The sequence below is a fragment of the Anthonomus grandis genome, chromosome 1, assembly GCF_022605725.1.
Source record: "Anthonomus grandis grandis chromosome 1, icAntGran1.3, whole genome shotgun sequence".
Classification (NCBI taxonomy): domain Eukaryota; kingdom Metazoa; phylum Arthropoda; class Insecta; order Coleoptera; family Curculionidae; genus Anthonomus; species Anthonomus grandis.
The window spans coordinates 57,930,201-58,449,932 of record NC_065546.1 but is presented as its reverse complement, the minus strand read 5'-3'; the positions used below and the strand labels follow the sequence as shown (position 1 = coordinate 58,449,932).

Below are 519,732 nucleotides of genomic sequence, written 5' to 3'. Positions count from 1 at the left end.
CCCCACCCACCCAACCCAACCCAACCCAACCCAACCCAACCCAACCCAACCCAACCCAACCCAACCCAACCCAACCCAACCCACCCAACCCAACCCAACCCAACCCAACCCAACCCAACCCAACCCAACCCCAACCCACCCAACCCAACCCAACCCAACCCAACCCAACCCACCCAACCCAACCCAACCCAACCCAACCCAACCCAACCCAACCCAACCCAACCCAACCCAACCCAACCCAACCCCCAACCCAACCCAACCCAACCCAACCCACCCAACCCAACCCAACCCAACCCCCAACCCAACCCAACCCAACCCAACCCAACCCAACCCAACCCAACCCAACCCAACCCAACCCAACCCAACCCAACCCAACCCAACCCAACCCAACCCAACCCAACCCACCCAACCCAACCCACCCAACCCAACCCAACCCAACCCAACCCAACCCAACCCAACCCAACCCAACCCAACCCAACCCAACCCAACCCAACCCAACCCAACCCAACCCAACCCAACCCAACCCAACCCAACCCAACCCAACCCAACCCAACCCAACCCAACCCAACCCACCCAACCCAACCCAACCCAACCCAACCCAACCCAACCCAACCCAACCCAACCCAACCCAACCCAACCCAACCCAACCCAACCCAACCCAACCCAACCCAACCCAACCCAACCCAACCCAACCCAACCCAACCCAACCCAACCCAACCCAACCCAACCCAACCCAACCCAACCAACCCAACCCAACCCACCCAACCCAACCCAACCCAACCCAACCCAACCCACCCAACCCAACCCAACCCAACCCAACCAACCCAACCCAACCCAACCCAACCCAACCCAACCCAACCCAACCCAACCCAACCCCAACCCAACCCAACCCAACCCAACCCAACCCACCCAACCCAACCCAACCCAACCCAACCCAACCCAACCCAACCCAACCCAACCCAACCCAACCCAACCCAACCCAACCCAACCCAACCCAACCCACCCAACCCAACCCCACCCAACCCAACCCACCCCAACCCAACCCAACCCACCCAACCCAACCCACCCCAACCCACCCAACCCAACCCAACCCAACCCACCCAACCCAACCAACCCAACCCACCCAACCCAACCCAACCCACCCAACCCAACCCACCCAACCCAACCCAACCCAACCCAACCCAACCCAACCCACCCAACCCAACCCAACCCAACCCAACCCACCCAACCCAACCCAACCCAACCCAACCCAACCCAACCCAACCCAACCCAACCCAACCCAACCCAACCCACCCAACCCAACCCACCCAACCCAACCCAACCCAACCCAACCCAACCCAACCCAACCCAACCCAACCCAACCCAACCCAACCCAACCCCCAACCCAACCCAACCCAACCCAACCCCAACCCAACCCAACCCACCCAACCCAACCCAACCCAACCCAACCCAACCCAACCCCAACCCAACCCAACCCAACCCAACCCACCCAACCCAACCCAACCCCAACCCAACCCAACCCAACCCAACCCAACCCAACCAACCCAACCCAACCCAACCCAACCCAACCCAACCCAACCCAACCCAACCCAACCCAACCCAACCCAACCCAACCCAACCCAACCCAACCCAACCCAACCCAACCCAACCCAACCCAACCCAACCCAACCCAACCCAACCCAACCCAACCCAACCCACCCAACCCAACCCAACCCAACCCAACCCAACCCAACCCAACCCAACCCAACCCAACCCAACCCAACCCAACCCAACCCAACCCAACCCAACCCAACCCAACCCAACCCAACCCAACCCAACCCAACCCAACCCAACCCAACCCAACCCAACCCAACCCAACCCAACCCAACCCAACCCAACCCAACCCAACCCAACCCAACCCAACCCAACCCAACCCAACCCAACCCAACCCAACCCAACCCCAACCCAACCCAACCCAACCCAACCCAACCCAACCCAACCCAACCCAACCCAACCCAACCCAACCCAACCCAACCCAACCCAACCCAACCCAACCCAACCCAACCCAACCCAACCCAACCCAACCCAACCCAACCCAACCCAACCCAACCCAACCCAACCCAACCCAACCCAACCCAACCCAACCCAACCCAACCCAACCCAACCCAACCCAACCCAACCCAACCCAACCAACCCAACCCAACCCAACCCAACCCAACCCAACCCAACCCAACCCAACCCAACCCAACCCAACCCAACCCAACCCAACCCAACCCAACCCAACCCAACCCAACCCAACCCAACCCAACCCAACCCAACCCACCCAACCCAACCCAACCCAACCCAACCCAACCCAACCCAACCCAACCCAACCCAACCCAACCCAACCCAACCCAACCCAACCCAACCCAACCCAACCCAACCCAACCCAACCCAACCCAACCCAACCCAACCCAACCCAACCCAACCCAACCCAACCCAACCCAACCCAACCCAACCCAACCCAACCCAACCCAACCCAACCCAACCCAACCCAACCCAACCCAACCCAACCCAACCCAACCCAACCCAACCCAACCCAACCCAACCCAACCCAACCCAACCCAACCCAACCCAACCCAACCCAACCCAACCCAACCCAACCCAACCCAACCCAACCCAACCCAACCCAACCCAACCCAACCCAACCCAACCCAACCCAACCCAACCCAACCCAACCCAACCCAACCCAACCCAACCCAACCCAACCCAACCCAACCCAACCCAACCCAACCCAACCCAACCCAACCCAACCCAACCCAACCCAACCCAACCCAACCCAACCCAACCCAACCCAACCCAACCCAACCCAACCCAACCCAACCCAACCCAACCCAACCCAACCCAACCCAACCCAACCCAACCCAACCCAACCCAACCCAACCCAACCCAACCCAACCCAACCCAACCCAACCCAACCCAACCCAACCCAACCCAACCCAACCCAACCCAACCCAACCCAACCCAACCCAACCCAACCCAACCCAACCCAACCCAACCCAACCCAACCCAACCCAACCCAACCCAACCCCAACCCAACCCAACCCAACCCAACCCAACCCAACCCAACCCAACCCAACCCAACCCAACCAACCCAACCCAACCCAACCCAACCCAACCCAACCCAACCCAACCCAACCCAACCCAACCCAACCCAACCCAACCCAACCCAACCCAACCCAACCCAACCCAACCCAACCCAACCCAACCCAACCCAACCCAACCCAACCCAACCCAACCCAACCCAACCCAACCCAACCCAACCCAACCCAACCCAACCCAACCCAACCCAACCCAACCCAACCCAACCCAACCCTACCCAACCCAACCCTTTTTTTTTTTTTTTTTTTTTTTTTTTTTTTTTATGGGGTGTAAAATACCTTTACGTAGACTTGTTATCAAGTACTGTGGGACTCAGAGTCTTTGATGGTTAAGATCTCCACTACCCACTAAACATCACCCCGTCCTGCACCTCCTCGCTCCGGCACTGTTTCCTAGGAAATATTCCTCAGAGTGAGGGTGCTTTTGTCTTTTTTCTCTCTGTTTAACCTATTTCTTCCCGTTCTTCCTTCTCTTTTATTTCCACCATTTTTTCCATCATCTTCTTTATATAATTCCAGTTTTCTCTATTTTTTAACATCGTCTCTATTAAGTTATCCTTTCTTAGGATTGTGTCTGTTTCTATTTCCGTACTCGTTCTTAGCCTTGAAAATCTTTCGCAATGAAACAGCATATGTTCAGCGTCATCCATTTGTGCGTCTCCATACATGCAAGTTGGTGTTTGTCTTTTTTTGTATTTGAATAAATAGCTCCCAAAACAGCCGTGCCCCGTCAGGAACTGTGTCATACCATAAACCACCTGTCCGTGTTTCCTATTCGCCCACACCCTGATATCCGGCATCAATTGTCTTGTCCATTTGCTTTTTTCATTCGGTTGTTCCGTTGCCGCTGACCAGTTTCTTTGCCATCTCTCTAGCGTTAGTAATCTTTCCTCTGAAGCTATTCTGGATTTTTCTACTTCTGTTGGATTCTCTGCCTTATTTCTTGCATAGATATTAGCTCGCTCTTCTGCTAAGAGGGTAATTGGTACTAAGCCTGCAATAGCTAGAGCTGCGTCTACGCTGACTGTGTGGTATGCGCTTATGCACCTCAATGCAAATTTTCTTTGACACGACAGGAGTTTATTTTTATTTCTAGCAATTTTCGTGGCTTCGTGCCATGCGGGGGCCGCGTATAGAGCAATGGACTGCATGGACATAGCCATGACTTTCCTTTTGAAGCTGGATGGGCCTCCTATGTTTGGAAGGAGCGCGTTTAATGCCTTTGTTGTTTTCTCAACCTTTTCAGTGACTGTATTAATATGTGAGCTGAAGGTCAGGCAGTAATCCAGTGTGACTCCTAGATATTTTACGGTCTTCTGGGGAATTATGTCATGGTCGTCCATCTTAAATCTGATATCTCTTCGGTGTACGTAGCTCCAAGAGAATACGACAGCCGATGTTTTTTCAGGTGCTACGCTTAGTCCGTTTTTTGTCATCCAGCGGCTAATTTTTTGTAGTGCCCTGTTCCCTGCCTCAATGGTTTGTTTAACCGTTGCCGCTCTAATCAGCACCGCTAAATCGTCTGCGTAGCATACGGTTTCTACAGGGATATCGACACATTCCTGCATGACGCTGTCGTACATTATATTCCAAAGGGTGGGTCCTAGTACGGATCCCTGAGGAACTCCGGCCCCTACGTCACTGATGCTTTCCCTGGTTATTTGAATTTTGCGATTTTCGAAGTAGGATATAATCATGTTTACTAAATAATTGTCGATACCTCGTCTTTTTAATTTTGTAACAATAATGTCCCATTTAGCCGTATTGAACGCGTTCTTAACGTCAATACAAATTAAGCTCACAATCTCTCTGGGGACCCTCTTGACCTGCTCTATAATTTTTTTTATAGGATCTACTGTGGATTTTCCTTTTGTGAATCCAAATTGGTTCGGGTTTAGTCCGCCGTTTCAACCCAACCCAACCCAACCCAACCCAACCCAACCCAACCCAACCCAACCCAACCCAACCCAACCCAACCCAACCCAACCCAACCCAACCCAACCCAACCCAACCCAACCCAACCCAACCCAACCCAACCCAACCCAACCCAACCCAACCCAACCCAACCCAACCCAACCCAACCCAACCCAACCCAACCCAACCCAACCCAACCCAACCCAACCCAACCCAACCCAAATTATATATATATACTTTATTATATATATATATATATATAGGGTGATTGATGGTTGATGGTACCTTAGACGTTTACGGAGAACGGAAAATATTTTTTTTTTTTTAAAATTTGGCAACATGGGTTTTAGCTGATGATCTAACGATTAAAAATATTTTTAGCGATGCAGCGTTGCCGCTTATACCAAAAAGTAGTAGCAACTTTGTTATTTTAAATGGAATACCCTGTATATTTTTTTATTTTCCGATCCGCTATCACTTTATGATTGGTTCTGTATAAGGTGTTCCTATACCTATCTTTAGTGGTTTTCGAGAAATTAATTTTTTACTTTATTTTTTGACGAAAACATAGATCCAAATAAATTTGTATTACTACGGCACTGGAACGCGCAGAACCTTAAAATTATAAACGTAATTTATGGAAGTATTGTAAATTATTTTTCACTATGAAAATTTGTTCTACGTTATACAGGGTTGCTCAAAATTAGTGATTTTACCGCTAGATACAAAAATGGTAAAAAGTGCATTTTTTTAAATGGAACACCCTGTATATTATAACATATTCTAAAAGGAAATTAAAATCCCTGTCTAAAGAGGTATTATGTTTCTATATCGAAGTAGTTCGGTTTCGGAAATAAAAGAAATTTTCTGTAAAAATCGGAATATTTTGACATATTTGCTTTAGTTGGCCATGAAAGGTCATGATGAAACAATGCTATGCTATTGATGTTTGACAGTGACATTTAGTTGATTAAAAGTAAATACGCTTGGGTGTTTTTTTTAAAATAGTGACCTAAAAATTCATTAAAATGGAAGGAAATAGTTATTCAAATGAAGTTTTGATGAATCTATTTATTATTCATGGACAGTGTGACAAAATTGTAGCAAGAACATGCAGAAAGTTCAAAGAAATGTACCCGAATTTACAAAAAATGGATAAAAGAAAGTTTGTGCGAATACAAAATAACTTTATACAATTTGGTTCACAACTTAAAAATGATACAAGATTATAAGTAATTTACAATAAATTTTCAAAATGATTGACATTGACTTCTAAGCAATTCAAAATCCTGCGTTGTACAGCATGTGTTGTCGTTGCTTGTATTTCAGAAGGATCTAGTTGACCAATGCAATTGATAACTCGTTGACGTATTTCCTGTTTACTGTTTAGCGGTGTCTTTTAATACCATTTGCTTCAAATTACCCCAAAAGTAAAAATCAAGTGGTGTAAGATCAGGTGATCTCGCAGGCCAGTCCCATGGTCCCAAATGCCTAAACCAGCGGTCATCGAATTTCTCAAATAACTTACGTGTCATCTCCTCAGTGCAATGAGCAGGTGCCCCATCCAATTGCAACCAGCAAGTGCGATAATCTTCAAGCGTTAAATTTTCCAGAAAATCTTCTACTACTGAGCGCAAAATCTGAATGTACTTATGGGAGTTTAATGACCCGTCGTAAATAAAAAAACTATTTGATTGTCTTTTAGTAAACAAAAAACATTAAAACTAAATTTTTCTTGAAACCCCATTTCCTTAACCGCGTGTGGATTTTGATTAGCCCAAAAATGTTGATTTCTTCTATTAAAAATACCTTCTCTAGAAAACTTTGCTTCGTCTGTCCATATTATTTTTTTTAGAAAGTTTGGATCCTCTTGAGTGCGTGTCAAATGTATCTCACAATATTGAATGCGACGTTGGTAATCATCCGGTTTCAGCTGATGAACTTTTGAATATTTAAAGGGATGCATATTATTGTCGTTCAGAATTCTTTGCACAGAATAATAAGTTAGGCCTAAATCATCTGCTGCACTCCGGATGGAAGTTTGTGGATATGCGTGAAAGTAGGCTAAAACATTCACGATGTTGTCCTCATCAGACGTTACAGGCTTGGGCAAACTTGTATCATTTTTAAGTTGTGAACCAAATTGTATAAAGTTATTTTGTATTCGCACAAATTTTCTTTTATCCATTTTTTGTAAATTCTGGTACATTTCATTGAACTTTCTGGATGTTCTTGCTACAATTTTGTCACATTGTCCATTAATAATTAGTAGATTCATCAAAACTTCATTGAATAACTATTTCTTTCCATTTTAGATAATTTTTAGGTCACTATTTAAAAAAAAAACACCCAAGCGTATTTACTATTATTCAACTAAATGTCTCTGTCAAACATTAATAGAATAGCATTGTTTCATCATGACCTTTCATCAACTAAAGCAAATATGTCAAAATATTCCGATTTTTACAGAAAATTGCTTTTATTTCCGAAACCGAACTACTTCGATATAGGAACATAATACCTCTTTAGACAGGGATTTTAATTTCCTTTTAGAATACGTTATAATATACAGGGTGTTCCATTTAAAAAAATGCACTATTTACCATTTTTGTATCTAGCGGTAAAATCACTAATTTTCAGCAATCCTGTATAACGTAGAACAAATTTTCATAGTGAAAAATAATGTACAATACTTCCATAAATTACGTTTATAATTTCAAGGTTCTGCGCGTTCCAGTGCCGTAGTAATACAAATTTATTTAGGAGCTACGTTTTGGTCAAAAAATAAAGAAAATAATTAATTTCTCGAAAACCACTAAAGATAGTCATAGGAATACCTTATACAAAACCAATAATAAAGTGATAGCGGATCGGAAAATAAAAAAATATACAGGGTATTCCATTTAAAATAACAAAGTTGCTACTACTTTTTGGTATAAGCGGCAACGCTGCATCGCTAAAAATATTTTTAATCGTTAGATCATCAGCTAAAACCCATGTTGCCAAATTTTCAAAAAAAAATTATTTTCCGTTCTCCGTAAACGTCTAAGGTACCATCAACCATCAATCACCCTGTATATATATATATATATATATATAATTGGCTGAATCTATAAAAAAATTAGCACTTAAGACTAATTAAGTCCATTAGCCTAATTGTATAGGAAAAACTTTTTTTTAAGCTGCCTTCATGCTGGGCCAATGGCGTGTCACTTTATTGTTCGAATACGGAATATGAGTTAATAAAGATGGAAATAATTGTTATAAGTATATTAGGGATTAGCTTAAAATTTGTGAAGAGAAATTTTTTAACTAAATATAAAAAAAAATTATTGGGATTTCTTTAATTATGTTTTGTCTAAAGTACCTTGTAAATTGAGATGTGAATTTGAAGTCCCATAAAATTTAAACAATAGAAAATACTGCTTCATTTAAAGCAATTAGGATAATTCAATATCATTTTGTTTTAATATGCAACAGGTGCATCAAAAATTCCAATAAGTGAATCATTTTATTTAAGGCAAATTAGCTTATAATACCTTTTGCTGTGTTCAGACAGAAGTGTTATGCTCAGCCGGTTCTTTACACCTGGACTGAAGATGATGCAGAAAGGGGTTGCATAAAAGTAGGTTCAGCCCTTCTTGACTATATTAAAAATCTTAAAGCAGACCCAGATATTGATTGGACTAATATTGGAAGTTTGAAAGAAAATCTAATTAAAAGAGAAAAACTCTACAAGTTTTCAGTTACCTAAAAAGCCTTTATACAAGAAAATAAATCCAAAAAAAGTAACTAATGTTATAACTCTACTTCGTACACATTTTGGAGAGAATTGGGAAGAAGAATTTACAGGAGAATACCCATGATATATAAGATATATCATACTAATGATATATAAGATTGAAGTAATATTTATGGTAATATTGAAGAGCTAGAATCAGATACCGGATTGATTTAAGATTTCTTACTTCTAGTACCATACACACATATAACTGAGCTTTTTCTCTATTTTTTACTTTTGTGAAATTCATACTTTTAATATTCTAGAATTCTCAGCTTCAAATACATTGACCTGAAAGGGTTAAGTTAATTACATTACTCATATTATCCTTGTATTTCGTCTTTCGCCGAGACCTCTCGGCTTACTAGCACGCGATCAGAACTCCATCTCAAGGGGATCGAAGATATTACGTAAAATTAACATGAAACTACCGCTTTTCTGTCCGATATTCAATTTTGCAAATTATTTAGCCTTCGAGTCATGCGATCCAATCAAGGAATTAGCTTAAGCCAACATTGAATGACAGGGAACGAAACGTTTGCATTTAACGACGGAACGGTAACTGGGCAATTAAAGAAAATTGCTTTACTTATGTTAAAAAAAAAGGAAAAACTTTATTGGGAGGGGTAATGGTACTAATCGACTTGGTAATTAATATTCATGAGCTTATTTTGTAAACTAACCCTTAATTTAATAAAATATTTTTCTTTCCTAATAATGTCTACGAAGGTGATTTATTATTATTTAAGAACATATGGTAGTTATTAAGGAATATTTTTAGGGTAAATAACTAAATGGTTCGTATTAAATATAGATTAAATATCGGACCTAAATTGAACAAAATGGAAATAAAAAAAGGAGGTGGAACTTGTATCGACTTTGGTTATTTAATATTTATTAAAAGGCAGTAAAAAAGTATTTTAGAACAAAATTTGCGTAATAAATAAAAAAATATTTTTGTGTTAGTTAGTGGCTGTTATACAAATTGTTCTTGATGGTTATTGGGCCAGTATTCCCCAGGTGGTTTTTTTGTATGTTAAAAAGTATTCACTGTATAAATAAAAAATGTAACCAAAATAAAAGTAATAAAGTGATATTACCTCAAATGATAACAAAATGTATTTCATAAATATGATATATATATATATATATATAAAGATAATTTTTTTCTTACTTCTTAATAATACAGTAACATCTTAGGTTTTTAAGAATTAAAAATATTTCCTTGTTTTCATTTAATTATTTCAGTAATTATTCTTTAAAGTATTTTTAATATTTTTTAATTTATTCTAGCATTTTACAGTCAATTTAGAGTTTTTAGGTATTTTAAATAGTAAAAAGACTTTATGAGTGAATTATTATTTTAAATGCATGACGAATATTCATGGTAAATGCCTCTAGATACGTAGGAAAAATTAAAAGGTATTTTGAGTTCCATGGACGTAAATAAAAAAATATTTTAATTTTTTGGGAGATATAAAATATTTCTCTAAAACGGTACAAATAAAGCTTATTTAAAATTTATGAAAAAAAAAGATATGGAAAACGTTAAAAAAATTTTTGGAACCCTGGAATAAAATAAAAAAACTGATTAAAATCCAATAAAAAAAAATTCTGCCATAAATTCCATTCTTTTAATCATCAAATAAATTCATTTTAAATTAATGAGACATCAACAATGATTCCGAAAGCTTAAAAAATATAAAAAGCTATTTAAAATATCCGAAAGCACCAAAAATGCCTAGAATAAAATAAGAAAACATTTTAAATAATAAGAAATATATTAAAAGCTTGAAATTAAGTTACTTTAACTTATTGAAACATTAACAATTATTCTAAAGCCGTGAAATATCAAAAAAAGGACAATTTTTTATATATTTCTAAATGTTTTTTTATATGTTAATATTTGGAAAAAGTAAGACTTTAAAAATAAATTTGTAAATTTACACCAAAAAACTCGCTGACATAAAAAATGTGAAATTCATTTTTAATTTTCTGAAAGAACATAAAAATGAGTCCGAATATCTGCGAAATATATAAAACGAAAACCTTTTTTTAATTCTTAAAAAAATGGAAAAAAAACATTGAATGAATTTATTGATATCAGTTTTTTGTTGCAAAAAAACTTCAAATTTTTAATGCGTCAAATAAATAATGATTGAGATTGCTTTTTGGGGCCTTTGATTATTTAAACAAAGAACAAACCGCCCCTGGCTACATAAGCACAGTACTTCATTGTCTTCCTAATTATTTCTTTATGGCTTATATGACAAACTATTACATAAAACATCCAAAGACATTTAATGGTTAAATTTACATTTTTTCGGAATGAGTCGATTTATGTACATTTATATGGCATCCAGGCCCTTAAAAAGAAAAAAAAACTAAAGGAGAGTGCATTTATACTGTTAAATGAAGATAAATGCTTAGCAATTTGTTTGGATGATTTTAATAATACATGGATTCCTTTGCTAAAAAGAGAGCTAGAACAGGGTATACTCAAATTTAATTAATAATTAAAAATATTTGATATTCATATATTTTCTATCAATAATTTACATTAAGATCACACCCCTTTAATTTTAAAGAAGTAACCTTTAAATTTTTAAAACAATTTGTCAAGCTATTAATGAACCGTGAAATTATATAAAAAAAGTATTTAAAATATTGTAGAATTAGGAAGGAGTCTTGAAGGTATTATATAGCAGAAGATTTGTAAGATAAGTATATTTTGTTAAGGTTTAAATTTTTAATTTCATTTAATTTTACTTTAATTACCTTGATAACGGTAGTAGATATAACTACCGAAACGTTGGTTCAAATTAGGTCTTTTTATTTAAAAAGTAGGTCTTCTCGTTGTTTTTATCTTTTTTTATTTTAATATTCATAACAAAGTGAGGTAGGATATTGGAAAGAAGAAACGAGCTCAGAAATTAATAGATTAAACCTCAGCTCCTTGGTATATAAAAAATCTATTATACATCAAGTAAATTATTGTATTTAAAACCTATTGAACTTAAATTAAATTAAGTATATCGAACGGTATCATTATAGATTTGAGTTCATATTTCTTTTAAATACGTGAATAAGGCTATTTTCTTCTTCTTTGCAATTTTTGAGCGTGTGAGATGGTAATTTCTAAATGGTTTTTTGCTACAAGTGACGTACCCAATAAAATAAGCAACTCATTATGAATTCATCACAACAATACAGATTTTATTTGTCCTTAAGTGTGGATAAATATTAATATTAAGTTAAGTAAATCATAATATAATCATGCCTCATATTCGTAATAGTCGGTAATGTTTAAAACAATAAAAACTTTTTATTTTTGAACCGCTTAAGTCACGTCATTTGACTTTCAAAAGGAAAATAATAGAAATCGGCGGTCATGCAATGCCTACAAATGACTACCCCAGTAGACACACACACATACACATGAAAAAGTAATTAATTAATAAAACAGTAATTAAAACGGGTAAACATGGGTCGCGATCACGACTTATATATCAAGAACCATTTTATTAAAATAATAAATTCAAGCTCGATTTAAGCAAAACCCTATCTAATCTCGTAGAGTATAAATTCTGCTCGCATTATTAACCCTCGCCTGCCGGTCTGGCATGTACTACGGGCATATCAAAATAAACATATTTTTACAATATTCTAATTAAACGACATTTTCGTGCATTTCTACATGGTGTTTCCTTTTATTAATATTGATTTTTTCCACAGCCCTTTCAGCAAACGGTTTAAGTCCGTTTAGAAGGAAACTAATGCCAGCGCCGCATGCGATGTTTGAAATCGTAACCACAGACCGATAAACCCTCTTTTATATACGAGGCTTATAGAAATCTACATGCTATTTGTTAAGATTATTACGAGAAGTACGTAAGGAAGGTTTATTTAATAAAGGGTGTAAAACAGGAATCATATGGGATAAAGCAGATGTTTAAAAAAAGCTATCTTATTCATTGCTAATCTCATACATGCATCACTATTTCAAGGTTTAATAAATTACTAGTTTTCAACTATAGCAGAAAAGGTCCAAATGAGCTGTTTTTAGGGGTCAAATATATTTCTTTTTTTCTAATATTCATAGCTATTTCAATATTACATCATTTTATGTAGAGCTTTCTAATTTGTAAATCTTGTTTACGTTTTCTTAAAGCTTTACTTAACCTTAGTCTTTTTAGCCCTATTTAACCTAACAAAAATTATTTTAAATGCGTTTAAATTTATAACGTTAAATGCGTAGAATAAAATTTGAAATCACCTTCAAGCACCGAAAGATGTTTGGAATTATCTGAATAATAATTTTAAGTGCCTGGAAAAATAGAAAAAATATATTCAAATGTCCTGGATAATGTAAAAAGGTATATTAAACTATATTGTCTAGATGATGTCTAAAAAATATTATGAAATACCTAGAATACAATTATCTTTTTACGACCAAAAGACATAAGCAATAATCAAAAATGCCTAAAATTATCTGAAAATTTATTTTAAATACCTGTTCCAAAATAATTTCATTTATTGATACTAAAAAATTTAGAATATTGGTTCATTTAAGTGGTGTTTTAGCATGTACGGCCTTGTCTTCTTGTATAGAAAGAGTTATCATATTAATTACCTATTTTAGTTGGGAACAAATGGATAAATGATAGATAGAAAAAAAAATGAAATATTTCAATTAAACTTAAAATCATTTTAAATCCCCAATAAATAAAACTGCTATTAAAGTTTCGAATAAATTTAAAAAAAATTTGAAATGCCTGGCAAAAAAATTACCATGGAAACCTGATATAAATTAAACAAAAAATAAAATTTTGATAGACATTAATAATTTATTTTAAAAGAAAGGAAAATATTAAAAAATATTTATTATACCTAAAAAACTTACATTACAGAATGACTTAAATTACATGAAATTCCTGGAATAAAACTTAAATTAGCTCAAAAGAGCGAAAGATTTAAAAAATATTATCCTAGAATTATCTAAAAAATATTTCAAATGCTTAGCATAACGTAAATTATATCTCCTGAATCTACAAAATAATTCTAATGACTCCAAATGAATGAAAAGCATATAAACCTTTTTTTTTAATTTAGCGATTTTTTACAGAAAAGCCAGACGTATACACTTTAATTATGCGTAATTATTTAAAAACAGTGCTATTACTACTAGTGTATTTTAACATAAATATGAAAACAGCTTTTATGTACTTAATACCGATGTAATTGAAAACTGAGACAAACATTTTCCAGTTAATCTTTTAACATGTTTTTCAATTCAAGCGCTCGTTAAACATAAACATTATTAATTTCATCCTGACGTGTATTTTTACCCTATTTCGAAAATATTGTTGTTCTGAACAAATCGGTTTTTGATTGGAATGCATTATATATATCCGGCAGTTTTTGACGTGGATAGAACGTAATGTATCCATTAAGCTTAAAAGACAAAAAGATCAGAAGTTTTTAGAAGTAGTAGTTTTAACGTATGAAATATTTATGTTGAATTTTAAGAGATTTCTTGGCATTTTATGTTAGCCTTAACTGCCTAAATTCTAATTGATCCAAACATTCTAAACGAGTAAAACTAGACCATAAATTCCGACTTGTTTTCGTATTGTGTATATTCGGAAGTTAATTTGTATGCAAATACGCTGCAACCATCAGAAAATGCCGACGGAGCGCAAATATAGAGTTTTCAGTTTTGCAAACGGATAGAACGAACGTTTACAGTTTTAAATTACTAAAATGCACCTGCTATCCTTTCACTTGTTTTAATTATATCGTGCTTCGATATATGGGGTAGTATTTTCGGTATTCGACTTGCCATTTTAATAATTCAAGTTATTTTATAATTTGACCATTTACAGAAAACGATTTTCTAATAAAGTTGAAATTTCTCTTTAGCGCTTGACAATAATAATCGAGTGCGAAACTTCGCCTAAAACTCTTTCACCTGACTACAAATCGTGGCTGATTTCAACTTGTGAGAATCCGATCGGGAGGGTTCGTAAAAAAAGTCATTTCCAGATATCAAGACGTGTTATATTTAAAATTCAAATCTGAATCGATCGCTTTTGGAATCATTGTGCCGGCATAATCGTATCAATCTGAACTCCGAAGATCTCTTTTATTTGAGTTTTTTTTTTCGTTCGGGTACACCTGCTACATACAGTTTGAGAAGATTTATTTTCGATAAAGCTTCAAATAATATCTAATAAGGTTATTGATGAACATCGAAAAGTTGGATGTTTAATTTTCTTTTAAACGAGATGTATGACAGCCTAACTTATTTTTTGGAACAAAGTTTTGTCTTATAAGGATACATAAAATTCTGGAGCTACAAATCATACACTACTCGGTTTGCAAGATGGTTAATTGATAAATTGATTTCTAATATGACATCTAAAGAACCCAGGCAATTTTTTTAAAATTTATTGATTTTGGGTTATGGTAATTTTTCTACAATTTATCATACATATTTAAAAGCTTTTTAAAACGATTGACGTTTGTGACTTTTTCTAAATATAAATTTATGTTATCGCTATGATTTCCAAGTTAGCTCCAAGAGTAAGTGACAACATTCTGATTGGACATATTCAGCTATTAGAGTACCATTGGAAAAGTTACATCCGGACAGAAAAACTTCTATTAAAATGTATAAGGATTTGTGATTTATAGCGAGCCTTTTCAATGTTGAATTTTCTGTTTTTAAAGTTTCAATTTCTTCGATCCAGATTATCAAAGATGAATTTCTCTTTACTGTTATTTATTATGGCATGCCGTTTCGTCTCGAATTTGAGACTTCTACAGATGACTACAGTTGATTTATAAGACACAATTTTTTTTCTTCAGAACTCGATTTTTCCTGATCTACATTATTTCCTGCTTCATACATCAAACACCAAAAGTTATTGAATAAAAATATGCCTATATGAAAATCGGTCCCTGCAAGCCTTTTTAAACGTAACGAAATGCAAATAAAATTTTATCCTGTATCCGCCTTTTCCTACGGTTTGATTTCCATTGGGATTGACTGTCTGTGACAACCATGACATTATTACACACTAGAATTTATTTCGCTCCATAGTGTTAAGAGAATTCGTATTTATTTTTGTCTAAAAGCCGTGTTTTGCTTCTGTAATACCTTTTTTATTGAAACGATCTTTTCAGACATTAAATCCTTCTTCATAAAAAAAAAACTTTTTGTATCCCTAGTAAAAATATATTTAAACATTTAAGTCTTCAGGTGAGAATTATTAGTGATATTTATATTTATCTATATTATAAAATAAGTGGCGGTATGGGTGGACAAACTTGCTAATTAATCGTCGCGAAGTAGCAAAAACTGATTTGAATTTAACTTGGGGGAAATATAATTATTCATTTTAGCGGAGCTCCTGCGCTATTTTTCGATGCTGCACGAATGCTGATTTACTAAGTTTTAAAGCATTTATATATAGGAAATGAGTTCGGATGTGGTAATTAAGTTTGCCATCCAGAAAACAAAAATTCTTTATCAAAAAAATCACTTGTGTATTGCAAAATATTTTTTTTTGCAATACACAAAATCTTTGTTATTACGATAAAAGAGTGCGAACCACTAATAAAAACTAATGTCTAATCTCTAAATAAAAAACTAAATCTAGATAAAATAAGACCAATAAAAGAAAAATCTAAAAAGTCTATATCACATGATTACATTCTTCTGTTATTTATTCTTACATATAGCTTTTTAACATTTTCTCAAAATTAATATTATGTATCAAAAAGCAGTCTTTATATTTAATGTGATTTATAATATAATAGATAAAAAGGGCTGAAGCTAAATTTCTTCTATTATCCAGTTTCTAAATTTTAAATAAAGTTATCATAGCAATATAGGAAATCATGTGATCATGGATATATACCAAGCTTTTTGACGTAAAGGAGCCTTGAGAATCGTTTCGAACTCTTTTCAATCAGATCAACATTAATTTCAACTTATAGTACTTATATATCAGTATAGTTTAGCCAAATGAAATAAATTCCGTAAAGAACTGTCTACTATCTAAATATATTTAAGGTTTAACTGCTTAATAAAAATCTATTTAGTTTTTGTCCTAGATGTTTTAAAGACATTATGTATAATGAAAAATCTATTATATCCACTTGGGTTATGCATAGCCATTTAAGTACAAATAAATTTACTACTTGATTAAAAAAAGTTGTTTAATATTATATTTGCCACTGATTAAAAGAAAAAAATCATTAATCACTTCCTGATTTAACCTAAATATGCATAAAAAAAAAGTCATTAAATATTCTCATTGAAAAATTAATGAATTACATGCCCTGCGCTATTCCTTTTTAATATTCCAAACCGATTTTATTAAGGCATCCTTAAATTACCCGGCCACGCAATCTGAGCATAAGCATAACGTAAATATAAGGAAGATAAATGCAGTTAGGAGTTTAAAATGTGAGTAGAGTCGATTTAGTAATTTGTGCGGCGGGAAAATAAAAATTCGTAACAAAGGAGTTGCGACCTGTCCATTTTTCTTGCCGGGGTAACACCATTTGGAACTCGACTCTAACGTTATTGTGTTACATATACACGCCTAATCGGTCAATGTCGACCATAATAAGGGTTCGTGGCGGTGAAATTCGACAGGTGATAACTTATTTTAACGTCACGATATGTAATTTCGTGTTTCTTTGAACGTACTGCTCTTTGTTTGTAAAAGTTTTCCCGTTTATTTAACGGAACTTTTGATATTAATTTTTTTCGGTGCTATTAATAAATCGTGCATTTTGCGTGTTTAGCAGAAAAATATTTCCGAAAATGTTTACTAATGTGTAAACATGGAACTCCGGTTAAAACAATATTAGCGACCGTCCGGACCCCCCAGGTCGTGGTTTACCTCTTTAAAGGATAATTAGAACAGGAACGGGGGGCGGTCAACCCGGGTCGGAAAGAGACCGACGCCTCCTCTGCCCCGTTTTGATATATGGAAATAGTTAGACTGTACATTTTCAGGTTTTGCTACGAAATAATTTGTACCTGGGTCCTCTTAATGAAATCTAAAAACAATTTGCGGACTGCTAATGGACTTTAGAACTTTTGAAGTCAAATGGTGTCTTGTGCATAAACAAAATGGATACAATATTCATTTCTTTTATTTAAAATTAAACATTCTTTATAGAGCAGAAATACTTACAAAAAGATTGAAGTATGTACGTGTAATATTCGTAAGAGAATGAATAGAAGAGATAATTCATATATTAGGGGCTTAGGGCTGTTGTAGAAAAGGATGATGAAATTGCCTATTTGGTGGAATATAAATAGTGTCATATATGAGCCTTCCTGGAAATCTTCACTTCCATTTAAAATGTTTAAATCTGCTAAGAAAACACAAATTTTTCTAGATTTAGTTTTATTTGAAAATGCTGTCTAAATATCTTTCTACCTAAAACTTTCTCACTAGGTTATAAAGAACCGATCTTTAATATTAATACCAATAATATTATAAATATCTATGCTGACTTTGTAGTATTTGTCTGTGAGTCATTTAGCCAAGTTTCCAATAGGATGATAATGAACTAAAAACATGCTGACTTGGATCTTATATTTAAAATATTCGAAGTAAATTATTTGAGTTAAATAGAAACAATTGCATTACAGATATTTCAATTTAATTTAAGAGTATAGAAACAATTTCTAGAGGGAAACAAAAGGGTGCGAACGAATTTCCTTGAGCCTAGTAAGGCTTTAGTTTTGGAGATTTTTCAGAAATATCTTTCTATGCTGGCTTTAAACGTTTCTAAAATTTCAGTTTGTAAATAAGGTCAAATACTAAGTTATCACACTGATTCTGGATTTTGCCAGCTATATCCCACTGTTCAGTATTGTTAATACCAAAACGATACAAAAAGAAGCAAATTTCTCTGATTGTTGTATCAATTTCTTTTGAAAACATGTTGTCATGAATAAATACGAGGTCATCTGGATTAAGCATGATATATATGAATGATGTTCATAATATTGTAGCATTTTTATTTTCCATTAAAAAAAATTGCAATGCACCCCACGCGTTTTACTTTGATTTGAATTTTTCTGTTAATAACTTAAAAACTCTTTGTAATTAAAACCTCTTTTTTCCGTTTCTAAACTATTATTTATGTTCCCCAGATCCATTCTTAGGCCTGTCCTCTGTTTAATATATGTAAATACTCTCAGCAACTAATTTATGACTGATCTCATTTTACGATATCCAGATGGTATATTTAAAAAATTGTCGAATCTAAATAGATGCAGGAATGTAAGGCAAGCTGTCCAGGGCTGAATTCAGATAAGGGAAAACTTGTGCGATTTCTTAAAAAAAGATAGTTGTACGATTCTCTATGTTTTACAGCATGAGAAATCAGTATCCAATAGTGGATGATGTATTTTCTGCAGCTTCACCTTCATGATCTTTAAAGTACATTTAAATTGATGTCTTTGAATCTTAAATACGCCTTATTCGCTAGACCTGTCGATTACATACTAGAGAATCCTGTAGCCCTCACTTTTTTGAATTAGATCTTCCGAGTGTCTTTCTTGTACTTTATGTGTTTCGTAATATTTTAAAAAAGTTCCTAGTTTCTTAGAAAAATCGTGATTGTCATTTTGGCAGCATGTCAGAACAGAGAGCATGTCGGGCACAGAGACCATCTTAGCATTCTTACCCATTCATTCACTTTTTTAAAAAGGTTTACAGTATATGTGCATCAAGACTTTTAATTTATTTCACCTTCAACAACAGCAAAAAATTATGAACAAAAATTCAAAAAAGAACTTCATGCACTTTTATTAAAGAAATGTCCATTTCTCTTCAATATGATCTCTGATTTAATGAAAATTATAATTTCTATGATATGTAGTAATTTAATTAAATTTTTGCAATGTATTTTTAATAATAATATTTACGTTTATATATTTTTTTAGTTCCAGGGCTAAAAAATAATATCGTGTTAAATTTGTTTAAAATGATTTTCCGATTGGTTTATTTTCATCTGTTGATGCACTAAAATTGTTCGTTTTTAATTTACGTTTTCATGGTCGAGTTACAATTTTAATTATTCTAGTGTCAAACAATTGTTAATTTATTTATATAAAATGTTTTCAAAAAAAATATTGAGAATTAATGCCGTTTGCAGACAAACAGTGCGATAAAGTTTAGCATTTTGCTTATCTGTAATGGCTCACGTATTAATGTTACCCATTAAACCTGCTTATTTAGAAAGTTGCCCCACATTAAGTCTCTCGAGATACTTGGGGCGGAAGTTGTGCGCCCTGTAGCCTGTCACCCTCCCTTTGGAAATTAACTCTTAAGTTCTAGATGAGTATGTCAAGATGAAAATGAAACGAAGTCTACGTATAAGTGTCTCTGTTTGCTAATTTAAAAGAAAATTTGGTAAGGAGAAATCAGTGCAAAAATTAATGTTAATACCTTTTTTTTTATTAAGTGTTTTATTATGTGTTAGGTCTCTTTTAATTTTGTCACGCATTTCTTGAATCCTCTCCAGGTTTTTTCGACACACATTTTTTAAGCAATTTTTTATTTCTTTCAGGTTTTTAAAGATAAAAATTTCTTTTTTTCTCTTTAAATTTCTCTGGATAATTTTATTCTTGTCTTATTTCAAGAACTTTTTTGATAGTTGTTAAATTTTTCTAGATAATTTTTTGAGTTTTTAAGATATGAAAATGCCTAAAAACATGCAAAACATTATTAAAAATATATATATTTAAAAAAACTTCTAAAAAATTATCGTTGCACGTTGGAAAGCATGAAAAAATTGAATTAAAAAATGGAAAAGCTAAAAAAAATACATATAATGTCTATGACACTTCCATTTGACCTAAGTTTTTGAAATAAAAGTTTAAAAACATCTGGCCCTGGCTTAGGCGTTGTACCAAAAGATTAGAGGAGTATCGTTTCAACTATTTTTCATTTAAACATATATTCTCTTTATGGTAACGTAAACTGACAACTCTGTTCTTTCCGTTCTCGGAGAACAATGCTTATGATGTTCTAAATTTTAGTGAACAATGATGGGCAGATGAATTTGCTTTAAATCACTTTGAGGTTATCAATTACAATTTATTAACTTTTTTTGCAGGTGCAATACTGTAGTATAAAGACATTAAAAAATAAGTTTAGACGTCTGTGAGCTAGCAAGAGCTTTTAACAAAAGAATTCAAATTGTCTAAAAAATGAGAATAAATCACCGGAAAAAGTAGAAATGCCCAGAAAAATATCTAAAATTTATTTTGAATATCTTACTCTCATCTTTAATTTTTTTCAGGCCTTTTTTTAACCCTTTCCAGATCCCATTTCAGAGAATTTAAATTCTTCTGTTCAATAAATATTTATTCTCTTCAGAACATTAAATTTAATTTTTGATTTCTTATTTGTTTAAAAATGAATTGATAAATTTAGTAAAAAAAGTAATTTATCTTCGTTTAACTTTTTACCTGATTTTTGCACTTTTATTTTGTTTACAATATTATTTCTTAGATTTTTATATTCATTCCATGTGATTTCCATGGAATAGTAAACTCAATGCACGAGAGGGATCGAAATGTCTAAAAAATTAAACTTTTTCACACTGAGATGAGAGCCCCAGAAAAAAAGCAAAATATTAACAAAAAAAGATTTAAATTATCAAAAAAAATCTTTTTGATATTTGACAAGGATTAAACTTGCATTATATGCCTCGTATACTTTTTTTTTAATTTTGATTTTAAGAAATGTAACTATAGTTACATCATTGCTACTCTTAAAGGAAATAATGCATATGTAGCTCTCAGAATTAATAATTTGATATCCTAAAACTAAATTCCTTTTAATTTTATGGAACATTTTTTATTCTTTTAAATCTGTTATAAAAATTCACCAATGATATAACTATTAAATCAAGAATTCATAAAAAAGTGAAATAATTTATATTTCGAGAATTCTGATGAAAAAAATATAAAGTCTTCTACATTTAAAAGGAATCATCATAGTAAGTTTGTTTTTAAAATCAACAATTTGATAGTTTAAAATTTAAAGCATAAGTCTTTTTTTCAAAATCCTAATACAAAAACATATTAATCCTGTCATAATATTGTATGACATTAGCAGAAATTATGCACTTTACTTTCCGATATAGAATGGCAATTAAAATAATTAAACGCTCTGAAAGTTCGGAAGTGTAAAGTTGGTAATTGCTGACTGGGGTTAACTGAGCTCTTTACGGTTGCGTTACCAACTTTAGACATATCCAAAGTTTTATCTCTCGGTTACTCTTAAGTGAAACTTAAGTGGAAACTTATATCCCGGCATATATACATTTTTTTATTTAAATTTCTCTTTATTACTCCTTAATTACTAAATTAAACTCATTGATGCCACTAATAAAAATAGACTAAGAAATGGATAACTGAAATAAAATCAAGAATATTAAGGTTATACTTAACGTATATAATATATAGAACCGCAATAAAATATCCAATATATCTCACTTAATATATCTCATATGGCGAGAAAAATATTACATTTTTATGATGGTATTAAAGACAAATAAACGTGGCCGATATCAATCTGGGAATCAATGAATTATTTGCCGTTTTATCGGGTTTTACCAATCTCTTTTCGTTTTTATTTGTGTTTGCTAGTAAATTGGTTTGTAATTCAATAGAGTTTTTTTCTCCACATTTTTTTATAACGCTATGCCTGTCTTATAAAATTACATCATAAAGTGATATAAATAGTATTTATTTAGCAAAAAGTTATATAGATAAATAAATAATTTCAGAAAGATTGTTAATCATGCTTCCATTGGTATTAATTGTGTTGCATATTAATGTTGGCTTATGTTGATGGTTCAAGCATATAGTGAGACATTCGCCTGAATTCAGAACTACTTTATGTCCAAATATTGAATTAATACGTTTTACAGCAAGGAGCTTTTAACTTGTAGTATTTATTGCGTACAAAAATATTATCCAAGTCCAAGCAAAGCTGTTTCCCCACTAGCTGATTTTCCACTATTTGCCTTTTTTTAATTATGATGTAGGTCAAGGCGCGTTAGTCCAGTGCAGAACTATTAGTAGCGGAAAGGGTATTGTAAGTCGAGAATAAATCTGGATTTAAAATAAATCTAACTTATTTGTGCGGGCATACAATATTGAATTAGTGGACTTTGATATGCACAATGAGAATTGAGATATTATTAATAATGACTGTCAGGAAAGATAAAATGTTTATACTGTTGCGAAAGGCAGTCGGTGACTCAAGAGATAAGTAAATAACAAAGTCATTACATTTTAATTGAAACGTATAATAATTATTGTTGTAGTGCGTTACATGGTACGTTTCTTGCGGATATATATATATATATTCCTCAAACTTCAAAAACAACAACACTAACCATTGACATAAATTATGATTCACTGTACTTAACTAATATTTTATTGTTCTTCTCAGCTGCTTTCATATAAGATTCCTTTATTATATTTGGCAGAACTGAACTGTGAAGACTTGCTTTCTTTGAATCTTAACACTTTTGTTTCCTCTACCAAGAATTTCAAGGTATTATTGATTTTCTCAACAAAATTATCGACATATTTTTTGCTTCACACTTCCAGGTCATTTTCCGGAATCGTCTATACTGGATAACTGCGTTTAGATCTTCGAACTCACCTTTGCATTTAAAGCAGCAATTAATAGGATCGCCTTCGCTATTTAGGTGTAAACTAAATTACTAGAAATTTTAGCTTAATAAGTTGAACATTTTAAAACACACTTTTGTATGAAAGTTTTTAAACGGCGGACGTCTATCAGACGTTTCATCAACCAGGCGATGATCCAAAAAAAATTGAAATATTAAAATCATTATCTTAAATAGCAGAAAATCATTAACATAATTTTGAAAGAATAATTACTTTAATGCCTGGGGGGAATGTATTATGAAAGATTAAAAATTACCTAAAAATAATCCTAATTTTCCTGAAAACATTAAAATATTTACAAAAAAGGGTTTAAAAAATAGAAAGACACTCTCCATCCTGAACCAAAATATTGATGCTCAAGTTTCTCCCCATCATCTCGCCGCATCCGCATTAATTTTCGATAAATCCGTTTAAATATTAACCTTTCTCCGCCTAAAATCTTTCTCAAACTAGATCCGTGTTTCCCTTTTGCTAAACATAGAGCATCTGAGAAGGCTCAACCCCACAAAAACCATTAAGGTTTTATACGTTCCCTGGGGAATAAGTGTGGATTCCCGGATCCCTTGAGGTGTCCCAAACATGTAACAGACGTGTGGAAATTGAGATCGCCAACGGTGTATCCAATTTACTGTATTTTCGTATCTGATAATTGATTTTTTGTGGTTTATATAACTCGTATAAGAGTTTTTTATTATAATTTAATGTTTCCAGGAAAATTCTCTGAAAAATGCGACGTCTTGACGATACAAATGACCCCCCGCGTCAAGAGTAAGTCGAGATAAATCTGGGCAAAAAGACGAGAGTCCCGTATAAATTATAGATAAAAAGTGGTGGGAACATTTTGGGATACTGTTGCTGATTTTCCTTTGTGAGCTTAAGGAAAACTAAAATAAATCTCGGGCTTAAATTTGCATCAATTTGTAAAAACCTTGTGCCATAAAACATTTTGAAGGAAAGCGTAATGTATTTTTCTCTTATTCGGCCTGATTACTTTCGTTATACAGGTGGAATATAGGACGTAAAATGAGATGAACTTCAAGCAGTTTCTTTCAGGCGATTGCGGGAACATTTTTTTACGAAATTTGGTAAATCAACTCAAAATTTTAAAATAAAGGTTAGAAATTGGAACATAAAAATGAAAATTGTTCTTTCGAGGTAATATATCAGTAAAAAAAACTGAGAAATGTCACTAAAAAAAAACAAATAAAATTCTTTACATAGTTGTCGTATTTGAACTGACTGTTCCACTTCAGGAAACCTTTTAACTTTATTACTTTACCAACTGCATTATTATGCAAAAATGTGTACATGCCTTATAAAGCACTTCTAATTTGTCAAGACAGTTTTCTGGAATTTCTTGCTGCAGTTATTATCAAATAACGTCAACGTTAATTAGCATAAGAAAATTATTTGTTAACCACCTTTTTCTGGCACAAACTGTTTGTTACGTGCCAACTTGTACCATAGAAGCGTTCCATTAGGTTGTAGAATTTATCTTTTTAAAAAGCTCATTGAAATGGCCCTGATTGTACCGTAATGTATTAAGATTTATATGGGTTATATGGGGCTAAGATAAGACCCTACAAAGGGATCTAATATCCCTTCTTCCCTACGGGAGTAAGCTTAATTAACACCCTAAATCTGGAAATGAAAATTAATCTTCTCTTTGGATGTTTCCCTCTGGATAACACATGAGGCAAACTAATTAGTAAATATGTAATAGCCCTAAGGTAATTTTTAATAGAGCTTTAATATTAAAATACCCAATGTAAAGTTTTTTTTAACATCGTCACCATTATTCGGGCGTAAAAAAGAAATTGATGTCGTAAAAGATTAATGGTGGGCTGTCAAGAGCATAATTTCAATAATTTAAAATAAAAATTCGTGGAGAAAATGGATGTGGGCCAGCAGCGGGCTCCTTTTATTAGCGTTAAGATCTATATTATAAAAATAGAACTAGGAGTTTTTATAATATACAAAATTGCCACTCTTATATTGTAAACCAAAAATAATTAATTTAACTGGGATTGACTTTAAGGCATTATGTAAGAACTTATTGAGCTTATCTCCTTCTTCATAAATTCAGCTTTAACTCAAAAGGTTCTCAACCTAAAATTAAGTTATAGACTTTTGAAATAAACTGTTGGCTATTTTTGACTAAAAAATATTCATAAGGTAATTTTAATGTCTCAAATTGCTTTACTAAAAACTTTGAAAAGTGGTAAATTGGAGATCTTATAATGTTTATCGGTTTTTAATAAACAATATAATTTTTGTTTAAGTGGTTGGGTTCGAAGTTGTAACTTTTCTGAAGAGGAAACAAGGGTTTTGCAGTCATTTAATGCTGTCTTAGCCTGCAAAACCATTTTTAACACTGTTATTTAATTAAATTAAAAATTATTTAAATAAAAAATCTTCTAGAATTAGCAAAGAATTTCCATAATTTTTTATCAAAAATAAATAATTTAATGGATTAATGGTGGTTACAAGGACCCGATTTAATCAGAAATTGAATATGACTCAATGAATGAACAATCAGTATCAATGAACATGACTAAAGGCAGCGTCTGTAGTTCCCGGTAAAAGGGAAAAGATTCAAGAGAAGAGACGACTCAAAAACGAATAAAAAATTCAAAAATAGTATAACCGTTGATCGAATGTTCAAATTATATTGAATTATTGAATATCAAATATTCAATCAACGGTATAACAGTCGCAACACGCATACCCCTCTACTGTCCTCGTCAAAGAAGCCGACGCCGATGCAGAGAAAAACAAACCAAAGGTGGTTTGTTTTTCTCTGGCCGATGCGTCCGAAAAATCGTTACGTATTTGCTTTGGTTGGGTACTATTCGCTGAGAGAAACCGCGTTTAATGTAATTAATATAGTACGATTCAATAGTATAGCGTAATTCGTAACAACAATAAATCGATTTAGTTATTGACTCTAAATATCTGAACAAACAAATTGCTGATGATCTATAAGTAGATTGCTGGCAAACGACAGATGTTGCGTTCTAGATTTTGGTTGCTTGATATCGATCGCAGGCTAGCTTCATACATTATGTAAGATCTAGAAAAAAAAAACAAAGTGGTAGCCACAACACAAATTGTAAACATAGAGGTATTGTACGTTGCCGAGTTTCTTATGAAAAATCGGAAAATCGATTTGACATCATTGTCTGAGAGATGGTGAACTCAAACATCTCGTTTGTAGCTAGGCTTATTTTAGGCATTCAATATTCTAAGTTTCTTATATAATATATCTTTTAGAGTTATATAATATATCTGAGGACGATTTTATAGAGATCGAAATTTCGAAAAAATTGATCTTCTGAGGCAGTTTTTTTGTACCTATATCCAACAAAATGTAAAAATTAAGCGAACTAGTAAATTGAGGTCACGAGAAATATTTAAAAAATTCCATATATATTTCAAAATGAATTCTTGGTAAAATCCAACATATGAAAACACTCTCTATTAAACTAGCTTTTAGAGTTAATTACTACATTACTATAATAGAAACGCTAATTATCGATATACCTTGCTAAAATAATCCTGTATATTTCACTATTCGAATTAATCATAATGATACATTAACAAAGACGAGCGTAGTAAACCACTCAGCCATATTAAATCCACCCTTAAAATTTCATTCACGTAAATTAAAATAATGATTTGCATAACTTGGCTAGATCACAGCAACTTTTTAATTTGTAATTTATATGCGAACTAAATTCCTAACAAACCCATCCGATGCCGGGTTTAGCCAGTTGACTTTTAGTTCCATTTTCTTTTACAGTCCGGGGGACTTTTCACGTGTATAAAGCCGAATCGAAACGAGAATAGTCTTATGCGTTTGTGTGTTTAGGTGATTTACTGTCTTACTGTTTCGAAGAAAATTCACCGGACAGTTCCATTATTTTGTGTTATTCGCTGTGGCTGTGCGAGATTGAACATGTGATTTCTTTTAAGACTTAAGAGGAAAAACTTTAACATTTTTACTGGAAAATTTCTGTAAATAACTGAAACTCTTTTAAAGCATAAAAAAAAACAAATCAGTCCACAAATCTTTTACGGCATAGGAGCCTAAAAATATTTTATTCAAACCGACTGTTTTTTCGATCTACCTGGCAAAACCCATTAAGATTTCGTATGATAAGGGCAATAAGGGAACAACCGGTGAGATTCAGTAAGTCCCGAAGGGTTGAAGCAGTGGGATACAGACACGTGCGGAAACAGAAATAACGACAGCATAATCGGAGCCAATCAAGCGTCCGCCTTGAAGCCTTGAAAAGGCAATTGTTTTTATGGGAAAGGGATGATTGAATGTGTGAACAAGAAAAGAGACGATAAATGGATTTTAAAATAGACGCGGGATCAAAAAAAGGTAATCGAAAGAAGAGGGGGTAGAGGCTGAATGCTTTTGAAAAAGTGTACTTTTAGACCGCATTTTTATTGAATATTTTATTAAGCATTTTAAAGAAAGTATGTGTATAAGTATGAAAGTATTTATATTTATTCTGATTTAATGACTATTGTTTTTATTATTATATTGAAAATTTGGTTTCTATCTGTCTATAAAAATTCTATTCTTTTATTTTAAATTAACATTCCTGGTCTGTCTGCAAAATAACATTTAAGACTGCACAAGAAATATGGACGTCACCACCATTTTGGTTCTTTTAGAAAGTCAGTTTTCAGGAAGCTATACCTCGGCGAATTACATAGAAATAGTATCATTTTATAGTCATACCTTACAATATCTGCAACTGCACAATCTAAAGAAGAGCTTAAGCTCAAGAATATGCAAGAAGAAGACTTGTTCAGTTTGAAGATAGCATATGTTCAGAAATTGAAGAGATTGATTGATGATTGATTGATGAATCAAAAACTTTCTACTGCCTCGAGAAGTTCTATCCATCCAGGACAGTTGTACTACAGAGTTATTCAATAAACGATCACCTATAAGCTCTATACCAGTACAAACTCAATTAGTTTAATCCATTATTAAAGAAATTGCTGATGAATAATTTTTGTCTTCTTTTCTATTAATCTTTGAAAGTGTCTTAATCTTAAAGTCTTTGAGGAGTATCTTATTCATTTTTAAATCACACTTCATACAATTTTGACATTATTGCTTTACATTCTTCATCACTTAAATGATCGATTCATCAGCGTTTATCAGTGAGTTAAGCGTTTCACAAAAGTGTACTTTGCACGTGTATATAAATATTGTTTTTTGAGCACCACAAGACTAGAGAGAATAATTCAGCAATCTTAAGACCACATACTAGTTATAACTTACATAGCATGGAAATCCAACCGTTTTTGATTCAACTCGCTTGCGATACATTTTTTCTAAGCAAAATACTAATAAACGATAACACGATGTAACGTAGTTGAAATGTCAAGTGTAAATATAGAAAATGTCGATGCATCTTAAGTCCTGACATGTACTGTTTTTCCGCTCATTTTCACGTTTTCATGCTGAAACGTATTGAAATATGTATTGTTCTTAGACTCAGTTGATAGGAATTCAAATTCAAAGGCGTTTGACTATCTCACCTAAAAATAATACATTTTCCATTTATACTGTTTTTCATCTCACAAATTAATTATAGTCGAGATTTCATATAAAATATATTTTATATTTTTCTTAAGTAGAGACTTTGATTGAGATCCAATCAAAGACGGTCTTAATGTCCGTTTTTATGAGAATAATTAGAATGGTTAGCATTATTATATAAAGCTGTAAAATTAAGGCCATTTTTAAATTTTACAGAATATAAACGATTAAACATACTAATTATTATACTAAATATTAACAATCGCAAGTAAGACCTTATTAATAACATAAGTAATTGATTAGTGTTCCTTGATAATTTTTCATTTTTGCCCGAAGATGATGATCTTGATTATTTTAAGGTTTTTTGCTATTTAATTTTTAATATAATCAAAATTATTTACTTACAAAATTATCACGCATATCTTACCGAACGTTTAGTCAATTGTTTCCAGTTTAAACCAACCAAAATTTATAAAAACTCTCACAGCATACAAAGGAATCCTCAGCAATGCATTTAATTAAATAAAAAAAAATTTTTCAACTAGTTTTTTCAAAATTTTCTGTTATTTGCTGGCAAGTTGTCAGTATATCTGATTATCTACAGCCCTGAAACCGTCCGCTGGCGAATTTAATTTTCCCTGTTGACACTGATGCATTTTATAGGAATTTTTGTGAACGAAGCTTTATTGGTTCGGTGGCGCTATAAAAAAAAAAAAAAAACGAAAAACAATTTAAAAATGTTTGCTATTTCAACGTCGAATAAAAATTTTATATAATTTTTAAGTGGAACGGATAAGACACTTTCCGTTAAAATATCCATAAACCAGAAACCGAAATTAATGCGTTAAACACCAGTAATCGAAGGCTGGAAGCGGAGGGTCTCCAAAGCAGACCGAGGGAAAAGGGAAAAGTTATTTAATGAAAGTAAATTGATTATGCCATATTCGCTGGACCGTGTGATAAATAAATAAAAAGGGAAAATCAAAATTTTAATATAGAAATATTTACGGTGTGGTGGCTTCGGAAGAGAAACATGCGATAGCTTATGTAATTCAAAAAGAGATTGCTATACCCAGTAAAAGATTAAAGAATATTAAAAAAAATGCTGTTTTTATTTTAGACAAAACTCATAAAATACAACTCTTTTAAAATGTATAGATACAAAATCCAGACTTTTACTATGTAACACGTATTGCCGTTCGGTAATACGCCAGTATATCTTTGATATTTCCTAAAGTTGGCCATATTGTAAATACGTGCGCAGCTGTAAACAAGCGAATTTATAAGGTACTTTTTAGATTACACAAGTTGGAGGAGCATTGAACACAGAGTTCGTTACTTATTTTGCGCTATATTACGTATCCATATTGAACAACTTTCGTAATATAACGCTAAAACGTGCTTAGAATATATCTATATATTAGTACTTTACACTTTATTGCTTGATGCTAGAAAAGAAATATGCGAGCGGGAGAGCGGTTATGAGGGAATTTTTGCTTACACGTACATATACGTTTTAAAATTATACTGGCCAACCATTTTATTGTATTAAATTTTTATTTTAAATAAAGTTTCAATTTTAATTTTTTATTAATAAAGATTATAATATAAATAATAAACGATTTTTTGTATGGATAAATACATAAAAATTTTGAGTATATCCAAAAGATAATTCCAGAGTATATCGTACATCGTATATATGTTTTAATGGGACTTGATGGGACTGTTGACGGCTTACATTCCTTCAGGCTGGCAATTTCATATTTTAAATTCTGATTTTCCTCTAAGAGGAGATTGAATTTTTTATGTAATTTGTTAGTTTTACTAACAGCTGCGAGGTGGTCATAATACCTACATCATCTTAATCGATAACAATATCGTTTTTAGCGGGTTTCGTTTCCTAGTGCGCTCTGTTTTGTAGTTAGTTTTTGTAGGCCACGCAACTGTCCGCAATTGAAAAAATTACTAAAAAAAAAATCCAAAAACGCTTATATATTGCGTACCAAACGATGATTAACGGAACCGAGTCTCACCAGCCAAAACTGATACAAACAAAATTTTAATTTCAAAAATCCAAAATGCCAATTTTTCATTTCGGCTTAATTAAGCAAACACTGTTCCGAATCGCATTATTTTAATTATTATTCCGAATAATTTTGTCTTTTCCGCGTCGATTTTCTCGTAAAAATTTCATGTTTTTCGTAAAATTTATTACGCGTATAATAACACAATAAATTTCACATCAAAAGCATGTTTGCACCTGTCAGACCGACGGCTATTAATGATTGTTACGTGCCGCCCCGTAATAAGTAAACCTTTTTTTGTTTATTAAATTTCACATTAACGAACAAAAAATCTTAAATAACGGAATTAAAAAATTTCGGTTTGACATGCGAATAAGTACCCATCATGAAAAAAAAAACTTTTTAATAAATAAAATTAATTAAAATGTCATTGAAATGCCAAAACGTAATACTATGATAATTTCATATTCCGCCAGTTTTCATGGAAAACGTAATAATTCGCACAACGGTGGCAAACAAAAGTAACCCATTTAGAGCGGTAAGAAATTTCCCAGGGACGTACGTAATCCAATTTCTAAGCGTGAAGAGGAGGGGGAGGGATTGAATCGAAAACAAATATTATTTCCAATAAGGTCTGGATTTAATTTAGTAGACGACCTAAGAGAGAATTCGCCGGGTGTAAATAATATATTATCGCAAGTCGATTAATCACCCTGGAGGCACATTCGGAAAACAAAGAGATAAAATATTTATAACGTAATAGCGTAGGAGGAACGGCGGTTGTTCTTTGAAAAATTAAAGCAAACAACTCCATAAAACTCAATTTCACTATCGCATTGAATAATCGCCAACCTTAAAAACTTATATACATAAAAGCCATAAATTTAAAGTGAACTGTAACAGATCACGTGACAAATGTATTTCGCATGCAAGCCTCCCCGTGGTCGGCCGTATTACGTTCACACATGAATATACTTTTTTTAAGTTTTTTTTTTTCTAAATGGAACATAACCTGGTTATTACAACGGTTATCAACGTCAAAAGTATAATAAGTCAATTAATATGTCTAACCAGAGGGCGCCACAAGAGGGTGCCAACTATATTACGATCCCTTGATAACTTTATGGATTTGGCATGTTAGTTATGGAAAGTTTAGTTGGGATTTTTTTTTGTTAAGTGAGCCGCACGGTGACGAGATGTCAGGTATGCTGACGTAAAGGAAATAACTGTAATTTTGTTTAAAGGTCACAATGAGGTTATTATTAGGGTTAAAGAGTGAAAAGCTACTATAGCATGCTTAGAAATTAAAGGTTTAATATTTGTATTATAATTATTATTATTATAAATATGTATATACGTTAATTATTCTTCTAGGTTTTGTATTATTTTATTTGTGTTCTGTAGTTAAAGTTGATTCATAGGGTATATTTAGGGTTCTATTCACGTTTGGTTAACCTTTTTCATCTATAGTGTCTAGTTTTTAAGTAGTTCATCTTGTTTAAGGCCCCATTCTGGCCCCAATTTAGGTTATTTAGGTTATATTATTGTAAATTCTTGTATTTTAAATTTTCTAGAATTTGTATACTTGTTTGTTTGCTTTTATCTTTTTTTATATATTTTTTTTAATATAACATATATACATTTGTTCAGCTAGTTGAAATAAGTTGAAATATATTAAAAATTGTCTGGTAAATTGAGTGTCACACCAAAGGTTCCAACCATAGAACTATTTTATTAACAATGGCATATTTTAAATCAAATTAAAACATTTGAATTACTGCGATATTGATTACGGACCCTGTCTAACTGCAGTTATATCAAACTGAATACAGAAATTACAAAACTCCTGTGTTCGCCTGATATATGGTATTAGCAATTATGAACATACGGTATGTTAGCTGTTTAACCAATCAGAATCGTTGTCTATACGTAAGAGAAGATATTTACATATGGTTTGTTTATATTATAATATGTTTGCTTAATCTCCGCCATACTTCAATAATAAAATACGATTTTGAACTGACATCCATAATATAAACATACGGATTAAGGATAAGCTAACAATTCCAGTACATTCTACCTTCCTGTTTGAATATTCTCTTGTGTTTTTATTTTAATTTGGTTTGTCCTTAATATGATTTTTACTATAGTATATTTTTTAAGTTATTGTTAATCCATATGTTTTAGTTTTGTACTGTGATTTAGATTTTAAAAAAATAATTAAAATTATAAGATAACATTATATTTTTGAAGCCAAAAACATGAAGTGTTAATAAATCTATATTTTTAAATTAGCTAAAAATATTATATTCAACTAACATAACTTGCATGCTACTCTTATCTTTATAAATAGTTTTCTTTATATGGCTTGACAATAGAAAAAACAAATCTTTTAAGGCTATACAAGGTCGATATGACGAAAAAATATTCTTTTATTAGCAGAGTGGACACTCGTCCAAATATAAACTGATGACTCCTTTAATAAACGCCCGGCAGTCAGTTGATTTATAGACCCGGCAATGATTTGTTGCCAAACTCCCTTATATTTCCATTAAGGGTTGCCTATTGACAATAAACCTTTTAGTCCGAATCGTTCATTTTTTCAACCTCACTTTTATCCTTGAAAAAAAGTCTTTTCATTAAACCATAAAGAATTTATGGAAAAAGCATTTATTTTTAGATATTTTACAAACTCTACTACTTAATGTTATTTTTTTAAATGAGCACCATGCTTAAAAATCCGTACTTTACTTATCATATAATTTACAAAACAATGTTCGGGGGGTATTTTACACACGTACAAAAGTAATGGAACAAATTGAGAGGCTTTTAAAGCGCCATATTTGTTTTCTCCAGTCTCGTTCCCTTTTATGGTTCGATTCGATATTGTTTGCCCTGAAACATATTAGAGCTAAAATTGTCACTTAACTTATTTGGAAAATAGAAGTTTTGTGAGCGTCGAAATAATATGTTTACGTTTTACTGTCACATTAAAAATAAAATTGCCTTTAGAGGGGTATTATTTATTTTTATTTTAAGTTACAGTAATACCTCTGGCTTATAACCTGATACGAAAATAGCCCTAAATTGGCAGTTAGACGAAGCCTATTTAGGTGGGTCAAAGTACCCTAATTATCTTGGATATCTGACCTTATTGGGGACAAACTAATAGGTCTGATGTTCATTTGAGTATAATTACATTTAACGGGCTCGTCATTATTATATTAGGTTTATTAATGAGGCTTAAAAGCAACAACCATTACTATTATCGTATTTACTATAAAATAATTAAATAAAATTCCATCTACATCCATAATTATCCGAATATTCCAACATGTTTGCGGGGTTATAGATTTAAATAATGGAAAACGGTTCCCACGTAAAGATAGAGCGCTAAATAATAATTAATTCTGACGGTTAGTGTTACCAACATGACAGCTATATATGTTAAATTTAGTTCCCTCGGTATTAAATTAGGAAATAAGGGCGCGATATTCATGACATTTACTTCCCGCGATTATAAACTACGAGCATCATAAACGTTATATAGTTAGAAACGTTAATGCTGTTCTAGGGATTTTTTTAAAAATATAAATAATTTGGTATTTATTACTTGGGGTTATTCAAACAATAAAAGGTCATTTGAGGTAGCTTACTTACGTTATATTTTTGTACTTAATGACGTTATATTTTTAAATTACATATAATGGCTGTGAATCAGGATAATAGTTATGTGCGGATAACTTTAATGGATATTACTAACCTTTTATTAATTTTTTAATGTAGACTGAAAACATTATTTTAAATGATATAATGATATAATTTGCATAAGATCCAAGCAGAAATTAAGAAATACCAAAAAAGAGAAAAAAATCAATTTTCACTTAAATGCTAAATTACATTCTGGATATCTGTATTATTCTAACACATTTTATGACAATACATGAAATATACATTAATACTTAATAGCTCAAGTACCACAGATATAATAACAGGCACGATGTTAGAAACCTAACATTCTAGATGATGTAAAAATAATCACGTTAATATGCCTATTGAAACTTAAATCAATACTTAAATTAACTTAACTAGAATTTCTAAATAGTTGTCTTTCACCAGTTCACTGATTAAAGTGCTAAACAGTTGTCTTTGTTTTTTATCCTAAAATACATGGTTTATTTTACTAAAAAAGTCTTTAAGGCAATTGAATTTAGTAAAAGCTAAATCTATTTACTTTAGTTATGCATTATCATAAAAAAAGCAAAAATTTTGTTTATTACTAAACAAAACTGGTTTAATACGAAGTCGAGCTAATATTATAAATAAAAAGAGTGACATATTTTATTAGGAAACATAGTTAATTTCCTTCATTTAATAAAAGAAACAAATGCAAGTAGGACGATAGACAACAGCATAGTGACATGTCAAATAACAATTATTAAAATATAATAAAGCCTAGTTCGGACTAACGTCGTTCAAAACTTAAACCGAGCCCACATCAAAAACGGAGCAAATGTCTTTTACACACGAATTTTGTAATGTGGTGCCGGCAGGTGGCCGAAGTTGCAGTCAACAAATCTTCCTTATCGCCGGACAAATAGCGATATTAACATTCCTCATATTAACATAATGGAGAGGTTAAACGTATTATTTAGATTAAAGCATGCAATGTCGTTTTATTGATCTATAATGGAAGAAAAAAATAAATAATTAAACTAAAAAATTTTTTTTTTGTCGAACGTTTAAAAGTTTGTTTTTTTACACCCCTGAATCAGTCTAATTGACTTACGATCTTAATTGGTTTATGTTTGTTGAGCGGAGAAAAATCTTTAATTTTTCCTCGGCTTCATTTCGACCCCGCTAATCGTTTTATAAAGACTTAAAGCTTCAAATACGCCTACTTATTCCCAGTGTGCCTCGACATTCGCAATTTAAATTAATCACCGATTGCCGAATCGATTTTAATTAATTGTCTGGAAAATAAATTCGAGAGGTATCGTGGATTTTCTGAATGAAAGGGCGGATTTTCACAATGCCTCGCGGCTATAGGTCATGAATAATTATATTAGGGAACGCTTAGTCTTGCAAATGAATGAACGATATTTAGGTTATTGTTCCTTTTTTACCGACAAAATTTTTGTAAATATAAGCATTTTTTCTAATTTAACATTTTAGGACTTTAAGAGATTGCAAGGCTATTTACCATCAACCTAATCAATGCTCAATTTTGTACGCTTAAAATAATCTTTGATAAGTAGTCGAATAATTTTCCTTACCGAAATTCATAAAACAACCGAAAGCAATAAAAAAATATTACCGATAATCAGTAATATTTTATTAAAGAGGCCAGGTATTGGTCTAAATATTATAAAAAATAATAAATAATTATATATGTTTTTTTATAGTATATAATTATATACTATAAACATTGATTTAATAAATGTTTATTTACTGAGAATTGATTGAATTTTCATGAATGTATTTTTGCAGAAATGTCAATATAAAATCAGGAATTAAAAGTTGTTTGAATTAATAATTATGATTCAACACAATTAACCTAAAATTATTAAATATTTTTTTATGATTTGAGAGATTCTGATCACCTAAGACTTCATTAAATTCACTAGTATGATATTTACAAAATTATTAATGCAAAATCAATTAAAAAAATTACATTGAATTTAAATAATTTATTTTAATCAATGTGATACTAAAAGAAAATTAAATAAAATATTAGCTGGGTGATTATATTAATGATTTTAAATAGAATTAACCCCAAAATTATTAGATAATTATGACTTGAAAAGTTTTTATTAGCTAAGACTTAATTAAACTCATGAGTGTGATCTTTACAGGTTATTAACAGAAGATCAATAAGAAAATTAAATTAAAATTGAATAATTTATTTTAAATAATGTTAAATTAAAAGGATTATAAATTGTAATTCGTTATGTAATTTCGAATCAATATTGATTTTAAAAGATTATTAAACCAAAATTAATAAAAAGTTTTTTTGATTTGAGAAACTTTTATTAGCTTAGACTTAATTTCATTCATAAATACGACTTTTACTTTAGGAATATCAACCAGAAATTAATAAAAAATCATAAAACTGAAATTGATTAATTTATTTCTATTAAGGTGAAAATAAAAGGGACATGAATTGAATAAATTATTAAATAGGTGATTACAAATGTTTTTTTTTTACAGGATTATCAATGCAATCTAGAGTAAAAATAAATTAAATACCAATTTAATAATTACAATTGAAACGCCTAAAATTAATTAAGTTTTTATTCAAATTTCTAAAAAAATAGTAACCAAAAACTAACGAACAATTTGTTATGACGTTTTTATAAGGTAGAACTTTATTAAATTTACGAATAATAATTGTAATAATTAACCAAAATCATTGTATTTAATATTAATATGAAAGTATTTTAACATTAATAAATTTGTAAGTGTGATTTTTTTAGTATTATTAAACCGACTGTCAATAAAAAATCAAATGAAAATTAATTATTTTTTTAAATTAATATTTGAATAAGCTATAATGATTGTGTTTTTTATAGTATGCAAAATTAATAATTATACTAAAGGAAAATTTAATTAATTATTAATTGGTTGATAGAGTCCATAAAATGAGAGAATATGCCGGTGACGTCAGACTTCGCGCATCTAAGCTGGCTATCGTTAAGCGTAGAAGCGTAGAATTCTAGCAGATGTGAAAGAGAGAGATGCATGTATTCACGGTCAAGTAAACCTAATCAGGGAAATATGGGGCCTCCCCTTTATTGATTTTTTGGTTTAAAGTGGGTTTGTGCGCATTTTACGTCACCGGCATATTCTCTCATTTTATGGACTCTAGCAATCAAATAGTTGTTAACTAATTGAATTATGATTCCAAATAAATAAGTAGTCAAGACTGTTGAATCATTTGTTATGATTTAAGACGTTGTGTTGAGCTGAAACTTCTTTAAATTAATTAATATAATAAATTGTTACAATATTATCAATCAAAAATCAAATAAACAAATTTTTATTTAGGTGTTTTCATTTACGAAACAAGCTTAATTAAAAAAGCTAAGAATTGATAATGAACTATCTTTAAATCATTAAATTTAATATAATCATTGTGTTATGACTCAAGACTTTTTTAAATAATGAATAATATTATCAACTTAATGGTAAATTTTAATGAGTAGATCTGCACTCATATTGATGCGATGATCATATTGATGATGAATGCAATTTTTAGAAAATAAACGTGCGGTAGCTGCTCCAAAGGGAGTATCCGATCATTGATAATAAACGCATTTAAATGCTTATTTCTGTAGTTTCTATAAGTGAGAGTTCTTTTAGAGCATTTAATTTTCGGAATATTAAGTTCTGTGAAAGTCAAGGAATTAAAACATCAGTAATGTTCTGAGATACAGCCAATATTCCTGATTTTATACAATGTATATTTTGACTTATAATATATTATATAATATAATTTATTAACTCAGTAAGGCTATTGGTGCAAGTGACAAATTTATGTCTTATAAGCTCTTGAATTAGTTGTGAAAATTGAAGTACGTTCTTTAAATTTGTTTGAATTTATGATATTAGTCAACAAATGTATAAATGTAGACCGTCAATTATAGTAATATTGTCATATTGAAGTTTTAGATAAATAAGTAAGTTGTAAATGTTATAAGTAAGAAATAATGTCTGGGAATAGTTTTTTTTATAGTATACCGTAGCCTTGGCTCAGTCATAGCATACGATGAGGTATATCAAAGTGCCCTAATTGCATGATGCAGCCATTTTATTATGTTCAATTTTAAAATTCAAAAAAGTTTAAATAAATTATCTGAAATAAGTAAAAACTTATATTTATGGGGGTCAAAATAAACATGTCTAACAAACATGATTTTTGATATCTGGTTTTAGTAACATTTTACAGGGCATCACGCATCACCACTGATAAGGCTACAAGCAACAGGTTTATCAATTCTACAACGTAATATTGTAAATGGATTTTTACATGTATTATTTTAAAAATTCTCTTTTTTTATAGTCTAATTATAATTAACAAAAAACTAAATAGTTTTTTAAAGAATAAATTTCAAGTTTCTATTTCTCCATAAAATACTTCGTAAAAATACCCCTCTATGAGGTAACTGTTGACTTCTAATGATAAATTACAGTATATATTTACCGAAAAACAAGGAAAACAAATATTAAAAATTAAATAATGAAAAAAAAAATAGCGCATGTCAGAGACTCTAATCGCGCGTCGCCGGAAGCCTAACAAACTTTCGGTTTGGCGTCGCGACGCCAGTTTGCCATAACGGACTCGTCGACGCGGACGTCAGACGCGAGAAGGCGCCGAGAAATGCGAGAAATATTCGTGAGCATTGTTCAATCTAATTAAATAAAAGAAAAACCAGAAAATGTTTTAATAATTATAATCAGTTCGTGTCAAAAGGGTAAATATATAAGAGACTTCGCTTTATTATTTGTAATATCGAACGAGGTGAAATTAATGTGATTTTAGAAATTCTTGTGATCAGTTGAGTTGTTTGGAAATAAAAATGAATATTTCCACAGTGTTTTTGGTTTGGGGTAAGTTTATTGTTTATATATAAAAACATTATATAAAATAAAATTTCATTATACTCATACAAGTTTAAATGCACAACTTAAATGGACAACGTTGGTCATATTTATTAAATATTTATTTTTAATATATTTTAAAACAAAATGTAATTTTAAAAAAATGCTTTTTACTTTACGCTGCATTAATTGAAGCATATAAAAGCTTATAATGTTGATAGAGCTTTCATTGATGAAGCTCAAATTTAACATGATTGTCCTGAGGCTGTACTAACGTTATATTATATAGTCATAATGAGGTTAATAATAAATGAAAAATGCCTAGCAGAGAAATTTAATATTAATTCAGGTTATGCTCAAAATATAATAAAATAAATATACTTTTTTTAAATGTTAAATGTACATCGTGTCCATTAAAGTTTAGGATTAAATTATAAAATAAAACAATTTAATGATACAAATACATGAATTTAATCCTTTCTTTTTAATAAATTAAAAATCGTGCACTATGTACCTACTCGTTATTAAATAACAAAATCGTTATTATAAGCTGAATAGTGAACGTAAACTGAATGTAATAGCCAGTAATAATCCTCTTTATTTTATAAATAACGATTATTATAAAATATAAGATTAAAATTTTGTTTTTGTTCAACAAATTTGTTTTTTTAAAATAATTTTGGTTATATTTCTCACCAAGACGATTATGAATTTATTTTAAGAACCATTGATTTACACCTTGCCAAAGTTGACGTTAGAAATTTAGTTTCATTTTGATTCTAAATTTATATTAAAAGGAACATTGGAAAATTGTGGCAAGTGAGTCACAATAAAATGAAGAAAAGTTGAACATTTATAGAAAACAATTTATTACCTAATTCTGATTTATGAGAATAAGCTCTATTATTAAAATAACATAAAAATGATTTAAAGTAGTTAAATCAAGAAATACTAATTGAACACAAAACTGCCAAAATATGCGCTAGAGACTTGGCTTACACTTTGACTTATTATTTAAAAAAAGTCACTTTTGAAATGATTATAAGAGATAAAGAGACTTTTAAGACATTAGTTTTTTATGGTAAAGCTAGTTCAAGATAATTAAGGCATAAATATCAGAGCTCATTAGCTGTGGCAGTTTTAATAACATTTTTAATTATTTAATTTATTCCAGTTCATAGAAATGAGGTCTATTATTTTAATAAATAAATACCAAAGCAGTTTTAGAAATTTCACTTTAATTTTGACTAAAAATTTATCAGAATAAGTTATTTACTCTCACAAACGTTCTTAAGATTTCAATAAGTCTTTCAAGACTTCCCTATTTCGTTAACTTCCGAGGCACGATCACTTCTTCACTATTTCTTAATTGTTAAAGCTATTCAAAACAAATGAATCTTAATGAAATTCACCAGACTTTATTAATTGTTATTCAAGCAATTGTGGTAATATTGCCTTGCTAATATACTTGGTAATATACTTGCTTACATTTTATCTTAATATTTTTTTTTAAGAAAATTATTTTAAAATCTAATGAGTAACTTTTAAGGCCATGTATCTCTATTTTAAAACTTATTTATGATAATTGAATCATAATGAGGTTAACCAGACTTCACTAATCGTAGTTTTAGCAATTTTAATATAATTTACAAGAAAAGCATTAATTTATTTTCAATTAAGTTCTTATAATTGTAATTTTAATTAAACATAGCAGTTTCAAAATAAAGATTCTATTATTAGGAGAAAGAATTATTTAAAGCAGTTGAATTAAGAAATATAGATTTACATCTCAACGCCTACATTGAGCGTCAGAGATTGAACTTAAATTTTGTCTTAATATTCATTAAAAAAATTATTCATTCCGATTCATTAAAACGGTCTGAAGATTCCAACGAGTAATTTTGCTAAAATTTTAATTTTAGAATTAATTAATTATTCTGATTAATAGGAATTAGTTTTAATATTCAAATACATTTTTAAGGCCTTATGTTCAGTAATTGTTTAAATACTTCTATTAATCTCACTTCTGTAAGTACATTTTAAATAACCCCTATATCTAAAAATATGTCTGCTCGCTAACAACAAAATTCCTCATTTCCCTCCTAAAAATGAACGAGGAGCCAGACCTGAGAAGAGTGGACAAGCACTTAAAAGGGAACCATTTTCGTGTATTTGATGCATTTTGGTGTATACTTTACTAGTACTCAAATTAAGTAACTAATCCTGTAAAACCTAGCCATAGTTATCGAAAATACCGGCCGGTAACGAGAGTGACGTGAATTTTTATTGTTCCTTTTCTCTCATAAATTAATTGCTCTCACCCCACACCTTATTTTATTAATATATGAATTTTTTGATAAATTAAAAAAATTATCATCGGCAAAATAGGCCTGAGACTTACATTTTAATTTAATATTGATAAAAAAAAATAAGTTTGATACATTAAAGCGACTTCAGAAACCAATGAGTTAAGGTCTCATTCTTTACATCCAGTGATATAAACCAGATTTCATTAAATGTGATTCTGGCAAGTTTGGTAACATTCTAAATTAAGACTTACAAAAAACTGAAACAAAGAATGAGGTCTAATGAAATTAATTTCAAGACTTTATTCTTTTATCAAAAAAAAAAAATTTAAAGTAATTCAATTAAAAAAGGCGTTAGATATTTAGATTTAAAGTTTAATTTATATATATTCAAAAATCATATTATTTATTAAACAAAAAATTTACTCTCATTCATTAAAATGGGAAGGGAAGGGGAAATTATAAGATTTTGATTAATACCTCACGAAGCTAGCCGTTAAAGATTTTGCTTAAATGTTGACTTAAAATTTACAAATAAAAAATAATGCGTTCTGATTCGTTCAAATGACTTTAAGATCCAATGAATTTCCGTCAATGCTTCAAACTTTCATTGTAAAATTGTCTTAAGGTAATTGAATTATAAAGTAATAATCCAGAGTTCATAAAATATGTTGCTGAAAATTTTGGTTTTATTTTGACTTCAAATATTAACTCACTTCTTATCAAAATTAGTATAGATTTGGCTTAAATTTTGATTTATAATTTTCAAAAAATTACTCTGGTGCGGTTAAAATTATTCTGGTGCCAGAAAAATCAATTTTTTATTAGAATGGTATTTATCATCAAATCGAAAAAAATTGCCTAAATTTTAACTAAAAATTTTTATAAAATGAGGTTAATGATAAATATTTTAAAGTTTACTTTTTTTTATAAAAGGGTAGTCGTATCCATTAAAGATATGCGGTAATTTTTTTTACGAAACCATAATGTTTTGGACAAAACTATAAGTAATAAAATGCAGTTTTCAGTACTATTACTATATACATTTAAGTCCTGATTTCATTAAACAGTAAATTTCAAAACTTATTTATTGCCATAAAATAAATAAATAACGCCACATCATATATTAGATAAAAATGCAGTTTCTTGGTTTAAGTGTATTTAATAGAAAAAAACTAAGATACATTTTTTTAAATAAAAATGAGAATTGTGTCCATTACAGTTATGCACTAATTATTCAATAAAAGAACTAGACATTCTTGCTAAAAATTAAAACAATAAATAATGATTACCTAGAGTTATTTATTACCATAAAATGACTAAAGCCACATTATAAGCTGGATAATGAACGTAAACCGACATCCTCGACCGACCGTATGTTAACTGAGCTCTTATGAGACTCTTAACGATCCAACTTCGTTGCGGAATAAAGTTAGGTACATAATGGCTTGATTAACACCCCTAATAGCTTTTGCTAATGTGCTGAGAAGTGGCTCTACCTACTGCTGGATAATTATTCTAATTTTCTCTTGGCCAATGTGCTAAATAAAATTGCTTACTGAAGATTTAAATGGAACCTACGTAATATCGAGTCGACCAAAGACCCACCTAATCCATTTCAAATGACGAAACAAAATTGAGTGAAAAAAAAGTGAGACGACACCGAACCACACAATATTAGTTTTCATCTTTTTCCAGTGGAACGTTTTCGCTCTGCAGCTACACAAAGTGTTACAAGATTGCAAACGTGACCGGCAGTCGAATTAACTTTATGTGTTTTTAGCCTGAAGAAGAAGAGGAGAGGGAGGGAAATGCGAGGGAATTTTCTATAAGGAGGATTTGCCCTGGAAATCTCAGACGAAAGAGGAAAATTGTCGCCGGCCAAATGAGAGAATAACGAACAAGCCACGGTATGAGGTTTTCTTAAAATTATGACGTCTACTGGAAAATGTCGCAGACAAGGATTTTTTTAAGGATTATTATTTTTGCCGCAGTGTGGTGGTTTCCAAGCATTTTTTTTTAAAGTTTAAGAAAAAAAATACGGTAAATTTAAAATTGTAATTTGTTTTTTTACAAATAATAAAACTCTGTAATAATTTAACTTGAAAATATCGCATCAGGAACTTAGGGTTTTCCTTTAAAACTCAAGTTTTCATATTTTATTTGTCGATTACTTACGTTCTTAGTTGTATTTTCTTTGTGTTAGTTGAACTTTCTATACACATTTCACATAATTCATTACACAACACTTAGTTTTTTTTCTTGGAAATTGATTTTTTTCTTAATTTTTAAGAGAATTTATCTGCTTGCTTGAAATTTGCTTTATAAGGTAAGATCTAAATAATTATTTTAGTTTTTAAATTTATAAATATATATCTTATAAGGATATAATGCTACTTGAAGGTAGTTAAATCTATTTTTTATTCGTAATTTAAATATTTAAAAAAAACATATTTTGTTTAATTTAATGAAATTTTAATGTTTTTTTTTTCATTTTTAATGCTTTGCTTAGCTAAAACCATCGATTTTTTTTCTAAGAGATAAAACGAAAAATTATTCAAAAGTAAATATTTAAATCAACAAGTCACGGTCTAATTAAATATATAGTGCAAGTATAATAACCTCTTAAATCGAATTACTCGCGAATGTAGAGATATTAGCGGCTAAACACTTGCCCATACTCCTGAGAAATTTTAAAACAGACTTTATTATTGTCTCGCGAATAACGGGGCCTCTTTTGAGCACTGAATAAAGTAAATTTTATGAACTGATTAAATTGTTTATTCTTTACACACCTTTTTACACCCTTACTGTTTATAAGTCTATAAGGTTACATTTTTTATACACCGTTAAATGGTAGATTACCATTAACGGAACATTATTAGACTACCATTAACACCTTAAAATGATGTCCCATGATAGGGGTGCCCATTTAATATATCAAATGAGGTTAGCTGGATGTGAGTGAAGAGGTGATTGACAAATCTTTGTCATATATAAAATTAAACGTCGCCTGTAAATCTAAATTAACGCGTTTTTTTGTTGTTTTTTAAGAAGTTTTTAAGGGTGGTTGGTTTCGAAATAAAACTGTTATATAATTATTAAATGCTGCATATGTATCACTCCTATCGAAGCATCATCAGGCCTAAAAGTAAATTATTACTTGCACAAAAAGAACGCTTATAAAATATGGTAAAGAAACCAAATCAGAAAAATTATGTTTTAACAATAAAAATAAAAAAAAAAGAATTTAAATTCAAACGGCTTAGATTCAAGTTCCCACGTGCAAATGTCATTAACTAATAAAAAGGAACGGAGCTTTTCGTAGCTTTAATTATTGCCATTTTCTCTAACAAGCCAACTTTTTAAGTTGAATATATATAGTTTCGTTTAACAGTGTTTATTTCATGAAATAACAACGAAATTTGTCAACAATCAATATGTAATACAGAAATAAAATGTGTAATATTAAAGAAGCTTGAGTAATGTGAACCTTGTACCTTGGATTCATTATTTAGGTTTTCGTTAAAAAATTTTAATTTTAAGCATCTTTTAAAATTAAAATATTTAAGTTTTTTAAGCAGTTTTAAAGCTTAAGTTTTTCCCACGTACAAACCGTTTTTTCTTGAATTAAATTATTTGACGAAAAGATATTTTGAAAATAATTAACTTATTTATTGCCAGTATTTTTGTTTAATTTCAAGTAAAAATTTGTACGCATTTTCTGCTATTTTTTGGCAGTAAAATCTAAATTTAAATTAAACGTAATTTGTATATAAAAACACAGCTAAATATCTATTAAAAAAACCTTTAAATATTTTAAAAGCAATCAAATCCAATAATAACTGATTATAGCGGAGTATTTATATTATTTATTACGTGCAATGGAAAATTAGAGCCGGATGGCCCGAACAATAATTGAATTTAATAATTTATCGAAGCTAAGTCCGATCACGTATAAACACGAATACGATAATTATAATTTCTTCTATTGACAGTGACTCTGACGGGTAATATATACTGAATTTCAGTTTAATATTCCGTTATTTATTCATGGCTTAAAAGGTGTCAATACTATAATAGTGCAATAAAAAAATCCATAAAAGAAACTTTAATTTACCTCTAAATAAAGTAAAAAAATTAATATTTTTCACCAAAGTTCTTCAAGTTACTGTAAGCGTCCTAAGGGCCCTGGGAGGATGGGAGGGGCATTTTAAAGAAATACCCAATTAAACTTAATTGTGGTCCGGAAAGTTTGCCACCATCCTCTCGAGTTTGTTCGGTGTAACTTCTTTGTTAATATGCAAAGTTAAGAAGTTTATATATTTTTTAAGCATTTTAAAGGAAGCTAAACAGAAGAAGAGAGAGCTCTTAAAACTTAAATCTGCATTTAAATTTAAGTTTGAATCGTCGTCGAGTCATGACGACGCGACGATAAACTTACCCTTATCATTGTATTTATTGCGTTTTTGACAAAGGGATGATGGAAAGTAGGTGTATAGACTGTTAAAGATAGAGATTTTTTTATGTCACTAAAGCAGAATTACAGTTTAAATGTTTTTTTCGTGTATTTGTAAAAAAAGTTTTTTTAACAGATTGAATTAATAATCTGTTACTAAATGATACTTTATTGGTAGTCCGAGTCTTAGCTGTTTTTTACGTAAAAATACATCATAAATTTAACTGCCAAACCTAACTATCATAATAAAATAAGAACTGCTCTCTATAGAAAGATGAGTAGCTAAGTAAAAAAAGACGTAAGTAGTTTTTAGCTTTTCCATGCGGTTAATGATTATTAATTTTGAAGCATTAATTATTTAAGCTCTGAATAAGAGAAAAACACACTTTTAGCCTCTGGATTTTCCGAAATTCTAGTTATGTTTTATTTTGTTATTAATTTTAGGTTAGTGACGTCATTTCTGACTTATTCGATGCTCAATATTTCGACTTCATTATTCGATGAAAGTTTTTTATAATTTCCGAAATTCCAGACTGTCTCTGTTAAAAGCAATCTTTCTTTATAAGATATTTTTGCATTTTTCCTAAAAATGCAATTGATTTCTAAAAAATTGGTATTTCACCAATGCTTTTATAGAAAAACTCATATTTGACCTAATTAATTAAAATTAAATTCCTCGTCTCAAAAAGCACAAATAAAAGAAATATTTATAATTTTAACACGAATAAAAATTCAAGTTAATATATTGACTTTTTCCAGAAAGTGAAAAACATTAATTATTTTTTTAAAGGAATAAGAAAAAACATTCATAAAGAAAAAAATCCTTATTATATAGTATTGTTGGCAAGTAAAAAACTTGCATTTAACAAAAAAATTCTTTCTACTTTTTCCAAAAAAATTAAATATCCCCATATTAAAATAAATCTTATTTACTTACATTTCATTTGCATTTTAGAATTTTCTATAACATAGAATTTTTATAAAAATAAAGTCCTATTACATTCCTGGAAATTTTCCGCAATTAAGTGTAAATACTAAAAAAAAAATTTTTTTTCTACAAGAACTCATATTACGTTTTATAGTATATTTAACGGATGATCATAATAAAATAAAATTCATTAATAAAAAACATCTGTAATGTTAACGTTATGCAAAAAAGTTATAAAGAACCAAATGGAAATGATGAATTTGTTAATTTCCATTAAATTATGTACTAAATTCATATTTAGAACCTGTAAGCGATTAAATAAGCTTTATCGTATTAAATAAATTGCCTGTTTCTTGGTATACATAACATCATTTTAAAATAAATTAAAATTTAAAATTACATTTTCCGACGCAAATAACATTTTTAAATTCGATTCCAAACCGTTCGGAACGCTCATAGAAAACAAATTATATTTTTCAATTAAATAGAGGCTTATATAAGAAAAACAATTTAAATATATAGATAAAAAAAAACATAAATTAGTGGTACATAAGCTCGTTACTGCAGACATTATGCCGCAGACCCATATTGCTGATGTTACGCTTTGATTCCCTTTGTCCGAGTGAAGATAGGCTGAACTGAAATCACTGCAGCAGTGGGATCAAATGAATATTTCCCTCGGAATTTGAACCTACTACTGGAAATTCCCTTTATAGCCATTCCTTTATAAGAAGGATATGTACACAAATTGGTCTAACATCCCTGATGATAAGAGAGTATTGTAATAGAAATTGTATCCAATCTATATAGCCTTAAAATCCAATTAAAAAATTACATTATTAGAAAGGATCGTATTTTTAAATAAAAATTTAAATCGTCTGCGTGTTCTTGCCTAAGTAAAATTTTACAGGCAAGTTTCCGCAATGGTTATTGGCTCGCGCGTTACTACGCTGTAAAAACCCCGTTAAGAGTGGTTTAACCCGCTTAACTATTCAGTAAATTACATTTTTAAGCCAAAGTAAAGAAAGATGTTTAAAATGTGTTAAATGAAAGCTTAAAAGAACGACTTTATGGCCCTTTAAAGACGGATCTATTAAGGAAATTATTTGAGTAGTTTTACCTTTTTACAGCTTGATTTGGGATTAATTTTTTTGGATAGCCTTGAATTGCTTTAGGTAATTAGTGACGTTATTAGAAATATTGTCCATGTTAAGTAAAAATTTTGGTAAAGCAGACTTTTTTGTTTTAAGGTATTTCTGGCTTGAAAGTGTGGTTTCATAAATAAACAAAAAAGTATTTTTGTTTTAACTAACCAAAAATAATTCTGCTGCTCCAGAGACCATAAACATCGTCGTTGAGCAGTCCTATATCCGTCTCACAACACGACCCAGCCAACGATAGCGAGTGAGGGTTTAGACAGTTTATTTTGGGATTGGTCTATAACGTGAGTCAATAAATTTTTAAACATTTAAATGAAGCCAATAAGAAAAATAATACACTATTGAGAAATATATTCAATTTATTAAATAATGAGATTTGGGGATTTAAGGTAAGAAATGCAAGTCTCGAAACGATAGTTAGCGAACTTAAAAGAGTCGAAAACTACTACAAAAAAGGAAAATACATTGCAAAAAATGTAATAAAAATGTATTTATTTTGATTTATTTGAGGCTGTAAAAAGTATATTAAAGTATCTTTACACATTAGTTATTTTTTCAGCAAAAGAAAAAAATAAATAGACCATCTACACGCCTACTAATTTTTAAGAAATGCCCCTTATCTTATTACATTAAAGACAACACCAACCATAGTCTTTATGTTTTGCGGGGTTATATTATTTAAAAATTTGATAGAATGAAGTTTAAGCTATTACGAAACTCAATAGTGCATACTAAGCGAGATTGGGGACATACAAACAGCACCTGATGAACTGTCTCCTGTTCCAACATATTACAGAACAGATCTCACTTGGGTCAAATCGAAATATTGCTCTTAAGACATTGACTACCAATCATCTTTTTTAAATGCTGCGTTTATAGAGCAAGTGTATCATTGGTGAATAAAACTCTATGTTTCATTGTGTACCCTGTGTATAAAATTATGGTAATATTTCGCTATAATGTTTTATGGTTTATAAAAACAACTGGTATTTGAAAGGAAGATGTTTCACTTAGGAAGTGGTCTAGGACCGAACCAAATAATAAGTTGTTTACATAGGTATCACTCGTGATTCATTCAGATAAAATTACGTAAATTAAAAAAAAAAGTTTAAAAATTGGCTTATTACATTTTATTTTCATTATAAATATACAAATATAATATAAAATGTAAATGTATTATTTTAAACTTAATGTGGTTTCTGAAAATCATTCAGACATAGAGCAGATGTATCTGGATACTAATTGCAATAGATACATTCTTTATCACAGCAACCGATGCATCTTGATTTTTTTTTTCTATTGTCGTTTGTTTTTTCTGTTACCTCCTTTAAAAAGTATTTGTTTTTTTTATTGTTTTTTTTGCTGTCTATCATGTCTCCATTTAATCCGGTTACTAAAGCCTCTCTACACTCAGAAATTCCGATTTTTGTCTTATTGGCTAATTGATATAAAATGGGTGCATTATTAACAGATTTTCCAAATAAATATTCAGTTTTATGATACCATTTTATTTATCACTTAATTTATTGTCTAGTACTAATAAATCTTCCAGATTTTCGCAACGTGCTTTTCGCCATTGTGAGTTTCTCTTTCAAGTAAAGTGTCTGTTAACTCAAGGCTATTTTAATAATAAAATTATCTGCTACTAAAGATTTTAAAATTCATATTTTCATTATTTGAGAAATGGATATACCGTAATATATCCTGAAGAAGAGAAATCTATTTCTAAACATAATATAAACCACGAAACAATGTCTATAAATAAATTTACGCCACCAATAATCTGATATTTTTGGAAATGTGGCTAAGACCATATATAGCAAAATACCAAAAAAAATTCAATTTCTTGTAAAAAAAGTCGTTTTACATCGTTATAAAAAAATCAATCAGCCAAATTGACTCTACTAACATTGAAGTTCAGAAACGTATTTCAGCCCTCAAGTTTTGTTTGCGTAGCTCTAAAATTGGGCTGAAAGTCGCAGTCAGTAGATTAACGTACGGAGTATTATCTGGCTGCCAGGTCCCCCCATTACCATATGTAAATATGCAAATTGTTGTTGTCTAATAAGTTTGCTCGGATTCTCATGCAGGTCCTGCCTTTCGCCTCCGGTCTATTTTGGGGGGAAATTGGTGGCGGCTTCTTGAAGTAAATGTGGAAGGTTGGGGGTTTTATTTATATAAATTGCTCGTTCTCTTAATTGGTTTAGGTTTCAGCGTGGGTAGGTTAAGTTTGGCTTAAGACAGTCAATTAGCTTACTAAGAAACAATTACGAAATGACATTAAACATTATTGAATTTTCATGTAAAAAATCATGTGAAATATCAATTTTTTTAAAGTTCCTAAACTTTTCTATTTAAGTTCTAGTTTCTAGTTAAGTTCTTATCCCTAAAGACCAAGGATGTTATTTTGTTTCGATAAATATATTTATAGTAAATATGTTTTTATTTGTGTGTAAAAAAACTCGTTTATAAAGTACACGTTTTACAGACACAGTATTAAATAGGTATTTTGTATTTGTGACGCAAATATTTTAAGTTTTTCCTAAATTAATGACAGAAATTATACCTGATATTGTTCCTCATGAAAAATAACACCTATCGATTAAGATCGATTTTTTTAATGTAAAACATGTAAATGCGTGTTTTTATAAAAAACCCGCTAATACTTAAACAATACCAAGTATTTCACTGATAAGAAACTGACAGACCTGGGGCTACTATAATCGAAGTGAAATCGGATTTTGTATGTATACGGAGGATTATACTAGAGATATTTGTTAGAGAAGGTATTGTGGGGAAATTTAAATAAATATATGTTCCCTTCATATATTATTCTTTTTGGCGAAATGTATAATCCCGCGATTATAAAGACGGATTGCGTTGTTGTAAACATCTACGTGGAATAACCCTAACAAGAACCAACTAAAACAAAAATTATTGCAATGCAACGCCAAAAAATAATGAGGTTAGTATAAGCACATTACAAATCAATTACAAACAATAACAATGAGAGTCGATGCTGTAACTAATTCAAACATTTAATTAATTGAAAGTATCAAAAATTCAGTGTAATAAAGATTCTATAAATCGTAATAAGTTAAAAGATTTTTTATCATATAACTTTTAAATTTATGATAGCTTAAGTTTTTTTATAAAATTTGGACAATCGTTCCACATTTGTATACCTACTACTGAGAAAAATCAATGCATGTAGTTTAATAGGAGTTGAAGTACTAAGAAGTTCGTTTAAATATTTTTCAAATTACGCTGATAATAATTGTATTAACTAGACATAGAAAATAAAGTCCTCATAAGCATATTGTCCTGATTTTTAAATATTAAAAATAAAATTGTACATATGATATTTCCTACGATTACTCATATTTAATATCTGATGCTCATTTAAAAATGAGCTTATATTTGACCTGATAGATATATTGTCAGAAAATCTCATACAAGTGGTTTTTAGTTTTCGAGTTTTTCGAACTGTTAGTATAAACTATAGCGCCATAATCAAGTAGAAAAAGCATAAGATGGTTACGCAAGTAGTACTTAGTTCTATTAGGTAATACATATTGTAATTTTTTTAATCGCATGTATGCTATTTTTATCCTGTTTATTATACGCTAATATTATACCTAAAATTTTAGTTTCACTGAACCATGTTGTCATTTATTTCAACAGTAAAATCATTTTTATTATTTGGATTCAAATTGTTCTTTCTAAAGAAAATTACCAGCCTTTTGGCTGGATTTATTTTGAAGATGTGGTCTCTACAAAATGACTCAATGCTCCCAATATCAGAATTAAACTTAATGTTAACATTTCGCATATTCGACATTGAAAATGAGATATATATTTATGACTCATCAGCATTATTGCTGTTTATTATTGCTGTGTTTTAGAGTTTAGAACTAATCTATTCATATTAGAATTATAAATTGAAAATAACAATAACCCCATTATCGAGCTCTGTGGACCACTATTCAAAAGTCAGAAAATCAGACTGCTGCCCGACTGTATCCTACTATTATGACTTACTAATATAGGTTGAGATCTCTTATTTTATGCTTCAAAATATTTAATAGTTTGTGCCAAAAGACGAATATAATTTAATTTAGCCAAAAGTGTAGTATGTATAGTCAATGGTATCAAACTTATTATAATGCTGTAGTTTTTTCCAAAGCCTGACTACAAATTAATTTACTTGCTGAAAAATGTATTCTTTAAACATTTTATATAACACTGGCAATATACTGAGTGGGCTTAGTTCCTTAAAATCTTTTTAATTTCTAACAATAGGTTTATAAATAGCTTTCTTTTAATCTAATATACAGGAGTGTGTGGATATGCAGAGGGGATTGATGCAGTAATCACTTTTTGATTCGCTATCAGCTTCATAATACAACAATACCTACAAACTGTTCTTTTGAAATATATTCTTGTTCATTTTTTATGCTCACAACGAGATATCCCACCTCTTATAATTTTCGTAGTTCATGCCATGATGATGGTCGCCACTTGTGGTATTTGATTATTAACTTACATATGCGTTAAGAGGTATATTGACTTCTCCAGGCAATGCTTCAGTTTCCATAAAATTTAATAAATTGCTAACTATTTCATGACTTTTTTACTTATTTTACTTTTAACACACATTTTAAACTTAAGAACTATCGAAAATGCAGAAAAAACACCTGTCACTATCACTTAATTAGTCTCGATTATAATACGTGGTTCTAACCCTGCGATGTGAACTAACAGGTCTCTACTATCGGACGCCTTTAAATGAGCCTTGATCTTTCTACGGCTTTTTCATCGGCTACCTGGATATGGTTAAGTTGAGGCATCGTCTACAGATTACAACTAATCTATAATTGTTGTAATCTATAGATGGTGGTTGTTGTAACTAAAAGAACAATAATGGCTTTATGGCGCAACGTGCATCATTGATATTTTAATTATGTTCTCACCATTATTTTGGCCCCGCGTCATCTATCTCACCGCATCATGTTCAAATGCAAGTCCGAGTACAAAAACTGCATGCATGCCACAAAACTATAAATAGAAATTTTTTTTTTTTGTAGAGAATTTCATTTTGTGGCAATTTTCAAGGGGCCCACGAAGCTCTAAAAAGTCTGGTCGATACCAGAGGTGTTTATTAGACGTTCGCTATCTCGCACGGAAGTGTCGGTCTTTGGAGAATTACAAAAAGCTGGCGAGTCCCTGTGATATTGTGCCAGTCTGGCCCTTTTATAAACCTTCCTCCTGGTAAATAGTTTCGGAGGGAAATAGATAAAAAAAGCGATGACACCATCTAAAAGTGACACTGATCAGATATTTAAGGAAAAGGTATTAGTAGTAGCGGTGCCTCTCTGTATAAAACTGATTAAGAAAAATTGTAAATTCTCTTTCAAAATAAAAGAAAAACAATTTTCCAAAAAGTTGGTCCATAAAAAAGGAGGGGAAGGGGTCACGTCGAACGAGGAAGAGAGACGCACATAAGGCAATACCGGTATAATATCCTTTTGAAAAAGTTTCAAATGAACTTTGTAACTTTCGGGGTGGCCCTTGGGGCAAAATATGATGCCCCATTAAAAAGATATCTCCGGGCAATTTCTGCGGAAGGGAGTTTTATGGTCAGGATTTGCGGTTTAATTATTGGTTGTTCCTGCAGGAATCATTTTCTCGGTAATAAAACATGAACAATTGGTCGTTTTAGTCGATTGCGACCAGATATTAACTTAGTTTATATTGTACTTAAGATTACAATTCATCTCTATAAACTCTTATAATAAAGCGAGAAGTTCTTCACGAAAACTAGGCAAGTATACGTATTAAACGGGTTTTCCAAGTAACATCGTTTATTTCCGGCTCAACATTTATTTATTTAAGCACATAATTGCGAAAGCTTTGAGGCTTTAAAACCAGCAAAAGGAGCAATTTAACTTTAAAGCGTCGTCATTTTCCGGACAATCGAATGCTCATCTAGTATGGAGTTCTGCTCCTTGGGAAGTATAATTTCTTATTGAGAGAACTTAATAACATACCAGGGTACTTAGTAGGGGCCTTTGATAATCTCTTTACATATTTTACTATTTTTTCTTGGTCTTAAATAGTGTAAGAATGCTTTAAGGAGCTTAAATTTAAAAATAAATAAAAGCAATAAATTTTCAAATTTGATGTTTTAATCTACTATTAGAGAAAAAAATCAGATTATTTTGCTTCCACAATAAAGACTATAGAGCTTGTATGAAAAAAGTTATTAAAAAAATCAAAACATTTTTGCATACTTACAAAAATTATTTTTTTGACAAATTTAATGTGCTCAAAACTTTAATTTCTAGTAACCTCTCTGTGCCGAGATTATACGAGTTACCCAAAGTTCACAAACCAAACATACCTATCCAACCAATAGTTTTAACTAATACTCCAGTGTCCATTTTACCAAAATTTCTTCTTAAAATTATGCAATCTTTAAAGCTTTTTAATCCTGAATTTGCATTAAAAACTACAATCAAACTCATAAACCAACTGAGATATTATATTACTATATTATCTGACTCCATAATGGTATCACTGGATATTTGTAATTTGTTTACATATAGCCCAAAAAAATAAGCATAGTCCTAGTAGATAATATTTTAAAATCCAAGCGGGTTTCTGATAACGCCGTCAGCCAAGTTTTTTATTTATTGATGTATATTTATTTATTCCTATATTGGAGCACGTGGCTAAATGTGCCAAGCACAAGGCTAAAAAACGAGAAAAAAATGTTTATTGAACTTATGCTTAGCTCAGAAATTTGTCATTATCAAATAAAACTTTCTACCACAAACCGAAGGCCTGGCCATGTTGAAGTTGTTTTATCTCCTTTCCTGGTAAATGTCTCTATGGATAATTTAGAAAATAATTACATACTCTCCAATAAGGAAATTAAATTCTATAGAAGATACGTTGATACGATTGTTTTTAATATTAGATGGCGACACAAATATGACAAATAATTTACTGCTAAAATGTAATTTTATTCATCCTAATATCAGATTCCCTCAAGAAATTGGAAAAAATAAAAACCTTCAACTTTTTCGATCTCACTATTCATAGGAGAGTTAATCATGTTGGTTTTAGTATTTATAAAAAGCCAACGCAGACAGATCTCGTAATTCATTATTACTCCAACTATCTTTGCCATTTTATGCTGAGAAATTTCCTCTAATGACACGTTCTTAAATACACAAGCTGATCTAAGAAGAGAGTTTGTCACTCTGCATAGAAGTTTAAATAGACTTCATTCACTTTAATCATGAAATTTGCACAGCCATTTTGGCTTATCTGATAAATTATTCTATTCATTAACCATCTATTCCTATAATTAAGAAAAACAACAATTCCAAATAATGAATACCACTCATCTGATTATCGTTAAAGATAGTTAATTTTAGTGAAAAAATCTGAACTTATATAAATAAAATCCTTATATACACTTTGTATATACTCTTCTTGCATTTTATTAAAAAATTATAGAAAAATTAATTGTCCTCATTTTGCATCCTATTCGATTTTCTGTAATTATAGTTTAAGCAAAAAAAAAAAAGTAAAATTCAAATAATTTTTCATTATAAAAATAATGGTCGATTTATTAAGTGTTCCAATTTAACTTTTATATCCCAGAGAGCTTTTATAAAATAGTTTAATTTTCTAGCGGAATAAGGAGCAAGTGGCCCTACATCAATATTATTCAAAAAGTTTCCATGGCAATTAATTTCCCAGATCGCACAATGAAGTTTAATTAAAATTTTTATATTGGAAAATTTGATATCGCTTTGGAAATTTGTCGCTACACTGCTTTAAATTGTTTCAAGTTTTGTTTGCGTAAAATTAATAAATTAATTAGGTTTTTGCTTTGTCAAAATGTTTCGCTAATTGGTAATTATAAAATATTATAAAATGTGGTCATAAAAGGAAAATCATTTACATTAAAGTTAACTAAATTAATTAAAAGCCGAATTAAAAGAATACCTTTGGGTAAAAGACAGTAACAAATCGTTTGCTGAGGGTTTTTGTTGGCGCTAAATAAGTTTCTTTAAATATATCATCGGCTCTGTCTCTTCTTTGCGAAATTTTAATGAAAATGGGATGATTTATCTGGCTACGATTACTTCTGGAAGCGTGAAATTAAGAGTGGAAGTATCCGCGTAGCCTTTAGTCAGGATATGCCAGTTTATTTCCAAGTTAGGCGAATAAAAGGGAGCCTTCTAATTTAAAAAAAAATAATTATGGACATTTATGTTTTTCATTTAAGGAAATGTTGCTTACCAGTTTAAAAAAAGCAATTATATAAAAAAATACTTTTTATGTAGGGAAATTTGACTTTTTTCAGACAATTTTCTATAAGAAACTCAAAATTAAAATTTTTCTAGAGAAAAAACCTAGCAAAATTAGAGTTTTCCTCACCCTGTTAAATTTTAACTGCTAACAGTTAAAATTTTATTTCACTCATTATCCAGAAAGTTTTCATTTATTTAAAAGTTAATATCATGGAAAATATATTTTTAGTTTATAAATTTTTTATAAAAAACAACAATTTATTTTATAAAAATTCTAGAAAAAATTGAATTTTTTCCACCTCAGTTAATACTTAAAATCACTTTTTTATTTCATTTGTTTTTTAGCAATTTTTCTTATTTTTAAATGAAAATTTTATAGGAAAATATGTTTTGTAATTTAAGAAAATTTGGTTAATTTTTTTATAAGAACCCAAAAATTTTAAATAAAATAATTAATAGAATTTGAATTTTTCCATCTCTGTTAATAATTATTTGAATTAAGTTTATTATACAATTTGCCGAACTACAAAATTCAAAAGTTTCAAAAAATTAAAAAAACTACAACCCTAGAAATAGAAACGACATTATTCTGATGAAAAAATGTAAAACCACTCAATAATATAACTCAACAGGCAGAAGGGCCTTAATAAATTTATTAATTTGCCTCATTATTATTTATTTATTTACTTTGCTTAAAATCAATTTGATCGGAAACCAAAAAAATTAAAACAATGACAGCTACTTTTCCTGATCCTGAAAAATTCAAATTACTTTTTTAATTTACTCACTTTCTAGCAAATTTTCATAATTATTAAAAAATATTTTTTTATTATGAACAAATTCAACTTACTGGGTTACTTTTTAGAGAAACCTTCAGATTTTCGCTCATCCTATTAACAGTTAAAAACTTCTTAGATTTTTTTCTGAAAAAAAATCAATATTAAAAGGAAAATATATGGAAAAAATACGTGTTTATTTAACTATGTATGAAAAATTGAGATAAATTAGAGTTTCTGTCTATAAGAAATAACACTGTCTCTTAATAATAAAACCTCAACCTGTCTAAATTAATTTTTTGTTACTCGCAGCCAAAAAATAATCAAAAACTTTACGACCGAAGTTGCAAAAGGGCAAAACATCCCCGAGAAAAATTTGATTAAAGAGGGACCACCCTCTTCCCTCTCAGCCGTTCACTTCACAGGTCATATAAAAAATTCAGTTGGAGGAGATCTTATTGGTGCAAATAACGAAGGTAATTTGATGCAGTTCACCTCTTTATGGCCTGAATGGATTTTCCTTTGAGCCTAGTGTGGATTTTACGGAAACACGGGCTGGAAAGTGTAAATTTGCGTATGAGTTAAGGGGCTGAGTTTTCAATATAATATGACGCACGTGGCTATTGTATGTATATACCTAAAGGTATCCACTTGGTTTTGTGTATTTTTTGCTTTATATGTAAAATTTTTATAAAAAGAAAATATTAATTTATTATCATTTCTTCATAAAACGTTAAATTAAGATGGAAATGTTAGATCAAAAAATATATTTTCCCATTTCTCTTAAGCTCTACTTAAATAAGTTAGGCAAGCATACTTCGGGATAAGTCACAGTTCTCCCACTAAATAATTCAGTTCACTCTTTTCTGCACAGGCACAGACCATTAAGGGATTGGCCAGATGTTAATAATTTGGCAACACTGTCGCGCCAAGACGTTTCATAGCTGCTTCATCACAATTTAAACTGTTGCAGTATTTTACCGACTTAGTTTTGCCGACAGTTTTCGGAATATAGTGACTTTATAACCGTCTTGTGTGAAATCTGGATTTCGCTCGAGGGTTTATATTTGGATTTTCCGCCCAGTTGGATTCAGTCGGGTAGAAATATTCTTTTTGCTATATTTGAAGAAATCACGAGAAAAACATATTAATATATATGTTACAACAATATATGTTTCTCAAATACACATTTTACAGAATCACTCGAAAAGGATGTTTAAATCACAAATTTTACTTATGCAAATGTAAATGAACACCATATCAAGTTAAGTTATGCATTAACATATAAATATATATTTTGATTATATTACAATTTAAATTGGGTTACACTCGTATCCTAAACTGCTCAATTATGCGTTTTAATAATAAATATCTTACAGAGCTATTTTGAAACTAAATTTTCAATAAACGATTCAGATGCAAAATTAAGTGTATGATGTACATCATGGTCAATGTAAAAAAATAATGCATCTATTTTTATTATTAATTTTTTACGCTAAATTAGGTTTAAATTAGTTAACATTACTCCTTGTAACATTAATTAATAAATATATATTAACGTAGATTAAAATTTATAATAATTAAACAGAATGCCTCAACTTTGATGCTGAACAAAATATTTTAGTATTTTCTCTTACTTATTTTGTGTGTGTTATCTTAAACTGTAGGGTAAGACAATTCGCATTCTCAGGGCTTATTTCTTTAATGATAGTGATCTAAATTCAATGACACGACGCTTCGTCTTTTAGAGACCATTATCAACTATTTTTCCCTGTCTCTAACGGCTTCCGATATCCCAATAGTCACAATACATATTTTAACGAATAGTGTGGAAACGCAGTAATTAAATTAAAAGTTAAATTTATGCTTAAGTAAATAGACACTAGAATAAGTTAAGTTATGCATTTTCATTCAATATTATATGCATACATTTCACTATTATTAAAATTTAAATTGAGTCATACGTGTCCTCTAAATTCGTTAATTTTGTGACCATAAATCACAAACACTGTTATAAATACAATTTGTACTTTTTTTTATCATATATTTAATGGTTTCCGAGATCTCTTAAGTTTAGAGCACCCTACACAGTATTGTTTCAATATGAAATTTCTTATGGTAGATTTTATAGAGTAACGTAGAAACAATTTTTAAATCAATCAATTAGTATCATTTTGATAAATCGGGTTAATTAATTAGGTGTCTATAATACACAGTGTGAATTTTCGGGTAACTTTAAGGAAAAAAGATTATATCAACCTATGTCCTAAACCTACTAGTTTTTGAGCTATCAGGTGTTAAAATTAAAAAAAAAGTGTGTAGAGTTTTTCTTCATAATTTTTTCTCCTTTTTTTATTTTAAGGGAATAGAGAAAACTTAAAAAAAAAATGGTACTATTTTCAATTTCTTTTGAAGCAATGTTTTGTCTAGACTTGCTTTTGTACGACGTACTGTTTTCGCGTAAAAAAGTTAAAAACAAAAAAAAACTACAGTTTATTGATACTGCTTGTGGTATTTTTTTTTAAATTTATTAGATACCCACTATGAATAGGAACACTTTTTTTTGAGACAAAAATACATTTTTTAATTTTACCAGTGATATTCGCATAGTAACTGCGATTTATTTAGTAAGACAATGAATTAAATTTTAAGTGAAATGACCAGGGAAACAAAATAAAGAATCTAAATCAATTCTAGTAGTTTTTAAACATATATGTTGATATAAGATTTTCTTCCTAAAATCATTTATTATTGGCACTAAATTGCTTTGTATGTCTTTGACAGAAACTGTTTCAAAAAAAAACTACATCCACATCCTATCAAGTTATGCATATACTTTAAAAACTCTACGTTGCAACGAGCTAAATAAAAAATTATATTTTAACTTATATCATCTACCTTACTATTAAACCTTATATGAATCAAAACAACTAAGCCCTATACTTAACACGAAGCCTTATACCTAAGTGGCCTCTGCTTACATAGTAATTAATAATTTGACATCCACTTTATCAAGGCAACTAATTTCAGTTTATAAGCGTTTTTCTAATGGCCTGCTCTCACGCATTTTTTGACTTTTTTTTATTCCCTTTCACTATTACGTAATGGAGAGTTTACTCGCTGCTAGTTACTGCATCATGCAAGCAATACCGCCCCGGCTAATTTAGACAGACGGTTTTTCCATAATGTGATAAACCTTAACTAGAATGGCAAACACGAAGGCGATATTATAACAAAGCGTAATTTAATGAAAATTTTTTCATGTAATTTACACCCAGGAAAAATGCTGAAAATACTCCATTATATACAAGCGAAACAAACCTGAACGCCCGCCAAAAATTAAATTTTCAGGTTTGCAATTGACAAAAAAACGCGACCCTAAATGCCACAAAAGGCCGCGCACAAATCAAAAGAAATCCCACACATTTTTCCATATGGACAATCAATGGACGTAATTGTCGAACATTGTCGGACCGACGGTGCACATGAGAGATACTCGGTTTCACGTGAGTTATACAGAAATTTGTAAATTGATAGCGGCCTTTTGACTATCTGACTAATTGAGTTATACGTGCCCCCCATATCATTTAACAAGTATAGTCGCTTCGCTCCTATACTTTTGGTCCGTGGGGACCAGTTTGGAACCTTTAAGTCTTGTCTGTGAATGGCTATAAAGGAATTCTTAAAAAAAACACAAAAATTATCAAGTGTACCAACGTTTATATGCCAAGGCAAGAGATGACCAGTGGTTGGGGTATCATGCTTCAAAGAACCATAATTTGTTATATAGTCGCGTTGTGTTAGTATACTATCTTATATTTCAAATATCTGTCGAAGTATATTAATTGTATTCTAAATAAAGCCTGAATACCAAATTCGAACAGAATCGGACCAATAGCAAAAAAGTTACGGTAGTCACGTGACCTAGGCTGAAACTTAAGTGTCAGTTATCTGTCATAATTTATTAGTTGTATCCTAAATAAACCATAAATACCAAATTCAGAGAGAAGTTCCCATAAGGGTCTATTTCTTGAAATAGAACAAACAGGGATTTTACGTCGATTTGTTTTAATTTTTCTTTTTATTTTGAAATGTAATAGTAATAAAATATCAAAAGAATTGAGGAGAATAAGAAATAAAAGAAACCATCAATGAATTGAATCGAAGCTATAGAAGCCGAGATATTAGTAAAAATGTGGGAAAAACAAAAGAAAACTGGTTTTTTCCCACGGTATAATTTTTTTTTCTTAAAATAATTATTGACAAATTATAATGTAAGCCCTAAGTTGGCAATTTCAAGTAAAAAAACCCAAGAAAAAAAAAATTTTTTTTTGCTCCAAAATCGAAAGGGGTACGGCCATAAAAAATTTCGAAAAAACGGTATTTATTTTTTTTTAAATAAATTATAAGACTAACAACATTTTGTCTTTTATAAAAGTTATGAGAAATATTACGAGGTATCCGTACGTTAAAACGAATCGGTTCTAGCTATCATAAAATCGGAGAAAATAAAGAAAAACCATGAAACATAAATATCGAATTATCAAGGGTCCTATGGAAAAATTTTAATTTTTTATTTATCTATCCTGTACTACTTTTAAGTACCTTTCAAAAAGGTTATTATCGATTTGACTCTAAAATAAACGGAAAACCTATTTCTTTGCATTTTTCGATTTTGAAGCAAAATCCGGGCTCAAAATAGGCATTTTTTCAAAATATGCTCCAAATTCAAAATTTCTTTTTTCTGGTTAAAAACCATTCAAAAACTAACGAAAAAGCTTTATGACAAAATTTTCCACGATTTATACGAGTGCCATAATATAAAGGAAGAAATAAGGTCCCATAAGAGCCTATGTATAGGGATAACACAACCGGGTTTTTACGTCGATTTTTTTAATTTTTTAGTTTTATTTCGAAAGGCAATTGTAATAAAATATAAAAAGAACTAACAGGAGAAGAATAAGGAATAATAGAAACCATCAACGAATTGAATCGAAGCTATAGAAGCCGAGATATTAGTAAAAATGTGAAAAAAAATAAAAGAAAGCTCGTTTTTTCCCACGGTACCATTTTTTTTTGTTAAAATTATAATCGACAAATCATAATGTAAGCCCTATGATGGCAATTTCAAGTAAAAAAAACCCAAGAAAAAAAAAATTTTTTTTTGCTCCAAAATCGAAAGGGGTATAGCCATGAAAAATTGTGAAAAAATGGTTTTTATTTTTTTCTAAATAAACTATAACTCTGACAACTTTTTGTCTTAAACAAAAGTTCTAGGGAATGTTACGAGGTATTCGAATGTTAAAACTAATTGATTATAGCTATCACAGATTCGGAGAAAATTGTAAAAAACTATTAATCATAAATATCGAAATATCAAGAGCCCTATGAAAAAACTTTAATTTTTTATTATTCTATCTTGTACTACTTCAGGATACCTTTCAAAAAGGTTATTATCGATTTGACTCTAAAATGAACAGAAAACCTATTTATTTGCATTTATCGATTTTCAAACAAAATCCGGCCCAAAATGAAAATTTTTCAAAACATGCTCCAAATTCAAAATTTCTTTTTTCTGGCTAAAGACCATTCAAAAAGTAATGAAAAAGCCTTATGACAAAATTTTTCAAAATCTATAATAATGCTACAATATTACGAAAGAAGATAAGTTCCCTTTAAAGCCTATGTATTCGAACCGATGATTTTTTAATTTTTTTTTAAAGGCAAATTTAAGAAATAATTTAACTAATTAAAATAAAAGGAATAGGGTAATACAAAATATTATCTATAAATATATACATATCATCTAATAGCAAATTTCAATCGAATAGGAAATTTTGATAGTCACGTGACCCTGGAACTTAATATTTTAAAATTTTGTAAGAAATCAACAATTGCATCCTAATTAAACCCCAAATTCCAAATTTGAACCCAATCGGACCCATAGCAAAAAAGTTATGGAAGTCACGTGACTTTAAAATTCAATATGTCAAATTTCTGGCAAAATTTATTACTTGCATCCTAAATAAAGCCCAAATACTAAATTTCAACCCAATCGGATCAATAGCAAAAGAATTATGAGAGTCACGTGACATTAAAATATAATTTGTCAATTATCTGTCAAAATTTATTAATTGTATCCTAAATAAAGCATAAATATCAAATTTGAACCCAATCGGACTCATAGCAAAAAAGTTACAATAGTCACGTGACCTGGAAGTCAAATGTCAAATATCTGTGAAAAATTAATAATTGCATCCTAAATAAACCCCAAATACCAAATTTCAATCAAATCGGACAAATAGGAAGAAAGTTAAGGTAGTCACGTGACCTTAAAACATAGTCATGTCAAATATCTGTAAAAATTTATTAATCTTATCCGAAATAGGTACTAGGTACCAAATTTCAACCAAATCGCACCAATACCAAAAAAGTTATGATACTCGACTAACCTTAAAAATCAATAATTTCAAAAAAATTTTATTTATAACCCAAAAGCAATCTTTAAGAATTATTAACATATATTAATAATAAACTAAATAGTAAAAACTCACAAAATATCTAAATTTTTATTTTAAATTAAATAGATCATTACGACTGACCCGTGTATATATTCAAATAATTTTAATAAAATAATAGGGCAAATTTCATTTCGTCTCACCCCGGTATAAAACCACTGACTTTTCAAAAAAACGGCATTTTTCGAAGACGTCAAAATGTTTGCCGAATTTTCCTGGCCGCAATACACAATTTCCCCAATTGATATGCACAGATTCGGAAAGCCCATTCATTTTCTGATTCGGTGCTTCCTTTCCCTGATCGTTTCCGGTTCATTTTCATTCATAATTTTACAAAAAACCCAACCAAGTCCCGGCCACCTGTCACGAGCAAAAAATTTGTATCCACCATGCGTCAAAGTATTGTTCCCACTAGCCATTTCATCAGAGTTTAGGTTGACACCTCCAATTACCTGCAAAAACGCAAAAAAATGGACTTTTTTCATAAAATCGCATTTTTCGGGTACTTGTACTAACGCTGGAACCCTGAAATTTTAGTATGTGTTGTAAAACAAAATTTCGGATCTTTTAGATGATGTCTGATCTTTTCACCATGTACAGGGACGTGGCAAATGAATTAAACGCGAAAATTCGAATTGCTCAGAACCTATTAATGTTGGAAGATTGTAATTTTACATAGATATTGGGGTTATTAAAGTATTTAATGCCTGAGAATATAAATGGTCCAGATGCTACTACGAAAAAGTTATTAAATAAAATGTGATTTTCGGGTCGGACCTTCATGGGTAAAGTTCATTATTGCTCGCCCTGTATGGCTTACGAAAATTTCGGTTATATGGCATATGAAAGGTAAAGGATGAAGTTATTTTTTGAAAAAAAAAAATTTCCCAAAATAAGTATCGTTTGGCAGAAAATTCCAAAAAACTGAAAATGCCAGAACTCGTAAAATAAATTTTTTACAAAAAAAAGCTCCAAGTATGTTAAATCTCTTATAAAACGAAGTCTTTTCGCCGAAACACTTTTTTTATAAAAAATTTTTTTTAGCCTCTGGAGAAGTTTCAATTTTTTTTTTAGTCACTTTTGTTCGCTTATAATAACTCACCCTGTATACCGATCGGGCCCAAAAAGTATACAGACATGAATTACTATAAAGTCTTTTATGCCTAAAAATTTCAATTTTTTTGACAGCGTTAAAATTGAGATCTCGTGCAAAAATGAATTTTGACCCGTTTTTTTACGAATTTTTGACTTTGAAACAGTACAGCTCCGTTTGGTGGTACCGAAAAAAAAATTCGTTTACGGATCCATCATTCCCAATGTATTGAGAGACTCTATGCCAAATTTCATCGTTTCGCTAGCCATACAGCCAAAGATATGAATTTTTATTTCCAAAAAAACACGATTTTTCGGGCCCGACGTGGCGTGCATAATATAGTCTGCGACTATATAATAATAACGCCGTTAACGCGGGTTAAAAAATTAATAGTGTTAAATTGAAGAATATTTTACATAGCGCCTTGGAATATGAGATCGGTGCTACTATTTGTTTATTATTTAATACTTTAGCAATTTTCTAGATATGTTGAGCCTGAAATACTATTTATTTTATTTTTACTTGAGTAATGTAATTAACGTTTTTATTATTTTATATAACTCAATCTCTACACTAATAGATGTTCCTGTTTTAATTAATAGTTTCAATTTCTTGTATTTTGCTTAAATGAAGCTTAACCCATTTATATAAGTAACATTGGGACGAAAAAATTTGAACCTTGAAAAACTTGAACTCACTTGTATGCTACTACTATCTTCTTTATTTAAATAGAATAACCTACTTTCTTTAGTGTCTCTATTTGAATGAAATTTGCCCCTGGGGTTATAACTATTTTCGTTTCCCCTATACGCGAGCTAAAATTTTGATGAAAATCGAATTTATTATTAAAATTCCTAACTCTAGGGTTTTAGAAGTGAAATGTGTGTAAATGATTTTCCCTACTAAAATGTGACTGACCTCGTAAATTTTAGTTCGTACAATGCATTATTATTATTTAATATTATGGCAAAATTAATTTTCTTTTTGCAAATTTCTAGACTTCTCTTATAATTTAACTTCATTTTCTTTTATATAAAAATGCCTTATATAACTTTTATTTAAAGGAGGCTATTTTTATTAATATTTTTGGTACCTAGAAATTTATTAAAAAAATATTTTTCTTTCTTCAATAAATTATTTATTAATTTTTTAATATAATTTTTTTTTTAATTTGACCAATTTTTGCTTCATGATTTTCGAAATTCTGAAAAAAAAATATATATATATATATAATTTTTTAAATTTTTTCCTCAAATCAACAAATGAAAATTCCCGTCTCACAGAAATTCTTTTTTATTTGCTTATAATTCAATAATCGTAAATAAAATAACCTAAATTATGTATATTACGCAAAATAGATTTTTTAATAATAATTGTGCCCCATATATGTATAACACTTCCAAAATTAATTAAAGCCATGCAAAACTTAAATGGATATGAATGTCCCAAAAGCTCTAACTACAAATATATTTAAAAAAAAAATTGAAATAAATTAATTTATTCAATTTTAATCAAAAGCAGTTTTTCATCAATTTTTCTAGACAGATAAAGTCAACTTCTTTTCACGTGAATATACTCTTTTTTTATTTTACTTAACTTTTATTTGAAATATTTCTCTATAAGAATTTTACCTTTTTTATTAATTAAAAAAAAAATGTTTTATTTTAAAATATTTTCTATTTCCTTAACTTGTAGCGGTTTTTTTTAATAACATATTCAAAACTTACTAATGTATATCATTTTTCTTTTTTGGTCAAATTTCAATGTTTATCTGGTTTAAAATTCCTAATACCCAGTTTAGGGTACGCATGGATGAAAAAAAAATGCTGATCCAATTAAAAAACATTCACGAAACCTTTTATATACCTTGATTAGTATTTTGATGAATATTGTTTTTTAACAGGCAGTTTTCTTAAAATCCTAAAAAACCATATTTAATCATTTTAATGATATTAAAATAAAGATTTAAAAGGGTTTCCTAAAATTCCTGAATATATTATTTCAACATTTATAAAAGTTTATATTAACCCCTTCGGCGTGTTGTTTTATGCAATATATGAGAAAGATTATTTTAACTTTAAAAAAGCTATTTTTACTTAATATAAATGTTTTATTCATTAAAGAATTTCACACTATTCAATAAATAGTTCTTATTTGAGAGTTTTTAATATTTTGTTAAACATTCAAAGCTCATTGAACGTTTGGAAAGTGCTTATTTAATAATTAAAAGTTTTATTTCTATTTCTTGTCTTAGTGCATATATTTGGGAAATTAATTTTCAATTACACAAATGTTTTTATGCAATGTGCTCTTTATTTTTGTACTCCATTGTAAATAGCCTTTAACTAAAATGATTTTAAAATTAAATAATATAATTCAATAGCCTATTTAATAATTATTATAAGCCATCTGGTTAAATTGCTTGCAACTCAGAAGTTTTTAATTGTAGATTTTTGAATTCATAAATAATTTACAGATTTTTCTACTTCACATATTTCTTTTGAATTCATTTATTCAGTAGGGAGAAGTTTTTGAATAATACTACTTTAAAGTCAAGGAAGACAGTTAACTGGCATATTTAATTAGTATGAGCCGTTTGATTAAAGTGTTTAAGGCTTAGATACTTTTAATTATAGCTTTCTTATCCATCAAGCAATATTTTGCAGATGTTTAAGCTGTATATATTTCTTTTCAATTAATTGATCGAGTAAATAAATGATAATGTCTGATTAATTTGCTTAAGGTTTAGAAGTGTTTAATTATAGCTTTCTGATTTAAATCGAAATATTTTACAGATTTTAATGCTATACATATTTATTTTTAACTGATTATTCTAGACGAAGAATTTCATGAATAATATGACTATAATTAAAGTTAAGGAAGGCATTTAATTAACATTTAAATATTAAGCACCATGTTTGTTTGCAACAATGCTTGTATTGGGTAAAAGAGTCCTTAGGTAAAAGAACATACTAAATAGTGAGGCATTATAGTAAGTATCGAGTTACTGGTCACTTTAAACCTAAGAATCTATATATTTAATACACTAAGCCAAATTTTTCAGCAAGTTGGTGAGAGAGTCGTATTGCATCAATTTACACGATCTTTTTTTTTAAATAATCCTCTGGTTACCGAGACCTTCCAACGCTATTTTTTTTATTGTTTTATTGCGTATATTTTTTTATAAAAACAATATAGTTTTTAAGCCGATAACATTATCTGTGCAGTATGGCGAATGCGCTGATACGTGGATCGACAAGACCAGGCGAGGCGACTCGAGGTGCGACATGCACATCTGACGTCACACGAACGATAGGTTATAACTACTACTGCCAGAGGCACTTGCTTCATTGTTGATCGTTGCTCCACTGGTATGAAGGTTGAATGTGGCGGGGCGGAATAGTCTGCCACCCAAGATGGCCGATTGATTCTGATTGTCTAATTTTTGACGTACATTAAATATGACAATAGTGACATTTTAACTGTCGTATTTGACGATTGTCTTTTTTAAGTTTTCTTTGGGTGGAAAACAAGCCAAGCCTCATTATTTTCTTCCAATTTAAAGTTTTTAAGTAATTTTATAGCTTTTTGTAGTTTTTTTGAGTTCTGGGTTGATACATTATTTTACAAAAAATATGCCAACATCGAATCATCGTGCAACTACATAGAGCAGGAGACAGGTAAATTTCAATTATGACATACCTAAAATGTTTTCTAATAATATTTAGGTGTATCTTGGATGTATTATCATTTTCCAGGATATAATTATAGATTTAATCTTATTTTGGATATATCTATGTCACTGTTCTCAATTTAACTTTTTTTTTACAATTCAGTTTTAATTCTTGAACCTTCACTGGGAAAATATGAAGTATTTCCTTTTCCTTGTCTTCATCTAGATTAGGATATTCATGCAAATATCCTTTATTCACTAGTTTATATATGAGGAATTACCCAGACAGTCACAGAAATCATAATTTTTTTTAATTGCCATTGAATCCATCCTTACAAAAATCTTGTCTGTCATGTAAGTCCGACTAAAAATGTTTGCTCCAAACACTTCTGGTTCTTAAATAGAAATGATATTCACATTGAGTATAAACACAATACATATTTGTTCAATTTAACGAAAACAGATTGACATATACTTCTCAAAAACTGATTTCCCTAATCGACTTAATCCACCTTAAGTTATACACATTTATGGATGGATAGCCATGGTCATTTAGTCAATTTAGAGAAAAAGTTTTGGTTGGTTTATAAATATTTAAAGTATAAAATCAAAAGCCAACTTCAAAACCACAACAACAACCTTTAAGTGTTGGTCATTCTAAAAAACAGAAAAATATTTGACAATCTAAAATGCCTTTAAAAAGACAAAAATCTTAAATATCCTCATTTAATACTCATGATCCTACACATACACAATCAGAATAATTTAGTTTTTTAACTTTTTAGCTAAGATTTTAGTATGTAATATCTTATTTTTTAAAATACCTAAATTACCCGAGATATTTTGATAGTAAATGCTGTGCTTTTTACAGTCCTATTTTATTTTTACTGACCCATAATTAAATTCATATTATTAGCTTAAAGTAAAATTATGGACTAATATCTAATCCTTTACGGTATTATTTAGAACCTTAATTAATTGTAATCATAACTAATGTGATAATCAATACTTACTAATAATGAAAACTTATGTATTTTGGATCATTAGGATGAAATACTTTTAGGAGATTTTAACCTGATAGAATATATAATATTGTATACACAATACACTCTCTAAATCTGTTTTCTTATGTTTCATGTTGCATACTTACTGGAGACAACCCCACTGACTTGTGACATCTTTACCCAATTGTGACTAATCAAAAGTCATATTTTGTTTTTATTTGCTTATACTAAAAAAATAAAATGGAAAAAAACATGCATATTAACTCGTACATATGTATTTGTGTTATATCTAGTCATTATTAATTAACTTATTTACAATGAAAAGCCAGATTTATTTCAAGAGATAGGTTCAGTTTCTGTCTTTATAAGAGCTTATATTTTGTTTTCCATAATTTGTGGATATATATTATTTTATTGCAATTGTATAGATGGTTAAAAAATATATATGTTTAATTTTTTATTTAGGTATGTTTGTTACATATTTCTTATCATGTTTTATACACTTATGGAAACAAAAAAAAGTAGATAATTTTTTTCTGAAACTCCAGAAATTAGGATTTTCAGTTAAAATATGCTTTATACCTGTAAAAATTCTATTTTTGACATAAAAGGTCTTATTAATACCATACCTACAGTTTGGAGTATTTAATTTATATTGTAACTTTTTTATGCATTTTAAAACCCTTTGTTAAATTTATTTTAATTCATCTTAAAATAAAACATTTAAAAGACAATTTAGCTTTGTTTTTTTTTAATTTAAAATTTAGTCCCATATCTATCGGGCCAATTTATAATTCTTGGTAAGTATCTATAGCTAAATATCTTAAATAAGCAATGTCTTGAGAACCAAATTTAAATTAAATAACATTTTAGTTGATGTGTTAATTCTTGATTAAAGTAATGAGGGATGTCTGAGATGCAATATTTTTATTTTTTCTCAACATTTAAAATTAACGATTTTAATTAAATGTGGGTATTTCTAAAATGATAAGCATATTGTTTTTTTTTTAAATAAAATAAAATTCTATTAAAATATATCTCATCACTCGTCAGTTAACGCATCAACTTTGTAATGCAACTGCAAATTACTTGAAATTTAAATATCAGGCAATAGATGAAGCTTAAATTTCCCGCCACACGCCACCCAAGATGGATGCCCCCGTCTTTGTCAACAACGTCAATAAAGCTGTCAACAGAATTTCTGTCTGTTCATTAGGCAACACACATTTCTCTATATTTGTGTTTTGTGCGTTGCTCTACTTTCAACATTTCGTGTTCGGATCGTAGTAGTCGCTGATCGTTTATAATTTTGATAAAGTTAGGATAGTTGTCGCTGTGTTTATTTCTTTTTTGTTATTATAGGATAGTTGGCGTTGCGTTTGTTTTTTTTTCTATTTATATAATCGAATACTGTTTTTAAGTTTTTATTGTTTTTAATAAGTTTTAGGTTATAGAGAATTTCCGAAATAGGTTGCTTTTGTTTCGTTTTTTATTTCGGATTTTATTGTTTTGTCTGATTAAAGGGTATTAAAAAAAGTTAAGAACGTTTTTTCCTTATTCTCATTTTTCGAGTTGTTAATTTGGGAAATAAATATGGAAAGAGAAGTTATTCCTATTTTAGGAGATGGAAATTGTTTATTTCGATCGATTTCTTATTATTTGTATAATAACGATGGACATCATAGGAAAATACGATTAATGGTTGTGGAAAAGGTTAAAAATGAATGGGAGTTTTACCGAAATTTTATTATAGGAGATTTATTTTACAGACTGCCGATCAGAAACGCAGTAGATTACGAAAACTTGCTATCGTTGGATGGTGAATATGCGGGTCATGTTGAATTACACTGCATTGGGCAGTTGTTTTCTAACTATTTATTTAGGGTATATAGGGATGAAAATAATGAAAGTCAAGAGTATGGCTCAGGAAATATTATATGCAATTTGCTTTTTTTTGGCAATCTTGATAGGGGTCATTATAGTGTTTTACGTTTTCGCCCCACATATTTTGCGGAAAATGAAAACACAAGTTTTGTTAAGGAAAGCAATGTTCTTCAACAGTCTAAAAATAATAAACGTAAGCGAAAAAAAACTTTGACTGGTTACAGTGAAAAGTTAACGAAACGGATACAGAACCAATACAATTACCTAAAACAAAAGTGTAGACGTGCTGTATCAAACAACATTTCAAACGTTGTGCCTTCTTTTAGCTTAGGCAATTTGGATACCACATGTGATTACTGTTTTGTACTATTTTTTTCATATGCAACGAACTCCTCTGGATATTTTGGTCTTTGTTGCAGCAATAAAAAGTTTAAACTGGCTGATTTTAAGACTCCTGATGAAATAAAACAGCTCTTTACTAATGATAATGATTTATCAAAAAATTTTAGGACGAATATTCGTCGAAATTTCGGTCAGGATATAAAGGCTAATAAACATCATTTGGAGGTAAAATAATTTTGCTTGGGGGAGACTTTCGACAAGTTTTGCCGGTTGTTCCTCACTCTTCGAGAGAATTGTTCACCATTGTATTAAATTTTCTCCACTGTGGTCGAAATTTAAAATATTTAAATTGTATAAAAACATGCGCGCTAAATCGGAAGAGCAAGACTTTAGTGACTTTCTTCTTAAAATTGGCAATGGTGAATATCCTGCTTCAAGTAATGAGCAAACTGAAAATTCAGTTTTGATTGAATTGCCTTTAAGTATAATAAGCAAACAGGACATCGTGACCGATTTTGGCGTTGGATTTCTAAAAGCTGAAGATGTAATACAAGTCTCCAAATACGCAATTCTTACATCAAAAAACGAACATTGCAATCACATTAATACAAAAGTTTTAGATTTAATACCTGGAATCACAAAAACGTATGTTAGTGTAAATCATTTAGTCACTGAAGAAGAAAACGAAATTCTTCAATTTCCAGTAGAGTTTTTAAATAGTTTGGAATTAAGCGGTTTACCTCCTCATATTTTGACATTAAAGGTGGGTGCCATTATGATGCTATTAAGAAGTTTAAATGTATCTCAAGGCCTATTAAATGGAACCAGATTAATTAAAAGACATGTATGAAAACTGTTTAGATTTGGAAATTATCACAGGAGTTAAAACAGGACAAAGGGTATTAATTCCTAGAATAGATCTTACGCCTTCAGATAGTTCACTGCCATTTAGTTTTAAAAGACGCCAATTCCCCATTCGTCTTGCTTTTTGCATGACTATAAACAAGGCTCAAGGACAAACTCTAGAACGGGTTTATATTTATTTACCGGAACCGGTGTTTAGCTATGGCCAGCCATACGTAGCTATGTCTCACGCCCGACCGTTTGACAATTTAAAAGTATAAATAGTACCCAAGGGCAACATTACTTCAAATGTTGTCTACAAAGAAGTTCTTTGAATTGAAAGACGGGTAATTTTATAGATTACTTTTTTTAACATGCTTTGGCCTGTGTTCTAGCATCGAATTTCGACGGGTTCAAACTAGTAATATTTAATTTCCTTAATAAACCTCAGAAAATCAATAAAAAAATTAACGCAGCTGCCAATATACGTGTTTACTTACGTAGAGCCATCTCTTCGAATCCAAATTATGCCTTTAAAAGAAAAATGTTACTTTTAAAACAAAATAATAATAATAATAATAAATATTTTTTATTTGCAAACTCAACATAACTACATAAAAAAAGAGAAAAAATACACATTTATTATTTTATGCAAATAAAAGGCCGAAAAATCATTACGGTTACTGAATAGTTGACAAATTGAAGTTCACGTATCCTCTATATCAGGTATAATGATTTTGTTAACGCTTGGTTAACTGTGGATAAACACGCGATTTGCTAGTGTATATAATACAAAACGAGTAAGAATATAATAGGAAATTATAAATACAATTGAATTTTTTAGCCCTCCTTATATAAATGGACCTGAAAGACAAATTTCTAAATAATTAAATTGACTACATATCCCTTTAATTTATGCATAAAATTTAAAAAAATTGTCCTTGACTAATCACACATGGCCTTAAAGAGTTCGATGAAACACTAATTTACGCGATTTTTAACCAGGGTTATAATTTGTTTTTTCGTAATTTAGTTTCAAACGTAAAATTGAACAACGGGTTGCATATATTATCGAAACGTACACGGGGATATATACGTGGAAAATTGTTCTATCGGCCAGAAAACGCATTTAAATTGGATTTACGGTTCAATTGTTTTGGCTCAATTCATTATAAACATTTCGTTCAAATTAGTGCGATAAAAATTATGAAATTGAATAATTTTTTAACAGTGTTATTTTTAAAAACAAAGTGCAACTAATCATATAACCGACCGAAATGAAACTCGACCTAAAACTAGCTAATAAAACTCTATATTGGAGAAATTTATGCGTCGGCATGGAGAAATATGAAATTTAAGGGCTCCAGTTATAAAACGATATAGTACGATGAAAGATTAAAGCGAGCAATGCGAATTTCCAAAAGGTTTTTTCCAGTTATCGCGTTTCAGTTGTCAGATATGTCTAGGAAAAGCGGATTTTCTTATCGGTTCTGTCATGTGCAATAACTGGATTAAAGTTCTGACATTTTTCTATTTTTGTGCATAACAGAAAGTTAAGCGATGTATATGAAATGGGATTTTTTTCAAAAATATACGTCAAAATTTTTGCAATAGGGTAAACTGCCCAATGGTTGGCACTTGATCTATCTTTACATCCGATTTTTAGGCCTTTTAGTAATTTTTTTTGTTAATATTTTTTTTTTTTTTTGAAACGATAAAGATATTATTTCCAAAAAATAATACCAGTTTTTCAGTTAAAAATATAACTAGAAAAAGACCCGATTGCCCAAATATTGGCATCGCTGTGTTCTTTCAATTTTTGTGCTTAAAATAAATAAAATAACTTAATTTGAGGAACTCTAAATACGCTCTTAGGGAAAGTTATAGGTATGTATTTTAAATACAAAATAGTATACCAAATCTATTTATATTTATAATAAAATGCTAAATGATAATATACAGGGTGTCCGGAAAAAGGAGGCCAATCCGCCGGCCACATATAGGGTAGATCAAAATAATGCGACTTTTGTTATGCCATTTTTTAATTGGGCGCTCGGTATTCAATATACAGGGCGTCAAAATGAGAAATATAAAATCGTTTTTTTTTTTAAGTAAGTCGAGTGTTCATAAGATAACAAATTAAAATTTGCTGTGAGGAGGTTTTTTGAAACGAGAGATTGAAATCCGTTCACGGATTTGCTATACCTCGCAGAGGGCGCCACCTGCGGTATATTGTATGTGTTAAAAATGCCAAAACTTTTTTGTACACCTGTATAATAAAGTTCTAGTAAAAAATTCTAATTATCCAATCTTTTCTTGTAAAAAAAGTATTCTTAGTAAATGTCGGCCTGAGAATCCGTTTATTAGATATCTTAATTTTAAAATCTAGATACCTTTTAACAAGTTAACAAAATAAACGTAAATTATTGTTTCTAAATTAATGCTAAATTACTTATTATAACAAAATCATAAAATATTCAACCTAAATTATTTATTCAACGTGACCTCCATTTGTTTGTATACACATACGAGCTCTCTTTATTAATGAAAAATATTTGGTTTTAACCTGAAATACTCTCCAGCTGCAAGGATTCTTTCCCTGAAATGATCCTCGTTTAAAATCGGAACCATATACACAAAATCTTTCATACATCCCCAGACTGAAAAATCCAAAGGTGTAAGGTCGGGCGAACGAGGTAGCCACGGAACAGGAGCATCTCGACCCCTACCAATCCAGCGATTAGAAAATACTTGAAGTAAATAGTTTCTAACATTTCTGGCAAAATGAGCCAGAGCACTATCGAGTTGAAACCAAAGATTTTGTCTTAAATTTAGAGGCAAATCATCAAGCAAATCGGGCAGTATTTCTTGTAGAAACAACAAAAATAATTCACCAGTCAAATTACCTGGTAAAATGACAGATCCTAAAAGAAAGTTATCCACAACACCAGCCCACTTGATGATGTGTCTCAACTATGGCCCTAGGATTCTGTTCAACCAATATGATATGAAAATCCACATTTCTATTATTCATTTCACATAACCATCTACAAAAGGCAAGTCTTGCCTCGGGATCGTCGTATAAAAGATCCTGTACTTTTTGAAGATGAATTGGATAAAGTTGTTGACTCCATAAAATATGATGTGTCTCGGTTTTCCTAATATTTCCCACCCGTTCAGCCAAAACCCTAGTAGTAATGTTTGGTGATTCTTCGACAATTCTTCAAATTTCTTCCCCTTGCCCTGATTGCATCGCACGAGATTCGCCGCAATTACCCTTCCGTCTTTCGCTGAAACTTCCAGTCTCCCTTAGGCAGTTAATCAAATTTAAAAAATATTTTATTTTGGGATGAAATCGGTTTGGGTATAGCGTCTAGCGGTTAAACTAGCATTGGAGTAACATTTTCCTAGTTAAGAATTGACAGGTATTTACCGTTTACAATAATATTTAAAACTTGCCAAACATCAAAAACATATCGGCGATTTCGGAAAAGGGTACATTTCTTGGTCTATGAGCCATTATGGTTTTATAAGTTGTAAGAAAACACACCAAATACAAATATGTAATTAAAAAACGTAGATTTATTTTAGGAGTAATTGAGAAGCTTGTAAGAACGTCAGAAGCATTTAAATTTGTTACTTTGACAGTACGTAAAAAGTTCCTGGATCCGGGAGGTCAGCCAATTTGTTTAGAAAGAAGTAGCTAGCTAAGGCCGACATTTACTAAGAATACTTTTTTTACAAGAAAAAATTGGGTAATCAGAATTTTTTACTAGAACTTTATTATACAGGTGTACAAAAAAGTTTTGGTATTTTTAACACATGCAATATACCGCAGGTGGCGCCCTCTGCAAGGTATAGCAAATTCGTGAACGGATTTCAGTTTCTCGGTCCAAAAAACCCCCTCATACCAAATTTTAATTTAATATCTTATGAAACACTCGACTTATTTTAAAAAAAAGATTCTATATTTATCACTTTGACGCTCTGTATATTGAATACCGAGGGCCCATTTAAAAAATGACATAACGAAAATCGCATTATTTTGGTCCACCCTATATGTGGCCGGCGGATTGGCCTCCTTTTTCCGGACACCTTGTATAACAAAAAAAACTTCAAAGAAAAAAAATAATGCTAATTTGACTAGCAAAGTAACGAATTTACTTAGATAAATAACAAAAATTAAAGTTTTTATATAGAAACATAGTAGTAATTACTATAGAGGTTCTCATAAAGTATTTATAATTAATTAAGAAGGTCTATTAAATATAACAATACATTTTTCTTTCTTTTAGATATAGAAAAAGGTTATTATTATACATATATATTGTAAACGGCTATAAAATATAAAGCTATTTATGCTGCTACATTACTGTATTTATGAGGTAATAACAATAGAGAATTAAATAAATTTTTATCGTAAGAGTTTGATTAGAATGCTTGTATATTTCTAAATATATATTGTGCATCAAAAATAATGATCATCTTCTTCTAAAAATTCTTTTTCGGTTGATATATAATTTTTTTAACATTTTTTATCTCGAACCAATTCTAATTTATTGAGAAGGTCTAAAGAATTTCCTGTGTATTTTTGTTGCCTCTTGTATTATTTTTCATGATGTCTTTTACTATTTTTTAGGTCTTTTTTCTTATTATTTGTTCATTATTTATCCTTATTCTTTTAACTTTTATCTGATAAGGTATTATATATTATTTTTTTGTTTTTTATTTCTTTTGCTTTGATTGGCTTTTTGGAAGAAACAATTGTAATTTTTTTTTTTTATTTATTTATTGACCTTGTGCTGAGCACATTTAGTCACGAGTTCCAATTGGAACAACCTCTATAATTAAAAACTAAATCGGACACTCACAACTGACCATGCCAAATCTGGGACTCGAACCTAGAGCCACACGACTGCTAGGCAGGCACATACCAACCGCGCTGCCGGGGTCGGCTATTGTAATTTTCATATCATTAAAGTGCTAAATGTAATTTATTGTCATTTCGTTACGAACTAGCTTGGCATCAGCTAGATAGCAGATATTATCATATTTATCTGTCAATAAAAAATCGTAATTTAGCATAGTATTTGTTATAAACTTAAATTACCTTTAATTTTCTGCAAAAAAAAAACAATAAAAGGAAAGTGCCAATAATAACAAATGTTTGTAATTTCGTAGTCTCAATTACTGAAATTAACACTTATAAATTAAAAAAAAGAAAAAAAATTTATAAGTGTTTTAATGTAATATTTTAAAATACTAGTTATAAATAATGAAACAAACTTATATATATCACAAAAAATCTTCTTAAGTTTAAATAAAAGTTACTAATAACGCGTAACCTGAATAATAACTTAATAAAAAATTAAATTATTAAGTTTTTTAACTACCCTAAAGTTAACACTATTCTTTTTTACAATTTTATTATAGGCATTAAACCTAAGATAAAAACGAATAAAATATATTTTAAAACTATTTGCTTAAACTTTAGAATACACAAATATCTATATTTAATCAGATATAATTTAAAAAAAAAATTCCAAACGTTCCTTATTGTAATTTTTTCTCATACACTTGTTTCAGTATACACGTATCATTTCCTAGTTTCGGCATTGCTAAATCACTAGCTGAATGATTAGTGTATAAGAAATAAGCAAGGTGGCTGCATTTAAAGAAAAATAATTCATAGGCTGAAATATGTTTCAAAAACCTAATAAATTTTAAAAATACTTTTTTTGTGCTAACAATTGGATAGATTGCATTATTATTGGCTAATTGGCATTATTGGCTTGGCCAATGTTTATTTTACACATAAACGTAGAAAACGAGTCTTTAAATAACAATATTTTATTATTTTTATTAAACCTATATGAAATAAGTGTTTATTCATAATTCTCATCGTCCTCGCGTGCCCCAAAATGCCTCCCCAAAAACTTTTCCGCATAATATTTGGCGTTTTCATTAATTTTATTCTTATTATCCTCCACGTCGTTTTTCATAGTTTTTTGCACCTTCTGGAAATCCTGTTCAGCCTTTCCAAGGAAGTCATTAAGGTTCTGCGCCACTTCACTTTTTGAAGGTAAATTGCGGCAACTTTTGGAGTCAGCCTAAAAATGAAAGTAAATATTAAAACTATTTAAATCACAAAAATCGTTTACCTTTTCAGTCTCTTTATTAGCAACCTCCTGAATGCCCACTAAAGTTTTCTTAATTTTTTCCATAGTCTCGCTAATGTCTTTTTGGATTTTTTCGTTTGTGTTTTGAAAGCTGTTTTTTGACTGTTCGCTGAAAGCGAGAATCTCTTCTTCGAAGTACTCCTGAAGTAGCCTTTCTGCTTCGATTTCTTCTTGTGATTTTACCCTCGGATCGTAAAAAATTGTTGCCAGATCTGGTGATAATGAGCTTCGAGTCCTTTGCGCGTTTAAACTTTTTTCTATTAAGTCATCCTTGAGTTTTTTGTTAAAGTTTTCAAATAGTACTGCTGCTGTGGTGGAAAAATTTCCTTTGCTTGAGTGATCCTTGAATAAATTACCGATAAAGTTATTCAGTTTGGCTTTGGTTGTGTCTACTAATTGTTTACTCTCCTCTTTGGAGTTCTTAAGGTCTGTTTGCACGATATCTTTTAAATGTCTCAAATTGACATCCACAGTATCATTGTTATCATCGTCTACACTGGTACGCCTAGAACCGGTGGCACCGGCAAGAAAATCGAACATTTCACTTCCTTTTTCCATGTAATTTTTTTGAACCTGCTTCACGTTATTAGCGGGAGCTTTTTTTACTACATCCACCAAATGTTCATGATCCCTTTTGATGTTTTTTGTGACGGTGTCGATTTTTTTAGCTTGACTTGACGCGGTGGCATTTGCTTCGAGGAAATGGTCACTGATGGCCGATTTAACTTCTTCGACGCTTTTGGTAATTTTGTTCATAGTACTGGAATTTTGTGAAAGTAAAAATGAAAATATTATGTGATAACTCAATTGACAGACTTTGGAGTCCTGTTCTGGAATTAAAAGGTTATATTAGTTTGAAGTAGGGAGGTGTTCAAATGTGGTTTAAATGGAGAAAAAGTATTTTTAGAGTAACTTATAATAAAGGTTAAATGCTGTTTAAATATTTATTTTTCATGAAATTTTATTATTTCTAGTTTTTAGAGCTTATAGCACATTTTATTTTTAACCTGGTATGGTTTCTATACAAAAAAAATATAATTTTATTATGAAAGTAAATTGAAAATGGATGTTAAATTATTTTGATGGTTTGAAATAATTAACATTGTGCTAAAATTCTTTTATAAATAAAAATTTAAAATTAGAGAGATTATAATTAAATAATCCTAAAAAAGCATCTCAGGATTATATTGAAATAAAAAAAGGAAATTGGAGCGTTAGAACTCGATAACATTTTTTAAAGTTTTCTCATATTAATGCGGTTTCTTTAAAAACTGAAATACAAAATTTAATACTACCAGGATTTAAATAAAACATTAAATATGTCTAAAGAAATAGTTCAGGATTGCTTTGAATTAAAAAAAAAAGAAAATTAAAGCAAATATATCAGAATTATGGACCAGAAAACTTAAAAGTTTTTTTTTAAATTATACCGCACCTATACGCCACTACAAAACTCTACAAAACTTAAATAAGAAATATTTTGTTATATAAATTTTTACTATCCCTATAGAAATACTTTAGCAATATTTTAAATAACAAGATAAGAAATTTAGAGCAATAGAGCCTGGGTTATAGAGCAGGAAACCTAACGTCATCTAAAAAAAAAAAATAAAAAATGTATTAATCTAAATAGATATTTAAGTAAAACATCCAAGGTATTTTTAAAAAGATACCTCTGATATATTTAGAAGTAAAAAGTAAGAAAATTGAAGCAATAGGATTAGAGGAGTACATCAGGAAACCTAAAATATTAAAGTTTTGTCACATTAATACTTCATCTACAAAATATACTTTAATAAAAATATATACTTCTGAAATATATCGTATTATTAAAGAAGAATATTAGAGCAACAAGGCCAGTTTTAAATACCAGAAAACTTATGACAACTTTTCTTAATTTTGTTACACTGATACACTGCCTGCAAAAATGGAAACAACAAATTAATGAATAATAATAATAATTATTATTATTACAACAATAATAATAATAAGAAATATATCTCAGGAATATTTTTAAGTAACAAAATATATATAAAGCATTTCAATTAGAGCGATGGACTAGGAAACCTAAAACTATATGTCTAGTTTTGCGCCCTGATATGTCACCTACAAAAGCTGGAATAAAAATTGTATTTTTAAAAAACCTCCTATGAAATTTTAAACAAACATTAAAGAGAATCTAAGAAATAATTTGAAATAACATGAAATTGCCATTGCCATGAATTTTTACTATCACAATGCTAAAAATTGTTAAATGCTCATCTTGATTATGATATGATGAACATCAAACTTTGATCAAGTCTAGCTGCCGAATTGAATGATGAAATGCCTACTAGAGAATGCAAAAGAAATATCTAATTTGAATAATTTACATTGAACAAATACATACAACTGTAAATTTTTTGGATTGAGCAATATATCATGATATAAGAATATGCGTCCTTGCATCCAGATTAGAATTTGCACATCATTTAGCACCACCACGTTATTATTTTTAACCACCTTTTGCCATGAATTGACATGACAATTTGAAGTTTGTCTGGGTAATGAATTCAGTGGCTGAATGTATAAGTGACAGTCTTAAATAGCATTTAAAATTATACTTCAGGGCTTAGAGAAACGAAAAAAACTAATAGATAAAAAAACAATAAAAAAATAAAATAGTAAAACCGAGAAATCTAATAAGTATTTAATAAAATGCCTTTAAAACAAAAAACATTTCACGTAAAATAACACATTTAATGGTGGTTGCAGAAAGAGAACTATACTCCACAAAAAATATTTTTCTTTAATGATCATCCTTATTTGGATCTTGGATAAATATTTTTCAAAAATCAGTTTTTTCGTTCAAATTTCTTGGTAGAATGCGCATTTTTTATTTTAAGCAAAACTGTATAATTTTTTTATTCATTTATATAAAGAAAAATACTAAACCTTATTGCCCACATACCTATGTACGTGATAGGAATTTTTAGAAAATTGTATGAAAGCTCGTAAAAATGAAAAACATCTTGAACTTACAGAGTACATACAAACCTAAAAAAAATCCCATAAATTATGGAATTAAAACTAAATATTAATCATTCCGATCACGTTCGTATAAGTATATAGTAAAAACCTCTCCAGTTTATTAACGAGGAACTTTTATATTCTAACCAAACAATACTGTTTACCTGCAATAGCGGTCTTTTCGATGTTTGTGAGCTTCGCAATTGAGAATAATTGATTAGGCTTATGCCCAAGCGAGTAACTAAAAAGAGAAAATTATTTATTACCCGTTAGAGGTCGCACCAATACAAATTACACCTATTAGAGCTGTGTATAGTAACCGATAAATCCGTAATTATGTATTAGAGTTAAAAGGCTGGATCAATAAGTTTAACTCGGTCTATATATATTGTCTCTTTTCAATATTCTGGAAAATCTAGAAAGTTTTTAGTATTTAATATGCACGCCTGTATACCGAAGTATTTCTACCTTCCACCAACCTTAAATTTAATTTTTATTAGTATTTCAACATGTTGAACCCATAAAGTCTAAATATAGTGAAAACTACTTAGCTTTTATGTTACTTAATCCGCTTTATTATGTCGAAACGGTGCCATTAAAGTAAAAAAATTTTAATTAAACATTTTTTGCCGTGACCCCTGCAAATGTTTCGCGCTAATCCGTCATTTTAATTCGAATATCTGAGAGGGCAAATGTTGTTTTGCGTGTTTATATGGAGTTCTCCTGAGTCATAAATGTTATTTTAGACGTACAAAAGTAACAAAAAAGGTTATTATCAAATCTCTTGCATAAAAGAATACACCTACGTCATAGGAAATAAGGTTATGCACTAATAATATTATGATAAAGTTGTCTCTATAATTTCCGTAGCTCTCATCACGCTCCTAACAGCAGACTTATTTGCTTGTATATATTTTATATTTTCAAGCGTTGAATAGCATCAAGACGTATCGAGGTATATAAATCTAAAGCTTGAGAATGTTCAAGTGTGCAGGATATTTGAGAAAGGCAGGATTATTGTTTAAGATGGGATTTATATAGACATAATGGCATGGTGGATGTTCCTGCGGAAGACAGTGCGGAACCAGATAAAGGATTAGAATTTCACGTTGCTAGCTGAGGTATTGATTTACGGGAAAACTATGTTTTTTATTAAATAAAATAATACCAAATTAATATTAAACTTATATTATTAAATACGGAAATTTATTTATAAAAGTTTTATTTTATTTTTATTGCTTTTGTTTTAATATGGGCGTGTTAATGCACGAATTAAATGAGGCTTTTTAATAATTGATAAGTGGTATACCGTTCATTTAGTTTTTTTTAAATTTTATTTGCAGTTGGTGCTAATACAATGCATAACTTAAATCTAGACATCAAACCGTTCTTCAACAAATATTAAAAAGATATATTTTTAATAAATTCTTGGTATCCATATGTTTTTAAATTTATTCAAACTTTTTAAATTTATTAAATTTTTTACCAATTTTAACAAAAATTGTCTAGTCAGTAATTGTAAACGCAGACACCCCGAGATTAAAACAAAAATATATGTATGCACTATAATATTGCTTACAACTCATTTTAATATTAATTTTTTATAACATTCTCAAAATCTTATATAATCTTATCAATATTTTAACAAAACCGTTATAGTTATTTACATCTTTTATACAGGGTGTGCCAACAAGGTGTACGGCTAAAATAGCGCCTTAACTATACGAGGTAAAGCAAAAACTTCTACAGCAAAGTTGTAGGGTTGACAAAAACCTACGAACTAAAAATATTTTCATGTATACTGGGCGAGTCACAAAAAAGTTACTATAAAATATGATTTTTTTTAAATGATACACCCTGTATAGTATGGTACTAAAATATGAGGCAAAAAGAGTACTTTACTTTGGTATAACGTTTTTAAAATTTCTTTACGGCGTTGCAACGTAATTAATTTTTTTATGTTATTTTTTGTTTTTAGAGGGTTCGTTTAAAAAATCATAATTATCTTAAAAATTATTCTGCATCTATGAAACTTGTACCACAGTTAGTATAGGGTACCTCCTCTAGGCTGACTATGATAATTTGTAATTTTTTAATATAGGGTGTTTTTAAAGAACTTTCAAACTTACTGAAATTAAATACACAATATCTCAAATTTTTCAAATAGAATACTCTGTATATTTTTATCTAATCAAGTTTGTCCCTTAAATACCTTCATTTTTTATTTAATATGTCTTATAGCTAAACCAAGTACTTTTTGAGATATTTTAACTTTTCTATAAAATACTATGTATAAAACGGGTATTCTTTAAGTTTTAGATACATTGGTTTAAATGTCAAATAATAATTGTCAGATTATTAGTTTTATAAAAGCAGTAGACAAGATCAATGTTTTTTTATTTAAAAACCATTTTAGAAATTATTATCAGTGAGTTAGGTAATCGATTTTTAATTTTTATTGTTCATTTTGTAATCAATATGAATTTTCCTCGTAAGAAATTTGTTGATATGATATATGTCCTTGGAGCTGCTGAAAGAAATAGATTTTTGGCCTCTAGAATTTATGCGCAACTTTATCCTGAAAGGAGACATCGCCAAGCACAAGTGTTTCAAAAACTAAAAGAAAGATTTGAGAGAACAGGAAGTGTAATATATGAAATCATGAACGAGTGAAGCCAGTTACAAATGAGGAAAACAGCATGTCAGTAGCTTTAAGTGTCGTTGAAGATCCTCATAAAAGCGTTAGGCAGCTTGCTAAAGAATTACCCTTTAGTGCAACATCAATATCTCGCATGCTCCGAAGCGAAAAATTCCATCCTTACCATATTCAATTGTTGCAGGAATTACTTCCGCAGGATTATGAAAGAAGAATAATGGCTTTCTGTCAGTGGGCGCAAAATAAGATTCGTCAGCCTGAATTTTTTAATTTTGTGCTTTTTTCGGATGAAGACGGATGATAATTTTCATTATTACGACACCAGCAATCCATACTTCACCCGAAAAATTCATCATCAACATAGATGGTCGCTTAATGTTTGGGCAGGAATAATAGGACATTACGTTATTGGACCGCACTTTTTTAATGGACATCTTACAGGTGAAATGTATTTAAACTTTTTACAAAACGATTTTAATGTCCTTCTACAAACGTTGCCCAACCATGTTCGAGATAGGATTTAGTTTCAGTATGACGGCGCTCCAGCTCATTATAGCCATGCTATTAGAAATGTTTTAAATGAGCATCTTAATGACCGGTGGATGGGCCCGCAAGGTCCCCCGATTTGACCAAACTGGATTTTTTTTTGTGGGGATATGTGAATGAAAAAGTCTATCAAACAACTTCTACCACAAGTGAAAATATGAAAAATAAAATTCTGGAGATTTTTTAAACAGTCACGCCAATTATGTTGGAAAAGGTTAATGACTCATTATCAAAAGGGGTAAACGCTTGCGTACAAAATTTAGGAGGTCATATTGAACACAATTTATAATAATTAAAATTGATATTTAAAATTTAAAATTAGTGTAACGATGTACATTTATTTATGCAAAAATACGTAAGTACCTACCTAGTATATGTAATTTAATTTTGCTATTTTTTTAGCAGTTTAGGTGAATAATTGTGTTGATTAATTTTTCAAGTATGTAATAATAATAATAAAAATAATAATTGTAGGAAAAGTAATAATTCTAATTGCAATCTTTATCAAAACTTAAAGAATACTCGTTTTATGCATAGTATTTTACAGAAAAGTTAAAATATCTCAAAAAGTACTTGGTTTAGCTATAGGACATATTAAATAAAAAATGAAGATATTTGAGGGACAAACTTGATTAGATAAAAATATACAGAGTGTTCCATTTGAAAAATTTGAGATATTGCGTATTTAATTTCAGCAAGTTTGAAAGTTCTTTAAAAACACCCTATATTAAAAAATTACAAATTATTATAGTCAGCCTAGAGGAGGTACCCTATACTAACTGTGGTACAAGTTTCATAGATGCAGAATAATTTTTAAGTTAATTATGATTTTTTAAACGGACCCTCTAAAAGGCAAAAAATAACATAAAAAAATTAATTACGTTGCAACGCCGTAAGGAAATTTTAAAAACGTTATACTAAAGTAAAGTATTCTTGTTGCCTCACATTTTAGTACCATATTATACAGGGCGTACCATTTAAAAAAAATCATATTTTATAGTAACTTTTTTGTGACACGCCCAGTATACATGAAAATATTTTCAGTTCGTAGGTTTTTGTCAACCCTACAACTTTGTTGTAGAACTTTTTGCTTTACCTCGTATAGTTAAGGCGCTATCTTAGTCGTACACCTTGTTGGCACACCCTGTATAATGAAGTAAATTATTAAATTATTTAATTGCATTTATGATTGTATTTTTTAAACTTCTTTAATATTCATTAGTTATTTACGCATGTTGCGAAAAAGCATTCGATAAGGTTTCATTTACAATATCGTGTTCAAAATTGTTTAAAGAGTACGGACTGCGTAATAACTTAGTTTATTTTCTTAAAACATATCTTTGAGATCGTAAGCTTAAGGGATTTTAAATTGTTTGCTTTTAACATACATGTGGAGTAAAGGATCTATTTTATGGCCACTGCTGTTACTACTCTATATAAATAGTATAACCACAGTTATAAAAATGCTCCCTTCTTACTGTATGCGGATGACCTAAAAATTTGTTTTTTGACCTAAAAAGCATTGACGTCTCTCTTATTTTACAAAATGATATAGAAAATTTTTTATATTAAATACATAGTATATTATTATGTTATTTACATACATTGGTGTAAAGATGTCTTGCATTTTATTGTGGGAAGAACAATAACCTTTATAGTTTCACTTTTCTGCTACATATAGACTTCTATACTACTATTAAAGTTATGCATCCGTCCTAAAGAAAGAATCCTTCTTTTAAAACTCCACTTCGGCCAACTTCCTTTTTAAACAATAATCCCGACTTCCAAAAAATATCCGACATGTCGATATTGCAATTTATGCCGCAATATATTCTACCGAAGAAGTAGAACACTGTAGGAAGTAGAAGGAGAAACAAAACGAGTGAGAGAGCCCGAAAGCCATCCATCCATACATACTCGCACGGGAATAACCGAGAAGCCAGATGCACACTTTGAAATAGAAAAAGACCGTAATGCGTCCACTAAATAACTTAAAATAAGACATTTGAAATGCCGGTTGTCTGAATGCGGAGGAAGGCAGAGGGTCGTAAATCAGGAGGCGCCGTTGCCGTGTCTCCCTGCATATTTTAGGGACGTAATGGTCGTGGGTGCGAGAGAGAGGATCCCTCGGGAAGTTAGTTGGAGATAACGTGTGTCCACACTACAGCGAAATTGTTTTTATTTTAAAGGATATTTGCATGGTGTGGGTTAAACGCGAATACTTTTAAGTTAAATTTATTAAATATTTCATGAAGCGGTACTAACTAAATATTGTATAATATCTAAAAAGAATAAGACACGCTGTATTATTCAAAGTAAAAATTGTTTAAACTTCACGCACTTACAGCAGTGGCGATAAATATAGCAACCTTTAAACATATTAAATAATAACAACCATTTGAATCAGATTAACACCTGATTCATAGTGAAAAAACATTTTATTAAAATATTTGGCTGAACAAGAATTTAGCAACTTAAACTTTTTTATTTTTTTTTTAAACAAAATAAACCCTAAGTAACTTAAAACTAATAATTCCTGTATAGTACCCCTTCTACCTAATAACTTTCGCACACCTTCGTGGCATTTGGAGGTAATTAATTTTTGATTATTGGCCATATCTATATTCTTCCAGGCACTTTAAAGTTCGGAAAAAAGTTCGTTGATGTTGGAGTAGGTTTTATGCCTTATTTTACGATTTAAATAATTTCAGAGAAGGCCACAGATTTTAGTATAGCTTGATCATTCAGTGATTTAATTTAGTAAAGTTTGGAATTATGTTTTGGGTCATTATCTTGTTGAAAAATATTTCTTAAAGGCATTACTTTATAGAGATATGGCACCAATTTGTCATTTATAAGTCACATACAAGCTTAGTATTTCCTCTCTAAATATTCAGTCCTTAAGACATAAAACTAATGATTTATTTCTTTTACTAGAAGAGCTTCATTTTCCAGAAATCGTTGCCATAACTGAACATTGGTTGCATGTTGGTGAGCCTGTGATGGTGGATAATTACACTACAGTTGCCAGATTTGATAGAACAAATCTAACTCATGGAGGTACTGTGATATTATCTACTAGCAACGACTTTTCGATGGTAACCAAGTTCGATAATTTAGTTTCTGAAAAAATATTTGAATTTTCCATTGTCTACAATAATAATTTTGATCTTTACGTTGTTTGTATTTACAGAGCACCTAATGCTGACGTAAATGTTTTTTTCCAAAAATTACTAAGCTTGCTTGAGTCTCTGTCGTTAAAAAGCAAACTCATTTTATGTGGCGACCTAAATATTGATTTTTCCTGTGTGTGTGCTGCTCAAGAATCTCTCCAGTCCATTTTCGACTCTTTTGGTTTAATCATGCACATTAAATCACCTACCAGAATAATTAAAACCAGCTCTAGTACAATAGATTATGTCGTATCTTCTTTTGAGCCAGATTTCGTCGATTGTACTGTCTTAAGCCCAGGTTTCTCAGACCATGAAGCAATGTTAACAAAGTTTTCCATAACTAAATCTAAAAGTAAAAATGTTCCACGCAAATTAGGCCGTACTTTCTCGGATAAATTTTTTTTACATTTTAGGCACCTTTGTCAATCAACTGACTGGAATATTCTCTCTGACGACGTTGATTCAGAATTCTCTATATTTGTAAAAACGCTATCTAGTCTTTCTCACAAGTCCTTTCCTTTGAGACCTCTTAAAAAGAAGCAACATAACTCCTGGTCTACCCAAGGCTTGCGTACATCTGCTAAGAACATGCGCTTATTATCTCATCTTATGATATTTTCAGACAGCGCTTTTTTTCATGAGTACGTAAGACTTTACAAAAAGCCGCCAAGGATATTTACTATAATAGGAGACTGGCTAAATCTAAAAATGTGGCTAAGGAAACATGGTCGATTGTTAATGCTTTGAGAAATAATTTGTAAAAATAATTTGAATGGTTTAAGTCGTATCTCAGTAACAGAAGTCAAGCTGTGAGAATTGATTCGACTATGTCTTCTTGCAAGCCAATACAAAGTGGAGTGCCTCAAGGTTCCGTACTTTTACCTGGAGTAATCCGGATATTTCTACACTTCATAGAACCGCATCAAGTGATTTAACTACTATCAAATCATGGTGCGACTCTAATCTCCTTTGTCTCAACATTTCCAAAACTAAAATGTTGTCCTATAAAAATACCTTGCAATCTTTTGTACTTGGTAATGCAACAATTGACGAAGTTGATTCTGTAAAGTTTTTAGGGCTAACTGTTAACAACTCGTTAAAATGGGACACGCATATTGACTTTTTATCAAGAAAATTAAGTTCCGCTTGTTTTGCGTTAAGATCAATTTCTAAGGAGCTTAGCCTGCCTACTTCTAGAACAATTTATTTTGCCCTTTTTGAATCGCACCTTCGATACGCCCCTCCTTCCTGGGGTACATGTAGCGCAACTCAATTTGACCGTATTTTTAGACTACAAAAGAGAGCTTTACGTTATACACTGAGACTTAAATACAGAAGTCATTGCCAGCATTTCTTCAAAAAATTTCAAATATTAACTTTTCCATCTTTATTCATATTTGCGTCCCTTTGTCTAATATGCAAACACGGTTCAGCATCTGATAGGCCTTCCCATAGTTATCTACTTAGAAGCACGGAACATGATCTATACCTGTCTACCCCACATTCAGAGTTGGTCAAAAGCTGCATATTATATAATGCAAAAAAATGCACAATCATCTGCCATTGGAAATTAAATCCATCACATCTTTTTTTGCATTTCGTAAAGCATTAAAAGCATTCTTACTGGAGAGAGCTTTTTACACAGTTAACGATTTTTTTTTTGTAATCATTGATTTGAAATTTCGCACTAGCTGATTATGTATTTTTACTATCTGTACATGTTTAGGTATACTGCTTTTTGTAGCTATTTTAGGATTTTTTATAATTTTTTACTTTTTTAAACATTTTTTACATTTTTTTTTAACGTAGAGAGATTTTTTAATGATCTTTTTTTTGACATTGTATACATTAAATTGTATATTTTGTAATAATATTTTTGACTACTTACAATTTTTAAATTGTATTAATCTGTATATATTGTAGATAATCTATTCTATTTAGTTATTTATTTTTTTTTTAATTTTGTTTTGTTTTTCTTTTTTTTAATTGTGTTTTGTTTGTATTTTTGTGTCTTTTTTGTTTTACAGCTTTGTCTACAAATTGTAACAATTTCTTGACAATAAAGCATTGATTGATTGATTTAAGCCAACTCTATAAAAGGGCTTATTCTGCTTGGAGAATATTAGTCTAATTTTACTCCATCTTTCACTAGTAGCTGCAATGGAATTATTACCATTGTCTTCGTTTTCTTAATTTTGATCTTCTCTTTATTCCATATTGTGAGCATGCTCTTTAAATCCATGCTTTAACCAAATAGGCGATCTATGGTCTATTTGGCTATTACTATGTTAAATTTAGTAAATAATTATTTAAAAATTTCTTTCTGTTAATTATAACTACGATATTTCATAAATTTGTTTGTTAAATATTCATTAAGATATTTTTATTTAAATATGAAAATTTGGTGTTTAAAGGCTTTCCTATAATAAATACAAATTAAAATAACAATATTTAATTAATTAAACAATTGTTTATTACAACTAGCTCTGTATATATAAAATTAATTAATGTACAAGTCAATATCCAAATAATATACGATAAAGTCCAAATATTCTATATTTAAAATTGATGAATTTCTTACTATAGCTTAAATGTAATTAATTATTTATTAATTTTTTTTATTCTTTTTTCAGAAAATTATATTAAATATTGTAAATATGTATTGTTTTGTTACTTTTTAAATTTAAAATAAACAATCAATTTAAAATAATTAACTATAATTTCACCATTTTTAAACGGTTTCTAAATTCCAAAATTTATCTTCTCTAATTGTAACTCTAAATAATTAATTAGTTATAGAACCCTAATTTTATACTCTACATTGAATTACAGATTTAAAAAATTTAATTATTTTAAAACGTTTTCTAGTGGTTCATATTTTTTATTTAAACCGGATATCTAGTAGTAGTATAAGTAGCTCTAAGCCATTAATTAATTTAAAAAAATACCTGTACATGCAAAAAAATAGCTTCAAGATTTTCTTCATTGATTTATAATTTTGTCATTGCAGCAAACAACTTATTAATTATTAATATTTATTTAGATAAAATCTGTTAATTTTAATTATGCCGACATTAAGTCACAATTTAACGAAAAACATGTAAAATAATAATAACAATCCAAATTAATGGATTTATTGACTGCATAACAAAAATAAATACTGCTAATTTGTAGTTATACGTTAAATATGATTAAATTTGAAAATGTGTATCGACGCCAACGATGGGCCAATTAAATTTTAAATAAATTATCAATCTGGACTTTTATACCGGACCTAATTTAATGTCGAACTCGCGAAACAAGATAATAAATCAAGTTAATTAAAAACAATCCATATCTGGCCCACTCTTCGGGGTTGTTGGAAACAAAGGGTCCAAATTAAGCGCCAAACAAAAAAACATTTTAAATTAAAATGAAAAACATCTCACCGCGGAATTTCATGATTTATGAACAGACCACCAGTAGTAATATGACAGGTACAAAAATATATTATTTAATAGCAACCCTCAGGCATGTTTTAATTTAAATGGAATAAAATTCATTTTTTTTTCTACCAATAAATTATTTATAAAGTGATATTCGACGTTGTGAACTAAAAACGTTAAAAGGTTGATGAGTTTTTTCGAAGTGAAAGGCTTATTTAAATTCCTAATTTTAAAATATTAAATAAAAATTGTTTATCGGTTTTGATTGATTTTCGTTGGCCACAGGTTCGGTTTATTTAATTTTTATATATTTAGAAAAAAGTTGGGAGTTTATATTTTATTTAGAATGTTTTTTTACCCGTAGAAAAACCAACAAACTCTCGATAATTAATACGTGATTTTATTTAAATGGGGGTTTTTCTTGTAATTTAATTAACTCATTTTATGTGTTTTTCTTTCGGGTAGGTTTACAGAAATTAAAATAATATTTTTTTTTTATTAATATTCAAATTAAACGAATAATTATAAATTAAATTTGTATTTAAAGTAAAATAATTCTTCAATATTTACTTAAATAATTGAAAATAATTATTATTTAAATCACTTTAGGGTATGCATTTTAAACAAAAAAATTATCTTTATAAAGTTGATATCTGCTCAGAAATTATTGGTCCAATTTTACTATAGTTGCCACTAGTAGCTAAAACACACTTTAAAATATATTTAACTGAAACACAAAATAATATATTAATTTCTTATTGACATTTTACAGTAATATTCACTGTTCATTAGCTAGTTGACCGATTTTACTCTAGTTTCCACTAGTTGATAGAAAAAATATAAAATTAGAATAAAAGAAATAAAGCACAAAACTAATTTAAGAAAGATATTTTTAAGATAGGGTAAAATGAAAATCCTGCAGTCTCCGTCCACAAACATTTAGTTATTTAAAATTCCCAACATGTTTCAGACACAGTGTTCATCATCAGGAGATACTAAACGGAAAGAGTTCTGAAAAAAATAAATAGAGGGCTTTTTAACATGGAATCAAATCCTGGGGCGTATATCTGATATCAATTTTAAATCTTTGTAAGTGTACCTTATAATATTAATTTTTTAGGTTTTTTTTGTGTCTGTTTGTTTTTTGTTCAGAACTATTTCCTTTTAGTATCCCCTGATGATGGATACCACTGTATCCGAAACATGTCAGGAATCTTAAAAATTTAAACGTTTAATTAATAAGTGGAGGGAGACTGCAGGATTTTCATTTTACCGTAATCTACGACTCCACTGCAAGTATGTAGTGTTTCTTCACTATTTTATAAATATATATTTTTTAAATTTTATTAACTAAATTTAGCGCTGTTATACAATAATCAAGCTGCTGAGAATGTAATTTTTTTAATAAAAACGAACTCTATAAAAGTGTTTATTGCTCGGATAATATTAGTCTAATTTTACTCCAGCATCCACTAGTAGCTGCAATGGAATTTTTCGGTTTTTTATGTCTTCATTCCATAGTGTGAGCATCCGGTTTGAATTCTATCAATAATATTCTGCAGCTCAACGTCTATATCCTATTAATTAAAATATATAACACATTAAGACATTTACTTTAAAAAAGTATTTTTTAAGTGAAACCATAATACAGTTTGGCCCAAATTGGGTATACATGTATTGGTATCTTGGAAACTATAAGAGATAGAAAATTGGTTAAATAGGGAAAGTTGTAAAGCATTTAGTTACCAATTTAGTGCCGCTTTCAGAACGATTTTATCTTTTTCCGACTTTGAAATATTTGGAAAAAATCAAAAAGTTGCATTATGGAAAAAGGACTGTATTTTTTTTTATTTCAACGTATTTTTAAAATCTGTAAAAACATTATTAGGACAACTTTTTAAGGACGTATACCTGAATTCAGTTTTTGTTTTTGACGTTTCGGTTCTGACTTTCCATCCTCAACTTCTTTTTTTCTTATGGCGGCTATTTTGTTTTTTTGTTGAATTAAAAGATCTTTTTCTTCCCTTTAAAATGATGAAAATATTTTGTGTTTAAGTCAAAAAATTAGATAGTTTATTTTTCGCTGAGTTGGCCATTACTTTTATTGGCATTTTGTCATACACACAATTTTTATTAACTTACCAACTTGCTAACTTATACTTTTACGTGATTTCTAACTAAAACAATTAACTACTTGTAACAATAATATTAAATTAAACTATTCAAAATGACGGCCATTTTTGTTAAAACATTTTTCACATTTCTTTAAAACACTTCTAGTTACCTTATGCAGGGTGTTTCTATTTATATTATTTAAGATATTCCGAACCCTATCCTCTAGTTGTTCGAGTGTCGTAGGAGGTTCAAATTCGTAAACTTCATTTTAAACATATTCCTAAAGATAAAAATCCAAGGGTGTAATATCTGGAGACCTAGCTGGTTAATTTACAGCACCACGGTTTGCGATAAGTTTATTATTAAATGTTTGCGTTAACAAGTTTTGAACGTCCCGAGTATTATGTGCAAGACATCCGTCCTGTTGAAACCACACAACACTCCCTATATGTTCTTCAGGTATTATAGCTCTCATGGCAGGTAATATCTGCTCTTCCAAAAGATTTAAATATCTTTGACTTGTCAGTGTTTGGTTATAAATAAAGGGCCCAATAAGGTAATTATCTAAAAACAATTATAACATTTTACTTGAAAATTATTTTGTGGAGTGGGTAATTAACTTACCGTACATACCACACCATACATTAAATCCAAATCTTACTTGTAGTCTACGTTCAGCTACTTCATGAGGATTCTTAGTAGCCCAAAAGTGACGATTATGCCTGTTAAATACTCCACAGTGGCTAAAAAACGTTTCGTCGGTTCAAATAATTTTTCTGCTGAAATTAGGTATTTCTTGACATTGCCTTACAAACCAGTTTGAAAATTCTAATCGTCTTGGGTAGTCTGTATCCCTTAAACCTTGAACAATAGTAGGCTTATATGGATGATATTTATTTTTTTTAAAGACTCTTTGAATGGTAGTCCTTGGTATATTCATATCAGTTGCAGCTTTTCGGGTCGGCATTAAAATGATCTAAAATGTTTTCGTGGCAAGCTTCATTGTCCTTTTGATAATTTTCTGGCGTCGGTATTTCAAAACTTCCATGAGTTCTAAGGTTCATGACAAGCCTAGCGAATAGTCTTGGACCTGGCTGTTGTCTCTCAGGATAGAGTTCCAAATATCTAGCGATTGCAAGATTTGCATTTTTATTACACGTAATATAACATTTCAATATGTCAAATTTTTCTTCACTGCTATATCGCATGGCTATTTTCGAAAATTAAAAATTTGAACAAAACTCAAGATTTGAAATTAGCCGACGTTTCGACGTTTATTTCGACGAAACGTCGGCTAATTTCAAATCTTGAGGTTTGATTTCTGTCCTTAACCCGCTATACTTCACTTCTATATCTATTGGAGGGACGTTAATTTTTCTACCATGCATTTGAACAAAACTCACTGAAGACAAACGAAAACAACTAGATACGAAAAAACTATTTAACACTAACAAAAAATTAACAAGATAAGAACTACTAAACAAGATAAAAAATTAAATCAAATAAGTGATATTTTGCAAAACTATTAGTAAATGACGCTAAATCATTAAACAATGATAATTGTTTATACGACAAAAGGCCTCCGTAGTCATGGCCTCCGCATTCATGGCCAACTCCGCGAAAAATGAACTTTGTAACTTTTTGACATAAGAATGAAATATTTTCATTCTTCTTCTCTAAGTGTTATACATCATTTTAAAGGGAAAATAAAGATCTTTTTAATTTAGCAAAAAAACAAAATGACTGTCATAAGAAGAAAATAAGTTGAGGATGGAATCTCAGAGCCGAAACGTCGAAAACAAAAACTGAATTCAGGTATACATTGTCCTTAAAAAGTTGTCCTAATAATATTTTTACAGATTTTAAAAATACGTTGAAATAAAAAAAATACAGCTCTTTTTCCATAATGCAACTTTTTGATTTTTTCCAAATATTTCAAAATCAGAAAAAGATAAAATCGTTCTAAAAGCGGCACTAACTTGATAACTAAATGCTTTACAGCTTTCCCTATTTAACCAATTTTCTATCTCTTATAGTTTCCAAGATACCCATACATGTACACCCAATTTGGGCCACACTGTATATATAAAATATTATTGCTATTGTATTGCCTAATTTCTTATCAAAATTCACTGTATAATAACTAGATGGCCGATTTTATCCTAGTCTTCATTGGTTAATAGAAAATACATCAAATTTGAATAAAAGGTAAAAACTACAACACTAGTTTAAGTAAAATTATTTTTAAAATATTTAAAATATTAGTTAGTAAAAGTTAACAGTCAAACTGCCTGAGAGTTTTCAAATAAATACCCCTTGTTTACTGTTCGGCTAAAATGAGGTTAATTCTACTTTAATGTTCACTAGTAGCTAGTAGGACACTTTGAAATATAATTAATTAAACTTATTAATTCACTTACTATAAAAGAACTCTTTTTCTAGGTGATACCAAAAACATCACTAACTGCTAGTAAGTCCATTATACGCTAGTTTTTTTAGTTGTTATAAAAAATATAAAACTATAATAAAAAGTAATAATATATAATAAAAACCACAAAACTAATTTAAGTCCAGGTATTAAAATAAACTATAAAAATAATTATTTAATTCAAACTGATGGAGATAGAGATTTTTAAAATAAAATCATACTTTAAGAAAATGTTTTTTGCTCGTTAATTATTAGTCTATTTTAACTAAAGGTTTAAGCTACTGGAAGTAGCTAAAGAATACTTTAGAATTTAATTACCTAAACACAATAATACACTTACTATGAAAGATGTATTTTTTAAGTGATCCAAAACAAAACACTAATTTTTTAATAACTGATTGCACTACTATATTAATTCTATATTAACTAGATGGCCGATTTTACCAAGGACTGATTCTAAGATGAGGATGGAAAATTTTCAAATAAAAATATTCTCTTTAGGTGTCTACTTTCCCTTTAAAATATTTTACTCTATATTTCTACTTATAAATAGGAAACATTTTTAAGTAAATCAAATTCATTAATACAAAAACATAATATCTTTTTTTATACATTAATAAATAGGATCTACATACATATATAAAACTTTATTTAGGAACATAGTCAACAGAGCATAATTTTAATGGATTCGACATTTATATTAATTATAAAATATATCACATAGACAGAAAAGAGACGTTATCCTGTCAAAAGGCAAAAAAAAAGATGGAACTGGGGTTTTTCAATTTAATCAAACGGAGCCAAAAATGAATTTAGGACGGCACTTATCTGAATGTGAAACAAAATGCCGTGTGATAAATCAAAAGGCGTTATATGGCAAGATTTAGGGTCTCCGGGGAGTTGAATCCGTATTTGGGTCATTAGATCGACCGGAGGGATAGTTTTATGTCCGACCCTTGAACGAAGAAATAAATTATTTATCCATCAGGTTTGATTTCCAATTAAATAATTTTGTACAAAGTACTCTAGTAAAATTGAATATTAATCTTTCTTTATTTAAAAAACATCTTTTTCAGGCTATAATATACATTAAACATTTAATTTTACATTAAGGCTTCTTTTATAAAAATGATAAATACTTGTCACTTAAGAAGCGATCCTCCAAAGCCCAGGCATATCTCTCGGACAAATATTTTCATATTTTTCTTTTTTGAGTTGGGAATGATAAACGAGCAGTTTTTGGCGGTCCTTATCTTAAATTCATTACGGCTTAGGGCATAAATTTTCTCATACTTTATTGAATATTAGAGATTACTGACAAACTCCTTGTCTATTCAGTTTCTAAAGCGTTGTGAAATAAAATTTAAAATTCATTGGTGCATTGCGATAAAATTACCCTTTCAATTTTATAAAAGTTGTTAATTTATTCATATTAGGGTCCATTTAGTTGCATTGCCAAATAATGTATTAAAAATTAACTAGAATATCCATTATTTTATTAATATCCGTCATTATAACGAAGCGACCTTTGGGAAATATTAAAAACAGAATTTATTGCAATTTGCCCCGTTTATGAGCCGTAAAAGCTTCACAAATTTTATTAAAATTATATCTAGAATTACGTTTTTTTTTGTTACTATTATAGTTAACGGTAATTCCAATATTAACTTCAAAAACAAATTTGGGGCAACGTTGTTAATGCATGTAATCACAAAAGGATACAATAAACAAAGGATGTGCTTTTAAATAGAACCCTGATATTTTTGTCTTAATTTACATTTATGGTAGCGGATAAAAGGTGTTCATTTTTTTTATAGGGATAACTATATTTGTCAACTGGTACATCTTAATTAATTTTTTTTGCCTTCTACAATACATCACTAAAACCTATGAAAATATATTTAACTCAAAAAATACATTTCAAGAATTTTCACATACAGCTCAGTCTTATAAGAGAAAGTTTAAAATACAATTACTTTTAATAAAAATGAACTGAAACACAATAATACGGTTTTCTACAACCAATTTTATCCTGAAAAATTGGACTCTTTCCCCTTCACGTTTTATTGAACTTTGACCTGACTTTTGCCCCGAGCACACAATAAAATTACAATATCCATATTGTCAAATATATTCGAGATATTATATTTTCCTCAAGTGATATTATGGCGTCAAGGGAATTCGACGTGTCCGGTGTTATTTCGAAAAAGATTTGCATCGCAAGGCAAGTCGTCCCTTGAAGCTGATATGGATATATTATATTGCGGATCGGTTTTTATGTGGTAGAATTTTTATGAGTTTATAAGTTGTATTTTATAACTTATCAATTTCCTTAAAAACAGGATTTAAAAATAGTTATATCTAAATTTTACAAAGAAGTGCAAAAAATTAATTTTTAATTGACAAAAAATATGTACTATACATTTCTTTTAACGGCTTTTCTATTAGACAGTCAGAATATGGTATTTAAAAGTACCTATTCATGCCTAACTAAAACATCGAATTTAATATCAACATAGGACAAATATAAGTTTACTCCCAAAAGTTTAGAAATTGTTTCGCGTTAATGAATAATTTTGCTCTGTACGTATAAAATCTACATATAAATTTCGATGTTTTGCAAGCGAATATGTTCTACTTAGAATAGTTTCCCTAAACTAAATAACAAATTTAAAATGCAATAAAGCGAGTTTACAAAAAACCGTGCTTTCCAACTCAATATTTAACTATGACAATTTGACAAAAATCAAACAAACATTGCCTTTGACTATCAATAAAATTTAATTTTTTTTTCTTTTCGATTTCGCTCGACATCTGCATAATCACACGTTTAAAATTAATGCAGGGGCGGAATTGGTTCGTTATTGATTCACTTAGGGAGTGCTGTGATAGCTGCTTGAATATGTACATTCGGAGATTTAACTGAGGAAAGATCGTTTATTACCAAGTGATTTTATCGATTGGAAAGTAAATGCATGTTTTTGAAGTTAAACCGAATTACTACCTGGATTTGAAAATTAAATGAAGCGAGATTTATTGACCCATTTAACCGCTGTTTCGTAACAAAAATTTTCCTATATATAATGCACTGCTAACGCCCGGGACTGCAAGAGATCGAAGGTATTAGAATACCCCGTGGGATGGTCGGGCGTCACGGGAATTCGGCTGATGTGATGTGTCCGGTTCCGTTTCGGAGATCTATTTGCATCGCAAAGAAGCAAAACGAAACCAAAAAAGTTTTACTCCGACTTTAAATGAGAATTTATTACTTTGGTTTCTGGATGGGAACTTGATTTAGATTGTGGATATTTTATTTTTTTTTTAACTTAAATAGTCTTAAAATATAACTTTGGTTTTTAAATAGAGCGTATACATTTTCTTATTTTGAAAATCGTCATTTTGATACACTTTTCTTTAATTATTCCCTCCCCTCCCCCGTACCAGTAACAACACATTTATAAAATTATTCAAAAAAATAATTTTTAAAGAGCAGTAAATATGATAACAAATTCTACAATTTAAAAAGGTGTTATTATACAATTGAAGAAAGGTAATTTAAAGAGATATTATTTTTCTTAACTTATATAAAAACTGACCTAGAAAAGAATTTTGAAAACAATAGCCAATATGCTGAGACATTCTCCAATATCTTATATACAAACTTACCAAGAAGTCAAATTTGCGAATGAAACAAAGTTTTTACTTTTTCTTATATGGAAACAAAAATTTTTACCTAGTTGGAAATTTAATTTTCATTTCCGATACTCACTTTAAAAGTCTTTAATATGCTAGGAGTTTTAAAGGTCATGTATAAAGTTAAGGAAAGGTAGACAGAAGGACATTTCAAATCTCAAACGTAAATTAATATGGAAAAGAAATTTCTAAAGCAATAGCTGATATTCCGAGAAATTTCAATGTTTTATATGCGAACTGACTTTGAATCTGAATTTGTAAACCGATTAAAAATCCAATACAGCATCTACTCTGATGTACAAATAAATAGTTCTGCCAAGTAAATTTTTAAATTAATTGCCGGGACATTGAGCTTAAACCATTATTCTACATGTATAGTTTAAATGGCTGAAATATGGAAGAAAAAAAATGCAAATAAAGAGCGTAAAGGTGGTCAATTTCCCAATGCTTGATATACAAACGGGTCATCAGATCCTTTGACTGGAAATTAAATTTTTTAGTTATATGTTGCGTTACAGATCTAATACACTACATAATATTCCTCCGTTTTATTTCTCGGTGTAGCAATTTACACTATATTAATAACAAAAGCGAATATTATTTTAATGAAAGTCCGTATCAACATATATACCAATATAGATTACCGCATGCAATATCCATATATCCAATTTACAGAGGGTGCGTTAATGGCAAATGACCCAGAATCCAAACCCAACACGTTTGATAATAATTAATTCCATGCGTCGATATAAAAACCAAATTGCCATGAATTAAATTATTTCAAATTTTATTCAGTAGATACCCGGTTTAGGTCGTTTTATGACCGCTTTTAAATAAAATTAATCGTTCGTCATTTATTATTTTATTATTCAGGGTCTGTTATTAATTGATTTTAAATATTTTATATAAAAAAACTTAAGTAACCGCCAATAAATAGGGTTAAGCTTTAATTTTCACTTAGTTAATATTATCCTAAATTCTCACTAAAATAGCTTTGAATTTGGCAATATCGGTCGTTTTGTGTCACGATTGTCAGCTGGATTACGGTGCGTAGATTTGCATAAATTTACATTTTAGCTCTTTTTGTGTATGTAGCTCTTTTTTCACATGGTTCATTTGCCAACAATTGGCTTTTCCGTTCAAATTTTGAATAACTAAAGGTTGTATTTGTAATGGTAAACATCGTTTGATTTGGGTCTATTCGTCGTATTCACGTTTACTTCAGCTATAATCAAATTTACTCATTTCTGATTAATTATTTATTTCTAGGAAGTAAATAGGAAAACATTGTGACAAATCTGCTACCGTCCTCTCGCTTGCCAACGGAAATCATTGTAAGTAACTTGACAGTTTGATATACCTGATTGGACCAATCAAAATGGTAGAAAGGCATGGTCAAAATAAGGCGAAAAAAATTTAAATTTTATTTAAGAAGAACTTTTATAACTTCATTATTTAATCGCAATATCCGAAGCAACACCTAATCACAAAGATATATATAATAATATTAATTAATAATGTTACGTTTTTACTTGTATAATGTTTTCTTTTATTTTTAATGGGTGTTTAAGGTATGGGAGTAGATTTAAGCTAGATCTCGTCATCAAATTTAATTTCTTTGTGTTTATAGCCTATATTATAAATAAAGACGGATTATTATTATTACTATTATTATTAAAATAAGTAATAAATCTTTATACCAACTTCCAAAGATATCGGAGTTCTAAATTTGCAAAATTTTCTAACGAAATCATTTGCCGAAAAAAAAGTATCCAAATGCAATTAATTGAATCAGATAATAAATTCGATGTAAAAAAATAGGATGATTTACCACTTTACCTTAATTTATTTTAATGCCCGTGCATATATGATCCAAAATTTATTAATAAATAATAAAACTATCCACTACATAACCACTATTTCTTCTTTTTGTCATGACCCTCAATCTTTGTTTCGACCTTCTTCTTAGTCTCTTCAAGTTTTCCTTTGGCAGCGCTTAACTCCGACTTAGCCAGTTGAGTTCCCTTTCTACTTAAATCAGTGAACATCTTTAATGCCTCCCGTTGCTGCGGGGTCGCCTTCTGTTGGTACTCGTGGTACTGTTTTACCACTTCCGTTTTTCCCACGTTCACCAACTTGATGGTGGTATGGGTGGCGATCACCACCACCATTTTCGTTAATTCAAAGGCCGCGCTGGCCACACTGACGATTTTGTTTGACATGATTATGGAAAATGATTGATGGCGATTGACGTTCGGGTTTTGGTTAGGAATGTTTGAAGTTTTTCTCAAATTATTGTGGTAGAAGGTGTATTCAGATAATTTTTTTCAGTTGCATTCTTATTAATGTACAAATCGACGCGAAATATGAGTTTTTAAACAAAAGACCGCCTAGTGGTCTAGTGTTTGAAATTGGTAATTCTGCAGTTTAGCGGCTTTTGTCAAAACTAACGAAAAATGGTCGGGTTTTTTGCAAAGTAGGTAGATTTCGATATATATTTTTCACTATGAGTGGCGGAAAGCCAAATTTTATCACGAAGAGGGTGTTATCACGCACTAAATCACTCACTATAGGACGCGATTAATCATTAGAATAACCTTGTGTACCATTAGTTTTGTCAACAAATAGGTGACAACTGAGTTGAGGTTAGGTGTGGTGTTGCCAGTTTTGTTGCGTTTTGTCACTCTGTAGCTGAAGCCTTTCTCCAGTCTGGCTTTCTCTAAAGTGGAGAATTCACTCTGTATTTTTTTAGTCATTCATTATCATAACATATAAAAAATGATGAATGAAACTAGTGTATAATCATAACATTATACACTAGTTTCATTATATATTACTTAAAATGTCAATTACATGTAATAAACACAAATTTGTTTGAATTGAAAATTTATTTTTAGAAGTACATCATTTTTAAAATTTCTTTTTTTTAAGTTCTATCAAAATTCACATATTCGCGGCGAATTATATCGTATCATTCCGCCACTTTTAATTTTTTTTGGGCAAAATTAGGCCATTGAAAAAAAATTGTAAAAACACGCAAAATTTGATGAGCGGTGCTTGAGCAATTTAAGAACCAACCCAACCCAACCCAACCCATCCCATGTTCATTAACACGCAGAACTCTTGGGTGTTAATGAACCTCCCGAGGGATCAACCAACGGTTGGATTGGGTTGCGTTGAGCTGGGTTGGGTTGGATTGAGTTGGGTTGGGTTGGGTATATCTATGGTCTGTGCGCAGCGCCTTAGGTTCCCCTCGCGGTGATAGAGAAACGGAACAAACCAGGTTCTAGTCGACTTTAGGTATCTCCGAATTTTAACATTTTTGAATATGAAATAGTAAGCTAATCTTCTTTGGACTATTTTAAGCAAAAAAAATTGGAGGATGAATAACATTTTCTTTAATAAAATAATAAAAACAAAAAAATCATGACAATGTGTACCTATGTACGATATAAACTCGTTTTCGAACATTCACCGCAAGCGCTTTATGGCTTAATGGTAATGAGAGTGAACTATGAGCCGGTCGGCCTGGGTTCAGATTCCGACTGTGTCAGTTTTACTTTTTTTATTTTTTTTGCGAATAAGAATTTTGTAGTTTTGGAAAAATTATTTAATTTAAATGAAATTATACATAAAATATGACCAAAAAGACGAAATTGTTTGTATAACATAAAAAAAAAGATTTTACCTTTTCTTGTAATTAAGTCCCTTTATTTTCGTGTAAAAAAACATACCGAAGACACCCATAATGTATTATTTATTGTTTTGGTACTTTTTAGATTTCGATCCTAATTAAAAATAATATGAAATATAGGCATATTCTATTTAAAAGTAAGTCTAAAGAATATTTTTCATATAAATAACAAAATTAACAAAAACAAAATTCCCTTCCACCTTCCTTCATTATTCTTTTTTATTGACGTTTGACATAACGCCACGAGGTGACAGCGTTGCCATACATGTTCCTTGATTAAAGAATTTTTTATTTCTTCTATATGAATGTTTTTAGTGTTTTGGGCTCGGTTGAATTGCACTGGGTTGATTTTGGGTTGCGTTAGCACACGGGAGGCGTAAGCCCCCCGTGTGCCTCAGTGTTGGCTTGGGCTGGGATGAGATGAGATGAGACGGGTTGGGTTGGGTTGGGTTGGATTGGGTTGGGTTGGATTGGGTTGGGTTGGGATAAATTGTTTTAAGTTAGGATGTTGAGCAGCCCATGTGCTCGACATTTACGAACCCTCTCTATATTTTTTCATATGAATAGAATTTCAAAATGTTAGAAAATATGGAGGCTACGAACCTTTGCATAAGGGAATGAATTTTTTGCTTGTGTAGAAATGTGTGTAAAAGTAAAACCCATTCACTATTATAGTGTAAAGACACTGCTATCATTCTGGCAGATAGATTTAGATGTCTTTCATGTTTTCTCTTATATAAGATATGCTTTTTAGATGTGCTTGTTGCTTATTACATACATACACAATTTGGCAACTGCGAGATCATATGTCAATAGTTTGACAATGTAATTATCAATAGCAACGAGTTTCGATCATCAAATAGAGTAGAGTAGACCTCATTTTTGACATAATTTAATATTATTTTTTAGCGTCCTATGTAAATGATCCGCAAATTTTTTTCTCTTAATCTATTCTTTTCAAAGTACTCTTTATGCTTAAATTTTAAAATATTGCAAAATCGAAGATACTTAAAGTCGACAAGACCCAAATAATATATCCAAATCCACCTATTTTTTGCAAAAAACCCGACCATTTTTCGTTAGTTTTAACAAAAGCCGCTAAACTGCAAAATTACCTTGAAATTTAACAATAAAAATAAAAACTAGAAGAATCATAGAAACAAGGCACTCAAACCTCCGTTCAACCCTAAAAAAAACACCGCAAAAGCAGCAGCAGCAGCTGCAGTAAAAATAAACCGAAAATAGAAAGACGTTTACAAAAGTTTTCGGTTTTTGTTACGACGCGGCACACAAAACAATCACAAACAGAATTCGAAATACCATTTCCCTAATGTTGTACGGATTTGCATAGCACACATATTTCTCGTCTAAACCGCGGCCATATCTCCACCGCGAAACCAAATCCGTGGAAAATACACCGCAAGCGTCGTCTGTATAAACAGCAAGTCGAATATTTACTGCAGATTAAAATGCTACGAAGCAAAAAGGGAATAAAACACAAGATAAAAGTGGCTGCTCGTAGTACTTTTGTGTGATACAAGGTTCGGAACAAACGGTTGATATGAAGAATCAGCTTAAATGCTCCCCGGTGGGCTTTTATAAAAGGGCCTACGGGGAACTCTCTCTTCGGTATCTTTTCCTCCCTTAAACATGATTTTCTGCGGCGAAACGTATTTAACCTGTCCAAGGGTAAGGATTACAGGTTATTTAGTTAATGCCCTTTTTGGTCAGGGATTTAAAGGTGAGATAGTGTGCGGCCGTTTTATTTTGTTCTTGGGTTATTTGTGGACTAGCCGCTTTTGTAAATTAAACCTTTCCGGGGACCTGAAATGGTCAATTTATTTAACGTTACTGGATCCGGATATAAAATATCCTGAGTTTTTATTGTTTGGAACATCTTGAATAAAAAATCTAATTTATTTTCATGTTTAATATACAAAATGCCAAGGAAACCGAGTCTTCTAATAAAATAAGTGTTGAATAATAAATTATGGTACTAATCGATTTTGAGAAGTCTGCAAATAAATTGCATGTCTTATTTTTACGATGTTAAATTCATATAATTTCTCATATAAATTATTTTTCACTTACTGGAATTTATTTTGCTGAAATATTTCCCAGCATAAAAGCATTTTTCCAAAAATGCTTTTATTGCGTAGTTAAGGACCCAGTTACCAACAAAACCTGATTTATCAAAGCAAACTTTAATCCCATAAAACATTTTTTGGTAAAACAAATATTTTTTCCTATAAAAGTGTCCTTGACTCGTAAAAACTTCGCCCCGTTTGTTCCATTTGTCAGCTAGAGCTTTTGTTTGATGGTAAACATCAAATATCCCTGTTTATATGTTCATAAGTGCTGACCCGTCGAACGCTAAATTACAGCTTATAAATGGAGGAAAACAGGCGAAAAACGAGCACATTTACCGTCAGCACAATTATTATTATTATTATTTGCCTGGATTCGACTAAATTGATGAAAAGTCCTTACAAAGCCCGTCTTCGTGTTTGTTCCTTTATAAATTTGCAACCCCCAAGAATTCTTTTTTAACTTGAAGGCACGGCAATAAACGACATTTCAGCCCAGTCATTTCCCTTAAATAACAAGGCATAATAACGTCAAATATCACTGAACTTTAACCTATTTTTAGGAAAAAAAAAATAAAAATCGAGCATAATAGATTCGGTTTACTTTTAATAGCCGGAATTTTTGTTTGCCGCCCTTAAAGCACGGGAGAGCCTGTCACGTTACGAGGGCAGAAAGCTTTCCGGGGGGGATGAATTTTTCTAAATAATGCGCGAGGAATTTTGCAGGGTCATGCTAATGGATTTGTATGGAGGGGATCCAGATCCGGTATAAATAGGATAAAATGTCGTGTCAAATGGGGGTTGAGTATACAAAGAAAGGCCGCGAGAAAGGAGCGGCGGCCTTTTTTTTTGGATGGGAAATAACGTTATTGGACTTTGAATGTGGAAATTGTTTAGAAGTTTGGTAATGTATGTTTTTTTTGCCAAAGCCGGAATTTAATGTTATATATCAAAAAGAATATGGTTTTTTAAGCTATTTAGGATCACTGAATACGATGAAAATATACCAATTTATTTTTCAGAGTATTTTAAGTCCTTTATAGGCAGATTTTCATACAATTAAATATTTTTTTTTTTGCAATTTGGTAAATATGTTATACAAGTAAAATAACTATAACCTTTGAATCTGGGTTATAAGGTAAGTCACCTTGGGCTCGATGCATGTCAATGACTTTACCCTTTTTATGATACGTTAAATTAAAGGTTTTTTGGAGTACTATTTAATAACCTGCGGAAGAATGTTTTCTAAATTTTATAGAGGATCAAAGAAACGTATAAGTTAAGTAAAATAAACTCTGTTTTTATTAATTAATATTTTATTTAATTAGGTGCTCGAAAATTAACTTATTTAATACGTTTTAAAATATTTCTTTTGAAATAAATGCACTTTCTGTAATATTCCGTCGTTGAAGATCATCGAGTGATGCTGGTTATGTTTTAACACAACGGTTTAAAAAAAATTCTAAAAAAACGGTATAACATTTGTACCAAATCGCGATTTTCTCACATTATAGAAATATTTGCATTAAAAGTTTTAAATTGATACCCTATACAGGGTGTCCAAGATAAGAATCCTAAGCATGGGGATCTCGGTACCTGTTGGAGATACAGCTTCGGTTAAATTAGGAAAAAGTTGTGCACTTTGAAGCGTATTTACATGTCATTAAGAAACTTCAAAAATTTTCATGGCCTGCTGAGATATTTGGAAAAAACGGAATTTGCCAATATCGATTTTATTTTTTCCTGGCTTTATTTTAAAAGATATCGAAAAACTATTGACACTTTCTCATTGACACTTTTGATGTAGTACGTGATGGCGCTTTTAAATTTTATATCCGACGTTTCGTTTTCGAGAAACCACCATCAACTTTATTTTTTTATATGGCGCGAAAAGAAAGTACACCCTGTATCTGATTCCATTTTTTATTACAAATCCAACGATGTATCACATGTCATATTTTTTTGTTAGTTAAAAGGAAAAATACAATTTTTCTTTTTTTTAAACATCTTATTAAGTAGGCTTTAGAAACAAATGCTTTGACACTTTGACGTAAATACCTTTTACCCTGTCACATATTTTTTATTAAATATTAATTGCAGTTGTTGTTACCGTGATTGTCGAGGTGTTGTTTGTTAAGTAATTATTGTTATTATTATTTACTGTTGTCGTTATTATTGCTAAAATTGTGTTATTATCTTCAAATATGCCTGGTAGTCATTATAGTCATGAAGAGAAGTTTGACATGCTGTCGTGCTACAAAAATACTGTAAATACAGCAGCAATGTATCTTAATAAATTTCCAGATAGAAAGCAACCATGTAAATCCATTTTCTTAGAGTTGGCTCGAAATTTAAAAGAATATGGTTCGTTTAAAAAGCCTGTTTTATCTCGAAAAAAGGAATCTCTTGAAGAAACTCAAAATAATGTTTTACAAGCAGTTATTGAAAACCCCGAGATATCAACCAGGCAAATTGAAAAAAATGTAGGAGTGGCCAAATCTACAGCTCAGTTTATTTTACGTAAAAACAGATATCACCCCTACAAATTTAGAATTTGCCAAGGACTTAAATCTGGGGATTTCGAACGACGTCGGCATTTTTGTGAGTGGTATACACGTGCCTGTGAGGAGGATTTTAATTTTCCATCAAAAATAATATGGTCCGACGAAAGTATGGTCACTAATAATGGTATCTTTAACCGCCACAATAGTCATTACTGCGTCCAACAAAATCCGCGTGTTAAGAAAATATCTAGACATCAACAACGTTTTGGGTTTAATATGTGGTGTGGAATTTTAGGAACCAAAATACTAGGTCTATTTATTTACCATTATTCATTAACAGCAGAACGATATCTTAATTTATTGCAAAATGATTTAGAAGACTGCTTAGATGATTTACCTCTGGCACAAGTCAATAGCTGTTGGTTTCAACAAGACGGGGCTCCTGCACATAATTCTGGGCAAGTTCGACAGTACCTTTCGCAGCGTTTTCCTGAAAAGTGGATTGGAACCTCCAGTGAAGTGTCTTGGCCAGCGCGATCCTCGGACTTAACCCCTTTGGACTTCTTCCTTTGGGGATTTAATAAAAACCGAGTCTATCAACATTCTTTTGGAACTGAGCAGGAGTTACGAGAATGTGTGACGGCCGCTTTTCAAAGTATTACGCCAGAGATATTACGTGATATTTTAACTGCTATTGTAAGAAGATCATACTTATGTCTAGAAAATAACGGAAACCTGTTTATACACCTGTTTTAAATTAAATTTATAAAATGCGTTAATTTATTTGCCTTTTTCGTTATTTTTAAAATGTATTCATTATTTGTTGCATATCGTTAGAAAAATCATAAAACATTTGTCTATTACTGGTTACATTTTTTTATTTATAAGTAGTACAATGTACAATGCAAATCAATGCTTCATTTAGCTTCATCACTCTCTAAATAGATATTAAGAAAAATGTGACAGACTCGGTAACAGGTATTTACATACGTCAAAGCATTTGTTTCCAAAGCTTACTTAAAAAATATGCTAAAAAAAGAGAAAATTTGCATTTTTCCTTTTAACTAACAAAAAAAATGTGACATGTGATACATCATTGAATTTGTAATAAAAAATGGAATCAGATAAAGAGTGTATTTTCTTTTCGCGCCATATAAAAAAATAAAGTTGATGGTGGTTTCTCGAAAACGAAACGTCGGATATAAAATTTAAAAGCGCCATCACGTACTACATCAAAAGTGTCAATGAGAAAGTGTCAATAGTTTTTTGATATCTTTTAAAATAAAGCCAGGAAAAAATAAAATCGATATTGGCAAATTTCCGTTTTTTCCAAATATCTCAGCAGGCCATAAAAATTTTTGAAATTTCTCAACGGCATGTAAATACGCTTCAAAGTGCACAACTTTTTTCTAATTTAACCGAAGCTGTATCTCCAACAGCCTTATCTTGGACACCCTGTATATACAGGATGTCTTACTTAAGATGTATGAAGACCAATACCTTGTTTGTTTGTAGAGTGATCTTTTTGATTAATTTAAATCAACTAATTAATGATAAATTATCTTTTCTAAAGGAGAATTTTCTGTGACGCAGATTTGTGAAAGGATTGGCATCTACATGGATCCGCTTCTTCAAACTAAAGTGTATGAATAACAACTGGTAGCCATTGTCACGTCTGACGTCGCAAAACTACCAGGTTTATGAAGATTTCTACAGGGTGAGTTTTTTAAAGTGTTACAATGCGATATGTCAAAAACGGCTGCAAATTTTTGTTTGACATTTTGGTGACATTTCAAGTATACCGGGGGGCACTTTTTGTGATATTTTTGACATTTGTTACTTCACCCCCCTAAGAGGGGGGGGTCACTTCCTTATTTTAAATGGAATGACGTGTTTTTTATTCTTAAATACGAATCTACATAAAATATGAAGTCTGTTTACAAAAAATTTTTAAAATTGCTCTACTGGTTACGGAATTATGATCAAAAATGTTTTGATTAAATTTAAAAATACTTCGAATATTCTACTTCAATAAAAACAAATTATTTCCTATTTTTTAACTATTTATCGTCTTGTATTATGCCTAAGGAGCTGTTCGAAGTGACCGCCTTCGACTTCCAAACACTTTCTTATTCTTTCCTGACATGAGTTTCGTACCCGCTGTAACATTGCTGGTGTCACTAATGAACAAGCAAAACGAATCCTGTTTTTCATGTCCTCTGGAGTTGTAGGTGCACTAGCCATTACTTTGTCTTTTATAAATCCCCATAAAAAAAAGTCAAGGGGGATCAAATCTGGCGAACGAGCAGGCCAGTTGACAGCACCACCTCGACCAATCCACCTGTTTTCAAAAATCTCATTTAAATAAGTACGGGCCTGTATGGCATATTGGGGTGGAGCTCCGTCCTGCTGAAACCATACGTTAGGATTTAAATTTTGGTTTAGTAGACGAGGTAACTGATTTCTTAAAAAATCTGTGTAGACCTGTCCATTTAAACGACCTTGGAAAAAATGCGGACCAATAACTCTATCCTCGAAAATACCACACCATACGTTCACAGACCAGGGATGTTGATTTGGTACAGTTCTCATCCAGTGAGGATTATTTGTTGCCCAGTAATGCATGTTGTGCCTGTTTACCTTTTAGAAAAACAAACAACCAAAACTTGAATATGTTCTAATTTAAATAAGTTAAATCTTACCTGCCCGCAATTATTAAAAGAAGCCTCATCAGAAAAAATAACGTTTCTCAAAAAATGGTCATTTTCACGCATTTTTGTTGAAATCCAAGTGCAAAAATTAATGCGATTCTCAAAATCATGTCCGTAAAGCTCTTGATGAAGTGTAATGTGGTAAGGATGAAACTTGTACCGCTGCAGAATTGTTATAATTGATGATTGACTAATTCCAGCATCTAAAGCAAGCCGCCTGGTACTGATTTGAGGATCAATAGCTACTGCTCCTAATACAGCAACTGCCTTATTTTCATCTGTTTGCGTTTTAATCCGATTTCGTCGTTTACTTTTTAGACTACCAGTCATACGACTTCTGGTCTCCAGTCTCTTAAAGGCCATATGAGATGTTGGAATATCCGAAAACCTCTCGGCCCACACTACTGCAGCCTCCCTATAATTTTTTCTGCACTCCCCCAAAATTAACAACATATCTACTTCTACACTGAAATTCGCTTCCATTTTTTTCTTTTTAAACACAATTTACTTGTTAATAACACGTCAAAATTTTTATGTGACACTGCTTGTTATGTTGCCATGGAAATCCTACTGTTACTAGGATTTTCATTTCCATCCATACTAGTAAAATAAACAGTAGGATTTTCATGGCAACCGGCTGTTATTATGGTAAAATATTCGAATTATTTTTAAATTTAATCAAAACATTTTTGCTCATAATTCCGTAACCAGTAGAGCAATTTTAAAAATTTTTTGTAAACAGACTTCATATTTTATGTAGATTCGTATTTAAGAATAAAAAACACGTCATTCCATTTAAAATAAGGAAGTGACCCTCCCCCCTCTTAGGAGGGTGAAGGGACAAATGTCAAAAATATCACAAAAAGTGCCCCGCGGTATACTTGAAATGTCACCAAAATGTCAAAAAAAATTTGCAGCCGTTTTTGACATATCATATTGTAACACTTTAAAAAACTCACCCTGTATAAATCTTTGGAAATACTGTACGTTAAGTATAACGACGTGCTGAAAACCGCTAGAATTCTGAATTACCGCTAGCTTTTCCAAAAGTTAGATGCTTGTCAGCGTATTCCACATTCGAATATATCTCTATTTTTAAACATCTATTTATTATTTATCTGTTTCTTGCTAAAAATATTAACGCAGATTCCAAACAAGTGGTCGCTTTACTAAGAATACTGATTTAGAATTAACAATATCAAAAATTCAGTTTCTGGTATCGAATTGCACATTAAAAGCAAGTAATTCTTTTTGCTTATAATAACTATGGTAAATATTATTAAACGGATAAAACTAAAAATTGAATTTTTAGCGACAAATAAATTCGAACAAGGTATTTTATTTTCTTATGCGGAAACGGTTCGTTGGAAAAAACAAGGCCAGGAAATATAATTTAATGTAAATTTTTATTTGAAGAAAACAGCGACGTACCATTCTTTTTAAGGAACTCACTAGGTTCTAGCACGTATGAATGCCACTGGTACTAATTTTCAGAAATATATCTATAGAGAAAAATATTTGTCGTAAAATCATATTTTTTCCTAACATTTTTCAAATCTAATAATTTTTGCAGAGGAGTTTATTACGCAAATTTGCTTATTTTGAAGCCCTCTACGACCTTTTCAAGTTTTTCCCACTAATTATGAAATACCCTGCATACTATCACATCGGTTTCTAAAAGAAAATATTGAAATAATTGTCATTAAGTAATATTTTATTATCCATACGCCCTTAATATAATTAGTAATATAAAATAATTTTGATTATTAGATTTTGTGTGCTGCTTGAGCAGGCGCAAGATGGCTTACGGACATTGTAAAATAATAAATACCCTTTTAATAATTTTCCATAGCATAGAACGGCAACCGCACTAGTAGTAATAATTAATCGAACCGAACTTGAAAACGAACCGGAGTTATGCCAATTTGATATCCGCAAAACGGGTAGATAGGTCGTACATCATTCATCGAGGGCCTCCCCGGCCCCCTTCCCCTTTCAATCGATTCATGAAAGCCCTATTTATCGCGTTACTTATACATGAGCAAGATCCAGTAAACATTGAGGTTATGAATGCAGTTTAATATTGAAATTCTATCACGGATCGGTCGACCGCACAAGCGAAATGAAAGTTCCATTGTGGAAGTTGCATGCTACTGCTGCTGCTGCTACTGCTGCTGCTTCGTTTCCAGATACGGGGCACAATATCTCTCGTATATTGTCCAGATGAATTGCCATGGAATTGTTCGACTTGGAATTTGTTGTGCAAGGGGTTGTCGAGTGGAAAATACTGACTTAAATTGGACTTATTGGGTTCGGGTTTACTTGGCGCTTTACTTTGTTTTATTGGGATGTATTATGGGGGTTTATCGTCTAGAATAATCTTATTTGTATTGGGTTCTATAGTGGGAACGCATTACATTTTCTAAAATTTTCAAAGAATTCTCTATTTTAAAAATAATAGATTTATATTAATCGGGAACATACAATCTTGAAAGAAAGTATTTTGTCCACAAAATCGAATGTCAATCTTATTTTATATGTAATAGATACATGTAATGTTGAAATAACTCATCGTCATCGGATTGTATAATATATTAATAATTAAAATGGTTCAAGGTTTAAAAGGTCAGCTACATTGGTGAAATTTACAAAAAGATCAGAATTACAAATAAATTTCAAAAAAAAACCTGTCTAGCAGTTATAGTTTTGCTGACTAAAAATCTCCTGCATCAACTGTTCACTTAATACTTGTGTAAAAAAACTTTTATAATATTATTAAAGAGTGTCTTTTAGCTCTTTATTTTTCTAATTAGGATCGAACCAGCGACCAATGCTAATAACAATCATAAAATGCTTTATTCAAAAAATGTTACAATAATGCCTATTTGCTTATAAAGGCAAATATTAACTACCAGCTACTATTAAATAAACTATCAACCTTTATTAAAAATAAAACTAAAAAAAAAAATAAATAATAATTTCAACTATATTTATACATTATAGTTTATTATAAGTAGAGCAACCAATTTCCAAAAACAGAAGCTCAATAAATAATAAACAAGATACCATATTCCATTGATTCTTCCAAAAATAAATTTTTAAAATTTCGTCTAAATGTATACAAACTGTCAGTAACCAAAGGATTTAATTTATTATAAAAAAGAACAGTATTATATATAAAATAACGTGTAAACAGAGCGGTTGAATGGTGCAACATAGTGAAGGTATTATGTCTAATATTTCGACCATGTACTCGATTTCTCGGTAAAAGTTTTTCAAACAGATATTTGGGGCTTCGAGTATTCTAAACGGCATAGAAATTTGGACAATAAAAACTTAAATAAATACGGTATTTTGAGCTATTTTAAATTCTAAATCCCTTGACAGACATGATTAAACCTTAATTTCAAAAAAAATCGACAGCAAGTGTTTTGAACGCATTGTCAATGGTACTGTACCGTTACAAGCAGAAAAAATAAATGATTAGAGCTAAACAGGAAAAATAAACTAGCAAACAATATTGGATTCTAGGAACCGCAAAAGGCTAAACAATGTTAATTCAAGAATCTTCATATCAACCATACAAAGAAGTCAGTTATTATTATCAGTTGTTATTTTTACGAGCATTTTTATTTAAAAATAGTACCATTTTGGTTTTAACTGGATTAATAACTAAGTTATGCTCCTTTAAGTAAATTTTATGCACGAAGTTCAAGATTTCAGATACCAGAGTCTTTTTGTATGCTCCGACTTGTAAACCGACCAATGAACAAAATTTGCAAAACTTGGCAAAAAAAATTATATATATTGACAATCCCTAAAAAATCAGTATTCTGTATATTAACCATATGAAATGAACGTTTCCAATTAGTTAAAAGTTGTGCTAATGATATTTACGCTTAGTCAGGTTGTAGTAAATTTGAATACTAAAACAGATCAATTAATAATGGAATTCAATATGGGATTGAGCATGCTCCGTAAACAGTTGGAATTTTATTATGTGTAGAAAAGACTTCCCTTTAAGAAAGTATCTTCCTTATTAATATAGACCAACTTTAAAATAGGTTTTCTCAATAAAATCGGGATAAACTTGTGGTTCAAAAACCTTAAAAAAAAAAAACCGTAAACAGGGTGTTCCGTTGATCATGTTACAAACTTCTAGGGCAGATAGAAAACGTCAAAAGAAAAACAAAATCATATAAACATGGGTCCGGAAAAGCTTCCTCAGGGAGCTAGAGCTCTTTGAAAATAACCTTAAAAAACTAGTTTTTTTTTTAATAGCGCCGGACCTACTTTAGCTACCGCAACCAATTTTGGGATGTAAATTATTGTTAGTATGTTTATTCTTTTGAACCTACTAAATAAAAAAAATATTTACCAGGGGCTTCAGAATCAGGGGGTATTTGGTAAATTTAGGCCCATTTCTTTAAGACTTTAATTTCTGCCCGTTTGGACATTAGATTATGATGTTCCTATGCTTTTAACATAAAAAAGGTGCTCTTAGTAAAAGTCGGTAAATATATTGAGCACCTTTTTTATGTAAAAAGCATAGGAACATCATAATCTAATGCCCAAACGGGCAGAAATTAAAGCCTTAAAGAAATGGGCCTAAATTTACCAAATACCCCCTGATTCTGAAGCCCCTGGTAAATATTTTTTTTATTTAGTAGGTTCAAAAGAATAAACATACTAACATTAATTTACATCCCAAAATTGGTTGCGGTAGCTAAAGTAGGTCCGGAGCTATTAAAAAAAAAAACTAGTTTTTTAAGGTTATTTTCAAAGAGCTCTAGCTTCCTGAGGAAGCTTTTCCGAACCCATGTTTATATGATTTTGTTTTTTCTTTTGACGTTTTCTATCTGCCCTAGAAGTTTGTAACATGATCAACGGCATACCCTGTATAACAATAGAATAATTAATTTTCTTTTTATTTTCAGTTTTAATAATTAACATGGTAGAATCGGTGAAAATTAACAGACTCCGTGTGCCTGAAATAGTGAAGCATGGCAACCAAGCAATCCTGGACTGTGACTTTACAATGGACGCTAGTGAAAACGACTTAGTCCTTAAATGGTATTTTAATAAGTCTCTTGTCTACCAGTGGATACCAGGTGAGAAAAGCTTTATTTTTTTCTATACAGTATGATCCTAATATTAACCAAGAAATTTTAATCAGATATTTTAGATAAAAAATAAGCCTTAGTTTGTCATACAAGTTATATATATTATGAAATGCCTCTTCTCCCAAACATAGGCTAATAAAATTAAAAGAAAAAAAGAAAGTTTTTTATCTATATTTTTTACACAGCTTAAAATATTTTTATGCAATTTGGGAGCTTTTAAAAATAAAGGAGCATTTTTTTCATAAGAATTTTTTTCTATATTTTCAATGGCATCCGTACTTCATCGAAAATAAATATTTTTAGACAAAAAGCGATACGCCACTGGTTTTTTCAAAAACTTACTCTTGAATTTTTAATTTAATTTAACAGTGTTTAAGAGTAAAAACAAATAAAAGACGTGCCCAAGCATGATAAAATACCTAAAATTTAATATGATTCATAATAATATGGCTGCTTTAAACCGAATAATTTCAGTGTATTTAGGAAAAATTGTTAACAGCCATACCTACACTCGAATTTAAAAAAGATATTTGCACTATGAACCATTTTGCTGAACACATAATTTTCGTCGACGTCTAATAGATCCGATAGCAGCAACTAAATTTCCATTTTTTATTTCTTCGTAAGCATTTTGAATGAGGCCAATAAGTTAGTTCTTCTCTTGAATTATCAGGATTCTCATATACGATTTCTTTCTAAAACTTCCATATAAAGAAGTTTAAGAGGGTAATTAATATTGGATCTCCATGGAAGTCAACCAACTGGTCCATAACATTCAATCCATCTTTCTCAAAAATTGTAGTCCAACATTTTTATAAAAGTGGGCTGGACAACCGTCAATTCTAGTGTCAATATTTGCCCATATATTAATATGCTCTGCCATTAGAACTTTTAATAAGTTTTGACGATTCACTCGTTCTACTAAGAAATAGACCGCAAATAGGTAATTAACTTAAATTCAAAGTTAAACATTTACTACACCCAGTCAATAAAACAATATTCATTTGGTATTTAAAAACTCTCTATTCTACTCCATTAAACGAAGAATTCATTGGTAAAAAATAACATCTGTTCATCACTTTCTTTTAAGACTTGGATGGGTTTCAAATGTTACTGGTTGATGGTACTTTTTTACAACTCAAAGAATTTTTGACCTATAAAAATGAGCTAGCTGCCATTCTAGTGTCTGCTGTTGGAGTCTTATTAAATCTTCAGGAAAAAATATTGCCATTTTTCGTGTTTATAATACTAAATCCATTACTTCAAAATCAATCCTTAATTTACTAAAGGTGCCATTGCTGCTTTCTATTTTTTTTGCGCTTCAGATGTAAATTTGTAAACAAACAACTGGGTAACATAAGACACTGGTAAAAGTTTTCTACCTTCAAATGCAAATTAATTATTAGGCTTAGGCAAGCTTAGAGTGCGAAATAGGCAACTTGAGTAAGCATACTTGGCGGATTTGATAGTGTCCCTCGAGCTCAAGCTCCTTCTTAAATTTCCTATGATTAAATGTTACTATTTCCAAAATAAAGGTACAGCACAAAGTTAAAGTTTTACATTTAACGAATAAGGGACGACACGACTCACTAGCAGACCTTACCCTACATAAATAGCGAAATGTTTTATACTGGAAAACAAACAAGCTATTAAAAAGATACTGAGAATAGGACCCCAGAATAGCATATTGCGCTGAAATATTCTATTACTTGATACTTTTGTTTTTAAGAAATAAAAGTCATGAAACTTCTTAATATGTAACTATTAAACAAATATTGAAAAGCGGTATTTCAATGTTTAGTACTTAATCTTTGAAATAGCCTAAAGGTAGAAAATCATGCCACAACAAATTTGTTATAAAATTCTCCATTCCTATTAGTCATGGCGATCGATTAGATAAGTTTTGAAATTATACTTGTTTTTTCTTATGATTAAAGACTTTAACGTATAGACGGCTATTAATATATGCAAGCGTTAAAATGAAACCCCTCACTTATTTGTTTGTATATTTCTATTTATTGAATTTATGCCACATGCATTGAGCTTTCATGAATATGAATACCTATACTGTCAACATCAGTATTAGCAACTAAAACTGGCCTAGAATTCACAACATTTAGATTTGAATTATAAAGAATATCAGAATAATTAATTTTTGTGTAAATTAAAGAACTAATTTTTATAGAATTTATTGAAATTTTATTACATAAGAAATACCTGTCCCACTTAATCTCAATATATAGGCAGAGAATATTACAAAAGATTTACTTAGATAAAGACGTATATCTAAATTTAGGATTTATTTTGATGCCTATAATTAATTTAATAAAGTACTTAAGTATGATTCTTAAGTATTTCTGTTCAGAATACGTTGTTAAGTAACGTTTAATAAATATTATTAGGTTTTGCCTTTAGGTAAAAACTCTCTGAGATCGTCAATGCACAAGATAGGGTGTTTCTTTCGCCCTATTTCGATGACAGTAAAGAAGCTCTTTCCTTTTACTTTATACCTTGAGTCGACACAAAAAGACAAGTTTTGAGGCAAATTTTGAGCAGTAGGATCACTAAAAATAAAAATCTTTTTATAACATATATTATCATCAATTTAGCATGTAAAATTGTTCATTTCAATGTAAAGAAGAAACATTGTTTGGCATACCGGGATCCATCAGTGTTAGATCTGCATTAATATGTAAAGAAATTAAGGTTATAATAGACGACGTCTTCCAATAACGCAGGGTGACTCTCCAAAAAAGCACTCTTCTATTCATTACCTACTTTAAATGTCTTCATTAAACAAATCATATCCTGGTGTATTTTCTTTAATTCCTGTTTTCCATACTATAAGTACTGCTCAAGTTTTTTTTTTCTCTATCTTCTAGTCTGTCTCAATTGCTTTATCTTGAAAATCAAATAATTTAATTATTAAGTTCCGTTTTATTTAATAAAAATGTATTTTGAATATCATTGATTTTAAATTATTCACATTTTTTAAAATAAAGAATACTATAATCTCTTAGGCTTTGAAAAAAAGTTGTAGATCGGATTTGAATATTTTCTTATTATAATTTTAACATCTCAGAAAAAAAGTATTTCTCCGCATATGTTTACACAACAAACTAGGGCTTATTTTTGATGTAGAATATGTGGATAAAACCTCTGAGTTCAGATCTAAACCCATATAACCTTCCTCCAAAAATATAGAAAATTACCCAAAGGTCCTGATGACAGTTTTTAAAGCTTTTAGCTTAAAAATCCCATCTTAAGTGGGAATAAAAGTTAAACGACACCGAATACATATATCTGTAAAGTGGTCCTGGCCACTATCCAACACGACTAATGCAACGATTATTTCCGAAAATTTATGATTTTTTCAAGACAAATAACAAGATTTCTTTTGTTGGATAAAACGTCTTTTTAGGCACGAAGAAACGACCCCAGAGCCTCGGTGTGTTGAAAGACAGGGTGAATCTGGAATATCAGGCTAGTGTTGACGCGAATAGCATCCATAGGGCACTGCATATATTAAGTATAGGGCCGGACCTATCTGGAAATTTTACTTGTTCAGTTTCCACCCTAGAAAGTGAGGATGAAAAGACCAAAAGTATGCTTGTACTGGGTAAGTTGTTTTATCATATTAAGTTTATTACTGCGGTACCTAAAATATTTTAATACATTTTTTGGAAGGAGAGGTTAAATTATTGAGGTCACTGAAATTTACCCTCTTACAAAAACGGCCTAAATAGTATTCAAACTATGCTAAAACAAGCAATTACAAGCCAAACAAAAGGGGGGTGCGCTTAAACGTTCCGTAGTAATCCGCGTTTGTGTCCTCACCACTTAAAGCAAAACCACCGTAGTAAATCCACTTTTGAAGACAATTGCATTCGGTATCGATCACTTAAACTATTTGCTTTCCAGGCGGCCTTCGGCTCCGGATGGATACTTTGAGAATTATTTTGGGGAGCTTACAAATTTCCAGACAATATGCCCTCAATAATCTGTCCGTTTGCGTCAGTGTACATAAACAAAGTTTAATTACGAATTGAGTTTGAGTTTGGGAATTTAATCTATTGTAATGAATTGGGGTTTTTAATACAATTGTATTAAGATCAGTTAAATTGTTTAGAAAATTCTAGTATGGTAATTATAAGATACGTGAGTGGAAACTGCTTTTGTGCATACCGGCGAAATTTAAAAAAAAAAGTTTATAAACAAAGTGATGATATCTCTGCAAATAAAGAAGTAACGAGATTTGAAAAATGCAACACAGATTCGTCCAATAGGATTGTTGGATACCTATTTCAGTTTTTTTTGTTAGTTAAAAATAAAGAATTAAAATGATATGGATAATACGCTTCACATTCCTGAAAATAGAAAAGTTAGAGGTTTGAAATTGGCATTCCTATAGTAAAATTAAGAACTTCAAATCAAAAAAATCCAACTTTTATAGACAAAATGTTTCTTTATATCTCTAAAACCATTCAATATGAGTTGCCAATTCGATTATAAGAATCACACTTATTAACGTTTCAAGAAACATGATTACCATCAAGACTAAAATCATATTTTTTTTTTCGAGGTAACACAATTTATACACTTAACACTATTGTTAGGTCTTTGGTACCTCTACACTGGTAATATCATCCATTTTTTTGGATCTGAAACTGAATAGCAGTAATAACCTCCTTATTTTTGACATCTGTTAATTACACCTCCAATTTTGGTTAATTTACCTAATGATAACTCAAGCCTTATACACGTAGGATTGATATTTTTCCTCAAATCTTGCTTAACCTGTTCTACATCTTCTTTTGAGCTTTTTTTTCTCTACTATTAGAACTTTGTCACTATCATTAGTGATTTACATTTGGCATAATTCTCTATAGGATTACCATCATCCGTATTATTTCGTTAAATAATAACATTTGAAACAAAAAAACAAAATCCTTACACTAAACTTGAAGATTCTAAAACTCCAAAACAAGAAAACGTGGCACGCAAAGTGTTTAATTAACATACAGGGTGTCTCACGACGAATAGACGCGATCAATATTTCGGAAACTAATTATTCAAACATTTTGAAAATTTGGCAACATGGCACAATCGATGGGGGCCACACAACTAAAATATTTTGACAATTGTGACGTTTCCGGTTATACCGGAAGTAGGTGTCAACTTCGTTATTTTTAATGGAACACCCTGTATATTTTTACATTTTTGGCTTCCACGTGAAATTCTAGGTATATTTTGTGTATAATGTCCTATACCTAAGTATAACCGTTTTTGACATATTTTTAATTTCATGTGAAAACCTATGTTTATAGGCCCTAACATAATTACCGATCACTCCCTTTTAGTAGTCTTTATTTATTGGTTAGTTTTGGTTTTATTTGAGAGGAAGGACCACTTTAAAAGACTATTTTAATATCTAACTAAAAAAACGATACAGGAGGGTCAAAAACTAGTATTAAAAATTAAAATGATAAAAATCATTAAAAGTCAACTTTTTTAAATAGAAACCCTCTATTTTTATCATTTTTTCATAAAGACAATTAAAAATAAGGTTACCTTTATATAGGGTTATCTAGTCTAAAAATTGATAGTTTCCGAAATATTGGCAGTTTAGATTTGGCCTAATGTTAAAAGCCGTATAGTTGTACACGGCTCAAGGATTGTTGATTAGTTGATCATGACGGTTGTCATAGTAACCGCTGGAAGCGGCAGTAAGACAATGGATTATATGCATTAAATTTATAAGTGACGTGCTATTTAAGTTTTCTTCGTAAAAGTGTAATTTAATGTATAATTTAATTAAAAAGTTACATTTCTGTTATAATACATTATCTTACTGCTGCTTCTAGCGGTTACTATGACAACCGTCATGGTCAACTAATCAACAATCCTTGAGCCGTGTACAACTATACGGCTTTTAACATTAGGTAAAATTTAAACTGTCAATATTTCGGAAACTATCAATTTTTGGACTAGATAACCTTATATAAAGTTAACCTTATTTTTAATTATATTTATGAAAAAATTATAAAAATAGGGGGTTTCCATTTAAAAAAATTGACTTTTAATGATTTTTTCATTTTAATTTTTAATACTAGTTTTTGACCCCCCTATATATTTTTTTAAGCCAAATATTAAAATAGTCTTTTAAAGTGGTCCTTCCTTTAAAATAAAACCGAAACTAACCAATAAATAAAGGCTACTAAAAGGGAGTAATCGGTAATTATGTTAGGGCTTATAAACATAATTTTTCACATGAAATTAAAAATATCTCAAAAACGGTTACACTTAGGTATAGGACATTATACACAAAATATACCTAGAATTTCACGTGGAAGCCAAAAATGTAAAAATATATAGGGTGTTCCATTAAAAATAACGAAGTTGACACCTACTTCCGGTATAACCGGAAACGTCACAACTATCAAAATATTTTAGTTGTGTGGTCCCCATCGATTGAGCCATGTTGCTAAATTTTCAAATTTTAAAAAAAATTAGTTTCTGAGATATCGATCGCGTCTATTCGTCGTGAGACACCCTGTATAACTGTCAACACGACTAGAACTGTCAACCGTCTATTTACAGTACAGTAACTGACGGTAATCATTATTAGATACTACTGTTGCAGGGTTTTTTTTTCTAAGAATTTTAGAAAATAAGGAGTCATCCTTGGAATTTAACAAGAATCCTAAAATAAAATAAAATCTCTAGAAATGCTCATGCCTCTATAAGCAAGAAAGTTAGTGATTTCAAAATTAGAATGTTCATAAATGCAAAAATCATGTCTGGAATTTGAACAAAAAGTCCCGAAAGAAAAACTCTTAGAAAATAAAATGCTTAGACCCCTGAAACTTATTGGACACCTGTTTAGCAGAACTTCATTTTTTGAAAAAACTCATAATCAAAAATATCTGCTCTAAAATTTCGAAAAAAATGCATTTTTAAAAACCAAATGCTCATAGCTCTACAAGTATTAATAATAATGATAAATGGATGAAGCATACGAAATGTACTGTATCTCTCGATATTGCATATTGCAATTACTTTGATGTAGGCAACTTATATCTGACATGCTTATGGGTCCTTAAATTCTTCAAGCATTGTTACCTTTTCTGTTGATCTTACTTTCCGGGTTGGCCTATGCACAAAAATTAAAATATGCAATAAGCGAAAACCAGGATTTCACACAAAACCTTTCTCAATTGTAGTCTATCTATTAAGCATATCTTTACTTTTATACAGATTTCGCAATGAAAATTTTATATGACCTTTCAAGAATTGCTGTTAACTGTCTAATTAATCGTAAATAATAATCAAGGAAAATGACAAGATTCGTAAATTAACTCAAAATTTAAATCGATGCTTGAAAAAATGAATTGGCGAATTATTCAATGCCGACTTATAATCTGGACCAAAATATATTTCGACCTACTTGGACGGATTTAGTCGCAACCCAACATTTTTAAAATAAACACTCAGTCAATCGAAGAACAGCATCTGTGCATTTTCTTCAGAAAAATTGTTATAGATCTGGGTGTCATCCGCGTATCCTTGCATTGTACAATAATTAATAATAGAATCCATATCACATGTATAAATAGCAAAAAGAAAAAGTCTCAAATTTGATCCCTGAGTACACCCTTCAGAAAGGCTTAAACGTCACTCAAATCAATCGTTACAACATAAACAACATTAAGACTTCAAGGGATTTTTTAAATGATTTGGTACTCTTATATCTATTTATTTACCACAAATATTAGATAGGTAAGAATAGTCGAATCGAAGTCGTTCTTTTTTCAGGATTGTTTGCATTAGTAAACCAAGCTGGCTTTGGTTTTGTAACACATCCCTTTAGAATAGATGAGAGATAATTAAATATTTATCTTGTTATAAACTGTGCCTCTTTCATTTATACAATAAGCGAGATCGAAAATCAGTGCACACTTTATGTTTATCAAATCCAAGTAGGAGTTGATAAACATAAAGCACCTCAAAATCACAACATTTAAAACTTATTATATGTGGTTTTTTAAGTTCAATTGTGTTAACTTTTAAGGATTAAGTTAGATAAGGGAGCAATTAAAATTCAAACTCTTTAAAACTTTTTTGATGAGCTTGGATGCAATGAATGATTTGATTATTTTTCTTTTTTTTGTCGCTTCTACATCTGCAGCCTGATATCCTGGAAAACTAATGAACCAAATAAAATCATATGTGAGAATATATAGAATCAGAATGAGCAGTTGCTCCGACAACGCTACTCACCGCGTTATATGTCTTACAAGCTTTGAGTCTACGGTTTTTGGGGTATCATGCTTCACAGAACCATGATGTGATAAGAACTCCGCTCGAATCTAAGTATGTGTTAATATTTAAATAAACTCCTTATACAAAATTTTAATCAAATCGGACCCATAGGAAAAAAGTGTTAGTAGTCACATGACCCTAAAACCCAATATTTTAAAAATTTGTAAAAAATTAATAATTATACCCTAAACCAAACCCAAATACCAAATTTCATTCAAATCGTGCAAATACCAAAAAAGTTAAAAAAAAAAAATTACCACGTAAAATAATAATACCCATTAAATCCCGATTAGATTTTTTTTTTTATCATTTGGACCCACTGTGTTGTAATTTTTGTCTAGCAAAATGACTTGTATAGACCACTGTGTCGCATGCATATTATAATAATACATGGCAAATACTAAAACGTCAAACGTTGCCGAATTATCACGGCTAAAAGAACCCGATTTGGTAAAAGATATGCATATATTCTGATTCTCCAGAGTCTCTTGAATAATTGAACACCAATTTCAGGAAGTTCTGAGCTATTTTAAGCATTTTATCAATGAAATTAGGAAGCAAGTCCGAGTCGATTCATCCACTTTGACGCCATGTTGTCAAAACCGCCGCCATTAAAATTGGGCATAGACGTTAAAATCGACCATTTTCAGACGATGATTTTGGGAATATAAAAAGGTTTTTGCCTTATGATTTGTACATGGAAAAATAGTATAAAGCTTTAGGAACAGTTTAACATCATTTTTAGACTGATTCCAGTCGGTTTTAATAGATAAATTTGGATCATAAAAAGGGTCTTTTTTCGGCGAAAATCGCCGTTTTCGTTGCCATGGAGACGCCGGCCATAACACCAGTCATAGGTGACTCGAACATCGCTTGTGTGGGTAGATTTTTAGCGATTTTTCGTACTTGGGACTTTTTTGAAAAAATTACTTTTAGGGTACTTGTAAAAATAGCGAAAAAATGAAATCTTAGTATGTCATAGTAAAATAAATGGCGCATCTGCTCGATTGGTTTTGGTTTTTCTGGAATCACATAGTGGGTGCGCACAATTAATTTCCAAAGTAAAAAAATGTTAAAAAATTCATAACTAAAAAACGGTTTTACTTAGAAGTACGGTTGAAATTGCAAAAGATTTTGCTTATCACACGCTACAAACCGCCCATAAGCCATTTGGCTCTAGCGGGTGCCGTTAAAAAGTTTGTAAGGCTGGAAAAAAGAAAGTGTGAAAAAGGGTATTTTCAATTGAGCACTGTTCACCCTGTATAAATGATACGGTTAAACTTTATACGCCGTTTTATTCGAAAAGAATGCAGCTTCAACTAATCCACATGAAATTTTTTAAAATTTTGCACCATAAAAATTTTACACAGAAAAAACTAAAAAAATCAATATTTTGAGGTTTTTCTGATTTTTTCCCAAAAAAAAACATTTTTTCAAAAAAATTGTAGCTCTCGATGAGGCGCACCTATCTTCTGTAAGTCATTATTTCCGGAAAAACACCGTCAGAGTAGCTGAAATATCATACATGTCTGAAATGCGTTAAAAAAAATACTTCCCGTGTGCTGAGAATAACCAAAAACTATACAGATAAGGTCCTCATTAACTCTAATCGATCTGTTAAATTTCATAATATTCAAGAAACCGTTGCGACCTGTATCGAATTCCCTTGACCAAAATCGAAGAAAAAATTTTTTTTGACTTTGAAGGCGTCCTAGTCCTACACAAAAAAAAAACAAATGAAAATTTGAAAATAATCAAATTAAAGCCTCATATTTCTAGATTATAAAAAGGTAAACATCGTTTCTCTAACCCAAATACAACCAAAGTTATAAACACTTTTGTCCGACCGGTCCGAATTTTGTGCGAAAACTCCACTGCGGGAGAGCCCCATAATAAGAGCTACGCCCTTATAATAAAACCAAAGAAATCCACTGCCCAATTTTAAAAAACATCTTAAAAGAATTGTTTTTTCTAAGCATTCAATGCTTATATCTCTATAACAAATGAATCCACACAGACTTAAAGTGTCTATTTTTCCTTTTAAGCTTAAACTATTTCCTTTTAATTAAAAACCACATCTTCATTCTTTCCCGCTTAAACCCTTTCAGGCAACTTCTTAACTTCTCACCGCCACAATTTTTATCATCCCTCTTGTCTACCCATCCCCCGCTTTTTATACATCATTTTCTTAAAAGCATTCCTTATTTGCACCACCGTCATTATTCGTCCTTTTTTAAGAAAAAAAAAACACCGCACTTAATAATAATCTCAATAAAATAAATTAAAAAAAACTCCCTAGATGCTGAAGATTAAAAACAATCATCGCCATCAACATTCTCTAGGGAACATTTAATAACGATGTCGGTGATCTTTTTTTTTATTCGCCGCTGTTTAAGTGAATTAAATAGGTTTTATCATTTGGTTTTAATATGAAAAAGTCAGTCGTGTTCATTAGGGTTATGCATTTTTTAATATTTTTTTTTCAAGTGTTATATTCCACAGGACATATAATGAAGAATACTGTTCCTGTATAGTCTAAGAGATGAATCGTTCATGATTTCCGACACCCAAATTTATCCAGAGTGTTAGTGAAGCATTTAAATAATCCATGTTACCAAGTAGTATTATTAAAATATCAGTGGCTTATCGACATTATTACCGATTTTCTTCTCAATCAATTTAACTAATTGCGATTTATCGGTTTTACAAATACTCCCATCTGCATGGCACGTTGATGTTGGCACTGGTGTCAGTGGAAATGCTAAAACATTCTCAACATCAACTTTATGAGTTAAGGATATGAGGCCCCAACATTCTCTTAAATAAGTCGCTTTGCATTCTCAACTCCACAACTTTATTTCCAAGGGTTAATTTTCTTTTTTTTGGAGCCTCAGCAAAGTTCAATATTTTATTTTTTTTTTATTGGCTTGTCAAATCTACTTCCATCTATAGCACATTCGTTAATGAACTGCTTTCTTAAGTAGTCAACACTTTCTTCGATGTTCAGGAGGAACTCTGCTATCTGTTCAGCGATCGGTTTTCCACTAGCTATATTGTAAAGATTATCTTTGTTTAAATCTGGATTGGAGGGATTATAGTTTATTCCCACAATATCGATGAAATGGACAAGTTGTTTTTTACAAATTTTAATCCTGTTAGGTTGTAAGCCTGCGGTTATGTCTTGCAAATAGCTCAATCCACAAACATCGAGAACATGGGAAATCAAAGCAGTTCTAATGCTGTGGCTTTTTGCCCAGCGTTGACGTGCAGCTATCGAATTAGTAAAATGTGCGATACCGCTGAGACGTTTAGCTGCGTCATCATTTATTGTTTGCTCCAGGGTAAGATCTATTGGTATTTTCGAAAAAGATTTATCCGTTCTTTTAATACCAAAACACCCAGCTTTGAAGTCTGTTCAAGTCCTGGATGTGTTTCTTCAACATTCAGCAAATTGTCCTAATATTTAACACACCATCGCGCATAGTTCGGCTGATTAACAATAAAAAATAAATTTGTGACTTTAGGAATGATATGTTTGAACATTTCAAAATCACTCATGCGTATACTCCTCGATAAAATGATGTAATATAGTAACATATCAGTAACATATCAGACTGATCACTTGTAGAATCAATATCACCTTCATCTCGAGTATTTTCAATATTTTGATATATTATACCCACGGTATCATGCAAAGTTTCTTTTCCGTTAAGCGTATCAACGTACCTATCAAAGTTATCAAAAGCGACACCTGTGCATAACGATGATTTCCTAATAATGTCAGGTGGGCTAATCTGAGAGCGATGTACAGATTAATAAGTTGCTTCAGTTTCCAGCTCCACCAGTGTAGTATAGTTACAGCAATGTCCAAGATGATTAAGAATGTCAATGATTCTTCTGCTGCTTGTAAGACTTTTAATACTCATACCAAGAGTAATATGCTTTGATGGTTTGATAGTACCATGGTCACACAAAAAATAGTATCAGAGGCTATTGAGTTGCTAAACCGATTACAGTTTACACCATTTCTGCGACGAATATCTTTACTACCAATCAATGTTTTGAAAAATCGATCTACTTTTTAAGGAATAGTACATTCACCATTAATTAAATCAGATGGCTTAATTTTCGATGGTAATTCTAATTTGTCTATTTTTATAATGGTGTTCCGTAGGACTAATGCAATTTTCTCAATAAGCTCATTTTCTTCGAGTCTCGTCAAATCATTATCTTCTAATAAATTACAATCTTTATGCATGATAACTTTTTTTTTATTTTTTGAAATAACTTTGATTAATTTTTTAAATTGTTTCAATACTTTGTCCTCAAGATAACGATTTGTCATTAAATTTACATCTGACTGAGACTGAAGCTTTAATTCATCATTGTATGTATCACAAAGAGAAGATAATAGCAAACAATTTTTATTATTGATAGCTTCTTCTTCTATTAATGATAGGATTTTTTTATATAATATATAATTTTATATAATTTTTTTATAATACACTGGCGAATACTTCGATTGTCATGCCAGGGAGTCTGTGGGTTATCAGCAATAACTTTATTATAATCATTTAAATACCCCAATTCACATAAATGTGATAAAAAATCATTTCACTATTTCACTGTAACTTTTCTATTTTGTCTAGCAATTTTTGATTACTTAATTTTGTCATCCACTCTAATCTTTTTTTATAAATTTTTGCATCACTTGAAAAGTGTAAAGTTTGCTGTTTACCTTTTAATTGCTTGCGATCTTTTCAACAAAAAAAAACAAATTCGTTGGAGATTCGAATTTGTTTCTACATTTACCACATTTTCGGGCTCACTAATTGTATCAGAAGTATCAATTTCTTGGCTATTAACTTCTGTTTGTGAATTTTCAGGTGTATTTTCTGGCAGGTTTTGGCTAACATTTACTGCAGTATTTAATATCGATGTCGAACTAGATGTACTGGGAAGATCTGCTGTTGATGAGAAATTTATTTAAGACAAATTTCGATATTTTGCCATTAGAGCTGTAAAACTATTGTAACAATTTCTGTGATATCCATCAATGTCATTAACCTGCTCTGGTTACTGTACACTATCATATTTAAGTTTAAAATGTACACGTATTTGTAAAACTTCTTTACACTTTTTTAATTTGTCTTTTATAAAAGTTATTATTTTTCCATTTGTGTCTTTACAGAAAACACACTTAAATTTTATAAAATAATTTTGTTAAAAACATTAAAAATACCGGCAACGAATACACCAACGTGACTAAACTGACGCCATCTTGACTACAAACAGCTGCTGTCGTCTATCTCGCTTGCGCTACTAATACGTGATTGTCTGCACTCTTCCAACATCCCTAATCACTGTTAACATTTAGATCGGCCTGGCTGAAGGTTAACAACCGAGTTACTGCTTGGCAAATTATTTTTGGGTTTGTAGTTATTTAAATAATATCAAATAAGAATTTTAGCCATACTAAAATATTTCCAAAAAAATTTTTTTTTAAATTCAAAATTGGCGTTTGGCAGAGTGTTGTAGAAATACTTTTATTTAAGTTTTTTTTAATTATATTTATTTCATAACAATTTAAAATAATGTAATATAGAATAGACTCTACTTTACGGGCAGTTACAGAAAATATTACCAGTGCCTCTCGGACACGCAACAGAGGCAGTCGAGTCGAGTTTTCTCTTTAATAGTAAATGGTTAGTTTGCAATGGATAAAAGTAAGTAGTAACTTTTACTAATTAATACAATAGCAAAAGATAAAGTTGTTAGCATTGTCTAAAAATGGTGGGAATAACGATAAGCAATTACTAAGAATATTAAGGAAAAGCTTACATTTTTGCAAGCTTGTTAGATCCTGCCTTAAAAATTTAGTATTATTAAACAGTTTGGTAGAAATGGCTGCATTTATGAATATAAGATCTGTAAAATTTTATCCCGAAAGAAAAGAAAGTCGTACCGAAGAATACCACGATCTGTATAGATTTAGTGAAGAAAATGTTGGATAGCTAACCATTTTTTGGAGCCAAAAGTGGAGCTAATATTTTTGCAATTTCTAAGTGATCCTGGATTTCAAATAAGGATCAAAAAAGAAGGAGTTCATAGAACAACAATATGTAAAACGATAGCTCGCGTTTTACCAAAAATAGTTGAAAAGGCAGGAATTTGGATGAAATTTCCTACAAAAAACTCGACTGACCAGGCAATCAACGAATGGGTAGAGTTGTATAGATTTCCCTGTGCTTTTGGTGCAATTGACACTCATGTACCAATAATAACGCCATCGCTACATGGTGACAAGTATATGAATAGGAAAGGATGGTATAGTATAAATGTGCAAGCAACTTGTGACGCAAAAGAAATTTTTACATCCGTAGATGCTCAATGGCCTGGCATAGTGCACGACAGTCGTATTTTAAGTAGACCAAAATTTTTGGTATGATGAGAAGACGTCAACAGATCTATGGACTTATTTTAGACGATAAAGGGTACGGCATAACACCATTGGATGATTTACCAAATAAAAACTTTAAGTAAATACTTAAAATATCTAGCTTTCGCTAGTAATTAAAAGCAAAAGGTTATTCACTTTAATTTCAGCAAATGCTATTAGTAAAGGCTAAATCTATCTAGTAAAAGCTAAAGCTTATACTTCTGACTAAAAGCAAAAGCTAAGTTTTTATTCATACTGCCCATTAGCACGCGCCCGCACCAAATGCCAAATGCAGATTCATCAAAAAACAAAACTGAAGATGTATTGCAGCTGACCAGATTAAGCGTGTCCATAAGCAATAACCCTCAAGAGTATAATAAAATAGCTGGTCGACTTCGATAGACAAAAGCTCAAATGTCTTTCCCGCGAGTAAATTTTGCATACGTAATAGGCTGAATACTGATGCGACCGGACCTCTGTCACCTGCTTGATGCGTATATGGTTCGATTAGATGCTGCAAATTTCCGAAGACAAATATCAATGTGTCTTCCGGGGGCTTGCATACATTAATTGGGTGTCAGCCCTGCATTTTTATTTTAATTGGTGCGTCAGGCGGGGCGCGCCTTAGATATTATAGATAGATATTATAGCCGTTTAGAGACTATATAATGTTAGTAAGGAGAGCGACTATATTCTGTGTTTTTTTTTTTTAATTTGAATTCAACAATTACATGAAATAATTACGTAGTAAATTAATGAGAAATAACTGGATAATTTTGGGTAGACAGTGTCTACCTTGTCTACTCGTACGCTTCGCCACTGCATAAATGCCTGGCAATAATATATTCGTGTTGCTAAAAGTTCAATAAAAATTATAAAAAACAAAAAAGCTTCTTAAAATTATTTGAAAAATTGATATTTTACATGTACAGGTACGATGCGCATTGATGAACGCAACCACTACTGCCAGCCAGGTGGCCCGTATGATGTCCGAGAGAGTGAGAGAGAAAGTATATCTAAAAACAGGCCTACCTAAAATTCTTGTTTTCCCGACGTTGCTAGCTCTCGTACTAATATATAAAGCTGCCCTCAGATATTACTTTATTCTTCATTAGATTAGAATTATATTTTCTTTACATTTAACACAGTTCAACCTAATTATGTACACTTTGACGCTAGTAGGTCATCAATATTACCTATATATGCACTAAATTAATAGGCAAGCAATATAACATGCTATATGCTATTAATTATGTGACTGTTATGTTAAATTATGTACATACGTCTTTGATGTTATGACAGCCTGGTTGCCTTTTGTAGTTCGGATGTAGGGAGAATTGTTATTAGTGCCTTATTGGGTTGGTTGGACCGTTAAAACGCTTCTTTTTTTATTACAAATGTCATCAAACCTTAATATAGCGAATATGAATGAAGAGAAAAAATTAAAACTCGTTAATAATTTGTTTCAAATATTACTCCTTCATTAGGACAAATGTCTTTCGCCAACATTTATACTCTATTTATCCAAGAAATCTCAACAATTATTTAATGAATCGCACGACTAACTCGCCCAAACTGAAATCAAACATCTGCCCCACTTATAAGTATAAAGACAAATATTTAGGGAGTCGTATAATAATTGGTAAAAGGCGGGTTATAGGATGAAATTTCACTTTTAATAAAAGTAAACAAGTTCAGACCCGACCGAATCGCAAACTTATTAAACAAACTTAGATTCCATTTAAACTTAATGGAACTCTCTAACTATTGTGTTTGTCCTAGATTGTGGCGAAGTTTACAAATTTGGTTACTGGAACCGACCTTAAGCAATTCCCATTATGGAGATTGTTTCTTCAATCTTGACACTGCTAGTGTGCATACAGGATGGCTCAAGTATCGTGGAATTTTTCACGCAAAACGTCCTTATTTTAACAATTTGTAAATGTCTCTAATGGCCGAGTAATAAAAGAATTTTTCGATAAACCATTAATCATTTATTTTCAACCCTCCGGAACGGGAGACAAATCGTCGATACATCCGAAGCTACAAAACACTTAACTACCTCAATTTAAAACATAACGCGGAATCGTTTCGGACCGAATTTCTACGGGAAAAACGCAAGATAAATGAAGAACTTTTATGAGGAATATTCGAAGCGACAACCAGAAATTTCTTTTGTGAAAAATGAAAAATTGTCAGGGAAGGATTTACAGTAGAGGCGAGCTCATCAGATTTAATAATAAATAAACAAAAATAATGAACTGGACCGTGGATAAACAATGAGAATGTGACCTCACCGCAAATCCAGTCGGAGACAATTCGCAGTTCGATATCGATCACTTAACTATTTGGCAAGTTGATGGCTTCGGGGCAATAGAATCCAGGTTTCTGGAAGCGCTTTGGATAATTATTTGCTGACAAACGGATTAAATGAACGGTCGGGTTCCGGTTTAAGCGATCTCCTTGGTTTAGCCTTGAGTTGTGTTGGGTTATCGATGTCTTTGTACTAATCGACTACCGATCTTACTAGTAATTAAGTTCGTTCAAGTTTATAAGTAACTGAATGGAGTTTAATCGAATAGTTTCAAGTTCAAGTTTTAATTCAATGTTTTACATTTTTAAACTCCTGTAGTTTGTCTATGATTTAAAATTGTGGTACTACATTAGGCATCTGCAAGCTTGTTTCAATATTATTTTAAATATCAGTTTTTCCACAAAACCAAGTCAATAATGAAAATGTCAAAATTTTTACAACAATATTTCTACGGAAAATTTATAATCTTTCTTGGAATTTGGCCCAGTATTAAAAATTGAATTCTAAAATTTATCTCAGAGATTAAGTCCAAAACGATAGTATCTGATGAGGTATCTGATTTTTTTCGTTGACAATAATCAATAACTATTTTTACTTAAATCATATTTTTTTTGCTTTAATGTTGCGTTAATAACGTTCTTTATTTCTTTAAATATTTAAAAACTCCAATTGTAAAAATTATTTGATTTAATTTTATGTGTTGTTTTAGTGACTTAGTTAAATTTGTTAATTTTGTAACATTTGGTTCTAAAAATGATGTGCGAATTTTAAAAACTAAAGTTCATATTATGATAAGGTAAATATTAGAAATATTAGGTTTATTTTTGACACCCATTTCAATTGCATCCAGAAATCTCATAGTAGAGGAGCCACGGGCAGAAAAATGTGTTTCGCGGGCATTGTTGTGAAGGAAGTTGGCAAGTTATTTTTTATAAATCTACACTACTTACTGATTATAAAAAATGATCTTGCCACCCCCCCCCCCCCCCTTGTGGGGCTACTCGCTCCGCACCCCTTTGAAGCAAATTTCTTTAAAATCTGGTAACTTCAAAACCGTTATATATATATAGAGCACTCATTTTGTCACTAAAACGTTTTTTAGTACTTCTGAAATAAAAGATGTCCCTGACAATTTTTTTGTAGATCCACCACCACTACTGCAATTTATAGAAAAGCAAATTTTATTTTTTTTTACAAATTTACTAAAAATCAACAGTGGATTATTTAAGCACAATTTAAATGCCTTTTTGTTTACAAAAAAAAAACAGATTTTTACGATAACTTGACAACATGGTTATGACGCGCAACGGATTTAGTTGCTGACGGCGCTTAAGGCGGCGTAGTCCTGCTCATTTGCCGCTTTTCCGACGTCTAGTCCGCTCTCGTGATTGGTCACTTTTAGCATCTTAGAAAAGTACTTAAAAAAAAACCTCACATCAGAATGAGTTGAAAATTGGTCAAAGTGTTTCTTATTCGATTCCGCACAGATTCACTATTTTGTTTGGCGATCCGTTATAATTTACATTTTGTGATTTGCTATTATTGGCTTCCCTCGTCAGCTGTTCAGGCTGGCTTGCATCTTGGTCGGGCGTTTTCACGTCGTTGCCAGTTTTACCGATGGTATTTTATTTACAGTTTATTAAATTTTATGATAACCAGATCGAATATGTTCCATCATTGACAACGTGTCCAAACATAGCACCGGATGATATCCTTTATTTAGCAGCTTGTGCGTGCAAAAAAAAACAAAATAATGCAATTGCATTTTAAATAATTTAAGATGCACAGAAGCTTGTTCATGCAATGAAGACATCTGCCAGAATAAAGCAGAACATGATCAAGTTATAGACAGTGAGGATTCAGAGGATGAAATTGCCTAAACATTATATAATCATTTTGTGTATTTTCATAAGTTCATTTTTGTATTAAATAAGTATTATACGCCATATTCTAAAACCTCTTTTTTGCTAGATATCAATTTAAAGCGACAAATGTATGAGTGTAAAAACGAGGTTTGTATCTTAAACAATTTCGAAGATATTTGTGAGAGAAATGTACCTTTAACAAGGGGTGGGGGGTGTAGCTGAGGTTGCTTGAGGTAGTAAGACAATTTTAATAATCAGTAAGCGATATAGATTTAGCTTAAGATTTCGCGCTATGTCACGATTATGATATTGAAGTAGTGATTAGTGATTGAATTCGCCTATAATTGGGAATGACTTGGTCGGTATAAAAAAGTGGTGGGGGTACATTTATAGGTAATATGCATATCATTTAAAAGAAGAAATGACAGACTACAATTTTTTCTTAAACAATTTTCTTCTATCTGTTTTTTTTCATATTATGGAAAAATGCCTATTTTTTTAAATATCTCAAATAATTTATGAGATATCGTTAAAGTCCATATAATATTTTTGATTCTAAATGTTAAGCCAAACCCACCAGTGAAAACCGCAACTGTGTATCTCGAACGGTTATGGATATATCTTCGAAAGAAATTTTTACCCTTTATGGAGGGGTGAAGCTCCACTTGTTGGAGGTGGCAAGATCATTTTTCGTAATTAATACGTCCTATAGATTAATAAAAAACACCTTGCCAACATTCTTTCAACAATACCCGCGAAATTCCCGTGGCTTCCCTACTATCATCTTAGACTTAAATTATTAAACAACAATCGACACATTCTATTGCAAACAATAAAAAAAAATATGCACTATTTTCTTTTTTTCTTGTATTGTTGTGAAGATGTTTCTTATGGAAACTGCTTGATCGTTTCCATAAATAGTTTATATAAAGAAGTTCAAAGAAATCGCATACAAAGAGTGAAAACCCATGTTTTCGGAAATTGTAAATATGAAAGAATTTCTTATAAGCTCTCCGCATGAAAATAGTTTAAAATGGAAGCCAGACATATGATGCATTTTGTATATTTACAATGAAATTATTTATAGATCGCATGTAGGATCGCATGAAGGAGTTTGTCTTGTAATATTTTAAACGTTTACAACTCTATTCCTGACTGTTCCAAAATTTAAGAGTTACGAATTTCTAAATACGAAATCTTTGAATAATATATCCAGCAGGAGATATACAGGGTGTCCGGAAGCTAGATGCAATCCTTTAAGGGGGCGATAGCTGACTTAATTTCAAACATTTTAAGCTAAATATGTGTAGGTCAAAATTTGTTTATAAATTTTTTATGGCAATTTTTGCATTTTTCTCAAGAAATACCAAAATTTCACACTTAAACGGTAATAGAGTGCAAGTTACAATACTAATTGTATTTTCGGAGTTTATGAGTGATATCTTAAAATAAAGGGCAGAAGGTAGGCATATTTTTAGAGAGGTTTGAACGACGAAAGCATTTTCATACCAATTATTTAAACATAAAACGAAGCATTTTTATTTTAACTCCATATTTATTTTTTACGTTTCAATATCTCTATTTTTTCTAATAAGTTTACACAGAAGCTTGAAATTGATCGTATTTTTATTAAGACACATTAGACAAAACAAAATAAACTTTGAAACTCCGATACTAACAATACTAAATTAATAATAAATATTTTATTAATAATACTAAAAAAATAATACTAACGATACACCCTGTATATATATATATATATATATAAATTTTTTTTCGATTTCTAACTCCTTAGGATAGTTAATTCCCTATGGTGGCTGTTTTTAAATATAACCCACAACCTATTAAAAGAATTTTTAGCTTAAAGCAATATAGCCATCGTAGATCTAGGTAATACTTATCACTTCACGTTTTATTATTCACTCTCACATGTGCTTTTTACACATTGCCATACCTAAAGATATATAAAGGTAATTTTAATGATTTTTATGAATTTTTTGTAGAAATTAAAGAACTTCTAATGGTCTTCATAACTTATATACATTTTAAATATCGTGTCTTATCTATGGTTAAATTTTCGACTTCGGGCGGGCTTAATTTTTACATAAAGAAAGAAATTTTAAACATAAGAACGCAATTAAAGATAATAGATAACGTTACTAAATGTGTGAGTTTGAATTTTTATAATCACTCATCAAACCATTCACAAGTCACAAGAACATGAAATCATGTGACAAATGATATTTATAATAATTTATCTTATCAGGCACAGCCTACTTGGCAGATATTTTAACATGAAATAGAAAAATAAACTTTTATCTTGAACACATTTAAATATCTCAAGAAGGGTTAATTGTAGCGAGATTTTTAAAGTGTACCCTTTTTAAGCAAAAGTTAGAGCAAAATGCATATTTTAAATAAAAAATCAATTGATGCTGAGCCTAGAGTTTTGTTATATAAAACAAAACCAAGTGTCCAAATTTTCTTAAAAACGAAGAATAAATGGTAAATTTATGGCGAGCATTTGAAAAAATTACATTATTGCTATACTGTACCTTGGTTGTCTTTAAATTTTTGAATTGGAAAATTTAGCTTATTTATTGGAGAGTCTATATATCTAAAAAACGGATTAGGCATTAAACTCCATTAAAACTATTTTTATTGCATGATTCGATTATAAGATGAATTTTTGCTCACATTAATAGAACCTGGCAAAGTAAAGCTCGAGTTATCAAATATAATTCGGTTATGAATGAATCTACTAAAGTTAGAATCATACACCGAAAAAAATATTTTGTGAATTTACAATAAATCTACTGCTTTTAGTGTGACCATTATATTTGTTGTAAAATCGCAAAATATTTGTAATCAATAATTATTCACAAAATATTTGTAATTTCGATTTCCCTTTTAATTGTGAATTTTTGTAAACTTAAAAAGTAAATTTACAATAATTTTTTTCAGTGTAGAATTAATTTTATTCGATTGTAAATAATCAGACCGAAAATGTTGGTCATGAGTGTTAAAGTTGTTAATCAATATCTCAGCTGTCAGACATAATCTCCTCTAGATTGAAAACTTATTCATTCAATCAATCTATTTACTCCTTCGATCAATAAATCAAATCAAATACACTGTTTAAACAAAAAAAAATGCAAGAAATACCCGAATGAAAAACTAACCTAAATAAGCAAAAACTGTATTATATTCGTACACCAAAACCCCTTTTTTTGAGTTAAACTAAAAGTAACCTAAAATGCTCCTGCATGTGAATAGGGCAGTTTATCTCTGAGCCATACATGAAAAGAGTTTCATCAGTCATTTTTATTCATGCAAATATTTTTCCTCGCATGCCAGACTAAACTGGCTAAAAATTATGAGAAAAAGAGCGAAAAAAACCGATGAAGTTTTTATCCAAAGTGGCCTTATCACACCGTTTAGTTTATATATTACTTTAAACAACATAAAAGCAGTTAGTTATCATAGCGACTGGGCCGCATTAGCATATTTATGCTCGGTTTGGTTGAGAAAGAGAAGTTTTTCCCTGCTGCTGCTGCTGCTGCTGAAACTTTTTAGTCGGCAAATTCATTATTCAAATGTCTGTTCTTTGTCTTAATAATGAACTGGCGGATTTCTACATTTTCTGCCGTTTAATTTAGGAAATTCTCGCAGTTTCAGTCGCCTGCTGTGCCAGTTAATTTCTTGATTATTAATTAGCTACTTATCAAAGTAATCAATTAAAGGAAAATAAAAAACGAACCCTCATATATAATAAAAGTCGAGCCAACAGTTTAAAGCAAATTCACTTTTAAATCTCTTAAAACTTTCGGCAGTTTTACATCCGACTTTCATCTACTTTCATGAGGCTGTCATGATCCGCAATAGATCATCCGTAGAGGGGAAACTTTAGGGAAAAATGTTGGATTTTATTTGTATTTTCCTCTCTTAGCCAGTTTCGATCATAATTCTTTTTGAGCAGTACAAGAAAATTTTATTTTTAGCAGTCGTCATGAATTTTAAATATACCGGGTGTTTGAAATTCGAGCCACATCATTGGGATTTCGGAAACGGTAAGAGATACAGGGTCGGTTAAATTGGGGCAAAGTTGCGTATTCTTATGCTTAACAAAATGCCGTTTTAAAATTTAAAAAATTCCGACTACGTACGAAGTTATTTGGAAAATACCGAAATTTTGGAAAATCGTTTTTATTTTTTTGTGAGGTTATTTGAAAACATATTTTAAAATAATTGACACTTTATTATTGTCACTTTTTCTCCTCTACCAGATGGCGTCGTCAGATTTAAAATCCGACGTTTCGTCTTTTGGCAACCATCATCAACTTCGGCCCTGCAATTTTTTTTACTCATTTTAATTTCCCTTTTTATTCTTAGAGAAATGACATAGTTTAATTTTCCAATATTTTGATGTCAAAAATTTACTTTTATTAAAAAAAAGTTAATACTGTCCTGTTGTTTGAAATAAAAATTAATAATTTATCTTAACACTATCATTTATTGAATAAATCAGTGTTTTTGACGAATTTTTTTAATTATTAACATGGTAAAAATAGTATAAATTTGATATATTATTATATATTTATTAACTATAATTATTATTTATTATTATTAACTATATTATTATTATTATTAACTATATTATTTATTAATATTAACTATATTATATATTATTATTAACTATAATTTATTACTAATTTGTATGTTGAACAACACAAATTAATAAAAAGAAGCTATAGCGCACAAACTACTTGGAACTTAAACCACTATTCCAGGCAGTTGAAGCTTCTCCTAGAAAATTCCCTGGAAGAAATTAATGCCTGAAAGTACCAGAAAATGGCTTCCAAACATGTAAACTATCTGGCCGTAACAAAAAATGATTTCCATTACTTCCAAATTACCTCAAACGCCTGGAAAAGTTGCTTTAGCTAATTGGAACTTAAACCACTATTCCAAGCAATTGAAACTTCTTCCAGGCAATTTCCAGGAAGAAATGGATGCCTGGAAGTGCCGGAAAATGGCTGCCAAAAGTGTCAACTTCCTTGACGTATCAAAAAATGACTTCCGTTACTTTAAAATTGCCTCAAACGCCTGGAAATGTTGCTTTAACTACTTGGAACTACAAGTGACTATTTCAGGTAGTTAAAACATTGTCAAGGTAATTTTCTGCAAGAAATTGATAATCAAAAGAGTGTCAACTGTTTGGACAAACCTAAAAATGACTTCGGTTACTTCAAAATTACCTCAAATGCCTGGAAAAGTTGCTTTAACTACTTGTAACTCAGGTGAATATTCCGGACAATTGAAACTTCTCCCAGGAAATTACCTAGAGTGTGTCAACTTCCTGGACATATCAAAAAATGCCTTCCCTCCCTTAAAATTTATCTCAAATGCTTTGGAAGAGTTGCTTCCACTACATGCAACTTAAATAACTATTCCAGGCAGTCGAAATTTTTCTTTCTCCAGGTAGTTCCCTGGAAGAAATTGATGCCTGGAAGTACCGAAAATTGACTCTCAAAAGTGTCGACTGCCTTAACTTATCAAAAAAATGAGTTCCATTGCTTTAAAATTACCTCAAATGCCTAGAAAAGTTGCTTCAACTGCCTGGAACTACCAAAAACTGACTTCTAAGGGTGTAGACTGACTGGACACATCAAAATATTATATTACTTCAAATTCACCTCAAATGCTTAAAAGAGTCGCTTTAAGTAAGGCAATTCCTTTGAACAATGGGTAACTAAAATTACTAGGGTCATCCTCCACTAAATTTATTTGAAAAATATTAATCTGACATGTTTCGGACATATAACATGTCCATAAAATTAAGGGGTTCCGTCAATACGATTATTGTCCTTTGAAGAAATTGATTATTAAACTGCCTGAAATTACCGGAAAATGACTGTCAAGAGTGTCAACTGCCTGGAAAAAAAAAGTAAATTTTTGACATCAAAATATTGGAAAATTAAACTATGTGATATGTCATTTCTCTAAGAATAAAAAGGGGAATTAAAATGAGTAAAAAAAATTCCAGGGCCTTATTTAAAAAAATAAAGTTGATGATAGTTGCCAAAAGACGAAACGTCGGATTTTAAATTTGACGACGCCATCTGGTAGAGGAGAAAAAGTGACAATAATAATGTGTCATTTATTTTAAAATATGTTTTCAAATAACCTCACAAAAAAATAAAAACGATTTTCCAAAATTTCGGTATTTTCCGAATAACTTCGTACGTAGTCGGAATTTTTTAAATTTTTAAACAACTTTGCCCCAATTTAACCGACCCTGTATCTCTTACCGTTTGATGTGGCTCGAATTTGAAACACCCTGTACAAGATTTTACAATTTTTGGAAAAGTATGAAAAAATTATTTTTTAATCGAATTAATGCAGGAAGTCTCCGGAGAATCTTAAGAGCTAAATTACTAACGTAACGCTACCGGTTCTATTTCCAGTAATAAATCTAAAGTTATGAGTTGAAGTTTAGGTCGTTCGGTCTCAGAAATCACTCCGGGGTATGACGAGAATAATCTCACCTAATCAGCGTTTCCTGTTCTGCCGAAACCGGCAACGTGTTACTATCCGTAGGGCGTATCCCTTAAATGTTAATTTTCTTCTTTCCCTAATTAACCCTGCCGCGCTTCGGTGCTCAGTAGTTCTAATTTAATTTTAATTCAGTTTATCTACGGGCTACAGGGCGGGATTATCCTTTGAAATAATGTTTAGCGGATGACATAAGTTTGAGACCGGATTCTTGGTTCTACTCGGGGAGGCAATTGCCGCGGGAGCTTATTCTAGCTGATATTAAGGAAAACTAAAATGGTTTTTGTTAATTTGGATTTTAAATAGAGCAAAGCGCGCATAATTAGTAGATACGGTAAGCAGAACTGGGTTTGTTGCTTTATTTATATGTTTGGTTTTTTTTTTTGGTTTTTCATTACTTTAATTAGTAAACTTTGCACTTGGCTAGTGTATATTTATTTTATAATATTTTGTTACTACAAAAAGAGTCAGATAACATGAAAAGGACTGCATCAGAACTTCATCCTTCTGATATCTGAAATATCTGGAGTAAGTGAATGATCCCTCTTCTCCAAGGAGGATTGCGATTGCAGTCTCCAATCTAATACACTTAAAAATTCCATATACATGTAAGCATAAATTAATACTACAATAAATAAATATAAAAGAAGTTTTTTACCCACTAAAAAAAATTTCTTATTTGTGAAATTATTATAATAATTTTTCAATACAAGACTGTCATATGATAAACAAAATTCAAATTAAAGCAAACAAGCAAATCCAAATAGCAAAAAATAAATCAACTATTTAAATTGCACCTTAAGAATAATAACTAAACTACATTAGCGATGCAAACAAATGAAACCTTACAGAGTATGCACTTTCTTATTATTAATTATTATTACTTACATTTTATATGAGTATTTTTATTATAATTTTCCTTCTACTATTCTATTTTCCTAAACTATTCTTACAGAATTACGTATTAATTTTTTTTCAGATACCAAAACTTCCTATTCACGAACCATGAATTTTTTCTTTGAATTTCCTCGCACAGACATTTAATGGACTCACAATAATGAGAAACCTTTTCTTTGAATTTCGAGAATCAGATACCAATTTATGTTTTGAGTTAAGTAGAATTGCCTTATCAGTTTCTCTAACTCTCTAGAGCTGAGCGAGCAGATCTACATAACATACGAATATTAGAAATATATGAATATTCTCTATTTATTAGAGGGTTTTCTTGTAAAGAAACTCTTATTACTTGTTCTATATTATTCGTATTCAATCTCGTTCTAACCCAATCAATCCCCTTTTTAAAATCAGAATTACCATACTCCTTTCCATTGCCATAAAATCAGAAACTCTCCTTTAGTTTCTCCGATTTAAAACAAAAAAAAATCCATTATTCAAATTTATTTGCTTTGTCTTTTTAATGAGCTCCATTTAAACTATTTAATTTAGTCAGTTTTGCCACGTCAGCTCTAAAAGTTTTCCCTATTATTAATCAGCATATACGAGTTCTTCGCGTTAGATTTACCTTTCAGTTAACACAATGGTTATAATAATTTATAATTTGTCCAGAGAACTAAATGCTCTTAATAAAAAAATTATTATATTATATAAAACTTATTTGCCGACAATTCGCAGCTATTTAATAAAAATATTTTGGCATATCCGACTTCCCACTGCCTTGCAGAGCTCGTAACTCTTTTTGAAAAGTGCCAGCGAGTCGAGGAATTTTATTTAAATGTCGCATCGTTTCGTTTTCCAGTTTTGGGAGAAGAGAAATATTTTATTTATTGGGAAGGGAAAAAAAGATGATCCTAAAGAAGCTTGCGAGAAGGAAAATTTATTGTTAAGTGGAAGATTTATTCTTATCCGAGATGATCGTAATAAAATGACGGTAAAGGAATTTTTTATCCTTATTATTCTTATTAGCTCTATCGAAGATTTATAACTTAATAAAACTGCAAAAAACAACATTTAATTTCAAAATTGTTTACACTGATACATGCACTTTTCATTTTTAAATATTTAAATTTTATATAGGTTTTACATCGAGCATTATGCTTATGTAACCCCATAATATATAAAGTGAGGACAGTATGTTAAGACCAATAAAAAATTTATTTACATCAGCCCTGAAATGGAGACCAGTTTTGGCTCAAACTGCTCTTCTCTGGAGTTTAAAATTTTTCCCTGCTTGAGGACTATGTGCCCAGCATAGTACCAATGCTAGTGGAACAAGAAATAATATATGCAGAACTTAGTTTGCTGGATATTTGATCAACATGTACATCAAGAGCTCACCTACCTACTTCATATTCCATATCAACCACCTTGAAACTGAAAAGTTTTTTCTCTGTTTTACTAGTATCTAAACACAATTGAATTTGATTTTAAACAGCCAATTTTTCATTTCGTTAACTACAAATTTCAAATTTTTAATTTCTGCCAGAGCAGCTGCGTCATCAGTAAATAGAACTGACTCATTATGAAAAGAAATGTTGATATAATTTATCTAATATAACAAAAGAAGAGGGCCTATAATAGACCCCTCTGGAACCTCATGCTTGGACTATTAATAGGCTAGGTTTGTTGCTTCCACAGAAGATGTGTTACACTCTTTCCTTCAGATTTAACTATTTCAGGCCTAGCTGATTAAATCTGTTGTGGCTTAATAATAACTTTGAAAGTACAATTTCATGCGACCTAGAATCGAAAATCTTGGAGCGGTCACACAGGATTTCACCTAAGTTATTTATGAAGTAATAATGAAGATGAAGTAATCAACTTTATACTCTATCACAGAGAGAACTACAGCAACTATGCCTAAAAACACTAATTAATTGTTGGTAAAAAGTTAGTTGTTCTCAAATAAGGGGTAAGTTCGATTTTTAAGCGAAGATTTTTGATATGGAAAGCACTAATTTAATAGGTCTATTTATAGTTGTTCTCATTCTCGGTAGTTCACTTCTTCTCTTCAAAAATCTTTAAAGCACTTAGTTACAGTACAGGCTATACGTCCTCGGTGAACTACGTGCTGGCGAGACCGGTCACGCAAAAATTTGGTCACGGGCCATACAGGAATGTCCTCTCCGTCTGATGGGCAGTGACTGCATGGCTCCAGTGACTGTGGACTGCGAGGGATTCGTGACGCACATTGCAGGTAGAGAGAAGTGACAGCATTCCAACAGACCTGCATTGCTAAATAGAGGGACCATCTGGTACACAGATGCCTCCAGAATGAATAACAGAGCTGGATCAGGGCTTTGTGGTGGGATCCCACATACCAGTAGGGCATACTCGCTGGGGGAGCACGCCACTGTCTTCCAGGCCGAAGTATTCGCTATATTAAAATGCGGACAGAAAATCCTAAGCTGCGGACACCGCAATAGGATCGTATCAATATGCTCAGACAGCAGAGCTGCCATTAAGGCTATCACGGTCGCAAAAGTAAGCTCCAAGCTTGTACTATAGTGCATAAAATCATGAAAAAACTGGCGCAAATTGGCTGCAGGGTCCAGCTCGTCTGGATACCTGGTCACGCAGGCCGTGCAGGTTATGAGGAAGCCGACTCTCTTGCCAGACTGGGATCCGCGAATGTGCCGATGGGGCCGGAACCCATAGTTGGTATCGCCAAATGCGTTGCGGTGCTGTCAATGAAGGATCTGCTGGACAAGTGGACCCACCGAAGATGAACTGAGTCCCCTGGTATGAGACAGACCAAAGCGCACATAGGTGGGCCCTCTGCCTGTCTCACCAAAAATCTACTACGCCTAAAAAGATGCGAAATTCGGCTATTGACAGGTCTTTTAACCGGTCACTGGCACTTAAGAAGCCATCTCCATACTATCGGTATTGCGGACAATCCGGAATGCCGATGGTGCTGTGAGGAGGATGAAACTGTTGACCATGTAGTTAGGGAGTGCCCAGCACTTACGCGCGCCAGGTTCAAATACTTGGGTAAAACTTTCAGTGTACCGAGTGACTTTAAGTTCTTCAGACCAGAGAGTTTTTCTCTAAGGCCGTTGGGCTCTCTTAACCCCCGGTGGGGCATGACGGGTCCATCAGGAGACCTATATGCACAACTGCCTTGGCAGCCCACTGTTTCGTTAATTAAATTCGTTCACTTAGTGTAACTCATGACACAGATGGTGCCAGCCCGTTTTTTGTCCTACGTAATGGCCATCCTTGGCCCTGGGAAAAGCAAATAAGCTCAAACAGATTACAAAGGGGTCTTCAGAAAACCGATAAGATAACGATCCACCCTATCATAAACCACCCAGAAAAAGAAAGTGGCATCACGTCTTTTTGGCCAGGTTTTTTGGAAGGTTTAAGCCACAGATGTAAATAGAGTGAGTGCCGTGAGTGAGTGCAGGTGCTATTCCGTACTACTTATACTACTCCGTGCGGAGCTATTTAAATCTGTGGTTTAAGCGATCGATTTGCGGTATTATTATCCGTCGGTTTCTAAGCGCTCGTTGTAGTATTTCTTTATTTATTAAAATAATATTTTGTTCTTGAAACATTATTTGTTTTATTTTCATCGATTATATTAGGTAAACCTTTCTCATGTACAATAATTTATTAAACATGTAAGTAGTTTTATTAAGCTGTTTTTCAGAGGATTATGTTACGGCCATTAACGTCTCTGGAATTTTTAGACTTTAGAGTGTCAATAGCATCCTTGACTTCGATGAAGCTAATTTACTCAAATGGAAAAACGATCATGAGGAATTTGAATGCGAAGAAATTATATGTGTTTTGTTTATGTTTAATAGAATGCTATTAGCTATTTTTTTGAGTTGTGAATAGCTTTTTTGTACTGTCCGACTTATAATGTTTCCACAATATTTCAACTTATAACTAATTATTCTTAGGATGTCGTTAATTTAGGCTACAGTTAAAAAAACTAAGTAAAACATAAAACCGGAATTTTCTCCAAATCGAAATCACTCCTTAAATGATCAATTTTAAACTGGTTTAGGGAATATATTTACTGCCATAGTTCATTATTCAAACCAGACGGTTTTTCCGTTCATATTGCGCCGGAACGGCGGATTTCTGCTATTTAATCCATCTAGTTATTCTAGTTTCCGTTTGAGTCGGAACAGAACTTTCGCACGACTGCCTCGTCCATATGCGGCTGTGCAGATTTATGATGTTCATATGGACGCATATATATATACATTCAATTCGGTTATCACGCCAATTCGGTTCGATTTAAAATATTTCATATTTTTGCGGCATTGTAATAAGGTTATCCCTCTTATCTTTCTCCCTCGCTTTAATTTTACTTTCTGACATTTTTATTTGCTTATAGATTATGCAAAATCTGAAAGAGGGTTTTTTAAAGAAATTGATGTTCTTAAGGAGATGAATCACTTGTAAAATTATACATGGTGAGAAAACCTAAAATATCCCTTTCTATGGCTGTTTAGTTTGACTTTTGCCACTTGAAAAAAAAACTCAAATCAGAAGAAACATATTAAAATATATTTTGTTCCCGTGTTAGATTTACCTTGATATAAAGGTACTTTCAGTTTAAAAGAGCCTGGATTATCATTGTTATGCATTCATTGTATTAGCGCAAAATTTTAAAATCTAAGTGCAGTCATTAACATTACGAGATCCGATCGATTACGAATTCGTATAATGTGTAAGTAGTCCATTGTACTATATCCTTTTCTGAATCCAGCTGTTTGACTGTTTACCCGTTTAGTTTTTGTGTTAACATATTAGTTATCATTCGCTTTAGAAGTTTATATAAATGTTATAGCAGGCTAACAGGATGATATTTTTGGGGGCTACCCTTCTTAAATAGCAATACGACTTTCGTGTTCCTTTAAGCCGGCCGCACACCTAAGTTACAAATGTGGCGCCACATTTGTCTTTCGACATAATTTCGTTCAACATTTTGTACATTTGCCACAAATGCGGTACAAGCACGCACATCAGGGCTTAGTTCTGTTCCGCATTTGTAGCCATATCGTCGTCTTCTAATGACGATGATTTTATGATGTGGCAATCAAAACCGAAGGAAACGTCGTTACTGGGTTCATCTCTATAATAATGGTTCTTCCAAAAAGGGAAATTTTGAAGTATTAAAGCAATTATCCGGGGAGTAAACACAAATGCGGTGTGGCTTCAAATGCCGTTTGGTAGCAAATGCATCTTGGGTGTGTGGATCCAAATTAAATAATACGCGCGCGTTATAATTATACTGTCCGATACATTTGTGGCGCAACATTTGTATCGTAGGTGTGCGGCCTGCTTTACGCGATCAGTATTCTTCCTTCTAAGAGATTTGTTGAAAAGTATTTTTATGTTATCCTCCAGTATACTTCCGCCCTATTTTAGCATTTTTATTGGGGGCATAAATGTTGATTATTTGATATTTATTATTACATTTGTAATCTGTAGTAATTTTAAGTAATTATTAGGCTTTAACAAAATTCAGGCACTAATTTGTTAAATGCTCTAAGAAGTTTGATTTAAGATTATTATTATTATTAGTTATTTAAATTCAACAATATTCCAAACAGTTTTCTTTAATTAATGGCTGATCTTAACGACACAAATCACTTGTAAAGTAAACACCATAATTTGTCTCTAACTTTATAGGAATTTCTTAAAAAACAACACAAAAATCCAAATATATAATCCAGTTTTTCCCTTTGCATGACTACCTCCCGCACATGAATTGAATACGCCTTGTCTGAAACAAGTAAATACATTGTTCAAACAGAAAAGTCATAAAAGGGCTATTTGCTCTCTGCTAAATCAATACTTTAGCCCTTTTAACTCAAACTTCATCTATTTAAAGTACATACCCAGTTTCAAGTCTGTTTAAAAAACTTAACTCCGCACATATTATGGACAATTTAAGAAAAGCCGGGACCCGGTTATAACTTTTATGACTAAAAATGCCCGACTTACACCGAAAAGTGGCAATAGCAGCCCTTCAATAGACAAATATATGAAAGTGCATTTTCTCGAAGTTTGCGACTTTATTTTCTTGAATTTTCCCTTTTCGCCGCAATCAGTTTTCGGATAATGTTTTTCTGAATGCGCTCTGTAGACGCTCTAATATCGGACCGTGACGACATTATAAAATTTCATGGCGTTATTTTCTTTTTACTACAGGGAGGAAAAATAGTTTTAAGCCATAAAGTGTCGATATTAAATGGAAAATGGGGTTATTGTTGATTTAATGTATTTTATCGAGTTTGTCAATTTTTTAGGGGTCCTAAAAAAAATTCTTGCCTTACAACAGCCTGGACGTTTTATACCAATTTACCTTATTTTGGTTTAAGGTTTCTGAAACAACCCTTTTAATCCAGAGCCAATAATTAACCTCAATCGATTTAATCCATAAATCAAATATTTCATCCCTTTTACTTCACACCGTTTAAAATATAAATCCCGCATTTTGACGGACGATTGCGTATACGTAAACCGTTTTGATAATCACCTACAGGTCAAATCAGGATATTTGAGGGGCGGTCGCTTTGATAAATACCGGAAATGAGCAACCGGAAGCAGAACTGAAAAGGGTTTTCCAACCCCTTAGGGCTCTTTTTTTCTCACTTTCTGCACCCCTGTTTTGTATACGCGCTTACTGACTATGCAAATTGTCGAGACAACGTAATTTTTACTTGAGTTGAGTGAGTGTTTGCGTTTGAGGGTGTCAGAATAATATATTGTCGGAAAATGATGAGAGGGTTGGTTCGTTCGCGCAGACTGTAACGATATTTGTGCGCCTTTAGAGTATGCAATATCCTGATTGTTTGTTTTACTGGATATAAAGGGACGATTTGTAATGGTGTTTGTATTTGTAAATGGAGAAACTGTTTGTTGTTCTATTTGGTTTCATTTTGTTATATTGTTATTACAAGTCAAGGATAGTCGTATATTTATGGTCGGAGTAAATTCGTGATCATGTCTTAAGATGATTTGAGTAAATTAATGTGTGCTGCAGTGCCACAGATTTACCAAAATTAAATTTAAAATTTTGACAAAATTTGACGTGTTCCATTTTTTTTATAGAAGTCCTAGAGCTTCACCAAAATGTTTAAACTAAGTAAAATAAAATGTGAAAGTGATATTCAGGGATTCATCATAATTAAGTGAAAAAAAAATTCATGTATGAATTAGATTTAACTTTTCTTTTATCAATACATATACACAAAAGAGTTCCTTATTGTGCTTTATTCTATTTAACATAAATTGTAGATACCTAAGTCGGATCGCTATCGAAGCAACTTTTTGCATGCAATTAACTTAGATGCCTCTAGATGAATTACTCTTTAATTCTATTCGATAAATAGAGAGAATCAAATCGAATGGATCAAAACCACTTAAGGTAGTTTTTATTGATTCTCAAACTGCCAAAAAAGTATTGTTTAGAGTTTTGGAACAATGTGCTCTATATTGCTAATTCTGGCAATGATAGGACTAGAAATAGTACTGAATTAAAAACTGAAATTGACCTCAATACATGGTTTTGTCATAATATTGGTGGTGGTATAAGAACTAGGATTATTAATCTTCATAAAGCAGTTTTATGTTCTGGGTATGATGTCTTAGTTTTTTCTTGAAAGTTGGCTTTCAGAGGACTATTTTGATGGTGAGTTAGGAGTGAAGTCTTTTAATTTGTTGCGTTGTGACAGGTCAAGGATTACGAGGAACAAGAATCATAAAGGTGGAGTTTTAATTTATGTTAAAGATTTTGTTTATGTTAGAAAGTTTAAGTTGGCATATGATTCTGTAGAACAGTTCTTTCTATTATACAGTGAGAGCCAAAAGTCCGGAATAAATTCATTTAAAATTCAGGGGTATGTTCAAAGAAATAAACGCTCGGACACGTCGATTTTTATTTTTAACTGCGGGTTTTCTTACTATAATTTTATGCAGGGTGGTCCAAAAATAAGTTACGACCATCAACTTCAATTTTTGAAATAGAAATACCTATTTTTTATTCTGTATTCTTAAAGAACAGAAAATTCTAGACATATTTTATGTAAAATGTCCTATACCTATCTTCATTTGTTTTTGAGTTATTGACAGTTGAAGATCGGCATATTTGCACTTTTGACATGTTATAAAATCCAAACGGTTAGACATAGACAAATGCGGTTTGCACTTTTTATCGAAGCTTTTTTAAAACCATCTGTTGACACTAGCTAGTTAGTGTCAACAGATACTGAGAAGTTTACGGTTAAATTTCTGAACAATAATTCATGCAACTATGTAACACCCTTACTAAGGTATTTTGTGTTTTTTCATCCATTGTTGCAATGATGTATTTTTTGAAGTGACAGGTATCAAGCAGTCTTATCCTTGTTTCTTGTAAAATTTAATATTGCCTGAAAAGATGAATAAGTTAAGTGAAACTGAAAGAATAGAAATACGAATTATGATAGGATATGGTGATCGCATTAGGACCCAACACCAGGTTTGTGAAATGTTTAATACCAAGTATCCTGATAAGACAATATCTCAGTCTACCGTTAGTAAACTAGAAAGAAATTTTAGGGAATTAGGTCACGTCAGAGATCGATCCAGTTCGGATCGTCCCTCAATTTCCGAGGAAAAGAAGTTAAATGCTGTTTTGTCCATTGAAGAAAATCCTCATACACCGACTAGACAGGCAGCACTAGATAACGATGTTGGAAAAACATCTTTAAGAAGGATTTTGAAAAAGGCAAAATATCATCCCTATAAATTAAAATTAATCCACGAACTTAACGAAGATGATACAGATCGTCGATTAGAGTTTTGCGAAACTATAATGAATGTCTGGCATGGTACACTGAACAGACAGAACTGCCGTTACTGGTCTTCCTCCAATCCAAATTGAGTGATTAAAGCTCATACCCAATATCCTCAATCTATGATTGTTTGGGCCGGCATTATCAATGACAGAGTCATAGGTCCATTTTTCTTCGAAGGTACCTTAACAGGTCAACGTTATTTGGAATTCTTAAGGAACGAACTGATTCCCGCTTTATGTTTGATGTTTCCAAATGCAAATAATCCCAATATTCCAGAAGCTTTAATTTGGTTCCAGCTAGATGGCGCGCCGCCACACTTCAGCAGAGCCGTGCGCCATTATTTAAGTGAGGTATTTCCGGGTCGATGGATTGGGCGAAGGGGTTAATTGGAGTGGCCTGCTAGGTCCCCCGACTTGACTCCTTTGGACTTCTTTTTGTGGGGGTTATTTAAAGCATAGAGTGTATGTAAATAAACCCAATAATTTAGAAGAATTGCGAAATAATATAAGAAATGAGATTTAACGAATACCTCAAGAAATGATACGCAACGTTCTGAGAGAATTCGAATCAAGACTCGCTTACTGTCAAGAAGTTAATGGGGCTCAATTTAAACATTACATAATTTGGTCTAGATTAGAATAGTTTCTTTTTGTTCAACGTTTATACAATACTTTTGATTAAATACATTGATATTTTGAATGTTTTTTTAGAAATTTAACCGTAAATTTCTCAGTACCTGTTGACACTTACTAGCTATTATCAACAGATGGTTTTAAAAAAGCTTCGATTCAAAGTGCAAACCGCATTTGTCCATGTCTAACCGTTTGGATCTTATAACATGTCAAAAGTGCAAATATGCCGATCTTCAACTGTCAATAACTCAAAAACAAATGAAGATAGGTATAGGACATTTTACATAAAATATGTCTAGAATTTTCTGTTCTTTAAGAATACAGAATAAAAAAGGGGTATTTCTATTTCAAAAAATGAAGTTGATGGTCGTAACTTATTTTTGGACTACCCTGTACTATAATACATAAAATTATAGTAAGAAAACCCGCAGTTAAAAATAAAAATCGACATATTCGAGCGTTTTTTTTTAACATACCCCTGAATTTTAAATGAATTTATTTCCGACTTTTGGCTCTCACTGTTTAAATTAGGTTGTAGTAGTTTTGTACTCGATGGAGTATATATATGTATGACAGGCACTGCCAGTCATTCCTATCCTTATTTTACGATTAAAATAAGCGATCAATGTTATTTTAAAACTAACGTTTGGTGCGGCATTTACAAGGATAAAATAACTAGCCTTTTTTTTCGACAATCTATGACTAGCTAATAATCTTAATACATATTTACATCATCAGTTGCATGATTTTCTTCGTGACCTTTCGAGATATAAATGACAAAAGTATGATACCAGAATGACGGAGCAACATGTCATAGTACGATCGCAATACCTTGAAAATATCTTTAATAAAAGGTTAATTCATAGATATTCAGATATTTTTTGACCATCTTGGTCTCCAGATTTAACCCTAGCAGATTTTTGCCTATGGGATTACTTAAAAGAACAAGTATATCAATCCAGGCCATTCACAAACGAAAAACACTTGGAAACAATTATTACGGCAAGAATTTAGGAAACAATTCCGAATATAATCAAAAATTAACTGAGGGAATTTTCTTCTAGAACGGAAACCTGTATTTTGGATTTATATGGCGTATATGTTAACCCAAATAAGGCTGACAAAAAAAATAATTGAAAAAATTAGTAAGTGGTAGATTTATGGTAAGTCACTGTCCTTTTAAAAGGACTTTAGCTTTATTGCTATACGATTGAAAAAAAAAAATTATAATCAATATCGTACCAAGAAAATTTTTTTATTGCCATGTTTAGTGCTAAATCAAAACAAAAACGATAATATAAGTTAATGCTGAGTGTGGTAAAGATAAAAACATTATTTTGGATGGAGCCCAATTTTGCATTTGCTACATGTAAAATTAACTTTTTTTGTGCAATATTTGCATCTGATTTGTGTTTCACTATATAAAATAAGATGGTCCATGCGGTCATAACGCGATGATTGGTGCAAATATTTATTTGTCTTTCTAGTTTGATAAGCTGATGGTTTCTTGTGTGTCTCCAATATGCTTTGGGCTATTGCTCTTTTAAATGCTAATTGGTCCATTTTATCCCCACTATTTCTGTTCAATTGCCAAGAATTCTGAACTACCATGTCCAAGAAGTGACAAAAAATTGGAAAATACCACTTTTTGCCTCTTATGGATACTCGGTAAAGGCTGATGTTTTGGTCCGCTCTATCGACCCCGCCCATATTTTCATTATATTTTTTTACAATATAAGGTTGATCTACCATTATTCGTTTCTTTTCCTTTTGAGAATATCTTTTGTCTTGTAAAATTGGATTCACAGTGGTACTGTTAGATGCCAAAGTAACTAGGCTATTGTCATTCCATCTGCACACAACTATATGGTTATCAGGATCATACATATATTTGTAAGAGCCTCTATTTTTCGTCTTGTGGTCTTTTGATGGTCCCAGCTTACTCTCAGGAATACGGTTTTCTCTTATCGTCCCAGTGCCATATAATTACCTTTGGCTAAGTTGATGGAGAAGCGAAAGAGATGTAAAAAAGTTGTCAAAGTAGATATGGAATGCCAAGTTGGGATAAATCTTTTGAAGTTCATCAGCAAACTGCAATACGACGCTAGATCCAAGACCTAATAATTTATATTTTTCTGGAATCATACACGAGGATCCCTGGTAAGGGTCAAACCATTCAATATATCCAAGTCGGGTAGTAGCTGTCCAAAATTTGTACCCCCAGCGTATAGGTTTCCCTCTAATGAATTGCTTTGTTCCATGTCGTCCGTAGTATGGAACCATCGATTCATCTAAGCTGTGGACTTCTTCAGTAGGCGCAAACTCCATAAATTTCTCATTTAGGGTTTTTATGAAGGGTCTAACTTTTGCAAACTTGTCATTGGCATTCAAATCATTGTTATCGCAAAGATGGATATTTTGCATTACGTACCTAAATCTATCACGTGATATGGCATTCCTCACAAGTTCATTTTTTGTGTCACTTGAGTTTTTCCAATACATGTGCTTTCTAGGAAGTTCAGAATATCCGCTCAAAATCAGCATGCTCAAAAAACACCATATTTCAGACTCCGATATATCTGCCGGCCGATTATTTTGTGCGGCATATATGTTTGAAAATTGGCATACTTTGGATATAAGAGAATCGTCAAAAAACAATTTTAAAATCTCAATAGGACTTTGATGATTTTCAACTTTATGGGACGCATTCCAGGCAAATGTTGATTCTGGAATATCACGGTCAGCAATCCAATTAAATTTTTGTAATTTCTTTAGCGGCACAAAGTGAGAAAGTGGCAAATTGTCTTCTTCATCGAAAGAATCTTCATTTTCATCTTCATTTAGATTTTCAGCCGGTGGTGCTCCATCAAAACTAATCTCTGCAGAAACTCTGAGTTGGCTACCAGGAAGATTATCGATGACTATGTTGTCTTCGTCTCCGGAATCCTCATTAGTAACTTCGCCGTTAGCATTTTCCGGTGGAAAGATTGTTATAGTAGCCCCCTGAGATAGGATATCATCCATATCTTCCAATTCTGTTATCAGCTCGTGCAATTTTAATGGTCGCCTATCACTAAAAAGATACAAATAAATAAATTTGTAAATATAAACAATAACATAAAAATTGGGCATTACATTAGGCTAAAGTCCTTTAAAAAGAACAACCCAAAATTCAAAATATTTTTTTCCAAAAATGATAATTTTTCACTTCGAATCAAAAAATCATAACAAAAGATTATAAATATTAAGATTTTAAATACTATATTACACAAAATTTATTAACACTAGATGTACTTACTTCCAATTCGCCATGTTTGCATTTAAAATTATTTTAAACAACAATAACAGCTAAACTATGCTTGCAAAACAAAGAACAGACAGCTAACCTCAAAATTCTGACATGCTTGTCCTTCTTAATAACGACTTCAGTGTTGCCATCTACAGATGAGTTGTAAAACCTAAGCTAAATCGATAAATTACAGTTACCTTGAAAATGGCTTTTTAAAGGACGTTAGCTTTATTTGGGTTAAAGCAATAGTGAATTGGTGATTAGTACTTACACGTTTATTAAGCAATTATTATTACTAGAACTGTATGCAATGTATTTTTTTTAATAAATAATTTTGTTATTTCTTCATTATTTTAATGCATCATCAAAATGTTCGGACATGTAAAGGTTATCAAATGTTATGAAAGGTACTTTATTCTTAAGCAAAATTCATATTTTCTGATATATGTCGTATATGACCGAAAAAATAATATCTGATAGTTACATTTTAGGTTATGGACAAAGCAGAACTGTTTTAAAATTAATGTTAAAACTTTTCCATATGGGCGAACTCAAGTAAATACACTGTATGAAATGTGATCCACATTTAATAAGTATGCCTTTGAGATATTTCAATGGGTGATTCCTTGTACAAAAATGTGAGAAAAAGTTTCTATAAACATGGGTCCGGATATGCACAGTTTTCAAGATACAGGGTGATAATTTTTTTTTTTTAATATTATTACATATTAATACAAAAGTATTAATATAAAAAAAATATTTACTCGATTCTTTTGAAATTTGGCAGTATTACTTGTTGTATTAAGAGACTAATTTAGCCTTAATTAGATTAAAATTATAAGGTCCAGTGGCGTCGCGGGGGACATCTTAGCAAATATTATTGCCAAAAAAATGTACGCCACTGTCTTTCTTTTGACTTTAATATTTGTTGTTTGATTAAACATTTAAAAGTACAACTTTTTTATCTCTTGTATTTTTTTCGTATCTCACTTCGTTTCTGACAAAAAAAAATAAATACCGTTTTATTGCATGTCAATACTGGACAAAATTGGTTTATTAATTTTTGGTAAAAAAATCACAGGTGCCTTAAAAAACAAAAAATAATTTCTGCATGGAGGTTTGACATTGACGTGTCAGTGTCAGTTCTCCTAGAAAAATATTATTAATATATTATTTTGTTTTTATATTTATTTTTATTTTTATTTTGTGTGTTTTGTTTTGTTTTTATATGTTTTTTTTTATTAGCTTTGTCTAAAAAATTTTATAATTTTTTGACAATAAAGCATATGATAGGCTTATAGAAACTTTTTCTTACAAGAAATCACTCATTGAAATATCTCCGTCTATTTTTCGAACACCCTGTATACATATATAAGGTATATTTTGACTGTATTTTTATGATGTTTTAATTGCAATTTTGTATTTTAAATTTGGTATTTATTAGGCCTAATTGCTATGGCAAATAAATAAGATAATTTCTAAAAACCATTCATCACCACATCACCCGCAGACACATTACGCCTTAAATATATTAACTCTAACCGGGAAACCTCGTCATATTACACGGTATATGATTCAAGGTATAACTTTAACCACCTCTTATTCCTGCCATAAAATTTAGATATTTCCCTCGCTTCCCCCACGTGATGCATGAGAGGGTCGCGGTTTTTAGGAAACTTCCCTGCAGCAACTTTGTTCTTCCGGGAGTCATTATTCAAATGCTGCCAAAACTCACTTTAACTTCGCGCCTTTTGTCTTTATAATAAACTTGCGGATTTCTACTGTTTCATTTTGAACAGGTGCGGCTTACAAAATGTTTAATTAAATTAGTATATGGGGCCATATTTATCTCCCATCGCACTTGTGCCCTACAGTTGCCAAACAGTGCCGCAAACAATGAACAAAAAAAAAATCAATAATTTTTGTTTCGCATTTTTTAAACATTAGCATATAGAACAAAAGTCGATGTAATTAAAACGATAGCAAGCTATGGTTCTAATTGCTATGTAATAGGATGATATGACATTAAATAAATTTAGGTTTGGCGAAAATGGAATTTTAGACTTGCCGAGAGATCTAGCTCCCTTACCCTTACTATTTAAATTTAGATGACGAGTTATGTGACTGCTTGTTTATCAAGTTTATAGTATGGATCAAAATATTAATAAATTTACTTATTAAGCTAGCTATAAGCTAGTTATAACAAGCAAATTAATACAACGTTGTTGTAAATAATTATATGATTACTTTGCTCGTTAAATAATAATCAAATAACCCATTAGAAATCAAGCTGAACCATACAAAATTGTTAAATCTAACCAGAATTAATCATTAGGAGATACACCAAGAGAAAAGTTTTTGCATTTACTTTGAAATGAATTTTTGATAGAGGCATTAAAAATGAAATGAAGTAAAATATATGGTAGTTTGCAAGAAATGTTGAAAAGGAAGCATTTTAGAAACTCATATTAGTTCAGATGCTCGTGAATAAAAGAAAATATCTATTTTTTTAAACCTTAAGAGTTAAATGTCCAATGGTGAATATCTTGCATATTCTATACAAATTCACAAATCGCTCTAGAGGCAACAAATCATTCAAGAGACACTAGCCTCTTGAGACATATAAATGGTGTTTTTTTGAGAGGTATACAAATTTGAAGTGAAATAAAACTATAAAAAAAAAATTATTGACATGGTATTGGTTTTATTTAAAAGATATTGTTATGCCATTAGTGCTTAAAAATGATTTCGGGCATATGAGCGCCACGGCTGGTTTGAATGTAACGTAATCGGGTAAAGTCCAATTTTCGACCACTTTTTCAAGCATCTGGGGTCGTATCTCGACAATAACGTGGCGAATGTTTGCTTCCAAGTGATCCAACGTCTATGGTTTATCTTTGAAGATATGTGACTTCACATATCCCCAAGGAAAGTAATCCAGGGGTGTGAGATCACATGATCGTGGAGGCCAGTTCACTGGTCCATTGCGTGAAATTATGCGATCATGGAAAGTTTCCCGCAATAAATTGATAGTGTCACGCGTTGTGTGGCATGTTACACCATCTTGTTAAAACCAAAGCTCTACCACATCAAATCGGTTCAACTGAGGAACAAAAAAGTCGGCAATCATGGCTCTATAACGTTCTCCATTGACTGTAACATTCTGGTCGTTATTATCTTTAAAAAAATATGGGCCAATGATTCCTCCTGACCATAAAGCGCACAAAACTGTGACTTTTAATGGATGTAAGGGCGTCTCAACAAAAACTTCTGGATTTTCTCCATTCCAAATTCGGCAATTTTGCTTATTGAACCAAAAATGAGCCTCATCGTTGAACAAAATTTTGGATTGAAAAAGTGGGTCAAGCTGAATACTGTTTTCCGCCCATTCACCGAACGTACGGCGCGCATAATGATCACGCGGTTTCAGTTCTTGCACACGTTGGATCTTCTAAGCTCGCAAGCCAAGATCTTGCCGCAAAATCTTCCACAAAGTGGATGGGCACAGCCCCAATTGTTGTGCACGATGGCGAATCGACTCATTCGGGTCCTCTTCAACACTATGCTCCACAGCAGCAATAACTTCTTCAATGCGCACTGTATGGCTTCTTTGTGGATGCGTATTATCAACTAGAGTATGCGCGGTACGAAAACGATCCATGGTTTTTCGAATAACTTGCTCGGATGGCCGATTATGTCGACCGTAAAATGGACGCAGCGCACGGTAAGTTTCATGAATTGAACTATGATTTTCAAAATATATTTGCCCAATTTGAAAGCGTTGTTTCGGAGTAAGTCTATTCATTGTGAAATAGCAAACTGTACTGACCACGAATACACCACCAACTGTCAAATTGACAATCACCAAAAACAGTTTTGACAACTTAAAATCCAAACCTCTAAAAAAAACACCCTTTATTACTCTATTAAATCTCAGTCGAAAAGCTTAGTTGCTTTTAATAGTAGTAAGAAAGTAAATGTAAACATTTAATTGTATATATTTATCAATAATATTTTATAGATATTTTAATTGTTTAATCTATGTCAAGCTCTTTAGCTAGCTTAGATGAAGACCTTGAATTAATTGAACGTTTTTGTTGTGAAGAATTTATTTATTTCAAAAAACGGGCCTTTCAACAGACAGACGCAGCTGTCTACTAAATGGCATAAAGTATACAAAAAAAATCAATAGTCAAGCGAGTTATCTACATTTTTAATAAGACATATTTAAAGTATTACCAAGCTTCTTACCTAAACTAACAAAGCTTTTATTTCTTCCGTATGTCTTGAAATTTAAATAAAAAATACTGAATTGTTACTGATGGTAGTATGATTGTGATCATGGCATACTAAAGTTAGCCTTGTTTTTAAGATGATGTACAGTAGGGCGGAGCAATGGTTATAGGTAAAACAAAAATCGTTTTTTTATTTAGCCTGGGTTCCGAATAATTGCCTTTTAGTTAGTTAAGTAAATTGGTGAATTTCTTTCAAAAAATATTTGGTCCTTCAGGTTCCTTTTTTTATTTTAAAATCGCGAAAAATCTAAAAAAATTCAATTTTTGTTGCAGCTCTTTGCTCGTTTTTTTTTGAATAAAAAATAATAACTTTACTAATTAAAAGAAAAAACCAGAATCTACCACGAGGAGGTGGCTACAAAGCGGATTCCACCCCCTCCCATCCTCCCATTAGTCTAAAAACCTACTAAGTAAAATCTTTTTTTGTCTCCATCTGGGGTATAGCTTTTCTAGAAGCAATTTTTGCTCGAATAAAGCCATCTCTAGCCGTATTTCCATATACTGATGTAGACGCTTTAGTCACCATCTTAATATGTCGTTCGACTGCCTGAGTGTGGCATGGGAAATTTAGAATTTCTATGGTATCGGGAACATTAGCAACCATTTCTCTAAGATTTATTTCTGACATGCCTTTTGTCAATGGAGGCTCCGTAACTTAATCTGATTGCCAATCAATAAGCTCTGTATAATCGGTAGCATCAAAGTTCAGTTTTGGCTCTTTAAAATCACGAAGCTGGTGATTAGTTTTAGAAGTACGACATTTTAAAATTCGGCGCAAGGCCAACTCTCTAATATGCTTTCTGTCATCCCCCAACATTGCAATTAAAATGTTTTCTGAATGGGCAAAAAATGCGTTTCTTTGGATAACTTTATTTACAATGTTTTTGAATTTTGTCGGTAAATATCGAGAAGCTTGAATTAAATGGAATAAATGTTTGGGTCCATACTTACAAGCAGGTTTGTGCGTTATCATGAACCAGGTTGAAGCATATAGCTTAACAACAAACTCGGCTAATATATTTAATTCAGTCGTTGGTTGTTCTATTGTAACATACAGTCTTAATATTCCGTTAGCTGTTGTCAACCATCGAGCATGGGACATCTTTTCCGGTTGTTTAGCGCTCAACTGAAAGGAAATCTTACCTTCTCCTATTGCTAAAATCATTTCATACAAGTACTTTTGGTTTGTACTTAAATCGGTAAAATTTATTGGAGGCAATTTGATGTCAGGTTTAATAATCCGAAATGGCACAACCGGATCCAATGATTTTGAAGAAAATTAAAAAGACTTGTCTTGATACTACTGGCACATGTTCCTCGGTTATTTGCTTACTGTGATACGAAGATCTGATTTTCTCAACCAGCGGCGTTTTATCCTTTCTACTGTCGAAGTAAATTGAAGGTTAAAGGTCCCTCTCCATTTTAGCTAAATTATCCCTACGCCTTTTTCTTTCTCTTCTAATTTTACTTCTATCGATTATTAGGGATGGGTCCTCGTCACTTACTAAATTGAAATCTTTAAGTACAGCATTTACCACGAGAAACGCATTTCGATCTGAGAGTCCACCCCTGTCACATACCTCAGCCACATTAGATAAAACTAATCCTTTTTTGTAAGGCATTCTTAAAGACGTTGATGCTTGTGACTCTTGAGACTTAGCACAATCGGCAGATTCTTTGTTATAGATCGGGTTTAGTCGTCCTCTGTTTCTTCACTTTCATTTTGAATTTACTTTTTTCAATTTTCTTCTTAAATCTTTTTTTTTAAGCTCTTTTCTTTCTAAAGTCTTTAAAACTGCCTTGGTTGTTTTAATATCAATTTTCCCAATCACCATTTGTCTTGCACCCCTTTGGTCTTGTAAAAAATCTAGTTCTATAACAGGAATCTTTACTTTACACTTACACAAACCAAAACTGGCACATTTGCATGGAGAAATGTCGAATAGCTTTAAGCTATTGTCCTTTTAAATATTTTATTTTTATTTCCTAGTTTTTTTTTACTACCTTATACTTTTCATTATTATAGTCTTTTATTTTCTGAATTATTCTTGGGTCTGAAATGATAGGAAGAGAAGCCTTGTCTTTAATGTCAATAATAACTTTTTTACAAATATCTAACACGCTTGGATCTTTGTTGCTCTTATATCTTTAAAATGTTCACGATACCACAAGAACAACTATAAAACATCAGAATATGTTGGAAGGACATTACCACTAAGTTCACTTGGTGTCCCAACTATTTCGTACTTCACTCGCGTTTTCGGCATTTTAAAAATGTTATAGGTATTTGACGATTATTTTGTACCTATTGTGCACTCAGGGATGCCCAAAACCCAAAAAATCATTAAATAAAAAAATATTTAAAAAATTGAATTTTTCAAAGTTTTCTAAATTTTTGCATTCAAAAAGGAACCTGAAGACGTCATCGCGCAATGAAATTTTTTTTTAAAATTAAATTATAACCTTAAAAGGAAACTATTCGACACCCGGGGATAAGATGTTTTAAAATTTTTTTTTATTGCTCCGCCCTAATGTACAGATTGGTGTAGTCAATGATGGCAGAATCTAGTACAATTTTATAGAATTAGGGTCTTTTTTCGAGTGACTGTATAATAAGATATGTATAAAAATGTCTTGGTTTATTAAAATAGTAATTAAAAAAAACCTTAAACTTTCTTTGTATAATTTTTATCAGGGTCATGTATACTTGATAGAAAGAAGTCCGAATAACAGTGATATTCTTTAATATGGGTCTAACGCTAAGGTATTATACAGTGTTAGTAACCAAGAAGCTTTGGAAAAACCCTTTGTAACGCCCATAATAAATCCTAAAGTTTTTTTATAGCTCTTAGACAAATTATTTCTAAATGTTATTCCATTGTTAATATGCTATCAAGGGTTGCATCTAGATCTTTAATAGTATTAACACATTTAAGTTTAAAGTTCAAGAGTAAAGAGTAAAGGTGTTTTAACTATTTTTCCTTAAAAGTTTATATAAGTTTATTTTTGTTGCACTACTCAGAAAATGGATTTATGTCATTTTGCAACTTAACAAAAGTGTCACGAAGAGTTATAAATACTTTCGAATCATCTGCATATAAAATACGAGGGCGGGTCAATAAGTCCGTGACTTTCCTGCCCTTTAATGAAAATGGCAACTCTACTCCTGTCAACAGAGAACTGTCAGTTGACCCCTGTCAAAATTTGAACAAGCTGCGTCATTTAGTTTGTGTTTGACAGCTGTTGATAGCAAACTACCACTCGTTTTGAGAAGAAAATGGAAAAAAGTGAATTTCGTGTGCTCATTAAGCATTATTTTTTACGGAAAAAAACCATCACTCAAACCAAGGCTAAGCTTGATAAATATTATGGGGACTCTGGACCATCCATTTCCATGGTAAAGAAGTGGTTTACTGAATTTCGATGTGACCGTATAAGCACGGAAGATGCCGAACGTTTTGGACGCCCAGTCAAGGTCTCTATATCCAAAACAATCGAAAAAATTCACGATATGGTTTTAGCCGATCGGAGATTGAAAGTGAGAGAGATTGTGGAAGCATCTCACATGGTTCAGTAGTTTCAATTTTGAGTGATCATTTGGGTATAAGAAAGCTTTTCGCAAGATGGGTGCCGCGTTTGCTCACAATCGACCACAAACGCAACCGTGTGACAATTTCCCAGGAGTGTTTGGCGTTATTCAACCGCAATATGGACGAATTTTTGCGTCGTTTCGTCACCGTGGACGAAACGTGGATTCACCACAACACGCCGGAGACCAAACAGCAGTTAAAACAGTGGATTTCTCGGGGTGAATCGGCACCCAAGAAGGCAAAGGTGGGTTTGTCAGCCAATAAAGTCATGGCGACCATTTTTTGGGATGCGCGCGGTATAATCCACATTGACTATCTTCAAAAGGAGAAAACAATCAATGGAGAATGTTATACCAACTTATTGGATAGATTCAATGAGGAACTGAAAGAAAAAAGACCACATGTGGTCAAAAAAAGAGTTCTTTTCCACCAGAACAATGCAAGGGTCCACACATGTGTTGTTTCCATGGCAAAAATCCATGAATTAGGTTACGAATTACTTCCTCATCCGCCCTATTCTCCAGATTGAGCCCACAGTGACTATTTCCTATTCCCAAACTTAAAGAAATGGCTCGGCGGAAAGAGATTTGACTCCAACGACGAAATCATCTCTCAAACAAATGCTTATTTTGATGACCTCGACAAATCATATTTTTCCGAAGAGATAAAAAAATTGGAGAAACGTTGGACTAAGTGTATAGAACTCAAAGGAGACTATGTTAAAAAATAAAATAAACTTTTATATAAAAACCTGTCTCTTATCCAAAAAGTCACGGACTTATTGACCCGCCCTCGTATGTTCAGCATATAAAAAGCACTGACTCAAGTCATATAGAAAAATATTAAAAAGTAACGGACCCAGGTGTGAGTTTTGAGGTACTTCTGATTGAGAACATCATTTAAAATTATTTAACATCATTAAAATAACTTTTTAGACTTAGACCGAAAGTCTAAGAAGTGTTTTTTACTATTTTTTCCTTCCACTCTTTAAATTAAATGTAAGGAAAAAAATACTCTACAGGCTTATATATTGGGGATGTGTGGATTCATGTATGACGTCTAATCCTGCGTAAAGGGCATTAAATCTTGAAATGTCCCGATAGTAGGTATCTTCAGGTGCTGGGATTATTAACACTATAATACTATTTTTTATAAACTGGTAAAGATTCTTTGATTTTGCGTAATATAAGTTGCTTTCAAAAATCTTCTTTTCGACCAACTCGTTTAATGCAATAGTTTTTTTTTTATTGATTTTTTTCTTGTTTTATAGAAACTTGCAATTTAAAAATTAACGAACTAGACTTAATTTCTAATTATTTTAATCAACAATACGAAGAAGAGTTTACAAAACACCCCGTATTTTTTATTTCACTAACTTATTTTTATTAAAAAGTCAACAAACATTTAAATATTCTCTTTTTTTTTTAATTAAATTAATATACTTGAATAAATAAAATGATAGATCTATTTTGATTATACCTAATTAAATCATAATTTATTAAAACGCTTAATCCCTTATATTTAATAAAAAATGCACAGCAACTTTCGTGAATATGTAAAAATAATTTTTTTCGGCTGCTTACACTATCGACATCAGAAGCCATTGTTTTACGTCACAGAAATATGGAGTACATATCAGAAAATCAGTTAATTTTTATACTTGTTTTATAATTTCAATATGTAGCAAGAAATCATAAAATTTTTATATTTTTCTGTAATTTTTCTTATTTATAGAATATATTAAATTATTTTTTCTACTATGTAATTTTTGTTCCACTTTAAGGTAGCGGCATTGTGCGCCAGTTTTATTATCCAATAATTTTTTTTCCACATTTTTTATTTCGTTGCTGTCTGTACCCTCTAGAAATCTTAGCAATTTTAAAAGAAAAAAAACCATATGCCAGAAATGAGAAAGTCCTTCTGTTCCTTAGACGAAATAGTGCTTAATCCTTAAGGACCCTTCAAAAAGCTCGCGAAGACCTCTCAAGAGTATGTGTTGCAGGTCCGCAAGGGTCAAATTAAGTCGTAACACCGAAGCCGACACAAAGAAGTGGATGTTCGAGAGGTTACGTGACTTATTCAAATCTTATCTACTTGAAGTGACCTCATACCCTTAAAGGGTTAAAACTTCAAATGGGTTTTGTCGTATTAACAATAATTTTCGGTCTTCCCAAGCTGGAAATGGCCCGGGGTGATAGTATAATTTAACATGACTGAAACATATAAGTGCTCTTAGCACCCCTTGGAAACTGGAAAATTTGGTGGTTTTACTGTATTCTGACACCAAGTAGGAAAGTTTCTACATATTGTTTTGCCTTGGGTTTAATTAGATTATGCTAAAGTGTAGTTTTTTGAAATGTGCTTAAGGTTTTATTACAGACTTAGTGCGTAATTTTTACGCTTTATATAGCCAAAAAAACATATTGTGTGTTTATCCTTCACCATCCAGTAATATGTCTGGCTTTTTAAGGAGACTGGAATATGCGATTTGTATTATACCACCGAAATAAAAATGTTTGTGGAGACTTAATATCGATTCTTTATCTGTTTTAAATCTTTATACTATTATGTTACAAAATTTAATTAATAGCTAATTAACAAGAATTACATCTCATTGAATTTCTACATTAATAGATTATGTTGTTTCGACCATATACAAGAAAACGTTGACTGTGTAGTAAAAATAGTGCAATTTTTGTGTTGCTGATTTTTAGAGAAAAATAAAGAAGAGGATGAGGATTGAGAAATGATTAATGAACTTAAGGGCAAAAATTGTACAAAAACAGTTTCAGCGACTGAATTGAATACTCACGATTTAAATGATTCCTATTGAAACATAGCCTTATATTTATCAAGTCAAATTAAAAGTAATATTAATATTGAAGAATTTTTAGATGACATTCATGTACCAGATAGTTTTTTCCTTTTTTCCTATAGATCAATATGAAATGTAAAGGGTTATTTTAGAGTTGAATATTATTAAAACTCGATGATGAGATAGTATTTCATCGAAAATACTTACAAACTGCCTGAAAGTGCAACTAAAGTTCTTGGAGATGATGCTATAAATCTCTCTTATGCTTCAGGTGAGTTTTCTAGCTGTTTAAAGATTGCAAATATTATCCTCCTATAAAATGGTGGGCATTAGGATAGTCCTTCAAATTACAGGCTTGTTGAATTATTACCAAATTTATCCAAGGTATTTAAAAAATTGGTAAAAAGTCAACTTATGGTCTTTTGCACAAAGAAACATCTTTCGAGTCATGCACAATTTAGTTTTCAAGAAGAAAATTCAACTTGCGATGCTATATTTGGTTTTTTAGTAAAAATCTGACAGTTAGGAATCGGCAGACTCCAGCGATGGTATTCTATGACCTAACAAAAGCCTCCGACTGTCTAAATCACAGAATATGGCTGCATAAGCTGAGAATTTATAGTATTCGTATATAGAGTGTGGGGTGCCTTAGAGTTCAGTTCTGGGATCAATTTTGCTTCTATTTTACATTACTGATATTATATAAGACTCAATATAATTGGACAGTTTCTGCTTTGTGGAGTAATGTATGTGAAAAAAAAAACTATTCGAATAAAAATCATGTGCAATTCAAAAATAGTGTGATTCTAATAAACTATGTCTTAATATTTAAAAAACAAACATTATGATATGTAAATGCAATATAGGTTAATTTTTTCTGAAAAATAAAATGTTAAAAAACTCCGCATTAATGAAATTCTTAGGTTTACAAATGGACAATAGGCTAAAATTTGAGAATCACTTAATCCAATTGTTTTGCTTTTAGAACTATCGTAAATGATTTTGATAATAATATATCAAGACAGGCATATTTTGCATTATTACAATGCCATTTACGTTATGGTACATGTCATTCATTCATCAACATTCATCATGCAAAAAAGACTTATTAGATACATGAGAAAAATTAAACCACGAGACTCATAAAAACCAAATTTTATTACAGACAAAATTCTAACACTGCTATTTTTATTTATATTAAAGACTGTATCATTAATTCATAAGGAATACTCTGAGTCAGAACTTACCAGTGGAAACACCAGTTTCCAGAACTTCCCAGATGCTTAACTATTTTGTTTATAATGAACGAAAACTTTTTAACCATTTACCAACCAAAATCTATGTTTTGTTTAAGTTTTTCTATTATAATGAGGGTATGTTTCAGTTTAGGTATTTTGTTGTTGATGTATGACTACAAGTTTTTTGTATTGTTTGGTAAATTAATTATTAAAAAAAATATGAGTTTTTTAGCACTACTATTAGTAAGTTGTATTATGTTTTTTAGGATAGGAATTTAAAACTTATTTTTTGAGAACTATGTACATTTACCAATACTATCAATAAAATTAGTATTTCCAAACAAAAACTTTTTATCTTAACTTTTTTTCCATTTCATATACTAGGGCGAAGAAAATTATGTGTAAATAGAGTTGATCCTATATAATATTAATTATAATCTCATATCTCAGTTAGTGGAAAGTGGGAGGGTAAAACTGACCAACGACCAACCAAAGAGATTATACCGAATAACTGATAACTCGGGCTCTTTAGCACGTCGAGAGTCCCGGTTTGCGTTTAATTAATTAGAAATTTGTTTTGATTGTGCACGGGATAACATCCTACGCCCTGGAAGGGCATAAGCCGGCATTAATTTTAGAAGTGGCTTCTCCCCCGAGCCCACCGCTCACCCTACGGCAAACAGTGATATTATCTGGCTGAAACGGCTGTTCAAACTTGACCCGTTTCTAGCAAAAACGGATTAAAGTGTGACACTTTCTGGAATGTTGGTTTTGGGTTCCGATTAAGGGACTTTTAAGGCTCCCGTGGTGATTCCTAGATGTGTGGGTCAACTGTAGTGTTGATATTGGACTACATATTTTTTATTTTCTGGGGAAAATAAAGTCGGTTTCATATTTAGATTTTAGAATAAGAGAACCTTTTCACAGCAGTCAAATCAAATATTTATTAATATTACTCACATACAATGTTTATAGGGACCAAGAAGTGAAATATACTAAATTATTTTTTTTACAAGGTAAAAAACATATAAAAAGCGATCAAATGTAATTGTTATTAATTAAAGGTTTATACTTTAAAAAAAACAATATACAGCTAAACCCATTTTTACAAAGTATGATTATTAAATACTGTAAAAAAACATTTTACAAATTGGTAGCGATATTTAACCAATTAAAAAACGTTAAAATAATAGATGAAACGAACTTGCTTGTGAAGTTCGATCTAAATTATTACTGATAATATATACAGGATGTCCCAAAAGTATGAACACACCCAAAAATCTTGGGAAATATGGGCGCTAGAAAAAAATTTTGAATACAAAAGTTTTGGGGAATCAATCGGTGCATCTGATGGTGACTTTAAACTTGACCTTGAGCTTCACCTTCAAGGTTATTTTAAGGTCAAGGCGATTTTTTTAAATGGGAACTTCTATTTTTGACACCGGATTCTGAAAGAGCGGAAAATTTTACGTCCGGGTGTGTATTGAGGTATGAGGCTGAAGTAATCCCGAGAAGTCAAATAGAGGTCAAATAATGATTCTTAAAGATCTCGCAAGTTCAATAGTAAAAGAAAACAAATAAAGGTCATGCCCTAGGTAAGTCTTAACGAGGAACCCAACGGTGACCTTGGATTTGATGTTGAATCTCATTTTCAAGGTCATTTAAAGGTCGACCTCATTTCTTCAAATGGAAATCCTTATTATTTGACCTCTATTTGACCTCTTGGGATTACTTCAACCTCATACCTCAATACACACCCGGACGTAAAATTTTCCGCTCTTTCAGAATCCGGTGTCAAAAATAAAGGTTCCCATTTAAAAAAATCGCTTTGACCTTAAAATAACCTTGAAGGTCAAGCTCAAGGTCAAGTTTAAAGTCACCATCAGATGCACCGATTGATTCCCCAAAACTTTTGTATTGAAAGATTTTTTTCTAGCGCCCATATTTCCCAAGATTTTTGGGTGTGTCCATACTTTTGGGACACCTCGTATTTATTTATGTTTTGTAAGATTTTTCTCTTGAATTAAGGTACTATGGACTTCGCCTCTTTTCACAATAGTACAATTATGTTTGGGATAGAATTTTTTGTAAATCTAACCTAAATTGTGAAAATAAAGTCTTTATTATTATTATTATTATTATTATTACTTAGGTACAAAAAATAAAGTAAACAAGACAAGATTTTTATTCCCAATTAATTAATTAACTTGTGTAGCCTTAGGTATATACTTGATGACCTCCTTATTAATTTCAAGCTATTAAATTAATTTCTTATGCCGAGAATATCGTATTATTTTTCTCTTTCATGAATAGAGGGTCGTCAAATCTACTTTTATAAATTCCCTTTAATGATCAAAACAAATCGCCCCAATAAAGGTTAATTAAATTTAGGATAAAGTTCCCGTTCGAAAGGAAATTTGTTCACGAAAAATAACACGGCTTTTGTTCTTAATTAAAGCGAACCAGGACGAACTTTTTCTTAATTAGATTTTCGGTGCAATTCATTTTCAGAGAAATTACCGACATTTAATGAAGGTTCCCCCCTTTCCGTTCATGATTTTTCATCAGGCAAGAAAAGTGATTTTTAATTCAACGGGAATTTTTTATGAACAGCGACGCGTTTTGTTGTAAACCAGGTATTCTAAAAATGTAGTAGGACATCAGAGTGTACCATATTTGCATAGGGCCCTCTACTCAAAAATGAGCTGTTTTGGCTCCAGAGTCACTTTGCGGTTAAAAAGTTGTTACCTTTTAAAAAAACAACCGCCAACCCGGTTACATAACTCGATTTCTAGCTTTGTCTTTAAAAAAAGGTCGGTTCTTGCTGTATGTAATGACCGGCGACCATCACTCTTCCTAGCACTTCGGTATTTACTAGAATTCATACACCCACGACTTTGTGTACCACCAGAAAAATCGAATGAGCTTAGATTTCGCGCTGGCTACGTCTGCTCCTCGTTTTTCGATTTACCATTCAGGAAATTGTTGGTTTAGGTGATTCGGTGTAATTAGAGAAAAATGTGCCGGTGCACCGTCATGTTGCACCCATATTCTAGCTCGCACACCTAGAGGAACCTGGGCACTGTCCAATAGCTGAGGAAGTATGTCTTGTAGAAAATGTTGCCAGTTAGCAAAGGTTGAGGTAAGCACGGACCAATTAACAAGCCGGCAACAAACCGTTATTCGCAAATTGCTGTTGGTAAGCTCTCACCCATGCTGTGTAAAGATTTTCAGCATCACGTATGTGCCTGTTGTGACTATTTAAGTGCGGAAAAAACTATACACGACAATCTACTCATGAATGGTAATTTAATAGACCTAGTGCTTAAACTTTTTGAAGGTGGTAAGGATGCAATTGCTGCTCGTGAAGCATCCACCACATTATTTGGTGGGCAGTATTTATTTTATGCGTAACTGTACGCCTTCTGGTGCTAGATTGTTAAAATTCTGTTTAAATCCTTAAAGTCTGCTGTTCGTGGATTTCCTGTATCTCCATGGTTGTTTAAAACTTGAACAGTAGAAATTTTTTTCGATGAGGATGTTAGGTTAATTAAGGAAGCCCTTAACCTCAATGTAAAATCAATCATTTTCAGATTTATGTGCAAAACTTTTTTGGTAAATAAATCAAATAATAAGCAACTACCCTGGTATTTCGACTAAAACAAGTATTGGGAGACAAAATTTTAGTTATACATTTTTATGTTTTTTCTAATATTTTATATAACTGAAATTAATCATAAATTATTTAGAGATAAAAAATGTTTAAGGAAAAATTACTTTAGAACCAAAACGGCCTATTTTTTAAGAGGGATTCCTATGCAAATATGTATTGTTTACTATAATGTCGTAAGCAACCCTCTTAAGTTAGACACTATACGGTGCATTTTTTTATCTCGGGTCATAGGGTTTGACGTGTAATATTTTCAACCCCATGTTAGAACCTGTTCTATTTAATCGATAGGATTGAAACTTGAAACAAGTAAAGTGTAAGTTAACAGACTTTAAAAAATCCCATTATTTTGCAAAAAAAATTACGAGAAACCTATTTAAAATACGTTTTTCTGATGAAAAAGTTTACTTTTTCTGCACCTCGTAACCTTTATTACCTTTAGACTTCAAAGCAGGTAGACAAATATCTGACAAAATGCACTGTATATAGTAATAATTTTTCAGTCTCTTCAGACTGTTAATTGCATACAAAACAAAATAAACACACAAGTCAAAATCATAGACAAACGGGGTGTAATCAACTAATTACAATTTATTTACTCTATATTGCTGCAAATGATGTGTTGTTTAAAAAAACCAGTTTAAAAGTTTCTATTAAAATAATGATCTCAAAATGTACAGTTAAACTATTTAAAAATACATAAAATTGATCGAAGTGTTAGCTCAAACTGGATATATTATGATGGAAGGCCTTTGGATTTTTTGTTTTCCCTAAACATTTATTATTAAAAATGTTAATGCTTTTTACTTCACAGGTATTAGGCATTTCATTTGGAAAATTTTGAATTTAATTGTCCATATAAATACTTATACTAATAATATTATTTAAGAAAACTAATACGGCTCTGCTATATATACATATAATACAGGGCGTTTCTTAACATATACGCATAAACTTGGGAAATTATTGTTAATAATAAATAATGACTAATAGTGAAAAAAAATTTAAGTAAAATATTTTTAGTTTCTGAGATAATTCTCTTTTTTTCACAAAAATGTAATAACTTTATCAGGTGGAATTTTGTTTTCAAATTAAGAAGTAAACAAGTCCGGATGATGTTTATTATGTTTAGTAGTACCTACTTTGCTATCAGTTGATACAGTTGTGGTCGTATTTCGTTTTTTATTAAATTTATGCCGCATAATTTTTCAAATGAGGAACTAATGGACATGTTACTGGCATATGGGGAATCAAGAGTTGCAACTAATCTTTATGCACAAAGGTATCATCCGTCGCGTGAAGCTTTTTTGCGTGTGGTTTAGCGGGGTAAAGAAACTGGAAATTTGCGGCCGAGGCCAGGGCAACATGGTGGAGCCATTAGACCTAGGCGCATTTTAAATCTGGAGAATTTGATTTTAGATATCATCGAAGAGCATCCTGACATAAGCACTAGAACAATTGCAATGCAATTTGGATTATCACCAGTCACAGTTTGGCGAATTTTAAGGCATGAATTACTGTATCTATTTCACGCCCAAAGGGTACAAGCTTTTGCGAGTGGTTGTTACATCAGCAGCAGTTAAACCCAAACTTTACCAGGAACATTTTAGCTACAGATGAAGTAATTTTCACACGCAATGGTATTTACAATTTTCGCAACACGCATTTTTGGGCAGTTGAAAATCTGCATGCCATTCGGCGAACATGTGCTGGAATTGTAAACGGAATATTTATTGGCCCTTTCATTTTGAAAATTCGTCTAACTGGTGCTCTTTATTTACAATTCTTGCGACAAAATTTGCCGGTACTCCTTGAAGAAGTCCCTCTTCACATTAGGCAGAATTTGTGGTTTCTTCACGATGGTGCTCCACCACATTTTGCGCGACGTGTGACGGCATTTGGATCGAATGTGCCCCGAACGATGGATAGGCCGAGATGGTCCAATTGGATGGCCTCCTCGATCATCTGACCTTAATCCGCTTGCCTTTTATTTTTGGGGCCACCTAAAATCTCTGGTGTATGTAACCGAAGTTGACAATGAACAATAATTAAGAAATCGGATATTTGCTGCCGCCGAGGAAATTCGACTACAACCTGGATTAGCTGCTGTCTGCAACTCTTGGATTAGGCGTGCTCAATTATGTATTGAAAGTCATGAAAATAACTTCGAACAGTTACTATAATAGTTACATAAACATTTATTTTGGAGAATTTACGTTTTTTTTTTATTTTAATTAATAAGTCGTTTATCTCCGTAACTAAAACTATTTTACTAAATTTTTTTTTCGCTATTAGTCATTATTTGCCGTCAGCAATAATATCCCAAGTTTATGCGTATAGGTTAAGAAACACCCTGTATAACTAAAATTAAAGTTTCAAAATTGTAGTGAATAAGTGTATCGTCTCAGGGCATTATCAGATCTAAAAGTAAGGTGAAAAATCACAAACGGAAGTCTAATGGATTATATAGAATTTTAGAACCTATTTTTTAGTAAAAATACACTACTTTTTGGGTAAAGATACCTAAAAAAAACTTAAATTGTTAAAAATTAAACATAAAAAATTTAAAGTTGATCATATCGTAGAACATCGACTAAGGTGATAAAAAGTCATTGATACAAGATACAATGGGGCCTTCTTAGTTTCCATCTTCTCCATAATATATCAAGCTTAATACCCTTGGGGCACTTATCGATACCTGAAAGCAACAGTGAGATAAATCTGAAAAAATTGATTTTAAACTAATTATGGTAAATGCAAGTCAAAAAAAAAAATTTATGAAATACTGAAATATCTCAACAAAAATATTTAAGATACTGAAAAGACGTAAAAAGCAGTGTTGCGTTTCGACCTGTTGGTCTATCCATTTATTGCAACATTGAGATTTTATACATGTCTCAAGGCTGCTTAGATAATCCTTCAGCTACATTAATGCTACACTAAGATAAATATGAAATAGCTCACTGTTGCACTACAACCACCAACTTTCATTGGGATATTAAGTATCTTCTGTGTTTCATTTCTTTCCAGTGTTCTAACCTAACAATAACTGTTGTGGTCTAATTTGTTAGTGAGTAATTCTTTTGTAAAATTTTAATTTTTAACGTATATTATTGCGATTGACTATAATTCAAAAAATATAAGGGTGTAAGGGGAAAACGACTTCGTGCTTTGGCTCTTGGTGAAATGAAAACAGATGAGCATTTTTTGTTTTGTTAATAGAGATTTAGGCACAAAAAGTACCTTATGCGATATTTAGTCAAGGTTATTCTATCATCACCTGTTACTAATAATATATTATAAAAAATAATACTGTTTTTAGCAAATCAACCAATCCAAACTAATACAAACTTTTCTGAAAGTGGCAATAGTTTACTACAAGAAGATTTTCAAGGAATAAATATAATACTTGTTTTTTTATTATTATTCTGTTTTTGTTTTATTGCTATTAAAGCTTATTAAAAATGTTATAGAATTAAATTATAGATAACGCTTTTAATATTTCGATGCAAAATAATTTGGTTTTAGCAGAAGGAGACATTGCATCATATTGTACTTGTTACCTTTGATTTGCAAGCGGTGATGCCACTTCCAAATGGAAATATTTCGACATTCTTTTATAAGAATAAATTAAATGCCTATAATTTCACTATGTATAACAGTAAAAGTAAGGAGGGTACTTGTTACTTATGAAATAAAAGCGTTGCGAAAAGAGGTGTCATAGAAATTGCAACTGTAATATATACGTATTTAAAAGATTAATGTCAACGTAAAAAAAGGTATAGCGACAATTGCATTGCCCAAAATAAAAATAAATTCATATTTTTTATGAAAAAGAAACGATTTCTTAAACAAGGGCCCATTTTTCTCCCATCAGGGTTAGTCATGATTATCCGATGTGCCAAAAAAGATGGTCCCTTGTATACAGTTAATGAAATAGGAACTCGAGACTTTGTAGACTGGAAAAAGGTGTGTGATCAAACGGGTAAAAACTTTAATGTAAATAATTATGGAGAAAAATGTATTTGGCAAAATGTAAAGATGATTTAGGTGAATATTAATGATCCAGATCTAATAAAATATAAGGTTTCTTACTTTAGAAACAAACTTTACCAACATCAAATATCGTATGGGGGGTCGTAGAAGAATCACATTTGAGATTATTGAATTAGAACCATATAAACCACCTCGAATTCCATCAAATAATTTCATTATGTGAAAGTGGAAGTATCCCCCAAAGGCATCATAACTTTTTTCTTAATCTAAAAGAAAAGGAAAATGTTGAGGGTACAGAACAAAATAGTGATGAGAGCTCTCATTAGAATATGAGTCATTTATGTTATAAGAATTAAAAAATATATGTTTTTTTAAATAAATTGTTTTCTCAAGAGTCTTCTATTTATTTGATGCACTTTAAGATAACTAAAAATTAAATTAAAAAAATTAATGCAATAGTGAGATTAGATTAAAGACTAAACGGCCAAAACAATTTTATCAATGTTTACATAAAACTTATTAACTTTCTTAACCTGATATGACTAGACTTAAAGAAAAATTTACAACATAAATATTAAACTACTACTATAGAAAATAAAAAAGCGATTATCTTAAAACAATGAATTTCGAGTTATCTCACTATTGCTTTCAGGTATCGTTATGTAAAATTTCAACATTATCTGGTATTTTGATGGAACGTTGACAAAACAGCAAATGGACTTTGTATTCATTATATATCCTTCTCCATAATATATCAAGCTTAATACCCTTGGGGCACTTACTTTTTACCTATATTGATAATTGTAGTTAATGGCATAACTTTCCAGTAGGTTGAAATTTTTTTCTTAATAAAACGGGTTTAAGTACTTAGAAAAAAAATATACATATTTCAGGTTACTGAAAAATGATGTCCTTAACTGCCTAAAGGGACTGAAAAGTAACTATTACAAAAAATTAGCCATAAATAATCCAAAAAAATATGTCTTTATTTTTTGTCAAAAACAATAAATCTTTTATTGGTTCCAGGAACCAAAATCTTATAAAATCTGTATAAATATCAGATAATTTTTCATTTTTCAAGAAAATTTCAACGAAATGTCTCTAAATGGCTAAACCAATTAAATAATTAATTTTTATACTAAAAGCCTTAAGCCAAAGTATCTAAGAAATCGAAAAATTACACTACAATCTTTAAATACAACTCAAAATTATGCAAAACCTAGAAAAACATAACTCTTTCAAGGAAAACTATGGCATTAATTGTCTAAAAAAATGACCACTTACTTAAACTTACTTAAAATGATCCAAAAAAAATTATCGTGACCAAAAAAGACAAATCATACCCCTTGCCCCGCAATAACAGCGCAAAACCAATTCACATTTTCAAGAAAACTAAGAAAATTGAATTTTCTGAATTTTCCAATATTTGCAGCGTTTTATCAAAGAAGACAATGTAAGAATTCGCCGAATGCTCAGTGAACTAAATAATGTTGCAATCGAGCCGGGTATCTTTATTTAAAATACGCTCTGTCCGGAACGTAATTTACCTCGGGAATATTAGATTTTTCACTTTCGTTATGGAAAAAGAATTAAAAACATTTCTCGGTTATTTTATTATAAAAGTGGACAACAAATAACGCTTTTAGTTGCGTAAAGTTAACTAAATAAAAACAACATTAATTGCCTCCATTCGTATATAAATTATTGGGAACGGTTGTTTATTTGTATGTTTGTTAAAATTTCGCTTATAGAATTTGCAATTTTCTCGTATTGTGTTGATTTAAATGAGCACTGCAACATTTAAAATGAATTATTTTATTTATTGAATTATATTATTTGAAATACCGGTATTTATTATCAGTCGTATCCATTTTGGTTATGCAACATTTTATAGTTTATGACTATGGGTTTAGAAGCACTCATTGTAGAGTGCCATATTTAACCTTAAATATTGTTTAATTATTATGTTCACCCTTTATATCCTCCATTATAGCGTAATTATTGAAAAGAAGTTCCTTATTTTCGCCCTAAGAAAAACGTTGCATAAAATATTCAACTGGCAGTACATATATTCCTTAATTAAATTTTCAACGACTTGCGGAAACAACTTTGTAATGAGGGCTGTAAACGGGAGATTAAGCTATTAGAATATATTAATTATTTATTTGCAGGAAACTTAAATAATAATCAAATAGATGCTTAAATCGATAAATGTTTTTTGATAGAAAGTTATTGCGTTAGGGGGTCTTAAATCGTTTTTCAAGGTCAAATAAATTTCCATGTCATTTAAATTCTGCTTTTCTTCATTTTTTATTAATATTTTAATCCAAATGCACTTACACTCCAGAAAAATAGCGACCAAATCAGTAGCTTTATTAATGAAATTAGCATCAGCACTATATATCTAACAATAAGCCAATAATTGCAGCGGCCACTGTCGCTTAATATGGGAGACGCTGGTCTTAAATGGTCTCCCTTCAAATCATGAGCTGACAGCTAACATATACATTTGCAGATGATAATGGTCAATTAAATTATTAAACAATGCGCGGCCATCAATTACGTAACTCCAGCGGTATGTGCACTAGAAATGCATAGCGGTCGGGATTTGCAATTCCCATTGTCGAGGACTCGATGTTGCCGAATTGCTGACTTAAATGGAGTGCAATAATGGCGTATTAATGGGTCTTGTTTTTGACTTTGCTTTGTGAAAATTAACGCGTTAATCATGAATATTTGAGTGGGTCAATCTTTGCTACCAATTAAATAATGGTTAAATAAATAAGTCCTACTAATGAACCACTGTGTATTTATTTAGTTTCATCTTAAATTTTAGGTTGTCTGACCAGAGACCTTATATCAGATGAAGAGACTTTTATCTTTACAATAGATCATTAAAAGACAAACAATTTATATATCATTTGTGTGTATAATAGGTCTCATATTTTTTATATTTCTGTGTTCCTTCATAATCTAGGCATTCTTGTATCTTCAATTCTTATAATTTCATCTGTGATACCTTCAGAACAATATAATATAAATTTTATGATATAAATTTAATTGCAGCAATTAGGTTGATGCAGTTTTTATTTTAAAGCGCACATTAAAAAATTCTACACGTAATTCACAATTTTCATCCACGTTAATTGATTATGTTTGTTTAAATGGGCTCAACTCTGTTCAGTCTCCAGTGGTAAATGCGGCATCACAATGCGATTCTCTGCAATTTTAATAAAATTCTCGGAAATAGGCCAAATAATTGAAACATTAGTTGAAATAATATTTTTTGTTAAGGGATCCAATTAAAAATATTTATGTATTTTTTGTATAACTGTATAATTAAGTTTATATTAACTATTAAGAGAAAGATTAAAAAACTTTGGCTCATCAAAGATCTTAAAGCATCATCAAAAAATGTTATCATTATATAAGAATATTTACAAAAAATGTGATATTTCAGTCTTATTTAAAATAAAACAAGTCATTACATAAAAAACTCATAAAGAAAGCTAAAAATTTATATTATCGAAATCATTTCGATATTTTGATGTCAAGCCATGGGTAAATTAAAGTTTACTTTGTGGGGCTTCTATCGTCTTTCACGTTTATATTACGGCCTACATTGTAATCAAATTAAGAAAACAATATTTTATTACGATTGCCGGGAACTGAGATGGTTTTTATATATTCATTTCACTTCTTTCTTTGTCATTTTTACCTGGAGAAAGAGAAATAAATAATAATAATATTAATATTTAATCACCTTAAATTACAAAATAATGTAGTTCATTTTCTAGCCGTAATAATAGAGAAGATAATTACAATCAAAATAGGACTTAATATACGTCGTATCTCATATAATAATCGAGGAAGGCATGTAAGATTTAATCAAAATCAAGATTAAGGCAGATTCTCCATATTGACATGATGCGAAATTAGAAATGCTCCATTGCACTTAATAGTACGTACTAATCACATTAACGGCCGGATATAGTAAATCTGCCAAATGTAGTATAATACCTCCTACCCAATTTAATTTTGCCCCATTTAATCGCATTAGCTCCAACTTCAGCGTATTAAGTTCGTTAAGAGATTTATTAAATTACCAAAATCGTTTCTGAGTAGTCTATTAGATATAGATTATTATTAGTAATAAAAGTAAAACCCCTAAAACACATGACGATACTTGTTTTTCAGTAGTAAAGTTAATATAAATGTGCAAGACGACATGTTCTCGCAAAATTCCAGCATTTATGTTATGGTCCCTCAGGAAGTTATCGTGACAAAACATAATTAGGGCTTCACCACGGTTAAGCCACATAATAATGGCCCTTTATGTTCTCCGGTTGTACATATTATCAAAAATAACTTTTTGGGGGTATTTCGCCAGGGTGCCATTTTATAGAGACGTGTAGCTTGTTACCTTGTATATGAGTAGCTATAAAATAAAATATAACTGGATTTTTATTTTGTTGCTCTTTTTAGTTAAGTCACCGCAATTATTTTTTTCAATTTATTACGAACCGTTAAGTTGTTGCAAGTAATTTTTATTTTTTCAGGATATCTGGAAAAAAATAGTAACATCAAAGGTCCATGGCGTGTAAATTGTTTTTAAATATACACAATTTTTTAAATTTTATATGTATTTTAATAGCAACTGCCTTTCATAAACATATAACCCATAACGATTTTTTCCTTTATACGTTTAAATTGAGATAATTAACCGCCTAATAATATTTTTTCTAATTTAACAGCTAATTATCAGAGATTTCAAAAAGAAATATGTAAAAACAGCTTTCTGTAAGAAATCTAAATATCAATTATTTAATTTTTTCTTTAATTTAATAATAATTTTTTAATCGTTTTATAACGTTTTGCATTTTTATTTTTGCATCATCAGGATCCTATAAAAAATACCCATGATCAGAAATTTTGAAATAGAAAATAGCTGACATTACTAAGATTAAAAACAGTATTTTTTATGAGCAACTCAAAAAAATTAAAAATCAGTAAATGTACAATTATAAAACAATGCTGTAGACAAAGAAAACTTAATACACATAAAAGTAAAAAATACACCAATTAATAAATAAAAGAAAAAAATGCAATAAAATATATAAAAAATAAATTTAATTTTTTGCAGTAAAAAACAACAAATAAAAAAATAAAAGATCCAAACAAAGGCATACCGGCTTTCATAAGATACGAAAAGTTAGTGAAAGTGTAATTGTTTAAATGGCGGTAAGTTTCAACAGACTTATCCGATTTTGCTCAATTTGGTCTAATTTAAAAGTAAAGGTATTTAAAAATTATATCAAATAGTATGCGAAAGTACTTTGTTACTTGGAACTTTTACTTTGAAAAGTAAAATTGGAAGAAGACAGCATTTAAAATAAAAAAGTGTTACTTTAATTTTTTTTACAAAAATTCAAAAGGCATTATATAATTTTGATAACAGAATCGAGAAATAGACTAAATTTACCAGAAGAAACGTAAATATCGCAGTTGGCTTATTTTATTTTTCGAGTTCACCTACAAAAGAATTCTTGACACTTAATACGTGTAACTCACTTGGCATTAATAACTATTGGATTTCTTCTAAGTGTCCACCATTTTACAAAGTACAATTCTTATTTTTTTCCTACATACGAAAATAGCGGTTCTAACTGAGAAATGGAATTTAGAGCATTTTGAATATACGCTCTATTATATCTTTTCATGTAGTAGGCTATGTTTTATAAACAATGTCTTTAAGTCGTCCTCTTATCCGTGATAGTCATGAAAACAAATTACCCTTTCAAACATCTGGGTAACAGTTATTTAAAAAATTATATACTCTTAGGGAATAAGCTACTAAAGTAGAACCTTTTATTTAACGTGAAGAAAACAGAAGCATGCAATGAAAGTATGTCATAAAACTAATTACAAAATTCTAATTACAAAAGTTGCGATTTTGGGACATGTTAATATGGATCCTACACTAAGCACTCGATAATTACCTTCTGTATCTGAAAACAATCAGGTAAGTATACAAGGGATTCTTAAAATTCATGATTTCCACCCTTATAAAATAAAGCTAGTATATGAAATAAATAAAAAATTGAAAATTGAAAATAAATAAAATAATTGAATGGCCCGCGCAATCGCCTGATCTTTTACCTCTAGATTTTTTTCTGTAGGGTCATCTAAAGAGTAAAATCTATGTTACCCAAATAGCATTAATAGAAGAATTGCGCGAAAGTATTACTTTGAATGCCAAATTACTGGGAAAATTTTCAGCTTTTGTCGATAACTTCCGTTACTACAAACTCCAATAAATCACGTATTTCTTCTCCTAAATCTCTTTTTAATTACGATATTTATTAGGTAACACTTAACAATAAAACATTATTTAAAAAAAAATTAGAACGTGGAAACTTATTATCGGTTACTCCCTCTCAACTTTAATCCGGCGAGAATTTCCGGAAACGCGGATCAAACTCGAGCGCGCCATTGTAACATTTGATTATCCCTGTCTCCCTCTATATGGTCGTCCCAAACGTAGTTCGGGACTAGGAGGCATCACCCATCGATAGAATCTTTCTGATTAAGTTCACGACCCAATTGGCAAAATGTTATTTCGTGATCCCGGTATGGTGGGGGCATAATGACTCTTGTAAGTTCGAAACGGTTTTGCCCTCCAAGCAAACCGGGAGGCAATTGCGTTTGTCGAACATGGATCTCATTTGGCGACTCTCCTATAAATCTCCTGTGAATTTATCAGTAAGTTAATCACTTATTTATATATATATCACTATATTTATATATATGTCTTTTTAACAAGTGCGAATTATATCAGAGTATTAGTTTAGGGGTCATTAAAGTTTTAAAATTCTCATTTCCTTGTCTTTAACTCCTTTTTTCTTTTGATTTCAATTTTTTATTTCAATAAAGTAAATTAATTTTCAAGTAATTAAATAATTATTAAAGCCTTTTTAAGCATTTGGTTGATCTATACGAGTGTTTTAAAAGAGAATTGAGATATTTTTCGGAGTGAGTGTCATATTATTAAGAGTAAGAAAATAAAAAAATCCAAATATCCACTGTATAATAAAAGATTTAAGTTGCTCGACGCGTTGTTATTGTCAAGAGCAGTCTTGTCAATATCTAAAAATATTATAAAATAAGATTAAAAATAAAAGATAATAAAGGCATTGTTTTCTAATGTAATAACATTGTTAAGCAACAATTGACTCAACACAATTTATACCCTAAACAATATTAACATCACATTCACTACACATTATGCGATTCACTACACTTTGCACATACCGTATTAATTTTAATTTTTTAACTAAAATTTACCCTAAATCAACTTAAACTAATGAATCAAATTATTGACTAAGAAACTGTAAAAAAAAACAAGAGATTGGTGCTTTTTGGACTGCTAGGAACTATTTTCCAGGGGTGGAGGAGATAAGTGGAGGGCAGGGGCTTTCAATTTCCCTTAGTAAGCTTCAGTCGTTTTTTTTAAATTGTGTTTTATAGGACCTTTGCAAATTTCTAAAACCAATTATGGCGTTATGGTGCCTTATTAGTAACCCGCCTTTCTTTATTAAATTTAGTAAAAGCTTGTTAAAGTCATTTATATGGCTTAGTTTGATGGCAAGGTACTACGGGTGAGAACTGTGACATAAATTAAATTTTATGAAAACACTAATTACTCAAAGGTTTTTTTTAGAGGGAAAAATCGTATTTTCGAGGTATAATTAAAAGAAGCTTAGAGAGCACTCCATTGGTTGGCACAAAAATTCAGCTCATAAAGGAATAGAGCATTATAATAAATGGCTTCCTGGATTTAATATATAATTCAGTTTATTATGGCTTTGGAAGCCTTTTTTGGTTTTGGGTAATAGTTTTTTGGTATAACGGTCTATCAACAGGCGTTAATACCTATCAAATAACAAAAATTAGTTAAAGAAAACTTAGTTATAACAATGCATAAGTTTAGTTGACGCAAACTAATTTTTTTATTTTTAATGTTTTGTTTAATTTTTTTTTTGAAAATTTTAATTTTTATGTCACTCAATTACATAGGATAAAGCTAAATTTTTATTACCATCCTTTATTATTTAGCTGTTTTATTTGGTATGTATAGGATAGTTTACATATGCTTTCCTTAATATGAGGAGCTTGTGAAGCGGTTTTTTTTAATAATCGGTGAACTGTCCTTTTTGTCATGTTGCCTTCTTTTTTCATAATTTTTTTATAATAAATAGAAATCTGTTATATCCTTATCTTGTGCAACATATTCAAGCACTTCTGCCCACTGATTATGAAAAAACGATTCAGTTTTGTCGGGAAATGCTGCAGCGTAATAGAAAAGACTCTAATTTTTTTTTTAAACATTTTGTGGAGTGACGAAAGCAGTTTTAAAAGAACAGGGATATTTAATATACACAATTTGCATTATTGGGACTATGTTAATCCTAATATAGTGAGAAATGATCATTTTCAGCATCAGTTTTCAGTCAATCTATGGGCAGGGATCATTAAAGGCAAATTAATTGGACCATTCGAGCTACCAGGAAAACTTAACGGCGAAAATTATTTACATTTCTTGCAACATAACTTGAACGATTTACTTGAAGACGTATCTGTAGCAACACGGCAAAACATGTGGCTGCAACACGACGGAGCTCCTGCCCGAATCGTAAAGCAACATCTTGATACTACTTTTAATAATCGATGGATTGGAAGGGGAGGAACCATCCAATGGCCGCCGCGTTCGCCTGGCTTGAACCCCTTAGACTTTCTTTGATGGGGATATTTCAAAGAATTTGTTTTTATCAATGAAAGCCAGACTGAAGTAGAACTGCGAAGAAAAATAAGACAAGCGGCCAACGTTATTACCAACAATGACAGAGCCTTTCGGCGCATAAAAAGTAATTTTATCCGCCGTTGCCGAATGTATATTAGGGCAGGTGGTTCGCATTTTGACCATTTATTGTGATAAATTAATAAGATTATTTAGTATTACAATATTTTGATTTTTGTCCTAAAACGATTAGTTTAATAAAAATGTCAATCAAAAAAGACTCGTATCACTAAACTGAAAGTATTTCACCATATGAGAATCTAGTCGCTTCGCTCCTATACTTTTGGTCTGTGGGGACCAGTTTGGAACCTCTAGGTCCTGTCAGTGATGGGACTTTGAGGATTTCTTAAAAAAAAAAACAAAAATTATCAAGTGTACCTACGTTTATATGCCAAGGAAAGAGATGACCAGTGGTTGGGGTATCATGCTTCAAAGAACCATAATTTGTTATATAGTCGCGTTGTGTGTCAGTATACTGTCTTATATTTTAAATATCTGTCAAAATATGTTAATTGTATCCTAAATAAAGCCTAAATACCAAATTACAACAGAATCGGACCAATAGCAAAAAAGTTACGGTAGTCACGTGACCTAGGCTGAAACTCAAATGTCAGTTATCTGTCATAATTTATTAGTTGTATCCTAAATAAACCATAAATACCAAATTCAGAGAGAAGTTCCCATAAGGGTCTATTTATTGAAATAGAACAAACAGGATTTTACGTCGATTTGTTTTAATTTTTCTTTTTATTTTAAAATGTAATAGTAATAAAATATCAAAAGAATTGACAGGAGGAGAATTAGAAATAAAAGAAACCATCAACGAATTGAATCGAAGCTATAGAAGCCGAGATATAAGTAAAAATGTGGGAAAAACAAAAGAAAACTGGTTTTTTCTCACGGTATAATTTTTTTTTCTTAACATGATAACCGACAAATTATAATGTAAGTCCTAAGTTGGCAATTTCCAATAAAAAAAACCCAAGAAAAAAAAAATTTTTTTGCTCCAAAATCGAAAGGGGTATAGCCATGAAAAATTTCGAAAAAACGGTTTTTATTTTTTTCTAAATAAACTATAACTCTGACAACTTTTTGTCTTAAACAAAAGTTCTAGGGAATGTTACGAGGTATTCGAATGTTAAAACTAATTTATTATAGCTATCACAGATTCGGAGAAAATTGTAAAAAACTATTAATCATAAATATCGAATTATCAAGAGCCCTATGGAAAAATTTCAACTTTTTATTTTCCTATCTTGTACTACTTCAGGATACCTTTCAAAAAGGTTATTATCGATTTGACTCTAAAATGAACAGAAAACCTATTTATTTGCATTTATCGATTTTCAAACAAAATCCGGCCCAAAATGAAAATTTTTCAAAACATGCTCCAAATTCAAAATTTCTTTTTTCTGGCTAAAGACCATTCAAAAAGTAATGAAAAAGCCTTATGACAAAATTTTTCAAAATCTATAATAATGCTACAATATTACGAAAGAAGATAAGTTCTCTTTAAAGCCCATGTATTCGAACCGATGATTTTTTATTTTTTTTTTTAAAGGCAAATTTAAGAAATAATTTAACTAATTAAGATAAAAGGAATAGGGTAATACAAAATATTATCTATAAATATATACATATCATCTAATAGCAGATTTTAATCAAATAGGAAATTTTGATAGTCACGTGACCCTAGAACTCAATATTTTAAAATTTTGTAAAAGATCAACAATTGCATCCTAAATAAATCCCAAATTCCAAATTTGAACTCAATCGGATCAATAGCAAAAAAGTTATGAAAGTCACGTGACTTTAAAATATAATTTGTCAATTATCTATTAAAATTTTTTAATTGTATCCTAAATAAAGCATAAATACCAAATTTGAATCCAATCGGACTCATAGCAAAAAAGTTACAATAGTCACATGACCCGGAAATCAAATGTCAAATATCTGTCAAAAATTAATAATTGCATCCTAAATAAACCCCAAATACCAAATTTCAATTAAATCGGACAAATAGGAAGAAAGTTAAGGTAGTCACGTGACCTTAAAACATAGTCATGCCAAATATCTGTCAAAATTTATTAATCTTATCCGAAATAGGTACTAGGTACCAAATTCCAACCAAATCGCACCAATACCAAAAAAGTTATGATACTCGACTAACCTTAAAAATCAATAATTTCAAAAAATTTTTATTTATAACCCAAAAGCAATGTTTAAGAATTATTAACATATATTAATAATAAACTAAAGCAAATTTCATTTCGTCTCACCCCGGTATAAAACCACTGACTTTTCAAAAAAACGGCATTTTTCGAAGACGTCAAAATGTTTGCCGAATTTTCCTGGCCGCAATACACAATTTCCCCAATTGATATGCACAGATTCGGAAAGCCCATTCATTTTCTGATTCGGTGCTTCCTTTCCCTGATCGTTTCCGGTTCATTTTCATTCATAATTTTACAAAAAACCCAACCAAGTCCCGGCCACCTGTCACGAGCAAAAAATTTGTACCCACCATGCGTCAAAGTATTGTTCCCACCAGCCATTTCATCAGAGTTTAGGTTGACACCTCCAATTACCTGCAAAAACGCAAAAAAATTGACTTTTTTCATAAAATCGCATTTTTCGGGTACTTGTACTATCGCTGGAACCCTGAAATTTTAGTATGTGTTGTAAAACAAAATTTCGGATCTTTTAGATGATGTCTGATCTTTTCACCATGTACAGGGACGTGGCAAATGAATTAAACGCGAAAATTCGAATTGCTCAGAACGTATTAAAGTTGGAAGATTGTAATTTTACACAAATAATGGGGTTAATAAAGTATTTAATGTCTGAGAATATAAATGGTCCAGATGCCACTACGAAAAAGTTATTAAATAAAATGTGATTTTCGGGTCGGACCTTCATGGGTAAAGTTCATTATTGCTCGCCCTGTATGGCTTACGAAAATTTCGGTTATATGGCATATGAAAGATAAAGGATGAAGCTATTTTTTGAAAAAAACTTTTTTTCCGAAGTAAGTTCGTTTGGCGGAAAATTCCAAAAAACTGAAAATGCCAGAACTCGTAAAATAAATTTTTTACAAAAAAAAGCTCCAAGTATGTTAAATCTCTTATAAAACGAAGTCTTTTCGCCGAAACACTTTTTTTATAAAAATTTTTTTTTAGCCTCTGGAGAAGTTTGAATTTTTTTTTAGTCACTTTTGTTCGCTTATAATAACTCACCCGGTATACCGATCTGGCGCAAAAAGCATACAGACACGTAAGCCCCAAGAGCCCATATATCCTGAAAATTTCACCTCGATTAAACGCTTTAAAATTGAGATCTCGTGAGCAACTCGATTTTTACCAATTTTTTTACGAATTTTTGACTTTGAGACAGTACCGCTCCGTTTGGTGGTACCGGAAAAAAAAAATCGTTTACGGATCCATCATTCCCAATGTATTGAGAGACCCTATGCCAAATTTCATCGTTTCGCTAGCCATACAGCCAAAGATATGAATTTTTATTTCCAAAAAAACACGATTTTTCGGGCCCGACGTGGCGTGCATAATATAGTCTGCGACTATGACTATATAATAAGTAACTTTTCCTGATAATTTTTAACTTTTTGTAGTAAATTTGTTTCTGCCAGGTTCACTTAAAAGGCAAATAATTTTTAAATGAAAATTAAACATATTGAGAAATTATTTTTTTCTTACTAGTGAAAGAAACAATTATGCATCCGAATCATATTTATGAAAGGGTGCACTCCTTAGGGTCACACTCGCATTAAATACTAAGTAAATAAATTATGATATTTTTGTAATAAATTTTGTGCATGATGCATGAAGCGATTTTTACAAAAATGAGAAAAATGGAAATAACTTTTAAACCATCAACAATCGGATAATAGTATATAGGGTTTTTTGATTGCAAATGATCTCCTCTCGTTTGGACGTCTACTTTTTGGACACCCTGTATTGAAGTGCATCCAGCTTAAAATTGGCATAACCTTAATGTAAGCGATGCTAAATTTTTATTTCATATAGAAAGAATATTCAAAGAAGAATGTAAGACATTCCCATTTTTAATTATGCACTTTAAATATTTTTGGCCCTTAAATAAACGTTCCTTTAACAGTTTTATTTTATCATCTAGCGTAATATTTTATTTATAAACCCTACATAGTCCCAGTCCCTTTTAGGCTATAAATATTTTTATATGACCCTCCGAACGACCCCTTATCCCTATCTAACTAAATTTTCCTGTGCATTTTTGTGAAATAGGCCTGAATATAGCGGACCTGCATATGAAACCTTCCCCAGATAAGTGGCTTTAAACGGGGAAAAAATCATTTTTTATTGTCAAAAAAAAAGGTGAATTAACCAAAAACGGATACTTGAAAATGAAAATTTATTTTTCGGGCATATTAAACTTAATTTTAAAGACTTTCCGTCCGAGGAATAATTCTCTCAAGGTTGTTTCCTTATTTCTTCAAAGGGGCGAGAATTTTCAATTTAAATTGGGCCGCGGTTACGTCTCGTAATTGCTTTTTGTGCATTGCTCAACTGCCGACTGAATTTTAAAGTATTTTCCATTAATTTTCCCATTTTTTGATGTTGGCCGAAAAAAAAAATGGAGCATTAATAATTTATCACTTTGACGGGCCGGATGTTTGGTAATGATCAATTATTTTTCGGTAGCAGCTTGTAAAATTACGACGGGGACCGTCCTTTCTCAGTCGATAATTTTGTCATAAAATTTTATTAATTGATGACCAGGTTTCGTATTTAATTTCCATAATGATGCAATTTTTGCGAAGCTCTTGACTTAAAATTACAAGTTTTTATTAATAAGATAAAGTGACGGATTTTAACTTCGTGAAAGCGATCTTGATGGCTTAAAATATTTGAAAATCCGATATCAAATAATGAATAATTTATAATTATAAAATTGACTGTTCTCGTAGCCGTCCCGTAAAATGAATATTCAATCGGCGTCATCTAGAGGTTTTAAGCCTTATTGAAAAAGGCAATTTCGAAACTTTCCGAATATTTTAGTGATATGTGAGCCGATTTTCAATTTTCCACTGAAAATTTCTCTTTACTCTGAAGAGTTTAATAGGATTTTAAAAGCCTATTTGGGGACGTTAATTTATTTTTAACTAATAAGTATCTAGACTCTGGCACATTGATTGGGGTTTCGTAATTTTCCTGCAGGATTTTCCAAACTGAAAATAGCATAATATGCAATTTATATGTAAAATAGTAGAGGCACTGTTTACTCTCGGTTTTCCAGCTTCCTTAAACAAAACAAGGGGATTTTATACCTTTTATTTAGGAGAAATGGCGTAAGGAAATCTACATTGGATATTTGTCTGCATTTATTTTTAAATTTCCTGGTTCCCGATAGTTTTTTTTGTCGACCCTCCCTGTATTTCTGGATGGAGCTCAAGAGTTAAAAATAACACGGACCGTGATCGCCTGGAACGTAATCCGGGAAATCCGGAAATGGATATGGTGTGTAATTTGGTCGCCTCTCGTATCGGACGGGTCAGCCTGATTGGAACTATTATTTTACGGGCCAACCCAAAGTGCTTCCGGTAAAAATAGATTTAGTTTGTCCGCCTTAGTCACCAATTTCTTTATGTAATTGCCAGTTTTTGGGTAATTGAAAAAATTGACCATTTTCGTACTCGAATAAAAAAAAAAACAAGAAAATATACATTCTATAGAATTTATTGGTGTTTTCATATCTCTTTATTAAGTGGAGTGTCGTGTCTAGACTATTAATGAATAGTTCTCCAACATATGGCCAAAAATAATATTTTTTGGTTATTTAAGCTAACGCATAACTTAATTGAATACGAATAATTGATTGTTTTCTATATGTATTCATTTTATTTGTTTTTCGTTAATTTAGGTGTTTCTTATTTAATTAATGCAGCCAAAAGACATCATTTTATGCTAGAATCATAAACACGAGCTTAAAAATATACAGCGTAAATTATTGGGTTTAAATGCGAAAGAGTGTATCCGAAAACCGATTCAGCAGATTTATATTTTTTGTAAATTAATTAATAAGTTGGTTGAAGATCAGTGTGATATTTTCTAAACTGTAGATTGATCAATATTAAAAGAATTTACTCAGTATGACAATTTTTGCTTCTTTTTTATTTTCTGTTGTATTTAATAGTTTGTTACTTAACATAAATTATAATTTGATCAAAGTTATTAGTATTTTTATATTTAAATATTTTTTTTCAAAGCTATTACGGAAGTCTATTGAGAAATATAAAAATAAATCTTCTAATTAAATAGATGCATATCTTACATGAATACAATTCTTTCACATACACACTTTCACAACAAATCTTTTTTTTATGAAATTAGGTGTTTTTTGGTACATCAAAATTACTAAAATCCTAATAGCTTATTTTTCAATTCATAGCTAGAAGAAGCCATTTTCTGATATAAATTACAATTTTGTCTTACTTTAATATTGTAACGAAATTCGGGAACACATTTTTATTGTCAACGTCAAAAACACTAACCTAACTCGCCTTGACTGTCGTTTAATTGTTTCCAACGTAAAAACTGACTAAACAATTAAAACTGAATGATTTGTCACGAAGCGCGTCCTTTTTAAAACCCGATGGAACAGTTTCGAAATATTTAGAATTATCTTCATTGTTTTTGCCCAAAGAGACCAATAATTTTAGGAGAATACTGACAGTTAAAGCAAGCAAGTATACAAATTCTAGAAAATTAGAACTACAGGGATTTACAATAATATAACCTAAATAACCTAAATTGGGACCAAAATGGGGCTCTCAAACAAGATGAACTACTTAAAAACTAAACACTATAGATGAAAATAATAAACCAAACGTAAGTAGAACCCTAAAGAAACCCTACGAATCAACTTTAACTACAGAATACTAATAAAATTGTACAAAAACTAGCAGAATAATTAATGTATTTACATTTTCATAATAATATCAAATCATTTAATTAAATGGATGCAGAAAATAAATACGAATAATAGACATTAATTTTTTTTGTATGTATTGAGTCGATTGTTATGTGTTTTTAGTACACCAATGTGGCTAAAACTTATTTTACAGTTTTTGATTCACTTTGATTTTGTAATTATTTTATTTAAAAATTATATAAATACAGAAATATATACAATTTAGAGATTTCTACTTTTAAATGGGTTAATTCCATTTTTTTTCGTGAAATTAAATGTTTTTTAGTACATGACTGTGTCCAAAATCCTGATGACTAATTTTTCAATTTATAACTAGAAGACGCCTTTTTCTTACGTAATTTACAATTTCGGCTTACTTAAATATGAAATTTAAGTAAGCAAGTAAGTAATGAATTTAAACTAAGGTATAGCCTTAAAAAGAATCGAGAAACCTTTCAAACAAGGTATAACTCCACCATTTAAAATTGTTGAGGTTAGTTCCACCTTGATTAAGGGATAACAGATGAGGTGGTATTTTACTCTGTAAATGTTTTCTCCTGGTAATCTAAATTGACGTGTCTGAGCGTTTTTATTTATTTATTTATTTATAATACGGGAAAACCCCATTAACTGTAAATTTTACAAAGCAATAATATTTACATAAACAACTTTCATAATCTAAACCTATTTAAAAAATTAATACTAAAGTAAAAAACACCTATACTGCATATACTAGAAACAACCTTAATAATTTATATGCATGAATGTAAATACAAAATTGTATGCACAATTATGAAGTAAGTGACCTCTTTAGATGCATTAAGGAACTTATGTTAAACACATCAATGTTCGAATTGTTTAACAAATTCATATACCTATCCATAAGATGATTAATTCCATAGGATGATCTGTGGAATGGAATGTTAAAGGTTACATTATGGCGCAACCCGTGATGAGGAACCCAACAGATCAGGGCAATCAATAAGCCTATTAACGATCTTATATATAAAACTAGCACCAGAAATATTACGGCGTTGCGACAGTGTCGGAATAGATAATTGACTTTCAATATAAGAATAGTCATGGTTCTCAATAACAGTTAAAGTTCTATGAGCACAATATCTCAGGAATTTATGTTGAACTCTTTCTAAAACATCGATATGAATCTGGTGGTATGGAGACCAAACTACAGAGCAGTACTCCAATATAGTTCTTACTAGGGAGCAATAAACCCTTCTTGTTGAAGAGACTGAGAAATATGAACAGTTTCTCATAATAAACCCTAGCAATGTTGATGCTTTCACAGAAATTGAATTAATATGATCAATAAATGTGAGTTTCTCATCAAAAATAACTCCCAAATCCCTAATAGATGCAACATAATTCAGTGGCTCATTATTAATGAAGTAATTGGATTGAAACCGGTTAATCCTGCGAGTGAAAGTAATAACACAACATTTCTTAACATTTAAATGAAGATTGTTTTGTTCACACCAATTATTTAAGCAATCCATATCTGCTTGTAGTAATTCTTGATCCAAAATACTACCAACCACCCTCCAAAATTTTAAGTCGTCTGCAAACATCAAACACTGACTATACAGGAAACAGTTAACTATATCATTAATAAATAAATTAAATAATAAGGGTGATGTATGCCCTCCCTGAGGGAGATCTGATGTTATGCTGATATGATCAGAAAGATGTCCACCTACCCTGACCCTTTGAATACGGCCAGTTAAAGAATTTTTAATCCAACTCACAAAATCAACACGAAACCCTACGGAGATCAGTTTTGACAGAAGAATTTGATGATCAATACGATCAAACGCCTTACTAAAATCGGTGTATATAGAATCAATTTGTTTATGATCCTCTAATTTACTCATAAGATCAGATTGGTAACAGATCAAGTTAGTGGCAGTAGACTTATTCTTGCAAAACCCATGCTGTAAATCTGATATTAAGCCTTTGCATAACCAAGAAAGTTGATTAGCTATAAGGCTCTCAAAAAGTTTAGGTATTGAAGATTAAATGCAAATACTTCTATAATTATCTATATATCCCGATCTATGACATCCCGACGGCCAGCTTTAAACAATGGCACAATAAAACTTTCCCTCCAGGCAATTGGAAATGTGGATGTTTGTAAGGAAGCATTAAGTAACAAAGATAAAGGAATGGTAAGAGTACATACACATTTCTTCAAGAGAAAATTCGGAATCCCATCTGGGCCTGCAGTAAGGGAGAGGTCTTGTTAGGGAGTGAGCTAATACCTTCAAATATATCATATGTTAAGATCTTAGTAATGTTTAAATTTAAACCATTAGCAGGACCATTTTGCAGCTGATTATTATCAATACCAGGAGAATAAACAGTTTGGAAAAATTCTTTAAACATGTTTGCAATATCCAAACCACTGGACGCTTGCTTGTCACCATAAAAGAGGGTATTGGGAAGGGTATAATTGAACCTCTTATCATTGATATATTTCCAAAATGATTTAAGGTCATTCTGTAAGCCGGAATCTATTCCTTCAATATATTGTCGGAAGCACAAATCAGACATACGTTTGCATTCAGACCTAAGGCGAGAAAATTTTATATAGTTTTCGTCTGTATTATCTCTCATATATAATGAATGAGCACTCCTTTTGTTCCTAGTTAACTTTCTAAGTTCAGGGGAGAACCACTTAGGAAATGAGGAAGTTCTATATTTCTTTAAAGAAATAAAATATGCCATCCCCATAGAGAGATTTTAATAAAAAACGCTGATTGATAAGTTAAGATCACTATAAAATAAACACTCGTTCCAATTAATTAAGGATAGAAAGATATTAAGCTCATTGTAGTTACCGTTTCGGAAATCATAAAAAAATTCATCATAAACTAGATTTGAAAAAATTGAGTTATTTGCTGTTGAAATATCCAAATGACACTAATATCCAATATGATGAAAATTAGCTTCTAAAAGAGGGTCAGAAGCTTTAAGAACACTTAAATCCTTAACATTAGAAAAAACCAGATCTAAAAATACATTTCTATCATTAGGAATCAAGTTACATTATAAAATTTTAAATAACCAAATCTTTGTGCAACATCTAAAGCTGGGTCACCTCTTGTGCATTGAACCAGGAGACCATGCTCGTCATTGCCCCATGTAGCCCTTGGTAGATTGTAATCTCCAAACAGATATACATTTAGGTTGGCATATTGAGTAGTAACACACTCTATGGTTTGACAATGCCAGATATAAGTATCCCGAGGTGATTGTGGAGGTATAAAAATACCACCAATAATGAACTTAGTCCCATTACACTGGCATAGAATCAGAATTTGCTCAATACGGTCCTCTTGAATAGAAATGCACTGTGATTGTATACTATGACTGACAAATATCAGAATACCACCTCCACTCAATTTACTGCTAGTTCGACAGCTTCTGTCACATCTGAAGACCCTGAAAGCCTTGCACGTCAGTTCAGCATCTACAATACTGTCATTCAAATCGCTCTCCACCAATATAATTATATCATAAGAACAGGACATAATACTACTGAGTAATGGTTGAATCTTCGTACGAAGACCTCCAACATTTTGGTAATACACAATTAGTGGGGTTGAAGCAAGTTTTTTTGTTTGGACTCTACAACCACTGGAACACCTCTACGATACTGAATAATCAGGTTTTCCTCACCAGCAGATTTTCTATCTAATAAAGACTTCTTAGATTCCTTATATGCATCCTGTTCTATCTTAATCTGGTCATTAGACAGTTTGTATGGCATCCCACGAAGCTTACCCTTACATTTAAGGGCCATCTTAACAGTAGTAGCAGTGTATATCAGTTTAATCGGTCTAGTGCGATTAGAAACTTTACCTACCCTAAGTACACCACTTATGGTTGCAACTTCTACTTCTTTCTAAAATATTTAAGAGCTCCATATGACCGCTATTTAGTTTTCGCTTACACTTCATGTATATATTCTATATATGTGTAATTCAATATACCTAAAATTAGAATAAATACATTTTATATTCTTAGCGAAAAAGCCGTTTTTTCTTACCTAACTTTAACTATTTGACTCAGTTAATTTAAAACTCATTTTAGCATTTTTATTAGGCATTACTTAAATAGTGACACCTTAGGCAAAAATGACCATATTATTCTAACTTAAAAAACTCAAATAAAACTTCCTTCCAGACCAACAAACAAAGTTTTACCAACAAACTTTTATACTGCTGGTTATCAACAGATAAATAGTTATTTTAGGCAGCAGCCAACTAATAGAAATAATTGCAAATTTAAGTACATTCAAAAGCCCATGATTAATAAGAGCCATTTGCAATAAATAGACAAAGAGACTTAAATTTTGAAATAAATATAAAAATAATAAAACTAAAAGAATTTATAAGGCTTATAAAACTCACAATAATATTCTAAAGCAAAATTTAAATCAGCCTTGCAGAGCCTTTGAAAATCTCACTTCTAAATCAGAAAAAAACTTTTTAGCTATTAAATATAAACAAAAGCTCAAGTTCAAAATTAACACAAAAAGATGAGACTTTTCAAAAAATCTTGGTTTATGAAACCATAATAGTAGTTTTAGCAAATCAATTTAGCAAATATTTTTTTCATTACCTTATTGTGAGCAGTTCCTAAGGTTTAGGTTTCTATTAATACAATAAACTTAAAGGAGAACAAAATTAGGATGCTAACTGTTTGTCCAACCGAGTAGCATATCCATGGATTATTTAAAAGAACTCGGACTGAAACAAGTGTCAATAATTTTAAGAATTTTATTTAATGCCTTGACAGAAATATTAAAAATGGTGTTGAAGTTATGATCCACTATAGTGTCTAGTACACAACAATAATAATTATTTAAACTAGCAATTTAATTGATGCATAATTACGTTAAAAGTGGACACCAGTAATACATTTTTACACTTAAATTTCAGTATATGTTTTTATCAAGCTAAATGACTAAAATCTTGGCTGCTAATTGACCAAAATGTGACCTAAAAATTCTATATCTTTTAACTTGAAAAACTTAATATTATAGCAGAAAAAAAATGTAAAAACTTTCTTATACATATTCTTTTAAACATTCTCATACTACTTTGAGATCTATTATATTCCTATAAAATTTCTTTCGATTCTTTTGACCTGAAAGTAACCATTAAAGGAAGTTTAGCTTAATAGAGAATTTATTTCGGAATCCTCCCAAACCTATAAATGTATATATAAATCTACTATCAGTCATTAAATATGTAAAACCTATAAAAAATATCTGACATCTCGAAAGCAGAATCCCCCATCCAGCGACCGGAATTTAAAATATATTTTAGCATATACATCACGCGATTTTATCCGCAATCGCATTTTATTTCGAAATTTATATCCGGACAGACCCCTCTTGTTGAATGTCTGCGAGAACGGATCGCTAGTTTTATGGATATGAGTCTTCTTTTCCGAAATATACATTTTTTTCATGCTGAGAAACTTGGCTCGCATAGTAATTTTCCAACCAGTCTTTTAGGCCAAAAAAAAAACAAAAACGCTTAATCCTAATTAAAAAATTGCCATGTTACAAACCCGTCAAATCATCCCTTACTTCCCGGTCACCATCGCTAATTTAAAATATGTGTTCATATACATACGTAGAGGGGATGACATCGTACTTTTTTTTCCACTTTCAGTGCTGGACCGCGTTTTCATCTCTTTAATTTCGCAGTCGGGGCGAGTTAACTGTCAACTGGCGCCCCATTTTTCATTATACACGCTAAATTGTCAAGGCATCAATCCTAAAAGTGCATAATAAGTTTCTAACAAGGACTTCGTCATATTCACTGGAATTTTATATTTAGTGAGCGAGTTGATGAAAAAATATGCATAATTTAAATGGATTTTTTTTATATTTTTTGTGGTTTAGTGAATTTGGCAGCAGAAATATTTTTTTTTTTATTTTAATGAATCCTATCTGATTTTTTTTTCAGTTTGATGCATAACTTAAATGGGTCTGATGTCCATCTTAATATTTTTTTCTGAATGAGTCCGTTTTTCTTCTGTAGTGTTTTTCGCTTTTTTTGTTTTTCCATCTAACAAGTCATTTTCTATAGAAGCCTAAAAATTCATCAAGAAAACGGCGACTTCATTAAAATGTGAAAAAATTTCTAAATTTTCTAATTAAACTTAGAAAGCCTTAAAAGAAATTGTACACTTTTTTAATAATTTTGTTTTTTAACCATTTCAAATCAATCAAACCAGATGTATTCAGGGCAATTTTATTTTAAAAGCTTAGCAGAGCGCTTTCGGCGTATGAGCCATCATCACTGCTAATTGACAGTTAAGCCCAGAAGTTTACCATAGTGGGAACACATTTGATATTATTCTTACTATACTTGATTTGTATTGTCCTTCAAGCAACACAGCCACTTTCCTCTTTTAACCATTTGTTTAATATATCTGTTTTTAATCTATTTTTTTTTTCTCTGGATAAAAAATAATTTTCAGTTTTTGAAAGAAATTGTTGATCCAATTTTGTGTCTAAATTCTCAAATGTAATGAAAGAACTGCCTAAAAGGGGGAAACTAAAAAGAGAAATAATCATTTACAAATTACTTTGCATAACTTAAATGGACTTGATGTACAATTTTTATTGTTTTTTCTGAATAGGCCAGTTTTTAGTTTTATTTTTCTTAGAAAAGAGTTCTATTTGCCTGAAGAAAGATATAGTTTATTACAATTACTTAGTGACAAATTGAAAATATTTATCTAATAATTTAATTTTTTACTTTAGCTTCAATACGATTATTTGCTTGTTTGCCTCTCTGTCTTTTTTTCTGTTTTCCATCATACGATATTTTACATATAAAATAAACACAAAAACAAATTTATTCAAGATTTCATAACGTCAACCATGACAATCTATAATTCCATTAGCATCTTTTCTACTACAAAATACGTCTCTCGTCGAACGTATGTCACCGGAACTATAATTTAATAAAAAGGAAAATCCCCCCTAACCTTTCTTGGCGACAGCGGCATGGCTGTTAGGAAAATTTAAATATACCTCGCAGATCCACATACCTGACAACCGAAATGTAATATGCATATATTAGTTCCCCAACGTACATCTCGATGCAGTTTTAGACGAGTATATAGGAGTCTATTTACCATTTCGCGGTCTTACATAATAATAAAATAACGCCCGGAAAATGCACGCCCCGGAATTTTCCAAAGCACGACCGGTTTAAATTTTCCTTGCTATTTCATTTGTTTCCTTTTTTCATGTTTTTTTTTGGGGTGGAGGCGAGGGGCGGGCGAGAGTATGCAAGTTGGGGTTCTGTAGTGTTTAGTTATAAACGAATTAGTTATTACTTTAGTGCAGAATTTTGGAAAAATTATTAAAACGATGCATAATTGAAACAAGCACGATTAACAATTTCTTATATATGTATTGTGTAATTTGTGTAAAAACAAATCTGGTAATATTTGGTTAATAAATTATTCATTCTTCATTAAAATACAAAATAATTTCTGTAATATTAAGAGTGCTTGCTACTAATAAAAAGTAATGTCTACATGAAAAACTAAACCTAAATATAATAAAACAGGTAAAAAACCAACAGTATATATCAGTTATGTTTTCTGTCACGTTAATAACGTTTTAAAAAACTTTTATTTTGACAAGCCGCGATACAGTGTACTCTAAGCAAGAACGAAGATTACCTTAACTTAATATTACAAGTGATTATATAGACTAAATAATGCAAATAAAGCATGAAATACAATATCACTGAATAAGCATATACATAAGCAAAATATTATATATAGGGTGGCATAATTGTGTACATAACTTATTTAAATAGAACTTGAAGATTTAATAGGTCTTGCATACTAAGGACTTGTCTTAAAAGCATCCTTTATTTGTTTTACAAATAAATTTAAAAAGTCTTTATCATACTAAATTATCCCATTATTCTTCTAACAACATAATAATGCACGAAGTCTTATTAGTGGGGACGAGTCTATTGTTATATAATCTTTGGTACATTTTTGAAACATGAAATTTAATATTATTTATAGGAAGGCACTATTTACGTTTAATGTGACTTACGACATAATAGATAAAAAGGGCTGAATGCAAATTCCTCCTATTATCTTCAGTCGCTGGATTTTAAAATAAGTTAACATAGCATTATGGGAAATCATATATAAATCAAACTTTCTGACATAAAGAAGCCTTAAGAATTGTTTTGAAATCTTTTCAAATACATTAACATTTAATTCGGCTTGTGGTGCTTATATAATAAAGTCATAATATAATATAATCCAAGTGAGGCTAGTGCATTGGGGGTAGAAATTGATTAGTTTTTAACGAATTAAGAAACTAAAAATTTTGTATACTGTAAGGTCTTATTTCTTCCAATTTTAGAGTTTGAATTTTAGATTTAGTTTTCTGTATATTGTCTTTTTCAAGGAATAGTTAAAATATGACACTGCGAACTAGTGACTTACTGAGTTCAAATTATATTGCAGTATCCTCAAGTTCTGTGGCTTTTCCTTAATGACGAAAGTATTTTTATCCTGAATTGTTTAAAAATCTTTGCAAAAGTAAGCTTTTTGTTGTTGAAAGAGATTGTTCTATATCTAAAAAGCAGCTGATTTAAAAGAAAGCCTAACAGTTGCTGAACTGTGCATAGGTACAACAAAATCGTTGTTCAAAAAGGTACAGCAAAATATTTAATTAATTTTCATGAAATATTTTTATTGTATCAAATGAATTAGCTTTAAGATAACTATTATGTTGCTGTGATTGTACAAGTTATCATTATATAGATTAGTCTTATTTTTCTCAATATTTAAGGCTCGTTAGGACACTGCATATATCTCAACACCGAAAACGGAATAGCAGATATCAAGCGACAAATTTAAGCTGCTGTTGTTATTATTACATTTAAAAACATTAGATCTAGAATCACTTTTAGGATAATCCGGAAAGCTACACTTCGTACAAACTGCGTTCGTTTTATAGGCATCCGCTCTATGCGTTAAAACTCGCATATTAAAAAGATCTAAGCACTCTTACATAATCGAAAGCCCTACATGATAATGACCATCCAACACACAAATGACATACTTCCATAACAACTCTCCATGTTTTAGGATCACATTATATTATTGCCATATACCTAGTTCTCAGTTTCTTGTACACAATCATTCTTAAATTCATACTTTCATGGCGTATAGAGGCACTTTAAGCTTTAAGACAAAGTTTACTTAATCTGAATCATCTAGTTTGTCAAATATATCGCATATTTTAGAGCAAGAAATTTTCGACCTTATTTGTATATGGTGTATTTATCTGATAGTTTTTTTCAGGACTTTTTGAGCTTGCTGTTTTACCTGTTCGATTTGTTCTTTAATTTTCCACTAAATTAGGACACATTCATCTATGACAGATTTTAAATCTGTAATCCTTACCTCTAAATCTAACAGATTAAGTTTCTTAATGACGATTTTTCTTGTTTATTTTTTGGATTAATGACAATAGCTTCTCCTCGATTTTTGACAACATTTGTGTATGTAGTAATAAGTGTCTTTTTGGGACTGAATTGCATCAGAAGATGAGCTCGCATTAACGCTTATCGCATTTTTCATTTTTATCAATTTCACTCAATAAAGATTTTTTGAGGGTATCAAATTCGTTTTTTATGTTTTACAAAACTGGTTATAGGGTATACATCCACTATAAAACCTTTTAATACCATTTTTATAGCGTTATACTCGTTAACAGCTGAGTTCATAAACTTTAAATGAGAAAGACAACCATCGCATTTTATATGAGCACCACGTCTTATTTTGTATAAACAGGTAGTACAGTTATTATTCATTGCTAAATATAATTCTTTAACAAAATTAATGTGGCCTCAACCGATTCTGCATACCAAAAAAAATCCGGTAGGGTTTACGTTTGTTGTTACGATTTGTCATACATTTTCATTGTAAAATGTTCATTCAAGAATACACACTACTCAGAGCAGTAAATACTAGCAAATCTAAGCACTTTATGGCGACTTAAAAAAATTTAATTAATGGCAGTCTTACAGCAATTAGTTCCAAGAATATCTCACGATTTATCGAACTTTTTTACGGAGCACAATAAACAATTGTTAACACTCTTAAAATAAAACGACGCAATGAACTGAATAATGAATGATAATATTATGTGCTTTTTAGATAATATATCATGTAAACAGCGAATTACATAATTTAATCTGTAATTTTTAATACATTATTTGTTGTATTTATTTACATAGTTTAAACAGAAAAATATAGGTTTAATATGTAAAAAATAAAATACACAATATCAACTATCCGGAGACTCTTAAAATTTTATCCAATATATTAAATAAAATATTTATTACTTAAGATATAAAGTAAAATGTACATGACTTATTAATTAATATTAATAACCATTTTTATCAGTGTATGCAAATATTGTTCACTATAACGTTCCAAATAACCCCTTTAAGTTTGGCAACACCAGAAGAAACAAAAAATTTATTGTTTGGACAGAAAATAAATGAAAATTGTTCGGATTCTAAACTGGTTTGGGATATTGTCAATTTTAATACGTCGAACAAAAAGTAGAGCAAATGCTCTATTACCGAAATTAATTAAATACGAATATAAATAATTAATAAATAAAAAGGAAACAGCGAATAGTTTCAACATCTATTATTCAGAAATAGTTAAAAAAACTAGCTAATGCTATAATAAGACCATCATCAAGCACCCCAAAAATAGCTATGCAATCATGATTTCTTTATCCGATAGACGTGAATGACGTTGATTTAATTATAAATAAATTAAAACGAAAAAAAGCCACATGACTTGATAGTTTCACCGCTAAAACGTTAAAAGAAATAAAAAATTATATTAAAAATCCTTTATTAGATCTAATAAATAAAATGTTTCACTGGCATTTTCTCACAATGTTTAAAAAATGGCCTTCTTAAACTTATATATAAAATAAGCGGATAAATTAGACGTCTCCAATCACAGACCCCTATCGCTAATATCAAATATAGCAAAAATCTTGGAAAAAATAATTAAAACCAGAATATCAAAATATATATTAATATCCGAAAAGCAATAGAAGATACAATATATTATTTAACCTCAAATATATACAAAAAAATTAAGAAAAATAAAAAAAACCATTTGTGTGTTTCTTGATTTGGCCAAAGCCTTTGATACGGTCGATCATAAAATTCTAATTAACAACCTACGTAATATAGATATCAGAGGCACTGCATTAAATCATTTTAATCAAATATAAATTATTGTTTAAACAAAATATTGTTATAAACAAAGCTTCACCTAATCCTAAAGAGACAGAGTTACAAGGTTAAAATTATATTTAAAAATACAAGTTACAATGACGAATCAAAGTTTTTGAAACAAACAGGTTAGGAAAAGAGCTAGGTCTCCCTTAATTAATTAAAATCTGAGTGTCGTTGAAATATTTAGCCACAGAGTAATAAGCTCGACCACTCAGAAATCTCCCCAAGAGAAACTTAAATTTGATGAGAGATTTTGCCCCTCTAATGTCCTCTGGTAGGTGGTTAAAGATTTTTATACCTTCATAAAAAATTGATCTCTTTACCAAGGCAGATGTTGGAATGGGAATCTGCAAATTATTCCGCTGGCGGGTGACATATCGTGGATTCTGTAGGACAAACCTGTATTGATGAGAGAAAATAAGGCATGCCACCTCCTGTATGTATAGGCAGTAGATTGTAAGAATGCCCTCCCTGATAAAATATGGTCGGCATGATTCCCTAGGTGATATCCCGCATATATAACGCACAGCACGTTTCTGTAGAACAAACAACATCTGTAGAAGATCCAGACACCATACCTGAGATGGGACTCAATCAGGGAAAAGTATCTCATGCCAAGCTCGCGACAGGCCACCCTAACAGCAAAACAACCCGCAAAACCGCAACCCTATTGCTGAGACTCCGTATATGGTCCTCAAACTTAAGTTCCTTGTCAATCACCAGACCCAAAAACTTATTGTTAGAATAAGGCGGGACAGGGCAGTTAGCAACAAGAATATTATCAAGACTACGGTTATTTGTAAAAAATTTATTATTTAAATCATACCTCTTAAATAGACAACAAATCGTAGTAATTGATGCAAGCAGAAATATGGGATTCCGTAACCAGGTCCTTCACTGTTTACCATATATATACATGGTTGACACGACTTTGTTCACTTTAATCTAAAAGTCTTTAGTAAAAAAATATGCCAACATATTGTAACGAAATTCGGGAACACACTTTTATTGTCAACGTCAAAAACACTAACCTAACTCGCCTTGACTGTCGTTTAATTGTTTCCAAGGTAAAAACTGACTAAACAATTAAAACTGAATGATTTGTCACGAAGCGCGTCCTTTTTAAAACCCGATGGAACAGTTTCGAAATATTTAGAATTATCTTCATTGTTTTTGCCCAAAGAGACCAATAATTTTAGGAGAATACTGACAGTCAAAGCAAGCAAGTATACAAATTCTAGAAAATTAGAACTACAGGGATTTACAATAATATAACCTAAATAACCTAAATTGGGGCCAAAATAGGGCTCTCAAACAAGATGAACTACCTAAAAACTAAACACTATAAATGAAAATAATAAACCAAACGTAAGTAGAACCCTAAAGAAACCCTACGAATCAACTTTAACTACACAATACTAATAAAATTGTACAAAAACTAGCAGAATAATTAACATATTTACATTTTCATAATAATATAATAAAATAAAATTTGGCGGATGTTTTATTGAATGTTTAAAAAAAAACAATATAAAATATCTCGAGGTAGAAATTAATAAGCAGTTGTACAAAAAAAATTTTTTAAAAGCAATATGTGGTCAAAATAGTACTTATTCTAGTTATCAAATATATCAGGGTGACATACGATAATTATTTACCTTAAAATTGCTAACAATTCAATATATAGCCAGGTTTTCCTTGCCAGTAATTACACATAAACATAATAGTAGACATAAAGAGACTAGTAATATTGAAACATTGAACGTCTCTACTTCACATAGCCAAATATCTAGTTCGTTTTTGGGGCCACACATTTACCGACATTTGCCGGAGAATGTTAGGCACAGTAAATTTAGACATTACAAGTTTTAAAATGGGTTTAAAAAAATTGATTTTCGCTAAAACAAGAAAAGATATTTCTAAAATGGTCAAGAATGTACCTATGATATTATGTTTTGTTCATTTTATTCTGAATACTATTAGTTTAGCGACGTGATTATTATTTATATATATATTTGTATTTTTTTTATACAGTTGTTTTATTACACTTTTTATTATTATTATTTTGTCTTACTTATGGTGAATAGTTATAAACATAAAATAGATTGTACCCGTACTGGTCTTTAGGACTTCTGGGAACTTAGAACTAAGTCTTAGATCAGTCAGCTTAGTCAGCATTAACTAAAATATTTAATTGTAAGAATGGAAATAAATATTATTATTATTACCTTTTTGGAACACCTAGTTTAATAATCTATTTCTCTACAAACTTTCAAAATTCTTAAAGCAATGTGTCTTAAATAAAAACCAAAAAAAACATTAAAATTTTATCCTCTACTTCGGGCTAAAAATTTATTTTAATTAAAAAGGCAGCCTTAACAGTGTATTTAACAAATTAACTTAGTCAATAAAGACATTATTTTTTACCCTTAAAAAGCTCTTGGCTGAGCTTAAATTCATTGTCTAAGCGGTCCCACATCCCCCCAATTGCCTGTCGAACATCCGTTTTTGGAGTAATAATTCGCAGCTTAGATCCCCAACAGCTAATACGAACCTTAATAAGCCCGTTCAAATTTGACACCCTCGATAAAATTCTGGGTTTCCCTCCACCTCCTCCTTTGCCATAGAATTCATTTTCGATTAATGTTGCGTGAATTTGATGAGCGAAATCGTGTAAAATTTAATCCTATAGTAGGCGTTAGAATTAATTTCATAACGGGACGAAAATCCCACCCTCGGCAGCCAGGAAATTGACGTGATATATGGCGGAATGTCTGGTTGAATTGCCTTTATGATATAAGGCAATTCCATTCCGATTGGTTGAAAAAATATATAGAGCGAATTTTACCCTTTTATTTACTTTCGATTTTCGGCGAAGGGGTTTTTTGGGGTTAAACCGTCCCGGGCCCAGGCCGAGAAAGAAAATATACGTAATTGGCAATTTCGAGCTGATCTCCCGTAACGGAATTTTAAAAGGATATTGCTCTTAGAATTGCGGCGGTAGAGCGTCGTAATTGTGTTTACTTACCGCACATATCCTCACTTGGGCTTGTCGATTCGCACCGGTATTTCATGAAGATAACCGGTTAAGTGTTATGGCTGCTTTATCGATATTTGAATTGTAGTTTTGTCGGAAGGGAATTGGAAAAATTTCTAGTTATTCTCATTTTATTTTCAATATTTAATATAAAGCGCTCGCAAAGTATAGGGAATTAAGTGGATAAACTATAAAAGTTTTAGAAATATTTTTACTACAGCTATTAGAACAGAAAAGAAAATGTTCTTTTCCTATAAGTTTGATAACAAAAATCCTAAAGATCTTTGGGCCCATATAAAAACATAAATATAAGCTCTAATAAAAATTACAGTATTCCAGAACACTTAACAAACGTTGAAACTATTAATACGCATTTTTTAAATTCAGTATCCACTCTGGCGGAAAATATGGAACAATTACAATTTTATAACCAAAATAATTTTCTACCAAGATTTATTTTTCATCCAATAAGTATTTAAGATTTTATCATAGATTAAAACTACAGTCACTGGAGTAGACGGTATAAATATTCTGACTTTAAAATTATGTTTTTTATTTATTCTACCCTATATAACACAAGTTATTAACTACGCCATTATAGAAGGTGTATTTCGGAACTTGTGGAAGAAAGCACTTGTTATACTATTATCAAAAAGTAGTTCTATTGAAAATATCATGCAAGTGCATCCTAACAGTATTTTACTTACCCTTTTTAAAATTTTAGAAAGGGTACTATACAATCAATTAAGTGAATATCTTTCCTTAAAAAAATAGTAATCCCTTTGACTCAGTCTGGGTTTAAAAAAGGTTATAGTTGCAGTAATGAGTATCACAGATGATATTTTAGATCAGTGGGATATGGGAAAGCTTACTTTACTAGTTCTTTTGGATTTTAGCAAGGCATTTCACACCCTAAGTTATAAAGTTTTATTAGGTATTTTACGTTTTATAGGTGTAAAAAATAATGCTATATAACCATTATCTAAATATCTTAAAGATAGAAGTCAGGCAGTTTCCTACAATTCAAATTTATCTAGTTTTCAATCTTTTACTAGCGGTGTTCTGCAGGGGTTCATACTTGGTCCACTCTTAATTAACTTATATGTATCTAAGCTCCCTGAAGTCTTTCTATTTTGTAGGTATCATTTATATGCCGACGTTATTCAAATATATTTGTCTTTGTTTCTAAGCAAAAGTAATCAAGCCGTGGCATTTAATTTTGACTTAAATGAATTTTTTAACAAAGCAAAAAATCACAACCTTATGATTAATCCCACAAAATCATTAGCTATGCTTTTTTGTAAATCTAACGATAAACTAATTTTTTTATATAATTTTAATAAGTCAATTAAATTAGGGTCTTGAAATTAACATCTTGAAAATTAAAACAGTTACGAAGAATTCAGGCCTTTATATGCATCATGAACTTCGCTTTATTAATCATGTTAATCAGTCCCTATAAAAAGCATATTTTAATTTAAAATTACTTTATCAACAACGGCATATTTTCAATAGAAAACTTAAAATTCTGTTGTGCGACTCCTTAATATTATCACATTTAAACTACTGTGATCTTGTTTACGGACCCTGTATAACTGCAGCTGTATCGAGTCGAATACAGAAATTACAAAATGAACGCAAATATGAACATATTAGTCAGACTTTCAACCAATTAGGGTGATAGTCTATGATTGAGAGAAGATTTACATATGGTTTGTTTTTATCACAATGTCTTATTACTTAAATTTCCGCCAATTAGTTCTTTTTTTAAGGAGATTTAAGGGTAAGCTAACAATTCCAGTGCATTTTACTTCCCTATTCAAACGATCCTTTTAATATATTATTGCGACTAAATGATTATATGAAACGTCTAAATGATACTTTTTGCAGTTATACTTGCTATGTCTTCAGTTAATTTACAAAAAAAATGTAATTAATAAATTACAGGCAAGGTGTATCGATGTTTAAGAAAGTTTGTAGTTTTTAGTTTTTTAGTATTTACTTCTGTAGTGTTTAATTTAGGTATTAGAGTTAAGTTAAGGTTAGTTGAACAGTTGTTAGATTTATAATCTGACAAACTGAACCTGGCTTTTTTGAATAATCGCTTAATTTTTTAAATTTTGATTTGTCAATCTGTAATCTGAATTGTAAATGTTCAAATAAAATTCTTAATATAATTATTATTATTATTATTATTATTATTTGCTGATAATTTAAAAAAAAATATAATGTTTTTTGATGACATTCAAATGACATAATATAAAATAATATTAAAGAAATGAAAATTACTAAGTATCCTGTTGTTCTAAATAATATGCAGACCGGCCAAGTCTAGTAAATGAATGCTATTCATACATACAGGGTGTTTCAACATTCACTACATATATTTTAAGGGCGTATTTCTGAGGTCAAAATAAGACTTTTATTTTCCTATAAACATGGGTCCTAAAATGCACCCCCTTTAAGCTACAGCCATCGCAAGAAGTGTAAAAAAAGTCGATTTTTTAAAACTGTGTCTACAGTTTTGCATCAAATTTAACGAAATTTGGAATACCCCCGTTATTTTAGGCGGTCTATTTACTCTTTATCTTAGAAAAGGCGTAAAACTAATTTTAAGGGGTAAACTGAGGGGGTGCACTCGCTCTAAAATTCCGGGAGTACTTCTTATTGTTTCAAAGGCATCAATAATTCTTTGCCTTAGGACCTCGAGCGAAAGCACTTGACCAGGATTATAGACGAGGCTTTTTACATATTCCCAGAAAAAAAAATCCAGACGATTGCAGTCCGGGGAGCGTGGAGGCCATGGTATTGGACCTGCTCTACCAATCCATCTCTCAGGAAACACAAAGTTCAAACAGTCACGCACTGTTATACGGAAATGAGGGGGGGCACCGTCATGCATAAACCACATGTTCGCTCGCACATTTAAAAGTACATTGTCTAGTAAATCATTTAAATGGTGCTGTAGAAAGTCTAAATAAGTGTTGCCAACTAAAAGTCTAGGAAAAAAGAAAGGACCAATTAACTAATCTCTCACTAAACCTGCCCATACATTAAGGCTAAAGTGCTCCTGATGGTGAGATTACCTAATTTCGTGCGGATTCTCTGCTGCCCAAACATGCACATTGTGAAAATTCACCACCCCTTCCCGCGAAAAATGAGCTTCGTCTGTGAATAGAATACTTGATAAAAAATTATTATCTCTCGCGCATCTCTGAAGTAACCACCTTGCAAACTGTAAGCGCCTTGGGAAATCTTGAGGTAGGAAAGCTTGAACTCTTTGAATATGGTATGGATACAAGCTATTTTCGTGCAAAAACCGCCAGACAGTTGCATGAGAAATATTCAAACTCCGAGCTATTTGTCGGGTGCTTAGGTCAGGATCGTCGTCGATGGCAGTTATCATTGCCGCAGTATACAGCAATAGCCAAACATATTAGGTTTAAATAGCTTTACATATCACATACTTGATTTCGTTATTAAAATATATATAATAAATATATATTGAGTTTAAATTTAAATTTATTAAGATTATGCAATCGAAATTCATCTGGAAATGAGTTGAGTAACTTTATTGCCTTATAGGTAAAGGACCTAGTATAACATGTTGTACAAAAACGAAGTATCGTATACCTGAATGTTTTTATGTCTAATGCTTAGAGAATATATAAAACGACGTGCTTTAAAGAATTGCAGTCATGTTTTTTAATTCAAAAATTAAACAAGCACAGATATTCAGTATGATTTGTATCATATTTTTATGAAGAACATTAAGGCCAGGATAAAATAGTATATAAGATTGCAGTAGTTAAGGACTAAAAAGACAATCAAATTTGTTACTATTTTTCTAAATTTAAAATTTGAAAAATGCCTATTAGTAAATAGGAGTTTCGAACTAGGAAATGCCCTTCACCTTAACTGTTTACATTCTCGATAAATCGTAGTTGTGAATCAATGCAAACGACCAAATTGCGAGCGGGATCGATACATTGCAGCTTAGTATAGTGGATGTAGATATTCATCTTTGATTATACTAGCTCAACCCCATTTTTATTTCCAAAGGCTAGTAAGTTCGATTTGTTTGAATTTCAATTTAATTAATGGGCGATTTTTTTATGCCTAAACTACAAAGGATCAGATATCCGATATAATGAATTATAAGTACCCCCAAGGTCAATCGTCATTTATAAAGAAATTTCTCACTTGGGTTTGAAATAAAGTGAGGTACCATCAAATATTTGTTTTTTTTTGTTCTTTTTTAATTGTTTTTTTTTTTTTTAAATCAATTGCTCTTTAAAATGTTTGAAGCTAGTTCGTGGATATTTAATATTAATTTCGATCTCTTAAATATAAGTTTAAAGTTATAATCCTCAGAAGTTTGACAGAAGGCTCATCCATCATAAAAATGAGTTACTGCATGTCTGATAATATAAAAAATAATTAAGCTGAAGCTAAAATGGGCAAACGTGAGGGCCATTCAATCGTTCCTCTTCGGCTGATCCACTGATTAGGAAAGGCTGTAATTAAAAACCTTATTATTACGTTTCTTCCGGAATGTTTTGTATTGTTTAACATACCTATACAGAAATTTTACTCTTTGGGATACTGGGTATGAGCGTCAATTATCCAGTAAGCATTTACAACCGAATAGTAGTAAACATTATGTCTATTAAAATGTTCATTCAACTTGCTTCCTCTAAAAAAATAATGTTCTAGAGCAAGAGTTATTATCATTAGGCAGCTGCGAAATTTCGGCACTTTTTATTTATAATAAGCTATATTTATGTATATTAAGTCTTAATGGCCTAAAAATTTAATTTTAATATAACAAAATAAGCAAAGATTTCCAGAAACCTATCAAATAATTTTTAATGTAAACCTAAAGTTCTGGGGTGTAACAACACACGTGTGAATTGAATTGCGCTGTAAGTTTGGAAAATAAATCTTCGAGTTTGTAACTTTCCTAATATAATTAAGTTTGTTATCGAATACTGGAAAGTTGGAGAGCCGGTCGTTTTGCAAAACTTCTTTTTTAAGTTTTAATGATCATGTTAAAATGCCAAAAAAAAACTATTTTCAGTTACATTCTCTTTAACAAATAGACCATCAAAAAGAAAAATTATTTAATAAAAGTATTTTTTGTCATAAAACAAATAGCCTTAAGTCAGTTACATAAAAAAGAGGCCCAAAGTGCTTTATTTCAGAATTCTTACCCTCGCCTTGGTCCGTTTGACCCTTTTTCTCGGTAACTTTAAGTTTATTACGGCCGCCAACTTACACGGCTCGTAACATCCACTGGACTTGGTGTTTTATGATCCAATATACTTTTGGGTTTTGTAGAGTTGCCCGTTTTGAGACAAGCAAATCATTTTGAAAAGGGGGAGGATTTTGTATGTGACCCATTTATACAGATTTATTTTCTTGACATGTTTTTCACCAGATGCTCTATATTTAATATTTTACAAAAAAAAAAAATAATTAAACTGCCTCTATGCCTGTGTGTAAGTTTAACATTTATTAAAGTTACGATATGACATAACGTTAAATTTATATTTTCCTAAACCCCCTTCCCTCCCACGGTGCTGTAAATGCGGATGTCAGCAAAAATTAATAAAATTTTAACGCGCGAATGTCCGGATGTTACGCTCTCGAAACTGGATTAGGACATGCGCTAATTTTATTTGATTAATTTTGCATGTTAGTTTACATTTGTATTTATGTTTGTTCAATTTTGCACATGAAAATAATAATTTTATTAAGGATTGTTACAGCGTGTAATTTTGTACAACTTTATAAAAAATTAATATTATATACCGTCAAATGGGGTTAAGTGAATCAAAATAAGTGGTTTTTTTCGTTTTTCTGCCAAAGTATTAAATTAAAAAATATGTAAAAAATATTGTAGATTCTGGTAAACGTCTTAAAAGATTTTGTTAAAACTTGTAAGCATTTAAGCATGGGAAGTCCTCCATTTTTTTTAATAAAGTCTGATTCACTTTACCCTCCGGTTTGGGGTAAAGTGAATCATGTATTAGAAGTGCTGTAAAATTCACTTTAAACATAATGTGGGTAAAATGAATTAACAAAAAATAAAAAAAGAAGATTTAAACGGAAAAAAACACTTAAAAAAAACAAATTCTTTATTCTAAAGGTAACAAAAGTAAGATTAAGTAACAAAGTCTTATTCTATAACACATTCTATCACAGAATATTAAGGCTTTATAAAAACAACAAACTTAGGAACTTTTCTTTAAACAAAAATGGCACTCTTGGTAAAAAAAACTTAAGTCTACATACAAAACATAGGAAAATTAACAAAAAAGAAATTACTCCAACTTTTTAAATTCGTCGTTGTCTAAGTTAAAAACAAATTTACCCCTCTTGAAAGACTTTTGACGCAGTTTTCTAATAATTTGGTCTTGGCTTATTAGGCAAAGGTCCTGTATTTCTGGATAAACAAAATACCCCTTTTCCGAGTTTCCCTTTTTTCTCATGGCATTTATAGTAAATTCTTTTTTCTTTGAACAATTCTCGATTTTGCCAACAAACAATCGATCTCGTTTCTCGTTTGGAAACTTTGCAATAATAAACTCCCCAATCCTTGGCTCCATGGATAAGTCTGTGTCGATCATGTAAGTATCATCATTCGATGTCGACGGATTTGGATCAAACTCGTCAAAGTTTTCAACAATATTTTCGAAATCACTTAAGGAAAATTCTTTATCTAACTCTCGATCTAACTCATCATCCGATATTTCCAGGGCTCTTCTTTCGTTTTTTTTCATGTTTTTTTTAGATGATTTTTTTGTGTTTTATCTATTATCGTTGATAATAAACTTTGACTTGAGGCACTTTTGCCAGCCTCGATAATAAATTTTTTTTCCTCTCTTTGTTGATTGATTCGGGATAGTTTTTAAATTTTTTAGATGACTGATTATTGTGTTACTCCAGGCCTGATCATTATTCTCACCATTTTCATCGATGTGTAAATTTCGTGGAATTTTATTTAAAACTTTGTTGGGATCGAGCGGAAAAATTCCACATGCCTTAAAACCAGCAATGGAATTTTCTTTCGACTTTATGCCAACCTTTTCCACACTCTGTCTCAGCAGCCTTGGAAACTCCGTTTTAGGAATGACTCCACGGTGTTTTAGTTTCCATTGTTCCAAGGTGGATCTCCATGCAGCTTTTAAAGGCCTAAAATACGCGACATCGAGCGGTTGAAGCAAATGAGTTGAATTGGGAGGGAGTAAGACAAAATCAATTTCATTATTCTCACATTGCTGTACGACATTAGTGGTAATGTGGCAATTTAAGTTATCGCCTATTAAAACTTTACGCTCAGCAAGCTTTCGAAAATAAGGCATGACAATTGTCTTAAACCAGTCCTCAAATATATCAGAGTCAAACCATCCACTCATGCTTCTGTTATATCTTGCTCCTTCAATTCCTCCCTCTGTCCAACCATCATAGGAATGTTTTGCCTTGTATACCGTATATGGAGGCAGTAATGTTCCATCAGCGGCTATTGCAAACATCACAGTTGTGCTGGTCTTTGAGGAGTCTATTAACCTATGGGCATGCTTTGCACCTCTTTTTGTAATTACTTTAGCCGACCCGGGATCATCCACAAAATTGGTCTCGTCGTAATTGATAATATTTTGAGCAGAGACGTCTTTCAACGTGACCTGCAAGTTTTCAAAATATTTTTGAATAACCTCGCGAGTTAATGCACCTCTAACGCGTTTTGTATTTTCAGCCAACTTAACGGTAAGGTCTTTATTTCTGCTCATAAAACTTTTGAACCAGTCCATCCCTGGCATATTTTCTTTAAATCTGGAATCCCTTACTCCTAGTCTATTTAGATATTGTTGCACAATTGCTCTAACATCTGTACTTTTTAATGGGAATCCCCAGTCGGCGCAAATTTTGATTGTCTCCTTTAGTCTTAGCTCTTGCTCACCACTTAGTACAGGCTGTCGACCATATTTTAAAGAATGTTTGCCATGATATCTTCTTTGAATGGTACTGAAAGGTACACCAAATCTTTCAGATGCTTGTCTCATGGACATATCACCTCGTCTAACCGCTGCCACTGCTCGACGAACATATTCTTGATCGTAGTTACATTTTCCCTGCGGCCCCAATTTTTTTTTGTAAATTCTCGGCATGCTAAAAAGACCAAAACTAATAAAAAAATATTTCTTATATAAAAAATTATTTTAAAAAAAAGTTCTAAAAAATTTAATCATAAATTTACAGCGACACTTAAATGATTTATTTTACCCATTAAAGTTACCATCTTAGAAAAAAAAATGCTTAAATTCAACAAAAAAAAATTTACCAAAAATTAAGCACAAATTTGTTTATTAATGTCTAATAAACACATTAATTACATTCAAGTAAATAAATATTAATATTGATCACTTCCGCAACCAATCGTTTCCAAAGTTTTGTAAAATACAAAAAAATCGTTTAACCGGAACATGTCGTTATGGTACTCACGTGTATTTTTTTTGAGCAGCGAAACACACCCTACCACATACAAAGACATACTAACGAGGTCATCTCGATGCAATAATGTCACTATATGGGGCAGGTCTGCGACGGGATCGACTTTTTTGCGGAAATACCCGATTAATTCATTTTACCCACTATGATTCACTTAACCCCGTTTGACGGTACCTTATTTTTTTTTTATTTAAATAAATTAAGTAAAATTTATACAGGGTACCTTAGACGCTTACGGAAAATTGAATTTTTTTGAAATTTTGGCATCATGGATTTTAGCTGGTGAACAGCGTTACCGCTTATACCAAATAATAGTAGCAACTTTGTTATTTTAAATGGAATATCCTGTATATTATTTTATTTTTCCGATCCGCTATCACTTTATGAATCTTTTTGTATGTTTATTGTAAGTTGTTCGTATTTATATCGTAGTTTTCAAAATTAATTATTTTCTTTATTTTTTGACCGAAACATAGCTCCAAATAGGTTTTTATTGCTGCGGCACTAAAACGCACAAAAAAAAATTATAAACGTAATTTTAAGTAAAGATATTAAGAAGCTTTTATGTGATTCATTGGTCCTTTCACAATGTAATTACTGTGATGTAGTGTATGGCTGGTGTCTTGATTATGAGGATAGGGGTAGACTGCAAAAGCTCCAAAACTCTTGCATTCGACTAATATTTGGAATTCGTAGGAGAAACCGCATTTCCCATAAACTTTACGAACTTGGATGGCTTAATATGCATAATCGAAGAATTGCTCATTCTTTAAAATTTTTTTATAAAATTTTAATATATCGTAGTCCGCCCTATCTCTATAAAAAAATAACTTTTAGAAATGATGTACACCATTTAAATTTAAGAAGAAATACTATTTTCATTCCGAGACATAAAACACAGTTATTTAAACGATCATTTTCTTACAATTTTGCTTATCAAATAAATTCTTTAAATTTGGATCCGGACCAATTATCAATTTCTTGTAATACTTTTCGTAGGAGGATGATTGTACATCTAATGAATCAGCAGGGTATATAATTTAAGTTCTTTTTTTTTTTAACTTTTTGAATGGTTGTTTTCTTGAGTAATTTATTGCAATTTTTGGTATTGGGATCATTTTATTTATTTATTTATTGTCTGCAATAATTTTTCTATTTTTTGTTATTTAACAAAAAATTTAATCTGTTTTTGGGTATTTGCAGTGTGTATTGTTTTGCTTGATGTTAAACTGTCAAATTTAGAATTTAGAATTCTTATATGTAGGTTTATTAGGTAGATGATTAAAGAAAAAGCTGTATTTATTCAGTTATTAGTTAAGCGTTACTGTTATTGAGCGTTACTGAAATTACCTTTTTTTTTTTAATGAAGTGTGGGGCCATAATGTTAAAGACCAGAATCTGTCATGGCAGAATTCTGAATTTGTAGGCCTTTTATTTGCGTAAATTTATTGCTAGATTTTGTAAACTTGTATTTTTTTTTTGTTTCTTCTATGCAAATAAAAAATATTTATTATTAATATTATTATTATTATAAATTTACAGAAGTGTTGTACATTAGTTTTACGAGGTATCATGTTCCTATATCTAAGTAGTTAGATTTCTGAAATAAAATTAATTTTCTGAAAAAATCGGAATATTTTGACATATTTGTATTGATGTTTGACAGTTACATTTATTTAATTAATAGTAAATACGCTTGGGTGTTTTTTTTAATAGTGACCTATAATTCATTAAAAAGAAAAGGAATAGTTATTCAAATAAAGTTTTAATAAATCTATTTATTATTCATGGGGAATGTGACAAAATTGCAGTAAGAACATGCAGAAAGTTTAACGAAATGTACCCCAATTTAGAAAAAATGGACAAAAGAAAATTTGTGCGAATACAAAATATTCAGGTATGAATAATTTGAGTATATAAACTTTGGAATAATATTTACTTAAAATTTTAAATAAAAAAGGAAACGTGTATTTATTGTGTACTTTTCAAATAAGAATTTAAAAGTGTAACATAACAAAAACGGTAAATATAAAGTAATTTTGGATATTTTTTTAAAGTTTACTATTGTTTTATGTTACACAGTCAATATGCCCTCCATTCTGGGTAAAAAAATGTAAAATTCAACGTCATTTTGTGTTGTTTTAAAAAATAGACATGTTCTATAAATTTATGTTCATAAATTTAAAAATTGCTTAAAAAAGACAAATTAAAGATAATAAAATTGTGTATACGAGTAGATTTAAAAAAATCGACATATGTATTTAAAGAAATTGAAAATGCCTAAAATATCAATAGAAAAGGTAAATTTAGGGTAACTCTGTAATATTTTAAGAAATTTAACATCGTATTCTATTAAGTTATGAAAAAAAGAGACGCGTATCTTGCAGTTAAAAAATTTAATTAAATTATCCAGAAATTATTATATTAAAAGTGTATTTGCATACCCAAGGGAATTTTGTATAGTTTGAACAAATTAATTTTTGATTAATTTATGCTTCTACTAATAAAAAAATATTTTTCCACATGCCTTTTAGATACAGACTTTAAGATATTTAAAAATACTATAAAAAAGGCCAATGCAACATAATATTGTGTAGTTTTATTAAACATAGATTGATATGACAATATTGTTTAATCACAATTCAATTTTCAAATTTTAGAAAATGGACAAGTGTATTAAATTAACATATGCATAAACAATTTAAATATATTCCTACGTGGTTTGTCAAAATTTATGGCAACCTTTTGTTTATTTTAAAGATATTGGCAATCGTGTTAAATTAAATTATGCTTTAATTAATGAAACATACACCTGCATTTTAAAAGATTAAAGAAATAATTTCATGACTCATCATCATTTCTCTCATTGAATTGGTTTAAAATAAAACTATATCAAATACAGAGTAGTTTATAGCTTCAATTTATATAAAATCAATTTATTTGGAAATTCCATTGATTTATCTTTCTCCCTTGCACTCGTGGAGTTCTTATGGGAAGTACTAGACGGAGTAATCGGACATTTCGTTTTAAAGGCAATTAAAAATACTTTTTAAAAATGAGAAAATCCAATATGTTTCCGGAAGTTATCTGAAATTTTAAAAATTTTTAAACGTCATTTTATTAAGCTCTAAATTGCGCAACTTTGCCTCCATTTAACCGACCCCGTAATTCTTACGGTTTTCGAGAACCCAATGTTCACTCTCGAATTTGGGAGCATGTGTGTGCTATAGAAGTCATTTGATCAATTATTTGAGATGTAGTAATCAACAGCAAAAACTAGATATGTAAAATCAAGGATATATTTTTTTTAATGCCGAAATTTTCTTTCTTTTGCAAACGAAATAGTTTATATAGTTTAATAAATTTACCTTGACCCTGTACGGTCAACAAATTCACTAAAACCAAAAATTTACTAATAATCGTTGAATAAACCTATAATTACCGGTAATATATGACATGGTGTCAAACTGTTTTTCACAAATTTACTGTATAAACTTATCATTAAAAGCGTTTACTATTTGCGAATCTATTTCGCGCCAACACATCAATAATAAACACACAGCTTTTGTAATAGTCTAACATCAATTTTACATACAATTATGCTACAATGTTATATAACTATAATAAAACCACAATAAAACATAATACTTTAAGTAATACATTTCGGTAATGGCCTCATAAAAGACAAAAATATTGGAACGTGTGTGAACAGAAGGCAGACCCCAACTAATGAATGAAATTAACCCGCACTGAAAGCCTAATAAATACAGCATACATATAAATTATATTAGCATATTTAGTAAAACCAAAACCGAGAAAATGAATTAGGTGGGCCAGGTATCCAACGGCCCTAATTTACGACACTATTTTAGTAACACATAACCAAAGCCACCTGATATTTGGTCGTAATTAATATGCACGCCCCTGGTTTACGCCGTTTATTAATCCCAGTGTGTCGTCCGGTGGGTCCTGCATATATAAATAATCCGGAGTGGATGTAAATTCAGGACACGAGGGCCCACCACGCCAAAGTTACGGTCAGAAATTTACTACTCTTTTATTTTCTGGTCTCTGGAAGTGAACGCTCGTTTTTCTTTTTCATCCCATCCCCCTCCCACCCAACCCCAACATAGACGTTAAACGACCTTAAAAGTGTTTTATAATCCGTTTACCTAATTAAGTTGGGTCGTGCACTATGCTTGATAAAAAAATAACGGTAATCGTTTAAGACGACTGTTGTTTGAAAAATACGGAAATAACTTTTTTGTCGATCGCATCTTGAAAATAGTCGATTTTGTAAACGGATATCTGATCAGCAAGTTTTCCAGATCGTTTCGGGTTGTGTCCGCTGTTATCACGGAATTCAATAAGCATTACTCGAAGACAAGGTTCTCGTTGTCCTATTTTCTTGACGGTGATAATTTTTGGGTTTAATGTTTTTAAAGGGAATGTGGGAAAAATGCAGTTTTTCGCATATGCTCTCCAGGCTGTTAAAATAGTAAATTTATTAATTATTACATTAAAAACTCGTCAGAATAAATTTCAAATTTCCCAAATAATTCAGTCTTTAAATTCTTCCATGTACTTTCATTTTCAGATGTCCATTAAAAAAGTGCGGTCCAATACCGTAATGTCCTATTATTCCTGCCCAAACATTAAGCGACCATCTATGTTGATGATGAATTTCTCGTGTGAAGAATGGATTGCTGGTTTCATAATAATGAAAATTATGTTTATTAACACTGCCATTATTATGGAATGTAGCTTCATCCGAAAAAAGCACAAAATTAAAAATTCAAGCTGACGAATCTTATTTTACGCCCACTGACTGAAAGCCATTCTTGTTTCATAATCCTGCGGAAGTAATTCCTGCAACAATTGAATATGGTAAGGATGGAATTTTTCGCTTCGAAGCATGCGAGATATTGATGTTGCACTGAAGGGTAATTCTTTAGCAAGCTGCCTAACGCTTTTATGAGGATCTTCAACGACACTTAAAGCTACTGTCTTACTGTTTTCCTCATTTGTAACTGGCTTCACCCGTTCATGTTTTTCATAAGTTACACTTCCTGTTCTCTCAGATCTTTCTTTTAGTTTTTGAAACACTTGTGCTTGAAGATGTCTCCTTTCAGGATAAAGTTGCGCATAAATTCTAGATGCCAAAAGGCTATTTCTTTCAGCAGCTCCAAGGGCATATATCATATCAACAAATTCCTCATGAGGAAAATTTATATTGATTACAAAATGAACAGAAAAAAATTAAAAATCGATTAACTAATTCACTGATAATTTCTAAAATGGTTTTTGAAGAAAAAACATTGATCTTGTCTACTGCTGTCATAAAACTAATAATCTGACAATTATTATTTGACATTTAAACCAATGTTTTTAAGCAATCTTGATCAAAACTTAAAGAATACCCGTTTTATGCATAGTATTTTACAGAAAAGTTAAAATATCTCAAAAAGTACTTGGTTTAGCTATAGGACATATTAAATAAAAAATGAAGGTATTTGAGGGACAAACTTAATTACGTAAAAATATACAGGGTGTTCTATTTGAAAAATTTGAGATATTGCGTATTTAATTTCAGCAAGTTTGAAAGTTCTTTAAAAACACCCTGTATTAAAAAATTACAAATTATCATAGTCAGTCTAGAGAAGGTACCCTAGACTAACTGTGGTACAAGTTTCATAGGCGCAAAATAAATTTTAAGTTAATTATGATTTTTTAAACAAACCCTCTAAAAGGCAAAAAATAACATAAAAAAATTAATTACGTTGCACGAAAATTTTAAAAACGTTATACCAAAGTAAAGTACTCTTTTTACCTCACATTTTAGTACTATAATATACAGGGCGTACCATTTAAAAAAAAATCATATTTTATAGTAACTTTTTTGTGACACACCCGGTATACATAAAAATATTTTTAATTCGTAGGTTTTTGTCAACCCTACAACTTTGCTGTAGAACTTTTTGCTCTACCTCGTATAGTTAAGGCACTATCTTAGCCGTACACCTTGTTGGCACACCCTGTATATCTAGGTATACCTATTAAATTTGAATCGGAAATATAACTAATAATATTTAGAATTTTATAATTATAAAGTAACTTTAATACAATAATAGTTTTTGAAATAAATTATTAAATTTTAAAAATATTTATTAAAAAAATATTTATATAGTTTTTTTTGGGGCGCCCTCTGACCTGCCGCCCGGGTGCCCCACACCCCCTGCACCCCCGGGTCGGAACGGCCCTGGGCTTAAGTCTTTCTTCAAAATGCGCCACAAAGACATTGGTGAAATGCCTAATTGCTGAGAACGGCGCAAAACAGACACATTGTTATTCGCGTCAACATTTTCTCTTGCAGCGGCGATATTTTCAGCGGTCCTTGTACTTTTTTGTCGCGTTGGTGGCTTATTATCCAGAAGAGTGTACTCCCGTTCAAACTTATTAATTGTGCGCCTTATTGTATTGCATGATGCTTAATAGGTTGACATACCACAGTCCTAGTCCATTAATGAAATGGTTTAAAGAAATCGAATTTAGGCCCACCATCACTTATAATTAATAAAACTATTAACTTGTTTAAAAAAATTAATTAATCTAGCTGTGAGCCTTTTGCTGGGTGTCTTAATAATGTACGGCTTGAAACTTCGTCATTTCTAATCACACAACAGTATCAACACCAACAAAAACCCTTTGTTTCATTCTTTTCCGTGTTTTACTAACAAAGTTGGCATCTTCAGGAGAAGATTAAAACTGAACTGAGTGTCACACCATAGGACTATTCGTAATTTTTGAAAATAAAAACAATTTTCGAATTGCGCTTTGCATTTCAATTAATTTTCAATCATTGTTTTTCTGACATATTCAATTCTGAATAAAAAAAAGTTTTTTTTATATTATAAAAGTAGTTTGGGGTAGTTTCTCGGGGGTGAATTATGCAGGGGTAGTCTTTACGAATAGTAAAGTTCTACGATATTAAAATCATTTTGGTACACTCTGTATATGCAACACCTGTTTCGTATTTATTAAATCCACGATATTACAAAGTAATTTCCAATTATACATGCTTTAAAAATTCTTAAATACTGTTTGAGTTTTCATAACTGTTCATAAGCGGAGTTTATTGTCTTTGACATTCCTGAATGTGAATAATCTGCTTTCGACGAAGACCAAGCAGCGTGACAGTCTCAATCTATCTCTTGTTATGTGCTCGTGAAGAATTGACAGAATTAGGACTCGCGTCACATAAACGTCAATAACTTTGCTTCTATGGCGAATTTTTTTTCTGGTTTTCACCGTTATATGTAGGAAAGATGAGAGTATATAACCGTGAAAAAAAATTTTTCGCCACGCAAATCCCGAAGAGGTGGGTGTGGTCTTTTGACGAAAAAAATTTGATTAAGTCGTTGTGGAAAACTGACCAGCTCAGAAGGCCTTCCACGATGGCCAAAGTCTTCTCTAAGAGCACGATAACAGGCTCTAACCGATTGCGCATTTTCGTAATACCTTTTTACGACAGCTATACGTTGCTCTTGACGATTCATGATGAAATGTCAAAGTATACTTAACACAACTGACGCTTGATCCGCGTTTTGACACACACCATTTTGCGTACATGGCCCACTAAACTTCTATCACTTCTATTGGTAGACCCAATATTTAATAGAATATTTTTACATATTTTTTTTTGATGTTCCAATGAAACTGTATCTTTAAATATAAATGCACACATTGGTATTAGGTTACCCAAGTGCTTAGGATTAAACAAGAAATTTATGTTAAATACCTTATGTAATTTATTTGATTTTTATTATGATTTTATTTAATTAATTATTACATGCATTTTTTAAAATTTTTACTGTAATTAGAGGTATTTCTTCTTATCTTCTAGGCAGGTAACTAATTTATTCGAAGCAGTTTAATTCAAAATAATATTTTCAGGTACAAAGTGTCTTCTTTCATATGAATTTTTTTAAAAAATGGTACTTTAATAATAATTATGTTTACTGGTATTATTCTCAAGGCAAATAAATTCATACGCATGAATTCCATGAAATAATTTTTACTTTAATTTGTATGAAATCCTTACTGAGCAGAATTTCCATTTCAAATAATCATAATGTAGTTCCAGATTGTTCCAATATAATATAGTTACAATTAGCCGAACAATATAACATAAATTGCAAGGCATTAGGATAATACGCTTCGTGGGATGCTAAATTAATTTCAATCTATTACCCACATGACTTTCATTGCATGCATATATGTATAGAAACATTAATAATAATAATAATAATAAACGACTTTATTTCCTAAAATCATTTAAAATGTAACAAGTAAACGAAAAAAAAAACAAAATGCTTTATGTTTTCAGAAGTAGTTTGTCTAGAATTAACCTCTTCCACTAATATTTTTTTTTACCATAATTAACTTACGAACTATCCTACCTAATTCTTATTTTATACACAAATATAAAATTACAATTTCATATATTTTGTTTTCTTTTTTTAATTAATTTTAGGTCACACAAACATACTGTCCTATGGATTTAAAAATATTATATATTAATAAAGATCTAATTTCATTGTTAGATCAAATATACTTGAAAGCCTTGATATAATTTGGTAAAGGATTGTTGCATGCTACATAATATATTATATTGAAAATTTGTTTTGAAAAAAAGCAGTTTTAAGATGGAGATTTAGACAACAGTATTTTATGATAAAAAACAGAAAAAATACATTTTGATTCTGGAATCCATGGACCGCCATTTTAATTCAGGTAATTCATGTGAAACGTGTTCATATGTTCCATAAATCTGATACAGGTTTTTGTACCGTTTGAATTTTGTTTTTCGTATTTGCATCATGGCAAGTCCCCTCCCTTAACAGGTGAACGACAATGGAACTGAGACAAGATTAAAGTATCATATACCAACAGTCAACCAATTCCGATTAGCATTTTTTTTAATAACAATTTATAACTGACCTCAAAACAGTTTCAAAAACTGGCTAGTTTTTTAGCTAGGAGTTTATTTATGAAAAATTAACATATTTAAATAAAGTTATTCTAAAACAGCAAACAAATGTAGTTTATTCTTTTTAATCACATTGAAAGAAGTAGTAAGCATAAGAATAAGTAGCATCAATAGTCAAAACTATTGTCTATTGCCTTTTACAATATGAATTTTCATAAAATATTATCTGTGGCATCTTTTTGTACTCCTAAATGTTTCAATAGATTGGCGAGTCATGTCCCTTTTTGGTCTTGATATATATACATTTCTTAGTTACTGTTTTGTTCTTGTGTTATATGTATTAATTTCCCTATTTTTCTGCAGTTTAATATTTGTTTTAAGATTGTTATTTTGGATGTCATATATAAGGTTTTTTTGTTCAAGTATTATTTACTCATTTATTTTCAAAAATGGAACTTTAGATTAGTCCACAAATTACTTTTATAACATTATTTGAAAGCCTTTTTAATTGGTCAGTACTTGCATTTTTCCAGCATTGCATTAGGTATTGGAGATATGTGGTTCTCCGAAAGTCTTAATAAACGTTTTAAACAATTTTGTTTATAAACTTATCTAAATGTTTATCCCAAGATCAATACTCTGCTATGGTTAGTTCCAAGTACTTATATTCCTCCTATATATTTGTCTCCCAGTCATTTTGATTTGCGGATTACATGGCTTTTTACTTTTATGCTCAATTACCATGAATACAATTTTTTGCACATTAAGAGACAATTTAATATTACACGACCAACCAAAGTACTATTCCAAATCACGATTAACATTGTCTTCAAGTTGTTTTTCTCTTTTCCCAGAATATATTAGCACTGCAACATCCACCCTCAAATTCTATTCATTACTATTTTCTCCGTTTACTACAGTCTAATGCCTTCTGCCACTTAAGCTTGATTTTAGTAAATTGTAACATGTACCACGAATGTAATTTGTTCGTCAAGAATTTAATATTTATTGCGTCGAAAGCTTTTTGTATATAAAATTTTTAGTGTTCCATAGGTTCTTTGTATAATATAGTATGTTCTTCAATGTAACATGTTATAGCAATCGCATCTTCTGGTGTAAAATTGAACCTTTATTTCTTGCATTGCTAGTTGTTCTGATTTGTTCATTATCAATAGTTAGCTGCGCATTCCCTTCCATTAGCTAGAACATTGCTACAGATATTTTAAAATTTATTGTGAAAGAATGCTCAACAGATAAATTTTCAATAGTGTTAAGATCCTTATTAATCACTTCAATTAAATTTTCGAGGTTACCAACAGGAAAAGAAGAGTAAAACTGAGAGATATCCATAGAAAAATGAGTAGCATAGTAATTCACCAATTTCTGAGAGTGGCTAGTAATAAAAGTAAATAATAGACCGATCCTTATGGTACACTGATGAAATATTTCAAGAAAGATATACGTTATTGCTATTTTGTGATCGTCCGGTTAAATAAAATGTAAAAAGCTAAATATACATGTCATGATTTGTATAATGCTATTAATGTTGAATAATTAATAGTATCAAATGCTTTACTGAAGTCTTATAATACACGAAAATTAATAGCACGGAAGTTACATGAAATAATGTAAATTTCGTGCCATTATCAGCCTAAAAAACAAAAACAAATTCATCCAGATAAAAAGACAATAAAACACATCAAATTTAAATACGCCATTTCCCTGATAATGGCAGGCGATTTTATCACTATCGCATTTTATTCTTCGAATTTATGCGAAAATATATTTCCTTGGTGAATGTCCCGGTACAAAATGGATTGGCAGTTTTATATATAGGGCATAGATACCTCGCAACTCATTTATCAAGGACAAACATTTCGAATTACACATTCAGTTTAACTGGTATAAGAAAAATAGCCTTTTTTTCAACTTGGTCTTAACAAATTGCAATACGTATTTATTAAAGTATGCATCGATTTGTTGTAAATCTTAAATTATTTTTACTGTATGGTATTTATGTGATGTACGAAATCCCTAGTGAAAATAGTTTTCGGTAGTTTAATGTGTAATCAGGCGTAAATTGGACTTTTCTCTGATACAATTCCGACAGACAGGGCACAGGGAAGTTCGAAAACAGGAAGGAAACGGTTGCGCGGCCATTTTGCGGATGGAACACTGCGAAAACTTTTCTGAAACCGATTGTTTATTTCAGTAACAAAAGTTAGTTTTGTGTTTGCTTAAGTTGTATTGAAGTGGCCGGTTTTATTTTGTTGGTAATACGGTTTAACTTGGGTTTAAATTGTTTGTTTGTTTTTTTCTGTTTGGCTATTAAGAAGAGGACAATTGACTGGGATTATTTTATAGAAGCTTGAGAAACAACACTTAAATTTTGATTTAAACATTGCTGTAAAACTGCTTTAATAAAAATGATTGGAGTAATTTAAAATAATACAAATTTTTTATAGAAAATCTTGATACTTTAAGTTTTGTTTATTATGGTATTATTCAATTATTTTAAGCTACCAGTGTTTTTTTTTCAGGTCGTTAAAAATAGACGTTTTTATATTTGAAGTTGCCCTAAATTCCAAGCAGTTGAAGTAGTTGTTTTACAGGTAGTCGTGGTAATATTAATTATTTCAGGCTACACAGTTTAATAGCAGTTCTTTCTTATTATTTCCTTGAGGAGTTTAATGGAGTGAGAGGAGACTTTAGGCGGTTATAGTGTTTTTTTTTTTTAATTTTTATAGAGAGAAATTACGTTTTATTAATTATTTCTGAATACGAATGGGTTTTTTATTGTTCCAATCAGTTAATATTAAACTTATAAGTAACTTTGCTCTTTCTTACAGGAAGTTAAAGTCAGGGTATTATTATAAATATTTCAAGTTACTTGTGTGATTTTGCATTTTTTTAAGACGGTAAAAATAAACTTTTTATATTTAAAACAGTTCTTTATTTTTTTCAATATAAAAGGGTGGACAAGAAAAGAGTGCTGGGCTAGCCTATCTCGCGGAGAGTGATCGTGCAAGTTCTTTGAAACAAAGGAAGTAAATAAAATAAAGCTTAGGGGCGCCAGTGACCAAATTACTAAAGATGTTACAAAAAGAACGGAACAGGTTTTTGAGAATAGGTTTCACAAAGCCTGTTCAGTGAACAGTTCTTTTCAAAGAACGGTTAACGGAACAGTTCCGTAAGTTTCGCTATCGTTCCCCATGAACGGACTGACTACGCATGTTCTCAATATGTCGGGACTGCCACTGGCTATGCCGACGCCGGTTTTCGATTCCCGATTCCGTTCTTTGACGATTCGCGAGTGCTTGTCGGCTTGTTGACTTGTTCACGTGTATAGTTAGCGTGAGATGCCAAGATGTCGTACTCATCGGTTCTTTGCTGTTATTTAAAATGTTATTTTATTTAACTGTGGGTTCTAAAAATGTTTGTTTTGTTTGCTTTTATTTTTTATACGAACGTTTTGCTTTTATTAAATAGGTATATTTAGTTGTTTTACGTTTTATTACTCAATTTTTTGAAATCTCTAATAAATTTTTAAATAAGAATAAATGAAAAAAGTTAATTATAAGTTTTACTTAGGTAGATATATTAAACAAATATCCATAAACAAATGTCTATATTATAAAATATGCATTTTATACATTGAGTTTATTATATTGACAAACACCAAGATATTATAAACCTATAATAGCTTTGTGTTTGTATTCAAAAACAAAAGCTGATGTGCTTTAGAGTTTCCTAAACGGTTTCGCCTGTCAGTAAGTATTTGCCCAGCTTTTGAAAATAAATGCTCACAAGGAACAGAGGTCGCAACAACACAGCATTTTTCCCTTACCAGAATGCTAAGTTTGGGTAAACAAATCTGTTCTCGAGCCACCAAGTCAAAGGGTCCATTTTTCTTTCAAGGGGTTCATCTTCCATATATCTCTGGACTTCAATAATGGATCTGGCTGTTGAGGATTTTATTTGAGTGGGTTTGTTTGAGCTTAATTTGTCAACGGAGGCTCATATTGAGAGTTTCTGTTTTTTCTCGACATTAAAAGGTTCGGCAATTTTTGACTCATTTTGTTGACAGTCATGTACTGTTGACCGCTAACGACCTTTGTTGCCTCTTCAAAAGGTTCCAGCACTTTTTGCAGATCCCGAAGTATTTGCCACTCTTCCAAACTAATGGGTGGCAATGTGACGTCCAAGAGAGCTACCGTACTCCGTACTGCTTCCTCCAGTTCGGTAAATCTTTGCAACATGTAGAATGTGGAGTTCCACCTTGTCGCCACATCTTGAATGAGTTTGAGAGGATTCTTGACTCCACTGTTCTGCTGAGTTTTTATCAGTTTAAATGGCTTCTTTTAAAATGACCAATAACAGTTTTAACTTTATCTAAAAGTTCTCTATGTAAGTCTAGATTTAGGGCACTTTGAACTATTAAATTAAGTGTGTGAGCAAAACACCCAAAATGCTTCCACCCAAGTTCTTTAGCTATTGCTGACTTGATATTTGATGCATTATCTGACACAGCGAGCATAATTTTTTTTTCAAGTCCCCATTCTTCTGCTACAGATTTCAAGTCAGCAGCAAGATTTATGCTAGTATGAGCCTTATCAAAGAAAGCACATTTTAATAGGGCTGACCGAAACCTAAATTCTTCATCTATAAAATGTATTGTAATTCCGACAAAACTATCATTTGTCTTGGAGGTCCAGGCATCAGTTGTTAGGGAAACTGATGAAACTTTCGAAATAATTTCTTTAACACGCAAGACGCACTCCTCATACAAACTAGGTATGTAACTCCTCGAAATTGTTTGGCGAGATGGAAGTTCATAATTAGGATTTAGTGCTTTGACGAATTCCCTGAATCCCAAATCATCGACAATTCTAAACGGCTGGTAGTCCCAATAAAAGAGTTTAAGTAGCTGGGCATCAATTTTTTTTTTACAGCTTACTGTCACTTTTTTTGGTAAATACGATGACAAGGTGGTTTGACGTGGTTTTGGGTGAATGGTGCCACTAGCAGGAACAGAGCTAATTGAACTAGTACCAGGACTGGAGCTCTCAGTAGGCAAAGGTGCTTGTTCCTGTGGTTTTTCTATCTGAAATTAAAAAATATACCTTAAAAATAACGCAAATATAATTTATTTATTTATTTTGTATCTCAAAGTCTTAAACAATCATTGGGCTAAAAAAACAAAATTAAATAGCAATATTATTCGCAATTCGCATTTCGCAAGCCTATATGAACTAGGCTTAATCCTCCTTATTCGCGTCTAAACTGTGAAACGTCATCTGACAAAGAAAAATTGAAGAAAGGATTGGCCTATTGCCTATTGGCCATGGTACATTTTGGCGGTAAACGCATCATCTAAAACTTATACATGACTTTTTTTACCAAATAGCAGAGGTGGCGCTAGGATATAGCGATATAATAAACTTAAGACTGTGATTACTCTACCACATAATATGTATGTATTATGTATAAATTAAAATATAAAATAAATTTATAACCAAGAATATGTACTTACCTCAGAATTCCCTATCGTAATGCCATTTCTAGTTGTTTGTGTTTGCCCTACTGACAATTGCACCGTAGGATGTTTTTTAGAAATATGTCTTTTTAAATTCGAAACAGAGGATTTAAAAGAAATATCACTCTTGCAAATGTCACATTTTGCGATTTGATTAGTCTTATCTACGATTGTAAAAAAAACTCCATACAGGGCTGCTTTTTCTACTCATTTTGAATTAGACAAAAAGTTGATTGCAACACAGCACAACGCGAAAACAATTAAAACCACAAAACAAAAAAAACAGTAAATACTAAATAAAACAAGGGAGGCTACTAAGAATATACTGACAACAGGTTCTCACTTATCAGAACTGATCTGTCAATGTCAAAATCAAAACAATAATAAAAAATCAAATCCAAGAAAATAAAAACATTAATATTGTAAGCGATACCCAGACGATACATGACGGCGTATCAAACTATTATCAAACTTTTTTCGGTAGTTTATATTTTTTTTTAAGGCTTAAATGGAAAAACCATGTGTAACCATGTAAACATGCATTTTCTTGTATAACGGTTAATTTCGTATTTTTGAAAAAAATTAAAATACTTAAAAATAAGAAATTTTTTTCATAATTTTTTTTCTTTTGAATAAAGTATTTATTATTATACTATTATGAAACTTTTAACATAACGCATAAATAACATTTAAATACACACAATACAAAAAAAATTTATTAAGTGACCTTAACAAACATACAAAAATTGAATAAGTTTAACTTTAACTTTATATAAAAGTATAAAACGCCATATAATCGATGTCTTACCATAGATCCATACAATTAAATCAAAAGAACAGATGAACAGGTGAACAGGTTTATAGAACATGTTCTCTGAAAAGAACGGAACAGTTTGAACCTGTTCACGATTTTTACCTGTTCTTTAACATCCCTACAAATTACCCTTAAAACACCTCTATAGAATTTAAGTACTCCAAAAATTATAAGTACCGGCACACCGTCAAACCCAGCAAATATGTGGAGGTGAACCTGGAGGAGCAGTCCTGAACAGAAGCGACAGCAAGGTGAGCCACAAATTATTTTGGTGTTATCTTGGCCATCGTCTTAAATTTTTATGCATTAATTAATTAAAGATATAGTCCACTATTTTTATATTTCTCCTACATTTTTTGGTCCTTCGAGCCGGATTTAGATTTAGGATTTTGATTGCATACATTTCAGTAAAAAATAACATCCAAAACGTGTAAGAGCATACAAAATTAATATTCGGTATTGCTATATTGGTAAACCTCATGTTAAAATTGTTTAAAATTTTGGTTAATTATAGAAATTCCTTTCATTCTCGAGTCATTCGGATAGTACCGTTTATCTATCTCTCTCCTTACATTTAGCGTCTCAACGCGTCGATAATTGCGTATCGCGTCAGTTACAGCGCCGCTGGTCCCTCGTCCGTCTCTTATGTTTTTACAAAGTGGAATAGTAAATCAACTCGGTTTCGGTGGTTTTACTTAATATTATTTCTTCTCTACGCCCGGACTTATAATTTGGTTTTCGTTGTTGGCTTGTCTAGTAATATTATTTTACAATAATATTGCTGATAAAATAATAAAATTTTTTATTGACTTTTTGGTAAAAGATTTGGTAATTATAATCTTATTACCCCCAAATATTAAACCCCCTGGTTTGCCAAATATTCTCTCTCTCTTTCTCTCTTTGTGATACTCATAGGCGATATTTGCCTCTCTCTTCTTATATATGTTATTATTTGTAATATTACTCATAATATCTCGCATGACTCCCTCAATTGTTTTGATTTCTCAGAAATTTGTTGCAATTTAGGGTATCAAAACAATTTCCTTTATATGGTCTCATCCATCTCTCCTTCTCTTTAATGCTCTTAATATCTCTTGATCTCTCTATATCTCTGCTCTTGCGTGAACAATTTTTTAACTATTTAATCAACTATACCCTTCACGCTTAACGTATAAAATAAATATACAAAAATAAATCCATTTTTTGAATATCTGAGTTTATAACTCTATATCAATAGGTTTAAGTAGCTTGGTAATTTCACCTTATTAAGCAATTTTTACTGTTTAATCAAAATAAGAAAAATAATAAACCCCCTTTCTCATTTTGTCTTTGTTTTTTGATCAGTTTGTTTTTCAAAACTTTGTTTTTTGCTCAGTATTGCTTTATCTCGGGTTAAAATATTTTAATCCCTAATTTAATTTTTCTTCTTTCGCTCTCGTTAATATGGCTGATAAAAAGCTAAGAGACCTTATTGCTCAACGCGATAGTGCTGTAGGAGAAATATAAAAATAGTGGACTGTATCTTTAATTAATTCATGCATAAAAATTTAAGACGACGGCCAAGACAACCCCAAAATAATTTGTGGCTCACCTTGCTGTCGCTTCTGTTCAGGACTGCTCCTCCAGGTTCACCTCCACATATTTGCTGGGTTTGACGGTGTGCCGGCACTTATAATTTTTGGAATTCACTCGCGTGTCTTTATATATGGAGAGCGACTTATTTGGTCAGTAGTTTATATACCAATCCTCATGCTGTCAGTTCCCATCAATCAGGGTCGATGCAGTACTGGACTAGAGGTGCGTGCGACTCTTCTCGGTCAAAATTAAGGTTGGCTTACATATGACGCGATAAAAAGCCGCGAATAATGATTTAGCAAAAAAAAAACTAAAGAAATTGTAGAATACAACTTTAGATATTAACAACGATCAGTACCACGACGAAGCAAAGCTCATGTTAAATATAATTATGTGAATATTGACAATAAAAAAAAAGAATAAAAATAAATAAAGAAATAAGTCTTCCGATTTGACGGAACAAAAGGGCCACACAATACTTACTATAAAACTACTGCATAAAATAAAGACCCAAGTATCTACGAATTATAAGTCCTGTAAAAGCTCTGCCTCTGGAAATTAGGATCAAATAAAAGCTTTAAAATTTATTTTCAAATGACAGATAAATTTAACTCAAATTTAGGTTGCTAATTATATAACTTTAATTGGGGGAAGAACCGTAAGGTTATGAAAATATTAACACTACTAAAAAACGAGCTATTATACCATGGTATTCCTTAATAAAGCTTAAAAAAAATACAACGGAAGAGAAACCCACCTTATTGTGATCACAATTTGGTTTACACTTCTGCCGATATAAAAAAATAAAAAACTGTGTTATCACCCCTTTTGTGTCGATAAGTAATATATTAAGCAGTACTTTTGAATAAAATAAATACTTGCAAAAAATTACACTTCGGACACGATAAGTAAAAATAGGTAAGTTTTCAATTTAGCCTTAATTTAAATTACAAAAAAATATATATTAATCAACTTGTTTTCAGCATTTAGGCTGCACCAAATTTACAAAAAAACGACTTATCTGGCAGCCTGGGACACCACAACAGACTCAAGGAATCGAGGACACCATCAAACAACTGGACATATCTGGAACTTACAAAAATTTACAATCTGGAAACCGGAGACCAACGAGGAAGAATAGAACTGCTTTGGGTCTTTCTTTTCACCCTATCCTTTAACCACAATGGTGGAATTTTTGTGGCTTTTATATATCTTTTTTTTTACACTTCAGAATGCAGCAGTGGGAAAGCAACAGATTTAATAAAATTGTTCTGGCTTTCGATTCCGCCAATATAAATTGATTTATTTAAGCGAAAGATTTTCTATGCTACTATAAGATCAAAACTATTTATCCTGACCAAAGTCAGCAAATGAATTTCAAAAGAACTCCTACAGAGATATAATTCATTTAATTTGCTAATTTTGTAGCTATTAATCCACAAGGGAACGCAAAAATTGCTAAAGCGCTAAATTGCCACAAAACAGCGATTTTAGTCTGTACTAGTTGCACAGAAGTGGATCTTGGCAGAAAATGACCGATGCTCGGCGGTTTACCGTGAGCGAAAAACCCAAAAAAAATGTACCCAGAAGAAAAACGAAGAACGCGTACAAAGAATACCAGACTAGGATTCTTTTCAAACGCATATTATTTATACAGGATGACTGTGAATTAAATAGTAATATACAGTTCGATAATTTGTAATTGTTTAATTAAATAGTTAAGAAACATTGTTTTTAAAAAAATAGATTAATATATAAAATAGTTTACGCAAAAATTAACCGTTACAAATTACAGGTAGCTAAATTAGTTTTTCTGTCCCTAAAAGAAAGCTAAAGTCATAAAATTATTGATTATTTTAGGTTACGCAGTTCAAAAGCAACTCTTTATTTATTTAAAATAATTCAGGTCACGTTAAAAAAATCATTTCAGACAGTTAATTATTAATTATTTTAGGCTAGCAGGGCGAGTTTTTACTCTTTCAAGGGGCTAGTAATTAACAGGATAATAAAAATAATTTTAGACCATAGAGGCATTTTTTATTTTTGTTACAGATAGTTTAGGTTACAAAGTCATGGGTATTATTATAGATTTTAGGCTGTAAGTCTGATTTTATACTTTTCTATGTTGACATAGTCTTCTTCATATTTCAAGCAGTTTTTATTTTGTTCAAATAGTGTAAATCACGATAATAAAACTAATTCTAGGCAGTTTAAATCAAAGTATAATTAATAATTTCAGACATGCATGCCAGTGCGATTTTTCACTGTTTCAGATTGTTAAAAAAAAATTTGAAGTTTTTTAATTCTTTCGGTCAGTTCGAGTCACGTTAATAAAAGAATTCCAAGCAGTTGCAATACTCTTTCTTGTTTTTGACGGATAGTTAAAGTCAATATATTAATTATTTTTTAAAGTTACAAATATTGTTCTCTATTTTAGGCCATTAAAAATATTTTTTTCATATATGAAGCATTATTACTTTATTTTTTGGCAGTTAAATTAATGAGTCACGTTAATAAAAATATTTTTTTATTTTTAAAAGTATGTACATTATACCTTCTATAATAATTAATTAAAAAAATCAAATCAAAAATCTTCTATGATTATTCTATCCTTTATAGCTAGATAAATTCATTAAATTTTTTAGGCATTTTCAGGTTAATAATATATTAAATAATTTTTCACTAATATGAATTTTTAACTGCTTTTATGCAATTTTCTTCAATTTTTATGTGATTATGGTTTTCTTTTTACAAGTAAAAATTACTTCAACAACCAAAAAAAAAACTACTTAGAAAAGAGAATACGTGAATGAGCCAAAAAATATTATTTCTATTATAAATAAAAAGTCAAAAACTACATTTAACGGTTCAGAAGCAATAAAAAAACGATAATAAATATCCAAAAGAGTAAAAAAATATATTTTTTTCTACTATTAACTGTAATAAAAGACAATATTTTAATTGCATGATTGAAAATTTGTTTAATAAATTTAATACTTTTCAACTAACAATTTATTAAAATTTTAATAATTTTCCAAAAGAGCCCAAGCCCACATTAAAACCAGAAACATTGTTTACGAGACCACCTGGCATGAATAATTTATACCAGTGCACGCACGGCGAACGTCTATTTTTATTGAAATTAATAGATAGGTAGGAGCGGAAACTGCAGCCATTTTGCATCGGCCATATTTATCGTTTTCCCTGATAAGCATTAATGGGTGGTCGGTTTTTAAAACGAAAATATTATTCGACATTTTTCAACAATAAAACGGTTATTTTGCTTCTCAATTATTTAAAAAAATACATAGACATATATTAAATTATAAGGAATAGTTTGATCTGAAGCAAATTTTGGTTAACTCTCAGACACTTGGATTTTAGGGATTATCTTCTTTAATAGAAATAATAATTTTTAATTTTTGTTCCACATTTTAGTGGTTATTCGATTTTTCCAGACATTTTGAGCAAGTCAAGTAATTTTTATTTCCTTTTGGGCGATTAAATGATTTTTTACTTTTCTTCTATAGTAAAAATAATATATTTTTCAGATAATCGAATACACATTTCATTTCTTTAATTGCCTGGAAAAAAAATAAATTATTAAGTTACTTGGTGTAAACTACCATTGCCAAGAGTTCTGGAGCAAACTTCAAGATCACTTTTATGGCCTAAAAATTAGTTTTTCAGTTTCCTGGAACTAACTTCAAAAGAATTCATCATCATCTCAAAATTATAAATATAAAAAAACAAAAATTAGTAATTTTTAACCTAGTAGTTATTGGATAATCCAGAATTTTTCCTTTAACTTTATCATTGATTAGTTCATAGTTTTATCTTTTTAGCAACTTTTTTAATAAATCTGATATTACAATAGATCCTATTTTAAATTGTAATATATAATAACAATAACATGATATTCACAGATTCATGGTTATACAGGGTCCTGCAACAGTGCGTCGGTCTTCCATAAAGCTTAAAAATTTCTAACCTCTTAAAAAAATGTTGGGACCTGATAGCGCATATCTGGAAATTATTTTGAAGTATACAGGGTGCTTCAAAAAAGTAGGGCGATATAAGCAGCACTTTTTTTTAAAATGGAATGCCATTCTTTTTATTTTGCTTTTAAGGCCGCCTTAGGCTACCTAGTAGACGCGCTAAATATTACTGCTTTGTCATGCGTAGTTTGACTGCAATAATTTTTTTTATAAAAAAAAATCTAAAAATCATTACATCATTTAATTTCATCTTGATACTAGAAATGTTAATTCAATGTCAATATTGGACTTAATCGGGTTTCTAGAAGAATGGAGAATTACTTTGACTTAAATTGTTTCCTTCTATCCATCCTATACAGGGTGTTCGTAGTTAGCAATCATATTTTACGAATTTCAAAGCTCCATTTCTCGCTCTTTTTAAATGCCCAACTAGCAAAATGGAATTCTAAAAGAACCGAATTATTGTATAACAATCGAATAGCGTTGTTTTAGGGACTGTTTATTTTTATTAAGCCTTTTGTTGGATAATTTTGTTTTATAAATAAAATTGTTGTATTAAATGGTTTTATAGTGACTTTTATAATATAACGATAGATCCTATACGATATAAGACCTGTATACCTATTGTATAAGAGTTCTATAACATACTTTATTAGAGCACAATAAAATAGTTACTTAAGCTTGTCTTATAAAAGCTGTATAGTGTTGCATAATAAATATTTTATAGCATTGAATTGCAGTGCATAATAAAACACTTTTATACGTGAACTTTAGATACTATACGACATTCTCCTTTATAAATGCCTTATAGGATAAAACAGTGTCTGACAGAATAAATTTGTTATAAGATCTGCGTTATAAGAGTGAAGTTAATGCCGTAACCTCACTTTTGCACTAAAATATTTTATTTTGATGGGTGACAAATTTAATTAAAATAAGAATACTTAATAATGAATTCTCAGTGGAAAAAAAAACAAACGCAGTGGCAATATTAAAAGAGCTTGTAAGAAAAAATATCAACAAATTCTTGCAAGTAATCCAGAGATTGTTTGTTCTAATTTTAATGGAAGAAGGCCTGATACCACAGAGCTTGAGAACCAGACAATAATAGTAATAGTATGGATATTCCAAATCTGAAATCTGAGGATACTCCTTTTGATAATGTAAATGATGGTACGATTTCTGCTGATGACGAAGAAAATACAAAATTGCTTTCTGAAACTGAGAAAAAAATTGAAATTAGAATGCGGCTTCTTACTTGGGCAACCTCTTATAATATTAAACATTCAGCATTAAGGGAGCTTTTTACCATATGGAATGAAGCTATTCCAAATTTCCTACCTAAAGATCTCCGAACAATATTGAGAACTCCCAAATCGATAGTTCTAGTTTCCTTAGAAAATGGCACTTACTGGCACAATGGCTTTATCTCGGTACTTAGTGAGGCACTGAAGCCATTGCCGAATATTTCTAACATAGAATCGATTTCCCTTAACTTTAACATTGACGGCCTGCCAATACATAAAAGTTCCAGGTGCGAGTTTTGGCCAATATTATGCAACATTCACGAAATTCTGGAAGTTAAACCCCTAGTTATTGGAATCTATTGTGGTACCGGAAAACCTCCACTGAAATCATATCTTCAAAATTTTGTTAACGAAGCAAAGCAACTACTGAATGATGGCATTGTTGTTAAAAGTTCTTATGGCAATCAAACAATAAGAGTCAAAATTCGATGTTTTATTTGTGATTCTCCGGCCAGAGCATTTATTAAAGGTGAATAGTAGTGATGATACATTTAAGGTTAGGATGTAAGAGATTTTATAAAGGTTGTATAGTGCCGCCAGTCCCACACAACCACCTTTAACAACCGTATAATGCCATGATCATGATATCGCTTTGTCCTTCTTGAACTTTTTGGAGCATGGTTGTCACGTTGACCTAAAAATTTTATAGTTGGATGAAAATTTTACCTGCGTTGTATTTAAAAAAAATATATGACCTCAACGATATTCTTTTAGAATAATGTAAACCCCCATTCTCTCTTATAGGTAGGTATAGTGAGTAGTTGTAGCACAGATTATACCGAAAACGAATCAGTTATTTAACTCTCCTACCCTCCACATATTTTGAACCTATAAAATCCAACCAATAGGAACACTTTCCTCATATTCTATAGGCCCGCGCGACAAGCTGATCGATATGAGGATGCCTTTTTTTTTGCTTTAAATTTTAACGTTTTCAACCTATGAAGTGCATGCGCGAAATAAGGTAGAGGTGAATACCAAGGACATTATACTAAAACTAAGAGGATGGCCTATTTTCATAAGAGCAATGTTGTACGATTTGTGACGTCACAAACTACAATATGCTAGATTTACATGACGTAATAGTGAGTGATAATTGGATATTTTTGACAAGTGACAGATAATTGGATATTCTCATTTATTAGAACTGTAGTTTTTGACGTCACTAGGGTTACCGGCATTGTTATCTTCGAGCGATTCACGGCGTTTAATTTAGATGAGCTATCTATTTGCCTTTAGCTATAATAATATTCGATATTACTATGGAGCGCTCTACTATTACTAGGCGTTTTCGGAAACACTGATGCGATTAACCCAATCATTAGCTGATTATCTTGCATCTTTCTTTAATGAACACTATTAAAAAAAGATATGTGATATCAGCTGATAATTGGGTCAACCGGATCAGTGTTTCCGAGAACGCCTATTATCAAATATTTATCAGCTGTTTTAAAAGTTTAAATTTTTATTAAGTACCATATAAGATCTGGCAACCTCTAGTTTTCGTAAATCTCAATATTATTATTACTTGTCAAAAACAGTTGTATAGTGCCTATATATTCTTCATTATAAAACAGTTTTATCGTATACCGTTTTATTTTCAAATGAAACATTCTTTAAGGCAGTTATTCGGGATAAAATTGTTCAATTATAAATCGCTATGTTTAAATCAGGAATTCTTGTATCGCCTATCTCCGCCATTATGAACAATTAAGTTGGAAACATGAAACTAAATTGAAAAAAGTGACTTTATTATTATTTAGAGAATTATATTGTGAAAGGATCGTCACATGCTGTAATAAACCATTAAAATCATTAAAAAAAAAGAATTTTAAGAAAAAAAAAATTATATTTTTTTAAATGTTTACGTGAAACTTTACCAAAATTAAAGCGCTTCATTTTTTTGCCAAATACATGCCTACAATCTATCAATAAAATTTGCGCCGCATTAAAATTTGTGCAATTCAAACCTTCCAAATGATTAAAAAAAATATGCTATATTATAACTGCCCCGCCATATTTTTACGACCGATATCCACCCAAGTCTCCATTTTTACAACAATGCAATGCACAACCTCTAGATTTATTCACAATAACACGCTTAAAATATAATTTGGTTCTAATTTTCTGCACTAAAAAATAAAATGCTTTTTTAAGCTGCTAAATGATAAAATGTTTTCATTCTGTTCGAAAAAACACCATTATAAAAAAATATAATGCATTATACAACCATTTCATAAGACTTATAGTGCCGCTTTAATCCCATTTTATAGGTCTGCCTACGTGACACACTATAAAACCATTTTATATTAGCTGTATAAACGTACATAAAACAGTCGTATAAGAGTTGTATACACTTTTAATAGAACTGTTATACTACCAAACTGTTCTATAAAAATGGGCCCTTTTTGGTTGTATAAGGATCATATAATTATTGTGTAGCACGTTATAGGAATTTTAGTATCCTAAAAGATATATCTTATAGTTGTTTATACAGACCTTATAGAACTTAATTTGCTAGTTGGGTGGAACACCCTGTATATTTTTTATCCATTTAATAAAGATTTAATACATGAACATTTTTTATTATGGAAATATATTAGCTATCTTTAGTCGTTTTTAAAATATTCACGATAATAATTAAACAAGCATATTAAAAATATTTATCATTTTATTATTATTACATTAAGTGTTCAATATGTCCTCCGTTTTGTTCAAAAAATAAATTATTACGTTCCTGAAAACTTCTTTCTACTTCATGTAGCATTTGTGGAGTTACTTGAGCAAACACATCCCGTCTTCTCTGCTCCATATCTGCTGCCGTTGTAAGAAAATCTAATTTTGTTAGGTCACTTGATTTGGCTGACCAATTAATAGGTCCATTCCTTCCATTTTAGCGCGTATACTAGGTAGCCCAAGGCCCCAGCTAACAATGACACGTGAAAATGTCGTTATAATAAGGTCACCAAATGAACAGAAATGACGAGTTACATCACGAGAGTATGACGTGAAAATGACCTCCTAATGTCTCAGACAAAATACGTCATATTGAACATGTCACTTTAACGTATTTTCATATAACGGAAAATGACGTCATTACTACGTAACATTTTGGGAACATTAAAAAAGTACATTTATAAATAAACGTATATATTTATAAATATTTAACAAACATATTAAGAAAAAATTTAAACAAAACTTCGATTAAAACAAAAAAATAAACAAATTATTAAAACATTCTAAACTCAAAAAAATGTACTTTCACATTTGCTTCTAAAGCAACTACGCAAATATACCTGAACTAGGTACTGTACAACTCGAAAATAATGACGTTCAAATTAGATTTACAGTTCTTAAAACAAGCGTGAAATTCTATCATACAATAATTATAAACATTATAGGTATTACACCAAATAAATACACTGAAAACTTAACAATAAATTTTGTTTTTTGTTTGCCCCATTATACTATGTACCTATAATAGAAACACAACCTTTTTGCCTAAATGGTAAAACAAAGCATTTGCCAAAAATGTCATTAATTGACAAGATTTTAAAGTCTGACAAATTGTTTACAACAAAAATAGTTAAGTGGCTAGAGGGATAGGGGTATGAATATAAATCAGAATAGTTAATAAATTCTTTTCCAACAACATAAATGTTATTGTCATCTGCTTTTAAAATGTTAAGTATTTCAACAAAGGCCTAATATACTTCTAAATAAATTGTTATACTATAGTTAAGACTTTACCACAACCGGAATCTGCTTTTAGGTTAGGAAAGCAAGGTGGTTTTTTTAGTTTTTTGCTAGGCTCCTCATCCTCACTGGTAGAATCTGACAAGCATCTCTTAGCTTCCTCCCACTTCTTTAATTTCTTTCTGGCCTTTTCCAGGTTGTCTAAATTAAATATACTTTATCACTAACAATATATATGACAATAATTAAAAAACCAAATGTATTATCATGGTACAAACACTTTTTTGTTGGTTTTGGGGAACAGGCAGAAAACTGTTCTCAAAAATATTTTTAAATGCTTATTGAACACATATACTGATTTACTCATGCATACATAACAAATTAGTAGGTTAACAAGTACACACCACAGTAAAAAAGCAATCTTTTGATAGGATACATCAGGTTCTTCGGCATTAATAAGAGATTTATTAGAAGGCCCTGAAGTTTTATAAGGGGGCCAAAAAGTATGACTTTTTGTAGGAGTGAGCCATTTTGAGTGAACCAGAGCTATTTCACTATTTTCGAGAAATTCTGCACCTGCGTAAGCCTCCATATTCACTACAAATAGAAATAGAATATTTTAACAGAAACCACTTTTTGCTTTTATGAAATTGTTTGGTTGTGGTTTTCTTGCCAATAACAAACCCTTATTATAATCCCCCTTAGAATATCGGGTTCTATCTATTATAGAAAAGAAAAAAAATGAAATTTATATAAATTTAAACTTATAAGAATATTCAAATTTTCTTGAATACCCCACCTTTTGATTTCAAGTAATTTACTGGTCAAATTTAATCAATATCAGTTATTGTTATATACTTGAATAACACTAAAATTTAAGTTATATTATACCATAATAATATTATTCTATATGATCCTATAAGAGATCATACACTAGGCGTTAAAGCAAGGAGAAAATAAACTAATGAAAAACCATAAAAGATTAAATGTTATTACAGAAATAAAACTTACCTTCGTAAGTTACACTTATATCAGAACAACGCAAACAATTCAAAATTCCAACCTCAAACCAACAAAACGCCCGGAAAGAACAAAAAAATTATTTATACTGATGAACACGCTCACACGCTGTTAATGACAAGGGACAAGACACGTATTGCCAACACCACGAAAAAAAAAATTAAAAAAATAAAAAACGAACTCATGATGGTATTGATTCGGCCGAATTGCACTAATTAGTAATTTGGTTAGATGTCACATCTAAACCTAAATTATGTTCTTAAATAATTCATCTTTCCTGTCGCCATATAATTGCAATAAATCTATTTTAATTGATTATAAAAAAAGTTACAAATGTGTACGCATGTACTGAAGTCATGGCGTGTTTAGTTTCTCGCCTAGACTGTTCGATTGGTCCAGTGGCTTAGCTTGTAGAACTGCATTCTAAGGGTCTTGGGTTCAAACCCCCACAATAGCAATTTTGCTTGTAATTGTTTAAGAAGGGAATAAAAATAGTTGAGCCAAATAAATAAACAATTTTGCTGAAAAATTTTCGCCGCAAAAAGACCTTTGAATGTTTTTTTTAACGTAATATGCGTAATAGTTTATTTGTACCTAATGTAAAATAATTAATTTCATAAAGTTTTATGATAGGTAAAAATGACAAAAAACGTCGTCAAAATATCGTAATTTAAAGTACGTCACTCTGACGTTATTTACTTGACGTCATTATCTCGTGTCTTTTTAGTGATTTTTAGACCACTGACGAGTGGTCACGGGTTATCACGATTTAATGACGTTAACCTGACGAGCTCTTGCTAGCTGGGGCGGTCTTAAAAATAAAATAAAAAGAATGGAATTCCATTAAAAAAAAATGCTGTTTATATCGCCCTACTTTTTTGAAGCACCCTGTATACTTCAAAATATTTTCCAGATATGCGCTATTAGGTCCCAACATTTTTTTAAGAGGTTAGAAATTTTTAACCTTATTTTTTTAAGCTTTATGGAAGACCGACCAGTTGCAGGACCCCGTATATGTTAAAAAAAAAAAGTCATCTTCTTGTGTTGAAAATTTTTATTTATTAAAGATTGTATGAAAATAGGAAGTATATAGTTGCCTTCATTAAATTTTGTTGCTTCCCACCTGATAGACGTCTACCAAAATCCTGGTAAATAAAAATTAAAAGTGATCATGTAAAAATTATTTGATTAATATTGATTAATATTAAATTGGCTTTGGCAAATGTTTACCAAATAGCAAGGAATATATTAACGACGAAAGCAGCCTTACATAATTATTCCCTCCTATAAAATTCCCTCCTAAGTCCTTAAAATCTTGATTTTCTGCATGCCACATTTTATAAAAAGTTCTTTATTAATGTCTATTTTTGGAAGAACTTAATAATTAATGGACCTAAATTTGGCAATTACAAAATGCCAATTTTCGACAGCTCCAAATAATTCTTATACCCATGGCTCTGATAATAATAAGTCATCTAATTTCTTTGCCCATACATTTTATAAAGTCAATTGCGTTTATTTAGAACTTATCGGTCCAAAAATAAAAACATTACATGATTGTATCTTAAAAGAATCTTCAATGATTAGCTTTTCTCACTTATGGTAGCTTTTGATATCAGCAACTTTTTTGCTTTACTTTGCTTTTGAACAATTGTGAGATGTCATTTACAAAAAGTAAATACACAAAAAAAAAATGATATTTAACTTAATTTTAGTCAAGTATTGCTTAGTGTTGCTTTAAACATTTTACCTTAAGTTAACAACCATCTGACCGATTTTTTTTAAATGGATTGGACCTTTCATTCTCCATTAAACATTTTTTAATGTTATTTAAAATATAATATTTTTTCTTGGAAATCTAGATATCGTAAGTTCTTCTATCCATCTAATTTACAAATAGAAAAAAGTGCATTCAAACTTACAATAGATACAATATTATAAAGAGTTATTGCTAAGTTTGTAAAGGAAATATACTTTACTAGTTTAGCTTTTTGTTCCGCGGTAAAAACTGGAGATGGACCACATTTGAAATTCTAGAGTTGATTTAAATACCTTATATTTATTTGCCGCATTTCTCTATATTAATTTATTTAACTTCACTTCATTGCTAATTCCATGACTGGCGCATCATAGTCATTCTTTTTTGGGATTTTGAAATTAAAATAACTTACCTAAGGCACCTAAAAAACAGTGCAACTCTAATTATTGGACACTCAATGGTTTAGTAATTGGATTGCTGTTTAATAACTAGTTGTTTTCAACATAAATCAATAAAAATTATATATTATGATTCAATAAAAAAAAAAACGTTAAAATGGCAAAAAATCTTCTAATAAAACCTTAACATTTCAGTTATTGCACGCTAATTAAAAATAATAAAAAAATTTTTCTGGTTATTGGTCACTATTTAAAACATAGCCTAACTATTTTTATATTTCTTAAATAATACAAAAGTATTTACCTTTATTTATTTATACAATTTCATACACTAAGAGAAAAAACCTAAAATTTTACGATCGCCTTTTCGGCAAATTCGTTAAATAACTGCTTATTAATCGCGCGTGGCAACAATTAAAAAATATTTCGCGCATGGCTATGATTTCTATGACTCTAGTGCTGTCATCTAAGGAAATTAACGCGAAGTACTGCAAACAGATTTCTTATGTTTTTGAAGTAAACATCACCTGTCAAAAAACAAAACTCCCACGTATCCAATATGTACAATATTTAACCTACCTTTCTACAGATTCCTAAATGAAAACCTATATAGAAATTTATAATATGCCCAATAAATTATAAAAAAAGTTTTACCTATATATACCAATTTCTGTAAGACAATATAAAATTCACGTCTAAAAAAACTAATTTCCAATAAAAAAGGGACTGTCAACATATACCAAAAAAAAAGCTTTTAAATCCTATTTTTTTTACTTAAAAAAATATCCAATGTACCAAAATTATTAAAAGAACGATCCTTTTTGCCTAAAGTAAATTTCAATATAAAATATCATATTGAAAAGGTCTTACCCCGGAAAAACCAACTGTGTTTGCTTGCCCCCTTGAAATATCGCGATGTGTACATTTCGAAGAAGAATATTAAATTTTCTTATATCTGTAAGAACATTAGTTCTAGTGGCAAAGCACACACAAGAAAAAAAAATACATGTGCCATTTGAAAAGCAATTTATTCAAATGTGTATCTTTCTACTTATATATAATATAGGCACGCCCCATTAAATTTAATTTTATCGTCAAATCCACATTACTTCGAGAGTAAGTGGCGGGAATTTGACTTCCTCGGAGTGTCAATTACTCTGAAGGGGGCTTTCAAAAAAAGACGCATTTAAAAGAAATATATCATTTCAGACACATTTTCTGTAACGATAAAAGAAAATTCAGGGAATTTTTATATTATAGTCATTCAAATAAATAGGATATTGAGTGCAAACAAAGAAGATAACTTGTTTTTTAGGAGATGTAATAGTATTTTCAGGTTTTTCAATGATGTTACTTTAATTCAGGCATTTGAAGTTATATCTTTCAGGCAGTTTATATGTTTATAGTTCACTTCAGTGAAAATGTCAAGGAACATATCATACACTAATTTGGTAATAGATTAATTGACAGGCTAGATTAGTTATTAAAATTACCTTTTGTATACATATTTATTACACTTGGATAGGTGTCACTGGATGGCCTCCTAGGTTACCAGAATTAACGCTTCTGGATTTCTTCTCATGGGGAAGTGAGGAAATCTAGAGAAGATATGGTAGAGCACATACAAGAATCTTTTAGACGTATTACGTCTTCCACGCTTCGTGTAGTTAAAAGATCTTTCGCACGTACGGCTGATTTGTGTTTGAAGCAAAATGGTAGATATTTTGAACAATTTTTATGATAGAACTTATTTACAATGTTTCTAATTAATGTTGTTAATATTTTTAGTGAATCCTTAATGTAATTATACTTGATGGGAGTGATATCTATTTTTCTTGTGGCATTTTCCTACGGAAGATTTCTGTATTTCGTGTTTGTTTTACTCTAATTTTCGGTTTTTCTACAACCCACTTGAAAAATGCCAATTTGATTTCTTCATTTAAAACTGTTTTTGTTCCAGTTTGTTTTTTATACTCTATGTTTCCAGTATGCTCTAATAATTCTCAAGTAAAATTAAACGTTGTAATGCCTATAAAAAAAATAATTTTTCCTTCATAAGAACAAATTTTACGAAAACATTTAAAGATAATGGCAAATTAATTGATATCAAATTAAAGATAAAAAAATGTTTTATTAAAACCAGTTACTAGATATGAGGTGTTCCATTTAAAAAAATTGCGCATAATTGAATTGAAAATAGCATTATTTGAGTAACAATTTTGATCACCTGCTTGCTGCTTGCTTGTATAAAAAAAATAATTTTGAAATTTTAAAAGATAAAAACAACTTAGCCAAAGACTCAAAATATAGATTTAAAAAAAAAATAAAAAACGTCGGTGGTAAGTATTAATATTTAAGTGAAACATAGATTTTCTTAAACATTTCATTTAATTGTTAATAACTAGACAACGTCGCATTTTAGGGTTAAAGAGAGAGTCAAATGAGATTCCCATTTCGAAAAAAATATAGACGGTTCCATTTAAAAAAATATATATATATATATCACGCTTTTTTAGGACACCCTGTATCAACCAAATTAATTTCAAAAAGTAGCTCTCTAATTCAATTAATATTCCTCCTATTAAAGATTTTGCCTTTTCAAGACTTAAATGGACACCCTGTGTATCATTGGTGTTCATTTTTTGTCTTTGTTCGTGAAGTAGGGTTGTTCGTTTATGATAAAAGTACTGTATATTCTTTTAACATTTTTTGGTATCTAAACTGGTCATTTTTACTTTTCGGCTGCTTATACTAATATTGTCCAATATTTTACACTAATTTACAATTTTCCACTAAAAAAATGTTTTTAGTAATTTTTCTTGTAGCAAGAATATGACTTCCGCGGAGTCTCACTTACTTGGGAAACTTAAATGTATCCTCAAGAAAAGTCCCATTTAAAAGAAATATATGTTTCGAGAGACACATACTTTCGTCACGGCATACGATGACGGAAAATTCGGAAAAACTTTACATTATGTAAATGCGGCGGGACGTGTCTCGACGTGCACTCGTAAAAGCATGAGAGTTCCACTTTTCTGTTTCTCGCTCATAAAACTTTATTAGTTAAGTAAATCACGGTTTGCTTTTTGGTGGAAGGAAGTGGGATGAAAACGCCATCTTTGGCGACCAATAAGATACCTACGAAATATACGTACATATATTTTTATTATATTAACGTTTGAAAATGATGAAACTATAAATTTAGATATGTTCTCTTTGTAATAGAATTTTAGTAGATTTATTTTTATTTTATTTTATTTATTTATTCGTCATTTCACAAGGAATATAGCAAACCTAAATGATGAACAAAAAAACTATAATAAAATCAAACTTACATCTATAGCAGTCAAAGTCAGCCTAAAATACAATAAATTACAGCCTGACATTAAAAACGTAAAAAAAATATCAGAGTACTGATTATGATAATATAGGAAATTTTTAAAGTATGAGAATCTTTTAATAAATTTTATATCATATGGTAATTTTTTATAATCTTTTATTATCATATCGCACCCTTACTTCAAAAGTGACACAAGTCAATATTGTTCGTTTTTCAGAAACAACGAAAAACGTGTACTGTCTAAAATAAAAAGTATCATTTTTATTAATTTTTTTACTGCCATTAACTAGCTATGTGTAACAGGGATTCCTAACAAACTTTACAAAATATACATTTTTAAATTATCTTGTTTAAAACCTATTTTTGGAGTTGTGTCATTTTTTATGTTTCGCCAGGACAGTTACAAGTGTAGTATTTTGGCTTGTGTCACTTTAAATGTATGTAACTATGAAAAATGACACTTTTAATGATTGCCTTTTGATGAGTCCATGTTAAATAATTTAGCTTTTAGATAAATATTATTCTATTTTCTTGGGTACTATTAACAAAAAAAAAGCACTGAGTTAAATAGGTTAATATTTGAAAATGTTCCTTTCTTTTTATTTTTTAATTTTTTTTTAGTACAGTGAAGAATATCTTAGTGTTATTTTGTATTTACCAGATAATAGATCTAATCTTGTCATTCAAGAGCATCATAACACAACATAAACATAAAAAAACTCCTTTTCATTTATTTTTGGTTAATACATATTTTTAGGTTACATTGAAATAAAAATTAAGGTAAATCTCAGTAGAGTTAGCTCTTACCTCGCTTCACTAGAGATAACACAACTTGGCTATAATTAATACCCTTAAAAACTAGAATTATGGAAACAAAATTTAAAACAAAACTAGTAACACAGGATATCTTTGGTACTAAATAATAAACATATCAAAAGTAAAAGTCAAGTCACTTAACTTCTAAAAAAAAAAATACTAAAAATACTTGTCGGAGAGGTATCCATTGACGGCTACTTGGATTGTTCTTTGTTCAAGAAAACTTTTGATCCAATTCAATAATGAGTTTTGTATGCCGATTGAGGAGAGCTTGGTTCGTAGTCCCTCATGCCACACTCTGTCAAATGCCTTGGAAATGTCAAGAGCGACTGAGCGGGACTCGCCGTGCTTCTCCATGGCCTCCGTCCACAAGTGTGTGACGTAAGCCAGAAGATCGCCGGTGGATCTCAGCTTTCGGAAGCCGTATTGATGATCGCTGATTAGTCCAGATGATTCCAGATATCTTAACAGTTGTTGGTTGACTGCTTTCTCCATAATCTTCGATATTACTGGAACGAGTGCAATTGGGCGGTAATTGGAGGGCATCGTTTTCTTACCCTTTTTGGGTACAGTTTTCCAGCTTGTTGGAAATTGGCCCTGCTTATACGATGCCGTGAACAGTCTACATAAGGGAGGAGTCCATTCGTCTGCACAACGGTTTAGTATTAGGGCTGGAATTCCATCGGGTCTAGAAGCTTTGTTGGTGTCTACGCTTTTAAGAATTTTATTTATAATTCGTTGGGGAAACGAAATTTCTCCCATCGAAGAATTCACCCTTGGCAAATATGGCGGTGTTTTGCCTTGCGAGTGCAGAGTAGAATGCACGGGAATGGGTCGCGGGTTCTGGCACCGTTGCATCAGTATTCGCGGGCACCGTATAACTGTAGCGTCAAGTTATTTTGTATAAGTTTAATAATAAATTATTGTCCTTTGTTTTGAAGATTTATTGTTTTATTTAGGGTTAAAGTAACCCTAGTGTTTACATAGTTGGTATATTAGATCTACCGTCAGGACAATTTGAACTTCCAAATTTCCAATATAAAAATAGGTTTCCCATCAATGCTAAAAAATACCAAAACCTGCAGGATTTAAAACGTTTTTGTAGTGTCAAAGCTCAACGTTACTTTGAAAATTTAAATGTAACTGAATAAAAAATGTTTGGACCTTCATCTTTTTTTTCCTGATTTTGTGTACATAACCATAATGAAATTTTTTTCTAGATGCTTATGTTAAAAAATTAGTAGTTTTAAACTCTTTTAGTAAAAACATATACATAAGCCTACCTTTTAAAAAAAAATCTTTCAAAAAGAGTTAAGCTATAAGAAAATACAAGGTTTTTAAATTTAAAATCTGTTTTGCACAAAACTTTGGATTTGTGATCCTCATCCTTTTTCGCCTGTAGTCTTCAATTATTGATATCAAAAATAGAATAATTACCGAAAGAATTTAGTGTTTATGTTGTTAACCTTAATATAACTATGCTATGTTAACTTGAAAATTGCATTTTAAAATCCTGTAAGCGAGTTATGCCTTCGCCAAGATTTTGGGCTCATTTTATTTTCTTATTTTTGTACAACCAATTTGGTAATAGTAGGAATAAAATATAACTGACAAGTCTCAAGAACTAGACAAATCCACAGTTCATAAATTAATAATTTGTTCGTAGTTAACCACAAAGCAATTAAAACCATTTTTCTCTTTAAAAGCCTTTGAATACAAACGCAAGCTTTAACTGTTTAAAAATAAAATCTGTGAACTTTAGTAGTATAAAAGAAATTTCCCAAAAAACAAGTGAAACCACTGAAAATTGTCAACTAAAAAAAAACTTTCTTATCATACAACAATCAATTATTAGTAGCAATTTTACTTTATTTGCCTGGAAAAATCAGGATTTTATTACCGGCAGCAGAAATCATCAAGAAATAACAGAATAATTTTGTTACACGAAAAAGAATAACTCATATAAAATCTGGAAGAATTTTTTTATTGTACGACAATTAGTCAATAGTAGTAAAAAACTAACGTTAGTTGCCCGAAAACATTTCAAATTTACTACTGAAACTGCTAGAAAAAACTACTGTGAAATATGAAGTGAATTATGTCACGTGCCTGGAAGAGAAAACCTCTTTAATATCTTGCATTAAATAGGCAATTGCTTGAGCATTTATCCACCTGGTGAAGTGAGACACACTAATGACAAACTCGGAAAAGAAAATTTTCTTCGGTAAGAACAAGCAATTTTCAGTAAAAACTCGATAGATAATTGAAGCCATTCTATATTATGTGTTTTAAATGATTCCGGATTCGGGAAAGAAATTAAATTTGTATATTGGAATAGTAGTCAAAAACTGAATTATTTTACGTGTATAAAATACGTTTAACAGCTTCCTAAAAAAAATATTTTTTTTTATGGTTTAACAGCCAAGCAATTTTATTTTCCGCTAAGAAATAATAAGCTTTATAAAATTCCAAAATTCCGTTCAATTTGGCATTTAATTAAAGCAAGTAGATAACCGATAAAATAAAATCTTGATTAAAAAGTTATTTCTTAAAAATTAGTTTGTCAAAACCGGGCATTTCTTTAATGCTCCCGTCATTATTATTTACTGAAATTCGAAATGCAAGAGGGAATTTCGCCGCAATGATTTTTTGATTCCGAAAAAGCCCTCTAATTTACAATTTTTAATTAAAAATGCGCGTCCGCCCAGCAGAGACTTCGTTTAATTGCGAGAGTGACACTAAAGCCGGATACTGATTACAAAAAAAAATCTTTTTTATTTTTCATTTAAGGAGCGGTTTAATGAACGACTTGTTCCTGCGCCAAAAAAGGCTTAACTGGATTTAATTACGATTTTTTTCCTACTGTCATTTGTATATTGATTTAATTTTATTATGGGAATAGCACGTAAGCTTTCACTCTGTTTATCGATTAACTTGACAAATATTTGGATAGAGAACAGCCGGGTATCTATGAATAACAGTGTGCCTAATTGGAATTTAATTAACTCTACGCATATAATAATAAAGAGTCTGTTGGTCAATTCAAATTAATAAATTATCGTACAAGGATGCACATCAATTTTAATTCAAGCTAGCGATGATTATGAAAAGGATATTTAAACAAATAGTGTATATAAAGCTAAACTTTTATTACTGTAAACTCTTTTAAGAGTTTAAGTAAAAGCGAACAATCTTATAATATGACCAATACCATCAGAGGCCTAAGCACCAATATTAATGCAGTACACCAACACCTGCAATCAAATAGGCCTCACATTCTGGCATTGGCAGAAACAAAGGTGAAACCTCCAACAACAAATGTTCAGCTCATTTATCCTGGATATGATCTACATACCCAATTTCGACTAAACTTTGGATTGGCAGTATTTGTCAAGAACGATTTGAGTTGCCAGCGGGAGGAAACGCTTGAATCTGCGGACTTCGACGTCATGTGGTTCAAAATAATAACCAGTGGTGCCATGAAATTTATCTGCTGTATCTACAGACCACCAAGCGACACCCAATATAGACGGCTCTTTTTGAACCAAAGAGAGTCACAACAACAGGATCAAAAACAAACTGCTAAACTGCCCAAATGGAACAAGATCTTTCTGGTCGGTATCGAAAGCCGTTAGTCAAGGATTTGCTAAGTCGGCCTTGTCATCCCTAACAGCAGATGATGGTTATATCGCGGTAACAGCAAGGGAAAAAGCCAACTTACTGGGTAAACTCTTCGCGTCCAATTCTACTCTGCATTCGCAAGGCAAAACACCGCCATATTTGCCAAGGGTGAATTCATCGATGGGAGAAATTTCGTTTCCCCAATGAATTATAAATAAAATCTTAAAAGCGTAGACACCAACAAAGTTTCTGGACTCGATGGAATTCCGGCCCTAATACTAAAACGTTACAGACGAATTGACTCCTCCCTCTTGTAGACTGTTCACGGCATCGTATAAGCAGGGCCAATTTCCAACAAGCTGGAAAACTGCTCGAGTGCAAGCTGTACCCAAAAAGGGTAAGAAGACGATGCCCTCCAATTACCGCCCGATTGCACTAGTTCCAGTAATATCGAAGATTATGGAGAAAGCAGTCAACCAACAACTGTTAAGATATCTGGAATCATCTGGACTAATCAGCGATCATCAATACGGCTTCCGAAAGCTTAGATCCACCGGCGATCTTCTCGCTTACGTCACACACTTGTGGACGGAGGCCATGGAGAAACACGGCGAGTCCCGCTCAGTCACTCTTGACATTTCCAAAGCATTTGACAGAGTGTGGCATAAGGGACTACTAACCAAGCTCTCCTCAATCGGCATACAAAACTCATTATTGAATTGGATCAAAAGTTTTCTTGAACAACGAACAATCCAACTAGCCGTCGATGGATACCTCTCCGACAAATTTAACATTAACGCTGGAGTCCCTCAAGGATGCATTCTATCCCCTACCCTTTTCTTGGTATATATCAACGATTTGCTAGGAACCACTGTCAATCCAATCTACAGCTTTGCGGACGATAGCACACTTATTTCCACATTTAAGTCCGCCAAACCAATGACAGCCGCAAGTTCTCAGAATCTTAGGCAGCAACAAGTAGCTTCAACCAACAACGATATTAGAGCAATCTTGGAATGAGGCGGTAACAATCTGGTCAATTTTAACGCTAAAAAAAACGCAGGCTGCAGTATTTACGATGAAGACTAACCTTGGTGGCCCGGAGCTGGTTATGGCAGGGAAAACATTGCCAATGAAATCATCTTTACATCTTCTAGGAATCGAAGTCACCAACAGTGTGTCCTGGCATGAGCACGTTGCCGAGGTCGCCAGGGCGGCTTCCAAAAAACTCGGAGTGCTTTTCAAAATGAAAAAACTGTATACACCAGAACAGTTGCTGACTCTTTGTAAAGCTTAAATAGGCCCTTCACTCGAGTATTGCTCGCATGTCTGGAGCTCTGCACCCAAGCATAGTTTAAACCTGCTGGATTTTATACAGAAGAGAGCTGCTCGTCTTATCGACAAACAGAACTGACAAGGAGTCTGGATAGTCTGGAGCACAGGAGAAAGGTGGCCGATCTCTGTTTATTCTACCGTTATTATCACGGTAAGTGCTCCTCTGAGCTGGCAGGCTTGATTCCACCCAGGGCTGTTCCGGCAAGGACGCGTCTAGCAGTTGCGGCTCATCAACATCGAGTCCACCTGCCTACCCCAAGGATGTCGCTGTATCGGGACTCATTCATCTGGAGAGCATCTTCTTTGTGGAACGGGCTTCCACCTCACATATTTCCCGACGCATACAACCTACAGCGATTCAAGATAAATGCCCACAAATATCTTCGCGCAAGCACCACTCCAAGAGTGACATAGGACTTTCCTCTTGTGCTTGTGTTTACCATAAAAAAAAATAATTACAATCTTAATATCTAATGTGAAACGATTTTGATTACAAATTTTGACTTTGACATTATTACCTTTTGTTTTGTATATACAGGGTTACTGGTAATTCGATACATTCCTTTGGAGATGTGATAGGGGAGGGGGTAAGAAGTAAATTGAACCCTAATATGTATTATGCAAAAGTTGATAGTTTTCGACATATTTAATTTTTTCTGTTTTTCTTGAAAATGTAGACCTTAGTGGTTTAAAAGGCAGTTTCCAGAAAATCCGCTGTATATTTTTTTAAACTTTTTAGGCAAAATACATGCTTAACACAATAGTGTTACGTTTGTAATGGCAAAAGTCCCGCAAATAGTTGTAACCATAGGTAAATTCTCGATGCAAAGTGTAATTTTTTTTTCTTAAATAAAATACTACACTTTCTAGTGGATATTTTTTGAAAAAAAATTATGCTACATTCTTCAAAATTTCCTTAAAACTTCCTTATTACCTAAGCTAGCTCACAGGATACAAATGCTTAAAAGTTAGGTGACATGGTTTTGTATTTTTATTATAAATTGTAAAGTAACGCATTTATCAGTATTTACCTTCACAAATCTTGTTCAAAATGAGAGCCTCTATTGCGAATATAGGCTCGGCAGCGCCTTCTCATTTCAGTCTTTGTTGTTCTAGTTGTTATGGTATTCCTGATCTGCTGGGCAGCGTTGGTTATTCTTTGGATAAGATCTTCCCGGGTAATTATTGGGGTTGCATAAACCAGTGCTTTCATTTGACCCCATATGCTATAATCAAGCGGGGTAAGTCAGGGCTTCGTGCTGGCCAAGCTATTGGACCTGACCTACCAATCCAACGATTCGGGAAACGTTCATCCAGGAACTGCCGAACTGACCGCCGAAAATGAGCTGGACAGCCGTCATGTTAAAATATCATTCGTCCTCTAACGGCGAGAGGAATATCGTCAAAAAGATCTTGTAGGTCATGTCGTAAAAAATGTTCATAAATATCCCCGTTTAAATGGTCTGGGAAAAAATGTGGTCCTATTACATCCCGGCCAATAAGTCCCATCCACACATTTACAGAAAACTTTCTGTGAAAACTAGTTTCTCTTGTTAAACAGGGATTTTCTTCGGCATAAAAATGAAGGTTATGAAAATTTGTAATGCCCTCATGACTAAACTTTGACTCGTCCGTCCACAAAATGTCGGTTAAAAAAGTTCTATTGTCTGCATCAGAATTTATAATAAATCTGCAGAATTCTACCCTTCTTATCGGGTCCCCTTCTTCCAATCCTTGGACAGGCGTATAATGGTAAGGATGGCTTCCCATTTGCTGAATCGTGGACCAAACTTTCCATTGCGATGATCCTGTTTGCTGCGCTACGGCATTAGTGGATGTGGTTGGATTGTCTTCAAAATGTCTTAATATTTCCTTCTCATCTTCTGCTCGATATACGCGAGGAGCGCCAGCGTCACTTCTTCTTGGTTTTACGGATCTAGTTTCAGCGATAGCTCGGTAGGTCGAAGCGAAAACACGGACATTTGGAATGCGGCGGTTCGGAAAGCGACGTTGGTATTCTCGGCGAGACTCCGCGGCATTACCATTGCAAAACCCATAAACAAACATAATATCTGCATATTCAGCGTTAGTAAACGTGGCCATAGCGCAGAAACCAATAGAATACCTTCTTTGAAAACACGAGAAAAATAAACTCGAAACTCGTAATTTAACTACTTTCCACAACAATTATTGCTGTCAGACTATCTACACATCAAATTTTTAACAATAAAATTAAAAAAACAAATTGTTGCTATAGTACTTAAATACTATAGAAGTAAATACCACTTGGCATTTTTCAAGTGCGTTCTTACTATTAATAATAAAAATACAAAATTCTGTTAAAATTTTTGGTAGCATTTATAACCTATGAGTTAACTTAGACAATAAGAAAGTTTTACGTAAATTTTGAAGAATGTAGCATAATTTTTTTTCAAAAAATATCCACTAGAAAGTGTAGTATTTTATTTAAGAAAAAAATTACACTTTGCATCGAGAATTTACCTATGGTTACAACTATTTGCGGGACTTTTGCCATTACAAACGTAACACTATTGTGTTGAGCATGTATTTTGCCTAAAAAGTTAAGAAAATATACAGCGGATTTTCTGGTAACTGCCTTTTAAACCACTAAGGTCTACATTTTAAAGAAAAACAGAAAAAATTAAATATGTCGAAAACTATCAACTTTTGCATAATACATATTAGGGTTCAATTTACTTCTTACCCCCTCCCCTATCACATCTCCAAAAGAATGTATCGAATTACCAGTTACCCTGTATAGTGTAAATCAACATACAGTATCTAGTCAATCTTTGGCCAAAGACAATATTAGGTGATATAAAACAAAATGAAAAGGGTTTCAATGTGTTTTTAATTTAGTTCTTACTTTAGAATCAGAAGAGTTAATGATTAGGAATTTTTGTAATAAACCTGCTTGAAACCTGAAAAAAAAGTGTTTTATTTAAAAGTAACTTTTCAGCACTTTACAATAAACACACAAACACCAAACAAATCAAAGGTATTGTAATTTAAATTGAATGGCAATCTGGTAGGTATTTGTTGATCTACAACCAAAGCTGCCGTTTAATCAACATTTGTTTTCCTATAATATCTCTTTATTAAAAAAAAACGCGATACAACATGAATGAAACTCTATAAAAAATGCATACCCTTGCATAAAAAACTATACTTTCCACGTTTGTATTATGACATATTAATGCTTAACCAAAAAGTGACAGATACAAGAGCCATTATTTATTAATGATCAAATTCGAAACAAAACTATCAATTTTAACAGTCGAACTCCCAAATCCATTACGGAGTTTTAACACCTCAATAAAAGTATGGAATATGTGCCGTCGTGTGGCAAAAACGCAATGATCCCGCGGCGCAATACTCGCATTATTATCTTGCACTAAATCAAATATAGAGGTTTAGTGACCCGCAATGGTCCGTTCCGCTACAGAAAACACACAAAGCCGAAATCTGTTAAATCAATTTTAGCGGCGGTTATCTGTGAAACAACGTGTTTTATGCTTTTGGACCCACATGCCGAATGAACGTATACATTATATCTATTTGCGAGCGATTTATATCTGATGCTTGACTGCCCTACTATTTTAGGGGTTAATTAATATATTTGTGTAAGTGAAGTTATTCTCTATAGAGGAAGTTGATTTTTATTAAAGGCTTAAAGAGAATTTTGACCTTAAAGCCTGGTTTAAACGTGCAGAGTAATTATTAGAGAACCTAATTTTTCCTAGAATAGGATACTTAGAATAGTGCGTCAAAATGTCGTTGTTGAAAAATGTTTACTTGAAGCTGCAAGTGTTTTATATAGTATATTTTAGTTTTTTTTCTTCTTAAAGGCTTACTGGAAAATATTACTGGAAAAAAGAAATCGCATTTTAAAAGTGGTTATTTCCAATAACCTAAGGTAAATGCCAAAATTAATGGTTTTAACATTTTAAATAGGCCCAATGTGTTTTAAGAACTCCGTGTTAAGAGGTCCTTAGTAGTAATGATCATGTAAAATTTTTATTAAATTAATCCAAGTACTTCAAAAGTTATTCAAGAAAAACCGATTTCTAGCGGTATCTATAAGGGGCCGTATATTCATAGAGACGTCTTATGATAATTTTTTTATAGTGAAGTTTCATATTCTGGAAAAGAATCAGAGAGATTTTTCACACTTTCCGGGACACCCTGTTTAGTATACATATACATGTTATCGGTCAATTTAAATAAAACAACTAATTTCAGTAAAACTACTTTTATTACTGAAATCCGTAAAAGCAAATTAAAACCGTATAAAAATATTGCCCGAAGCGAATTCAACAACCGACTGACTGACATCATCTTTTCTTAAAAAACACCAGCCACAGTTGTTTATTTTACACATCAACCTTCAAAAGTGCCCATCTAGATATTTACAAACTAAAGCACTATAACTTAACTTATCAATCGTCGCCGACGATAACATTATCGAGGCGACGAACGTGAAACCCATTTCTTAAAATAATAATAAGCAATAAATTATAGAAGTCGGTACCATTAAATATGATATTTAGTACTATGAAATCTATTTTATTCTAACACGGCCATCCTGCAACTTGTGCGCCCTTGCACAAAACAAGCAAATCAAACATCTAACATTATACTTAATTTAAACCATTTTTGGTTTAAATTACCAACACTTAACTCTTGACATAAATCCTTAAGTAACTATTAAGACTTAACTCTAATAACATTTACGAAAGTATTACCTTTTTTTTTTTTTTTAATATTTTAACCTTATCAGGTGCTTGGTTTATAATTTTATCCAATCAACCATTTAAGGTTCTTTCGAAAATCTTTAACTACTATTCAAGCTTCAAAGTTTTAGCTTGAAAACCATTTGAGGTTCAAATTTTAATTTCTCAACCATTTGAGTTTCAAAGTTTTAAATTAACGACCATTTGAGGTTCAAAGTTTTAGATTATCAACCATTTGAGGTTCAAAGTTTTAAATTAACGACCATTTGAGGTTCAAAGTTTTATATTATCAACCATTTAAGGTTCTTACAATATAGAACTGAACGTCCTATATCTAGTCAATAATTAGATCAATTAGGATGTGTTACCGCCTTCGGGCCATTTTCTCAAATGTTCATGTGCTACTGTTTTCGTCACATTGCTTCTGTTATTTGCTTTTTTTTAGCACATATCTCTCATTATTGAGTAACTTAATTACTTCATATAGACCGTCAATTTTGGTTTTAACTTTCCCCCAGAAACTTGTGTATTTTCAACCACCACTTTATCGCCAACTTGAAAAAGTTTTGCTGGTGATCTTTTCAGGTTAAACCTAACCTCCTGTTGCCTTCTCTTTTTTTCTGATCGATTAGCCACTTCTGCTCTGATTTTAGAGAGATCTTTGGTTTGTTTTTCTGGCACCCCATCCAAAATAACTTTTTCTTCTGGCAGACGATCTTTCTTTCCAAACATTAATAAATTTGGAGTGCAACCTGTACTTTTGCACTCAGTTTCATTTAATACTGCTTCAATTTGTGGAATTACTAAAGTCCAACTTTTTTTTTCTTATCATTTAGAACACTTCTCATTAAATTAAAGAGCGTTCGCATAACCCTCTCCACCTGTCCATTGCCTCTTGGCATGCCAGTGGCAATAAGGTGTAAATCTACATTGTTCTGGCCCAAAAAGTCTTTGAATTTATTAGAGACAAATGCTCTATCAGCAATAATTCTCTTAGGCTTTCCAATTTTTTGAAAGACCTTTCCTAAGGCTATAACAGTATATTCAGCTTTTTTATTTCTTACTGGACAAAAGGCTGAATACTTAGAAAAGGCATCGACTATCACCAAAATGTATGTGCATCTGTTGGACTCTACTAAAGGACCGGCATGGTCTATATGCCAGACTTCAAAAGGGCCAGTTGGTTTTTCACCCATTTGGTACAACCAACCCACTTTTTTGCCAGTGTGACTTTTATTGAGGGTGCAGTTTTGACAATTTTTAATAAATTTCTTTAAAGTTTTTCCCATTCAAGGCCAATATAACTTTTGTTTTTGAAAGTGGTAGACAATGGTACAGTGAAAACATCTTGTCGAACTTGCATTGTCTTATTTATTTAATGTAACACGACGTTTCGGTTGGTTAGTATCTCCAACCGTTATCAAGTGTAAACTGATAACTCAGTTAAACTAATAACTCAGTTTACACTTGATAACGGTTGGAGATACTTACCAGCCGAAACGTCGTGTTACATTAAATAAATAAGACAATGCAAGTTCGACAAGATGTTTTCAATATAACTCTTGCCTTAGACGAGATAAGGATTTATCCCAGCCGATATGTGCAGCGTCATTATGGTAAATTTTGATTATTACTAACCTTGCCGATATGGGAACAAAGCATCGTAATCCGTCATCAGTTTTAGTCGGCTTATTTACAGCATAATAAACCAAACCATCTTTAATTTTAAAACCATCTTCCAATTTTCCATGCATTTGCTTGCAAAAATCATCCTCTAGCTGAAAGTCCCTCACTGGTAAAATTACTGGCGATCTACTCATATAATCTACATGTCCCATTTTACAACCTTGGCGATATTCAATTTTAAAATTAAAATCTTGCAATCTGACCCACCACCTTGCAACTCTAGGATGCAAATCCTTTTTCAAAGCTGTAGCCCTTACCGAATTACAGTCGGTAAAAATAGTGAAAGCGATTCCATACAAGTAGACTCTAAAATGTTCTACACCTTCAACGATGGCAAACGTCTCCAAATCGTATGAGTGATACTTTGATTCTGTTTCTGTAGTTCTTCTACTAAAGTATGCTACCGGATAGACAGTTTCCTCGTAATTCTGCATTAAAGCGGCAGCAATTCCCAGTGAACTTGCATCACTGTGAAGCTCCGTAGGCAGACCTGGATTAATATCTTTAATATTGGCTGAGTCGTTAATTTTTTTATGATTTCTTTCCGAATATTCTCATGTACATCGGTCCACTCAAAAATAACATTTTTTCGTAAAAGCTGTGATATTGGGGCAGTCATTAAAGAAAATCCTTTGATAAATCTTTTAAAATATTCAGCCAGGCCCATAAACTGCCTGACTCCTTTAAGGTCTTTAGGAGGCTGCGTGCTCGCAAGAGCTTCAACTTTACGTGCACCTGGTTTAACAGCACCATTTCCCACTATTGTTCCCAAATATTCTGTTTCTTTTACAAAAAATACACATTTCTCCCAGTTAAGAGAAAATCCAGCATTTGTAAGAGCTTCTATCACTTTTCTCAAATTAATAAGTCCTTCTTCAATGGTTTCAGATGATACCATGACGTCATCGATATAAACTTGTGCGATATTATCTTTGAGGTAAGCAAAGCCTTATTAATTGCTCGTTAATAGCATGCTGGAGCATTTGCAAAACCAAACGGCATTCTACAATACTCATAGTGGCCATCTGGTGTCACAAAAAGCGGTATATTTTCGTGAACTTTCTTCCACTTCAATTTGATGAAATCCAGCTTTCATATCTAAGGTAGTAAAATACCTTCCTTTACCCAAAGCATCTAACTGGTCGTGTAAATTAAGAAGTGGAAATCTGTCTTTTACTGCCTTTTGGTTAATGGCTCGAAAATCACAACATAATCTGAGGGATCCATTCTTTTTCTGAACCAGTACAATTGGACTTGCATATGTTGTCGTGCTTTCTCTTATTATTCCTTGTTCTAATAAATCTTCAATTATCTTTTTGACCTGGATCCGTTCAGCATAAGTCAATCAACGAGGTCGAAAAACTACTGGGATATCGTCGGTTAATTTTATTTCTAATTTTCCTGTAGTAACCACCGAAGACGTCACTTTCCTGGCTTCTATTATTTAAAACAAAGTTTAGTCGCTCGTCTAATCCTGACACCTTAATTTCATTAACTGGACATAACATAGCTTGAACACTGGTACTAAGACGAAGATCTATACCATGCTTTCGACGAATAATTTCTAATCCTGATCGACTTATAACATCCCATTATAGAATTGTAAAATCGGATACCACAAGAAAATCTATCTCAACTGTAGCTTCTTAAAGAGCGACTAATAAAACACATTTTCCCAAAAAGGAAACAGTCTCGTTACTAAGCCCACAGAGTTTCACATTATGAGGCACCATATTCCCATTTACTTTTCGAACTACATGTTCGTGTATGATTGACAAATCAGCCCCGCTATCAACTAAATATGAAAATGAATGTAATCCGGAACCAACTTGGATGGTAGGTTTTGGCATTATAGTGCATCTTTGTAAATTAACACATAAAACTTTGGGTTTTCCATTCTTTTTCCAGCAGTCGTTTTCAGTATGGCCTATTCTTTTACAAAAAGTGCATTCAGGAGCTGCTGAGTTACAATTTTTGTTCAATTTATTCCCAGCTTGTAGATGACGACAATCCTCTTTTTTATGACCCGTTTTTCCGCAGTTATGACATTTTCCAGAAAATTCCCGCCGTCTTTGTTTAAAAGGAGGCAAATTATCATCAAACTTTCGATCTTTTGGAGCTTTCCGTTTCAATGATTCATGCTTTCTTAAAATTAACATTAACTCAGCTAAATTTGAAGGATTTTGTACACGAACACTTTCGAAAATATAATTTGAGTTAATACCCTCGATTACAATAGAGAGAACTTTCTCCCAAAGTAAATCAGAATGAAAACGGTACAAGTCTCTAATTTTAATTCTAGCGTATTCACTGTAAGTTTCAAACTGAGAAGCATTTATTTCATACGGTTTCCGAAATTTACTAGCCCAAGATTCATGATCAGGAAATGCAGTTAAAAATTCTTCTTGAAACGAGTCCTATGTACGTGATAAGGGAGTCCATGCATCATAAAACTGTCGGCCCTCACCGCGAAGCGTCTGTCCCGCTTTTACAATAGCTAAACAATCATCCACCCTATATTTAAGTCTTATTCTGTTCACTTCATTTAACCACTCTTCAGCTGGATAATTGCTTTTATTCGGATCAAAGCAAGTAAAATTAAAATTCAAAGGTTCTCTTACCTCGGTACAAACGGTTACAGGTAAGAAAGGTGCACTACTTACAACCGGTGGTTCTGGTGGATTATTGGAGGTTGACTTTAATATAGCCATCTCAGAAACCAAAGTCTGCAATGTCGCCTGCATACTAAGCAGCGTAGATCCCAGCAAACTATTTTCACTAGGCATTTGCACTAAACCACTGACACTAGGTTCTTCATCACTATTAGGTTCAGCCATTTGTGAATTATGTCCTTCGCCCGTGGACATTTTTACGAAACGCACTCACAACTAAAGAAAATTTTAATTTTAAATGCCCCTTTTTTTTTAAATACTTTCTGTTCCCGTTAAAAACCAAGTAACAGGCAGAAAAAAAATGTCACTTGCCGGCTTTTATTTGAGCACTAGGTATATCCCACTTCTGATGTTATCGGTCAGTTTAAATAAAACAACTAATTTCAGTAAAACTACTTTTATTACTGAAATCCGTAAAAGCAAATTAAAACCGTATAAAAATATTGCCCGAAGCGAATTCAACAACCGACTGACTGACATCATCTTTTCTTAAAAAACTCCAGCCACAGTTGTTTATTTTACACATCAACCTTCAAAAGTGTCCATCTAGATATTTACAAACTAAAGCACTAATAACTTAACTTATCGATCGTCGCCGACGATAACATTATCGAGGCGACGAACGTAAAACCCATTTCTTAAAATAATAATAAGCAATAAATTATACAAGTCGGTACCATTAAATACGATATTTAGTACTATGAAATCTATTTTATTCTAACATACATATTGCATCATTTAAAAAAAAAAAAACATGAAAAATAGCTATTAGAACAAAGAACATAAATTGATTAATTTAGGGTCGTTTACTAAAAAAAAAAAAATTTTATGTGAAATTAAGGATAAAAAAGGAAAATCCTTTGCTATAAAAATATTTATGCTGGGTTTCATAGTATTAAGCATGGCTCAGATAGATTTGAACTTTATTAAATTGGTTAAAGAAAAGTTAATCGAAATAATTCCATGAAATGTACGTTTAAATTGTATAATTATAAATGCGCATATCTATGATTTCCGTGGGTTTACTCTTTTATTTATTTCCGCTCATTTAGAATTATGATATATTGTGCTTGGTTAAGATAAGTTATAGTCTGGAAATAAATAAATTCTGAATTTGAATTAGTTCAATTCCCTTTTTCGCCCAATATAAAACAAGAAACTAAAAAGTCTTATCCGAGCTTAAAAACCCCATTTGAAATCCGAAAAACCCACAAGCCTTTCAAACTTCCCTTTGGGATTTATGCCCGAAAGCACTGCCCTTACGCTGTTAATGTATTGCGAAGTGCGAATTATGGCTTCTTTTAAATGACCTTTCATCCCTTCCCTTCCCATAATTCTTTTTTTACTTGCATAAAATTCAAATTTATACACTTAAAAGGAGATGGCCGGGGATAAAGGCCAATTTATAATGCGACCGTCCGGCGAGAATAAATTTCCGAAATGACCCTCGTTATTTTCTAAAGAGACATTACTAACGTTTACATGAAATAATTTTATGGGTTTATGATGAATATGAACTGGTTTATGCCATTAAACAGTTTTAAGTTGGGAATTCGTAAATGGCCGTTTGAGGCGAAGAGGGGGTTAGTTATTGAACGCTAAATATGCGTTCTTGTTTGAAAATGTTTTCGTTTTATAGCGTGTTAATCGTTCAAAAAATACATTTAGTAAGCAGGTGCTTTTGTTCAGGAATATAAACACGCAAGCCTCATAATTGGGTTATTTCTCTATCTGATAAGCTTAATAGAAAAATTATGATTAAGGCACCCTCTTAGATCTAAAACGGTTTTCTTTTAGTTTAAACTTTCACCCTTTGCTCGACCTTTAGATCTCACCTCTCAGATAAAATCCCCGTCATGTTTTGTTTCAATACAGCGCATAATTTAAATGGATGTTATACACTTTATGGGCTACTGGGATAAACTGAACAATGGGAAAAAGATAAACAAATGGTGCCTCGAAAAAACATTATCAAAACCCTTTTATCGGGAAACAAGAAAACGTTTATTTGCCTTTTCTGGTTTAATGCGGCCGCCACGAAATTCGGCCCGTTTTCCTCATTCGTTCGATAACTCTAATCCAACATCAGATAAGCAAATCCGGTGACAAAGTTCCCGCCAAGTAGGTCAGATCGGGAAGTGTTTTCTTGGCATGGGTTTTTTTTCGAACAATAGAATTAGATGAAAATAAATAATTACATTTATTTTGGTTGAATGAATTAAACGGATTTTTTTCTATACGTACGTTTTTGTAATGTTTTATTTATAAAAGTGGGTGTCTGTATTTCGAAGTAATTTTTTTATCTGATCTGGAATATTTATGAGAAACAAGTGGTTATTGTTGGAATATACAGGATTCAGGACGCAATGAAAACACCAAGATTAATTTATTTTAGCTATTTATTTAAAGAACGAAATTAATCGATAAAATGTTATGATTATAAAACGAGCTCCGCGAGACAACTACTTTTAACTTTATTTTTTAAGGGCGATGCTTACAGAAACAGAAACACAAACTGCCTAATAAACATTTTTTTAAGAAGGCCACTTGCCAGGAAATCGAATACAAGCTCAGCAGATTTATTAATAGTGATGTAAGCTCTTGAGCCCAACAAAAAAAAACAATAAACTAAGGATTTTCAGATAATTAATTAAATTTTTATAACTTCTAGGCATTTCAATTTAAAAATAAATTTATTTATCAATAAAATTACAAACATAATTATCAATTTACAATAAATAAACCATTATGATAAATAGAACCATACCTCGATTATGAAACCGTTAGCACAGGTGCAAACCTGTGTAGCAAGACTCTTTAAAAAAAATAAAAATACTTGCCCGAAAAACTGGAGACTAAAAAACTATTCACTAAAATTAAACTAAAAGTAACTAAGTAAAATGCCTAGAAATGATAACAAAAATACACTAATTGCCTAAAAACTTAAATTAAATAAATTAAAATAAATTAAAATAAGTTTATACCTATATAGAAGTAAAAAATACTAGAAGTAACAAACTTGTATTTCACTTGCCTGGGAACTGACATTATTGGCTTTAAAAAATTTTGCGATTTGATCGTTGTGAGCAGGTGAATTTAAAAATCACGTACAGGATTTAATTTGTAAAAATATTTATTAATATACGAAACGTTACAGTAAAAGGTTATACAAAGACTAACTGTAAAAACACGGGTTCCTAAATTTAATCTTCACTACATATAGTATTTTGCCGATTCAACATTTTCGGTCTTTCAATAACATAGTGAGCTATCTCGCTAATACATATAAATAAACTGCGACGTTTGCGTTTGGTTTTTCTTAAACATTAATATTTATTATTATAACAAAAAAACTGAAAATAAGTCTATAGGTTTTTATAGAAGAAGTAAACTATATTTGCATTAATTATCTATAAAACTGACTTTAAATGTTTAAAATTTACTGTAAAATACTTTAGATAACAAAAAAAAAACACTTTTGCCCAAAAACTAACTTTGAGTAGAATAAGCCTTTTTAATAAAAAAACGATGACTACTTTCTATAAATTTAGATCTTCAAAAGTAACTAAAATTGCCCTCGAGTATCTGAAAGTAACTAAATAAAATTCCAGGAACTGGTATAAAAAATACATTAACCTCCTGAAACTGGAAACTGAAACTTTTATATTTAAGTAACTGGAAGTAAAAAAAATCATTAACTATCTAAAAAGTATACTTAAAATATCTGAAATTAATGATAAATACTAAGAAGTGGCAAGCAAAACGTTTACCTAAAAACAAACCTAAAATAATTATGACTAAAGTTGACTTCAGATGTAAGTAAATGGCTGAAAAGTAGCCTTAAGTATCTAAAAGTAACTGAAGTGCCTAAAAATTTCATTAGTTTTCTCAAAAATGCGAAAATAAAAAATTACTGATGTGAGTTCCAATTTCCAAATGTAACTAAAAGTAACTGTAAATAACTTTATAGAAGTGAAAAAAAATACCCAAGTTGACTAAAAAACTTTAAAGAACTTTAAAACACGTGTTTTTTCGAAATCGGTTTTTGTTGGTGATAAGTAGTTTTCCTGACATGGATGAAGAAAATCCAGGTCCTTCTCGGCCTAAACGGAGGCATACAGATTTCAAAATGATGAGACCCCTGACATTATCTGAACAAAAAGAACTTTTGTATTTATCAGAAAGTGAGGAGGACCCGTTCGTCGACAGTGGCAGTGAATACGAGCCTACTGATCATGAGAGTTCAAGCGACGAAGACGAATTGCCCGATGTTGCCGCTTTAGAGGATGCAAGCCTTACCGACATTGAGAATAATGAGACGATTAGTGTTCAAAACAGTAACAGTGATATTCCGACCTGGACTGATGTGCCTAATCAAAATGACTTTTTATTTTCGGGTGTGCCTGGACTTAGAGTAAATTTAACCTCGGACAACCCCATCGATTTTTTTCAATTGTTTATCACAGACGATTTTCTGGAACATATTGCTACCGAAACTAACAACTATGCCGAACAACTCTTTTTAAGTAAAGAAACAAAAGAGAAATCAAGAATCACTGAATGGAAGCTGTTGACAGTGCCAACACTGAAAACTTTTTTGGGTCTGTGGCTTCACATGGGCAATATTTAGCTAAACCGTTTGCAGGACTACTGGAAGACCGATGAATTGTATAATCTGTCTTGTTTCAGAAATAACATGAGTCGAAATCGATTTCTAGTCATTCTAAGATGTTTACATTTTTCTAAAAATCCCGAAAGAGGTGACCCAGATTATGGTGACCGTTTGTGCAGGATAAGATGGCTTCAAAATTTCTTCAATGACAGAATTGACAAGATCTATTACCCAAACAAGGAGCTATCACTAGATGAGTCCATGGTGCTATGAAGAGGAAGACTGGTTTTTCGCCAGTATATTAAAAATAAAAAGCACAAGTTTGGGGTGAAACTGTATATTTTGTCAGAACCTGATGGGCTTGTGTTAAAAGCTAGGATATATACTGGAGACGAAAAAGATATGAAGGGAGAATTAGGGCATGCAGCAAACGTTGTTTTAAGTTTGACAAAGAATTATCTTGATAAGGGCCATTCCTTATACATGGATAATTACTATAACTCGATTGCACTATGTAAAGAGCTAATTTTAAAAAAAACCTATGCTACTGGAACCTTAAGGCTGAACAGGAAAGGAAATCCTCCCGAAGTGAGTTCTAAAAAACTTAAAAAAGGTGAATCTATTACAAAGTACTCTAAAGGCATTGCAGTGGGTAAATGGCGTGACAAAAGGGAGGTTTTATTTATATCTACAGAGTTTAGTGGAGAACTGATCAAGCAACCAAATAGACGAAACGAGGAAAAAGAAAAGCCAAATGCTATCATTAATTATAATAAAAACATGTCAGGAATCGACAGGCAAGATCAGATGCTTGCTTATTATGCCAGCGAAAGAAAAACCATCAGATGGTATAAGAAGCTTGCTATTCATCTGATATCAATGATGCTGCTTAATAGTTATCACCTTTATAACAAATATTCTACTCAGCAAAAGTTAAGCTACTATGATTATAGGCATAATATTATAAAGAATTTGTTGTCTGAAGCCAAAGAAAAACCACCTGAGCCTCGTAAAGTCAAACAAAACCAGCCTAGTCATTTGCCTGAAAAATGTGAAATGGATAATAAAGGTCGTCAAATGAGAAAGAGATGCAGGGTTTGTTATACACAGAAAATGCGCAAGAACACGCCATTTTTCTGCCCGGTTTGTCCAGATAAGCCAGGTCTTTGCCTCGGAAATTGCTTTCGAATCTACCACGATGAAAAATAGGTCTTTTTTTCATTTGTTCTTTAAAAAATGTTAATTTTGTTATTATTTTTTGTGATTTACTCCTAAGAAAAATTAATTATTTATGTTTTTTTTCGCTACGTTATGTGTTTGCAAAGTTTTAGTGATAAGAACTACACGTGCAATACATAATATAAAATATACCTGTTAAAAGTTCTTTGTTTTTTATTTTAATTCTGACTTTAAAATTTGACTCAAATGTTGAGTCACCGGCATATTCTAGGAGAAATATACCTCAGGGGCCGGTGACTCAGCTATTGAGTCAAAGTAGATTTAGGCCCAAAAAGCAAAAAAAAACACAGTATTAATCATACAAAGTATTAAAAATCCTATTTTCGAACTACTTTTTGCAAATAGTCCCGACGGCTTCTGAACAAGTGCACAAAATACTTATAGGCAGTCAACGTGTTAAATAACTATAATAAATCACTTTAAATGTACAAACGTAATAAAGAAAGTAATTCTACCAAAAAAAGTAACTTTAACTACCCAAAAGTAACGGAATGAAATGTCGAGGAAAAATAAAAAGTAGAGACAAATATATTAATTGCCTGAAAAATAAAAGAGTAAAAAATTATTTTTAATCTGATCTGGGATATTGATGAGGAATAAGTCGTTATTTGGAGTAAATAAATTCAAAGAATACAAGATATTTACCATACGATTTAAATATTTTTTCAAGTATAAAAAGAAGGTTCCTTAAAACTGACTTTAAATAATAAATAACTGAGTTTAACTGCAAATGGTTTAAAATACTTTAAGATACCAAAAAAAAACTAACTTGAACTCCCTAAATGTAACTAAAATTAATTTCAGAGAACTGAATTAATATAAATTTGAAGTTCAGGCACTTTAAGTGATTTTTGTGAGTTTGAATATAGCTTTTTAGTGGATTATATATTTTTCAAATTACTCCACAATATTTAAAATCTATTTTCAAGGATTTTGATCCAAAACTTTAGGTAGTAATAAATAAAAACATTTAAAACAAGAACCTGTTAAGACTTTACATATTATACACAGCTAGAAGTTGCCATATATAAAATAAAGTTATTAAACATACAAATTCGTGATCCCGCATAAGGAGGTGTTACCCAATTATAATAATTCCGAAAAGAAAATCGCGTGTCGGACTTTTTCCCGTAGTAATTGTTACCTTTCGCATTATTTTCGAGACTTCTCACGCTACATTTGCCGCTCTCTCTGCCTCGTAGCATATTATACACTTATACACGTTGTAATGTAAAATATAGAAGCTCTAACTAAAAGGCATGCGATACTTTTGGCGCTATGCAGCTGAGATTCCATTTAATAGAAAAGTATATGGAAGGCGTTATAAAAGAATACACTGGGATTGAATTTATGATTTTCCTCAGATGTAATATGGAAATTTTAATAGTTTTCCCTTGTATACACCCTCTTCGGTACTTTAATATTTATAGTTGAGCTGAGATTGTAAAACTTGCTAGTTTTATCACATCTCAAGTAGTTTTTAAGTTGCTCAACGGAAACTTAGATTGTTTCTTTCTTGCTTTTTAGGAAGTTTTTTCAGATTAAAACTTTAATACTCTCTTTTAGAGAAGTTACTAATAGCGCATGAGATTAAAGGAGTAAATATAAAAACCACTTATATCTCATGTAGTAACACATACTAGGAATACTCCAGGACGCCACTGGCAGAGAAAATATTTCTTTTTGTACATCGAAAAATGCATCTTGATGCATAGAATACATGTCCAAAATTTCATAAAAATGTTTACAATATTGTTTAAGTTATTAATAAAAAACATTTTTTTTTAAATTTAACACCCTGTATCTCAAAAGTTAAGACCTTTAGGACATATGTTCATAAAAACTTTTTTTCTTAAAATGGGTTCAGGAATCACCTCCTTAAATATTGGCACGTCCTTAACGAACACCCTGTATATATTTCTACTTTTATATCTCTATATTTTTTGTTATGTAAGTATGCGATGTAACACTTTTGTAAATGGATTCCGTAAATAATAATTAAATGACTGATGTCATATGAACCAGATCTCTTTTAAAATGCCATATAACAATGAAAAAATGTTTTTGAGAAATTTGTCTCGTTTTCCCATTTAAACCAATGCTGCTAAATTATTTTATCCTTGTACCAAATTTAAAAAAAAAAATCGAATTTCCTCCTCTTACAATTCAGTATTTAGTAAAGCACCACCCCAGAATCAATTTGAATAGCAAGCGAATGACTAAAACACAGAGGCACTCGGAGCAGCTTGAGCTGCATTATTGTTTCGTATAATAAAACACGACCCGACGGAACGGCAAAAATTATTATAAGCCTAGCGAAGCGAGAACCCAAAAAAAAAATCTAAAAACTGAAAAAGCATAAAAATCGCTAATTGCTTCTTAAATATTTATGACCCGCTCGCTTCGCTCGTATTTTAACGTTGATTTTTATGGGTTTTCCAGCGAAAAAGTCAGTTAAAATACAGCCGGAGGTGAATAATTATGTGTGACTTTCGATGTTTATTTTGTTGATGTTTGGGACTAGTCGGAGCTTTTAATGCTTAATTGATAAATTGGCTTGATTTGAATGAGATGACCCGAAGCTAAAATATGCCAAATAATCTACAGTTCTGGAACAAGTTGTACTATTATTGACGATTTTTTTAACTCTTAAAATCAAATGCAAAGTTATATTTTCCAATAGGAAACAAATGCTTATAATAAGACAATTATTAAAATATCGACAGGTAATACAATAAATTCGGTAATGTAACAAATTCACTAACTGGTGCAATATAACCTCCTGAGTTTTGGCGTTCATTTAAATGGACACGCATGTTTTAATTTTTTTGTCGCTTTTTTTGTAACTTCCACGATCCCTCGTAGTGGACAAGTAAACAAACGTGACAACATTGGACTTCAATAATTCCGTTGATTGAATATTTACCAAATATTCAATCAACGATAATTCTTTACTCATTTACTAGCATGTGTCGATATCGTAAAGACGAGTATACAATGGCGTCATTTCAAAAAACACAAATTGATGCTAAATAAGTAAATAAAATATTAAGTTATGTCGCTTTTTTACACGTCCCTTATAGTCTTTAATCTATACTAAGGATAAAAGCACTTTAGGAGTAATAACAAATATTAACTTTTTTGTTTGTTGTCCAAAATGTCCTAGTGACAAAGTAAATGATCTCTTTGGCTATTTTAACGATTTCCACAGTTTCACAAAAAACTGTGAGGACAAAACAATTCCATGCATTTAATATAAACTCAATAGCGACAGATTATATGAGTCCAATAATAACTGCATTTATGTATGTATAAAAGTTGTCAATTTATTATATTTTATTTAAGTTTACAATCCTATAAAAGTTGCATATTAAAAAAGTTACATTATTGAAAATTATATTTAAATTTTTTTTATCAAATTAAATTTTTACCATTTTTGCTAATATTGTTCAAAGTTGTGCACAATTATCTGATTTACTAACCAATTTTGTACGGCGAATATATTACTTCTTACAAGGGTCAGACATTAAATCCTTGTGTAAACTAATTAAATTACACAAATTTCAACAATTTATGATAAATATTGAAAATTATTAATAAATAATTTTTCCCTTGGAAATTTGCTAGTTAATTATTTTTTAACTATATAGCGAGTAAATCCATTAAAAGTTCCCCTTTTGCAAGTTAGCTATATTAAAAACTGAAATCATCCATTAGCTATATGAAAAAGTTTCATAATATTTTTGCCATTTTCAGATAATTTAAATTAAAAATTAAAAAATAAACAGTTATTATTTTTTTATTATTTTTTATTTACTTTTTTTCTGAAGTTATGAGAAAGATCGCCTAGGGAAACATAACAAGAGAGTTCAGAAAATATTTGTAATATTAAATAGAGTAGACCCGACCTTTCATATCGAAAAAATTAGTGGAAAATCATTGGAATTTCAAAAAAAGAGGGATTTTAAGATAAAATAAAAATAAAATTAAGAAAGGAGAAGAAAATATAAAACAATAAATAAAATCTAATAATTTAATCAAAAATGTCGAGTAACACTAAGATTTGTGTAAGCATGTAAAAGGGTACAGAACACGTATATTTTGCCCTCCATATCTTGTGCTTTTCCTACGGTCATAGTTAGTATTAATGACTAAATCTTACACCATTGGAAAATTTGAAAATCGACAGTTTTACTGGATGTATCGATGATCCCAAGCAGATTTGAAAATTTATACAACAAGCAAGAAACACATCTAAATTCCCCAATATTTTGAACCAATAACAATTATCAGACTTCTTCTTCTCTAGCCTGTATCTATCCACTCCTGAATGTAGGCCTCTTAAAGTGCTTTCTATGTTTGTCTATCTAGGGCAGTTTGGAGCTAGTTTCTCCCTACTATTCTAAGATAATAAGATAAGATACGAAAAAGTCGTATTTTTAGTTGCTTAAATACAAAAAAAAAATAAAAAGCTGCAAAAGAATTATTGACCTTGTTTTTTTCTCAACAATAAGAATGTGGTGCCCACTGACACGCCACTAGACCTAACAATTTCAATCTAGTTATAGCTAAATAAGTGTCTTATAACTTAAAATAACTGCACCAAATTTCAACCAAATCGGTTTAAGGATAGTTATAGTATTTTTAAAATACCGTTATTTTTTTTTGAACCTTCATCGCCCTGTATCTCAGAAACAAAGCAACGTAAATCCCGACATACGTTCATAGGAACTTTTTTTATTAAAACGACCTAACGATTCACCCTGTATAGTTTCGTACCGTAGTTAGGAAACACCCTGTATAATGCTATAAAGCTATACAGTTCTCTGTCTTCGAATATCCTACAATTTAAAATAAACAAATTTAAGTATACATTAAAGTCTCAAATATTTAAAAAATAAATGGAGAATTCTAATTTGGCCCATCATTAACCCTTTTGCTGTAGGGTAAACTTCGCCTTCTTGGAATATTATTGTAACCAATTTATAAAATTTTATGATGTACAATTTGATTTAATAAAATATGATTATTATTATTAATATAATTTAAAAACAAATCTTTAATGATTTTATTTGCTTGGCTTGAGAAAATTCATATATTACGTAAAATTCTAGCTCTTCGATTATTCACTTACGGCCTCAGACGATTTGTTAAGGCACATTATTTTACTGAACTGATAATTTAAAAAAACCCTCCACAATACACCTTGATTTCATAAACAAACCCCTTTACTATTAACGAAAAAATAAAACAAAAATTTATTACCCCACTTGCCTCTCCATAGGGGCCATTCCACACCCCCAAAAACTAAACTCACCTTCTCTCCTTTTAGTTTCAGAGAAATACTTCGAGTTGAAACGTCTAAAGGCCGACGAGGGATACATAAGAGTACAATGCCGTGCAGATGGAATATTCCCCAAGCCGGTCATGAGTCTACATTCTCAACAAAGGTAATTTTAACGATGTCAGGCTAATAAACACCTTAAGTGCGAGTGCGATGCCGCATCGACTTTTTATTGACCGGGAGGGGGGTGTAATTGCCGACGGTTGTTAAAGCCCCCCGTTAATATAAATAACGCGTTTTAATGTCCGGAAGAATTCAATTAGTTTTATTAGTCGTTTAAACAGCGTTTTTAGAGATTTCCAGATAATTGAATGGATATACGGAACAGAAATTGCGTTTGTGTTTATATATCGATCATTCCCGTTTTTAAACAAAGAGGAGTAGCTTTTTATTTTTTTTTTAAATGAGTTTAGAGTAAAATTATTGGTAAATTTTAATTTTTTTTTTCAAAAAGTCATTTTTATTGCTGCTTTTAGGAATTTTGTTTCTTAACACGCTTCACTTACTTTCTCTTAGTCTCTCAAGTTGCCTCTGAAAAAGAATATATCAATAATTAGTAGTATTTACAATATATTATAGTTTTCTTTAAATATCCTACCAAAATATTCATTTTGTTAGTATTTGAAACATAATATAAAAACCTTAGATCTACGACAAATTAAAAAGAAAAAAATCGTTGCTGAATGTTAAAAAACTACACCATTCTTTTTTAAAAACTTATTTAGACCAGAAGTGGCAAACTGCTTTGGTAAAGTCAAAACACTAAAAAAAAATACCCATAATTGACATTTAATAGAATGAGAAGACGTTTTTCAGATTGATTTTCATAGTTGTAGAATTAAAGTAAAAGAAGCAGCAAAACTTGTCGACAATAATAGATCCCAGTTCTAAAGAATTTAAAGGATGTTAATAATTTTTCTATACAAAGCCAGTTAAAAGAAACATAAGAAACTTCTAGTAAAAGCTCAAAAAATCTTTTCTTTCATAACCATAAAAACTTTTAATAAAGCAATATTTTGTAGTACGATTAAAACACATTAAAAAAATATAATTTTCAGATGATTGAAACTGGAATAGAAGAATACTTTTTCCTCCATTTTCAACCAAAATTATCTAAAAAAAAACGTTATTTTATGGTATTACAATAAAATATCGACTCTTTTTTAACTGGGTTTTTACCCCCCCAAAAGACACTAAACGCGAAAGAAACAAAAGAAAAACAAGTTCCGTGAAGCAGGAGCAACGAAAGAGCAAACCTAATACATGTTTCATCAGACCCCTAGACCCAGAAACCTTTACACTCTATTGTCTCCTAACCGGGAAGATAAACTGAATGGCTTTTTGACATTTCACTAACGTAGTTTCTCTTTTGGCGCTGATAGAGATTAAAGTTTAGGTGCTTGCAGGTCTTGTTTATGGACTCGGTTTGGAGAAAGTTAATCGGTTTCCTGGATTTTTAATGACGACGCCCCTCCGCTCTTATTCGGTGCAAAATACCCCGATGAATAATTTAAAATGGTGCGAATTACTTTATTCGGCAGAATTTACCATTTAATTTGTCACTTTTTACACGTTTAACAGGCGAAAAAATTCTGCACGCATTTTTTCGAGATTGATGGAATACATATCGCATTTTTGCACTTTTTAATTGGTAATATAGTTTTCTTTAGGGTTTAAGAAAATTTATTTTTAAAAAGTTTTATTTAGTACAACGGCAATTACTACTAACAAATGAGCTGCTTTATTTTGTTTTTACCTCTATTTATATTAATAATATGCAACTTATGCATATCTAATACTGATTACAAGAATTAGAGTAAGCAATCTAAAATCGAGGAATTGTGTGCATAATACAATGTTATAATTATTATACAGGGGTATAACTCCTCTCATGCGAGATGAAAGCATATCCTAAAGGGTATGTTTTCAGAATAATTTTCAATTCCTAGATTATAAAAGTATACAATAATATAATACTATATTCTAAAAGCGATTAAACAAATATAAAATAAGCTATACCTAATATAACCATAAAATAAATTGATTAAATAATGTTTTCAAAAATAGTCTTATTTTGTGAAGTTTCTCTATTAGAGTTTGACTGGTTCACTTTCATGTAGAACTTTTTAAAAAGTAAATAAGAGATAACCATCGCAATTAAAATGTAAATGAAAATTGTCCAAAAACTGGTTTTGTTTAAGTACACGAATGACGTCATTTCTTGAAGACTTCTCGCTTGGATTTTTAATTCATGCTGGATGTCATCGGCTGCTTGTTAAATAAAAAAAATAAATAAAGAATTAATTAATATAATTAATCAATAAAAATTTATTACTTTAATATCGCTTTAATTATACTTGGATTAAATGAAATTTGAATAGAGGGATGGGGAATAACAGGAAGGAAAAAGGAGAGCAAACATATGGGCAGTGAGGGTTAGAAAGTGGGTACAAGGGAACCAATGGAAGGAGGGAGACTTACTATAGGCTATAGAGACAGCTCAGGGGATCTTCTCAAAGGGAAGCCGACTAGCACTAACCACTTTGGTAGAGTGGCGTGGATTCAACAAGAGATCAATAAAATATAAGCGCCACCTGTTTTATCCCAGATGGATAAGAAAATCCCGATTACCAAGAAAACAGGAAATTACCAAAAGCACTATACCTACCTATAAACTTGAAAGAAAATCCCACAAGGAAGAACAGACAGTTTTAAGTGAATCTATATTAAAAGAAAAATTAATAATCAAACTTATTATTCTAAGAACAAGTTATGTTGCTCTTCCTAAATATAGTGTTTATATCAAACCTAAAATCTTATATTATGTTGTTTGGGGCTAAAAGTTCGCATGAGTACTTTCGAAATAGGCCTATTTATCCAGTTTACAAGATCTATACGGTCTATTTCAATAAAATAACTAATATGCACCTCATTATTATGAAACTATTCAAAACAATGGTGTGGTAGTAAAATCTAATGATGAGAGTGGTAACAATGTAATTTTGAAGTTAGTATTTAATCTAATATACTACAGTAAAGCTAATGAATGTTGACAGGACTTTGGTTTACTGGTTAGGTTGTTTTACTGACTGCATGGTTCACTAAACGTCACAAACATTAATCAAACCTGGCTCCAAAAGGGCTGCATGATTGCGGTGGGGGACCTGGGTGGATCGGTTTAACAGTGAATGTTAATGTAGATGTTGTGGACGTTATTGGAGTAGATGAGTGGAGATTTTTACCTTTTATAATCGTGAATAAAGACCATACTGGGGGATGAAAAAAAAAAGCCTGAAAGTGGAGGAATACCCAGATTAAGGAATCGCCAATAGAGTAAGTAGATATAAGCATTGATGGTTAAACTTAACGGTATGCGTGAGTCTACTTATATAATATTACATGTGTAATATGTAGATTATCAGAAACCAAGATGCCAAATGAAAATATTAGGACTTACCAATGGAATTGGCCTTTTCTCGGGAACACAAAACTGGACACTTAAACAAAGAACCTTGAAAAAGTTGGGATTTAACTACACCACTTATAATCCTGCACTATTGCAGTATGGCATTTAGTATCCACAAACTAAAATACCCAAAAGGTGAGTTTTCAACTTTTCATGGGAGTAAAATCGGCAAAAATACCAAGAAACAACCTTCTTCAAAGGCTTGTTCTTCAAGACTCCTAGAGGTCAAAGATTTTCGCGCCAGAAATGGTTTTAGTAGGGATATAGGAGAATGAGCTGGAATCTTATTGGCTAGGATATGACTTCTGACATTAGTGAAATCAAAACAATTAAAAAAAAAATAATGTTATGATTAATAATTTGAGTTTCATCATAAGGGTTGAAAATTATTGATATCAAAAATATAATTAATACTGAAATGATAACTGTTTATTTTATTAATTTTAGCACCAGAATAACTTAGAAATTGCCTCTTAAAGTTCTATAATCGAGCTATGCTTTCGCTAACATTTTAGATTCATTTTATTTTCTTATTCTTTATGTATCTGACGAAAATAAACTGTAACATGCTTTAAGATTGACAAGCTTCAAATCGATCGAAGGAGGGTTGAAGACAGGCCTATGTTGTATCACCTTAGTCCAATTTAGGGTTGGAAGATTAACCTGTTCGTAGGTTAAGTCAGTGGGTTCGTATGATTCAAAAACCATTGACTCAATTTGAATCATACAATTTTGGGGAATTTCCATGAGGTAGGATCCTTTTAGTAATTGGCTGTATTCAGAGTTGCAACATTTGACTTTGGCAACAGTACTGTTAGGGGTAGTTATTGCCCATTTGCCATCAATGATTTGGGTAACATGTATGTCATGCAGATGAATTGTAAAGGGATGGCAGGTGGTAGGGGTCGACCTTAGGGTCAGGAGCTCTACAGCGCATGGTGGATGATCCTCTATAATCTTGCTATGTGTATTCTGGCATAAATACTGGTTGTTTTGGACTTCTAGACATTGTCTCTCTTGGTAGAAGTATTTTGAGTTACTCAGCGCAAGATACTGTTTATAAGGTAAATTAACAAGAAAGGATTCATTGTTTGAAACTGATAATGCAAATAAATTATAGTACTGAAACCTATTCTCATCAACCAGTGGAATTTCAAAGATAAATGTTATTTGAAAATCTTTAACAAAAGCTTTTAACTTTAATAAGTCTTTCTAGGGTCAATAGATTTTCTTTATTATTAATAAGGGGTAAATTATCATAACCCTTTAGATGTTTACTTACTTCTTTTATTTTTAATAACAATTCATCGGGGTTTATTATTGAATTATGCAGAAAATTTGTCTTAGAAAATGTTAAGGCTACTTCGATTTTATCTAGTGTATTATAAATTGATTGATAAATTAAAGTGATTTGGTTTGCAATAGTAAAGATTTGTAGGTATTCATGTAGTTGAATGTTATGAATATCGTGGGTTTTAATTGATTCTTCAATTTGAAGAATTCTTGCTTTCAGAATTTGCTCGTTATAAGTGATATTCATAATTGTATTTTTGAAGTGATCTATTGTTTTATCTAAAAGAGAAATTCGATTAATTGCATCAATTTTAATTGATTTTGACTCGATTGTAAGGTTTGAATACTATCATATATGTGTTCCCGTGATACTTTTAATAAATTATCCTAAAGGATTAAATAAAGCTCGTTTTTGTCTGTTTGAGTGAAACTCATAGGGAAATATTTAATTAATGAGAGTTTCAATGCGTTTTTCCATAGCATATAATGAAGTTAAGGAATTAAAATATTCACTATGATAATCGCTGTTATTCTTTAAGTTAGTGGAGAAAATTTTAGAGTGATTTTTTAAAGACGTAAATTAAAATCTGTATAATCTGTACAAATGACCAATGATTGGTGACTAATCGTGCTGTGCCTAGTCTGAAGGGTATCATTCCGGGGTTGTTGTTAAGGTCGTTGAATTTGACACTGGTTCCGTAGACGGTGCAAGTCCATTTGGAAGAATAGAGACTAATTTAGTCTCATTGATATGTGATCATATTTTTGGATTTTCAATTTCCAATTTACTATTTTCTAGGATCTGCGTAACTGTAAAAGGTCCTAGATATCTATTTTTAATTTTTCCAGATCGTTTGTCCGATTTTTTATAAATAATGTTACCTATTTGTGGGTTTATTTGTCTTTTTGTCTGATTAACTTTATCAATAATTATTTGTTTTAATGCAGTGGAATTGTCTGTAATTTCGTCATACAATATTTGTGTTTTATTTTTATGATTATGAATATATTCGGTATATACATGTGAAGCTACTAAATTCATGGGATCTCTGCTGCCTGTATGTCCATGTACTAACTCGAAAGGAGTAAAGTTAGTTCTTGAATGGATGGTACTATTATAAGCTATGAGCATTAAGTTTAAAACAACGCTATTAAAGTCTGCTTGACGTAATAAACGAATATGTTCTATTAATGTAGAGTGTAACCGCTCTATTGGTGAATTAGATTCGTGATGATTAGGGGTTGTGAAGTGAATGTCAATATTGTGTGCTTTAAGTAGCTCTTTAACGACTTCATTTTTAAATTCGGATTATCAGAAATTATAAGTTTTGGTACACCTATAAAAGAGAAAAACTTTATAAGTTGTTCACTACAGGATATTGCATTTCCATGATATGGCAGTGCTTGGGCGTATTTTGAAAATTTATCTATAAAGGTTAGAAATTTGGTATTCCCTATAATAAATGTGTCTATATGGATTATTTCGAAGGGTTTACTTGGGGTTTCAGTTAATGCTAGAGGTTGATCAGGGGGTTTTCTATTATATTTTGCACGTTGGCAATATGCACATCTATTTATTTAATCGGTTACGTCCCTTTTTAATGATTTCCAATAATAATTGGCTTTTAAAAACTTTAACGTTTCGTCGATACCTCTATGATTTGTCTTTCCTTCGTGTTTATATTTTATTAATAAGGTTCTCTCATCCTCTCTTACGTTATTTACAAGCTTTGTACATTCTATTAATTTAAAAGTTTGAAAATGATTAATTAGAGCTTGATGAAAATATTGTCTTAATTCTTGGGAATAAAAATAAATATAAGAGGGGGAATGACTTAAATATTCCTTTAAGAAATTAATAATTTGTGCCATGTCTGTTGGAAGGGTGGCATGAATAACCTTATTTCCATCAAAATTTTCTCGATCTACTTTCTTATAAGTTGGAAATGGTGATTTTTTGATTATAAATTGGTTTAATTTATTATTAATGATTTCATCTAACAGACATAATTTTGATCAGAGTTGGTCGTATGTATAGTTCAGTTCAGAGATCTATTAGAATCTTTGATGTGCCGCGAATAGTCCGTGCGCCGGTGTTGCTTGTATTGTCACATGACATGCATGTTTAAATCGCAAAATTTTATGTGAAAAGAGTCATAAAGTAATATTCTAAGCGATATTTAATCATTTTATTAAATAAATAAATGTTTTAAGCATTTTTTTAAAAATTTATACATTTGTTTCGTAAAATTTGACTACATGCGCCCACGTACTATTTTGTTAGACGTCTGACTTGAGTCACAGGCATTCAAGCGTGAAAAGTTGCACAGGTCCGGCCTTAAAATTTATTATTCGGGATTCTTGGGATTAGTTTTATTAAGTTAGAAATTCAGGATAGTTGATAGGAAGATAATATTTAATTTAAATATAAGTAAGATTTAAGTACGTAAAATGAGTTTAACCAAAAATTTTAATTTAATAAGTTTAGTTTTTAGCGCCATCAGTGGGGTGTTTATAATAAGTGATGAGAGAATAGGTGGTACGAATTACTTAGGCCCATTTATTCTATGTATTAAGGCATTAAATATTTACTGTTTAACACAAAAGGGTAAAATTTTTTGGTTTGTCTTCAAATTTTATATATTTCCTTTTTTTTTGTGGTATTGAAATTTATTTTTACTTGGTGGTGATTATTAATGGGGATTTTGGCTGCCATATTCAATGTCCTTTATTGTTGTTTTTTTTTTAAATTAATACATATTATGATATATTATTATAATACACTCGTGAAAACCCCCATCTCTATATTTCGTACCAATCTCTTTTGATAAAAAGTAATTATATGTAGTCAGAAAAGTGGAAGTATATTTTTTAAAATCAACTTTTCCATTAAAAATCATCTAGCTGTCTATATCTTATACGTTTAAAAGACACAAGTTTTACTTGTAAAAAACACACTTTACATCCTGAATGTAATATTTATTAATTTGTTTGCCTCATATTTAGTTATTGTGCATAATAGGAGAGATTAGATGAAAATTAACAAAGATAAATGCTTATACTAAAAACTAAAAATCTTATACAAGACAGTACATTTTAATTATACTGAATCCTAAAACTACAGTGAGGATACTAAATACTTTTCTAAATTTAACCAGTTTTTTGAATCTGGCCCAAAGAGTTAATACAATTTTCTAAATTCTGTTTTTTTGCCTTTGTTCTTTAGCAGTTTCTTTCAGGAAGGAAACAGTTTCTCTGTTGCTGCTATGGATTTCAACTTCATCTCGCACATCAGCATATGGATACTAAAGCATTACATTATAATTATATTCTTTATTGTGTCGCTTAAGGACAGAAGTTTTCTTACTATGGCAAAAAGGGACTTTTTTCCAGAGAATGAAGGAAGAAGCAGTCTTTATTGTGTCGCTGAAAGGCATATATTGCTGCATGTTGTCAATGAGCCAAAAGATAAGAGTGGAACAAAATTCGTGATAGGGAGTTACTAATTTTTGATCAGTTGACTGTCGTTTCCTATAAACCTATTCAATTTTTTTACCCATAAACACTCTATTATTTAAATGTTATTTATGAAAAAACGTTTGAATATTAAAATGTATCAATATCTTTTCGACACATAAGTTTATCTCTATCTAGCTCATAAAGGAATAAGATAAGTATACTTTTATCTCATATAAATGTTGACAAACTATTATGTTTTCACAGGCACTCCTGAAATAAAAATTCCAATTACTTGACTTTTATAAAATGGATTTTAGTAAGTTCTTTAACAAAAACTAAAAGAGCCTTCAGAGTAGTCCATAACTCATTCATTTCAAAATTAAATCAATAGAACCCTAAGATATTAGGGTACTAACTAGAAACAAATTATTTTGTCTTTTACAGCCACCCCTGGAATAAAAATGCAATTTTCTTGGCTCTTAATAAATGGATTCTAGTCATTTCTTCAAAAAAGAATAAAAAAACCTTTAAAGTAGTTCATAAATCAATAACGGTAAAATGTTGACTGTTAGAACTCAAGGTATAAGTAAGATGCCAATAAGAGACAAATTTTTTCCTTCTGGAATAAAATGTCCATTTTCTTCCGACTTTTAGTTATTAAATTTTAGTTATTTTTATAGAAAAAACTAGGAAAGTCTTCAAAGTAGTCAACAAATCAATAATAACGAAATTTTTACTACTAGAATTCAAGATATTGGCGGGCCAATAGGAGACTTTATTTTTTTTCTTACAGGCAGTCCTGGAACAAAAAATCCAATTTTTTGACTTTTAGTAAATGAATTTTAAGCGTTTCTTAAAAAGACTAAAAAAGCCTTTAGAGTAGTCCATAAATCAATAATTTCAAAATCTTGACTACTAGAACTCAAGATATTATTGTGTCAATAAGGGACAAATTATTTTATTTTTTACAGGCACTCGTGGAATGAAAATTCAATTGTCTTGACATTTAATAAATAAATTCCAGTCATTTCTTCAGAAAATAGATGGCCATAAATCAATAATTGAAAAAATGTTGATTTTAAAAAATTAAAAATATTGGGGTGCCAATAAGGGACAAATGTTTTTTTTCGCACAAGCACTCCTGGGATGAAATTTCAATGTTCTGTTCTTCAATGTTCTGAAATTTCAATTCTTCATTTCTTTAAAAAAGACTAAAAAAATCTTCAGAATAATCCATAAATCAATAATTGCAAAATTTTGACATTTTCCTTTTTGAAAAAATTACTGTGGTTATTATTAAGTAAGAAAAACAGAGGGAAGTAAGCTGTAAAAGACAAAATTTTAGACTTATTTTCTTAATAAAAACAGTGTTTTTCTTACTATAGCAAAAAAGAGTTTTTCCCAAAGAATAGTGAAAGAAGTAGTCTTTATTGTGTTACTGAAGGGCAAACAGGGGCAGTTATAATACTAAAACAAATACACAAACACAAATAAAAAAACACACTTCCTTACAGTAAAAACTGCAAAAAAATTAGACGAATACAGGCCAAATTCTAAATTCACCACTTTCATAAAAGGGGAAAAAGGAAATCCAGCAAAACCCATCAAATAATAATGACCTCACCTGACCTCCCTCCCAACTATTAAAGGTGATAGACCCATCCTTAAAGATTTCTTAAAAAACACGTCAAAAGTAATACAAAAACAGCCCATAAATTTATCTGGGTACGGCCCCGTAATTCTCAAAACCAGTGGGATAGAGAGAGATACACAATTACTTGCACAGCCTAAAGTAGGAATCGCCAGAACGCAGATGTTTTATCTTTGTTTAATAGACTGGCTAAAAAGAGGTGACAAGGCTGTGAGTGCTGGGAGTGTTTAAAATATTTTGTAAGATACTTGGATTTTAGTCCGCGGTCAATTTTTTGATATTATTTTCTTGAGATTTTATTTTCTTTCTAAAAATGGAGAATTTTCGAAAAAAAAATAAAAAATAGTATAAAACATGCGGTTTTACGTATATTTAAAATGATTTCATAGATAAACTATATAAAATCTTACCATTTAAACATGTATATCATGTGACAATAAATACGACATAGGCGCACGGACTAGTTAGTGCGGCATCTGGGACACATCAAAGATTCTAATAGATCTCTGAATTGGACTTTACTGTGTGCATTGTCTCGTCGTGAATTAAATTGTCTTGAATATTATTTTGTGTAACTATAGTAAGGTTTGGGGGTCGAATTTGAATGTTTGATAAAATTTTTATTTTAGGGGATCTTGGATTTTCTAAGTCCTTTAGTGTATTAGATACTAATTCAGGATTATATTGATTTGCATTATCAAAAAATTGTGCTATATCAATGTTTATATTGCCTGGACTATTTAAGGTGGACTCGGTTTCTATAGTGTTTAACTGTATGCGAGAAAGTGCATCCGCATTTGTATTTAAAAGCCCCTTTTTATAAATGATATCAAAATTATATTCTTCTAATTTACATTTCCAGTGCATTAGTTTACTATTTGGTTCACTTAAATTTGCAAGCCAAACTAACGGTCTATGATCCGTATATATCGTGAATTTGACCGTATAAATAACGCATAATTGGGTTCAGGCATTTTGAATATTTATTTATTTATTATTAAAAAATAAAATGAAACAGAAAATATTTGGATTTTCCACTAGTCAAATTAAATCGTTCAACGCTCAAAATTATACCTTCTTGTCAATATATCAAATAAACAATAATCAATGTACTTACAATAACAACAAAATCTTCATTTCTCCAATAGGACGAGCGATTCTGTCTCTTCCCTGGATTCTATACGTTATGAGGGTTGGACGATGCTGTTCCTTGCCTCGCACCAATAGGACGAATCTTCCCTGGTCGTGAGCCCCTTTGGTTCGCACTACCAAATCGCTAATTTAACTTTTATTGGTTTACACCATAAATCGTTAAAACGAACGCGGTTTATGATATCTGTATATAATCCGCTTGGTGTATCCTACCGACTGCGCCAGTTTTCTTTAGGGTTTAAGAAAATTTATTTAAAAAAAATTTTATTTAGTACAACGGCAATTACTACTAACAAATGAGCTGCTTTATTTTGTTTTTACCTCTATTTATATTAATAATATGCAACTTATGCATATCTAATACTAATTACAAGAATTAGAGTAAGCAATCTAAAATCGAGGAATTGTGTGCATAATACAATGTTATAATTATTATACAGGGGTATAACTATATGCATTTATTTTTATTTATTTATACTTGGGATGCGACAGGTAAAAATATTAAATTGGTCTCCATTTTATAAACAAACACTAATTTAAATTCAAGTAAACATTTACCATTGTTTTACTTTAAGTCGGAATATATTAGAGTGTAACCAACTTAAGTAACCCAACTCAACTCAAAAAAAAAACAATTTATATAATTTTTTTACGTATGAGATACGATTGTAAAATTTGGGTTACATCGCGTACTGAGATGAATTGTTATTGTTGTCTTATGCTAAACATAAGAACAACACAAATTTCCGGGTTAAATGTTGACGAAGATAGTGTACTTACTTATTGAATAATTGAAAATTGGCTGTATCAGGATATTAATCAAGGTGATAAAACTAATGTAATTTTTTTGATTTTTTGCTATAAATTTAGCATTTATTCTTCGCTTTACACAAAATTTAAACAATAGGATTTTTTTATATGGCAAATCTTAAAATTATGTCTTATAGGGCGGTGCCCAGCAACATTTTCATTTTTGAAACTCCATAATATATTTAGGCTTGCCATATTTAATTTTTTTATTTAAAAGATGCATTGCTTTGTATGTTTTGCTCAAAAAGAGTATACTTTAAAAATCTCGCTTCAAATAACCTTTTTTGAAATATTAACATTGAAAGTTTATAATGCACTCAACAAAAATGACATTAATAAACTAGTTAAAAAAGTCTATTTAAATGACGTGTAAAAAAATCATGAATTATTTGTCATTACATGTGGGCGACTAGAGAGACTCTGCGGCAACTAACATAAGCCAGATATAGTACCAAATACAAACCAACAAAAAAATTTAATAAAAAAGCTCTATTCTAAAAACAACAACAACCTTAAAACAAAAAAAAACCACCCTACATTTTCTTGAAAATAAACAAATAACACTCGGCTTGGGAAATAAATGGATAAAAAAAAACAAAAGAAGAAAAACCATCCCCGCAGACAATTCAGATCCTTTATCCGCGGTGCCTCTTTATACCCGTCCGTTCTAAAAGCGCTCAATATCGACAGTGAAAATGGTAATCCATAAACCCATCATGCAAACCCAAAAATAAAACGACGACCGAAAAGAAAAACCACACATAGAGAGAAAACGGGTGGGGAAATATTTGCGGGGTTGCCGTTATGATAGTCGCGCATTATTCCTCTCTATCCCTTGTCGGGGTCGTCCCGTGAAAATTATATCGGGGAAATGCTTTTAGTGACCGCGGGGCGCGCTCTTATCTTTTCACACATCACCGAATCGAAACTATTATGAGAAAACGGACGAGATCCCTACGGTTCTGCGACAACATTGACGTCAAGAAAAATTTTACTTGGACCAATTTATTATTGTGAGAGAGAGAGAGTGAGTGAGAGGCTCTAAGGGTTTTTCGTGCTTATTGAAGTGAGTCTGCTTTGTTAAAACTACTATTACGGTGCTTAAATTTATATTAAATACAGGGTGGGCCATCGAAAACGTACCGCAAGGCATAACTGCTAGGGATTTTTTTTTTAAAACTCAAAAATACGTCAATTATTTTTATAAAGAGAACAACTTTTGCCCCAAAAAATGATTGCAAAATCTTCAACCCCCTAAGTGGGAATACCATCTCTATTTTTTTTAAATGGGAATGTATTTTTAATGATACCTTATTAAAAAGTGCTAATAATTCCCTATACGTTGCCGCTTATTTTTTGTCAATCGGTCAATTCGTTTAGAAAATAAAGGATTGAAATTCGATTTTTTTTCCTTAAAAATGCATAAATTAAATCAATTTTTAAAAAAACTTACCGAATTAATTAAGCAAATGCTGAAAATGTTGCCAATCTCCAGATAGAAATACAAATTATCTTCAAACCTCATTTCAAAAATATTGAACTCACATCGATTTTATTTAAAAATGTATCGGAGTAATAAATTAAAACGATAAGAATACATTGATTTGACCAATTTGTTGTTTTTGTGTCTTAAATTTGTATACTGATAGTCTCCTATAATAAAAAAACATCAACACAAAGTGCTCTCTATAATTTTAAGGTTAATAATAGGATTCCAAATGGACGCATATATTTTTTATTGTTTTATTGAACAATAAAACAAACTTAATTTTCTTTGCTCCTTCTTAAGTAATAAATTTGCTAAGTTCTAATAAAAATTAAAACATAAAAGTTAGTGATATTAATTCGTTAGATACCAGACAACCAACTCTATAAAAATCTGTAAGTTTAATAAATGTTTTCATTTAGAAATAGGAGGTTTAAAAAATCAAAACAATATAAACTATCACCTCTAATTTGTAAAAAGTTCCAAGTCATTGTTATCTTAAGGAATCTGATAGTAGCATACCGGTCAGCGAGAATTACTATACAAGCAAATCGGCCAGTACTTTTAAAGCAAAATGTCTCCCATAACTAATGAACAGATCTTTCAACTATTGCAAGAGGTGAAGCTGCAAAGTAATGCTATTAAGATAGATGTGCAGACTATAAAGGATTTAAAGAATTTTAAAGAAAAAATAAAATCTTTGGAAGATAGGATCTTGAAACTGGAAGTGGAAAAATTGGAAGTTATTAAAAAATTGCAAAGGATTGAACAATCCATTAAAAGGATTCAAGTTATCGTTTTTAAAAAAGAAGATAATTTGGAAGACATAATTTATCAACTGTTAAGTGACACGTTGTCAGTCCAAATAAATCTGCAAAGTATTGACAATATTTACAGAGTTGGCAAAAAAGAAAAGGCCAATAGACCAGTTATTATTAGGTTTACTCGTTTCCTAGATAAGAAATCGGTTCTGAAGAACTTATATAAATTAAAGGGTACTGGGATTACAATTGCCAATGATCTAACTGCCCAACAACAGCAGAAAAAATTATTTACAAATTTTTTAAATTAGCCAAAAGTAAAGGTTTCACGGCAAAAATATCACAGAACCAACTAATAGTTAACGAAGAAGTGTTTAGCGTAACCGATCTGATAGAGGCTGACGAGGTATCCTTTTCAGAATTCTTTATAAATAAGAAACAGCTAACTCGTAACAACAGTGCACCTCAACACCATCCCGTGTCAATACTGAAAAGGAAAAATCACCACTTAAGACCTCCCAGGTAGCTCCACCGGTCAGGGTTAATCAGAATCAAAATAAATCAGGAAAGAGCCAGGAAATCGTCATAAACAGCACTCCTACGGTTTAAAATCGTATTCTTACCAGAACTGTTGCCGCTAGAACCACTTCTACTTCCAGTTTAGAAAAAGGAACAAAAAGCAAAAAAAACAAAATAAAGGTATACATTATTTTTTGCATGTGAACAGAATAAGCCTTAGTTTAGTAAACCTTAGTTTTAAGATAAGTTTTTAGTTTATTTTTCTGGTTTTCTTTTGTCTCACTTCAAATAATTGTTTAGGGTAGGTACAATATGTCTATACGTATTTCTCAAATTAATGTTAGATCACTAGTTCTGCATTTGGACGAGTTTAAGACTACCATTTTCAACAATAATTTCGACATTGTTGGTGTGACTGAAACTTGGCTAGGTCCAGATATACCAAACAATAATATAAAACTAAATAATTATACCTTAAAAAGATGCGATAGAGCGCATGGCCGCGGGGGCGGTGTGGCTCTTTATATTAGAAATCAATTTAAAACTGAAATTCTCTTTTATGAGAGTCATGAGTTTTTAGAATGTATCTGGGCAAAAATTACAATAAAGAAAGAACATTTTGTTATTGAAATAATTTATAGACTACCTAGATCGAATATTCAGCAGTTTTTAAACACAATGGAGGACCTTGTTTCTAACTTGTTTTCTTTGTATAACAACATATTTTGTATAGGAGACTTTAATATTGACATGTTACTATGCGATAATCTTTTCACAAAAAAGTTAGTTTTGATGTTTGAACCCTTTAATTTGAAACAAGTTATAATAGAGCCAATCAGAGTCACGAAATCTTCTAGTTCCCTAATTGATTTAATAGTCACTAATTATGATCAAATTAAATGCACTGGTGTTATCTGTTCTAATTTTTCCGACCACTTCGTAGTCTATTGTGAGATACAAATGGCCAAATTAAATTATAAACCAAAAACTATCATTTCTAGAAATCTAAAAAATATAAACTATAACCTATTTAAAAATAACCTTCAATCGATACCGTTTAATAATGTTTACAATATCGTTGATTTATTGTTAATCAAAAAGTCGTATTTATTAACGCTATAACTAGCCTATTTGATATTCACGCTCCTCTTAAAACAATTACATTGCCTAAAAAACCCTTCCTACCCTGGATTACAGAGAATATTAAGAAAATACAGAAATTAAGAGATGCAGCTCTTCAGCAGTTTAAACGCACTAAACGTCCAGAAAAATGGGAATATTATAAATCATTAAGAAACTTAACAACACCTTCAATAAGAAAGGAACGCAAAGCCTATTATAAGCATAAATTTAAAAATTGCAGTACTCGAGAAAAATGGGAGGAACTTAATAAACTAACTCCGTCTAAGAAAAAAGATATTCCGGTGCAGTTTAATGATGTTGAAAGAAAGAAAGAAAGAAAGAAAGAAAATGTGCTATATTACGTAAGAATAATCTTGTGTACAAGCATCCTACAAAGCTAAAAAAACAAAACACAAATACAATTTCAAAAATTGACATAACAATGAACAAAATTAAACACAAGAAGACAAAACTTTTTGAACATACCTAAATTAAAGATAACTAAATAAAACAATCAATTACTAAATAAAGGTAAACTTGTTGACAAAACTAGAGAAGAAAAAAGGAAAAAAAAAAAGAAAACTTTCCAACATGTCCAAGGTTAAAACCTATCATTAAAAAAGTCATCCAGGTTATAATATGCCTTAGCCAATAAAAGCGACTTTAATTCTCTCTTAAATTTCTTAACATCCGATATATGTCTAACACACAGAGGAACATGATTGTAAATTTTTTTACTTATGTAAATTAATGAGTTTTTGGTAAGGGAAGACGTAGGAATAGGTAGGGGAACATCATTTACACGACAAGTCAAATGGCCAGTGTCAGAGGGTAGTTTGGGAATTTTGTGAATAAGAGCAGCTGTTTCTAAGATAAAGAGTGAAAAAAGAGTTAGGATTTTTTCAGAAATGAAGAGGGGTTTGCAAGAATCTCTTAACTTAGCAGAACACAGATATCTAACTGCTTTTTTTTGAATAACAAAGATAATGTTAAGTAGCCCCTTATTGGTTAAACCCCAAAAAGGCAAGCCATACCGAATATGAGATTCAATAAGTGAAAAGTACACTGAACGTGCAACCACCCCTCCCAGCTCTTGTTTTGCCATTCTTACTGCAAAACATCCAGAAGATAATTTCCCAGCTAAATGTAAAATATGATTTTCAAACCGAAGGCGACCATCAATGGTAATTCCTAGGAACTTGCAGCACTCTTTATTCTGCAAGAGGGAATTTTCGTCAAACATCAGACCCTGAACATCGCACTTAAACCCCATAATAGACGTCTTTCTTACATTAAACACGAGCCTGTTGGAAGCACACCACCCTGATAAAATCTGAAGGTCTTCAAGGATACAAGTCTTAATATAGTCAGAATTTTTATGGCTCCATAGTATGGTGGTATCATCAGCAAACTGAACCACCTTGCCCTGCAGTTTCAATGAACTCAAGTCATCCACATACAGTAAAAATAACACTGAACCCTGGGGAACGCCGCATTTTAGGGATCTAGAAGCAGACAAACGCCCAAACACTGAAACCTTCTGAGTACGATTTGATAGATAGGACTCAAGCCATCGCAATGCTACGCCTCTAAAACCATATCTCTGATCAATTTAACAATTTTTTTATAAACTCTACTATCTCAAACCAGTCTTTAGATCAGGAACTTTTAAACTTTTATTCAACCAATAAAAAAAGTGACATAGATTTCTCTTTGCAGTTCAGAGCAGTGGAAAATTATGGGGTATTTAACATAATTAAAAAAAAAGTAAAGCCTTTGGATCAGACGGTCTTAACATAACTCTTCTTGGGCTTTGCTGTCCTCATATTTGCAAATATATTACACACATAATAAATAAATGCTTAGAAACTAACTATTTTTCCAATTGTTGGAAGGAAGCCATTGTCTTACCCCTTTCAAAAATAAGTAACCCTACTGACTATACACATTTTCGATCCATTAGTGTGCTACCAACTATGTCTAAAATATTAGAACGCGTATTGAATGTACAAATAAGGAACCATGTTAATAGACTTTCAATACTACCCATTAAGCAATCTGGATTTCGCAGTGGATATAGTTGCGTAACAGCAATGGCAGATATTACCGATGAAATTTTTCGTGCCCGAGATAATAACAAAGTCACCGCTCTGGTATTGCTAGATTTTACTAAAGCCTTCGATTTTTTAAATCATCAAATATTGGTAGCCTTACTGCACTACATAGGATTCTCAAATCATGCTATAGCTTTAATAAAATCATTTCTAAGTAATAGGTTTCAAATGGTAAAAATTGATGCAACCTTATCAAGTCGTCTTTCAGTTCTTAATAGGGTGCCTCAAGGTAGTATATTGGGGCCACTATTATTTAGTATTTATACAACATGCTTTCCTCAATATCTTGAATAGAGTAAGTATCACTTCTATGCAGATGATACGCAGTTGTATCACTCCTTTGCACCTTCTGATTATTTAACTGCTTTGAACCATATAAATGCTGATCTTAATGCACTTGTTAAAGTTTCTAGTAAGCATATGTTAAAATTAAACCCTAAAAAATGTTATTCTCTTTGGAAGTAACGTTCAAATACGGACTATTTATGAAGAATTTTCTTTGTTTGTTGGACATCAAAAACTTCAAGTAGTTGAGAACACCAAGAGCTTGAGTTTAACACTCGATTCACAGCTAAAGTTTAGTGGACACATATCAAATAATCTTAAAAAGTCGTATTGTACCCTCATCGACATTACTTAGATCTGAATATTAAACGTGAGCTATGCGACTCTCTTGTGTTGTCAAACTTTAATCATTGTGATGTGGTTTATGGACCTTGTCTAGATGCTCAAGCCTCCTATAGAGTTCAAAAAATGCAAAACTCTTGTATTCGTTTTATTTATGGCATTAATAGGCGAGGTCATGTATCACATAAGTTTAATGATCTTAAGTGGCTGAATATGTTTAATAGACGTAAGCTACATTCCAGTGTGCTATTTTATAAAATTATTAAATACCGCAGTCCTCCCTACCTATACAACAAAATTACGGACAGACATTCATCACTTAAATTTAAGAAGTAAATCTTTAACTATTCCTGAACACAAAAATCAATTTTTCAAAAAATCATTCTCTTATAATATTTCTCATATCATTAATGCGCTACCACCCGATATAACTGATATTTCGAATTCCATTTATAGATTCAAAACAAAAGTAAGGCAAATCTTATTGGACAATCAGTAACATGCATATTAGAGCTATAAGATTTATTTTTCATTTTTCTTGTTTATAAATTGTAATTGAATGGCTAGTATTAGATATATTCTTCCGTATTTAATTGTTGTATTGTTGTAATCTGTACCAAATCATCAACTACCTAGATGTAATGTATGTACATTATATCTAGTAGTTAGTTTAATTTATTAGTTGTTAGTTTAATTTAAAAAGTTTTTTATGTTGTAGCTATGTAGGTAGAACAGAACCTGCATTTTCAATGCAGGAGTCTGATACATTAGCTTTTATTTACCTCAATTATTGAATACACCTGTAAGTTTATATTCTATATAATTTCCATGGTAAATAATAAACGTTATTATTATTATTATTATTATTATTATTATATTCGAGATTATCAAAGTGAAGCAATTATAGCACCCAATTATAATCACAAGAATATTGCCTTATTTTAAAACGTTATTCCTCAAAACTGCCTTAAATTAATTCATTTAAATATACGTAGTATTTACCAGAATTTTAATGAATTGCGGTGTCTCTGTAGATTGCGATACTATTGTTTGTAATTGAAACACACTATATTGAAAATATAAACTTTTTTCATTATGACCATTACAATACAATGTATTTAGAGTAAGAAATACTACGAAATACACGTTTTAACAAGGGATTTAAATATAAACCTTTTTTCTAATCAATAACTAAATGAAGAATACAAGAACATTCTCTTTTTTTTTCAATTCCTATCTTACATTAAAGAAATTGCAAGACCTATTATATCAGGCACATGTATTGACCATTATTTTTTTAAATTGCGCAAAAACCTTTTTTTAAGAAATGTCAAATCTTATATACTGAATTATAATATCACTGATCACTTTCCAATAGTATTGATCTTCGAATACAATAAATCAGTAAAAACTCAAATACCAGATCATATAATTAAACAATTTATATATTATGACTAGTTGAAAATGGATTTAAAGCAAGAAACATGGCCTTTTCCCATTTGTAATACCGATGTTAATGTTTCACAGATCATTTCATTAATAAATTACAATTTTACATAGAAAAAAATACGCATACAATAAAACGAACAAGAAAATATTATGATAAGCAAGTTTGGGTTGATAAAAAATTTCTTAAGACGATAAATAATAAAAACGATCTTTTTAAAAAATGTATACAACAACCAAATAATGAACAGCTTAGAGCAGAATACAAAAGGTCCAATAATTTGGACATAAAAAAATACAAAAAAGAATATATATTTTCACAAATAAATAAGTAAAAATAATAGTAAGGTTTAATAGAATATTATTTTGTTTTTTTTTCAATGAGCTTCTTAGTCAAACCATTCTTCCTTACCAACTTCAGAAATATGTAAAAAATTCCTTTCAAAATATAAGAAGTTTATGGTTAAGATTTAAAAACTTTGTAAACCCATTAGAAAGCAGTAGCGCCGTTGTTTTTAACCTTTTTATGGACATTTTGTTATAATGTCATGTAAGTTTTACTATATTTTTAATTCATTTATTAGTTTAATAACACCCTTTTATATTTTTACATAGTTTTCCTTTGACAATGGTTCAACAACCGAAACATGTCATGATTTTTGAAATAAATTTTGTAAAGTAAACAGGACCCTTCGCCTATTATTTTACTTTGCACCACTTGCATTAAAGTACATGTTTTTAAATCGATTGTTTCTCCTCAGCGAGACCATATCGCCCTATCCGGAAAAATAAAACTTTTTCCAGCTCCCTAATCTCATATGGCTGTCAAGTTTCCTTCTTTAAGGAAACGCATTCTCCAGATTTATTTCTCAATTAAACGCGTGGCCCGATTCCGTTCGTGTAATCCCACTCGGCCGGTCTGTCAGCCCCGTGACTGCTTTACGGGGGGTGGTTTCCTCCCCAACTTCCCTTCCCACCCTCCCATTTTGTCCATCCCACTTTGTCCATTCGTTTTCTCGCTTTAGTGTGTGTGTGTGTCACGTGGTCGCTAATTTACGATGTCCGCCTACTTCCTTCGCAGGAAGTTCTTAATTTCTTCCGAAAACTGTAGCGACGTTGCGCGTACGTTACGAAAGGGCGGAAGCCCCCAATTAAGTAATTAATGGTCGATATATGTGGGTTAAATGGGAAGTTATTAAGGCAGTTTTGGTCGGCTTAATTGGCCTGTTTCGGAAAACGCGCCAGGATGTGCCTGGTAAAGATGGAACGTGGATTTAATGGCTCCCACGAGGACACTTTAGGAAAAATTGATTTTGAAGCTTATTACTATTGGAAATCAAATTTCCACCCGCTGATGGTGTTTTTCCTAAATTGATCATAAAATGTTTTTTTGATATCATTCTGGTTTAAGTAATCTATGACATTAAACAAATGTGCACCATCAATCTTATCGTTTATTCTATTAGCGTTCAAGCCTCGAATGAATAATGAAGACTTACTGAGAAATATGCTGAAGAAGATTTGGAAGTTTTTTTTGCTGAAGCATTAATATTCTCACACCGCTTTAATTTGGGATCCAAGGTTACACCTAGAAAAGTTCCGACTGAAATACCCGCTGTCTCCCGTATACCTGAAAAAAAGAAAATTACTATCTGGTTTTTTTTGCATTCAGCAGTAGGCTGGGAGAACAGAACCACTTCTCTACCCTCTCCTGTGCCAACCTGGTAGTCGCCAATGACTTGCTCAACGTATGAACAGCAAGAGAAAAAGTGGTGTCATCAGAACAGAGTATATTTGGCTAATATGGAACGTCAGTGCCCTATATTAAAAATAATATAGGCCCAAGAGTTGACTTCTAGGGTACACCTATGTAAATGTCGCTCATTGCTAAGGACACCTCACCACTTATTGTCTTTGTTCTAGCAACTTATTCACACTTGCCGTACCAAACTTGTAATATTTAAGTTTTCGAAGTGAGATATAGATTTCGATAGTGAGTACAGTCGAAGAATCCAAAAATGCAGATACAAGATCTACTATTCCATGAATTATGTTCTGTTGTAATTATAGTTTAGAGCGATCATGGAAAACTGGATTGTTGGCTGGTTTTTGAGCACTTTGATTGTCATTAAAAATCTTAATGCAATCCAATTTACCAGTGATCTCAAACCACAAATTTCTAAAATATATAGCCTCCTTAGCTGCCTCGCTTAGGGCCATATACTCGGCTTCAGTTGTAGACAAAGCAACTGTGCGCTGTTTACAGCTATTCCATGATATCGAACTCCCTAAAAATTTGAATACATAGCCTGTAAATGACTTTCTATCTTGCTTACAAGAACCCCAATCGGCATCTGCAAACCCTACTATTTTAGAATCTGCCTCACAATTATCTTTACTAAACTTCATGGAAAAATGTTTGGTGCCCTTCAAATATCTGAGCACATGCTTTGCACATTGCCAATGTAATCTAGTATAACAGTTATTAAATTGACTAAGCAGATTCACTGCATGAGCAATGTCAGGGCGTGTCATGACTACTAAATATATTAAGCTTCCTATCAGCTCTTGATATGGAATGTTATCATCACAAGTGGCTCCCTCGACATTACTATCTAACATGCCAAAGCGCTTTAGTAAATTCTCAATATACTGTTCCTGATCAATACTAATACATCCTTTATTGTGATCACGACTAATTCTTAAACCTAAGCACTGTTTGCCTTTACCAAGGTTTTGAATTTTAAATTTTGAATTAAGGTGACCTTCAAGAAATTCAAGTTCATCACAATCTGAAGAAAAAATAAAAAAAATCATCAACGTATAGCGCTAGGATGGTTAATAAACCGTTTTTATTTCTCTTGGTGTAAAGGCAAGGCTCTAGTTTTGATTTAGTATACCCAATATCCCTCAAAACCATATCTACCTTCTCATTCCATGCACGGCCAGACTGTTTTAGCCCGTAAATAGCCTTTTTAACTTAAACACCTTATTTGCATTATTTTAACAAATAAAACCTTCTGGCTGTTGCATGAAAATATTATCTCTTAAATCCCCATTTAAAAATGCCGTCTTTACGTCAAGATGTATAATGTTTAAATCTAACTTAGCGGCTAAACCTAGTAACAACCTAAATGTTGAATGTCTCATGACTGGAGCAAAAGTTTCGACATAATCAATGCCCTCTCTTTAATAACCTTTTGCTACAAGTCGAGCCCTATAAGTACACTTATTTTCACTATCATTTTTGACTTTGAACACCCACTTACACTTAACCACTGTGCCATCCTTTGGTGGTTCCACTAACTCCCAAGTGTTATTTTCATTGAAGGAGTTAATCTCTTCCATCATAGCCTATTTCCACTTATGCCCATCCATTCTCGAGAATGCCTCAGCTACTGTTTTTGGCAAATCCATCACACCATCTGGCTCTGCAGCTCCAACTGCACCATTAAAATATGTGACATATAAGCACTTTTTCTTAGGCTCTCTTTATGATCTTCTTGGCACATCAGGAATACTTAGCAACACTGTTGGCACATCAGGTACATAGCTATCGTCAGAATCTGACAACATTTCATTGTCATTTGACAATGAGTCATAGAAACTTGAAGAAGAAAATTCACTTTCTTCCCCCACTGTAACTGCACCTTACTGCTTCTTCTACATTACTGGCAACAGAAACTGCCTCCTGAACAGCCTCGACATTGGTGGATACAGCTTCACTTAGCCTCTCCATAATAGTGACATTCCGACTGACAATAACTTTTCTGGTTACAGGGTTGTAACATCTATAGCCCTTAGTGGTCTCATCATACCCTACTAGTACATGTCTTACAGACTTCTGATCCCATTTGTTGCGACTCACTTTTGGTACATGAACCATCACTGTGCTCCCATATACTCTTAAGTGACTCACGTTTGGTTTTCGGCTTGTCCACAGTTCATAAGGGGTTTTCGAGAGTGTTGAGGATGCTGAACGATTTTTTAGGTAACATGCTGCACTACATGCTTCCGCCCAAAGACTTTTACTTAGACCTTCGTCGAACAAGAGACATTTTGCTTTCTTAACTATGGTTCGGTTAAACCTTTCCGCCATGCCATTTTGTTGAGGTGTGTGGCTGTTCGATGTCTGATGTATAATGCCAGCATTCTTTAAATAACCACTAAAAAGTTTGTTACGGAACTCGCCACCATTTCTTAATTCTTGTATTCAATTGATTCTCAACAAGATTTCTAAACTCCTTGAATTTCTTATATGCTTCGTCCTTTGTCTTCAGGAAATAAATAAAGCACATACGACTGTAATCGTCTATAAAGGTGAGAAAATACTTGGCTCCGCCCAATGATTTAGTTTTCATGGGTCCGCAGATGTTACTGTGAATTACCTGTAGCACTCCCTCAGCACGACTACCTTCTTTGGGGAATGGCAAACGAGCTTGTTTGCCCTTACAGCATACCTCACAACTTTTAGTTTTCACTTGACCCTTATAAATAAGACCTTCAACCAAAGTAGCTGTCTTATTTAAATAACTATCATTTATGTGGCCTAAACGCTGATGCCAAACATCACTACCAACTACTTGAAAACATGATAACGTATCCTTACAAACATTTAGTTTATAAACATTATTTTCCAGACTGGCAGTTGCCACTAAACAATTTTCTGGGTTAAAAATGTTACAGCCATTCTCACTAAACGAAACTTTATTTCCATTTTTGATTAATTGACAAACGGATAACAAGTTTGTGGTAAGACCAGGTACATACTGAACCCCTTTTAACAAATCTGGTGTTCCTTACCTGTTCTAGTTTTAATCTGGATATAACCAGCACATTCCACACTAATCTTTGACTTGTTAGCCACTACAATCTCGTACAAGTCAGGTTTTCTAGTGTTTATCAACCATTGTTTGTTTGCAGTCAAATGGACACTGGCTCCACTGTCAACATACCAGTCAGTGTCTTTAAACTCGCCAGTTGTAAACACAGCACTTAAACCTCCATCACACTTGTTATTGGGGCACTTTGACATAAAATGTCCTGTTTTTTCACATTTGTAGCACACAACACTACTTAGATCCCTTTTGTTTTGACAACCTGAACTTGAACTCACTTGACCCCCATCACGATCACGATTTGAAGTTCCTTGCACTCCCATATGGCCGCTCTCTTGCGATAACTCAGTTTTCGATTTGCAACGAAGGTACCGTTAGCACTGCTGCTACCGCCATCTGTCTGCATATCGAGTAACTTAGTTTTTATGGAATCTGTAGTGATATTGATTCCGGAATGCTCCACGGCTATAATCATGCGACTGTACCTGTCAGGAAGACCCGCCAACAGCAGAGATCCGACCCATTCTTCGTCAATCTTAAATCCAGTGCGCCTTAATTTCTGTGACGTCTCCACGATCTGGTTAATGTAGGATTCCATACTTTCATGGTTCTCGAGCCTAGCGGATATAAGCGTACGCAACAGCCCTATCTTATGCATAAACCCACTGTCATCGTATAGTCTTTTCAGACTGGTCCACACTTCTTGGGCTGTCTCTGCATCCTTGACATGCGGATACAAGGCTGGATCAATTGTCAACAGCAACGTTGCCTTTGCTTTTGCAATCAGTGTTGTATCAGTCTCCTGCCCATTGATGCAATTGCTTAAGCCCTCTAGCACAAACATATTCTCAACGGCAAATGCCCATTAATCGTAGTTCTCACGACCTAAAAGCTTTGGCACACTCGTCAAGTAATTGACGGCCATTTTGCTTTTGCGAGACACACGCGACGCGACACGACAAAACGACTCTTCCGAACGACTCTTCCGGCGAAATCCGAACTACTGATAATCCCGTAAACGAAATACTCTGAATACGCAGTACTTTAGATCTAGGGACCTGGGCCCATAACCTGTTGTAATTATAGTCAGAAGAGATAATCGTTGGGAAAACTCGAAAAAGAAAACAACTTGTTGACACGACGAAAACATTTAATGGACTGCTAAGTAAAAAAACGTAAGACCGATAAACTAACAAAGTAGGCAACAAGCAATACTTATAGTTTAGTACAACGCTTACATCATAGAGGTCGCTACATATATCAAAATATTATTAATACAGGTGAACTTTGGATATTCACAACATGTTCCTCTTTTTCTTGAAACCAAACTGATATAGAGACGAAATATTTTCGGTATTGAAAAAATTCACTATTTGAATGGTCGTATATTTCTCCCAAACCTTTAAAACCAGAAGCAGAAAAAATATTGTCCTGTAGTTTTCAGGTTGACCCGGATGCCTTTTGTTAAATACTGGAGTCACACTTGCCTTTAGAACATCTGCAAACACACTCCTTAACCAAGAAGTGATTGATTCATTTTGTTAAAGGAATAAGTATGTTCTTTTTAACCGATTTTAGTACTCGTATGTTAAAGCCATATTTGTCACAACTGTATTTATTGCTTAGCTTATCCAAAATGTTCTATATTATTAAATTATTATTAAAACTTTTTATTAAAAACTTACCTCCTTAAAAGAGAAGGCATATTTAAGTTTGATAACATTGTTTAAATATATTAAAGGGCCTATTTCTGAATTTAGAATTGTGCAAACTGTTACATTACACTAAAAATGTTACATTTTGACAACAAATGACTGACAACCAGGGTAAACTGATTGCAAATTGGATAGCTCTTTCTGGAAAGAGAAGAAATTAAATAAGTATCTGGTTTAAAATACAAGGAATCTTCTACTATAGCTAAAGAAAAAGAGGATACCATCGTTCAGAGTTCCATTTTGGAACAACCACAATATCCTCTGCACTCTATTTGTTAATCTAAATTATAGTTTTACCAATGATGCTGAAAGGTGGCAAAGACATAATAGAACGATGAACCTAATATAAAAAATGCGTTTATAGTATAAAAACTGGGATCTTGTTTCCAATATACAGGGTGTCCCAAAATTAGTGGGCGAAACGCGAACCCTGTATTCTTTGGTCAAAAATAACCTCACTTTTTTCTATAAACATAAATCGGCAAATTGGAGCTACGCCCCTTTTAAAGGGGGCACCTGAAGATGGTTTTTTCCACTTATTTTCGAAACGGGTAAATATAAAAAATTTTAAATTTTGGTATTCTCCCAATTTTGATATGCTGAATTTAGTTTTCATTTCATAATTTTCATTATTTGGTCAAAGTTTTTTTTTTCTTTAAATTTTAAAAATCTGAAGCTTTTTACGTAAAAAAGTACCTCTTCGTCAATAACTCTACGAGTTACCATTTTCGAGAAAAACGCGTTTAAAAATAACGCTGCATAGTATTATTTTCACTACCAATTTTTATGAAAACTTAGTAGCAGGCTTTGGAAAAAATTGACACACTGCATAATGACATTAACATTTGTTGTAATTGATTAGTTGTCATTTTGCATTCAAATTGTTAATGTCTTTTTAACTATGGAAGACTTTTCGACCCGTGAAAAAGTAGATATTCATTTTATGTATGGGTTTTGCAATGGAAACGCACATGCCGCTGCACGAGAGTATCGGGGGAGGTTTCCTGCAAGAAGGCTTCCACATTGGAAAGTTTTTGTTAGAATTCATAGAAATTTACTTAAATATGGATCCGTCAAACGTGCTCGAGGGCAAGGAAGACCAATTGCAAATGATGGTTATGGGGAAGTACTGAATTTAATTGAAAAAAACCCTCAAATATCATTGAGAACCTTAGAGGAGATTACCAATATCCCAAAGTCAAATGTAAGTAAAATTAAATATGATAAATAAATAATTAAGTACCTAATTTGTTATCCAAAAAATTAAATTTAAAGTACTTATAACTGAAAATTGAGATTGGTGTAAATAGTGTTGTTATTAATTATTATCGTCGGATCGCATTAAATTCATTTCAAAATACTCTAATTACTATTATTATTATTATTATTTACTTTATTTGCTTGGATAAGTTTTATCACAAACATCAAACACCCCAAAACAAATCCTTTTGACGACTAACTGGAATATTTAGTGGCTTACTAAGGTTTAGGCTTATTTCCTATGCAATTTAAAATATTTAAAAATAATTTCAGATTGGAAGAATGACTAAGATGTTAGCCATCCTTTCCATTATAAAAAGGTTCAGGAGTTAGAAGAAGAAGATTTTCCAGCTCGAATAAACTTTTGTACATTGGATTTTAAATCACCCAAATCTTTGTCAAAAAGTTTTGTGGTCAGATGAGGCAACTTTTTCTAGGAGTGAGGGCTTTAACAGCCGTAATACTCATTTTTGGAGCATCGAGAATCCGAGAGTAGTTCGACGAACTAACTTTCAGCATAGATTTTCCTTTAAAGTATGGGCGGGTTTGATAGGAGATAAATTGATAGGCCCAATTATTTTTCCACACAGGTTAACTGGTCGTCATTATTTAAATTTTCTTCAAAACAATCTCAGAGATTTACTGGACGATGTTCCCATAGAAACTCGGCTGGAAATGATTTTTTAGCACGATAGGGCACCAGCTCACTACAGGTGAGAAAGTGGCTGGACAATAATTTTACAGGCAAATGGATAGGCCCAGGTTGTCCAATAAACTGGCCTCCACGATCGCCCGACCTTAATCCTCTGGATTATGATCTTTGGGGTAATATGTGCAATATTATTTATGCCACCGAAATTGATACTCCAGAAGAGCTTCAGAAGCGAATTCTCGCAGCTGCAGGCCAAATAAGAGAAAACCGATTTGAAATTCTTAGATCGACCCAAAACATTCAAAAAAGATCCAGGTTATGCATTCAGGAAAACGGAAACTTGTTTGAACATTTGCCTCAAATAAATTAGTATTTTTATCTGTTTGCAATTTTATTTGTCAATTTACTTTTGAAGCGTGCTATTGAGTTTTAATAAAAATTGTTATTAATAATACTATGCGGCGTTATTTTTAAATGCGTTTTTCTCGAAAATGGTAATTCCTAGCGTTATTGACCAAGAGGTACTTTTTTACGTGAAAAGCTTTAGATTTCTAAAATTTAAAGAAAAAAAAACAAAAACTTGGCAAACAATTTTTTTTTAAGTATTTTTTTAGGCTCATGCCTTAAATGATACGCACCTGACTAAATTATAAAAATTATGAAATGACAACTAAAGCAGTACAGCTTATCAAAATTGGGAGAATACCAAAATTTAAAATTTTTATATTTACCCGTTACGATAATAAGTGAAAAAAACCATCTTCAGGTGCCCCCGTTAAAAGGGGCGTAGCTCCTTTGGGGGGCGTTTGCCGATATATGTTATAGGAAAAAGGGTTATTTTTGACCAAAGAATACAGGGTTCGCGTTTCGTCCACTAATTTTGGGACACCCTGTATATATTTACTACATTTGTTATTAGAATAAGAAGGAAATAAATCAGTATCCGGTTGTCCAAATATTTATACTATTTTGATAAAAGCTGTACATATGATGCAAACAGCTTTATCTGTCTGTCTTGACAACATTACCAAACATCTTTAGTTCATCTTATAGGTAAAAATATTTACCACTTCCTATTTTGCTATACCCTGGTATGACAAGTAATGACATCTGCAAGACGTCGTTTTTTGTACTTTGTCGTCTCTATGACACAGTCATTTTGACGTCCTTATGACCTTAAAGTAACGTGAAAATATCACATTCAAAATGATGTCTTACGTTGCTGAAAAGTTCTAAATAAAACCTAAAAGATGTCTTAAACAAAACTAAGAGACGTTAAATATTTATGTATGGGACGACGTTTAAAGACTGTTTTAGGTCATTTAAGACGACGTTTGGAACTTCTTGAATATTAAAAACAAATTTACTTAAATTCCAAATATATTTTTCCTTATTCATTTGTAAATATGATGACTGACAACTTTTAATCTTTATATATTTTAGGCGGACATATGAGTAGTAAATATCACATCTTTTTATAAATAATGTAGCTTTTTACATTCACTTATACGGAGTACTACAAAATAAGGTGCTGATCCTTAAAGGTTTTAATCATTGGGTGATTTTAGGAAGAAAAGATCGAATAAAGCTATGTTCTAAACCCCTTAACTCTTAAGCTCCAGGATGTTAAAATCTTAAGAAAAAAATAATTTCTTTATCATGACATTATGAACTTAAAAATGAGTAAGAAATATAACACACACTATTTGAGTATCAACAGCAATTTTTTGATGTAGGCAATTTTTTTAAAGTTTATCCAGTGGCGTCCGTACAAGAAAGTAGACTATTATTTTTTATAATTATTATTCATTTTAGAGCAATTTTGATATCTTGATGGTATATCGCATGCCATTTTTTTCTGACATGCGATTACCGTGGAAAAAAATAGAATAATCTCTATACGTATTAAAATTAAATTACGAGACAGTTTTACCACTAAATAAAATATTAATTTTTAGTCTTGACACGTATTTTGCTAACTATGTTCGGGAGAAGATTACTATTAAGAACTACCACATTTTTATATGCCAGATTTTACAGACGCCACTGGAACAAATTAATTTTCCTCTTGTACGTTAAAAAAATCCTCCTGATGCATTAAACTTAAATATATATTCAATTCCTCAATGTATGATGATATTTATAGTTGATTTTTCAACCAAAAATAAACATTTATTTAACTGTCGTGTCTTGCTTGGGCAGCATCGCTGCAATAACTATTGACCCTGGCAACATTGACAAAAGGCTTAAAGCTCTAGCACCAAAAATTTCAGAATAACGAAATAATAACGAAGCGTTTAAATTGTTGCATGTCTAAGTGGTTTTTTCCCAGGAAAATTAAGAACTGAAAATGCAAACCCTCTGTATCCTAAGATAGAATAAGTTCTAAAACAACCTTTAAACCTTTCTCTAAAAACCAGCACCTCCTATAAAAAATCCTTTTCTCTTCCCCATCACCTTTGGGTTCAGGAAGTACAAATAGAAACTTAAAAAAAATTAATTTCACCCAAAACAAACCGTTAAGGTTTAATCAAAACAGTTTAACAACAACTATTAAACCTTTAATAGCATCCAGATATGAAACCGAGTATTTTACTCTGGGAAGCCACCCCTAATTAACAGCTTCCACGTGCAACGAGACAAAACGTCTTCCGGAAACGCACTCGAGGTATAAACCAGGTTCCTTTTTGCATCAAACCGGAAAACTAAACAGGGCTTCCGGTTTAAAACCTTTTGTCTCCGTGGAGCGCTCGCATCAGACAAACCCCGATGGCTTTTTGACATTTCGCAGTGGTTTATTGCTGTTTTAATGTTGACGGGGTCGAAAGTTCGGCATTGTGCAATTTGGGTCAACGAATTACGTCTTAATAATCGTCGTGTCGTAAAATTCGAACATTGTCGTAACGAAATTGCTCTTGATGTCAATTTGGATGAAGTTTCATTAATTTTTCAGGCCTATACCGGAGGCTGACGTGATGGCCAGACAATTAGGATATCTCTATGAAGTCTCCGCACAGGTGACTCTGCCCGAGCTAGAAAGAGCGGAGGAGTTCTCTTGTAAGCTTCATATTCCCCAGGCGAATTATACAACGCGTAGGGAAACCGTCTTTTATCCAGGTAGGAATTATTGTCTCAAGTTTAATTTTAAAGTCTTTAAATGAAAAATAGTAAAACGTTTATCATATCCATTAAAATTATGCATTTTTATTTTACTGGTGATAGATATGTATTATTAATTATGATTTGTTCTGCATATACTTTAAATTCTCTTAAGCATTGCAAGCTACAGGCATTTGCTGATGATAAGAAAATGTATTATTCTTTAGATCACAATGACTATAATGAAGCAGAATTACGTATGAATAAGAATCTAGATTTTTTTAAATTAAATACTAGTAAGGACTACAAATAGGGGAAGTCTTTATCTCCAAGAAAAATGCATGTAGGTCACTTAGGTAAATGTATTATGCATTTCGGCTGTGTAAACAGCCATCATCAGATACTAAAATAAAATACAGGTAATTGAAGACAGTTTTAAAAAAGAGCTTATTCGCTATAACAACACAGATTTAGAACTTACCAGAATATTACAAAAAACATATACTTTCACCAAATAAAACAAAAATTACCCGTTATCGGGAATAAAAATAACAATAAATAAAAGAATTAAAATTAAAAACATAGTACAATAAGGACATCTACGATTCAAAATATAAAATGTATACTAAGGACGATAGAGATTTCTACATATTAAATAAAGGTACTATAAGGAACTACTTGGATAATGAAAAGTAGGTAGATAAAAAACCAAATTTTATGTCGTTTAAATTAAACAAGCTTACTAAATTAGGTCAATTTATTAATTGCTCCAATACAATTTTCTACTTCCATATATGAATGAAGGTTTTGCTCAAAACAAAGTCTTATTTTCTCGAACTTAGGTATTATCATCTGCTAAAAGTCTTTAAGGTTTTCTAATTGGGTAGCCTAAATTTTAGTTTTTAAATGCACCCATAACAAAAAATCATGTGGCGCAAAATCAGGCGACCTAGCTGGCCATTCCATCTCTAATCTCCTCTTTACAATTCAACGATCCGGAAATATCTCATCAAGATGGTGCTCCATATTGTTGGAGAATGATTTGATATTTTTGATATTCATCATAGTCGTTTTCTCCTTTAATTATTTCCATTATTCTCAGATTGACCGTAATTTAACTAATTAAATTAAGTAGAAAAGGCGGTCCAGTATTGGCATCTGACGATTTTTTTTTAATTTTTGATTTACTTTTCCATTGCAATGAATTTCTATCTGAGTGAAAATATACATTCATCTGAGAATCAAATATTGTCAATAAGATGCGGATTAACAATAAACAACTCACTATTTTGGCAAAATTTCCCTCGTTGGTCATAAAGTCATAATCATCTTCATTTAAGGAATTTTGTAAGGTTGGATTTTGTTTTATTAAATATCCTATGAAAGCAACTTTTGGTTACTCGTCAATTTTCTGAAACTTAACCACTAATTCTAGAACGAATTTTCTGTTGACTCATTTTTCTGGGTGAATGTTAAGAACGGGCAATTGAAAAAAAAAGCCAGTGAAGAGGCAGTAGTGCCTCAACGTGATGGACTTCAAAAGTTTTTTTTGGCCATGTATGAAATAACAAGGGAAATGCCTGCTACGTACCAACATGTTACAAGAAATAGAGTATATCTAGCAGTGTCAGAAGTAGAAGCTGAATATTTACAGATAGGCACTTCTTCACTTTAAAATTTTTCACAAACTGGTTCTCAGACTCCAATTTTGCACCAGCTTCAACCAATACCTCAGGGAACCTGCAGCCCTTAAACATCATACTCCCATGCTTCCTACTCATCTTTTCTAGCACACCCCTACAGTCTCCTGGTACAGAGGCACCAGAGACAGTCAGTGCGCAGTCCAAAGACACCGCATCATTTTTTCATAACTTTTCAGTTTAACAAAAATGCATTCCAGTGTTATTTTTTTTTAAATAAATAAATTTTTAGTTTACATTAAATAAATTTCTTACCTTAAGAATACAGCTAGTTTTTCTTTTGTTCCTATGGGTGTCTGGGCATTACAACCTTCAGAATAAATTGTCTCTTCTATTATATTGAGCACTTCAATAAATTGATTTTTATTTAGTCGAAAATAATTTGTAAACTTTGAGTCCGAGGATTCAGATGCCAGATTAAATTCGCCATGACTCTGCCTTTTTTTCATGTAATTGCTTTTCCAATATGATTTCTTTCTTTTTTTTGATAGGTCGTACAGCAAAATTTCTGTTTCCCAATCTGCGTCCGAATCTGACTCAGAACTTAAGTCTAGTAATAAATTTTCCATGCTTATTAATTTAAGAAAACTACCTACTACGCAGGAAACAACACAGCTTGTGTAACAATATGCGTTCAGCCGGCACTTCCCACGAATTTCACCTTATTTATAGTTATTTTTATGTTGCACTGATACTAAATAAATGTCTCATTTATACTTCAACCAGTAAAGTGAAAAATGTATAGCCTCGCCTCGGTGAATATCAGAACCACTTTTGAGGTCCTTAAATAATTAATCAGCAGAAATATTAGGGATTCCCTTACCTCAAGTAAGAATATGTAATCATACGCTGCTTTGAACACAGCGCGGTTACGTTTAGACATTACTTCTGTATTATTTAAGCCGTCAGTCGAAGGGAGGCCGCCCTCTTAAGCTTTAATAAGAAGGGGTTGTCTATATCTTATTAAGTAAAAAACTCACTTGAAAGGTCAAAGATGTGAAACTTTATTTATTTAAAAAAAAAACATAAGGAAACGTACATCGGCCCCATTTAGGTTATGCTATTCAACTGAATAGTCTCGCCCCGATTCGACCCTCGACAACTTTTCCCGAATCTAAAATTTTAAATGAAATAATAAATGTCAACCCCATTTACGTAAACTGGCGGATATAATGACCGCAATAGGTCAGAGCGGGATAATTTGACCCAAATATTAATCATGGCAGAATTGCCCAAAGATTTCCCACGAGAGAATTCGAGTTTTCGTGTGCGGAAGGAGGGTAAAACATTCCACAACGCGACGAGTAAAAGTCTCCCGCTCCCGGTTATAAATCTCGAAATAATTTTTTGGTCTTTGCCCAGGGCGGCTGCGACACCACAAAACGATGAGGCGGTCGTTTTGCTTTTGCCCGGTCGGTCTAAGGGAACGATTTCGCATGGTGAATTTAAATTACGCAAATTGGGGTTTAATTTTTTCTAAAGTTTTCTATTTTTTTCGGTTTAGACCCACATGTTCTTTGTTATTTTATAATTCCTTTTAATTAATTAATATTTAATTTCAAAAAGAAACTATTTGGCAACTTTCAAAACCAAAAATGTTTAAAGATCTACCGATAGTTTAACTAACCCCATCAATACCTGCGAGCTGCGAAAATGTATATACAGTGCAAGAAAAATTTTGATTTACCAAACTTAAATGCTTGTGCAAAAAATCGTAACGTAAAGTTGATGCAATATTTTCCAGTGGATTTACACAAATTGTAAAATCGCCTACAAGAATAGTACGTACAAGCCAGACGCTTATTGATTATGTGGTAACTAACGATAAAAATTTACCTCTTGAAGTTCATTTAATACCGAAAATCAGTGACCATTCTATTATCTCGATTGATGTTGATCATCAAAATATAGTGACTCCGAATATAACTACTTTGAAAAGATCTACTAAACATTATAACTCAGATCAATTGCAACATGATATTATTAGTACACCTTGGAACACCAGCATTTCAGATGTTAGTTTACAAGCAGAAGCCTTTATCTTCTCTATTGCATCAAGCCTCAACGAAATGTGTCTCATGATCCCAGCTGTCACAGAACAAAAATATCAAGATAAGAAGTGGATTAACTCGGAAATTAAAAATCTAATGCTTGAGAGGGATAGACTGTATAAAAGAGCCATTTTACATAAAAGTGAAGATATATGGGCAGAGTATAAATCAAGACGAAATGCTATCGTGAGTAAAATTAGGAATGAAAAAGACAATTATTTTGCTGCAACCATAGATGAAAATTGAGAAAATCCAAGGGAGCTATGAAAAAATCTGAAGACCCTTCTGCCGGGTAAAACTGAAGCAATACAGAGCGAAATTCTCTTTGGAACATAAATTGAGACTGACGTGGCAGCAATAGCACATCAATTTAATAATTTTTTTATAGATAGTATCAGTGAGATTATTCAAAATATACCGCAACAAAATATAGTTCGCAATGCCCCAAGAAGTCCAACGTCAACTAATATTCTCCAGAATTTTGAACCAATATAAATGGCTAAATTGAGACAAGTCGTTAATAATCTAAAAAATGTAGGCGGGGGTGAAGATGGCATCATCAAACAGATTCTTTGTGATGCCTTTCATGTTGCTGGAAATAGGCTGTTGGACGTCGTAAACACCTCACTTTCAAATGGCGTTTTCCCGGTGTTCTGGAATATATCAACAATTATTCCTGTCCCAAATGTGGCAAATACCAAGTTTTTCTTTTTTTTTTTTAATTTTCATTTATAACATCATATTATAGTTACACAGTTATAATAAGTTATTACAATATCAAAATTATGCAGTTATATTCCCCTAGATGCAAGCATCTGTATGGGAAGTAATAAATGAACAGTGTACAATAAACATTTTTCTTCTGTTTAACTTATTTAAAGAAAAAATATATACATTAATATGAGCTCCTAAGTATATTTATAAAATAATTATAGTGAGGTAATAAAGTACCTAAACAATTTAACAAGGGAAGGCATCTACTAATATTAGGATACAACAGACTTAAACTTATTAAGATTGTTTACAATATATTCCTTCACTATTTTTGATTTTGTTTTATTTTTGATGTTTCTAATATGTTTAGGTAATAAATTGTACAGTTTTGGTCCTATAAATTTAATGGATCTCTTTCCGAACTCACTATAGCATACAGGAAGAATTAGTTGATTATCTTCATTAGATCTAGTGTTTTGGTTATGGTTTATTGGATATCTAATATTTTCACGATTGTGTATGAAGCAACAAACAGTTATACAAAATAAAGTTCTTGTGTTTGTATAGGTTTCATTATAAATTTCTTTAGTAGGGTATAAGAATGGGTTTTTAAGGATTATTTTTAATATTTTATTCTGCATTATCTGAAGAGGATTTAAAGAATTATAATGCATACTGCCCCAGAGTAATATTCCATATCTTAGTATTGATTCCACTAAACTTTGGTATATGGTTATAGGCATATTTCTGTCTAAAATATTTCTAATAGTGTAAAATTTGTAGATTAGGAAATTTAATTTTTTTGTTAAATGTGCAGTATGTAAGTCCCATTTCATGTTACTATCAATGATAATTTCCAAATACTTTACATTTGATGCTGCCTGTATTTTATCTGGCATATTTTGAATATCTAAGTGTGTGAACAATGGTCGATTTATTTTAGTCTTTGAGAATGCAATATAGTTGGTTTTTTGGACATTTAATGTCCAAAATATAAATAATTTCAGTTTGAGCATATTTTTTTACTTCCTCCCACGTATCTCCGTCAAAAGCAACAACAGTATCATCTGCGTATGAAATAATTATACCGTTTATGTTTAAAGTTGTAAGTGAGTTGATGTACAGAATAAACAACAGGGGTCCCAGAACGGTCCCCTATGGAATCCCAATTCTCACTGTACATGGGTCACTTAAAGTGTCATCTATTTTAACGTACTGTTGCCGCTCCACAAGATAGTTCGCAAAGACCTGTAACACGGGACCCCTCACCCCGTTTTTCTCGAGGACATCAAGAAGCTGTTTGTGGGGCACCGTGTTAAAGGCCTCCGCCAGATCCAAAACTACTGCTAAGCACTTTTTGCCAAAGTCCAATATATACCTTACATGTTCAATGAGTTTGTGCATGGCATCGCCAGTACTCAAGCCCGAAGAAAAACCAAACTGGTTTTCAGACAAAAGTCCATTTTTATCCAAGAACCCGGCTAGTCGCTCCCTTAAACACTTTTCGTACAATTTTGCGAAATTAAAAATTGTACTGATTGGTCTGTAATTATCAATTAAACTTTTGTCTCCAGATTTAAAAATGGGGGTTATAATGGATGTTTTAAAAGACTTAGGAATAATTACGGTTTTAAAGATTAAGTTTATTATATATGTCAAGGGTTCAATTAGATAAATGTGAAGTTTTTTAATTAGTTTTGCTGAGATACCATCATGTCCTAGAGCACTGTTACTTTTTAAAGAGTTTATATGTTTTATTAATTCAATGTGATCTACTGGCCTTAAGAACATTGAGTTATTTGCATTTTTTAATTGAAATATATTTGACGAGTTTGGTATTTTGTTGTACATATCGAGGCTTATCTTAGAGAAGTAATCATTACAAAAATTTGATTTTTCTTTTAAATTGCAATTATTTTTAGCTTCCATGGGAATTTTAATAGGGATTTTATTTTGTTTTTTATATTTATTGTAAAATTCAGATAATATTTCGTATATTTTTTTTAAGTTATTTTTATTTTCATTAATTTTTGTCTTGTAGTAAAGGTTTTTTGTGTAGTCAATTATTTTTTTAAAATTATTACGGTATCTTTTATACTCTCTTTCTTTTTCTTCTGTAAAGTTATTTTGTAATTGTTTTTTTAATCTATCTCTTTTTTTATTGATACAATAATGCCACTTGTGATCCAGGGTTTAATTTTTTTGTTAGTTTTATTGTAAAAAATTGATGTTGTTTTACATTTTAAGTAAAGTTCTAAAAATTTGTTTATGAAAAATGTATAGGCTTCTTCTGGATTGTTTGTTTTAGACGCGTCATTCCAATTTTCATTCTCAAATAAATAATTAAGTTTTATGTAATTTATTTTATTTTTAACATCAGTTTTTACAATATTTTTTATTCTCTTAATATTTAAAGCATGTGAAAATTTTAACATTATTAGAAAATGATCCGTTATATCATAATTTATTATATACGGTTTTGTGTGAATGTTAATTATATTATTATTGTTCTTTACAAATATATGATCTAAACATGTGCCTGATTCTGGCCTGGTGATTGAGTTTATATGATGTGTGTGAAAACCATATGAACTTAATGTTGAAATGTAATTTACCACGTTTAAATCGGTATTATTTAAAATGTTAATATTTATGTCTCCAACTAAAGTTTCAACATTATTTGACTTGTTTCCTGACTTTCCTGTAAAATATACATTAAGATCCTGTACAAAATTTTCGATAGATGAGTGAGTTGTCTAATGAGTTTCGTCCTATCAATACTGTTCCTATATATGAAAAGGTCTTAGAAGTATGCGTAAAAGAGCAATTACTGCAGTGGCTTTCGTGAACGTCATTCATGTGAATCTGTACTTCTGAATACCTGTGATAATTTTTTAAAGGCAATTGACTCAGGTGTGTTGGCTGTGTTTTTGTATTTTAAAAGGGCGTCTGAAACTGTTTATAGAGATATATTGTTGGGTAAGTTAGAGCGTTTTAAAGTGGTTAAAGTCTTATTTGTGTAATAGGTTACAATATGTGAAGTTTAATAATGCTATGTGTGAAACTGTAAATGTCGATGTCGGTGTGCCCCAAGGTACTGTTCTGGGTCCATTATTGTTTTTATTTTACATTAATGATATGGTTAGGGTGGCTCAAAAATCAAATATTATTTTATTTGCTGATGATACTATGCTCTATATAGTTGATCAAAATTTACAGCAAATGGTTTGCGGCATGAACATCGACCTTGGCAATTTGTTTGACTGGCTTTGTAACAATAAGTTAAGCTTAAATACCACAAAATCAAAATTTTATATATTTGGTAGATGGTCGAAGACATCTTCCATTGACATTGAAAGTGTAAGTGTTTGTGTGGATGGACAGAAATTAGTTTACGAGGATCAAATTAAATATCTCGAAGTAATTTTAGACTCGAACTTCACTTTTCAGGATCATGCGGATTATATTATGAGAAAGTTTACTAAAAAGGTAGGGTTCATTAATAGGGTGAGACAAAACTTATCAATGAATACAAAAATAACGTTATTTAATGCTATAGCTCTTCCGCATTTACAATTTTGCTCAACTCTTTTATATAATTTATTGCAATATAAAATCTCTCAATTGGAAAAAAATTCAAAATAGGGCAATGAGAATAATATTGAGATGTAACCGCTATACTCCTATTAAAATAATGTTAAATGTCTTAAATATGTTGCCCGTCCATCAACAAATTATGTTTAATGTTAATGTATTTATATTTAAGTTGAAGAAAGGCCTTTTACCTGATTATATATGTGATAAGTGCATTGCACTAAATACAAAATTTTAATTAGACGTAAAGTGAAAATTAAGAAACTACCATTTTTGTTAAAATAAATGACACACGAATGCCAATATAATCAGAAGCAAATAACTTTAAAGAGTTACTGCATGAGATTTCATTTCAAGATTTATTTGGCTTAACAATAATTAGTCAGTTTTTAAGTAAGGTATTTTAAGGAAGAAGAAAAAACAGAATGATTTTTTTGTTTTTAGCCACAATTATTTAATTCTATCTAAAAATCTACTTAGCTTCAAAATAATGATATAAGGAAATTGTAAATTCAATGTTATTACATATTAAACAGACCCTAAAATAAAATTAGACGCTCTGAGATCTGTAATACTGGAGTGAAGCAAGCACTATTAAAATGGCTTTAAAATTTTTAATAGATTTTGAATAAATCATACATTATATGTAAATTTCAGTTCAATAAATATAATAGATTCGAATAATAATAACAATATTTATAAAGACTTTTAAAATCAAATAACAGTTATGCCATTACCTTCATATATCCATTACCCTTTATATATCCATTACCTTCCCCTTGATTGACTTATAACATCTCATATAGACTTTACATACTACCATATCCTAATAATAGAAGACTGCTCCATATGCACATGTTTGTATACAGAGTTATATAAAGAGGACTACTGGAATATTTAAAACATTAGTTTCAAGAAATTCTCAAGTAACTCGAAATAATGATTTTTTTGTTTTTTGTTTTATTTTTAAATGTTAATTTTTAAAAGTTTAAGTATAAGCCTAAAACAGCTTTTTCTTAAATCACACTAACTAATGAACATCGGCTGCTGTAATAATTCATCTGTTACGTATATTTATCTCTTCGAAATGTTTAAACTAGTTTACGTCTTTTCTTAAATACTCTTAATTATTTGTAATTTCATTTATACCATGTTTTTGTTATCACAGCTCTGTAGCTCCTAATATCTTTTAAAATCTTGACAGCAGTTTTGTGTTATAAATTATTATAACTGTTAAGAGTCTCTTGTACTCATATTACTATATTTGGATTTTGACAAAGGAAACCAATTTTCTCACATAATGTGATGGTTAAGCAGAATAGCAAAATTTACTAAGCTTTGCCATACTCATATTTTTTTAGTATTACTTAAAGGCCAGATTTATTTATTTACCCTTAAGAGAGTGCAATGATGTCTTACTATATACACAGTATCAATGAATGCTTTTTGTTGTTAAATTTATTTGTAATATATTTATTAATTTACCAACACATGGTAAGGCCAATAAAAAATAAAAGTTTTTTTTTGAAATATCTACAGAGGTTTCGAAAATAATAAGTGTGTAACCCTAAAGTATGTAAATATGTGCATTACTATTATAGTATTATATAATCATATAGATATAATATAATTATATAGATACATTGTGTAACATTTATTGAAAATTTAAATACGATCTTGTCAGTTTATAGACAGCCTACTGCGACAAACTTATTTTTTTTTGTTTTTTTTTTTTTTAAATAAGAAATACTACTTGTGATACAATATTAGAAATAAATTTGGAAAGATTTTATATTTTGTATAAATAATCTAAAAATACCGCTATGTAGTACGAAAAAAGTGGCAATGCAAAAGTGTTATTTAATTATTTTTAAATCGAATGAGAAATATGCTTAAAAAAAATAAAATAGAATTTCGTATTTTTTCGATTTCGTATTTCTTCGGAACTACGAGGAATTTTTTATTTTTTTTAATGATATAATAATAAGCTTAAAATGTTGCTCTAATTCAAGCATCTGCATATCTCTTATAGATTCCAAGGGAATTGAGGGCCAAATTTAAAACACCCTGTATAGGTTAGTTAATTTATCCAAAATTTTAAAAGTCAATTATAGAAAAACTGTAAGCTATATCATTAAAGTTGCACTGATTTCTGCATATCTACTCTTTTGCATTTGAATCCAATAAGACTACCCTCAAGGTCGTAGCTCTTTCCAGTTTTCAAGAGGTCTGGACTTCAATGGACTTCAAACTCCTTTCAAAAACTAGCGGTCATCGAATGTATTTCCTTATAAAAGTTTATGAGAAAACGGCCAAAAGATAATTTCCTCTTCATTTCCCAAGGTATCGACCTAATAGTCATTAGTTCTCAGTATAAAGGGGCGCACTCGCTCATCCCTTTGTGAGCGCCCCGAGCGTATAACGCCACTTTAAAGTTTCATCTCCGTGTAAGATGTGATACATGGTCCGGCAAAACACGTCGACTTCGGTCCCCGACCGGGACCTTTATTGTGATTAAAGTCTCCCGTTGTTTAGGAATTGCCTCGGACGTCCGGGAAAAAATTACGGATTTCTAGATTGTTCCGGTGTCCGGATTCGTAAACGAGAAATACAGAATAAGAAAAGGCAAAGGAGGGAATATGCGTCGGTTATATTTCTCGGCTTCGCAGTATTAAATTATCACGTAGGGGTAATTTATTTCAGTTGCTTTTGCCTTTTTTGGCTTTGGGGAGTATTTATTTTTGTCTTATGGCTGTGTTTTATCAGTAAGAAAAAGCTAATTTTTCGCATTATAACACTAACGTTTATCGAGTTAGGTTATAAATTAAATTTAGGTATATTTATGCAGGTCTCTGAAGCCTATATTTCTGATACTTTTAGGAATTCCTTTCCCTCATCGGCTTATACAGGGTGTCCCAAAAAAGAGTGTCAAGCGAACGCCCAGAGATAGAGCAACCCTAGGGGAATCTGAGTCACTCCCATGTATATGATCCGATTTTTTTTAGTTTAGGAGTTATTAAATTTTTTGTGATTTTTTAGTATTATTCAACTTTTATCCTTATTTCTGCTATATTCATAGTAAATAGGTAAGGCGAATGCCTGGTTTTTATTTTATTATTTAGATAAAAGTTGACTCTGACAAGAACAAAGATAATTTTATCCAGAAATTAAAATATTGCTTACAAAAATATATAAATTGTGACATAAAAAACAAAAGTAAAAGAAGTTCAACAAAGTTAAAGGCGTTTTAAAATTTACAGAATTTTTTTTCAAAACATAATTATTTAAGAAACCTTATCGGTCTATCAGCTTTTCACTATAAAAAATTCATTCAATTTATGAATATTAAGTGCCCCCCTCGAAAATAAAATCGACGGGTCCGAGCGTTTTTTTTAACGTTGTGGCTAGAAAACCATTAACGGCTGAGCATATTTGACCCTTATTCTATTATGTTACATCATAGATGACGTCATAATACCTTAATGGCAATATATATCCCGGCTGAATAGGTGTCGACCGGGAAAAAAGTGAAGTTATACAAACATTACGTATTCACCGGTTAAAAATAGGTGATATGTGACTGGAATTATTGTAATAAGGTAATCTAGGAGGTATTATTAAGGTGTTAAAACATAATAATTACATACAAGAAAATGCTTTTATTAGACTTAATTGAGTCAAAATAAATAATTAAGGTTACAAAAGCATGCCGGACAACACCAATCGTTTCTAACTTTTTTTTTGCCAATACATTTTATGTGGTATCTTCCGAGGCAAGTGGAACATATTTTAAAATTTGTTGTATCTATTTCAGCACCACAACATGAACATACAAATTTAATTGTTTCTTTCTTTGAAGATATAATTTGAAGAATCTGCTGGAAAGCCAGGTCGTTATTATTATTATTATTTATTGTATTTTTACTTTAATGAAGGTACTTGACTAATTGTAAATTTATATTGTTATCAAAATTTTTGTAGTTAAATTAAAATAAAGTAATAAAATTCGTTATCCTCTATATTTAGCAACCTTAGAATAAATCGTTGTTTTTCATTAATGCTAAGTTTGGCAAATGGCGTAGGTTTTTTATTAATTTTTCTTCTTTTAGGCAAGCTAATGGTTGTCAGAGCCTCACCTTTTACTCTACCTCTTTTTTTAATTTTCTTTGGCATTTTAATATTATCCAACTCCTAAAAAATTAAAATATTTTTATTATTTTTTTTTACTTAGATTCCATGTTTTTAGTATTTTCATTATTTTAAATTTGACTGGTACTAGGCAGTACAATATTTTCCAGTATGACAATCTTATTTGAGGAAGATGCATCCAAATTTTCAATTTCATCATTATTTTCAACTACTAGTTCTTCTACAATCACGTTTTCTGCTGGAACCCAGACATTATTTTCTAAGTGCTCCGTTTCTAAATTCCAATTATTATTGTTACTAAAGTCATCAGGGGATATATCAGCCGACACTAATTGACTCTCCTAAAAAAATATTTCATAAAATTTGAAATACCTATAGTTAGTGAAAAAGATACCTTGTCTCTATTAGGACTATCTATTGCACTGACTGGTGAAATTTTTATATCAATATCTTCTTCCCAATATTTCTCAATAGTAAGTAATAATTGTTTTCGTCTTTCGTATAACGTATTTTACCGCTGAGCGGCTAGATCCGCAAGACTATTAGTTATTGGTAAGATATTCCGTCGTTTCTGGCCATATGAGACTATATGTTTTGGTTTTCCTATGGTAATAGCAACATTTTGAAAAATGTTTTCAGTTTTATTTTCGTCAGACATCGATTATGGGAATAACACTGATATGTTGTAACTTACGGTCCATCTTTTATCTGGCAAGAGGGGATCAAATAGAGGCTGATTTAATAGTTTTCTGACAGCAAATATATGACGACACGGCAAAAGCATGGAAATAAAATATGAACAAGAGCACTTATAAATGTCCGTATTAATCGTCCCTTCTGAAGATTTTATTAAAAATCAATTAATGATTAAGAATTATGAAGTGCTAAATCCTGTTATATATCTTTTACCTTTCTTGAAAATTCTAGCTGTTTGATTAATTGTTTTCCAGGTTCTTTTGTCAATAGTTTTAAATATCGAGCTTCAACACTGTTAGCTTCAAATTTTGTGACAGTCCGTTTTAATTCACTATATATGAACTTATGGGCGTGTTCGGAATTCATACTAGATGTTATTTTAAAGAATCCTATGAAAAAGTCTTCAAGGCTGCTATTTTTTGAAATAACATCTTTTATTTTACCGTTAATAGATTCCAATCTATTATTAGTATTATTAAGAAAATTATTTTTGCAGAATTCTGTATGCATTGACCACTGATGCTTAATAACATGCCAATTTTTCATATAATAGCTTAAGACCGCTTTTGGTGCAATTTCCTTAAAGCTATCCAGGGTTTTTGTAAAATCTTCTTCAGATTTGGCATAAACTAAATTTTGAAAATACTCTAAACAGGTTTTTTTTGACTTTCAGTTATACCCATTTTTTCACACTTTATTTCACGACGGAAGCTTCTCATTGTGTGAAAGATACATAAAATTAATGAAACTTAGTTTCTGTGGCTTTCCCGTTAAGTTGTTTAAAAGTGCTCAAAAACCAACTAATATTTTCTTTGCTTTCCGAAACCATTAAGCACATGCCCACTATCTGACTTTGACGCTGGCCATTTTCTACTAGCATTAAATAAACTGGAATACCTATATTTAGGAGTTTATATGTAGCATCAATTGCTATAAATTCGGGAAAATATTCAAAAATATTTTTCATATAAGGAGTTTGCGCAAACAGTGCTTGGAATATTTGAATCATCATCTTTTAGAACAGAAACTACACACTCTAAGATAAAAAGTAAATTTTATAATTTAAATGCAGGTATATTACGTACGTTCTTACCATATTTATCTTGTATTAGTTTAATGTAGTAGGCCAAATTAACCTCTTCACATTTTTAACTGATGCCAAATTAGACAGGTCTTTCAGTAAAATTACTTTTCCAGTTTTTCTATCATTTTTTCTTTAACAAGTTTTTTATTTGCCTTTAGTACTAATAACTCTTTTGTAATATTTTTCATATCTTCAGGCATTTGTCTTTGAACTGGGTAGTGGGCATATTATTTCTGTAATTATTATTGCTATGTTAAATATTTATCAATATTATTATAATTATAATAATTTGTTTTATTAATATCGTTAGTAGAAAAAAATAAAAAGTTTGATTACATTTTTTACCTTTAAAAATGTATGATTGTGTTTATTGTTCATGGCTATTACTTCTAAACTTTTTCCATTTTTGGAAGCCCTAAATCTGATAAAAAAAAAACACTCCTTTCTATATGTTCTACAACATAGATCATTATTATTAATGGATTCTATTCATTGCAATTACAAAAAATATTATGAAGTATGGGGATAAATACTAAATATACATAGGTACCTACGACGATTCACGTATGCCTTTGCTACAAGAAACAAAACCTCTACCCCCATGTACACAAGCATATTTTAGTTCATAATAAATAAGTTTATTACTTAAAAAACGCTTAACTTTACTTGACTGAATTGTCCTGGCATCCCGTTTCCATAAAATGATATAATTTATTTTTGAATACTCATCAATTGCCTTCTGAACTTCCTCATAGCTTTCAAACTGAGATCCTATCTCAATATTATTACTGACATCAGTCGACATGATCTTCTGTATTATACAGTACAGAGTTACTAAGTATTTGCCTAGAAATTTTAATAAAATAATATAGCTACTACCTATAGTATGTATACATATATTGAACGAATTACGCAGATTAGGTACCTACTTACCTATTTTTTCGCTAATATCTGTTATAAAAACAGTAGTAAACTAACATTTAATCTCAACCACAAGTACCGCAAAATTCACAGAAAATAAACAAATAATAAAAGAAAACAAAAACCTAACCTTATTTTTTTCGCGGCTAGATTTATTCAGCCGGTAAACGTGTCATTTGTGACGTAACAGATGACGTCATATCTATTTTACCGGCTGAATATCGCCAGCCGGTAACCGGTTGACTAGCCAAATAGTTTTTTTTAAAAAGTTAATGGACTGCCCGTAATTGGCTCTGTTTCGTTTTCGATGCGCCACCCGGTATACTACAATTATTATTAACAATTCATCCGACAAAACATCCTCGAATGTGAATAAAACCCGAAATAAATACATGAGGGATTTTAGAATTTCCTCTGCAAACTGAAAATTCAAATATACATAAACGTCCGGAAAGAAAATTACTATGCAAAGTGTTTGTCGTACCGTCGTCGTCCGGCTGTTTTAAATTCCCTTTACCTTTACTTTTTGCCAGGGTCCAAAATACGTACGGTGGCAACACGGCCGAGTAAACATTGCATATTTGCATCAACTCCGGCGAAAAATTGTTTTGGGATTTAGCGCTTAACCCAACCGGGACAAAAAGATATTCTTATTCGAAAAAGGAAATCTAAAAGTCCCTAAATAATGCGATTGTTAAATTGAAACAAATCGTAACTGACTCGAGTAGGAGTTGTCTTCAATTAGGAACATCAACGTCCCTTTTTATAGGGAAAAATCCCAACTGGGTAAAGTCGTAATTTATTTTTGTTTCCGTGCTCACACGTTTCCCTTGCCGGACCCATATCAAACCGTCCATTTCGAGATACAAAAATACACAACAAAACCTCGTAAACACTTCAGGCCGCCGTTAAATCCCTAAACAATTTTTCGCTCAGATGGACCTAAACGTAGGTATATAAGCAATGTTTTAGTATAATTCATCTGTTTTTTTATATTTAGTGAATGCAAACTTGAACTGTGGGATAAAATTCATCTTGTTTTAGAGTACCTATTTTGATTCTTGACATCTTTTAGTTAATTAAAAATCAATTAATTTAGTTGAAAAATTAATATATTTTACTACTCGAAAGGTGAAAATTATATTAAAAATGATTTTCTTATGATAGGTAATGAATATTTTCAATGGAATAAGAATTAATTAAGCCTTAAATCTTGGCAAGGCATTCGTAGTAATATATATCGCACCCTGAAAACTAAACTGACACATTTCAAGAAACCCCGTTTTGAGTTATCGCCAAAAAACAAATTGACTTACAGTAATTGGATTTTAAAGGGTGTTTAACGAAGTGTTTTATCGTATCTTGTGTATTTTTTGTTATGGAATAATTAAACACAAGTTAATTTTAAGTATTTAAAAAATGTTTTTCTTATTTCAACATAATTTTCCTATTTTTATATAATTTTTAATAAATATGTTTTGAGTTGTGACGGTTTTTTATTTAAAAACAAATAACAATTTGTTAAATTAAAATGACTTTGTTTTAAGGATAAATAGAAATAGGAAACAAAATCTTACATTATAATGTTTTTTTATTATTATTTTTTTATTAATCGCTAAATTTTGGGTTATGACAGTTTAGTTTTCAGAGTGCGATATGGCATAGGCAATATATGCGTAGTAAAAAACTTGCCATAAAGTGGGCCAGAAGTATATATAGATTAGTAAAATTTTACCTGAAAATTATATTATATTTTTAAAATTTCATAAAGTTTTGTATAATTTTTCTTTTAAATTACTTATCCAGGGTATTCCATTAATAATGGTAAATAATTTAAGATAATATTGCTTTGAAAAAAAATGTGGTTAAGTTAAATATTTCTAGTCCAAAAGTCAAAGACAAGAGGGTGATAAACTTAATGTAAATTTTTTTATATGGCAAATTCTAAATTAACCTTTTTTAAAACTACGTCATCGATGTCAAATTATGTCAAACGAAGAATAAGTTCTAAATTTATTGTCAAAATTAGATGAAGCTTATTACCTTGTAACTGCTGTTAAATTATTTACTATTATTTATTGGTCACCCTGTCTATATAAGCTTTCCATTAAAGTTAATTTAATAAATTTTTTCATTTTCCACGGAAACACTAAAACAAACTATAAAATAAAAAAGGGAAAATAATAAACAGCATGTCAAGTCCATTTAAGTTATGCATAATTATTATTAGTAGTACTTTATCAGTGGTGGTTAATTCTACAAAGTAATTATAAGATAGGCAGTTTATTTAAGTGCAAAACTATATAAAATTATGGATAAGGAGTGTTAAAATTGGACTTTTAGAGGATGAAAGCAGTTTTTGATCTTTTCTTTCTTTTAAGTAGTTAAATAAGTGTTTAAATGCCTGTAATATTAAATAAATTTTTGTTTTTCCAGGCAGTTCACATTTTCCAGGTTTTTCAATGCTTGGAAAAATGTGAAACAAAACTTTTTACATCCATCATTTACATCAATTGCCTGAATATCAGTGACCTAAAATAGCTATGGATTGCCTGCAATAAATCGTCATTTTAGTTTCCGGAATTTTCAAATTTTAAATAAATATCTCTTTTTTTTATGTATTTAGGTTCCTGGAATAATTTTTTGTTTCAGATAGTTTTCATGTTTTAAGTTCTAGTAGGATTTTTTTGTTTTATATACTTTTGGAATTGTTTTTTGTAGGTAAGTAGCTATACTTTTAATTTTTTCCTGGCAATTGAGGTTTTTTACCATATTTGAAACTCCTGGATAATTATTAATCTATGGTTAATGGCTTGGTATAATTATAGATATTTTTATTTTTACAGATTAATAAGAGGTCGTTTTTCATTTTTTGGAAAAAAAATGACCATATGGTTATTTTTCATGTTTTTAGGCAAATAAATTAATTTTTTTTAACCTTTAAGCTTTTAGATTTTTTTCCACCTAGTTACAAGAGTTTACACTTATTAATTATTCTTTAAATAATTAAAAAACGTGTTATGTAAGCTATATTATATTATCCTACCGTGATTTATAAAGAGTGTTACAATAAGAACTTAAGATTTGAATTTCGCGCCACGTTTGACAATTATAATGTCACATGGTTATGACCTGATAAATCAAAAGTAACAGATAAAAGTTAGTAAACATGAACCATTACACAGTAGAACAACTCATCCTAATTGTCAAAACTTATCATCAAAATGGTAAAAGTTTAATTGTTTTTATTCTTAAAGCGCATCCAATGTTCGGTCGAAATTATCTTTCTGATTCATCTACTGTGAACGGAGTAATCCAAGTATTCAAAAGTACTAGTTCGGACAGTTCCCGAAAGTGTGGCAGAATGGCCAGAGACGTCAGTTCGCCATCGGACACAAAAATTGAACATTTCAACACTCTCTAACGAATTCTCAATAAAGATTTACATAGGAGCCAAACATGTGTAGCGAGTAATAGCCGATAACCAGCATACTTGCTGATATAGCAATTAAGTGCTATTTAAGTAAGTGTGGCGTTTACAGCGAAATTAACCTGCTATTAATGGTACAAAGCCAATATACACAAATTGTAGGTATTAAAGAGTTTTTAGAAAAACTGCTAAGAATAATTTTTTTTGCTCATCTAGGGACTTTAGACCTTGAAATATTGAGTTTTGAAGAAGTTCAGGAAATTTGGCATAATCTTGAAACACATTATCCTAAAAGTGCTCTATGGGTATTAAAGCATTTATCTGAGCTAACCCTAGTATGTAAAACCGGCCTTTTAGTGTTAAGTGATCTGGCAATTCTAGCAATTAAGATTCCTATTTTTGAACAAAAAATGTGTCAATTAAATTTTGTTTACCCTATACCAAACAACGAATCAAAAATTCTTGTTAGTCCAAGCAAATTTTACTGTAGTAAGATATGGTATAGTGAATGTTTAGAAATAAGTTCAAACTGGAAACTGTGCTCTAACCCTATTGCTAGTAACTGTTAACCATCAGCAAATTGTCGCTATGCTATAGCTTAAAACAACTATCAAGTACACACTGTGACTTCAACGTTCTTCTTAATATTTTTTGGTGAAATTTGGTATAAGGCCGTTTTGAGGGATGCCGAATCCAGCGGTGTGCACAATTTTTTGATAAAAAATGCCTAGCATGGTTTCTTAAAATTTGGCCCTTAAAAACTGACTTTAGTAGGCCTTGGAATTTGCACGGCAGAATTTTTTTTTGTTATGATGATGCAGTTTTTCTGGACCTAACATTTAAAAAAAACCCGAGCAAAATCGCACTAGAAATAAACTTTATATCAGGGTGACCCGAAAACAAATGGGTCACACTGTATGTATGTTAGCCTTAGTTATTTATCTTTGGCATAAACAAAAACATTTGAAAGTCATCCCGACTAAAGTTCTGGAAAAATTAATCAACGAGGACGTTGATTGCTCTAAGGGTGGAGGAGTAATAGCCGATAACCAACATACTTGCTGATATAGCAATTAAGTACTATTTAAGTAAGTGTAGTATAACAATTGGTAACATTTTAATATTGTGTCAAAGCTCTGCTGTTCATATTGGATGTTTATTAATTTTAAGTTTTTGGGTTTTTTGTAAATAAAGCTTTTCTAAAAGTAACAACGCCAGGCTGTTATCATTATTAGCGTATAAAATTATATATATGAGGGGTCTAGTTCCAAAGTGAGCAATCTTCATTTAAAAAAAAAATTAGTTAGATGTTGCTTCGCATTCAATTTTCAGCCGTATATACAAACATAAAATTGTTTTGTGCCAAAACGGGCTATATCCTACCTACTTTTAACTTTAGAAATCGGATTTAGTTCCAAAGTGAGCAATCTCCTATAATATAATAAAACCAAACCAAACAAACTCCAGAAAAAATAGTTAAAACAAAACGTTCAATCTCCAAGACATTATAAATACAAAACATATTAGTTAATTTCTTAGAATATTGAAAGGCTTTTCAATGTTCTAAGGTTAATTTGCAAAGTGTACAAAATCCATTTCACACCACCACTGAAATAATTTACTTGTTTTTATTTTTGTTATCATTACTCTGATGTTCGTTGAACGGTGCACGTGTATGATTACCAAGCTACCACGATTTAATTGTTTCAACTTTTTAAAGTATTTTTAAATAATGAAAGTGAATGTTACTCCGATACGAGATGGACAAAAAGCTTGAAAAAATCGCGAGATCCTGCTAAGTGGAAGAAAAATATAGAAAAAACTATAAGGTAAAGTTAAACTGATTATAAACCTCTTATGTAGATTCTATTGCATATTGTTTTTTGTTTAGATATAGTCCACACTTTCTTCCGATTTATCCAACATGTGGCCATAAAACTGGTGCATTTCAGTGCAGTTTACCTACAATGATGGAAATCAAAAAATTTCATGCAAGGTTGTACCATGTAAAAGAAAAAAATTTTCAAGATAATTTTATTTTAAAGTATCGTAAAACAGTGCCGATTAAAAGAAGACCAAAAAATTTGAAACACAAAGAAAAGCTCTTTCAAATAAACTTTTTCGTTATTAGTCAACAAAAAAGATTAGTTCCTGTATGTAAAAAGGCATTTATGGGCATTTTGGGAATAAGAAGAAGAAGGATCGATACTGTAACCAAACATTTTTTTAACTCTCTGTCTATGCCGGCAAGAGAAAATCGAGGGGGTGATAGGAAGTTAGCAATATATCAGTTTAAACGAGAATCAGTAATGAAATTTATAAATAAATTTAAAGCTACGGAAGCTCATTACTGTAGGGGACAGACTGAGAGATTGTATCTTGATTCATTACTAAACATTAAAAATATGTGGACCATGTATCAGAATGACAACAAGGATCAACCAGTAAAGCAAAGTTATTTTAGAAAAATTTTTAACAGTCAATATAATTTGGGTTTTGGTACTCCTCGTACTGACGTAAGTTCTACATGTCTACCACTAACTGAAAAAATTAAAAGTTGTTCCGATGAAGCCACAAAAGTTAATTATATGGTCGAGATAAGTGTACATAAATTAAAGGCTCAGGTTTACTTTAATTTTTTGCGAAAAGCGCAGGAAGGAGTTGAAATTTTTCCATTTGGTTGCCAAGAGAACCAAGCGCTACCGAAATTACCTGACCAACAAGCATACTATTCAAGACAGCTTTATATCTACAATTTTACAGTAGTGAAAGGAACTTCTAAATCTAAATTAAATCCCTCAACTGTCACAAGTCTTTGTTGGACTGAAAATGAATATGTTAAAGGGTCCAATGAAATTGCTTCTTGCATTTTTTATCTGCTGAATGTATCTAATTTTGCAAACATTCACACCATTCGATTAATGTGTGATGGATGTGGAGGGCAGAATAAAAATACCACCCTAATTTCAATGCTCAGTTACTGGCTATCAAAGCAATATCCAGTTACCAAGATTGAAGTAATCTTTCCAATTAGAGGTCATTTATTTATACCACCAAATCGAATAATTGGACATATTGAAAGAGACATTCGGAAAAAAGAAATTATATTGGAGCCAGAAGAATATCTTAAACATTTTTTCACGCTATGCAACAATTTTAAAGGTTGGTACAGATGTTGAAATAAGAGATTGGAAAAATGATGTAAGCAAATTCATAAAACCACCAGGACAATGGCATTTTACTTTTAGTAAAATGAAAACGATAATGATCTCAAGAACAACAAAGGGAGAAGTTGTAGTCCAAGGAGAAAATGCATATAGAAGCGATGTTGGGATACGAAAACCTATTACGATGAGAAATAAAAGTTTGATATTAATGGATCCCACCATAATTTCTAAGAAAAATACCGCAAATGAAAATAAAAAAAAGATGTTAATAATTTATTAATATTAAATTTTGGCGAAAATTGAAAAATGAATCAAAGCTAAATTTTTTTAAACTTGTACTTGAAGGTGAAACTAAAGAAGTGAATAGCGAAGACAAATTATGCGAAGCAGTCAAAGACGAGTTCACTCTAACAGTTTAAAATTTAAGTATCTCAAATTTCACCTGTTCAAAAAAGAAGTTGTTATATTTTTTGAAAATTAATTTCATCGTATATGTAGAACTTCATTTTTCAGTTAGGTTTTACACTTTTTGAAATAAAAGTTATATTTTATAAACTCAATGAATTTTATTTCATTCCGTACAATCTCCATAAGATTTATTATCAAAAGGTACAATCTCCAGTACCAACTTTCAAAATGTACTTTATCCAAATATTTTTTGATAATATTTCTATAAATAAGTTTATATGTTTAAATTAAAAAGTATACATACCTTTTCCCCTATCAACTCTATACATCACAATATTCCAATAATTAAAAATATCTATAAGACAAAATGAGAGGTTTTTCTTTATTCCTGAAAAATTAATAAACATGGAGATTGAACACTTTGGAATTAGACCCCTCATATTTAATAAGACCATTACTTAGATTTTTTTTTACCTTTATTTTGATATAACCCAAGGAATTTAATGAATTAACTGGATTTTGAGGCTATAACTATCTTACTGCCTCCCAACCGGGGCAAAAAGCGAGGGCCCAACACGAAACCCATTAAAACCGGCCGTAATATAGCGGCAAGAGTTAAGATAAGCGCCCTAATATACCGTAAGAACATTCTATATGAAACAGGGCGTGGTTTCCGGTTCTATTTTCATTATCTTTAAAACGCTTCTGCCGTGCATCATCCTGGAATCTGGATCGCCCTCGGGGTGTAAAAGTGCTAGTTAAAATGCATAACTTAAATGACTATGATATGTTTTTTTTTTAATTTTTTATAGACATTAAATAAGATTCTGTACAGTGTAGGTTCTGAGTTTTTTTTCGTTATGCTCCCATATAATTGCTGTTAAATTATAATGACTGTCGTTTTTTGTCTAGCATCATTCTTTGTTTCTTATCGTGTTCCCACTTAAAGATCTATTAACAAAATGGCCGCAAGCGGCGACACATGCCCGTACAAAGTGACAGTTTGATAAATAAAAAGCTTTTAATGGTTTTTTCCCAAGTCGACAAATGCCGCTGTATTGAAGCATGGCCTCCTTTGACTGTTCATATAAATCGCTTGCCATTTATCTTTATCATACCCGAGTGGCGGGTTTTTTCTATTTCTGTCCTTCTTGTGAAATTATGTCACACAATAAATTATATTGTCATCTTATATTCCGACATTTCCACCCCTGGAATGGAATACGGCAGGACCTCGCGTGTATATTTAACCGAGTATGCGTAATTGGATTGCCTAATTTGAACATCCGCATGTGAGGTTTTCCCGTATACATATGTTGTTAATGGGAAAATAATAAATAGGCATGTGTATTAATGTTTGTTTCTAACCAGTTGCTAATTAGAATTTCCACTGCCTAATACATCATTAAAGCCCTTTTTATATTGAAACCAATATTTCATGCAGCAGTCAATATTTGGTAATTTTTGCTAAAATTACAGGTTAATAGCAGTTATGAAAATGTTCGTGGATAAGTTAAATGGTTGTGATGTGCTTTTTTTTACGGTAACATTTTTACGAGATTTTTAAGTAATTTACTTAAATGCGATTAAATATACAGGGTGTTTCACAACTTTTGTTGTTTCACAACTAGGACATTTATTACATTTTTTTTTGAAAAATCAACTTATTTCGTAACAGCGCATATGTGGTTAAAATGTTTCGGAAAAGTTATGAAACACCCTGTATATAGCGTATAAATGTATGTATTTTAAAGTCATTTATTTATAACACCATAATTTTTAAAAATCCAAGAATCCTCCTAGTTTTATATCAAGCTATTAAAGAATAATAACAATAATAAAGTTTATTTATAAAAAAACAAACTAGAAGATTGCAGCATATTTTAAACTATCTCAAATTTAATTAACCTGAAAATTCCATATACATCTAAACATACATCAATATTATAATACATAAACATAAAAGAAAATAGTTTACCCTTTAAAGACTTTTTCTTGTAAGTGGAATAAATTTAATTATTTCCTATTACAAGACTTTTATATATTAAACAAAATACAGAAGGAATAAAACCAAGTAAAGAAAACAATAAATTTAAATAGTTAAATCGCATCCTTAGTATAAAAATAAAACGACATTAGCGATGCATATGTTAAGTCAATTTCATGGTTTCGTTTGTTTCTGGAAATAATCTTCTACAGTCTAAAATCGGGATGTTTACATCTTAATGGAGAAAAAGAAACACACAGCAGGCAAGTAAATAAGACCTGACAAAATAAAAACTTTCTATTTGTACTGCTTTTCTACTAGTACATGGGCTTTTCATGATTCAACAACCATCTTCTTAGTCGTGATTTAAACAGATGTAGAGAATTTGAAGTTTTTATTATATCTGGTAAGGAACTATGTACATTTGGACTTATGTAAAGAAAAGATTGTAAGGCCTGTGATGTTTTTAACTTCGTAAGAGAGCCTATGGACTTTTTATGTCTAGTACAATGGCTATAGTCTTTTGTTCTGTATGGCCTTAAAGCTGTTTTTTCTACAAAGAGTTGTTTTATATCTAAAGGTTCTGTCTCTTTACAAAGTAAGTTTTTTGAGTGAAGCTTAGGGTTTTTATAAATTTTCTTTAGTATCCACTTTTAGATATTTTTCAAAGGTTTAATATGTACATCGAATGCTCCACTTCAGACTCTTATTTCATTCGTTATGTAAGACTAAGCAAGAGTCAGGTAACGTACCTTTAGGTACGAAGGTTCAAAATATTTAGTCTTATTTAATTAAATTTAATTAAATAGGAAAAACAGCAAAAGCAGTATGGGGCCTAGTACAGTTCTTTGACGACCTCCACAAATAACCTCCGCTTCTGAACTAGAGTACCAATGGACTCTTTAAATTTGGTTTAACTAGAGGCCCCCTCTGTGGCAAAACTCCAAATTTGATAATTAACCTGCATAAAAATACCACTAATAAAATTTAACAAAATGCATAACTTAAATGGCTGTGATATACTTTTTTTTTGGTGAAAATGTAAAGTAATTTTCAGAAAAGATAATTGAAATTGGTAAAATATATATAGTGTATACAATATATGCGTGTATTTTTGGAGATATTTATCCATATTTTGTCTTGCAATTCTTCTTTATAAATGAAATATTCAATTTTCAATCAAATTTAAATTTAATGCAAACGTAAGAAATAATAAATAAAAAATAAACAAAATGGATCAATAAGACTGATTCTTAAATATAGTCGATACACTCCTGTTATTTTTATGTTAAGTGTTTTAGGTGTATTGTTTGTGAAATAAGTGTAGCGGGTGTGTGTTAGTTTTTAAATTAAAGCAGCATCTACTACCCACCTATATCTGTGATAAAATAAGAGTGATCATAGTGATCACAAATGTTCACAGTTACAATACTAAAAATAATACAGACTTTGTCCTTTATGTAACATTAGTAAGATGCTAAATTCTGTACTTTACAAAAGGTTTATTGAACGTAATAAGTCACCAGCTGTAATTAATTATACGAGCACACATTTTTCTTATTTTTTTTTTAATTAACTTAATATATACAGATCATTTTTTAGGTCATGAAATGTCTAATCTATTGCTTTGCTGATGCTTAATAAATACATTATTATTTTCATAATTTGTTAAAAAAAATAAATTTTTAGACAAATAATTTTTAATTTTATATACCCATTTTGTACCAGTGGTGCGTTTGTGAACCACTAACTTTAGGACTATGTAAACATTCCCAATTTTTATTTTTTAGGTTTTTGTTACGTATGAGTAGTTCGATATAAAATAAAATAAAAATTTAGAGGAATACATTTTACGTCGATAAAGCATAGAAATATAGATGTTTAAATATTGATAAAAAATCATTATTTTTTTGATAACTTTGTATCGCCATTTTCAAAATAATTATTGTGTGTTTTACGAATATTATATCGTTTATAATAAAAACATAATGTGTACTTATGGAAATACGAAAAATGGGTTGCCACTAAAAATGAGTTTTTATAAAATTCTTGGAATGTATTCAATGGTTTATTAATGCACACTGGTTTTTAGTCAAAATTTGCAAAATTTGCACTTATCAGATAATTCTTTATTGGACAAGAAAGATAAATTTTCCAAAGTTTGGCCTTTTTTAGATTTACTCAATAAGAAAAATTTGCAGTTTGGAATTTTTGCTTTAAATCTTTCAATAGATGAACAAATGGTGCCATTTTTGGCCGACATCCTTGCAAAATGTTTATAAAGGGAAAGCCAGTGCGTTTTGGGTTCAAATTAGGTCATCTAATGGATACCTTTTTTATTCCCTTCCGTATGCTGGAGCTTAAGATAAAAAATACTCAGAGCTAGGTTTGGGTGGTGATGTTGTTATAAGCTTACTGTCTGTAGTAGAAAAACCACAAAATCATCAAATCTTTTTTGACAACTTTTTTTCGTCTTTCAAACTTTTTGATCACTTAAAATAAAATGGTTTATTTGCAACAGGCACCATCCGTGACAATCGAACAAATCGTTGTACTGAGCGGAGCGAATTTCATGCCGCTTACGATGCTAATTCAAAAATTTCTTTTATTCGTTGGAACGACAATTCAGTTGTTATAGTTGGAAGTAATATTTATAATATAGAACCGCTCACCAGAGGAAAGCGTTATAATAAAAAACAACGAATAGAAACATTCATTCAACAGCCTTATGCAATATCTCAACATAATAAGTTTATGGATAAGGTAGATCCACACGACAATGGCATTGCAAACTACCGATCCCAAATTTTGGGAAAGAAATGGTGGTGGCCAATATTTTGCAATGTATTGGATAGTTTGGTAGTAAATGCATGGAAGATATACAACTTGGTAAATGAAAATGAAATATCACAAGTAGATTTCAAGTCATATACAGCGTGTTTCTTAACCTATAGGCATAAACTTGGGAAATTATTGCTAATGATAAATAATGACTAATAGTGAAAAAAAATTGAAGTAAAATATTTTTAGTTTCTGAGATAATTCTTTTTCTTTTCACAAAAATGTAATAACTTTATCAGGTGGAATTTTGTTTTCAAATTAAGAAATAAACAAGTCCGGATGATGTTTATTATGTTTAGTAGTACCTACTTTGCTATCAGTTGATACAGTTGTGGTCGTATTTCGTTTTTTATTAAAATTATGCCGCATAATTTTTCAAATGAGGAACTAATAGACATGTTACTGGCATACGGGGAATCAAGGGTTGCAACTAATCTTTATGCACAAAGGTTTCCTCATAGGTATCATGTCGCGTGAAGCTTTTTTGCGTGTGGTTCAGCGGGGTAGAGAAACTGGAAATTTGCGGCCGAGGCCAGGGCAACATGGTGGAGCCATTAGACCTAGGCGCATTTTAAATCTGGAGAATTTGATTTTAGATATCATCGAAGAGCATCCTGACATAAGCACTAGAACAATTGCAACGTAATTTGGATTATCACCAGTCACAGTTTGGCGAATTTTAAGGCATGAATTACTGTATCCATTTCACGTCCAAAGGGTACAAGCTTCACTTCCAAGGGATCATGCGCCTCGAGTAAGCTTTTGCGAGTGGTTGCTACATCAGCAGCAGTTAAACCCAAATTTTACCAGGAACATTTTAGCTACGGATGAAGCAAATTTCACACGCGATGGTATTCACAATTTTCGCAACACGCATTTTTGGGCAGTTGAAAATCCGCATGCCATTCGGCGAACAAACTTTCAACAACGATTTTCAGTAAATGTGTGGGCTGGAATTGTAAACGGAATACTTATTGGCCGTTTCATTTTGGATAATCGTCTAAATGGTGCTCTTTATTTATAGTTCTTGCGACAAAATTTGCCGGTACTCCTTGAAGAAGTCCCTCTTCACATTAGGCAGAATGTGTGGTTTCTTCACGATGGTGCTCCACCATATTTTGCGCGACCAGTGCGACGGCATTTGGATCGAATGTGCCCCGAACGATGGATAGGCCGAGGTAGGTCAATTGGATGGCCTCCTCGATCACCCGACCTTAATCCGCTTGACTTTTATTTTTAGGGCCACCTAAAATCTCTGATGTATGTAACCGAAGTTGACAATGAACAAGAATTAAGAAATCGGATATTTGCTGCCGCCGAGGAAATTCGACTGCAACCTGGATTAGCTGCTGTCTGCAACTCTTGGATTAGGCGTGTTCAATTATGTATTGAAAGTCATGAAAATAACTTCGAACAGTTACTATAATAGTTAAATAAACATTTATTTCGGAGAACTTACGTTTTTTTTTAAATTTTAATTAATAAGTCATTTATCTCCGTAACTAAAACTATTTTACTAAATTTTTTTTCACTATTAGTCATTATTTGCCGTCAGCAATAATTTCTCAAGTTTATGCGTATAGGTTAAGAAATATCCTGTATAGCCCTACGTCTTCTAAAAACGGACGCTAATAGAGTTGTAAGGAACGTTGGTGCTAATATCGATGAATTGGACTTCGATAACCAAGGCCACCTTATGGTCTCTCATGCTCAGAATGTATTTTATTCCGAAAATATTAATTAAAATGTTTTTAAATAATAAAAGTAAAGCTCGCTCTGTGTTTTGAATGGGGTGACAAAAACTAAATCTTTAATCCTTCCCCACAGATAAAAATCTAGAACAGTTAGATCTGGGGATCGAGCAGGCCAAGGAAAAATACTTTCTCTTCCTATCCACAAACGATACTGCCTGGTTAAGTATTGACGAACTTGAACTACAAAATGTGCAGGGCAACCACTATGTTGGAAAATTACTTGCCCCCTTGTTTCTAAATCAACATCATCTTCCAGTAACCCCGGGAGATGATTTTGCAAATAAATTAAATACACATTACCAGAAAGTGTTTGATTGAAAAAGGAAGGACCAATAAGTTTTCCGTCAATAATTCCGCACCACACATTTATAGTCCATCTGCCTTGGTGTTGAGTCTCGCAAATCCAACAGAGATTTTGTTCTGCTCAATAATGTAGATTATGCAGGTTTACACCACCATCACTGCTAAACGGTGCCTCGTCCGTCCATAATTTCTTCGAGATAATCGGGTATCTTCTTTAACCATGTTCAACAGCCAATAACAGAAATTGGGTCTGTTATCAAAGTCTTTCGAGAAGCGCCTGGTGCAGGATGCTTATTAGTGTTGTAACAAATAAAAATAGGTACCTGTGCTCTTTTAGAATATTTTTTACTGTATCGAGGGACACTCCCAATTCTCTAGAAATATTTCGGATGCTTATGTGAGGGTTTATTTCAATATATGCCAAAATATTTTAACCGTTTGCCTCTATGCGCCCTCGCCTTCGTCTTCGATGAATATTGCCGCGAATAAGGAAGTATTTTTCCTTGATCTGCTCGATCCTCAGATCTGATTATTCTAGATTTGCAGGACCAAATACGCAATGCACTAAATTCCTTACCCACAGCAGAAATCCAGACAGCGGTTCTGTCAACGATGCAACAACCCCTGTATATTGAAAGTGACGGAAAACAGTTTGAGCATCTAAGACACTATTAAAAATATAAAACAATTTATTTATTACAAAAATTTTAATTCTGGAGTTTTATTTTTATTATTCAAAAATATTTTAATTTATAACTTAAGATATCGAGTTGCGATCGGAATAAATTAAGATATCGAGTTGCGGCTTGCACCAGTTTATATGTTTTTTCATGTTCTTTTAGCCTAAATGAAAAAAAATTACATCGTTGTATTTAATATTTGCCAAAAAAAAGTGTAATGTTCATTTGCATACAGGTTATTTTGTGAAATATCACCAAAAATAACTTAATTGTACCTACCAGTGGTTCGTTTACGCACCAGTAATAAAGGTTATTTTTTTGAAAGTACACAAACAAATTTTGAAAACTAAAAGTATTTTGCAGCTCTCTATAAATATTTGTATTTAAATATAACTTTATTATTTAAAATATTTAGAGTTACGCCAAATGTTAAAAAAAAATTGTTTATCGTTCCCAGTGGTTCGTTCACGCACCACCTTTTTTTTCCTAAAATTAACAAAAAAACTTCTTATTTCCGTCCTTGGTATTAAATGGGTTAAGTCTGCATTAAATTACCAATAACAAAATAAAAAATGCATAATTTAAATGGCCGTGATGTGATTTTATTAAATTTTTTTTTTCGGTGAAACTTTTAAGGGATTGGTCGCATATAAATAGTATATAGATGTGCGTACTCTTGTAATCATTTGTACACACATAGTGTCTAGATTTTATATGGTTTTTGTATAAAAAGACCGTCTCTAAAATGAAAATATGTATAACTTAAATGAATTATATGGTTTTTTTTCATAACTTTATTTTTTTGTTAAGCTTTCAAGAAATTTCCAGATAATGTAGTTGAAATTTGTCGAACACGGTCTAAGTACACATTTTGAGGGAATTTTTTGGCCTTCTGAATTTCATATATTTTTGCAAAATAAAGCACCAATATTATAAAACCACTACTGAAATACTAATGTTAATAAGAACTGAATAATTGTAATAACTATGACATATTTTTCTTCCTATTCCTCTTGAACTTTTTTTTGCGATTATTTATCAAAATTTTGAAAATAACCGTAACATACAAACAAAACCTTAAGCTAATACCTTCAAAACATCCTCCGACCAATTTTTCACAACCTTAAAAATGTAAATGACAAAATATTTTAAAAGACAAAGCGACACCACGGTAATACCCGTTTTACATTTTAAATCCCCGTAGTAAGTTACTTCAGCCCACTTTATTCCAATCTAGTCAAAAACGAGGTAAATTACGCCCACCAGCGAGAAAACTTATTAAGATAAAGAAGTCTTCCCATTCTTTGTTTAGGCGGCTATTTAATAAGTAATAAGGGAAAATGTGTTTCGCCTGGGGGGCATACGCTCATTATATGACGTCAGTGTAAACGAAAGGTCGACTTTGATAATGAATTCATAAAGTCAAATGCACAAAGTACCCAGACTAAATAATTTAAACATTCACTAATAATAAAATTCCTTGTTTTAGGGGCATCAAACGCCATCACTTCGAGTAAATGGCTGATTCTTACTATAAGCAGTTATGTGGTACTACAATATATAGGTGAGTAAAATTTTGCCTTATTTTCACAGTTGTGTAATAAATTAATTTTTTTAGGTCTAGGATAATTACGAAAATAGGACACTTAATTGCAAACGGTTTTTAATTAAATACGTTAGGTTTATCTTAAATACCCTACCAAGTCAGTTCAATGTTAAATGTGCAAAATGAATGTAAATTATGTATTTTTATGGGTCCATTCAGTAAAAAAACTAAATGTTTGTAAAAGCTTTTATTACCCCCAGTAGACACTTTTTCCATTATTATTTTCAAAGACTTGTCTATTCAGTTAGTATTTTCACATTGTATAAATGGACTTTTCGAATGACCAGTTGTGTTTTGTTTCGGATCTTACATAGATTCTAATTAGACAAATTATATACGTAAAAAATTAGTCTTTGGAGCACTGACTGAGAGCAAAAAATGACATACTACATGTAAATAAAAGAAAATAATTTTTATATTTATGTTAAATTTTACGTTCATATTATGTGGCAAAAGTGAATTTTGCTTATTTGTTGCTATATAACTAATATTAATATTTTATACTTGTTTTTAATTTGTTTAATCGGATAAGCAAAATTCAATTAAAACATTAAATATATATGAAAAAAAATTAATAAAATAATATGAATGTTTATTAAATCTACTTGTGATAATTGATTATTTAATGTTGTATATTGTAAATTTATTATTTCCCATTGAACGTTCTATAATTTGTTAGCGTTTATTGTAAATATGACATCGGTAGCTTAAATAAATATGGATAAAATCACAGGGTTTGGATTTTATTTCGAAACTTTAACCCAGATTTAAAATGGGTTTTTTAGTCAGATTAGGGCCCCGACAAGCGTTTGCAATTAAAGGAAATTTATAAAATTTTTGGGGTGTTAAAGTGAAAACAGCGTTGGGGAATTACTATAGTGCTGTAAAAATTATTTAAAATTTTAATTTTTTAAACGTGTTTATTATATTGGTTACAGTATAATTTAGGGGGCCTTTTTTATGTTGAAATAAATAAAATATTTAAGTTTTTAGGTTTTTTGACTCTAAAAACAATAATAAAATATCTTTTATTTAGCATAATAGATACATACCAAAAACTGGTATGAAAAAAGAATATAAAATATACAAACTACAAAAAGTGGTAAAAACTAACCTAGATTAAAAATGGTAAAGTTAGAAATGTAAATGTAAAATGATAAAGATAAAATTATAAGCTTAAAATGAAAGTTGAAATATTACATATACAGGGTGTCCCATTAGTGCGATAACGGACGACAGCTTATACAGTGATACAAAAAAAAATTTTATACAAAGTTACTTTACTGTCTAAGGCGCATAACATAAAAATATTTTTGGATATATAGGGTGATTCATAAATGTGATATGATACACAACTTTTTTAATTTAAATGGAACACCCTATATTTTATTGCATTTTTGGATTGCTTTAAAAATTCTGCATACCTTTTATCAAGCATCGTCTATACCAAAACTTACCCGTTTGTGAGATATTTAATATTTTATCAAAAAATCGACGTTTGCACGTCTCCACAAAAACAAAAATAATTCACTCATTTGGGGTCCTACAAGCCAAATCTTTTGTAGGTTGTTAGTGCATACTTACACTTACTTTATGGTCCTATGAGAATTTGACAATATTCTACAGGGTATTCGCAATACTCTATCCAAAACCGAAAAATGTAAACAACCATATCTTATTTTTTTCAAATAGAATGACCCATATTTTTTTATCTTAAAATGTTCACAATGTGATAAGCTTTTTTTATGTTAAGCATGTCCTATACCTATCTGTAATAGTTATCGAGTTTTTTAATTTTCCTAATTTCGCCCTTAAAATCCACAATAGTCGCGTTTTAATTTAAAAGAAGTTTGCTTAGTTGACCATGGAAATAACAATTGCACAAAAATCAAGCAAATACTTTAACAGAAGATTTAGTGTTGTCAGTTTATCACTAAAGCGAAACATTTTTGCATTAAAAATGAATTTTTCGAAAGAGGATATGGTGAAAATGATTTACTGTTTGGGTGCAAGTGAGAAAAATTGTTTAGTGGCAAGCAGAGTTTATGCACAGAGATATCCGGATGCGGAACGACATCCAAATCGATGGGCATTTGAAAGACTGAAGGAGAGATTTGAAAGAACTGGAAATTTAAATTATGAAATGTCACAAAGACAAAAAACAGGGGCAAATCCACAAAATGAAATGCTTGTTATGCAAGCCCTAGTAGAAAATCCGCATGTCTCTTGTAGGCAAATTGAAAGGCAGTTGGACATTAAAAAATCCACTGTTAATAGAATCACCCGGAAACATAAATTTCATCCAGATCACGTACAGCTTGTACAAGCATTAAGCGATCAAGATTTTGCTAATAGCCGAAACTTTTGCCGTTGGGCTTTGCATCAAATCCAACTGCAACAGGACTTTTTTGACTTTGTGTAATTTATAAACCGACACAACTTCCATTATTACAACGATGTAAATCCAAGACATCCCAACTAGCATTTATAGTGGGCAAGAACGATATTGCGATTCTAAAAGAAACTATAGAGGGGACGGCGACCTTAGGCGGCCACATCCCATATTTGTAAGATGCTACGACGCTGCGACTAAAATGGGGAATGATTTTGGGTAGCTGGGTAGTGTTTTGGGTAGTTTTTGCCACTAAGGCATTTACTCTGTTGTGCTACTATAAAGTAGATAATTTCGTCCCAGATACGTAGATGCCACGAGGCTGCCTAGTTAGTGCGTGGTCACAAGTTCGTGGCAAACTAATGCTTTTTCGAACGTCTTCACCGGCGCCACCTTTATGAAATTGTAAAATTGTTTTAAAATGGCATGATGACAAACGAATCATAAACAGCCATTTTACTTATTATATTATGATTTTTCATAATATTGATTTAAGTTTTTCTTAGGAATATGAAAGTAAATTTATCGACGCAATTGAGTTTACTGGTTAAAACTATAGGTCTATATTAAAATAATTTAAAGCGCCGCACCAACTATCTGAATTAACCTTTTTATTTATGTTAAAAATTTATATAATATTACGAAATTTTTTTCAAATTTTTTTAATCATTGCTTGGTATCTTGCAAAAGTATTTTATGGTCAAAATGGTTAACATATATAAGGTCTTAATGCATATTTTGAGAAAAAATGCAGAATTTTTTAGTTAATCTTGGAGACTACCTCGTAAGCTTTCAAAAAATATGGCCGATACCATGAAAATTACTAAAAAGTTCCATACGCTACTATAAAGTGGTAAAAATTATGAATAATTAGGCCGAAACTACCCATATGAAACCTTAAAGTATATAATTCAATAAAGTAACAATCGTAACTACCCAGAAGTGACTATATCGAAACAGGAACTCTTTTGGAACTGTATTGCCAAGGGTTTTTAGTGACTATAAAGTAACACTCTTCTATAAAGTTCCCCGTGCAACCAAAACGCCACCTTTCAGAAGCGCTCGATTTGATATGGTGGAGACGCGCCGCGCCGCGTAATACCTTGGCCACTATAACATCCTTCCTTACCTTACTTGTTCTTTATAGTTCAAGGTTCCAGTCTAGTCTTGTCACGACCGTTGCATGTAACCGGCTATATTTAACTATGTATAAAACTCATAATAAACAACTTTTTCAAATAACTTTTATAAAAAAAATAGAAAAATAAGTGAAATACAGGGTGTTAAAGATTGTATTTTTCATCACTTTAAGAGGCTCTAGAGCAAGTAATAAAAAACGCAATTTTTAAAACTCTGTATCTCGCTTATTTTAAATTTAAAAAAGGTAATTTGAAAAATTGAAAAAGTTGTTTATTTTAATAAGCTCTATTCACAGTTAGAATTAATGACTTAACTTTAAAATCACCCTATATATTATGGAATTATCTTAACCGAGCCATATATGCCAAAGAGCAAGAGTTTATTTTACTAGAGTTTACATTTACTAGAATAATTAATGTTTTTAGTTCCCGTTTAGTGTTAAGTGTTTATTTAGGGTAATCATAATAATAAATAAATATATATTTTTATGTACCCAAAAACAGAGTTTTGATTAGTTAAATTTTTAAAGTATGAAGCAAAGGAAAAAATACAAGCTTGTCTTTCCATTCGATTGCAAATAATTTACATTTTATTTGGTCTAAACGGTATGATTTAAGCAAACTAAAATCGTTTTTACTTTTATTCTTACATTCATAAATATTTATGTTAGACGATTTAAATGGCAAAATAAAAAAATCTGCATAATTTTTTATACTAGCACCGTAAACGTAGTATCCTTCTTTATCTTGCATTACATACATTAACTCAATAATAATATTATCACTCGTCATAAACCATTTATTTTTAATATTATTAGATAACATAATATTTTCTGACACATAAATGGTTTTGTATTTGGTTTTTTCTTTAAAATTTCATTTGTCGCATAAGGAGTTACTAAACCAGGAAAAGCATCTATTTTGAAGTTTTGCATTTCTGTCAGCCGTTTGGCAATTTGTGCTAATGGCCTTTTACCAGTACGAACTAATAATTTTAAACTAAATAAAAAATTTTCAAAAGGATATGCACTTATATCAGTTAGAGAACCAAACTTTTTAACGTCATTCACAACATGGCAGAGATTCTGCACGTTGCTTGCCATATAAATTACTAAATGTTGTAGTAAACTGAAATAACAATTTCTTAGCTACATTAATGTATTTTAAATAAGCTGAACAACTCAAAATTGTAGTAGCACAAAATAAATAAATATAATTTTGATATACTGGACCAGCTAAAATATCTTTAAGGAGTACTGGTCCCAAGTAAAGTAAAAACGTCCGATATTCAGATCCTTTCCAAAATTTTAAATTCTTTAGTGGTCTTATTACTCTGTGAAGTTCAGTTGGCCTTCTGATGTTACATGATATTAACATTTCTGAGAGATATTCAATATATCTCCCAGAGAATTTGGTTTTAAAATTGTAATTACCGTAAACCCATCCATTAAGGCACTTCTTCATAATATCTAGAAAAATTAAAGATTTTTTAAGAAAAAATTAAAAAATTAAGAGATTATTAAATATTATATACATATTACCTAAGTCAAATAAATGTAGTGAATCAGCAATAATTATATCTTCAACCATATTAATGGGCAGCTTCAGTAGAGGTGTTACTTCCTTATGATGATCTTCATCCAACTGATTTCGGAAACTTTGGTCTGTTCTTAAATAAGGATTTTTAATATTTGGGAAATACATATGTCTTCCTCCTTTATCATAGACTCCTATCACTGTACACTTTAAACAACCATGAGCTGAATTAAAGTCTAGTGTGCCTTTAAAGAAATATTTTATTTGTCGAATAATATATAACATTTTACAATAATAGTGATACTTACCTTTAATAAAACTTCTAGCTGGAGTATCGCACACAAAATATAGAACCAATATTTTAATTTTTCTATTATTTAAATAAAGTCCATTTTCTAGAAGGATATTTAGCTCTTCTACGAATTGTTTAAAATATTCTTGAAGAGGGGGTTTCGTTGGTCCACAATAAATAGCAATAGCCATTGGCTTTAATTTAGGGTATTCATGTACTTTGAGTAATATTGGCCAAAATTGTAAAGGAGAACTATTAAACGGAGGCAGTCCATCAATATTAAAAATAAGAGAAATAGAAGAAATAACCTTATCCTTATTTAACTCGGTTAAAAATGATTGCTGATACAACTTTTTTGGATCCCATTATACCAGAAATGACCATCTCTTATTGGTACTATGGAACAGGAGCTTGATGTTTCAATTAAAGTTCTACTGTCTCTAGGTAGTTCTTCAAGCTTAAGTTCATTTTTTAATAAAATTAACAAATCCGTTAAGGCTACGTGGGGAATTGAGTATTTTAAAACCCATTGAATTAATTCTGATTTAATGTTACTTCCAGGTAGTTTAGTCCCAAGTGTAACACTATTAGAAACTTTTGATATTTTTGTGGTTCTGATTTATTATTTTGCTCTTTTAGTGGGGTATATTAAGTAGCGGCCACTTTAAAGTACCGATTGTTAATCCCGGCGACTTTTTAGTGGCAAGGCGTATGGGGGCAGCCACTTCATAGTATCCTACCATAGTGACAATAACTATCTTGGAACTATAGGTGCGACTATGTTTTTAAAGATCCTAATTGTCGTAGCCGAAACCACCCTGGAATTTAAATTGCTACCACAAAGTAACAAAAACTATTTCGAGGCATTACAGTAACATTTATAAGTAACTGCTACCATAAAAAGTGACTATAAAGTTTCTGGTTTTTTATCGTGGCATTTGTAAAGATTCGGGTAGTTCCAAGATACTACTTGAAAGTGAACCGTTGCCACTTAATATATGGGTGCTTATCTTCCACAAATATTAGTGGCAGGAACCAGACAGCGACTTCTAAATTATACTTTAAAGTAACTATGTTCTATAAAGTAACATTTTAAGTAGCAAAGTGGATTCAGGAACTATATTTTAGTAGCGAATACTTTTTAACAAGAATCAAGGACTATTATTGCTAGTTGGGATATGATACCACTGGATCATCAACATAGATAGTCACTTAATGTATGGGCTGGTATCATTGGGACAAAGCTTTTTGGACCATATTTCTTTGATGGAGCAGTGAACGGTCAGAACTTTCTACATTTTTTGCAAAATGAATTTGAGGAAGAGCTGGATGATTTACCGTTACAAACAGTAAGACGAATGTGGCTACAATTAAATGGAGCGCCTCCTTATTTTAGCCATGTTGTGAGGGCCCATCTAAATGACCATTTTCGAAATAAATGGATTGGCAGGAGAGGACCAGTTGCTTGGCCGGTCAGATCTTCTGACCTTACAAAACTTGATTTTTTCTTGTGGGGGTTTGTGAAAAATCGGGTTTATCAAAGGCCTGTTACCACCAAAAACGACATGAGGCAAAGAATTCGGAATGTTTTTTAGAGAAATGTTACAGAAAGTAAGCAGTTCTTTTGTTAAACGAATTCGTTTATGTAATCAACACTAGGGTGGACATGTAGAACATTATTTATAGTTTAATGTAAATACCTTTTTGGTTTAGTCATTTGTTGTTGTTATTGTTCGCAATTTTAATTTTTTTTATTTAAGGAATATTTTTTTGTTGATTTTTCGATTAGTTTTAAGATTTTATTATTTGGTAAATTTTAAACAAAATTTCCTTTCTGTACATTTTGGTATCATTAAATTTATTGTAATTTAATAAAATTACACATTAAACATAATTCATTGTTTCTACAAATAACATATTTAGGACGCAACAGGAGTATAACGATCACATTTCAATACTAAATAACTTAAATTAACATCCTACATCCGAAAAATTATAAGCCAAAACTAAATTGCCCATAAACAAACCCCTTTTAACACCTTTGTTATCCGAAAGTGTATCTAATAGCGCCCAATTTCAAAGCACACAAAGAATTTTAATCAACGTACCGAATAATGCATCAGGGTCGTCCAGAACAATATCGTCAGATTTTATCAGGTATTTCGCCCGTTTAAAAGTACATTAAATTCCAGCAATTTGCCAACTGGAACCTGGGAAATCCGAGAGGCGGAACGTTTGGAAACTTTCCCGGGGGGCGGCTCTTTTATTAAAAAGTGATATTCAACGGGCGGCGGTATGTGGTATATAACCGTCCAAAAATCGCGGTAGCATTTATCCCATACTACCGTAATTTATATTAGAAAATCAGCAGGGGGGCGGTTATCTTATAATATATTTTTGCATTATGGCGTAATATGGCTTTTACACGCCGAACAGATTTTGCATATTTCAAGGCCTTATGTTATACATTATTCTTAGGTAATAGGTGGCTTAGTACGGATCTTCCGGGATGAATATTAAAATTTTCGTATAAGAGCGCTCGGTTTTGTCAGTAACGTTCTAAGAACATTGAAAAAATAGGATCAGTTAATAACTTTGTTTGAGTTCAACACGTGCTTAGGAGCAACAGGGGATGTTTTGTTTACAAACATAATCACGGATTCTCTGTTCTGTCAAGAAATTTTTAGCTATATGTTAAAATAATTTAACTTATTTGTGTTGGATGTAAGATTAAAATGAAAAAGTAAAAGAAGATTTAACCTATTCTAAGAGCAAAAATGATATCTTAAAACCAAAAAAAGTAAATTTTTAGGTTTAAAACCTCTTCTAAAAAATATGGAACAGCAACATCGCTATTCAAGTATTTTTATTGAAAATTCTTATTTAGTAATCGGCAATGAAGAATAAAAATCTTCAGTTTTATCCATGGTCTTATTAACCCCTTCCGCTCCAGGCAATTTTTCGATACACCAGGAAAAAAATTATAAAAAAATAAATTTAATTAAAGTTTCGATGTAGAATAGAGGAGCAATTTATCTAAGAATGCCAGAAAATTTGTTTAAAACAATTTAAATTTCTATAACAATTTGTGGTGTCTACCAGTAATATCCACATAAGGATATATGGATGTACCAGTATATCCACACTTATATGAGGCTATGAGTGCAATATCGAACTAACCCACAAAAATTCAAAATCGGCTTTATTGTAGAATATTATCCGTCAAGTTGAAATCTATTTACTGCACAGTGGATCAAACAACCTATTCCTTTTCGTTACGAGATAGAGGCAGCACTAAGAAGTTGAAAAGGAACTTCACCAAAGGAAGGCTCAATGTGCTAGAGACACCCTAAGAAAAGACACTGAACTAGTAAAAAGAGAAAACGCAGCAGTCATATGTATTGATCTAATGGAGACTCTTCCTACACCTGTACTTACTACAGGCATTTGTTACTATAAAAGGCAGTTATGGACCCACTGCTTTAATATATATGAAATGGGAACCAATAATTCGTTCGTGTTTGTATGGGATGAAAATATTGCTTCCAGAAGGCCGCAAGAGGTGGAATCTTGTATACAAAACAAATTGTAATATAAAAATGTCATTGATATGTAACTATATTACTGCATCTCCATTATTTATGTTATTCCTATTTACCATGCAACCAAGATTTCGGAATCATAGAAAAAGAAAAGAAGTTCCATCCCCATATCTTTATACCTCAAGACTGGCATACAGTCATAAGATATGCTAGAAAAAAGAAATCCTTTACCATAATAGAAATGGATAAGTCAAGAGCTTTTTCTACTAAGGAACTTGAAAGTTGTTACTTTAATAAACAGAAAAGTATCTTAAACAAAAACAAAGGTGGAGTGGCTCAAAATCCAATGGTTAAGGTTTAGATTTTCCCAATACTATTCAGTATAAGTACTCGGAATAATGAAGAGGTTTATTTTAACACAGTAGAACTTAATAAAAGGAAATCTGTTTCCAAGGAAATTAAGGATCTGCCCCTTTTTTACCCAAATAGTAATGCCATTAATGAAGCTAAAAAGAAAGATCTCTTTAAGTGAATGAAATTCATCCCTCCTATATACCAAGATTTTTATGATAATCTGAGGTCATCCGCTCAAGCAGTGAAGGTGAAGTAATTGGCCCAATTGAGGAAGAAGAAACTTTACCTATTTAATAACTACCTACTTAATAAAAAAAATAAAGTTTCTATTTTTTTTAAATTTATTCTCGTGACAATACGAGTAATAGGTTAGATAAGTTATAGTAACCCATTAAAAAACCCAATCTATTTTAAATGCAGAGTGCACTAACCCACATAGAAAAATCTAATATAAGCCATATCCAATAATTTCCAAACAAACAAATTCCGCAAATTTAAGTAACACTCAAGAACATTCAATTAAGTCGAACTTCAAAAATGTCCTTTTAAAAGAGTTTTGCGCACTTACATTTTCGTATTTTTTTTAAATCTATTTTTTAGCACTTAATAATATTAGGGTTGGTCCGTTTTTGCACTCATAGCCTCATATATCGTTTCTATACCAAAATATCCACATTGGAATACTAATAAAATTTGACGATATGTATTGTTTTATTTATAAAGTCATGGCAAATGTTATAAAATAAAACATACAAAGAGAAAGTACAAAATTTATTTAATATTAATATTAAAAAAATAAGCCCCATAAGAACTTCCTAGGACATTTCTCTGAAGGACATATTTCGTTCAAAAAAAAGTAATTTTTTCGAAAAACTTGAATTTCTTGAAAAATTGTTATTGTATAGTACTGAAAAAAATAGAGATTATTTAGGATATTAAAGGGTATATTTATACCAAGTTTTATCAAAATTGCACAATTTTTGGATAAATGAAAAATAAAAAACAAAAAAAAAAATTTTCGCAATTTTTGCATTTATCTTGAACATTTTGAGGCTATGTTCAAAAGTGCCCTGTACAAAAATTATAGATTTTTATATTATCTACAACTTTGCCATTAAGCACTTTTTATTTGAGCGTCAACTTTCGCCGGAAATTGCTATAGAAAAATACTCCAGCTGTTTTTTTTCAGTTTTCACTCCCGCAAAACCACCCCGCAACTACCCCAGGTATGAATTTATTTTTTTTATGTTTCTTATGAACCCCTTTACCACATCCAGTCGTTCGTTTGCGGGTTGCAATTTTTTTGTTAAAAAGTACAGATTCCCCGGACTATAGGCTTTCTTTTCGCTACGTACTGCACCCGTTACAAAATTCCTAATTTGTTTGTATTCATTAAGCGCAGCATCAGTTTTTAGTTTTTTATACTTCTTGAGGGCTTTTTGTCTAAGTTTCATCATAAATCGTATATTGTCAGTAATCCATGGAGCTTTACTTTTAGTGAAGTTGGAAGTTTTAAAGGGCGCATGAATATCAAATACATCAATTACGTTTTTTTGGAAAAAAGTTACCATTTCATCAATATCAGTAAAGTTAAATATATTTTGCCAGTTAATTTTTAAAATGTCATTAAGAAAATCTACGAAAACAAAATTTGATTAGTCCCTGTAAGTAAGTAAAGACTTTGGGGTACGGGTTTTTTCAAGTTTTAATTTACTTAATACTAAACAATGATCGGATATGTCATCCATATTAATAACCTGCACATCCGTGATTAAGCCAGGAGCCGAAGTAACAAGAACATCAATTCACTTGGCTCCAATGCTCGAAATTCGAGTAAGTACTTTCGTATAAGTACTTTTAATCTAATGAACTAATTAAAAAGGTTCATATACGGTAACATTGTTATATTTAAGCATAATCTATTAATCATGTAATTATTTTTTTACGGCTAAGATTCTTTACGTCGGTAGCCTTAAAAATGCGACCGAGCGGCGTTGCAATGCTGTTATTATTGTTTCTAGTATACGTTAAATAAATTTATTTTGCTTTTTTCATTCTATTTTATTTTTTTTTAAATGCTTCATATTTTATTAAAGGGGAATATTATTCTAAGGTAATGTTCAATCAGAAAAAATCAGTTTGTTTAATTTTTTATTGTGAATTGTCAGGCAAATAAGAGTTTTTTTCTGATAAACCTAAAATTTCTATTTTTGCAGTGCATTCACGATGGAAGGAACAAATTCACTAAAAATTCCTCTATTTTTTTCTTCTGTTTTTTGTGGACAGATCGATTAGTATGGTTACTTGTGCGTTTTTTAAAATAAAAAAACTATTCTATACAGGGTACCTCAACTAGAAACTATGACGTCAATGTTCATTTTTTTTAAATAAAACACCGTGTAGAGTGTTCGCCAAGGGAATAGTAGTGGACGCAAGAGACGCGCGAGGGAAAATTCGGATGGAATTTTTCCGTATTATTGGCGTGTATCCTTTTTTTATTAATTTGTTTAAATGCATTATTATATATTATTTAATTAAATATACAAGGTGTCCTATTTGCCATGTGTAACTATTGCTATTTTTTCAAAACTATAGGAAATACAAGGGCGGTTAAATCAGAAAAAAGTTGCCAATTTTGATGTTTATTCTAAATCTTTTTACAGTGTTGTAAAATGTTATTTAGTTTGTGAGTGAATCATTGATAAAAAACGCCAAATTTTATTTTAATTAATATTTCCAAAACTATTGATTTTAGCAACTTACTTTTAACTACTAACTATAAACTACAGTTTTATTATTTTTTGTGCTCTACAAAACTTCAAAAAATCTAGAAATATTCATCTGCTGAATAACATTATTGCTACTAAATGTTGTAACGAAGTTACAAGATTTTGTCTTTAATTTATAATAATAAGGGTAAGCCCAGACGGTCTTTTATTACCCAGACAGTTTTTTATTATATTTTATTAAGACAACTTAGATAATTTTGCTCCGTTAACATTTTAACCTCTAAATTTATAATTTACATAAAAAGATACATTTTAAGCTTTATCTGTGAGTCATGAGGGGTTTATAATTAAGTTATGCCTAGTTCTCCGTTGACTATGTTGTAGTCTCTGGCCTTATTGTTTTCAGCCCTGGTTATTCTTAGGATAATAAAGAATCACAAATGCCTAAAACTGAGAGGGTTTTCATCACTATGCTTCCAGTTTTCCGGTTATTTTCATGAAATTTTCCTTTCATGCTGTTGCATTGTTTACATGTTCTATTTTGCAAGTTTTAAGGTTTGTCTACCCTGGGAAGCCCTGTTAAATGAAGGGGCATGTCCGGTGTGGCAAAATATAATATAAACCATTATCCAGTTTTCCAGTGGCCAGCTTTTGTCCCGCTGTTTTCACCTAGAAACACCCGGTTTTGAGAGCTAAACCTAAGTTTGTTTATCATAAAAGGTCATAGCCTATAAATCCGTACCGTTTTCATGAGGAAAAACTTTGTTTTCATTAAGTTTTCCCCATTGCATTTTTATCCAACGATTGGTTCCGAGGATGTTCGTGAGTCGTCGGCATCCAAATTCCTGCGATGGGTATAAAAAGGTTCCAGGTCCACCAAGGTGCGCATTCGTCGCAGTAAGGTCGTACCATACCTTTCGAGCGAAGTACCAGTAATTTTTCCATATTTCAATACCGTTAAATTTTCATTATTTACGTTTAATTTTGTCTTGACGTTGACAGTGGGTATGTACCGTTATCAACTGTCAGTACTGAATTTACTGGACGTCGTTCCGATATTTATTTCAGTTTACTGATTCAGTATTGAATGACGTCATTAATCTTTACTGGATTGACTGGGGATAAAAGCTACTGTAGGTACAGTAAAATAGTGGGGGAATGTCAAAACTGTCAGAAGTGTTGTTGATGTTGATTTCTTGAATCTTTTTGTTTACGTTGTGGGAATTATTTTCCAAGTTCAAAACATAAATTGTTCAAAATAAAAGCTATGGCTATGAACCCCAATAATGTAGCAGCCATGATAGTGGCAAACACCGTTTCCGTTTTATTATTAACTGATGATGAGGAAGATAAACTGGACCAAGAAGACTTTTATATTGCCCATTTACAGGCTTAAGGACAGGCCCGTATTCGCGTTCCAAATTATTTGGAAAACGTGATAAACCTATATTCCGAAGAGGAATTTAGGATGCATTTCAGGTACCTAGGTACAAATTTAAAAGATAATATAGTCTATTACATTACTAGTGAAGAAAGTGATATTTTTCACTCAAGTCCTAGGACCACAAATTTGCGCTCTTTAGCCCTTTAAATTTTTTAGAAAACTCGTAATGCTGCAGAAAGAAAAAGGCACAAAATATTTTACTTTCTCACAGGAAATATGTTTGTTCGAAAGTTTTATAGGTTAGGTTTTATAGGTTATGTTGTGGTTGTTTGACCTGTTGACAGTTGATCGGCCGCTTCCAAGCTCGCGTATTAAGATCTTTATCGAATCCGTTGCTATTGATATCGTTCCGTCCCGTTCCATTTTATTTAATTTTGAAACTGTTGTTTGGGCCCACCTTTCCTCATGTTTTGTAGGGCAGGCAGTAGCCGCGTTTATTAAGTATTACTTGTCTTCTCAAAATGGTGAAAGACAAGTAATAACCGAGTCCATAATAGTATAATTACTATCCGTATAGCAACAGAGCAGAGATAAATGTTGACCGATTGATTGAGATGTACAAAACATCATAACCCCGTTCCTTAAATCATACTAGTTTGCGTTATTAATAAAGTGCCGAATTTTGCGGTACATTTTCCCAAATAACTGCCTGTGCTTAATCATAGAAATTGGTAATGGGGATTGTTAGATTTTAAGGACACTTTTGTTCATTTAGTTTTAAGCAACCAAAGCTGTTACTTATTAGTATTTGTAATAATAAAGATTAAGAGCATTAAGATCTCATTATAACTGGACAGTCTACTTTCAATCTCTACCTGGTTTCTCCACTGTCTAAAGGCTTACCCGAGAGGCTAGAGAGGACTCTAAGCTCCTTTAATTACTTGAGAGTGGCGCCTGAGGCATTTTGTTAACTTTTTCTCCTATAATTATACAAAGAAATAGTGAGGGGGGTTGACGGATACCCTGCGACGTCAAAGGTTAGAGGGTGGACATACGACAAGTAAGTGAGTAAACCCGCTACAATGTGAAATATTAGTATTTAAAGGTGATACTTAAAAAAATAAATATTACAATGATCTGACTAACTTTATAATAAATTTAATTTTTATAAACAATATAATAATGAACAAAATTATGAAATAAATTATCTATGAAATAAGTTATTAATTTAAATGTTCGAAATGACCAATATTATTTTCTAAAAAATTTCGCGCATTGATTTTCCTTTAAATGTGCTTTAACATTTGCGGAGAAATTTTATTGCACGCTTCTCTTATTTTTAAACTTACGTCCTCTAAATTTTGAGGCGTAATTTGATAAACCCGGGCCTTAATAAAATTCCACATGGAAAAATCCATGAGTGTTATATCAGGCGATCTTGCGGGCCAATTTATAGGACCGTCATTACCAATCCAACGAGGTGGTTTGAAATTATTCAAAAACCTTGTAGAACGCCGATCTCGATATGCGGGTGTACCGTCATGTTGAAAATATTTAAAGTTTTACATGTTAATGATATGAAAATTATTCAAAAGATCTTGCAAAGAATCTGCTAAAACAAGCATTGTACTATGCAATTTTAAAATTCAAATATTATTATTGTAGTCCACCATAAAGTACAATATGATGTAAATTGTAAAGTCTGTGGGTCCAATATATGACATTTGATGAGCCTTGATATTTTATATTAGTCCAATTCGTCAAATTTGACAAACCGCGGACTCTAAGCATATGGTATGCTATACAGAAAGTATTCAGGATATATCGTCAAACTGTAAAATGTTAGGATCTACAGGGTGTTCCATTTAAAGAAATGTATACAAAATTTGTATTGCAAAGGACGAAGAAGGAACAATACTAATTATATCAGAAAAATTAAAGAAAAAAAAATACCTGAATTTTTCATGAATTTGTTCCCTTCATCGTAAATACACTGTATTTTAAAAATATTCTCATAACGTCCGCGACCAATACAAAGACACATGCTGACCCCTCGAATAGAAAATCAGATCCGGCATTTAAATTTAAAGATAATATTTGCCATTTAAATGCGAAGTATCAGGGACGCCATCCCGGGACTCCGCCACGACTTTCCCGGATTTAAACCGGGATTTGGCATTAAACTCGAAGGAGGTCACTTTAAAACAATACATTTTTGGTTTTAATTTTACTTGTTCCTTTTTTGCGGTTTTATTACCCCTTTTAATCCCTATTTGAATCTTAATGAATAAGTTAGCTAATCTGGATCATATCAGATTAATATTTTAGGCAACCTATGTCCTGGCTATACTAATTTTTTTTAAGAGACCCTTTTAAAAGTTACTTACTAAAAAATTTTCTACATTCCTTCTTATTTAATTATAAGAGTCATGAAACGAAAAATGATTATATTATTTGATACACATTTTCATTTTTCTTTTAATTTATCTATACTTTTTTTTTACAATGTTAAAAACTTTTATTTCCGCATTTTTTTTTTCATTTTGTTTTAAAAATGTATGTAAAAATTATTATCCTTGAACAGAGGCACCACCCCGAATATTCCAAAATAACTATTGAAATTGTGATGGTGACCTTCTAATTTGTTTGTTAAAAATTTTAAAATTTTTTAGATTTTAATATTTCTTGCAGTGGTCAAAAATTTTAAAAAAATTGAAAAATTCTGCTTTAATAATGTAATTTTAAAAATTTATACAAAACTCTTCATGCGTGGCCCAAAGCTACTCCTCACTAAAAATTTTTTATCATTTCCTTGCCATGTATTTCTTTAATTAATTTTGTAGAGGGTTTAAATTTTTTTTACCGTCTATTCAAGGATGATTTCTTAAATTTATTATTTCTTTCTTTCTTGTTTATTCCTTAAAAAAAAAAACTCTTGTAGTAATGTGAGTTGTAATGTGATTTGTGTAGGTCTAGGCCTGATGATGCTCCGATAGGAGCGAAATAAGTGTAGCGTTTAAAAAATTATATGGATTTGATGAAACCGTGACTTTGTGTTTTTACCTTTGTTTTGTTACCTACTTTATTACTGTTACATGCAGATTTTGCCCTAAGCATGTAACATGGGATTTCATATAAATTCGGGCAAAAGTTTATGGGTTTTGGTATCGGCTTGAAAGGGTTGTGTGATTTACAGTTTTATAAATTTTAAAATATCAAACCCCAAATTTTATAAAATTTGGGGTTTGATAGTAATGCAATTTATTTTTTTTTAGGCTTTTGGGGTTTGATTATTTTTGGGAATGTATTTACCTATCCTATCCTGTCAGCACACCTCTGTTGAGTTAGTCGTATTATGTTTCCTTAGTCCCTATTCAAGTACCTGGTGTTGGGAACTTTCTGACCTTTGGTTTGTTTGTCAAGAGTTTCTATGAGGCCGGTATATGTCTGGGGTATGGAGAGACTTCTTGAGGGTGCTGTTGTGTCACAGATTGCGCTATGAGTGGAGTAAATAAGACCTTTTAGATGGTGATCCGTTAGTGTAGGAAAACTTACAAATACTTTCCTCTATAGCGAAATCATGTTGGGCAAGATATCCTAATTGATTTGAAATTGGCCTCCCCAGGTTTGCTTGCTATATTTCCCTTCAATTCTTCAAGTTAAGTTTTAGTAAATAATCGTGCCTTGTCATCTGGTTTCTAACCCTACTAGCCGATTGACAGTGAGTGTGATTGACAATAATGACTATTGACACACTTGTTGTTGTGGAGGTTTGGCAGCGTTGCTGTTTTCCATTAAAATTTGGTTTCCATTTGGCGGATGACGGAGCGTCATAAATCAGGCAGAGCGACGTAAGAGGAAAATTGGAATTTCGTAGCCTTGTTGGGAAAATTTTGTTAGTTTTCCATGTTTTAGTATCCGAGCAGTATCATTTTGCTGTGGTATTGCGGAATTTCTATTTTGATAGAGTGAGGCTCCGCATAGTTTGCACCAAGAGGCAGGGTCCGATCGTGTCGAAGAGAGAGAGTGACAAGTTCACGGCCAGTGTCACCTGTCATTGTCTGGTTGGTTGACAGTTCCTTATCCAGCCGGTAGCCATTCCGTTATCAGAAGGAACAGTCGACATTTTGCTAAATTTAAGTTCATCTTGCCGGGAATTCGGTTGAATGGAAAAATATTCCTCTCAAGTTTTGGGGTTTAATTTGATGAACGTCTAGTGGGAAGTTGTAGCCGAGAGGATTTCAGATTTACCTGATATTTTTGGATTTGGTCGGCTGCTCCCACACCATTTATGGGATTTTGAAATTTTCTACCCACAAAACGAGACTCTAGGCCTCGCTCACCACCTTAGAGGCTTCTCTTTTTTCTCATTCTCTCCTCTATTCTCTGGTCTCTTCCTATTCTCTGGTTTCTTCTGGTCATCCCAACACTGTTGGCAACCGGCTTAAGGGAGCCTCAACACAGCCTGGACTGAGCATTGTACTGTGGCTCTGCGATTTTGGATTGGAACTTCCCCGAAATCGATTTGCCCATGTGGTCGCTACCTTGGTTGTAGCTGACTGGTTCCAGAGCTGGCGAGTTAAGCTACCTTAGCCAAAACACAAAAGAGATTAGAGGACACGCAAGTTTTTGCACATTTTATTTTATTTTTCTCTTATTGAACGGTTTGATTTAGGGTTGGGGTTGATTTATTAATTTGAATTTTATGGGTTTATTTTCTTTTATGTAAAATAAAAACGTTAAGGGGTTCTTGCTAAGTCTATTAACATTAACCTGCGGGTTTTCATTTGAGTTGAGCATCGACATAATTGATTTTGACATTGAGCCTGGATCAACTTGTAAGGAATCGGCTATTTGCTACAAATAACATATTTAGTCATAGTGTTGGTTAATAGGTTTTATTGCACCAACATACCATTAATAGGCTTTCAAATTCGAACCTTACTATTTACAAATTTTCTTTAGATTAATGTGACTTGACTAGAGTTTGTAAAAGGTATTTAGGGCCAGTGAGGTATTGTGAATTAGGCTCCAAACATATTCTTCTTGTAAACAACACGTGATCACGTTTTGGATTTTCCCTTTAAACAGTAGTTCAGTGCGGATTTGTTTTTTTTTTCTAATTCCTCGCCTTAAGCATACCTCAAGTAACTTCTAATTCTTTTATCAATTTTTTTATTTATTTAAAATTACTACATTATTTCATTTTGAATAACTATCTAAATTTGAATATCTCAGTGGAATTTAATTTTTTTATATAAATGGAAGTGACTATGTAAACTCTTGGATGATTATATCAATCTGGTGGACCTATGGATTGTTATTTGAGTTTTTCCCAAATTATTTTCAGGTTTTAGGATCTGGGTACAAGCATAAATATAGGTCATCATTTTCTTGATTAAGGGGGGCTTATATTACCATCATAATATATCAGGGTTTGGTGTAAAATATTTAAATCAAGTGGCGCTCTTATTAAAATTTCTCCCACTACCTTCTCCACTGTCTAAAGGCTGGCGGCCACCAAATCTTTGAATCTTTTAAAACAAAATTTGCTTGTCTGGACTAAGTAATTTTTTTTGTGGTTGGATAGTAGGTATGACTCACACGGGTTGGAAATAAATTGGTTTGAACCGAGTTACGCGCTACATTTTTGGTGCATCGGCCGGGATATATAACTAATTACTCTCTCGGTACCATCAGGATATGGCTGGACCAAAACAGCACCAATACCGTATCCAGAACTGTCACACTGGACTACAAAATCAAGGGAATAATCGGGCGCAGCTAAGATCGGGGCACTAATCAGACATTCTTTGATTTTCCTGAAGGCCGCATCACATGCTGGTGTCCACTCGAACTTGCGATCTTTACGCAACAGGCCTGTAATGAGAGTTATGACAAAGGAAAAGTCTTTAATGAAACGCCTATACCACGAAAACTTGCCAACAATACTCCTGACCTCTGTCACACTTTTAAGAACGGAAACATCCAACATGGCCTTTACCTTATCGGGCTCAACATGTAAGCCTTGCCTGTCAACAACATATCCCAGGTACTTTAGACTGGCTTTACAAAACTGACACTTTTCTCGACCCACAGTTAAGTTGGCCTCGCGCAATCTACGGAATACCTCCTCAAAAATTTCCAAATGTTTATCAAAATCGGGCGTTATAACTGCAATATTGTCTAAATAGATATATACAAACGGCTCAAGGTCAGGGCCAAGGACACTCTCAATAAGTCTTTGCGATGTGGCAGGGGCATTATGCAAACCAAATGGAAGCCTTTTAAACTGGAAAAGTCCGCGGTTAGGAACCGTAAAAGCTGTGTATGGTCGAAATGTATTGGCTACAGGGATCTACCAATAAGCTGACTTAACATCCAAAGAAGAAAAATATTTAGGCTGAGCTAACTTATCGAGAGTGTCAGTCACTTGAGGGAGAGGATAACTATCTCGTTCACAGACGGCAATAACCTTTCGATAATCGACACACAAGCGGAATGAACCGTCCTTTTTCTTGACCATGACGACAGGGAACGCCCAAGGACTCTTCGAAGGCTCCACCACCCCAAGTTTTAGCATCTCGTCCAGCTCTCTCTCTATGTGTTGTTGCATTATGGGAGAAACCCGATACCGACGCTGTTTAATCGGTTTGGCCTTAGCGACTATGACATGCTCAACCTGGTCCGTACAGCCCAATTTATCACCCATCAGACTAAAATTTCTATCCAATAGCGCCTTTAACCTAATAAAAATTCCGAGATTAGATGGGCACAAAGTCAATGGTCTCAAAAGATGTTTATTTAAAAAAAAATGATTACACGTGTTTCGCCCTAAGGCATCGTCAGATCGGTAAAGCTATAGGATTAACACCACAAATATTCAAGTTAAAACAAAAAAAAAAACCCTTTAACCTAATTTCCTCAACCTCCGTCAAAATAGTTGCATTAGCTACTTCCAAAGAAGCAATCTTAGGCCTACTAGAAAAGCACCACTGTCCAGATCCAAGGTCTGGTACAACACCCATGGCTCTTCAAAAATCTGTGCCCAAAATCAACATATGTGGAAGATCTGAAATGACAATCGCACTGATGAGACGTGTCCGATCCCTCACCGTCATAGGTATAGGTCCATTGGCAATAGTACATGATGGGGCTTGATCCTTATCTAATCTAAATCTCAATTCGTTAATCAACTTCCAACCAGGACCACCAATCACAGTACGTGATGCACCGGAATCGAGAAGACCTAAAACTTCCTTATCTAAAATATTTACACGCAAATAAGGCCTCTCATCGTTCTGGGCATTATCATAACTAATAATAGGATCAATATTTTTACCGGCACTCACCAAGTCTTGGTCTCGACTTAGGAGCGCCCTGTGGCGTTTCCCGACCTACAATTGGAACAAGCTTTTACTGTGACGCCGTCCTTCTTACACCGGAAACAGAACTTAGCTTGCACCTAAAGCAAATGATTTCACTGCGGGGATTCTCTAAACTTTCAGACCGAATTGGGTTATTATTAACATTCAATGTAGAAATGCCTGCCTCTATTTCAGTGACTTCATGAATATAGGCCAAATCAGGTTCAAGAAGATTGCCACGCCTAGAGGGTTGTGAATAACTCTCCACTGCTTCCTTTCTCTCCTCCATAGAGCGCAACCGACTAATCGATGCTACATCAATCAGAGCCAACTGACTTTGATAAAAGCGTGCTAGATTACGAAGAAGAATTTTCAATTTAGCCTCTTCAGATATGGGACAGGTGAGTCTCTTAAAATACCCAGCCATGACTGCTAAATACAGGGTGTCATTGAAATGGTGTAAAAAAATTCGGGGGGTGATAGTACTCCTAAAAATTTTAAAAAAAGTTCCTATAACTATAGGGTGGAAAATGCATATTAAGGGAGTTAGGGGCACTAAAAGGGTAAATTTAAAAAACGGTTTTTTGAAATTGTAGGCTTAAAAAACGAGATAAAATTTCGAAAAAAAATCCTCTGCCATAAATTTTGACCCAAAATCAAATGGTGATACTGAAAAATAATTTGGAAAATCGGAAAGGGTAGTTTTTGCAAGGGTAGGGGGTTAATTCGTGAATAACTTTTTTTAGGTTATTTTCTTCGCAACGTGGGTTCATTTTTTAAAAACTACATACTTTTTCCTACAAAAAAGGTACTCTTGTTGCACATCGCCCAGAACGATGGTTTTCGAGAAAATTGAAGGCAAAAAGTTTGCCCTGATGGGCTGCTAACTGGTTAAACAACATAAACTTATGAAAGTTATGGGGTTTCAAAAGTAAACAAGTAGTTATTAAATAATAAATTGAAAAATCTAAATTTCATGATTTTTAAAACATCGTATTGCTTTAAAAAAACGAAATAAACCAATTACCAAAATTCCTGTGCCGATTAATACTGAAGAGCAACTACGTCAACGCATTATCGACTGTTCCAATCAAATTCGTACAACCCCAGGGATATTCCACAGGGTACGCAGATCATGGAGAAGAAGAGCAGATGTCTGCATTGAAATGAATGGTGATCACTTTGAACATTTACTATGAATGAATTAAGAAATGCATTATTTTAATAAGGAATTTTGGTAATTGGTTTATTTCGTTTTTTAAAGCAATAAGATGTTTTAAAAATCATAAAATTTAGATTTTTCAATTAATTATTTAATAACTACGTGTTTACTTTTGAAACCCCATAACTTTCATAGGTTTATGTTGTTTAACCAGTTAGCAACCCATCAGAGCAAACTTTTTGCCTTCAATTTTCTCGAAAACCATAGTTCTGGGCGATGTGCAACAAGAGTACCTTTTTTGTAGGAAAAAGTATGTAGTTTTTAAAATATAAACCCGCGTTGCGAATAAAATAACCTAAAAAAAGTTATTCACGAATTAACCCCCTACCCTTGCAAAAACTACCCTTTCCGATTTTCCAAATTATTTTTCAGTATCACCATTTGATTTTGGGTCAAAATTTATAGCAGAGGATTTTTTTTCGAAATTTTATCTCGTTTTTTAAGCCTACAATTTCAAAAAACCGTTTTTTAAATTTACCCTTTCAGTGCCCCTAACTCCCTTAATATGCATTTTCCGCCCTATAGTTATAGGAACTTTTTTTAAAATTTTTAGGAGTACTATCACCCCCCGAATTTTTTTACACCATTTCAATGACACCCTGTATATACCTATACTTTCATCCTGCCTTTGTGTCCTCTTACAGATTTCATCAAATAACTTTTCATTGTGATTACAGGGTTGAAATTCTTCACGAAGTAAACCAATGAATTCAGCCCAAGTAGTCACATCACGCCTATATGCCAAGTAGAATTGATATGCTTTTCCAGTAAATAGATCAATGCCAGACTCCAATAGAATTTCCTTAGGAACCTGCCGAGCAATTCTCAGTTCTTCAACCTTCTCGAGGAATGCACTAAGAGATAGACCCTTCTTGTCACCGGAGAACTAAAAATTCCATTTGCTTGGAAGCACAACGCGAGAAAAGGAGGTAGAAGATGATCGAGGAATGGGCGAAGAGTTTGTAGTTCCACCAAGGTTCGCATTGAAAACTTGTTCATCATTATCCGAGCCCTTAAGAGTGATATGGCTTGTACTAGAACCTCCAGCCTGAGATTCAAGCAGATTCAGACCAGGGGGAATGGTTTCTCCCCTCTCATGCTTAGTCGCAGTATTCTCTAATTTAGCCAGCAAGGCCAACACCATCCCCATGTACTGAGTAATAAACTACTCAGTACATGGAGTACTTAAAAAACCACAGGTAATATGTAGTGTACCGTTTTTCTAGAATAGTGTCGTTGCTTTAAAAATATCTTAAGCCCTAATGATGGCCTACGGCCAAAAGCGCTAGGCGGCAATTCTTAATTTATTATATACGCTGAATACAAGTAGTGTGTTTTATTTATTAAAATGATCAAAAATCAAACAAAACATCAGCTAAACCGACGAGCCAAAACAAGACTGTTTCGTACGACTGTTCGATATCAGCTGATAAAAATAAAAAAACACCTTAACGAATTCTTAAGATTTAACGCTATTAAAAAGATAAAAGCGGCATTACCGACAGATCCCAAGATAAAAGTCTATGCGAAAAACTTCCGAAAGATAAATTGTTATAGCCTATAGGGACTACTATTTTTCTTTCATATTTCTAAACATATTACGGGAGTTTCTTCGAGCAAGACAAACTTCCCTGCGAGAATTTTTAACTTCCTATCCGAAAACCTAACTTTTAATACCCTTCCTTTTATTTCGAGACTAGCCAGGGCGCCCGTTCCCAAAATAAATCATACTTTTTCTCGACTTTTCGCTCCTCTAGTACGAACTTTCGGGGCCATAATTAAATTAAGCAATTTAACGACAATGTACAACTTTTCGGAAAAAGGGATTTTCGTGGGAGAAGAAGAACGGAAGACAATGAAATAATAAACGGTTTACTTGTTTCTAATAGGAACTTTTAACTTTTACTTTAGGAATCGATTGAACAAAGTTGTACAAAGAGCATAGTTTCTATTAGTCAGAAAATCTAAGATTGAAAAAATTCATTTTTCCACTAGGCAATATAACCCAAAACAATATTCCTCAAAAGAAAACCCTCCCGCAAGCATTTTCATTTTCCTTCAAGCCATTCAAACATCCATGTTCAGTTCAAATGGAAATATGTTTTTTCTCTTTCTCCGCCTTTTAATCTCAGTCGCCGCCTTTCGGTTAGGAATTTCTCAAGAGGGTAAAAAACTTTCAACATTTCTAAAAGGTACTTTAATAAATTTAACACCTCCGCGTGAATTTTTTCACTTTTTTTTTTTTGAGTGTGTAATGGAACTCGACAACACCACCATGCAAGTCGAGTTAGAATTTTGCGAAACACTCGGGCCTCGAAAATAAAATAACGGAAGAAAAAAGTACAAAAAAAAAGTTTACGACAGATTTACAAACGGTATTAAGTTTGTTAAAGTGGCTGCTGTCGTCTTAAAGTGTTAAAGTTGGCAAAGAGTCAGAACTTCTAGTAGTTGAAATTAAGCTAATCACTTAAAAGTTTCGCTCGAGGAGGAAAACTCCCTTTTACGTTATTAACTTTCTTCGATATCGGGATTAACAGCTGATATGTTTCCGATCCTTTTGGAGAGTCTTCTTTTTATTTGTATCGAAAGAAATTTAAAACAACGCCACATGAGTAATTATGTTTCGCATTCCTGTTCTACAAAATAATTGATCACCAGGTAGTATTCCATTGAGCGTCTAGCGTGCCACACAATTCAGAGTCATCATAATCCTAAAAAAAAATAAACAAAACCTCTTTTCCTCACGCCCGGTCTTCCGTTAGTCATTATATCCATTTGTGTCATACAGTGTGCACGGAATTAAAAAGTTACATCATCAAAATGTCTTCGCGGTCATCAAATTGAAAACGAAAATTGGACAATAGTGATTTTGTGAAATTAATGACAAAAATTAGTAAACTAACGGAGCTCGTTGAGGAAAAATTCTCAAGTAAGTAATATTAAAAAAAAAAAAAATTAGGTACATACATAATATTACATGCAACTTTATAAAAATAATATTTCAAAATATGTGCAGCATTTTTTTCAAAAAATCTCTCATAAAAATGTTATGCCACTTTATATGCAGCATTTCAAAGAAAATTTATTTCAATTAGAAATAATAGCAAAAAACTAGAAACAATTTTTGACACACCCGGTATACAAAATAAATATAAAGTATATTACATGGCCATGACAAAATATCAAAACTCATTAAATAAGCACACAGGCCGCTTTTTTTGCTGAGGAAGGGTTCTTGAGCTACGAAACCGAGATCGGATGTTTATAATTTTTTATTATAGCTTGGTCCTGGGATTTTTATAAAATCCCAGTAAAATGAGTCACAAAAGTGTGTTATTCTTTATGTGATTTGATTACGTGATTTTGATATTAACAAAGTATACTCTAAGAAAAATATAGGTGGCTACGTTCCACATATTTTTATACACAAAAAAGCAAACTTGCCCATACGAGTAAAACTTTCAGGTCAAACAGAGAGAAACAATACAAGGGGGGGGGACCTCCTCGAAGTCCTCGGACACGACTTCTACTCCAACAGGTCCACCTCTGGATTCTAACATTACAGTCGTGAATCAACTCTTGACAATGTGCCTCAGTCCATAAATATAACCACTTCAGCTCAAATTCATAATGTTTTGGGCGAATTTAAGAAACCCGAAAATATAGGTCAATCACTTCATGAGGAAATACACAAAAGCTGGGAATCATTTTTAAAAGAAAGAGTGGATAAAGAAGATATAAAGTTCTTGAACGCTCTTTATCCACATCCGACAAACTTATAATAACTTTATATGGACCGGAACTAAATCCAGAAGTTAAAGCTGTTTTATCCCAACAAACAATAATTAAATCTGACTCCTATATGCAAAAGCTTCAGGACGACAATGGCGTTGCATTATGTGCGTTAGCTGGACCCATTAACAAACATCTTATAAACCCAAGGGAATTACCAGAAAATGTCGTAAAAATCCTTGCGGACACTGCAAAAATATTGTATAATATCCATAATAAATTATCTGGCCATAGAAGATACACCAGCCTATTCCAAACCTAGACCTTGAAATTAAAGAAACTATCGAAAAAGCACCCGTCGACAAGTTTTTATTTGGCTAAGATTTGGGAAATAGATGCAAGAATGGCAAAGAAATTAAGAAGTCCGGGACAGAAATTAAAAGAAAAGTATATTTTGACATTACATTTATTATTACGATCATAACATTTTGCAAAATATCAAAGGTTACAAAATTCCTTTTTTAACCAAACCATTTCAACAAAAATAGTTAAGCAGTCGTCTTTCAATCAAATTGACTTATGTAATTTTAACAGTGCTATTCAAAATTTAATAATTTTAGGGGCAACTAAACGATGTAAGCCTAAAAAAGGACAATTCCTATCGCCTTATTTTTTAAGGAGAAAACCAAATAGTAAAATGAGATTTATTCTTAACCTTAAACAGCTTAATAAATTTGTTCAATGTAATCATTTTAAACTTATAGACTATAGAGCAGCACAAAATTTAATATTTAAAAATTACTATATGGCTACTATTGACTTGCAAGATGCCTATATTTTAATACCAATACATAAAAGTCACAGAAGATTCCTCCGTTTTGACTTTAACGGGACACTTTATGAATTTTGTTGTCTTCCTTTTGGGTTAAGCATGGCCCCTTACGTATTTACTAAAATTATGAAACCACTAATCGAAAGTCTTAGATCAAAGGGCTTCTTATTTGTAATCTATCTTGATGATTTTTTACTAGTAGGGATAACCCTAGAAGAATGTCGGAAAAATATTACAAAAACTATAAATAATTTAAGTAAATTAGGGTTTATAATTAACTACGAAAAAAGCGTGCTTGAGCATAGCCAAAATTGTAGATTTTTAGGGTTTTTGTTTAACACCAAAAAATTATGCATTTCTTTACCTTCAGATAAAATTTTAAAAATTAAACAAGATTTAAACAGCATTTTAAATTCAAATAATTGTAAGATTAGAAAATTTGCCAAAATAATTGGAGTATTGGTTTCAATATGCTCTACATAAAAATATTCTTGGTTTCATATGAAATTACTTGAAAGAGAAAAAAATAAATATTTAAAGGAAAATATTTATAATTATAATAAGATAACGAAAGTGAACATAAATATAAAAAAATGAGTTAAAATGGTGGTTAAAAAATTTGAAAAGACATTTAAACCGGTAAATTTCTACATGGAATTTTTTTCTGATTCCTCAGATTCTGGTTGGGGTTCTTATAATAATGAACACGCAATCCATGGCTTCTGACAAAAATCAGAAATAAAAGAACTTATAAATTATTTGGAAATTAAAGCGGCCTTTAATGGTCTAAAATCTTTTGCAAAATACTCTCGAAACTATAACATTTTGTTAAGGATAGATAACACCACAGCTATCGTCTATATAAACAAAATGGGTGGAACCCGATATAAAAAATTAAATAAGATTTCTCATGAATTCTGGGAGTGGTGTGAAAATAAAAATATATGGGTTTTTGCCTCGTACATAAATTCAACAGATAACATAATTGCCGATCATCAATCTCGAATAACTAACATAGACACAGGATTCTCTCTTAATGAAAAAGTATTTAAAAAAGTATACAGTACATTTGGTAAAGTAGAGATTGATTTATTTGCAAATTGCAGTAACCATAAATGTCCAAAATATGTTTCTTGGAAGCAAGATCTAGATAGTTTTATGGTGGACGCATTTACCTTATATTGAGGAAACTTATACTTCTATGCATTTCCACCTTTCGCACTAATTCCAAAGGTTATAAATAAAATTATTTCCGATAATGCTTTAGAAATGTTAGTTGTCCCTTTATGGGAAAGTCAACCTTGGTACCCACTATTTCAAAATATGTTAACAGAAAAATCTTTATATTTTAAGCCAAACAAGAATCTATTGTTATCCCCTTTTATCAAACCTCATCCCCTTTGGCCCAAACTTACCCTGGTGGTAGGCATATTGTCTGGGACGCCTTTTTTCAAAGAAGCACGCCAATAACAGCCATAGAAACCATTATTCATTTAATAAGTTCAAATACTTTAAATCAACATAACACTACATTTACAAAATGATGGAAATTTTGTAATGATAACAAAATTCCCTTATATAATTCACCAAAAAATTCAGTTTTAGAATTTTTAACTTTAAAAACTAAAACAATTTGTAGCTATAATACACTAAATTCTCATAGATCAGCATTGTCTCTTATAATACAAATTTCAGAAAATGAGGAAATATTATTAAAAAGATTTTTACAAAGAAGTTTCAGAGAAAAACCATAATTTCCAAAACATAGTAATATTTGGGATTCTACCTCTGTAATTAATCACTTGGAAAAATGGTACCCATTAGAAAGTCTCAATATAGCAAAGTTAACTCAAAAGCTCGTCACCTTCTTGGCCCTAACTACAGCCCAAAGAGTACAAACCTGGGCCAAAATTTCTCTTAATGAAATAACTATTTAGGATGATAGGATGGAAATTTAAATTAAGGAAATACTTAAAACTTCAGGGCTGAGAAAAGCACAGCCTAACATAAACTTACGTTTCTTTACTGACAAACCAGTCTTATGTACAGCACAGATTCTTGTTTATTATATGAGAATTACAGAGAATTTTTTCAAATCAACACAAAACAAAAACTTAATATTGACTTGCAAGAAACCAGTCCATCCCGCGTCTACATAAACCATCGCTCGGTAGATTAAGAATACCCTAAAAGAGGCTGGTATAGATACTAATAAATTTACCTGTCATAGTACAAGACATGCAAGCACTTCAACCGTTTTAAGAGCTGGTGTTGATATCGAAACAATCAAGAAAACTGCGGGATGGACTGCAAATTCACAAGTTTTTAACGTTTTTTATAACAAGCCTGTAATTAAACCTTCTACACAAATTTTTATGGAAAGTATACTTAAAAGAAATAAATAATGTTTTAAGATAAACTTATACTTAATAAAACTGTCAATTATTTTTAATTGCTTAATGCAAATTATTATACTAGTTTTAAAACATGTTTGTTAGGGTACTAATGTATTAATGTTTTTACTAACCTTACGTGTTAGAATTTTATTTCTTTTGTTTTAAATATTTAATACTAATAGACATTTAGCGAAACATAATATGACTTTAATTTCTCCCCAGCAAGTTTAAACCTAACAACAAAGACATAGCTACTTACTGAAAATGGATTGCCAGATTAATATCTCCAAACATCTACCTGGTGATCAATTATTTTGTAGAACAGGAATGCGAAACATAATTAATGGATCAAACGACTTACCTTAAGGAAGTTCGATCCAAATTATGTAAGCATCCCTGTTTTATAAAATAATCCCCTCCCTCCTCACGAAATTCTACCCCTTTAATTTTTAAATCTGGCAATCTTTGTGGGTACTCCTTACTGGATATAATGACGAAATGAGGTTGAGATGAAAGGAGGTTTTGTTTATTTTTTTTAGGATTATGATGGCTCTGAATTGTGTGGCACGCTGGACGCTCAATGGAATACTACCTGGTGATCAATTATTTTGTAGATATTTTTTATATAAACATGGGTCCGGAAAAGCTTCCTCAGGGAGCTAGAGCTCTTTGAAAATAACCTTTGAAAACTAGTTGTTTTTTAATAGCTCCGGAACTACTTTAGCTACCGCAACCAATTTTGGGAGGTAAATTATTGTTAGTACGTTTATTCTTTTGAACCTACTAAATAAAAAAAATATTTACCAGGGGCTTGAGAATCAGGGGGGTATTTGGTAAAATTAGGCCCATTTCTTCAAGACTTTAATTTCTGCCTATTAGGGCATTAGATTATGATGTTCCTGTGCTTTATACATAAAAAAAGGTGCTCCTAGTAAAAGTCGGTAAATATCACCGTTTTTGTGAAAATTGACGAAAAGCAAGTTATGAGATACAAAAATGAATTACCTATTATTATTAATAAACAATAAATGAAAATTTTACAAAATTTTCATTTATAAACTCGCGGACAATAAGTGAAAAATGAGCTGGCGCTCCATCGTGTTGTAGTCATAAGTTCTGTCGTATATTTAGGGGCAAATTATCTAATAGTTCTGGCAGTACATTTCTTAAAAAATTTAAATAAATATTTCCCGTTAAACGAGGAGGCAACATAATTGAACCAATTAAGCGTTCTCTAACAATGCCGGCCCACATATTGACCGAAAACTTATGTTGATAGCTCCTAAAATGAATACCTTAAGGGTTTTCCTCACTCCACCCATGATTATTCCTAGAATTAAAAATGCCTTCATTTGTAAATAAAGGAAATTGAGGTTCTTCTGTACACCGGTCAAGAAACCACTGGCAAAAATTCACGCGGGGCATAAAATCATTGGGTCCTAATGATTGCACCTTTTGCAGGTGGTAGGGCCGAATAAGCTGTTCATTAACAACGTTCCATACCCTAACATGATTTACATGCATCGCATCAGCTACTGCTCGAGTACTTACTGATGGGTTATCTTCAAATCGCTGAAGCACTTCTTCCTCAAAATCCGGGATTCGGATGTTCCTTTGCGCGCCATTATCTTGGCGTTTTATTTTAACAGAGCCAGTCTCCCTGAGCCGTTGATTGACCCCTTCAAAAAGTGTGTGAGCTGGGATTCGCCTTTCGGGAAATCGCTCTTCATATAGTCGAGAAGCAGCTCTACCATTACATCGAACTTCCCCATAAATTAAAAGCATATCGGCGTATTCAGCAAAAGTGTAATCTTTTATTACTTAATCGTAATAAAAAGGGAATTAATGTCAAGCTTTTCCGGACCCATGTTTATATGAACTTTTGATTTTCTTTTGACGTTTTCTATTAGAAGTTTGTAACATGATCAACGGAACACCCTGTACAAAACCGAGGAGCGAAATTTGTTGATTTCTCATATTCTAATTATAAAAAAAACATACAGCAGAACACACTCATTCCTGTTAGCTTGCAAACGAAGCATTTGCATATAAATGAGAAGTGGAAACTTCAACTTAGAGTTTCATTAACTGTAATTTGTCTAAGGTGGTGAAGTTTTCTTGTATGATTTATTAAGGTAATATTCGAATACGGTGGAGTGTGGAGTTGTTTTGCAAACCTAATAGGGATTATTAATCGCTATTATATGCACATTGCAATCTACGATAAATTACTTATGCGATTAGTATGACGGTTCTATTTATTAAGGTTTTTGCTAAAATAAGAGAAAGTGTTTTAATTAATTTGAGGCCGAATTATTGTACTAGAATTTCAAAAGGACTTGGTGATCATCTGCTTTAGTTTAAATGTACTATTTTATAGTATCTTATATTCTTTGCGATAGTGGTGGCAGCCTGATATAAAAATTTAATCTCAAATAAAAATGTGATGTTCACTAAAATAAACAGATCAGTAAGGGATACGAGATTATGAACAAAAATAATCCCAAAAAAAGCTTAATGACAGCCATTTAGTGATAAATTTATGAAAATACGTACATTTTTTATCGGCATATTTCTGTTTTTGCATAATTTTAATCCTTAGCCACATATTGTTCTAATATCTGTGAGAACAGTATTAGCTAGTAAGTCAACATCTGAACTATTTCTATTCCAAATGCATGTAAGCAGTTCTTCCTGAAGTTTATTGCATTTATAGGCTTTAAACGACCTAGTATAACTTACTATATCCATTGGCTGTTCCTTCGATTGATCCATACAAATTGATATAATAGAATGGTCACTAATTTTAGGAGTTTGATGGACTTTATGCGAAAGAGATTTGTCATTTGAAATTAAATAATCCATGAAAGTCTGACTTCTTTGAACTATTCTAGTTAGAGTTTTAATTATTTGACTAAATCCATTGGTATAAATGATACTTAATAATTTTTTGACAGCAATCTGAAAAATTCTAATTATTTTCATACGTTCACAAAAAAAAAATCTTTTTTAAGCCTTTAATCAAATCCATTATTTCACTTGATAAGCATCAAGCAATTGTCTTAAAAGGCTGCTAATAAAACAGTTATTTTACTTTCATCCCTTCGGTAATAAAATGCAACAAAATGAGGAGGACATAAAAGAAAAGGTTTTATTATTTGACGTATTAGCTTGTAAACGGAGAGCCCACGTTTTATACGTTAACAAAATACCTAAAATAAAATCTAATGGCGTCTTTTAATTTAAATCCGCATGACGTCGGCGTATTGCTTAACGAGCGCGAAACGACTGCCCTTAGTTAAAACAATAATAATTACGCTACTTTAGGTTTAAAGGGTTGTTAAAATTAACCAATTAAATGTTGTTTAATGGTTGTATTACTGTTTTATTATTGGCAATTAATTGTTATATATTATATATAACTAAAATGTCTCTTAAAGCTAAATTTAGTCATTAATTCATTATTATTTTGTTTTACAGGTTAATGGGAAATATAATAATAATAAAAAAAAAATTTTTACGGTAAATTAATTGTTATAATATACAAATGTAATTCCGAATTTTTATATTCATTTTTAAAAAGGCCTGCTAAAAATAACTTAAATAAACAAACGTTTGATCTAATAAAAAATACGTAATATTTTTCTAAAAGTCAGTATTATAATACTATATATAGTATTATAATTAGTGATTTGGATAAAAAGGGTGTTTTTGTATTCATCAAAAGTACTTATTTGATGTGAATATTTTAAACATTATCGTTTTAATCATAAACAAATAAAGGAAAAATAAGGATAGGAAACTATAATATAGTGATTAATAAGTTATTTCGTGTGTCTTATAATTAATTTTACGTTTTTTAGAATACTTACAACTCTTAATCGCAACTTGCAACAAGTTTACTAATTTGGTTTCGTTTTCTTATTTTAATGGCCTTAATTATTGCGTAAATAATAGAAAAGTGGCAAAGTTACAATGTAAAGTAATTTATGGCTAACTAAAAAAAAACATCAGGAGTATTACTAATGCCAAAAGGTATGAAAACTATAATTTACTAACTTGTTATTTAACTCAAAGCTTACACCCCACACGTTTTTCTTCTTTGCAAAATTGTGCCTAAGGTAAAGAAATCAATTACTTATTTAGAGTACAATTAAATGTTTTATACAATATCGATCTGCCAAAATAATACCAATTTTATTGGCAATTGGTCCAATATTTTTCTTTTGGATCTTATTAAAAGAATTTTTCAGAATTTTCTTTGTTATTCAGCTAAAAAAACGAATAAACGGATTTAAAAACTTATATTTGTTGCTAATGAGTTAAGACGCCGAAAATACCTTATTATCCAGATTAAGTATCCTAAATAAAAATAGCACTCAGTATAATATTAAAATAATTATTAACAATGGTGTGCCAACGAAAAACACTTAATCTGACTCTACACAGTAATAACCCCAAATTTTGAAAGCATTAAAATTTTAGTTAACAACGCGAATACCTTTGTACTAATCAACAGTCAAAAAATAACGCTTTGAGCATATATACTGAGATTTTACTTATTCCATGGCACCCTTAATAGCGGTTTGTAGCAGATAAATGTAACATTTTCATAATTACTACACTAAAGCAATTATATTGATATTAATGGTAGAACGAATCCTGGCGAATCTTGAATTTTCTAGCTTCCAAGACTTTGACCTGTGTATTTTTTTAGAATGCTTACATAGTTTATTGTAGGTAATGTTATATTTCTGATAACAAAAGCTTGGTAATCAATCAGCAAGATTTGATGCTTATGTGACAAAAATATTAACTGATTATATAATTTTATTTTATTTTTTTTTCATATTTTATTATTTATTGAGAGCACACCTAAGAAATATTAAAATTGAAAAAAGCAAATACTTGCTGTATTACGATACCAAGACCCCAAGGTTTCAATACAATAATAATTATATTCACGCCTTGCTCTCATGATCACACTGTAGTACATCATCCGCTGGAACGGCGGACGAACCGGTATCAAAGCCAAAAATCGATAACCCCCCGCTAATACCCACACACTACGCCGGCAACCCTCAGTTTTTATTTTCGTGCGCTTGAATACGGTCGTATCGTCCGGTTCCCGGTTGTATTTGTTCGTAATAAGTGAAAATGCCTAATCGACGCCATCGTCATATTTCTTCATCATCTTCAGACAGTGAGTCCTCCGACAGCCTTCGTAAGAAACGCATAATTAGAAGATTAAAAAGGAAAATACATGAACTGGAAAAGGAAAATATATCTCCGAGCGCCATAAAACACAGTAAACGTCATCGCCGCCGCTCACCCTCGAGTTCGACCCCTTCTTCTACCTGCTCGAGGCAAGGAAATTCTAAAAATAGAAAGGATCGAGGACGAGGTCGGTTTCGTGACTGGGTGTCTTTATCACAATCTTGCTCCGATTCCGAAGCGGAAAAGCCCAGCTTGCCCAACGAATTGTTGAAGGAATCGGTAAAGAAATTTCGACGCTTGAGAAGAGTGATATCTGACACTTCATCAGAGGATGAACGTAAATGGCTACTGTTGAATAAGGGAGGCATTTCTTATATCCCTAGCAATTTTGATTAAAAATTGACTAGAAGTTCATGAATATGATAATGCACAATCATGACCATGATTGCTGCTAAAATGCTGTATTATTCACCTTATTTTGGTTCTTCAGATTCTCCTGCTGAGGGTACCTCGACAAAGGTTTTTAATAAAAATATCCTTAATATTTTAAGAGTGGATAAGGAAAAGGATTGTTTTTCCGCCCCAATTCAAGCAGACGTAGCACAGCAATGGGAGCTTTTGTTAAGAAAAGGTCTTAATGAAGTTGACTTGAAACTTCCTTGGAACTGTATTGCTGCCATTCCTCCTAAATCAAACCCGGAAGTTAAAGCAGCTGTGAATAACACGGCGTTAAAACGTGACCTTAGGTTGGAAAAGGTTCAATCCCAGATGGGATTTGGCTTAGCTGCTCTTTCCAAGGCTTCTCTCATGTCAGTGGAAGGTGAAATGAATGTAGAGGCCATAAAGGCAATTTGTGATGGGGCTAAACTTTTAGCTGATATTCACCATGACCAGTCTGTTTCTAGGCAGAATGTAATCTGTACATCTTTAGACAAATATTTGAAATCAGTTATTGAAGATGTTGACCTAGATGGATGGTTGTTTGGTGCTAATTTAGGTGACCTGATAAAGAACTCGAAATAGATTGAAAAATCTCGAAAGGAATTAAAGGCGAAGTCATCTTCACTTAAAAGGCCTATTAGAATGGATACAAAAAACTTGAGGCAGCCTCCCAGAAGGCACACAACTCTGGGAGGATATTATCAGACCCCCCGGAGCAACCATAAAGGAAAGATGTCTTATTGTTCGAATAAAATCTGGTCTGCTTCAGATAGACAACATATTCGATCAGAATTATTTAGGCTGCTAAAAATCGGAGTTATTAGAAAGCGTAAGCCTTGTAAAGGCCAGTTTCTATACAGAATTTTTCTAAACTCTAAACACAATGGTAAAAAACGTTTAATTTTAAATTTAAAAAATTTAAATAGCCTTGTGATGACTCAGCATTTTAAAATGGAAGATCGCAGATGTGTGCAAAAATTTTTGTATCCCAATTCATATATGGCATCTATAAATTTAAAAGACGCATATTATCTCATAAAAGTAGCGAAATGCCATAGAAAGTATTTAAGGTTTAAATTTGAAAATCATAATTATGAGTATACATGTTTACCTTTTGGTCTTTGTAGTGCCCCTATGGCTTTAACAAAGCTGTTAAAACCCGTACTCCATTTATTAAGATCAAAAAATCTACTATCAGTGGTCTATTTAGATGATTTTTTATTAATTGGTGATTCATACGATGACTGTTTATACAGGGTGTCAATTTGAAAACTTCCCACCCCTATTATCTCGAAACGGGTTAGGTTTTTATAAAATCGCTAGGACACGTCGATTTTATTATCGAAGGGGAACAATTTTTATGCAGAAATCACTTCGCCTCTTTCAACCCCCTACCCCCCAGAACCTCCCTCTCAAAAATCTTAAATGGCAATAGGGGTTGAGTGATACCTCATTTGAAAGAACTTTTTATTCGTGGGAAGTTTTCAAATTGACACCCTGTATAATGTTAAAACGTCTCGACAAGTATTGGAAAAATTGGGGTTTATAGTCAATATCGAAAAGTCTAGTTTTGCACCTAGTAAATCATGTAGCTTTTGGGTTTTGTTATAATACCTCTAAAATGACCATTGAACTTCCTTTAGATAAACGCCAAGAATTGCTTAATTGGATCAATAAAATTTTGGATATTAAAAGTTGTTCTATTCAATACTTTTTTAGATTTGTAGGCAAAATAGTTGCAGCCTCTCCAGCACTTAAATATGGGAAAATGTACTACAAAATTTTTGAGTAAAGTATTTAGCCTTGGAAAAATCCGAAGGGTCATATAAAAGTAAAATGCAAATTCCTAAGTTCATTCTAAATGACCTGATGTGGTGGAAATCTCATGTTCTTTCTGCTAGCAACTCTATTAAACCTGTCCAAAATTATGTAATGGAAATATATTCAGATGCTTCTCAAAAAGGGTGGGGGGCATATTGTGAAGGTAAAGGAGCCAATGGCCAGTGGAGTACTGTGGAGAAACATTGGCATATTAACAGTTTAGAACTGTTAGCAGCCTTCTTCAGCTTGAATTGTTTTGCGCGTGAAGTTAAAAATAGCAATATTTTATTACATATTGATAATAAAACAGCTTTATCTTGTGTTAATCGTATGGGGAGCATTAGATTTCCAAGGCTTAATGAAGTTGCACAAAAAATTTGGATGTGGTGTGAACAATCGAATAATTTTGTAGTAGCAACCTATATACAATTAAAACTTAATAAAGAGGCAGATTCTGAATCAAGAAAAGATAATATGGACATAGAATATGAACTATCTTCACCAGCCTTTAATCTAATTTGTAAAAACTTAGGAATTCCATCTCTTGATCTTTTAGCTAGTAGACTTATGCAAAATGTAATTCATTCATCTCTTGGCATTGGGATCCCGATACATATGACGCGTTTACCTTTTTTTCGGGGCAATCAGTCTGATTGTTATGCGTTTCCTCCATTGCGTTAATTCCAAAAGTATTAGAAAAATGAATATGTGATAGGGCGACAGCTATCATAGTTGTACCTTTTTGGCCGACTCAACCTTGGTTTTCGCTTTTCACTAAGTTGATTAAAGGGAAACCACTATACCTTAATCCTGATAGGCACTTATTAATTTCTATTGATAGGAAATCGTACCCCCTATGGAGGAAGCTTTCCCTGGTAGCAGCCATAATATCGGGTGCCTCTTAGAAGGAGAGGATTGACAAAGAAAACTATACAGATTATGATGTCATCAATCTTCCGAGCAACCATGGCACAGTATAGCAATAGTTTGAAGCTTTGGTGGAAATTCTGCTTGACTAATAACACCAGTGCATATTCTAACTGTACAAAACTTATCTTAAGGTTCTTATCTAAAATGTTCCAAGAAGGAGCAGCACACGGCTCTCTAAATTGTGCCAGGTCCGCTCTATCCTTAATTATATCATCAGAAATAGGCTCAGACCCTAAGATTAAGAGGTTTTTTAAGGGTGTTCAAAATTGAGACCAGGCAAACCAAGATATAACTGGACTTGGAATCCATCTGTTGTGCTAACGTACTTAAGAAGCCTCTATCCAAACAAAAGTTGAACTCTACAGAACCTCACATTTAAACTTTCTACCTTATTAGCCCTAATTACTGCCCATCGGGTGCAAACATTTTCCTTGATTGAACTGGAAAATATTCATAAAAATCAATCAGGTTTTCAAATTTTAATTAAAGACCGAATTAAAACTAGCGGTAGGAATAAGTTACAACCAGTTTTACGTAGTCCATATTATTTAAAATATTTAAATATATACGCCGCTACCACCTTGGATGATTATTTAGAAAAAACTTCTATTCTAAGAGGGAATGTGCCAAAACTATTTATAACCTTTAAAAGACCGTACAGAGCGGCCAAAAGTCAGTCTATCAGTCGTTGGATTAAGGTCACTCTTACAAAAAGTGGAATTAACACTACGTACTAACGTTCTAATTTATTATATGCTAGATATTAAATTTATTTGTAATAGTGAAGACAAAACAATAGGTAATTGCCATGAATTTTAAAGCAAGTTAAAATTGTAAAAAAATAAACACAATTTTATTCTGTATGTCTCTGATTTTATATTAAGCCGTTGCACTGTGCATCGTCATGACAATTGATAAAAATATATTAAAAATGTCATGATAAACAAGTTTTAATTATAACCCTTGACACAAATCTCAATTAAAAACCCAGAAAAAATCAAAGTAAGGCATCTCAGGAAAGAAGCGGATTAAAAAGATTTAATAAAGTTAAAATCTTGCTTTAAAAGTAATTTAAAGCAACTAAGTACCTAATTTGAAAACTCGAAAGGGCCCGCGGAAATAAAAGACTAATCTGAAATGCGCGGCCGCTCGTTCAAGGTATGTCTGAGGAATATTTAATTTCCCAAAATAAAGAATTACGTGGCCGGCACGCCGTAATGTAAACTAAGTGCTTTTAAATTAAACTACAAAATGTTTACTTGCTCGCTATGAAACGTATTAATATTTAAAGCGGAACGAATTAAACGCGGTTTAAAAGCCCCAAAAAAAAAACCTATTATAAGCGGTAACATAAATTACAACCAACAAGTAAGTGGAAAGGGGGTGCTAAAACAGAATATTTTCCTATTAAATAACTAGAAAGTTCAGGGGGTCGGGTCCCGAGATACTCGAATAACACTCGATTAGGAGCTGCAGTGCGGAAATTATCAGAACAGAACGTTGAAGCGGATCGAAGATAAACTTTGCAGGAAGAGGCGCGACATTCGGAGTTACGTGAACTGAAATTTACCGTTTCTCAACAAATATTATCTCGTACTTTGGAAATGAGTTGGTTAATATTTGATAATAAAACTACTCTATATCTATTTATTTAAGATGAAGAAGTTGGGCCTTTATGGCGGCTGAATTTTATTTGATAAATCATATTCTTGATCCAGCAGTATATTGACTTTCAAGTAATGCATTAATAAATGGCTCAATCAGCTACCACGAATGATGATAAATATTTAAAAATTTATTGTGTGTATCAATTATTGTGGCGAAAATTATTTTTTCTTTTAATTTACTTAATTAAGTTAATTCCTTCCATAGCGGACCGTTTTATTTAACACTCAAAAATATAAAGTAATAAAAAAAAATACCTGAATACTCAGGAATCTAAAAATATAAAGCCTAATTTAATCGCCTTCGCGTCGCTTATGGAGGTAATTCCTTATTTTATTTTCTTTTCGCTAAACTCACATTTAGATAAATTTAATTTCACGTGATTTATCAAGAGCTTGTTTTAATCTAAAATCATATTCTTCTTCAATATATTAGATCCCCATATAATATGACACACAAGATTTTATATCTTCAAAATGTTGTTCTGACATATTTTTGAAAGACACAAGACTATTCATCGATTCCGTAAGAGTACTAACTTTAGAAATTATTCTTTTTCTTGCTAGGTCGTTTAATAGAAATTTTAATTTACCCAAGAAATACATCATATATTATTATCAGTAAATAAATGTTTATTCAACGATTTTTTAGTACATTTTTGGTTTTGTTATAATTATAATACATTTACTCTTTAATCGATGAATAGCTCTTAAATAATAAAACTAGTAATTAAATGTGCGGAAAAATTAATTGCTTCATAAGCCTACGGAATCTAAAAAATATGTTTCTTTTGTTTTTGACTTCCGCATAGCTGTGGCCAAGGCGAATTATTTATTTTGTGGTGTAATTCTTATTTTTTTTTTATGATAATTAAAAATACAGAGTGATATAATGTACTTAGACATCATAGTCGATGGTCAAAAGCGGACAATTGAAGATTTAAAAAGGGATAAAAATAAGCTGCCCGGCACATAATCAAATCGGCCAAAAATCCCAAAAGCTAACCCAGGACTCAAGTAGTAATAATAAACGTAAAGCGCCAACGGAATCTAGCGAAAAAAATACCCAACCTCCTAAAAGAAACTTAAGAAGCACAAGCGTCACTTAAAATAATTATTAGACTTTTGCGTTGATAATAAATAGGTGATTTTGTTTTATTCTTTTAATTTAGTATATTAATAGGGATAGAAAAAAAAACTTATATTAGTGTAGTTTAATTTTATTCAAGATATTTTAAATGTTTTATTTTATTTTATTTATTTTAAGCTTGTTTTTAATTTTACCGTTTCATGTATATCCGTATGTATGTTAGTTCCTTTAGTGTTATTATTTTTAAGAAAATTTTAAAAAATAAATAAATATTCAAAAAAAAAAAAAAGGAAAAAGATCATTATTATAGTTAGTTCATAAGTAGATTCCTAGTTTTAATTTAATAAAAACACATTACAATGGACACATATCTAAGGGAATATAATTATATACCTGTAGATACACGTGAATGTAATAGTATACATCACTTTTTGGAAGACTTTCCAAATGGAAGGAATTTTACTGTACTGCACCAAAATATAAGGAGTATATCTGGGAATTTTGATCAAATGCTTATAAACTTTAATAAAATATTTAATAACTTAGATATTTTAATTTTAACCGAAACTTATAAATGTAAACAAATAAATGACTTGAATCTTTTTGCAATACCAGGTTATCAATTGGTGTATAGTTTTGGAACTATCAATAAAAATGATGGGGTCTTAATATACATAAAACAGTCAATAAATTTTACATACAATATTGTACAAATAGGGGAGTGTAAATGTCCCGAAATCCATGTTTGTCTTAATAATAACAGGCCACTTGTCATAACTGGAACATATAGACCACCATCAACAAATACTGATATTTTCCTTACAGGACTAGCTCACAATCTTAAAGAAAGTCGAAATGCTTATTTCGGGTATAGTCATATTATAGCGGGTGATATAAATATAAATACAAAAAAATTAAATGATGTTGAGTGTAATAACAATCTAAATATTTTGTCTGAATATAGTTTTTTATCTCTAATAAATAAAAATACCAGAGTTTTTGATAATTCAGCCACAAGTCATTAAGTAATTTTTTAAGTCATTTTGATTGTCATAAAGACATATATTACAGATTATCATACAATAGTTTTACAACTTATTTTTACACCTTCAATTTCTAAGTCTAACTATTCATCAGCAAATAATGTAAAAACTTATATAGATTATAATAAACTTAGAGACTATTTAGGTAAAATGAATTGAACCTCTATGTATAAAATAACTGATGTACAAGATTGTTATTCCTGTTTTATTGATGTTTTAAAGAAGTTTATTGTGGACAGCACAAACGAAATACGTGTTAAAAAAAAGGATATACCCAGAAATATCTGGATTACCCTAGGACTTATAAGGTCAGTTCAAACAAAAGAGTCATTGTATAAGAAATTTAAATCAAATCCTGATAGGTATAGGGCTGAATACAATCAATATAAAAATTATCTTAATAATCTGATAAAAAAAAGCAAAACAAGATTTTAAAAATAAAAAAATCGAAAATAGTCAGTCCCATACCAAATCTCTCTGGAATGCCATAAATACCCTAACAAATAATAAAAAGAAAGATGTTTTAATTCTAAAAATAAAGAATGATGAGAGAAGCCAAATAACCTCAGATCCAAAAGAAATATCGAATGTATTTAATAATTACTTTGCTGACGTTGGACAAAGTTTAGCAGAGAAAATACCCAAGCCATAACAAACTAAAAAAAATGGCTAATTCATTCTTTCTTACGGAAATAAATAAGACAGAACTCGAAAAAGAAATAACTCTATTAAAACCAAATAAAGCGCCTGGGTATGATCAAATAAAAGCTGAGACCCTTAAAGAAATAAAAATGTTAATATCCGAACCTCTAACACATATTTTTAATCTTAGTTTTAAGACGGGTACCATACCGACGGAATTGGAAACAGCTGTAATAAAACCGATTTTTAAAAAAGAAGATAAGGAACTAGCATCTAATTATCGGCCTATTTCTTTAATAAATAGCATAGCAAAAGTTTACGAAAGATTAATTAAAGTTAGATTGTCTATCTACTTTAAAAAATATGACTTGATATTAAACAGACAATTTGGTTTTCGCGAGGGCATTAGTACCCAAGACGCAATAGGCAATTTAACTAATAAAATCTACAAATCTCTCGATGGTTGTAATCCTTGTCTATGTGTCTTCCTGGATCTGGCGAAGGCATTCGATACAGTTGACCACCATAAACTGTTGGAGGACTTGGATAATATTGGAATACGGGGAATACCGCATAAATTATTTACAAATTATTTATCTGGTCGCACCCAAAGGGTTGCCATAGAAAATATTTTTAGCGAAACAAGAATTGTAAAGTGCGGTGTACCTCAGGGTACTATACTAGGACCTTTGTTTTTTATAATTTACTTAAACTCTTTATTGGAAACAAATTTTTCAGCAGATATTATTAGCTTCGCGGATGATACAGTTTTATTTTTTACCGAAAAAAACTGGGAAATTGTAAAAAGAATTTTAGAAGAGGTTTTAAAGGATGTTTTTAATTGGTTTTCGAGCAGGAAATTGAGTGTGAATTATGATAAAACTAAATTTCTGCGTTTTTCATCATACAGAGATGGTCTTCCAAAATATGGTAGGTTAAATATTCAATTGAACGATAAGATAACATATATTTCAGCAGTACCTAGCACAAAATATTTAGGTATTACCATAGATGAACAACTTAGTGGAATATTCATATACAAAACGTTGCAAATACCTTAAGATCTTTATTGGGTAGATTTAAGTTTTTAGCTGGAATATTAAGCATTTCGCATTTAAAAATAATTTATTATGCCTTGGTAGAATCTCGTCTTCAATACGGAATTTTAGGATGGGGAGGGGCTAGAGACGTATTTTTAAAATGCCTAGAAATCGTTCAGAAGAGTATCATTAAAATTATTTATAAAAAACCCAGACTATATTTCTCAGATCTACTGTACAGCGAAACAAAAATTTTCGATATTCGTCAAATATTTTTTTATAATATTTTAACGTATTTACACAAATATAAGTCAAACATTTCATTAATTACCCATCAGTATAATACAAGAAATCGTCAACAGAATTCCTCATAAACCACTAGAGCTAGGAAGATAATAGGGCAACATTGTTTTACTCATCTTCTTGCCAGATGTTATAATTTTTTACCAGTAGAAATGGGAAGTGTTATAGGTAGAAAAGTTTATAAAGAACCGGCTGCTCAATATGCGCACAAACCCATTTTTCAACACAAAATCGATAGAAAATCCGGTGGCAGAAAGAAAAGACGACCGCAATATAGGTTCTTTCGCTTCTTATTAAAGAAACCGCAAGAACAAAGCAGCCGCCGTACTTCGTTTCTTTGTACCTGCCGGGGATTTAAAGCCTATGACGTAGCCTGAAAGCCTACTCAGTGTCGTCTCGTACGGGAAGCGAGTTAATCGTGTTATAAGGCATTTAAAATCTGTTGTGTGTTTTTTTTTAAAGTATAATAGTGAAATAGACTATAGTTTTTTTAGTTAGACTATCCGATTTTTATTGTAAAAGGTAAGTAAAATTGGTTTAAATTTTTCAATTGTCTAATAATTTTAAAAAATTAATGAAAATTAATTACTGTTAAAAATTATATTATTTAAAATATACTTTGATTTTAAGTGACAAAATAATAGGTATTTAACTTATTGGATAAATATTTGCAACCGTATAGACAACATAGAAAAACAATATTTCGAAAGTCACCACCTTTTTGATGAAGCATTGAATTTTTTAAAATTTACAGTAAATACAGGCTCATCTGATGAAGAAATCGAATGGTCTTCATCGGATGAATCTGATTTAGGTTGTAATACACTATCTGATAGTGAATAAAAATATATAATATGTAAAATAATGAAATAAAACTTTAAGCTTATACCAATTTGTTTCTTTACACAAGTGGTTTAAAATACCTAATCCTTAAAAAAAAAGCGAATAAAGAATAATTTTCAGCTACCTATTTGAAGTCCTGTTTTAAAAATAATTAGCGAACTGCATCCTCCTGTAGGTAAAACTATTTTTGATTAGATTTTTTATGGGCACATCACAATGCTAAAAAATATAACTTTAATTTATCTACATTTTTTTAAACGAATCTCGGAGCAATTAAATTCAAATATATGCATTCTTAGTTGGTATTTCAACTAAATCAAACGCACTTATAATATCGCTAGCAATACCTACTAAAAATCTAGGGCTATTTAAACTCTAGTACAAATAAATATTAATAATTTCAACAAGTGTGCCGCCTCCACTGTCTTCAGACCTCGACATAGTCATCTGACCCGATCGATAGAATAACGAGATGCGCGGATTTTGCCGCCTGTTGATGTCACCGGTTCTTTATAAACTTTTCTAACTATATTCTAGGTAGCAACTCATTGGGATTGGTTAAAAGTAAGATCAAAATTTTATTATTCTTCAAAATAGACATCTCATTGATGATTTGGTAAATATTAGAAATTAACATGTCCACTTATATGGCCCTTTAATTTTAATCTTGATCTGTGTCTTGCTTTGGTGCAGTACGGTAATAACAGTTTTTCAAAGGACTACAAAATACAGTAGGTCTTTAGTTTGGTAATCCTGTTATAAAAATGTTTTGTTGAATTGTTTGATTTTTGTTTTGTTTTGATTAGTTTTATGAGTTTTAATTAATTTTTATGCGTTGCAAATAGCATTGCAATTTCAATAGATTCATAGTTTAGATTGTTTGTTTTGTTTTGCAATTTAGGTTTATATTAAGGCGAAAGAAAAATACCAGCAAGTCCTCGCACAGCGTACTAGCTCCTAAGGGCTGGGGGCATTATGTATTTATTGCCGATGTTTATTAAATTTACTTGTATTTTTTTTGTTATATTGCATTTGAAAATAAACATTATTATTATTATTATTATTATTATTATTATTATTATTATTATTATTATTATACTACAGATATAAAGAATGCTCTTAAAAACTACGATTACATATATTTATAATATATAAAAGCTGATCTAGCAAAATAAAGGCGAATGTTGAATAAATATATATACTGGGCGTTTTTGTCTATATAACTCGCGTATATATGGAATTTTTTTATCATTTTGCGATTAACACCAAGCAAAGGTGCGTTTTATTAAATTATTGTAATTCATTTATTAGTGTCTATTTGTGTGAAGTAAATGTTATTCAAGTAAGAAAATCAGTAATGTATGCCATATGCCATGTGTCTTTTTTTTTCCGTGTTTTTGGATTACCACTGATTCTTAAGGCAATTATATACTTCATCAAAGAAAAACTGGGAACGACGGACTTTATCCGATGTTTCCCAATGCTAAAAACCAATGACATTGCACATTCTGACTTCAAAATTGGTGTGCAGAACTTAAAATCAAATCACTTAAAGCAGCTAAATGATATTAGTATGTGGCCACCGGGCCCTCTAATAAATTCATGTTTGGAAACCTCTAAAGCGCCAGTCCAAATAAATAGTACCACCTCGCCCAAATCTAAGCCTTTCCAGTCTAAGTCTAAGCCTCACTCTCCAGACAGCCATAACCTGCCACATCGCTCAGTTACATCTGCTACAATATCCAGAGAGGTTCAATCTTTGAAAATTAGTTTTGATAGGGAGGCCATTGCTGCCTCTTAATCTCTTGCAACAGAATTATTAGAGGTTGATTTTGTCATCGATAATAATTCAGTGGCGAATCTTCCATTTTAAAACCTCTTAGGCTATTCCTTGCCTATCTGCATGATCAACCCTCCAGTGTGTGTTTTGAAGGACATACCAACACCAGCATCCGATTGGCACTTGCATCAGAGGGACTTCCTGGTGACGTGGACTCTTTGCGGAGGCTCTACTTTTGCTACCATGATGCCTATGGTATTGGTCCAACTGAAGTTGAAGCAGATCTGTCAGCCTTCAGGTCCTTCTTCTCATCAGAAAATCTGCTACGCCTTCAAAAAATCAGAGAGAGTCATAGCAATTATTATTCTGGTGGATCTTCCCCCAGGAATAGCACCCTCTGAAATACTGGACAATGGCAAGCTTAGTATTTTCTCTCTAAATATTCAGTCCTTAAGACATAAAATTAATGATTTATTTCTTTTACTAGAAGAGCTTAATTTTCCAGAAATCGTTGCCATAACTGAACATTGGTTGCATGTTGGTGAGCCTGTGGTGGTGGATAATTACACTACAGTTGCCAGATTTGATAGAACAAATCTAACTCATGGAGGTACTGTGATATTATCTACTAGCAACGACTTTTTAATGGTAACCAAGTTCGATAATTTAGTTTCTGAAAAAATATTTGTATTTTCCATTGTCTACAATAATAATTTTGATCTTTGCGTTGTTTGTATTTACGGAACACCTGATGCTGACGTAAATGTTTTTTTCCAAAAATTACTAAGCTTGCTTGAGTCTCTGCCGTTAAAAAGCAAACTCATTTTATGTGGCGAGCTAAACATTGATTTTTCCAGTGTGTGTGCTGCTCAAGAATCTCTCCAGTCCATTTTCGACTCTTTTGGCTTAATCATGCACATTAAATCACCTACCAGAATAACTAAAACCAGCTCTAGTACAATAGATTATGTCGTATCTTCCTTTGAGCCAGATTTCGTCGATTGTACTGTCTTAAGCTCAGGTTTCTCAGACCATGAAGCAGTGTTAACAAAGTTTTCCATAACTAAATCTAAAAGTAACAATGTTCCACGCAAATTAGGCCGTAATTTCTCGAATAAAAATTTTTTACATTTTAGGCACCTTTGTCAATCAACTGACTGGAATATTTTCTCTGACGACGTTGATTCAGAATTCTCTAGATTTGTAAAAACGCTATCTAATCTTTCTCACAAATCCTTTCCTTTGAGACTTCTTAAAAAGAAGCAACATAACCCCTGGTCTACCCGAGGCTTGCGTACATCTGCTAAGAACTTGCGCTTATTATCTCATCTTAAGAAATTTTCAGACAGCGCTTTTTTTCATGAATACGTAAGACTTTACAAAAAGATTTATCAGAGAACTTTAAAAGCCGCCAAGGATATTTACTATAATAGGAGACTGGCTAAATCTAAAAATGTGGCTAAGGAAACATGGTCGATTGTTAATGCTTTGAGAAATAAGCCTTCTTTGTCGAATACTATCTCCACTTCATCTGAAAACCTTAATGATTATTTTGTAAATGTGGCAAATAATTTAATGAGTACCATAATTCCTTCCCATGATCCACTTTCATATCTTCCCATTGCAAATGAGAATTTCCACAGTTTCTTCTTTACGCCCGTAGTGTTACCGGAGCTTTGCAGTTCAATTAGGGAAATCAAAAACAAAGGCTCTTCTAGAATTGATGGACTTGCTCTCAAAATGTTTTCAAATCTGCCCGAATGTACATTATGTCATCTTATTACTCTAATTAATCAGTCTTTTCAAAAAGGTGTTTTTCCTAACTGCCTTAAGTTGGCGATAATAATTCCACTACATAAAGGAGGAGACAAAGGTCAGTCTTCCAACTATCGCCCTATCGCTCTTCTTCCCACACTTTCAAAAAGTATTAAAAAATTGGTTAAAAAAACTTCTTTCATCATTTTTGCTAAAATATAAAATACTTACTTCCCATCAATTTGGATTTTTAAATAATAAATGCACAAATGATGCTATGTTTTCTCTTTTTAATAATGTATACTCTAGCTTAAACAACCAACACCCTACAGCAACAATTTGGTTTAAGTCGTATCTCAGTAACAGAAGTCAAGCTGTCAGAATTGATTTGACTATGTCTTCTTGCAAGCCAATACAAAGTAGAGTGCCTCAAGGTTCCGTACTTGGCCCTATTTTGTTTCTTATCTTCATCAATGACATTGCTAATCTAAATATTAACGGTAAAGTAAAGATGATACTAGTTTTACCTGGAGTAATCCGGATATTTCTACACGTCATAGAACCGTATCAAGTGATTTAACTACTATCAAATCATGGTGCTACTCTAATCTCCTTTGTCTCAACATTTCCAAAACTAAAATGTTGTCCTATAAAAATACCTTGCAATCTTTTGTACTTGATAACGCAACAATTGACGAAGTTGATTCTGTAAAGTTTTTATGGCTAACTGTTGACAACTCGTTAAAATGGGATACACATATTGACTCTTTATCGAGAAAATTAAGTTCCGCTTGTTTTGCGTTAAGATCAATTTCTAAGGAGCTTAGCCTGTCTACTTCTAGAACAGTTTATTTTGCCCTTTTTGAATCACACCTTCGATACGCCCTTCCATTCTGGGGTACATGTAGTGCAACTCAATTTGACCGTATTTTTAGACTACAAAAGAGAGCTTTACGTTATACACTGAGACTTAAATACAGAAGATATTGCCAGCATTTCTTCAAAAAATTTAAAATATTAACTCTTCCATCTTTATTCATATTTGAGTCCGTTTGTCTAATACGCAAACACGGTTCAGCATCTGATAGGCCTTCCCATAGTTATCCACTTAGAAGCACGGAACATGATCTATACCTACCTACCTCACATTCAGAGTTGGTCAAAAGTTGCATATTATATAATGCAAAAAAAATGCACAATCATCTGCCATTGGAAATTAAATCCATCACATCTTTTTTTGCATTTCGTAAAGCATTAAAGGCATTCTTATTGGAGAGAGCTTTTTACACAGTTAACGATTTTTTTTTGTAATCATTGATTTGAAATTTCGTACTAGCTGATTATGTATTTTTACTATCTGTGCATGTTTAGGTATACTGCTTTCTGTAGCTATTTTAGGATTTTTTTAAATTTTTTACTTTTTTAAAAATTTTTTACATTTCTTTTTTAACATAGAGAGATTTTTTAATGATTTTTTTTTTGACATTGTATACAATAAATTGTATATTTTATAATAATATTCTTGACTACTTACAATTTTTAAATTGTATTAATCTGTATATATTGTAGATATTCTATTCTATTTATTTATTTATTTTTTTTTAAATTTTGTTTTGTTTTTCTTTTCTTTAGTTGTGTTTTGTTTGTATTTTTGTGTCTTTTTTGTTTTACAGCTTTGTCTATAAATTGTAACAATTTCTTGACAATAAAGCATTGATTGATTGATTGCTTGATTGATATAAAATAGCTAAATGCTGATAATAAATTTTGCTGAAAACATTCAGCACCAATATATGCATTAATTATTAAATATTGATTGCGACATCAAGATTATGTAAATGGCTACTTGTTGCTATGAGTAAGGCTATAAACTTTAAATTATGACGATGAATTGGTTTTTTAATTCGTAATCAGCCATTACCTACCATTGTTTTCACAAAATAGGTATAAGTTATTAGAATTTGTCTGTTTATTTAAGAATTCATGTCCTCAATCGATCTATACGTAAACTATTAAATATTGAAAGCAAATTCAAAACTATGTAAAATGGCAGTTACCTTTTACAAATGCGGTCAAAATTCAGTCAATTTCATAAATTGTATAGTTTACATTCAATAAGCTATGAATTGTTCTTTATTTTACAACTTAATTATAAAATTGCTATATGTTATAAACATTTTTACTTTTAAAAGTCGCAATTACATATCAACTCAAACATAAACTATTAAATCTTCAATAACTAAAAAAAGGATTTTCTTTGCATGTTTCTTAGCTATTTTTTCAAGCCTTTAATGCTGAAAAAATTAAAAGAATCTGGAATTTACATTCTCTCCTCCTTGAGAACGTTGACCACCAACTAACTGTCTTCAATTCTAAGAAAATTGGGAATTGCGAAATCGAGTAAAGTGAAAACCGCCGCAATAGTTGACGACGATAGGAGCGGAGCACTCAAAAAAATCAAAATGAAACAAACGGTCGGGACAATAAAGCACTGCAAACGGTGTGTTTTCTCGAGCCGGCAATCATTGTTATTAAACAGAACGAACAGCTTTCGAAATGCTCTTTAACCCCAATAGAATCCGAGACACGGGTCCAGGGGGATTTCGTCGCCTTAATGTAATGCGTGGTTTTGAGAAATCGTCGCGCCAGCCACGCCATTGTTCGCGTGACAATAATAAATGTCCCGTAAGACGCACCACGTTTAATAAATTGAAGGCTTGTCTTGATTAAATTTCGGCAAATTGTTTACTCTCTTTTTGTCGTCACGGGTCAAACAAATCGTTCGATGACGGTTCACGACTGAGTAATGGACTTGAGTTTTCTGAGTGAATAAACTTAAGGATAAGGCAACAATAAGGATTAGTAAAATTATAAAGAGCAAATAAATATATTGTTCTTTTATACGGTAAATTGTCTCTTTTCTTTTCTGCTTTTGATTTTTTTTTGACAATTTTTATCATATCATTTTGCTATATTATAAAACCATTTTGTATTAAGCCCTACTATGTTGTTATAAGATTTTATACTATATAATATATATAAGACATTTTAAGCTAAATATGTGTAGGTCAAAATTTGTTTATAAATTTTTTATGGCAATTTTTGCATTTTTCTCAAGAAATACCAAAATTTCACACTTAAACGGTAATAGAGCGCAAGTTACAATTAGTATCAACGTTTCAAAGTTTATTTTGTTTTGTCTAATGTGTATTAATAAAAATACGATCAATTTCAAGCTTCTGTGTAAACTTATAGATAAAATAGAGACATTGAAACGCCCTTTATTTTTAGATATCATTCATGCCGATGCCTGGCCAATTCTCAGAATTATGGCCTCTTTTGTGCGGCAGGTCATGTAAACAAAACTTACTGGATTGGTTTTCTATTATGGGACAGTTAATTAAGCAGAGGTACCTAATAGTAGATACTGTAGGGTAAGGAGTACCTAGTAGGTACTTTGGGGTGGGGGTTACAAGTTAGGTACTCGCTTAATAAATAAAAACATGTGATTTTAGCCTCTTGTTGTTTAGTTTCACTCTCGCCTCTAATTTTGTAAGATTATCAACTTCGTACTGACTGCATCCACTGTTTTTTAGATCGAGTTTCTGTTCGTTTTATTAAACAGTATTGTAAAATGGAATTTACCAATCAAGAGTACGCTGACATTATCTTCACTTATGGACGCGTTAACGATAATGGAGCTTTGGCACGACGCTTGTACCAGGAACGTTATCCAGATCGGAGGTTACCAAACTTCAGAGTGTTTCAAAACACCTTTCGCCGTCTTACTGAAGTTGGCATTGGGAATGATCCGGTACGTGGAGTCAACCCTGGCCATAATAATGTAGAGATTGAGGAGCAAATACTGAAAGCTTTTACCGCAGACCCTACTGCAAGCGTCAGAAAAGTAGCTGAAGACCCTGCAAGACAAAATCAGTTTTGCCGCTTTTTATTGAACAAGGACATCGAGGACCCGTTATTCTTAAGTAGTATCTTGTGAACAAACGAGTCCAATTTTTCCAGGGAGGGTATTACCAACCTTCACAACCTCCACGAATGGGCTGCCAAAGATGCAAATCCGCACCGGAGAAAACAAAAATCATTTCAGAACAGACTTTCGGTCAATGTGTGGGCCGGAGTAATAAGCAGGACTATTATTGGGCCACTTTTTTTTACCAGAGAATTTAAATGGTGCCAACTGTTTAGATTTTCTACAAAATTATATCCCCGTTCTTCTAGACGAAGCTGGATTATTGGAACGAGAAAGACCAATAAACTTTCAGCAAGATAGTTGTCCAGCGCCTTGGTCCTCGGCTGTCAGGAATTACTTAGACGACTGTTTTCCGGACGGTTGGATCGGTAGAGGCGGAACCTTTCCTTGGCCTCCTCGATCGCCTGACCTAACTCCGTTGGATTTTTTCATATGGGGCCGGGCAAAGGAGCTTGTATACACCACCGAAATAAGTATAAGAGAAGAGTTGATTCGCATTGATCGCACAATGAAGCATTTGACAGGATGAAAGAAGATATGACCATAAGGGTAACCACCACCGAAGTAACAAAAAGGGCTCGTGCCTGTATTAGAAATAATGGATTGCATTTTGAACATGAACAAGAAATAGTTTAAACAAAATTATGTTTTATTTAACATTAAAACCTAAAATAACCCCACAATCGGGGCTCTAATGCTTAGTAGGCTTATGAGAGGTCTCAGTCTAATAATTTTTGTTTACATGACCTGCCGCACAAAAGAGGCCATAATTCTGAGAATTGGCCAGGCATCGGCATGAGTGATATTTAAAAATAAAGGGCGTTTCAATTTCTCTATTATATCTATAAGTTTACACAGAAGCTTGAAATTGATCGTATTTGTATTAATACACATTAGACAAAACAAAATAAAGTTTGAAACTCCGATACTAATTGTAACTTGCGCTCTATTACCGTTTAAGTGTGAAATTTTGGTTTTTCTTAAGAAAAATGCAAAAATTGCCATAAAAAATGTTTATTACAAATTTCAAATTTCGAACCTAAATTATATTCGAATTAACAAATTGCGACCTACACATATTTAGCTTAAAATGTTTGAAATTAAGTCAGCTATCACCCGCTTAAAGGATTGCATCTAACTTCCATTTCCCTGTATATAAACAGGGTATCCCGAAAGTAATGGGACATAGAAAAACAGTAGATTCCTTACGTCAAAATAATGTGATTGAGGTCAACTTGCCTCATAGTAACTGAAATGCAGGGTATCAAAGTATTATTAGATTTATCGTTTTTTTCTCATAGGTCCTGAACCAATTGACGTACTGACATCAAATTTAAAACATACGAGTCTTTTAAAAAGAAAAATAAAATTTCGTATACAGTTTTTGTGTTTTCGGTAGAGGGCGCTCGTTGCTTTAGTTTTTACCCTTTTAGAATCCATTTCCTTCGATTCTATGATAGCTAGAATGGATTCCCTTTAACAGACGAATACTCTGCAATATTCTCCATCACTTTTATTCTAAACAAAATATTGTCAGACTTATAGTATAATTTTAAAAAAATTAATAAAAGTTAGACGCGTTACGGCACTTTTTTACTCCCATTTACTTTTTAAATGCGTTAAAAACATGAGTATTTCTTAAATTTTTCAATTAATTAAGGATTTAAAAAAAAATAATTTTAAGAAAAAGCAGTGGCGTAGTAACCTGTAGGGACGCCACTGGTAGAAATTTTTTTTGCACATCAAAAAATACGTCTTGATGCATAGAATACATGTACCAAATTTTATAAAAACGTCTATAATAATATTTAAGTTATTATTAAAAAACTGATTTTTTTTTGAAAACTTTAACACCGTGTATATAATAATATTCCTATTTATCATAAGTTTTCTTTCTTTGATCCACAAGTTCTAGCAATTGCTTTATCCAAAACAAGCTGATGTAGCTTATGCAGGGTGTCCCTTTTCAAATGATCAAAAATGTTAAAGTTTATACAGGAGCCATAAAGAAGTAGCTTGAGATAGGACACCGATAGTCGGAAGAGCGCCGTTTCCAAAATACAGGGTGATGAAATTTTTTAAAAAAATCGATTGTTTTGCTTTGTATTAAAAAGCGATTAGAATGAAACTTTTAGGTCTTAAATGTTAGGTGGTGAATGAATTTTTTGAGGAATTGCATTGAATTTGACCTGTCCAGGAACGAAGTTGCAGCACATGTATGTTAAATTTTTTATAAAAAAATGGATACGCCACTGTTTAAAAAAAATATATTTCGAAATATTTTGTAAATTTTTAATAAAACAAATCCCTTGCATTTTTGCGCTCCGACATACTGTTTTCGTGCAAAAAAATAAAATCTCTACATAGTACAGTCAATTTGTCATGGAAAAAGACTACTTAAAAAAATCTGATTTTCTAATTTTTGGAGGGTTAATAGTGGTTCATGAGAGAAGCTTCAAAAGTTAAGAGCCCCCTACCCCCTTTTTTGGAAAACTCAAAAAAAATTTTAATTCGTTTTTCTGGCTAATCCGTAAGTCCGACAGAAAAATTAATTGGTGACTTTGACGCCCTCTAGCTTTTCCAATTTTTGTTCTACAGCTTTGAGCCTATAAAATAAATGGTAGAGAATAAGATTCTCTTCATTTTATGTTTTATTAATTTTTCTGTCCGACCTACGGTTTGGCCAGAAAAATGGATCCAATTTTTTTTGGGTTTCCCAAAAAACGGGGAGGGGGGAGAGGGGATTCTCAAATTTTGAAATTTAAGCTTCTCTCATGAACCACTATTGACCCTTCAAAAATCAGCGGAACGGATATATTTTTTTTTAATGTTACAGGATGTTTCAAAGCTTTTTTGTCACAATGAAAATTTTAATATTATTACAATAAAAAATAAATAATTTAACTAAGCAATAAACAATTTAAATTAAAAAAACAACTTAAAAAGGACAATTCAAACAATGAATAGGTCAAACTAAATGTTCAAAGTGTCCTCCATGTATTTCCATACATTTTCTGCACCTGTTGACCCATGATGTACGCGAGCAAAGACCCCAGGATCGTTTCTCAGTAGATCCACAGCCACCACAACTCTAGCAACTAGGTATTCTCTGTTGGTTACAGGTGTTGCGTAGATTAACTGTTCCATGACGCCTCAGACAAAAAAAGTCTAGAGGTGTCAGATCAGGTGACCTTGCTGGCCAAGGGACTGGACCATCTCTACCAATCGACCTGTTGTTGTAGTTCTGATCTAAGAAAGATCTTACAGTACGAGCGAAATGTGCTGAACAGCCATTGTGCTGGAGTTCTCTCCGATCTCTAATATTCTGTCTGACAACATTATCTACAATTGAGTATGGTATCTCCATCCTCTGAAAAAAATTCACTTCCGATCAAAGTCAAATTACTTACAAATCATCATTTAAAACCTAAAAAATTCATTTAAATCGCTTAAAGCGTTTTTAATACAGAGGGAAAAAACGATTTTTTTTTTTTTAAATTTCGACATCCTGTATTTTGGAAACGGGGCACTTCTAACCATTCATGTCTTATCTCAAACTACTTTTTTATAACTCTTGTATATACTGTAGCATTCTTGACTATTTGAAAGTGGGCACTCTATAGATTGTAAGGTAAAATGTATTATTGTAATCTTTTGATACAAAATTATTATTATGAAGATTTCATGCCGAACGGTAATTGCACTACCCCCTGGGGAAGGAGGAACATTTACTTATCCAAGATATTCCAGATATCAGACCGATGAATCTTTAATGAAGTCCTTTTCATGTTATCGGACTCTCTGTTCTTTACCTTTATTTGCACCTAATGCACTTAAACTAAAATTACATGTTTCTTAAACTAGTTCACGTTACCTCCGTTTCCAATAAATTTTTTGACGATTCGATATGGGATTGACCTCTGCATTAGCTTATAGATGCTTTCCTTAAGGTTGAGCAATTTCATGTTTTCGATCACTCTTTGGTATTACTCCTGTTATTGACACAATAATCTCCTTTGTATCTGGTGTTCTAGATCCCTGTACTTAATAATCTGTTCATTTTTTTTTAAATTATTTCAATCTCTAATAAATTATAAATTTACTTGTTCAGATTCTAAAATTATTATTAAAACTGGGCTGTGTACTATCGAACACTGTGTACTGCTGGACTAATATTTATTTTGTTATAACTAGTAAAAACATATTAAATAATTAGGTTAGCTTTTTGGTAATCAGTTAAGAGTATTTCTACCAATATTTTCAATAGGAAATTTATTTCTTCTCATCCGATTAACCCGACTTAACGATAAAATCGAATTGGCAATGGCAATGATAAGCCATCAACTCACTTTTTATTAGCCTACTTAAATGACCTCTTAGCAAAACAGGATTCTTTAAAGAGTAAATAAAAATATTCAGGCAGATATTCATCTACAACGGTTTAGTTTAGGCACTTTTATCAAACTATATTATAACTTCTGAAATCAATAATCTTATAATTTAATGCCTGTACCTAAAAAGAATTAAAAACTTTTGTCTTTAATTTTTTGAAATATCTCATAAGATTTGGTCAAGTCTTGTTTATGTCATTATTTTTAAAATTATTGACCAAATAAAGAGCTACAGAGGTATTACTATATGTATGTATACTGTGATGATATGTCATTTATATATATTAAGAAAGGAGCAGACTCCAAACAGAGCCCTGAAGCACCTCATGCCTCTATGGTAATGAATTAATTAATTAATTATTATAGATAGAGATAACACATTTTTAGGAAAACTAAGGCAGCCTATTTTTTGTACAAGAATGCTATGAGAAATGCAAGCAAATGTCTTTGAAATATCATACATGAATAAAGACATATGATTACCCTTTTCCAATCGCTCTCACCGGTTGTTCAATAAATTTACTTGGCAAATTGGACAATAATTATTTGACTGCTAAAAAAAGTAAATTTATATGTATACAAGATATACCACACTTTTATAAAACAAAATTAAAACTTTAGTTCAAAGAAAATTTAATATAACCTTTCAAAGATTACTGTATTAACTTGGTTTAAGTAAGAATAATTTTTTTAGATAATTATATTCAGTTGGTGTTGTAAATTTGATGAATAAATAAATAAATAAAATTGGCTTCAAAAATATTCCGGGGAATATTAGAATAATGAAGACAATCATATCTATGTGTATCGATTAGTCACATTGATTCTTAAATAAAATACTTATTCATCTATCAATAGATATTCACCATTTTTGAATAGAGTATAGTGAGGTATATCCAATATTCTGTGATCTGGTGGGTATTCATTTTACAAACATCGCGTGTATATTTAAACCTAAAAACTAAACATATTTTTCACTATTTAATAGTTTTTAGTGCCTGCTCCACGTTTGAGGTCATATATGCAAACGGATGTTTGAGTTTTCCGACTTGCAAATAACGTATTGTTTAGAACTTTCGTTATTTCCTTGACTTTTGCAAAGGAGAACCTAAAGTTTCAATGACTTGCGATATGTATGGGAAAAGTTTCCACCGGAAAATGCAATATTTCCTATTTCCAGAATGTTAAAAGGTGTAGAGAGAGAATTTTTTTTCGCCAGTATTAAATACATTTTTTCAAGCTAAAGCATAATAAAACCGAAACCCCTCCAGACAGGCACTTAGGTTAAAATATATTTTTTTTTAAACTTAACCTTCTATAGTCTCGCGTTTCATCCTTTTAACGAGAAACGTTGCACCGTCGAGTGTTATAGTTTAATGCCTTATGCTTAACGTACTACGCTGACATGGAAGCATTTTACGTGTCATTTTACATCCTTTTTAAAAGTTTATTTTTGCATTAGGGCTGCCAGAAGAAAAGGAGGAAAATGTCGAGAGCTTTAGCTTGAACGAGCAAGTAATAATTTATTAATTTTCTTAGTTCAGTAAGTTCTCAGAACAGCACTTTTTCTTTCTTATAAGAAATATCATTTTCCCAATTATTTTCATTACTAAGAACTTTTTGCCGTTTACATTTCTAATAAAAAGCTAGTAACATTTGTGAAAGGCGGCGAGTGATTAATATTTTTTTTGAAATAGTGACCAAAAATTGCGAATTAAAAGTGGTTGCTTGTAGATAAATTGATCATTTAATTAATATCACCAGAATCTCTGCTCACGTCAAACTCTATTTTACATCACAATTTTAGAATAATTGTAGAAAATTTTGTACAATTACCCATTATTGCCATACCCTGACTCTCGGAACATTCTTTAATCTATAATTTAGTATTGAAAATACTATTGGGATCCTAATCCGAGAAATCGTCCACGAGATGCGACAGATTCGAGCGACATGCTAAGCGACATTAAGGGTATGGACATAACGGGGATCATTGATCCTCGACCATAGCAAAGCCCCCTCGACCATTGGTCCGACCCTCGCTCCGACCCATGTGCCGCAGTGGTCACATCGAGGTTCGGAGCATCGCATTTTTACACTAGTTTGGCGTAAACAAGTGTCGCATAAACATGGATTTTTTAACCTCCTCTTCATCAGATGAAGATATTATTTTGAGTTCTAGTGCTAAAAAGTGGTACCTATATAAAAGGTATCAAAATACGAAAAAACAACGATGAGGCAAAATTTGTACGAGAAAATTTAGAACTTGTTTTATGCAACAGAACCAAATTATAAACTGGTAGTCTGAAAAAAAATTGTTTTACTTTCAGCACATCACACTCATTTGCTATTTCATTCCGCATTTTTTAAAGAATAATGCAGTTATAATGATTTTTGTCTATTTTGTTCCAAATAGGCTCTCGAGCAAAAACAAGCCCGATTAACTTTTCTTTATCCATGTTAAGCGACGGCAGCGATTTAACGCAAGGTTCTCCGGTCGAGGGTGTAAAAAATACTAAGCTCGATTTTTACCCTGGTACGATGTAGAGACCTTAGCTCCGTCCTATGCGCGGAGCGATGGTCGGCACTCCAATGTTGCCACACTGATCTAACAGTGTGTATTTATTTTTTATGGCGAGGAGAGCTATGGTACAATGCTATGGTTAGAGCGATGGTCGGCGCTCCGTAGAGCTAGTAGAGGTAGACCAGCGTATAGTCGAGTCGAGTCGGTTCGCTGCTTGCATTAGGCAATATGAGTACGGGGTCAAGGCCCTCTTAAAAAATACAAGTTTGGCTATTTATGAATATTCGTAGTATTGTTATCTCTTGTTATCTTAATAAGGAAAAAAGTAAAATCTTCCATAAGGGACGAAGTAATATAGCTAAAAAATATTTATTTTAGTACCTAATAATTGTTCATAATATTGTTACAGTTTTTTTTTTTGTGAGCATAACACTTTAACTCAATGTATTGAAATAAAATTTGAAATATTATGAAATATTTTAATATAATTTAATAAAGCTTCTTTCATTTATCAAAGTCTTAGATTAGTAGTTATAAAAGTTGAAAGCAAACAGGGTTTGGACTTATAGGAAGGCGTAATCTCCATAGAAAAATCAACCATAATTGTATAGGTTTCAATAATTATAAAATTTTGATCAGTTTAGGAAATAACCAATTTATTGCAAATGTATTTAAATGACAAATATATGTATAAATATATCAAAACAGAATGTAGACATTAATGGACAGATATATATTTTGTTTTATAGCAGTAACTACTTATTAGAAATCAAGTTCATATTAAAGCATAATCTTGACTAGGTTGATATTGTTGGTACCTTGATCTTGCATTGTGAGGTTGTACAGGTGTCTGATTTCATTCGGTTGCCTTGGCCAATGTCGATCTGAAAATTAGAATGAGACTTTATTATATGTGAGGTCTGCAAAAATCAGTTGAGCAGAATTTGCTGCTCTTTTCACATGGTTTATTGTAGGAAAAGTGTAGTGAATCTTCATTTCAATAAAATAGTAAACAAAGTAACTGTCAAACCCAAATATTGATCTTCTTCTTAAGACCTCTTTAAGTTTTATTGTGGCTGGTACATACTTACAGTATTACTTATTTCATGCAGGAATTGTCTATATTTTCAGTAAGATTCCAAAGTTGACAGATGACTTAAACATGGTAAAATCTGGAGGGGATCCATTTCGACAGGTTTGGGTTAACAGGTCATTTTTCAGCTGAGAGTTGAAGACTTCAGCTGGTTTCGCTTTGAGCGGATTTACAAAGGAAATACCTTATCTAGGTCTGATTTTTTTTATGAGTTATATTTTAAAGTTGAGTTAAATGTTAAAGTTTTGTCGAGGGCAGTTTTAAAGAAACACTATAGAGAGTTTTTAAGGTTTCCTGTGTTATTTTGTCATAAAAAGTCCAAAGAAAGGCCACATTCCAACCTAGGTAAGTTACACATGGCACATGGTCAACTTATTCTTATAATTTTTCTTATAACCCATTAAATATTCGCATTTATTTTAATTTTAATTTAAAGCTTATAAAGACATCCAACTTTTTAAAGCGAAATTGTAATAAAAAAAATAATTTTCCTCACCTCAGAAATTTCCCAGTTCAGTTTCTCGGATGTAGTTTTGTTTTCAGGCCTTTTTCCCTTCTTTTTGTTCTCTTTCTTCTTCTTTTCCGATGGTCTGAGCCCCATCAAACACGCTTGAGCTTCTTCTGGATATCCTGAAATCCATTACAGAGTGTACTACTGGCTGAATCACTTTGTCCAACTACCACAGAAGACACTGTCCTTCCTGAGACACACCAGATGAGCCCCATGGCCGTCTAATCATCAACAGGGTAAGAACAAGGACCACAGGTATCACAGAATAATATAACCATTTAGAAGTGTAAAACAAAGGCCACACACATTACTTTTGCCATAGTTAGTACTATTTGAGTAATTTATCGCATATATATTTACTAGTTTACTTTAATTTTTGAGGCACCTTGTTGCTATAATCTTTGTTGAGAACTGAGTATATACGTATATGCGAGGTATAGTATAAGTTGTACCATATTTATTTAACCATAAACCGCCGATTGTTATTGTTTGATTTGTCTTTTATAAATTGCTTTTATAAACTCTAGACCAAAGTCCTATCAACATTTATTAGCTTTGCTGTGGTGTATTATATTAAATACTAACCTAACTAAAGCTTTTCTTTTATGTTTATTTTGTTTTTTGAAAGATAACCTAACTTTCTAAGTTAGACAAGGGACTTTTGGTGTCAGTCCATGAGTTTTAAGGTGCGTTCACACTAAAGCTGTAATTTAATAGCATATAATTTAATAGCCAAAGTAACATGTTAAAATTTATTTTATTGTTGATTTATTAATTACACCATAACACTTGTAATTACATTGATAAATCTCCTTATCTGTTCTTCCTTGTGAGATTTTCTTTCAGGTGTATAGGTATAGTGCTTTTAGTAATTTCCTGTTTTCTTGGTCATCGGGATTTTCTTATCCATCTGGGATAAAACAAGTGGCGCTTATATTTTATTGAACTCTTATGGAATCCACGACACTCTACCAAAGTGTTTAGTGCTAGTCGGCTCCCCTTTGAGAAGATCCCCTGAGCTGTCTCTATAGTCTATAGTAAGTCTCCCTCCTTCCATTGGTTCCCTTGTATCCATTTTCTAACCCTCACTTCCCATACCTTTACTCTCCCTTTTTCCTTCCTGTTGTTACCCATCCGTCCATTCAAATTTCATTTAATCCAGGTAATAAGATAAAGTATTAAAGTAAAATTAAAGTATTAGATAAAGTAATAAATTATTATTAATCTTAAATAATTATTAATTATTATTATTGTTTTTTTTTTATATATAACAATATTATTTTAGTACATCGCAAGAATGATCATTATCATAATTACGCTCACGAGCCTTGATAAAATTTTAATTTTTAAACAGATCATGTTCAATTTTTTATTGGATCGTTCTTTATAAGAACCGGCCATAAAATCGAAAAACTTAAATATCGCAGAGACTCTTTAAGGTAATTTATGCGCACTCAGTGTATTCTTGTTCTTTGGAACACTCTTTATAAAAACCGGTCATTCTAAAAATCATTCATAAAATCGGCAATCTTTTTCAAAATTTATTTAAATTTGGTGTATCAAACCGATGTAATCAAAACGATGGTAAACTATCAAAAAATAGGCTGGTCGTATAAAAACACACTTTTACAATATTATTTGATTTTATTTTTCTACAACTAAGCAAAAAGTATCATGTTTTCGCTTTGAAACGAAAGCAAAAGGTTGAACAGATGTAAATCAAAAAGGACTCTTTTGATAGTTAAACGGGGTGTTAATGAGATTTATCTCAGTTTCAAATATAGGTATTTGAGTTAAGATAGACGTCCCCGTTATCGGGAGAGTTTAGTATTACACTTTATGAATACCTACGTTACGATGCCATGTGTTAATAATCATGGGGGTTAATATTGACACCTATAAGAACAAGTGGACGACTGAAACTAAAGCAAAAGAAAACATACCCTTTCATTCGTGAGTTAAAGTCTAAGACCGCAGTTTAATTTGAACGCTTGGGTTTGGGCTTTGATTTTATATCGAATTTTCTCAAAAATTCATGAGTAATTAGTCTTCGGAACCGCCAATGTGACTTTAACGCTCGGATTTTGTCTATTGGGCTTTGAGCTTGTTATGTTATGTACCAACCAACTTTGCAAAGTACGGGCTACGGGATCAAAGCTTTTTGAGTGTCTAAAGTGTGTATGCGTGTTTAAAAGTGTATATATAAATATACTAAATATAAATATACGTATAATAATATTTATTCCAATTTATGTATTAAAATTGTATCCAACAGTTTGTCCAGCAGGTAGGTCAATAAATTATTGTAAATATTTTATTATATTATTGTTCTAATTTTAGAATTATAGAAAACAAGCAAAAAATAATAAAAACACAACTAGTTCATGACCAAAAATTAAATAATTCACGCGATGATGCGAATCAAGTACTTGTAAATAAAAGGCGGAAATGTAAAACGGTTTCAAGAATTCTACGATTATTTGCATGTTAGGATACTGGTTACAGACGCAAGCAGTAAAACTAACATTTCCAGTAGTTGGGCATTCTTACCTACCCCCGGATCGAGTGTTTGGAAGAATATAAAAGGATATTCGTAGAAAAGAAGTGATAGTTAAACCAGAAGATTATTACCTGTTATTTAAAGAGCAAGGAAAGCTCCAAAGACTAGGTGACAGAGAATGTATTCTGAGTGATTGGAAAAGTGAATCATCCCGTATCATGAAAAATACTTCCAGCTGGCACTTTAAACTTTCCCAGTGTAAAAGATTTTCGCTGAAAAAAAAACATTAAAGGTGACATTGTTGTTAAAGGAGAAGTTAATTATAAGTCTGATCTTTCAACCTATAGAAGTTTACTAAAGAAAGGCCAGTCTTATAGAAATATGGAACTGGAACGTTTACCTATTGGAATTCTTGTTAAGCGAGAAAAAATCAAAGATGTGGAACATCTTCTACGTAAGCACTATGGGCAAGAGTGGCAAGATCAGAATATCCTGGTGTACTACCGAGAATTACTAGATGGAATTCAGGCAGCCCCAGAAAACTTTCAAGAAGATTCTGATAATGATGAAGGTGCAATCGCAGAGGAAGAAGAAACTGATTTGAGAATTTAGATTTTTTTGTTATACGTTCATAGAATATAGTTTTATTTTTGTTTAATACCTAAAAAATATTTTATTTTTATTATTTTCATAATTAATAACAATATGTAACCAGGAAAAACTATTTTTGTTAATAAAGCATTGCTTAATGCTGTTTGTTTAATTTTATTTAAAAAACACAAATATAAAATTTCGGAAGCAAAAGCAGCTATATTCGCATCTTGCTGTAGCAAAACCCGCAATATGTATCCTATTGCAACAAAACTCGCCTTATCCAGTTTTGTTTATTTGTTTTTTTTCTTGAAAATTAAAAAAAATACGACTATAACTCCTCACAATGAACTTATATTTTTTTAAGTAATTTTGTGTAAAATAGTTTTTGTCGATTATTTCTAAATCAAGTTTGTGGGATAAGGCGGGTTTTGCAACTTGACGCCTCATTTTAATTGTATTGCCTCTAAGTATTTGTCCCTGCAATATACCTGCTATTTGAATTAAACGCAAGTTAGCTATGACTTCGGTAAGTGTTTTTGATAGTTTTGCTTTCATGCTCTTTTTTGAATTCTCTGACATAATATGCATTATTTACATACATACATTTAAACCAATATTTTTTTACAAACATTTAAAAAAAGTTTTAAAAAACGAAATTTTTTTATTTGTTGTAGAGCCCTAAAGGTTAATTAACATATTATAGAATGTTGGCTAGAAGCAAATCGTTTTCTTCAGAAATTAACCAATTGACCCAGAAAACACCATTTGAAATAATTTGTCTATGATTTTAAACACATTTTCCAATTTTATTGAAAAAAAATAGGGATAATAAATAAGTTAGAAATCAGCGTTCTACAATAAATTTATTAAAACTGAAATCTCTCTAAAATTAATTGCGAAGTTAAGAAATATGTGCCTTTTATATTTTGTCAAAGGTACAAAAGGTTACAAACAAAAGTTGTCTGTAAATAACAACAAATCCCATAATAAAATTGATAAAACTTGTCTATCGACAGATGTGATGTAGCAAAACCCTTTTTACCGGAGAACAAATTTTCAGAGCCAAGGCGGCAGCCAATTTTTATATGGACGGTGCATATTTTGCAATATTGCTTTCCATAAGAATGGAAATGCATGTTTTTCCAATTTAGCTGTATGCCCCTTTGATCGGGAATACGTTTGGTTGCGAATGCGGGACGAGTTTGAGTGGAAACCGAAATACAAAGGGTTGTATGCGAGGTAACCGTACAAAATACAATTTTTCTGCATAAATTATAAAGACACCACACCCACCTCTTTATGCCCAATAAAGGCTGCTATCCCGATGCTACTTCGTAACAAAAGGAGTGCATAAACCTGCAAAATATGTTATGAGAAACCATAATTTTTACGAGTACATTTCTGGCACATTTTGGGGTTTATCCCGCCGCATTATTGCCGTCATTCGTTTAAAAAGCAGCGGAGCCGCCGGAACAGACGAAATGTAAAATGAAAAAAGTAAAAAGGGGGAAAAAACGGATGTTGACACAAATTCGTATTTTCCCTAAGTAGACTTTTGCCTTTATTTTGCCTTACCCCGAAAATGATGCCGTTACATTAATGTAAATTGCGGAACTCTAGAGAAATATGTATTAAGAGCCGAACCGCCCTTTTAGTTTTTAAATGGTTCGGGTCTTTTAATTAAATTCAGTTATGTACTTGATAGAAATATACTGGAAACCCTAAATAATAATAAAGCGAAAATACCCAAAACATAAACACTGGTTATCCCTTAAATATGTACTATATAGGGAAGATTATAGGGCCTATATTTTCCTTAGAAGGATATTGGGATTATCCATAACTGTCCAGTGAAGTGGGTCGGAATGGGAAATACGGACCTAAGTGGACGCCGTATAAAACGAGAGGCCATAATATCCAGATGGAGACAACACTATAAATATGGTTAGTTTTCCTAGAAATAGAATTAAATTAAATTTTCTTTCAATTAATTGTTCTACTTTGAATTAATTTATTTACGAGGTAGAACGAGACGAGGCAAAGAGAAGTAATAAATTATTGTTCGGTTGCAACTAAAATGTTCTGCAGGGCTTAAAATTGCTTACCTAGTTTTCCCTTTTGTTGACAAGTCCTTTTGAAATTTTGGTCTGTATAGAGTTTCGTTTGTTTATTTAAAAAAAAAATGCCACAACATGGCAACAATTTCTGTTAATTATTTAATATTTCTTATGAAGAAATACATCTGTTCATAAGAAAGACAAAACGATGTTGCCGATAAGTTTAAGATTTTCAAACCTTAATTTATTTTCTTATGAAAAAATCGTGGTTCTTTTTTTGAGATAAATCATCAATCACATTTTTAGAAAGTAATTCTAAAAAAAATCACTGCTAAAATAAATATGTAATTGTTCTATTAACTAGTTTAATAATTTTTAACTAGAATTAGAATTTGGTTTTATTTATACGTTTTAATTAGTATTATATTTAGTTGTTAGACGTGGCAACGTTGGAAGGTTGAGACAGATCTTTATTGGCTAATTTTTGATGTAGATCAAATATAACGTTAACGACATTTCAACTGTGGTATTTGACGACTCTACTGCCTTTTTTTATGTCCTTTGTGTCAAGTCTCGTGATTTTCTTCTAATTTAAAGTTTTTAAGTAATTTTATTGCTTTTTGTAGTTTTTTTGTGATTTTTTGGTATAATGTGTTAATAAATTACTTTACAAGCATTTGCATACATCCAATCATTGCAGAGTAACACAGCACAGGACAGGTATATTTTTCAATTATGGCACTACTAAGTGTTTTTTAATAACCGAGGATTTAAGGATTTTAATGTATTTAGTATTTAATTGGGGTGATTGAAAAATTAAATAAACTTTTTCTTAATAAAATCATAAATTTATGAATAGTTGATCCTTTATTTAATAATGTCGAGTTGCATTTTGGATGTACTCTCATTTTCCAAGGTATAATTGTAGATTCAATACTATTTTGGACATATGTATCTATATTATAGTTCTCAAATTTCATAATTTAATTATAATTCTTAGACCTCCATATTCCATCGATCAAAATTTCTGGCATTTCCATTTCCTTGTTTTCATCTAGGTTAAGATATTTGTGCAAATATCGTTTATGCATATTAGCAAATGCCTAAACAGTCACAGAAATCTTCAAACTTCCTGTTCAACCTACATTGTAACACTGCTAAAAATGCATTAAAATGCAAAGTGAACATAAATATTTAAAGGCCGTTAATGTATCTTGGCAACGGCTATCAATTTCTTTTTTTTAAATACGGACCTGCATTTTCTATAACTTATTTTAAAAGCATTTTTTATTTCCTTTAGGATGATGTATCTCATTTATACGTTTCCCGACGTTTCGACGTATTAATAATTATTATCAGAAATGTTTCCTTAATACGAGCCTGATTCTTTTAAATTGTTAATTAATTACTAATTAATACAGTAAAAAGGTTATTTTTTTAGTTGATATTTAAAATTATTTATAAACGATAAAATAATATAAAAGTGGTTATATTAATAATAATTTAATTTTAGACACAAAATGACGTTAAAGAGTGTTCTATTTGGTTAGCTGTTATAAATTTATTAATTCAATAATTTTCTGCTGTATAATATTATTGCTACTAAACGTTAAACATTAATAATAAAAGGGGGTATTTAAAAAAATAAATATTACAAATTATGATTCGATTAACTTTATGATAAATTTATATTTAATAAACAAGAAAATAATAAACAAAAATAAATCTAGAACCTATTTAAAATAAATAAAGGCTATTAAATAATATTTACATAATTATAAAATAAATTGTTATTATTCTAAAAAATGTTCGAAATGATCCACATTATTTATTTTAACATTTTCGCGCATTGTTTACAATTTTTCTTTGAACATTGTTAAATGAATTGAAATTTTATTACACGCTTTTCTTATTTTTAAACTTCTCTAAATTTGAAGGCATAGTTTGATAAACCTGGTTCTTAATAAAACGCCGTATGGAAACATCCACGGATGTTATATCAGGCGATTTTGCGGGCCAATTTATAGGATCGTTATTATCAGACCACTTATTGTACACGACCCTGTATACATTTTGGCAAAAATGGTTGCAATGTCAGTTTTTATTAAAAGCAATAGTAAATGTTAAAAATTTCAAAAGATTACAACTAGGCGTTCCGGATATATTAACAAAAAACCATCTTTAACATGATTCATAAAACACCTTGTAACTTAAAAACGATGCACCTATATAAATAATGTTGATATGATGCACCATCATATCAACATTATTTATATTTTAATTCATAATAAATTATTAACATTTAACAAATTAGAACATGAGGTGTATACATATCTTTGATGTAAATATAATTTGGTTGTATTGTTAAGATATTTTTTTTGCCTCTTTAAACCTACTTTAGCCAGGATCATATTGTTAATTGAAACCTATATACCAAGTCTTTTTCTTAGTTTTCTTTCATTTATAAAAAAAAAAAACTAAGTGGCGCCCTCTTATTTAACCCATTAATGCCCAAATTATTTTTTTTTGAAAATCGTTGAAAAAATAGTCTTGCCATGTTATTTTGAATAATTTTTAGCCAAAAAAAAAATTTAAGAAATTTTTTTGTTTTTTAGTTTTTTCAAAAAAAGATGTTCTATAAATAGATCGCTGGGCAAATAATTGATTTTTTTTTATAAAAAAATATGTTTTTTATTATTGTTAAATTGTACAATATCTAATTTTTGCGGTGATATTTTACAAAACAAGTGGTGCAAAGCGGAATGTTACATTTTTTGCAGTAAGTAAGTGGGCGACTTTTACAAGAAGTGTATTGGCATCTTCTTTGATTGGTTCTCTTTTCCAAAAAATGCCCCTTTTCATCAAGTCTTACTTCATCAGGTACGCGTGATTTGGAGGTTGATGGTAAGCTCAGGGGTCTACCTTTCATAATACTTCGTCCATGACCAAGCTTGAGGAAGGTTACTGCAATCTCGCGCCTAAAATCTTTTAAATTTATTGATTTCTTCCCAGTGATTCTTCGGTAAAGCTGCAACGAATTTATTATTGCCATATTTATCATCCTTGTGAATAAACACCAGTACCACTTTTTGCCTCGGATGGCGATGCTATGCTTCTCCAAAAGCCAGTCATGGTGATCCACTCCTCCCATGTATTTATTGTAGTTGTATATCAGTCTAGGTTGGAAAACTGGCATGCGAGCTTTTTCCTTCCTATTCCAGCGTGGAACTGAGGCTACTGGCAAAAAACACTTATTGTCATTCCATTTAACAATTAGTATTTCATTTTTGATGTCGAATCTAAAATCGTATGATCCACGAGGCATTTTTTCCAGTTCCTTGGTTGATTGTAATGGGCGATTTTCCCTTATCGTGCCAGTAGCTCTAAATTGAAATTCTTTTAGCTTGTGAAATAGCCTATGACTACTAAAAAAATTATCGAAGTAGACGGAGTAGCTTTTCGGATTTTCCACAATTGATAGCATTTCTACAACTACCCTGGTACCCAAAGGCTCTTTTTCTTGATTTTATTCTTTTCCAGCATAAAGTGAAAAAGAAAAGCAATATCCGTCTTCGCCACACATTGACCATAGTTTATAGCCAAAACGGATTGGCTTAGCTCTAATGAGTTGTTTTCACGAGTGCCGACCATAATACCTAACAATCATTTCATCAATTGACAGATTTCCTTGAAAAATTCCGAATTTTTTAAAATTATTATTAACTTTTTCAATTAATGGTCGTATTTTAAAATATTTATAATTTGTGTTGTCTTTAGCTTTAGTATTGTCAATAAATTCTAGTTGCGATTCTATAGGTTTGAAATCTTGAGTTTAGTTGTGGGATGGGATCGAAGGAATAAAAACAAACGTCACTTTATGTGCTGGCCAACGTTTCGCAATAATTTTATTGCTTCATCAGGGCCCTAAGGTAACAAAAAAGACACAATAAAAAAGGATTATTATATATATACAAAATTTAACTTTTTGGGGTTATGTTGATACCACCAAAAAAGAAAAAAAAAAACAGAAAAACAAACAAAAAAAAAAAAAAAACAACAAAATCTTAGATTTGAAATTAAAAAAAAAAAAATTACACAACAAAAAAAAAATGATAAAATTGCTTACATAAAGTGACGTTTGTTTTTATTCCTTCGATCCCATCCCACAACTAAACTCAAGATTTCAAACCTATAGGATCGCAACTAGAATTTATTGAAGATTCAATCTGGGTGCAACACACAAGACCTGCAGGCAAGGTAACAAAATGGGTTTCTTTCACGAAGTTAGACAGCTACATGGTGAACACATAGTATCAGATTTGAAACTTTGGGCAACTAACAACCGTAAACTGGCGAGTTATGAAAACCGAAAAAAATTTTTACTTAGATGTAGTAATAATGTTCTACCTAATCATATTCTACAAACCTCAAAATGTTTAGAAAATTTAATGTTAGATAACAGCCCTTTTACTAACAAATTTCATAAAGTTCTACTTAAATTTCAAAAATCCATTATTAACTTAGAAATCGAGCATAGTCACTGGAAATGCAATAAAATTAAACAATCAATTAATACTTTAAAAAATACAGTGCATGGTAATATTTCTAATAAAATGTTCCAAACTTTCTGCAATTTTCAAGATCGTTTTTTTAATATCACTTGCAATAAATTAAAAAATAATTAAATAAAAAAGTTCAAATCTTTACTTAGCAAACAACGTAATGATAGTTGCATGTCCAGTTACAATGTTAATGATAAATGGATTATCAATTTAACAAATATAGACATTCCGAATGATGTAAAATACCTATTAAGTTTAGGAGATAAATTTAATCTTCCTTACCCCACTAACAAAGTGCCAATCGAACAGCTGATCATAGACATTGAATACATTTTTAAAAAATTTGATGAACCAACTAGGATTGACCTACGTAATAGGTGTATAAATATTATTACAAACCATATTAAGTCAAACAAATTTTGCAAAAATACTAACAATAATTTCAAGAAAAGTACAAGTAAAACTATACAATTTATACGTAACCATAAAGAGCTTGTAATCACGAAAGCAGATAAGGGTAATTGCACCGTAATCCAAAACAAGTATGACTTTGACCAAAGGATAGTTAATGCTCTCAATGATACTGAAACTTATAAAAAATTAAATAAAAATCTTACCATGAACATTCAAAGTAAAACTAACAAAATTATATCACAACTTTTTGATAAAAAAATGATATCGATTGAACAACAAAAATGGTTAAAAATTAATAATGGTGTCGCTCCCAAAATCTATTTTTTACCAAAAATTCATAAATTGGGGACACCACTACGACCCATAGTCTCTTTTACTGGTTCCCCTCTTTACAATTTTACAAAACTTTTGTCCAACATTTTACAACATTTTTTTATAAAAGATGAACGATATGTGAAAAATTCTTTTGATTTCGCTAATTACATTAAAGAGCAAACAGTCCCTGAAGGTTATATTCTTGTATCGTTGGATGTTGTTTCTTTATTTACTAATATACCGGTGGACCTAGTAACTGATATAATCACCCAAAAGTGGCATCTTATCCGGCCTAATACATCGCTAGACCTTGAAACAGTTGTTTTTCTTTTTAATTTTTGTATTGAGAATAATTATTTCCAACATGGTGAAAATTTCTATACCCAAATTTTTGGCCTAGGAATGGGAAACTGCATGTCCCCAATATGCTCAGACATTGTAATGGCACAACTACAAGATTAGTGTATTTCTGAACTATCTTTTAATGTACCTTTTTTCTGTAGGTACGTTGATGACATAATCACGGCAATTCCAAATAAAAAAGAAAACGAAATTCTATCAGTCTTCAATAGTTTCCATCCACGTTTACAATTCACTATCGAACAAGAAATTAACTGTAGTCTTCCATTTTTGGATGTTAAAGTCATACGATCCACAGATGGTGCCATAAAAACAGATTGGTATCAAAAACCAACTTTTTCAGAACGCATTTTAAATTATTTTTCAGAACATCCTATGACACACAAAATAAATGTAATAAAAAACTTAAAACATCGGTGCTTGAGACTTTCTAGTCCAGAATATCATAAAAAAACCTTCATTATGTTCAGACAATTTTAAAGAAAAACAACTACCCCCTATCAATTATTAAAAAAATAATTAACGACACCGAGAACATTACTCAAAAAATTACACGAAACAATGAAAATAATCAATTGTCTTATTTCAAGATTCCTTACATTAACACACTTTCCCATAAAATTAAAAAGACCATACAATCAAAATCTGATGTTATTAAAATCTCAGAAAGAAGTGAAAACTCGGTAAGAAAACATTTCTTTACGAAGCTTAAAACTAAAGACGCCTTTGATTTACATTCTAACATTATTTATAAAATACCTTGCTCTGGGTGTGATGTGTGTTACATTGGTCAGACGGGTAGATATTTGAGGCAGCGCCTATACGAACATGAGTATGATTGTAGGAATTTAGCCCTTAAAAAAACCCTACTGCTTTAGCTGAGCACAAAATGAATACAGGACACAATTTTAATTTTGGCAAGACTACAATTATGGGCCAACAGCAGCTTTTTAAAAAGAGACTTTTAGCCGAAATGATAAACATAAAAAACATAATAATGCGGTAAATAAAAGAACGGATATAGACAATCTAAGTTCCTCTTATTTTAATCTAATAGATCAAATCAAAATGTAAACTTTTGGGACTGTTTTGGTTCTTATCACTAAAAAGAATGCGTCTATTGTGTTCTCGCATACCCGGTTTTTCTGGCTAGATGCTAAATTATTTTTGTACACCGTAGAATCAATTTTAAAGCAACTGTCTGTGATACAACCCATCAATTTAAACCGTTTTTGTTAAAAAAACAATATTTTATATATTCTATGTTACCTGTGTGTCCTGTAAACATGATTTTTTATGACAAGCAAAATCACACTGTTATGTAAGCAATTTTATCATTTTTTTTTTGTTGTGTAATTTTTTTTTTAATTTCAAATCTAAGATTTTGTTGTTTTTTTTTTTTTGTTTGTTTTTCTGTTTTTTTTTTTCTTTTTTGGTGGTATCAACATAACCCCAAAAAGTTAAATTTTGTTTATATATAATAATCCTTTTTTATTGTGTCTTTTTTGTTACCTTTAGGGCCCTGATGAAGCAATAAAATTATTGCGAAACGTTGGCCAGCACATAAAGTGACATTTGTTTTTATTCCTTCGATCCCATTCCACAACTAAACTCATGATTTAGTATTGTCGACAAAATGAATACATGACTTTATTTCCAAGTAGGCATTTCTACTCATAGCATTTTTCACGATTGATTGGCCCAAATCGTCTTCATCGGACCAGTAATCTCTTTCAGAGGGTAAAGTATGATAGCCACTAAATATCAAAAAAACCAATAAAAATCCTTATATCATCTTTTGATATTGAAAATCCATGTCGATTCTTTTGGGTAACTGCATAGTTAGTAGTTTGTTCTCTTATCATGCTGTAAATTTCATCATCGAAAAAGTGTTCAAATATGTTTACCGCAGAGGAGTCTTTCAATGTAGCTTTCATATCGTTCTCAGCTTGTAAAAAATCCTGTTCGGCCGTTTGAAGATTATATTTAGGGTCAGTTTGGATTCATTTAGTTTCAAGTTTTTGTGGCTTTTCAATTTTTGCTTTTTTTTTCTCAGGGAGTAGACGTGCCAATGGTAAGTTATCTTTTTCCTCGCTTTCGTCATCTTCATTTGTCTGTATTTCTACATAACCAGCAATATCTTCTAAGATAGGGATTCCAGTTTCTTCATCGTTAAATACTTCCTCATCGATTAGCTCATTAACATCGGGTGGCAAGGCTAGTATGTCCGCATCTATTTGCTCTGAGTACAGGTACTGCACTGCATCTTCTAGATTTTTAAATATATTAGGTTTGCTCATTTTTATATCTGAAATAAAAGAAAAATCTTACAGAAAAACATTTTTCAATATCTAATATAAGTTATAAGTATTTTTTAGAAATTAAATTTAAAAAAATCTCTGTTTATCCCAGCGAGCTATTTATAGATCACCATAAAATCAGTGTTAGAAAAAGTAAAAAAAATAGAAACATGCAACAATAACCATTTAGCTACATTTATTGAACCCCTCCTAATAGAAATATAATACATAATTTAACTTACCTTAACAATTTTTAAAGCTATCTCAAAATATAATAGTCAATGTACGAAACCAACGAATCGACTCCAACGAAGGTCCAATAAAATAAACACTTTCGGTCGTACAATGAAGTAAGGCACTAAATAGGACCGATTTACAATCAAAGTAACGATATTGGTGGTAGGCGCGGCTTAAAATTCACCAGACACATTTTGACCTGTTTGATGATGTGATCTATAAATAGATCGCTGGGCGCTAATGGGTTAATAGTTATAATCAAGCTTAAATTCTTTAATAACCAGTCATAAGTGAACCTTCAAACAATCCCAAGCCTCCAATAATTCTGAGCTACCGTCTGTAAACTCTTGGCAAAATAGTAACACTGTAAAATTAACGCCACAATTTCTAATAGGAAAAAAATATATTTGACATCGGATTCAAAACTTAAAATTAAAATGCCAAAAGTTTTGTATCAAATGGGTCAATATATGGGAAAAGACCCTGTACAACTATTCTTTTCTCTTTAATCAACTTACAGTAAGATTCTCCATCAAAATCTATATAAATTCTGTATTGCCTTCGTTTTTGTTAATTTTCAAATTTATTTTACATGAAGCCGGGCTAATCCATTTAAACCTTATCAGATCCAGATATATCCAGTTAAATAAAATTGTCAAAAAAATATGAACATTTTATGTGCTTTGAAACAAAATTAAACCTGTCCGTCATATCTGCCTGTCAATTTCGAAAAAAATAAACATTATTTTATAAAATCTCGTATAAATACTCGCATCGGAGACAAGAAAATTATTCCTGTCAATAATACTTACTACCAATAAATTACACAACGAAGGGCAATAAATTCAACTTTCCTCCCTAGTTTATTAGTTTAATAGGAGCGGAAAGAACCCTTTTATCAAGCAGTAGATGCTATCTTAACTAAGCAGTATCGATTGAAAAAAAAAAACAACAACCGAACCGAGGTCGATTTTTGCATAATAATTTAGTCGGCTTCGGCGAATACAGTGAGCAACAACGCCCCAACGAGAAAAACTTACTTTTATATTATTAAAAAAGTTTTAATAAGGAATTTAAAAGTTGCTATTGTTTTTTGAGAGTTTTCCCTGCGCCCGAAAGCAAACATTGATTAAATTCAAAATTAGTTCTGCATCCGCGGGAAACTTTCGATCAAAGGAGACGCCGACGCCTATAGTTTTTTCTTCTATAATTATTTCTGCTTGATTTTATATATTAAATTTTGTTTTATTTTTGGGATAAACTGACTTACCTGTTCTAAAATTTTTATTGCAGCAGTGATTTTAGAAATCTAACGCCCCAGAGCTAGTCAAAAAGTTAAATATGATAATAGTGAAGATATTTATCTTAATACTGAAAGTATTCTTAACAATTTTTATTGAAGATTCATTTTACTTTAAATTACAACTTTAAAGTTATTCAACTTTTATCCAGCGATTTCAAACAATAAAGTTGATTTTTGATGTGATCACTCATTTCAAACTCTAATATCTCAAAAGCTAATTGAACCATTTATATGAAATAAAAAGAATAAGATTAAGAAAGATGTTCTTAACAATTTGTATTCAAGTTAAAATAAAATTCAAGTAAAACATTTGTATTTACTTCAGTTTAAATTATAATTTTGAAGATAATCAACTTTTTATCTAGTCATGTCAAAACATTTAATTTAACTTTTAAGTTGATGACTCATTTTAAAGTGTAATATCTCAGAAACTAGTAAGGGCATTTACATGAAATAAAAAAAGAGAGAATAGGAAAAGTATTCTTAACAATTTTTATAAGGTTTATTTCAGATTAGAAAATAATTTTAAAGATATTTAAAGTTTTACCTAGTGAGGGCAAAAAGTTGTTGCGGCAGATCTCTAATGTTAAGGTTTTAAGGTACCACCCGTAGGACTCAATTGAATTTAGTTCCAGATAATAATTCTATTATCAAAGACGTCTAGCTCCAAGGAGTATTCTAATATTACAGATTTTGGTAAGACCACCCTAATACATATAAAGCATTTTTTACTTGAGACCTACTTACAGTATTTATGAAAAAGTGTAAGCGAAAAAAACTGTAAAAAATAAAAATAAAAACACACATAAAAAGTAATTGCAAATTTCTTTAATATAGTCATGTTGGCAACGTCGTATTACGCTATATGTAGATCTTGTCATGTCTGGCATAATTCCGATTTAAATTCTGCGAAGATCTCGTTGACGACTTGCCCTAATGACAGATGATATTTAAACCGCCAAACAATCTTACAATCAACAAATACACAATTGGTACAAGTAATCCTTCGGACTCCCCCAAGCTATTTTAAGAAACATTTCATGCTATAGCTCTCTATTTCGAGTAATTTAATGTATATTTTCATTAGTATTTTTTAATTTTCAAGTAATATAAAGTTACGTCACACCACTAAAGCCCCCTAATATTCACATTAAAAAATATACTCATACACAATAATATTATAGTGCCATATTTTCCTACGGTAATTTTATAAAATTATTGTAAATTCGAAATATGCTTGTTTATGGAACTGTGATAAAAATTAACCTTAGTTACTTCTTAATACTGAATACTGAGGTAATTTTAGAAATTTCCATTTCAAAAAAGGCCGTTGATAAAATGCTTTTTATTGGCCAAAAACATATGTAATATTTTTCTCATCGGTACTTTCTATTAGATAAGATAAGCATCTTTGTGATTCTTTCGTATCATTTTTGCCTTGAGAAGCCTAGGAGCAATTAAATAGTTATTTCAGCACTGATTTCCTTATAGTCCAGCACATTGGAGCAAAAAGTAAAGTGTTTTCGGCTTTAACGGTTAAAAAGTGATTAAATATTTATCATTGCAGTGATTTTAGAGATCTACGGCTAATAGGAAAATTATTCCTTCTTTTAGAGACTTGAGAGCAATTATCCCAGAAGTACTTTTAACCCAAATATTACTAACGTCCTTTTAAAAGTACCTACGCTATACAGAATGCTGTATTTCATGTTACAGCTACCGCCCGAAAGATGGAGTATACTGATATACCTACCTGTTGAATTGTATTTCCGGAACTTGTAGGAATATTCAAGAAACAGGTGGCTGTCAGTTTGCGAATTTGTATACAAACTAAGTAGTTTTTTGTGACGTGTATATTTTGTTATAAATTCATGAGGATTGGATATGTATGATTGAAAAATATACAAAACTTTGAAAATTATGAAGGTTTTTCTACATATGTTAAATACGTAACTATTGCCGGCTTGCACAAGGTTTTTTAGCTCTTGGTTTTGCTATAATTAAAAAATATATATATTGCGGCAATTTTGGAACTTTTTGCGGGCTATAATTGTAAATTTATAGCATTTTTTATCGCTTTGTACTCCTTTTAATTACATATTTTGTAATTTACACACAAGAAAAATAAAAGAACAACATTATTGACAAAAATGGCAGTGGCTTCACTATGTCCCCAGTAGTATTTTTTGGTTTTTTCTGGAACAGTTTTTAGTTAGATGGGTTGGCTGTGAACTCAATTTTAGATAATAAAAGCATAATATAATTACGTTAGATTTAGATCTTACATTACATGAACAAAACACATTTATCATGTGTTAAAAAATAGGTATTATTTATTTAAATTATTTGATATTTTATGTAATTTAATATATTATAAGTATACATTTTAAAAAAAAAACATAATTTAAGATATTTAATTATTAATAGTTAAATATTAACGATGAGGTCAAAACAATAAATATCTTTAAAGTCATTATAGGTCAACACCGGGCTGCCGCCCCGTGTTTGTTCCTATAATTCCCATTTTCTAACTATTATCCCATTCCCTAAGTAGGGATCAAATAAATGTCTACTTAGCCCACTATTTAGCGCCAACCCAAGGTTCCAATCCTTTTTTGCAATCCCAACTCCACATGTGCACCAATCACACAGTCCCATGTGCGCCCGCCTTGTATGCGCACACGGGGCTACCGCCCTGTGTGCATATTTTATGATTATATAAATTAACAAATACTTACCTATAATGAGACAAGGCAGAAAATTACGATAATCGTACTAGTACAGTAGCCACTCCCAATAAATAATATTTGTTGACGTAAGTGACATCTGACAGCCTTTTTTATTTATGAATTAATCCGTACTTACATATTTGATAATCCTGATTAACGTGTGGAAATTTGTGTTTATGACCTAAAGAAGTGATGTAAATCCTTCAAAGTTACAGAATTTTGTTACTTAAGGCTTTAAATTTAAATTAATAGCATATTATAATGGTCAACGCGATGCCTAGTCGCAAGTAGAGTGTAGTTAAGCCGGGTGTAATTGTGAGTTATACGTAAGCAGAAAATCCTCACTTTTTTATCAATAAAATGCTGAAACTCAACATTCTATGAAAAAATGTTCAAAAAAAAATTGGTTTTTAGACATCCCTTTAACTTTACCGGACCCACTGCCTATATTGACGAAGATGATGCGCCTCTGGAATTAGTGATTTTTCCACCCGAAACTGCAAACGAGTACCATACCGATGAAGATTCAGGTGAAGAGGACTTGGTAGATATAAATATTTGACCCGGAAGTCAACTTCGAGCACCTGTCGAAATCACGATTTCAAACAAAAGTTGTGAAAATTCAGAGGCGGGTTCTGACGAGGATGTTCCTCTCTCAGTACTTTGTGGCAAAACCAAATTTGTTTCAAATGTTACGAAAGCCCAAAGGGAGATTATAACACCAGCCAAATTTTTTTCATGGACAAACAATGCTGCTCTTAACGATTTTCCTAATTTTTTAAACTCAGTCAAATCTCCAAATCATATTTCTCCTTTGAATCAATTTAAACTATTTTTTGATAATGATGTTTTACATCTCTTGCATCTCTATACTAATAATTATTGCAGCCAAAATAACCGTCCTGCAGATATAAGCGTTGATGAAATACAGTACTCCATTGGTATTTTGATGATTAGTGGCTGCGTTAGAGTACCAAAACGATTTATGTATTGGACTGCTAACGACTGTCATAATGAATTAATTGCTTCCGCAATGTCTCGTGATAGATTTACATATATAATGAAAAACATTTATTGCTGCGATAATAATGATCTCGATAAAAATGATAAATTTTCTAACATGAAGTCTCTCTTCAATGCTTTAAATCAGCGTTTTATGTTATTTCTCCGAATGAAGAAAATTACTGCATTGATGTGGCTATGGTCCCCTATTATGGGCGTCATCCAACCAAGCAGTTTATACGCGGTAAACCTATTCGCATATCAGGGTTCATTTATTCAGCAGCCTGTTCACTCCTATAAAGACTTGGGATTAGGCCCTGGTGTAATTTTACGATCTGCTGATGCTCTATATACATACAAAAGTAAACTTAAATTTTCATTTTTACTTTGATAATTTTTTACGAGCCTTCCATTATTAGACGTACTCACTCTGCCTATAAACGCTGGAGTGGTGCCCTGGCGCCTGCAGTTAACCAAGGACCTAACTGCAAGTAAGTCTTAAAGCCTTAAAATATTACTAACTAACTAAATAAGAGCTATTTTTAGGTGTCGCCAAAAATGCTTTTTGCGAATTTCTGAAGAAACACGCATTCAATTATTTCAGAACTTTAGGAGCCTCAACACCAAGAATGAATAAGATTGTCTGTTACAATCGCTTATTTCAGTCCACGAAGTTGCACGTCGAAGGCGTATAAAACCAGCCGATATTTCCTCCAAGCCAGATAGACTAGCATCTTTTGAATATTATACAGTTCAGGGACCAACAGGTACAAAAAAAATCTGTAGAAAAGCATTTATTTCCCTTTTTGGCATTAGCAATGATCGCTTACGTCGCTTAACCACGTTGAGACGAGGAGGGCGAGTTCTTATAGATAAATGAGGTAAAAATCAATCTGGAAATGCAAAGTCAGGACTTGTTATAGATTCAATCATGCAACATATTGCTTCGTTTCCGGTCAAAACTGCTCATTATATTAGTATAGAAAATAGGTATTTAAATGAAAAATTAAACATTTTAATAATGTATAAGTTGTTCAAAGAGGTGCACCCAGAACAGAATGTTAAATATTCGTATTACAAGAAGATTTTTAAAGAACAATTTTCATTATCGGTCGCCCACAAGTCGATACCTGCTCCACAAGAGGCAACTACCGGTTATTCCTGACCAGGAAACATTCTATTTAAGGGAACTCACTGTTAATGTTTTATGTATTCATAATTTGAAAGATAATAAGGTAACATTCTATGTGTATCATGAAGGAACAGGGACTAAAGGGCCTAATGATGTTGTATTATTTTTATTACATCATCTTGACAAAAATCCAGAATTCAAAAATATTAAACAATTTCACTTTTTTTCTGATGCGTGTGCTGCTCAGAACAAGAATCATACCATAGTTAGACTGTTTTCCGCATTAGTTTCAACCAATAGATTCAAAAAGATTGAACAATATTATCCCACACAGGGACATTCATTTCTAACATCTGATCGAGATTTTTCCATTCTTAAAAGGAAAATTAAAAAATCAGACAGGATTTACACGTTAAAAGAGTATGTGAGCTTATCATAACATCTAACAAGAGTTTGAACCGTTTTACTGTAGTTTTCCGAATTCTGATGACATATTGAACTTTAAAGGCTGGTTGCCCACCTATTTTAAAAAGACAATGCTTTCTAATGAATCTTTGGGCAGAAATATTCCAAAAGATTGCTTTTAAAATATCCAACTTTCGACACTTTATTCATTCAAGTGAACACGATGGAGTTGTTACAAATGAGTACATAGATGGCTTGCAAAACCATTCTTTTCGGCTACGAAATAGCAACAAGGAATTTATCAGTTTTCCTACAAGAAAAGCGTACCCTGAAGGACATATTCCTATCAGTATTAAGAAGATGCAAGATTTGAGAAAACTTGAAAAGTATCTACCAGATAATGAAGAAGTCAAGGACTTTTACAGTGAAAGTTTTAATTTGCCTACATGCGAAGGAGATTCAAATGAAACGATTCAACCAGATAATTGATTACTACAGATATTTTATTCTTTAAGCGTTGTTTATGACCATGTTTTTGAATAAATATTAATGCAACACATGTTTTATTATTTTAAAATCCTTAAAAAATATGTATATTTCAAAAACCCCAAAAATCCGCTAAAGAAAAAAAGAAAAAAAATATGTATGAATCTAAATTTTAGTACTTTTTTTTCAAACTAATTAAACAACATTCTCCTCTATTATTTTATCATAAAAGCACAACGGGTTATTAAAAATATTTCTTGAAATAAAGTTTTTTTAATTTCTCAGCATTTTGTTAAAATGGATATTTGGGGTTTCTGAAATACGTGATTGAATTCTACTGTCTATAATCCGAAAGAAATTTATTCTCACTTTAACAACCATTTTGGTACCATTAGTACTCCTCGCCTAAAGATTGATAACCACTTGTTTTTGTTTCCTATCGATATTAATGAAATAGTAGAAGTAATATCGACTTTAAAGAAGGGATCGACGGCATAAAGAGTGATATAATCAAGGATAATTCTGAGCCTCTGAACAAGGCCTTTTTGATAAATAGAAGTTTTCAGTGAGGATATTTTTCAAGAGCATAAAGAAATCACTTTGTTATTCATTCTAAAATCACTGCTGAGATTAATGTTTTATTGCGTTTGTATCACTAAGTTATTAATTAATTTTTACAAGTCTTAAAGCTTTAAAATCACAACAATAATCAATATTTAAAAGAAAGTTAGCCGTTGAAGCAAAAATCACGAATAGAAAAGGGCTTATTTTTTTAATTATAATGTACTATTTGGATTGTGCCTGTGATAAATATTTTATTGATTTCTAGCTCGTAACATGAGAAAACATTTTTTGACTTCGGATTTCGATGATTATATAACAGTGTTTTTCGCAGTTAAAGTTAAAAAAAAAATGGGTAACAGGTCTTGAGAAAATATTTACAGTACTAATTATTTTAAATTTTCCACCCTTGGTAATGGCATTAGTGAAGCGCAGCTTTGTCCCGCGTTTGTATTTGGGAACTTTGTAGATTTAACCATTAAAAATGCTGAAACAATTATAAAATACAGAAACCAGGTAGTTTTTATTATTTGGGATTTCTTACCTCTTTAACAGTGATCAAGAAATTTAATAAAATCATAGCAGAAGTTTAAAAAAAAAATGATGTTTTATAATTTTATGATTCCTATGGGCTTCTTCAAGTATGTTCAAGGAAATTATACAATCCTGGCAAAAAAAGACAGAAGAATCTGGAAAAAGTACCATCATTCTTCGTTTTGCTAAAGCCTTCTTCAACTGTATTCAAGGAAATCATTATAATTCAGACAAAAAAAAGGTAAGTTATTTAGATTCTTTTAGAGAAAACCCTAGTTCTATACAATATTTATATAAATAACATTCACTTTTCTAGACTGTACAATTAGCATTTCTTGAAGCCTTCTTAAATAGTAATAAAGGTTGTTTTAGAGTAAACATTACTGGGATTGCGCTGGTTCAATGGAAGAATAAAAAGAGCGTTGAATTGCTTATAATCTAATAGTTTATATTACTGCACAGTGCACACAATACCGTAATTACTGATTGTATCTTTAGTTTACAGATTTAGCTTCGAGATTAAGCGAGAGCGAGAAATTTAAGAGTATTTAGTTGCTTTTATTATGAGTATTTACTCTATTGCGAGTTTGATTTTTAGCCACGAAACGAGAATGAGAAAAAATGTGTCACTGGGACAAGTGACCGAAATTTATTACACTCGAAGAGCGAGTGGCGGGCAACTGCATCTTTTCCGTGCTTATGATCTATTTTTAGATTTTTCAGGGAGGGGCCGGTAGCGAGCGTGACAATTATAACAATAACAATACAAAGAAATCAACGAGAAAGGAATAAGAGATAGGATTAATAATTTGAGAGAAATGGGTTGTGTTTCCACAACAAAGGTAATCATTAAAAGCCTGACAAAAAAATTGTGATTTGTATTTTCCTTATAAAAGAGCCTCGACTATACAACTTTCTTTTGTAAATTAGCGAATATTGTAAAAAGTTATTAAAATTTTTGTACCAGTAAGGTTTTTAAAAAAACCAGTAGATTTACTGCAACAAAAGACATTTTTAATTGCGTAAATTCTATAATGGACAGTAGAAACTAGATAATAGCAGTGTTTATAGACCTTCAAAAATTTATGTATTACAATAAACAACTATACAAAATGGGTGTAAGAGGTCAAATGCGTAATATACTGCAAACATACCTGTGGGATAGGTCTCAGAAGCCATGGTCTTAGAATTTATAAAACCATGGTCTTATAGTTGATGATAAATTCAATTGGAAGGTAGGGTTGCCAGATTTTAAAAATTGAAAAGCAGGAGAGTGCCTTTGAGGGGAAAATAAATAGCGGCGCAGGAAATTTTTTTTTGGGGTGTCACGCCTTAATTATGCCACACTTTGGCATAAAAAGCATGAGAATATTATAGATAATAAAACACAACTTAGAAAACTTAACATAAAGATATTTTTTTTTTTTAAATTATTTAACAACTCTTGGCCAAATTACAAAATACCAAAAACAAAATTTATTTATGTAATTGCAAAAATAAAATATCACTAAACTCTAAACACACTAAAGGTTATTAATATTTTTGGCTAAATTTAACCTTTTTTATAATATGTGAACCATCCTTTTTTAAAAATTTAGCAAATTCTTGGCAAGATTGGGTGTAATTATGTTTGACCATTAATTCGGCTTCTAATGTTTTTATGTCCAGTCGGTTTCTCTCTTTTCTCCATGCCAAACTTATTAAATTAAAAATTCTTTCGCTCATGGCATTTGAATGCGGAAGGGAGAAAACTAATGAGCAAATTTAAAAAAAATTGGGGGAATTACTTTTTTTGAAATAGGCTATCCATTGCTGATCTGCAGTTATTCATATTTGGCTTGTTTTGCAAAGCCATTGCACCAAGTAATTTAAACTTATTATCGTCACCAAAGTTATACCTACAAATTAATTTAAATACGTTTTAAACTACTTTAGTTGTTAGTTTATAAAAAATATCCATTTCTCCAAGTAGTTTACAATTCTTTCCAAAAATACATCTGCTTCTCGTTTAAACATGGTAACTTTCGTGTGATCATCGCACTTTCTTAATAGAGAAAGCGCTATGGATCCATAAAATTGTTGTTCCTTTTTTAATTTTAATGAGCATCTCAGTGATTGCATAATATTAAATAATTCTATTGATAACGTTTTTTCAGATTCTAACTTAGTTATTGTATTGTGCATCGAATTTCCGATATTAAGTAATAAACCTACAGTTAAAAAAAAACGTGTAGCTTAGAACAACAATACTATTTTATATAAAGATCGTTATCATAGAAACAACACTCAAAAATTTTCACCAGCAAAAGATTAATATATTGACACACAAAACTGGAAAAAACGTTAAAATAACAAATTTTAAGACATTAAAATAATTAATACGTACTTACCTAAATAAGCTTCAGCAAGCTCATCTTCAAAAAAAGTTTCCAGTAACGGCGGGGGTCGTTCTTGCGATTGCAAATATGATTTAACGAGACTAAAATGTTTTAAAAGACGTTCAGTGGCAGGAGTTAAAGAAAGCTATCTTGTTGGAACGGCTCTTAATCAATCAGACCATTCTTCTTCGCAAAAAATGAAAAATTCTTTTAATTCATTCACTTTTTTTGTGCTAGTACTAAATTCATTGTAACACTTAATAACTAAAGATTCAACATCATACTTAAGTGCTACTTGCCCGTGCTTCCCGGCAGCATATTCAGTAACAGCAGACGTTCTACATTTCCGAATTGCTTTCGGTAACGGTAGTAACAGCAGACGGTCTAGGTCTAGAACGTCTGCTGTTTCTTACCTTCAGAGAATTTCCAAACAGATAAGACAAGTTAAAATTTTTATATATTTAATACTGAAAAAAAACTCTTAGATTTAGTAACTAATTTATTATATTATACATAATCAAATATCATATTTATCATTGAATAAAAAGTAACAAAGTAACGTAAAATAAACTTTTAAACTTCATACTTTAAACTTATTTTTTAAAATTATTTTTACCTACGCCTATATTTATGTTAACGCATTCTTGTAGAGAATAGGGTGCTTTAGACTTTCTTTTTACCAAGCTTTTCACCTTCCTACCAGCTGAAGATTGTTTTTTGCCACCCATGGCCGATTTTCTTCTAGCAGTACTTGTCGGCTGCACACTTATCATTTTTCCTTTTCTTATACGTAGACGTTTGCATTTGGGAGTTGTTTCATGGTACTTAAAAGAATTATGCAAGCCTGATAAAAGCGAATTATTACTTTTAGCACATTTTTGCCTATTTTTTAGGAAGTTCGTAACCGCTGGATAATAGGCTATTGAATCATTATCAAGAAATGTCAAGATTTCATTAGAAAATGATTTCCAATTTTCTTTTAAATCATTAAGTTCTTTAATCGTAGGAACATTAACATTTGAAGTACTTGCGAAACCTCCACTTTCTTCACCTTGAAATGTCGAAATGAATTCACAAGATTGTGTAGGCTGACTTATGGTTAAAGTATCGACATCTCCTTGAAGAGGAAGAAATATTTCAGGATTTGCACTTTCTCCACATGCTACTTCATTAAGCCTGAACTTCATATCAAGAGATAAAGTGTTTATACATGAAATAATATTTTCTTTTTTTGCTACAGCGGCCTGATGCTTGCAGTGTTTTCGCTCGATAAGGTATACAACAAGCTACAATAATGTATTATTAAATAAAGATGTTTTAAACAAAAAAAATCTGAAATTTCCTGAAAAGACTTCCAAAATGCACTAAAAAGTATCAAATGAAAATATTAAAAATATAAAAAAATTATGATTTTTGTTATTTTAAATATCGTCCCACCACTGGTAAACTAGCAAACGTAGAAATTTTGCAAATTTGCACAAAACACATCAATGGTCTATTTTTTACTTTATTTTTTCCCTGACAAAGTATTGAATCCCTTATAATCTCTTATATAATTAAGCATTTCTGAAAAATCTTCCTTGTAATTTATTATACAGATTTTATACGATCATTCAAATATTCATTTTGCGTTTGTCAAAAAAGCAATATTTTTAATTACTTTACCATACCAAGACAATATACAGTATGTATATATATATATATATATATATATAAATTATATATATATATATATATATGTATGTATATATATACATATGTATGTATTTTTATTTCATACTAATGGTTCAAAAATCTTAAAATCCACTGAAATCCATGAAATTATAAAATCCATTACCTACATACTTATTAAATGTAATCTTTTTAAGTTATTAAACATTTATTTACATATCTTTTAATACACTTTTAATTTTTTACTAGACAGTTTTTTTAAATTAATTTGCTTTAATTTAGGTCTAAAATAGTAACTTAAATGAATTTCTTATTGGAAGAGTATTTTTAATTAAGTGTAATTTAACCCCCTTCTAGCAATAATTTTTAAACTCTGTAAAACTAAAGTGTTATTATTCTAAGTAAAAGTATCGAAACCAGAATAAATATAAATAAATACTTCATATTTTTAACTTTCATCCCATTTTTTACTAGTAAATGTTAATAATAAAATCAATTTTAAATAAAAGAAAAAACAAATAGTAAATACTGTTTATTAACATAGGCTTATGTTATACATAAAAGATCGTACTAATTTATTATTCATCGTCGGTTTCATTACTTTCAGAACCACTCGCATTCCCTGGAATAGTTAAGTTTTTATGGACAGGTTTTTCTACCTCTTCTTTAACTTTTAATGTGTCATAAAAATTGTGATACATTTTTGGTATAACTCCCTTGTGGCAGAGTTCCTTAAGACCTTGTAATTTTTTTGCATCAATGCCCAAAATTTTTGTATACAACCTTGGTAGATCCTGGGTGCCTAATTTGCTAGCTGAAGATCTACGAGTAGTTTTTGGTCGTAAAGAAAGCAATTCATAATCTCCATCATATTCATATCTAAGCAAGACTTCCTCAATTTTTTGCGGCAAATATTTTGTTTCTTTTATTAGACTCATGTATACTTTCCTTCCCGTACTAGATTTTTTCCAATTTTGACATTTTACTATATTCGAAAATGAAAAGAAGTCGTCTTGATTAATTTCGGTCACAATGTAATATTTTCCGTTAATTTTCGATTTTCGATTAAACTAATCCATTGATCAGGGGTGTAGATAGCACTTAAGCGTTTTCTGGCATTTTCAATTACTGCATGCATGCTATCTCCTTCATTTTGGGTATGACCCTTTTCCAAAAACCGATGAACTATTTCAAATCCAAATTTTTTCGAAGCGTAACAAAACATGGCGAATATAAACCGATTGCGGTTTTGTCCTCCGCAGTTATCCGAATATAACACAATTTTCTTTACTTTTCTTTCTGCTTGAACTTTTAGGAATTTTAGCAAACAACTGCTTATCTCATTGGGTCCGCGTTTAGCAACTCTTGATAATTAGAGTTCCTGAAAATCCTATTTAACGATAATCAAAAAAATTATTAATATCCTACAAAAAAATATAAATAATTGACATTTTTCTTACAGGAGAGCATAGACTATATAACATTATTTCTCTTTTCATAGGTTCAAAAAGACGTGATTCATGATAACTGATTTTCCATATAACCCTCTTTTATTGTGGTTAAGAAAAACATGAAAATCCTGGCAAAAAAATATATATAACTTATTTAGTATACAACATAATTCTTGATTTTTTTTTATTTCTTTCTTTGATAATTATTGAGATTCCCTAATAAAGCCTTCTTTAACTGTGAAGATAACTTTAGTTCTGAAAAAGATAACTTATTATGCATAAAGGAAAGCCTGGACTATGAAATACCACTCTTACTTCATTAGGACTAAAATTAGCGTAATCTTTAAAACCTTAACAGAAAAACAGTAGTGTGAAAATTAACAAAAAAGTCCGTTAGCTTTACTTTAAAAGAACGTTTCCGCCGTCAAATCCACCCTCAGGACCAACTCTATAAGTAAATAGCATAAATTTTATCCTACGACTTTTGAGTATATATGCGCTCGTTATTCCGTTAACCTGAAACCAAGTTGCTTTGCTTTGCATACTCCGCGTTACCGTTAAAATTAATGTAGTAAACCTAATTTTGGCGGTATAAACTGAATATTTCAGTAGACAGGTAGCCTTGTTGGGCCCGCAATTGTCTAAGCCTTTGTACCTAAGGGCAGATTAGAAAGTTTTGTGTTTGCGGAAGTAACGTGCCTTTGATGCGCCCTGCAATTGCCCTGATTTAAGGGATTTTAAGGGTGGAAGTAACAAAGAGAGACTTGGGCAACATCACCGCCTAAACATTACAATTATATTTTAATGAGTGATGCTAAATTGGCAGTAATAAAAATAAAGATAATGGAAATGTATTTTATTGATATAAAGAGCGGTTAGGTTTTTATTTAAAAAAAAAATCAATTTAATCTGAAGAAATGTAGGTTGAAAATGCTATGACAATTAAACCACTGAGACAATCAAGCTGGTATCGAATGATATCGTTTCCTAACGTATTTAAAAAGACAATTGTTATCCTAGTTCATAGAGACGGTTTTGATGCAAATTTGATATAAATATCTACAGACCAATGTCGTTGATTAGTGACTTGGTCTAAAATTGCGGAAAAAGCTATTAAAATACGATCTCTTTCACATTTTAAAAAACATAATATAATTTATGAGTCTCAGCTTAATTTTAACACGTTAACTGCCACGTGAATCAAGTGTGTTTCACAGGTAGCATATTAGTTTATGCCACATGAATCAGCCGTGATTCATAGGAAAACTATTGTAATTATGTCTGAAGCTCGCCACTGATTCTCAGTAGCCATATAAATCAATGGTAATTTAAAAAGCGTGGCCTGGCGTATAAAATGTAATGATTAGCACACGAAATTTTTGTATAAATGGCATTAAATGCAAGGTTTTTTAATTTTTGTCGAACAAAAACAAAATTTATTTTTGAAGATATTTTTATTAGGAAAAAATTAAAGACATTTTAGAAGCTTAAAGTACAGATACAGGTATATAGGTATATTATTCTTTTAAGCAGACATGACACTCGGTGGAACAAGTCACGCAGTAGAACTTTTTGCACTGAATGCACTTGCGTCTAGAATTTTTAGCCGCCACAGACCTGCTGCCGACGACTCCGATCGGAGTCATGATACTAATACTCGAGATGCTAATACTCGAGATGCCAGTAATAGTATCATGGATCGGAGCCAACCGGTGACCCCCACCATGTGCTGGTGACTCCGATCGGAGCCCGCTGCAATGCATTTACCTATTGTTCAGTTTGGTTCTTTTTTTTTTATACATTTTTTATTTATGATTGCAGATTACAAGAAATAACTACTAGTTATTGTAAATATGAGTGATAAAGACGAGCCTGGTCCATCGGGAACAAAGAGACCTAGAAATTTCCAAAATAAACCGCTTACGCATGAAGAATTGGTCAAAGCAATAAATAGTGGTTTTTCGAGTGACGAAGAAATATTTTTATGAAGTGAATCGGAATATATACCCTCAAATTCGGAGTCTGACTCGGACGAAGAGCAAAATGAAGATGTGCAGCCTGCTGTAGATAGTCAAGATTCGGATGGAGATACCAACCCTCCTCCTACACCTGTTGTTCCGTCAGTCTGAATGCCTACTTCTCAGGCCCCGAATGAAATAAGACATATTCAGTTTACAAAAAAGCGTGAACTATTAGTTCCCAAACCCGAAAATAACCCGATAAGCTTTTTTTTCTTACTTTTTGACGATGAATTTATGAGCTTTATAGTAGATGAGACAAACAAAAATGCGGTTACAGTACTGTACCATAGTTCTTCGGATAAGTCCAGAATAGCATCATGGAAGGAACTAACTGTGGACGAATTTAAAATATTTCTTGGTTTACTCTTTCATATGGGTATGATCCAGCTAAGCAGAATTTAAGATTATTGGAAAACGGATAGGCTGTTTAATATACCCATATTTAGACAGTATATGAGCAGGAACAGGTTTCTGCTAATTCTAAGATGCCTCCACTTTTTTTCCGAAGAAGAACTTAAAGCGGGAAATAATGATGTACTAAAGAGGATCCGTAAAGTTATAGATTATTTTAATAATAAAATGGCAAATATATACTATCCAGGAAAAAATCTATCCTTGGACGAAAGTATGATGTTGTGGAGAGGTCGACTTGGCTTTCGTCAATATATAAGATATGGCATAAAACTTTATATGTTGACGGAGCCAGATGGAACTGTCCTATGATTTCAGGTGTATACAGGAGCTAATGACGCAGAACTAAGTGGTAGTGGGCATGCTGGAAAAGTTGTTATGAAATTGATGCAAGGGCTTTTGGATCAAGGCCACGCAGTGTATCTTTATAACTATTACAATACTTGCACTCTTGCTCAACAACTTCTTGATAGAGGTACTTACTGCACTGGTACCCTCAGATCAAACTTAGAAAGTAATCCAAAAGAAATAAAAAATAAAATAACCAAGGGACAGAACATTTCATTTTTTAAAAAGGGAATTCATGTGGGAAAATGGAAAGATAAAAGGGAACTGAGTTTAAAGACGAATTTAATAATAGCACTAATAATAGACGTGGAGAGGAAATTCGAAAACCTTTAGCAATTTTTGAATATAATAAGTATATGTCAGGGATTGATCAACAAGATCAACTTCTTTCGTACTATCCATGTGAACGAAAAACCGTCAGATGGTATAAGAAACTTTTTATACATGTTGCACAGATTCTCATGTTAAATTCTCTAAAGCTGTATAACAATCATTCTGGTGAAAACTCAATGACCTTGTATGATTTTCGGTTATCTGTTATAAAGTCTGTTTTACAAGAATTTCCAAAAAAAACACTTGCTCTACGCCAGGGCCATATAATTTTTGTAATAACCGAAAAAGGATCTTCTCAAAGGACAAAAAGGAAGAGGTGTCGCCAATGTGCAAAAGAAGGAAAAGGAAGAAAACAAACGATTTACGAATGCGTGTCCACAATGTTTTGATAAGTATCATAATTCGTTGTAAATAAGCAATAACCTTTGTGTTTTATTATTATTTTTATTAACTTTTCACTGATTTTCTGTAGAAATACATGCTGTTTCAGAGGCAACTAAAGAAAATGTCTCATTTTGTTGTTTTTGAATAAATAAATTTGAAATTAAAAGTTTTATTATTTACGACTCCGATCGGAGTCATCGGTTTTTGTGAGCAATAATACAAATATTCTTGGTTTTAATGCCGCCGGCTCCGATCGGGGACATTTTTTCTTTCCTAACAATTTACATCTTTTTTATATTGCTTACATATGTAACTAAAAATGATTACATACACTAATATTAGTACGTTTGTTAAAAAAAATCTATTTGGCTATTGAGAAGAGCTAATCCAGTCAAGGTCGGCAGCGAACGTGATAATAAAAGCAGCATCTTCGCCGGTTAGCAGTACCGACGTCTTCCAAAATATGTTTCACTCGATTTACGTTTATTTGTGAATCTCTTCGCTCATTCTCAAGACGCTGCTGTTCTTTATTTTAACTATCCATCTTTTCAAAAAAAAAAATCTAAAATTAGCTTGGAAAACAAAATTTGCGATAAAATTTGACCTTAGTCAATAATAAAGACCGCTAATAAACAAATCTCAAAACACACTTTTTTCAAAACATAAGTTTTTAGTTCTTTACTGTTTGACTGATCACACATAAATGACGATAAACAACAAGAATAGGCTAGTATAGTTTGACAAGTATGATTCACGTGGCCTACTGTGCAATTTTCGTCAGCCAGGCCTTATCAGACACACTTGATTCATGTTTAAAAGCACAATTTTTGACAGGTATTGACAAGTAATTATTTAATTGTGGGTCATCATGTTTATTATTTTGGAAGTGAAACAAATAAAAAATAGCCTTTGGCTCGTGGCGTAAAATAAATTGTATTGTGGCAGTTAACTTAGAACATTGAAAGGCCTTTCAATGTTCTAAGGGCAGTTAACGTGTTAAAGAAGGATGTTCTACAAATGAAAGTTACAAAGTTACAAATTTTGTTCAAAGGACCTTAAATAGTGGTCAAAAGCCTCTGGCTATATTTTTAGATTTAGGCTCCAAAGGCATTTGACACTGTAAATCATAAGATTATACTTAAGAGTATAGATGTTTGTGGAATAAGCGGGATTTCAAAGAAGTTATTTGGATCATAGGGTTCAAAGATTGAAAGTGAATGAAGTACTTGGTGATGAGCGTGTTTTATCTGTAGGAGTTATCTTCTTTCAATTGCACATAATTGGAGACTCCTATTAAAAAAGTTGCATTTGCAGATGATGGTGATATTGTCGTTGCCAAAGGTACTTGAAAACATACAAAATTAAGGAAACTCTAATCAAAATTTCAAATTGGCTTAGCTTAAACTCTCTTACCCTAAATACTCGCAAAAATAAATTTATGACTTTTTTGCTTGATGTTACGTGTCCACCTGTTACTGAAAGCTTGTACATTGTACTTGTATGTTCATTCTTGTGCTCTTAGTAAGAACTTCAATAGTTTTGCAATACAGCTATAGAAAGAACATACAGTATTAAATACCTAGTGGGATATTCATATTAATGTTTTAGCAAACGAAGATCGTAAATTGCTCTATAAATTTCATCAACTAAAAACTTTAAGTAAGAACACTTTAATACAAGTTTATCGCTCTTAAAACGAATCATTAATTTGATATAGTTTGTCTATATTTTCTTATTTTAATATTTATCTTAACTCTGAGTTTATACACGAATAAAAGCATTTTTTATCTACTTTTTAATGCGATGAAATATTAATCACAAAGTTTGTTAACTTAAAAGCGGCAAAAAACAACATTTTTCCTAATTAATGAGATTATAAACCTGTATTACTCTGCAATTTTTTTAAATATCCTATTTACCTCAACAGTGAGTTGCATACCAATACATCATAGATAAAAAGCCAATTTTCTTATTGAAGGAATATTTACATCACTAGTGATTCTTAGGTTTATCTGTTCGAGACAGAAAATAATTTTTATCACTTATAACTTCTTATTTGAAAATCCAGATAGCGAATTTAACAGTGAAATTAACTTGCTATAAAATTTTTCTATTTAAATATTAGCAGTGATGTAATCCAAAATTTTAGTTTGACAGTAAAAGACAGAGGCTCTAATAAATTAATTATTTCGTCAATGTTTTTGTATATTTATTAATTTGTAAACTAAATAAATAATATATTTCCTTAATGAACTATGGAATCATTTGATGCATCAAAATATTTACCTTCGATGCGATTTGTAGGCCCAATATAAGCTTTTTTTTTCTTAACTATACTTACGTGCGATGAAATATTTATCACAACTTTGATTTTAAAAATTTGTTAACTTAAATTGGTAAAAAACAGTGATTTTTTATATTAATCTGTCATCATTTTATGTCATTTGAAGCTTTATTCTGTTGCATCAAATTCGATGAAGGAAAATCTTATCTGTTTTTCTTACAGATTAATGAATATAATAATAATAATAATAAGCTTTATTTCCAACAGGTTACATATACCCAGTTACAGGAGAATCAATTAAATATATAAATGTACAAGTACGAATGCATGAACTATATTAGATTCATGCAACTAAACTATAAAAGAATTGCTATATAATAAAAAAAATTAGTGAGTTTGAGAAAATAAATAATAAAAAATCAACACTAAATTAGGATAAGAATTAAGAATTAATTTAAATCAAAAGAGCAGAAAAAAATGAGTAAATAAACGTATTCAAACTAAAAACTAAATAACTTAGCCTCCCCCACCGACCATAGGCAGGTGACTCAAAATAAGTGCCAAATTGTCATGGTGAATGTCACAGGAATCTGGCTGTGTCCAAGTTAAAAGCTGGACACTGTCTGGATCCTGGGCGTGGTATATGAAAGCAAATCCTTTGCAAAAGGGATGGGCAGTCAATTTTATGGTTAAGTAAATTAAACAGGAATTTCACCGAATGCATTTCTCTCCTCTTCTAGATAGTAGTATATCTAGCGAGCAGCAGGTTATGGTCAAAACCCCTTGGAGGATAGACTCCATCATCCTTAAATGCCAAACATTTAAGGAATCGCCGTTGGACTGATTCTAATAGGTGAATGTGCTGGTTGTAAATGGGAGACCAAATGAGGGAGCTGTAGTCCAGCCTGGATCTAACAAATACATAGTAGAGAGTTTTGGCAGTGGCAGTGTTCGAAAAAAGTTTGCAATTTCTAATAATAAAGCCCAGCATGCGAGTAGCTCTAGAAACAGTATCTTCGATGTGAGGGATAAAAGAAAATTTTTGGTCAAAGTTAACTCCAAGATCCTTAAAACAGGTAGACCTTGCCAGAAACTCTCTATTAACTGAGTAATTAAAGACAACTGGACTTTTGATTCGAAAGTAGCTCGCCACATTACTTTGGAACCATTACCACAATCTGCTATAGAGTCAATCCTATGGAAAAGCTTTAGGTCATCAGCATATGCTAACCGAGAGCAATTGAGGGTGGAAATCAAGTCATTAGCGAAAACGTTAAAGAAAAGGAGGCCCAAGTTAGAGCCCTGAGGAACTCCAGAGGTGGGTGAAAAACAAGCAGATCTAAAGCTTTTGACCACTACAAACTGAGAGCGGTCAACTAAATAGGAGTTAAGGAGCTTTATCAAGCGATCGGAGAATCCAAACTGGCGTTCAAGCTTATTTAATAAAATGAAGTCAATCTGGTCAACAGACTTTTGAAAGTCTGTGTAGATCACATCGATTTGACCTCTATCATTAAGTGCTTCGCACATAAATTGAGAGACGAATGCTAGGTTTGTAGTACATGAGCGGCCAGAAACAAAGCCATGTTGATCGTTGGCCAGCATGGACTTAACCTTAATTTATAAAGAGCCAACTCGAATAAGAAATTGAGAAATTGCACAGACTGGATATAGGGCGGTAATTCTCTATTGTTCCAACATCGCCCTTTTTAAAGAAAGGGCAAACTTTGGCTTGCTTCCAGATATTGGGAAAAATACCTGTGTTAAGGATTAGATTAAAAATGTGGAGCAGAGGGTCTGTAAGTGCAACAGAGCAGTCCTTAGCTAAACAACTAGGAATTAGATCTGGGCCAGAGGTCATTTTGCTTTTGAAACACTTGCTCGTCATTATAATGTCGGTAGCCGTGAGCGCGACGACGTCTATACAAGTTAAGGGAGGTTCAGAGACGACAGGATGCTCGCTGGGAAGTAAATTCGTGTATACACTCCTGAAATAATCTCCAAAAGCGAACACAATGCTGTCAGGCGTATTGTATGATTGGTTAGAAAGCTTCATTGAGCCGGGGATTATTGAGACTGATTACGTTTGCTTCGAATAAAAGACCAAAATTCACTCGGATCGGAGGTTATTTTATTCTCAATACTATGGATGTACATTTTGTAGGCTTGTGCAGTTAGAGCTTTAATTGTCTTGCGCAGAGATCTAAATATCTCTAGATAATGATTAGACTTATAAATCTTAAAATCACGAAATTCTCTTTCCTTTTTATATATATTACGAATTATGTCCCCCGAAAACCAGGGAGGGAAACGTCTTTTACGTTTTACCTTGAAGGGTACCGCTCTAGCGAAAGTGTTGTTCAGTATATCATAAAAAACATCACATGCAGAGTTGACGTCCTGCTGCACCATGACAGCGGAAAGTTAGCCTTTCTAATATTAAATTCCTTTATTTCAGCTTTATTAAGAGGTAGGTTATTGAGAGAGATAAGGCCTGCATGGAATTCAAATGACAGAGAAGGATGGTAGGTATCCTCCGGGACAAGAGATGCACCGCTGTTAAGTACATAGATATTAAAACTTGCAAAGATTAAATCCAAACAGCGAAGATTGTTATTTACCACGTTATTGAATTGCTTATAGTTTAGGAAATCAAAAAAATTACTTAGAAGTTGACGTTTACTATTGGGAGATACCGAGTGTTCAATATAAGTGGGAACATTAAAGTCTCCCAGGATAATCACATGTTTAGAATAGATTACATTAACCATGGAAAAGGCTTCGAGAAAGCGTTCTAATTGCACGGAGTCGATGGAAGGAGGGACGTACAATACAAAAATATACACTAGGAAAATTATTAATTTATTAAGTATATATCTTGAGGGCAAAGCTTCAATATAAGCTTTAATAAATTACGTATTTTACCAGTGATTTTATGCATTTATTAACCTGTACGAAAAAAAATATATAATTTTCCTTCATTGACTTTGATGCAACAGAATATTTACCTTAGCTCTAATTTTATGCTCGAATAAAGGCAACCTTTTTCTTATCAATGCTTTAATGCGATTAAATATTTATCACAATTGTGATTTTAAAAACTCGTTAACTTAAAAGCATGAAAAAAAAACAGCATTTTTTTTAGTCCGTCAGATATTCTATCCAAGATAAAAAATATTTTTTTTATTAATAAGTTTTTAAATATCGGCGTTTTTAATTTAAAATCCATAAAGTGATTTCAATGATTTATTGGCCTGTATTTACTAAAAAAAGTAATTTTATTCTTTATAGGCTTTGAGGCAATTAATTAATTATCTTGTGCAGTGATCAAAAAAAAAACAACACGAAGTTCTTGTAAATTTTTCTAATATTTTATATATGATAAACAAGTAAAAAACTAATAAGATAAATAATATTTATTATTTTCATAATTCGTTCACTTGAACATAGTCTATCGTTTATTTTGCTTTTAAACATCATTAAACCAGTTGACAGAAAATATTCTCAATGAATTAAATCCAATTACTAATCCAACTTTTCCTAAAAGTATCGACTAACAACCGCAACATCTAAGGGTAAAATTTACCAAGGCCTTTTCTGATATAGAAATATATTATATTGTCTCGTTTACAAACTTTTTCAACTATATAAATTATAACTAACCATCCCACATTCTATCACTCTTATAAGAAACACCTTGACAGAACTTAAATATATAAAAAATTACTCTTTATATTCTCTGTAATGCTTCTAAAAAAACATACTTAATATCATTTTATTATTTCGTTTAGTTATTTTTTTTTTCGTATACTTATCCTGGGTTTTCTCCTCCTTATTTATGTTTTTCAGAATTGTATTTTTATGGATTTAAAAATTTAAGGTAAAATAAAAGCGACGCGTAGTCATAAAAATACCTTCAGTCAGTCTAGACAGAGATGATAAAGTGTAAAATTCAACAAAAGTTTAGGGTGGCGCGCATTTGAAATGGTAATGAAACAATTTTTAGCTCTCGAGCAACTTTGGTGTGACAAATTGTCGTTTTATGCAGTTCGGAAAGTCGTCGGTAAAAATACCGATTTAACTTGATCCCCTTGGACATTTCCATAATCGATACCGTTAACAATGTAAGAATTTTAGCATTAAATTGCCATCGTCATGCACTTGTTGCCAGCCGAACGGGAAATTATGAATTAAATTGAAATTTCAACTGAAAAAGAGTCAATTGATTTAGCTTACTACATAAGTTCGAAAAGTTTCTAACTAAGCGAATATCTTTCATAATAGATGGTAACTATCCATTATTATTATCGACTTTAACATAGTCCGGGTCCATTTTATCGAGTAATAATGGAGATGGAGGCTTTCAGGTTTATGGAAAGAAATTTATAGAAGAAATTTCAATCAAGGTCCTTTGTGCTCGATGTAGGGGCGAGAGCACGACCTGAAAGGTAATAAAATCGCGTGTCGATAAAAATTGAAGGCCCTCTCCGGACACCGATCGAATAATCCTTCTGGATTAAACGATCGAAGTCAAATTGTTAGTCTGTTATAAAAGATTTAATAAAAATCGCCTTATCATAGAACAAGAAATACATTTTTTATTGCCGTAATAAATAGTAGTTATCATTTAAATCAAATATTTATGATAAAATTGAATAAATGAGACACTTAAAAAAACTTTTAATGCCCTAAGTATTCTCTAGCCAGCCCTAAGTAAATTGGACCAATTTTCACTAAATGGTAAAGTTTTTAAAGATATTTTATTAGAAAATAGGGGGCCTCCATCGAATTGATTATATTTATTAATGTAACTATTAAGAACTCTGTACTTTATAACTCCAATGTCTAATACAGAAGTAGTATACAGTGACGGCCTAAAGTTCTGTAAAAATTTGATAAAAATTAGAGACATGATTTTTTGAGAAAACGCTCAGACTGGTCGATTTTTATTTTAAGTTGCGCATTATTTCACATAAATTTTTGTATACAGGGTGGAACAAAAAAAAAGATATGATGTCATCGGTCATTTTTTTAAATGGAATGCTATATTTTTATTGCATTTATGAAATATAGGCGAAATTCCAAGCAAGTTTCATATAACACACTTTATCTCAAAACTCAACTGTTTCACAAATATTTGCAAAAATATTTCTTGAAAATTTCTTAACTGTATCGTCAAATAAGGAAAAACTTGTAAATTATTTAAAACATCTATTTGCTAAAGCTGGCATTTTAGTTAAACAATCAGAATCAGATGCAGATTATATGATTGCCGTGACCGCAGCAACACAGGCCGAGCAAAGTCAATCTAATGTTTTTGTTGTTGGACAAGACACAGATTTATTTGTCTTGCTCATTGAACATTGCAAAACACAAAATCTGTATTTTTTAGACCAGGTGTTGCAGGCAGAATGGACAAAATAACAAATATACATACACTAAAATCGAATTTAGATCCTGCAATAGTATAATAATTTACATTTTATTTGTTCATGTAATGTCGGGTTGCGATACCACATCGGCATTCTTTAAAAGGGGCAAAAAATATAAAGAAATTTTTATAAAGTAAGTATACTTTTTGTTTATGACTGTATGACACGATTACTGTGTTCGGTATCAAATTTAATAATAAATACAACTGGCCCAACTCTTTAAAAAGTGTCATTTAGGTACCATGCCATACAGACTTTAGTTTTATAGTATGTTTCTGTTTTTTTTTTTTAATATTATTTGAGATTATTATCAAACGAGTAAGTAGCAGCACATTTTAGCATAGTATTATTTACTTATTTTTGCGTTCAACGCTTTACCTAAAATATTAAATCATACCTAGTGATTTGTATACAATTTTCCACACTGGTTTTTTATGACAACTACCATATTTTTGTTATAAAAAACATCCAATTAATTTGCATCAGCGTTAATAAAGTCGAATTTACCAAAAGCAGTTTAATAGAATCCGAGCCCAATCGGCCTAATTTTTATAAGCCGATAACTTTTTTGTTTTTAGGTCGATTTTAAAAAACAAAAAACCTTTCTGTAGGTATTTTTATTGGCAATAAATTTGTTTTCTTGTAGATTTTTAAAAAAGATAATAGTTTCTTAGATATTTTTGAAAAATAATAAAAAAGCACGTTTTTTTTAGTTTAAAGCCCTATTGGGCGAGTACGGCTCATGCGATTTAGTGCGATTTCTTGGGAAACATTGTCGACAACCTACAGAAGGTATCCGGACAATTTCAGCTTGTCCCAAATTTGTTCCGGGTTGAACCAATAGTTTTACTGGCCTATTAGTGAAAATCAATGAAGTAGCAAGCGAGTATTATAGCGCACAAAGTTAGGTACCTTTTTATGCGTAATTATCGATTTCGCAACATATATAGTAATAAAATGAGTCACAACTAACAAAATCCCAACAAAATGAGTGTATTAATACTTAAAAATCATTGAATAGTATTTTAGTATATTTTTTATATAAAACACATGTCTTCCCTACTCACCTACTGAAACCAGAGATCAGAGTACAATAAAATCAATTTTTACTGAGGCAATCCTTTTATGAAAATGGATTTTATTTGAAAATTCGTAACGTTCATCAATTTGAATGTTATTGTTTAAAAATACTTTTAGGTAAGAGCGTGTTTTTTTAAGGTACTTCTATTATTAAGATAAAAATACAATTGAATCGTTCATTTCAAAAACCACGTAAGTCAAAAAAGTATAATTTTCAGGAAACATAAAAAACTGATGATTATTTAAAAAAGGATGTTTTTTTAGTAGAAATAAATTTTTTTTATTTGAAGTGATTAGTTACCAAAAGCAAGCGCATCGAGAAAAATTCCAAAAAACTAGAATTGTTGTTAAAAAAAATTAAATAAACATGTTGACTTATGTTGTTTTTGTACGGAGAAAATTTGTTAAATTCTTTTTTGCATTTTTAGAAAGATATAAACTAAAAATTACATGTTTAAAATATTTATTCAAAAATAATTATAAATTCAAACAAAAAAAAAACAGGTAGGTTAAATAACATTTAGGGTACATAGTCAAAATCTTCGTCATTCTCGACATTCTCTTGAAAATCTTGCTCTTCTCCTGTTGGCCATCGAAAAATTTCCTCATAAAATGGCATATGCTGTTGAAGTGTGCTATTTCTGACTTGTTTGATGTTTTCATTTTTTTTGACGCGTTGACAACAAAAATACGGAAAAGCTTGGGTTTGCCTTTGACATTATGTCATAATACTCTCCAGGGACATATATACGGTCATATTTCTTTATTTTTCTCTTCATAACGCCAAAGTCTTGGTCATTGGGAAGAAATGAATGACCGCGTATGGGAAAATAATGTGTTATTTTTGAAAAACGTTTTGTGTCAGTTAGAGATAATAAGAATCTTATCATTGTATTATTCTTATTTTGACCTGGACAGTTGTCTGAGAAAAGGTGAAGTTCTTGGATATTTTCCCCTAAAAAATTATCCAAATAGTGATGGATCATGGAACAAACCTCGTTGGTACCTTTATTTGCCACTCCTTCATGGTAAACGTAAAATACGGATTCATTAGTTTTGAGATTCTTGATGACTTGAGACAGTTGTCTAAGGTAAAAAATCTCCAGTGTTATTATATATTTGGGAGTGGCAAATTTTGAATATTATAATCAAACGTTAAAGCAGCCAGATCGTCCCGATTCTGACAAATTCTTGTTATGAAAATCTTGTTATGAATTTTTTTCGCTCGTCTTTTATGGACCGCGATCTCTGCGTCGGCTGCCATTTTCGCACTATGTCCTAAAGTGGAGCTCCTGATTTTGACCCCTAATTCTTCACAAGTAATATGCATGTGTCGACCTGTGGTCTTCCAAACCGTAAAGAAAAAGTGTTTTTAAAATAGTTGGCGTAGAACGCATAGGTAACTTTTAAATTTGGATGTTTTCTTCTAAACAAATATAGCAAAATATCTTTGCCTGAGTAATGAGTTCTCTTTCGAGGGAAATCCATAATATGATCGTGTATTTCTTTTAAAATTTCAGGCCGTGTAGTATTGGCCTTGGGATGTTGGCTTCGTTTGTCATGAGGAGTTTCCGATCTAACAAGTATGTCGCATAGACGTCTTACTCGGTTTTCTGTTATGCCAAAAATGGAGATAAAAGCTTTCTTGCATACGAGTTTATTTTTCAATTTTGTAACGATGAAATATTTGCAAGCATAATCTCTAGGTACAGCTCCTTCTTTACGTGGTCGGTGGGTCTTCACTGCTTTTTTTTCAATAAGCTGTTGCATGAAAATATCCTGTTCATTTTTATTTTGAAAAGAATTGATTTTACTAATACAAAATGCCAAATCATCTTGAGTAAGATTTTCAAAACATTCCATTTTACATCTAAAATATATTAAAATATCTCACTAATGATTCATGCTAATTAAAACGAAAAACTTAGGTGCAACGGAGCCCGGTAGCACGTGGCGGCAAAACTTATTTACAGTTATAATATAAAACTTGTCCTTTCCAGTTGATATGTTAAAGCCCCTTAACTTTTGATTTATTGATAATATTCCTTTTGTATGATTCTGGTGGCTGTTGCCTCTTTTTCAGAGGTTCTGGTCGATCTTCTACTTCACTACTTGAACTATCGGACATTTTTCGACGATATTTACGTCCCAAAATAAAAAAATTACGTTACGACGACTAACAGTCAACGACAAACTGAGAATCTAAACAACTAAGAATAGCCACACAGAAGAAACGTCATGATGACGCCCCCACTCTTGATCTTGATAATCGTTTTCAAAAACAACATAAATTATTGACTAATGTGGTTTTTGAAATGAGCGATTCAATTGTATGTTAATCAAATTTTACTACAACTTTTCTACTCTTCAGTAGGAAAGAGAATAACTTTTAATTAAATTACAAAAAAGCTACAAAAAAATTTATTGACATTTAGTCATTTATTTTATACCTTCTAGTATTTTTATATAATTTTTTATTACAGGAAAAGATGTTCTCTAGTCAAGTGAAAACTACACAAAAGCATTAAATGTTTATAGAATATTCATATACTTGCCTATTATTTAGGAGCCTAGGCAGATATTATTTGAGTATTTAACATAAATGTTTCCATATGTATTTATTAAATAATAGATTCAAACTTTCAAGTTAAACTATAAATTTTCACCCGAAAATATTTCCCATGAGATAATAAATTAAATAATATAAAATGTTGTTGACAAAGCTGAATTGAATATAGGACAGCTAAAATTAATAGATAAAGTTGGTATCACAGAAGCATAAATTATAGAAAAAATAAACATAAAAAAATGCACCACAAACTGTCAGAATAGATGAAAAGGTTTACATATCACATAATAAAGCATAGTAAAGTCACAACAACTAAAATTATAAGGATAAAAAATGGACAGTATGAATGTATGAGGGAAAATTCTGCAAAGCCTAAGTATAAGAAGAATAAGCTCAAATGCGACCCAACCAAATAAAAATAAACATTTATTTTTACACTTCATGATGACAGTTATGAGCAGAAATTGATAAATGTTTCTTACATTTTTGCTTAAAATCAATAATATTACCTGAAAACTTCATAATATAAATGAGTAATAAAGTTTTCAGGTAATATCATTGACTTCAAGCAGAAATTTGAGAAATTTGATCAACAATACTGACCAGTAAGATTCAGACCAACAAAGACAAGTTGTTCTTACACCATACCTCTCTAACTTTATAAAATACCATATTACCTTAAAATACCAACTTACCTTATAATCGAAGGCTTCAGATTAATCACAAAATACCACAGAAGCATATCCGTCCTCATTGATACTCAAATTTAACTCATCGAGTACCGGAAACGTAGTACAAATTGCAAAGAATTAAAAGCATAATACTTCTTAAAAAAATGGAACATTCTGCATTTCTTAAGCTTCAAAATTATCTTAGTAAGTTATGGTAAAAGAGAAACTGGTCTATACTCAAATGATGTTGCTTCCCTTAAAAGGAGCAACGATTAGGGCTTTTTCTACAAAGAAAAATTACTGCTAGTAATGGAAGGAATAGTTGCATCAGCAAGGACCTTGTATGCAGAGCAGTAACCCAGCCAATAAATTGGGCAAATAGTAGTATGTTTTAAAATACTAATTTTTTACTTATCAAACAGTAGATGGTGTTTATATCATTAGCTTTTAAATTAGATAAACCAGGATGACCATAGTTAAGGCTCCTTAATAGAGAAATTTCTCATTATATATTTATTTATTTATTTGAGTACAAAGCTCTATTATAAATAGACAGACTAAGCAATTCAATAACAGGACAGCATAAAATATCTTAGTGGATTTAAAAACAAGTAAGCTTTGCCAATAATTGTTCACGCTTTCATTAAACCTAACAAATACAGGGTGTTTCAGAACTATGAGATCAAACGTCTAGGGGTTATTTATTGTAACAGTAGAATCCATTTGAGTATAGGAGCGCATGTCCGGAAATGTGTCACTACGCCACTACTAGACCAGGCGAATTAGCTCAAAATTAATCAAAAAATGCACAAATTGCTATCTGGAAACTGACTGTTGGAGTTGGTAGAGGGGTTCATAACGAGTAAAAAAAACGAAAATCCAACAATAGGGTAGTAGGGAGTTGTTTTGGGGGGGGGAAAGGGGTGGAAAAATATTCTTTTACAATTTCCGGCGAAAGTTGACGTCCAATTGAAAAATGTATAATAGAAAAGTTGTAGATCATAAGAAAATCTATAATTTTTGTAGATGTCACTTTTGAACATAACCTCAAAATAGCCAAGATAAATGCGAAAAACCGTTTTTTTTTTTCGTTTTTTCAATTTTAATTTTTTATTTTCACAAAAATAGTTCAATCTTTGTAAAAATGTGTGAAAATATACCTTTGTAGGTCTTAAATAACCTCCATCTTTTTCAGATCGAAATATTAAAAACTTTCGGAAAAAAACCGTTTTTTTTTAAATGAAAATTGTACTTCAGAAAATCATGGTACAGAGTTCATCCGGGGCTCATTTTTTTTGTTTTCACATGTACTTTCTTATGAATTAAAGAAACTATATACTTCTTATTTGAAAAAACGTGGAAAAATGCAAAAAAAGTAAAAAATGATTTTTACAGCAATAAAATTTTTAGAAATTGTTAATTATTTATTTAAATTAGTTAAAAAATCAAAAAACAGATTACACCATTCGATTCTACGGAAAAAAATACAAAAGAAACTATGTATCATTATTTTACCGGAAACTTAATTGGCCACAGTTGGGCCATGTACACCGTGTAAATACAATCACATTCTTACGTATTTTCATGATTTTCATAGAAAATAATTATTTTTCGAAAAAAATACAAGAGACAAAAATTATTTAAAATCAAATTGTCTACAACTTTTATTTAAAACATTTTTTGCAAAAATCATTAATTTGTCAGTTTTAACAAAAAAACATGCAAAAAATTAAAAAATCGTTTTTAACATTGTAAAATTTACGGGTATTCTTAATAATTTGTTTGAATTTTTATAAAATTCAAACTTGGCTATTTGACCTCTACAAAAATTATAGATTTTCTTATAAACTACAACTTTTCTATTGAACATTTTTCAATTAGACGTCAACTTTCGCCGGAAATTGCAAAAGAATATTTTTTTTGTCACTCCTTTTCACCCCCCCACCCCCCACAACAACCCCCTACTACCCTGTTGTTGGATTTTCGTTTTTTTCACTCGTTATGAACCCCTCTACCAACTCCAACAGTCAGTTTCCGGATAGCAATTTGTGCACTGTTAAAGTCTAATTCGTCTGGTCTATACGGCCCTAAGACGCGTTTAAATTTATAAAAAATATTAATTACCTAAATAGGATCTGATGCATTTATTTTTACCTTTTGTATATGATACCATCGCAACAATTGTTCAAAATGTCTTCCTCCAACCTCAATACACTGATTTAAATACCGCACATGATTTCGGCGGACTACACTAAAAATTTGATCCTCGTTTTGAATGATTTCAAATGCTGCTGTTATTTATTCAATTAAGTCTAGCTCTGATTCTACTTGAGTTTCGTAGACTAAAGACTTTACATGTCCCCACAAGAAAAAATCGAGCGACGTTAAATCGGGTGACCTAGGAGGCCAAAAAACTGCTCCACCTCTGGCAACCCAACGGTGCCCAAACCGCTGAGCCAAATACTCGAGTACTTGTACAGCAAAGTGAGCCGGCGCTCCATCATACGCCACATTTACTGTCTAACGTTTAGTGGAATATTTTCAAGGAGTTCTGGGAGAACTTCCTCCAAGAAACGTAGATAAATAGGTCCTGTTAACTGTTCCGGCAGAAGGTATGGCCCAATTAAATAATCATCAACAATGCCTGTCGTTAGGGATAACGTTCATGATACAACCGCGATGCTGCTCGTGTATTGCAGTTTGTTGCTCCGTATGTCAAATGCATATCCGCCAATTCTTGATTGGTAAAGTTTTCCATTAGCAATAAATGTTTAAAAATTGTACATTAACATGACATTGAGAATTGACATTGATAAGCACTGATTTTAAACAATTGTTGTTATGGTATCATGTACAAAAGGTAAAAAAAAATGCAGCAGATTCTATTTAGGTAATTAATGTTTTTTATAACTTTTAACGCGTCTTAGGGCCGTAGTGGCGTAGTGACGCATTTCCGGACATGGGTTCCTATACTCAAATGGATTCTTCTGTTGCACTGAATAACCCCCAGAAGTTTGATCCCATAGTTCTGAAACACCCTGTATATGAAGAAATAAACTTATTTGGAGCAGAGTTTATACGGTTATTATAAAATTTTTATTTTTCATTGAATTGTTTTGATATATATAGAATAAACGGCTAATTTCCATACTCTTATAGTTCCATTTTTATTATTTGTTCTGGATCTCCTGAAAATAGGTTTTTTACCAAAGTTTGGCGAACTACATAAAAGAAACTGGTTTTGTTGATATCCTTTGTGGTTCTTTAAACTGAGATAGAAATACCTATAAAAATTCAATGTTTCCATTTTTTCGGCTACATATAACTGCACGAACAAAGAAAAAATGAAAAATTTCGTATCGGCTATTAAAGATGAAAATCTAAACAAAATTAAATGCCTGGATAAGAAAAATCAAATCAACAGACCAATGAGTTTTTAAATGCCTTGAAAAAATATTATATGATTTTTTTTGTTTTATAATTTCATTTCTAAATTCTACTGTGAATATCTTAAAAATAGATTTTTTTTTAACACAGTTTGCCCAATTACAATGAAAAAACGTACCATTATTGGTACTCTTCGTGGCTCCTTAGACTGAGATTTAGTAGAGCAGATATGACACCTAACTTTACTTCGTCTATTATTTCATTGCAAATTTTTTGTTTGCATTTTGCTCAATTATACAGAGGAAATGCAATTCTATGTTTATCTTTTATGATATCTAAAAGTATTTTCTCCTAATTCATTAAAAGCCAAGTTAATATAAAAAACCTTCTAATACTATAACACAAGCAACGATTTCGTCAAAAAACAAAAAAAAAATCTCTGGTTTACTGATATTTATTCACCAGAGAAGCAGAGTCAAATTGAGCAGAAAACTTTGATTAAAACCGAGCAAATTTAAATACTACATTGATCCGAATCCGTCCCCGGCGTCTTTTTAAGGTTTTGCCTGAAAACAAGGGACTTCTTAATTTCCTGTGAGACAATCTAAACGAGCAAATAGCCCTAAAGTGAATGCAAATAATCTGTGTCGGGAACAGAAAACTTTCAGGCACAGACAGAAATAAAAAAAAGAGCCAGAGAATGAATTGAACACTTAATACGTATATTCTTTTATTAGGTTTAAGTTTATTTAATCGGTTAATCAAAAATCTTTCGGTAAATCTCAAATTGCCGTTCGGTTACTTAAACATTCGGAAACCCTTCGATTGATTTTCTTAGAATTAGTTTGACAATTGGCAGCTGTCATAATATCGATTTCTGTTTATGTTTATATTTTTCAAAGCAAATCAAACAAACTATGGAAAATGCTATAAAAGTTGCCACTGTTTTAATGTTTGAACAAAACTGACCCGGTTCCATCGCAAGAGTTTCAGTTTTTGTTGGAATCAGTTTGAGGCCTTTATAATCGGTACCTATAAGCAAACAAAATTAAAATGATATCAAAAAATTAAAGGTAGCCCGGAGAGTTAAACAGCAAAAGAATAGGTTTATCGGAACATTCCATGAGACGAGAAAATTAAAATATCCACAAAAAGTCACCAACAACAAATTTACAAGAACTAAATCACAAAAAAATACAAAGTTAGGTTAGGAATCCTAGGAAGAATCTATTTGACCGAGATTCCACCTTAAAATCTCGGCTAATATTAATATAAACAGAAACGTCATCAATATTAAAATTTAAAACCTAATTTTTATTTAATCTCCCGTCCAATTAAGTTAGCAAGAAGCATTAAACTATAGGAGAACGCAAACCACAATGAAAAATCCTGTCATAAGCAATAATACGCCACTTCAGAGCGAGCGTATCCACAAAACTACAAGAACCTGTCTGCATGCCCTTCATCTCAAAATCCGCATTACATAGGCATATCGTAATATATAAAAGAACTTCCTCTGTCTTCCTCTATCTCGCTCTCCTTCTGTCTGTTTAAATATAAAACTAGTTTCACTTGAGGCAACGATAAATGCATGCAACGATATTTGAAGAGACGCTGACATTTTCACAAAACAAGAAACCTTTTCATGTCTAACAAACCGGACACGACAATCCGGAAAGTTCAGCCGGTTTTGCTGACAGAAATACCTCCCCACCGCTTACTCTCTCACGTGCAGTTTTCGTTCTTTCTTTTAGTTGGATTAAATGGTTTTGAGGGAGGGGCTGTTTAAGCATATTAGTGTGTAATTTTCTGCCTAATTCACTGATAAATTGGTAATTAATCTCTCTTCAATAATAGTTTCCTCGTTAAAACTTCATAAACCACATCGACAATAATGTTACTGTCGACATCATCATCATCATCATCAAATCGAAAACCGCCTCACAAGCTCTAACATAGACGTTCACTAACAAGGAGAAATTTTATCCAGAAATTCGGTCGGAAATGTGTACCAGAACCCTTTAAACTTACCTGTGTAATTATAAAGTTTCGATCCGTCCTTTGTCACCGCTACAGCTTTGTCCGACAAGACGCTCGTCCTGAATAGTCAACTCCGGATGGATCCGATGTGGGGTACAAATCAGTGGGGAGCCACAGTTTCTCTTTGTCGAATTATGTTGTTAGACAGAAAAGACGATCCTAGTTATGGCACTTAAATTTACTACATTCGATTGAAGCTTGTGTATTATATGCTTCTTGATACATTATTAAATGAATATATTACAAAGTAAAATGTGTAGATCCTAGTTGTGTAAAGCATTTTAAACATATTCAAATTCTGCAGGAACACAAGTGTGTAAAGTGTTGTATGGGTGATACTGTTTGGGACTGGCGTCTAGCCCCGGGTATGCAACCATTGATCCTTCTTTTTTGACATGCGCTTGGTGAAGTTAGTCATAAGTTAGTTAGGTTAGAATACTGTTCGGCAAGTTGCGTGTTGTTGTCGTTTTTCGTTAGTATTGTAAAACTTTATTAATTTTGGGTGAAATTATACAACTAAATTAAATAAAACTAAAATCTAAATGTAGTGGATAATATAAAATAAGAAATACCCCGATACCTTTCAAGTTTTAACTTTTATGTTTATTTTTACTTTTATTTGTCTGTATAAATCCACCTTTTATTAATTTATTTGCTATTATAGTGCATTTAAGACAATAAAAAAATGGAGGGGCAACATACGTGTGTGCAGTGCAGCAAAAAAAACAGTAACATTAGCAATCTAAGAAAGAATGTCATCAAGTTTCATCCTAATAATGATGATTATCTAATATATACAAAATTATAAACATTATAATTTTGCTTGTGACCAGTGTAAAAAACGTTCTACGCATTTAAGAAATTTAAAATTCCACATCAGAACACATAGAAGCTCAAATAACACTTCAGCTCCAGATATTACACACCCCAATACCTCGACCACTACCAATGCAAATCAGTGTGCTTTGTGCAGTGACTTTTGTGGTGATAGGAAGACCGTTATAGAACATTATAGAGACTTTCATAACATTCCTATTGAACATACAAAAATTGACGTTTCAAAGTGAGGAAGAATTTATTACTTGGAAGCTTACCTTTTAAAATGACACAAATTGTAAATATGTGGTTAACTATCAGAAATGTTTTAAATCACATGTAGCTGCAAGTTTTATATGCCATCGTTCTGGAAGATATGTTCCAGAAGGCAAAAATATTCGGCACTTAAAGATACTAGGAAATAAGTAAATAAATGCACTCTGCCCAGCAAGCATAAAAATAAAAAAGATTAATAATGGCACTTGTGAAGTGACCATTATGGACAAACATGTGGGACATCAGAATGGCATCGGCCACTTGAATTTGTCTAAAACAGAAATTTAGCAGGAAAAATTTCCATGTCCCATTTGAAGATATGTTAGACGCAATTAGAGATTCAATCACTGACTCAAAACTAAAACGTCTGCATCTGCTCACAAATAAAGATCTATATAACATAAAAGCCTGTTTCAATTTGTGCTCCTCATCAGTTAGACATAAAAACGACATCATAAGTGTAGAGTCCTGGATCAATGATATGCAAAGTAATGGAGATGCAGTTCTGTTTTATAAGCCCCAAGGTTCTGAAAGTGAAGAATGACCAATATTAAAAAATGAGGATTTTGTTTTGATTATCATGACTGCTGCACAATGTGAAATGCTTAAAATTTATGGGACCGATTATATAACTATGACTTCGAACTTATAACTCTCCTTGTTGTTGATGATATTCGTCAGGGATTTCCTTGCAGTTTTCTTGTGTCAAATAGGTCTGATAAACAAGTTTTAAAAAAATGTTTTCACTTTGTAAAATCTCGTCTTGGTACTGCACTTTGCCCAAATGTCTTCATGTCAGATATGGCAGAAGCTTTCTTCAATGCATGAATTGAAATAATGTCTCCACCAAAATTCAGGCAAGCCAAAAAGTTATTATAATTGTGTCACGAGTTGTGTCACTATTTAATAGTACCATTAATTTTAGATTATACTGTTCATGGCACGTTGACCAGGCGTGGCGTAAGAATTTATCAAAAATCAACACCAAAGAAAAACAAGTATGTTTTGCTTAACTTGAAAAATCATAACATTATTAACATTGTTTTAATTTTTAGGCCTTTATTTATAAAAATTTGAGAGCTGTCTTAGAAGAAAGGGATGTCACAACTTTTAATATTTTAATTAACAAGTTATATACTATGTTACTTGAAGACGCTGATTCAATAGAATTTGCCAACTATTTTAATAAGTATTACATGTGCTGTGTAGTATGTTGGGCACCGACTTGGTGCGGGTTTAAATACAAACATGCACTTAGAACGTATGCACAAAACACTAAAATATTTAAAAGGGAAGAAAGTCAAGCGATTGGACAAGGCAATCAAAGCAATAATGCGATTTGTACGAGACAAATGCATTGATAGGTTAATAGTTCTTAACAAGGGGAAGCTGTCCAGTAAGCTGCAAATAATTCGGTCCAGGCACAAACAAAGTTTAAAATTGAGGGAAGATTTAGTAGTCGAGTGTGAAAATGGATGGAACATTGCCTCAGAAACAACAGCAGAATTATATGTTATCCAGAAGGTTCAACGAGATTGTAAATGCCAACTACTGTGCAATGAATGTAAAACTTGCATCCATCAGTTTTGCTGTTCTTGTCTTGACTCGTCAGTTAAATACAACATGTGCAAACATATTCATCTTCTGATCAGATATATTTCTCAATATGTAACTGACTCACTGGAGCATCCTCAAGAACTTGGTAAGTAATTTTTATGATTATTTTCCATCAATTTATTAATAATATTTTATTTGACATAAACATGATTTTTTTTTGTATAGCATTATGCTTCATATCCTCAAATGACGACAATTAGGAAAAAAATAGGTATACGTTTTAAATAAAAAAACATACGTAATGGTCTTTAAATGTGTGTGGCTTAATATTAATGGTGAAAGTAATGTTTGTATTATTTTAATTGGGTTTCTATTGGATTAGGTAGTTGGGATATACCTATTATTATTTTGACTAGGGGCTCAGTTTTTTAGCTATAAATGCAAGAATAAATTTAGTTTGACGTTGTTTTAATGTATCACTTGTATCAGTAGATAAAGATGTCGGCGAGAGTAATCTAATCATAGTGGAAGAGACAATGGAAGAGGAACTGCATACATTAAAAGCAAAAGCGCATTTACCGGAACTGTCAACAAGCACAAAGTTAAAAACTACATCCTTTGAATCTAAAAAACGAAAAAACGCAAGTTTATTAAAAGAACTGCAACACGTTGTTTCTTTTACGACATCAGATGAAAATGAAGAGCTTGATGCTATAGAGAAAGCACTAGTTCCAATCAAGCACACGTTAAGAGCCCTGAAAAGCAGCAAATGCATTCCAAGAGCTAAAAACAAAAAACCACAGGAACCACACAACAAAAATATCAGGAAGCAACGATTTTTCTCAACACGAAAAAAGCCTAAGCCCAAAAATAGAAAAGTGAGACTTGAGACAGCTTCAAATGAAACAGCACTACACTTAATTTCTCTTTAATAAGGCAGGTGAGATTTTTGAAAATAAAAATCTGTAATATTTTTTGTTATACGGGTTTTTTCCAATATTAGAGATATAAAAAAAAATCCTTTACAAAAGTATTCTATAAACTCGAGTGTAAACACTCTCTAAAATTGGCGAAAAACGCTATAACAAACAAAAATTACCAAAAATTGTTTTTTGCTTAAGGCATTGAAATTTAATTTATTTGCAGATTTTCTTGTCAAGAACATGAAGAGTGTAAATCTTGATCCCCAACTTTTTTTTAATTGTTTTTTTTATCAATAAATAAGATATTCTCAACTTTGTTCTATTTATTTATTTTTTTTTTATTATTTTTAAAAATAAGCATAACTAAGAAAAACAAATAATTTTAATTATTTTCTACGTAAAAACATAAAAAAATGACTGTCAACAATAAAATTAGCGTCAGGATCAATAGTTGCATACCCGGGCTAGACTCCAGTCTGTTTGGGCAGTACTGTTACTCCCGTGTTTTCTCTCAACGATTTTTAAATAAAACTAAGTAATCTAAACGAAAAGGTAGACTGAATTTTCCATTTATTGTGTTTTCCAACTTGCCAGGCCGACTGCTCGTTGCGACACTAATTAAAGCCATTCGATGTAACATTTTTCAATTACGTTCAGGTCATTCTTCCCTTTTTTTTGTGTAATTCCGGTTTGTGGAATCACGCGTTCAAATTTATGTCGCGTCAATAAGTCAATCGTCACATTAGCAATTTAGCGTGTAATTTAAAACGGCCATCACATTTTTTCCTAGTTTTGGGCAAAAAGGGTTAAAGGGTTGTATTTACCAATGCATCAGCTGCAATGCTGATATGAAAATCGGAACTCGGTATGTACAGTCGGCAAAATTGGTTAACGGCCGCAAATCACGCGTCAGACAAGTGACGTATATAATACATGATTTCTGCGACTCGTAGGGTGGTGATTTTTTTTTCGGGAAAATTTTACGCAACGAGAATCATTACTGTTAAACATGCCCAGCGACGTTTAGCGTTTGTTAAGTTTTTTTTTTTTGGCAGGTAGTCAAAAATGGATCTTTGTGTTTAACAGAGTTTGAGGTATACAGTTCTCCCAAAGTTACTTGAAGTAACAAATAATATATTTCTCAGACGATTCCGTACTGGGTCACGTGCGTACCGAAGTAATTTATACTCAACTAAAAATTAATAAATATAATATTAATTACATAATTTTATGATTAAATATTTTTTCCGTATTGAAATAATATATCCCATAAGTTTAGTAAGGCATTAATTAAGAGGAAGTTAAATAATGGCGCAATGGAAAAAAAATTTAAATCTTCGATTTTGTACTTTTGCAATAAGTCGATTTTGTTTTTTTTTTTCAAATTTTTATTATATTAATTATAATTATTTGTTTTTTGGTATAATATAAATACTAAAGCAAAATATAATTTATAATTCATGCAGGTATTTTATAATTATATCAAATTATTTAAAACAACCTTCGCAGTTTTTTATTAATAGTTGAAAGAAAAGTTCTAAGGCTAAACTAGGTGCATATTCCATGAATTGCAATAAAAAATACACATACAAATTTTTATTTACTTGGTCGCTTATGGTTACTTTTTGTCGTTTTAGTATTTTTTCTCTAAAACCATTTTTTCTACAAACAAATGGTCTAAAAAGCAGAATAAGGTATTAAAAAACAATATTCTAATAAAAAATACATATACACATTTTGTAACAAGAAGTAAATATACTTGATTTTTCAGTTATTAAGAATTTTGTGAATTTTGTTAATAAGAAAAAATGTTTATAGAAAAACCTTTTTTTTTAACTCATACATTAATTGAGAAACACTAAAATAAATTGTATTAGAGACTCCATATACAAATTTCCTATTACATTTTTTCGTTAATTTTTCAGTTCTTATAATTTTGTGTCTTTTTGACATTTAAAACACAATTTTTTCAGCTTCTTCCTTATTCTTTATCTTAACGAAAATGAAATTAATTTTATCGAAAAACTTGTACACAAATTTCAATAATCAGTTCTTAAAATAGAAGCATTTTTTAACGAAACTAAATTAATTAACTTTAATAAACTAGTCTAACGAACTTTTACTAATGATTATTAAAAGTTCACTTTAATTCCTTAAAATCTTCTTAGCCTATATAGTAACAAAAATGGGGAAAAAAACTACTACAATAAATCATAATATTTATTCCTAATACTGATAAAATTTATTTTCATTAATGGATAACGACTATCGATAAAATTATTTGAAAAACTAATCGGGCGATCAGCAATAAACCTTCAGTTAACTACGACGAGACACGAAATTCATTAGAAAATGTAAACATAAAGGGAAATTTATGTTTTCCTTATTAGGCCGCATTAAGTCCCATGATAATCCGAAAATGATCTATGTCACCAATTAAGAGGCGAAATTAATGATAAGCCTTACGGAAATTTCATCCCGGCCCTACCAAAGAATTCTTTACGATGGAAATTTTAGTTCAAGCAGCTATTGCTTAATTAGGAATTTGTAAATTCCTTATACAGTCTTCATCTTATCTTACTTTAATTAAGAATTTTTTTTACAGCCTTATATGGAATAAATATTGGTTATCTAAAAATACCCTTAATCCGATTTAGTAGAGCATTCGCGACTCTTTTAATTAAATTAAAAATAAATTGAATCGAGAAAGAGCCTGATGGTTCCAAGACACGACAGCCATAATAAAATTGTCTATTGGATCTATTTCGGTCTACATTATCGTAATAATTGTTTGATCAATTCCAGTATGATCCTTTATTTTTACAGCCCTTTTAAGTAAACAAATAAAAAAACTCGATATAAATAAATAAAAATACGAGACGTAATGGCCTTAAAATGAGCCATATAACAGACGGCTAGTGGAGGTTTTTTTTTGCTTTTCTACGAGCGGTTATTAAGCTTAAATGTTTCTTTTATGTTCCAAGGGACTTTTAATATAGCTTCCTATAATTTACCGCATTAATGTCGGCTTGAGAATTAAGCCAAAATGAGCATTTTTATGGGAGGTAGTAAAGCCAGTCATAAACGATCATACAGATCGTATATATCGAGTTGAAAGGAACGTGATAGAAAGAAGGGACAGTAATGTTACATTTTATGTGTTTCTTTTATTAGCGATTAGATATAATAAGCCGGGTTGAGGATCTATGCATTGACCAAAATTTTATATGTATTTTTTATTATTTAATAATATTCGAATATTATGTAAACAAATTAGTAGTTTGCTAATAATGTTTTTGTTAACAGGTGCGTGCTTTTTTTTTGCCGACTTTGTATACAAGTGAATGTATATATATTTTATAGATTTTAAGGAAATGTGACCTCAAACAATTTGTAAAATTATTAAATTTTTTGTATGTTTTGTTGTATTTTTTATTTTTATATATTTGTATTTTTTGTTTTTTCTTTGTATATATTTTGTTTGTACGATTTATCTAAATAATAGCTTTGTCGACAAAATTTTAAATTTTATGATAATAAAGCATTGATTGATTGAGGTAATTTTTTGCCTTCTCTACTTTTACTTATAAAATAAAAATACATGAACCTTAAAATTTCAAAATAACTCCGGTTAAACAACTGTAAGCCGAAAAAGACTCTCAAGAAAAGAGATTCTTATTTTTGTTTTAGTATTTTATACAACCCCCAAAATGGAAACTATAAATCTCATCCAGAATCCCAGAAAACTACCTCTTAAGGTCTTATACAACCGCAGTATGTAAGAAAAGCACCGACCAACAATAAAAGGAAAAATATATCGCCTAAAAATATAAATTCGCCCCAACTTCCCATCCAAACTTATTGTCCTTTTGTCCCTTCCGGTATTAGCGATATTCCCGAAACGCTTAATTTTCTTTCTTGTAATTGTTTCCGTTTATTAGCTAATTATAAAGAGTAATGTGAGTCATTATTATAATCGCGAGTAGCCTGCATAAACGCTTTAAATAAAATAAAGGTCTTGTATCAAAATCCCTTTTAACCCTCTACGATATAAAGAAACCCTTTATTTTTAGTCCTTAATAAAGTAAAACGGGTAGAATCGAACTCTCCAATGAACCAAGTTGAGTTTAAAGGTAGACGGGCCTTTAATCTAAAGCGTTCGCTCCTCATCCGAAAAATTAAAACTCGATAAAACGAACTCTAACAAAATTAGAGAGGAAAGAAGAGAGAAAAACGAAATTAACCCAACGAACATACGAGCTTGAGGATTTTAATTCTGGATAAATGAAAAGGATATATAAAGGAATTCACTTTAATTAGGATATTTTAATTGGAGTTCGATAGCTCGATTCTGAAAAGATAGCAACTTAATGCTGATAATGTTAACAATGGTTTTAAGAATGAAAGTACCACCAAACAATTCTTTTTAAAATTAGAAACAAAGGACCTAAAAAGTAATGCAATCTGCAAAATTTGTTAAGGATTTGTATCTTAATCAAGGTCTCTATAAGAGAAATACAAAATATATTTTGAAACCTCGAACAACTAGAATTTTAACAGTATATATTTATAATTTTACGTCTGCCTTATCAGTACCTGAATTATATTTCTTCATATCCCAAAATTCATAGACGTATTTATTTGCATCTCCAAGAATTACGAACATTAGTTTTACCTAATGCTTCGAGTTTTGACATAATCGGAGAATCTGAAACATGACTGACTCTACAGATAAATTTTCAAGTGGTTAAAATTCCAGGTTATAACTTCGTAAGGCAAGATAGAGTGGGCCGAGGTGGGGAAGGAGTGGGTTTGTATGTAAGGGATTATTTTAATTATGTTTTGGTAAAAAATGAATATACTTAAAGCATACTGGAACGGTATGGCATCAGGGGTGCAGCATCTAAATTACTCAGTTCATATCTAGAGCAAAGAGAACAAATAGTTTGTGTGACACATTCCGGCTCACCAACGTTTTCCCGCTCCCAAATTATAGGAAGAGGTGTGCCTCAGGGCTCAATCTTGGGACCTGTGCTCTTCCTATTATATGTCAATGGCTTGCCTGAGCTGTTCCCTTCTGATATGATTTGTCAATTCGCCGACGACACATCAGTTGCCAGGAAGACAGTGGCAGATCTTTCACGGGGCTGCTCATCCGCAGTGGAGCGCATGAGGACCTGGTGTCTGGACAGTAAGTAGTAGTAAAACGGGGTTGATTAATTTTTCGAAGGCCAATATTGTCTCAGAATCTCTACTTGTATGGTGTGGTGGGCAGTCAATCCCTCTGGCCAATAGTATTAAATTCTTAGGAATACACATTGACCCCAATTTAAATTGGGAGAAACATATTAAAAACCTTTATTCCAGATTAGCTAGCTTGTGCGGATTGATTAGAAGATTAAGGGATGTAGTGTCTGAGGTATCTCTTCGCCTATTTTATTTCGGACAGGTACAGTCGATCTTACAATATGGTATCTGTTTCTGGGGATCTGCAAGAGGAGCTCTAGATATATTTAGAATGCAAAAGCGTATCATTCGTTGTTTATTGGGCATGACCTACAGAACTTCCTGTAGGCCTTACTTCTGCAAACTAAAAATACTCACCATTCCCTCCTTATACTTTTCTTCCTTGGTGTTATTTGTGAAGAGACACAATCATTTGTTTGTTGAGAATAGGGCAATGTACGCTGAGGATGTGACTATGATTACACGACATAGAAGCGATCTCCGCATTCCATTGCATAATTCAGCTTACTATGAAAGAGGTTCTCATTATATGGCCATCGGGGCTTATAGAATGCTACCTGCTGATATTAGAAGCATTGAATCTACAGTCCAATTTAAAAAAGCTGTTTACCACTGGTTGCAGATTAAATGTTTTTATAATTTTACTTTTGGATAATAATTTTAACTTGTGTTAAATATTTAGAATATTTATTTTAAATTTTGTTATTTTGTTTATATAAGTATATTGCCTCTATGAATTCTAGATAAGAAAAATTAATGTACCCTATGGGAGCTAGATCCTCCTTTGTATGACGTTGCTTTGTCGTCCTGTATACGATTTTGTTTGGCAAATAAAGGATATTATTATTTATATTGAACAAATATGGATTAAATTAAAAATGAACAAACAAACTTATTGAAAGAAGTCGTCCATATTCTCAAAGAAACCATGATATAAATAAATCAAAGGAAAACAATACAAAGTCTCGGTCTCAACAAAATTTCTTTAATTTGTTAGAGTGGTGACACGTGTTTCGTTCCTAAGAGCATCATCAACCTCAAAAAGGTTAAAAACATGCCCGACTGGGTCAAATATACACACAATGTGTATAGATACGGTGTGTGTATATTTGACCCAGTCGGGCCAAGGGCGGCAATTGATGAGAGTGGTTCGGTGGTGTTTCGATAGGGTGTAACCGAATTGTTGACAAAATTATTTGGGCTGTCTTCAATTTGTCTAAATTTACTTCTTCCAAGGTCAGTTTTGAGATGTTGTTGCTTCGTAAGTTTGGTTACCTATCTCTACAGGGCACATAGATAGGGTAACGATGCTGGGCTCAAGAACTTTGTATAGTCCTTGTTGACATTCGTCCTGGGCGACTATCTCGTTCACAGGAATTACCAGGATTTGATTTCCATTTAGGCGTTGGATGGTACTTCTTTGGAAGTTAATAATAGTTAATGTGCATCTGTTATGTGAGGTTGTTAGCAGTTCAAAGAGACAACGTTCATCTTTCTTTAGGGTGGTTTGTTTGCAGATAAAAAGGTCTTCTAGTTGCGGACGTTCTTCTTTCGTGGTCCAGTAGTCTTTTTGCGTGAGCAGGATATAAGAATGGTTTTGTTTGCAATAGTATGGGGTAGAGTTTGTAAAGGAAAAATTGGTTGGAAAAAACAATTGGTGTGTGTATAGAAAACAAAATTGAGTTATTTTTGATAATTACTTAGACAGATAAATAGTTATAAAAATTAATTAACTCTTTAAATTCAGGTGTTCGATTTGAACCATATATTGTTTTTATGTTTTCTATTAAGGCTAAAAGTTGATTAGGGTTAAGAGTCGAGTTATACATTTTATTTACATGAACAAAGGAGATTGCATTTTCAATATTGGTAATTATGGAATTTAAGGTATTTAATTGTAACATTATATTGTCTAGAATTAATGCCATATACAGGGCATTCGACAAATCTAGTTGCTCGTTTTCAAATAAATATATTTTTTCCAATATGATTTGTTGGTTAGAATTTATTTTCTCTAAGTTTTTAATAAGTTCTTGTGTAACAGTAAACAGGATTGACTGTTCTTTATTAAAATTTGTATTTAAGATTTCTTGATTTTTTGCCAGTGTTTCGAAGTAATTATTTTAACGAATTTCATCGTCTGAATCTAGAATACCAAAGAGCCATTTATCAACTTTACCTACTATGTTAAGTAGTCCTCTTTTGCTCGATTAGATTTGTGAAAAATTTTAGTATTTCTTAGAATTGTCTGCAGGTATTCGTAAGTTTGATTGAATTTATAAGAAGTAAGGATTGAAAAGCTTTCTGTTTGTTGGGTACTAAAAATTGATCTGTTTACCTGAATTAAGAAATTTTGAATATTATATAGGGGATTTTCTATTTCGGTTAGGTTTATGAAAATGGGCTGTATGTTTGGTAGTAGCTATGTAAGTCTTTCCTAGAGCTATTGGTAGTATGGGATTAGTAGTATTTTTAGTGTACCTATTTAAAAAAGCTAAAATTATTTTTTGCTGATATGTACAGAACTATACTGCTTTTAATTACAAAACGAACTTAATATTCTAAATGATTGGTATGGTAATAATAGGTTTAACTTAGATAATTCAAAATATTTTGTCAAAAAAAATATTATAAATCATCAGCATGATATAAATTCAGAGAAACTTAACGTCGACTTTTACTTTAATATCTAATCATATTTTAAAAACAATATTTTCTGCCTCAAATGAGCTAGTTTTTACTTTTAAAAAACAGCAAAGCATTTCAAATTAAAGCAACTTTAGATAACATTTTATTTAATTCCTTTATTAGATCTACATATGTTAGAACATGTTGTAATTATTTTGCATCCTATATATATCAAGTTTACAGCAATGCTTTAAATTCTATATAGAGGAGATTTATTAAATATTTAGCATTCAAACATGAGGTTGTATATCCAGAACAGGGAGCTCCGGGATCTGTCTAATTGGAAAGATTTGGTTTGTGTTATTTGGTATACCGTAGAAATGCGATGATTGCTTTTTCATGTTTACGTGCATTATTGATATATTTGTTTTGTCGATCGTTGTGGGGGATTTGATTTAATTGAATTGAATTGTATATCCTCTTAAAACATTGAATACACTAGAATAAACATTGGCTGTTTTGGATTGAGCGCGCCATCTACACAGGGGGTAGTGAAAATATTTTGCTGATAAATAAGCTAAGATATTTCTGTATTTAAAAAGGTATGATAAAAAGGTAGTAAATGATTCTTATACAGTGACCACCAAAAGTTCCACATAAATTCAATAAAAATTAGAGACATGATTTTTTGACAAAATGCTCAAAAATTTGCCCATTATTTCACATAAATTTTTGTATACAGGGTGGAACAAAAAAAAGATATGACGTCATCAGTCATTTTTTTAAATGGAATGCTATATTTTTTATTGCATTTATAAAATATAGGCGAAATTCCAAGCAAGTTTCGTATAACACACTTTATCTCAAAACTCAACTGTTTTAGAAATATTTACATTTAACCAACAAGAAAGCAAGTAGGTACGTCTATTTACAAATTAAAATAAAATAGAGGATAAAATGTTATAAACTGTGAAAACTCTTATTATTGTATCAAGTGTTCAAACTGATCCCCATTTACTTCTTGGAAGAAAGCAAGACGGTTTACAAACTCATGTAAAACACTATCAATTATTTCGGGTGATATACATCTAATTTCATATCTAATTCTATTTTTCAAATCTTCTACGTTGTTTGGCTTCTCAATATAAACTTTACATTTCAGGTACCCCCTTAGAAAATAGTCGCAGGGATTTAGGTCTGGTGACCTGGCCGGCCACTCTATTGGTCTTCTTCGTCCTATCCATCTTCCTGGGAACACTGTTTGGTCTTGTTCGTCTAGGTAAAGGGCAGTCAAAGCAGGGATATGATCTTCTTGAAGAAAATTCAAATAGCGTTGTCCTGTTAAGTTTTCTTCGAAAAAGTATAGCCCTATTACTTTATTTTCCACGATACCAGCCCAAATATTAATAGATTTACGGTACTCTGTATGAGCCTCAGTTGCCCAGTATGGATTTGACACTGACCAGTACTGACAATTTACGACACCGAAGTTTAAACAAAAAGTTGCTTCATCCAAAAACAAAACTTGTAACACAAACTGACGGTTATTATTGCAAATATTCATCATTTACTCGCAAAATTGGTTTTTTCGAAGTCTAATTTTATAAGGGTGGTATTCATTTGCTTTTATATGCGTCTTACTGAAGTTCCGGCTATATTATTATCAACTGAAATTTATGAAGTTGCATTATTTGAAGTTTCTTCGACGGAGAGTAGAACGTTTAATTTTGTTTCTTCAGAAATTTTTGGACGACCTGTTCTTGGCAAATCCCTGACCTGAAGTTATGAATTGGTGCTCTATTCTACTAACTGTTGACTGAGAAATAGGATGGTTTGGGTATTTGGCATTAAACAGTTCACTTACTTTTTTTTGCGTGCGCACTCGATTCCCGTATCTTAATATTATCAAAATTTCAATTCGTTGGGTTTTCATTAAATTAGCCAGAATTTATTCTGATAAAAACTATTAATTTTCGAACTGACAGTGACATTTGAAAATGGAGATTCTTTACAAGTGCAACCATGGAAATAGAAACAATTGGCAGTGTTTATAACATTATTTTTATCCTCGATTTTTCCTTAATTCATAAATAAACGTACTTATTTATTTTTTTGTTATTTAAATGTAAATATTTCTAAAACAGTTGAGTTTTGAGATAAAGTGTGTTATGCGAAACTTGCTTGGAATTTCGCCTATATTTCATAAATTCAATAAAAAATATAGCATTCCATTTAAAAAAATGACCGATGACGCCATATCTTTTTTTTGTTCCACCCTGTATACAAAAATTTATGTGAAATAATGCGCAACTCAAAATAAAAATCGACGGGTTCGATCGTTTTCTCAAAAAATCATGTCTCTAATTTTTATCAAATTTATGCGGAACTTTAGGCGATCACTGTATAGTGGATTTGATAAGGAAGTTTTAAGAAATAGGGTATGTACAAAACAGAACCCAACCCAGTTCAGCATCAGATAAAACGAACAATTAAAAATGGGGTTGTGTAGATAATAAAATTACCTTTAATTCTATGTATCGACCCTAATTTCTATTCAAAAAAGTTGAAATGGGGGCTCTGGTGGGTTAACCCTTAATTAGACACCTGAGTCCCGGGGGCATATTTGTAAATACCCGACGCGTTATGGACTCGAGATATTTCGGCTGCGCCCGAGCATCGTTAGCTAAATACCTGACATATCATGACGACACGTCTATTATTTATCTTTTGTGTTGTGTTTTGTCTTTTAATTTTTAATCATTTATTTGGCTTTCAAATTCAAGGCTGTGAACAAGTAACACGTGTTTTCCGAAAGTAGATAGTATATAAAATAAAACAGATTTAACAAATAATGATCTAGGCGAACGTAATATTTTACAAACTAACTGGCATCATGCGACATTATTGCTGTGTACATTCCATGTTCTTAAGGCGACATGGCGCTGGATACTTACGAGTAAAAATGGCGTTCGGCGAGACGATGCTCAAAAGTATTATAAACTTTTCAAGAACATTTTGAATGCAAAAACACTTAATGAACTTGAGGCAAGTAAAGAAAAGTTCTTTAAAGATTGCAACCATGAGGGTTTTAAAAAGTATGTGAGCGAAATATATCTTAATCAAGAACAAATATGGTGTATTTTTTACAGATTAAACTTACCACTGGGAGGTAGTGATACTAATAACTACACCGAGGTAATGTTCCGTTTGTTAAAGGATATACCTCTGGAAAGAGCAAAAGCGTTTAATATAGTACAACTGGTGGATTACATCGTAGTTTGTTTCGAAAACTATTATAAGAAACGTATTCTAGACCTAATTTATGAAAGAACATCTGTTGCTACTAAATACTTACCTATATCTTCGAATAGTAAAATGAAAATTACGTGCACCAACATGGACACGCTCGAATTTTCTGTCCCAAGTGAAAGTTCAGAAAATACAATTTATTTAGTTGATATGCAAGCTTATAAATGCACCTATCCATTAGGATTTAACGGGAAACACTGTAAGCACCAGGGGTTAGTCTTACAGCAGTATAATTTTCTTACAGCATTTAACACCTTGTCCAATGCCATGAAATACATATTATATGAAGTAGCTTCGGGAAAACTGCCAACAAAAATATATTTAAATCACTGTTAATCACCACCGATGATACAGAAGAAGAAAATATACAAGCAGAGCCAGAAAATAATACACGAATCATGCAAGCTGTGAAAATTGGTAATTCCAAAACACCTTAACAATGGACCAATTAGTATTGAAGACATAAAAAAGAAGTACCTAGAACATTAAATATAAAATATTTAAAAGAAGATCCAGAGAACTTTGCTCCTGCTATTAATACATATTTGGAAAATATAAAAAATACGTAGGTTCAAAAACTACTTTACTTAATGGTTTATTCACTGCTTTTAAGTGGAAAGGTATCCGAGCTAAAAACTTGTCCAAAAACAAATGTCGTCGTCGTGGTAAACGGATTACAGTTCAGCCGACTTCAGTAGCACGTCGTCGATGTGGAACTAAAAAAAAGTTGCTGTTGGTAGAACCTCAGGAGGCATAAGAAAAAGAAATACCAAGTCTCCACATTGTCTGAAAACATGTGTTGCAAAAAAACTTTGGGAATCAATAAATCAAAAAAATAAATCTGTCTAAAATTGAGCCTAAAAAGTTTTGTTTATTCAGGGTGACCCAACTTTACCTAGGAATATTTAAAATTTTAATTAAAGTAAACAATTTTGGTTTTCTAAGTTTGGTTAATTCTTCATTGATTTCGAAATAAATGAAATTAGAAGTATTTATAATACTTTTACTTACTACTAAAAAAATTACATTTTTTTTAATTTCTCTTCTAATTTTATTATACAGCAAATAACGCGTCAGTTACATAAGTCTGATACGTCTGGTATATATAGTAAAGCTAGTTCGAGTGGATCACGCGTCAGGTAATAAGTCTGATGCGTCTGCTATGTAACGAAACTACTTCGGGTGGATTATACGTCGGGTATTTACGAATATGCGTCCCGGGGACTCATACTGAAATTTTAATCGCTCGTGACCCCCACTCTTTTGCGCCAAATCCGCCGTGCGTTACAGAACCTTCCTGCAGTCAGATCCCGAATCGACCGCCGGACGCATGCTCCTTCGAAAAATTATTTACGGTACGTACCATCCGGAGGTGAGTACAACAAGAAGTATTGTTACGGTGCGATTATATTTACATAAATATTTTGTTTTTAGGCAAAAAATGGCAAATTTACCTGGCCCAAGTAGGGTGAATCCATTGGATGATAATTACGAAACCGTCGTTAGTACCTGGCTGAGGGAGCTGGAAGCTTTGGACGAAAATGAGGATGATGCTGGTACTCAGCCACAAGAACATGTACTAGAAGAGCTGCTATCAGATGTTGATGATGGTGATTATATTGAAAGTGAACATCAAACAAAATCAGAAATGTCCAATGATTCAGATCCAGAATTAGAGGAGCCCGATACTTCAATCATCGAAACACCATCGAATACTTATTATTATGGTAAGAACAGGTTCAAGTGGTCTTCCAAACCTCCAACACGAAATATTAGAACTTTAGCGCATAATATAATTCGTCTTCCTTGTAATAAACCAGCCGTTACTCAAGAAAATCCATTTAGCCCATTGGAGTCTTTTCAACACATTTTTGATCTACGTATGATGGATATTGTTCTAAAATGGACTAACAAAAAACTTGAAAAAATAAGATCAAAACATGTTGGGGATTACAATTTTAGAGAATGCAATATTATTGAGCTGAAGGCCCTTTTTTCCCTTCTTTTCTATAGTGCAGTGTTCAACTCTACTCGCGAAAGTATACTTTCACTATTTGCTGCAGATGGAACTGGGCGTGAAATCTTTAGAGCCTCTATGTCAATAAAAAGATTCTGTGCATTACTGGTCGCATTACGATTTGATGATTTTGAGAACCGAGAAGCACGCAAAATTGTAGATCCAGGATGCGCTATTTCTGAAGTCTTGGATTTATTCAATGAAAATTCTCAAAAGTGCTATAGTATTGTACCAATGCGACAGTTGATGAAATGATTTAGAGGTAGATGCAAATTTAAAATGTATATGCCTAGCAGACCCGCCAAATATGGCCTCAAAATGCAATGCTTAGCAGATTCTAGGACTCATTACAGCGTGGCATACGGATCTGAAAACCTTCGGCCTGAGTTAAGGGAAATGCGGTACTGGAGACAACATGGCCGACTTCATTCATAAAATGGACAGTGGCGTGTGGTATTATGTGAAACTATTTAAATTCGATTTAAGGAAAATAATTTTAAAATTTATCAAAATAAGTTTTCCTAATTAATTATTCATTTGTATGTTTTATGGTTTTAGAAATAAGTTCTTTTTTTTTAGTATACAGGGTGTCCCACAATCAACGTCACAGGCTATAACTTTTTTATTTTTAACTATAAAAATTTTTAAAAAAAATTTAATAGCTGTAGGACCACTACCCAAAATTACTTAAAAAAACTATTGAAACATTTTGAATGCATAGTTGGTATACAAAAAGCAATTATATATAATACAAACTACTGTTTTTTAAGAGGCACAATGTATTTCATTTTTTTTTAAATAAATTATTATAACTTACCTGTAAACGTTTGCTATCACTTCCCTCGTTTGACTATGAAGGACCTTACCCTCAGTGAATTTATTTATTATAATAAATGTTATTATTCGTATATATGTAGACAATAATAAAACAAACTAAATTTCATGTAAGTAATAAAACAGTGAAACTCCAAATCTACGAAAATTACACTACCTACTTATAAGTATACACAACACTAATATCAGTTTTTTTTTAATTAATGACCACAAATAAAACAAAATAATAAATAACATATAAAATAAACGGAATCCAAAAATCAACGATAAAACCTACGCCACTGTCCACCCTTCAATAGTAATCAATGTTTTGAAAGGGCAGCAAGCATTGTAAACAGGTGACAAAGACGCTGCCCAATGAACTGTCGAAATAATTCATAACAAAAACACGTGCAGCAAGGGAAACCAATCACAAGCGTTCAGGTTCATAATGGCTGACCCCTATTATACAAGAAGTAGAGGAGTAGAAGTAGGAATGTAGAGGTGGAACGTAATGTTGCCAGATTTACTAAACATGATCCATTTTTTGGACAAACATTTAATTGTACCATATTTAATGGTAAAACAATTGCGTGTTAAAGCCAAAATGAAATAACTATTTAGATTATAATTCTTAACATTTTACCCTCTATATCTTGTGATTGTAAAAAATCTTATATTACATATTATTAGAAAGTAAGTCCCGCACAATTACGTTTTGAGGTTAAACGTGGCAACGTCGAATATTTTAGCCCACATTCCTGCCGCTGTTTCAGATCCACTTGCCAGACTTTACATTTGTAATACCGATTTGTATAATGGAAAAGGTTCTGATGCAAGCAAGTCACTTCCAGAAGACATAAGAAAGTCTATTTCCACCCAAGCGGTTCTGCGGCTTTGTAGGCCTATCTTCAACTCAAACCGCAATGTAACAACAGACAATTGGTACTCTTCAATGGAGCTACTTACTTCCCTACGAGAACGGAAACTAACTACAATTGGCACTAACTAAAAAAGAATAAAGCCATAATTCCTAAAGAGTTACTTACCAATAAAAATAGAGATGTTGGCACTGCATTATTTAGATTTACAAATCATTGTACCTTAGTAAGTTACGTTTCAAAGAAAAATAAAGCGGTAGTTCTTTATTCTTCTATGCACCATAGTAATGAAATTGGCCCCAATACTGGTAAACCCATCATTATAAAAATTACAACAATACAAAAGGAGGTGTAGATTCTGTTGACCAGAAGTGTTCGATTTACAGCTGTAGCCGCAGAACTACACGTTGGCCCATGGCTATATTTTTTAGAATTTTAGATATGGCTGGTCTAAATTCCTATATACTGCACCAAAGCCATAAAAGGGCTAATAAGGTATCCAGAATTAATTTTTTAAAAGCATTGGCTGCTAATGAAAATAATCTTAGAAGTCGCCTATACAACACAAAGATTCCTCGCCAGCTACAAACCTCAATACCAAATATCATGGGCATAGAAGTACCAGAAGAAGTTGACCCAAGAATTGAGAAACTTCCAAGAGACCAAAGACAATATTGTACATTATGTCATTATAAAAAAAGAACAAAAGCAGCATACCTTTGCTGTAAATGTTTTAAACCCATTTGTTTGTCATGCGCAAAAAAAATTGCAATAATTGCGTACAAAGAGAATAATTTTTTTTACGTTTTTTCTTGTGATATATGTTAATATTTTTTTTGAGTTTTTTAGTATATTATATGTTTATTTTTTATAGAATATTATAAGGTTTTTGTTTTTCTTACATTTTTTTATTTGATATAACAATAAGCATACACTTTATGTTCCTATTTTAGTAAATGCAGTGTTTCGGTTATTAGAATAAAGTTTTCTTTCATATAATTGTCGTTTTATTTAACGAAAATACTTATATTATAAAAAAAAAATAGTAGTTTATGATATCATCAAGAATAATATTTTTTTTAGGCAATTTATAATGTGAGTCCCCGGGACTCATAGTTTCGTTTTAAAGTTAAATTTTCGATCTATCTAATTAAGGGTTAAGGGGATGACGTCAGAAAAACGCAACTTTTGCCAATAAATGTTTCCCTCAATTATAAATTTGACGTATTCGGCCGTTTTTGGCTAAACAATTTATTTTCCAAGATTTATCAGAAAAAGTGAATTAAAACGCCTCGCCTATGGTTTGCAACTAGGCCAATGTCCTAAGTATATCCTGAATTAATATTAATACATTTTTCTGAAGTGTAACTCACCTTAATTTTTTACCTCTTCCTGCGCCTTTTTTTTTCTCTTCATTACCTGCCCTTGCCTTTAACATCCACAATGCTTTTTGTTTTAATTAGAAAAAAAAATTTTTTGTATACAAATTACATTAAAATACATTTTTTAAGGGTACATCGCATAAGCCCTTTTTTATCTAAAATAATATATCGGTTCTGTTAAAATCGAGATGCCTAACTATTTGCCAGAAGATTAACATCGTAATTTAGTAATTATCAGTTAAAGTACCAAATAAAATCGTCGAACGCGAAGAATATTTAATGAATTAAGTGAGTTAGTAAATAACATTTCATAATCCCCTTTAGTCTAAACCTTCTTAATACGCTTCCCAGCCATTAGGAAAGGACCGACATTAACAAAAAAAGTTTTTAAGCCGTTTACGTCAAATCTAATATTCAAAGTTTCTATCTCTCGGTCAAAACGCAGGTGGCTCCTTTATGAATTTTTTAGGATAATACTTTCCAAGTGTTCTCGAGTAAAGACAGGACAGGAGAGGCGGCTTCTAAGAGATAAAATGTACAAAAAGGGACGCGCGTCCGTCCCCTCCACCCCCACGGGGGGAAGCTTCCTTCAGCTTCCCGGTTATCTACTTTCATTTTTAAGCTTTTTAAAATATTCCGAGCGGGCAACTGGCTGTTATTAAATTTAATGTTGGGGAAAGTTAAGCGCGGGGTGGAGCTAGAAATTTACGATAATTCACAACGGGCTTGTTTATTGCTCTTATAACTTCTACTTACAATGTAGAATATTAAAGAATTGCTAGCTTAAGATAGCCAATCAGAATAAAAACGTCGAGGTAGTCATGAGTTAAAGATGTATAATGACTTATAAAAAAACTTCTGGTAAAAAATGCATATTTTAAGTCAAAATTTACATTTTTTAAAGATGTCCTACAACATGACGCAAAAAAAAATTGTCCCACGTTTCATTTTTTTTTCGATCATCATCAACTTTATTTTCTTTTATGGGCGCCATATTGGATTTTCTTATTTTTAAAAAGTATTTTTAATTGTCTTTAAAATGAGGTATCGCACTTGCATGTTCGATTACTCCATAAGAACTCCATGAGTGCAAGAGAGAAAGATATATCAATGGGACTTCCAAATAAATTGATTTTATATGCATAAACTGAAGCTAATAAATAAAATATTCTGTATTTGATATAGTTTTTTATAAGCCAATCCAGTGAAAATGTATCAATTGCATAGAGGGTATTTCATAACTTTGGGTCATATAGTGGAAGCGGTAGCTAGAAAAAAACCGCAAATTGTGATACAAGCAAGACGTTTGGTACATGTATATTAGAACCAAATAATCATTCTGGCCCGAAGTTCTTACAAAAATTTCCCTTAGGGGAGGAATGGGGAGAATAACTACCCCTTACTGAAAATTTAAATAGATTTCTTTACAAATCGTAGGTAAGCGTGCATTTATCCTGTTAAAAAGTCTTGTGGTTGGTAAATAGACACTGACAGTAGTTTTAGTAGTCCTAAAGGGAGTAAAAAATAAGTTTTAACCCCTAAAAGGGAAGTTTACCAACTAATTTTTTTTTTTTAGAGAGAAACCTATTAGTTATAATAGGTATTTTATCCCAGTTATGGCACAACTAAAATAAAATATGGTCTTAGAGGGTGCTACGAAGGCAGGCAGGCACCCCTAAAATGCACCCCTTCTTGCCTCCTCAACTAATTTAATTGATTTTCTATTCATTTTCAATTCAGAGATTTTCATCTTTAATGCTTCCCTCTATAAAAATAAAAAAGGTGTATTAGAATACAATAATTAGGATAAAATAATTGATAAACACACGTTTTATTAATGCAGTCTCCGTGGCAAACTTTGCAGGCGGGTGTGCACGGGATTGCATATTTTTACAGCAGCATCTATTTGTGTTAAAGCCAGACCGATAACCACACCTATCCAGCTCTTTAACTGATGCCCATATCCAGTCTAGCTGCGACCAAACTGGCTCAAGGGAACCATCTTCCCGCCTCTTTCACCCCCATTGTTCTGGGGGTGGTCGGCTAGAAAAAGAGCCTTCCAGTGCACGTCCCCATATCTCTCCAGCTTGGTACTTAACGCGTTTTATATGCTCTAAAAGGGCACCAGCGGTAGGAGGTATCCCTGAGATGGACTTCTCTCCAGTGACAAATAAGTGACGACGGGCTTCGGTGATATCGATTATTTCGCTGCGTGAATAGTACATATCAATCGTAAATTTTTTTAGAGCTTTTATGTATGCATCAGTCAGCTGATCGATGCTGGAGGGGTAGGACAAACACTTAAAAGCTGTAAGTAATGTCTGGGTCTTTCCAACTAGACCAGGCACTTCTCTTACCTAAAACACATTATATCAAAATAATTTCTCTTACAATGATAAGAGTACGCACCCTTTGATGTAAAAAAGGAAGTTGAATCATACCCTGTAAAACCGTGAAATCCACGCAGCGCAACTGCTTTTTCTCTACCAAGTTTATTTGCGATTTCGTGGACGGAAATGTATTTTTTTTTAATGCGTTGCCAAACAAAATCCACAACTTTTTTAAACCGTGATCTTGAAGCTCGTGGAAATGAGATACTCCGGCTCAAAAACAGCGGATCAGAACTGACTCGATTCCGTTGGCAACCATATCTTTTACATGAAGAAGTATTCTGCCGTCAGCTTCTTCCATTTGGGAAATATCCAATCCTTGTAACTCAGAAGTAGATCCAGGTGACGTTACAATTTTATTATCAACATTTGTAACAGTTTAAAATTGTTTTAGTAAAGTTATTAGATTTCTAGCGAGAAAACGGAACAGTTCCTGTTTGTTTTCTGAGTTTTTTAAATAGTCGTTCCAGTTTTTTGGAAGAATATCTATAACAATTAAAAAATATTGGCAAATACTATTGGTTCCTGCAAATAATTAAATTTAGGGAAAATACGTTAAAAATAATACTTTAGGGCATAAAAAGTCACAAGTACAATTTGTTTAAAAAAAGAACTGTCCTAGAATATTGATGTACCATTGCGATACGTACATTGATGGTACATGCATTTTTTTAATTTGCATCAAATTTATTTTATGAAAATGTACTAACTTAAACATTTATCTTTTGCGTTAAAGTTTCAAAAAATCAGAGGGTAGCCACCCCCTTTTAGAGGTTAATAATTGTTTTGACTGCTTTTAAAGATTACTATTACCTTTTTTTAACACCTGATCATAATTCACAATGTTTTGAAACAGAATGAAAGCTGGTTTACTGACATTTGGTGAATAAATACATCTGAATTTTGAGGGGGATCAAAATGGTGCTTCCATTCCTCCCCTAAGGGATGTATTTAAAGGAACTTCGGGTAAAAATGATTATTTCAGTCTATAGTACAAGTGTATCACACGCCTTGCTTGTATCACAATTTGCGGTTTTTTTGTAGTTATTCATGTGTACCGCTTCCACTAATACATAAAACAGAGTTGATGATAATTTCCCAGATAAACTGTTAACAAATCCCATTGATATAATCCCATTGAGTTCTTATGGGAAGTAGGTACTAGAAGGAGTAATCGAACATGGAAGTGCGATACCTCATTTTAGAGGCAAATAAAAATACTTTTTAAAAATGAGAAAATTCAATATGGCGCCCATAAGAAAAAATAAAATTGATAATGATTGAAAAAAAAACGAAACGTCGGATTAATTTTTTTTGCGTCATGTTGTAATACATAAAAAGTGGCAATGAAAAACTGTTTTTAGTTTTCCGATGTCTCTTTAAATAAAGTCGTTAAAGTAAAAGGTAAAAGCGATTTTGACAATTTTCAATTTTTTCGGATAACTCCAAAAGTATTAAAATTTTTTTAACGTCATTTTATTAAGCTCCAAATTGCGCAACTTTGCCTTTATTTAACCGACCCTGTGACTCGGTACGGTTTGCGAGATTCCAATGGTCACCCTCGAATTTGGGACACGCTGTACAGCGAACAAGACCAGTGTTGCTATTGATCCAGTGTACAGTGTGATGGATAAATGGTGCTGCGAAGTGAGTAGCACGTTTGTTGTGGTCTATCAATTTAAATCAAACATTTGTAGCGTTTCTATTTTTTTTTTTGGTTGCTTTTATATAGTAATAATTTAATACTGTATGAGTGGTACTGATCGCGACATCTAGTTTTTCTCTCTCTCTGACTAACATGATTTTTCTATCTGTCTGTCCTATCATTGGTCATGTATGCCACGCTCGGTCTTTGGATATTTAGTTATTTTCAGTTTCGCGATTGTGATTCAATATCTTCAATATAACTAAGGTTATTGGGTGAGGTCAGAAATAAAACCTAAATCTGTTTACTTTAATGTCGACGTTTCGACTTATATTAAGTCATCTTTAAGACACTGAAATGGAAAATGTTTTTTTCAACAAAAAACAACAATTTCAAGTAATCATGGAGATGAAACAAAATAATTTCAAGTACATAAAAAACATTGTCAAAATAAATGTTCTTTACGTGTACAAACCCAACCCAACCCAACCCAACCCAACCCTCGCACCCGTACCATGGGTTATTAGGACTAACAGTTATTGTTAATATAATAAGAAAAAGCAATCAAAATTACGGTTTTAAGAACAATAACATGATCAAACGTTGGGTCCAGCTAATCAGAGCGAGGTATACTTGTAAGCAACAGCGCCGATGTGGTAACTTTCTGAAACTAGTTCCCGTTCATTTTTGGGTACAGTCGTTTGGCACACGATACACCAAAACACGGTATGTCAGCGCGCACACATAACGCATTTCCCAGTTGGTGTGACGTCACGTGTGTAACATCCCATACCACTAGACGCGGGATAGAAACGGATAAAATTTATTCATTTGCTGAATTAATAGTTTAAGGGGGGCAAAATTTTATTTAGTATTATTTGTTTTATTTTATAGAATATACAGGAAAAGTCTAATAACTGTAAAATACAACCAAAATGTTATAATTATTAATAAAATGTATTACGTATTTAGAGGATTATGGAGTTGGGTTGACTTGAAATTCGTAGGACAGTGTAAAGAATCGAAAAAATCTATTCGAGATTTATTAGTGGAACAAATTTAAAAAAAAACTTTTTGTTAATAAAATTTATGAATAAGTAAACCTATGAGTAATTAAATTAAAAAATAAATAAAACACAACTTGAAGTAGTTAATACATGTTTTTTAATTTTTTCTTTATTTTAATATGTATACACTTTAATTATTATGACTAATAATTTTCAAATAAACGGAAATACATTTTGAGTAGGTACATTTTGTTTAAAAATAAAAACTGCTTTTATTGAAAACATGATAAAAGTAATAAAAGGACAAATTTATATATTTTTTTCCATAATTAAGTATTATTTTTTCTTAACATTAGTAAACTTTGACATTTTGCGTTCTAATCGTTTTTTAATGTTTAAAAAACTAATTTTACGATTCAAATCTCGTAATCTGATGTATGTACGAGTTCTAGATAAACACAAAAGAACTTCATATGGAATTTCAGTTGTAAGTTTGGCCATTGTTTGATTTGCCAACTTTTTAAATAAATATTTTTCGATCAGCAATGATTCTCCATGCATGTTTTGGAATTCAACCTCTAAAATCCTAGTAGCATTTAATAACTCCTCATTTGGATATAAAAGGTTTCCTCTGGAAATAATTGTAAGCCAATTCTGTGACACTCTGTCAATTGTAATTTTTTTTGTTTCATCACCTAGGTTAAATTTGTCCTTGAATCTGTAGGCCACATATCCTGCTATGTACCTTAAGGCATCCTCGTTAATTCTATCTTTTAACTCGAAAGTTTTCAGAATTTCGTTACTTTCAGCGTTACCTTCTGCCTCAGAAATATGTATTTCTGTGTATGCCGGCTCAGAAACGTCGTAACTTTCTAACAATACCTCTTCCGGGACAAGAGATTTGTCGGTATCGATATTTGGATTTTTTGTCAGGCTAAAAAGAACTGTTTGCGTTAAACAAACTTCATTTTTGGGGTGGGGTTCTAATGTTACTTGTAAAGGCTTAAGCAAGCACGGCTCTATAGTTTCTTGAGTATTAGTATTTTCTGTGAAAATTGCAGAGGAATTTTTCCCGAGTATGTACTATCTCAGGCGATACACAAAATCTAGGGGGCTGGGATGATCATTTGATCCACCCATTCCTCTAATATATGAAAAAAAATTGTCAAGCACATCTTGGTTCAGCCTTGATGTTAAAATGTATTCAATACCAAATCTCTTTTGCATGTACTCAGATGTCCATATTGATGCTAGTGTCTTCATAAGATACACTGTTTGTGCTCGTCGAGGGTTTGAGCATTGGACTAAGATTTTCTTTTAGTTGTGATGACATTGAGGACTTCGCTAATGGCAAATTTAAAGTTGGCAAAGCATCTTCTTTTAAAATCCTAGTATTCTTTGGATTATAATTCAGTAACCGCTGTCTTAAAGGCACTTCATAACAATCCTGTTCAAAATGTTCTGAACAAATGCATGCTGAAATCGAGAAGTACAAGTTATTGAGAGGTAAATTCATAAAAATAAAGGAAGGTACTTATTAATACGAGGGGGCAACCACTTAGAACAATTTTGTACACCAAATAGTAAAAACTATGCAAAAACTCATAGTCATTAAAAAAATCATACAAAAAAAATCATCAAAATTATAGAAAATGTGTATGTACACCAAAATAGTATTAATTAGTAATAACACTGCCCCCTTGGTACCTAAAATACATGTTTTGAACACCTACCATTTTTCAGATTAATTTTGTCTCCTCGGTGACACCTAATTACCCATTGTTTAGCAAGGTCTTCTTGTTTTGGAAATCGAAAATACTTAATTTTAGTTCCTTTTGTCTTTTTTGTGTGATTTTTACACCCCAGAACCGCACAGTTCACCATATTGAAAAACGGCACACCACACACACAATGTATAATTAATATACTATAATCGTTTAAATAATAATACTCGATACTCGATTTATATAATAAAAAGTCTTCTTAAACTGCCAAACAAACTTTTAAATAAAAATTAATCACATATATGGCACACAAATAATAAATTTTCGCCTATTAGGTATTTACGTTTACGTGCTTAAAAATTCACATCATCTGTTACACAGATGACGCAATGCGCAGAACGAAAAAATTTTTACTCAAGCGGCTGACATACCGTGTTTTGGTGTATCGTGGTTTGGCATACAGATCAGTCTCCTTGGCAAATGCTAACTGATTAATGCATCTGTCATCCATGACAACATTTATCACGTATCATCAATTTCCTTCTGCTATGTTAGACCAACTTCAAATAGCTGTATATTAGCAACTATTGAGATTAGGATTCAAAATTATGGATACTATAAAATATCCACAATTCCTCCTAAAACACCCTATATATAGAGTTTGCTGTTAGCGTTATTCATCGCGGTCGGTGTTCAGTACGTCCCTGGCGAAACCGACGACCAGAAAAAGGTCACAACGCTGGCGAGCTCGGTGAAGCCGAACGAACTACACACTGTTTTCGGCAAGCGAAGTTAACGCATTTATCCGTATTGTGTAAACGAATTTTATACGAAATTTGTTAAAACCAGCAAATATAACCTACATTTATTTTTAAAGTAGTGTTTATTTAACGATCAGTTCATTCACACGTTTCAGTCGGTGTTTCCCGCTAATATTGGTTGTATTGACCGTAAGATGCGTCTTATATAATTGTATAATAGAGTCCATTTTTATTGGTTATGAATATTCAAACGTAGTTAAGGAGATGTTGTAATTTATTGGTGGTTTATTTGCCTTTACTAGAAACCAAAAAAATAACGTACTCGGAAAAAAAAAGAAAACTGTTCCAGTTTAAACCTTTCCAGTAGTTAAAGTAACTGCTACTTTTGATCATCATTAAAAACAAAAACTCTTTTATAATTAATATAAACGAGATACATTTTGCGCGGGGTCGAATTCCAAAACTGGAAACACAATTTCGGTTTTCGGGTCGGCAAAAAATTAAAATTTGACAATAAAGGGAACCTGGATGGTAGAGAGAGAAAGGGAAAGTTAGAATAGAGGTAAATTGAGGGACTTTTTTTTTTAGCTACGTACATATTTTATTGCCTCGTTTCTGTGCAACAAAAACTCTAATGTGAATTATGAAATTTTTAGAAGGTGGACGTTGGTGAATTTTTGTCGCTTGACACGTGTTTTCGCTTTAATTATACAGGATTTCGGGGAGCGAGGCATTAATTATTTAACAGTTTTATATGAGGGCATGCATTTTTTTGTTTGGTTTTTTTTATTATTTAAAGAGGTGAAATTTTTTAACACGCAAACTATCTTTCGTAGTTCATTGTTAGTCCCTTTCGCTTTATTAATGAATGAAAACCATTGTTGCTTCACCCAAAAATATACATTCAACAGCTTAGGGTATTTTCTGCACTGTAACGCTATTGATTCTCACCCTTATTTAGACATCACCTCCTTTCTGCTTACTCATTCGACATCGTTACTTTCTCACAGAAATAAAACTATTTTTATATTAATAAAATGAAAATGTAAAACGACAAAAGTTCACTCTAGCGGCGTCCAATCCGTAAAAGTCCAATTATCATTTTAAACTACCCTTTTACTACTACAAAATTGGCATTAGTCGAAAAGTTCTGGGGGGAAGACTTTAGTTTTACGTAATGGTCATTGTTCAAGTCAAATTGGAAAACTTTTTATGGTGAAATTTAACTTTTAATTTGAAAGGGGTTCATTTTATTATTTTTAATAATTATTAATGGTCAAATGAGTGTATGTGCAAGGTTGCCGGACCGATCTGAAATTTTCAAAATTTCAATAACCTTTTTAAAACAAAAACCGTTCTCGCTCCATATTGACGGGATATTAATTTTAGTCAGTATTTTTTTTTTGTTTCAACTTTGCTTCACGGTCGAACGGAAATTAATAGAAAATTCGCGGCGCCCCGTTTCCCTTAAACTGAATAAAAGGGGCCGTTTCATATTGAAAATTCTTTTAATAAAGAGCTAAAACATACTTCGCCCAATAGAAGCCCGGGCTATTTCAATGGGAAATGAGGGAGGGAATCTGATGTACACGAACTAGAAATTAATTTCACGATCGTAAAACTGAGTTAAAGTTTTTAACGGGAGGCAGAGGAAGGTCGTTATGGCTAAAATTGAAGTTTTCAATTTTTGTAAAGACAAATTAAGGAGCCAATAAGTTTTTGGTTGCTCAATCAAACGAAAAATTAGGCCCAACTGAATTAAATTCATTATTTAATAGCATTAGAGTGGACAAATCAAATTTTCGTATCTGCTCCGCCATTGCTACCGTAGGGGTTCTATTTTGAATGTACAAATAGAAGAACTTTTTTACCAGAGGCAACCGTATCAAGTCTAATTTTATTCGGGTATACTTTAACCAAAACCCTGAGCTACTTTACCTTTATTTAGGCTAGACTGTAACTAGTAAATAAAACACCAAATAATAATTACATTTGTGAGGATATTTACGTATTTGTTGTAAAATAAATATCTCTGTAGTCATCCAACCAGTGTTAAAATAAGAAAACTGGGGTGTATTTCAAGAAAAACAAATAATCTTAAGTTTAAGTCATGCGCTCGTTCATTCATACTTTTCTTAACTAAAATAATAACAGTAAAATTATTAATATACAACAAAACAAATTATCAAAAATACGAGCAAAATTTGATACCTTTTTTTTTACATGAAATTGGTATCAAGTTATATTTCTTGATTATATTATCAAGTTTCAATTTAATTTAAATATAAGGAGAGCAAAAGAAAAACTGTCTCTATTTCGATAACACTCATCGAGCACTAATTCACCAGTAAACTCTAGGTTTAAATCAGGAAAGCACAACAAAATGAAAACACTGAATGTTTTCATTTTGTAGGTACTTTACATTAATTATTACACGTAACATTATGAAATCTGCGTAGATTGGTCAGTCATACAGTACAATAAACTTAAAAGGTTACCTTGTATGGTTCTCACGATCGGAACCCAGAACAGGTAAGTATCAATGAACAGGTACCACGAGCAGGAGCCATCACCATCAGACACAATTAACGAGACAACGTCTTTCGTCGTCTTATGTTATCAGTTGATTTAATTACCGAGCCCAAAAATAACTATCGTACAGTTATTCTTGCACACAAAATGGTACTTAATTGAGCACATTTCTTAGCACTTTAAGAGCAAATAAAATATACAAATTGCAATTTTTCTGCAATTAGGTATGGTATCTCGATCTGCAAAAATTCCGATCTTCCAGACTTCCGACTTGCCGATATTCTAAAAAAAGTGACTCCCATACCGTAAAAATACGATAGTAGGTATGCACCGACACTAAACATAACAAAAACATGCATACACTTTGTTGTTATTATTATTTTTTGTCTTTCGATTTTATTTTTTTGCACCAAAACCCTGTGTTGGACCGCAAAAATGCATGGCTTGTGTTTTATTAAAAATAAATAATATATTCAGAAAAAAAATATTTTTTTTCTATTATTTTTTATAGTTTTTTTATGAAAAAATTATGTGTTGCAATTCCGTCCCTGAACAAGCCAAATTACTTACAAATCCTCAAAAAGTTGCCTCACCACCTATCATTTAAAACCTAAATAATTCATTCAAATCGTTTTTAATACAGAAGGAAAAAAATATTTTTTTTTATTTCAACACCCTGTATTTTGAAAACAAGACACTTGTGACCATCGATGTCTTATCTCAAATTATGTTTCTATGGTTCTTGTATATACTGTAGCATTTTAGACTTGATTTGAAAGGGGACACCACCCTATACATATACTCCAAACACAAAAAAAAACTCAAAAACGTTTTAACATTCATGCCCAACTGATCTTCCTTTGTCCCACTAAACAAAAATTAAAATCTAATCTCTCTTTGTTCAAGTCTTTACAGAAGTATCATTCTGATTACAAAGCTTCGCGTTTTCCGTTAACGCCTGCATTACCACAGTAAGTTTACAAGGAAGGGTAAGTATTCCTTTCCACTTGAACTCTCGTTAACAAAACGGGGCCGTTTGATCCGCAAGAAGAAAGCTGAAATATTAGAAGACGAGAATACAAAATAAATAATAAATTTTCTTTTGCCCGTTGGCGCTCAGCCATGTTCAAAAGCTTTGATAGATAACGAAGAATCGTATATATATTTTCTTTGTGACAATTGTTTATTGATACTGTTTTATTGTCCCAGCGGGATAATGAGAAAATGGTAAAAGCTTTTTTTCGTCCTATATCCCCGATCGGGGCACACTAAATTAATATTCCTCACCAGAAACTGGCTATAATTAAAGTTGTGATTTCGCGAGCAGAACTTTTCGTTATTAGGAGACTTTATCAATTTCCAGCAGTCATCGGTAAATGATTTCCTATCTGGCCTGGAAAATTACTTTGCTGGTTTCAAATTACGCTCATTGTGAATGTTTGCCTTCATTTCGCGTTCCTTGTTATCCCTTTTATTGCGATATGACTCGGCGAGCTCGTTCATAACTTCGCGGAAAAGTAAAGTCCGCTTGCAGGATTTAAACATGCGATTAACGTGCATTTAGTTTCTTATTTGCCAAATCAAAAATTGCACTTTTTTTACTTGAAAGGTATTGAAAATATGTTTTTTTTTTCAGGAAATTAAGAAACTTATTCACGTGTAATTAAGCAGTTTTTTTTAAGACAGTTCATTTAAAGGTTTAACTATGCGCAGGCCACGGAAATTCACTACCTCTACCAATCCATTTATGAGGATAAATTTCGTCCAAGTAATTTCTGACTTGCAGTGAATGATCGTGCATATACCAACTGTCACGTCTTAAATTTAGGGGCACATCTTCTAGAAGAATGGGTAGATCATTCCTCAAGAAATTTAGATAACGTTCTCCATTAAGCTTAGCTGGCAATTCAAACGGTCCCACAATACAATTCTCAAAGATACCACACCAATTATTTATTGAAAACTCATGTTGAAAATGGTGTTCTTGGAAAGCATGACGATTTTCCATCGAATAGATATGATTGTTACGCCAATTAAAAATACCTCTCCTTGTGAACGTGGCTTCATCCGTAAATGAAATTTTATTATAGAAAAATGAATCATTCAATTGGCGCTCTCTTAAAAATTGACTGAATTGGAGTCTTGCAGGAAAGTCTTGAGGAAGAAGATTTTGAACTGGAGTGAAATGATACGAATATAGTTTTTCTTGGCGTATAATTTTGGACACCGAAGATTTTCTTACACCAGTGGCTACCTCAATACGTCTTGTGCTGGTTTCAGGATTTTCGATAACACGAAATAAAATTTCATCTTCCAATCTGCTCCAATTATCTTTGGTCTTCCCGCATTTACGTTTTTTGAACGAAATGATCCCGTTTCGCCTAATCTATCGTATAACGCTTTAAATGTTTGATGATTTCGCTGCCTTCTATCCGGATACAGATCTAAATAACGCTGCACTGCTCTTCGACTACGAAAATTTTCTTGAGCATATACACATACCAACACGAGCTTTAGCTAAATTAAAGACTTTCTTATTAATACTTCACCTTGACGGGTCGTAGTTATGATGTGTTCATCCTAGGCAAAGCCTACTTTGTAAAACTCCGATAATAATTTCTTCATACGCAACCTAATAAAAAAATACGTTTATTTCGAAAACGGTCTACTTTTTGGAGATCAAAGAAGTATACCTTTTTTGACTTGAATTAAAAGCTGTTTTATTATTTTCCCTCGCAAATGTGCGTACAGGTAGGTCAAAAAAGTTATAACCATTTTAATCTCTCAATGTTGTTGTATGTGGCGCCATCTAGTGGTAATGGGAAAATAGATATCATATTCGTGTTCCTCATCCCAAATAATAAGAGTACGCCAAATTTTAGGTTAATCTATTCAGTAGATTCCAAAATATTTCAATAAATGTTTGGTAAAAAATTAGTTTTAACACCCTGTAGAACGAAAACCAATAACATTTTGCTAAGCGATATTGAGCTCAAACGGTTTATTTTCATGTCAGGTATCCTACATTCACCTATTTCCAATTAATTACGGGACACCCTGTATATAAATAAATTCAAACAGCATCATACGTCCTGGGTACTTATTTTTTATCTTATATTTATGTCCATACGCCCATTGTTATAAAAATAACGTATTTAGTACGTACTTTTGGATACGTAGTTCGTAGGAATATTAGTTGCGTATCGCGAAAGTATATGACATGTATGTATATACACATAAATATTTAGAAAATGATTTAGCTCCTATTACAAGAATAAAAAAACATATACATTTTTGTAAATACACAAAACTGTAATATGCCAGGAAAGATTTTTTTTATATATACGTATTTATAAATACTTCTAAGTTTTATTTTCAATATTTCTAATTTTAATAGGATAAACAGAAAAAACACCATATGCATGCTTCTTTGCTTTGATAGAAAAAGTCAACGAATTTGGTGTAAATTAGACAACTGTTATATCGAGATTCACTCTTGCCAAAGGACTAACATATCCTATAAATTTAGTTAATTTACATGTTGATCTGGTCGAAAGGTAGTTAGGTATAGGATTTTAAAAACATCTAAAAACTATAAATAATGGAGTATTTGTTATAATAATATATTAAAATTATCAACATAGGTCGCAAAAGCAACCCAGTGTTTTTGTGGTCCCCACTGACTGCAATAAAATTGATGCTGCAGACCTTTTGGGTGAATTAAATTTTTTTGTACCTCCTATACACACAAAAAGGCCATTTTAATTTTATCTTGAGAATACCCGCACCAACTTAAGCAGAAATGCTCCTTTTTATACCGAGCCTGTTCATGGTTTAACACACTAAATACTTCGAATAACATTGATCTTTTTAATGGCTCTACAACTGCTTTTAAAGAAAAGTTGATGCAAGCATTATCTTTGGCATAAATTATTGGTTCTCAATTGATTACAGTTAATTCATTAAAATTCTTGATTCGATCAGTATTAGGTTAGCTGGAGGTGTTTTGGGTGCTTTGGGTCAGTTTCAGGGTATTAGGATTGTCCCGTTGGACAATAAAAATGAATAAATTAAATGCAATAAGTAATTGAAAACATGAGGGAGTTGACACAAGACAAATGGCAGATGCGAGAACGAACGCTCTTCTTTCAGTCGGCTTGGTAATATTGGCATCATGGTTTAATGTTATCCGTCTGTAATAAAGTAAAAGATTTACAATCTTGTGAACTTGGGATTTAATTTATCAAAATTTGGCATATAATAACATTTTCATATTACATTTGAATTTAGTTTTAGTGTTTTAGAATAGTTACAAAGAAAATATTTTTTTTTGTATTTTCTTAAACGGTTATTTTTTTAATTTCTTAGACATATACAGTGTGTCCCACTTAAGGGTTAGCCACTCCTCTAAAATTGTTGTTTCTTGACCAATTTTCAAAAACTTTTTTTTGTTGAATAGATGGTCAAAAAGGTTGGAAATATCCTTCAATAAACAACAATTGATCATATTATCATACTATTTTGGGCTCAATTTGTTTGTTTTTTTATCAGTTTGTTTGTTAAATTCCAAAGATATGATTGTGTCTGGTTAAAAATTATTTTGTGGGAATTTTACTCAAGTATGCTATGAAAGAAAATGTTCCTGACAGTTTGTCAAAGTTTTCATGCATTTAGTTCATTTTGACTGCTTGTTGAACAATTATGGGTGATTATAATTTAACCGAAAGAGTTGAAGTAATGCGGCTAGTTGGCGATGGAGTTAGAACATTTCGTGAAGCAGCGGCGGAATTTAACAGGAGACATTCTGATAAAAACATCCACCATTCAACAATAGCCAGAATAAACTACGGGTTTGATCAGTCTGGTTCAGTAGGCGGAGTATGTCCTCATTTACATCGTAATCGAGCAAATAGTAATAACCAAATAATTCTTGAATACTTTAATGCTAATCCGCAATCTAGCATTAGAGTTGCTAGTGCCAACTTAAATATTTCCAAAAATTGCATATGGAGGTGTTTAAAGGAATATAACAAGAAACCTTTCAAGCCTATATTCCTTCACACTTTGGAACACGGGGATGAAGAACGCAGGATGGAATATTGTTTGTGGTTACAAGGCGAGTATTTGGCTAACCCTACATTTTTGAAAAATATTTTATACACCGATAAGGCAACATTTACTACAAACGGCATTGTGTCATCTCAAAATATTAGAATGTGGAGTAACGTAAATCCCATTGGATGATACAATGTAAAAGGCAGTATTCGCAGAAAATTAACGTATGGTGCGGTATCTTGAACGAACATATAATCGGGCCGTTTTTCTTTAATGAAAATCTAAATGGACTTAGTTTTCTTCGTTTCCTGGAAGGTGATTTTAGTGACGTAATCGATAGTTTGCCGTTAGCCGAAACAAGAAACTTACACATACAATTTGACGGTGCGCCTATCCACAATACAGTGGTAGTGCGGAATTGGCTAAATCAGAATTATCCGAATCGATGGATAGGACGAAACAGTCCATTAATTCAGTGGCCAACAGGTTCCCCCGACCTTTCTCCCTTAAATTTTTTTCTTTGGGGGAACCCTTAAAAACAAAGTGTACAAATCAAGACCGCAAACTCTGCATGATCTTTGTGAGCGCATTAGACAAGAGTGTAATGAAATAAGCAGGGTACAGTTAAGAAGAGTGGTAGTAAACAACAGAAGACACATAGAAAAATGTATAAGAATTAATGGAGGACATATTGAAGGAACTAATATTTAGTTTTGTGGCATTCGTTTTTAAATTTGAGTGTTAGCAAAGATAAAATACTAGTAGTATTATTATCTTTGGTGTTAGGTAATTGCTTAAGGTAATTATTTTCAGTTTTTGCTGTTTAGCCTACATTACATTATTAAGTAACTAGTGAAGTGTGAATTGCAACCTAACAATGAAATAAAACTAAAAAATTTATAAATGAAGTTGTATTATTGTGAAGCCCAAAATAGTATGATAATATGATCGATTGTTGTTTATTGAAGGATATTTTCAACCTTTGTGTTCTCAAGACGCATGCCAATTAGCGAAAAATTTTAAAAATATTCGTATTTGATTAAGAATGTTATTGCCTCTTTTAAAAATTTGACTCCAATTTATTTCAACGCTCTGTATACTATCATAACCAAATTTGGTACACTTATGTTTTAAGTGGTCCTGAACAATAATCCAGTACTTCTCGATTTTTCGCACTTCAAACTTGAATGCGGTAGGCCATGATCTGCTTTCTCTAAATGTTGAACTTGGCATTTTTGACCATTTATCCAACAAAAAAAAATTTTTAAAATTGGTCAAGAAACAAAAATTTTAGAGGGGTGGCTAACCCTTAAGTGGGACACACTGTATATGTTTGGATTTAATTTTTTTATAATCAATATATTTTTAGTTTTATTAAATGAGTTATTTTTTCTCCCAAATACATTTTAACGAATAAAAAAAAGGAGTCGTGTAAACATCCTAGAAACATTAGATCATATTATGTTCAATACATGACGTAAAATGTCCTAAAATCACTTACATATGCAATGTAAAATTGTGCGGAAAGTGGACGTCCTATATACATCCATAGTACGTCTCGTCTGTTACATTATGTCCTGGAGTACGTATAAAATACGTTTTTAGTACATATATGTGCTGTTTAGGTATTCGGTTAGGTTTACCCGCACCATTTTCATGAGTTAACTGGAGGCAATTTAAACTCCGGATACTCCTATATCTGCCATAAGCCACCCTTGATGAACACAAAATTTAACACACATATAATTTTTTTTCTTTTAATACATTTTTACTTTTTTATAATCAATCAATTTTGCCACCTCTATAGAAACAAAAATACGAAAGTTTTTTGAGAAAAGCAAATTTTAAGAGTTTCATGCTTATTTGGAAAACACATTCCAAACAAGTTAAACCCCAAATAAAATTGTGCCGCTACTGTGTTTTAGACAAAGAAATCTTTTACGTATGTTCGTCCCTCTTTAACACAATCAGACCGCCAAATTCCCGAAATCGGGGCGAATTAGATGCGGCGCGGACAAGTACCTAAGAGATAAAAGAAAACTCCAGCACGATGGCTGTTCAGCGCATTTCGCTCATACTTTAAGGTCTTTCATAAATCAAACCTACAACAATAGGTGGATTGGTAGAGGTGGTCCAATCACTTGGCCAGCAAGGTTACCTGATTTAACACCTCTATACTTTTTTGTCTGGGGCGCCATGCAACAGCTTATCTACGCAACACCTGTTGCGTAGATAAGCTGTTGCTAGAGTTATGGTGGATGCGAACTTTCTGAGTAACGATCTGAGGACACTTTGAACATTAGGTTTGAATTGTTTATCGTTTAAATTATTTTTTATTGTTTATTGCTTAAATTGTTAATTTTATTTATTTATTTTTTATTGTAATGATATTAAAATTTTCGTTGTGACAAAAGAAAAGTTTCTTATTAATTTTTTATTTTCTACCTGAATTCGTGAGATTTTCCACATTTTCCGCGACACTGTAAAAAATTAATATCTAGCTTAGGACCATTAAAAAAAAAACAATCATAAACATTAGAATAAAACCTGCAGATAAAACCTGTTTGAACCTTACCCAGCACACAGAGCAACCAATTATTTTTAACTACAACAAAAAAAGCAAATTTTTTGTTTTTTTTAGATTAAAACTGGCACGGACGCAATTTAAATCCCGGGCGAATGCAAAAATGCAGTTCTTGTTAATTTCTCAAGTGACTGCAATAATGTCGGCCGTTCAAACTACGGCAAACTGAGCAATTAACTCTCTCAGTTTGTTTCGAATCCAATTAGGCGTTTCATATATTTAACGGAATAGAAACGAGAATTAAGCAACATTTGTTCGGGCTACAGTGGAGGCCTGATAAATTATTCAAGTGAGCTCATGCCTCGGTAACAATACAATATTAATTAGATCGTATTCGTATAGTTAATACGCCTTTGCTTTATGGCGCATATGGATATTTACTGCTTCGTATGCACGCGTAGGAGCTCCTAAACTAATATTGAAATTCATGACGTGCCGACGTTGCACGACATGCACTTTCAAAGACCTTTTGCCTTACGATTCATGCTTTTATTTAATATAAATCCTCTTATAGACATGTTGTATTAAAAAAATTCATTTCGGCTCTATTACAGATTTCTACACGGTGATAAACATTAAGTTTTTTTTTTGAATTTTGTCTATAACTTGTTATCACCACTGGACGACAAGAACCAGGCAAAATCGTTAAAACCATTAGGAACCCATAAATAAGATGACTATTTCTTTGGGTATCGGGTTACACAAATGAATCTAGGGCAACTTGAACCCAAATGAGGGACACTTGGGTTTTGGCCTGAAAAGTGTGCACTTGTCGGATACAGAACCCTATTTTAGCTTAATTTAGTCGTTTACGTTTAAATTAATATTTTTATTCTTTTATTCTCTTCTGTCTTAATCTGATTTCATTGTAATAAAATCCGTGTGTTATTTAGAAATCGTCTTAATTATTTTTGAGTTTTACACTTTAGCAGTTGTTTTTTGTTTTTAATTAAATTTGGCATTTGAAGTTTTTTTAATATGTCAATTCTAATTTTATTAGTTTTTTTTTAATTATCTCATAAGGGCGCCCCCAGCCACATTTTAATGGTTTTTTTTAACTCCATAGCTTTTTTACGCCCTGTATAATTTTATTTTTTATTTTAAATATGTATTCTGAAAGCATTTTTGCTTACAAAAGATATACCTTAAAAATTTCTCTAGGATTACTTTGTTTCTAGATATTTACATTTAAAGATTTTAAAGACATCCATGAAAACCATATTTTAAACTATTTAAATTGCTATATTACACTTTTAATGATTGACAAATAAAAATATAAAACCTAAAATATTCATTTAAAAATAAAAATTATTAATATTTGTTAGCAAATATTCCACATGGCCTCCATTTGTCTCAAGAGATTTTAAAATTCTTTTATTAAAAGACCGCCGAATCTTAAAAAAAAATAATTGCTCATTTCGAAATGACTCAGCAGCGGCTTTTCTTACGCAATTTTTTGTAATATTTGTTCCCTTGTGTTTATTTGATTTTCGTAAACAATGGATTTCATGTATCCCCATACGCAAAAATCCAATGGGTTGAAATCGGGACTTCGTGCGGGCCAAGGTCTTTAGCGGCCTTTAGTGTGCCCACAGAGTAGACGCGAGATTCTCGCTTCCGGTACTGAAAGCCGATCTGCGCCGTTTTCTCGCGCGGAGAGATACACACAGTTAATACCGGTAAAAGCGAGTTTTGTTTTAAAATTCGCCAGTTTCGTTTTACAACTGCTAGCAAGATGTCGTCGTCTGATGATGATTTTATTGCTACGGAGTTTATTTTTACCAAACTAAACAGAAAAAAGTTGGAATTCATTCTATTAATCGTGAAAGAAAAACTTACGGGGAATGCCATCATTTATTTCCAAATTTAAAGAATGATAATGAAAGATTCTTCCAATATATGAGAATGAGTCAGGACACTTTTAATTATATTACAGAAAAAGTGAAATGTCGTTTAACCAAAAATTGGTGCAATCTACATAAGCAGCCTATTTTACCAGAAGAAAGACTTGTTATAACCCTAAGGTAAGTTTAGTATATTTTTCTTCTTATTTAGTTTAAATGGTAGGTATTTAGTGGTATAAATGGAAGATAGTAGTATACATTTCCAATATAAAACAAACTTATTTTTAGGTTATAAAATTGTTTTATTACTTTTGTTTAAACAAATATGAGCTTAACGCCATATAGGAATACTGTTATTTGTTAATGGAAATAAGGATTATAAGTCGAGTTTTCCTCCTGGTTATTATAAATAGGTGTAGGAACATTAGCAGGAAGCCTTTGGAATGTGATTGATGGGTTTAAGGGAATGGAAAAGTGGGTGTTTTCATGTATGGTATGATAGTTAGGATCGCCAGAAGAATGCCCACTAGAATGGGACGATGTAGAAGATAATGGAGGAGGAACGAGGAAAGTGTTATGTTGGTAGGAATATTGATCCACTAATTCTTGCACGCGGCAACGAAAAGATAATACTCTGTTTTCAGGTATTTTCTTTACATGTGGAAGCAAACTTTTAAAAAATGACAGATGTTCGTCATCTTGATCAGTGCAACTTTTTTCGGCTTTATTTTCCAGATACTCGACTTTGCGTTTTTCTATTTCCAGAATTGATTCCTGATATGCATCAGTAGCAGTTCTTTTTCTTCTCTGTGATGTACTAGGTGCGAAAATAGAATTAGTTTGCCGTAAAATACGAGTAGGTGGTATCACGCAACTTTGACTAGCTTGAGAAGATTCCTCTTTATCGCTATTCTCGTCCAATGATTGATTTTGTTCTGTCTCCTGTGCCTGTTCTGTCTCCTGCGTCTGTTCTGTCTGCTGCGTTGACTGCGTGCTCGACAAATTTCCACTGGTTACCCTCGGCTTGGTAATGTCCTTTAGGAAAAGAAGTTGTTCGAAATATGGCCACTTAGATGTGGGCACATCTTCAGCAGCGTCTCTAGATCTTGGTGGAGGGTATTTTCCCAATTCAACAGAGAATTGGTACCGCAAATATTTCCATTGCTTTCTGATCTTGGACTCTAAAAAATAAAAATACAAGCTATACTTTTTTATATCTATATATTTTTATTACATCTTTTTTTATATACATATTTTTTTATAACAACCACAGTTTACAAAAATTAAATTCATGTCGATCAAATTGTAATGAAGCAATTAATATTTTTTTAAACTTTTTTCTGATTTTGTTTCAGATATCTGGCAACAGGATCATCATTCATACAAATTGCATTTTCATTTAGACTCGGCGCATCAACTGTAGGACAAATAGTTCAAGAAACAGTGTGTATAATATGGGCCCATTCATATGCCAACTCCAAATGACAAAGATTTTCAAAGGATATCAGAAGAATTTAATACCATTTGGAATTTTCCGCACTGTATCGGAGCCATTGACGGGAAACACATTCGAATTGTTTGTTCCCAAGAAAAAAACTCAGGATCGATGTTCTATAACAATAAGCACTATTTTTCTATAGTTTTAGAGGGTGTAGCCGACGCTAATTACAAATTTATTGCTGTAGAAATTGGCGGTTACGGTAAACAGAGCGACGCTGGTACATTTCAGGCCTCTGAACTATATCGTCAATTAAAAAATGGCATATTAAAAATCCCGGCACCATCTTATTTATTCCAAACAACAATAAAGGCGCTTTTTGTACTAATAAGTGACGAGGCATACCCACTCTTGCCTTTCCTCTTAAAACCTTTTGGTGGAAAAAAATTTATGTATTGAAGAGGAATGTTTTAATAAACGCTTATCTCGTGCTAGAAAATGTGTAGATTGTACGTTTGGTATAATTACTTCAAAATGGCGTATACTCTCAAAATAGTCAAAATGCATTGAAACCAATATTACAACAGCAGACAATATTATTAAAGGTATTTGCGTTTTACATAACACAATCATTGATAAGGAAGGTTTTGAAAGACATATCAGTGAAGTATCTATTGAAAATGGCTCAGAAAATGTCAGGAAAAAGACGACGGGAAGACCTCCAAATGAAGCAAAAAATATTCGCGATGTTTTTATGACGTATTTTTCTCAGTATCCTTTATTATACAAAACCTAAATTAATCTTATTAAATAATAATACTGCAAAATAATGTTTATTTATTTATTTATTCATTCAAAAAACTTTACAAATACTATAAATCGGGTAATAGTAGTTACATGTAAAGCCTATAACAGGAAAAAAAAACAAAAAACATATTAAAATAATTTCACAACAATAACACTAAACCTAAGAGAAGAAAGAAGAAAAAAGTAATGTTAAGAAATAATGGTGTAATAAACATACTTCTTAAGTACTTACCATCTTGTTTAATTTCAGCGCTTATTTCCTTCCAGTATTTGTTAATCACATTGCGATTGCAATGTAATTTTATCCCTCTTGTTCCAAATAGCTGTCCTTTCAAAAACCGCAGCAATATGTAATTCTTTATCCATGGCAACACACGTGGACACGCGTACGACAAGCGCGGAAATAAACTAAATTTTTATTACTTTAAACGCTGGCTAGCAGGTTATCTGCGCGGACCTGCTTTAACCAGTTTTAACTGTGTATACGTTCATATAAACATTCGAAATAATTCTTAAAGCGATAAACGCGAGATGACGCGAGTCACCGGTAAGCGAGAATCTCGCGTCCACTCTGTGGGCACACTTAGTGTGCCACATACATACAAAATGCAAGTAGCACGTGGCAAAAAGTAGAACAAGCTCTATTTTTAACGACGTGGCGTAGCGAGCTGCATGATGCCACTGCAACTGTCATTTTGGTGTGCTCTGAATCATTCGTTGTCATGGGTTTCATTTAGAGTAACATGCTAGACGCGCGCTACTTGCTACTTGTCACTTGTCACGCCACTTTGGTGGGCGCTCTCCTTTAGACCGCTGTAATTTGCTTGAGCATAAACACAAACCATATCGCGCATTTCCGAATTAGAAAATTATTGATGTCTAGGCATCATAACCTAAAGTGATAAATAAAGACTACTGGAACTAACACTAACGCAACAAGTAACAATTAATAACAGAACTATTAATAACTAACAAAAATAACGCAATAAAAGGTAATAAAGTAACTAATGGTGTGAGCTATAACGCGCCATAGTAACTAAATAAACATAAATCGTGACAGTGACAGTGACAGTGACTTTGTTTGTTTTTCAACTTATGGAGTTTAAAAAAGACTAAAATAAGGCTGGTGATGAGATGATTTGAAAAAATTTAAAGTTTTATATTTGGCATATAAAGAAACCCCCACATACCAAATTTCATTAAAAATAGAGAACAAATGCTTATGTTATGAGCAAAATTTAAAAAAAAACTTAATGTTTATCACCCTGTATCTTGTTTGCATTTCATTTTCGTACTAGGAAAATCTAACCTAACCTCATTATTTTTATGAGAGGAATCTGCTGTTACTATTATTAATGGGACACCCTGTATATGAACGTAACCTAATTTCCTACTAAGGCAAATGACTGTATAGAATGCAAGTCAAAATAGCGCGAGATGTAGACAAAGGGCCGTTTGACAGAGCCACAACAAAGGACGAAAAACCTTTGTCGAATTCTTAGATAAGAGAAAGGGCGCGATCGCAGAGAGAGAAGGAAGCGAAAGAGAGAGGATGATGCCCCATAATAAACGAGGGCGTTTATGCGATGAAACGTATAGAAGCACACTAACAACAATAACCCACGGGGAATAACGCAAGCCAGCATACACAAAACTTTATTTCGCCGCCGCTAAATGGCAGTTTGTATTAATTTAGCAGCGGCATTATTAGACTAAGTTAATATTTCCCCGATATTTAGCAGCACCGATGGTGTTAACTGCTGTTCCCTTTTGTCTATTTAGAGCCCGGGCACCGGGAATTCGAGACGCGAATAATTTCGCCCCGCTCTGCGCTCCTGCTGTCTGATGCTTGATAAAATATTATTATCGCCGCCGCGGAGTTAATTTGCAAATTGATCGTTTCGACTTCCCTTTTCGGCTCCCTCTTAGTCGCGGTATTACTGTTTACTCCCCATATTACCAGAGAACTTCATTGTCTGTGTTTGCCGTATCTACTAATTACATTTATTGTTTCATCATGTTCAAGATAATTGGACCGATTTATACACTTAAGATGGGGAGGAAAATTTTACTTTTCACAGATTCTAAAATTATTGTCTCAAATTTCAAATTCAAATATAAAACAGATTTATTACTACTTAAACATTGTATACAAAAAATTCTTTTTTTTTCCTTGTTAAAGTCCAGTTCAGAGATCTATTAGAATCTTTGATGTGCCGCGAATAGTCCAGGTGCCGCTGTTGCTTGTATTGTCACACGGCATGCATGTTTAAATCGCAAAATTTTAGGTGGAAAGAGTCATAAAGTAATATTCTAAGCGATATTTAATCAATCCATTAAATCAATAAATGTTTTAAATTTTTTTTTAAAATTTTATATATTTGATTCGTATAATTTGACTACAGACGCCCACGCATTATTTTATTAGACGTCTGACCTCAGTCCCAGCCACTCAACCGTGAACAGGTCCGGCCTTAAAATTTATTTGTATTTAAAATTTTATTATTCGAGATTTTTGGGTTTAGTTTTATAAGGCTAGAAATTCAGGATAGGTGTGAGCAAAATAATTTTTAATTTAAAGACAAAATTTAAATACGTAAAAACAGTTTTACCAAGAATTTTAATTTAATAGGTTTAGTTTTTAGCGCCATCAGTAGGGTGTTTATAATAAGTAATGAGAGGATAGGTGGTACGAATTACTTAAGCTCATTTATTCTGTGGATTAAGACATTAAACATTTACGCAACGCAAAATAATAAACGAAGGGTCCTGTTTACTTCACAATCTTTATTTCAAAAATCCCGACGCGTTTCGGTTGTTAAAACATTGTCAAGGGAAAACTATGTAAGTAGAATATAAAAGGTTGTTATTAAACTAATAAATTAATTAAAAACATAGTAAAACTTACATGATATTATTACAAAATGTTCATAAAAAGGTTAAAAAACGATGACAATACATCAATCTAAAAACATGTCATCACACCGTATTTACAAACAACAACGGATTTTAATTTTTTAAAAAAATACATGGGCACTACATTATGCACAGATATTTAATACTGTTACTAATAGGGACATCTAGGATTAAATGCGGTTAACAGAACATTTTAAAAAACAGTAAATTCACAGGAATGTGGAAACTACTTAAATAAATTTACAATTTTGGCCGCTTCTCGGTAGTGGGCGTTAATAGGTTCGTTCAGACAATTAACTTGTGAATTTATTTCTAGTTTTGCTATTTCTAGATTTTCTAATATATTTAATTTTTTGCTTTTATTTAGGTTGTGCAAAATTTTGAAATTGTCGTCTGTATTAAAGAAATGACCTTAGAGTGCTCTTAGGTGCAATCCAAAGGCAGATCTTTTATCATTAGGCGACTTCTGAGAATTTAAATGTTCTTTAATTCTTAATTTGAAATTTCTGCCGGTTTGACCAGCATATTTGGCTGGATAAGAGTCGCATGATAAGAGGTAAACGCCGCTGCCTTCTAATGGGCTTACAAAGTCTTTTAACACATTCGCGGACAGCCCTGTCACAGCCGTCATATGTATTGTGGCAGACCGGCCATAGCAGCCATTTTTAAATTTGCTTGGACGGCGCTAGCCGGCCTAAAATACGTGTTATTCTTATGGTAGTGAATCACCTGCACAAAGCAACAATAGAGAAAAAACATGAATGGAACTGTCAAAAACATGTTAGGGTCCGGCCCACACACTGCTGGCGCTAGCGTCGTAATCTCATGTCATTTCTGTCAATATCATATGGTGGTATTTTTTTCGACATAATTGCGTTATTTATAATTTCTGATTTGTTTGTTCAATTTTGTGAATTTCGTGATATATTAGTTCTTATTCATTGAAAGATTTAGATTTTGTGAAAAACTATGCCTAAATACGTCAAGAAATGTTGTGTTCCAAATTGTAAAGACACTCATAGTAGAAGACATCGATTTCCAAAGTTTCAACCTCAATTTTTTAATCTATGGTTGCAAAATATCAGTAATGTTAAGTTAAATAGCCTTAGTAAAGACAATGTATATAAATCCTATAAAGTTTGTGAAAGACACTTTAAAAAAAGCTGTATTGTGCCAGGTACTCGTAAAGGGCTTGTTGTTAATGCAGTACCAACACTTTATCTTCCTGGGAGTCCTGGTAAGTTTAACATTGATCTAATAGGGTTAAACTATTTATCTTATATTTTTATTTTTTAGAAGATAATGTAATTCTACAAGACGAGCAAAATAAGAATGCATCAACCTCGGCATCAACATTTACTGACCATAATTATTGTTTGTTAGAAAGCAATTCTGACTTAAGAGGTATGTTATGTTATTAGATTAAATAAAATATAATATGAGTAATCTGCCATGTAATTTTCTTTTCTTACATATCTTGGCATTATATAAATCAATCTAATATTGTCTAAATTGTTGAAATCTAGAGATAATAGAAAATTAATCCAATAAGTAGTATTGTCAAAGATTGAAGTAACAGAGTTATATTACACACATGTAATTTAAAGCCAAGCTTAGAAACATAAGAGCAAAACTATTATATTTTAGCTTTCCAAGATATTTTTACAACTCCTGAACTTTCAACATCTCTGAGTGAAATTGATAACCAGCTGAGTGATAAACCATCTGTATCTGGAAATGTTGGATCCAAGAGAAAAAGGAAAGGTAAATTTGGATGCCAGGTACTGCAAGTTTCTCTTTTTATTGCTCTTCAGATATACATACGAGTTATGATTATTATTAATTTGAAATAGTTATTAAATTAAAACTTAACCTTAAATTATTATTAATTTATTGGTATATACATATTTATTAAAAATATTGTTAAATTTACATGTTTGTTTTGTTTCAGAAGTTTTTCGCCAATATAAACACATCCTTGGTAGAATAGGAGTAACAAGGCAAAAGCAGCTTACACCACGATGCAAGTATTTCTATAAAAGTGTGATGAAGTATTGCTCATTATCAAATAATCTGCAAAAAAAAGTTAGATCTTTCCAGACAAGATTAATTTATGCAGAAAATATATCTAAATCTGATACTTTCATTAACTTAATAAAGTATGTAAATACTACCGCATATAACTTCATAATGTGTCAAGTTAAAAATCAGCTAAAAAAACCACAGGCAAGAAGATATTCAGTAGACGAGAAAATTCTTGCACTGTCTCTGCTAAAATGTGGAGGCCGAGGCTACAAGCTACTGTCAAAAATTTTTTCACTGCCAAGTAAAGGTACACTTACGAAGTTTTTAAATAAAATTTCCTTTAAAACTGGAGTGGACAAAAGAATGTTTGATGTTTTGGAAGGTCCAATTAAAAAAATGAAAATACATGAAAGATATTGTGCTGTATTATTTGATGAAATATCGCTTAGCACCAACGTACAGTATGATATCAAGGAGGATTGTATTAAAGGTATACAGGACAATGGGGTTATAAGGAAACCAATATTAGCCGACCATGCAAATGTATTTTTTATAAAGGGCATATTTCGTAGCTGGAAGCAGCCAATAGGATATTCATTTTCTAATGGGCCGAGCAAAGGATTAGAGCTTAAAAAATTGCTGGTTGATGTAATTAGAGAATGCCGGAGAGTTGGCCTTAAGGTTATTTGTTCGATTTGTGACCAAGGTCAAAATAATCGGGCTGCCATCAATTCACTTTTAAAAGATACAGCAGAAGAATGTATTAAACACAATGTTGATAATCGCCATCATGGGTATGTTCTAGACGGAGATGAAATTGTCCATGTCTACGACATTCCCCACTTATTTAAAGGAATTCGCAATAATCTTTTGACGAAAGACCTAATTTTTGAAGTTGAGGGTAAGAGGAAAGTGGCCAAGTGGGAACACATTGTTCAATTCTATTTGTTGGACTTGGATGAAGAAAACAGAATATATCCCACATTGTCAGCTGCACATGTCTTTCCTGAAAAGATGAACAAAATGAAGGTGTCCCATTGCACCCAAGTCTTTAGCAATAAAGTAGGATGTTTAATGTATAGGATTGCTAAGTGGGGTAAGTTTTTGTTTAACTATATTTGTTATATGTATTTAATAACAACAATTAATGTATTACAGATATAAAAAATGCTCAAGGTTTGCCAAGGGAGGCCATGGATACTGCAGAACTTATCCTTTTATTGGATCAGCTGTTTGACAGCTGCAACTCTCACTGCAAGGTAGCACCATCCAGCAAACCCCTTAAAGGGGCTCTTACGGCTTTCTCAGTGCACGAGAAATATTGGCTAGAAAAAATAAGCCTTCTTAAAAGTATGAGGTATCATGATAAAAAGAATAACAAATACATTACTGTACCATCATTAACTAATCTTATTTTCACTTTACAAAGTTTTATTCAGGTAAAAAAATTAATTTTGAAGGACAATCCTAAGTTTTTTCTGTGTTTGAGGGAAATTAACCAAGATCCATTGGAAAATTTTTTTGGCTTAGTTAGGGCACATGGTATAAGAAATATCAATCCCTCTGTATCTCTTTTTAAAAAATCATTTAAAGCATTAATAGTTAGTAATTTTTTGTCGTCACGATCACCAAACTCAAATTGCGAGGAGGATCAAACCCAAGGGGCGTTGGATACTCTAAGGTGTTTTATTACAGGGGAAATAATACCTGGCGTAATGCCATTATATCCTGAAGTCGATTGTATTATTCCAGAAATTTCAAATAGGAAAACGAGAATTGGTCGGTCAACAATATGTTATATAGCAGGATTTATAGTAAAAAAGCTAAAGAAAATAACAAGTTGTAAATTTTGTCGTGATAACATTTCGAACATTACCAAGAAAGGTGATTATGGTGAATTCATAGAAGCCAGGCAATATCCTAATTCCTCTCTCACTGAGCCTGGAACGAACTTTTATCTTATGACTAGTAGGTGTTTTGCAACTCTATTTTATTTAATACCAAGGTATTGCCATTTACCTAATTTGTCAGCTTCTTTGGAAACATATTTAATTAAAAATATTGATGTCGGAAGTCTATGTTGCAAAGATCATCCCAATTTTGTAAATATTGTGATTAAGCTGTTTGTCAAATATACGTTGTTCTTTTGGTGTAAAAGAGTAAATGTTATTGCTAAGGGCAAGGATGAAAAATTTGCACGGTTTATAAAAAAAAAATCCAACAAATGTTGATCCTATCAAAAAAATGGCGTTATTAAAGTTTGAAAATGGCAAAAAAAGATACATAAAAAAAGCTAATACTGTATAATAATATTTAATAAAGACGTTTCTGTTATAATGCCTAATTTTCCTTCTTTGAACAGTCTTTTTTTCTTAGGAAACGTCAAAAAGTGATACAAAGATAAAGGATTGAGATAATAAAGATAAAATCCTTTTATACGAAATGAGTTCTAAAGTGATTTCAACACTCTTGGATGTCTTTAACTTATCAATTTATATAATGTTAGAATGGTTAATTTTTGTCATTTGTCCATTCTGTAATTTAAGTAAGGTATCGACACTTACGAAACTATACCATGTCAATCTAATTTTTAGATTTAAAAAAAAGCATATTTATTTATAGGAAATATGTTCCACATTTCATAAACATGTCTAGAATATTATCTCAATTCTTAAAAGAATTTTGTTTGTCGTAAACAATCACCCTTTATCTCAAAAATAATTAAGAAGAACACACGTTCATGCAAAAAAAATTCTTGAAATTCGTCCCAAAATCACCCACTCTATGTATAATGCCTTTAAGGAACACCCTGTACAACTAAGAAAATAAGATTTTAGTAAAGTAAGTGTATAATAAAATTGAATAAACATATTTCTTCTCTAATGTATTGTTTTAATTATTCACACCGAACCTTTTATCAGGAAATGTCCAAAAGTGTTCAAAAGATAAATCGCTTTCATACGAAATAATTTAACGTGCTTTGAACACTTTTAGACTTTCTTGAAAACAAGAATTTCGAAAAGAGTAAGTGCAATACAGGATTTAATAAATTCGAATTTCCCGCTATTTCAAGTTAGTTACGGGCCCACACACAGCGGCGCTGTAACTTATTTCCAACCTTTACACGTGAGAAACTTCTCTATTGGTGGTTGCTTTGTGATCACCTGTGTCCCAGTACACAGAGAAAAGTAATATTCGTTAGCGAGTTGATGCGAAATTTATCTCATGAGCTATGGTGGGCACGAGGCGACTTTTAGCGTATGGTGGGGACAGCAACGACGTGACGCTCGCTTTGTTTTCACGTTTTACTCACTTTTCATAGTATTACTGGTGTCTAATCTTCTTGTTTATTGTTTGGTTATATTTGTTTTTGACTGGCGTATTCGTTTTTTGTTGAGTGTTTTTGTATACCACGTGTGGCTTTCCCTAGGTATGTATTGATTTTGTTTTATTATAAAATTTGTTTTCATTTTTGATATTTATTTAGTTTAGTTATACATTTCAACTGGTGATAAGTGAGACCAGTAGGTCATCATCCCCTCCTTTTTCTGAGCCTGTTTCTCCCACGAACAGAATATCGACACCACAAATTTCGCAATCCGATTCAGATGACCAAATGGATCCATTACCAGTCGAAAATGATTCGGCCGATTCTGAATGGTGTAATGACACGGTTGGAATTGATGACTTCTCCATGAATTGAAATGGCATAGCAGAACAAATTTATCTTGATCCGGATTCATCAGATACACCATTAGATGTATTTCTCCAACTATGGGATAAACGGATTATGCGCTTGTTAGTCGATTCGAGTAATATTTATGCAAACCACTTGTCCCGTTCCGCTCGTCCTAAAACTCGCCACTCCCGAAGTATGGATATCAAGCCTATAACGAAAGATGAAATAAGCAAGTTTCTGGGACTGTGTTTACTGCAGGCCCAAATAAAATGTCCCAATATAAGAAAATTTTTTAGCTATCATTCTCTATATTACCATCCGATTTTCTCGTCGACTATGAGCGGCCGCCGATTTGAACAAATCTTGCGATGTTTCTGCACACACAATAAAAACGCATCTCCAAGCAAGCATAGGTAATACCGAATTAAGGAACTTATATATATGTGCCTTCACAACTTTCAAAGGGCTTATAGGCCTACGAAAAAGTGGTCTCTTGATGAATCAATGTTGCTGTTTAGAGGACGGCTTTCCTTCAGAACGTATATGAAAAACAAGAAGACCAAATATGGGATTAAATTCTATGAACTTTGCAATCCCGAAGGCTACGTTTTGAACATAGAAATTTACAAAGGGCAAGGAGCTGAACCGCCAGATGGAAATCTTACGAAAATCGAGGCCTTAGTCACAAGACTCTTGCAGCCATATCTCAATCGCGGACATCATATCTTCATGGATAATTACTATAACAGTATTTCTTTGGCAAAAAAACTTGTCGGGTTAAAAACTCATGTCACAGGTACCCTTCGAAGCAACAGGAAAGGAAATCCTGTTCTGGTCACAAAAAAAAAATTGTCACTTGAAGAACACGTTGGAAGTTGCGAAAAGGAAAAGTATATGTGAGGAAGTGAAAGGACAAGCGCGAAGTGCTTGCTCCTACTACTGCGCATCATCCTGCCGTAGTGAACACCGCTAACAGAAAAGGTAATCCTAAGATCAAGCCTATTGAAATAGTTAACTATAATAAGTTCATGTCCCGTATTGACCGGTGTGATCAAATGGTTTCTTATTATTCTTCGCCAAGAAAAACCATTTTTTGGTATAAAAAGGTAATTTTCCATTTACTGGATGTCACTTAATGGAACTCATACTATTTATTCAAGAAACTGAACGGGTCTAATATTAGCTTCGTGATATTCAGAGAGATAATCATAAAATCTCTGCTACAAATTGATACAGAAATTAAAGATGGGAGATCATTGCTGCAACTGCCACCTAGCTTTAGGCCAACTCAGAATAAATATGTTCCTGTTCCAAGTACAAGCGTTTTTGGGGATCAGAATTATCAGAACCATTTTCCCCAGACAATCCTAGTTTCTGATAACTATTCAAGGAAGCGATATTTCTTACGATGCAGGCAATGTTCAAAATTTTCAAAGAGGAAGGAAACCAGTTACAGATGCCCTGGGTGCCCTGAAAGGCCTGCATTGTGTGTGGAGTGCTTTGCACCTTGGCATAGCGCTTAGGGTTTTTTTTTAATGTTTTCTGGTATCTTTTACCAATGAATTTTGTGTTTTCGTTTAGCTTTTTTGAGAATGTTAAATAAGGTTTTTGTATTTTGATTTAGATCTGTTTGATTAGGCGAATAAACGTATTTGTATACATTATTTGTGCTCATATTCATTTTTTCCTTTTTTTTTATCGTGACGGTGGTAGCAGGTCTGTCCCACTAGACCAGAAAAAGTAGTGTGGTGGGACAGACCTGTCATAACCGTCTTCTATTTATAGAGAAAAATACGCAAAAATATCATGTTTCTTTCAATATTTCGTATATTCCCGCAAAAATCAACTAAATTAGGTAAAAAAAACAGGTGATTATTTTTTTACGACTTTTAAGTTGTTAAGTTGTTAACGTTTAACGTGTTAATCTTAAACAAAGATTTCTTATATTTTGAAAGGACTTATACACAATTTTTATATTTTTGTCTAAGGACTTAAGTAAATTACCTATTCTTAAAGAAATCGGACCAATAAACGAAAAACTTTTTTCTAATCAAATTATCTATTAAAGACTTTTTGTATCCATTGTGAATTGCAATCTGATAGATAGTGTTCTGTTCTTTTAAGAATTCTAAAGGTGAAAGAGGGATCGTAAAGAGTCTATGAATTAATGCGTGAAAAGCTGCCAGTTTATGTCCAAAGAAATGGTTTGATTTTGCAGGAATGACATTGTCAGTTTGTGTTGGTTTTCAATATATGGAGTATTGTAAGCTCTTACTTATCCTATTAATAGTTAGCTCTAAAAAATTTAATTTATTATTGCACTCTATTTCGACCGAAAAACGTGAAATTTCTACAATTCCGCTTTGGAACCTGTCCAAATTAAAAAAATATCATCCACAAACGGTCTCCATACAAAAATCTTGTTGATAAGATTGTATAGTGTGTTAAAAAAAATATATATATTTTTTTTAAATCAAAATCCGGTATTGTTTGTAAATACGGTGTGATGACATGTTTTTAGATTGATGTATTGTCATGTTATGTGTGTGCCGTTTTTTGACCTTTTTATGGACATTTTGTAATAATATCATGTAAGTTTTACTATGTTTTTATTTAATTTATTAGTTTAATAACAACCTTTTATATTCTACTTACATAGTTTTCCCTTGACGATGGTTTAACAACCGAAACGCGTCGGGATTCTTGAAATAAAGATTGTGAAGTAAACAGGACCCTTCGTCAATTATTTTGCTTTGCATAATGGTACTTTTCACCCTGGAGAAATTTATGGTAATCTTAAAGATTTACTTTTTTTAAAATGTTTTGGTTTGTCTTCAAATTTTATATGTTTCCTTTTTTTGGGTATTGAGATTTATTTTTATTTGGTGGTTATTATTAACGGGGATTTTGACTGCCACTTTTAATGTCCTTTATTATGGTTTTTTTTTTTTAATTTATACATATTATGATATATTATTATAATAACTTCCTCATGAAAACCCCATCTCTATATTTAGTACCAACGTCTTTTGATCAAAAACTATTATGTAGTCAGAAAAGTGAAAGTATATTTTTTAAAATAAACTTTTACATTAAAAATCATCTAGCTGTCTATATCTTATGCGTGTAAAAGACATAAGTTTTATTTATAAAAAAACACACACTTTGCATTCTGAATGTAATATTTATTAATTTGTTTGCCTCATATTTAGTTATTGTTTCCCTTTGATTGTCCTGCATCTTTTCTTTTTTTTTTTTTACTGTACTATAGGGAACCCTTGTTAAAAACGCTGTTTTTGCAAAGCATTATAATAAATGTAATAAATTGAATTGATGAATTCTAAATTTTGCAATTTCATAAACGTGTAAAAAGCAGAACCGGCAAAACCCATCAAATAATAATCTCGCATGACCCCCCTATTAAAATCGATAGATCCATCTTCAAAGATCTCTTTAAAAACACGACGAAAGTAATACAAGAACAGCCCAAAAATTTATCTGGGTACGGCCCCGTAATCCTCAAAATCAGCGGGATAGAGAGAGATACACAATCACTTGCACAGCCTAAAGTAGGAATCCCCAGAACGCAGGTGTTTTATCTTTGTTTAATAGACTGGCTAAAAAGAGGTGAGAAGTCTGAGAGTGCTGGGAGTGTTTAAAATGTTTTGTACGACGTTTGGATTTTAGTCAGCGGTCAATTTTTTGATATTATTTTTTTTGTAAAAATAGCATTTTCGACAGAAAAATAAAAAAATTGTGTAAAACATGGGGTTTTACGTATATTTAAACTAATTTCATAGATAAATTATATAAAATTTTGCCATTTAAAAATGTATATCATGCGGCAATAAATATGACATAGGTGCACGGACTATTTAGTGCGGCATCTGCGACACATCAAAGATTCTAATAGATCACTAAACTAGACTTTATGTTTGTATACAAAAATAACGGTTTTTTTAATACTGAAAAAACACAATAAGAAACTTTTATACACAAGGGTAAAAAGTATTTAAAGATATTAGGAAAAAAGTTTATGAAATACGATTATTTAAAATGTACTGCACGTCAGCAGGCTCTTGTAGTACAAACTTCCGATCTTCATACCCAAGTTAAATCCATCTAGTTTGGTGTTTCTCTGAGGAATTCAATCAACTGATTAATAAAACCGACCGTATACAATCATTCGTAACTCCAAAAATGCCAATTTTTTTATTGACTATCAATAATTAATCCTTTAAACTCCAATTTATTAAGCTCCCCAACGAGTTTTCCTTCAAACAGATCTCGTAATAAATTTTCCATCAGGCACGGCTTATCCCAAAACAGTATTTCAAGACGGGGGCCGGCATTACTTCAACACTAATATCGATTTATTAGGTACGCGTTTCGACTGGAAAAATTCCAACTCGCAGGGTAAAAGAGAAAATTCGTTTTCATACGGTGAAGTAATAAGGATGCTGCGGATGCAGTAGGCCATGTAAAATTAGACTTGAATTATGGGCCTTTTAGGGAGCCTCCTTCCCTCCTTTTTTCCGTTTACGGAGGAATCCCAATCACTTCGGGCGCTGGAACTTTTAATAAGTTGTGGGGGGCGCACTTACCCTCTCTTGCAACATGATTTGTGAGCACTAATGGAAAAATCGCGCCACATGATCTCCGGGTTCTTAATTGAAGTACCTTTAATTTTATTATAAACGTATTATGCTAAATACGATAACTAAAGACTACTATAATTAAACGCAATTTATTATTTTTAAGGTTTTTAGGATTTTTTGACTTTTTATGAATAATTTTCTGGTCAAAAGTTGTTTGTTATATTAAAAATTGTACTTGCAAATATTTTATCAGAAATTATATGATATTTATGTATACTTCCCTTGCTTATCACTATCGATTTCTAGGTTCATTCATTAACAGCTGTCAAGTTTTGTATGATTTTTTATTACACTGGCATTAACATTTGTAGCAACATTTGTAAACGTTTGCAAAACGAAGTACTTACCGATCAGCACATGTTGTTTGAAATTGTTCACAAAGCAGTTTTGAGAGCGTTTGTCGCGTATCCAGGTCTTTTTTTTATTTTGAGGAAAACTGAGAATAGAAAATTTGTAAAAATGGCCCCGTTAAGTAGAAAGAAACTTGCCGCCTGTGCTGCATTAGTATTTTGTGCACTAATAGAGAAGGAAAAGAAGGAAAAAAGAAGGAAACTTAGATTTTGGGTGTCTCATTTTTTAAAAACTAGAGTTTCTATGCAACTGATTTCTGATATCAAAACTGACAGGAGTAGCTTATTCAAAAATTTTACTCGAGTTTCGCCAAGAGATTTTGATTTTCTGCTCTCAAGAATTTCCCCAGAAATATCTAAAATTGACACGAACTATCGAGAGTGCGTCTCTGTCGAAATTGGACTGGCTATCACACTTCGCTTTCTAGCGACAGGAGATTCCTATGCCAGTCTTATGTACCTCTTCAGAGTTTCGAATAATTCCTGAAGTATGTGCCGCCATCATGAAAGCATTAGCGCGCTATGTAAAGGTAAGTAAATAACCATATAATAAATTTGATCTTTAGTGAGAAAACTAGTTACTTAGCTAAACATGTGTAGGTATGGTCTGTACGCTGAGTACAACCACACTTGACGTATGTCAAAAATCAATGGCTAGGTTCATCAGAATAAAGTGCTCACTGAGCGCTCGAAACGTAACCTAGCAACATCCAATCAAAATGCCTATACCTAGGTACCAGGTAAAAAGTTTCGAGCGCTCAGTGAACTCTTTTTTCTGATGAACCCGGCCAACGTTTTATTTCATTGAAATGACATTTTTGACATACGTCCAGTGCGGTCTTACTCAGCGTATGGATCATACCTATCTATGCGATAATATAAATAGTATTTTATTTTTATGAGTAATTAGTATTTGTCTGTGATTGAGATGGATTGAAGTTTGCTAAATAGTTTCCTGCATTCATGGATGCAGATCCTAGATCAGGATTTTTACTATACATTTCTATGGATACGGAGCTTTAGAGGGATTTCTGAGGTCGGCAGTACATTAGTGAGTGTAGTTAAGTTTTATTGTGGTTGCTGAGAGCCAACGAAAGACGCGCCGACACTTGTATTTTCATGGGTACGGAACTGTGAAGCATGATCGGAATAATGAGAGCTTGAACCAGCAGGTGAAGGAGCAGGAGTAGTGCATGTGCTAGCAGAAGTAACGCTTCCAGAAGTTGACAGATGACCAGAGGTGTTCTTAGGCACCACATCGTCGTAACGTCCCATATCAGCATTAAAGAAGATATTACTAAACATGTGTTGTACCATGGCCTGTGTTCTTTGACTGTAAGTACGTAGCTTTGATGCGATATGCTCCCCATAAATATCACAAGAATCCCGGACTTGAGCTGACCGCATAATATCGACTACTGCAGAAATACAAGGATCCTCGTTTGGGACGTTTGAATTTTCCTTATTCCGTTTCGCTCGTTTTGCTTTTTGTAGACGTTGCAGAAATAGATGGTAATGGTTCCTGTTCTAAGGCTCTTTTTGGATAAAGTTCTGGTTCTGTTCCTCCACCAATTGATTCACTGTTTTCATTATATACTTCTTCGGCAACTACATAACGTTATGAAATTTTCCACAGTGCATTAGCTTGATTGATGAGAAGCATGTAGTTTTACAGTGCCCTAAAAAAACCGGAAGTGACTTTTTTAATTATAAGTCGTTTTTCAGCATCGTTCTCTTTGCCATAGTTGATGCTAATTATAATTTCCTATTTGTTGATGTTGGTGTTCAAGGAAGAATCTCAGACGGAGGAATTTTTAAAAACACAGAGTTGTATGAACTTCTTCAAAATAATGCTTTAAATTTGCCATTACCAAAATCGTTGCCTGGTCGCGAGAAAGCTATTCCCTACGTAATTTTAGGAGACGAAGCGTTTGTCCTGGCTGACAATTTAATGGAACCTTATTCAGGAATTTATGAAAAAGGTTCAATACAAAGAATTTTCAATTACAGGTTGAGTCGAGCACGCCGAGTAGTGGAAAATGCTTTTGGTATCCTAGCATCTGTCTTTAGATTTTTAAAAAAAACCAATGCTTCTAGAGCCACATAAAGCAGAATTAGCTGTAATGACTATATATTTGCACAACTTCTTACGCAAAAGTAACTCTTCAGCAAATATTTATTGTCCACAAGGAGCCCTGGATAGTGAAGTAGAAGGGAAAGTTAGTCCTGGTGCTTGGAGAGATGATACTGAAATGTTGTCCCCGACTAATATTAAAAAAGTTCCTCAAAAGTCTGCAAAAATTCCTTAGGAAATTCGTGAGGAATTTGCAGCATATTTTTCCGGCAATGGAGCTATTCCATGGCAAAATAAACATGCTTAGCTAAACGTACAGTGTTAGTGTTTTTGTAAAGAATGAGTAAATTATTATATAATAATAGATTTAGATAAACCTCTGAATCTTCTATTTGGGAATGAGTCATCTTTTTTGTACCGCTGACAGATTTCCTGCGTTTATTCTTATCCATAAGAAATCCAAATGCATCATAGGCAAACCAGTGGCTTGTGTGTACCTCCTCCCGCCCTGCAAATTTTCAGTTTTATTGTTGGCCATCCTTATTAATGGTAAGCCTGGATTCACATGGGTACGTGATCACGGATCCGTTGCGATCACGTGACTGATATCAACCAATGGCAATTAACCATAACAAACCCTTATTGGTCGAGAGCAGTCATGTGGTTGCAACGGATCCGTGATCACGTACCGATGTGGATCCAGGCTAATGGTTAAAAACACAAAAAACTGCACTCTAAAGCGATAATGCTGGAAGCTGCTCCAACTTTGATGTCAAAAAATATTAAACAAGAAAAAGAATGAAGTTGTGAGAGTCTATTTCAGCCTTTACAATATCGATGGTTGCATTCATATTTTTGGCTATATCATATTTCTTAATTTTATTATAATAAAAACCATGTCTGGCATTCCATAGTTCTGGTTTTTGTCTATATAAATTTATTAAGTAAATGCACTGCTCGTGGTCCCATTCCGTGGTAATATTCATCGTAAATAAACAGATTAAATAAAAAAATAATGATTATTGTTCGAGTTATTGATCAATCACTTCAACCACAACTTTTATAAACACTAAATACAATTAAACAAACATTAATCGGTTATATCTATTTATCTACAAACGTAGAATATCGCGTCTCTACTGAAATCAGGCAGAAATCCACAAACAAGTCAAATCCTTGAAGTTACAGACTTTTCGCGGAACACTGACAAACGCCTGCAAACGTTTGCAAATGTGAGTGACCGACGTATCCATCGGATAAACATCGTCTTTGTAAACGATTGCAAATGTTTCTAAACGTTCCGCTTGTCAGGTGGATACGCGGCTTTATAGACAGTATAGGATTATAAGTTCTTTCCGTCGCACCTAGGCAGCTCGTGCGTTGTGCGAGAGAGAGAGAAGACTTGAAACCGACGGTGGTCAGGCCGGACTTTTTACATTAATCATATAAATCGCACATGTTTCAAGTTTGTATGGTAAAAATCGGAATTGTCTGTCGGCCATCTTGCTTGGCAAAATTGACAGGGAGCTGACAGACAATTGTTGACATTGAATGATAGAACATCATTTGTCATTGTCAAACCATTTGAGATTGTCTTTCATTTCAATGAATGCAAGCGTGGGTTGAGTTTGCTACTTGTTTTAAGGATGTTATTTTAAATTCATCACTTTTTTTTCTAAAAAGTTCTCTTTCAGTATTGACAGTAATGTTTTAATTGATTTGCAGCAAGCAATTCCAGGTTACTGGTAAGAAAATCTGATTTTATTTATTACTATTATGTTTTTGTATTGTCAATCTTTAGTCTTTAATAAAATCAAATTCAGATTTTGATTTCAATGAAGAAGTTTCACTTTTCAAGTATTTAATTATTAACTTGATTATTATAAATACATATTACAAAATGTCTTGTTCATTTCACAATTAAAAATTGATAAAAATTTTCCTGAAAATTTCTTTGATGTAAGAGTGCTTATATTTTAAATGGTTCTGAAATTCACTTCTCTATTTATTTGTGTTCTGTGACAAATCGTTTATGTATCATATACGACACACGTGTATCACGTTGATATTTGTAATAACTAGCATTAACTTCTTTCACTTTGTTCTTTATAAATTAAACTTGTACAATTGAATTTTAGTTTCTCTCAACCCTACAATACCTTTCTAGGTTTTTCTTTTTATATATACAGTGTGTCCCACTTAAGGGTTAGCCACCCCTCTAAAATTTTTGTTTCTTGACCAATTTTCAAAAACTTTTTTTTGTTGGATAGATGGTCAAAAATGACACTTATGAACCAAGTTCGACATTTAGAGAAAGCAGGTCATGGCCTACTGTATTCAAGTTTGAAGTGCGAAAAATCGAGAAGTAGTATTAGCGATATTTATTTTTGAAAAATGGTACTGGATTATTGTTCAGGACCACTTAAAACATAAGTGTACCAAATTTGGTTATGATAGTATACAGGGTGTTGAAATAAATTGGAGTCAAATTTTTAAAAGGCGCAATAACATTCTTAATCAAATACAAATATTTTGTAAATTTTTGGCTAATTGGCATCCGCCAACACCAAAGATAATAATACTACTAGTATTTTATCTTTGCTAACACTCAAATTTAAAAATTAATGCCACAAAACTAAATATTAGTTCCTTCAATATGTCCTCCATTAATTCTTATACATTTTTCTATGCTATGTCTTTGTTGTTTACTACCACCCTTCTTAACTGTACCCTGCTTATTTCATTACACTCTTGTCTAGTGCGCTCACAAAGATCATGTAGAGTTTGCGGTCTTGATTTGTACACTTTGTCTTTAAGGGTTCCACAAAGAAAAAAATCTAAGGGAGAAAGGTCGGGGGAACGTGCTGGCCACTGAATTAATGGACTGTTTCGTCCTATCCATCGATTCGGATGTTTCTGATTTCGCACTACCACTGCATTGTGGATAGGCTCACCGTCAAATTGTATGTGTAAGTTTCTTGTTTCGGCTAACGGCAAATCATCGATTACGTCACTAAATTCACCTTCCAGGAATCGAAGAAAATTAAGTCCATTTAGATTTTCATTAAAGAAAAACGGCTCGATTATACGTTCGTTCAAGATACCGCACCATACGTTAATTTTCTGCGAATACTGCCTTTTACATTGAATCACCTAATTGGGATTTACGTTACTCCACATTCTAATATTTTGAGATGACACTATGCCGTTTGTAGTAAATGTTGCCTCATCGGTGTATAAAATATTTTTCAAAAATGTAGGGTTAGCCAAATCCTCGCCTTGTAACCACAAACAATATTCCATCCTGCATTCTTCATCCTCGTGTTCCAAAGTGTGAAGGAATATAGGCTTGAAAGGCTTCTTGTTATTTTTCTTTAAACACCTCCATATGCAATTTTTGGAAATATTTAAGCTGGCACTAGCAACTCTAATGCTAGAGCTAACGCTATTAGCATTAAAGTATTTAAGAATTATTTGGTTATTATTATTTGCGCGATTACGATGTAAATGAGGACGTACTCCGCCTACTGAACCAGACTGATCAAACCCGTAGTTTATTCTGGCTATTGTTGAATGGTGGATGTTTTTACCAGGATTCTCCTGTTAAATTCCGCCGCAGTTTCACGAAATGTTCTAACTCCATCGCCAACTAGCCGCACTACTTCAACTCTTTCGTTTAAATTATAATCACCCATAATTGTTCGACAAGCAGTCAAAATGAACTAAATGCATGAAAACTTTGACAAACTGTCAGGAACATTTTCTTTCATAGCATACTTGGGTAAAATTCCCACAAAATAATTTTTAACCAGAGACAATCATATCTTTGGAATTTAACAAACAAACTCATAAAAAAACAAACAAATTGAGCCCAAAATAGAATGATAATATGATCGATTGTTGTTTATTGAAGAATATTTCCAACCTTTGTGTTCTCAAGACGCATGCCAATTAGCTAAAAATTTAAAAAATATTCGTATTTGATTAAGAATGTTATTGCGCCTTTTAAAAATTTGACACCAATTTATTTCAACACCCTGTATACTATCATAACCAAATTTGGTACACTTATGTTTTAAGTGGTCTTGAACAATAATTCAGTACCATTTTTCAAAAATAAATATCGCTAATACTACTTCTCGATTTTTCGCACTTCAAACTTGAATATAGTAGGCCATGCCCTGCTTTCTCTAAATGTCGAACTTGGCTCATAAGTGCCATTTTTGACCATCTATCCAACAAAAAAAAGTTTTTGAAAATTGGTCAAGAAACAAAAATTTTAGAGGGGTGGCTAACCCTTAAGTGGGACACACTGTATATTGGTCATATGACTGTGTAAAAATGTATTTATCCTTATTTTTATAATATGAATACCAATGAATTAGTTGTGAATATATTAGATAAAGTATTAGGTTAATTAAGGAAGAAAGCCTAATTTAAACTGCCTTTGTGTAAAGAATGTAATTTATAAATAAAGATTATTATCAATACAATTGCTAATATATTGATTTAACTTTTTATCCTGAGACCCTAAACCCATAATAAATTCCAATAATTTCCAAATCGTGTAATGAAAGTCATATATTGATATGTAGGAAATGGCACTTTCCATCCATGTGAGAATCTACACACTCCTGAATTTGGTGCGTTTAGTGTCATTTTTCTAAGTAAACTGCTTTAAAAAAAAAATGATCAATTCTGAACAAGATTTCAAACGTCATAACCAACTTCATGTATTTCATCATGTCAAACTGAATTATGCACTTTAATTTATTTACACTTTTGACAATCATCCATTTTGTTCGTACGAATAAATTCCAAGACCCGTTACTACTAAATCACCTCGAAAACAAACCCTACGACGTATATCAGTTCGTGCAAAATCTAAACCTCGAAATATGCGTTTTTATCGGAATCGGATTGAAAAATTACGCAATTTTCGTCGAGATTAAGAGCCCACTAAGCCCCGGTCAGTACGAGCGGTTTTTTCTCGGAATATGCCATTCAGCTACGCTGGAACGATGGAAGCTATGCTCTCCGGAGCTGACTCGTCTATTTAAGCGAAAATGCCGCCTGAAGCTGAACCATAACAGACGTTATCACCCGAGGGTGCACAGGAGATTTTGTGATTTCAAATATTTGGCCAAGAACCAGAATTGTCCGTGTGTCCCGACCATGTTTACGGAGGATTTTCAAAAGGTGATCGGGTTACCTACGTGTTATATACCACCTCTGCCAGAGAACTTATGTAAGCATAACATTTGTGGATTAGGTAGTTGTCAAGCTTATATGGAAGAAGGAATTCTTAATGTAAGTTGTGAATGTGAACGGCCGTTTTGTGAGGAACCTCCACTGTTAGGGACCAGCTCGTTTCCGATTGATGTTTTTGAACATTTAAAGTTTAAAATAAAAAAATAATAAAAGTGATCAATAATGTGATGATTAAAATAAGGCCACTTGAAGTTTTTTTAACTACTTATTTTTAGGCGTATATTTTATAATAATAGTAACAACAATAACGTGACATTACATTAGGAGCTAGTTCATGTCAAAAGGTCAAGGGCGTCGCCAGCCGGTAAGCTAGGGAGGGGCAACATGACAGAACTAAAGACAAAAAACAAAAATTTTAATTAAAAAAAAAATAAAAACCGAACAAAACATAAAAATCAATTGAAACATAATCTTCTAGGGTTCTTTGCGAATTCGTAAGTCACTCTGTTAACAAAATCGTCCAAGTTTTTAAAAATGTGTTGCCTGTGTACACTCATCATAGCGAGTTTCAGACATAGTGCTCCTCAACCAGGTTTTGATTCTCCTAAGGCTACTAAATGACCTTTCAACTGTACAAGTCGTACAAGGTAATGCAACAAGGATCTGTAAAGCCTTCTTACTTTCAGGAAAGAAATCATCAGTTTCCTTTACAACACTCATTTTGACCGATTCTGGTTTTTCCTCCCATATTTTTTCCAAAGCTCTATCTCATTTTGGATATTTGTAACACCGTAAAAATCTTTAAATTCCTCGCAAGCCTCTTCAAGTTCTTCCAAAGAAATGTTTTTTATTTGCGCAGGATGTAGTTTTGACAAAGTAAATGATGGTCTATTTTCTTCAGAAAACCTTATTTCTAGGGAATTTATAATTGAGTCCAAATAAGGAATTTGATGGCCTATATATCTATATCTTTGATGACCTCAACTGTATTTCGGATCTTCGGTAGAGCATTCAGATCATCGATTACCAGGTTGAGTTTATGTGACGAGCAATGAAAAAATAGTGCTTCCTTGTATTTTTTACCCAAAATAGCCTGAACGTTACCTTCTTTTCCAGACATCGTGGAACAACCATCGAATCCCAAACCAACGCATTTATCTGGATCGAGATCCTCTTTTGTCAGGAATTCGTTTATTGCCGTGGCAATCGATTTAGCGTCCAAGGCTGTAAGCTCAGCAAATCCGAGGAATACTTCTTCAATGTTGCTGGTTTCCTCATCAAAATATCTTATGCCAACTGAGAGCTATTCCTTTCCAGAGATATCCGCTGTTTCGTCTGCTAAAATACGATATCTTCACATTTTTGATGCAATCGGCCTTAATAACATCTCCACAAATACTGATAATCTCATTGTGGATGTCAACCGATCGATAACTTGCATTTTTCTTTCCATGCTCAAGATGGTTTTTTAAAATAGTGTCTCCTGCGTCAATTCGCATCTTATACAGCCCTTCCAGAAATTCATCACCATAGCTTGTCCCCCTTAATGCTAGGTCGTGGGATCCGCAAAACACAATGCAGGAAATAATCGATCTGATAATTTTCCTGTTTTTTTCAAGACTTTCCTGAGAGTATTCGTTAATTTGCACATCTACTGGCACATTATCAAGAAAAGATTTAGCTGCTTCCAATGCCGTCTTATAAAAGTGAGTATCTGCGTGTTTTCTGCAGTATTCATGAACATCTTTAAACTTACAAAACGGCCTTATAATGAACGAACCTAAAACACCTCTAAAGGAGCTCAGATTGGGTGGAGATAGTGTACAGAAGGCTCCTTTTTGTTGGCGGGAGTATGCTAACCATGGTGAGTATATTTCCAACCAGGAATGATTGAATTTTCTTTTCAGATGCTGGGCGTCTCTGGCAAAGTCGTACGTTTTAGGTGGTATCCAACATTTTTCCAGTAATTCTTTTTTTCGCTCGGTTGATCGCAGCTCAACTAACAAATCGCCCAATGTCATTTTCATTGCTCTCATATATTGTTGAATTCACATCTACCTCGTCATTTAAATCTGAAACAAAAAAAAGTATATTGCGATCAATGGTTTCTTGCTGAGAAAAAGCAGTTCTACCGAATTGATAAAACAAAAACGTAAAATTATTTTTTTAAAACCTCATCTGTGTGAATAAAGCTTAATATTCCCGAAACTAATAAGTCAATTTTTACCAAATATATGATTAGAATCAATTCTAGAAAAACAGCCTAAAAGTAGAAGGAAACCGCCGCGTCGCACCAAATTTGAGTGACCAGTTCCTGAGATAAATATGTTGCAACATTAATGGGAGGTTTCATGTATTAGCTGCGTCTTGTGCTTGCTTCAATAAATGCAGATAGATGCACAGACGGACAGATACACCCCCCCCCCTTTTTTGCCATGTGTGAAAAATCATACGGCTATTAATCTACTATCCTACCAATAAAACCATACCTTTGGAGCAACTTGGCCTAGGCGAAGTCACAGAAGTATTGCAAGAACGAGCACTAGGCATTGCGAATTTGATCAAAATTCTGAAGATAAGAGTCTGCTGTTGCCGTCTCCTTTTTATGACTAGTTTGTCCATCGCTGTCGCTACTGTCACTTCTTTCAGCAGGTTTTATTCTTTTCAACGTTTCTGCAAAGAAAAAAAAGACATATCTGTTAAGATTGTGATATGATGGGTACTGTAGTGGGTTTTACTTGTTTGTATCCACTTTTTTATTGAATAATTTTAATAAACGTTATTAATATTTTTACTGAAAACGTTTTTTCTGTTTCTATTATTTTTTTCATTATTTGAGTTGCTTTGTTATTGGCAATAAAGCCAATTATTTATTTATATATTGTTTTAACAATTTTCTATTGCTATCAAATAAAAAATAAAAGTTAACCAAATTTATTGTTCTCCCCTTTCCTAAATATGACTTTTTGTTTTATTGGTATTAAATTGATTAAAGCTGTCACATGGCTGGGCGTTAATTATATTTCTATTTCGGCGTTCGAATCGTTGTTTTTACAAAAAAAAGCGGTAATTTGCAATAAAATTTGATATTGTTCAAACGATAGAAATAAATCGATTCGATTTTGAAAATTGAATAATATTAAAACGTTTCGATGTTAAGCGAGTTTTAATTAAAGGCATTTTGCTAGCTGATTATTGATTAATTTAAAATTTAGAACTCAGAAAATAAAAACATGATTTAAGTATGAAATTATATCCATTGATTTTTCATTTATTTATTAGCGAGTTAATTTCAGATATCGATGATCGGTCTTTTAAAAAACGTGTACGGAGCCTGGCCAAGATGCATCCACACTTGTAAACATTTCTCGGGCATTACAAGTAGCTTAAACATTTATTGAGCATACCCCTTTTCTGTTCACGTATTCATCACCGTGAATAGATGGTTTTGTTATTTTTACATGAGTACAATCAATAACACCTATAACCTTGGGCATTCGCTCATCACGTGCTCCGTCATTAATAGCAACTCTAAGCAATTCTTAAGTGTTGGGGAAATTATCCAATTGTTTCTTTTTGAATAAATTTTTTTGGATACCGTGGCTAAGGTTCTGGAAACAGTGCTTTGATTGACGTCTAGATCAACACCAACTCCTTGCTGAAATCCAGGATCTCCTGTAAGAAAACTTATTTACATTTTTCAAATTACACGGAATTTTACAATTATTTAAACGTCATTTTATTAAGCTCCAAATTGCGCAACTTTGCCTCTATTTAACCGACCCAGTAACTGTTACTGATTTTCCAAAATCCCAATGGTCACCCTCGAATTTGGGACACACTGTATAACTGTACATAGGTAGTTAAATAGATGACTTGAATTTTATATAAAATACTTGTTAACTTTAATTGTTTAATTATATTATGATTATTTTGGAATATAATCTACTTGTATTATAGGATTGATGATTTATTTATTACATTTTTGAACGCAACAATTTACTAATAATTTTTTTTGTGTATTTATGTATCAATTTTTCTCAAAAAGTGGATATTTCTGAAATATTCATCAACAAATCTTTACTTTAATAACCTATAGTAGAACGAAAAACAAAATTTATCACATTGGTTTATTCACAAATAATATCGATGTACATTTCATTCCGCATCAGGCAATTCCCCGATCAGATTGTATTGGTTTTCCTTTACAATATACTATACGAGACAGATCGTAACGAATAGACCGGAATTGAAAATGATGGGATCAACAGAAAAATTGGTTTCCACGTTTTATATCAAGCGCATTGCGAATTTCTCCTCATTTTTTTCTTTCCAGCGAAAACGTTTACACTAATAATTTCCTTTCTAAAGAAGGAAACATCGATGCTAAAAATAGCCGGATTATAAAGATATTAGGTCGAGAATTGATTTTCCATTTCCCGATAAAAAGCAAACATCGTGCCTTTACTAAAAGAGGAAAATTTAATTAAGAAATGCATTTCAATTTGGCACAGTAATATGGCGTGGAGCCCATTGGCCCTGTCGTGATTTAATACAGTCCAGAGAAACGGTTTCATTTTGTTTGCTTACATTCTGATAACTAATGAAACGACCGAGAGAAATACTTTAGTCGTAAATGAAAAATGGATTAATCAGAGGCGCCTTTCAAAAATACTTTTTTATTATTTCACAAGTGTAAGAGAAGAAACTTTATAAAAACTTGTATCGAAAAACTTGATCTAAACAGAGGTAGGGAGGATAAGGGGCATAAAAAAGTTTCAGCGTTTATGGCAAAGTTTACTACGTCTAATCAAATAACCGTAAAATGTTTATTCGTCCAACTTATTTGTAGGAAACTTATTTAGATTAAGGGCCGCGATAGTCACGTGGCTGTGGGGTAGTTTTAAAATCCACGTGTGACCCTTTTTTATTGGTTTTTATGTCAATGGGTGTTTGCTTAGCTTTTAATAGCGGCCATTAATGTGTGAATAATTTAATGTGTTTTTATAATTCGTCATTTTTTTTTATTGATATTTTGTATAAAGAGTGGTTTTTTAAGAGATTTGTCATCGTTTTCTGAATAGTTTTGGAAAAGAAAATTTTAAAAAGTTTTAGGTTATGATAACTCTTGGTGAGGGTGAAGAAATCTATCATCTTGAGTGAACTTCTGGCCCTTTCAAAATCCTGAGAAGAATCCTTTTCTTTTAGATTCTCTTCCAGGGTCTCGTCTTTGCCTATGGATATCAGCTTCAGCTAAAATTTCCTTCGAGAAGTTTGGATATTCTGTAAAATATTTTTTCTTTTAATTTAGAGCGGGATGAGAAGACCTCAAACTCTTTAAACCTACTCCAAGATCTAAAACTAAGATAAATTGTTTCTATTTTTAAGTTCTTCAGCTTCTACCAGAATACGTATGTAAATAGATTTTTATTACTTAGTACCTCAAAATCCAATTATGCAATAAAAGTTCCAGTAATCTATCATAAATCTTATGTAAGATGTTTCAAATTTTAGTCCGGTAAGCTTTGGTGCACTTTTTCATTAGATGGAATTCATAAAAAAATCAATCGTTTTTGATATAAGTATCTGTCTCAGGATCATGGACATGATATATTCTCAATAATATTTTTCTTTAGATAATGCGGATCTTCTGCAAGAATTTTTTAAATTTCTATATGAACCTATATGTACAGATCGTGTTTTCGTTCGTTACTTATAGGAAACCGCATACAGGTGAAATTTTGCAACGTCGCGCGTGTACGAGTGCCTGCGACAGAGCACCGCCCCGGCCGGCCCGAGGACGGCCGACGAGATTAGTAAACATCTGACTTTCGTGGGAGATGCGTCGTTTGGCGACAAAATGTCCCAAAATATTACGCGAAAATCCAGGCATTTTTTAAATATTTATTCTAATGCGGGTTTTACAAACATGACAATGTGTAAAACCCGCATAGAATTGTAATCTTAAAATGTTTAATATGCTGTCTTTTGCATAATGAAAATTAAACCGTTATTGTAATAAAAAAAATATATTAACTCTGATAAAAATATAATAAAAAATCAGAAATAAACAAAATTAACAACATATCATTTTTTAAATAAAAGGCTTAAATAAACCGCCTTCTTTCGCTAAACAAAAAATTAATCTATCGTAAAAGGTATTTCGCACCTCCAAAAGAGTTTCAGGTATTATGGAATTGACACCTTCGACAATTTTATTTCGCAACTCCTCTAAATTTGTTGGCCTACTAAATTCATGCTTGTTAATGGTCTGCTTAAGATAACCCCACAGATAAAAGTCATTTGGAGACAAATCTGGAGATCTAGGAGGCCATTTAATATCGCCAGGCCCACTAATAAGGCGGTTAGGAAAAGTATTTGTTAAAAATTCTTTTACCCTAGCCGCGTTATGAGCAGGACAGCCATCTTGCTGAAAATAAACCGATCCCAGGTCCACATCAGGTAGGATTTGAATGGCAGGAAGAACTTGGTTTTGTAACAACTCACGGTACTTTTGGGCGTTTAAAGTGCCATCAATAAAAAATGGCCCTATAACATTGTCGCCCAAAATACCTGCCCAAATATTCAATTTCTGAGGATACTGGGTACGAAACTGAAAACTTTTGTACTCGTTTTCCTGAGACCAATAACGACCAATAGAAGGATTGTGTTTGCCATGTAATGGAAAAGAAGATTCATCAGAAAACAAAATATTTTTTAAAAAATATTCGTTTTCATTTGCCTTTTCCATCATGGTTTCACAAAATTCCATTCTTCGCCACTGGTCTTCAGGAAATATTTCCTGAGTTTTTGAATACTTGAAACATGTGTACCCATATTTTTTCCAGACACGAGCAACAGTTTTATTACTCATTCCCAGTTCCTTTCCAACACTTCTAGTGGACCGTGTCGAATCAAGTTCTAGGGTACTGCAAACCGTTTCTTCCCGCCGTTCTATATCCTAGACCACTTCAACAGATGGTTCTTGACATTTTGTGTGGCATTTTATACAATCTTGAAGACAAAATTTGTAACCACATAACCACAAAACCGTTTTTGCACAAGGAATCGGTCTATTCTCAAATGTCACTGAAAACAAATCTCTACATTGTATTCCTGTTGTATTGTCTCATTGTTGAATTGCCTCCATAAAACCATTTAATTAGTTGAACTCTTTCGGAAGGGGTATAAACAGCCATAGTGAAAAAAAACACGAAAATTACGCTCAAAAATTATTAATGCAACGTGCAGTGAGGTCTGCTGACTCCCGGTTCAAAAAATAAAAACGAAAAATTCCGCCGCCTACAAGTCGCAACGAAGCGGTGTTGCCATTATTTTAGGTAATACGTAGCTCACGATAACACGATCTGTATAGAACCTGCGGATGGCTTAAAAAGTATATAGGAATACAAAATCAAATTTGCTACAAACTGAAGGAGGATTTGAGAAATCATTTTTGTTTTTAGAAAATGCAGTAGGTACCATTTTTTCCTAATAATAATATCCACAATTGATGATGTTTCGAAAACGAAGCGTTTCTCAATATATGTTTGTGAAAAAAATTAACGCATACTCTGAATACAGAATTTAGAACGTTAAATACACTAGGATAAACATTGGCTGCTGTGGATTGAGTGCGACATCTACATCGGGGACATTTTGCTTATTCGAACCCGAAATGCCGCAAAATTAATGTGTGCAAAAATGAAGGTAATGTCTGATTAATATCCAGCGACCAGTTGCGAAAGCAGCATATGTCGTTTGCCAGCAACATATTTATAGTCCGCGCCCACTTTTATTTAATCCCGTGTCTCCTGGAATTCTAAAGGAATTTTAATAATTTTTTTGTCCAGATACTAACAATAAATAACTAAATCAGTTTATAGTAAGTATAAACCGCGGCAAACTAAAGTTTTTATGTAAAAATTCATTAAAAAGCTAACTTTCAAAGGATTTGAATTAGACTTTTTTCTGTAATATATAATAAATATCTAAATGGATTTGAGATGGTTGCAAACCTCTACCAACGAAAGTTTTTTGATTAAAAATTATTGAATTATAGTCGGGTTACCGAACAGATGGAGTAAATGATATGCGCAAAATATAGGCCCGCCCATCGATGCAACCTTGGCAGATTTAGACAAGGAGAATTATGCCTACTTATTTTAAATTATTTTACCGGACAGCTTCGTCTATCGTGCCAATAAAACAACCTAAATTCCAACCTAAGAACGAACCTAAATTCGCTCATCCTGGGACACACTGTATATTAAAAATATTTATTACCAGCTGCTTCTGCTGTAAACTGGACTTTTTGCACTTTGTTGTATGCTGGATGCTCGTTATCACATGTTTTATATAATATGTTCATATTACTTTGTTAACAAACAAATTACCAAATTAACAAAAAAATAAACACAATCACAACTTTTCAATATTGCGAAGATTCAAATATTCGAATAGCAGAAAATTCAACCAAAACGATCTAAAGCCGCTCGACTAATAAAACTAAATAAAACCCCAAGTCATGAACCCTATCGAGGCCACACCTCCGGCGCAGAACGATCACGTGATCACTCCATCTGTTCGGTAACCCAAGTATAGGTGTTATAAACGGCTATAACTGGCAAAAGATATAAATAAAACCTTTTCTTATAGCCCTTTATATTTTTTCAACATCTAACAATTCAATCATTTTTTACCGAAAAACTTTTGTTTGTAGAGGTTTATAACCACTATAAATCGATTTAGCTATTAATTGTTAATATCTGGACAAAAAAATATTAAAATTCTGGAAAAATTTTAGGAGATACGGGCACTATATCGGTTAAATAACAGCGGGCGCGGACTATAAATAGGTTGCTAGCGAACTACATATGCTGCGTTCTAGATTTTTGGTTGCTGAATATCGATCGGGCGCTAGCTTCACAGATTTGAAAAATTATCTCGAAAAACAACACAAACTGGCAACATTGGATACGTGCATTGTAAACATAAAGGTATTCTACGATGCCAAGTTTTTTTTTTCATTAACTATTTTATCAGGAATCTTTTTTTATTCTGAAAAATTTGTTGATTACTCTCAAAGTATATATTATTAGTCAGCAAATAAACGAAACTTTTAAAGAGTACACTTTTTACCTGTTACAAAATATAACACATAAAAAAATATGTAGTGGATATATTGAATGAAAAATTGGAAAGTCGATTTGACACCATTGTCTGATAGACGGTGACCTCAAACACCTCGCCTATGGTTTGCAGCTAGACTTATTCTAGGCATTCAATGTTCTAAGATACAGAATGATTAAAGTTTGGATACTTGGGACAACTTTGTATGTAATTCATATCTATCTTTCATCTCTATTTTGTTTGTTTCATAGTCATCAACTTTATTTTCCTAATTTTTATGTTTAATAATATTGTAGTATACATACTTTTCAAAATCTTCTAGGATTTCTGTTTATTTCCATGAACACTTTTAATGTTTTGTAATTGTCGTGATGGAAATATAGGTCATAAGCTCAAGTTCCTTTATATATCCCTATTTCAGTCTGAGACATCCTAAAAAAATTAAATTAAAATGTTTTTTTTAATTGGGTAAGCTATTCCAATAAAATACAATTTCCAGGTTATCTAGACAGTAATAATTTATAAATGAAATCATGGTTTATTTAGAGGAAATTCGTAGTTCATTCATAGGAGGAAAAAGTTCAATTTTTATCGCCAGTCTAAAGTGTAATAGGAATAGTAAATAATAGTAATGAAATCATGCTATTTTATAATAATTGAATAAGCCACACCAGAAAAATACACTTTTTAGGATATCTAGACATTAATTTAGAAAGTAAACGCTATTAAACAAAAAAGTCAAAATTCTTATATCACTTTTCATTCTTTAAACCCATCCTATTTTCCAGAAAACCATTGAATGATAAAACGAGTTTTGAACGATAAGAAATGCCACTGCCTGATCAGTATTGATTTAAAGAGGTCCTTGAGTGAAGAAAGTGAGTGATGTTAATTTCCTCGACCCTCGATCCTCTAGAAATCAGTAAGATGTTTTCAATACCCGTTTTCTAATAATTTCAATTACATAAAAATATAATAAAACACGTTCATTCTAAAATGTTTAATTTAATATAAAAATATATCTGGTGTGCGATTAAATGATGTACAATCGAATACAAAAAACGACCTTTACCGGTTCAAATTTGAACCCTAAAATACAACAACGCCTAGTTCTGAGATTCGGTTCTAAAAGAGCGGAACAAAGAGGGATTACATTTCAATTTTCTACGGAGCGGGATTAATGGGAGCTCGCGAAGTAAAACATGCCCGATTTTAATGCCGCCCTTTAAAACTATGCGAAACAATCATGCTTTAACTCGACGGTGCTAAGTGCAACATGAAGAGTTTTGTATATTTGATACTGAAACTTGCTCGGGAGAGGATGCGGGTCTCGTTTAATAAGTTTCAAACTTTCCATTTTAGAGGAATTTGCCGGAACGGAGGCTATATGAGAGTTTTAAGGGTTTATTTGCACATTTTGAAGTAATCTAGGAAATAATTTTGGAACCTCTTCGAGGTTCTCTTTTGAATGAGTACGGAGTAGATTAAAACATAACAGTCAAAGGTGATTAAAAACCCTTTAACAAGCGGGCTATTGGCTTTTACTGCCTGCTAGACATTCTTGAAGCTTTTTAATTGGTTGATCTGCTACTGGTCTATTTCTGCCTATAGCTGCCAACAACGGAGCCCCCATTCAGACCGATTCTGAATTTCAGGTACCCCTTTTAGGCTTGATTTCCTCAAGTATTGATTTATCGGCTCGCCGCAATTTATAGATTATCTTTTTTTTTAATTAATATGTAAAAAATGTCACAGATTTCAAATTGAATATAGCAAACTTGTTTATCTAGCCACCATCACTGATTTCATTTGAAATTGGGAACTAAGGACATACGTATAGTTAGAGGGGAATAACAGATGTATAGTTAACAGATGTAAGTTACTTGGACAAGTATAAAAACTAAAAACGTTTAGCAGGCAGCGTTTTTCTTATAAGACATTGACGTGCATATAATTTTTGTTTCTCAAGATTAATATATATAGTAAAAAGGTTTTTTTACAACCAACAAAAACATTTATCAAGTCACGCAAAAGTCGTGGTTAGATTTAATGACACATATTTTTTATACAGTTTTTTTAAAATTAAAAAAAAATTATCAATAAAAAATAAAATTAAATTAAGAAATAAATAAGGGTAAAAATGCAAATAAATCCGAAAAAATAGTGGGTGGTTTGTTGTAACACGGGTATAAAATTATGTCGCCGTCGTACTGCAATAGAATATTGTTATACTTGCCTCCACTGATATTTGATTTTGATAAGCCCCAAAATTCCCGTTGAACAATAAAATTTCATTGTTGAGCGGAATTTTTTGGTCTTATCGAAATCAAATATAGGGTAGGGTTGCCTATATTGAACCGGCTCCTAAATTGGACCTTTGAAGATTTGAGCAAACCGACAACAAGTGGCGCCATCTGTCAATGCCAACTAAAACTACACCTCGAAAACTGTTAGAGTTTCAACACGTGTGCGTCTGTAAACAACGGTTGAGGAAATATTAGTGTTTTCGTGATTTTTTAACTTCCGATACAAATATACTAGTACTTACCGTTCAAGTAAGTAATTACAACATTTATAATATCATTATTTCTCAAGATTCATTAAAGAGGCCATAGTTTAGGGGTTATTTTAGTGACCTAACCTCCAAATTGGTAAAATCCGTTGTGGGTGAAATTTGATATTGTTTAGTTTTGAGAACGAGGTTCCTAAATTGGACAGCAATTGACTTGTAAATTGGACCCGTCCAATTTAGGCAACCACTTCCATTTACTTAGTTAATAGTATTAGGTAAATACGGCAAGTGGAGCACAGAAGATTTAAGCAGTGCTATTTCCGCTGTTCGTAATGGTTCTTATGGGCTTAATGAATGTGCAAGGTTGTTTAAAGTACCTAAAGCTACACTAAAAAGACATCTCGAAGAGAAAAACAAACGGGAAAATAATTCAATTAAAAAAATGGGCAGGTTTAGTGTATTTAATGAAGAAGTTGAAGCAGAATTGGCTAGGCATATTATGATTTTCGAAGAGCGAATGTTCGGGATGGGCATACGAGACGTCCGCAAACTGGCATTTGAATTGGCAACAAGAAACAATTTGAAACACAATTTCAACACAGATAAACGTATGGCAGGCAAAAAGTGGTATTATGGTTTCATGTCAAGACATAAAGAAATATCGTTACGGCAGCCGGAGAAAACATCAATGGCAAGGGCTGCAGGATTTAGCAAAGTACGAGTTAATAAATTCTATGAACTTTAAAAAAAAATCTGTGAAGAGGATAAATTGACCGCCACACGCATATTCAACGTCGACGAGACAGGCTGCTCAACCATACAACGGCAATGTCAGAAAATATTAGCCAAGAAGGGAAAACATCAAATTAGGAGCATTTCTAGTGGAGAGAGGGGGGCAAATACTACTGTGGTTTGTTGTGCAAGTGCAGCAGGGCAGTTTGTACCACCCATAATAATTTTTAAGAGGAAACGTTTTCAAGAGAAACTTTCATTAGGTGCTCCGCCTGGCAGCATTGTCACTATTAGCGATACTGGATATATCAGTAGCGATCTTTTTGTGACATGGCTTAAACATTTCATTGAAACAGTTAAGCCAAGCCCTGAGGCCCCTGTTTTGTTATTGTTGGACGGCCACAGCATCCACAGCAAAAACCTAAAAGCTCTACAAATTGCCAGGGATAATGGAATTAGGTTGTTGCAGTTACCAAGTCACACAACACACAGACTCCAACCGTTGGATGTTGGATTCTTCAGAGCCTTTCAAAATGTTTATGGACAATGCATTCAAAAATGGTTGCGAAATAACGTGGGTCGAACTGTATCAATGTTTCAGGTTTCCGGGATAATTGGAGAGGCTTATGGGCTTGCTGCAACAGTGAGAAACGCACAGAACGCTTTTCGTGCTAGTGGCATTTGGCCTATAGATGAAAATGTTTTTAAAGAATCTGATTTTGCAGCTTCAATGATGTTTGACAGTGCATCAAACTCTAACCATGAATCCCAACAGGAGGCATCCTCTTTTGAAGAAGATAATATTCCATTGGCGCAAGTCGTTAGGTCGCAAGGATTACGAACGAAGAGAGCAGCATCAACTTCCCTAAATATTTCAGTCCAGGATATTTCGCCGTTACCTATAAAAAAATCAAAATCATCAAAAGTTTGCCGCACCCAGGACGCAGTTGAATTGACTAGTTCCCCGTACAAAAACGAACTTGAAGCAAGAGCTAAGACATCTAAAGCAAAATCGGTTAAAACTACTTTAAAATTTTCAAAGATTAGTGATAAAAAAAAGGTAGCAAAATTAGGTGGAGCTAAATCGGACAGCTAGTATTGTGAAATATGCGAGTCTGAATCAGTCGAAGAAATGATCCAGTGTCTTAAATGTAAAATTTCAGTAAAGTATCATGCAAAATGTGTCAATGTATCGCTAAAAACTAAGATATTTTATTGTTCAAACTGTAAAACTTAAGATTATGATTTTTAATATTACATAATAATAAAGATTTTTTACATTTAGGTTAAGTTTATCAGTGAAAAAACGTTGAATATTAGTTTATGTTATGCTGATATATATCTTTTTTCGCGTTCCTCATGTTTAAATATAGGTTTTAACATCGGTCCAATTTAGGGCGCTAATGGTCCAATTAAGGATACCGGTATCCCAAATTGGACTTTTGTTTATATTTTTTTCATTTGAAAAATAAAATATTACAAAGTACCATGTATCTATTATTTGTGAATTTTTGGAATATAAACAGTACTTAGTAAATGATTTTTATAATAAAATTTTGAAATATTTATTAACATGTGTAATATAATAGATGTTTGAAAAGTGTTCCAAATTAGGATACCTTACCCTAAATGAAGTTAGCTTCGATATTGCATTATTTTCCGTAAATATTCATGTCTCAATGATACTAGGCGAGCAGATTCCATGACAACCATCATTTTATCTATTTTTTTGTGTTTAAAACCACAATTTAGTAGAATTTGTTAGAAGGTGTAAAGTGATTTGTATGTATAGTCTGGATAGTTTTGTAACTTACCGTGAATCATTTCCATTGCTGGAACTTTATTTTCCTTATAAAAATCATAAAT

At 31.7% G+C, this 519,732-nt stretch overlaps 2 protein-coding genes across 5 annotated transcripts; one reads left to right on the top strand and one right to left on the bottom strand.

Annotated features, from left to right (window-relative positions):
- Nucleotides 1-39,479: 39,479 nt before the first annotated feature.
- On the top strand, nucleotides 39,480-335,463 carry LOC126745607 (uncharacterized). Of its 4 annotated transcripts, none has more exons than XM_050453550.1 (8): nucleotides 39,480-39,769; nucleotides 101,570-101,634; nucleotides 116,234-116,407; nucleotides 119,841-120,038; nucleotides 272,428-272,545; nucleotides 303,764-303,927; nucleotides 334,878-334,952; nucleotides 335,007-335,463. In XM_050453550.1, exons 3-8 carry the CDS (start codon nucleotides 116,248-116,250, stop codon nucleotides 335,015-335,017), a joined length of 726 nt encoding a protein of 241 aa, XP_050309507.1. In that variant the 5' UTR covers nucleotides 39,480-39,769; nucleotides 101,570-101,634; nucleotides 116,234-116,247; the 3' UTR covers nucleotides 335,018-335,463. The 4 variants fall into 4 exon arrangements, with proteins under 4 accessions (XP_050309507.1, XP_050309516.1, XP_050309509.1 ...); XM_050453559.1 differs by lacking the exon at nucleotides 101,570-101,634 and adding an exon at nucleotides 48,704-48,897; XM_050453552.1 differs by lacking the exon at nucleotides 101,570-101,634 and adding an exon at nucleotides 43,850-43,976.
- Nucleotides 78,911-80,084, bottom strand: LOC126745601 (uncharacterized). Its single transcript, XM_050453537.1, has 2 exons — nucleotides 79,238-80,084; nucleotides 78,911-79,186 (listed from the first exon to the last, which is right to left on the bottom strand). Exons 1-2 carry the CDS (start codon nucleotides 80,009-80,011, stop codon nucleotides 78,962-78,964), a joined length of 999 nt encoding a protein of 332 aa, XP_050309494.1. The 5' UTR covers nucleotides 80,012-80,084; the 3' UTR covers nucleotides 78,911-78,961.
- Nucleotides 335,464-519,732: the final 184,269 nt, after the last annotated feature.

Bases quoted from the DNA above. Each gene is read 5' to 3' on its own strand.
- LOC126745607 (XM_050453547.1), top strand. From the start codon at position 39,739: ATGAATATTTCCACAGTGTTTTTGGTTTGGG. The intron at 120,039-272,427 runs GTAAGTTGTTTT...CTCTCCTTTTAG, and splicing joins CAAAAGTATGCTTGTACTGG to TTTCAGAGAAATACTTCGAG. The intron at 272,546-303,763 runs GTAATTTTAACG...TTAATTTTTCAG, and splicing joins AGTCTACATTCTCAACAAAG to GCCTATACCGGAGGCTGACG.
- LOC126745601 (XM_050453537.1), bottom strand. From the start codon at position 80,011: ATGAACAAAATTACCAAAAGCGTCGAAGAAGTTAAATCGGCCATCAGT. The intron at 79,187-79,237 runs GTAAACGATTTT...TTTCATTTTTAG, and splicing joins CTAATAAAGAGACTGAAAAG to GCTGACTCCAAAAGTTGCCG.